Source organism: Haliotis rubra, unplaced genomic scaffold (genome assembly GCF_003918875.1).
Source record: "Haliotis rubra isolate DU_JTF1 unplaced genomic scaffold, ASM391887v1 Scf26, whole genome shotgun sequence".
NCBI classification, from domain to species: domain Eukaryota; kingdom Metazoa; phylum Mollusca; class Gastropoda; order Lepetellida; family Haliotidae; genus Haliotis; species Haliotis rubra.
In genome coordinates, this window is record NW_025766669.1 from 1,763,208 (window position 1) to 2,309,503 (window position 546,296).

The 546,296-nt window shown below is 41.4% G+C and overlaps 14 protein-coding genes and 3 long non-coding RNA genes across 25 annotated transcripts; 10 read left to right on the forward strand and 7 right to left on the reverse strand.

Annotated features, from left to right (window-relative positions):
- Positions 1-10,098: 10,098 nt before the first annotated feature.
- Positions 10,099-10,639, reverse strand: LOC124280070. The gene is made up of 2 exons (XR_006899569.1): positions 10,527-10,639; positions 10,099-10,365 (listed from the first exon to the last, which is right to left on the reverse strand). It is a non-coding gene; the product is annotated as an uncharacterized LOC124280070 (long non-coding RNA).
- Positions 10,173-11,919, forward strand: LOC124280068. Of its 6 annotated transcripts, XR_006899566.1 has the most exons (11): positions 10,173-10,261; positions 10,398-10,431; positions 10,542-10,592; positions 10,670-10,703; positions 10,953-11,037; positions 11,106-11,139; positions 11,174-11,190; positions 11,225-11,292; positions 11,327-11,360; positions 11,438-11,505; positions 11,861-11,919. It is a non-coding gene; the product is annotated as an uncharacterized LOC124280068 (long non-coding RNA). The 6 variants fall into 6 exon arrangements; XR_006899564.1 differs by having other exon boundaries at positions 10,953-11,054; positions 11,106-11,190; XR_006899562.1 differs by having other exon boundaries at positions 11,106-11,190.
- LOC124280052 (nuclear pore complex protein Nup133-like) lies at positions 11,350-66,774 on the reverse strand. Its single transcript, XM_046715931.1, is given in 35 exon segments — positions 11,350-11,391; positions 11,435-12,237; positions 15,984-16,069; positions 16,936-17,003; positions 17,346-17,426; positions 18,041-18,097; positions 18,730-18,791; positions 19,710-19,782; positions 21,081-21,140; positions 21,768-21,892; positions 26,590-26,629; positions 27,583-27,716; positions 28,878-29,091; positions 29,871-30,008; positions 30,355-30,474; positions 32,495-32,597; positions 44,920-45,026; positions 46,198-46,307; positions 47,445-47,601; positions 47,703-47,807; positions 48,247-48,292; positions 48,896-48,977; positions 49,806-49,865; positions 50,414-50,507; positions 50,958-51,037; positions 53,343-53,410; positions 53,667-53,728; positions 55,146-55,205; positions 55,696-55,812; positions 56,194-56,304; positions 56,577-56,642; positions 64,044-64,262; positions 65,488-65,591; positions 66,004-66,140; positions 66,538-66,774. Coding segments are annotated over 34 exon segments (3,408 nt in total). The 5' UTR covers positions 66,663-66,774; the 3' UTR covers positions 11,350-11,391; positions 11,435-12,100.
- Positions 66,775-68,423: 1,649 nt separating this feature from the next.
- LOC124280063 (protein ZNRD2-like) lies at positions 68,424-72,186 on the forward strand. The gene is made up of 4 exons (XM_046715943.1): positions 68,424-68,523; positions 68,746-68,906; positions 70,567-70,651; positions 71,481-72,186. The coding sequence occupies exons 1-4, from the start codon at positions 68,484-68,486 to the stop codon at positions 71,849-71,851; spliced, it is 657 nt and encodes a 218-aa protein (XP_046571899.1). The 5' UTR covers positions 68,424-68,483; the 3' UTR covers positions 71,852-72,186.
- A 5,790-nt stretch (positions 72,187-77,976) lies between these two features.
- On the reverse strand, positions 77,977-82,886 carry LOC124280051 (linear gramicidin synthase subunit D-like). Its single transcript, XM_046715930.1, has one exon. The coding sequence runs from the start codon at positions 82,868-82,870 to the stop codon at positions 78,065-78,067; it is 4,806 nt and encodes a 1,601-aa protein (XP_046571886.1). The 5' UTR covers positions 82,871-82,886; the 3' UTR covers positions 77,977-78,064.
- Positions 82,887-94,627: 11,741 nt separating this feature from the next.
- On the reverse strand, positions 94,628-99,014 carry LOC124280060 (cytochrome P450 3A11-like). Its single transcript, XM_046715940.1, has 5 exons — positions 98,698-99,014; positions 96,993-97,676; positions 96,643-96,744; positions 95,806-95,985; positions 94,628-95,205 (listed from the first exon to the last, which is right to left on the reverse strand). The coding sequence occupies exons 1-5, from the start codon at positions 98,782-98,784 to the stop codon at positions 94,873-94,875; spliced, it is 1,386 nt and encodes a 461-aa protein (XP_046571896.1). The 5' UTR covers positions 98,785-99,014; the 3' UTR covers positions 94,628-94,872.
- Positions 99,015-99,473: 459 nt separating this feature from the next.
- On the forward strand, positions 99,474-120,312 carry LOC124279996 (solute carrier organic anion transporter family member 4C1-like). Its single transcript, XM_046715876.1, is given in 16 exon segments — positions 99,474-99,800; positions 105,724-105,810; positions 106,800-107,026; positions 107,029-107,124; positions 108,283-108,420; positions 108,423-108,497; positions 110,494-110,596; positions 110,856-110,977; positions 111,901-112,022; positions 112,327-112,465; positions 113,396-113,493; positions 113,496-113,599; positions 114,332-114,485; positions 117,413-117,627; positions 118,324-118,388; positions 120,087-120,312. Coding segments are annotated over 14 exon segments (1,866 nt in total). The 5' UTR covers positions 99,474-99,800; positions 105,724-105,810; positions 106,800-106,812; the 3' UTR covers positions 120,308-120,312.
- A 6,865-nt stretch (positions 120,313-127,177) lies between these two features.
- On the forward strand, positions 127,178-136,048 carry LOC124280062 (complement C1q-like protein 4). Its single transcript, XM_046715942.1, has 3 exons — positions 127,178-127,930; positions 134,735-134,946; positions 135,728-136,048. Exons 1-3 carry the CDS (start codon positions 127,627-127,629, stop codon positions 135,935-135,937), a joined length of 726 nt encoding a protein of 241 aa, XP_046571898.1. The 5' UTR covers positions 127,178-127,626; the 3' UTR covers positions 135,938-136,048.
- Positions 136,049-147,900: 11,852 nt separating this feature from the next.
- LOC124280058 lies at positions 147,901-170,078 on the forward strand. Its single transcript, XM_046715936.1, has 3 exons — positions 147,901-148,814; positions 165,705-166,699; positions 167,260-170,078. Exons 2-3 carry the CDS (start codon positions 166,133-166,135, stop codon positions 168,955-168,957), a joined length of 2,265 nt encoding a protein of 754 aa, XP_046571892.1. The 5' UTR covers positions 147,901-148,814; positions 165,705-166,132; the 3' UTR covers positions 168,958-170,078.
- Positions 170,079-177,814: 7,736 nt separating this feature from the next.
- LOC124280073 (transcriptional adapter 2-beta-like) lies at positions 177,815-211,375 on the forward strand. Of its 2 annotated transcripts, XM_046715950.1 has the most exons (17): positions 177,815-178,047; positions 178,185-178,244; positions 188,164-188,264; positions 189,262-189,302; positions 195,496-195,546; positions 196,071-196,126; positions 197,189-197,293; positions 198,295-198,367; positions 198,961-199,123; positions 199,806-199,885; positions 200,044-200,115; positions 200,917-201,024; positions 204,481-204,530; positions 204,972-205,011; positions 205,301-205,386; positions 207,600-207,662; positions 208,189-211,375. In XM_046715950.1, exons 1-17 carry the CDS (start codon positions 177,955-177,957, stop codon positions 208,309-208,311), a joined length of 1,365 nt encoding a protein of 454 aa, XP_046571906.1. In that variant the 5' UTR covers positions 177,815-177,954; the 3' UTR covers positions 208,312-211,375. The 2 variants fall into 2 exon arrangements, with proteins under 2 accessions (XP_046571906.1, XP_046571907.1); XM_046715951.1 differs by lacking the exons at positions 177,815-178,047; positions 178,185-178,244 and adding an exon at positions 179,149-179,280 and having other exon boundaries at positions 189,262-189,300; positions 195,494-195,546.
- Positions 211,376-214,410: 3,035 nt separating this feature from the next.
- On the reverse strand, positions 214,411-250,858 carry LOC124279997 (papilin-like). The gene is made up of 20 exons (XM_046715877.1): positions 250,720-250,858; positions 246,258-246,314; positions 246,007-246,159; positions 237,830-237,982; positions 235,998-236,183; positions 235,443-235,555; positions 233,999-234,044; positions 232,027-232,188; positions 231,061-231,519; positions 229,486-229,773; positions 227,940-228,047; positions 225,577-225,744; positions 224,740-225,159; positions 223,886-224,083; positions 221,138-221,263; positions 220,435-220,564; positions 219,842-219,996; positions 218,894-219,166; positions 218,263-218,535; positions 214,411-217,235 (listed from the first exon to the last, which is right to left on the reverse strand). Exons 1-20 carry the CDS (start codon positions 250,856-250,858, stop codon positions 217,108-217,110), a joined length of 3,735 nt encoding a protein of 1,244 aa, XP_046571833.1. The 3' UTR covers positions 214,411-217,107.
- LOC124280072 (papilin-like) lies at positions 250,744-380,754 on the reverse strand. Of its 3 annotated transcripts, XM_046715948.1 has the most exons (24): positions 380,298-380,558; positions 356,921-357,083; positions 346,585-346,681; positions 344,127-344,187; positions 343,380-343,491; positions 342,642-342,778; positions 339,570-339,693; positions 338,430-338,510; positions 337,816-337,982; positions 337,290-337,428; positions 336,473-336,617; positions 335,410-335,623; positions 334,597-334,782; positions 303,532-303,652; positions 297,124-297,300; positions 266,553-266,681; positions 265,434-265,565; positions 259,746-259,886; positions 258,925-259,065; positions 258,569-258,709; positions 257,733-257,864; positions 256,996-257,127; positions 254,123-254,249; positions 250,744-250,839 (listed from the first exon to the last, which is right to left on the reverse strand). In XM_046715948.1, exons 4-23 carry the CDS (start codon positions 344,172-344,174, stop codon positions 254,146-254,148), a joined length of 2,703 nt encoding a protein of 900 aa, XP_046571904.1. In that variant the 5' UTR covers positions 344,175-344,187; positions 346,585-346,681; positions 356,921-357,083; positions 380,298-380,558; the 3' UTR covers positions 250,744-250,839; positions 254,123-254,145. The 3 variants fall into 3 exon arrangements, 2 of the variants coding, with proteins under 2 accessions (XP_046571904.1, XP_046571905.1); XM_046715949.1 differs by lacking the exons at positions 250,744-250,839; positions 254,123-254,249; positions 256,996-257,127; ... (2 more) ...; positions 258,925-259,065; positions 259,746-259,886 and adding exons at positions 262,704-263,039; positions 263,225-263,359; positions 263,547-263,678 and having other exon boundaries at positions 380,298-380,754; XR_006899571.1 differs by lacking the exons at positions 250,744-250,839; positions 254,123-254,249; positions 256,996-257,127; ... (2 more) ...; positions 258,925-259,065; positions 259,746-259,886 and adding exons at positions 262,926-263,039; positions 263,225-263,359; positions 263,528-263,678 and having other exon boundaries at positions 380,298-380,752.
- A 60,570-nt stretch (positions 380,755-441,324) lies between these two features.
- On the forward strand, positions 441,325-449,718 carry LOC124280074 (cytochrome P450 4F12-like). The gene is made up of 12 exons (XM_046715952.1): positions 441,325-441,496; positions 442,749-442,893; positions 443,231-443,275; positions 443,738-443,865; positions 444,543-444,658; positions 445,526-445,636; positions 445,994-446,129; positions 447,440-447,630; positions 448,224-448,357; positions 448,528-448,592; positions 449,010-449,086; positions 449,469-449,718. The coding sequence occupies exons 1-12, from the start codon at positions 441,332-441,334 to the stop codon at positions 449,638-449,640; spliced, it is 1,485 nt and encodes a 494-aa protein (XP_046571908.1). The 5' UTR covers positions 441,325-441,331; the 3' UTR covers positions 449,641-449,718.
- Positions 449,719-450,973: 1,255 nt separating this feature from the next.
- On the reverse strand, positions 450,974-454,988 carry LOC124280075 (prolow-density lipoprotein receptor-related protein 1-like). Its single transcript, XM_046715953.1, has 5 exons — positions 454,753-454,988; positions 454,291-454,453; positions 453,150-453,277; positions 452,136-452,298; positions 450,974-451,207 (listed from the first exon to the last, which is right to left on the reverse strand). The coding sequence occupies exons 1-5, from the start codon at positions 454,979-454,981 to the stop codon at positions 451,105-451,107; spliced, it is 786 nt and encodes a 261-aa protein (XP_046571909.1). The 5' UTR covers positions 454,982-454,988; the 3' UTR covers positions 450,974-451,104.
- A 50,141-nt stretch (positions 454,989-505,129) lies between these two features.
- LOC124279998 (kinesin-like protein KIF16B) lies at positions 505,130-517,370 on the forward strand. Its single transcript, XM_046715878.1, has 9 exons — positions 505,130-505,133; positions 507,069-507,184; positions 510,899-510,969; positions 511,813-511,931; positions 513,731-513,873; positions 514,413-514,480; positions 514,785-514,891; positions 515,919-516,123; positions 517,272-517,370. Exons 1-9 carry the CDS (start codon positions 505,130-505,132, stop codon positions 517,300-517,302), a joined length of 864 nt encoding a protein of 287 aa, XP_046571834.1. The 3' UTR covers positions 517,303-517,370.
- Positions 517,371-521,118: 3,748 nt separating this feature from the next.
- Positions 521,119-523,672, forward strand: LOC124280105. The gene is made up of 3 exons (XR_006899580.1): positions 521,119-521,179; positions 522,984-523,118; positions 523,619-523,672. It is a non-coding gene; the product is annotated as an uncharacterized LOC124280105 (long non-coding RNA).
- An 8,881-nt stretch (positions 523,673-532,553) lies between these two features.
- LOC124279979 (DNA ligase 1-like) lies at positions 532,554-541,908 on the forward strand. The gene is made up of 3 exons (XM_046715860.1): positions 532,554-532,634; positions 539,632-539,852; positions 541,289-541,908. Exons 2-3 carry the CDS (start codon positions 539,726-539,728, stop codon positions 541,873-541,875), a joined length of 714 nt encoding a protein of 237 aa, XP_046571816.1. The 5' UTR covers positions 532,554-532,634; positions 539,632-539,725; the 3' UTR covers positions 541,876-541,908.
- The last annotated feature ends 4,388 nt before the right edge of the window (positions 541,909-546,296 follow it).

Below are 546,296 nucleotides of genomic sequence, written 5' to 3' on the forward strand. Positions count from 1 at the left end.
CGAACGTTAATAAAGAAAAGAATTATGGGAAAGATTCCAGTTGAAAAAAAGAAAATTGACAGATAATTTACTGAAGGCCACAAGGGCCTGCAAATATTTGAAACTGTCGGCCCGATACAATAACAACCGATGCTGGGCCTCTTTCGAAGGCTGCCCCCAACCGCGAAGGGAAACGTACTTCGTGATGTTCAACACCTCACTTGCCTTGTCCTTTGAGCACAAATTGAGCCGATACGATTCATACTAATATATGAGGGGATACATTATCACCACATAAACAACATAGTAATACAAAAACAAAACATAAAAACAAATAAAACAAATACCAACCGAACCATCTCATAGTTCATCCCCCTGCAACTTCTGGCAAATTCAAAATTCAAACAAATTTTATTGTGCAACCCTAACGCCCCCTTCAGATCAAATCATCTCTCTTGTTCCAGGAAATACTACCTACTACTAGCAGGCCTTTGTTAGCAACTTCTAGCTAACTGCTGGCCCTTCTGCCCCTGGAGGCTAACAATTACTGCTACTACTAGCTAACACAGACTACACGAAATCTCTATGCCCAGCAAATAACTGCTGAGCAAGCGCCGTCTGTAACCATATTAAGATAAATCTCTTCGGTCTGTCAATAATAAATAACAAACATCAACTTACATCATACATGTATTAGTTTTCTAAAGTACGAATAAAATTCTAAATATTATTTCAAACGTTGTCATTTGAAAACTCGGACAGCGTGTGAATGGCCTTCACCTCTCTTTTTTCGACCGCAATACTCCGTTAATCAAGACGTAAGGCGTTGATATCTAATCAAGGCGTAAGGCGTTGATATCGTTTGTCTGTACACAATATTGTTCTTTTCATTGTAAATATTTTCAGGTTTTGTCCTATGTTGCAGAATAGCACAACCAGTCTCAATGTGAAGGTCACCTTACCATGTCTACAGGTTTATTTTGTTCCTCATGTGTCGCCGTCATCTCGGGTCCCAGACATCTGTAGCCGTACACACGCATGTTAACATATAGATCTCATATTTGACTTCTTAAAATTATTCAAGTATTGTATGGTAATGCGTTGAGGCTATATTATATTGATATGCAGAGATTTATCTGCATCTATTTAGTCGATATATCCATAGGCAGATCCAGGGATGGGGTGGGGTGCGCACCCCCCTTTTGTCCTGAAAGTTAATGACCATTGAAACTCGGTGGAAATGAAGTGTGCACCCCCACCCCCTCAAGACTTGCACCAACCCCACCCCCACCCCTTTCTCAAAAGCTGTCTCCGACCCTGATATCTCCACACATTCTGTAGCCCATGTTTCTAAAAATGGTGCGAACAGAAACTGAGACGAAACGTCTTCAGTTTAGTATTGTCTCATCGATCCTCAGGTTCAACTGTGTCAGGGTAGGGTATTGCCAATCCTTTGCCCATTGGATTTTAAAAAGGAGTTAGGGTACCATGAATCATTTTTATTGTTGTTTACATTAAGGTTACAAGACTGAAAATTAAATATGCTCATGTCATTACTTCTGACTGGTTTGTATTATGACAACTGTTTCAGTACACATACACTAAATGCCAAAAGAAACGTTACCCTTCTTCCTTAATGACGGAGGTACCTATCTTCAGCTGACGTTGTGATGCGTGGACGTCCACTTCTTGGTCTGTCTACGGTGACCCCAGTCTGTCTGAAGCCCTGAATAAGTCTTATAACCGTGATACGGTGGCATCCGAGGGCGTTGGCAACAGCATTGTATGTCGACCCCATCTGCACAATCCCAATGGCTCTTTCTCTCTCTTCAGCAGTCAATCGTGGCCTATTTCTCGTATCTGTGTATCATATCATGTACTAGGTACTCTAGGTTCTCTTCATACCCTATAGAATCATTCTATGTGTGAAATGGACGCAAATACTGCTTGAATATTGCTGCGTTTTGGCGATTGATATTACTATGTGTAAACAGAAAATGGAAAAATGTTACTTTGCAAGCAGAAATGTTAACAAAGATAATTTTAGATGTTCCTAAACATTTTTTCACAATATCAAAGACACGTTTTACTTGTTCTCACTGATGCAAATCAGCAGAAAATGTTTTAAAAGACTGAAATCATAGGAATGATTATTTTACAATTTACACACTCTACAACAGTTGTTTCTTGTTTTAGCAGTTGAAAAATGGTGACTTTAAATGGTTTATCATTGTCCCAAAGCAGAATTTATTTCAACCTTTCTTTTGGACATCAAAATCACTGTTATTGGTATATTTCGGCATGGACGAATATAGGACAATTTAACTCTTCTGAAAAAGATGCATTTCAACTCAAGATGAATGCATTTGAGAATTTTGTTTCGTGATTTACATAAGGCTGTGTTGTAAAGCTTTCTTGTAATCTAATACCTTCTAACATATCTTTGAAAGTTTTTCAGTAATTCATAAAGGAAGGAGGGTAACGTTTCTTTTGGCGTTTAGTGTACTTCCTGTTTCAGGCACTGCCACCTATCACCATGATCACCTATGATGCTGATATGTAGAGTGACGACGTTATTGTCAAAGTCTACACCCCAGCTCCATTTCTGGAATGGTTGAAAGATTTGGACATGTTTATTGGTTCTAAATCTCAGAATGGGGTGATGCACTTCGTTGGATGAGAAGTGATAATTTTCAAAAGAAACAAATTATTTAAATTCTTTAAAGTCTACACTCCAGCTCCACTTCTGGAATGGTTGAAAGGGTTAGGACATGTTTATTTGTTCTAAATTTTGAGAATGGGGTGGTGCACTTTGTTGGATGAGAAGTGATTATTTTCAAAAAAACAAATTCTTTAAATTCTTTGTAGTGCAAACACTTTGTACTGAAAACACAAGAATTGTGCCAGTTTTGCAGATATTTATCTTTACTTATTTCTTCTACCTGCCACATTAAAGCCAGCAATTGTGCAGAAAGTATATATAAAGTATAAATAAATGGAATCAAACAATTCAGTCCACAAGTATTTTCACAAAACACGTTCATGGGAATATAAGGTCCTTTAAGAGTTATAATATGGTATAAAATGTTTGGTAATTTGGTGATTTCCTTATTTGTTGCAGTTTCATGCCACACTATGATGATGTGTTTACCATATAGATAATATTATACAGACAGTGACATTTGGTGTTTAGTATTAACACCTGCTGCATAGTTCCGATGGTTTATATGTACCAGTACTATTTTAAACAGGTTTGTGTTTCAAAATTCCCAACATTTCAAACCATACATTAACATAGTGGCAGCCATTGTGTCAGGCGATAGTACAAACAAGAGGCAATTCAAGTTAATAGTATTTGCTTTCTTTAGTGATACAGATATAGCTTCTGATGCATTTTGTTCAGTAACACTTCTTATTGCCCTTGTGGATATACAAACATGTGTCTCAGTAATGTATATATGTGATTGTTGTGAAACTTCAGGTATAAGTAACAGCATCACTCTTTCGACATAGTTCATATTACCATATTATGTGGTCCATTCCTTTGTAAATAGTCAACATTTTGTCCAACGGGTTCAAATCTGATTTTCAGTGTTGCTGCCATGACTGGTATATTGTAAAACCCATTTATGACCAATAGACTCATTTTATGTCCAACATGTAATGACATTTAATGACATATGCTTAGTAGGCAGTGGTATTGAATATCGATAGTTTTCTTTTTTATTCCATGAACTGATCATACACAAATTTGTATTCATCTTATACCCTTGCAATTGTTTTAACAAACTGAATGGAGAATTCCACATTAGCATATGAACACAAGAGCTACTCAAGATGAGAATCTTAAGTTTTATTCAAAAGTAATATGTAAGCATTACAGTAGTGCCTACTTATTACTGTTGTATAATTGATGAACCTCTCTTATATGGAAAATAAAACTTAGTGATATGTATTTACTAGGGGTGACAATTGAGGCGGAAACAACTATTGCGATAGCGATATTGCAACATACTATTGCGATAGCGATAGCCTATTGCGACCAACTATTGCAATACTATTGTAATAGTTTTGTCTCTTTTGAGGTCATTTCCCAAAAGAATGTACTGAAGTAGTTTCAGTCCCTTTTAATAACTGACAAAAAACTTGAAACCCAGATCAAGTTTGTTTAAGAGATAACAGGGGCGGATAACTCTAAATCAAAGTGAACGAATCTGGTTCTTCCACTTCCTACCGGTACATGTATCAACGGAAGTCAATTACTAAACTATCGATAGTCACACATACTATCGATGCATCTACTATCGATAAATTGCTATCGGGTACTCAACAATGTGCAATCCATCGATAGTTCGATGCATCATTACAACCTTAGTATTTACTAATATATTCAACCTCTACTATATTTGTGTGCAAATTATTCCAATGTCAAACAATATTTTATAGTTCCATATGAATATAGATCCATACAGATTTAATCAGCATAAAATGTTCCAACTGTTCAATCAGTAGAATATAAAAGATATAACAATAGCTTATATTGATTGAGTTAGACTTCAGCTTACCATTTGTATAAGTATTTAATGATCCTCTTCATAGCTACAGTTTATTGTCAGATATGTGAGAGCAATGATTTTCATTTGCACCAGGTGTATATTATTTGTGGTACACCAAGCAACATTAATTATTTCTCTTGTCTTCTTAGCAAACAAACCAATAATGTCAAACATTTTATGACAAATCTTGGTCCATCATTTCTTAAATGATAAGGTATGTGGCATGTATTAGATAACAAACAGAGGAGTTTGCGCAATGGAAATTTCTCAATATTTTTAGATAGAGATTGCTCAGTAACCAGTGGCCCAATTCTGAACAAAGTTTGTTCAGTTCTAAAATCCCATGATTATAGTAGAATTGGTAAAGGCCAGAAAAAGCGAAAAGTTATTAATTTTTAAAGGGACACTGATCTGGAACAATATCCCAGGACTGGTTGTTGTTTTTGTTATTATTTTGAAATATAGTCATCTTTTGTACCCCTTAATATTTCCATCTTCATTATTATGATAACACACGAAACATTTTTAAGTTTAATTTCATCTGCTAGTGGTAAAAAATGAGTGGGTGAGTGAGTTTAGTTTTACGCCGCACTCAGCAATATTCCAGCTATATGGCGGCGGTCTGTAAATAATCGAGTCTGGACCAGACAATCCAGTGATCAACAGCATCAGCATCGATCTGCGCAATTGGGAACCGATGACATGTCAACCAAGTCAGCGAGCCTGACCTCCCGATCCCCCTCTTGCGACAAGAATGGGTTACTGAAGATCAATATTCTAACCCGGACCTTCACTGGTTAGTGGTAAAAATTGTTGGGATTGAAAGAAAACAAAGTCAATGTACATCTTTTGTATATTTTTGCCTTACAATCCTAGCATAATTAATATATTATTATATATTTATGTTCTCTGGAACTTCATAAAAAATGTACATGATCTATGTTTAGTGAATTTATAAATGACTGTAATATCTAGACATTTTATCTATTGCAATTCACATTGTACATGCGTCTCCATAAAAATCATCAACGCCCATCACCCCCCTGGCCATAAATTATGAACGGACCCTTGTAGTCCCGGGAGTAACGGAAAGATGGTACGAAGTGACTCAGTATGGAGGCATGTATGCATTTCCTGACTCATGTTTCCGGGTTAGTGGCAGCGGACAGTCCGCTGCTTCTCCATGGTTAGTGAAAATGGGTTTATCATCGTGTTCATGATTATTGCCGTGTGGTGTGTAGATACGTACATATGCGCGTCTGACTAATGTCGGTTTTATAGTGCCAGTCGGATTACATACCATTTATTGGAGTTGGTTATTAATTTCTGAAATGATTAATAAAGTCAGTGACAACAGGCAAGAAATCGGCTGCATATATTACCCTTGAGTCACCTTTTACGACCCCAATTTTACATCGTATGGGCGGGAAATAGACGCCCAGTCTATCCTAGACCGACATCTGTGAACCCAGAAGATTCTTTAAGTGTCTTTAGATTGGTTGGTTGGTTGTTTAATGCCGCATTCAGCAATATCCCAGCGGTCTGTAAATAATCGAGTCTGGAACAGACAATCCAGTGATCAGCAGCATGAGCATCGATCTACGCAATTGGGATACGATGACACGTGTCAATCAAGTCAGCGAGCCTGACCACCCGATCCCGTTAGTCGCCTCTTACAGCATGGGCAACTAAGGATCAATTCTAACTCGGATCTTCACGGGTCTAAGTGGCTTTAGACGCTAGTAGGATGAAGAGGAAAAAAAATGTATGGATTGACAACTTCTTTACTGCAACGTGTCTGTGTAGATGCTAACACCGTTTTCAAGCAAGGGATACACACCATTATGGTGAGGTGAGGTGAAATTGGGTTTTACGTCGTGCTTGAGAATATTTCGCTCATATGACGACGTGCATGCGTGTGTATGTGTATGTGCGGCTGCTTGTACTAGCCCATACTTAAGCTGGTTTTATAGTGCTAGCCCACTGAGATACCATGCCGCAGTGAAGCATGAATACCCCACTCAGACACATTATACTGACTCCGAGCCGACCAGTCCTTGTACCCATTAATGCCGAGCGCCAGGCAGGGACCAACAAGTACCATATTTTAACGTCTTTGGTATGACGCGGTCGGGGATCGAACCCGCGACCTTCCGCTCTCCGGGCGGACGCTCTAACCACTACCCAACGGAGGCGGTCACACCATTATGGACATGGAGATTTGAGTTCACACAACTGACGAGGTGGATGTACAGCCTGATGACCTTACTAATAGCTGTTGTGAGATTATAGATAAGGGCTATGAAACCAGGTGGACAAAGCATAGGGTTAAACTATTGATTCGCCTTGATTAGATGATGTAAGCTGTAGGAATGTGCCGTAATGTTGGTGGAATATTGCTAAAAGCGGCGTAGAACCATACTCACTCACTGTAGGAGCTTGATCTCTGTTGATTGCAGGGTTGAGGCACTTGTTGTTGATTGCCTCTAAGAGTTTTCTTGATAGTCTGACCTGTTGGTTTGAAGGATGTTGATGTTGTTCCAAAGGATCGTATGATTCGGGTGGACTTGGTGTGGTCGGAAATGTATGTAGGAATCAAATGTTACCACAGAATGGCTAGATGAATAAAAAAGTGATAACCAAAGAAATTCAGTAATTGGCAGTCGTTGTTTTGTCATTTTTGTCGTTGTCTTATATGTTTGCTTTTTTTGTTGTTGTTTATTTGTTCTTGCTTCCTTTTTTTTTGGGGGGGGGGGGCTTTTGGGTCAGGAGGGTGTATGTGAATGAGAGAGCAAGAGCGTGTGTGTGTGTGTGGTAGTCGTCTTTTGTGATTTTCGTGTGTTTTGTTTGTGTGTGCCCATACACTACTCTGACCCCAGGTACTTCTGGTTTTGTCCCTTTAAGGCTGACTAAGTTTCCAGTACAGAGTTAATGGCCCTAAAAATCTGGGTGATTTAGCTGACTGCATACCACAGCATTCTACACAGCAGCCGTCAAATAGTTGAAATGTTGCTGAGTGTGGCTCCAAGTAACCCAGCGAAAAGGAAACAAACGTGCGACTTGAGGGTCCTAATATGAGGAACCTTTAAATCAGCTCCTAACATAAGCGTTAACCATTCCATCAAATATCCATGAGCTGAAATACAGGTACGTCATGATATTCAGATGTTACGAGTAGAATCTTAAATTTTACGATAGATGTCAATGGAAAAGGAATCTCGGCGTAAGACCCAACCCAACTCACTATCTCGAAGACCGCCTCCGTGGTGTAGTGGTTAGAACGTCCGCCCGGAGAGCGGAAGGTCGCGGGTTCGATCCCCGACCGCGTCATATCAAAAGACGTTAAAATATGGTACTTGTTGGTCCCTGTCTGACGCTCGGCATTAATGGGTACAACAAGGACTTGTCGGCTCGGAGTCAGTATAATGTGTCTGAGTTGGGTATTCATGCTTCACTGCGGCATGGTATCTCAGTGGGCTAGCACTATAAAACCAGCTTCAGTCTGGGTTAGTACAAGCAGCCGCACATACACATACACATGCATGCACGTCGTCATATGAGCGAAATATTCTCAAGCACGACGTAAAACCCAATTCCACCACCACCACTCACTCGAAGTTTTACTGGCTGATTCTACCGTATCTACAAACCATTCATGCAATGGGCAGGGTGCACAATGTGTTAATATATTGTTAATTAATGTAAATAAATATCATTAATTACATGTATTCTTTATGCCCCACAATGTGGCGCATATGTACGTGCTGCTATGTGTTAGTGCTTCACGTATAATACATGTTTCTTTATTTATAATTCTTGTTAATTTATTTGAATGACGGAACATGATATTCTGTGTTTGACAAAACTCAATGTCGATACTGACGAACGAGCGTTTAAATGTGTTAATACACGACTGAGCTATGTATGGATGTGTCATTGTCATGGTGGGTTGTTTCGGAATAGACACATGATACAACAGCCTTGAGTGATTCCAAAACTAACGGGACTTTCTGCTATTAAATCATTTCAATAAAACCAGCCATGGTAAGTTTATACCTCCTCTGACTCAACTGGTGCCTGGTCGTGTTTCACTGGACTGATGTATGGTGTGTTATAGTGACATTTCATGTCCGCAAATAACATCCATCATCACCTGGCAATCAGGGTCTTCACACCTCTCATGACAAAGCCACCCGTGAAGATCCAGGTTAATCATGATATAGCAACCCGTGAAGATCCAGGTTAAAATTGATCTTCAGTAGCCCATGCTTGTCGTAAGAGGCGACTAACAGGATCGGGTGGTCAGGCTCGCTCATTTGGTTGATACATGTCATCGTATCCCAATTGCGTAGATCGATGCTCATGCTGTTGATCACTGGATTGTCCGGTCCAGACCCGATTATTTACAGACCGCCGCCATATAGCTGGAATCATGCTGAGTGCGGCGTTAAACAACAAACCAACCAACCACATCTCTCCTGACGAAGCATTGTGTCACTATGACGAGATGACTATACCAGGTGTCGATGCCAGTCAGGGACGTTTCATCTACCGAGTCAGTGCACACAGTAGATAGCACAATGGATTATACTTCATACCCCAAGAGGCAGATTGACTGGCATATTGCTCCACTGCAACACTACAAAAGTCTATTGGATCACATTCAGGTGCACGGCAATGACCGTGTTTCCAAGCACAATATCAACAGCTTCACCCAAATGGACCATTAAGCCTTATTTGGTAAACAAAATCAGACCATATTCTTTGCGCAGTTACTATTTTCCGTAAGTATACAACCACACCATAAACATTCAGAGTGAATGTATCAGTATCCACCATGTTTATGGCATGGAACACACACCTTCATATTCAGATATATATCAGTTGATTTATCATCAGATATGTATATTAACATATCTACATGTTACTTGTAATGTTAAGACCCTCTTGAGTTACAGTATGGCGCACAGGCATTGATCTATTAAATTCAACGGAAAATTTTCAACCGCCTGCAAGGGCTTTGTCAACAGCCTGCTATGGTTGCCATCAATAGGTCCACAAATGAATTGACCTGAATGTTTGAAGATGGTGCATGTTGGCAGCTTCTCTTTCAACTTGTAATATCTTAGAAAAAGTCAGTGCATCTAAACATAAACGTTTTCTTGTTCCATCCAATTTCCACAATCATCATTGGGGGCTCTTCCTAGATTCTCACAAACTCCTGCTTGTATTTATTTCGGAAAGTCAATAATAGGTTTCTTTCCTTTAAATATCTCTTCTCGATATCCTTTGGCTGAGACTTTTGAAAACACGCACGCATGCACGCATGCACGCACACACCTGTTATATGATTTGTGGCAGGGTATACAATGTCAGCATTCACTTAAATTGTTTTGTGCAAGGAGACCTCGGTGACCATCAAACATTAATGCCAACTGACTGAGACTTTGTTTTTCACTAGTTCTATCTTGAGGTAAGACATCTTCCAGGTCCACGATTCCATCTATCCGCTTAGGGTGTCCTATGGATAGACAATACACCAGCACACAGACAAGGAACACCATTTACTTGAGTGAACATTTCATTGATTTCTGAGACATCATACACTATATACAAAACAGAAGCAGATTGTTTATATTAGTGAGATGTACAATGACCATGCTGCTGATCCGCTTGTCTTACACAGGACCAGTTCTTACACAGGACCAGTTCTTACACAGGACCAGGTCTTACACAGGACCAGGTCTTACACAGGATCAAGTCTTACACAGGACCAGGTCTTTCACAGTACCAGGTCTTACACAGGGCCTGGTCTTACACAGGGCCTGGTCTTACACAGTACCAACTCTTTCACAGTACCAGGTCTTACACAGGACCAGTTCTTACACAGGACCAGGTCTTACACAGTCTTACACAGGACCAGTTCTTACACAGGACCAGGTCTTACACAGGACCACCAGGTCTTTCACAGGACCAGTTCTTACACAGGACCTTACACAGGACCAGGTCTTACACAGGACCAGTTCTTACACAGGACCAGGTCTTACACAGGACCAGGTCTTTTCACAGGACCAGGTCTTACACAGGACCAGGTCTTACACAGGATCAAGTCTTTCACACTTTACACAGACCAGGTCTTACACAGGACCAGGTCTTACACAGGACCAGGTCTTACATTGGACCAGTTCTTACACAGGACCGGACCTCAGTTCTACACAGGACCAGGTCTTACACAGGACCAGTTCTTACATTGTACCAGGTCTTACAGGACCAGTTCTTACACAGGACCAGTTCTTACACAGGACCTGGTCTTACACAGTACCAGTTCTTACACAGGACCAGTTCTTACATAGGACCAGGGTCTTACACAGGACCAGTTCTTACACAGGACCAGGACCAGTTCTTACACAGGACCAGTTCTTACACAGGACCAGGTCTTACACAGGACCAGGTCTTACACAGGACCAGGTCTTACACAGGACCAGGTCTTACACAGGACCAGGTCTTACACAGGACCAGGTCTTACACAGGATCAAGTCTTACACAGGACCAGTTCTGGCACAGGACCAGTTCTTACACAGGGCCTGGTCTTACACAGGACCAGGTCTTACACAGGACCAGTTCTTACACAGGACCAGTTCTTACACAGGGCCTGGTCTTACACAGTACCAACTCTTTCACAGTACCAGGTCTTACACAGGACCAGGTCTTACACAGGACCAGGTCTTACACAGGACCAGTTCTTACACAGGACCTGGTCTTACACAGTACCAACTCTTTCACAGTACCAGGTCTTACACAGGACCAGGTCTTACACAGGATCAAGTCTTACACGGGACCAGTTCTTACACAGGACCTGGTCTTTACACAGTACCAACTCTTTCACAGGGACCAGGTACCAGGTCTTACACAGGACCAGGTCTTACACAGGACCAGGTCTTACACAGGATCAAGTCTTTCACGGGACCAGGTCTTACACAGGATCAAGTCTTTCACAGGACCAGGACTTAAACAGGGTCAGGTCTTTCACAGGTCAAGTCTTACACAGGACTAGGTCTTACACAGGATCAAGTCTTTCACAGGACCAGGACTTAAACAGGGTCAGGTCTTTCACAGGTCAAGTCTTACACAGGACTAGGACTTACACAGGATCAAATCTTACACAGGACCAGGTCTTACACAGGACCAGGTCTTACACAGGATCAATTCTTACACAGGACCAATTCTTACACAGGACCAAGTCTTACAAAGGACCTGGTGTTGCACAGGACCTGGTCTTACACAGTACCAGGTCTTACACAGGACCAAGTCTTACACAGGACCAGGTCTTACACAGGATCAGGTCTGATATTGTTGGTTGACCATGACACGCTGCCTGGAATTGTTGGTTGACCACGACACATGTTGCCTGGAATTGTTGGTTGACCAGGACACATGTTGCCTGGAATTGTCGGTTGACCACGACACATGTTGCCTGGAATTGTTGGTTGACCAGGACACATGTTGCCTGGAATTGTTGGTTGACCACGACACACTGCCTGACATTGAAGGTAGATCGGTGGGCTTTAAGCCATGATGTTTTTCATGTGTTCATAGCCTGCTCTGATGAGGTACTGGAACTGGGAGTTGTGTCTGCAGGCTCCGAGCTCCTCGCTGGACAGGATCACTTCCTGGGAGGGCAGTACATCTTCCAGCTCTCCTCCTGCAACACACACATCTCACGTACAATATCATATCTCACACACCCCTTGGGGGTGAACCTCTGCACAGCTCTGTGCCTTAACAAGCAGACTGACACATTCAGCCAAGTCACATTGTCTTGATTACTGAAATTCTCTCAGGAAGCATGTTAGGTGTATCTAAAAGGTTATTATTATTGTTATTGGATATTTATATAGCGCACATATCCACGCACTAGTGCATGCTCAAGGCATTGGTACTTTTACCCTCAATCAATGGATGTCAATCTCAACAACACATCTTATTATCAATCTCAACTCCCTAGGGAGAATTCAACTCTTGCTGCCACAAGGCGCACCGAGTTATTGTGGTTTTCCCATCCTTACGAGGTACCGATTCACAGCTGGGTGGACTGGGACACATAATCATAGTACTTTGTCCAAGCTTACTGCACGTTGCTGTACCCTCAACTAGGTGTTTTATTCATATACCAACGGTTAGAGGGAAGATAATTTGGAAGATAAAGTATAACAATTCGTGGAGATGTCAGTTAATATCCACATCTGTGTATAGACAAATGAACCCAGAATTGCTATTCTCCTCTTCTTCCACCAGCAAGAAAAGGGCCATAAGTGCAATAGCACAGGGAGACAAGATCACCAGCACTAGCACAGGAAGACAACAAAACTAGCACTAGCACAGGGAGACAAGATCACCAGCACTAGCACAGGGAGACAAGATCACCAGCACTAGCACAGGGAGACAAGATCACCAGCACTAGCACAGGGAGACAAGATCACCAGCACTAGGGAGACACACTAGGGAGACAAGATCACCAGCACTAGCACAGGGAGACAAGATCACCAGCACTAGCACAGGAAGACACCAGCACTAGCACAGGGAGACAAGATCACCAGCACTAGCACAGGGAGACAAGATCACCAGCACTAGCACAGGGAGACAAGATCACCAGCACTAGCACAGGAAGACAAGATCACCAGCTAGCACAGGGAGACAAGATCACCAGCACTAGCACAGGGAGACAAGATCACCAGCACTAGCACAGGAGACAAGATCACTAGCACTAGCACAGGGAGACAAGATCACCAGCACTAGCACAGGGAGACAAGATCACTAGCACAGGAAGACAAGATCACTATCACAAGATCACCAGCACTAGCACAGGGAGACAAGATCACTAGCACAGGGAGACAAGATCACCAGCACTAGCACAGGGAGACAAGATCACTAGCACAGGGAGACAAGATCACTAGCACTAGCACAGGAGAGACAAGATCACCAGCACTAGCACAGGAAGACAAGATCACCAGCACAGCACAGGGGAGACAAGATCACCAGCACTAGCACAGGGAGACAAGATCACCAGCACTAGCACAGGCTCTAGCACAGAGACAAGATCACCAGCACTAGCACAGGGAGACAAGATCACCAGCACTAAGCACAGGGAGACAAGATCACTAGAGACACTAGCACAGGAAGACAAGATCACCAGCACTAGCACAGGGAGACAAGATCACCAGCACAGGGGAGACAAGATCTAGCACAGGGAGACAAGATCACCAGCACTAGCACAGGAGACAAGATCACCAGCAGAGACAAGATCACAGGGAGACAAGATCACCAGCTCTAGCACAGGGAGACAAGATCACCAGCACTAGATCACCAGCACTAGCACAGGGGAGACAAGATCACCAGCACTAGCACGGGAGACAAGATCACCAGCACTAGCACAGGGAGGAAGACAAGATCACCAGCACTAGCACAGGGAGACAAGATCACCAGCACTAGCACAGGGAGACAAGATCACCAGCTCTAGCACAGGGAGACAAGATCACCAGCACTAGCACAGGGAGACAAGATCACCAGCACTAGCACAGGGAGACAAGATCACCAGCACTAGCACAGGGAGACAAGATCACCAGCACTAGCACAGGGAGACAAGATCACCAGCACTAAGATCACCAGCAGCACAGGGAGACAAGATCACCAGCACTAGCACAGGGAGACAAGATCACCAGCACTAGCACAGGGAGACAAGATCACCAGCACTAGCACAGGGAGACAAGATCACCAGCACTAGCACAGGGAGACAAGATCACCAGCACTAGCACAGGGAGACAAGATCACCAGCCAGCACCAGCACTAGCACAGGGAGACAAGATCACCAGCCTCAGCACTAGCACAGGGAGACAAGATCACCAGCTCTAGCACAGGGGAGACAAGATCACCACCAGCACTAGCACAGGGAGAGACAAGATCACCAGCACTAGCACAGGGAGACAAGATCACCAGCACTAGCACAGGGAGACAAGATCACCAGCACTAGCACAGGGAGACAAGATCACCAGCACTAGCACAGGGAGACAAGATCACCAGCACTAGCACAGGGAGACAAGATCACCAGCACTAGCACAGGCAGACAAGATCACCAGCACTAGCACAGGCACAGACAAGATCACCAGCACTAGCACCAGCACCAGCTCTAGCACAGGGAGACAAGATCACCAGCACTAGCACAGGAGACAAGATCACCAGCACTAGCACAGGGGAGACAAGATCACCAGCACTAGCACAGGAGACAAGATCACCAGCAGCACAGGGGAGATCACCAGCACACCAGCTCTAGCACAGGGAGACAAGATCACCAGCACTAGCACAGGGAGACAAGATCACCAGCACTAGCACAGGGAGACAAGATCACCAGCTCTAGCACAGGGAGACAAGATCACCAGCACTAGCACAGGCAGACAAGATCACCAGCAGCACAGGGAGACAAGATCACCAGCACTCAGCACTAGCACAGGGAGACAAGATCACCAGCACTAGCACAGGGAGACAAGATCACCAGCACTAGCACAGGGAGACAAGATCACCAGCACTAGCACAGGGAGACAAGATCACCAGCACTAGCACAGGCAGACAAGATCACCAGCACTAGCACAGGGAGACAAGATCACCAGCACTAGCACAGGGAGACAAGATCACCAGCACTAGCACAGGGAGACAAGATCACCAGCTCTAGCACAGGCAGACACCAGCACTAGCACAGGCAGACAAGATCACCAGCACTAGCACAGGGAGACAAGATCACCAGCACTAGCACAGGGAGACAAGATCACCAGCACTAGCACAGGGAGACAAGATCACCAGCACTAGCACAGGGAGACAAGATCACCAGCACTAGCACAGGGAGACAAGATCACCAGCACTAGCACAGGGGAGACAAGAGCACCAAGATCACCAGCACTAGCACAGGGAGACAAGATCACCAGCACTAGCACAGGGCAGAGGAGAGATCACCAGCACTAGCACAGGGAGACAAGATCACCAGCACTAGCACAGGGAGACAAGATCACCAGCACTAGCACAGGGCTCTAGCACAGGCAGACAAGATCACCAGCACTAGCACAGGCAGACAAGATCACCAGCTCTAGCACAGGGAGACAAGATCACCAGCACTAGCACAGGGAGACAAGATCACCAGCTCTAGCACAGGGAGACAAGATCACCAGCTCTAGCACAGGGAGACAAGATCACCAGCACTAGCACAGGGAGACAAGATCACCATCACTATCAGAGAGAGAGACAAACACAATAGCATTAGCACAGGGAACCAGAGTCAACAGCAATAGCAAAGGAAGCCATGTCACCAGCACTGGGATAGGTCTAGAAGGTCAGCACACCAGACAGTGTGTATAGACCACTTGTACAGATCAATTCTGGGGATTCAGTGTTACATGGACTTACCTTCTGTGTATGCAAGATCGATGGTCTTGAAGAACACTGTCTCCCGGATGATGTCCAGCGGGTCACCATCTGCCGGGTTGGTCCAGCTGCCAAACACAAACACCAGTTTGTTGAGTCACTGCTATAGGAGGTCTGGCTATGGACCCTCATCACACAGCCGCCAACTGGCCCAATTTACACGTAGTATTTTGCTACAAATGATCTGGTCAGGACACCAACATGTGATGACACTGTTGACATAAGTTGATAATTTTACACCTTAGTTTTAGTCTAGTACAACATGTGGTTGGTTTGTTACTAATGCCGCACTCAGCAATGTCAACAGCAGTCTGTAAATAATTGAGTCTGGACCTGACAATCCAGTGATCAACAGCATGAGCATTGATCTATGCAAATGGGATGCGATGTCAACCAAGTCAGTGAGCCTGACCAGCCCATCCTGTTAGTCGCCTCTTATGACAAGCAGGGATTGCTGAAGACCAATTCTAACCCGGTATCTACTACAGGAACTTCCAACAAGTGGAGTTATTCGACTGGATAGATGCAGCACTATATATACCCGTTGTTAAACAACACAAGCTTATATTCTACAGGAAGATTAATGATTACCCTCTCTGTTTTGGAGGCTCTCAACATTTAGTCATTGCAATATATTTTCCATAGATTGGCATATCATATTTGCTTTTTTAAGTTGTAAATTCGTAAGAAATATGAACAATTCAGGCTAGTCTGCTGATATCAACAACCACAGTATATTTGACCATCCGGTCCAGTTGAGGACTTTTTCTTTGGTCATAACTAAAAAACTTCAAACTCAGTCAAAAGATAAATAACAAACTCAAATTTAGGTAAAGTTGCCCTTGAAAAAAATCAAAATAATTACTTTGATTTCTACTACTTTATTCCTGGCTACTTGTGCCTCAAAAGCAAAAGATGTACCATTCATACTTACTTGTCTCTTAAAATGGCGCGACACCAGATGTGTAGTTTGAGGTCCTCTAAGTCTGCACCTCCATCTGCCTGAAACGGACAAAAGTATTCCACATACTCATGTGGGGTAGCTATTTTGGGACAGACAATGACAGATCCAACAAGATCATGGAGGTGACACAAGGGCCTGGAACTTTCGGGATAGACAATGGAACATTCCCCACTCACACAGACTGAGGATACCTACAGGGTGCTACTTGGGGCAAAGACAGGGGCAAAGACAATGGCAATGTCATGGAGATAGAGTCCTACTTGGGGCAAGGAAACAGCACATCACAAGGACACACTGATGGAGGTGATTCGGGAATGCTACTTTCAATAAGAACATTACTATCAACATGACATTGTTGCCACTGACCACGTGCTACTCACTTTATCAATATACTGCAGGAGGTCCAGGGCCTTCTTGAAGTCATACTCTGAAGCCATCTTGTTCTTGTTCCCGACATACAGCTGAAACATTCGGCCATGTGTGAAGAATGAAGATAAACTAAATACTGTGGTTAGATTTGAGGGAAAAGTTACAGGTACGCCAGCAATAAATATGGCGACAGTCTGTAACTAGTCGAGTCTAGACTAGACAATCCAGTGATCAACAGCATGAACATCAATCTCAGCAATTGGGAAATGATGACATGCATCAACCAGGTAAGTGAGCCTGACCACCGGATATTGTTAGTTGCCTCACACGACAAGCATGCCTGTTACTTGAAACACAGATGGTTTATGTCTTAACTGATTAAGTCAACAAAATATGGATGGACAGACAGATGGATTGCTTGCTTGATTGATTGGTGTTTAGAACTGCACTCAGCAATATTCCAGCTATAAGGCGGCGGTCTGTAAATAATCAAGTCTGAACCAGACAATCCGGAGATCAACAGCATGAGCATCAATTTAGGCAATTGGGAATGACATGTATCAACCAGGTCAGCAAATCTGACCACCCGATCCTGTTAGTCACCTCTTACGACCAGCATGGGTTACTGAAGTCCAATTCTAACCCATATCTTCATGGGTCCAACACAAAATTTTATTCCTTCCTTCAAGACAGCAGTAACCCTCACCTCAATCAGTTCTGTGGGAGTCATCACGCCCATGTTGGTGGGGTCCATGCCAAGTGTCTGCAACAAGTTAGGGAGACAAATTCTCATACACTCCCTCAAGAAATATTGGATCGAAATAACCAGCTGACCTTCCATCATGTGCTCGGTGCCTCTATTATCAATGCTTTTCACAGGGTTTGACAAATCAGACATTTCAGGTGGTTAGTTGGGCCACACTGTCAGACAACCATGACAATGTGATAAAGTTTACTGGCCTTAGTGTATCAGGATATTTGTAAAGCTCCTGTTCTTCAATTCCTCTTGTGGATAGTGTTTGAACATTTTATTTCATACAAACAATTGAAAAAACTGCTGAAAGTTCAAAGCTGAACATACTTCACTATTACACAGGCACAGGTAGTCACGTGATCATCTGAGCGATCTGCACGCTTACGGAGATGATTGACAGGTGCTGATGTCGGAGTGGGGTCAGAGATCGGGGTGTGTGTGTGTGTGTGTGTGTGTGTGGTCAGAGGCCAGTAAGATTTGATTCAACTTAGCCTACAGCACGTTTCCACACATGGTCGTAGAAGAAGAGGAGATGTGCATACCGTGAGATAGGATAAGTTTAAAAATTTCTTAACATATTGATGACGCAGTCTGAATGTGAATGAGTGAGGTAAAGTCCACCAAAGGGTGGACTGTCTCACCTCCAGCACCTCCTCTGGCAGCTGCTCCTGGTGGAGGATCAGGGTCAGCTCATCGTTGATATCTGCAACACACAGAGTCACTTTACAGCGACATCAGGTTGGTACACACGCACACCCCATCCCACATACATCCCACACCTGTACAACACAGTGGATGGCACTCACACATTTGGGAAACATTCTGTGTTAAAGTTTTACCACATTCACTCTAATGTCATTCCTAAAGACACACATATATATATAGATATATATATATCAGTTTTAGAGGAAAATGTGGACTATTTTTGTAATGGTTGCTTGCACACGGGTGACTGTCAGACAGCTGATGATACCAGAGCAAGGCAGGTGTTGGGCACTTGGAGGGGCGGTGGGGTAGCCTGGTCGTTAAAGTGTTTGCTCGTCGTGCCAGAGACCCGGGTTCGATTCTCAACATGGGTACAATGTGTGAAGCCCATTTCTGGTGTCCCCTGCCGTGATATTGCTGGAATATTGCTAATAGTGGCATAAAACAAAATTCACTCACTCACGCACTTGGAAGGAGCTTGTATGCACAGTGGACAGTCCAGGGAGACAACTTCTCCATTACTTCTGACACAGAGAGGCAATGTAAGCTGGGAAGATTTCTTTTGTTGTGTTGTGGTCAGTGTTCATATGACAGTTTAAGGTGTTTTAGTGTAATAGAATTGTTAGGAAGTAAACATATCACATTAAAGTGAGTGGTGTCAAATAGATCTTTTATACATTGTGTGACTTAGTGGTCAGAGTGAGTGAGTGAGTGTGTGAATGGAATGCCGTTTTTAGCAATATTCCAGCAATATCACAGCAGGGGACACCAGAAATGAGCTTCACACATTGTACCCATGTGGGGAATCGAACCCGGGCCTTCAGAGTGACAAGAAAATGCTTTAACCATTAGGCTACCCAACCACCCAACTTGATGGTCAGAAGTTCTATTGGTACATCATGAGACACAATCTCACCTTCTACGCTGTCCTCCATGGACTCAGGGTCATCTGCTGCCAGAGCCGCCAGCTTGCTCAGGCTCAGCAGTGTCTGTAACATACCATAGCAACCTGACTTAGATACTGAATCAGCAGGCAGTAACAGGAACAAGTGTTTGCCACTGATATGGCAATGTCCTCCCACCGCTAAAGAATGGAATATTTATAACATATTTACTACTTTTTATTTTTTGGTCACATAAAAGATGCCTGATATGACTGGGGTCTGCATAATCACCCAATGTAGGCTGTCGACATAATTGAAGACATCTGGTGCAATGTTTTATGAGATATCGCATTTACAAATGTTTGAAAAGTGGTCAAAGTGTCGTGGTGACCTTGAAGATAAAGTCAAGGTCACCCAAATCGACTGTTGTCTGGGTAATCCCCCAATGTAGGCTGTCACTAAATTTGAAGATATTGGGTACAACAGCGCATGAGATATCGCGTTAACAACAATCTGAAAAATGTCCAAAGTGTCGTGGTGACCTTGAAGATAAGGTCAAGGTCACCCAAATCGAATGGTGTCTGGGTAATCCCCCAATGTAGGCTGTCACCAAATTTGAAGATATTGGATACAACAGTGCCTGAGATATCACGTTAACAACAATCTGAAAAATGTTCAAAGTGTCGTGGTGACCTTGAAGATAAGGTCAAGGTCACCCAAATCGAATGATGTCTGGGTAATCCCCCAATGTAGGTTGTCACCAAATTTGAAGACATTGGGTACAACAGTTCATGAGATATTGCGTTAACAAGAGTTTGAAAAGTGGTCAAAGTGTCCAGGTGACCTTGAAAATAAGGTCAAGGTTACCTAAATCGAATGGTGTCTGGGTAATCCCCCAATGTAGGCTGTATCCATATTTGAAGACATTCGGTACAACAGTTCATGAGATATCGCATTAACAAGAATCGGACGTACGGACGGACACCGCTGAATACATAGTTCCCCGTTCCCGTTCAACATCATGAGCATTGATCTAAGTAATTGGGATATGATGACATGTGTCAACCATGTCAGCAAGCCTGACCACACGATCCCGCTAGTCGCCTTTTACAACAAGCATGGATTGCTGAACACAAATTCTCACCTGGATCTTCACAGGTTCATATGGAAATATCAGGTATAGTACGGTCAACTGAGCACAATTTGAAACATATAGACCTATTAAAATTACTATCAAAATAGCTTACTTCAAACGAATGCTCTAGTCACTTAAGACATTCTGAAACAGTCCTTGTGTGTACTGGACTCACATTTGCGTGTCATGTAAAACCCTGGGACTCTATACAGCAGTGACAACTTAAGACTGATACATCCACTGCGACATGCGGATCAAGATACACTACCTTTTTCTTTGCTAAGAAGGCTGTTTCTCCTTGAGCCAAACTAAACAATGTTTCATGAGCCTGTAATGACAAAAAATGATAGTAAAAAATGACAGAATTTCACTTATTTTCATTCATTCATTATTTCCTTTCTCAATCACTCATTTACTTACTCATAGCATCTTGACTCCTTTCTTGACTATACCTGTGCTCTTGATGCTTGTTTTCAGAGTTTAAGTAGAATGTTTGTAATCCAGCAGTTTTATAAGAAATACAGTGCTCTCAGTTTAAAATCGTGTTTACAATCTTCTGTGAGCTTGAAATGGCCAGTCCAGTTGGCATATACGGTATAGGAATGAGACATCACTGATAAGAGAGGGGCATAGGAGTAGCCAAGTGGTTAAATCGTTTGCTCATCATGCCCGAAGACCCGTGTTCGATCCCCCACATGGGTGCAATGTGTGAAGCCTATTAGGATAGGAATGCTTTGTCACCAGACGGAAAGCAAACGGGGTTTTTTTAAATTTCTAGAACCTGATAGCCATGGATAAAAACATCAACAGTACCAGGATGTGTTTTCTTTGTTTATCAGTAAACACATCACATTACCCAAATCTTAACCCCTCAGTCACATAGACTTTGACAGTTACCTAATCCAGGGAGGCGTAGATATTTTTAAGATGTTCACATCCCTGATCTGTTACTGACCTTATCGAAGTTGTTGGTACCGATGTCGTGAAGCCAGCTGAGGTACCTTGTGTTGTCAGAGTTCAGGAACTGACTCAGGTCAGCATCGGTGCCAATTGGCTGGGACAAGAGACGGCCTCGCTTGCCTGCAACACACAGGTATATACCACTATCAAACTGCTTCCTAGCCACCACAGACATGACAAACATCAAGGAACACACAGCACTGGGTTAGGAAAGCACATGACAATATTCTAGGAGTTCTTAAAGTGAGCCAAATTAGAACAAGCAGATGCAGCCAATATTTACTAGGAAAATTGAAACGGTACGCTCTTACCATGGTATGTGTTGCGGCACAAGGCCTTCGGTTCGGTCCATTTCGGTTCGGTATATTAGATATGATCATCATGCAGAAAACTGACAAGAGCCTTACATTATTTTTTCATTTTGAATGAACAAAATAGCTTTTAATGTAATATTTTCCAATTTCACAAAGCTGATAGAATGAGAAAGCAAATATTCTATTGACACCATTTTTTATTATTCAACTTAAAAGGTTTGAAAAGATTCCAAACATTAACATGACTTGAGCAACTACACTGACAGTGAATGCTGAGACCATGTTTGACAAAACCCACAAAGATGACCTTGACCCATGGCAGACATGACAGCAACATTTTATGTGATAGAATATATGATGATACATGAAAATATCCATCCCTGTAGAGGACACCATGCTTCTAAACTGACAATGACAATCACATAGCCATGTTGTACCGAATCCTATACCTTTATTATTATTGTAGGATAGGATATTTATGTAGCATACATATCCACACAATTAGAACATGCTCAAGGCGCTGGTTTTTCCCTTGATCATTGGATGTCAATTTCAACGGCACATCGTATTATCAGTCTAAACTCCCTGGGGAGCATATAACTCTTGCAGCCACTAGGTGCACCGAGTTGATGTGACTTTCCCATCTTTACGAGGTAGCCATTGACTGCTGGGACACAGTCACAGAGCTTTGTCAAAGTACACTGCACCTTGCTGTACCCGCAACACGGTGTTTGCACGTATTCATGAATTTTTTATTTTGTCACCTTGATCTTTGACCTTCTCATAGTAGTACACAAAATCGTCTCCAGATACATCTGAATAAATTTATTGAAGGCCATCCTGTTTTATCAATGATCTTTTAACCATTTCCACATAATACATCATCTCACAATTAACTCATTGGTGAACTTGACCTTTGCAATAAATGCAGTTGACATTTAATGTGGTAGGGCGAAAACGTAAATCTCAGAAACTGAATGCTGACTTTGACCTTTGTGTGATGTTAACCAAAAACTTCCAAAGCAGGGCCTAGATTTTCGAAGCTCTCAGAGCACTAAGATAGTCATAAATTAATGTTAATGTATGGCACTTATGACTATCTTAGTGCAAAGAGAGCTTCGAAAATCTAGGCCCAGGACGTTACCCAGGACTACCAGACAACACAAAGACAGGGAAGTCACAGGATGTTTAAATGTCAAACATAACTCATGTGAAATGAGATTGATTTACTAAACCTTTCACGCTTAACATGTTATTTTATCAAATTTGATTGTTATAATTTGTTTTTACAAATATTATCATCAGCCAAGATAAACAGACAGAAGTCAGCCATGAACTTGACCTTGCAGTCTGATGTTTTAGGATGAAGGAGGGCTGTAGAAGGAATGATATCACCACAACCCACCATGAACAAGAACAGTAGAACTACATAAACATAGCTAGGTTTTTGGAAAAGCCCATTGTACCAGTCATAACTTTATTTGCTTCATTAACACGTGACACATGTCATTAGATATGTGGATGTCAATCTGGCAACAGATGTATTCCTGAACACTGCAATGTACATGATATTGACAGGTGTACATGTCAAGTAATCTCCACCATGTTCTCATATGTCACTTCATACTGAACACTGATCTGCTCCATAACTCATCAAGTGATACTGTAACATGCCATGCTTTACATCCATTATTAAATATCCATCACCTATCTTGTTCTTTCAGGACCATAATACACAGAATCACAAATCATGAATGACAGCTATTGTTGTTGATACATAAGGCCACATACAAAACCCACCAGTTACATGTACAGTTCATTGACATGTCATGTTACTGTCTGTTGTACCTATTAGGGATGGATGTATTTGACATGTCATGTTACTGTCTGTATGTACCTATTAGGGGTGGATGTATTTGACATGTCACATTACAGTCTGTATGTACCTATTAGGGGTGGATGTATTTGACATGTCACATTACAGTCTGTATGTACCTATTAGGGGTGGATGTATTTGACATGTCACGTTACAGTCTGTATGTACCTATTAGGGGTGGATGTATTTGACATGTCACATTACAGTCTGTATGTACCTATTAGGGGTGGATGTATTTGACATGTCACGTTACAGTCTGTATGTACCTATTAGGGGTGGATGTATTTGACATGTCACGTTACAGTCTGTATGTACCTATTAGGGGTGGATGTATTTGACATGTCACATTACAGTCTGTATGTACCTATTAGGGGTGGATGTATTTGATATGTCACATTACAGTCTGTATGTACCTATTAGGGGTGGATGTATTTGACATGTCACATTACAGTCTGTATGTACCTATTAGGGGTGGATGTATTTGACATGTCACGTTACAGTCTGTATGTACCTATTAGGGGTGGATGTATTTGACATGTCACATTACAGTCTGTATGTACCTATTAGGGGTGGATGTATTTGACATGTCACGTTACAGTCTGTATGTACCTATTAGGGGTGGATGTATTTGACATGTCACGTTACAGTCTGTATGTACCTATTAGGGATGGATGTATTTGATATGTCACGTTACAGTCTGTATGTACCTATTAGGGGTGGATGTATTTGACATGTCACGTTACTGTCTGTATGTACCTATGAGGGGTGGATGTATTTGACATGTCATGTTACTGTCTGTATGTACCTATTAGGGGTGGATGTATTTGACATGTCACATTACAGTCTGTATGTACCTATGAGGGGTGGATGTATTTGACATGTCACGTTACAGTCTGTATGTACCTATTAGGGGTGGATGTATTTGACGTGTCACGTTACTGTCTGTATGTACCTATTAGGGGTGGATGTATTTGACATGTCATGTTACTGTCTTTATGTACCTATTAGAGATGGATGTATTTGACATGTCACGTTACTGTCTGTATGTACCTCTTAGGGGTGGATGTATTTGACATGTCACGTTACTGTATGTATGTACCTATTAGGGGTGGATGTATTTGACATGTCACGTTACAGTCTGTATGTACCTATTAGGGATGGATGTATTTGACATGTCATGTTACAGTCTGTATGTACCTATTAGGGATGGATGTATCTGACATGTCACGTTACTGTCTGTATGTACCTATTAGGGGTGGATGTATTTGACATGTCATGTTACAGTCTGTATGTACCTATTAGGGGTGGATGTATTTGACATGTCACGTTACTGTCTGTATGTACCTATTAGGGATGTATGTATTTGACATGTCACGTTACTGTATGTATGTACCTATTAGGGGTGGATGTATTTGACATGTCACGTTACAGTCTGTATGTACCTATTAGGGATGGATGTATTTGACATGTCATGTTACTGTCTGTATGTACCTATTAGGGGTGGATGTATTTGACATGTCACATTACAGTCTGTATGTACCTATTAGGGGTGGATGTATTTGACATGTCACGCTACTGTCTGTATGTACCTATTAGGGGTGGATGTATCATGACATCTGTATGTACCTATCGTTACTGTCTGTATGTACCTATTAGGGGTGGATGTATTTGACATGTCACATTAAAGTCTGTATGTACCTATAAGGGGTTGATGTATTTGACATGTCACGTTACGTCTGTATGTACTTATTAGGGGTGGATGTATTTGACATGTCACGTTACATCTGTATGTACTTATTAGGGGTGGATGTATTTGACATGTCACGTTACTGTCTGTATGTACCCATTAGGGATGGATGTATTTGACATGTCACGTTACAGTATGTATGTACCTATTAGGGATGGATGTATTTGACATGTCACGTTACAGTCTGTATGTACCTATAAGGGGTGGATGTATTTGACATGTCACGTTACGTCTGTATGTACTTATTAGGGGTGGATGTATCTGACATGTCATGTTTCTGTCTGTATGTGAGTGAGTGAGTTTAGTTTTATGCTGCACTCAGCAATATTCCAGCTATATGGAGGCAGTCTGTAAATAACTGAGTCTGGAACAGACAATCCAATGATCAACAGCATGAGCATGGATCTACACAATTGGGAACCGATGGCATGAACCAACCAAGTCAGCGAGCCTGACCACCTGCTCCAGTTAGTCGCCTCTTACGACAAGCATGGGTCACTGAAGATCAATACTAACCCGGATCTTCACGTTACTGTCTGTATGTACCAATTAAGGGTGGATGTATTTGACATGTCATTTGGGGTGGATGTATTTGACATTTCATTAGGGGTGGATGTATGTGACATGTCATTAGGGGTGGATGTATTTGACATGTCATCAGGTGTGGATGTATTGGACATGTCATTAGGGGTGGTAGATTTATTGACATGTCATTAGGGGTGGATGTATTTGACATGTCATGTTACTGTGTATGTATTTAACAGGGGTGGATGTATCAGACATATCACATGCAATACAAGCAGCTGATCCCAGTCTATTCCTACTGGGGTTGAGCCCCGTTAAAGTGAAATCACATTGGTTGTCAGTTGGGAGAACTTACCTTCCTTCATGTACCAGTGGAAAAGGAAGTTGGAGAAACCCTGCAAACAACACAGAGAACCATGTACTCATTGCCTTCATAAGATAACATTTCATTTCAGTTGCTCTTCAGGTTTGGTGAACATGTTGACATCCTGCGGACAATTGGTACTGATGGATAATCAGTCATACAGTTAAAGACATCTTTTTATATATATACTGACCAGTAAAAGAAACGCAATTCAAGAAATCAAAACAATTTATTCCACTGATCCAATCCAAACTCAAGCTGAAAAAGTATAATTTCATGAATTCTGAGTTGCGTTTTTATTGCTGGTCAGTATATGTATTAACTTAAAAAAGTAAAATCAAACTTGAACATTGTTAGATCATTCTGGACATGAGTTGGAGTTTAAGTTCTCAGCTATAAACCCAAACCTGTCTGCCATTTTGAAATGAATATAAAAAGCGTCTACAAGTTGTAATATATATTCAATAAGGACTGGGAGACAGACCACACCTGGTAGTTAGGTTGTTGTAAAATCAGATCAATCCAAATCATTATCCAGTTTTATGGAACTGTTATTCAGCTCTATTCTATAACAGTAGAGGGCGGTGCGGTAGCCTAGTGGTTAAAGCGTCCGCTCGTCATGCCAAAGACCCGGGTTCGATTCCCCAAAGACCCGGGTTTGATTCCCCACATGGGCACAATGTGTGAAGTCCTTTTCTCGTGTCCATTGCTGGAATATTGCTAAAATCAGCGTAAAACCGTACTCACTCACTCACTCACTATAACAGTAGAAGAAAGACTGACAGCCAAAATTGGAACTGTTCCCTTTATCTAAATAACTCACACAATGATATCCCTATTCAACCAATCTTTATATAATAACAACATTCTTCTCAGAGTACATATCTACAAATGGATCCTAATAGCTTCATGCCCAGTCAGCATTATCCCCATGAATTGTTGTTGTTGTGATAGTTAGCACTATGTTATAGAGAGTATACCTACCTTGTCTGCAAACTGCTGAGTGTAGCGTTGAAGTCTCTCCTCATTCTTTGTAAGTTCACAGATTTTTACCAAATTTTCAAAATCGAAGTATTTTTCAGCCAGTGTGGCTGCCCTCTCGTACTGTTCATGGTCCACTGAAACAAGTACAACATGGCCATCTTATCCTTACTCCTCCAGAGTAACTCTATATCGGAATGGATCTGATTCAAGATAACCACTATAGAAGACATCAGAACATGCAATAATGTGCCTTCAAGCAAACACATTAAGACATGGAATCCGTCAAATGAACCTACAAGGTCGTCAGTACACCTGACATAATTCTGCAACATGACATAAACCTACACAGTCCTTGGTACACACGACATAAACCTACAAAGTCCCCAGTACACCTGACATGAACCCACAAAGTACCCAGTACACCCGACATGAACCCACAAAGTACCCAGTACACCCGACATGAACCCACACAGTACCCAGTACACCCGGCATGAACCCACAAAGTACCCAGTACACCTGACATGAACCCACATAGACTAAGGCTTAGTCTCTGAATATATATAATTTGGATAGTAACAAACAAGCCCATTTATATTGAAAAGGAGCCCTAGGGAGACCAGAGATTCAAAACCTGAGGAAATCTAGACTTGCTTTATTTAGGGCTTTAGCACTGCAGAGAGGGCTAGGCAGTAGGGAAAATAATGTTGTTCAGGGACTGTGAGACAGACTAGAACCCACACAGTACCCAGTACACCTGACATGAACCCACAAAGTACCCAGTACACCCGACATGAACCCACACAGTACCCAGTACACCTGACATGAAGCCACAAAGTACACCTGACATGAACCCACACAGTATCTAGTACACCTGACATGAACCCACAAGTCTCCAGTACACCTGACATGAAGCCACAAAGTACACCTGACATGAACCCACACAGTATCTAGTACACCCGACATGAACCCACAAGTCTCCAGTACACCTGACATGAACCCACAAATGCCCCAGTACACCCGACACAAACCCACACAGTACCCAGTTCACCCTCCATGAACCCACAAATCCCAACAACAACCTTTGGTACCTAGTCCCTAGTGCACGTTGTATACTGAGAGAAACAAATAAAGGAACACAGGATAATTCAAGTCGTCTTTTAATATTTTCCAGGTTTCATCATCAGCCTTGAACAGCGCTGTGGGAGGATATCTGAGAATGAATAAAGGAACATTGCCATGAAGTGGTGTTCCCTTATTTGTTTCCTTCAGTATATGTATATAGAAGTATAGCATACTTAGAGGGGAGATGAGTTTGTCTCGCTCCTGTTCATATTTGCGATGCAGCTGGTTGTACTGGTCCTGGCGGCGTGGACACTGCTGCAGTGACACCAGCTGACTCTTGTACCCGTCCAGGAGGACGTCGGCAAGCCCTAGTAGCTGCTGGAACAACACACCCTGTGTCTCGATGTCCCGCGCCTCGGGCACCGCGCTCTCTATTGTCAACATGTACTGGAATAGAAAGGAATGTCAGTGGACAACACATCACTGAGTAGCCTGGTACACGTCAATATTCTCAGTACACGTCAATATTCTCAGTACACATCAATATTCTTCAATATTCTCAGTACACATCAATATTCTCAGTACACATCAATATTCTCAGTACACGTCAATATTCTCAGTACACGTCAATATTCTTCAATATTCTCAGTACACGTCAATATTCTCAGTACACGTCAATATTCTCAGTACACTATTCTCAGTACACGTCAATATTCTCAGTACACGTCAATATTCTCAGTACACATCAATATTCTCAGTACACATCAATATTCTCAGTACACGTCAATATTCTCAGTACACGTCAACACTCTGACTCAGGTTTGAAATTAGAAACAAAAAATATCTGGATCTATATAAGCTTGGCCAGAGGACGATATTCAGCCCCAGATGTCTGCAGCAAACATCACTTGGAAAATGCCCAATTCAGCTAATGACCAATGTGATGGCTCAGTCGAAGCGACTTGTATTTCACTGGTAACAGGACCAAGAAGTAGCTTTAATAATTAATTTTACACTACTGAAATGATTACCATCTTAAAACACGAAAAAGAAGCCTTTGAAATTAGGAAATATGAAGAAAAACATTTTCCTCACAATTTTCCTGCAAATGATTTTAGTTTAAGATCACTGATGTCAATACTGACACATCTTTATTAATCTCTGACATGAATCAAACAGCATTGATATTCACGGAACTTGCAGGTTTGATCTGTGAGGACACTGACCTGTCTGGTGAGCATGGTGCGGATGCCGCGACTGCCGCCTGCTGAAGTCCAGGGTATGTACTCCAGCTGTCTGTCTGACCCCCCCTGGAACACTCCAGCCCGGGACTGACGGTACTGTAGACCACTGTGCAGCAAACCCTGTCACACAAAAAAGTCAAATCTTAGCTTGCATACTGGTGGACAGATGAAATAACTGACGCATACTGAGAGGTTCTATTTCAATACATGAACTTGGCACCTTGCAGTCTTTCTCATCGTTTCTCATATTGCAGATCGAAATATAAATAACAAACATGTAAACTAACATTTAAACTTTATTACATTTTTACAATTAATGGAAAATGGCAAAATACCGAATTGAGTTTTAAGTGAGATGGGTACAATTTATTTGGTTACTCAAAGGAAAATTGAAATGAACACAAGCGAGTACATAACTCAATGACCCAAAAAGTTATCTGTAGCTCTGTAAAGGACAGGTACATACCTCCAATATTCCATTGACTGAGGACACTATCATCACACACTGTTTCGGAGACTGATCTGACGACAGGCTCTCATCTTCATATTCAAGCAATGCTGAGACTACTTCTGGGATCCTGGATACCTAGATTAGGAAAATGTATACCTGAGACAGCACAATTATTTTAAACACAACATTAGAAACAAACGCAACCAGTAGTCCAAAGCATTCTCTGTGGTGCGGGACAGTGGATTGTGGATTTGGTTGGTTGCTTGTTTCACGCCGCACTCAGCAATGTTCCAGCTACATGGCGGCGGTCTGGAAATAATCCAGTCTGGACCAGACAATCCAGTGATCAACAACATCAGCATCGACCTAGGCAATTGGGATACGATGACATGTTTCAACCAAGTCAGTGAGGTTGACCAACCAATCCCCTTAGTCGACTCTTACGACAAGCATGGGTTGCTGGAGACCAATTCTAACCCGGATCTTCACAGGTCCTGGACTAGTGGAAGAAACTTAAGGAAATGTCGAATGACATATTATCTTATCATAAAGATAGGTCAGGGGTTTGCATCTACAATTAAAACAGATATCAAATTCATTTAATTGTCAACTTTGATTCAGTGTAATAAATCTCCATACTAGTTTGATAAATAGTCCAGAGCATTTGTTACCAAAGGTTGTTGTTGGGACTTTGTGCATTCATGTTGGGTGTACTGGGGACTTTGTGGGTTCATGTTGGGTGTACTGGGGACTTTGTGGGTTCATGTTGGGTGTACTGGGGACTTTGTGGCTTCATGTCAGGTGTACTGGGGAATTTGTGGGTTCATGTTGGGTGTACTGGGGACTTTGTGGGTTCATGTCAGGTGTACTGGGGAATTTGTGGGTTCATGTTCATGTACTGGGGACTTTGTGGGTTCATGTCAGGTGTACTGGGGACTTTGTGGGATTCATGCTGGGACTTTGTGGCTTCATGTCAGGTGTACTGGGGACTGTGTGGGTTCATGTTAAGGTGTACTGGGGACTTTGTGGGTTCATGTCTGTACTGGGGACTTTGTGGGTTCATGTGGGTTCATGGGTGTACTGGGGACTTTGTGGGTTCATGTTGGGTGTACTGGGGACTTTGTGGGTTCATGTTGGGTGTACTGGGGACTTTGGGGTTCATGTTGGGTGTACTGGGGACTTTGTTCATGGCTTCACTGTTGGGTGTACTGGGGACTTTGTGGGTTCATGTTGGGTGTACTGGGGACTTTGTGGGTTCATGTCAGGGTGTACTGGGGACTTTGTGGGTTCATGTCAGGTGTACTTTTGGGACTTTGTGGGTTCATGTGGGTGTACTGTGTGGGTTCACTTTGTGGGTTCATGTTAGGTGTACTGGGGACTTTGTGGGTTCATGTCCTAGGTGTACTGGGGACTTTGTGGGTTCATGTTGGGTGTACTGGGGACTTTGTGGGTTCATGTCAGGTGTACTGGGGACTTTGTGGGTTCATGTCAGGTGTACTGGGGACTTTGTGGGTTCATGTCAGGTGTACTGGGGACTTTGTGGGTTCATGTCAGGTGTACTGGGGACTTTGTGGGTTCATGTTGGGTGTACTGGGGACTTTGTGGGTTCATGTTGGGTGTACTGGGGACTTTGTGGCTTCATGTTGGGTGTACTGTTGGGTGTACTGGGGACTTTGTGGCTTCATGTCGGGTGTACTGGGGACTTTGTGGCTTCATGTCAGGTGTACTGGGGACTTTGTGGCTTCATGTCGGGTGTACTGGGGACTTTGTGGGTTCATGTCAGGTGTACTGGGGACTTTGTAGGTTCATGTTGGGTGTCGTGCAGTAAAGGACTGGTGCTATTGTGGCATGTTTTCAAGAAAGCCCAATGTGTCCATGCATGGTCTATTTTTGCATCATTCCAACTAGACTAAAAATGAAGGAATGGTGCTGAATATGGGATGAAGATAAACTTCTTCTAATAATTATCCGGTATGACTGAGATACTACTTGGTGAACAACTCCCTATACTTCATGTTTTGCATGTTCTATTTTTGCATCATTTCAACCAAACTAAAAATGAAGAAATGGTGGTGAATATGAAGATAAACTTCTTCTCATAATAATCCAGTATGACTGAGATGCTACTTGGTGAACAACTCCCTATACTACCAACCTCTCTGTAGAAGACGTCAGCCGGGGAAAGGCCAGCAGGAATGTTTGCATCTCGCATAGACTCCAACACTCGTCGGATACAGTTGTCTACGATCACACTTTGGCTGGACATCAACAAAAAGATCACATAAACATCCGCCATTTCATTAGACAGCAACCACCATGAGTACTGCAGTTTACAGATTATGAAGTCAACAGTTTAAAATGTCAACAAAGATAAAAAAAACAAACCGCTCAGCATTAATCACACGATAACATTCAAATATATTCGAACTAACCTGTAGAGGTTTCAGATTCTTTGAATATATTCCTCCTTGGGGTACTTATAAGCATTTAAATGTCCATTTAAATTCCCTACGACAGTTGTAACAATATTTGAATAAAAATATTTACAAAACAAAAACTACGTTTTGTCTTGTGAGACCACCCTTACAGGGCCCTCCGGCCCCCTACAGCCAAGAGCAGGTAACTCTAGACCGTAACCTCGTACCTCACTTTCCATGCTGAACGACGTCAGACAGAATGTGGGGAGGTGGGCGGGCGTACCCCAAGGAGGAATATATTCAAAGAATCTGAAACCTCTACAGGTTAGTTCGATTCTTTTTTATATATTCCTCCTTGGGGTACTTATAAGCATAAGACAGACTCCTAAAGTAGAGCTAAGGAGCGGCATTCTGTCCGCAGAAACCACCCCCGACAAGAAGTGTAATTTCCCAAGCTAAATATAGCAGAAAAAGCACACTTACCCGGTCACGTGTCCACCATAGCCAATCAGGCGGGGGCATAGGGTCGAACCCTATGTAAATTGCCCAGCGAAACCTCACTAATGCAAACTAACGAGACACACCCTCCCTCCCTCCCGTAATCTACTCGGAAGCGAAGATAAGGGTCCCGCAATAAGCCGCCAGAAACGAAATGCCTTAATATATATATATTTAGCAAAGTTTCCAAGGCCAGTTAAGTCTAGAGCAGAATGCAAAAGACATGGGAATAAAAACCATCACCACATAAAACCCGTCACCAAGGGAATATGTGAACAAGATTTTTAAAACCCAACACCAGTGTTAAAAAATTTGGCATAGAATGGTTCACATAATAAAATCCTCGAAAGCTCAATCGGCTAGAGAGGTGGAACCATGCCCACTGGAGAGAACTGACTGACCGAACCGAGCACGCTCACTGGAGAGTCTGTCAAGTTGGTAATGACGGATGAACGTACTCGGACGGCTCCAAATAGCCGCGGAGCAGATCTCCTCAATGGGCAGGGCTGCAGCGTAAGCTTTCGATGTAGCAACTGCCCTAACCGAATGAGCTTTCAACCCTACAGGCGGGATACGCCCTGTTTGAGTATAGCTCATATGTATGGCAGAGACAAGCCACCGAGAAATGGTTGGCTTGGTCGCCGGAAGACCAGCCTGAACCCCGCCATAACAACAAAACAATTGGTTACCCTTACGGGTACCCCTTGTTCATTTGATATAAGCCTTAAGTGTCTTACGGACATCTAAGACGTGAGCACGTCGTAGAGAGGTACCGGACAGGGAAGGCTGAGTGAAAGCTGGGAGCTCAATAGGCGCCGTCACATGGAAGGGACTATCCTTCTTAGGACGGTAAGTATCAGGCAGCCGTATGCTAACTCTGTCTTTGTGAAAAACAGTAAGCGGGATCGGCCGACATTGCGTGAATATCGCCAACCCGCCTGCCTGAAGTCACCGCCACAAGAAACGCCGTCTTCCACGTCAACAGCTGGAGTGAAAGAGCCGACAGATTGTGAAACAGTGGACCGGACAGCCAATCAAGAACGATTGACAAGTCCCACGGGGGACTAATCCGCCGGACAACCGGACGGATTCTGTCCACGCCTGCTAAAAAGCGCTGCACAAGAGGGTGCTGCCCCAAGAGAGCACCGTCAACAGGAATATGAAACGCAGAAATAGCCATAGAATATCCTCGAACAGTTGAAGCCGCTAGACCGGCATCCAACCGAGACTGGAGGAATTCTAAAACAGAGACTAAATCTGTAGAAAAGGGATCAAGAATCCCCCTGTTGACACACCAGCGCGAATAACAGGCCCATCTATCCTCATATTGAGCGTTTGTCCGAATCCCTCCATGAAGCCAGAATTGTGTCTGCAACTGGTGCAGGAATTCCCCTCGCCTGCGACGGAGGCGATCCCTGACAGCGGCCAAGCCACCCACTGAATCCTGGGATTGGTGGGGCGCTCCGTTCTGGGATAGGAGGTCCGGTCGAAAAGGTAATAGAACAGGAGGCTGAGCCAGAAACCTGAGAGATACGGAAACCAGCGTTATTGCCGACCAAAGGGGTGCCAGAAGCACAAGTAGCCGAGCTGGTTGTGCGGTCAGCTGTGACAGGACCCTGGAAATCAGTGGTATCGGGGAGCGCCCACAGTACCCTGTCCGTCCAATCGAGCTGAAAGCGTGCGTTGGCTAAGCTCGGATCGAATCGAGAGCAAAACACAGGAATCTGGTTCGTCACCCCAGGCGCAAACAGATCCACCTGGAATGACCGAACAACTGGGAGATAATCCGAATATCTCCCGGTCGAGCATCCACTCTTGTGGGGCTAGTATCGCCCGTGAGAGTGCATCTGCACGGACGTTGTCTACCCGGGGAGATAAACAGGCAAAACCCGAATGCTGAACTGATCGCACCACAGTAGAAACTGCCACGCCTCCTGAAGGAGCGGCGGAGACACTGTGCCGCCTTGCTTGAGAATGTAAGACATGGCGTTTGATTGTCCATTTCTAGGCGAACCACACGGCCCTGCACCAACACCGGAAGCACTTTCGAACACCCTGCGGACTGCTCTCAGTTCTAACACATTGATGTGTAGGCTGACTTCCTGCTCCGACCAGAGGCGGAGGCTGAGTGCTCGCCATGGACCCCCCCCAACCTGTGAGGGAGGCGTCCGTCTGAACTGAGAGGGAAGGTGTCGAGGTGTCTAGGGGATCCCCTGGACAAATTCCGGCGTCCGTCCACCATCGCAAGTGAGGAATTAACCACTTTCGGCGTCGTGAGAATAATCTACGTAGCTCTGCGAGTGGGACCACAGCTGAGCTAACAGCTTGCTGAACTGGTCGCATCCTCAGGCAGCGCCGCCAAACCATGTCCTCTGTCGCCGCCATGTTGCCTAGCAACCGAAGCCATGTTCGGGCCGACGCATTGGGCGACTGGAGAAACTGTAACACAGTCCTCTGGACTTTGACGATGCGGTCCGGAGCAAGGGAAACAATCCCTAGCTCCGTGTTGAATCTGGCCCCCAAGAAAATCAGATCCTGCGTCGGAACGAGGTCTGATTTCTTGAGGTTGATAATCCAGCCCAGTGACACCAGAGTATCCATCACGCACAGTGTGGAGGCTCTGCTTAACTGAGGACCTAAGGCCCTGAGAAGCCAATCGTCCAGTTACGGGTGACAACACCTGCCCTGAGACCTGGCTAACTGAGCTGGGATTAGCATAAGTTTGGTGAACACCCTTGGCGTCGTGGAGATGCCGAAGGGGAGCACACGAAACTGGTAGCACGTCCCGTCGAAGGAGAACGGAGGTACTTCTTGAACTTCGGGGTGCATTGGAACATGGAGGTATCGTCTTTGAGATCGATTGGCGTAAGCCAATCCCCTGTCTCGGCGGAGGAGATCACTGACCTGAGTGTCTCCATCCTGAAAGACGGCACCTCCAGTAACTGGTTCAACCCTCTGAGATTCAGAATGGGTCTGAACCCTCCGTCCTTTTTGGTCACTAGGAAGTAGGTGGAATAAAACCCCTCTCCTTGCTGACCCACAGGAACCACCTGCCTTGGCTGCCCGATGGCTGCCTTGTTCAGTAAGGACTGAACTTTGGCACGGAGCGCGTCCGCCTTGTCGCGGGAGGTCGGCACAGGTGTGTGCCGAACCCGAGAAGGACGGAGGATCTCGCCTCCACTGTGGCAAATGGCCATCCCTGAGCGTGGACAGGACCCAGGGATTTGAGGTGGCTGCCTCCCACTCCCGGAGGAATAGGGACAACCGGCCGCCGACAGGGACGTGTGGCATGAGGCAGTGCACCCCCACAGTCGGCAAGTCTCCGCTTGCGTGAGTGGGGACAATAAGGGCTCTGGGGAAGGAATCAGCGGGAAGCGGGGCTGGCTTCCCCTGCCCGAAAAGGCTGCTGCGCTTGAGCAGGCCTGCCCTTGCCTCTTCTAGCGGCGCCTGCTCGCTTGGACTGCAAAGGGGCAGTCCACTTTGCAGCGTCCTTCGCCCGGGGCAGAAGGATAAGCGGAGCGGCGGGGGGGAAGGCGGTGGCGAGGCGGAGGGAGGGCTGCTCCAACAAAGGCTTAGAGTCTTTGAAGGTAGAAACTGCCTCCAGCGGCCTCCCGTAGACAACCTGCAATGCCCCAGGGAACAGGGAGGACCCCATGGTATAAGGCAATGACAGGAGCCTGTTGCGTGGCGGTGAATACCGCAGCGCCACGGACAACCACAGGCGGCGCAAGCCCATCCGGGCACCCATCATCTGGCTGGCACAGCACGAATGCTATCCCGAGCCAGATGAGAGTGTACCCCGTGAGCTGCAGCTGAGCACCCGGCGCCCGACAAGTCGGCGTCACAAGCGCTCTGATCCACCAGCTGTCCCTGCAGAGCAGACAGGTAGGCTGAGTGGACTGCCACTTTTAATTGCTGGGCTGCGCGCGGTAGCACTCCTCGAAGGACGATGCGCAGACTTCAGCGTAAGTGAATTAGTAGGAAAAGGGGGCGCCTGCCCTGCCTGGCGAGGCCAGGGAAGGCGAGGGCGACCCCCTAGGTGAAGGACGCAAAGGCGCGCTCGTCCACCACTGGCGGCTCGAACAGCGCCTCCTCTCCCAACTGGTACCGCTTGCGGCGTCGGGGCAAATCAAACCGCGTCGCGGGCACCAGTCAAGAGAGGATTGACCACCTCACTCACCAGTGATGGCAGAATGCGGGGCGTGCCTCGGCGACCCGGCTAAGGCGCGAAAGCCTCCCGGGGAGCGAAACTCCGCGAGGGTCGGGCCCTGTGCGGTAACGGCCACCTGGGGCAGGGCCCGGCGATCTTATCCCGAACCTGCCGCAGAGACGCGAGCGAAAGGAGTATCGAACTCCGCCTCCGACTCCTCCCTCCCTCCATCATCCTCCATATCCACCTCGGCACAATCCTCGGCGCCCGTGCTCTCATACTCCTGAGAGACCGCCGAGGATCACCAGGCTGAACCAGAAAGACTATAAAGGTCAAGAGCCAGAGGAAGCGAGTAAGCCCTGCCGGGTGGAACCACGCCAGGTCGCCGAGGCGCCCGAGAGGAACCTGCCGCAACAGGCTTCCCGGGCAACCCAGACTGGCTGCCAGGCGCCGAGGTATCCCCGAGCTGGTCGGCGCCTAGGCGACCGCCAGTCAGGGCACCAGGCGAAGACAGGGGTAACCCTGCATCGCCGGCGCCAGGCACCTGTGACAGACCTGAGCATGAAGCTAGGCCGCCACCAGGTGCCGGTAGCTATCCCCACAGCGAAGCGGGATCAAGCTGCCGGGGGGCGTTCTCGAGCGAAGCTTCGGGGCGCAGCCAACCCCAGATGTGTCAGATCCACCCCGGCGACCGGCGCGCTGAGCTCCTTACGGAACCCAGCCAACGCCGTATCGATCAGAGATTTCACTGACGACATCTGTTCCTGAAACAAAGCGGTTAAAGAGTCAACAGGTACAACAGGTGCCGACACAACAGGGGGGGTGGCAGATACAGGAGCAGGTTGAGATATAGATGTATTAGTTTTCTCCAACGAAGCCTCCTTGGAACCCTTAGCTCTTTTGGGAGCCGGCTCCGTATGGGAAGCGGCTCCCGTAGACCCCTTTTTTTGTGTGAACGCTTGGACGGGGGATCCTGAGCCCAGATATCACCCCCCGCCCGAAGCAGGTTGCTGTAAAACAGCCGGTCCACCCGTCGTGCCTTAATAGTTTGAGGTGTAAAAATGGCACACGCCGGACACCCCTCTTCCTCATGATCAGTTTGGATGAGGCAACGTAAACACACCTCGTGCGTGTCCCTGACGGGAATGGCAGCGAGGCACGAAGTACAGGATTTAAACTGCAACAAGTAAAAAACCTGTGCAGCAATCAACCCCATACACACATACATATATGAAAAAACACGCATGGGCGACACAACTAATGCGACAACGTAGCATACAGTTGACAATAACCATAATACGCACTGCAACATAACTAACAATTACGACTTTTAGCGTAAGATAGAAAATGCTAGCAGCGGAAACGCCCTACATGTAACAACATATAAATAAAAAGTACTATAACCACCTGTAACATTGAAAAACCACACGGGAAACCAATGAACAGGGAGGCTAGCGAAGGGACCTGTCCGCCATCTTGACACGCACCCGGCGAGCCGACCGCGACAGGTACCAAGTTACAACTAGAAATTATGAATGAAAAAGTTCAGAACAAGCCTCCAAATCGCCCATGCAGGGAAAAAAGAGAACCATACATACAGTTGCTGTTTCTGACACTCATAATTTTGCGCAGGGAAAAGAAACCTTCTTGAATGGACCCACGTCTTGCCGGTAAACGACAGCATGGAAAGTGAGGTACGAGGTTACGGTCTAGAGTTACCTGCTCTTGGCTGTAGGGGGCGGGAGGGCCCTGTAAGGGTGGTCTCACAAGACAAAAGCGTAGTTTTGTTTTGTAAATATTTTTATTCAAATATTGTTACAACTGTAAGTAGGGAATTTAAATGGACATTTAAATGCTTATAAGTACCCCAAGGAGGAATATATAAAAAGAATCCCTCCCTTAAGCGCATGCTTTCCAACTGGGTAGGCTCCTAGACCCGTTATCATCATTCCTTCTGCTGAATATATCAGTGAACAGAATTGCGGGGAGGCGGAGGCCCTACCCCAAGGGCGACTCTCTTCAAAGAATTGAAAACCTCTGCAGGTTTGGTTAATTCTTTTCAGAGAGAGATCGTCCTTGGGGTACATATTATGCATAAACACAGACTCCCAAAGACCGAGGCCAGGGAGGAGGAATTCTGTCCAAGCACACACAAATATAGCGATCGTTATCATGGAAAAAAATTGAACAGGCGCCATAACACTCACCTGTCACTTGTCCCAGTTTAAGCTTCCGCCAGAGGCATTATGGGAGGAACTGACAGGGAGGAATTGTACTCAAAGAGCGACCTCACTAGCATAATGAGACATTGCACGTAGATGCGAATGTCAATGAATCCCCACCCACTAAGTGGCTTTTACATAAGAGCACCGTGGGGGGAATGCAAAATACCACTCACTAACGATATAGTAACTCCGTGAGAGATCGAAGGGGTACAGGTTCTCTGAGTGAGCACACAGTAGCAGACATGTCAATAATGGAATTATTGTACAGTAGCGTCAAAACAAACAAATAAACCAAGACTCACTCGGTCAGGGTGGCAGGACACTGTCCACTGGAGAGAACAGTACGGCCAAAGCTCGCACGATTACGGGAATGCGTATCGAGCTGATAATGGCGTATAAACGTGCTTGGCCGGCTCCAAATAGCGGCGGAGCAGATCTCTTCAATGGGGAGTGCCGATGCAAAAGCTTTTGAGGCGGCTACTGCCCTGACCGAGTGAGCCTTCAACCCCTCAGGGGGAGGCTTGCCCTTAGCCTGATAAGCGGCACAAATGGATTTGGGTGGGGCGCTCCGTTCTGAGTGAGAATGTCCGGTCGCAAAGGTAATAGAACAGGAGGCTGAGCCAGAAACCTGAGAATTACCGGAAACCAGCTCTGTGACGGCCAAAGCGGTGCCAGTAGCACAAGTAGCCGAGCTGGCTGGGTGGACAGCTGTGAAAGGACACGGGGAATGAGTGGTAACGGCGGGAACGCCCAGAGCACTTTGCCCGTCCAATCCAGCAGGAAGGCGTCGGCAGCCAACGCCCCTGGGTCCGGTATCCGAGAGCAGAACACGGGTGTCTGATCGTCCGCCAGGCGCAAACAGATCCACCTCGAGCGACCCGGTACAACTGGGAGATTACTGTGAATATCTGCCTGTCGAGCATCCACTTTCGTCGCGGGGCCAGGATCCGGCGAGAGAGGCGCTCTGCTCGCCGTTCTCCAGCCCCGGAGATAAACAGGGAGTACCTGACAATCGTACTGGTGGCACCAGAGGAGAAAGTCCACGCTTCCCGGAGGCGCTGGGGACACCGTGCCTCCCTGCTTCAGGATATGCGACATGGCCGTCTGGTTGTCTAACTGAAGGCGGACTACCTGGCCACGGACATGCTCTCTGAAGCGCTCGAATACCAACCGCACAGCTCTCAGTTCCAACGTTGATGTGAAGGTGGGCTTCGACGACGGACCAGAGTCCGGAAGCCGACAGACTGCCAGAACCCCAGCCCGTGAGGGGCGCGCCGGTCTGAACTGTGAGAGCTGGCGTCGGGATTTCCAAGGGAACCCCCTGGTGAGATTCCGACATTTGTCCACCACTGAAGGTGAGGTGTCAACCACTTTCGGGGACTGTGAGACTGCGCTCCAGATCCTCCGTATGAGTCCACAGCCGAGCCAAAGCTTGCTGTATGGGACTCATCCTCAACCGCGCCCGCCACACTACAGAGATCATTAAGCGCCATATGGCCCAGTAGACGGAGCCAAGTCCGTGCTGGTGCCTGGGGCTGGGAGAGGAATGAAGATACCATCTCCCGAACTCTGGTGACCCGGTCGGGCGACAAGGAAGCGAGATCCTTGTTCGTTTGGAATCGCTCCAAGAAAAACCAAGTCCTGGGTGGGTACCAGGTCGGTTTCTTGAGGTTGATGATCCACCCCAGTCGAGTTAGAATGTCTATCACTGTGTGAGTAGCATCTTGACTTTCGCTGGCTGTGTTAGTGCTCGAGCAACCAGTCGTCTAGGTAAGGGTAACAGCGCCTTCCTTGCGGCGAGCTAGGGTAGCTGGGACTAACATGAGCTTGGTGAACACCCTTGGGGCAGTCGATATGCGAAGGGGAGCACCCTGAATTGGTAATACATCCCGTCGTAAGAGAACCGAAGGTACTGCTTGAGCGATGGATGTATGGAGTACATGCAGAATCACGCATCCTTTAGGTCGATTGGCGTGAGCCAATCGCCCGGGCTGAACAGATGAGATCACCGGCGCCCAGTGTCTCCATCTTGAAGGATGGTACCGAGTATGCGATTCAACCCCTTGAGGTTGAGAATCGGACGGAACCCGCCGTCTTTCTTCGGGGCGAGGAAGTGCGTGGAATAAAATCGCCTGTTCCTCTCCCGGTGGAATGCGCTCGATTAGCGGACTTGTCCAGCAGAGCCTGAACTTTGTCGCGCAATATGTCCGCCCTGGCTTGACATGGCGGCACCGGAGTCACGGCGTATGCCGGTGAAGTCGAAGCGGACCTACCAGCTTCCACAGTGGGAGATGGCCTATGCTGACCGTGGCCAGCACCCAAAGCGTTGTTGGTAGCCTTCTCCCATTCCGGCAGGAATAGAGAGAGCGACCTCCCACTGGGATATGGGGTAGGAGCGCGTGTGTAGACCCGAGTAGCGGAGCTGACTGGGCGTGACACACGGCTTGAGCGGCAGCCTGATGGGTTAACGGGAGGTCGGGGCAGACCTCCCGCGCCCGAGTACCTAGACGTCGACAGCCACAGCCTGCGCATCCCCATGACTGCGCACATCACCGTCGACGCAGCAGACCGCAAAGAGTCGCTCGCGAGGTGAGCCTGCACTTCCGAAAGCTGACGGAGCAGCACGACATGCGGCGACACGTCGCCAGCATGCCCCTCTGCCTCCAGGGCCGACCTCTGAACCGAGGAGAGGTAGGCCTCATGGACCACCACCGCACCTGCTGCAGCGTTCGGTAGACCTCCTCGTAGGTCGATGCAGCGTGCGCGAAGCGCCAGCGAGGCAAAAGGTGGAGTAAGAAGCCCTTGCCGAGCAGCGGAGCTGCTCGGAGGAAGCCGAGCCTCCCCAGAGGCGGCGGAAGTGAACACATTAGATCTACAATTGGCACAACGAACAGGGAATCCTCCCCAAGCTGGTAGCGCCGCCGCGAGATCCGGTAAGTCAAACCGCGTGCTTTCGGGCACCAGACAGAAGAGGGATCGACCACGTCCGAGACCAGCGAAGGCAGAATCGCGGGCTGCGTCTGCGAGGGTTGCCTAGGGGCAAGCGCCTGCCTGGCAAGCGGAACTCAGTCGAGAGTCCGCGCCAACCAGCAGGCACCGCTGACCTGGGGTAGGCCCTCGGCAATTCTCTGCGGACCTCCCGCCAAGGCCGAAGCAAAGCGGAAGCCTCCGTCATGCTCCTCAACCTCCCCAAGCTCCATTGCCTCGGCGCCGAGCGAGGAGTCAGAGGCTGGGTCTCCTCCGTAAGAGGGACCCGAACCCGACCCGGTGGACTGCCTAAGCTAGGAACCACAGGAAGGGAAGAACAGACAGGCGGCTCCCGTCAGCCAGCCCGGCGTCGTGGACCCGGTCCCGAGGCGCTGGAGGCAGGCCAGGCAGAACTGGTGCCTCCGCTCTCAAAGGGGCGGGTGTGCGCAGGACGGAATACCAGGAATACTCAGCGGTCCCTGCGCTAACTCCGAGAGGGGACTGGGAGCACCTCCCTCTCCGAGCAGCCGAGGCGTCCGGATCCGAAGCCAGAGGCAGCGGATCTACAGAGCGCCTCAAGGCTGAGGGATCGAGCGAGCCCGCGATCCCACCCGGACTCTCCGCCCCGTCCGGAGTGGGCGAGGAACTCCCTGCGGGAGACCTCCAACCGACTCGAGCGAAGGACTTCCGCGGAGTCCATATGCTGCTGAAACATAGAGTCCATTACCGACATGTCAAAACCACTTTCGAAGTGGTAGGAGAGGGGAAGGGCCTCCGGGATTTTTTTTCCTTTTTTTTGTCACGCTTTTGTTTTAGGCGGGGGACCTGCGTCCAGGTCCCCCCGCCTCACGCATCTCACGATAAAACAACGTATCGGCCGCCCGCCTCTTCTGGGCCCGGGGGGAAAAGGCCAGACAAATAGGGCAGGACTCAGCGTCGTGGCCCGTCTTCTCAAGACAGGCAACAAATAGCTCATGCCTGTCGGCCCGTGGAATTTCTCTCTGTCCACAGACCGAACAGGATGAAAAGGCCTGAAAGCAAACACGCAAGCATGTAGCTAACAGCGGCCAGCAGCATATAAACACGTAGAAAACATTGAAAAATACGTGAAGGTTACCACGGAAAGTAATAGTTGGTTTTAATACGCAATATTACGACCACATGGCACGCTAAACTTCCCGCCATGGCAGAGCAACACGTGCGTAAACCACGGGGAAAGTTCGGCGTATTTTGTATTAATACAAAGTCACAATTATGAAACAACCAACTGTAAAGCTTTACTGTTCCTTGTTTTAGGCAAATAAAGACCATACATACAGGTGGTGTCTCAGACATAGCTTTCTTATTAGCTTTCAGCTGTCCGGCTCATGAAGTCGCGTTCTATTATAAACACGTCTGTTCACGGCAGTGACAGCAGAAGGAATGATGATACGGGTCTAGGAGCCTACCCAGTTGGTGCGCATGCGCTAAGGGAGGTAACTCCGCGAGGTAGGGGCCGTATAATAAATAAAAGAGTTTATTTATTGTTCAATCTTTTTATTCAAAAAACATTGATACAACTGTCACAGGACATTTTTCAGCCGGAAAATGCATAATATGTACCCCAAGGACGATCTCTCTGAAAAAGAATAACATTGTTTAAACCGGCATGGGTATGAGCAGTCTAATCAAGGACCCATAATCCAATACACTAATTAATCCTCTTGGCACGCTATATAATCAGGAAGTAGTGATTGCATGGTGAATCAAACGCTCTAAGCCGGCATGGGTATGAGCAGTCCAATCAAGGTACCTTAATCCAATACACTCCTCTCGGACACTAGATTGAGAGACTGACGAGTGTAAATGGCAGCAATGTTGGAAAATGATCGTCACTGTCTAATCCGGCACCCTTTCTAAACCGGCTTTTTATTTCGGTCCCGTGGAGTGCCGGTTTAGACAGGTTTCACTGTAATGTCATAATCGCAATCAGTACAAAGTTAAGTGGAACATTGCTAAAAATTGCATAAAACCCAACTCACAAACTTTATATATATAATCTCTCCATTCCAAAATGCATATAAATAGGGGTTTGGGGCAGCATTAAAGATTATTGAACTTATAACATAATGTGGTATGAGTGAGTGAGTTTAGCAATACATTGCCTTTAGCAATATTCCAGCAATATCTTGACGAGGGACACAGTGAACCCATGCAGGGAATCGAACACGGGCCTTTGTCAAGATGAGCGAATGCTTTAATCACGAGGCAACCCCACGATGTTGTATGACTTCAGACTAGGCCTCTGTATCAAGTACTAATACAATGCATGAGCTGTACATACTCGCTGTGCAGCTCCCTCAGCCCGACAGCAGCTGCAACCTTCTCAGCATGTTCACACAGCAACAGTTGGGTGGACATCAGCGTGTCTCGAACAGACACCGCCTTCAACTGATACAGCAGACAAAACGATTCATTAAATCGGAAATAAAACTTCGAGGAACACATTTCAAAAGACTATGAAGTAAAGACAGTGGGGATGTGAAGAATCAGCTCTTGTTACACCACATGGAACACTATTGCAGTATATCAAGGCTGAAGGGGGGCACTGTCAGCACAGGTACGACTGGTATGTACCCCAGGTACATTTCAGTACACAGAAACCTACCCTAGCCCAAATCAGAATACAGAAAAGTATCCTAGGAGATTAATCCACATTGCACGGAGAGCTGTTGTTTGAGATGCATATGACTGTGTTATACAAGAGGTGGTGAGGTGAAATTGGGTTTAACGTCGTGCTTGAGAATATTTCGCTCATATGACCACGTGCATGCATGCGTGTGTATGTGCGGCTGCTTGTACTAGCCCAGACTTAAGCTGGTTTTATAGTGCTAGCCCACTGAGATACCATGCTGCAGTGAAGCATGAATACCCCACTCAGACACATTATACTGACTCCGAGCCGACCAGTCCTTGTTGTACCCATTAATGCCGAGCGCCAGGCAGGGACCAACAAGTACCATATTTTAACGTGTTTTGGTATGACGCGGCCGGGGATCGAACCCGCGACCTTCCGCTCTCCAGGCAGACGCTCTAACTACTACACCACGGAGGCGGTCGTGTTATACAAGAGAGAAGCATACACACTGCCATAAGTACATTAATTAAATATTTAGCAATGCACAGCATAACCAAGTATGCACTCATGGTCAGGCCAACGGGAACCTCAGCATGAACTGGTTATGGTTTAAGGTTGAAGAATAGAGACTTGTCTGCAATTTAGGGTACGTTTCAGTATTCTGACTTTGTTTAGGCTACATGTCTACTTACAGGCTACATATCCGTAGTTACTGTGCTGGTGACCCCATCAGATTCATGTGGGAATAAATCCATATAGTTCTTCATGTCTAAGACATATACCACAAGTGAAAGTATGGTGCTGTCAAATGATTAGGAGAATCTGTGAGTTGACAACTCAGAACAACCAACTGCCATGCTTTTGATGATTTTGTCCCCATCAACCCGCTGGTCACCCTGCACTCAGTGACATAATTATGATTATTCTCATACGAAATTGGTCAGAAATGATTCCAGACTTGACTGAACGTGTCCCCCGACTCACCCTGTCCCATAGTTCCAGGCGTTTCAGGAAGCTGATGAGGTATTCGTGAGCCTTCTCCTTGTCCTTCAGCTGCTGCAAGATGATCAGGGACGTTGTGCTGCCAGCAGAGTCTGTGAAAACCAGCGTACAGGAACATGGAAACCAAGCGTGAAAAATTACTTCACATACAGAAAATGAAAATCAGTTCAATGTTGTTTATGTTTGTTGTTAAAGTCCACACTCAGCAGTATCCAAGCTATATGAGGCAGCGTGTAGATACTCAGGTCAGGACCTGACAATATCGAGACTGGTATCCAAGCTAGATGAGGCAGCGTGTAGATACTCAGGTCAGGACCTGACAATATCGAGACTGGTATCCAAGCTATATGAGGCAGCGTGTAGATACTCAGGTCAGGACCTGACAATATCGAGACTGGTATCCAAGCTATATGAGGCAGCGTGTAGATACTCAGGTCAGGACCTGACAATATAGAGACTGGTATCCAAGCTAAATGAGGCAGCGTGTAGATACTCAGGTCAGGACCTGACAATATCGAGACTGGTATCCAAGCTATATGAGGCAGCGTGTAGATACTCAGGTCAGGACCTGACAATATCAAGACTGGTATCCAAGCTATATGAGGCAGCGTGTAGATACTCAGGTCAGGACCTGACAATATCGAGACTGGTATCCAAGCTATATGAGGCAGCGTGTAGATACTGAGGTCACGACCTGACAATATCGAGACTGGTATCCAAGCTATATGAGGCAGAGTGTACATAGTCAGGTCACGACCTGACAATATCGAGACTGGTATTGAGAACAGAGATATGCAACATTGTGTTCACCCATTATTAACAAAGTCACCGAGTCTGACCATCAGATGCCTTAAATCAGTTTGTACAACCAACACATTCACCAGTGAAGATCCGGGCTAGAATTGGTGTTCAGCAACCCATGCTTGTCGTAAGAGGCGACTAACAGCATCGGGTGGTCAGGCTCGCTGACTTGGTTGACACATGTCATCATATCGCAATTGCGTAGATCGATGCTCATGCTGTTGATCACTGGATTTGTCTGGCCCAGATTCGATTATTTACAGGCCACTGGTATATAGCTGGAATATTGCTGAGTGCGGTGTTAAACAACAAACAAACATAAACCAACACTCACTGGAACTTAAACTCTGGTCTATCTTACACTGAGGAGTTTTTGAGCTTCTTGGACATGAGCGGAGAAAGTGTGACATGATGCAACTTCAGCTCACCATTTCTCAAGCTCTCCGCCCACCGGGGATCTGATGTTGGGTAGTCGTCGATGAGGTCGCGACTCAGCATCGTCACCAACTTGTCCATCTCGGTCGTCACCTCATCCTCCATGTCTGTCAATGGGAACAGGTCACTGACGATCTTCTGAGCTTCAGGCTGACACAGGGAGAGGAATGTCAGAAAGGCACAGTGAGAGTAGGTAGAGAGAAATAATCAACCATTACTGTATGAAGGATTCAACGGTTGAAAAGGCTTACCAAATTGCCATTGAGAGAGTTGATAAATGCTGCCTTGAGTCGGGCGGACTTGTCATCACTGGCTCCCATCTCAGCAACCTGTGGTCGGCTGGTGGCTAACGTGGACTGAAAACACCATCAGTGGAAAATAAAAACAATGATTCAAATCAACTTTAACCTGTTTTGAAAGAGCCTAATTTCTTGCCAAAAAGTGGAATAATAAAGATCTAGCAAGCTCATGCTCCAGTGAAACAAAGCATCTATAGATGACTAAAATATCCAGGAGAGTATCAATCTAATTTGTTTCCGTCATTTATATCTCAATGTCTTCTCACAGTACTTGAAGATCTGGGTGAGAATTGGTCTTCAGCAACCGTTCATAGGAAGGAATTACCAAGATCAGGTGGTCAGGTTGACTGACTTGGTTGCCACATGTCATCAGTTCCCACTGAGTTGCATGATGTCAATCACTCAATTGACTGGTCCAGACTTGATTCTTTACAAGCCACAATCATACAACTGGAATATTTCTGAGTGAGGTATTAAGCAACAAAACAAAACTTACCACTTCCGATCTGGAGAGTGCTTCTTGGGCTGACTCTTCCAGAATGCTGAAACAAAGAACAATGAATACATCACAAACGAGAAAAGGGAGGCAGATGCGCCATCTGTGACTCAAAAGCCCTTCTGGAAATTCTCCATCAACTAATACATACTGTTGTTCTCACATTATAGGTTACTACTATTGAGCATTGTGGGTAATATCCTCATGGAAACAAATAAGGGAGCATATGAAAGTACAAGTGTTCCTTTATTTATTTCCAGAATTTTACCCACAGTGCAATACATACCTTGTGAAGAAACCTGGAAAAGAGTAAAGGAACACTTGTACTTTCATGTGTTCCCTTATTTGTTTCTATGAGTATATTTCTTCACCTTCTTAAGATCAAGATGTAATTGGTAATGTTAAAAAAAGTCAAAACTGTCGATAAGGTAATTGTGGACATTATTAAGTGTAAAATATACTTCCATCATATTCAGAGATGTCAGTGACTGTATATGTGAACATCGATCAACTTTGTTCTGAACAACACACAACGGCAGCACAAGATGTCAGTGGCTATATACACGAACATTGAGCCACTTTGTTGCGTTCATCCATCCTATTGATAAAACGGAGACATTAGACCAGCTCACTCACTCACTCTCATTACCTTTGTTCCAGCTTGGCAGCCGAAGATAGACAGAAGAGGCCATGGGTGCTTGAGAAGAACACTGCCGTCTCACCACAGCGACCTGGACCAAGGGAGATAAGCAAGCAAACATTTAATCACAACTCTCAAACAGACCTGTTATCATTACATTTACAAGGGATGCTGGAATGTGTCCAATGTAAGGTACAACTACAATAACCACAGCACAAGATAAGTTATGTAAAATATACTAAATCGCCATAACCCTATCAATTTTAATCTTGCATACAAATACTCATGGGAAAACTAATAAGCTAATACTTTGACATCACAGTGTGTTTTTACCCAGTGTGTACCTGAATACCTTTGTTTCACTGTTTGAAGGGATGCAGAAAGCACTACTGCATGGAAGACATGTCAGTGTTGTGAGCTTAAGGGAGCAAAATCATTTAAATAATTTTAAATAAATGTCTACTCATAAGCAATATTCCAGCTATATGATGGTGACTGACACCATGAGCATCGACCTGAGTGAGTGAGTGAGTTTAGTTTTACGCCACACTCAGCAATATTCCAGCTATATGGCAGCGGTCTGTAAATAATTGAGTCTGTACCAGACAATCCAGTGATCAACAGCATGAGCATCGATCTGTGCAATTGGGAACCAATGACATGTGTCAAGCAAGTCCGCAAGCCTGACCACCCAATCCCGTTTGTCGTCTCTTACGACAAGCATGGGTTACTGAAGGCCAAAATTCTAACCCGGACCTTCACGGGTCGCATCGACCTGAACAATTAGGATACGATAACATGGCAACCCAGTCAGAGGGTCTGACCACCATTACTGAAATCTCACAGCAAGCATTGTTTGCTGAGTACCAGTTCCAAACCAGATGTTCACATGTCAAAGCAGTGAAAGAGATCCCCTTACCTGCTCCCAGAATCTGATCTCCAGAAGACTGCAGTTCCAGCTTGTCACTCACAGACTCCCCTGAAAACACAAGCTCAGGTAACACAGAGTAAACACGGCAAATCTGGGCAGGTATTTGAGGTAACATCTCAGAGGATATCATTTTTAATTTTGAAAACATTTATTGAATTTTTCTCCCATGAAATTGGAAAATACATGACCCTTACTTGTCAATCAGAGGTTTCAAATCAGGATAACAACCTCTGATTGAAAATGCTGATTTGACACCTGTATAACCTTGTAAGCTTATAGTTTATAGGAAAGAACTTTTGTTTGGTTTCTAGATCAACTTAGCTTGGTTAAATCTAGTTAACTTTGCTCTACATTGAAAACACAGTTTGTTTAACTCCAGTGAAAGAACAGTATAATTATCCAGATTGCTGACACAGCATGTTAATCTCCTAATTCCCCAGAACATGAGTACCGCAGCGTTGCCGTGTTGGCCCACATAAGAATAATGTCTTACTGCTCTAGTAGTGTAGTGGGACTAGGCAATATCACATGATGAATTATCATGATACTCTTGGTAGTGACAAGACATTGACCTCCAGATATTAATACAAGCATACCTTGTTTGGCAAAGATGACCCTCTTGTCATACACATAGGCTGTAGAGTCCGGAACAAGTAGGTGGAGGTCGAGCAGATCCATTTCTGTGTCCTCCTATAAAAGACACAGGGCAAGTTCACTTAATCCACATCTGCTACTCTGAAATATCAGCTAAATCCTCTGTTGGGAGTTCACATAGGCCCATCTTAGTATCCTATTACAATAGATACCAGGCATGCTCTTTAAACTCACGTCTGCTATTCTGAGACATCTGACAATCCTCTGTTGGAGGTCGTGCAGACCCATCTTAGCATACTCTTACAAAATATACAGATCAAGCTCTTTAAACTCACGTCTGCTACTCTGAGACCTCTCCAAACATTTCTACATAAGGGTTGTTTCAGGTGAAAGCTGAGAGAACTTTCAGTGTATACGTTAAATGAGTGAATCATATCTCAATTCTCCTTAATAATTTAGCTTCATTTGGCTTTCAGTCAGGTGAGCTAAAAGCAGAATATCCACTCAATTCTGGCATAATTTAAACCAAGGCATTGAAGACCCTACCTCATATTTCTCAGTGTGTTCAAGTGATGTGAAGTCATCTAGTGCTGTCGGGGGAAGCTCGTCTTCTGTTGACAGCGTTGCTGAAACATACAGGAAGGTTGGTTATAACATTAATATTCCACTGATGCTGCACAAGGATGATAAGAGACAGATTGCTACTAAGTTTAACTTTAGGCACAAGAAGTAGATGCAGTGATGCCACAGAGTACCTCACATTCACAATCCGTGAAGATCCGGGTTAGAATTGATCTTCAGTAACCCATGCTTGTCGTAAGAGGCGACTAACGGGATCGGGTGATCAGGCTCATTGACCTGCTTGACACATATCATCGGTTCCCAATTGTGTAGATTGATGCTCATGCTGTTGATCACTGGATTGTCTGGTCCAGACTCGATTATTTACAGACCACCGCCATATAGCTGGAATATTGCTGAGTGTGGCGTAAAATTAAACTCACTCACTCACTCATGTTCACATATACTACTCCAATTGGGTTAAAGAACACTGACAATTATGTTACAATACTACCAGATATGACAGACTAACTACAGTCATGTTAAAGAACACTGACAATTATGTTACTATACTACCAGAGATGATAGACTAACTACAGTCATGTTAAAGAACACAGACAATTATGTTACAATACTACCAGATATGACAGACCAACTGCAGTCATGTTAAAGAACACTGACAATTACGTTACAATACTACCAGAGATGATAGACTAACTACAGTCATGTTAAAGAACACTGACAATTTTGTTACACTACTACCAGAGATGATAGACTAACTACAGTCATGTTAAAGAACACTGACGATTATGTTACAATACTACCAGAGATGATAGACTAACTACAGTCATGTTAAAGAACACTGACGATTATGTTACAATACTACCAGAGATGATAGACTAACTACAGTCATGTTAAAGAACACTGACGATTATGTTACAATACTACCAGAGATGATAGACTAACTACAGTCATGTTAAAGAACACTGACGATTATGTTACAATACTACCAGAGATGATAGACTAACTACAGTCATGTTAAAGAACACTGACAATTATGTTACAATACTACCAGATATGACAGACTAACTACAGTCATGTTAAAGAACACTGACAATTATGTTACAATACTACCAGAGATGATAGACTAACTACAGTCATGTGAAAGAACACTGACGATTATGTTACAATACTACCAGAGATGATAGACTAACTACAGTCATGTTAAAGAACACTGACGATTATGTTACAATACTACCAGAGATGATAGACTAACTACAGTCATGTTAAAGAACACTGACGATTATGTTACAATACTACCAGAGATGATAGACTAACTACAGTCATGTTAAAGAACACTGACGATTATGTTACAATACTACCAGAGATGATAGACTAACTACAGTCATGTTAAAGAACACTGACGATTATGTTACAATACTACCAGAGATGATAGACTAACTACAGTCATGTTAAAGAACACTGACAATTATGTTACAATACTACCAGAGGTGATAGACTAACTACAGTCATGTTAAAGAACACTGACGATTATGTTACAATACTACCAGAGGTGATAGACTAACTACAGTCATGTTAAAGAACACTGACGATTATGTTACAATACTACCAGAGATGATAGACTAACTACAGTCATGTTAAATGAACACTGGCGATTATGTTACAATACTACCAGAGATGATAGACTAACTACAGTCATGTTAAAGAACACTGACAATTATGTTACAATACTACCAGAGATGATAGACTAACTACAGTCATGTTAAAGAACACTGACGATTATGTTACAATACTACCAGAGATGATAGACTAACTACAGTCATGTTAAAGAACACTGACGATTATGTTACAATACTACCAGAGATGATAGACTAACTACAGTCATGTTAAAGAACACTGACGATTATGTTACAATACTACCAGAGGTGATAGACTAACTACAGTCATGTTAAAGAACACTGACAATTATGTTACAATACTACCAGAGATGATAGACTAACTACAGTCATGTTAAAGAACACTGACGATTATGTTACAATACTACCAGATATGACAGACTAACTACAGTCATGTTAAAGAACACTGACGATTATGTTACAATACTACCAGAGATGATAGACTAACTACAGTCATGTTAAAGAACACTGACGATTATGTTACAATACTACCAGAGATGATAGACTAACTACAGTCATGTTAAAGAATCAGGTGTTCTTTCTAATCTTTCGAGTAGCATACATCTCAGAGAGAGGCTTACCAGCATCAACCAGAGAAATTGTTGGACACATTAATGATAGCATCACTGGGACATCCTTAAATTCATTAGTACAGGTGATACAGTAGACTCACCAAGGGCATAATGGACAACACTGTCTGTCTCAAGGTTGACCCCTGCACCCAGCATCATCACGCCATCACTGAAACAGACAACAGGTCAGCAAAACATGGAGATGTAGATGGACAATATGACCAGTCACAGACTGTCTAATACCTACTATCCTACAAAAAATCTGTTGAAATGCAAAGTGTTCAGAAGATAGATCTTTCCATAGATATTTTCCTGAATTACCATCTTGGATAACAGGTTTAAGGTGTACTGCAGTAGGGTGCTGTTTACAAGTGTACTGGACAGCATGTACTGGATGTACATTGTAAACTCTGCGACTACTCAATGCTGTGGTTTTCATGTCTATGAGCCAGGATCGGAGTTGGGGCATCTGTCACGAGTCCAGGTCCTGGAACAAATATGAAGGGCGTCACTACATCTACAACACAGGCAGCTCACAGGAAATGGGTTATGCAGCCTTAGAAATTCATTTGTTTAAACTAATCTGTGCCTCATCTGTGCCTCAAGAATCTCTCTGAATAATGCCTACTCATCCAGGTTTTGTGTGCCAGAGCTCCTCTGAACAGTACCTACTTCACTTAGGTTTGTACCAGTGCTTCTCTGAACAATGCTTACTTCACTTAGGTTTGTACCAGTGCTTCTCTGAACAATGCCTACTTCACTTAGGTTTGTACCAGTGCTCCTCTGAACAATGCTTACTTCACTTAGGTTTGTACCAGTGTTCCTCTGAACAATGCCTACTTCACTTAGGTTTGTACCAGTGCTCCTCTGAACAATGCTTACTTCACTTTCTCTGAGGTTTGTACCAGTGCTCCTCTGAACAATGCCTACTTCCACTTAGGTTTGTACCAGTGCTCCTCTGAACAATGCCTACTTCACTAAGGTTTGTACCAGTGCTTCTCTGAACAATGCTTACTTCACTTAGGTTTGTACCAGTGCTCCTCTGAACAATGCCTACTTCACTAAGGTTTGTACCAGTGTTCCTCTGAACAATGCTTACTTCACTTAGGTTTGTACCAGTGCTCCTGTGAACAATGCCTACTTCACTTAGGTTTGTACCAGTGCTCCTCTGAACAATGCCTACTTCACTTAGGTTTGTACCAGTGCTCCTCTGAACAATGCTTACTTCACTTAGGTTTGTCCCAGTGCTTCTCTGAACAATGCCTACTTCACTTAGGTTTGTCCCAGTGCTCCTGTGAACAATGCCTACTTCACTTAGGTTTGTACCAGTTCTCCTGTGAACAATGCCTACTTCACTTAGGTTTGTACCAGTGCTCCTGTGAACAATGCCTACTTCACTTAGGTTTGTACCAGTGCTCCTGTGAACAATGCCTACTTCACTTAGGTTTGTACCAGTGCTCCACTTAGGTGAACAATGCCTACTTCACTTAGGTTTGTACCAGTGCTCCTCTGAACAATGCCTACTTCACTTAGGTTTGTACCAGTGCTTCTCTGAACAATGCCTACTTCACTTAGGTTTGTACCAGTGCTCCTCTGAACAATGCCTACTTCACTTAGGGTTGTACCCGTGCTCCTTTGAACAATGCCTACTTCACTTAGGTTTGTACCAGTGCTCCTCTGAACAATGCCTACTTCACTTAGGTTTGTCCCAGTGCTTCTCTGAACAATGCCTACTTCACTTAGGTTTGTACCAGTGCTCCTCTGAACAATGCCTACTTCACTTAGGTTTGTCCCAGTGCTTCTCTGAACAATGCCTACTTCATTTAGGTTTGTCCCAGTGCTTCTCTGAAGTGTCTGCTCACCCAGGTTTTGCGTGCCAGTGCTTATCTGAAGTGTCTACTCACCCAGGTTTTGCGTGCCAGTGCTTCTCTGAACAGTCTGTCCACATCCACTTGATACAGAAGCTGCACAAGGAAAAGAAATACAATGAAACTACACCATGTCATCTTTATATGCATCTTGCCTTTACAGTGAGTGAGTTACTGCGTGAGTTTTCCAGAAGCGCTTTTGAGTCAGTGATAGCGCATCTGCCTCCCTTTGTTCTTTTGTGATGTTTTCATTGTTCTTTGTTTCAGCATTCTGGAAGAGTCAGCCCAAGAAGCACTCTCCAGATCAGAAGTGGTAAGTTTTGTTTTGTTGTTTAACGTCGCACTCAGTAATATACGGAGCGGTCTGTAAATAATCGAGTCTGAACCAGACAATCCAGTGATCAGAAGTATGAGCATCAATCTACACAATTGGGATGTGATGACTTGTGTCAACCAACCAACTAGTGGCCTTTTACGACAAGAATGGGTTGCTGAAGACCGATTCTAACCCGGATCTCCAGGGGTGGTGTTACTGTGATGAAGCAATCTATGACATAACAAGAGCCGAGAGATGCCCTATACCAACCTTCTCGGGGCCTGAGTTGGAGATCTCCCACTTCTGTACATGTGTTCCTGACAAGACAAAGAATGGTCGACTCATCTCCTCCTCATCCTCCTCTCCTGGCACAATAGCTTGGAAAGGCTGTGAAGAAGTAAACACTTGTATAGACTCTAACACCAGCTGGAGACATCATCTTATTATCTGTACCATGGCTGCAACGGTTCCATTCATTAAAAATTGAATCTGACATCCTAGTTTTGATTTTCGATAACCATTATCACTATTTCGATTCAATATTTGAATATCTTTTGCAATTGTTTCCACACATCGAGAACGTAATTTTTAATCCAACTTGAGCAGTTTCGAGCACTGAAATAAGGCGACACATGATTAGTTGACGCCGGGCTAATTCAACAATCATGCTTAATTCTGAACGCTGAGTTGTTTCCAACGACAAACACGCCAAGTCAGCTAGTTCCTCTTGTCAGTAGAAGGAATGACCTATGCTATTTGAATACTTACAGCACCCATTGTCTGCATGGGTGAAGCTCCAAATATGAAAGACGACATCCTGCGACCAATGCCAGCAAACATGCCCTGGGCGGCCTTCAGGGGCTGGCACATGATGGTGTTCTGCAAGGGAAACATCTTCCATGCAAATGAAATTCAAACAAAAGCACTAGAAATCCTTTTAGATTTTTTTCAAAATTTCTTAAAAATTATTGTAGGAGGCGTATGTTTTCTAAAAGTGTCCAAGACATCAGTGTATTTGATCCTATTGACTGCCAGCTGGTGTGATGCTTCTGAAGCTGGTGTGTGGTATGATCATTTCCTTCATATGTCTTGTTTGGGAACACTGTGTCGTGCATCTGCCTGCGTGCCTGGTCGTCTGTGGCTATACATACCTGTCCCGGGTTGGTAGTCAGCAGTATGAGGGAACTGGTAGTGGTGGCCAGGAGACATCCGAATGGCTGTTAGGAACAAAAGACATTGTGAATACATGCTGAACAATGGGGGATTTATCTCAGTCTTCTTCGAGGTGGACAGAGATTGCAGTTTAAAAAATTCAATGAAAAAAATCAAGTAGGAGAAGAGAGACACACACATTCAAGAAAGAGAATTGGCTTAAATCTGAAGACACAATTATTCCAGTTGTAAACTTTCAATAGACACATGGAAAACTGATGTTATTTTCCATGGATATTTAGATATCAATTTAAAGTGAGTGAGTGAGTGAGTTTAGTTTTACGCGGCACTCAGCAATATTCCAGCTATATGGCGGCGGTCTGTAAATAATCGAGTCTGGACCAGACAATCCAGTGATCAACAGCATGAGCATCGATCTGCATTGTACATGTGGCAACCAAGTCAGCGAAAACTGACCACCCGATCCCGTTAATTAAGCCTCTTCACGAAAGATAAGCACATGGGTTGCTGAAGACCTATTCTACCCCGGATCTTCACGGGTCTATCAATTTAAAGATGATATAGGCATTGTACATTGGCTAAAAGAAACTGAAAGAAAAGAAAATGTAATTGGTGTAATTGATAAGTTCTACAGATGAATAGTGAGTGAGTGACTTAATATTTAACGTCCCATCGGCAATATTTCAGCCATATCGTGACGAGATACAGATGAATAAGTAAAAAAGGTAAGATATGTAATTTTTAGAGTAAAATTGATATTTTACACTTATCCTGACTCATGCTCTTTTGCTTGTCTTCTTCTTGCGAACATAGTGGAACACTTGTATCTCCTTAATTGAAGCTCCCTTCAATGTAAAATCACTAATTGGTACTCACCAAGAGTTGCCTCCCTTGCCCTTTGCGCGGGAACAGGTGTCGCCACCCTCTGGCCTCATACTTCACTCTCTCCTGATTTTGCGAGCCCAACACTTGAATTTACAGGGAAATCCAAAGTGTTATGTGGGGAGGATGGGAGGGCTTACCTCATGAGTCAGGATAAGTATAAAATATCAATTTTACTCTAAAAATTACATATTTTTCCTTATCCTGACTCATGCTCTTTTGCTTGTAGAATCCTACGGAAACGGAGGTGGGAAAAAACAGAATACTTTGGATTTATAAAATTAGTGATTTATATAGATATAACTGTAATAACCCACTAACGGGAACTTCATAAAGGCATAGACTTAGGATATTTCCTCTATTATAAGCCATAGGTTTATATATTGCCATACTGGGGTATTACAATAATAATATACTATGATATTATCAATAAGATATAAAAGCGACTCTGATAGAGAAGCTATACAACTGAACATAATCATCAGTAAAAGCTTAAGGGTGAGTAGACCTAAGCTAAGTATATACATAGCCCTAGAACTCCGTAGAGTTATAAGCTAGATAATGCATGTATCAATGCATATTAATCTCGTAAGACTATCTGTTAACGCTACGAGGGACTGTCAACTGCTGTCGCGAGGACCAAGGGACCGAAATGGTGAATACCTGAGACGCCCTCGGTGGTGATATCTCTCAGATAGTGATTAGCAAACACCATGTTAGATTTCCAAAAGCATCCTTCCATAATTGTATTCAGTGAACAGTTACCGTATAGGGCGAGAGGGGAAGCCAATGCCCTGATCTCATGGGATTTGATGCTGTTGGAGGGTCCAGGCCTGCTGCCTTGTAGTAGCCGGCATGACAGTTCTTATCCATATAGATATGGTGGTACGAGAGACTTCTGTCTGAGTTGTTGCAGATAAGGGGATGAATAATCGTTTGAGAAATCTTCGCCTTGTTTTGGAACGTCGTAAATAGATTTTGAGAGCTCTGACTGGGCATAGAGATAAGTCCAGTGTATCTTGAGATCCGAGAATCGAGGATAGTGCAGGGATATGGAATAACCTGTCTGGTTGACTTGGTAGTTGATTTTTGGCGATGAAATCCCATCTTAATCCCAGGTGTGCTGTGTTTTGATTGTCATCAAACTGTATCCTCTCATAATCTAGTGCGTGAATTTCTGACATCCTGGCTGCCGCGTGGCTAGAGATAACAGGAAAAGCGTTTTCTGTGAGAGAAATTCAAAAGTTGTCGATTCCAACGGTTCATAAGCCTCACTTGTGAGGTGTTGTAGCACTATATTCAGATCCCAAGCTGGGGTGGAACTTCCGCTTTTGGTCCTCCAATCGGAAAGCACGTAGTAAGGCCAGTAACTCTGGAGTTTTAGTCAATTTGACACCCGTTCTCATAGTAATCACAGAACTAAGCGCGGCAAGATATGTTGACAATGTCGAGCCTTTTAAATGTTTGTTTTGCCGTAAGTAACACAAATAATCTGCCACTTGTGGATGAGTAGCATCTCTCGCTGTAAATCCCTTGTTTGCTGCGTAATTTTCGAAACTGTGCCACTTGTCGTCGTACAAGTTACGTGTAGAATTGCGTAAGGCAAGCGTGACCGCTTTTGCCGCCCTGGTAGAATATCCTCTCTTGTTTAAACACATTTTAATACAGTCCATACGTGAAGTTGGAATACTTCTGGGCTTCTGTGCACCTGTTTGGTGTGTGGATGTACTAATAGATTTGAGCGCTTGGGTAGCTCTAGTGTCGGTTGACCGATTTCTTGAATTAGAATGGGAAACCACGTTCTGGCTGGCCAGTAGGGCGCGACCAAAGTGAGTTGGAGGCTCTGTGTAACACTGTGTTCTGTAACACTTGATGTATTATTGCCGGCGACCGAAACGCGTACGCATTGAGGCCTTCTCAGGATATGCTTAGAGCGTCCGTTGCCCATGCTTGTGGGTCTGGGACTGGTGACACGAATGTCGGTAGCTGATTGTTGAAGCGTGTTGCGAATAGATCTACTAGCGGCGCTCCTATTTGCTTGATTATCTGTGCAAATATTTCTGTATTGAGCATCCATTCTGTCGGTGACGGTTGATGTGGCCGAAAGAGTGCGTCTGCTAGTACATTCTTGGCTCCGGGAATGTGACATGCTCTGACATGTAGGTTGAGATCGTGGATTAGATCGAACAGTTGAAAGCTTAAAGTCAATAGGTTCAGTGATCTCGTTGAGCCTTGTTTGTTCACATAGAACGCCACTGTCGAGTTGTCGGTATGAATCATTAGGTGCGCATTCTGTAGAATGGTGCTCCAATGAAGTATGGCGTTGATTACAGCTTTCATCTCTAACATGTTTATATGGAGCTTGCTTTCTTGCTGATTCCACCTGATGCCGTCCGGTTGGCGAGATGAGCTCCCCAACCTTGGAGCGACGCGTCTACATATAGATGGGTTTTGAATTCCTGCTCTGCTAAACAAATACCTTCGCAGACATTCGACCTCCTGGTCCACCATAGTAGATGAGGTCTGAGATGTTTCGGTAGACTGAATGGTTGTAGGTCGTCGAGATGTGCATTGATGAAGACCTGTAACGGACGTAACTGTAATCTGCCTCTGACTGTCATGTCTTGGGCTGATGTGAGGAGACCCAACAGGCTCTGCCAATGTCGTAGTGGTAACGGAGAGAGTAGAGCTGGCGGAATGGTCTGTTGGATCTTGAGCCAACGGTCTTCTGGTACGACGATACGGTTGAGAGTCGTGATAAATCAAATGCCTAGGAACTGCAGATCTTGCAATGGTACTAGGTCCGACTTGAGTAAGTTTACTAACCATCCTAGCTGTGTTAGTAGCTTTATGATGTAGTTTAACTGTAGTTTGAGACGCTGTGGATCTTGATCTACTTGTATCCCGTCGTCGAGGTAGAACGCACTGCGTAGCCCTAGACGATGTAGATAGGTGACAATAGGTTTCGTTATCCTCGTGAATAGCCAGGGGGCTGATGATATTCCGAATGGGAGTACTTTCCATTGGTAATGTAGCCCGTCTAGTGTAAATCGTAGGTATTTCCTGGATTCGGGATGTATCGGGATGTGTAGATATGCGCCTTGCAGATCTATACTGGCCATGTAATCCATGGGGCTTAATCAACTGCCGTAACTGAGGAAGATGTATCATCGCGAAACTTTGGTGGTTTGCGAGATAATTCCTGTTGAAAAGCTCATGTTGTAAATGAGTCTGTATTTCTCCTTGGAGTTTTTCTTGGGTACTAGGAAAACTGGGGAGTAGAAGCCTGGTTCGATGTTTACTTGATCTAGTACTTCTATGGCCTGCTTGGTTAGGAGTGATGTAACAGCCTCTCTTAACTTTGGTAGTTGTTGTGCCTGTAAGTCGAACTTGTGAGGGTTGACTGTCAGCGGAGGCGTGGCCTGTAGTGGGATACGAAATCCGTGTTGAAGAATGTTGGAGACATAAGGGTCTTGTAACATTCCCCAGTTCTCCCAGTGTAGTTGGAGGCATCCACCCACTTGTGACGGTTGTACTGGAACGGCTGGGGGTGGAAGACTCCAGTCGTTCCGAACCTGTCTTTCAGCGTTTATAGTTGCAGGAACCTCTGGGTGTCCTGCCTCTTCCTGACCCTCCTCTATAGTTGCCATATGGGCTTACCTTAAAAGAATCTTTTCCCTGGCTGGCTATCTTCCTATCCGTGCTCTCTGTAGTCCAGTGAATTTAGATCTCCCTGAGTATCTTTGTGAAGTCTGCCTGATGACCCTGGCTAGCGTGTCCATCGACTTAATCATAAGGACTTCTCTGGAATCCTTAGTGACTTCCTTGGAGACTTTGTCTATTCCTCCGTCAAAGATGGATGGGGAAGACCACGGGGCTGTATAGAGTGGAGCTGTAAAGTTCTCACCCCAGCTGCAGGAAGCAAGGAGGCCTTGACGACGAGCTAAGGTCAGCGCTGCTGAGACAGATGTGAGATATCTGTTAGGAACTGCTGGTCCTTCTTTTGCATCAGTAGGGCCGAGTAGATCATCCTATCATCTTCAGAGGTCGTATTACGAAATCTGGTGATAAGTGTCTCATTGATCGCTCTAGATCTATTTAGGCCAAAAACATGTGTCTCGGCCATGGTTTCTATCTGCACCAGCTTACGATCGTCAATCTTGTAGTTCTTGTTCTTGACATCGCTGATCAGCTTGTAGTTGTCATCGATGTCTTGTGCCTTGAGGAAGGGGTCCATGTTGTGCGTTGAGAACTTCTTGGCGTGAAAGTTCGGCAGATGTGGTGTCTGAACTTTCGCGGGCTTTATGGAAGGCTGTATCTAGATTCTGTGGCACCGCAGCAATCGGGTCGATCGGAGGTAGGGTGACGGCGCCTGCATCGCCTTCCTTCATCAGGTATGTCTGCGCCGAGTTGCCACTCTTGGACGGTGAAGAGAGATCTAGGTTGTTTACCATCCAATATCGTATCTCAGCGTCTGAGAAAATGATGCCTCCATCATCTTCTGTCCCAGCATCAGTGATGAGAGGTTGATGCTCTTCTGATGGTGGACTGTGTGCTGCTATCTCTATGTCGGGTGACGCTTGGGGAGACCTGACTGTAGACCTGTGTGCAGACTTGTGTGGTGACCTGCGAGGTGATCGACGTGGTGTTGTACGAGGAGATCGGCGTGGTGAACGGCGAGGAGATCGTCTTGGTGAAGCTCTTGAGTAGTCCCTCGATGTCCTTCTGGACGATGACGATCTGGGGTCAGGTGTCCTTCGTGAAGCTTCCTCTGCGTCCGGACCTGGGGAACGGCGACTTGACCTTCGTGACGGCTTCCGTGAGGTCTGGTAGTCTGAGTCCGCATCTAAGGATGAGGCCGAGGACGGTGATGATCTCTCCCGCCATCGCGAAGGCTGTACATCTGGGTCCTTAGTCGAGGTGGTCTGCGACTTCCTTCTCGAAGGTGGCTTCGTCGTGGCTGCTACGCTGACGGGGGGGTGCCTCTGGGGTGTTGTCTGCGTTGCTCAGGCCCTGGGCTGGCCGCTTCTCCCGTCTGTAGTGGCCCTCCATCATGGTCATGATCTGCCGCAACAGCTCATCTGGGATGGTCTGCGGCGAAGGCAGTCGGTGCCCTCTCTGCGCGATGTTAGCGGCTGGGCCCTCAGGGAGGTGGTCTGACATCAATGTAGAAACATCAGGCTGCATGGCGATCTCTGCTGATGTCACTGTAGCTGTCACCGGCTGCTTCTTGTGGCGACGTCAGGGATGATGATCGGCTGATCATCGTAGAGGCCCAGTTCGGGCGGCTGGAACGATCTCGGCTGAGAAAGTTCTTGACGACTTCGTGATTCTTTCCTTGGAGGTAGAGCGCTGCCCTGGGGTACAAAGTCTGCGCTGAGAAGACGCCGAGGCCCTCTTGGACTTTGGCTGCGATGACGGGGGCGTCCTGGGGAGGCAGGGCGCTTCTTGGAGGCGGTGGACTGCATCCCACGCCCTCCTCGGCGGGGTCTCCAGCGGAACACCAGACGGTAGGGGGTCGATCGACAGCAGCTGACTGGATGGGGAATCCGATGTATCGGCCATGTCTAACCCTTGTTTGCGTGACCTATCTGCGTATCGCCTCAAGACGCAAAGATGATATTTATTAAAAGCGAATTAGATAGATTAATGCAGTAACTGCAACGTGAATCAAACGCACAAGGCGTTAGAACAACTAGGGCATATTACATGCGGGTCACCAACAGAAAACGTAATCTACAAATAGTACAGATTTTCATCATCAACGTAATACTAGCTGAACAATCACTTAACTCACGTGAATAAACAGTAGAAATACGATTAATTATCAATACAAATTAATAAAGGATACTAGCTATACCTCTATAGTAACCTATAAGAGGTAATTAACTAAGAAAAACCAAAGGATATAGTGTGTAAGGAGACACAGGCGCTCTCACATCCTGCTCACTGGGCGAAGAAGGAGAGAGTGAAGCATGAGGCCAGAGGGTGGCGACACCTGTTCCCGCGCAAAGGGCAAGGGAGGCAACTCTTGGTGAGTACCAATTAGTGATTTTACATTGAAGGGAGCTTCAATTAAGAAGATACAAGTGTTCCACTATGTTCGCAAGAAGAAGAAGACAAGCAAAAGAGCATGAGTCAGGATAAGGAAAAATATACAGAATTCACTTCACTTCATGAAGCTTTTAGTCAACCTACACAACCTGGCAACAGAGAATGTAAGTTCAGCAGCCATGATTACAACACTTGTATATCTTTTACCCTTCACACCAGATCACAGACAAAATATCACAATACAGGTCTTAACAGTGTATTGCAGTATACATATGATACAATAGTGTCCTAACTCCTTGTAAGTATGCACCACAAGAGCAAGTGAGTCAGGTTTCACGCCGCTGTTAGTAAAATTCCAGATATATCACAGCAGGGAACACCAGAAATAGGCTTGACACATTCTACCTATATTAGGAATCGAACCCAGGCCTTTGACATGACAAGCAAACGGTTTAACCACTAGGCTACCCCACTGCCCCTTTATCTCAAGATGAACACATAAGTGTTACCTGGAAGTTGATGACACATGCACATTCTTCTCCCTTGAGTTCAGCGCTGACCTCGCCTGTTGATGACTCGTACGCGATGTTGGGCCAGTACCGGACCACACCCTCTGGTGATACAGCCACACATGCTGCAGGCTGGTTGTCGCTGGGGATCACACACACCCGCTCGGCACTGTGGGCAAGGTCACTTGGTGGCAAGGTCAGTTCTTTACAAAGTACACCCTGAAAACACATCAACTGAACACTGACCATTCTGAACACAACAATCAGTCAAAGACGTAACGTGTACGCGAGACGGCCTACCGTCTCTTGTTCGCGAGACGGCCAACCGTCTCTTGTTCGCGAGACGTATGTGCTCTGCGGTATGAAGTGAAGTACTTGGGCCTAATTAATTCAATCACCATGGAACCAACTCGATCGGTTGCGAACATGGTGAGGGGTGATTAAACATTAAAGCATCCTGTTAAGTTCCCCAATATGGATATGAAAGACTTCTTAACACTTTACAGTGTTCAAGGTGCCAATATCCTCCAGTTGAATTTTCCCCCTTTCACAATGACTTAAACATACTTTCAGTGTCTAATGATACATCATGTTTACGAGTGAAGACAACAACTCATGTCATTAATGCGGTGCACATGGTTCACCTGATGCTTTACTTTAATAATCTCTGTATGGTATGGTCATATATTTTACCACCGCTTCTTCCTCTTCATAGATCAATGGAATTAAGCAGCATATAGTTGCCCCCCTTGAAAGCATGAAAATGCATTTCTCCACTAATTCCAACACATTTCTCCAGCATTTGATGTTTTTCACCACCACAGGATACATATACATTGGGGAAAATAGTCGGAAAAAGTTGCATTATAGCGCTCCTTGATCATGCTGATTATTAGAATGAAATGTTTCTTACATAATGCAACATACAGGGATTAGGATAGAGACCTTTGATAATGGGCCATTTTCAGGATTATTAGCCATTTTCTGAATTTAGAATGAGACAAAACCTTTGTATCAATACTAAACTTCAAAATTTTAATGGGTCATTTTATATTTTAATGAGCAAAATGGCCCTTTGCCCCTGCCTTTCCCAATCCTTGCAACATATGAGGATGTCAGTTTCCAGACGAAATCACCATACTTTTATGCATGACTTTCAAATCCACTTTTGTCACTCTATTTCAAGATTTCCCTCATTTGTTTTTGAAAAGTTAATACAAACATTAACACAATGAATGTACCATGCTATTTATGTCTTTATGTGTTATCACAACACTTCGATAACAAACAAGGATAAAATGCGCAGAGGCTGTCCATTCTAATTTCCTACAGAGGAATGGAAATTGAAAGGCCAGATAAATAAGAGGTCACCCTAACTACTGAAATAAATGCAAACTAAAATCACCCTAATGTACAAATGTCTGTGAAATTTGCTGTCACTCACTCTAGTTCCAGGCTGAGGCTTGTATCTCCACACAAACAGTTTGCGACCTCCAACCAGCCACGCCCACCCAGATGGGTCTATGTTAACAGTGATCTCGGTGTTTCCTGCATGAAACAAAAGAGTGCATGAGTTGGGCAGGACTGTTTCCATCAGAATGTCAGTTATATCACAGCATATCATTTGGACATAAAAGGAGATCATGAAGTAAGTCAGTGAGAATGGTTTTACACCACTTTTCGCAATATTCTAGCAGTATCACAAGGGGTACATCACAAATGGGCTCCCACATTGTACCTGTGTGGAGAAATGATCACAATGTATTTTAGAAAAAAATTCTTCAAATTCTTGTGACATATCAAGTATGCCCAAACAGCATCAGCATAATACATAGACTTTGTCACTAGCATTCTTAAAGAATCCTTAGAGGCTGCATGATCTGTATGTTGAGGGAAACAATCATGTTATCATTGTCAACATTCAGCATTGTACAGCACTTGTCATTTTATCAGGACTTACTGTCAGCTAGGGTGAGAGCTTCTGTGATCAGAACAGGGAGAGGGACCCCAAAACTCTCAACACGGTGTTGTGAGCTGACATCATCAACTATCTGAGATGTCTGCAGGGATCGGTTGGATTTTGATGGAGTGTGGCTTCTGAAACATAACAACACATTACCATGATTACATTACATGTCATTAGACAGATAAGTTTATTTACTCAAATTACTGTGTATTATGACATATCATGTTTTTGGCCATGGCACTGATAGATATTACCAGACTGTAATTACACGATAAACAACCGCACATGAAGACTGACTGCAACATCAGCGTTACTAAGCATGCTAAGTGTTGGCAATTCTTACATGCGCGAAAACCGATAAACATGATGGACCTGCATGATATAATGATGAATATATGAATTTGAAAAAAACAAGTTCCAAACATTATTTTCACAGATTTGCTATGCTTCTCGTCTCAAACATTATACAAGGATACCACAACAGAGTCAATCGAGTATCATTAAAAATAATGTAAATATGTCGGATACCTTAGCGATGATAGTCGACGGCTCTGTGGTGTAAACACACCGGATGATCGTTTGGTTTGAGAGGCACGTTGGGATCCTGGAGTGAACGGAGATGCTCTAGCACGGGTTGAACGTGGTGTGAACATGTTGCCCCCAAATCCGATAAACGGATAGAAAAACACCAACAGATCTTGTATGGGAAACAAGTAAAAATTTTCAATTCGTTGCAACTCCCGCGTGATTGCATGAGAATTTCGCTTCCGGTACCGGGGAAAGTCCCCTACAGCAATGACAATTAAAAATAGGCATGAAGGTCTGTTAAGGCACTCATATTATACACCCTGGTTCCTTTGTTTGAAAAAGTATAATTCGTATCTTTTACAGTAGAAAAGACATTAAAATTCTTTAACATTAATGGTCAATATTTCATTACCGTATGCGGTTTATATATGCAGTCACAACTTTGGAAACCCGCACTAGACTAACCGGAATATTTTGCATTTTGACAAAACGGACGGATTTGCGAAAAATGTGAACGCCGCTATTTATATCGTACCCCAAAACGAAAACATGCATTGAAGTTAATTCTTTTCAAGAAATAAGTAAACGAAAATAATTTCTCAGATTCTGTTTTACATCATATCATAAATAATGGCCCTCGACACCCTCTCCTCCCCACTCCACATGCATGTTTGTCATATTTTGGGATGACCCTCCCATTGTCCACTTTTTTCATGACTTATTTATTCAAAATTGGACTAAATTATTTCAAGTAGTTCAAAGAAAGAAAACTAGGTTACAAATGTTGAAATTAAAGACAGACCGATTCTGATGCAGTGTGGCATTTTCCTAATGTCATATGGGTACAACATGTGAAGCCCATTTCTGGTGTGCCTGACATCAAGTTGTATTTACAGTTATTGTTTAATAGAACTCGATATATGCATACTTTATATAAGGTTCATTTACTGTTTACAATTTAAACTGTTTTTCTTACACACATCAGACCCGAGAAAATCCGGGTTAGAACTGACTGACTGAGTTTAGTTTTACGCCGCTTTTAGCAATATTCCAGCAATATCACGGCGGGGGACACCAGAAATGGGCTTAACACATTGTGCCCATGTGGGGAATCGAACCCGGGCCTTCGGCGTGACGAGCCAACGCTTTAACCACTAGGCTACCCCACCGCCCCGGGTTAGAAAGGACCTTCAGTAGTCCATGCTTGTCGTACAAGAGGCGACTAACGGGATCGGGTGGTCAAGCTCGCTGACTTGGTTGACACATGTCATCGGTTCCCAATTGCGCAGATCGATGCTCATGCTGTTGATCACTGGATTGTCTGGTCCAGACTCGATTATTTACAGACCGCCGCCATATAGCTGGAATATTGCAGAGTGCGGCGTAAAACTAAACTCACTCACTCACTTGATAACATATGATGTCAATCATGGCACGAACATTGTGGAACTTTCCGTCAAAAATGGACTCTGTTTCTGGTCCTTTTAAACTGATATGTATCAAAATAGGAAATGAGGAACGATAACCATTAAGTGTGTGAAAAAAACACAGAAAAAGCTACAAACATCTAAAATTGTTTAAATTCGAATGGACAAATCATTTTTACAAGGCTTGGAGTCTCAATCTTCCGTGATTATTGTACAAGAAAATACAAGATATATGTGTATATTCATCTAAATAATTACAAATTGATGGAAATAATATGATTGCGGGGGTTTCAGTTCCACAGTCTTTGTTTCCGACAGTCTCCCAGGAACGTAAACCAGAGACCATATAATATATTCTAATCTATTATATGGTCGCTGGTAAAACTAAACTAACTCACTCACTTACATTCATCGCCGTTTTGATGATTTTCAATGAGATCCATTTTCCCACCATGCTGGTTTTGATTGTACTGTATATACAATACAAGCATGTGCATCAACAAGCAGTAGTTACAATCAATGTACAGTCAACATATCGGGAACAAAATGGCAGATTATGGTAAACCTTACTTGTATTTCTGAAAATGTCAAATACTTTGTTTCCTGTACAAATATGAACCTGTTCACGTATGGTAATTAAAGTTAGGTTTGAGCTGTTAGAAAGAGTTTGAAACTTTATCAATCAATATTCACTGATTGTCAATTCCGACACTTCTTATAATATTAAATCGACCCTTGGTTATGTGCAGCTGATATAGTTATTGAGATTTTTGCCTTCTAGGTGACATTCATGAAGACAGTGACTATGAATGGAAGCCACCCTCTGAAGCTGAGATGAAGATCATTCGAGCTCGCCGTGAGCGAGACAACAAGATCAGTCAGCGTATGGGGGACTATCTCCTGAAGGGCTACAAGATGCTCGGAACTGTGTGTTCCTGTGGAGTAAGTGTGGAGCTGGGGGAGGTGTAAGTGTGGACCTGTGGGGATGTAACATAACATGTTCATTTGTAACATGACCCTCCCCAAATATCTGTATTTGTTGATGACGGTCCCACATTGACTCACATTATTTGATGACCCTTCTAGAGACTGTCACATTATTTGATGACACTTTCATAATATTTGATGACCCACCCTAGAGACTGTCATATTATTTGTTGACACTCTCATATTATTTGATGACCCACCCTAGAGACTGTCATATTATTTGATGACACTCTCATATTATTTGATGACCCACCCTAGAGACTGTCATATTATTTGATGGCCCTCCCCAACACACTGTCATATTATTTGATGACACTCTCATATTATTTGATGACCCACCCTAGAGACTGTCATATTATTTGATGGCCCTCCCCAACACACTGTCATATTATTTGATGCCACTCTCATATTATTTGATGACCCACCCTAGAGACTGTCATATTATTTGATGGCCCTCCCCAACACACTGTCATATTATTTGATGACACTCTCATATTATTTGATGACCCACCCTAGAGACTGTCATATTATTTGTTGACCCTCCCGATTCGGGCCCTCCCAATTCTCAGGGAACATAAACAAACATCGAGGATACATCAACCCATGTCCCCCTTGTGACCAGTAAACAACTTATAATATGAAAGTGTCATCAAATAATATGACAGTCTCTAGGGTGGGTCATCAAATAATATGAAAGTGTCATCAAATAATATGGAACATAAACAAACATCGAGGGTACATGAACCCAAGGGCCCCGAGGGACCAGTGAACAACGTATTTATCTTACCGAACACCGTAATGTTCGTTTTGAATTGTTTGAAGCACAGGTACAAATCTTTTTGAAGCCATCGCTCGATTTTGCTGACAAGAAAAACAGATTTAGAGTTATCTCCTTTCCATTGATTTGCATCGGTAATTCGTGCATCATATGTGAGTCAATGTAATTCGAGATAAAGAATTACTACCACGAAAGTACCAAATGAGTTGCCATTGACAGCGGGGTACATTGTAATGTTACTCGCTTGTAAGCAGGGTACATTGAAAATAATAGAAGAACGCTCTGCCAATCAGTAAGCGACATTTATGTGTGAGGTAAGATAATATTTGATGACCCACCCTAGAGACTCATATTATTTGATGATATTTTCATATTATTTGATGACCCATCCTAGAGACTGTCATATTATTTGATGACCCTTCTAGAGACTGTCATATTATTTGATGACCCTTTTAGAGACTGTCATATTATTTGATGACACTTTCATATTATTTGATAACCCACCCTAGAGACTGTCATATTATTTGATGACGCTTTCATATTATTTGATGACACTTTCATATTATTTGATGACCCACCCTAGAGACTGTCATATTATTTGATGACCCTTTCATATTATTTGATGACCCATCCTAGAGACTGTCATATTATTTGATGACACTCCCGATTCCCTCTGATGCTCTCTGTCAGCCATAATAAATGACAAGCCCATCCAAAGTTCATTGTTGTTATTCAGTCTTTTCCCGTAATGTATCTGCCTCAGTTGCAGTTAAGGATATGTTCTATATGTGTACATCAGTCTGTGTGATACCTCATCATGCTTGTTTCACCTTCCAGACGATCCTCCTGCAGGACAAGCAGGGCAACTACTACTGCATCGCCTGCAGCGAGCTTGACTCAGACGCTGATAAAGACAACCCAGGTATGTACCAGTGGAGGTGAATGTGACTCTAATAATATACTGGTTCAACAAACCCACATGTATATCACTGGAGGATATGGATGTGTGCAGATCCAGGGTGGGTGATGTGTTCACATGCAGGGTAACGGAATGGTGACAGATATGGATCACGGTTGAGGGATGTGTGCAGGTTCCAGGGTCGGGGGGAATGTTTGCAGATCCAGGGTTGGTGGGGATGTTTGCAGATCCAGGGTGGGTGGGGATGTTTGCAGATCCAGGGTGGGTGGGATCGTGTTTGTCCAGGGTGGGTGGGAATGTTTGTAGATCAGGATGGTTGGGCATGGTTGCAGATCCAGGGTGGTTGGGCATGGTTGCAGATCCAGGGTGGGTGGGAATGTTTGCAGATCCAGGGTGGTTGGGCATGTTTGCAGATCCAGGGTGGGTGGGAATGTTTGCAGATCCAGGGTGGTTGGGCATGGTTGCAGATCCAGGGTGGGTGGGAATGTTTGCAGATCCAGGGTGGTTGGGGATGTTTGCAGATCCAGGGTGGGTGGGAATGTTTGCAGATTCAGGGCGGTTGGGCATGGTTGCAGATCCAGGGTGGTTGGGCATGGTCGCAGATCCAGGTTGGGTGGGATTGGTTGCAGATCCAGGGTGGGTGGGGATGTTTGCAGATCCAGGGTGGGTGGGGATGGTTGCAGATCCAGGGTGGTTGGGCATGGTTGCAGATCCATGGTGGATGGGCATGTTTTCCAAATCCTGGACATGACTTTTCTACCTTAATATCAGTCCATCTTTGTATATGGAAGCCAAAGCAATTGCGTGATGATTGTCTTCCTGTCTGTTCCAGTGAGGAACGAGACTGCAGCTCTAGCACAAGTTCGAGAACAACAACATTCATCTGTGAGAATTGTGGGGGAGGAGTCTGCAGAACAACCAGCTGCTCCATCTGATGCCACACCGAATCCTCAACCCACGGGTACCACCCGCTCTCAAGGCACTGTCACATCCACAGTTCCCAGTGCTCTCAGATTAACAGGGGGTATGCAAGCAGTTGTCTCCCCTGTCATATCAGATTCTGTCGACAGTGTGCACAGAAAGCTGACTTGGGCATCTGAGGAGCTACTTAAGACTCACAGTGTTGAGTATAGCATACAGTTATGCCAACTCATCAAACACTGTGCTGATGCAATCCAGAGCTTGAAGAGTGTGGGGACTTGAGAACAACATGTCAGTAATCATATCTTTTCCATTCATGTTGTATTCATCCACCTGGAGGAACGGTAGGGTAGCCTAGTGGTTAAAGCGTTTCCTCGTCACGCCGAAGACCCGGGTTTGAGTCCTCACATGGGTACAATGTGTGAAACCCATTTCTCATGACCCCCGCCTTACATTGCTGGAATATTGCTAAAAGCAGCCTAAAACTGAACTAACTCACTCACTCATCCAGCTGGAAAATAGAACTTTGGTGTTTGTATTTGTACGTATATTATCATAACACATACAATGCCTGGTTTCTAGTGTAAACTGATCATTAAAAACATGACTGAGAAAAATGTTCGGATTTGTTGCATGGGACTGCCTGGGAATCTGGAACGGAAGGAACATTCTTCAGCATCTCTTGCTGAACTCAGCAGGTGGCGAATCCAGAAGACCTGGAAATTTCACACCCCATATTCCAGTCTTGGAGAAATCTTGGAATTTGAAACAATGGATGAAAACATGGAATAGCCTTGGGTTATATACAGGACTGTATATCTCAGCAGTACTACAAGGGCTATGGCAGCCATCAACATATTGGTTATTTGTCAATAAACATAGTTAAAGTGTTAAAGAAAAATTGTTAAACTGATGTTCATTTTTATTATGTCGGGAGATCCGAAGCCGTATGCAAGATATTGTTTTATTTCAGACAGTAATATATGTTTAACGGTATAATAATAATAATAATAATGCATTTGTTTAAGCACCTAATGTCCAACCAATGCTGGTCAGTGGCGCTGTGCAGAGAAAGTGGAGAAACTAGTAGGTAGCTAGAAAAAGATGAGTTTTTAGTTCGCTCCTAAATGCTTCCAAGGAAGATACTGATCTCAGTTCAACTGGCAGAGAGTTCCACAAAGCTGGTGCAGCAGCACTGAAAGCTCTGTCTCCCATGGATGTTTTTGTAGCTGGCATTTTCAGGCTGCCTCTTTTCTCAGACCTCAAGACACGAGTTGGATGATAGATTTCGATGATGTCTTTGAGGTAAGCTGGTGAATTGATGTCATAGAGGGTTGAGTAGGTGATGCAAATTATTTTGTACTGTATTCTCCTCTTTACTGGAAGCCAGTGCAACGACCTCAGCACAGGGGTGGTGTGTTCCTGACATTTTGTCCTGGTTATGATCATGGCAGCTCTGTTTTGTACAAGCTGGAGATGTTTGATTGCTCCTGCTCCTGACACGAGAGAGTTACAGTAGTCTAGGCGTGAGATGACGTATGACTGAACTAAAAGTTTGGTTGTGTCAATGTCCAAATAGCGGCGGATTTTTCCTATTCGGCGGAGATGAAAGGTTGCTGATCTTGCTGCTGTTAGGGCTTGTGATTCTGGGGACATTGAAGAACGGAAAACAACACCAAGATTCTTCACCTGGGGCACAGGGCAGATAGACTGATCTCCAACTGTGAGACTACACTCGCCTATTTTGCGAAGCTGCTGCCTAGTTCCAATGATCATGAATTCAGATTTGTCGTTGTTGAGTTTCAGAAAGTTGTTTGTCATCCATATCTTGATGTAAGCGATACAGCTCTCCATAACTTCTTTTGCGTGTTCAGCATTAGCTGAAGTAATTCCTATGTAGAGTTGGTTATCATCTGCATAACCATGGAATTTTATGTTGTTACTTCGGATGATATTGCCGATTGGAAGAATGTACAGTGAAAACAAAATCGGACCAAGCACAGAGCCTTGTGGTACACCAAAGTGGGTTTCTCTGATGGATGAAGTCGCATTATGGACCTTGACTCTCATTGTTCTATTTGACAAGTAGGACTGGAACCATTGTAATGCCGTTCCTGTGATGCCAATAGTGTGCTCTAACCTCTGCAGTAGAATGGTGTGGTCCACGGTGTCGGAGCCGCAGAAAGGTCGAGTAGTTCTAACAGCACAACCTCTTGATTGTCCATTTGAGTCAATATGTCATTCTGAACTCTGAGAAGAACTGCCCAGATAGCTGTTTCAGTGCTGTGCTTTTGGGCCTTGTAAGCTGACTGAAATCAGGGTTTCATTCAGTGCTTTTCCTTGTAAGATGACTGAAGCAAGTTCATATGACTCTTCAATCGTCTGAGAACAACCTTCTCCAACACTAGAAAAGACAAGTTTGATAGAAAGTTTGGTTTTTACCCGCTTTAGACAAGTTGGAAACAGGTCTGTAATTTTGGGTACACATGGATCAAGATTGTTATTCTTCAGTAGTGGTCTAATGATGGCTTCTTTTAAAGATGTCGGTACTGAGCCCTCTTGGAGAGAGGAATTGGTGACTGATGAAGTAAGATATTGGCATGATTCTAGACAGTTTCTGAGTAGCCAAGATGGTACTGGATCCAATTCACAGGATTTACAAGGCGCAGATGTGATTGTATCTGTAATCTCTTGGATCTCTGCTGGTTCAAATACGACAAGTTGAGTGCCGCAAAATGGTCTTGTTCCAGGGGATTGTTGCTGCAGCACTGCCGTTTAGCTATGTCTTCACGAATGTTCTTCACTTTCGTAATAAAGAATTCTGCAAACGTCTCTGCGCTAGACTGGACTCCTCTCGAGAAGGTTTGACAGTCGATGTTTGTGGTTCTGTTAGTCTCAAAATACCCTAGGATATATATTGTTGTGTCTGGAAAAAGCAACATTTGTCTGGAAAAATCATCAATTGTATTTTCTCAAAAATGTGGAAACGCTGTATATGGGAATCGTTGAGTACCTACATTTACTTTATTAGATGTGGACTTTTTCAGAACAGTTTCACAATAGCTCCTCATTCAAGTAAGGATCACACGGATGTATTGGTGATACTAAAAGCAGTTCCCCTTATAAGTTATTGGTTTTTCTGCTTCACTGACACAATCCATTAAATTATGAAAAGCATGCATAATGTATTGCTGTGAACATGCCTGTTTTCATAAAATAAGAAATGCAATCGCTGTTTCAGACAAAGTGTGAAGCCCATGTTTTGGTGTCCCTCGCAATGATATTGCAGGAATATTGCTAAAAGCTGGCATAAAACTAAACTCACTCACTCATTTTCAGACAAGTAGGTATCACACTGATGTACTGGTGATCTCAACAGTAGTTCCTGTAATAGGTTTGTTGGGTCAGTGACACTATCCAGTTAATGGTAAGAGCATGTATAATGTATGGCTGTCAACATGGAATGAAACTATAGAAGCTCTTTTGTCCCCGATTCCCCACATAGGTACCATGTTTGAAGCCCATTTCTGGTGTCTCCAGCCGTGATATTGCTGGGATATTGTTAAAAGCGGTGTAAAACTAAACTCACTCACTGTCCTGGTGTGTGGCTTTACCCCAGAGTAACCAAATTACTTTTTCTCTGTGTGTTTGTGTGTCTGCCCATCAGTTTATCTAAAATGAGCAAATAGATTAAGTAAGAGTTATGTTCCCCAACAGCAATGCCTAGGCTATCTCTTTACGGGTATGTGGGTGGGTTTGGGGGGTAGCTCAGTGGTTAAAGCGTTTGTTTGTCACACCGGATGCCCGGGTTGCATTCCCCACATGGGTACAATGTGTGAAGCCCACTTCTGGTGTCCCCGGCCGTGATGTTGCTGGAATATTGCTAAAAGCGGCGTAAAACCATACTTACTAACTCTTAAAGTCTGGAAGTTGTCAGCACAGACAGGTCATATGAGGTTTGTACTATATGTAATCAAGTTCCGATTATATTTTTTCTAAAAACAAGTCCGAAAATGCTGAGTTGTCATTATGGAAATGGGGCGGTGGGGTAGCCTAGTTGGTGACGCCGAAGACCCGGGTTCGATTCCCCATATGGGTATTATTATATGATATTTATATAGCGCACATATCCAGGCAACTAGTGCTTGCTCAAGGCGCTGGTATCTTTTCCCTCGATCATTGGATGTCAGTCTCAACTGCACATCGTGTTATCAATCTCAGCTCCCTGGGGATCATACAACTCTTGCAGCCACTAGGCGCACCGAGTTATTGTGGCCTTCTCATCCTAACGAGGTACCCATTCACAGCTGGGTGGACTGGGACACATAGTCACAGTACTTTGTCCAAGTTCACTGCACGTTCCTGTACCCGCAACTTGGTGTTTGCACGTATTCATGTGGCCACCATCTGGTCATATACCAACGGATTCGTGGGTTCTTTTAAGTGCACAGGGTTGTGTACTGTACACTAGGGGTTGTGACAACACTGAAAGAGTCTGCACACAAAGTTGACTCCGAGGTTTTTACACCCGGTCACAGGTGGGCTCGATCCCGACACCTCAAGCTCGCTGGTACAATGCGTGAAGCCCATTTCTGGTGTCCCCCGCCGTGATATTGCTGGAATATTGCTAAAAGCAATAATACTCACTCACTCGTTATGGAAATGGATGTCATTGTTATATTAAGTTTATATCCCGGACAGAAAATCAACTCAGTTTGTTAAATGTAATGTTTATTCATGTCATGGCATCAAAGACACGGGAAGTAAAGATCAGTTGAGCATGATACAGTGGAACATCAACATTGACACTGGATTAACAGGTATCTGTAACAACACAGAGATTGTACCATTCATTCATTGTCTCTCCGACTAACACATATATATGCTTAAATGAATCAACCTAATTGTCGCTAAATAACACTAATACTGCCGGACTGAATCACCCCATCCACCACTAATAATCAAATAATCACTGAATCACCCCTTCCTCGTATAACAAACAATGTCTCCCAGAATCATTACCCTTCTTTCTTGACCGCCTCCGTGGTGTAGTGGTTAGAGCGTCCGCCCGGAGAGCGGAAGGTCGCGGGGTTCGATCCCCGGCCGCGATAAAAGACGTTAAAATATGGTACTTGTTGGTCCTGGCGCTCGGCAAAATGAGTACATCAAGGACTGGTCGGCTCGGAGTCAGTATAATGTGTCTGAGTGGGGTATTCATGCTTCACTGCGGCATGGTATCTCAGTGGGCTAGCACTATAAAACCAGCTTAAGTCTGGGCTAGTACAAGCAGCCGCACTGTGTATACACACGCATGCACGTCGTCATATGAGCGAAATATTCTCAAGCACGACGTAAGACCCAATTTCAGCTCATCTCACCTCACCATTTTCTCTTAACACCCATACACTTTCACTCAATCATCCTGTCCTTTCCAAGTAACACAATATCTATAAAATCACAACCATTTTCTCTTTAATATAATGCCTTGTGATTCACCATGCCCTCTACCGATAACACTAATAGTGTCTCAGTAAACCACTCCGTTCTACAACACACAGATGTTGTTTCTCCAGATAACCGCCATTCTCTCCTCAAAATAGATAATGCCTTGCTAACTAACTCCATTCTGTTCTCATATATCACAATAACGCCTCACTAAATCACCATGTGCTCTCCTAATAACACTATGACGTTCGCTCGTCACGCAGCAGACACGGGTTCGATTCCCCACATGGGTACAATGTGTGGAGCCCATTTCTGGTGTCCCCCGCCGTGATATTGCTGGAATATTGCTGAAAGCGCTGTAAAACTAAACTAACTCACTCACTCACACAATGACGTCTCAATGATTCATCTTGTTCTTCCTAAATAACACAATATCTCACGAAATCACTATTCGAAATATAAATATTGTGTTGGGAGAATGGAATCATTCAGATAGCACTATATTTGTGTAATGGGGAGAGAATGGAATCATTCAGATAGCCCTTTATTTGTGTTATGGGGAGAGAATGGAGTGATTTAGTGAGGCTTTATTTGTGTTATGTGTAGATAATGTAATTCAGTGATCGAACCGATGGAATATCGCCCGATTTGGACTAAACAATTGATTTTAATGAATAAAGGCTTCAAGCAATAGTTGCAATTATTCAAAGAGCCATTCAGAAAGTGGTGAAATGAAATACACTTGTGATTACAATTATACACAATATTCAGTCAAAGTAAACTTAGGCTCAGTATTATTCGTTACACTGCTATACTGAGTCTCAGTAGCAGTGTAACGAACAATACTGAGCCTAAGTTTACTTAGACTGACACAATATTTATATTAATGTACAACAAGCTGATAATTATGGAACACTCCTTTTTCAAAAGAAGTATTCTTTCCAATTTGGAAAAAATCTTAGTTAAACAGTCACACCTGAAACAGATGAAAATAATATGTCCAACAATGTGACCCTTAGGTATGGCGTAGCTGTGTTTCGATCACCCGGTTCATACACTCTTTTCAATGTTAAAGAATTGCAGATATTTCTTGAGAAGGTCTCTGGTTGGCCTCAGCAGCTGTCTGGTGGACTCACTGATCAGCAGCTCTGTGTTAGTTGTGTCAAACACTGGCCAGTGTCGGGCGCGATCCCAGAAGGCCGACATGAAGAACGGCGTCAGAGGGAGCAGTTCGGTGTTGTCTTCAGGAGCACCGCGAAGATCTTCTCGCCATCTGTCAAGGGGCAATGAGGCAAGCCCCATTCCTTGGAACAGTTCCCTGAACGGAATAGTGTCTTTATTGAACAGATGGAACACCCGGAGACCTTTCCCTTTTCCGATTCTGATCATACAGGCAATTTCCACAATGGCTCTTGCACAGAAATCCACAGGAGTCAGGTCATAGGGGAAGTCCATATCAGGATGACTGCCCAGTTTCCGCATCCCTAGCAAGGTGGAGGCAAAGAGATCATTCCGTGAGCCAACACCATCAGTGGAAGTACCTGATATCCGAGCCGGTCGGAAAATGGCGCCACCTGGTAGCAATTCTAGTGCTTGCAACACCAGTCTTTCACTTGCCCATTTACTCTGACCATAGCCACCTTCTACGTTGATTGGTTCATCGAAAAAGTCACACTCAAATATCACAGACTGATCTCGCTCACTTTTACCGGGCGTTGGGAACAGAAACACGCTGAGAGAGGATGTCATGAAGAGATATTTCCTTTTGTTAGTGACAGCAAACTTTATAAACTCCTTTGTACTGACAACATTTGCGATTCGGTGATCTTCATAGCTTCCGTTGAAGTTCATCATAGCAGCATTGATGAAGATAGCATCAACATCATTTGTCAGACTGCTGTAGATGTCTGGAGCGATTCCAAGTTTCTCCTGCCTTAGGTCAGACAGAACGATGGCGATTCTGTTTCCATAATCAAACTTCCATAGGTTGTATTTTCGCATGTTTTCAACCACTCTGCCGAGTCCCTTGACTTCTGTGGTTTCTCTGACCATGCAGCATACATTGCCCACAGTGTGTTCTAGGAGCTCACTCAGAAGAAATGCTCCCAGGAATCCTGTGACTCCGGATATCAGGATTGTCATGGGACTCTTCTTCCCATGAAATGGGGGCGAACAATTCAGGCCTAATTTCACCCCGAAGACTGTATTTGCACTGGCATCTACTTCTAGATCTGAATCCGACAGGATGTAGGTGTTTAACTGGATTGACTGTCTCCTGGGCATGTTATGATTAGTTTTAGCAATGTCTCTTTTCCTGGTGATGATTTCGGCAAGTACCTCAACAGTATCAGCCGCACCAATGTCAGTAAATGAGAGGGAAATGTTGAACCCTTCTTCAATTGCTCTCTGTAGCAGGACTAGATGAAGGGAGTTTCCACCCATCTCACTGAACGAGCTCATCCTATGCATGGAATAGGTAAAGGAAGCATCCAAATTTAGAACCTTGCACCACAATCTGGCAATTTGAAGCTGTACCTCATTCAAATGGCTATATCCAATGTGTCTGCACTGATCGTGTACACTCTCATCCATTGACAGAGTTTTTCTGTCAATTTTCCCATTCAGTGTGGTTGGAAATTCTTGGTTTTTGAGTTTCTTGATATAGGCAGGGATCATGTACTTTGGCAGCACCCTTGCAAGATATTCCCTCAATTCAGAGATGAACACGAAATCAGGTGCAATAAATGCAGACAATACTGTTTCCTTCGTTATGGAGCATCTATGAAGAACAACTACAGCAACTTGGACCATGATGTGTTGTATCAATACCTGCTCAATCTCACTCAGTGAAATCCTCTGTCCCCTGATCTTGACTTCACCATCCAGCCTACCGACAAATGTGATGTTGCCATCGCTGTCCTGGAACGCATGGTCTCCAGTCTTGTACAGTACATCTGGCGTATTGGTGAGAGGATTCTGTATAAAAGATTCTGGGTTTCTGTCTGCTGCGTGACCCATATATCCCCGAGATACACCTTGGCCGCCAATATACATCTGACCTACAGTTCCTGGAGGAACCGGTTTGACAAAGTCGTCAAACAGATATACGTGGCATCCAGATATCGAAAGACCGATCGGCAAGTCCTGGTTGACCTCTTCGAAGTGGTTCTTTGAATGAAATTCATAGATGGTAGCACAAACCGTTGTCTCTGTTGGGCCATAGGCATTGAAGAACCGAGTTCCAGTTTGCTTTGTCCACTTCATGGCTATACTGAGTGTGCAAACCTCTCCAGCTGCAATGATATTTCGGAGAGTTGGCAGATCTGATGGTGAGTATATGTTCAGAACAGAAGGTGGGAGGGTGATGGTTGTTATTCCAAGCATAGTCACAGTGTTCACCAATTCATGTCCAAGTCGCTGGTCCTTGTTGAGCACAGCAAGTGTCCCACCTGACAAAAGAGATGTGAATATTTCAGATATTGATGCGTCAAAGCCAATAGAGGCAAACTGAGCTGTCACATCATAGGGTCCTAGGTTCCATTTGTCGATCTGAGCGAAGACCATGTTGATGACACTCGACTCCTTCACTAGAACACCTTTCGGTTGTCCCGTGGACCCAGAGGTGTAAATGACATAGCAAAGGTCCCCTATCGGCGTGGCACGTTTCGGTAGGTTCCCATTGCCATTCCCATCATAGAAGGAATCATTGTTATTCTCTGTAAGAATGTCTCTGTTTTCATTTATTTTCAAACTGATCAACAGAATCGGAATTCCAGCAATTGTTGTCCTGAAGATCACTGTTGAAACATTTTTCAGAGGCTCAAAATCTTTGCTGTCATATAGTTCCTTGGATGTTAACATTACCCCAGCATTGCAGTCCGACAATGTAAACATGATGCGGTCTGATGGAAAATCCACTGGTAGGGGCAAGAAGGAGAGGCCACTCATCAGTGTTGCTAACACAGACAGGACATAGCTGATGGAATTTGGTAGATGAATGGGTATGAGCTGCAGTTGGTTCAACATATGTTCCAAATTGTTGTTAAAAAGCTTTGAAAGATTCGTTGCCTCATCTAAACACTTTTGATATGAGAGGGACTTCTTGGAGGATTTCAAAGCAATTGCTGATGGTCTTTTTCTGCATTGCTTTTCAAATTCTTCAATGACAGATGTTGTTTGGCCGGGCCCGACTTTAGCTGGAGTATACAACGTTTGTACCTCTTCTTCTGACACAAGCGAAACATCAGACACAATACTTTCAGGTGAAGCAGATACAGATGACAGAAAGCTTGGGAAATGCTTCAATGTTTCAATGATTTGGTTGTAGTCCTGTCCAGGCCTTTTGTTGTACACAGCAGTCAAATAACGTTCCTCGTCGCCATGCTCAGGAAACAACACCGCGATGTTGCAGTCGTGAAATACATCCGGAGGGAGGTATGATGAATGCTGTCCAATGACTAAGTTGTGGAAAGGGGATCTGTTAATCTGCACATCCGGATATCTGTACATAACATCTTTCATGAAAGGCTTATCGAGATTGTGCGTCTTCAAATCTCTTAGAATCGTTTCAATAGCAGCTTCACACTCTGATGACAGCCTCACATGGAAGAGACAAGGGCATATATCAGAGTACAGCGCCCTGCAGTTGTCAGGAATACCACTTTTGTCAGCAATAAACCCAACATTCACATCAGCCACACAACATACCCTTGCAAGAAATCCCAAGAAGGCTGCCTGAAGATGCATCAAGTCTGTGTCAATATCAATTTCACATATCCTTGTCCTTTGAAGGTTTATTCTGGAAGAGATGTCAATGATATTTGCGAGGACATTCATCTTTTGGCGGAAGAAAGTCAGAGGTTCATAAGCTTTCAGTATTTTCTTCCAAAATCTTTCCTTCTTTCTTATGTCCACAAGGTGGTCATTTGGAGCAATGGTAAGGTCGTTCTGAAGGACAAGCCCCGTGGCCAGCCCAATGTGTTTGAACTGTGTTTCAGGGATAGGACTACCATTCAAGTTGGCAAGGCAAAGATGAATTTGGGAAGTAGCAGTAACAACCACTATTGTGTCATCTAAAACGTCCAGTATTGTACCAGGCAATGCTGAATGGGGTCCTTTGTAAGATCGTTCTGCAGATTTGACCAAAAGGAACACCCCATTTGCAGTTCTAACTTTTGCTGATCCTAACTGGTTTTCATGATGTCCAAACCCCACAGACCTTACAAAATTGTAAAGGGTATCACAGGGTGAGTTGAAGGAGAGCACACCTAAGTTTGGTAGCAGTTTGTTCAATCCATAGTAGGATCTTTTGGACAAGTCCTGAGGAACACTTGTAATGTCACTCTTAAGGACATCCTGTAGGAGACACCTGAATGCTATCTTTGAAGCTTCCTGACATTTTAGATTGAGAGTAAAGGCTGTGTCTTCATCATCAATTTCTACTGTTTCGGATCGTATGATGTGCCCTGTGTCAATCTCGGTCTCAATGACATGCCAACTTATGCCATGGGTCTTCTCCCCTTGCATAATTGCCCAACAGGTGGCGTTGACACCAGAGTAGGCAGGCAGAGGAGAGTCATGGTAGTTGATGGCAAGGCGCCGCGGAAGACGGATCTCTTTTTCCTTCAGGATTCGTGGATTGCTGATGCTGAAGAGATAGTCCAGGTGACACACGCCGACCAGTTCAGTGATTGAGGCTCGTCTCGGATATACTGGAATGTGTTTACCCTCACAGTATGCAGCCACATGCTTGGAGTCTGTGAACACAGCGGCTACGTTGAAATCAGGTGTTTGCAGATCCTTAACGCAGGAGAGTAGCAGATTTCCTTCCCCAATAGCAGCGACTTGTATCGCCATCTTAACGACGGTAGTACTTCAACTGTAACATCAAGAGTTTGTGCGACATCATCATCAAATCGAATACTGAGTGTAATCTTTTTCATTCATTCACAGGGGTGGGGTAGCCTCGTCACGCCGAAGACCAGGGTTCGATTCCCCACATGGGTACAATGTGTGAAGCCCCTTTCTGATGTCCCTGCCGTGATGTTGCTGGAATATTGTTAAAAGTGGCGTGAAAACATACTCACTTACTCACCCACCCACTCACTCACTCACTCACTCACTCAATCACCCACTCACCCACTCACATCTATTCATTCACAGAATTGCCGCTAATGTCTTTTCTACATATCTACTCAACCACCAACGAAACGCTAAAAGAATACTTGGCGAGAATACTTGGTTTTGCGTCGTTTTAACAGTGTTCCAGCAATATAGCGACATCGGAAACTAGAGTTGGGTTTCAAACATTGCAGTTAGGTAACGGGCGAACGCTTTAACCGCAAGGCTTCCGCACTACCATTTCAGAGTTTATTGCGTTGTCATACACTAAGACTAAGAAAGTACCTGGGTGTTGTACCGAAGGTGAACTGTATGACGCCGGGCGCATGTTAAACGGTTGGTGAGTGAGTGAGTGAGTTTACGTTTACGCCCCACTCAGCAATATTCCAGCTATATGGAGGCGGTCTGTAAATAATCGAGTCTGGACCAGACAATCCAGTGGTCAACAGCATCAGCATCGGTCTACGCAATTGGGATACGATGACACGTGTCAAGCAAGTCAACGAGCCGACCACCCGATCCCGTTAGTCGCCTCTTACAAGCATGGGTTACTGAAGATCAATTCTAACCCGGATCTTCACTGGCTGTTACAGTTAGGGATTGTATGGTTTAGGATGATTAAACTGGAGCTTGCCAAATTAACAATGGTCGAGTCACATGCGGGTTTCAATAAGGATACGGCACTACTGATTACAATGCTATATATCAAGAAAGAAAGGTAAACTAATAAATCACATTCGCTTATGGACACTGTTCTTGTTGATAGATCCAAACTATGGCTTGTACAAATACTATAATAACTCAATGCTGTCACATCCATCTTCGAGGGTCGATCAAAAAGTACGTAGCCTAACTATATTCTCGATGTCCAATGTTTGAAAAGCTTCCATTTTATTTTGAAGGAATCGTTAGCAAAGCCATATCCAAAATTTCACATGTGTGGGTAATGTGGTTAACCAGATATTTGTCATCACAACACATTGGGGTATAATATTTCTAACAAAATTGCAGAAAATGAAAAACGATTTGTCTTTTGGTACATCTTGGATAATGGTATGCCCTAAGATAATGTCATATAAAATATGTTCAGTATAGTATCGGATGACTTCCCGTCATGATCAACAGTCAAAGATTTGGATTGCCTGAGTTATATTTAGTCGGGGGCTATTTATTAAGGACACCCCCATTCTAATCTTTCAAAAACATTTTGTCCAGATATTTAAGCTGGCACTGTTTACAATATATTGTTAGCTGACACTTGTGTGACCGTTCAGTATTTGGTTTGAACCCTTGGCATCATGTATGCATAAGTGAAAACATTAGAAATAAGCTATGCCCTTATGATTACTTCATCTGAAAAGGGGATGGGTAGTGTCTCCAAAACAAGCTCTTTCAGTCAACATGAAGGGGGGAGTCACTTTAACAAGCGATTGTAATTTCAAATTGCTTTTTTTATGAACTTTAATATCTAAGTGTGATTCTAGGGGACTTCTATCAATCTCAAACATACACAATATTTCTTGCATATTTTGTTTCCTGACGTTTTTGATGCATTTTTTTGTAGATTTTGCGGGTTTTTAGGGTACCAAGATAGAAGGTCAAACAAAATGGGGATCGTGAGACTGGAACATAGCAAAACCAAATTGCTTGAGCTTGACAGATAATATGTAGAAAAATATAACATAAAAATAACTGCATTTGTATCGTTTTCTTGGTGATTCTACATACATTTTGATCGCCCCTCGTATAGTGTGTAAAAGTGAGATTACTCAAATACAATACTTTCTTACAATACTGAGAGGGTCCAGTGGGAATAAGATAAGGATGTGTGCTAGGTCCACGATTATTTTCCACGTTTGTCAGTAAGAAAGTTTTGTGAATCACCATTTTTTTCTTGTGGTTTTTATAATTTACCATGATTTATTACGCAATTGAAACTTGTTTTTAGTCACGATATGGCTGAAATATTGCCGATGTGTCTTAAAATCTTAACTCACTCACCCACTTTAGAAATTGAGTGAAACTGAACGTGGGATGCAAACGTAAAAAGACATTATACAACTACATTTAGTATTTTTGTATATGGGGTAGTGTATTTTACACTTTTCTGTCATCAGGTTACATATATTGTGTTTTTTATTTTACATTTATTTTTTATAGATATATACATCTAAAATCTTTGTAAAATTATAATGTTTGCATAAAGGTTTTTGAAAAAATGTCCAGCTAAATTATATTATATATGCTATATGTTATTGGGCCATAAGGATCCACTCCTTAAGATAAGTGCCAAGTGAGATTCGGGTGACTATGTATGACCTGATTGTGTTCGTTGTTGCTTTTGTGATTATTTAGTTAATTACATTCCGCAGTAACATAACAGTACTATTGATGACCGTGCTATAATATAACACTTCAATGTCAGTTTAAGCAAATAGATATAATTTTGCTTTCCTACATCGGCAACTTTGATGGACTGTTAGCGTTATTACTCTAGTAAATTGAACTTTGTTTTCTGTTGATATCATCTATCTTTAAAAGGTTGATTTTCGTACCTTGCATATAAAATCTTGTCAGTGTTATCAAAGCCCTTTTTTGCATTTGTTATCTTGAAAATTTCAACTAAATGTTAATTTAAGTAAACAAGACAAATAACCTACATTTCTTATTTAAAAGAAAAAGATACTTACGGCAGTTACACGGCAGTTGTTTATGTGTGACACAGGAGCGACTGCTATATGCCTGTATTTATACAATGTATGTGGCATATTTCTCAAGTTAGTTGACCTTATCTTATCTTCACCTCGCCTGTTCTGGTCGAGGTTCATTTTGGTGATTAGCAACAGATAACCAAAAGATATTATCCGTTCATGTAGTATTAAGGATAACAGGGACGATAGATTGGGTTATTACTACTTGTCCGGCAGGCTGTGGGGATTAAGAGTTATGAATGAATGGTTGTGCAAAGTTTGTTGATCCCTATGACCCCGATGGATTAAGTTGTTATATGGTAATTGGCAGTTGTTCTTTGTTGATATTGTGATATATTCCATGCCTGTTGCGTGAGCGCGATGGGGAGGTGGGATGGGTATGAGAGACTGTTTTTCTGTCACAGAATCAGAACATGAACTGCCGGTCAAAAGACTCATACAGTCATGTTTTATGGTAGCTAAAGTGGAACAAAAAAGAAATGATTATTCAATAGTGATGTTTTTGCTAGTGATAAAAATATAGCACTAAAATAAGCAACTTTAAATAACATAACATACAATATATAATCTAACATCATTTATAAAAAAAATTGGTCTTCAGCGGTCTTCAGTAACATCTGCTTGTCATTAAAGGCTACTAACGAGAGCAGGTTGACATACTGGTATCTATAAATTATGGTGTAATAGGTATGTATGAGTGTAACATTGTCAGTTTTAATTCAATTATTTGTGTCTACATACATACATACATACATACATACATACATACATACATACATACATACATACATACATACATACATACATACATACATACATACATACATACATACATACATACATACATACATACATACATACATATATATAAGATGTATGTTTCACTTTTATCTTCAACATGTTTTTACTTTTATCACTTCTCCCTGAAGATAAAAGTGAAACATGTTGGAGAAGATCCGTGTCGTGTGATTATTTCAGAAACTTCTTCTTATATATGTACTACTGTACGCTATATATATATATTCTATATATATATATATATATATATATATATATATATATATATATATATATATATATATATATATATATATATATATATATATATATATATATATATATATATATATATATGGTATCTATAAATTATGGTGTAATAGGTATGTATGAGTGTAACATTGTCAGTATTATTTCAATTATTTGTATATATATATTATTTGTGTCCTCGTTTGTGTTTGTGTGTCTGTAATATATGACATTTGTGAATTACTATCTATCTAGGCAAAGGTGCACACACTACACAGTCACACCTAAAACATAAAATAGACCTGACTCAAGAAGACTCGCCATTGTTTCATGGGTTTTTTATCGAGATAATTTTAGTTGGTAGTGAGTGAACAATAGTATAGCATAACACCGAGCCTGAAATAAGTTTCTTTCTACCGAAATCGAAAATGAAAGTTATGCGCAGCAAATTAGAAAAGTGTGTTCCCTAGTCTTTCCGTAGTGACAACTGACCGATCGTCTTCAGCCAATAGATCTACGTCGATCTACGTCCCTATCCTTGCTGCCGCCAATACTATTTCAGTTGAATACGGGCTCATATTGATATGTGCGAATATGTGTAAGGTCATTATGCTAAAAGTCAACATTCTTATCGGTGTTATTGTCAGGTGATACCATGGCAAACGCAGCCACTAAACACTACATTCAAGCAGCGAAGTCAGGAAGTCAGCTCTCAACTAAAACTTTCATAGCAGCTCTGCTCAACAACTCGTAGTTTCAGCAACACAAATAGTCTATTCGTTTTGTTAACGTTTTTAGCTACAAATGTTGACTTTAGAAAAATATATATGCTTTGTAAAACGATTTGATGTCGGATTCTTACTGTATATCTGCTCCAGTTAGCAGCATTTCGGTGTGCATTCCTGTAATAGTTTAATAACAATAACAATATATGTGTCAAATTCAATGTTCACTTATTGAGAATGAATGAACCAAGCAGTGTTTGGACTCTAAGCATATTGTCAGTGCATCCGCTGAATGTTTTGTTTCCCGCAAAATGCCTGTTGTTTTCGGATTGTCTGTTGCTTCACTGATTGAATGGTTTCAATTAGGATGTTTTCCAGTTGAAGCACTCGGACGTGTTGTCCTAACAAATATTGTTATGGTCAAATCCAATGTGGTTTCTTTTGCTCTATGGTCTCCGTGTCTATCAGTATACCGAGTTTGTTGAATGAATGAAGCATAGACACGGCGTGCTTATCATGAAGGTCAATCTTTACCTGGAACTTCTGACAACCTTGCTTGTTTTCTTACAATGAAAACAACATGCTGCTTGTTTCCTTACATTGACAACCACATGTAGATTGTTTCCTTACATTGACAACCACATGGTGTTTGTTTCCTTACATTGACAACCACATGGTGTTTGTTTCCTCACCTTGACAACCACATGTTGTTTGTTTCCTTACATTGACAACCACATGTTCTTTGTTTCTCACATTGACAACCACATGATGTTTGTTTTCTTCCATTGACAACCACATACTGCTTGTTTCTTATATTGACAACCACATACTGTTTGTTTCCTAACAGTTTACAACCACATGTTGTTTGTTCCCATACATTGACAACCACATGTTGTTTGTTTCCTTACATTGACAACCACGTGTTGTTTGTTTCCTTACAGTGACAACCACATGTTGTTTGTTTCTTACATTGACAACCACATGTTGTTTGTTTCCTTACATTCACAACCACATGTAGATTGTTTCCTTACATTGACAACCACATGGTGTTTGTTTCCTTACATTGACAACCTCATACTGTGTGTTTCCTTACATTGACAACCACATGTTGTTTGTTTCCTTACATTGACAACCACATGATGTTTGTTTCCTTACATTGACAACCACATGTAGATTGTTTCCTTACATTGACAACCACATGTTGTTTGTTTCCTTACATTGACAACCACATGTAGATTGTTTCCATACATTGACAACCACATGTAAATTGTTTCCTTACATTGACAACCATGTGTTCTTTGTTTCCTTACAGTGACAACCACATGTTGTTTGTTTCTTACATTGACAACCACATGTTGTTTGTTTCCTTACATTGACAACCACATGTTGTTTGTTTCCATACATTGACAACCACATGCTGACAACAACCACATGTAGATTGTTTCCTTACATTGACAACCACATGTTGTTTGTTTCCTTACATTGACAACCACATGTTGTTTGTTTCCTTACATTGACAACCACATGCTGTTTGTTTCTTACATTGACAACCACATACTGTTTGTTTCCTTACATTGACAACCACATGTTGTTTGTTTCCTTACATTGACAACCACATGTTTTTGTTTCTTTACATTGACAACCACATACTGTTTCCTTCCTATTGACAACCACATGTTTTTGTTTGACAATTGACAACCACAATTGTTTCCTTACATTGACAACCACATACTGTTTGTTTCCTTACATTGACAACCACATGTATGTTTGTTTCCTTACATTGACAACCACATACTGTTTGTTTCCTTACATTGACAACCACATGTTGTTTGTTTCCTTACATTGACAACCACATGTTGTTTGTTTCCTTACATTGACAACCACATGTTGTTTGTTTCCTTACATTGACAACCACATGTTGTTTGTTTCTTTACATTGACAACCACATGTAGATTGTTTCCTTACATTGACAACCACATGCTGTTTGTTTCCTTACATTGACAACCACATTGTTTGTTTCAACCATTGACAACCACATGTTGTTTGTTTCTTTCATTGACAACCACATGTAGATTGTTTCCTTACATTGACAACCACATGTTGTTTGTTTCCTTACATTGACAACCACATGTTGTTTGTTTCCTTACATTGACAACCACATGTAGATTGTTTCCTTACATTCACAACCACATACTGTTTGTTTCCTTACCACAACCACATGTAAATTGTTTCCTTTACATTGACAACCACATATGTTTACGTTTCCTTACATTGACAAACCACATTTGTTTCCTTACATTTCACAACCTACATGTTGTTTCCTTACATTGATTGTTTGTTTCCTTACATTGACAACCACATGTTAGATTGTTTCCTTACATTGACAACCACATGTTGTTTGTTTCCTTACATTGACAACCACATGTAGATTCTTTCCTTACATTGACAACCACATACTGTTTGTTTCCTTACATTGACAACCACATGCTGTTTGTTTCTTTACATTGACAACCTCACTTGATGGGGGAAGTGGGATGGGTATGAGAGACTGTTTTTCTGTCACAGAATCAGAACATGAACTGCCGGTCAAAGACTCCATACAGTCATGTTTTATGAGAGGTAGCTAAAGTGGAACAAAAAGATATGATTATTCAATAGTGATGTTTTAAGTAGTGATAAAAGATAGCACTAAGAATAAGCAACTTTAAATAACATAACATAGCTACAATATATAATCTAACATCATTTATAAAAAAATTGGTCTTCAGCGGTCTTCGTGTAACATCTGCTTGTCATTAAAGGCTACTAACGAGAGCAGGTTGACATACCTCGGTATCTATAAATTACTTATGGTGGCAATAGGTATGTATGAGTGTAACATTGTCAGTTTTAATTCAATTATTTTGTGTCTAAATACATACATGCATTACACATACATACATACATACGCTCTATACATAGCCACATACATACATACATACATACATACATACATACATACATACATACATGACATCGCACACACACACACACACACACACACACATATATATATATATATATATATATATATATATGGTAACTCCATAAATTATGTGGTGTAATAGGTATGTATGGAGTGTAACTGATATCAGTATTATTTCAATTATTTGTATATATATATTATTTTTGGCTTCCTCGTTGTTTGTTTCTTGCCATTGACAACCACATACTTTTGTTTTACATTGGACAACCACGTGTTAAGAGCCTCTACATTCCGCACCTACCACATGTAGATAGACCTGACTCAAGAGACTCTCCATCCGTTTCATGGGTTTTATCGAGATAATTTGGTTGGTAGTGAGTGAACAATGGTATAGCATAACACCGAGTACAAATAAAGTTTCTTTCTGAAATCGAGATAAGAGAGTTATGCGCAGCAAATTAGAAAGTGTGTTCCCCTAGTCTTTTTCCGTAGTGACAACTGACCGATCGTCTTCAATAATGGAATCTACGTCGATCTACGTCCCTATCCTTGCTGCCGCCAATGCTATTTCCAGTTAAATACGGGCTCATATTGATGTGTGTGCGAATATGTGTAGATCATTATGCTAAAGTCAACATTCGTATCGGTGTTATTGTCAGGTGATACCGCTTGACAAACGCAGCCACTAAGCGCATTCAAACAGCGGAAGTCAGGGAGTCAGCTCTCAACTAAGACTTTCATAGCAGCTCATCAACAGCGTAGTTTCCAGCAGCACAAATGAATCTATTCGTGTTGGTAACGTTTTCCAGCTGAAATGTTGACTTTAGAAAAATATATATGCTTTGTAAATGATTTGATGTGTCCAGTTCTTACTGTTTCCCTTCACGAAGTGACAACCATGTTGATGTGCATTCCTGTAATGGATTTGACAACACTAACAATAAGTGTGTCAGGAATTCAAGTAATTCCACTTACTGCAGATAGACAGACCAAGCATGTTGTTTGGACTCTTAGCATATTATCCACAGATTACAACCACTTTGTTTCCTTACATTGACAACCACATACTGTTTGTTTCCTTTTACATTGACAACCACATGTGTTTGTTTCCTTGCTTACATTGACAACCACATGTTGTTTGTTTCCTTACATTGACAACCACATGTTGTTTGTTTCCTTACATTGACAACCACATGTTGTTTGTTTCCTTACATTGACAACCACATGTTGATTGTTTCCTTACATTGACAACCACATGTTGTTTGTTTCCTTACATTGACAACCACATGCTGTTTGTTTCCTTACATTGACAACCACATGTAGTTTGTTTCCTTACATTGACAACCACATGTTGTTTGTTTCCTTACATTGACAACCACATGTTGTTTGTTTCCTTACATTGACAACCACATGTTGTTTGTTTCCTTACATTGACAACCACATGTTGTTTGTTTCCTTACATTGACAACCACATGTTGTTTGTTTCCTTACATTGACAACCACATGTTGTTTGTTTCCTTACATTGACAACCACATGTTGTTTCCTTTACATTGACAACCACATTTGTTTGTTTCTTACATTGACAACCACATGTTGTTTGTTTCCTTACATTGACAACCACATGTTGTTTGTTTCCTTACATTGACAACCACATGTTGTTTGTTTCCTTACATTGACAACCACATGTTGTTTGTTTCCTTACATTGACAACCACATGCTGTTTGTTTCCTTACATTGACAACCACATGTTGTTTGTTTCCTTACATTGACAACCACATACTTTTTGTTTCTTTACATTGACAACCACATGTAAATTGTTTCCTTACATTGACAACCACATGCTGTTTGTTTCCTTACATTGACAACCACATGTAGATTGTTTCCTTACATTCACAACCACATACTGTTTGTTTCCTTACATTGACAACCACATGTAGTTTGTTTCCTTACATTGACAACCACATGCTGTTTGTTTCCTTACATTGACAACCACATGTTGATTGTTTCCTTACATTGACAACCACATGCTGTTTGTTTCCTTACATTGACAACCACATACTGTTTGTTTCCTTACATTGACAACCACATGTTGTTTGTTTCCTTACATTGACAACCACATGTTGTTTGTTTCCTTACATTGACAACCACATGTTGTTTGTTTCCTTACATTGACAACCACATGTTGTTTGTTTCCTTACATTGACAACCACATGTTGTTTGTTTCCTTACATTGACAACCACATGCTGTTTGTTTCCTTACATTGACAACCACATGTTGTTTGTTTCCTTACATTGACAACCACATGTTGTTTGTTTCCTTACATTGACAACCACATGCTGTTTGTTTCCTTACATTGACAACCACATGTTGTTTGTTTCCTTACATTGACAACCACATGTTGTTTGTTTCCTTACATTGACAACCACATGTTGTTTGTTTCCATTACATTGTTTCAACCACATGTTGTTTGTTTCCTTACATTGACAACCACATGTTGTTTGTTTCCTTACATTGACAACCACATGTTGTTTGTTTCCTTACATTGACAACCACATGTTGTTTGTTTCCTTACATTGACAACCACATGTTGTTTGTTTCCTTACATTGACAACCACATGTTGTTTGTTTCCTTACATTGACAACCACATGTTGTTTGTTTCCTTACATTGACAACCACATGTAGATTGTTTCCTTACATTGACAACCACATGTTGTTTGTTTCCTTACATTGACAACCACATGCTGTTTGTTTCCTTACATTGACAACCACATGTTGTTTGTTTCCTTACATTGACAACCACATGTTGTTTGTTTCCTTACATTGACAACCACATGTTGTTTGTTTCCTTACATTGACAACCACATGTTGACAACCACATGTTTTTCCTTACATTGACAACCACATACTGTTTGTTTCCTTACATTGACAACCACATGTTGATTGTTTCCTTACATTCACAACCACATACTGTTTGTTTCCTTACATTGACAACCACATGTAAATTGTTTCCTTACATTCACAACCACATACTGTTTGTTTCCTTACATTGACAACCACATGTTGTTTGTTTCCTTACATTGACAACTACCACATGTTGTTTGTTTCCTTACATTGACAACCACATACTGTTTGTTTCCTTACATTGACAACCACATGTTGTTTGTTTCATTACATTGACAACCACATGTTGTTTGTTTCCTTACATTGACAACCACATGTTGTTTGTTTCCTTACATTGACAACCACATGTTGTTTGTTTCCTTACATTGACAACCACATGACAACCCACATACATTGACAACCACATGTTGTTTGTTTCCTTACATTGACAACCACATGCTGTTTGTTTCCTTACATTGACAACCACATACTGTTTGTTTCCTTACATTGACAACCACATGTTGTTTGTTTCCTTACATTGACAACCACATACTGTTTGTTTCCTTACATTGACAACCACATGTTGTTTGTTTCCTTACATTGACAACTGCATGTAGATTGTGCCACTGCATTGCCAACGCCATCCTGTATGTCTGACTTCTATAACCACCGCATCCTATTTTCACCTTTAATAACGCTGGCAGATGACATCGTACAGGGTAGCCTACAGACGGACCTACAGACGAAACACAACCAGAGTGGAGTGAGTGAGTTGGGTTATACGCCGCTTTTAGCAATATTCCAGCAATATCACGGCGGGGGACACCAGAAATTGGCTTCACACAGTGTACCCATGTGGGGAATCGAACCCGGGTCTGCTGCGTGACGAGCGAACCCTTTAACCACTAGACTACCCCACCGCCCCACCAGAGTGGAGATATAAGATAATGGTCATGGCACGGGATCGCCGTTAAGGGATACCAGTGATGCCAGTTATCTCACATAGTTTTTCTTGATAACTTATGATGTCAGTTATGGCACCAATATTATGGCTTCACAGACTGACAAATCCTTAACTTTTCGTCAAAAATGGAATCTGTTCCTGGTTCTTTTAAACATATGTGTATCAAAATACGAGGGACGATAACCATTAAGTGTGTAATAAAACCCAGAAAAAGCTACAAATATCTAAAATTGTTTTAATTCCAATGGACAAATCATTTTTACAAGGCTTGGAGTCTCAATCTTCCGTGATTATTGTACAAGAAAATACAAGATATCTGTGTATATTCATCTAAATAATTACAAATTAATGGAAAGAATATGATTGCGGGGTTTTCAGTTCCACAGTCCTGGTTTCCGACTGTCTCCCAGGTACATGTGTCTGTGTTCCCCGGTGACACGACCAGGGATGGTGGACGCTGGTCGTCATGGTGATCTTGTCTTGACTCCAAGAATGACGTCTTTGTCAGGATGGACAACCGCATGCTCCCAGTCAACGCAAAACTGTAGTTCGGCAGTTTCCGGTATGGTGAAGAATGTGAAGTGATGAAGCAGGAATGTGAGAGCGAGGCGTAGCTCCACCCACGCCATATGCTGACCAATACAAATGCGTGATCCGGTACCAAATGGAATCCAGGAATATGATTGGTTGTTGGTGGACGACTGGAGATTCAGGAATCTGTCTGGTTTGAAGTCTTTGGAATCTTCCCACATGAAGGAAGATCGATGGATTCCCCAAGTGAAGATTCTCAAATCAGACTGAAAAATGAAAAACGATTCCACGTTGATAAAATGAGTGCTGTTTGCACCACATACTGCTCAAGGCTGTGTTAGATTTCAACACTCGAGTGATAAGTGCAAATTTTACACCTTGCTACATACTCTTTAACACAAATGTAAAACATGAATAATACTGTCGGCAAAACTTTCATGTTATTTTAAGTTTCTGACTGATAGAGAAAGTAATATTTATAAAATGGTACCTCTATCGAAACATGTTCTGCTGCCACTCGAACGAAGTAAATACGAAGTAATAAATACAAAGTAAATATTTTCGAAAACATATGTTCATCATAACTACCTGTTGTTGAGACATTCCGTTGAATGACAGACGAAATAAATATTTGTATAAATACCATCTTTATCGAAACTATGTTTTGATTCTATTGCTAAAATACATTCGTAGGATTCACATTACACCATTAGTTTTGTGTATTAAAAGTTTCAACTTTGAGGTATTACGTTTTGATAGCCCAAAATATGGCGTTCAATTTTGTTAAAAATCGACACTAAGAAGGCTTTCGATACAATAATAGTAACGGGCAGCGTTTTCACTTGGTATTGTCGAACATAATCTACCCCTGCTGGGACGTGGACAGCTCCTAGCTGGAGGTCCGAGTCGGTGCGGCGACTTATGAACGGGGCAATAGGATAGACGCGGAGAACTTCCTTCATGGCACTGTCCAGTTTGGGTGGGATGGAGCCGGGTGCTCTTCGTAGGATCTCCACAAACTCATCAGCTTCCGTCTGCAGCTCCATCTGAATAAGGATATGAATAACATAGACAGTGGTTGTCATGCTATACATCGCCGTAGGTGTTGTGACTTACCTGGACGTTTGGTCGGCGTCCAGGACATGTGACACAACTGGCATGAGTATGAATGACGTGGATGTCTGGTCTGATTTCTTTTCTTATCTGCATGTCTGGTTTGGTGACTGTCATACGTGTCTGGCTAGGTGAATAATCTGTATGTCTGGTTTTGTGACTCGCATAGATGTTTAGCTTGGTGAATCACCTGTATGTCGGGTCTAGTGACTCACCTTGATGTCGGGTCTAGTGTCTCACCTTGATGTCGGGTCTGGTATCTCACCTGGATGTCGGGTCTAGTGACTCACCTGGATGTCGGGCCTAGTGACTCACCTGGATGTCAGATCTAGTGTCTCACCTGGATGTCGGGTGTGGTAGCTCACCTGGATGTCGGATCTGGTGACTCATCTGGATGTCGGGTCTAGTGACGTACCTGGATGTCGGGTGTGGTATCTCACCTGGATGTCGGATCTGGTGACTCATCTGGATGTCGGGTCTAGTGACTCACCTGGATGTCGAGTCTAGTGACTTACCTGGATGTCGGATCTAGTGTCTCACCTGGATGTCAGGTCTGGTATCTCACCTGGTTGTCGGGTCTGGTGACTCACCTGTATATCGGGTCTGGAGGCCAGGACATGCAACACTACAGGGATTGTGGCGGCCGTCGTCTCAGACCCTGCCATTAGGAACAGCTTCAAGTTATCCTTGGCCTGGAGAGACAAGGCACATAGAATGAAAGAAGTGGTGCCTTACAAAAGACCATTCAGACACGAATGCATTGTTTGTATTGGTATTTGAAAAATATTACACATTGTGCTGATAATGCAAATAAAAAAATCGTGTCTGGTATTAGTTTAGAAATATACACAATTGAGACTGTAGGTTACGTTTAACCTCGCTTTGGACTAAATCAGTTTGTTTATGGACGTAGAGGAAGGTAGGTGTAATAATGAAATACCTCATCAAACCCGCATGACGTGTGAAGGAGATGTGGAAGGTTAACACTCGGCCTCGCCTCTTCCGAAGAAAGGGCGTCTTCTAAAATATTTGTTGTCAGTTTGTCAAAAACCTCATTAGCCCTCACGAAGTCTTCCGAGTCGTACGCTATTTCCCCCAGTGCGTAGGCTTTGTGTAAGATCGTCGTCATGCATTCCAATATTTCGTCCTGTTTCCCGTCCAGAGCTTCAAGGTCAAGGTCGATTAGAACGTGACCCACGATGTCAAGGGCTAATTTCAAGGTAATTTCGTTCACATTTATTTTCCTACTTTTAGAAATTATTTTAATCATTTTCTGTATGTCTTTTATCATAAGCAAGCCCTTTTCTTCCATGTTGGATTTTCTAAATATGGCGGCGATTGATCGTCTGGTTTCTGGGCTTTTGTTTTGCGATCCGAGGAAGCTGCCTCCAAGGGGTGAATTGGAAAGATACTTTTCTCCCCCTTTGTCCGATTTATGTATGACTGTTTGGCAACATTTGGTGTCAATTACGTAAACTTTGTTTTCGTATCTGAAAAGTCCGTATGAAAAGAAATGTTCAAAAAGGAACTCCAATATCTTCAGTTTGTTGTTTCCAAATACAATCTTGAGTACAAGGTCAAGGACATAGCAAGGTTCGGGTATAGTTGACCCTGGAGCCCATATCTGAAACAGAGTAAGATAAAGGTGTTATCAAGGGACTTTGACGTATTTCTATCGCAAATATCTTTAAGTGTACAAGTCAGATCTTCAGTAATGATATCATATCATCAAATGAAAAACTCTATCCGAGTCAAACTAATTAATACCGTGAATTGTGCCATCTATATATGTCAAAGGAAAGTTATAAATATTTATCTTAAACATGTGACTTTGAGGTATATTTTGGGATCCAGTACACCTGGTGTATCAGTACACCTGATGGGATCCAGTACACCTGGTGTATCAGTACACCTGATGGGATCCAGTGCACCTGATGGGATCCAGTACACCTGGTGTATCAGTACACCTGATGGGATCCAGTACACCTGATGGGATCCAGTACACCAGTGATGGGATCCAGTACACCTGGTGTATCAGTACACCTGATGGGATCCAGTACACCTGATGGGATACAGTACACCTGAAAGCAGTGTGTACGTAGGACACGAACATTAGATCAATCAGGGTTTTAGAATACGCGCCCTACACGTGTTTATTTTCTCCAAGGATTTGCTTGTGACTGCTGATGCGTGGGCTTTCCGACACAATGCGTATTCGGACACAGTCAGTGAGTGAGTGAGTGAGTGAGTAAGTTTAGTTTTACGCGGCACTCAGCAATATTCCAGCTAAATGGCGGCGGTCTGGAAATAATCGAGTCTGGACCAGACAATCCAGTGATCAACAACATGAACATCGATCTACGCAAATGTGATACGATGACATGTGTCAAGCAAGTCAGCGAGCTTGACCACCCGTTCACGTTAGTCACATCTTACGACAAGCATGGCTTATTGAAGATCAATTCTAACCCGGATCTATTTGTCATTTCGGACACAGAAATAGACTGATAAATACCATTATTTATGTACTTTATATATAATGAATACCTACGTTTTACACACCAAAAAAACCCGACAGCGTGAACGGTAAAACAATGGCGTGGATTAATTAAACAGGTTGTGTATTGGATACAGTTAACGCTTACCTTGTCTCGGAGTGACCTCCATGTCATCAACACAACTGATACGGCATCTGTGACGGCGTTCCAAAACCACATGGTCGTCAAGCGCATGGAACAGGAAAAAACTGAAAATATCTTGGACACTCCAGCAAACGCTTAGTCAAGGGTAATTCAGTTTGCGTTTTCGCGATAACGATCAGCTGTGTCACACGGTATGCGGTGTGAACATCTGTAGCTGTATGCGAAAAACACCGAGGCAAATAGTACCAAAAAGTTAAATCTCCTCTCCAAACAGTCCAGCTGTGAGTTAATTTATATTCGTGACGATTGTTTGCAACGTATCAGTATGGAAATTTAAATAAAGAGCTGTTCCGGTGTTATCTTAGTGATAAGCCTGGTGTATGTCATAATTCCCACGTCTATGTAATGTTAAAGTAAACATTCTGAAAGGACCTTGATGAAAGACCTTTGACCGCGTTATCAATGCACATCGTTTTCACGCAACCAAGAGACTGCCTTTGCGTCTCTTTAAACGCTGTCTTTGTTTGTTGTTTTACGTTATTGTGTTATCGTTGCTGACGTTACAATACATAAGACTTATTGCCCGGGTGGAACTGCATATTTGATGCCTAATCAAAGTGCTAATGACCATGACACGTTTTCTGAGTACCGCTGAATAACGTGTGTATTCGTCAGTTTTGTTAAATGGAAAGAACAGCTTTGCTTTAAGATAATGAATGAAAGACGCCTGGCGTAGCACCATGGTAACATTACTGAACACTATCAAACTATCATGGGTCATCACAGATAGCCAGGTCACGGTATTAAGGCTCTTCTGACCACCACACGTGCTCTCGTTTGGGGCTGGCGCCAGGAGAGACCACTAACTGGGGGCATGTGTTACAAAGGTGGGTTGCGAGCGGCGAGCTTCTATCATTACCTTGAAACACACACCCAAACGCAACCGTACTTGATCGGGAGCGTGTAATGGTATTGCTGAAGACACCAGAGAGACCCTTAGAGACACAAGCTACAGGGCAAATCGAGACAGGGGTGACACACGGGAACGTTTATTCGAGACCTGCATACGCCAGAGAGTATCCCCCAAAATGAGCAAAGACACGGAGGTAAAACAATTTCAATTTGTTAAAAAGTTTATCAGCTGTGACACTTTTAAGCCACTAGAAGAGCAAATGTTTCAACAGTGGTGTCAATATTTCCATACTAAACATTCACAAAATCCAGGATTTACTGATTTATTCTGCATCTTTATTAAATTTAATTTAAACATTTAGTTTTTATAATCGCTAAGGTGATTTCCACAATGGATCAATGCTTAAATTACCTCACTGTGCCTGCACCTATTGTTCGAGGTAGAGGTTCAGTCGGCCGTGGTAGATAGGTTAACAATTTGGGGATTAACTATAGTCTGTTAAGTAAAGTAGACCTCAACTCCTGAAATACTCTGTTCACATAATTTATTCATGTACATGCATATAATAAGATCCACAACATAACATATTTTTTCACTTGACATTCTATCCATTTAGAGAATGTATTCTCTGTTCACATAATTTACTCATATAGAGACCCGTGAAGATCCGGGGTAGAATAGGTCTTCAGCAACCCATTCTTGTCATAAAAAGCGACTATGCTTGTCGTAAAATGCGACTAAGGGGATCGGGTGGTCAGGCTCGCTGACTTGGTTGACACATGTCATCGGTTCCCAATTGCGCAGATCGATGCTCTTGCTGTTGATCACTGGATTGTCTGGTCCAGACTCGATTATTTACAGACCGCCGCCATATAGCTTGAATATTGCTGAGTGAGGCGTAAAACTAAACTCACTCACTCACTACTCATATACATGCCTATAATAACATACGCATGTACATTTAAACCCCAATTAAATGCGACTCAGCATATTCTATGGCACTTTTCCTCCTGGTCAACAAGTCCTTTTTCTCAGCTTACCCATCAATTCTTCTTGGTAGATTGTTGGAACAGGCTTGCTCTTATTTCGAACTTTAGATTTCAGGCTGGATAAGAATTCCTGAATGACAATATCTTTGTCGTTTCCAGTATGGATGTGAATATCATGATACTTTGTGACGAAGTGGTTGGATGTGTTTATCGTTGCCGAACAGTTCTTTCTACAGCAACGCTTGTGTACAGTTGTGTTTCTCCTGCCCTTGATGCTAAATCTGTGGCCATTATGAACAAGGTTCTGTCCACCTTGGGAGGTAGGAACAAACCGAACATTTACTTGCACATTTGCCATTTCGCAATGACCAGTGTGACCAGTCCAAGCAATTTATATACATGGCAACACTGGCACTTACCACTCAAAACTACTCTCATAAAAACATATTTAATCAATGACATTCTTTAAAGGTGTGCGTCCATCGGGTAGCCATCATAATTTGACATTGACTTAACGTCTAGTGACGGAGTGACGTCCCTTGATTGGGTCGGACGTGCAGAGATTTGGTCCACTGAAAAAACTCTAAAATTGTACCTTTTCAACCTTTCCAACCTCAACCTACGCCCTGAAGCCAATAGGTAATGCAATTTAGTGTACAGGACCCTGCTAATTACCGTTTTTAACCATGGGAGTGTCTACAGAGGCATGGAGGATGAGAATTGGCATTTTCACCCAACCATGCGGTCTCCGACAAGTCGGCCATGTTGAAAAACCCGCTACACACCATGGACGAAATGGTCACGCTCTAACCATGTGGGCTATCGGCTCTTGGCGACAACTTTGGTTCTCCATACTATATATCAGCTGTCATTCGCTCAGAACATTCTGCAACTTTCTGGAGATATTGAACTTAACCCGGGTCCGCCTAAACAGGACGCCAAGCTATACAAGTCATTGAAGGAAGATATACTGAGTGATATTCTACAAGAGTTTCGCTCTTTTCGTGCAGAATTGTCTCGGGAGATTTGTGATATCAGAGCTGACACGCACAAGTTGAACACGAGTGTAACTAATATACAACGTGATATAGACACTATCATAGGTAATCATGATTTAAATATAGAATAACTAAACATACACTAGAATGTCACTTATGGGACAACTGTACGAAAGAACAGTCTATGATTCTAGAAAATTTACAATTAGACGCTCTAAGAACGATTTGTGGAGCCGTGAGAGGAACTACAAAATGAATAATAACCTTACTCCACACTACTTATCTGATTTAATTCCAGAACATGTTTCAGTTTTAGTTGTTATAATTTGAGAAATACTGATAGTATTCGCACAATTCGGTGCCATATAGAGTCGTATGCACGCTCCTTTTAACCAGACACCATACGTTTATGGAACAATTTACCAACCGAAATAATTAACTCACAATCAGTAAATTCGTTCAAAACACGATTACAGGCCAAACAAAGAAATATTCTCTTTGATAAACACTTTGGATCTAATTATTGTCAAAAAATCCATGCTCTCCTCAGGTTGGGTTGTAGTGACTTGAACGCTCATTGTTTTGATAGACATATCTCAAATAATCCGAATTGTGCATGTGGGTATCCGTGGGAAGATTCTCTCCATTACTTCTTTCCTTGCCCTTGTTATGACTTAATAAGATCAGATAAATATTTTTACACTAATGGTTTTGACTTCAGTTCTCTATGGTAATCAAACTTCAAGCAACATCATAAATCTGCTTATTTTAGACTCTGTTCACCAATACATACTACTTTCAAATAGATTCAAATTATTCTAAACTGTAACTAGAGAATCATTTAATGTAATTTTGTAAACCTTTTCCTGTTATTATGCATTTCATGCCTTTGTGGAAATAATATATCTGGAGTTTAACATGTACGCCATTATTGTTCATAAGAACATTTCAGACGGAAAACAAACTCTGAAAGATAAACTTCAGCACAATCTACTTTTTGTCTTTCCCAAATATATCCAAAACCATATTAATACAAAAGGGATCTTATTCCTGAAGTCCAGTTACATTTTCCATTAACTGACAATTGCAACAACATATAGCTTTTGGGGGGAAATCGGTAATCAGGCATATTAAAGTACTTTTACTTTATACAAGTTTTATAGACGGTTATATAACGTGGGTATCTACCACATTCTCCTCGCACAACGTGATTGGAAGTTGCGGACTTAACACCCAAACACCGTTTACACGTAAGAACATGTACTGATTCAATTTGCTTACAATATGACAGACCCCAGATCTCCAACCCATACATTAAAATTGGGGTAGAGAAGAAAATATTAAAAAACAGTTTCAAAGGCAGTGGCTTGAGTTGTGGCAATGAGCTCAAAATAGTAAATAGGGAACGTTTGGCTTGTATTAATACATTATCAACATGCTTTGACCAAGACAGAGTTTTGCAAAGACAACACCTAAATATTAATAATGTGTAAGACATTGCAAATTACAACCTTTATAGTACCACTTTTCATGTTTACAGAGTTATCAGCCACTCTTGAAGACAATGACTTTGTTCTTTTCCATATTAACAGATATATTATAATTATCACAATAATTTTCAAGATAATTAATGCCTTTCTGAAGTCCAAATATTGTGTCTGAAATAAGTATGACATCATCCGCAAATAAAAGAAGGAAAACCTTAATTATATCTGGGTGAAGTTGGATACCTGGTTCACAACTTGACTCAATTTCGAGAGCTAAATCGTTGATGAAAAGGCTAAATAAGAGCGGGTTCAAGATACATCCCTGTTTTAAGCCCAAACCACATGTAAATGTCTACCTCGTATATGTTGTACAAACAACCTTTAATTACAACCAGTAATTACAGTCCATAAGTTTCGACTGGCACTTGCTAAATTTCGCTGTAGCTCACATTCTTTTGGCCATTGAGGAAGGCAGATATCCCAGTGTACCAAGGAATGAAAGAATTTGTAAAGTCTGTAACTGTGGTTATATTGAAACAGAATATCATTTTTATTGATCTGTACAGTTTTTGATAATCTACGTCAATGGTACATTGCCAAGAAATACTATTAATATCCTACTGTGACAAAATTTAATATACTCATGTCTTTTTACCAAACATCTGTTGTTAGAAATTTAACCAGGTTTATTTATCATGCCTCGCAGCCTAGCCAGGCTTGTGGTCCTTGTAACAACATACAGGGTGCAGGCACAGTGAGGTTAAACCGTCTCTGATACCAATCACTTAACTTAGTTGTCTTTAAAAAATATTTAACAACCTGCTCAAGCTGGGTTTAGAGTAGACTAATGCTTAGTCTCTGAATAGATATAATTTTTGATAGTAACAAACAAACCTATTATAAATTGAAAAGGAGCCCCAGGGAGACAAGAGATAGACTTGCTTTATTTAGGGCTTTAGCACTGCAGGGAAGGCTAGGCTGTGGGGGAAATAATGTGGTTCAGGGACTGTGAGACAGACTAGGTTTAGAGAGTAATTCTCCACTGTTGACAATGTATTTATAATTTATAATCTGATGAAAATATTGAACGATAGGAAACAAAAACTCTATTGTGCCTTCATAGTAGGGCTGGGACGGGTCCAAATTTCCTACTCGGGTATCCCACCCCTATTACCCTACCCTACCAGGATATCCGTTATGATAATTCCTGACATCAAATTTGTAAGAAATGGCAATATATTCTTCAGCTCGAGGGCTAAATTTTTCTAAGTTTTTCAATATCTTAACCATGTAAGGTGAGGTGAGATTGGGTTTAACGTCGTGCTTGAGAATATTTCGCTCATATGACGATGTTCATGCGTGTGTATGTATATGTGCAGCTGCTTGTACTAGACCAGACTGAAGCTGGTTTTATAGTGCTAGCCCACTGAGATACCATGCCGCAGTGAAGCATGGATACCCAAATCAGACACATTATACTGACTCGAGAGCCGACCAGTCCTTGTTGTACCCATTAATGCCGAGCGCCAGGCAGGGACCAACAAGTACCATATTTTAACGTCTTTTGATATGACGCAGTCGGGGATCGAACCAAGCGACCTTCCGCTCTCCGAGCGGACGCTCTAACCACTACACAACGGAGGCGGTCTTAACCATGTAATATATTCAAGAGAAGTGACTGTAATTATGTCTAAATCTTCAAAGTCAATACAACCTTTTAATCATGAAAGAATAATATATTATATTGTTTAATCTTTTAGTCACATGATCATAACGGGTCCGGGTATTGAGACGGGTACCCGGTGTCCAACTCATTACCAACCCGTCCTGTTCATAGACAAAAAGCTTTCGATATTGTTTGGCGACTGGAATTGTGGAAAAATGCAAACGATCGGGAAAGAGGTTACCATAAAATGGGGAACCATAAAAAGCACAAAAGTTAAATTTCATTTGGATGGTAATTTACTTGACATAGTCGATAGTTATACCTACCACGGCATAACGCTCAATAGAAATAGGAAACGTATCAAGCTTTAAAACTGTAAGTAATAGTGCTTCAAAAGCTATGAATATATATTAGACAAAACTGGACTCTCGTATGTTTTGAAAATCCCTCAATTTGTACAACCCAGTGGCTGGTCTCTCAAAAGTTGAACATATTTATCCCAAACTGGCAAAAGAGATGAAAGAGCGTGTCAATGGTGCACCTCCAAAAGCATCGGAGATGAATATCATTATATTTTTAATTGCAAAGGACTAGATACTTTTAGGAAACACCCACTCATTTAACCTTTTATCCCGATATAACAAAGTTTACAAAATATTATCTCCAAAAGAATCTCGAGACTTAGTAAATTTATCAAAATATGTTACACATCTATCACTGATTCTCAGAAAAAAAATGTTAATATGTTGCTATCTTGAATGTGAATTTGTATTTGTATACGTTTATGTATATATGCTCTTTGTACCACCAAGGTGGTTTATGTGAATAAAGAATTGAAGTGATTTAAGTAGTAAGGAGACCTGACTCTGGGGACAGACATCACATCTCGTTATTGTGTATTGCTTTTGTTTTACACCTAGAATTCTCGTCAACATGTACAATCAATTGTTATTATTTTGTGTTTATTTAAATGAAGTCGTCCTTCCCCTCCGATGTAACGATGAGACAGAAGACAAGGGAGAGAACCGCGAGGACCCTATGGCTGTGGGCAGTGCAAACCCAAGTAGGTGTCATCCATACACTAACGCTTTGTCTCTGAATATATATAGTTTTGATAGGAACAATTAATTAAATAGAATAGGAGCCCCAGTTAGATTCAGAACCTAAGGAAATTTAGACTTGCTTCACTGAGTGATTTAGGATTGCAGAAAGGGCGGAAGAAGGGAAAATAATGTGGTTCAGGGACTGTAAGACAGACCAGTGGAGAACCAACAACATGACGCCTTATTCTAAACACACTTCCTTCTATATGGTGTATGTTATAAACATACCCGCTTGCCGAATGTAAATACGACGAATCACTTCAGTACACATTCTGTGGCGGTGACACTGCCTAGTGGTTCGTTCGTTACGTTTCGATTCCTACATGGGTACAATGTGTGAAGCCCATTTCTGGTGTCCCCGCCGTGATGTTGCTGAAATATTGCAAATGACTGCGTAAAACTAAACTCACTCACTACACATTCGGTTCGTCCTTAAACCTTCAGCTAAATAAAGTGCCAACTTTCTGTTTCTTGCTAAGGATATTATTGTATTGACATGCACCGCTGTATACCTATAGAAACTTATTAGCGAATAGTGAGTGAGTGAGTGAGTGAGTTGGGTTTTACGCCGCAATATTCCAGCAATATCACTGCGGGGACACCAGAAATGGGCTTCACACATTGTACCCATGTGGGAAATCGAAACCAGGTCTTCAGCATGGCTTTAACGTTTGTTCCTCAGTAAACCAAAAATATATTGAAGTCAGGACATGAAAGAACTATTTTGGGTGGGCACAACGGGTTCTTATGGGATACCTACATCTTGCATAAATGTCACATCCTTATGTAGGGGACACCAAAAATGGGCTTCACGCATTGCATCCATGTGGGGAATCGAACCTGGTCTTTAGCTTGACGAGCGAATGCTTTAACCACTAGGCTACCACACCGCCCCTTATCAGAGAGTGACGACGGCATGTAGTAAGATCCGTTTTCATTTCATCGCCAGAGCCTTGCAGTGCATGAACACCATCCAGGCACATGTCGTCTGGCAGTGTGTCTTCAACTTCTTCGAGGGTTTTATCGTTAACGGCATCATCAACGTTGTCATCGTTGCCTTGGAGACGCGATATGCCCTACCCAGCAGCCTGTCGGGTCTCATCTCCAGCAGCAACGACTTCTGCACATTCCTCGTCATCCTTCCTATCAGCTACTTCGGGGATCATCGGCACAAACCGGACTGATGGCCGCTGGGATCGTCCTTATGGCTCTTGGGAGTCTTGTCTTCGCTCTTCCCCATTTCATAGGAGGACGATACGAGTACACTCTTTCCAGTAATGCATTAATCTTTCAGTATATACGTTACATATACAGAGTTGTGTCCCTTGGCCGTGCATGGATCCGCTGATCAGAAGCACAGATTCTTCCCGATTATGGTCCTTGGTCTGTCAGCATTATACATCAGTGCATGTTAGGAGGAACAATTTATTTATGGATAGACAACTGAATTATTACAATTGTTCCTCTTCATCATACCAGCTTCTAAAAGCCACTTAAAGAATTTATGAGAACATGCAGTGTGCGAAATAGTTTCCAAATTTTGCTACCCAGTCGGACTAGCTACGCCTGAAAGTTACTAGCCCACAAAACAATTCATTAGCCCGAACTTTGAATGTAGACACGGGTTTCATTGATGAACATTTTTATCGATTTTTAACTGGATCGGGTGGCGAGACTCAATGACTTGGCTGAATGATATTCCTTAGACATCACAGTAATGTCTGGTCCAGACTCGATTAATTACAGACCAGCGTCACAATGCTTGAAAGATGAAAGAAATATATTTGTCTTATCGACTCTACACGTTCTACTTAACCCATGCTTGTCGTAAGAGGCGACTAGTGGGATCGGGTGGTCAGGCTCGCTGACTTGCTTGACCATTGTCATCGTATCCCAATTGCGGAGATCGATGCTCATGCTGTTGATCACTGCATACATTGTCTGATCCAGATACACCGCCGCCATATAGCTGGAATATTGCTGTGTGTGACGTCAAACAATAAACAAAGGAAACAAACACAACACCATGGTATTGCCGTTATAAAACGAATGACCCGTGAAGATCCGAGGTAGAATAGGTCTTCAGCAACCCATGCTTGCCACAAAGGCGACTATGCTTGTCGACAGGCTCGCTGACTTGTTTGACACATGTCATCGTATCCCAAATGCGCAGATCGATGCTCATGCCGTTGATCACTGGATTGACTTGTCCAGATTCGATTATTTACAGACCGCCGCCATATAGCTGGAATATTGCTGAGTGCGGAGTAAAACTAAACTCACTCTTTCAATCACTATAAAACAAATACTCGAAATTAAGGTTGTGCACAAAATATTGGGGGTAACCCAGAGTCGCTTGCTGATCACGCACCTTACGGTCCATAAGGGTGCTCTATTTGATTGTAACTGACCAGATGCTATTTGGTTTACAGACAACGGAATGACAAACACATCCTCTAATCTTTGTCTGCCGAATTCGTCTCTTTCTGAATCCTGCCTCGAAACAAGCCAATCAAATTGGTCACCTCTCTATGCCCTGTTTCTGATTGGCCAAATGTTGCTGGGAGTAGGAGCGTGCCCCTGTTTACTATTGGTTTGACGTATATTGATGAAAATACGACGACGAAGATGACCTCCTTCTACACCGGTAAACACTTGCATGTAATTTGTAATATTCATGTATGTATACAGTGGAGTCGTCTAAACAGACAACCACACTGAACAATGTTAATTTTGTCGAGCATGATCAGTGAGACTGATAGCTGCTATCCATCATGTCTCCGAGCCCGAGGGATACTTGGCAGAGTAGTTTCCTGCAGGAAGAGACGATTAATGAATATTCATTGGCCATAGTGTGTTGCTGGTGTGTTGCCTGGTGTTTTTTCTGTTTCAAAACTGACCTGGTAGAAAGTGTTACATTTGTGTGACTTGGTTGAATGTGTTACTATGTGTGACCTTGTAAAGTGTGTTACATTGTGTGACTTGGTAGAAAGTGTTACTTTGTGTTACCTAGTAGAAAGTGTTACATTGTGTGACTTGGTAGAGAGTGTTACTATGTGTGATCTTGTAGAAAGTGTTACATTGTGTGACCTGGTAGAAAGTGTTACATTGTGTGACTTTGTATAAAGTGTTAGTTTGTGTGACCTGGTAGAAAGTGTAACATTGTGTGACTTGGTAGAAAGTGTTACTTTGTGTGACCTGGTAGAACGTGATACATTGTGTGACTTGGTAGAAAGTGTTACATTGTGTGACCTGGTAGAAAGTGTTACATTGTGTGACCTGGTAGAAAGTGTTACATTGTGTGACTTGGTAGAAAGTGTTACTTTGTGTGACCTGGTAGAAAGTGTTACATTGTGTAACCACGTAGAAAGTGTTACATTGTGTGACCTGGTAGAAAGTGTTACATTGTGTGACTTGGTAGAAAGTGTTACTTTGTGTTTACCTAGAAGAAAATGTTACATTGTGTGACTTGGTAGAAAGTGTTACTTTGTGTTACCTAGTAGAAAGTGTTACATTGTGTGACTTGGTAGAAAGTGTTACTCTGTGTTACCTAGAGTAGAAAGTGTCACATTGTGTGACTTGGTAGAAAGTGTTACTTTGTGTTACCTAGTAGAAAGTGTTACATTGTGTGACTTGGTAGAGAGTGTTACTATGTGTGACCTTGTAAAGTGTGTTACATTGTGTGACTTGGTAGAAAGTGTTACTTTGTGTTACCTAGTAGAAAGTGTTACTTTGTGTTACTTAGTAGAAAGTGTTACTTTGTATGACTTGGTAGAAAGTGTTACTTTGTGTTACCTAGTAGAAAGTGTTACTTTGTGTGACCCGGTAGAGAGTGTTACTATGTGTGACCTTGTAAAGTGTGTTACATTGTGTGACTTGGTAGAAAGTGTTACTTTGTGTTACCTAGTAGAAAGTGTTACTTTGTGTTACCTAGTAGAAAGTGTTACTTTGTGTTACCTAGTAGAAAGTGTTACTTTGTGTTACCTAGTAGAAAGTGTTAGTTTGTGTGCCCTAGTAGAAAGTGTTACTCTGTGTTACCCTAGTAGAAAGTGTTACTTTGTGTGACCTGGTAGAAAGTGTTACTTTGTGTAACCTAGTAGAAAGTGTTACTTTGTGTGACCTGGTAGAAAGTGTTACTTTGTGTGACCTGGTAGAAAGTGTTTCTTTGTGTTACCTAGTAGAAAGTGTTACTTTGTGTGACCTAGTAGAAAGTGTTACTTTGTGTTACCTAGTAGAAAGTGTTACTTTGTGTGACCTGGTAGAAAGTGTTACTTTGTGTGCCCTGGTAGAAAGTGTTACATTTTGTGACCTGGTAGAAAGTGTTACTTTGTGTGACCTGGTAGAAAGTGTTACAGTGTGTGACCTGGTAGAAAGTGTTACTTTGTGTGCCCTGGTAGTAAGTGTTACTTTTGTGACCTGGTAGAAAGTGGTACTTTGTGTGACCCCGTAGAAAGTGTTACATTGTGTGACCTGGTAGAAAGTAACGCTTCTGCTCAAATGTACTGAGGAATTCAACAGTTTAACCTTACAAACTCGTGAAAGAATTCAATGAGAGATATGTCAACAATATTGATATATTCATCTATTCATTATCTCCCAAATAAAAAGCAACTGTCTTGCTAATCTCAGTGTCCACTTTCAAGGGTGGACCTTCTTCGCCGCTGCAGTTGGTGTCGCTGTTGGTTACGTGGTAGGTGGACAGACTCTTAGCATCTTCGTCGACATCAACACCGTGGATCCGAGCAGGTCAGTAGGCGACACATGTCTCTACAATCCAGCTATTCACATTCCCTACAATCCAGCTATTCACATGTCCCTACAATCCAGCTATTCACATTCCCTACAATCCAGCTATTTAACAACACAACATGATATGGCTGAATGAAACACTCGAGTATCGTTAAGTATCTCTTAGGATAGGTGCGTGTACAACTAGAGTTTCTATACTTAGAAGTGGTGTAGAATGTTTAACAATTTAACCATGACCCTACCCCTGTACCTCCAGCATCCCCCTCACGCCAGCTGACCCCCAGTGGGTGGGGGCGTGGTGGATCGGCATCCTGGTCACATTCGTCGCCTTCCTCCTCGTCTCCATTCCATTTCTTGGATACCCGAAAAAGCTTCCAGGTGAGAACGGCTTCAGAGACGGCCCTGTGTGTTTGACAGTTTCGGAGATGCATACAGACGCCGCCTATATTTACAGGCGGAACTGCTGTCTAAATGCAAACCTGATCATAGTGACACATACCACAGATTAAACCTTGATAACACTTATATACTACATGTATTTAACAGAAGTTACGAACTACTGTTACTTTCATTTTGCTATAAATAAACCCATGAAGGTATGGGTTAGAATTCATTTCAGCAACCCATGCTTGTCGTAAGAGGTGACTAACGGGATCGGTTGGTCAGGCTCGCTGACTTGGTTGACACATGTCATCGGTTCCAAATTTCATAAGTCAATGCTCATGCTGTTGATCACTGGATTGTCTGGTCCAGACTCGATTATTTACAGACCGCCGCCATATAGCTGGAATATTACTGAGTGCTGCGTAAAACTAAACTCACTCACTCACTACTATAATTAATCTTGTTTATTTTATGTCGCTTTTGTTTTTAGCTGTTTGTATATATTTGTATTGACTTGTGTGGACTTTGAGGGTTTATTTGGGTTGTTTGTTTTGGCTTGAATGGTTTTCAATTTCACTTGGACATTATTACGCTAATTTACAGTTTTCGAGTTGTCTGCCAAAACCATTTCATGTATGATTTTTACCCCGGAAATTCAAATTGTCCCTATTAGTTAACATGTAAGAGTGTCCATACGGTCATTATATTTGCAAGACAGACTGGACATATTCTCTCTTCTTTATCGTCACTATATGGCTGAAATAACGCCCACGCGACGTTAAATATTAACCCCTCACCTTCTTCTTTAAGTATTCGGTTACAGATCAGTTATTAGAACTGTTTAGGGTCTCTGTACTTTGTCAAAGTATCACCACTATATTATCAGAGAATATCTCAAGCATATTCTCTTTCTTCAGGCTATGCTGAATTGAACCGGAAACGGAAGTCAGAGGCGCACAGTGACGGGGCGGAAGATGTAACAGCTACACCAGGCTTTGGGAAGAACATAAGGGACTTTCCCACTGCAATGCTGCTTCTTGTATGTGGATGGTTTGTTTGTTGGTTCATTTTTGTTTACCGCCGCACACAGCAATATCCCAGCTATATGGCAGCGATCTGTAAAATAATCGAATCTGGACCAGACAATCCAGTGATCAACAGCATGAGCATCGATTTATACAATTGGGATACGGTGGTATGTGGTTGGTTCTGCTGTTGAACACTGACATAATGATTACAAACGACATTTTGTAACTTCATTATCCTACGAGTCTGCAAGACTGGAAACCTATAAACTTGTATCATGAAAGTAGATTTTGAATACTCACAATTTACAATTTCAGTTTAAGAACCCGACCTATGTTTTGACGTGCCTTGGAGCAACTGTAGAAGCCATGATCATCACAGGATTAGCAACATTTGGGGCAAAACTGCTACAGCAGAAGTTCCATGCCGACATCGCAACAGCAGGCCTTATTATGGGTACGTAGAACACAGAGACAAAGTGAGATTGGTTTACGCCGCCACAATATTCCATTAATATCAGGGTACCCCAGAAAAAAAAGCCCCACACTTTGTAACCATACGGGAATCGAACCCGGGTCTTCCGAGTGACGAGCTAATAATTTAACCGCTACGTTACTCCAACGCCCAAGGAAAACCTGCTTAGTACTGTTAGCAGGTGTCCGAGGCTGGTAGGGGAGTGCTGGTTCAATATTGTATGTAAATGTAGTTATAGTGTTGGATGCTGGCTGGAAGCTGTTGCACTGGAACTCGTTATTGGTCAGTGAATATAGATAGGGGCCCTCTACACGTTTGTAGAGATGGCTACTCGCCATCTTGCGGGTCTTGTACACATCGACATCAGGTCTATTTGATTATGGTAAGCTTATTGTCATGCACATTTCTGGGTATAGATTCTGACTCTGATTAATGTCACTTACAGAAATATAGTTTATTTCCAGATCTGGAAAAATGTTATTAAAGGTGAACGGAAGTAGACTTCAGCCGAGAATACAACGAGTCTCCTGGTTGGCTTAAACAGCGCAGTCGCTGGAATCAAAGAAATATGCGCGAACGCTGATGTGTTTTATTTTTATTAATGGCGAATAACGTTCTTTTTCTCAACTAAGGAGAAGCGTATTTTCATGTAACTGGCCAGTAACGAGTTCCCGAATGTCGTTGTTGCTGCAGGTATTGTGACGGTGTCAGATTTCTGCGGATGTTAATAGTGCTATGTTGTTGCAGGTATCGTGACGGTGTCGGGTTTCTGCGGATGTTAATAGTGCTATGTTGTTGCAGGAATCGTGACGGTGTCGGGTTTCTGCGGAAGTTAATAGTGCTATGTTGTTGCAGGTATCGTGACGGTGTCGGGTGTTTGCGGATGTTGATATTGTGATGTTGTTGCTGCAGGTATCGTGACTGTTCCGGGTGCTGGTGGGGGTATGATCCTGGGTGGGTACCTCGTCAAACGGTTGGATCTGAAATGCCGGGGTATTCTGCGTCTATGTGCCGCTTCTGCTGCTGTGTGTATTGTCTACTGTTGTCGCCCTCCTTCCTGGCCTGGTGTGAAGACACTCCCCTATCCGGCATCACAACGTCGTACCAAGCCGGCATGTCAGTATCGCACCTAATCCATATACACATACAGCTCCCGTAAATTATGCGATCATGATAAAAGTGAATTGAAATCGGACATATTCTTATAGACCTTGACGTTGACTGTTTTGCGTGCCCCCTAATGCCTCCTGTTTTGCGCCTTCCTGACGTCGATTGTCTTGCGTCTCAAAGACGTGGATTGTTTTGCGCCTTCCTCACATCCATTGATTTACGTCTCAACGACGTGGATTGTTTTACGCCTTCCTGACGTCGATTGTCTGGAGTCTCAATGACGTGGATTGTTCTGCGCCTTCCTGACGTCGATTGTCTTGCGTCTCAAAGACGTGGATTGTTCTGCGCCTTCCTGACGTCGATTGTCTTGCGTCTCGAAGACGTGGATTGTTCTGCGCCTTCCTGACGTCGACTGTCTTACGTCTCGATGACGTCGATTTTTTTATGTCCTGGTGTTGAATGTCTGTCTCCTATAAGTTGATTTAATTTTGTTTTCCTTAGCTGTTGACCCCATACTCTCTGGCGTTGACTGTTTGTGTCCCCTGAGGTTGACTCATTCACTTTCTGCAGATGAGTATTGTTTGCTTAGCGTGGATGAGGGTTGCGTGTCTCAATGGGGATGACTGTAACGTGTCGCCATAGCGATGATTGTTTTGTCGCCATAGCGATGATTGTTGCATGTCTCCATGGGATGATTGTTGTGTCTGTACGTTGATGCTTATGCTATACAATATTCAGAGACAACCCAGTTGGAGGTCTAACATCAGACTGCAACTCTGGGTGTGGATGTACTACCGCCGGGTACGAACCGATATGTGTCAACTCCACCGTCGTCTACTTCTCTCCATGTCACGCGGGGTGTACCTCATTTACAACGCTGAATGGAACAAAGGTAAGGTATTGGATTAGACTAGAAAACCGTCTCAGAAACGAATCCGTATGTAACTTCAACACGCAAATTAGTCACAAGACGTTTTGGATACATGGCCGTATATCCAAGATGGTGTTGTGTGGCATGTGGAGTGTGAGTGGGTTTTAGAATGACGCCCCTTTGAACAGTATTCTAGTTATAAGTACTCCGAGTGTCAGTATAAGGGACCGTTCCTAATTTTTGGTTGTCAATGTAAGGAAACAACGTGTGGTTGTCAATGTAAGGAAACAACGTGTGGTTGTCATTGTAAGGAAACAAGCAACATGTGGTCAATGTAAGGAAACAAACAGCAAGTGGTCAATGTAAGGAAACAACGTGTGGTTGTCAATGTAAGAAAACAAACAGCAAGTGGTCAATGTAAGGAAACAACGTGTGTTGTCAATGTAAGGAAACAAGCAACATGTGGTCAATGTAAGGAAACAAACAGCAAGTGGTCAATGTAAGGAAACAACGTGTGGTTGTCAATGTAAGAAAACAAACAGCAAGTGGTCAATGTAAGGAAACAACGTGTGGTTGTCAATGTAAGGAAACAAACAGCAAGTGGTCAATGTAAGGAAACAAACAGCAAGTGGTCAATGTAAGGAAACAAACAGCATGTGGTCAATCTAAGAAACAACGTGTGGTTGTCAATGTAAGAAAACAAACAGCAAGTGGTCAATGTAAGGAAACAACGTGTGGTTGTCAATGTAAGGAAACAAACAGCAAGTGGTCAATGTAAGGAAACAAACAGGAAGTGGTCAATGTAAGGAAACAACGTGTGGTTGTCAATGTAAGAAAACAAACAGCAAGTGGTCAATGTAAGGAAACAAACAGCAAGTGGTCAATGTAAGAAACAACATGTGGTTGTCATTGTAAGGAAACAAGCAACATGTGGTCAATGTAAGGAAACAAGCAACATGTGGTCAATGTAAGGAAACAAACAGCAAGTGGTCAATGTAAGGAAACAAACAGCAAGTGGTCAATGTAAGGAAACAAACAGCAATTGGTCAATGTAAGGAAACAACGTGTGGTTGTCAATGTAAGGAAACAAACAGCAAGTGGTCAATGTAAGGAAACAAACAGCAAGTGGTCAATCTAAGGAAACAACGTGTGGTTGTCAATGTAAGAAAACAAACAGGAAGTGGTCAATGTAAGGAAACAAGCAACATGTGGTCAATGTAAGGAAACAAACAGCAAGTGGTCAATGTAAGGAAACAAACAGCAAGTGGTCAATGTAAGGAAACAACGTGTGGTTGTCAATGTAAGAAAACAAACAGCAAGTGGTCAATGTAAGGAAACAAGCAACATGTGGTCAATGTAAGGAAACAAACAGCAAGTGGTCAATGTAAGGAAACAAACAGCAAGTGGTCAATGTAAGAAACAACGTGTGGTTGTCATTGTAAGGAAAGAAGCAACGTGTGGTCAATGTAAGGAAACACGCCATTTCAGGTTGTGACGCCACATCTCGTCTATTTGGGCTGGGAAAATGTCTAGTATTAAAGAAGGTGACACATGATGTCATTTTCACTGATCAACCCAAGTTCTTCAATCACGATAAATACGTGGCCAGAAACGATATAATTGCAGAAGGAGAGAAAGCTATAGTGTGGTTGTATGGCGGCATCAAGGAGGAAACGCTTGATTCGCTTGTGTGACAAAGTATCCAAAAGTACTTCTCCTATGGATCCACAGACTCTTCCACCGACATCAGCAGCTGCAGGTTACCACAGTTTCCATGTGTAGGTGGTGGCATGGAAGGGAAAACGTCTCAGCCTGAAACCCGAGAACGGGGGTTGGCACATTCTGATGGAAGGTGTATGCCAATACAAACCAATCAGCCAGCAGCACCACCAGAACTGCGGGATGTGATTTGCTGCAGTTGCAAGAAAGATTGCAACACAAGGAGATGTATGTGTAGAAAGCAGATCTGCATTGCGCCACCATATGCAGAGAACGCCGTTGTACAATTTGCAGAAATACCCAGTTGCCCGATGTATCAGAAATGATGAAAATGACGTTTGAATTGTGACATTGGCGTTTCAATCAGAACTATTCATTTCAATATCTGACTGACTGACTGAGTTTGGTTTTACGCCGCTTTTAGCAATATTCCAGCAACATCACGGCGGGGGACACCAGAAATGGGCTTCACACATTGTACCCTTGTGGGGATTCGAACCCGGGTCTTCGATGTGACGGGTGGCTTTAACCACTAGGCTACCCCACCCTTTGTGTAACCTCAACAAGCAACTTGGGCGCTACGCCTGTCGCAAGTCAGTGTTAACGTCAATTCATTTGGAATATACCCTAGAACGATGGTAGTGTCTAAATACGCTGTTTGCGAACTTTATATGACGTCGTGTTTTAATGCCATAAATGTGAGAATCTTTTTATTTTTGGCGGCCATTTTGGATTTTTTAGAATGAATTATTAAGCAAATCATGTTACAACATATATTACGTGAATCCTTGCTGCCAAATACCCCAGTTTCAAAACTTAAATCATCCAAATGTGTCTTCTGAGAGCATATATATCATACATTATTGATATTTGGCGGCCATATTTGATTTATGCAATTTAACAAATTTCCCACGCTGGGATTCCTTAGGACTTTTGGTATGGTGTCCTAGGGACCTCATAGAAATGCACTGTGGTGAAAACATTTCTGTTACAATTTGTTCCAAGTCAAATGTTACTTTGCCTTGACTATTCAAATGTTCCAGAAGTCGAAGGTGGTTATAAGTAACTTGGCCAGCCAGTGCGCCATACCCAGACCTCTAATAATAATTTTTTAACTGGTATACACCAACGTAGTCTTCAGATGGTGAGAGCCAAAAGTTAGTTAAAGTAATGCATGAGGAATGGTCTGTAGCATTTGGCTGATACGTGGTATGTATGCAATGTTTCAGATTTACGACAACTGTTCTTGTTTCAACAAGAAGCTACCCAGTTACAGTACCCCGAACAGTTCCATGATCACCCGGGAGACTGGGGCCATGCGGTTGGTTCAATCAGGGACATGCGCAGAGGGCTGTTTCTGGCTCTACGTGTTCTCTGTGATGTTCTTCTTCATCATGCTGTTTACCTTTAGCACGATGGCGCCCACGGTCTCTGTGCTATTCAGGTGAGCACAACAATCTTGGGTGCCTGCCTTCAGACCACTCTTTCTTGTTGTTCTATGCAGTTTGTTATGTTAATGCAAATGCATACCACTGAGACCCGTGAAGATCCGGGCTAGACGTGGTCTTCAGCGACCTATGCTTGTCGTAAGAGGCGACTAACGGGATCGGGTGGTCAGGCTCGCTGGCTTGGTTGACACATATCATCGCATCTCAGTTGCGTAGATCAATGTTCATGAGATTAATCAATGGATTGTCTGGTCTAGACTCGATTATTTACAGTCAGATTTGATTGACTCCATTTTGGTCAGTGCCTCCGTTTTGAACAATTGTCTCCATTCTGGACGTCCCTGTTCGATGTCATCTGTGTTTTGAAAAAGGAATGTAACAGTTAACCAACACTTAACTGTGAAATAATGTGTACATTGATGCAGATGATTTCTTCTACAGAACAGAACAGAACTTTATTACACTCAAGGCTATATGCATACCATATTGAGGGTTAACAGGAAAACATCTTGAGTAATGGCGGATAAAGGTATAACTGGACAGGTTAATTAGTATTTGATTGTAAATGGTGCATGATAATATTACAAATTTGCGCAATACACTTATTTTATGGCAGTTAAATAATTGAGTGGCTTTATATAGAGATCGAATTTGATAATAATTTGAGATGTACATTTTTCTATACCAAACAGGTGTGTACCTCACAAGCAGCGTTCTCTAGCCCTGGGGCTCCAGCTGCTGATTGCGCGGCTCTTGGGTGAGGGTTTATCCACTGTCGGTTATATCCCCATCCAGTAGTGGGGTCCAGGAGTTGGTGGGTCGGATGGTTGTGGTCTTACGTTCACCTCTTTACTCCCGCCTTCAGCTGAAGGTTAGCACCTGAAAGGAAACACGCCAACCACTCTAAAAACCCGATCCCTTTTCTTAGTTAGTGAGTGAGTGAGTTGGGTTTTACGCCGCACTCAGCAATATTCAAGCTGTATGGTGACGGTCTGTAAATAATCGAGTCTGGACCAGACAACCCAGTGATTAACAGCATGAACATCGATCTATGAAATTGGGAACCGATGACATGTGTCATCCAAGTCAGCGAGCCCGACCACCCGATCCTGTTAGTCGCCTCTTACGACAAGCGTGGGTTACTGAAGATCAATTCTAACCCGGATCTTCACGGGTCTCCCTTTTGTTAAGCTTTCACACCTCTGAAAACAAGCCCGTGAAATCCGAGTTAGAATTCGTTTTCAGCAACCCATACTTGTCTTAAGAGGCGACTAACGGGATCGGGTTGGTTTACATATGTCATTGTATCCCAATTGTGTAGATCGATGCTCATGATATCAATCACTGCATTGTTTTGTCCAGACTCGATTATTTGCAGACCGTCGTTACATAGTTGGAAAATTGCTGAGTGCGGCGTTAAACAACAAACAACAAACACGTCTGAAAACCTGTAACTCCACCACCACAAATCATATTTTAAACATCGTAAATTCGCCTTTTAGTTAACACAAGGTGCCATCGCTTCCAAGTGATTTACCCAAAAACTGTTCATAATCTCGCAGAGCCGGCATTGTTCAATAGACTAACGGCAGAATTTTACGACATGAAAATGGCTGACGTGTAATGCATTCTTACCACTTGGAAATATATAATGTAAATAAATAAACTCTATTCTTGTGTAATGATGCAAATTACTGAATGAAAAAAACTATATGTATATTAGTTCTCATTTATAATTCATTTAGTCCTTAAAAATACGTTGAGAGCGAAATATAAAATATATTTAAAATAAAAGTGCTTCAAAAACTGGTGCTTGCCAAATATTGCGCATCCGCCGGCAAACAACTACTGAAAAACTCTCAACATCTTTGGACTTGACATACTGACATACTGACTGACTGACTGAGTTTGGTTTTACGCCGCTTTTAGCAATATTCCAGCAACATCACGGCGGGGGACACCAGAAATAGGCTTCACACATTGTACCCATGTGGGGATTCGAACCCGGGTCTTCGGCGTGACGAGCCAACGCTTTAACCACTAGGCTACCCCACCGCCCCAGCAATGATATAGCTAGTAGGGATGACACATCAGTGAGCGGCGTCAAAGTCATTGTTTCGAGAACATAAAATTACATAAAAGGGTACTATTACGTATTTTAAAGTATGTGGTGCTGTTTTGTAGGCCCAGAATTTTCTGATGATTATTGAAATGTTTTCGTGACTGTTATTCTAAATGCAGAAGCATGTTCTGGTCTTTAAGAAGACACACCACTTCTGAATAAATAAGATTTAACAAAACCGTTCCATGTTTCATCGAGTAAATGTTGTGTTGACTCTACAGTAATAGAACATATTCAGTTACCTATACGTGTAATGAAACTTAAAATGATGTCATAAAAAGTGTTTCCTGGCCCTAGGCGCGTTGCAACTCTGTGAACTATTTGTTTCGCCAGGCACCACTCCCGGACCGGTGTTACTGGGAGCTATCCTGGACAGCACCTGTGAGGTGTGGCAGTCGTCGTGTGGGGAGAGTGGGTCGTGCTGGGTGTACAACAACTACAGCATGGCGTACCGGGTGTTGGCCTGGTGGGCGGGACTCAAGGTCCTCAGCATTATCTTCTATGGGCTCGCGTCTAAAGTGTACAAAGCACCGCCTGATGAAATAAAACATTAAAAGTACTTCGTGTGTTTTTGTTTGTTTGAGTAAAGCTGCATTCAGTATGACGATATTTATTATGATTTTGTTAGTTTGTTTGTTGTTTAACGCTGCACTCAGCAATATTCCAGCTATATAGCAGCGGTCTGTAATAAGCGAGTCTCGACCAGACAAGCCACTGATCGACAGCATGAGCATCAATCTACGCAACTGGAATACGGTGACATGTGTCAACCGAGTCAGCGAGCCTGACCACCCGATCCCGTTAGTCGCCTCTTTAATTCAAATCTCTTTATTCCATTACTGAAGAGGCCACAGGCCTATAGTACAAAATATAAAAACAATAATGGCATACAATCACAATGTTTGCAAACGTTATTTTCTTTGTTCAAAAGCATGGTGGATATACATACCAAGTTTACGAATATAAGTTGTATTATTAGAGTTCATTATCAAATTAAATTTAAACATGGTAGGACGTGAATAGTAATATTAAGCTAGAGACTTTCTCTCAAATAAACTGAACATGCTTAATGCACCATCTGTTCCCATTGACCGCGCCCATCGCTTGCATAGCAAGTCCGGTACCAGACCAGTCATTGTCCGTTTCACATTTTATAAAGATAAGGAATCTGTTATGGAACGGGGAGACGTCAGTTGAAGGGATGGCATCAATAAAGTTTCAGAGGATTTTACCGAAAACATTCGCTGGATTAGACAACAGTTATTTCCCTTTATGAAACAGGCAAGGGACGGGGAGCAAGGTAGCTTTTTAAGCTATGACAAGCTTGTCATTGACGGTGACGTTTTGTTTTTTCGATGAGTATAACAAAGATATCCGTCAGATCGGCCGACGCCGTAATTGGTCGAGCAGAAGTCAACCTGCTCATCACCGTTCTGATTCCCCGCCCGCTGCTTCCCCACACAACACGTCGTCTGCTCATCACCAGGCTGACTCCCCTCACGATGTGTCGTCTGCTCAAGGGTCCAGATAGGAATTTGGCGGTGGCCCCGTTGATGAATCTTCTCTTTATATTAAAGATCATGAGATAAGTATTTCACATTATCTAAGTTTTGTACTTGGAATATCTGTGGTATAAACACCAAAAATATCAGATCCTGACTTTATATCATTTTGTGAATCTCATGATGTATTCAGTTGTATTGAGACAATGAGTCCTGATGCACAGCACGTCCTGGACGCTACATTCAGTAATTTTGATAATTTTGTATGCAATGCCGCCAGGCGACATAATGTTGGCAGATATTCAGGTGGTATATCAGTTTCTATTCGGAAGAATATTTCTTCTTTTCAGAGAGTGTATATGGACTGGGAGAACTGTTTATTTTTCAAATTAACAGATGACTCTGCACGCTTCCACATATTTATTGGATTTGTATACATCCACCCAGAAAGATCGCCTGAGTATACAGCGTCAGAAGACAACGGCATAGACATATTAGAAAATAAACTTTTACAAGTACTGTTTGATTATGGGGAAGCCAGTAAGTTTATTTTGTTTGGTGATTTTAATGCCAGAACAGCGAGTGAGCCAGATTTTATAGTAAATGACGGTTCCGACTATATACCCCGTTGGTGACGATTACGCACAGGATAACTTTGATAAACCCCGCAATTCATATGACACTGTCACAAATATGTATGGAAAGTGTTTACTCGAGCTGTGTAAATCGATGAGTATACACATTGTGAACGGTAGAAGTTTGCCTGATATCCCCGGAAGTTTAAGTTTACATTTCAAAGACCGGTTGTAGTACTTACTGTTGATTATGCGCTTATTTCATCTGAGATGTTCAACAATATTGATAGTTTTGAGGTTAAACCTCGCACAGAGTCGGATCACCTCCCGATTGTTTGTGTAATCCATGACATAATCGCCTCCGCGCCTTGCTTAAGTAACGATTCAGTAATACCCATGTTCAAGTCCGTAGGGTATAAACTACGGGAGGACCAGAGAGAGAGTTTTCATATGTACTTGGTAGATGGCATAAAGAATGGTATCCTGAATGATTTCAGAGACCTACTGTATACTGATGTTAACTCTGCCATTTCTGAAATTACATCCCTACTTCAATTATCAGGCGTTAGAGCTGGAGCCAGCAGACTCATTTCACCCTATCACCGTCAATCGCGCCAACCTCCTTGGTTTGATCAAGAATGCGGCAAACTTAAGTCCGAAAAATATACAGACTTTTAAACTATTTCAGAAAGCATAAGTGCGATTCTAACCTCGATTCTTATTTGAATGCAAAACACAATTTTAAAAAATGTTGCCAATTAAAAAAAAGATAATTATTTAGCCAAAGCTGCAGATGATATTAAAATAGCAGCAAAAGAAATCCTGACTGTAAGATATTTTGGAGCACGTTAAAACGCCATCTTCAGAAAACGGTTCTCACAGATAATATTTCTCCGTACCAATGGTATCATTACTTCAAAGGTCTCCTTTCCTGTAGAGATACGAAACTGCTTTCAGATTTTGATAAATCAGTGTATGATTTTGTCTCAACGCATAACTGTGATGAGTGTGAAGAGCTTTCATTCTCGCATGATGATTTGTCAACTCCAATTACCGAAGATGAGGTAATAAAATCTATAAATGAATTGAAATGGAATAAGGCAGCGGGGCATGACGGTATCCCTCCCTCATTTTACAAATCTACTTTTACTTCTTTAAGTGTCATATTTGAAAGATTTATTTAATGTAGTTCTTGATAGTGGTAAATTCCCATCGCTATGGAATATAGGTATGATTGTCCCTTTATTCAAGTCTGGGAGTGTATCAGAACCATGCAACTATCGTGGAATATCTCTTCTAAACATTTCTGGAAAATTATTTGCTAATATATTAGAAAAGCGTTTACGCGCCTGGGTTGATCTAAACGAGCTACTTGACGAGGCTCAAGCTGGTTTTAGATCCGATTATAGTACAACTGATAATTTATTTATATTACAGTCATTATGTACAAAGTACCTCTGCAGACCAAAAGGAGATTCTATTGCGCTTTCATCGACTTTAAGAAAGCCTTTGATTTTGTTGACCGTAAGAAATTGCTATTTATGTTACATACCAAAGGATGCCATGGCAAAATGTATAATATTTTAAGAAGCATGTATGACTCTGTTGCAGCCTGTGTTAGAACTAATTCTGGCAACACTGAATCGTTTAACACTTCCGTTGGCGTGCGACAAGGTTGTGTAATAAGCCCCGTACTCTTCATCTTCTTTATTAATGAACTTGTACATGATATGTATAAATCGTGTAATAATGGAATATTTGTTACTCCCAAATCAAAGATTTACTTTTGCTTCTCTTTGCAGATGATATTGTTACGTTTTCATTCATGGTAAACGGACTGCAGAGACAGATAAATATTCTTCAAACATTTTTGTGACACATAGGGACTAGAGTTGAATATGGAAAAATCTAACATAGTTGTCTTTAGAAATGGGGGTATAGTGGCACATTCTGAAAAAATGGTTATTCCGTGGCAAAAGTATTAATGTTGTTTCATATTATAAATATTTGGGTCTTCTATTTTCCAGCCGATTAAATTGGTCCATGGCATCTAAAACCCTTGCAGCACAAGCTAAGAAGGCATTATTTCCTATTTTTAAACTGTTTAAGGCTAATAAGTTTATTTCATTTGACTCAGCTTGCTTTACTTTTGACACTAAAATAGCACCAATATTGTTAAATGGATCTGAAATTTGGGGAGTAAACTATTTCGAAGCTATAGAAAATGTGCATGCATCATATTTTAAAAGATTTCTTACTGTAGGTAAATTTGCTTCCAACAAAGCCGTACTTGGCGATACAGGCCGCTATAGCATGCATATTGAGAGTCAAATGAGAGCTATCAGATACTGGATTAAACTTATAAGAATGCCTGATTATCGCTACCCCTATCAAAGCTATCAATTATTATTATCCCTAGACAAACGTGGAAAGTATTCTTGGGCTTCTGGTGTCCGAAATGTGTTATTTTCAAAGCGGTTTTCTTGTTTGGTTTAAGCAAGATGTTGGTGATATAAAATGTTTTTGTTAACTTTTAAGCAACGAATAAAAGATATATATATTCAGAATTGGCACGCATCAGTAAATTCATCGAGTTTTCTAAGTCATTATTCACAATGTAAATCGATGTTCGGACCTGAAAAATATATTAGGGTCCTTAATGATAAGTCCCTTTTAAGAAATTTTGTAAATTTAGAATCTCTTTACATGCCTTAAAATACAGCGTTATAGAAAAGATAAAAATACATTGGAAGATTTATCATGTTCTCATTGTTCTTCTGGTAAAACTGAAGACGAACGTCACTTATTATTAGACTGTGAGGCATTCTCTGCTCGCCGAAAGAAGTATCTAAAATGCTTTAATGATGCCCCACAAACGATATATAAAATGCTTAATTCTAATAACGATGACACTATTAAATCAGCTGCCATTTTCATAAAACATTTGATGTCCATCCTTAAAGCACATGTATGAATAGTAATATTGTGGTAGATATTTTGTCCTTAAATCAGCATAGTAAGGACAAACCAGCAAAAAGTGGAATTCATCTTCAATTACATTTAGTGCACAATTTTTTCACAATCTGTTATCTCTTGGAATATTATAATATCTGCCCTTCTCGATCACAAGATCATGTGAAGAGCATCTAAATCTGGTTAATGAAACGTGGAATTTTCTAAGATTAATATCGTGTAGGTATTGCTCTGTATGTAAAAAAGATTTAAAAGTACTGTACGACGAGCATGGGTTACTGAAGATCAATTCTAACCCGGGTCTTCATGGGTCTATTTATTATGATACTGTTGCTAGAGGGGGAGACTTGTTATTGTCTATGCCCAACGTTTCTTTGCTGTTTAATATACCAGCTATATGGCAGCGGTCTGTAAATAATCGAGTCTAGGCCATACAATCCAGTGGTCAGTAGCATGAGCATCAATCTACGCTGTTAGGATACGATGACATGTGTCAACCAAGTCAGCGAGCCTGACCACCCGATCCGACAATGGATTTCTGAAGACCATTTCTAACCCGGTCGCTGTGCTCAAGGATGGGATATAGTCAAGACAATGAGATATATTATAAGTTGTTCACTGGTCTCGAGGGGGACATGTACCCTCGATATTTGTTTATGTTCCCTGAGCCCGAAGGGTGAGGGGAACATAAAGCAACATTGAGTGAACATCAACCCATGGACCCCGAGGGACCAGTGAACAACGTATTTATCTTACCGAACACCTCAATGGTAATTTTGAACTGTTTGAAGCACGGGTATCGATCATAGCATGTACATCATGCATGATTCAATGTTATTCGAGATGAAGAATCACTACTACGAGGTACCAAGTGAGTACATAGGGGGTACATAGAAAATGTTACTCGCTTGTAAGCAGGGTACATTGAAAATAATAGAAGAGCGCTCAGCCAATCAGAAAACGACATTTATGTGTGAGGCAAGATAAGAATGTATAGCTAAATCTATTACACGAATATATAAATGAGAGAGCGGGGAGGTTATGGCCGTCTTGGACAGAATCCTAATTATGTCATGACGTACCAGATTAACGTGGGAGGGAAACCCGAAGTAATGCAGGTTTTGGACCTTTACCACTTTGGAAGCATACACGCGTGCGTTATGGTACGTGCTGATACATCTACCGACAAGCACAGGTATTGAAATGACAAACCTAGAAACATCATGGGGACGCACCGAGATTCGAACCAACCATCATAGGTTCCTGGTGTGCCCAAGGTGCGCAAATCTGCAGAGCAAAATTCAGCGCCTTTGGCGACTGGGCTGGTCGCACAAACTGAAATGAGTCAGAGGGTGAGTATAGGTTTACGCAGCTTTCAGCAATATTTTATACAATATCACTGCGGGCGACACCAGAAATGGGCTTCACACATTTCGAACCCTGGTCTTCGGCTTAACTACTAGACTATCCCGCCGCCATTACAATCTGAAACAGGGCGAATACATGAGCAGAATATACTGTAGCCTGTTCACTAAATATCTTTCCATCACCCTTTGTTCATGTAAGTATATAATGTGCAGTTATTCACTGGCCAGTAGACATATGCTAAGGTAATGTTAAACATGGAAAGGATAGGGATGTAAATCACTATAAGCTGTGTTATGCCACTTACATCTGATAAACAATGTAAAAGTTTTAAGGAGATTCTACCTGTGAAGATCCGGGTTAGAATTGATCTTCAGTTACCCATGCTTGTCATAAGAGGCGACTAACGGGATCGGGTGGTCAGGCTCGCTGACTTGGTTGACACGTGTCATCGTGTCCCATTTGCGTAGATCGATCATGCTGTTGATCCCTGGATTGTCTGGTCTAGCTCCGATTATTTACAGGCCGCCGCCATATAGCTTGAATATTGCTGAGTGCGGCGTAAAGCTAAACTCACTCACTCACTTTAAGAAGATTCTCTCACCTTCACTCCAACTTGATAAGGGTGTAAGCATCAGTATGGAAACGTCTGTAAACGCAGTAAACGAGAACTCCTCAATGTTGCATGTTTTCCCCATTTCCTCACCATTTTCTAGAACGCCAATAAAACATTCAGTAAGGGCCCTTACTCTCAAAACCTGACTCTCCAATCCACATTAGCTGTTGATTGTTTTGAAAAACGTCATGATGGGTTTACAAACAGATATTGATCTCGGCATGAAAACTTCAAAGAAAATGAAAGGTCTGCTTCGTGTGCAGAAAATTAATTACCCAGTTGTCGAGACAACAGGCAGCATCCGGCCGATTGTGAGGACCGTTTAACCCTTGCTCATTCATACAAAAGAGTATGTGAAACTATTGACATTTGTACAAGCAACGTTACGCTATATATGGTGTAGAGCGTGGCTTCAGCAGCTATAGGACGAGGCAAGACACACGACGAAGACACAAGACATTGATACGCCGGGGATAGTTAATCTATATTTGATTTGCCAAGTGATCGTTGTGGCTTAGAAATCACTCCAACTTAATTAGAACGAATCTGCCTGTAATTTCAAGCAAGCTCTTTGAAGGTAATTGGCCTTACGATACGAGCTGGATTATGTGAGATGTGCAATGAATACGAAAACAAAAAGTTTAAAAGAGGCCGCTATCGATCTTCGGATCTAGACAGACAATGTGAAAATCGATCTCGACCTTCGCTGACACAACTGGTGTGTGTACTAGGAACAGTTTGGGGCTTGCCCACATTTTATACGATATTCTATCTCTTTGTGATACGCCTTTCTCCGAGTTAAAAACTGAATCTGCGGGCGTGTCTTGTTTTGAAGGAAAGGCATGAGTTGTGTTTCTTTTATATTGCTGACGCTGACGTCGACATGGTCAATGACGATAGTCTTGTCCGAAGACGCTGGACGTTCTGTCTTGTCAGAGAGGAAGAAACTGAAGGACGACTTTTACAAACCTGATATCGAGAAGTTCTGTAGCCTGGAGGTGGCTTGTGATGGCGTGAGTGGTACTCGTATCCCCATTCAACTCCCCCGGGGTCGCGACGGCAGTAACGGTGCTCGCGGACCCACCGGTCCCTCCGGACCACGAGGAAGGAATGGAGCACGGGGACCGGCAGGACCGCCCGGAAAAGGTAAGAAAAGTACACGTTTTTGTATCATTATCTGCTAGCTACGAGGAAAATAAGCAGTTATATCATTTGTTTGGATAGGGAATAAACAGAGGTAGGTTCATAGAAGTCAGAGTGCATCATGGAAGATTTTGTAAACAAGCACACCGACAGTGTATACTGGTGACGAGAGTAGGTCAGCGCCCTGACAGTATACTGGTGACGAGAGTAGGTCAGCACCCTAACAGTATACTGGTGACGAGAGTAGGTCAGCACCCTGACAGTATACTGGTGACGAGAGTAGGTCAGCGCCCTGACAGTATACTGGTGACGAGAGTAGGTCAGCACCCTAACAGTATACTGGTGACAAGAGTAGGTCAGCACCCTGACAGTATACTGGTGACGAGAGTAGGTCAGCGCCCTAACAGTATACTGGTGACGAGAGTAGGTCAACACACTGACAGTATACTGGTGACAAGAGTAGGTCAGCACCCTAACAGTATACTGGTGACGAGAGTAGGTCAGCACCCTAACAGTATACTGGTGACGAGAGTAGGTCAACGCACTAACAGTATACTGGTGACGAGAGTAGGTCAGCACCCTGACAGTATACTGGTGACGAGAGTAGGTCAGCACCCTGACAGTATACTGGTGACGAGAGTAGGTCAGCGCCCCTGACAGTATACTGGTGACAAGAGTAGGTCAGCACCCTGACAGTATACTGGTGACGAGAGTAGGTCAGCACCCTAACAGTATACTGGTGACGAGAGTAGGTCAGCACCCTGACAGTAGTACTGGTGACGAGAGTAGGTCAGCACCCTGACAGTATACTGGTGACGAGAGTAGGTCAGCACCCTGACAGTATACTGGTGACGAGAGTAGGTCAGCACCCTGACAGTATACTGGTGACGAGAGTAGGTCAGCACCCTGACAGTATACTGGTGACGAGAGTAGGTCAGCACCCTGACAGTATACTGGTGACGAGAGGTAGGTCAGCACCCTGAGTAGTATCGCCTGGTGACGAGATGAGAGTAGTCAGCACCCTGAGAGTATACTGGTGACGAGACGAGTAGGTCAGCACCCTGACGGTATACTGGTGACGAGAGTAGGTCAGCACCCTGACAGTATACTGGTGACGAGAGTCAGGCCCCTGACACCCTGACGAGTACACTCAGCACCCTGAGTGTACTACGGTGACGAGAGTAGGTCAGCGCCCTGACAGTATACTGGTGACGAGAGTAGGTCAGCACCCTGAGAGTGTACTGGTGACGAGAGTAGGTCAACACCCTGAGAGTGTACTGGTGACGAGAGTAGGTCAGCACCCTGAGAGTATACTGGTGACGAGAGTAGGTAAACACCCTAACGGTATACTGGTGACGAGAGTAGGAAGATTTTGTAAACAAGCACACTGACAGTGTACGGGTGACGAGAGTAGGTCATCGCCCTCAGAGAGTACTGGTGACAAGAGTAGGTCAGCACCCTGAGAGCGTACTGGTGACGAGAGTAGGTCAGCACCCTGACAGTATACTGGTGACGAGAGTAGGTCAGCACCCTGACAGTATACTGGTGACGAGAGTAGGTCAGCACCCTGACAGTATACTGGTGACGAGAGTAGGTCAGCACCCTGAGAGTGTACTGGTGACGAGAGTAGGTCAGCACCCTGAGAGTATACTGGTGACGAGAGTAGGTCAGCACCCTGACAGTATACTGGTGACGAGAGTAGGTCAGCACCCTGACAGTATACTGGTGACGAGAGTAGGTCAGCGCCCTGACAGTATACTGGTGACGAGAGTAGGTCAGCACCCTGACAGTATACTGGTGACGAGAGTAGGTCAACACCCTAACGGTATACTGGTGACGAGAGTAGGAAGATTTTGTAAACAAGCACACTGACAGTGTACGGGTGACGAGAGTAGGTCAGGCCCTGACAGTATACTGGTGACGAGAGTAGGTCAGCACCCTGAGAGTGTACTGGTGACGAGAGTAGGTCAGCGCCCTGACAGTATACTGGTGACGAGAGTAGGTCAGCACCCTGACAGTATACTGGTGACGAGAGTAGGTCAGCACCCTGACAGTATACTGGTGACGAGAGTAGGTAAACACCCTAACGGTATACTGGTGACGAGAGTAGGAAGATTTTGTAAACAAGCACACTGACAGTGTACTGGTGACGAGAGTAGGTCAGCGCCCTGACAGTATACTGGTGACGAGAGTAGGTCAGCACCCTGACAGTATACTGGTGACGAGAGTAGGTCAGCACCCTGACAGTATACTGGTGACGAGAGTAGGTCAGCGCCCTGACAGTATACTGGTGACGAGAGTAGGTCAGCACCCTGACAGTATACTGGTGACGAGAGTAGGTCAGCACCCTGACAGTATACTGGTGACGAGAGTAGGTCAGCACCCTGACAGTACACTGGTGACGAGAGTAGGTCAGCACCCTGACAGTGTACTGGTGACGAGAGAGTAGGTCAGCGCCCTGACAGTATACTGGTGACGAGAGTAGGTCAGCGCCCTGACAGTATACTGGTGACGAGAGTAGGTCAGCACCCTGACAGTATACTGGTGACGAGAGTAGGTCAGCACCCTGACAGTATACTGGTGACGAGAGTAGGTCAGCGCCCTAACAGTATACTGGTGACGAGAGTAGGTCAGCGCCCTAACAGTATACTGGTGACGAGAGTAGGTCAGCGCCCTAACAGTATACTGGTGACGAGAGTAGGTCAGCACCCTGACAGTATACTGGTGACGAGAGGTCAGCGCCCTAGGTCAGGTGAGGTAGGTCAGCGCCCTGACAGCATACTGGTGACGAGAGTAGGTCAGCGCCCTAACAGTGTACTGGTGACGAGAGTAGGTCAGCACCCTGACAGTATACTGGTGACGAGAGTAGGTCAGTAGGTCAGCGCCCTGACAGTATACTGGTGACGAGAGTAGGTCAGCGCCCTGACAGTATACTGGTGACGAGAGTAGGTCAGCACCCTGACAGTATACTGGTGACGAGAGTAGGTCAGCGCCCTGACAGTATACTGGTGACGAGAGTAGGTCAGCACCCTGACAGTATACTGGTGACGAGAGTAGGTCAGCGCCCTAACAGTATACTGGTGACGAGAGTAGGTCAGCACCCTAACAGTATACTGGTGACGAGAGTAGGTCAGCGCCCTAACAGTATACTGGTGACGAGAGTAGGTCAGCGCCCTGACAGTATACTGGTGACGAGAGTAGGTCAGCACCCTGACAGTATACTGGTGACGAGAGTAGGTCAGCACCCTAACAGTATACTGGTGACGAGAGTAGGTCAGCGCCCTAACAGTATACTGGTGACGAGAGTAGGTCAGCGCCCTAACAGCATACTGGTGACGAGAGTAGGTCAGCACCCTGACAGTATACTGGTGACGAGAGTAGGTCAGTAGGTCAGCGCCCTAACAGTATACTGGTGACGAGAGTAGGTCAGCACCCTGACAGTGTACTGGTGACGAGAGTAGGTCAGCACCCTGAGAGTGTACTGGTGACGAGAGTAGGTCAGCACCCTGACCCCAGAGAGTAGGTCAAGGCGGTACTGGTGACGAGAGTAGGTCAGCGCCCTAACAGTATACTGGTGACGAGAATAGGTCAGCACCCTGAGAGTGTACTGGTGATGAGAGTAGGTCAGCACCCTGAGAGTGTACTGTTGACGAGAGTAGGTCAACACCCTGATTCAGGGTTCGAATCCTCTTTTGTCCGAGAAGTGTGCACCTCCAACGGTATTTCAAATATTAAAATGTAACATCTTCAACAGAAATTATTCCAACAAACTTTGATGTCATATATAACACGTGTCTGTATTTCTATACATCCAAGAGAAACTTTGATTTCATATATAACACGTGTCTGTATTTCTATACATCTAAGAGAAACTTTGATGTCATATATAACACGTCTGTATTTCTACACATTTATAAGAGAATCTTTGGTGTCATATATAACACGTGTCTGTATTTCTATACATCTAAGAGAAACTTTGATGTCATATATAACACGTGTCTGTATTTCAATACATCTAAGAGAAACTTTGATGTCATATATAACACGTGTCTGTATTTCTATACATCTAAGAGAAACTTTGATGTCATATATAACACGTGTCTATTTCTATACATCTAAGAGAAACTTTGATGTCATATATAACACGTGTCTATTTCTATACATCTAAGAGAAACTTAATCGATTACTTCACTGGTATGTGTGATTCATGCAACGAACATTGTAGGTATTATGGGCCTATGGTTTTTAACGACTATGCTGTCTGTTTTTCCGTGTGGATGTTTGTGTGTATGCAGAGACACCACCAGCTATGATTGTGATCGTGCAGGCTATAATTAGTCAGTATTACCAGACATGTTATAGGAATACAAACAATAGTCTATAGGAACATAGCATCATACCTAAGCTACCAGAATAGTAATATTGCTCAAACCAGAAAACCCTAATGTCTCTGCTAAAACACAGGAACATTATATAGAATACGTTAAGCTGCTGTAAGGTTGTAATTACATGCCAATTCACGTGTGTTCACAATACAGCATTAGTTCCAAACACAGCCTTTCAGTCGTTGGCTGTTTTCTTTATAGTCATGGTGAAATATTTTCAGCAAATTGATGTACGCTGCCATCTTTCTTATCCTAACTCAATTCTTACGGCTCCATACAGCCTCTGTAGCCATATGTCATTATTGAATTTCTCTGTTTCGCATCTAACATCTTTTCTTTCTCAAAATGTGACTAGAAATGGCACAGTGAAGCGCAGTTCCGGTCTGTGAGATATATGGTATTGCAGGAATGAAGTTCCTTCCATTTCTGTGACTGTCGTATTCCAGAGGTGTAATGGTCCAATAAGTCACAAATCCGTGTAGATCCGGGTTATAATTGATCTTCAGCAACCCATGCTTGTCGTAAGTGGTGACTAGCGTGATCGGGTGGTCAGGCTCGCTGTCTTGGTTGACACATGTCATCGTGTCCCAATTGCTCAGATCGATGTTCATGCTGTTGATCACTGGTCCAGACTGGTCCATTATTTACATACCTCTGCCATATATACTCCCCACAAAAACTAACAAGTATTTTCAGTGTAATATCTTTATCAATCTCGATTGCAATTTTTGCCGACATGTTACTGAAAGGTAAATATTCAAAGAATACACAACCTTTAGTGACTGTCAAATTGATTTATCTGATAACATTGACAACATCAGCCGAACACAACCATCCTCAGAAACAACATGCAAAATGTGTGGCATGAATGTGCTCCACTCTTCACACATGCACCCTGACCGATGTAAACCTACCTGTAATCATTCCTCTGGTACAACCAAGAGGGTCCTAACTTCATTTTTATGGATGGCAATGCCTGTCCATGGATGATAATGCCTGAGAAAGAGTTGCTAACGATATTGTTTAGATCAACAACATCACACATATGGACTGGCCTGCAAGGTCACTTGATCTTAACCCCATTGAACATGCTTGGGACATCATTGGAAGTCGTGTTTACAGTTTCCATGTTCACCCCCAGACTCTGGGTGACCTTGAGAAGGCGTTACAGAAAGAATGTCAGAACATTCCACAACAACAACTTTAAAGGCTCATTTGGTCAATGCAAAGACGTGTAGAGGCTTGCATTTGTGCTCATGGTGGTCATACGCGTTACTGAACACTGCTTCACTGTCCAAAACTGACTTGAACCTTAATGTTAACATTTTGCTCCATCAATGCAGCACATTTGCACGACTGTTTCACGGGTACATGCTTTTGATGATTTGTAAGTCTATTATTGCTCAATACCATTTCATTTCATTTTGTTAATCGCGTGTACATATGTTCACCTTTCTATTGCATCATTCCATGATTTGCAATTTCAATAAATGAGAATGTAACGAGACTACAAGTTTGTGTTGCTTAACCTTTTGTGGTGAGTATAGCTGGAATATTGCTGAGTGTGGCGTTAAACATCAACCAAACAATCATGCCTGACAAATACGTGGGCTTCAATGGGGTCACGACACCGAACTGCATTGTGTTGAACACCGACCTGTATGAAGTGTCGTAAAATAACTCACCATTTGCAGATGGACAAACGAGGGGGCTCGAATCTGTATGTGTTCAGAACGATTTGCCAAAACTGAAAACAAATATCATATGAGGTTTTCTGAGAACATGTGGCATGTTGCATTTCCTCATAGATGACATCTCTGTAAAATTTTAGGATGTGATATTTATGCAAGATGTAGGTATCCATAGGAACCCGTTGTGCCCACCCGAAATGGTTCTTTTATGTCCTGACTTCAATATATTTTGGTAACAAAAGTTAAAGCCAGTGTGCAAGATACATTAATCCTCGAAGTTTATTTCCAGAGTTTTTAGTTATTTTTTTTGCATCCATATTCGCGAAGATAGTAATTACTTTCATTAAATGAAGAGGAACACTTTTTGACAACAACATCGATAGACAACAATAGAGATCAAGGTTATGACATCCCTACGGCTTACGATCAACCTAATCTCAGATACCCGCCATGTATATATTTCTCCTAATCATTTGCTTGAATAACCTACCGAAACTTTGTCTACTGGCTTTAATCAGTTTCTTGTCACAACAAGCCTCTATTTATGTCAACACACTGTACATAAACCTCTTCTGAGCGAAAATGTATAAACCTTATTCAATACCCGCCATGTATATATTTCTCCTTGTGCATATGTTGTGTATCATTTGCTAGATAAAACTCGTTGTATTAACTCAGTTCTCAAATCAAAACTCCTTGTATTAACTCAGTTCTCTCAAAACTTCCCGCAGCTAGTACTGGAGTAAGACCATCGGCATTTATGGTTGGAACTATCGCCCATCGCTACCCACACAGTCACAAGAAACAGCGGGAAGTCTTGATCTACGACTACGTCTTGACCAACGCTGGCAAAGACTACGACAACGTCACTGGCATCTACTCGGCGCCGCTGAATGGAACGTATAGCTTCACAGTAACCTTCGCCGCCCACGCTGGTAAAGAGGTAGGTGACATGGGATACAGTCGACGAACCTAAACCTGATCAGAGAAATAGTGCTGCTCACAACAGAACAGTCGGTCACTGGCTATTTAATAGACAGCTGGGGCGGTGGGGAAGCCTAGTGGTTAAAGCGTTCGCTCGTCACACCGAAGACCTGGGTTCGAATCCCCACATGGGTACATTGTGTGAAGCTCATTTCTGGTGTCCCCCGCCGTGATATTGCTGGAATATTGCTAAAAGCGGCGTAAAACCAAACTCACTCACTCACTAATAGACAGCTGGTAGATAGTGGGTGAACGAAGAGTAAAGGTGTCCACAATATACAAGGGAGTCGTTGCGTGCAACACAGATCTGATAGCTAAAGGAGATGGGGTCGGGGTTGGGGGTGGAGGAAACACTTTAGAACACAGCCGGTCAATGTCTATTCATCAGGGAGATGGTGAGTTATGGGTGGACGGAGAGAAATAGTGGGCCGGTATCTCTACAAGACATATGTGGTAGTTACAGGCGATGGGGATATGGAGGGGAGATAGTATGGCAAGTCGTTTTCACATTTAATAAGAAATTAAAGATATCTTCAATTGTTTTCAACATATCTGTATTCTATTTAAAGATATCAATAAAGTTTTAAAGATATCGGTAAATAATTGATGATATCTTAAATTGATTTCTGAGATCCAAACAAATAAAATAGCCGTGTTGTTCCTGCAGAACACTCTCTGACTGTATATTCGACAGTGTAATGAACATTTTCACAATATATTAGCTTCTGTTTATTTTACAGGCAGCGGGTGAGTTGAGGGTAAGCGGGAGCGACACCTTCATTGGTCGGGTGTGGGCCATCAGCCGCCCCTCCTGGACCATGTCTTCCAACACATTCGTCATCCAACTTAAAGAGGGACAGAGGGTTTGGATCAAGCCCATCGAATCAGCATTGCAGCTCTATGGAAACTTCTACTGTACCTTTTCAGGGCATGCCTTGTTCTACGACTAGATAGAATGTGTGTGATAGCGTGTACTAGACCCAACACACATGTAACACGTTGTAGACACATGTAACACGTTGTACTTGACTCAACACACATGTAACACGTTGTACTAGACCCAACACATGTAACACGTTGTACTAGACCCAACACACATGTAACACGTTGTACTAGACCCAACACACATGTAACACGTTCTACTATACTCAACTCACATGTAACACGTTGTAGACACATGTAACACGTTGTACTTGACTCAACTCACATGTAACACGTTGTAGTAGACCCAACACACATGTAACACGTTGTAGTAGACCCAACACACATGTAACACGTTGTACTAGACCCAACACACATGTAACACGTTGTACTAGACCCAACACACATGTAACACGTTGTACTAGACCCAACACATGTAACACGTTGCACTAGGCCAAACACATGTAACATGTTGTACTAGACCCGACACACATGTAACACGTTGTACTAGACCCAACACACATGTAACACGTTGTACTAGACCCAACACACATGTAACACGTTGTACTAGACCCAACACACATGTAACACGTTGTACTAGACCCAACACACATGTAACACGTTGTACTAGACCCAACACACATGTAACACGTTGTACTAGACCCAACACATGTAACACGTTGTACTAGACCCAACACACATGTAACACGTTGTACTAGACCCACACACATGTAACACGTTGTACTAGACCCAACACACATGTAACACGTTGTACTAGACCCAACACACATGTAACACGTTGTACTAGACCCAACACACATGTAACACGTTGTACTAGACCCAACACACATGTAACACGTTGTACTAGATCCAACACACATGTAACACGTTGTACTAGACCCAACACACATGTAACATGTTGTACTAGACCCAACACACATGTAACACGTTGTACTAGACCCAACACACATGTAACACGTTGTACTAGACCCAACACACATGTAACACGTTGTACTAGACCCAACACACATGTAACACGTTGTACTAGACCCAACACATGTAACACGTTGTACTAGACCCAACACATGTAACACGTTGTACTAGACCCAACACACATGTAACACGTTGTACTAGACCCAACACACATGTAACACGTTGTACTAGACCCAACACATGTAACACGTTGTACTAGACCCAACACATGTAACACGTTGTACTAGACCCAACACACATGTAACACGTTGTACTAGACCCAACACACATGTAACACGTTGTACTAGACCCAACACATGTAACACGTTGTACTAGACCCAACACACATGTAACACGTTGTACTAGACCCAACACACATGTAACACGTTGTACTAGACCCAACACATGTAACACGTTGTACTAGACCGAATTCACATGTAACACGTTCTACTATACTCAACTCACATGTAACACGTTGTAGACACATGTAACACGTTGTACTTGACTCAACTCACATGTAACACGTTGTACTAGACCCAACACACATGTAACACGTTGTACTAGACCCAACACACATGTAACACGTTGTACTAGACCCAACACACAAACACGTTGTACTAGACTAGACCCAACACATGTAACACGTTGTACTAGACCCAACACACATGTAACACGTTGTACTAGACCCAACACATGTAACACGTTGTACTAGACCAACACACATGTAACACGTTGTACTAGACCCAACACACATGTAACACGTTGTACTAGACCCAACACACATGTAACACGTTGTACTAGACCCAACACACATGTAACACGTTGTACTAGACCCAACACACATGTAACACGTTGTACTAGACCCAACACACATGTAACACGTTGTACTAGACCCAACACACATGTAACACGTTGTACTAGACCCAACACACATGTAACACGTTGTACTAGACCCGACACATGTAACACGTTGTACTAGACCCAACACACATGTAACACGTTGTACTAGACCCAACACACATGTAACACGTTGTACTAGACCCAACACACATGTAACACGTTGTAGTAGACCCAACACACATGTAACACGTTGTACTAGACCCAACACACATGTAACACGTTGTACTAGACCCAACACATGTAACACGTTGTACTAGACCCAACACGTGTAACACGTTGTACTAGACCCAACACACATGTAACACGTTGTACTAGACCCAACACACATGTAACACGTTGTACTAGACCCAACACTCATGTAACACGTTGTACTAGACCCAACACGTGTAACACGTTGTACTAGACCCAACACACATGTAACACGTTGTACTAGACCCAACACGTGTAACACGTTGTACTAGACCCAACACATGTAACACGTTGAATTAGACCCAACACATGTAACACGTTGTACTAGACCCAACACACATGTTACACGATGTACTAGACCCAACACACATGTAATACGTTGTACTAGACCCAACACACATGTAACACGTTGTACTAGACCCAACACACATGTAACACGTTGTACTAGACCCAACACACATGTAACACGTTGTACTAGACCCAACACACATGTAACACGTTGTACTAGACCCAACACACATGTAACACGTTGTACTAGACCCAACACTCATGTAACACGTTGTACTAGACCCAACACACATGTAACACGTTGTACTAGACCCAACACACATGTAACACGTTGTACTAGACCCAACACATGTAACACGTTGTACTAGACCCAACACACATGTAACACGTTGTACTAGACCCAACACACATGTAACACGTTGTACTAGACCCAACACACATGTAACACGTTGTACTAGACCCAACACATGTAACACGTTGTACTAGACCCAACACACATGTAACACGTTGTACTAGACCCAACACATGTAACACGTTGTACTAGACCCAACACATGTAACACGTTGTACTAGACCCAACACACATGTAACACGTTGTACTAGACCCAACACACATGTAACACGTTGTACTAGACCCAACACATGTAACCTAGACCCAACACACATGTAACACGTTGTACTAGACCCAACACACATGTAACACGTTGTACCAGATCCAACACACATGTAACACGTTGTACTAGACCCAACACATGTAACACGTTGTACTAGACCCAACACACATGTAACACGTTGTACTAGATCCAACACACATGTAACACGTTGTACTAGACCCAACACACATGTAACACGTTGTACTAGACCCAACACACATGTAACACGTTGTACTAGACACACGTGTAACACGTTGTACCAGACCCAACACACATGTTATTCGTTGTACGACTAATAGACTTTCTCAACCATGTAAACATCTGTTTTTAAATAATTATCTGAAACTTCTTGTTGTCTTCTATTTGTTTTTTTCGTGCATTTTCTAGCGAGATAAATATGTCGTTAATTCCGTACGGGATTTAATCGAAAACAAGTAGACGCACAGAGTTTTGTTAGAAATAGAGAGAAATTATCAGGCCAAGAAATACGTTGTTGCATGATCCCCTTTCTGGAAATAATATAAAGTTTTTATACCAAATGCCAGTGAACATGGACAAGATTTTGTCGTTTTATTTAAAATATGTCCACATATACTCCATGCAAAGGGACTCTTGCTGTATGTTATGTGATTTAGGGGTGATAGAAGATGAGTATCATTTTATATTAGTCTGTCCGTATTTTCGCAGTTTAAGAATGTTATATATCCCCCCATTTTACCGCATCAATCAACGTGAATATAAATTAAGGTTATTGTTGAAAGCAACAAATCTACAAATTGTTAAACATCTATCAATGTACATCTATCATGGGTTCAACAATAGAAAATGTTTTCTAAATACCATGTGACTGTACACACTTGTATTGTACTATAGGCCTGTGGCCTCTTCAGTACCCTGAATAAAAGAAATTGATAGACTCGTGTTGTAGGAATAGGGGGTAATTATCATATGGCTGTGGTTGACTGAGCTATCATTTGACCAGAATGTCAAACACGCCTGTAACACCGCTGTGAGTAGGAACACATCTCCACATTTGTGTTGAGTAAACATTTTCAGTTATTAGCACGCCAGACATCCGGGATACTGCTTGTTTAACAACAGATCATAACACGCTAGGCGTGATGAAGCCGTGTGACGTCGGGGATGGTGGCGGCGCTGTCGCACAGAACACGTCCGTCACTGTCCCAGCTGGATCGGTGGATGAGTGAGGTCGATGCGGGGACACAGGAGAGGGGACAATGACAGGAAGTCACAGCTTACCAACGCCAGAAAATTACCGTAGTTGTCGCACGCAGTGTTAAATAATGATAGCAATTGCGGGATTTGCTCCCTTGAATAATATCAACTTTCACGTTGTGCAAATCAGTGTCAAACTGCCTGGGATAATTCCTGTAAGTTATGAGGGCTAGACGTTCCCCCCATTATACCAGTTTTTGCTAGCACTAGTCACAACTCTTTACGGGGATGTTGGTTGGCCTAGTGGTTAAAGCGTTCGCTCGCCACGCCGAACACCCGGGTTCGATTCGCCACCTGGATACAATGCATGAAGCCCGTTTCTTGTGTCCCTCGCCATGGTATTACTGCTATGTTGCTAAAAGCGGCGTAAAACAACACTCACTCAAAATTCTTCATCAGTGGTTTAAGTTAACCACTATATTTAGCCTGGGGACATTTTAATAACAGTTGTATCTTTTAAAATTAATTTTGCATACCTTATTTGCCCAGCAGTTTACATAACAGCATCTAAAAAGCTTTAAAGGAAAACAAATACTAAACTGTAATTATATTGTGAGCTTACATACATGGTAAATCTGACTGCCTCCGTGGTGTAGTGGTTAGAGCGTCCGCGGTCGCGGGTTCGATCCCCGGCCACGTCATACCAAAATACGTTAAAATTTGGTACTTGTTGTTCCCTGCCTGGCGCTCGGCATTAATGGTAGTCTGTCTTACAGACCCTGAAGCAAATATATCCAAGAAAGCCCACACAAGTCTAGAAAAGTGGCAAGTCTAGATTTCCTCAGCTTCTGAAAATGAAGAAAGTCTCAGGGCTCCTTTTCATTATATATATATTTTTTTACTATGAACTTTTTTCAGTAAAATATGTTCATTTCAGAGACTAGTTGTTAGTCTACATTAATGGGTGCAACAAGGACTCATCGGCTCGGAGTCAATATAATGTGTCTGAGTGGGGTATTCATGCTTAACTGAGGCATGGTATCTCAGTGAGCTAGCACTAGAAAACCAGCTTAATTCTGGTCTAGTACAAGCAGCCACACATACACACGCATGCACGTAATAGTGCACATTTATAATGCGCTCATTTCCACACTAGCAGCATGCTCAAGGCGCAACAATCAAAAGTACATAGGAAGGGATGATGACAATGTTAGTATGATTCATAGAACTGGCGGAAAAAATAGGTTTTGAGACTCACTTGGAATGAATCAAACGTTGGAGAAAGTTTAAGATCTTGGGGAATGTTCAAAAGATCTCTGACCAAAGGACCTGAGTTTGTATTGTGGCACTGTCAGTAGGTTCTGGTGTTGAGATCTTAGTTCCCGTGCAGGGACATAGGCTGATATCAGCTCTGATACGTATGGAGGAGATTGCTCGTGCAGAGATTTATATGTCAGACAGAGAATTTTGAACTGGATCCTTGCTCTTATTGGAAGCCAGTGGAGATTTCTAAGAACAGGAGTGATGTGGGATTTCTTGGAGGTGAGGGTCACGTTTCGTGCAGCCGTATTTTGCACCTTTGAAGTTTGTCGAGGAGGACATCAGGGAGTCCTACATAGAGGCTGTTACAGTAGTCAAGTCTACTCAATATCAGGCATCTAGCTAGACAATTAGCAGCTTCCACGGTGATCAAGGGATGAATATTCCCAATCACTCGGAGATTCCAGTAGCAAGTCTTACAGACGTTATTAATCTGAGCTTCCATGGAAAGCGTTGGGTCCAGCAGGACACCAAGATCTTTGACAGTCTTTGCTAACTGGACTTCCGTGTCTGAGACATTAATGGTGTATATGTCCACCTTTTGGAGCTGCTGCTTGGTTCCGAAAAGGATCGCTTCAGTTTTATCGCTGTTCAATTTGAGTTTGTTTGTGGTCATCCAAGATTTCAATGACTTGGTGCAATCGGCTATATCACGGAGAGCTTCAGGTGAGTTCTGGGACGAAATTGGTTGTACAACTGACAGTCATCAGCATAGGAGTGATGAAGGAGACGGTGTTGTGAGATGATGTTTGAAGTACTGCCACAGTAGAGGACGAATAGCACTGGACCTAGAACAGATCCTTGTAGGACACCAAACTGCAAGTTAACAGTGGATGGCTTGTCATTTCCAATCATTACAAATTGTGATCTTCCATGAATGTATGAAGATATCCACCGCAGCGCTGTCCCATCGATACCATACTGAAGTCTATCTAGAAGAAGGTTGTGATCGATCGTATCGAAAGCTGAAGACAAGTCCAGTAGGACAAGGGCTGCAATGTTGCCATGATCAACTGCACGGCGAATGTCATTGATGACTCTTAGCAAGGCTGTTTCAGTACTATGGAACTTGCGGTAAGCTAACCGGAACTTTTCTAGAAGAGAATTATTTGCAAGGTGACATTTGAGACGAATATGAAAAGCCTTTTCAATGATTTTAGACAGGAATGCCAGGTTTGAGACGGGTCTGAAGTTTTTCAAGTTTGATGAATCCAGCTTGTCCTTCTTGAGGAGAGGCTTGACAAGAGCACGTCGTCATATGAGCGAAATATTCTTATGTGCGACGTTAAACCCCATTTCACCTCACCTCACCTCTCTCACCTCACCTCACATGGTAAATCTGTACTTGTGCATCTGTCTCCTGATGGCTTCCATCAATGTTAGACAACAATATGTTTCACACGTGTACATCAGATGTAGTCAGTATCACAGTCCCTCAACCATTCTATTTTCCGTTCCGACCGGTCCTACTGTAATGCTAGAGCCCTAAATGAAGCAAGTCTACATTTTCCTCAGGCACTGAATGTCACTTTGTCGGGACTCCTTCTCAGATTAAAAGGAGTTCTTTCTTTCTGTCAGAGAGTTCAGAGACTAAGCGTTACACCCGATGAGACCACAACTTCTACCACATCACTCACGCCCTGCACCAGGTCTGTGGAATGTACGCATATATTTTCATCACAACCAAATTATGTAATACAAAAGAAAATCTAGCTGTATTACGCATTAGAAAACACGATTGTTTTAGAACAGAGAAATAAATTGTGAACGACATATGTCATAGATTGTAGGTTAGTCTAACCACCCCTCGTGCAGATAAAACGTGATTAGCTTCATCAGAAATGACAAGCACTCGAAACATTCGGATTTCCTCGGCCGGCCCATTTCCCCGAGGTAAACATGTCGTGTTTATACCGACAACTGAAGACGCATTAGTATCACAGCTCAAATCTCCGACAGGGGTCTCATTCCGGATAAGCTGAAACGAACCAGCCCCTTGAGATCAACATTGATTGTCATCTGCTGTTGTCAATGGCTATAGACTGTTACAAGTGCAATACCACACGGCCTTGTTGGGTGCGCTGATGGATGCATGCCCTCGACATCACCGCGTCAGCTGATGCGGCGTTTGTAACACCACCGGTGCTTGAAATTAACACCTTCTTGTGAGCTCCTCCTGTCAATCACAGACTGGTGTTGATGACTTTTGGGTGGGACCGATCCACATGGTAAAGAGTGAGTGAGTAAGATTTTACGCCGCTTTTAGAAATATTGCAGCAGGGCGTTGGGCACCAGACACAGGTTTCACACACTGTACCCAATTGGGGATTCGAACCCAATTCTTTGGCGAGAGGGCTGAACGCTTTAACCGCTAGACTACCCAACCGTCCCAATGGTGAAGGCAGTATTGTTTTGTGCACTGAGCTGGTCAGTACGCAAACGTGATATTTGCTGGACACAGCTTCTTTTAGAAGTGTTTTTGTTTCATAATTACAGACATGTAATTAATACAACAGGAATACAACATTTCTATGTTTGAAAGGATCGTCAAGCATCCAAAGCATACGTGCGTACGCAGTAGACTAGTCTGTCTCACAGTCCCTGAACCACATTATTTTCCCTATTGCCTAGACCTCTCTGCAATGCTAAAGCCCTAAATAAAGCAAGTCTAGATTTCCTCAGGTTCAAACCACATTATTTTCCCCTCTCTGCAATGCTAAAGCCCTAAATAAAGCAAGTTTAGATTTCCCCAGGTTCAGGGGGAATCTGAATCTCTGGTCTCCCTGGGGCTCCTTTTCAATTTAAATGGGCTTGTTTGTTACTATTGAACTTATATATACTCATGCCAATAATGGTTGCCTCAAGTCAAAACATTGATTACACAACAATCTCGTTTTCTGTTGACTGGGTTCCGTCCTATTGCGCAACTTAGTACAATAACCAGTCCAGAATTTTGAGACCAATTCATTTAATTGGATACATAATATTAATCAGTATTATTTGATACATCTAAGCACTTGTATATTGCAACACTACGCTCCTTATAATCCTTGCAAATATGTCGTGCAGCGTGCTCTGTCGTACAGCGAGCACTGACAAATAGAAACCTGAAATCGTGGAAATCTCAAAACGAGGCTCTGCCGCTAGAACAGTTTAGCTGTCTGGTACGGACTTGATAATATATGAATCACATTGTGCGTTACGGAACTTCACTGAATAAGCGCAAGAAACACATAACAGGTGTAACCAGTGAGCCAGATGAATTGTGAACCATTTTACAACCTCATCAAACTGGGGCAGTCTGTGACGTCTTAGTTAAGGTCATGCTGCCTACACCTCGCCATAAATATAGAAATACGATGTTATTAAAGTTTAACATTAAAATTCATTTGTAAATACCATTTTCATATGAAATAAGGAATTGGAATTCAGTGTAGCCATAGTTGTTTGTGATGTCTATTTTCACTATCACACGAGAAAATTCGGATCGGCTGAAAAGTAGGTCATTGTCTGAATAGGTTAATGAGACTTATGTTTCGGTTTGTGGCGTGACGAGCGAACGTTTTAACCACTAGGCTACTCCACCGCCCCTTAGTACTAAGAAATAAGTCACCAACTTTAAAAATATAATCATCAAATATGAGTGGAGCCAAGAACATTGTTCAGTAGACTTAGCTTCATTATTGACTTAAGTGACATTCGTTGTATTCTATTTTTATATCGGGTCTTAGATGTGGACTACTACATATACTTAAGTAAGAACGCACGATTATCTCTATATCAAGTTTATCATGTTAATGTAATTAGTTCTAGACAGTGTCCCAGAATTGTTTTCAAACAGAATATATGTTATTCTCAGTCTAATATGTAGCCATTAACTAAAAAATGGAAGCCGCAAAATAATTCAATCAAACGAGCATAGTTGCAAGGTAACCCTATCGACACCTGTTGTTCCACATCGAGGAAACACACCCTACAGGCATCACCTGTAGTCCAAGTCCAAATCACGAATATTAATTGTGCAGAACACCCTCCATAAACTAGCTACAATTGGGAGTAAACATAATTCTAAACAGCGACAGGTAAAACAACCTATAATAAACATTCTGCATAAAGATATATTATTATACAAGATACGTAAATGTTTATTTGCAATATATCATAAGCTGACAGATAAGCGCATATTATGAAAATACCGTAGAGATGAGTCACAATAGTGAAATTAAAGTTTAACATGGTGACTAAGCTTGTCTGGTAGATGCTAGACTAAGGCTTAGTCTCTGAATATATATCATTTTGATAGTAACAAACAAGCCCATTTATATTGAAACGGAGCCCTAGGGAGACCAGAGATTCAGAACCTGAACCTGAGGAAATCTAGACTTGCTTCATTTAGGGCTTCAGCACTGCAGGGCAGGCTAAGCATTGGGGACAATAATGTGGTTCAGGGACTGTGAGGCAGACTAGATGGGTTCTTTTCGTAAACATATCAGATATAATGTTTACTACAAGGTTCAACAAAACTTTGGTATAATTTTGACAGTTTAGAAGCTATAGAATCTAAGGGTGTTTCTGTGTTTCAGTTTGGAGTGTACAGAAGAAAGCGTATTCATCTTCTACTGTCAGGAGGCATAGTTTAATTAATCTCTACTCGACAGGCGCATTTGTGTATCTTCCTCTTTCCATCTCAAGATCTTGGCAACTGAGTCTTCATGTAGGTGGACGTTATCTGTCATCCTAGCAATCTACTGCTGAAACATACTTCTTAAGTTAGTGTTCTCCGCTGAGTGTTCCAATGCGATACATGCTGGCGAGATTCTTTTCATATCACTGCATCGGCTGTATCTTAGTCTGCCATACAGACCCTCAAGCAAATATATTCAAGAAAGCCCACGCAAGTGGCAAATGTGGCAAGTCTAGATTTCCACAGCTTCAGGAATGAAGAGTGAGTGAGTTTAGTTTTACGCCGCACTCAGCAATATTCCAGCTATATGGCGGCGGTCTGTAAATAATCGAGTCTGGACCAGACAATCCAGTGATCAACAGAATGAGCATCAATCTGAGCAATTGGGAACCGATGACATGTGTGAACTAAGTCAGCGAGCCTGACCACCCGATCCCGTTAGTCGCCTCTTACGACAAGTTACTGAAGACCAATACTAGCCCAGATCTTCACGGGTCACTTCCACGTTGAGCCTCAATGTCACATGTATGTGGGATTCTTGAGGAAGTGAGCTAGTGGGTTGGGTTAGTGAGGGAGGGAGGAAACCATCCAACTTGTGATCAACAGCATGAGCATCGATCCACGCAATTGGGAACCGATGACATGTGTCAACCAAGTCAGCGAGCCTGGCCACCCGATCCTGTTAGTCGCCTCTTACGACAAGCATGGGTTGCTGAAGATCAATATTCTAACTCGGACCTTCCGGAATGAAGAAAGTCTCAGGGCTTCTTTTCATTATATTTTATTTGGTTTTACTATGAACGTTTTTTTCTGTAAATATGTTCATTTTAGAGACTAGTCGTTAGTCTAGCTGTATCTCTGAAGAACACGATCCTGTTGGTTCGTGTAAACGTGACGAGAGACATATACATACAGTAGAAGATTATTTTTCACAGAAACCGACTATCCTGAATTTACAGTATCAGGAAGCTTTCCTCTTAAGACTGAGTGTCCCCCAATCTACACTGGTGAGTGTGGGACGGATGTGCGTTGGGATGCTTCCCACATGTCGAGAGGAGGGGGGGAGTTCACCAGCTGATGAAGAAACATTGTGAATGACATACTAGCCAGAATGCGTTAGATTCTACTAGACAGGCTCTTCCACGGATTACCAGCGCCATACGTTCAGTATATTTCATGGATGTCTCGCTGAAGAGGTTGTAGCAATCCGGACCTTATTACACCGCTGATGACAGGTGTACACTGTTTCACGCCACTACCCTTCACGGGGACAGACCTAATTGAATTCCGATGAACTTTAACTCGTGCGGTAATGTGATACATAGATTTACAATGAACAGCATTTGGTTGTAATTCTCTGCACTTCCTACCATGACGGATGGTGTTTCACACAGCTTTGTCCACTTCTCACCGTCAGTCTAGACTAACGCTTTGTCTCTGATAATATATAAATGACAGAAAAGGATAGTTCCTTTAAACTTGAAAAGGAGACCCAGTGAGGTGGGGGATTCAGAAGAGGAGATCAGGAAATCTAGACTTGCTTCATTTAGAGCGTTTGTATAAAGGCTGTGTTTGGCTGAAGGGCGAATACGGTTCAAGGACAGACTAACGCATAGTCTCTGAATGTATATAAGTTTTATAGAAACAAACAATAGCTTATAAATTGAAAAGGAGACACAGTGAGGTGGGGATCGGACCTGATGAAATCTAGACTTGCTTCATTTTGGGCTTTAGCATTGCAGAGAGGGCTGGGCAGTAAGGAAGTAATGTGGTTCAGGGACCGTGAGACAGACCAGGTTGAAGGACTGTGAGAGAGAGACAGGCTATTGTATATGGTGAGTCTGGACTGCCGAGTCCCACACAGACCCGACCACTGGGGTTGTCATCAACAATGTGTTAATACCCCAGGTCCTTGTTCTGCTGCTGGTAGTGGAAGCGCCGCATCAGGGCTGGTTCATCTGCACACGAGATGCGGGTTTATTGTGAGCAATTACACCTCATGTTGGTGGCTGGAGGCTGCCGTCACACAAGAGCTTGTTTCTCACGTGGTTCCGCCTCCACGGATCAAAGCGCAAACCGTGTTGTACTTGAGGTAATTCGTTGTGAAATTTATTAACGAGAACTCTGATTGGTGGAAAGTGTTTCATGTATTCGTGCCTTTCTGGAACAAGTGTCACTGCCAGGATGTTTCAACCTTAATAAGTAAATATGTTTTATGTTGGTTTGTATGGAAATATGTGGCGCTTCCTGTGGATCTGAGAAGGAATCACATCTAAACCGTTATATCAAGGGGTGATACAGCTGCTGAAAGACATGAGAAGAAATATCAGGAGGGCTGGAAGATTTAGACCAGTTTGAAATCTCTGTGGATGGTGTTACAACCGAGACCATATCAGTACATGGTCTAACTATCGGACTTAGTGTTTGGTTGTGGGGGCCCATGTAGGTTCCTGTGCCCTAGTGACCGACTGTGTCCAAACAGGTTCCAGTGACCGACTGTGTCCAGACAGGTTCCAGGGACCGACTGTGTCCAGACAAGGTTCCAGACAAGTGACGATGCTGTGAAGCGTGACCTCCCTGTCCGGATGATAGATAGCCTCAACTTTGACCGGCAACTTATGTCTGAGACTTCTGACATTTACAACAGTGGTCAGCTGGACGGAGGCAGCTGGTGTACAAACTACACATCGGCCTGACCCCGTGACCACAGACAGCACGCTTACAGGTAGGGCTACAACTTGTCACAGTATATATGTTCATGTCGGTGTCAGGGATGCCTTTGCTGGAAAATCAGAAGTTTTCAAAATTATGTAATATAATATATATCTACCTTCTTAGATACTTCATGTCATGCAATACTACATTGCGTGGTGGATATTTCGGTTATTGAATAGGAACATGTGCGTTAATCCGCAGCATCTCCATAGGAACGTTATCCTGTGAATGCCTCTCAATATTAGCAGATGTTATGTTGTGTTATCATCTTGGTATATCATATTTTCGAAGTGCAATCACTTTTCATCTGAAACAGACTATTCAATGGCTCATCTACACTTACGCTTAGCCTCTGAATATATATAATTTTGACAGAAACAAATTGATAAAGAACCTCAGTGAGGTGGGTGATTTAGAAACCGAGTTAATCTAGACTTGCTTCAGCATCACAAGTAAGGGCTGAGTTAAAGGGAAAATAATATGGTTAATCGACATTGAGATTAGTTGATAGTTTTTTACAAGATTAATCGTTCACAACTCGAGAAACCTTATTAGATCAGATTTAGACCTGGGAAAACACTCTGTACCATATTATCGTGCGAACAGGGGGTAGAACAAACTAATATAGTGTATTAATAGTTCAGTCGTTCACAATACGAGAAACTTGATCTTTATTAGATCAGGTTTATACCAGAAATTAAATCACTATGGAAAGTAATGTCCATTGTTCTTGGAAGTGTTTTATTAGCATAACTGAATAACTACCCTAGGGCAATTATTTCTATTAAAAAACAATAAAATTGTATTCATTTTGATAATCTTCATCATTCCTAATACATTACACGCGTATTAAATAAGTATGCCCTCGTGGTGTAAGCCGTTTAATCACCCTCACTACGGTAGTTATTTTAATAACTAGCCCTCACAGAGTTTATCTAAATAACTACCTTGTAAGGGTGATTAACCTAGACATAACCATTCTTCACCATATTACCGTGCGAACATTGTTTGACTGTTGACTCTCCCAATGCTGAATCCCGCATTAGAATCGAGTATTAGCTCGGGTTTATGCCAGAAAACAACATTCTTCACCATATTACCGTCCGAACATTGTTTGAGTATTGACTCTCCCCAGGCAGACCCAGCATCATGCTGGAGTTATCCATGGGTAGTTCTTGAACCAATATATCACGGCCGGAGATGACAATAACACATTCCATGCAATAGCAATATCCTGTACAGCAGGATGTCATTGACAATGATACATTGACAAGTCCTCACACAGGGATTACTCATCCCAACAGAACGGTTATAGACAATTGTAGGAATTAATTATCTTCTCGGTAATGACGTGTGTATGGTAAACTATCTTAAAAGCTATCCATAGACAGTACAGTTCTGGGTGCAAGTGAAGATCGTTCTTCTACCTTTACCGTCTCTAAGGTACAGGTATGTATAGGTTAATCACCTTTACAACAACCCCTCGCTAAAGCCCTCGCAGAGTTTATTTTAGTCTGTCTCACAGTCCCTGAACCACATTATTTTCCCTACTGCCAAGCCCTCCCTGCACTGCTAAAGCCCTAAATAAAGCAAGTCTAGATTTCCTCAGGTTCAGGGCCTAGGGCTCCCTTCAATATAAATGGGCTTGTTTGTTACTATCAAAATTATATATATTCAGAGACTAAGCCTTAGTCTAAGTTTATTTAAATAACTACCTTAGTGAGGGTGATTAAACGGCTTACACCACTAGGGAAAGTTATGTCCATTTTTCTTGGAAGTATTTTATTAGCATAACTGAATATCTGCCCTAGGGCAAATATTTCTATTTAAAAACAATACAATTGTACTCATTTTGATAATCTTCATCATGCCTAATATACTCAGCAGCAAAAAAACCCCGTCAGTACGAATTCAAAATTAGATAGGCACTGTAATCAAATCATTACAGAAATGGACATAATAAGCAGATCAAAAACATTTTTTGTGTACAATATCCTGACACATCAATGAATAACTCAGCACAATTTCAAGACATTACGTGAATGTTTGCAGTCCATTCAGACTCTTGACTTCAGTATCTAGTGTGACTACCACGAGCGGCAATAACTGCAGCACAGCGTCTATGCATGGAGTGCACCAATCGATTGATGAAGGCCATTGGCACCTGGAACCACACTCTCAGAAAGGCCTGGCGCAATAAATCGGCTGTGTTCGGCCTTGGTATGACATTATTCAGTCTCCTCTGGATTTCATCCCAAAGATGTTCAATTGGTTTTAAATCAGGACTAAGGGCTGTCCACTGCAGGACACCGTCTGTAGGAAGTCCCGTGGCCTGGCAGTGTGGGCCCGGGCGTATCATGCTGGAAAATGTTGTTCCGGTGACCGTTGTATGACGTGGGGTCTGAGAGGAAGTCGCACCGCTGTAGCCGCCTCTGGACCAGGTTCTGGACCCACTCTCTGGTTCAGGCCTATTCCACCCCATCCATGATGCTTGCACCTCCCCATGAGTCTCTTTCCAACATTGGTCTGAAACGCTGGCCACGTCGTCGCCATATTCCTGTTCTGCCAGTTGATACGCAGTACCGACTCTCATCTGTGAACAGAACAGTTCTCCATTGCCGGTATCGCCAGTTTTGGTGTTGTAGGGCAACTGTAGACGTTCCCGCCGATGACGAGGGGTGAGGATAGGTCTATCCGACAATGGCGGTTCCCGCTGTTAAGACTTCGGCGTATTGTATCAGTACTGATTGGTCTTCCGTGTGTTCCAACTGTCTGGCGTGCTGTTTCGGATGCCTGCATGAAGGGATTCTGCACATGCTGTCGCACAACATGGCGGTCTTGTCGTCTTGTGGTCACCCTTGGTCTGCCAGTACGGGGGCGATCATTTGTGGTGTTGGTGGCCCGGAACGTTGTTGCAGCCTGTAGATAGTCCGAACGTTGACCTGGAAGTGATTGGCAACGGCTTGTGCAGTGTGGCCAGCTTCAAGTCTTCCTAGCGCCTGGTTCCACTGAGCTGTCGTGAGTCGCGACATCCTGCTGACGTTGTAAGGTGAATGTTTCAACCAGGTTTGGGGGTGCATTTTAAAGGGATGGTCCTTGTGAACAGCACGTGCAGCATGAGTTGCATGAAAAACATGGAGAATACCGTACCATCTCCGAGAACAGGTTGCGTTTTTGAGACCATTTCCTGGGTTCCATTCTGAGTTTGGGAAGGAATGTCTTTCCTCAGGTAAAGTTGGAGATGTTGTCAAAGATATACAATCAAAACATTAAATGAGTTTACAGTTATCCGTTTCTGCGAAGGAAAATTCCAAACTGACGTTTCTTTTGCTGCTTAGTATACATTACACGCGTATTGTATGCCCTCGTGGTGTAAGCCGTTTAATCACCCTCACTACGGTAGTTATTCAAATGACAATAACACATTCCATGCAATAGCAAAGCCCTCGCAGAGTTTATTTACATAACTACCTTGTAAGGGTGATTAACCTTCACATATATATAGGTGGGGTGGGAGAGATATAGGTTTATCTATTGCATCGCCAATAATCTAACATACAGCCCCTGAAACAAATATAACCAATACATCCCATGCAAGTCGAGAACATATGGGAAGTTTGAACATGAAAGAGACTCTTGGCTCCCTTTAATTATATTATATTATATGAATATAATTTAGGAAACGGTTTTTTCAGTACAAAAATATATTTTTCAGAAACAAAGATGCTAGTCTGGCTGGAAACGAGCGCAGCTGATATTCCATAGCATCTATAACTGTACTCATCCCCATAAATACCCCCGCCCCCCAAGTCGGAATGAACACATTGTAGTTCGGTGGAATGAGATATTTGATGATACTCCCAAATTTCCCATATGCATTCCATAAGGCTGTTAATGTCACGGACCCCCGTTATGTAGGGGGTTCCCAAAATAGGTGTTGTATATAAACAAGAAGCGGTGAGCAGGTCCATCCTTCCACCACTGAGTACATGTATGTGGAAATTACGGAAATCGTCAAAAAACGAGATAAAACCGACAAGTCCGTGCTAGATAATTATACTACCACCCATCTTGCATCGGCCACTCACAGGCATAGACGGCATTGCCTGCATTGCAATGTCGGAGATTTCATGATTACTTTTGTCTCACCTGCTTAGAAGGGTCAGAATAGCTGGCTATAGTGTGTGAACTCAAATAGTCACTAATCCCCACTCGGGTACCGTTACAGCCCATGCTGGCGTAAATGAAGCCTTGGTGTCGTGGTATTCCGACGGCGTCGACGTTGTTAATGTTGTACCGACATTTACAGCTGTTGTAATATATACTGACGTACAAAAGAAACCACACACCTGGTGGTTTGGGGTTATTTTCCGGAAAAAAACGTAAATATTTTGAAAAGTGTTTTGATTGCGACATACAATCAAAACATATCGTGCCCATTTGCGGCATTACCTCACCCAACGTAGACATTTCGACGTTAACGGGTTAATGACTTGCCCCAAAATGGTGGCTAGGCCCGAATGCCGACAGCAGGCAGTCTTCTCATCACTGTTTTCCTGCGATGACCCAACGCTGTTGATGCTGATGCGTCAGTGTGCGCATCTTTTGGGGCAGTACAGATGGAGAAGGTGGTGGTCATCTTATGGTGTGGTCACCCTCGGTCTTCCAGTTCTGGAACTGTTAGTCTGATGATAATCTGCCTTATACAGTCTAACGTTCTGGCAATATGACTGTTCGAAGCCTTGCCTCATTCCAATGGCTGGCCCTTCTTCGTTGCTGATAGTCTTGGTGTTTTTGTGTGTGCCTTTAACAGGTATACCACTAACTATCTATAATTAAATTAAATTTCAGACGGACGGTCTAGATTTTCAGCTAGCCAGCCCGATGGTCTGGTAAATAATTTAGATGTTATATACATCTGAGTCATATCTTGGTGTCTGGTCTGGTTACATCCATTTTGGACTGGTAACATTTTGAAGTTACCAGCCCTGATGTCTGGCTGGGGTTTTGGCTTATTTCATACACTGGTTCTATACTCTTGGCGCATACCATGCACGTGCGATTCAACACAATCATGATTTTCCGTATATCCCAATGCTGTCAATGGTATATGTGGTGTTTTGACAACACAATATTTGTGAATTGTAAGTTACAATCAAAACCCTTTTCAAAATATTTACGTTGTTGTTTGGAAAATAATCCCCCAAACCATTTGTTCACGTTCTTTTCTTCGTCAGTTTATATACAGTAGTACAGTTGACCACGGTATGCAGCAACGGACATCTAAGTTTGCTCCAAGGCTGATTGCTGAGCCCATGGATGTATAGTAATTCTATCCCTCGAAGAGGCAAGTCTAGATAGGCGGACAGTGTAAGACCCCAGTCTGTTATTTATTATTTTTCAGAAATTATTATTTAAACTATTAATGTTTCCCTTAGAGACATGTGCAAGTCTAACTGGCTTCTAACAACACCGTATCGAAAAAGAAATAGACAGCCTTCTACCACGGACTTGTTATACACACTATTGTTGCGGGTTACGTCTCAGTCGAGCCTCTCATGTATCGTTTCAACTTAAACTCATTGTAACATGTAGAAAGTACAGGTTTCTCAACTCATACCTTAAGAACTAGTGGTGTTCCGATTAATTGAAATAATCGAAGATTGGTCGCAGTGACCAAACGGCCAAGCAATCGATCACATTTTCTCATAATCGAACATAAACGATTTGGGATAAAAGACTCCGGTAAATTTATGTTCATGATATATTAGTCATCACTTTAAAGTAGCAAGTTGCATCATGTTATACATATCTGCAATAACAACCTGGATAGGAAAATCTGAAAAATGACGCTAACCAATTGTTTTCGATGATTGTTCGTTGGTAATGAAGCAATCATCAATTGTGAGATTTCAACCAATTCCCAACACTACTAAGAACATTTTTTATTGTATTTCATTCGAGCTAGTACCTCATCACATATGAAGGCACAGGCATGAAAGCCCCAATTCCAAGAATGTCCAAATGGCAGCTGCAAGAATATCTCGACTACGAGCAACTCAACGAGCTTCAGGTTCATTTGGTGAAATTCTTCACGATATAAAAGAACATGAATCGACTATGTAGCTTGTCGGTCGGTACCGTACTATCACTTAGACATACCAGACGTCATATGCAGTCTTAAAGGGGACTTGCCTCAGTAAAATGTCAGTCCAAGCAATTTATTCAGCATTATTGCAGCATAACAAAGGACTCAAAATTTGCCCAAAATGTTCACTGTTAAGATCATAATCTTTAGTCTGGACGGGAACAGAGAACACAAATGTGACCATGCACGTGCAACACATGGTCCTAATGAAGCATTTGCGTGGATGGGTATAAGAAGTTGGGCTCTCTGCAACAGTGTCATTGATGATTTTGTCAGTGCACAATGCCACAACCGGTGAGTGAATTTGATCGAGCAAGGGCGATTGAGTGGCTTCGGGATGGCGTTTCGATTCGTAAGGTTGCTCGACGTCTTCAGAAATCCCCCTCTGTGATTCATCGACTTTTTGAAAGGTTTCAGACGACAGGGAGGGTGCAGGACCGGCCACGTTCAGGAAGGCCACGTTCAACGGCACATGCTGATGACCGTTATGTCATTACGTCAGCTCTGCGGCAGAGATTCGTCACAGCAAATGCTCTTCGCCTGCAGTTGAGGAATGCCACGAACGTCAACGTCAGTTCCCAGACCATTCGTAACCGTTTACGTGCCGCTGGCACCCATAACAGACGTCCAGCTGTCAGACAACCGTTACGTCCTCGTCACAGAACAGCACGGGAAGCATGGTGTCGGGCTCATTTGCGATGGAATCGTCATCAGTGGTCAAGGGTGTTGTTTTCCGATGAGTCACGATACAATTTACAGTTTCATGATGGTCGTGCACGGGTGTTCAGAAGGCGAGGAGAACGCTTTCACGATGTGAACGTTAGTGAACGTGACCGGTTTGGTGGAGGATCCGTCATGGTGTGGGGTGCCTTCAGTCTTCATCACAGGACTCCTATGTTCCGTATTCGTGGCAACCTGACTTGTTTACGGTACAGAGATGAGATTCTTGGTCCACTTGTCATTCCGTCACTTAACGCCACTGGACCGCAATCGGTGTTCCAGGACGACAACGCCAGGCCACATCGGGCACGTGTGGTTACAGACTTCCTTAATCAAAGAGGTGTTGTGAGGATGCAGTGGCCAGCATATTCTGCAGACCTTGCTCCCAGAGAGCATGTCTGGGACATCCTTGGTAGGCGTATCCGTCAGAATCATCCTCCGCCAGTGAACGCTGACCAACTGTTCAGATTTCTGGACCAGGAGTGGCAAGCAATACCACAGCCGGAATCACACCACTGAGGACATTAGTGAGGTCGATGAGGGCTAGATGTGCAGTGTGTGTCAGAAACAGAGGTGGACACACGCACAACTGATCTGTAATTGAGTCTGTGACTTTGCAAACTGACCTTTCGTCGTTTGCTTCAATTTTGTTGTGCTATACATCTCATGATGTTCTCAAAGAACTGTCATATTCATGGAATAAAAGCTAAAGTATCGTATAACATTAGTTGTGCTTTGATTTCAATAGGCGTTCTTAACTTATCAAAAAGTAAATAAGTGTTCCCATATTTCTTTGAATGAGTATATAACATATGGTACATTGGTAATATCATTACCGCATATCCCTAAGGTTATATAAACACTGCATCATGTATGTACACCGTTCTATTTATTCCATACCGTACACCATACAGTGTGTGCTCGTGTGGTACCTCAAGTACTGCTGTGTATTGGGTCATACCCGTCTGGTTTTAATTAGAGGATGTTAATAGAGCACCTCGTCACTGACCTTTCAACACACGCAGACACCTCCACGTGTGAGGGATGCTGTGTTTGAAGTGGTACTACCCAGTGAGATAACGATGCTACCGATTCCAGTCTACCCACAGGTGTTTGTGGTTGGGTACAGGGTTACGCTAGGCCCTTACCTCACGGTGAGCTTAAAAGACGCGGGTCTAAATCCCTAACACACTGTTTTTGTTCGGAAAATGTCAGCAAGCGAGGATTAGCAGTGAAACTGTCTACCCTTGTTACTCCCACTAGGGATAATACATGTACTCACATCCACGTTCAGTGAGTGAGTGAGTGTAGTTTTACGCCGCACTCAGCAATATTCCAGCTATATGGCGGCGGTCTGTAAATGATCGAGTCTGGACAAGACAATCCAGTGATCAACGGCATGAGCATCGATCTGCGCAATTGGGAACCGATGACATGTGTCAACCAAGTCAACGAGCCTGACCACCCGATCCCGTTAGTCGCCTCTTACGACGAGCATGGGTGTGCTGAAGGTAAACTCTAACCCGGATCTTCTCGGGTCACTTCCACGTTGAGCCTCAATGGGCTGGGTTAGTGAGTGAGTGAGGAAAACATCCAACCTTACAAAGCCAACGTATCCTCCTTAACCAGTTTCGAGTAGCCAATGGACAGGGCAAGATGATAAGGTACCAAGGATCAAGATCGGGGAGAATCTAGGATTTCCAACTCAGGATTAGTGGATCCTTGCACGTCCAGGTGACGACAATGTACCACACCCTAGACGTGTGACCCCGGGGTACTCGACCTCCGACGTGCGATCCCCCACTCCCAATTGCCGGTCCCAGACAACCGGATCCCAAACCCAGATTCCCGCCGACACTAGAATAACGCTTAGTATCTGGAAATATATAATTTTGATTTAAAGAAATAACTCGATTTAGCTTTATAAGCGCCCCAAAGAGATACAGCCTGAACCTGAGGACATCTAGACTTGCTTCTTCTAGAGCTTTCGCATTGCATTATGGGTTAGCCGGAAAGATAAACGGGACTGTGAGACAGACTATCGCGAGACTTGACGTCCATCCTATGACACCCTACTTCCGATTCACGACCCCACAATCCCTTTTACCCTATCCCATCCCTGCTCCCCAATCCCAAACAATCATTGTGGAATCTGTTATCCCAATATATACCATATTCAAGTGTATGATTAGCGACAGGCCAGTGCAGTTTTCCGTAGATATTTTGCTGTGACCTTTAGGGTGACTAAATCTCAAACATCTTGACCCTGTGCCCGCTGGTGTCACATGAGTTGTATATTCAGACCATAATTACACTCCGCACAGATAAGGACAGCTATGTGAAAATAGGACTCTGTGACAATGTTATACCTGGGGTAGACTAACATCTAATAGCTAAAATGAACATTTTTTTCAGAAAAAAACCTGTTCAACGACTAAACCACACAGCCTGTGGTCCGGACCGTGAATACAAAAGTTCGCTATATGTGTCAGTTCGTTTTAAACATGTTGGTTATAAACGTAATTTACAGCAGTTGCCAAGGTTTAAACTTTGTGCTGGCGCAACATTCCCGACAGCTCTATGTTCGCGCTCATAGGGGGTTTCCTATCTTTCCTTTGTGTCCCTATGTAGGCGGGGCTGAAAAATATAGATCTTAATGTTATTTGTTAAAAAATAGTATTAATACACCGAAATAGCTACAAGCAAACAATCCGTACGCAGTGAAGACGTACCACTCAAAGGTCAATACAATGGAATCGGGATTATTTTCAGTCATGTCTGGGATAGATACTTTGAGGATGGGCGAACATGATGACAAGAAACCTTGTTCTTTGTTATATGTAACGACGCCTTGTCTTGTTGCTGTAACGTGAGTGAGTGAGTTTAGTTTTACGCCGCACTCAGCAATATTCCAGCTATATGGCGGCGGTCTGTAAATAATCGAGTCTGGACCAGACAACCCAGTGATCAACAGCATCAGCATCGATCTACGCAATTAGGAACCGATGACATGTGTCAACCAAGTCAGCGAGCCTGACCACCCGATCCCGTTAGTCGACTCTAACGACAAGCATGAGTTACTGAAGATCAGCATTCTCACCCGGACCTTCACGGGTATGTTGTTGTAACGAATGTCTGTTCTTGTCCCTTCATCGGGAGAGGTGAATCATTCAAGGACCAAAATCCCTGAAACATGGCTACAAACAGCAAGGAAGTAGTTACCCATGAAACGTTCCATGTCTCTATTTTTAATTAGTCACTGGTTGTAAGGGTATAGCAAAGAGCAATAGAGTTTTGTTTATATCCCTGATGTTACTGTAGGGTCTTGGCTCATTCTGAATAGTAATGAAAATTACATACAACTTTCGAGAATATTAATAATAATATCGTAGTGCATTTTCTAAAGAATTTATACTTAAGTGGGCACAGTGCCACCATGAAGCCGTTGAGAACGCTATATCTGCTGCAGCATAATTCAGAGTCTCTGGTACAGACCCTGAAGCAAATATATCCAAGAAAGCCCACACAAGTCTAGAAAATGTGGCAAGTCTAGATTTCCTCAGCTTCAAGCTTCTGAAAATGAAGAAAGTCTCAGGGCTCCTTTTCATTATATATATATTTTTTTTACTATGAACGTTTTTCAGTAAAATATGTTCATTTCAGAGACTAGTTGTTAGTCTACATAATTCACTAAACGACACAATTTTCCTGTCATCATTTTGTTGACTCGTTGTTGACCAACGTTGACTCGTCTTGTACCCAAGTCTGATCATTTAGTTAACTTTGCTTTTGGAATCAATTATCATAGCACAATTTTAAACTTGACATTATAAGCATATTGTTTTACACTTTGAATTCAAATGTCATTGCATAATTTTTGTGTACTTTAGTATTTTTGAACTACAGATTTCAGTCGTTCATGTCGTCGAAACATGGTAATGGTGCAATTATCATCCCATTACGGATCTAAATGTATCCATGGTTATAAGAGCATGGTGGTTAAAGTAATGACTGGTTCATTGCGTTAGTTGTCTCTGTTGTTCCCTTGGGAGTGAAGAATGGTAAATGCCTATAAATTTGGATCTCCTGCCAGAGATGGCACCATTTATGCAGGCTCGTCAGTGCCTCCCGCGACCATGACTGTAGCCTCTACAGTCCGTTTGATTTCATTTGAGACCGATGAATTGCAAGTGGTCCCCCCTCGTAAAATGTAGGGAAAAGTGTTAACAAAATATAGATAGTTTGTTAAACAAATTTTTATTCGGTGTCTAAAATTATGAGACAAAAATCATCAGAGTTGATCTTTCGATTTCATGTGAATGTGCAAAATTTGGTTATGTTGCAATTAGTAGATTTTGTGTTGGGCCCTACTACGCTTCCATATGTTAGTGAGCAATTCATCGGTCTCAAATGAAACCAAACGGGCTGTAGTTGTATGTGATGCGCGCATCTAATAGATGAGTATTCACCCAACAATATTCGCACATCACATTCATACGAACGTATTTAGGTTAATGCCATTAAAGTACTATCAACTGTAAAATATATCTAGATTATAAACCCATAGTAGACATGTTTCGATCAAAACATGTTTAGGAATGTGTTTAAATCTTCAACGAAATACAAGTTAGAGAGTTCTATCTATCACGATCTATTTGTTCGGTGTATTGAATTATGAAAGCAAAAGTATTTTCTTATTGAGCTAATCACATGCCAAAGAAAACATTATTTATTTGAACGCAGTTTCCACGTTTAGACAGGTTTCCAAGGTAACTTGTATCATGCCACCCTTGATTAATGGTGTACAGGTTTTCCATGCTCTAAAGCTCTCATATCCCCTACTTTTATATGAACGGTATATATGGCACGTGTTGACGGTGACCGCCAGAACAGTGCCGTGTGTTTGCCATTGCTGTTGTAGGTGTCTTTGTGAATCAAGAGGCTACCGATGGTGTATTTGTAGCGCCCACGTCTCCCATTTGTCACACAGGCAAGTTCAGTGCCCTTTAATTAACCCAGACTCTAATGTATTAACGTCAGGACTGCTTGACTGGGGATGGTTTACAGACAGAACGAACTTGTTTACTGGGCCCAGATACCTTACAAAGAGACGGCATCTGCTGTTTAGCTCACCAGGCTATTACGCCTTCAGGCGTTGTCCTAGTCTGTTTCAGAGTCCCTGACCTATATTGTTGTATAATTTCCCTTCCGCCTAGTCCTCTCAGCAATACGTAAGACTAAATGTAGACTAACGCATAGTCTCTTAATATATATATAATTTTGATAGTAAGAAATAAACGGGATTTAAGTTGAAAAGGAGACCCAGTGAGTTGGGAGATTCAGAACCCGAGGAAATCTAGACTGGCTTCATTTTGGGCTTTAGCAATGCAGGGAGGGCTGGGCATTCGGGAAAATAATGTGATACAGGGATTGTGAGACAGACTAGACTAAAAGAAGAAAGTCTAGATTTTCCTCAGGTTTTGAATCTGCCATAACACTGGGGCTCCATTTCAATTTAAATGGAATCAAAATTTTAAACAGTTATAGAAAACCTTTTTCAGAAATATAAGATAATATATAATATGCCACGCATCGTGAATAAATCAGTATCTGTCTGATTTCTAAAATGCCTTTCGAAAGATTATGGCGAACGTAAGAGGCGAGCAAAGGTCAACTTTGTCATGGTCAATTCACTGGGAGACAAATATGGCAGCCATCTTCACGTCATGTGACCGAACGTTCCGTTAAAAGTTTTGTTAGAGCTAAGATCTAGTGTGTAGTCGATTTAGACCCCTCCATATTAGACCCACTTCTCACATGAAAACTGGGAAACACTTGGAAGTACAATTTCCTATGTTAAATGGATTTTCGTTGATATTTGTTGGTCTTCCGCGCCTTGATATTACAAACCGCAACGTTTAAATGACTGACTCCACTCATGCACCCAACAACTCTCTCAACCAATCACTCAACCACTCACTCACCAATCACTCGATCAATCACTCAACCAATCACTCAACCAATCACTCAACCAATCACTCAACCAATCGCTCAACCAATCGCTCAACCAATCATTCGACCACTCACTCAACCAAGCACCCAACCACTCACTCAACCGCTCTCTCAACCCATCACTCTACCCATCATTCAACCAATCACTCAACCAATTACTCAACCAAGCACCCAACCACTCACCCAACCACTCTCTCGACCAATCACTCGACCACTCACCCGACCACTCACTCAACCAATCACTCAACCACTCACTCAACCACTCACTCAACCAATCACTCGACCACTCACTCGACCACTGACTCAACCAATCACTCAACCACTCACTCAACCACTCACTCAACAACTCACTCAACCAATCACTCGACCACTCACTCGACCACTCACTCAAACACTCACTCAACCACTCACTCAACCACTCACTCGACCAATCACTCGACCAATCACTCAACCACTCACTCAACCACTCACTCAACCACTCACCACTCACTCAACCAACCAACCAATCACTCAACCAATCACTCAACCACTCACTCAACCAATCACTCAACCACTCACTCAACCAATCACTCAACCACTCACTCAACCACTCACTCAACCAAGCACCCAACCACTCTCTCGACCAATCACTCGACCAATCACTCGACCACTCACTCAACCAATCACTCAACCAATCACTCAACCAATCACTCGACCACTCACTCGACCACTCACTCAACCACTCACTCAACCACTCACTCAACCACTCACTCGACCAATCACTCGACCACTCACTCGACCACTCACTCGACCACTCACTCAACCAACTCAACCAATCACTCACTCACACAATAGGATTCCTGTAGATATAGTGCTAGTATTCTCATGGGATCAGAAACTGTTCAGCACGCTGAACCCTCATTTCGTTATCCAGGTCGACTCCACAGCCGGTTATTTATAATACGTATTTACATTTATCAAGGGCTTTCTAGCAGGAAACATCAGGATTGTGCAAAACAGGAAATCACCGTGTTGGTATATGTCTTATCATTTAACTTCAAACAAACATCTAGTGCGTATTTGTATCTTGAGAAACGTCTGATGTCTTGCCTTCATCAGTTAGTGTAACTGCCAAAGTGTCTCATTAACTGTGGACAACAGAACACACATATCTGGCAGCCAAACGCAGAAGTTGTGTTCTCTAAGAAAAATAAGTAAGCACTTTAAAAAAGGCATAGTTTGTATGAGTTTTGTGTCTAGGGACAAAACTTCTTCTCTGCAAGACAAGTCTTGATACCCGATAATCAGTTTATGAAATAAGCCCAAAACCCAGCTAGACATCAGTGCTCGTAACTTCAAAATGTTATCAGCCCAAATTGAATTTCAACCAGACCTGACAATCTAAAGAAATTAACTCAATTTTTAGTTACAATGAATAATCTAATGAACCTGAGACATGTATTTACTGTCTAACAGTCAATTTACCACAGTCATTTTCACAAAAATCCGACTCCGCGCATCGATATTTGTCGCTGTTTTGGTGATAATATATGTCAACGCAGTGCTTTGAGCTTCCGATACTCAGTTGTATGGAACATGTTATCTAAAAATTTTACCAGACCATTGGGCTGGCTAGCTGTAACTTTAGACCGTCCGTCAGAAATCTAGCGACCCGTGAAGATCCGGGTTAGAATTGATCTTCAGTAACCCATGCTTGTCGTAAGAGGCGACTAACGGGATCGGGTCGTCAGGCTCGCTGACTTGGTTCACACCAAGCTGGAATATTGCTGAGTGCGGCGTAAAACTAAACTCGCTCACTCACTCAGAAATCTAGCCAGTCTCTAAAGGTCGGATGGGCCTTATTTCATACACTGCTATAATATATTCGTAGTTTAATCCACGTGTGTGTTTGTTTTTTAATTGTTCTTTGTTTTGTCCGTTTGCGTTTTGAATACAAACTCAGCAATATTCCTACATCGTTTACAACGAAACTGACGGATATAAGAAACTCATTTTGTTTTTGTTTTCGTCCCAGACACTTGTTGTATATTTCAGGTATCAACCAATCACTCAACCAATCACTCAACCACTCACTCACTCAACCAGTCACTCAACCAGTAACTCAAACAATTACTCAACCAATCACTCAAGCAATCACTCAACCAGTCACTCAACCAATCACTCAACCACTCACTCAATCAGACACGCAAGCACTCAACCACTCACTCAACCAGTCACTCAACCAATCACTCAACCAATCACACAAGCACTCACTCAACCAGTCACTCAACCAATCACTCGACCAATCACTCGACCAATCACTCAACCAATCACTCAACCACTCACTCAACCAGTAACTCAACCAGTCACTCAACCAATTACTCAACCAATCACTCAACCAATCACTCGACCAATCACTCAACCACACACGCAAGCACTCAACCACTCACTCAACCAATCACTCAACCACTCACTCACTCAACCACTCACTAAACCAGTCACTCAACCAATCACTCAACCAATCACTCAACCAATCACACAAGCACTCACTCAATCAATCACTCGACCAATCACCCAACCAAGTATAGTTACGCTATGTGTAGAGCGAACTACGGCTATAGCCGCAGAATAGTTTCAGATGACGGTGTGTGAATAATCGAGTCTGGACCAGACAGCCAGTTTACTGTTGACATGGAATTTCGGTAAAACGTTTCTCCCCAAACTGAATGTAGCAATGAGGTCTGCCCTCAAAGCGATGTCAGCACTAAGACAACCATTACTGCTATCCGTTAACACTGACTTGCGACAGGCGTAGCGTCCAACTTGCTTGTTGAGGTTACACAAAGAGTGGGTTAGCCTAGTGGTTAAAGCCACTCGTCACATCGAAGACCCGGGTTCGATTCCCCACATAGGTGCATCGTGTGAAGCTCCATTTCTGGTGTCCTCCGCCGTGATATTGCTGGAATATTGCTAAAAGCGGCGTAAAACCTAACTCACTCACTTTGACATGTCTGAACTGTCCTCATATGCCACTCACTCTGTCACTCACTCACTCAAGTAACTAAGCCATCAACAGCCATTACATTTACATGTGGCTTTAAACCAGCAGTACAAATATAACAAATGACCACTTCATACAGCTTCTTTTTCGAGTACCGGAAGCTAAACAGACCAACCTCAGTTCCGCACAAAATGTCAACCGCTGTAAAATAATACCTGTGTTCAGATTCGGCATAAGTCATCATGTAAAAAAAAAAAGACAGCATTAAATTTTATAATTTGGGTCAGTTTTAAATTACTGAATGGATGTACATTTAAAAACACACAAAAATCTTACACAAAATCATCCAATCACAGCTGTCAGATAATTCAGTCTGCACTGAAGGCACGACAAGTACTTGTTAAACTACAGATTTTGATTTAGTGTAGTATAACCTTGAACTGGGTCCCTGGATTGTTTCACGTCGTGTACACAACAATATCACTGTAGCAACGCACTTATAGCGGAGTATATATACAGCACTGGCTTCTGTCAAATCGCGGACCACCAAACGCTAACAGGAATACCCTAAAAACCTGAACCCAGGTATGCAGCTTTGAAGTGCATATCTATCGACTCGTTAAACTGTGGAGGTGTTCTTGCAATGACAGTTGAAGATAACAGTGCATGCCTGTTTTCAAAGATTTTGCGCTGCCTTGGTGGATACTATGAAGTAAACATGGGAATTCTAGAAATGTGGTCATTATGGTTTCCATCTGCTGTAGAAACTTCCCCCGAAGAGAATTTTTACCACGATCTGGATAATTATCTGTACATGAAGAAACGACTAGCAACATACATTTTAACCCAGCTTGAAACTGAATGTCTATGTGTTGTTTAACGCCACACTCAGCAGTATCCCAGATGGCAGACTGTAAATAATCGAGTCTGGACCAGACACATGAGCATTCTGTGTAAAACTATTTTAGTATTAAATTTGTGTAATTTATTTTTACAAAATTGAAAATGATGTGCTGATAGTTTCGATATTGTCTCCACAGGTTACGTGCAGTCATGATTCGGTGGCTCGGATACCTGCTTGTCTGTCTGGTTCTCGCGGAGGAGTTGATGTCGTCCAGTACGTTGCCGCCAATGGAGACAACGCCTGACAACGCCACCTATCGAGACGTGTTTAAATCCCAGATCCTGGCTCAGCATGTCCGGTACTGTGGAAGTAACCGTCTCTGTGAGGGCTATCGTCCAATTCGATGCTGGCGCTGTGCACCGTGTCAGTGTGATGCCATGTGCTCTGTCTACGACGATTGTTGCCCAGATAAGACGCTGTCGGGAGTTGCAAAGCCCCCCGTCGCCCTCCCCCCAATGCAGTGTATGAGCAACCTTCACGGCAGATACACAATGGAAGAAAAGATGGCGCGCATCAACATGAGTAGCAGTTTCTTCATGGTGACTTCCTGTCCTGCAGACGCTGATGCTGTGCTGGCAGCTTCATGTGCAGACTCCCCCTCCCTCGCTCCGGTCACCGTCGTTGACAGCAACGTCACCTACCTCAACAAACACTGCGCGGCGTGTCAGGGGGTACACGATGCTCGGGCGTGGAAGTCGTTGGTTGATTGTACTGAGTTCCATAACTTCCAAAAGTTCAACTCGACTACCGCGGTTCTGGATTACGCCCTCGCCCAGGAGGGGTGTTGGGTTGTGTTTGCTGCTCCCGAAGACACCTCCCCGGCAATGTTACCTGGGTGGGGGTATGATCTCGGCCTGTAACGTAACAGGCAAGTGGCCTCATTATGACGAGATGCTGGAGCAAGCTTGCCACAGCTACACAACAGTCAAGGAAGTGGGCACCCAGACATACAGAAATGTCTTCTGCTACATCTGCAACTCGGACGATCCAGTTCTGTTCTCCAGATGCAAGAAAACACCAAGCAGACCAGTATCGTTCTCTGCTCTGTTGGACTTCAGCTCGGCGCTGTACGGAAGCGGACACGACCCAAGCTCGAAATGCACAGAAGGACAGCTATATGATGGCCAGAGGGTAAGACGGACGTTTGTGACGTAGAGTTGTGTTTGTTTGTTTGTTAAACGCCGTTTGTTTGTTTGTTAAACGCCGTTTGTTTGTTTGTTAAACGCCGCACTCGGCAATATTCCAGCTATATAGTGTCGGTCTGTAAATAATCGAGTCTGGACCAGACAGTCTAGTCATCAACATCATGTGCATCGTTCTACGCAGTTGGGATACGATGACACTTGTCAACCAAGTCAGGTAGCACGATCACCCGATCCCGTTAGTCGCACTTTACGACAAGCATGGGTTGCTGAAGGCCAAATCTAACCCAGATCTTCATCGGTAATATGGCGTAGAGAAACATGGATTTAATGCAATGACCATCTAATCAAATCTAGTCATCAAATTCTAGAACAAAGTCATGTCCTCACCTACATTCACAAGAACAAGAATTTTGACATTATGGGCAATTAAAACAGAGAAAACAGGTGTTTATTTGATAATTTAGTTGATATTAATTTTGACTTATTTCAAATATACCTTTGTTACTGAGATAATATGTTAACGGCGTATTTCATATTCATTTCCAGGACTCTTGTCGAGATATCCTGTGTTCTCAAGGAAAGCAGTTGCTGAATCAGACCTGTGTTCCAATATTTGGCTCGGCGAAGGGTCTCGGGTATGAGTTGTACTTTGACATGGAGTCTGCCGACGAGCTGGCCCTCTCTGGTCCAAAGGATCTGCTGCACTCCCTGCCTGCCCGCCTCAAGGATTACTTCCCCTACACCCTTGGCATGCTCATCGCTTTCCATGATTTCGTCGTGGCCTTCAATACAACTGCCGTTCAAGGCCTTTGTTCTCAATCATCCTCTAGACTTTCCATATATGCCACATTCCTAACAACCAAACACATTGACCCCAAAGTCTTTGAGTCAATGCTTCTGGATTTGAGAAGTACCAATTTCACTCTTCCGACGGAAACCAGGAACATATCTTTTCACACGATGCCAAACGAGAATGCACGGCTGATAAGCCGGACTCACAAGGGTCGAGTGCATAAACACACATCGTGTGTGATCAGTGTGTCAATGAGCAACCCGTATCAATCAGATGACCCTGAGGTGGAGACAGAACCGGACTCATCTGACCCTTTCTCCACAGATCTTGTGCTGATCCGGGTATCCAACCTGCTGCCGTGTCCTCAGATCCAGCTCGAGAAGGACGAGTATGTTGAAGGTGACTCCGCAATACAGCTGGACTGGCGGGAGGAGGTCCTGTATCAGGGAGACTTTGAGGAGGACGACAGTGGCTTGGTGAAGATTTGTCTGGAGCACTTCAAACCCGATGCACTACTCGTAGCCCAGACTGACTCTCAAGCATCTGAGGCTGAGGTTATTGTTTCTATTGTGTGCACCGTATTGTCGCTTGTTTGCCTTCTTCTGACATTCATAACATACTGTCTCTTCAAAACTCTGCGAAGCACGCCAGGTAAAAATAATATGAACTTGACTGTTACCTTATTTGCAGCTCAGCTGTTGTACCTTGTAGGCTCTGGTAAATCTGATACAAAGGGTCTGTGTGAAGCTATGGGTATATTCATCCACTACCTCTGGCTGTCAGTGTTCAGTGCAATGGGCGTCTGCTCATTCCATATGTTCAGAGTCTTCACAACGCTCAGGAACAGAGAAGATTCCAGTGAACGAAGACGAAAATTTCTGCAGTATTGTGTGTTCATATACGGCGTGCCAGCCATACTGGTCGTAGCCACACTGGTGGTGCATATCATCATATCAGAGGGAGCCTCCATCGGCTACGGCGGTTCACGATGCTACCTGTCGTCTGGAGCAGCTACCGGAATAGCGTTTGGAATCCCCGTGGCTGTGACCGTTCTCGTCAATCTGGTCTTCTTCATCCTCACAATCAAACCAATCCGAAACAGGCCCAAAGTTGACAAAAGCAAGCAGGACGAGCATCATGTCCTCGTGTATATCAAGCTGTCCTCCCTTACTGGCATCACCTGGATCCTAGGGTTTGTGGCCTTCGGCGTCCAGGTTCAGGCCCTCCGTTACCTGTTCATCGTAGTGAATGCCAGCCAGGGTGTGTTCATTTTCATATCGTTTGTGTGCAACTGCCGTGTTGTCAGGCTGTATTCGGAATGTTGTTGTCACAGTAAGAAGGGGACGACGAAGGCGACCAACGCTGCATCCTCCTCCACTTCCACCTCCAAAGCATTCACCATCTCCAAAACAGAGACAAAGCTCACCGACATTAAGGATTCCAAGTCTTGAATGCAGGTCAGGTTTAATGCTGGTGACCACAGTCTCGGATTATCTTCCCAATGGTATAATAAGCTGGTGAACCAGTGCCTACTCTGACGCTGCCCCGGGACATTGTAAAGCTGTTGAACTCTGTGTCTGATTCTTTACCCCGGGATATGAAAAGCTGCTTGAAATGCTACCCTCGGGAGACGTAAAAGTGGCTACCTCGTCCTCTGATTCTACCCCACGTGACATGTAAACTGGTGAACACTGTCTCGGGTGCTACCATAAGAACAGTTGATGACCTCTGTCTCAGATACTACCCCCAGGGCCTGTTAAGTTGATGACCTCTGTCTCAGATACTTCCCCCAGGGCATGTAAAGTTGATGACCTCTGTCTCAGATACTACCCCCAGGGCCTGTAAAGTTGAAGATCTCTGTCTCAGATACTACCCCCAGGGCCTGTTAAATTGATGACCTCTGTCTCAGATACTAACCCCAGGGCATGTAAAGTGGAAGACCTCAATCTCAGATACTGCCACTAGGGCCTGTAAAGTGGAAGACCTCTATCTCAGATACTGCCACTAGGGCCTGTAAAGCGGAAGACCTCTATCTCAGATACTGCCCCCAGGGCCTGTAAAGCGGAAGACCTCTATCTCAGATACTGCCCCCAGGGCCTGTAAAGCGGAAGACCTCTATCTCAGATACTGCCACTAGGGCCTGTAAAGCGGAAGACCTCTATCTCAGATACTGCCACTAGGGCCTGTAAAGCGGAAGACCTCTGTCTCAGATACTGCCACTAGGGCCTGTAAAGTGGAAGACCTCTATCTCTGATACCACGCCAGTGCCCGTAAAATGCCCCTGCCCCAGTGTTCTTGCTAGTGGTTGACATTTGATTGTGTGTGATATATCAAGCATGCGCGTACGTTAACTTCCTCTTGAGTTAACAACAGTAAATAAAATACATGCATGGTCAATAGAAAGAAAAGGAGTGTGGTGAGATGAGACACGACGACGTCACAACTGAGTGACCAAGCGAACATATGACACTTGCAACTGGCCATTGAACTGCAGGAGAGTTGGAAGACACATTCAGCTGGAAAAAAAACAGTAACAAGGCTGCTGTCAATTAAAAGTGTTTTCAGTGACCTATTTGTGGCATTACTTGTTTTATTGAGTGAGTGAGTTTAGTTTTACGCCTGTTTTTGAATACTAGATACTCCCTCTTAGCAATTGGAATACATTCTTACAGCTGATCGAGCAACAACGGTTGAGTGAGTGAGTTTAGTTTTACGCCGCACTCAGCAATATTCCAGCTATATGGCGGCAGCCTGTAAATAATCGAGTCTGGACCAGACAATCCATTGATCAACAGCATGAGCATCGATCTTCGCAATTGGGAACCGATGTCAACCAAGTCAGTGAGCCTGACCACGATCCCGACCCGCCTCTTACGACAAGCATGGGTTACTGAAGATCAATATTCTAACCCGGACCTTCACGGGTACGAGCAACCATGATGAGATATGACTGAGTTAAGGGCACAAACGATAACCAAAAATAAAATATTCATTAGCTGTTAAGCAGGCAGCACTTCAACTTTTCAAATTAGAAATATTCAAATTATTGTAACCGAAAATGGACATACAGCGGGTGGTCACAATATTACGTACATTGATTACATACAAAAACAAGCAAATAGTGCGACGTTGCCACAAAAGCCAGAATGTTGCGTTGTCGCATAGTCGCACTTTGGTTAATTTTGACACTTGTTGCTTGTTTTTGTGAGGGTGACAACGCGACAATGTCCCTTCTAGGATTCCACAGTGAAAGGAACAAATGTCGTCATTTTGTTCAGTGGAAGCTGAATGTTCCTTCTAGGATTCCATAGTTTACAGAATGAAGTTGAACAAAATCCATCGAGGCTTTCATTGACGGCCTCATGGTAACTACGTTGATCACTTAGGATAGTGCACTATCATATCATTACTACATGTACTGAAGTTTTATTAGTGATCAGAATGAGCTAGGCCTTGTAGTAATGTAAGGGGTATAAACAAAAATGTACTTTATGCCAGTGACGGTGGCTACCCTCTTTCAATCGGATACAGATTAAGTATACTTTCATGGAACCTTCAAAGCAATGCCAAGTGAGTGAGTGAGTTTAGTTTAACGCCGCACTCCGCAATATTCCAGCCATATGGCGGCGGTCTCTAAATAATCGAGTCTGGACCAGACAATCCAGTGATCAACAGCATGAGCATCGATCTTCGCAAATGGGATACGATGACATGTGTCAGCCAAGTCAGATAAAGCCACAAAGAGGAGGTCGACCTCCGTGCCGTCTGGATGGCATGTCCTTCAGCTGCTGCAGTGCAGGGTGGAACCAGGAACCATGTATATTAGCCAAACACCTCAGTGTCGAACATTGATATGTCGAACCTTTGGCTGCTGTAGTGCAGGATGGAACCTCCATGTATATACTGCCTACTTGAATGTATAGCCAAACACCTCAGTGTCGAACATTGATCTGTCGAACCTTCTGCTGCTGTAGTGCAGGATGGAACCTCCATGTATATACTGCCTACTTGTATGTATAGTCAAACACCTCAGTGTCGAACATTGATCTGTCGAACCTTCTGCTGCTGTAGTGCAGGATGGAACCTCCATGTTTATACTGCCTACTTGTATGTATAGTCGAACACCTCTGTGTCGAACATTGATCTGTCGAACCTTCTGCTGCTGTAGTGCAGGATGGAACCTCCATGTTTATCTTGCCTCACACATAAATGTCTTCTATTGATCTGTCGAACCTTTTCTGCCTACTTATGTATAGTCAATGTAACCCCCTTCTGCTTACAAGCGAGTAACATTTTCTATGTACCCCGCTAGGAATGCCGAACTCATCTTGCCTCACATATAAATGTCGTTTTCTGATTGGCTGAGCGCTCTTCTATTAATTTCAAGTGTTTCGTTTCGAAGATGAATAAAAGTTTTATCAACCGTGCACATGTATTAGTCGATAGGTTGAGTTTCCATTCTCGTTTTTGCCTAAATCCGTTGTGCCTCTCTGCCTAGCGAGGTGCGACAAAGAACTTGGATTCGCCGGCTAGACGTCGAGCACACCTTGGTATAGTGCGAAGTCGTCTCGTTATATGCTGGACTACCTACTTGTATGTATCGCCAAACAGTCCCGGGTTCGATTCTCCTCAGGGTGACATGTGTTGAGCCCATAATCCCCCGTCGTAATAGTGCATGACTAATGCTGTAAGCGACTTACACCCCAACCCACCTACACATTACTAACAGCTAAATTACTACTTGAGATGTGTGTGTGATTGCACTTGTAATTTGAAACACGACTACACACTACACAACCCCGTAAACGATTATCATATGAAACAGCATCAAAGCATCAATAATCTTGAAAGCAATATACACCCAGATTGTGTACACACATGCACGCGCATGCACTCAATCTTGAAAGCGATGTTCCAGCCCATTTCACGTCACGGCAACCGATGGAAATGAACGACGTGAACTGCAGCAAGGACGTGAACTGCTACAACGACGTGATCGAACTGTTCCTACGAGTGTGAATACACATTCTGGATGTATATAACCCAGCTGGAATCTAATACCTGACACTGTTTTGCGAGCTGTTTGTGGGAGACACTAACTATAAGCTATCCAGCATTGTGGATATTCCCCGTTTAATGGTTGTCACTACAACGCTGATGACAGCTTCCAGCACGGACTACTGTCATGAACTGCATCAAACGCTGAAAATCATTATATTGAACACAGCTCCATAAAAATCACCATATGAGTATTTTTCACATAACCAGCACTGATATTTACTCTCCAGGATTCTGTGACGGCTTTACGAAGTCTATATTACAGACGTGTGTCTTATTTCTCACCAATAAACTTGTTATTTTTCTCACTTTCCCTGACGAATAGCATGAAATCGAAGATTCAGTCGGCTGATAATCGGACCAATTCGACTTAAGATTGACGTGGCGGCCTGGGTTTTATCTGTAAACTAACAATTATGTTTTGAAGGGGCTATCTTCGTATATTTTACTCTCTCTCTCTCTCTCTCTCTCTCTCTCTCTCTCTCTCTCTCTCTCTCTCTCTCTCTCTCTCTCTCTCTCTCTCTCTCTCTCTCTCTCTCTCTCTCTCTCTCTCTCTCTCTCTCTCTCTCTCTCTCTCTCTCTGTGTACATGTATTAATCATGTTATTTTAAGGGGATTATGAGGTCGGGGCTGTCTCCACGCGTACCATGATATGCTAAGGGGATTTTCTGCATATTAGGGGCAATGGGGAAGTCTAGTGGTTAAAGCGGTCGCTCGTCACGCCTAAGGCCCTGGATAATAGGCCGTGGCTTGTCGCCTTTTGGGGTCTATATACACATCTAGACTAATGCTTAGTCTCTGAATAGATATAATTTTGATAGTAACAAACAAACTTATTATAATTGAAAAGGAGCCCTAGGGAGACCAGAGATTCAGAACCTGGGGAAATCTAGACTTGCTTCATTTAGGGCTTTAGCACTGCAGGGAAGGCTAGGCTGGGGCCAAATAATGTGGTTCAGGGACTGTGAGACAGAATAATACACATCCAACATCTGCTGTTAAGGGAATATAGAGGTCAGGGTCTATATTGTGTCGGGGTCAATCCTAACGCTGTTAAGAGGATAGAGAGGTCGGGGTCTATGTCGTGTATTATTTTATGAGATTACGGGCGTCGGGATCAGTCCTGACGCTATTGAAAAAGGATATAGAAGTCGTGGTTTATATTGTGTTTTATTTTATGAGATTACGAGTCAAGTCAAAACATTGATTACACAGCAGTCTCGTTTCCTGTTGAATGGGTTCCGTCCTATTGCGCAACTTAGTACAATAACCAGTCCAAAAGTTTGAGACCAATTAATTTAACTGGATACATGATTATTAATCAGTATTATTTGATACATCTGAGCACTTGTATATTGCAACACTAAGCACCTTCTATTCCTTGCAAACACGTCGTGCAGCGTGCTCTGTAGTACAGCGAGCACTGACAAACAGAAACCTGAAAATCGTGGAATCTCAAAACGAGGCGCTGCCGCTAGAAACGTTTGGCGGTCTGGTACGGACTTGATATTATATCAATCACATTGTGCGGTACAGAACTACACTGAATAAGCGCAAAAAGCACATAACAGGTGTAACCAGTGAGCCAGATGTATTGTGAATCATTTTACGACCTCATCAAACATGGACAGTCTGTGACGTCTTAGTTAAGGTCATGCTGCCTACACCTCGCCATAAAATATAGAAATACGATGTTATTAAAGTTTAAAATTGAAATCATGACGCCCAGCATGTAATGTTAAAGGGACACAGTTGGCCGTACAGTTGACAGATGGGAAACCAAATCATTACAGTCCCCCTAACATAGTGACGGAAGTGGATAGGGAGGTCGTGAGATACAAACATCACACATAACGGAAATTACGTGCACGTAAATATAAACATGCAGACATGACTCGCCTCAAACGTAATGGAATATTTCCACAGTAAACGTGTACCTAAAAATATTAGCTGTAAACTTGATTCACTAGATATCTCGTCAGTTATCACACACCGAACGTCTTCTCCTTTAACCTCTTATTTCGTCTTTGCTTGGGTTGTTTGTTATGTTTGTTTGTTGTTTTATTGGGAGGTTTGTTTGGGTTTCTTCGCTATTTCAACGGTCATATATATCAGTTATTTACAAGATGCTTCATAATATCAATGCGTTGGTAACACGAAGCGCACATAAAATACACCGACGGTAGTGAGTGAGTATGGTTTTACGTCGCTTTTAGCAATATTCCAGCAATATCACGGCGGGGGACTCCAGAAATGGGCTTCACACATTGTACTCATTGTGGGGATTCGAACCCGGGTCTTTAGCGTGACGAGCGAGCGATTTAACCATTAGGCTACCCCCCCTACGACAGTAAATATGATATAATTATCAATAATGTCAAATTCCAGTTTATCATGTTATTGTATTTCTATGCCGAAATCTGAGAGTAAATAATTGGCGTTTCTGCGATCTCTCAATATTAGTCAGCGGATAATTCGTTACGACTTCAAGTATGTCAAATACACCTAGAACTGGATATTGTTTTAGATGCTGGATATGTACTCATTAAGGCACAATAACACGTCTACTTTCAAATTGTGTTTATTGGTAGAATGAAAGTTAATAACAAGTTCCAACAAAATCCTTTTACTACTTTATGTTCCAAATATAGAAACTTAAACTCTCAGATACCGATGTATGAGTGAGTTTAATATCGCTTTTGAACAGTATTCAAGTTATATGTTAGCTAAATGGGGGAGAAAGGACAAACGACGTGTTTTGACCATGCGGACAGTACGCTAATGACCAGTGACCACACTATTGTCAATAACATGACCAATGAGTGCTGACTGTTATCCAGCCTAGTTTGGATATGTTCCTTTTTGCATATCTCATTTTCACACCCAATTTCAAGTAAAATAGTTCCTAGAGATGACAAAACTTTATGGATGATCATCTTCTTTATTTTGACAATGGCGATGTTTCTGTATAGATTCTTATACCGTTTTCAAGCATATGCGGTATAAGAATCTATACCGAAACGTCGCCGTTGTCAAAATAAAGAAGTTGATCATCCATACAGTTTTGTCATCTCTACACCACCAACTTCTAGAATGCCACTCAAACAAATAAAAAAAGTTCCTGTCTGAAGCAAGATATTTATGGATATTCGATCATAGCAATCACGATGAATTCATTAAGGGATATATGGTTCGATTCAACCAATACGCGAGTGAATCGTAACAATTGAGTTCCAGTTGTGCCAAGGGACATAACTCTCCACAAAGAGAAAATGCAGACCTTTCTTTCGATATCACTGTGTATGTTGTGTTGTCCCACCTGAACAGGTATATTTTGGTATAAAAACATAAACACATTATTGGGATACATTGGCGCAACATGGTGACAAGCGTCAGCACGGATTTGACAAACCAAAGCTCATAATCTGGGATTCGAACCAAACTCTGACCGGTTAAATGCGGATCCAGAATGTTTGAAACCGCTGGCCACCAGGCTTTGTTAATATGGGAATGGTATGTTAAACACAGTTTCACGGATATTGAAAAACAAAGCTGAAAATACTCAATGTTTTATTTTGCACTATTCACAGATCGTCAACCCCTGAAGATATGATTGGAATTGGTCTTACCATGCTGGTAAAGGCGGCATGTCGGGTGGTCCAGCTCGCTGAGTTGGTTAATGCATCTTATAATGTACCTGCGTGTGTCAGTGATAATGATTTTAATCACTGGATTTTCTGGCCCAGACGAGAATGCATTCTGGACGCCGTCATATCCCTAGATTATTACTGTGTGCGGCTTTAAACGTGCAACAATCAAACAGCATCGATCTCCGTGACAGCCTGAATACAACACTGACCCACACCTGTAAAGATACGGGTTAGAACATGTCATCGTATCCCTATTGCGTAGATTGTTGCTCATGCTGTTGATCACTGGATTGTCTGGTCCAGAATCGATTATTTACAGACCGCCACCATATAGATGGAATATTGCTGTGTGCGGCGTAAAACTAACCTCACTCACAGTTGTGAAATATTCATTTGGAGCAAAATGGCGCTGAGGTACAAGAAGTATAACGTCGAGTTTCCATGTGAAGAAGAATAACGTTTGGTGATTGTTCATTATATAAATGGTTGGAACTATCTATTCCTAGGATTGCATGTATCATATCACACCCCACCGCCCCACAAAACATAGGCTACAGAAATTTAATTACGCACGGTTGTTTTGTTTCAATGTTGTTTTTCTCTAAACCTTTATATTTGTGTCAGCAAAAATAGATGCCGATGTACTGTACATAGCGAGTAAATGAGATAGCAATATTGTTCATCATGGTCACTTATGATACATTTCGCTATGTTTTCAATTTAACTCTAGTGATATTGCTGGTGAAATTAAATACAAGCTCTTGCTCTCTCACGCGAATCGAAATGTCGATGGCAAGCTTCCATTGTTCTTGGAATGTCAAACCAAACCTTTCAATTAAACATTTCAATGATTGGAAAAGTGAGAAATTAACTATACGGAACAACCGCTCGTTTCTTTGGGTTTATTTGGCAAGGGATTTATTTTCCCTGGCTAATTAACGCATGTTTATAAGTCATATATAAATAATTATTTGAAGTGCGACATATCTGATCCTGCATTCATTGTAGCCATGCTGTCTAGATGAAACGCAAAGATGGAGATTCCAGACGTAACATACAATATTGCCATTTTAAACTTCAGGATCCACATTTAACACAGTATGTTATTATCTTAGTATGTTTACAAAATAGGTGAGGATTTCTCCCACGCCTTACCTTATCAGACATAACTTTATATTTTACGTTCTCTTCTTTCAATAATGACCCAACGAGTACTAAAAATATCGACAATGTCCGTGATTCTGGAATGGCAGTCAGCGATCGGAATATGAAATTTATTGTTAGGAACTATGATGTTTTCTGATAAACATGGATAATGTTTACGCCTTTGATTAACATTCTTGCTGAGAGATTTTGAAATTATTATCCCTGGCAAATATGTTTTTTCAAAACAATAAACCACGGGCGAATGTCATGTTTATTGATAGAGAACTCTTTATAAAACAGCTCTGTCAATATTATCAATGTAGTGTCATAGTTTATGTATCCATGGCCTGCAAGACAAACTCAGACATGCAACAACGACCCAGCCGAACAGGTGTGTGCAAGTACCGTACAGTTATTTTCGGACACCGGATATTCAAATGGGTTATGGGAGAATGTGACGTCACGGTTTCACGATCGCAGATGAACAAAAGATGGCGAGTGGGGAAGATTTGGTGGATTGAATGGCCAAACCGCCTCCAAACCACCAAATTGGCCTTTTATTACATCCACCGGATGTGTCCTTGTGTGTAGGGGATGGAAAAACACAGCTGTAGCAATTGCCAGTGTGATATTTCTGGCTTCAGAATTCGATGTGCTGAATGCCCAGACTTTGACCTTTGTTTACAGGCAAGTGTGACGTCACGAGAAAGCTTTCGCTCGAAATAGGTCATCTCGTTTTCCCCTGAAATCAAACTGTATAATGCATAGTCTTTCCTTTGATTTGAACAAAAGTTTAAGATTGCACATTTTTCTTTATTTTGCAGTGTTTTTCTTACGGGGCGGAAGTAGGATCTCACCGAAAGGACCACCGTTATCGAGTGGGGGTGAGTAAATGCAGAGCTACAGGCACGGACTTCCCCAGCTGAGATTAACCCGCCCATGCATGCATAAGCCAATCAGAGTGTCCGTTACATCGAAGTTCGGTCGTTGTAATACCCGGAAGTGAGGGAACAAATAAGTTTTACTAAGTAAAAGTCTTACTCTAGTGACTGATCTAATTTTAAAGGTTGAAATAAACAAAATGAACATGTTTATGTCTGCGTCCAACTATTCATAAGATACAGAACGGCGTTGATATGTAATTTATTGTCCACACAAAAAGGGTAACAAGTGAAGCCGTGCTCTCTATTTTGGCATCTTTTGGCATTTCTTTAAAACAGAACAAAGCGTTCGAGACCTTTTGATGTAAACTTATTTCCATATATGTGGAATCACTGATAATCACTAATAATACACTGTGCTTTTGGATAACATGTATCATTCTCATCTATATTGATGGATCTTTACCTTCAACAAGCTCTTTTGTCTTCCAACTGAAGTTGAAGAAATTTGATTGAAAATATCATTAGATTTGAGAAACATTTAAGTATTTTATCCTTCAAAATGAAATTTCTTATCTTAAATGAAGGGTGAGTTGTAGTTTTCACAGGAGCTGTTGCCTCAACAATAATTAAGAGGGGAGAGGAAAAGCTATGTCTGCCTACGTTAACTTGTGTTTAATGATCCAGGAATGAGATTGTTATAGTATACTCTTATGTTCACATGTGTGGACATTTATAAGGTGACATACAGAATATCCTGTTATATTGTCATGACACCTGTTTCATGCTTTATGGAAAGACTGTTAAAGTGTGAGATTTACGATCATCCTGGCACAGGGATCTTTGTGAAATAGATCCTTGGTCACCAGTATTTACATGATTTACAGGCTGCCTCGATTTAGCTGGAATATTGCAAACTCTCATCTGGAAACTGTACCCCTTTGGCAGTCTGGGCAGAGTAACTCCATGAAGTCAGCTGTGCACTAGGTCTGCAATAAATCAACTATGAGGCGACTATGATACATATCACTGAGATTAGGTAACAAGTACAAATATTGGGTAGTGAACTGATACCATGTCAGCTGTTGATAAGATATTCATTATATTCAGTGAGACAAAAGCAAAATAAATTCTCTAACATGTTTTAACCTAATTGACAGTGTTAATTAAATACAATTTGACAGTTGTCTTGGCATGACTTTATTCAGTTTTGCATATCTTGCTTTAATAAATAGCATTTAAACAATTTAAAATAATAATTTTTAAAACATTCATGAATAATCAATTCTAGTGATCGCGAATAAGGATTTGATTTCATGAAGAGATATGGTTCGGCTTACTGAATATGCAAGCAAATGGTAACAGACGCAGGGGTGGAAATAACTTTAAAATTGCTAGTGTACTCTGGTACAGTGGCACGTGTAATGTCACTTGCCCTGATAATTTTTCCACTATACCGGCCGATTTTCTTGTTCATTTTTTAAATAAACAACATAATTAACATTGGAAAGTCAACTGGATACCTGTACAGCGTGATATACAAATTTGCTTGCCCGACAGATAAAAACACTGGACTGGGACGTCGGGCAATGGGTTATTTCCACCCCTGAGACGTACCTGTACACAGACATCAGAGCAAATAGTTCCTAGGCAACCATTGGTTTCAGTCACCTGAAATTGATTATTTCCAGCCTTTTGATATACCATAATACATTGTATAACTGAAATATATTTTATGACAAACTTTGAACAACTACATTTGCACAATCATTCAGAGGTAAGCCGTTGATGAAAATAAATATTAAAAAATAGCAGTTAAACAGATGTGCAGGTCTTGATGAATTAGTTACAGTATTTACGCAACGCACAAATGTAGAAAATGGACGCGTAAAACCCCAAATTACTGCATCCGAAGAGACACAAACTACAGAGAGCATGCCTATAGTGCATCAAGAGCAGTTGTCTGTTTCTATTATTTCACCCATCAGTCATGAAAACTGTCCTTATGATCCCTGATTCATTCCAATTTCTATGCACTGAAGAAATTATCTGCAGGTACGGGACATGAAACTGTTGCAGTACTTTACAGGACCCTCATATTTCCAGCAAGCACCATTAAAAAATTTGGATGGGTGTCCCTTGGCCCCCCACTTTTGTAAGTCAAGGTAAAGCCCTGATTATTGGATGTTAATCATGTTAACTGTCCCTTCTTAGCTTGTTCTGGCTGTTGTACTACATGTACAAATACCCAGTGTATGAAATAAGGCCCGTCCGACAGCCCGAGACAGTCTAGATATCTGACAGATGTAAACAAGTCCTGATAATGCATGATAGCATTCAAAATTAAGCATGGAAGTCCAAGGTTTTATTGTCATTACACTGATGCTGAAAGCTGAAGAATTGAGGGTCCCCGGAGTCAAATGCTGTTTGAGAAAACCTCAGGACCCAAGGGCCCTCTTAATTACAAACTCTGCAGAGAAAATCACTGAAATTAACAATGAAACTCATATGGTCAGGCCCGTTTAATCGTATCTCAATTGTGGTGATAGATGCTCATGCATCATCACTGGATTGTCTGATCCCCACTCTACCATCATATAGCTTTAATATTGCTTAGTGCAGCCTTAAACAACAAGGACCGCCTCTGTGGTGTAGTGGCTAGAGCGTCCGCCAGGAGAGCGGAAGGTCGCAGGTACGATCCCCGACCGCGTCATTCCAAAAGTCGTTAAAATATGGTACTTGTTGGTCCCTGCCTGGCGATCGGCATTAATGGGTACAACAAGGACTGGTCGGCTCGGAGTCAGTATAATGTGTCTGAGTGGGGTATTCATGCTTCACTGCGGCATGGTATCTCAGTGGGCTAGCACTATAAAACCAGCCTCAGTCTGGGCTAGTACAAGCAGCCGCACATACACATGCATGCACGTCGTCATATGAGCGAAATATTCTCAAGCACGACGTTAAACCCAATTTCACCTCACCTCACCTTAAACAACAAACAATCAGTCATAAAGTATTAGGTCTAAACTATCTACAACAGCACAGCCACTGTTTCAGACCAATCAACATGTTTTGTTTCATCCCCAGTGTGTGTTCTAATTTGGAATAAGCTGATTAGAAAGTTAACCAGTCTTGACAACTTATGGAGCATTTGTTCGATCCTAACAGAGCACAAATCAGAGAAAATTGCTGATTTTTCCTTATCCTGACTCATGCTCTTTTGCTTGTCTTCTTCTTCTTGCGAACATAGTGGAACACTTGTATCTCCTTATTTGAAGCTCCCTTCAAAATAAAATCACTAATTGGTACTCACCACGAGTTGCTCCCCTTTGCTTCCCCTGGCGGGAAAGGTGTCGCCACCCTCTGGCCATGTGCTTCACTCTCTCCTTCTTCGCCCAGTGAGCAGGATGTGAGAGCGCCTTGTGTCTCCTTACACACCATATCCTTTGATAATCTCTTAGTTTTTACCTCTCATAGGTTACTATAGAGGTATAGCTAGTATCCTTTACTATTTGTATTGATTAATTATCGTTATTTCTACTGTTTATTCACGTGTATTACGTGATTGTTCAGCTAGCTTTACGTTGATGAAAATCTGCAATGATTTGTAGATTACGTTTTTCTGCCTCCGATCCACATGTAATATGCCCTAGTTGTTCTACGCCGTGTCGCGTTTAATTCCGCGTTGCAGTTACTGCATTAATTTATCTCATTCTGCATTTAATAAATATCATCTTTGCATCTTAAGGCGTGCTGCAGATAGATCCGCAAAACAAGGGCAAAACATGGCAGAGAGTCCAGATATTCCATCCAGTCAGCTGCTAGCGATCGACCCTCTCCGTCTGGTGTTCTGCTAGAGACCCTGCGGCAGAGAGGAACGTGGGACGAGTCCGTTACCTCCCGAAAAGCGACCGGCCTCCCCAGACATCCCGTCATTGCAGACCAAGTCTAAGAGGGCCTCATCGATTAGCCTCAACGCCAGATTGAGGACACCCAGGGCAGCGCCAGACTTCCAAAGGGAAATCTCACGAAGACAGCAAGAACTTTCTCAGCGAGAGATCGTTCCAGCAGCAGAATTGGGCCTCTCGATGATCAGCCGATAATCATCCCGACTTCACGGCAGAAGAAGCTGACCGGTGTCAGCGACTGTGACTTCTGCAGAGATCACCATGCAGCCTGATGCCTACACCGACGTCAGACGTCATTGATGTGAACCCCATCGCAGAAAAGACCCGGCGACTTTCGTCTGAGATCATCCCAGAAGACATGATGCGGCAGATTATGAACATCATGGAGGACCACTACAAACTGCGCCAAGCGAAGTCCGAGCCTTCCACGAAGGCTCCAGCGTGAACAGCACCCAGAGGCACCCCCGTCAGCGTAGCAGCCAAGGCGATGTCACCTTCGGCGAAGGAAGTCCCACACCACCTTGGCCGAAGGACCTAGATGTACAGCCTTCGGCCTTCTAGCGGGAGAGATCATCACCATCTTCGATTTCATCTCTAGATATGGACTCAGACCATCAGACATCACGGAAGCCTTCGCGAAGGTCATATCATCGATCCCGGACGGACGCTAAATGAAGCCGCTGAAGGCATTCGCGAAGGACATATGATTCCAGATCTTCATCATCTAGAAGAACATCGAGGGACTGCCGAAGAGCTTCGCGAAGCTATCAACATTCACCTCACAAGTCTCCGAGAAGATCATCCCATAGAGCGATCTCCACTTCGTTCATCACCAGGTCGATCACCCGTCAGATCTCCACATAGGCGCACAAGTCAACTAGATCGCCACAAACCGCATCAGATATACAGACAGCTACACGCAGTCGAAGAGCATCTACAATTTGTTAATGATGATGGTTTTGAGGATGATGGAGGAATCATATTTTCTGATGCAGAGATCACGGTATTGGATGGTCAATAACCTAGATCTCACATCACCATCTAAAAGTGGCAATACAGCGCAGGCGTATTTGATGAAGGAAGATGATCCAGATGCAATCACTCTACCCCGATCGACCCGATTGCGGCAGTGCCACAGAATCTAGATGCAGCTTTCCAGAAAGCTACGAAAGTTCAGATACCACATCTGCCCAACTTTCAAGCCAAGAAGTTCTCCACGATAACATGGACTCCTTCTACAAGGCCCAGGACATCGATGAGAACTATAAGATCATCAGCGATGTAAAGAACAAGATTTACAAGATGGATGATCTCAAGTTGGCTCATATAGAAACCATGGCGAGGCATATGTTCTTTGGGTTAAATAGATCTAGGGCGATCAATGAGACTCTTATTACTAGATTCGGGATTCCACGGCGGAAGATGATAGAATGATTTATTCTGCCTTACTTATGCAAAGAAAGATCAGCAGTTTTTAACGGATCATCTTACATCTGTTTCAGCAGCACTGACCTTAGCTCGCAAATTCGTCAAGGCCTCCTCGCCTCCTGTAATTGGGGAGAACTTTACAGCCCCACTTTTTATACAGCCCGTGGTCGACAACATCCATCTTTGACGGATGCGACAAAGTAAGCCATGGAAGTCTCTAAGGATTCCAGGGAAGTCCTTATGATTAGATCGATGGACACACTAGCCAGCGTCGTCGTCGTCAGACTTCACAAAGATACTCAGGCAGATCTAAGTTCACGGGCCTACAAAGAGCAAGAGACAGGAAGATAGCCAGCTCTAGAGGTAAAGATTCTTTTAAGTAAGCCCATATGGCAACTATAGAGGAGGATCAGGAAGAGGCAGGACACCCAGAGGTTCCGCAATTATAGACGCTGAAACACAGGTTCGGAGCGACTGGAGTCTTCCACCCCCAGCCGTTCCAGTACAGCCAGCTCAAGTGGGTGGGCGCCTCAACTACACTGGGAAAACTGGGGAATATTGCAAGACCCTTACGTCTCCAACATTCTTCAACACGGTTTCGTATCCCTCTACAGGCCAAGCCTCCGCTGACAATCAAACCCCCAAGTTCGATTTACAAAGCGCAACAACTACCAAAGATAAGAGAGGCTGTTTCATCACTCCTATCCAAACAGGCCATAGAAGTAATAGATCAAGCAAGCGTCGAACCAGGTTTCTACTCCCAGTTTTCCTAGTTCCCAAGAAAAACTCCATCGGAGAAATACAGACTCATCTACAACATGAGCTTTTTCAACAAGAACTATCTCGCGAAACCACCGAAGTTTAAGCATGATACATTTACCTCAGTTACGCCAGATGATTCGTCCTATGGACTACATGGGCAGCATAGATCTACAGGATGCCTACCTGCACATCCCCATTCATCCCGATTCCAGGAAATACCTACGATTTACTCTAGAAGGGCTACATTACCAGTGGAAAGTACTCCCATTCGGAATATCATCAGCCCCCTGGCTATTCACGAGGATAACGAAACCGATTATCAAATTTCTACATCGTCAAGGGCTACGCAGTGCGTTTTACCTCGACGACGGGATACAAGTAGATCAAGATCCACTGCGTCTCAAACTACAGTTAAATTACATCATAAAGCTACTAACACAACTAGGTTGGTTAGTAAACTTCACGCAAAGTCGGACCTAGTACCATCGCAAATCGCAACCGTATTTTGGTACCAGAAGACCGTTGGCTCAAGATACAGCAGACCATTCCACCAGCTCTACTCTCTCCGTTACCACTGCGACAATGGCAGAGCCTACTAGGTCTTCTCACATCAGCCCAAGACATGACTGTCACAGGCAGATTACAGTTACGTCCCCTACAGGTCCTCATCAACGCACATCTCAACGATGTACAACCATTCAGTCTACCGAAACATCTCAGACCACATCTACTATGGTGGACCAAGAAATCGAATGTCTCTTGAAGGGATTTGTTTAGCAGAGCAGGAATACAAAACCCATCTGTATGTAGACAGCGTCACTCCAAGGTTGGGGGCTCATCTCACCAACCACGATATCAGGGTTATGGAATCAGCAAGAATGCAAACTCCATATAAACAGTCTAGAAATGAAAGCTGTAATCAGCGCCATTCTACATTGGAGCACATTTCTACAAAATGCGGCCTAATGATCCATACAGACAATTCGACAGTGGCGTTCTACATAAACAAGCAAGGCTCAACGAGATCGATGAACCTTTTGAACCTAAGCTTTCAACTGTTCGATTTAATACAAGATCTAAATCTACATGTCAGAGCAGTGCACATTCCCGAGCCAGAAATATACTAGCAGGCGGCTCTCTCTCCGGCCTCATCTACCATCACCGACAGAGTGGATGATCAACAGGGAAATTTTGCACAGATAATCAAGCAATTAGGGCCAGCTAATAGACCTATTAAGCCCGCGGCGATTCAACAATCAGCTACCGACATTAAGTGTCACCAGTCCCAGACCCCCAAGCTTGGGCAGCGGACGCTCTAAGTCTATCATGGGAAGGCCTCAATGCGTCGCGTTTCCGCCAGCCAGCAATAATACCTCAAGTATTACAGAAAATCAGACAAACACAGAGCCTACAACTCACTTTGGTCGGCCCTACTGGCCGGCCAGAACGTGATTTCCCATACTAATTCAAGAAATCGGTCAACCAACACTGGAGCTACCCAAGTCGCCAAACCTGTTAATTCATCCTCACACCAAACAAGTGCACGAAAACCCAGCAATGTTCCAACTACTGCGCGTATGGACTGTATACAAATGTGTTTAAACAAGAGAGGATATTCTGCCAGGGCGGCAAAAGCAGTCACGCGCTTGCCTTTACGTTACTCAACTTCGTAACTTGTGCGATGACAAGTGGCACAGTTTCGAAAATTATGCAACAAAGAAAGGGTTTACAGCAAGAGAGGCTTCACAACCTCAAGTGGCAGACTATTTGTGTTACCTACGTGAAAACAAACATTTAAAAGGTTCAACGATATCAACATATCTTGCGGCTTAGTTCTGTAATCACCATGAGAGCGGGTGTCAAATTGACAAGATCTCCAGAGTTACTGGCCTTACTCACGAGCTTTCGATTGGAGGACCAAAGCGGAAGTTCCAGCTTCCAGCTTGGGATCTGAATGTAGTGTTACAACACCTCACGAGTGAGGTCTATGAACCTTGGAATCGACAAACTTTGAATTTCTCTCACAGAAAACACTGTTTCTGCTATCGCTAGCCACAGCAGCAAGAATGTCTGAAATTCACGCTCTGGATTACGAGAGGATACAGTTTGATGACAATCATAACACAGCACCTCGGTTAAGATGGGATTTCATCATAAAAATCAACTGCCAGGTCAACCAGACAGATTATTCCACATCCGAGGCTATCCTCTATTCTCGGATCAGAAGATACACAAGACCTATCACTGTGTCCGGTAAGAAGCGGCTCAAAGTTTATTCTGACGATCCAAAACAAGGAGAAGATTTCTCAAGCGTTTATTCATCCCTTATCGCCTCTGAATCAAACAGAGTGTCACGGACCACAATATCTATTTGGATAAGGACTGTCATTCTCCGTGCCTACAAGGCAGCAGGCTTGGACCCACCAACAGCATCAAATCCACATGAGATCAGGGCACTGGCCTCTACCCGCCCTACACGGTAACTGTTCCTTGAACACGATTATGGAAGGATGCTATTGGAAATCTAACATGGTATTTGCTAATCACTACCTGAGAGACATCACTACAGAAGATGTCTCTGGCATTCACCATTTCGGACCACTGGTCCTCAAACTCAGCAACTGACAGTCCCTGCGTAGGCGTTAAAATATTATCCTCACAAGATTAATATGTATTTTATACATACTCATCTAGCTTATAACTCTACGGGAGTTTTAGGGCTATGTATATATGTTCAGCTTAAGTATTCAACCTTAAGCATATACTTTCAGTATAGTCAATTTCAGTGCCTCTATCAGAGTCACCTATATATATATATATAATTTATATGTATTGTTCAATATATTCATAATGTAATTCCCCTTTAATGGCTTTTTATATAACCTATGGTTTTCTTTATACAGGAAACATCCTAAATCTAAGCCTTCATGAAAGTTCCCGTGAGGGAGATATTACAGTATATCTATACAAAATCACTAATTATAAATCCAAAGTATTCTGTTACCCACCTCCGTTCCGTAGGATGCTACAAGCAAAAGAGCATGAGTCAGGATAAGGAAAAATATGTAATTTTAGAGTAAAATTGATATTTTATACTTATCCTGACTCATGAGAATAGCTCCTCCATCCTCCCCACATAACACTTTGGATTTCCCTGTAAATTCAAGTGTTGGGCTCAACTAAATCAGGAGAGAGTGGAGCACATGGCCAGAGGGTGGCGACACCTTTCCCGCCAGGGGAAGCAAAGGGGAGCAACTCGTGGTGAGTACCAATTAGTGATTTTATTTTGAAGGGAGCTTCAAATAAGGAGATACAAGTGTTCCACTATGTTCGCAAGAAGAAGAAGACAAGCAAAAGAGCATGAGTCAGGATAAGTATAAAATATCAATTTTACTCTAAAAATTACATTTTTCATTAGAATGACTGACATGAATATGTAGTTGTGCTGGTTCTGAATGGATTACTTATCTTTTTATTCCAAGAGGAATTTGCAGGAAAGTAAAACAACATCTATTCCAAAATTAATTGTATGCAGCACTGAATATTCCATCATTACTAGACAGTTGTTTCCAGAAATAAAACTTGACACTTGTGTATGTGTCAGCTTGTTATGATGAGAAATATACTTAGTCACTTTGCTAATGTTTTTTAATATATTTATGCCTAAAATATGATGATTAAATTTTACTGTGTAAAGATAACTCCCTGTTTGTTGAACAGTTTTGGTAATTCTCTTTCACTGACCTATCCCATTCAAAATTCCCAGGATCTCTGTTTTCAACACTGATTTTCAATTGAGTGACATTTTCTGGTTTATCTTTCAGAGTGACAGCCCTCCCTCTGTGTTTGACAATCCAGACCCCTGGTCTCTGGCAGAAGAAAATATGTTGCTGGATGCTGTAGAACAATATGGATTTGGCAACTGGTAATTTAGACTTTAAAAAAAAAATTCATCTAAGACAAGTTCAGAGGACTTATGGGGCAGCCTAGTGGTTAAAGTGTTCGCTTGTCATGGCGAAGGCCCGGGTTCGATTCCCCACATGGGTACAATGTGTGGAGCCCATTTGTGGTGTCCCCTGCTGTGGTGTTGCTGGAATATTGCTAAAAGCGGCGTAAAACCATATTCACTCACACAGAGGCCTTATGTAGACCTTATTGAATATTCGTAAATCCCCAGTTTGTTGCTAGTCCTGCTTGAAAAAGACAAAAATGTTTCCTATGTCACATTTTTCTAGCAGTTTTATTCAGTTACATTTTGTAGCAAAACTGAGCTGAGAACTGGTTCAGAATTATGACCTTCAAATGCAAACCATCAATGGATTTTTCATCTTGTCTGTAATGCATCCGTGAGTCTCAGGAGCTAACTGAGTAGTGTGAATTTTGATGACTGGTATTTACAGTTGCTTGCTGTTAGCTGTATTTTTGACTATCACCACTATATACCTCATGACTGGTAGCTGATGGGGCGGTGGGGTAGCCTAGTGGTTAAAGAGTTTGCTCGTCATGCCGAACACCCTGGTTCGATTTCCACACTGAGTACAATGTGTGAAGCCCATTTCTGGTGTTCCCAGCCATGGTAATGCTGGAATATTGGTCAAAGCGGCATAAAACTGAACTCAATCACTCATTCACTCTGGTAGCTAATTAAGATGTGCCAAAAGTTGTTTCTTCATGCACCATTCCATTATTTGGGTATGACCATGTTTTTGAAACCTTGAAGTACTTTTCTATCTTGCCTCATAGACAATCTTCATGGAAAATGTGTAAGCAGCATTAATGAATCTTACTCAGCTGTTTTCTGTAACCAGGGTAATAAAGTGAGTTTGTTGGTGGTGAACCAAACACATCATTAGTTTACTGACACAGACTAATTTTGTACATTTTCAACCATGCTAACCCAGATCCTGCTTTGTGTTCTTCAGGGAAGATATTGCTAACCATGTTGAAAGCCAGAAAGCACAAGCAGGTATGTTATAGATTAGATAGTTGAAATTTTCATTTGTTTTATGTTTTTAGATGTTGCTTTTTACTGTCTGTTCAAGGGAAGGCCCGAGGTTCGATTCCCCACATGGGTACAATGTGTGTGGAGCCCATTTGTGCTTGTCCCCCTGCTGTGGTGTTGCTGGAATATTGCTAAAAGCTGGCGTGAAACCATATTCACTCACTTTACAGGGGCCTTATGTAGACCTTATTGAATGTTAAGTAAAATCCCAGTTTGTTGCTAGTCCTGCTTAGAAAAGACAAAAATGTTTCCTATGTCACATTTTCTAGCAGTTTTATTCAGTTACATTTTGTAGCAAAACTGAAGCGCTGAGAACTGGTTCAGAATTATGACCTTCAAATGCAAACCATCAATGGATTTTTTCATCTTGTCTGCCAATGCGCATCCGTAGTCTCAGGCTAACTGAGTAGTAATGAATTTTGATGACTGGTATTTACAGTTGCTTGCTGTTAGCTGTATTTTGACTATCACCACTATATACCTCATGACTGGTAGCTGATGGGGTGGGGTAGCCTAGTGGTTAAAGAGTTTGCTTTCGTCATGCCGGAACACCCTGGTTCGATTTCCACACTGAAGTACAATGTGTGAAGCCCATTTCTGGTGTTCCCAGCCATGGTAATGCTGGAATATTGGTCAAAGCGGCGTAAAACTGAACTCAATCACTCATTCACTCTGGTAGCTAATTAAGATGTGCCAAAAGTTGTTTCTTCATGCACCATTCCATTATTTGGGTATGACCATGTTTTTGAAACCTTGAAGTACTTTTCTATCTTGCCTCATAGACAATCTTCATGGAAAATGTGTAAGCAGCATTAATGAATCTTACTCAGCTGTTTTCTGTAACCAGGGTAATAAAGTGAGTTTGTTGGTGGTGAACCAAACACATCATTGGTTTACTGACTGAGACTAATTTTGTACATTTTCAACCATGCTAACTCAGATCCTGCTTTGTGTTCTTCGGGAAGATATTGCTAACCATGTTGAAAGCCAGGAAAGCACAAGGTATGTTATAGATTAGATGGTTGAAATTTTCATTGTTTTATGTTTTTAGATGTTGCTTTGTTTTACTGTCTGTTCAAGGAGACACTATAATGGACTCTTCAATGTCAAGTCTGCCTTAGTATAAGTTGGTGGGGGGATTGAGGGGTAGCCTAGTGGTTAAAGCGTTGGCTGGCTCCGTCGCTGAGACCGGAGGTTCGATTCCCACATGGGCACAATGTGGCGAAGCCCATTTCTGTAAAGATCCCCTGCCGGTGATATTGCTGGAATATTGCTAAAAGCGTAAAAAAAGCTAAACTCAGTCAGTAGTATAAGTTGGTTATCCACATTGAAAACTAAGCATAAAAGGGATACTCTTCATAACCCTAATGCTGAAAGTAAAAGATTCAGATATTATAAAGGACATCACGAATCTGAAGCGGCCACATTATTTACACACAGTAATATGATTTATTTTATCCATATCTGCACTAAAAGTCAGTTAAATTTTGTAAATTAGAATTACAAATTTCACTGTTCTTGTTACTCAACACATGAAGATCCGGGTTAAAATTGATCTTCAACAACCCATGCTTGTCATAATAATAGCCACGCCGAAGACCCGGGTTCGAATCCCCACATGGGTACAATGTGTGAAGCCCATTTCTGGTGTCCCCCGCCGTGATGTTGCTAGAATATTGCTAAAAGCGGCGTAAAACCAAACTCAGTCAGTCAGTCTGTCATAATAATAGGTGACTAACTGGATTGGGTGGACAGGTGTTGACACGTGTCATCATATCTCAACTGCATAGATCGATGCTCATTGTCTGGTCCATACTCGTTTATATTAGCTATGCTTGATTTGACGACACAGCAGGGATTGAAATAACTTTAATATTGCTTGTGTACTCTGGTACAGTGGCACATGTAAAATCACTTGCCCTGATAATGTTTCCACTGCACCGACCAATTTTCTTGTTGATTTTTTAAATAAACAACATAATTACATTGGAAAGTCAACTGGACACCAGTACAGTGTCATATACAAATTTGCTTGCCCGACAGAAAAAATACTGGACTGGGATGTCGGGCAATGGGTTATTTCCACCCATGCACAGTTGCATGTGCTTCCCACCCTTGAGGCTATTCTTGCAACTAGGGGTGAAACGGTATTTTGCCTTCATTTGGTATACCGTAATGCAATCCAAAAATTCGGTCTTTTCGGTTTTCGTACCGTCATTTTATTAATTATTTTAAACCTTTTCTAAAATGTCTAGAAATCTAATCATTTGGTCAAAGTCTATGCATCTCTTTGCTTGACGGTCACTATTTTTCTGGAAGTAAGTTCGAGATCGCCTCAAGTCGTCTACTTACAATGTCAGCGAGACAGCAACTGCAAATACCAGGCTTGCTATTCTCGAAATGTTCATAGCCCTACGAACTTCTTAAGCCCATTCTTAACACATTGGCTACGATCAAAGTAGCACAACTTTTTCATAAAGACACGCCATCATCCGAGTACCGATGTTTGCTGTGATGCAACACAACGCATTATATAGCGCGAGTAAACACTGCCATCCAAAAACTCATAAAGAAACGATCTTCATCGATTTCATTTTATTTTATTAAATTTAATCCCATTTTCATTCATTAAAACTGTTTACAGTAACATCGGAGAAAACATGTGTGAAATGGCATCCCCTCATTCTATACGCGTACCACTTTCGCTTACCTTGTTCATTAGGGTCCGCTTTTAGCACCCACCGCGATAGCACCAATTTCACATTATTCTCAGCAATCACGAACAGATTACCGCCTCGTTATCCATTGACCCCAAGATCCGAGTTATTGACTCATTGAAGTTATATTTCACAATTAATTGCCAACATTTTGTTTTTACAATCAAAGTGGCAGGTACCGCGGGAAGTCAACAGTGAAGTCAACAGTCTCGTACATAAAATGTATCCAGCCACTAACCCAAAGTGCTGAGCCTTTGTTAATTATTATGTTAAATATGTTCGTAGAAAACATGCATAATACTAAAACCACAGCGATATATTATAGAATAACTGCTTGAGATATAAATTATTAGGTAATGGAATAGAAATTCTTTGATGTTATATTTTCAGATCGTTTTTAACTGAATCATCGGTAGATTGGAACGAAACATTATTACACAGCTGATTGCTATTTAGGGCTTAGTTGAATAAAAGGTAGCATGACAGGAAGGACAACTGAATTATCATGTCTAGTGATGTCTAATTTGATTGCAGGTTTCCTATACACATATTTATTTTCATTTACAAAGTTTGCTTTTTCACCTCCGACTATACAATGTAGTTTTGACGGGGCACAATACACGAAATAGCAGTTCTGTTATGTATTTGGAAAATACAATTTTACTTGGCCTTTATTCCAGGATATGTATAACGTTATTATGTCTCAACACTCGGGGGTCATCCATAGTGGTGGTCCGATTAATTGAAATAATCGAATATAGGTCGCAATGACTAAACGACCAAGCAGTCGATCATGTTTTCTCATAATCGAACACAAACAATTTTAAAGATGTATTTTGCTTTAACAATATTTTTCACAAGGTTGGTTTTGTCTGTCCCATTTCATTAGCACAACCAGCTCAGCTCGTTCCAAGCATACTAGTCATCCAAAAATGTAGAATAATTAGGTGTTTTTCTTCATTTCTTGTGCATTAACAAACATAATCAGAAAAATTTGATAAATGGCGATAACCAATTATTTTCGATGATTGATCGGTTGTGATGAACCAATCATCAATTATGGGATTTTAACCAATTCCCAACACTAGTCATCCATGGACCCCAAGACCAGGGTTATGGCGAGGGATGACTGCAATTATGGGTATTGACCTGGTGGCTTTCCTGTCACAGTTCTTAAGACTTATGTTTGCTGTTGCTACCATCTCATCAGAGGCCCAGATAAGCTGCATATCCGGGTAAAATACGCATATTAAATTTCCAATTATGCATTGAAAAATAATTTTGGCGTACCAATTACGCATTTAAAATATTAGATACGCAAAAAGTTTAAAACAAATGCGTGCGGAATATATTTATAAAAATCACTTGCGTAATGAAAAATGCTATCAAGTTATACTGTTAGTATAGGATGAGTGATTTGTTATGAAATCATTTCCATTATATTTAAGTTGGTTTTGATTAGGTATGACATAAGGCAGAACACACCTGCTTAGTAAACTTACTCAGTCACATAATACTTAGGTGAGTAAAATGACTGAAATACGCACATATTTGAAAGCAGTGGGTAGCAGAAAATGAAATACCCACTCAACATTCATAATACCCACTCCAAAAAAATAGTCGGTACAGTACCCATGGACATGAGCTAAATCTTATCTGGAGCTCTGATCTCATTACAAGCTATATCAGAACAATGAACAATTAACGACAAGTAAAAAGAGAAATCAGCATTCTCAAGCAAAAACATATTTGTTTCAGAAAGGAGAAATACATTTCTGAGTCAACTTTAAAAGATATTTTGAATGAATCTGAAAACTGAATAAAACAAATTTCTGGAATGTGCCAAGATTGTTTAGCAGTACTTCTTAAGGACTGTGGAAAGTCGCTAAATGTTTAACCGACTGAAACGAGAGATAGACAATGATTTAGAGCAAGGACAATGATCAGTCACACAGACTGTAACTGTCTTATGACAACTGTGTTGTGTTAATTTGTTTAATTTATTTGTCTATGATGTGTCATCAACAGAGTCACATTAGACAAGATCTGATTTGTGTGTTGTTGTTTTGGGTTTTTTTTTTAAGCATGAACATTTTCTGGGACGTCATTTCACAGCAGTAAATGCTGATGTGATGTTAGTGACTTTTAATCATACTTGGCTACTTACTATTTTGCCACACAGCAGCTGTGAGCTCCAAGGTTCCAGTGATACTTTAATTCTTCTATCTTGTCATGAAATGACAGTTTTGTTCATTCAAAATAACAAAGATTATAGTTATTTTTTTCTATGTTATTAAACAATGTAAGGTTTGACTCTTGTTGTCAATTTTCTGCATTATGATCATATCTCGTATACCGGACCGAACCGAAGGCCTTGTACCGCAATACGTACCGTACCGTGGTAAGAGCGTACCGTTTCACCCCTACTTACAACTGTAATTTACCCTCGTTAAAAAAACACCTAAGGAAAATCCAAACAAACTGATGATAGTTTCTTAAGTAACTTTTTTATTTTGGAGACAAACATTATGAATCCTTTGATGTTTTCCTTACATTCTGCATTGAAATGAATGTTTGATCATGAACCGATTTGGAATTAGTTTGGGATTCATCGGTATCATTTTGACCCAAACAGTCTATAGTGATGCTTTTGAGGTGGTGAGGAAAGTGTTCATTCATCGCATCAAGGCATATGTTTGACATTACAATGTGTGAAGCCTGTTTATGGGTATCTTGCTGTGAAAATGTGATAGCAATTAAAACCTGGCTCACATTAGTGGCTGTTAAAGAGCACATATAAAAAGTCCTGAATATGGTTATAAAACATACCGTGTAATTATAATTATTCATTGAGCGTTTTCTCCCATCTATGTCCATATTATTCTGGAAAAGTCTTGGGTTCCTTATCTATAATGTTAAGAATTTAAGCGGCATTATGAATCTGTTATTAAACTGTTTCATGTAATACACATTTACCACTCATACTAGAGTACGTATATCTTTATGGTATTGGCCACATTTGAACACCAACCACATGTACATTCGTTCAGATTTTAGGATTAAATTGGGATTCTGGGTTAAAATTGGTCCCCAGAGATCTGTGCTGGTCATACAAGGTTACAGACTGTGACTTGGTTCACTGTGTGTCATCAGATCCCATTATGTGGGTCATTGTTCATAATATCAATCTCTGGATTTTCTGGTCCGCAGTCAATTACATACAGGCTACATTCTAATAGCTTCAATGTTGCTGAGAGCCACATTGAACAACGATCAACTACATGTTCTAGGAATTTCATTCTAATCACATGCACTGTTCAGCATGTTCAGATCAGGAGGTTTTGAGTGGATTTATTGTCAGAGTGTTAGTTTTGTGTTTGACAGAAAGAGACACTCATTTGTAACAGCTCATAACATTTTGCCTCTGTTTTTTTCAGAATGCCAGGAACATTATATCAACTTCTTTGTTCAGGGAAACATAGGAAAAGGTAGATATAGTCTTTTTAACTTAATCTATTACTGAGAAGTTAACATCCATCGTTGTGGAAGATCAGCACTACAGAAGTATTTGCTATCAAGAAAATTTATTATTGATAAATTTACTGCTGCCCACCAGAGCATTTAAAAGTAATGGGGGCGGTTGGGTAGCCTAGTGGTTAAAGCGTTCACTCATCACGTCGAAGATCTGGGTTCGATTTCCCACATAGGTACAATGCGTGAAGCCCATTTCTGGTGTCCCCGCCGTGATATTGCTGGAATATTGCTAAAAAGTGGTGTAAAACCATACTCACTAAAAGTAATTGTCCGAGAAATAATTGACGCTATAAATTGTTTAGTTTGACTGATTATGGAAGGCTGTATATATCAACATGTCAAGAGATTGCAGACTTACGTTATCACTACTGATAGCAACCAAACCATGTGTATATTGTAACTCAACAGTCTTGTGGTTAGACTGCCAAGTTTATTACACTCTGTTGATGGAATTGTTATGTCTGATGTTGTGTTCCAGCCACATTCCCGACAGAATATGGGTTTCGAGTGTTGGACCACACCTGTCCTGATGGTGTCAAGTCAAGAATCATTTGTCCAGAATCATTTGTCCATACCCCTGATGTAGAGATTAAGAGATAAAAAGTATATGCAGCGTTCAAAATACCTGAACAAAGAGGACAGTTCTGTGGATATACAACTTCTTAAATATAATATGAGCGACGTTTCGGTGTAGCTACTAACACCATTATCAAGCAAAATATCTGCCTACCCGACCGCCAGGGGTGGGTTATTATCAACACAGACTGCCAGATTCTCAAATTCAGCTGCCCGATGGTCAGGTTAAAATTTAGACGTATATGAAGATATTTTTGGGCAGGTAAGTTTTGGTCAGGGCTGGCAAGTTTTACATCTAACCTGCCCTGTGGTCTGGCTGAAATTTTGGGGAGTTTCATACCCTGATATATGACAACTACAAGTATAGTAACCTGTTTCTTACATATCCTAAAATTGCACTATTTAAGCATTTAGCATAATGTAATTTCCCTATTCTCATGACTGTAGCATTGAACGTTTGTGTCTTGTTTGTTCCTGGCATATTAAAACATAACAGAATGGTCATCATTTAGCTTAGTGCTTACTAAGTACTTGCACCTAGAGTGGCCCTCCACACAAATGTTTCCACCATACCTGTGGATTATCAGGGCCTCCTTTCACAAAGCATTAAGGTGATCGTGAGTCACTAAGGTAACCTTAGTGCAATGTTAAAGAATGAGCGTTAAGGTTAACCGTAGTAAAGCTTGCTTTGTGAAAGGAGCCCCAGGTCAATGATGGTAGTTCAAACTAATCAAAAGATGTTTATAAATACTCAAAAGCCATACAGTTTCATCACAGATGTAGGTGAATTTCAACTGAAGTATGAGTAACACTCACGACTGACCTTGGGCCATCGTCATGAGTACCCAATCACAGACCTGGAATTTGATTTCAGATATTTGATGCTAGTTATTCCTAATGGGTTCTTGCACTTGGGCAGGAAATAGATAATGTACTTATATTTTTTAAATGTTGGGCATTTTGTGTAAGTTTTCAACAGAAACCTGTCCTGTTAGTCAGTAGCTATGATTATGTGTTTCAGGTCCGTTGTCTCCCAGTATCACGGTGCCAGTGCCGCCTCTTGACTTGTCCATACAAGAGCAACAGGAGCTGGGGTATATGCCTTTCAGAGACGACTTTGAGAGGGTGAGTGTTGTGCAGGTCAAACCTTTACAATATTCCCTGTTAACATGGTTAATAGTTAAGGTGATGATTTCACATGTCGGTCCTAATCATTTAGCAATCAAAATAATGCAGGGTTTTACCCTGACCTACAAAACTCGAGGCCGAGGGTACAACAAATTGATTTAGGATCCTTAGTGGAAAGAAAATGATTCTGGAAAGTAATGAAATGGTGTAGTGTACAATACTGTAACATTTGATAATTACTTAAAGTACAGGACCTATTTTCCTATTAAGAATTTTGTGCAAGACTATGGTTGTACATCCCTTGGGATGCAATGTTATTATCCCCCACCATTAAGTGGGATGGGGACATAGGTTTGAGCTCCATCCGTCCGTCGGAGATGATGGGGACAGATTTTTTCAAAAAACGTTATAGATAGGGAAACCAAATTTGGTATGTGTTCAGGACATGAATGAATGATGGCGTTTAAGAATGGAAACTGGGTTACAATTTGTTACAGAGTTATGGCCCTTGTCATGCGTTTCTTGACTTAGTGCACGGTATCCCCAACAGGGACAGATTTGTTCACAAAGCCTTATAGATAGGGAAACCAAATGTGGTATGTATTTTCAGGACACAAAAAGGAGGTCGAAAACAGAAACTGTGTTACAGTTCTTTACAGAGTTATGGCCCTTGTCATGCGTTTCTTGACATAGTGCACGTTATACCCAATGGGGACAGATTTTCTCATTTAACAGCTTATGTATCACTATTTATAAGAAGAATAAATTAGTTGTCAAAATAGGAACGGAACACTGTGGCGGGTGATATTGATGACCGTGTCTTCTTGTTATTTACTGCATTAGTTTCTACTGGATGCACATTTCCGTGTTGTGAAACCCTGAGAATATACTTGCAAAGTGACTTCCGAAACATATGTAAATTGAAGGGTTGAAAATGTTTTCAACTCACAAACAGGATCTGCAGAAATGTTGACTTATTATTTTATGTTTTGTTCCAGGAGTTTGACAATGATGCTGAAACTCTAGTCAGTGGTCTAAGCATCAATCATGATGATGATGACCTAGATATAGGTAAGCTTCCTTTCAGTTGTCTTGGACAGTTGAAGTCACAATTGAAACCATATCAAGCAACATTAACAAATGATAACACACTTGAGTAGAGAAAGATTTGGTGTACATTTTTGTAAAGTTGTGTTTTCTGTTAACATAGAGAAAGTTTAGCAAATGACTGAGTAAATCTGTTCTAACTGAATGTGTTAGTTTTATGTGAATGAAAGTTCATAAAAACTGCCTCAGCTACAGTTCTCTGTAAACCCAAATCAAAACTCATCGTTAGGGACCGTTCATAATTTATGATGATTTATATGGAGAAGCATGTACAATGTGAATGACCCACACACAAAATTTATGTACAAAATAAGTGACCCCCTCCACTTCATGTTTCATGTATAAAAACATAATTTTATGTACAAAATTGCTGACCCCCGTGCGTGTGTACAAAATTGCTGACCCCCTAGCTGCCCAGAACAAAATGGGTGACCCTGTCTCCTCTTAAACCATCATCACCACCCCCCACACCCACCCCTAGCCATAAATTATGAATGGTCCCTTACTGATAATGAAGATAATTTTTATGTGAAAGCAATTTTCTTTTCTTTTGACAGAAATTAAGTTATGCCAGGTTGACAAGTATAGGTTAAGAATACGTGAAAGGGAGCGAAGAAAAAAATTGGCAAGAGATTATGGTTTAATAACATCGGCAGCATCCACCAGTTCCAAACAGTCCAAATCACAGCAACAGAAGAAAAAGATGTCAAAAGATGTCAGGTAATAAGATCTTCCATGCTGTGTCTCATTAATCATACATTGCAGTTGTTGTGTGTTATAATTGGTGTCAAACGACTCATGAAGATCCGGGTTAGAATTGGTCTTCAGTAACTCATGCTTGTTGTAAGATGCGACTAATGGGATCGGGTCGATATGCTAACTGGCTTGGTTGACACGTGTCATCATATCACAATTTCTTAGATTGATGTTCATGCTGTTGATCACTGGATTGTCTGGTCCAGACTCGATTATTTTCAGACCGCTACCATTTAGCTGGAATATTGATGCGTGTGACATCAAATCAATCAATCAATGATGTAAAACTTGAATCAATGAATGTGTCATTCTTTGACCATCATGCTGCTCCACGCACCCAATCCGAGTGACTTGTGCTGGGGCGACTGGCTAGCCTATCGATTAAAGCTCGTCAATCTGAAGACCTGGCTTCAAATACCATGTGGGAATGATGTGTGTAACCAATTTCTGGTGTGCCCTGCTGTGATATTGCTGGAATATTGCTAAAAGTGGAGTAATACCATGCTAACTCACTCTTTGAATGTGTTAATAGAATTTATTGTTGAGTGTGAGCTTTTGTGGTATTTAAAAGGGTTTTCAAAACAGTGGAATAATAGGGAAACAGTGATAATGAAAGAAGGATGTATGTTTTTCTCTCTGATTCCAGGGAATTCCAGGAAAAAATGAAATCATTTTCCCAGTTTCATGCGGCAGCAGAACATGAGCATTTCTTTGAAGATTTACAAAGTAAGTAGATTTTGAACAGACTAGTTCAAATGAATAATTGCACAGCCCGTTATATTGGTTATGTCGTTGACAGTATCTGGTACAAATGGGGATGTATTTGTTTCAGAAAAATATGTTTAATGAACATCAAATAACACATTCTCTGGATTTCTTTGCAGAAGAAAAAGAATTGAAATCTCGAATAAAAGAACTGTCAAGGTACAGACGGCATGGTCTAACTGTTATCAGTGGTGAGTTTATGCATGGTTGGCGCATACTTGGGATAACATATTTATTGTTATTCCTTGTTGCTTGGTTTCATAAGGAAATTTTGTCACTATTGCTTTTTTCTTTTTGCTTGCACTTTGTTATGTTCGTGATTAAGGGAATTGTTCCTTATATTTTCTGGTGAAAAAAACACATGGGTGGTGGGGTAGCTTAGTGGTTAAAGTGTTCACTTGTCATGCCATAGACCCGACCCTCATTGGTAAAATATGGGAAAACTTTGTGTGACATTACTACTTGTAACGTTTAGCTATTTTAACGTCAAGATCTTAATCATGGTATGGAAATGCTTTGCTTGGTGTGTGTAGTAGATGAAAGTCAAGCAATCAGAATATCATGTTCGTATGTATTTGATGAATGGAAAGCTGTCAAGTTAGTAGGTTGTGTGTGCAAGATGTGGAATACATTTGGTGCAGCTGTGCATTGAGGGTATTAGTGCTTCATTCATTTTCAGTGTTATCTTATTAGCAATGGTATATTTACGTAGCTCTCAAATAACATAACTTTATCTTGATGTTACATAACAGTTGGTACTCTTCTTTTCTAAGTTGTCTTGCCATGTCTTTAAAATGTTTACTCATCATGTATATTGGATTACCCACTCCTATACAATGGCTGAAGAACATCTGAATAGTGCACGAAACCATGTTAAACCACACTCACTCACTCACTCACTCTAAGCCTGCGGGGATTGTTTCCTTCATCATATGGACTCGAGCATTTTGAATCTGTCGAGCCTGACATCCTAACCTGTTCATCATTTTCAGAAATAGAGGATTTTGAAGATGAAAAGTACAGAAGGGAAAAGAAGAAAGAAAATCGTAAAAAGATGGTGAGTTTCCTGTTGAGTGCCCGCTTGCTAAGACCAAAGAAGCGTAAGTTTTTGTTAAATTTGATCATCCATCTAGCCTCAATCCAGTCTTTTGTTTGATGCAAGCTTAGCCGCCTTAAACCATCTTTGCTCTTTCTCGATGTTAAGTCTTCATAAGCACAGGACTGGCTTAACACATTGCTTACCATGTTAACTAAATGTCAATTTAGGCTAAGTATTACATTTGGACTTTGTTGCATTAGGTGATTTGCAATGTTTTGAACAAGTGTGGAGATACTAATTCCGTATGACTAACACCATATATGTGTCATACAAGGTTAACTTTTGTATAATTGGACTGGGTTGTCGTGCCAACATAACACATGAAAAGCCACCCTGGAACATATTCTTTCTTCATTAAAAACAAAACGCTTTCTTCGCTGTCTACAGTAGTTATACATAGATCTCCTACAGGCAATAGTTATTGGGACTACTGCTATTTGCTATATACGGCTACACTTTGCTCAGAATGTGTGTACCCCCACTTCTGCGACTTGCCTGCTTCATGTAGCATAAAATTGCAGCATGGCGAAATGAAGTCAGTTTAAAATATTTTTATCTATATTGTATATTGGAAAATCCCAACTGCTGATCTGAGATTGAAAGAGGGGTGCTGTTTACTCTTCAAGTTTTCTTAATGTTGTTCTGCGTACAAACAACTCTGCGCTCGAATTATCTTTAGTTGAAGAATTCTTAAATCTACATCTGGAACATCGCTTGGTTAGCCAGATACCACTGAGTCCATTCGTTTCATTTTAATGGTACATGACAAGAATGGGTGCCTAAGTCTACATTTGATACAACATGTCAACTAGATTAGTAAATATATCCAGGATGATGTCAGTGTTTGAAATAAGCCAAAAACCCAGCCAGACATCTGGGCTGGTAACTTCAAAAACTCACCAGCCCAGAAGAGATTTAACCAGTCCTTCTTAAATACTAGGGGCGTTGGGGTAGCCTAATGGTTAAAGCATGGGCTCGTCACGCTGTCGACCCGGGTTCGAATCCCCACATGGGCACAATGTGTGAAGCTCATTTATGGTGTCCCCCGACGTGATATTGCTGGAATATTGCTAAAAGCGGCGTAAAACCAAACTCACTCACTCACTCACTCTTAAATACTAAATAGACAGTGCCAGTTTACATGTTATCTGAATATTTGTTTTCACCTGTCCATCGGGCTGGCTAGCTGTAAAATTAGACCGTCCGGCAGAAATCTAACCCGTCTCGGGCGGTCGGACGGGTCTTATTTCATACACTGATCATGTATAATGATAGTGACATTTTGAACCTGGTAGTCATGGTGTCAGTCCTGTGTAGGGAGCCTCTAGGAAATCTGCATTAGCTTCAACTTTCAGTCATATTAATGATTGCAGATCAGTGACAGAATTAAGATCTAAATACATGCATATTGTATTGAGCTATGGCATCTTGGTTTATGACACAAAGTGTTTTACAGAGTAACTGAATCAGTGGTATTTCTTTGGGGATGGATCAAAATGTCAAATTGCTCACTTTACATTGCAATTACTATATTATAATATATTACTTTACAATTACTATTTTTGTAGTCTTTGTACTTCTCTTTAATCACTGGATTCTCCTTCCTTAGGCTTTGCATCATAATCTTCTGTCTTCAGTCATTTATGTATGTCACTGAAGGTTATCCTAAATCCCTCATTGATTAAACATTGAATTGAATAAAAAACAAAGTACTTTATTTTTGAAAATTTCACATTCTATTAAAGAATTTATAAAATCTTTGGTCTTGTGATTGTAGGACTCAATATCCTTTCTAAAAAATGAAAAACATGTTATCATCTTCAAAAACCAAATGTTATCTATTGTGTGAAAGTATTCATTTCTCTTGCTTAATTTCTCATGCTTAAGCATATCATTTGTTACTGGATGAGAACTTTCATCAAACATTTGAAAGTGTTCTGGAGGAAAAGAAGGATTGAGGCTCATGATGGACAATGATCATATTTTCCTTTGATGTTTCAGTCTTTAGAGGTACTTTTCCAAGTTTTCTTTTTATTCCATAGTTTCTTTTTTTTTTCTTCCCAGAAACCCTCAGACTGTCATCTAGAACTGTCACATTTTGTTTCATGTCCCACAAGACGTGTTACTATTATATGTCATTAGCGACATGAACTGCCTTGCTTCAACAAAGAAACTGTAATCAGAGAAAAGTTAAAATGGAATGTGAATGAAGGATATAATGAAGGCATGACTTTGCACAACATTGTGAAAATTTGTAATTGCTTACGTTCATCTATTTGTTTACGTACTAATTAGGAGATAAACGTCATGTGTTGGCCAATTTCCGGAAGGGTGTTATTGAGTATTTGAAGCACGGGAATTCATATGAAATATTCCCATGCTTCAAATACTCCATAACACCCGGAAATTGGACAACACATGATGTTTATCGACATTGTAAACACAAAAGTAAACCAAAAGGTCAACACACGTTTTTGTGTCTGGACTCATTGACATCATGTACGGGTACAGCAGTGAATTGTCATCAGCCGGCCGTTACGGCTGTCTCCCATGGTAGCATCTGGAACTGCTCATTTGTGACGTCATTCAGACTTTACGTCACAATATGATTTTAATGACGTCATCACAGCTGACGACGTAACAATACAATGGTGTGAGCGATGTTTGTATGTATTAATACGCAGCGAATTTCCGGGAATCGAATACCATTTGATCATGTTTTTCAACCAATCAGATTAAAGAGCACAGTGACTTTTGGTTTACAATGGTGTTCCGATTAATTAAAATAATCAAAGATTAATCGCATTGACCAAACGACCAAGCAATCGATCAAACAATTTTGGAACTACTGTTTTAGTCTTTGAAACACTTGACGATGGACATATGTTTAAAGTTGTCAGGGCCTGAAAATGTGTTTAATTCTTAGAAAACCCACTTCACTAACCGAAAAGTCATGACTGAATATTTCTTTAAGACTCCATAATGTTTATGTTCATGATATATTACAGTCCGTTTGGCTCAAAAGCGGACCGATGAATTGCAATCTAACTCAAAACTAATAAACATAACATACTCAATGAAACGCTGATCATAATCAAAACATCATACCCACTCTGTGAGGTTTTTGCAGAAATTTTGTCCTAAAAATAAAAAAGTTGTTTAACAATCTATCATTAAAATATTGACACAGTTCACTGTTTGTTACGAGGGAGGAGTGCAGAGAAAGGGACAGCCAGGTGTTCGAGAAGCACGTTCACAGACAAAGTTATTTATTCATTAACCTGTGCTGTGCCGTCTCCATCTGTTCTCGAACACCTGGCTGTCCCTTTCTCAAACCAAGATGGTGATGTCAACCTCAGTCTCCTTTGTTGTATGAAATGTCACTTGGCTTGTCTTCTATTTTATAGCAGTCTTGCTAGGTCTTAAACTCCTGTTAACCCTTCATTTATGTATACAGGGCTGCTCAACTCCGACCAAACGAAACTCAACAGTCTCAAAAAAAGCAGAGTAAGTCATTGTTCTAGTACATCGATATTTATCTATATGACTGATATTTTGTGTAAAGCTATTTTTATTACTTACACTTGCTTCAGATACCAATGGCCAAACTCATCAGATGCTGTCAAGTATGGCTGGCTATTGAGATAAATCATAATTGCTAGCTAAATATCGATTGATTGTCAATAAATATTGGAGAAGCAATTTTGAGCAAAATGCTACAGAGTATGGCCATTATTTGAGTCAAGATGTTTAGGTGGAGTCTTCATAGTAAAGGGAATACCAACTAATTCCTAATGTGTTGTATCTGAAAGTCATTTTTCCTCCCAGCTACGATTGATTCAATCCATATATTATCCAAAGTACATTCGAAGGACTAATGTTTTATCATTAAATTGTCATATATTTGTTGCATAAGGTTTCATTGTGATTTTTGTTTCTTTTTTGCAGAGGAAAAGTAGAAAATTAGATATACTCATCGACGACGACGGTGAGTAAAACTTATATTAATTGAATATGAATGGAACTCTTGATTTAGTCATTCCTGATCTCTGAAAATAAACATGTAGTCATGATGTGTTGTTAATTGTTCACTTTCTTAACATGTTGAGTCATTGTGGAGTGCAGTGTGTAACAACAAACTTGTTTACTTCTTTGTAAACATGGTAAATGAAAATATTGTCAGTATATAATAATGCATCATTGATCATAATCTGATATAATAAAAAGAGCCCATGCAGTCAAAATATGGTTACCTTGAGGTTGTTGTGTTGTTACAGAAGTAAAAGATGACGACACAGAAGAGGAGTGTAAGGAGATGGCCTCACAGCCGGGCTACGAGATGCTGTCCGAGAGAGAGAGAAAAGTACGACCGATGAGTTTTTGAAGAGCATTGTAGCATTCACTTAGGGACAGAGCTGGTGCTATAGAAAAGTTTGTTTAGAGCCATGAGATGCTAGGGTGTTTCAGGAATATAACAATACAGGGATACAACACATCTTTGTCTGGTGTAAGAACAGACCAATCCTGTTATATTGACACACTCATGCTAGTTGGCCTGACAAACACACTCATGCTTCTGTAGTTGGGCCAGTAGACACTCTGATGCTTTTGTAGTTGGGCCAATAGACACTCTGATGCTTTTGTAGTTGGGCCAGCAGACACTCTGATGCTTTTGTAGTTGGGCCAGTAGACACTCTGATGCTTTTGTAGTTGGGCCAGTAGACACTCTGATGCTTTTGTAGTTGGGCCAATAGACTCTCTGATGCTTTTGTAGTTGGGCCAGTAGACACTCTGATGCTTTTGTAGTTGGGCCAATAGACTCTCTGATGCTTCTGTAGTTGGGTCAGTAGACACTCTGATGCTTTGTAGTTGGGCCAATAGACACTCTGATGCTTTTGTAGTTGGGCCAATAGACACTCTGATGCTTTTTTGTGTTGGGCCGACTCCGATGCTGTAGTGGTTAGGGCCAGCGACACCTGATGCCAGGAGAGTGAAAGGTCTGGTTCGATCCCGACACCTGGCCATACCAAAAAGCGTTAAAATATGGTACTTGTTTGTTCCTGCCTGGCGCTCGGCATTATTGGGTACAACAAGGACTGGTCGGCTCGGAGTCAGTATAATGTGTCTGAGTTGGGTATTCATGCTTCACTGCGGCATGGTATCTCAGTGAGCTAGCACTATAAAACCAGCTTCAGTCTGGGCTAGTACAAGCAGCCACATATACACATACACACGCATGCACGTCGTCATATGAGCGAAATATTCTCAAGCGCGACGTTAAACCCAATTTCACCTCACCTCACTTGATGCTTTTGTAGTTGGGCCAATAGACGCTCTGATGCTTTTGTAGTTGGGCCAATGCTTTTGTAGTTGGGCCAATAGACACTCTGATGCTTTTGTAGTTGGGCCAATAGACCCTCTGATGCTTTTGTAGTTGGGCCAGTAGACATGCTCATGCTACTATCGTTGGGCCCACAGACACACTCATGCTACCGTAGTTGGGCCCATAGACACACTCATGCACCGTAGTTGGGCCCATAGACACCCTCATGCTACCGTAGTTGGGCCGATAGACACCCTCATGCACCGTAGTTGGGCCCATAGACACCCTCATGCACCGTAGTTGGGCCCATAGACACCCTCATGCTACCGTAGTTGGGCCCATAGACACACTCTTGCTACCATAGTTGGGCCCATAGACACACTCATGCACCGTAGTTGGGCCGATAGACACACTCATGCTACTGTAGTTGGGCCCATAGACACACTCTTGCTACTGTAGTTGGGCCCATAGACACACTCTTGCTACCATAGTTGGGCCCATAGACACACTCATGCTACCGTAGTTGGGCCCATAGACACACTCATGCTACCGTAGTTGGGCCCATAGACACACTCATGCTACCATAGTTGGGCCCATAGACACACTCATGCTACCGTAGTTGGGCCCATAGACACACTCATGCTACCGTAGTTGGGCCCATAGACACATTCATGCATGCTACCGTAGTTGGGGCCCATAGACACACTCATGCTACTTGTAGTTGGGCCCATAGTGAGGGGGCAGATAGACACACTCATGCTACCGTAGTAGGGCAGATAGACGCTAGNCAAGCTACCAAGACACCATCATGCTACCGTAGCATGGCTGGAAGACACTACTGGGCCAGTGGGACAAACTCATGTACCAGAGTACCATGGCTGATACATGTACACCTATAGATAACAATATTAATAATGTCCAGTGTATATATAGTTAGGATGAGAAAGCCACAATAACTCGGTGCGCCTAGTGGCTGCAAGAGTTGTATACTCCCCAGGGAGTTGAGATTGATAATGCGATGTGCCGTTGAGATTGACATCCAATGATCGAGGGGAAAAAAACATACCAGCGCCTTGAGCATGCACTAGTGTGTGGATATGTGCTCTATATGAATATCCTATAATAAAAAAAAAAAAATATAATAAGTTACAACAAACTTGATGACTTCATGATTGCAGAGGCATATTTCAGTAGATATCTGGATACTTCAATATATGAAAGAACATTATTATACATGTGGTGTTCACTTTCAGCTATGCAACTCCATAGGGATGACACCTGCCAACTATTCAACTATAAAAACCTGCATCATCAAAGTAAGATCATGTGTTCAGAATTCCCAACTTGTTTGTCAAAGTTCATTTGTAGCCAAAAGATTCAAGTCTAATAGTCAAAACTTTGCTGTTAGCATTGTGTTCAGTAGAATTTAGTTGACTTTATTAGCTGAGTTTACTGGACGGAACAGAATTTTGCTTGACTCAGGCTTCAGACTTATGGCTAATGTTACAGAATGTAAATCAGTTATGTCTGATGATACAGTGATAGATGAATTTATATCCTGTCAAAACATATGCATGTTATATGTTAATTCTTTGTAATGGATTTAACTAACATAAGAGGCGGTGGGCTAACCTAGTGGTAAAAGCGTTGGCTTGTCACTCCAAAGACCCGGGTACGATTCCCCACATGGGCACAGTGTGTGAAGCCCATTTCTGGTGTCCCTCTCAGTGATATTGCTAGAATATTGCTAAAAAGCAGTGTAAAACTAAACTAAATCACTTACTACCATAAAGTTATATATAGTTGCTGTGAAGTTTTCATGTGATTGTTTTTGTGTGTCAGGACTACCTCCAGAGGCGACAAGGATTTCCAGTAAAAATCCGATATCCAAGTGGCATGGATAAAACTCATCGCCGTAAAATCATGAGTTTTCTCTCAGACAATGGCTGGATAGGTGTCACGTGAAGTTGCCCATAGCCTGCGTGTGGCAACAGATTCAGTGAGGGAAGAGATTCAGAGACGCATCATGGGGACAACAAGCAACAAAGGAGTCAAGAAAGCTTGGAGCTGGGGTCTCCACACATGTGGGATGGTTCTGGGGGCCAAAAAGACGGGGAGAGGCACTTTGAGTGTCATATTTATTTCCCAACGGTGTGCAATGCCAAATTGATGCTTCCTATGTAGCCACAATGGTGTGTCTTCTCCAACAATGTTTGTTAAGTTAAAGTTCTTGTACAATCTGTATCTACTAGTGCAAAACCTGTTCCATGTATAAAAGGTCTGACTGTAATTTATTCCTAGTGCAAATCTCGTGTTTGGTTTGGCAAGTTGCAGCCATTTGTGTGTTAGCTTCTCTGATTATCATGTGTAGCTGTACATAACTGAAAGAGAGAGAAGGGGGATTGTCATACATGTTCCATATTCAGCATTTGCAAGCAAGGCGATCTCCCACGACAAGGATACATTAGCAGTGCAGGATTGTGTACCACATATCTTTGGAACCATCGTGGAACTTTTATGGTAGTTCTATCACAGCATCTCAGGAACATCACCTCGTGAGAGGTCAAGCTGCCCTCATGCAGAGGTAACATGTAGGTTATATCATAAGCAATACGCTCTGCTCATTATGTGATCATTGAAATCATTTTAATAATCAGCTCACTTGTTTCATGGATGTTGAACTGTTTTTCATTCATACAACTTTCACAACTTTTGGTTTAGTTGCTGGTCTTAGCGGTTATTGTATACAGCATATAGGATTGGTCATTCAGATCTTGGCCATCCATAATTGGTGTGAGACTATATTTAGCTAAATATCCTTATGACAATGGTAGTGCTTGAAAGAAACGGCAAAAACACCTTTACTCTGAGACTTTGACTGTTGAATATAAATTTCATATCATTGATCTGGAAAGATGGATGACTTCGCCAACAAGAATTGTCAAGTTGGCATGCTATTGGTGATTTTACATACAGTCTATCGAGTTAGATTGACCATGTCTGATTTTGGTGGCCCATGATGTACCTATATCATGGATGACCATGTTTTACCAGTATTTATTGTGTAAGTGAGCCCATTTTAATTGCTAAAATTGTCCTTGACCTTGTTTCCTGCCCCTAGTCCCCAAATAGGTTGGTATTGAGGGTCCCTCACTTTACTGAGGTTTTAAACTTCTAAGATATCACTAACAACTTCGAGAAATAATCAGGTGTTTAAGTAATGTTTTACACACGACATACAAGAGTAATGATCAGCCGGTTTAGTTTATATTTTGACTTGAACTGGCTTCTGAATAATACCTTCAAGGCCATGCATTGGTTCCTGAGCGACAACTTTAACCAATGTTGACTTGATGTGAACCAAATGCAAATCCAGATAGAACAATTTATGTTGCCATCTAAACTGTTCAGTATATATGAGGGAAGAGGTCCGACTTCCATAGTTATGGGGCTGGTGGGATGGCATAGTGGTTTAAGGGTTTGCTCATCATGCTGAGGACCGGGGTTCGATTCCCCATATTGGTACAGTGTCTGAAACCCCTTTCTAGTGTCCCCTGCCTGATGTTGCTGGAATATTGCTAAAAGAGGCGTAAAACCATACTCACTCACTTCCATTGTTATAAGGCTTTAGGTGTTGATTATGGATTGCAATCCGAAGACAGGGCAGTTGAAATGGAAAAGATTTCTTGTTTTCTGTTCTTGTATTATTTCATACTGAGTAGGACCTCACATTGATTAACAGTTTTGTTAGAACTAACTTAGTTTTTAGCTCACTGCACTCGTCACAGCAAGATGACTATATAAAGTGTTGCACTTACTGACTGAAAGCAAAACATTGTCTGCATAGTAATAGTCTAAAGAAAGTCTTCAGTAAAACAGTAATGAAAACTTAGAAGTTAATGTGTTGTGGTATTTGTTTACTTTGTCCTACTCTCTTCTATTTATGAGATGCATAATGTTATTGAGAGACGGTGGAGAGAGCCAGCAGTTGTACATTCAGCTGGATGTATGGCTAGGAGTTGTGTGTGGAGCTAAATGCTGTCTATTTGTTCCTGGTTATTGTGTATCTGTGCGTGACGTACAATGTGTTGCTGTAGCCACTGCTTCTCTCTAGTCCGTGTTAGTGTAGAGGATAACGAATCTCTCCGTTGCCAGGATTCAGGAGCCGCTACGCCCCCAGTTTTTCACTACAGCGCCACCTGGATTACCTGTCTTGTTGCTACTGGACAGTATTCACATGCCGTTTTCACAGATAACACTGCGAGAACTGTGACGTAGCAGAACTGCTGTAAATTCATTCTTCCCCTGCCTTCATTGTTAAATGCTCTCGTTACCTCAGTAATTTATATGACAATAGTTCAAACACCAGCTGCATAAACAGCAGCTAGGAAATCAAATCATATTTGAGTAGGTTTCTATTTCTTAAGTAAAAACTACTACCATTTGAATTATTCGTCACTGAAGATTTAGTAGTGTATACTAATCTTAAAGGCGTTCTTTGATTAAGAGGTGTATATGGGCGATATATTCCTCTTTATTTGTTCATGAATCTGAAACAGTTTTAAAGAAACAATTCGAAGAAAATTTTAGATTAAATGTTATGGCTCATGCCTATTATTTAGATTAGATTTTATTCAGATTCAAGATTTTTTAATCAAAATATCATTGTGCATTAAAAGTGTCTCCCTGCTTCCATCTGATGTCATGTGACATGTTTCCGTGCTTGTATGACACACCAGTGTGGGTGACCTTGGCATTGGTGTGATGCCTCTTAGCAGAAGACGCAGAAATTGATGTGTGTGACGAACCCAGCTGTACGTGTAGCAGGTGTGTCAGCTGAATGAATGTCGTATGAGATGTATCAGAGTGTGATAGCACCACCCCACTATCCACTGTCTGTCGGTCTGTGTGTACGTACATACCATATATACATTCAGTATGATGTACAATGTATGTCATCTGGTATTACCCTCCTGCTCTACACCCACTGTATACAAGTGCGATGAGGGGAATAAATTCTTTAATCTTACACCTTGTGTTTGTCATTTTTTAAGTCAACCTCAATTGTAATGATTGTTTCAGTGTTTGCAACTATGGCCGACAAACAAACCTATGAAAAGTACCATTGAGATCCTGGATCATGTTGCTGTGGTTCTTTGTTACAGGCACACAGTGAGTGATTGATTTGGATTTTATGCCCCTTTTAGCAATATTGCAGCAGTATGACGGTGGGGGGCAGCAGAAATTAGCTTCATCTACTGTACTGTTGTGGAATTAAACTCACACCTTGGCATGTTTAGCAAACGCTTTAACCCCAAAGCTACCCCAACACACCTCAGCATTTTGGGAACTCATCTGAAACAAGCTGTTGTTGAATTTCTACAGCATGTGATGATTATTCCAATTCCTTGTACTATACATGTATTGTCCTGATTAGTCCAGTGAAACCCATTCTTTGTGTCCTGTGCCGGGATATTACTGGAGTGTTGTTAAAAGCAGGGTAATACTATACTCACTCACTCTTCAATGTGTCGGAGGCATTCAGGGGTCACAAAGACAAGTCCTGATGTACCAACTGTTAAGTTCTGTTTACAGAATACATCATCACTTATCCAGTGAATTAGAATTCCATTCTATAATGCTACATGTAAATGTCTTGAACACATTCACACACCCACTGTTTTAAGTGCAGTGTAAATGGCAACACTAAAAGTAGAAGAGGAGTCCGATTATAATGTTCTTTCAGGTTCGGAACGTAAAGTGATATTATCAGTACTTTCCTCACATGAGGTGTGGTTTGTTGCTATACAAGCAGTATTCCAGCTATATATGGTGGTGGTCTGTTAATAATAGAGTCTGGACCAGACAATCCAGCTTGCCTGACAGCCCGATCCCCTCTTATGACAAGCATGGGTTACTGAAGACCAATTCTGACCTGGATCTTCATGGGTGATTTCAAATGTAAGAGTGGGGGAAATTATATCACTGTCAAGGGGCAAAAGAAATTATACCTTTCGGCTAATTTTATCATTTGATTTTCAGTTGAAAGTATAATTTAATTAAAACATTTGAGGCGTAATACACAACTGTTGATAATATAGAACAAACTTTATGGATAACAACTTCTTTTTATTCGTGAGTGCGACGTTTCGATACAGATTCTTGTACCGCTGTCAAGCGTAATGGAACATGAAGGGGGAAGTGTATATATACTGGATGTAACAATGTAACAAAGAAAACAACATAATTAACATAATTGGCTAGGCAGAAAATGGCCGGAAATGGCTGATTTGCTGTCGGAATTGGTAACAGAGGTCTGATGTTCTTTCACTCGGGTGTTGATGGGTCGGGAAGTTTCGCCTATGTAGCTCTGCCCACAATCACAGTTTATTTTGTAGATGACACATTTTGGGTTGTTGTTCTTTACGGTGGCGGGTTTTCTTCCATTGGCATGGAGAATGTTGTTAAGGTTGGAGGTTGCCAATGGAAGAAAACCCACCACCGTAAAGAACAACAACCCAAAATGTGTCATCTACAAAATAAACTGTGATTGTGGGCAGAGCTACATAGGCGAAACTTCCCGACCCATCAACACCCGAGTGAAAGAACATCAGACCTCTGTTACCAATTCGACAGCAAATCAGCCATTTCCGACCACATCAAAGCAAGCCCCAATCGTCAAATAGAGTGGTCTGACATCACCATTCTCTCTCACAAACAAACAGACTTCACTAAACGCAAGCTCACCGAAGCCATCCACATCAAACGCCAAAAGCCCACCATCAACCGAGACCAAGGATACTTCATTCCATCCGCTTATGATGCACTCATCCACCAAGCCCAATCTACTGTATAAACTCTGCTGTATAAACATCTCATTATTATTTGTACATCATTGGCTTCCACGCCTGTCCTTTGTCTACTCTCTGGCTTCATCAACTTTCTGCCTAGCCAATTATGTTAATTATGTTGATTTCTTTGTTACATTGTTACATCCAGTATATATACACTTCCCCCTTCTTCATGTTCCATTACGCTTGACAACGGTACAAGAATCTGTATCGAAACGTCGCACTCACGAATAAAAAGAAGTTGTTATCCATAAAGTTTGTTCTATATTGTACTTCCCAACTTCTAAAATGCCACTCAAAGAAGTTAACTGTTGATAAGTTTACATTATTCTGCCCAAATTTACATTTCAAACAAAGGATGATGTGGTTGCACTTCATTTCTTACCCAAGTCTTCATTGAACCAAGTTATATTTACACATAATATAAAGCGAATGCTTTAACCACTAGACTACCCCCATGGCTCCATCTGCTAGTAAGAGAAGGCACACGCAGCCCAGTCAACTGAATTGCTGAAATTCACTGTGCAGAGTTACGTCCCTGGACGCAGAAGAAACCTTGCATTTGTGTTTGAATCCTGGTTTCACCATGACAATATGACTTTGCCAGCACTGTACCAGTGCTCATGGGTTGCACCAAAGGGGTAGACAAGGATCTGTATAACTTCAGACCTTTCTCCCACATTAAACAGACACCATGTATAATACTGCGATATGGTTCAAAGCAGCATTTAACCCAACTCCCTCCAAGAACAGGGTATCAATATATTGAATGCCACTTGAAATCGGGCAAGTTGGTTACTATAGATTATGTTGTCCTCTGTGTCCATTTGGTGGGTAATGTGAGCAGTTGATGCTGATCACTGGATTGTCTGGTCCAGACTCGATTACTTACAGACAGCTGCCATATATGATTGCACAATGCAAATGTAGCATATGTTATATTTGGGATTACACTTTCTTAGTAAAGTACAGATTCTAGTACTTTCGTTGGAAGTCGCGTCGGCTGACTTTGTGTGCTGGCGATTAGGTGCCTGGCTCTGAGGGTGTGGGTTCGAATCCCGGATGGGACTCAACCCAACAAAAGTACTAGAATCTGTACTTTACTAAGAAAGTGTAATCCCAAGTATAACATGCTACGCTGCCATATAGCTGGAATATGGCTAAATGCAATGTTAAACAACAAACTGTGAGCAGTATAACACAAGACAACAGATAAGAAATGGAAGATATTTAATTGCAGCGACAACATATCTAAGAGACCAACATCTATATATAAAGTGAGTAAAAACAGTATAAATACAGCTTGTTTCAAAATAAACAGAACTACTTCCGCACTCAGTACACTGTAGCTGTAAGTGTACAACTGTCACTGACACATGCATGCAAAATGTCCACCCTGCTCTCTGAAGTACTGGACTGACTTTGTGGTAATGGAATAGATATTTCATTTAGTATTGATTGGAGCCAAACTTTCAAACAAAATCATTTGTCCAGTGTAGTGGATCAGTCTTGTAACTAATTTGGAAATTTTCAAAATATGTAAGAATTCTGTTCCATTTCCCCTTGAATTAAACACAAATGGGTTAAGTTTTAAATGTAACTCTCAAATTTTAACTTGTTAGAAAACATATTGACAGCTAATTGTGAACATGATTTGATGGTGCTGACGTTCACACTATATAAGAATATGGTTTTTTTATATACCTTGACTTGTATGTCTTGGATAAACAATAACGATCTTCGGAGCAATGATGCAACAGTCATATATTATAACTTATGGCTGTCGAACTACATGTACAATTTGTGAACATCTTTGGTGTTGTAAATATGTAAATTATTTAGGGGTTAGCATGCTTATTCAGGATTGTTACAAATATTAATAATGTATTCACCAGATAGAAGTGTGATATAATAATGTATTCACCAGATGGAAGTGTGAATGTTCAGACACCATCCAGTCCACTGCCTGCTTGTTCATCAAGAGCTAACACACAAACACACTTATACTGTACACATGCATTTCACTTCTTTAATGCGGTGTCTCATCCTTCAGGTATATCATTCAGGTACTGGCTATCCTAATTGCCAACTGAAGTAAGGGAGCAACCATTTTATTTTTGAATAAAATTGATTTGCCCTCTTCTTCTAAACTCTAATACCCGCCTTTTCTTCTAAACTCTAAGATCTGCCCTCTTCTTCTAAACTCTTAAGATCTGCTGAACAGAAGACAATATTAATGTGTCCGAATAATATGTTTGTCCTTTTTATTTATGTTGCAGAAAAAAGAATAACTGAATTGAACATTCAAATGCTTACCTCAAAACCTAAACCTGTCTCCTCCCCCAACCACCTGAACATGAAATGGTTGCTCCCTCAATGTCTAATGCATAAGGCTAATAGGTAGCCTTTGTTGAATTCCCATATAAGCAACTAACTTTGGTGCTCTAAAAAAGCAAGAGATATTTAAATGAGCAATTTTAAAAGATTATAATGTTAGATTCTCTGTCAAAATATTTGCAGCATATGTAGTATCTACTTGTCAGCGCTGTAGTACCTAGACTTTGTGATGATAGCGGTAAAATGCTATACAATGACAGCTCCCTGTATAACAATCTCCCTGGACAAGGATCCACTTTGTTTGGGTCGGCTACATTATACAATATGATCCATATTCCCTGACACATGAAAAGGTTGTATATCCTACTAAAACAAAGTTATGACCACCAAATCTTTCCTATTACTAAAGTTAAATCAGGCATGGCACACATATTCATGATGATAGATTAACCACAGAAATATGAGTGAGTGTGGTTTTATACCAATTTAGCAAAATCACGACGGGACACCAGGTCTTCACACTTTTTACCCTTGCTGGGAATCAAACCCACATCTTCAGCATAACAGTCAAATGCTCTAACCACAAGGCTACCCAGTTAATTGAAGGAATCAAATGGTCCTTAACTTTTAGGAAGTAGTATGGATGCATGTTGTCCTGGATGGTTGCTAGACAGGTGTCTGTATGAGGTTAAATGCAGTCATGTAAGTAACCATGGCAGTTATCTATATCTGATGTACACGTTACAAAATGGGTTCTAGCACCAGCATATGCCTGGGTTTGTCAGTGAGGGGCTGCATACACTTCTCTAGCGACACGTCCCATTGTGTGGGAAAACAATGGACTACTCAGAAAACAGAAGGGGAAAAAGTCATCACATACATATTATGTTTCAAACAATCGCAGAGCATAGAAAGCTAAGCTGATGAGGTGTTTTGAAGAGAGAATTCCTGAGGAGGCCAGTCCGAAAGAAACGACTACAATATTGCAATCTGTTATCTTGTCAAATCTAAAAACATCAATTCATTTACTGGGAGGATGCATATCTTCAGGCTTTCGTTTTCTTGCCACACATTCATGCTGTCATCGCTGAATTGTACACTGAGAAAAACACAAATTCAGCAAACAGTTACAAAGATGAAGTAACAGAACCCCTGATTTTTCATGTTACTATAGTTATGTGTCATGATACGACTAAATAACTACAGTCAAGAAAAACGTGCATGTTCTTTAACTTCTTTGATGTAGTATATTACAAATCAGTCTTCACTGCTAGTAATAAGAGTTGAAAGATTTACATTCTGTATTCAGTTCATTATAAACACTCAGATTCTGTACAAGCCAATAGTCTCAATTTATTATGTTGTTTCTTAAGAAGACTTGACACATTACACTTAAGGTGTAAAGATATTAGCTACGCGTATGAACAAACCACCACTTATAATCATCAGGGCAAATTGTGGCTGCACATCTCAGCACCAGTTAGTGTTGTCGGCCATCTTGTGGTGGTAACAGCTTCATGTCGTGCATGTTCCATTGAAGAGTGTCATCTAACTCTAGTGTCATCTACAAAACTCAGCGGAAACGCTGATGTTTGCAGGATGCACAACACATTTTAGAGAATTTTCTATGTCCACACAATCTAGCTGTCCGGATCATCTTGCACTTCATCATTGGAAGTTTATCTTCACAAACTCCAGATTCTGAAACATGGACAACTCATCTTTACTGTGTATTAAAGCAGCAGCACAGGTGATGTTCTGTGTGTAAGGCATATCTGAGGTGATGTCCTGTGTGTAAAGGTTATCTCAGGCAATGTCCTGTGTGTAAAGGTATCTCAGGTGATGTCCTGTGTGTAAAGGGTATCTGAGGCAATGGCCTGTGTGTATGGGATATCTGAGGTGATGTCCTGTGTGTAAAGGGTATCTCAGGTGATGTCCTGTGTGTAAAGGGTATCTCAGGTGATGTCCTGTGTATAAAAGGGTCCTCAGGTGATGTCATGTGTGTAAAGGGTATCTCAGGTGATGTCATGTGTGTAAAAAGGTCCTCAGGTGATGTTATGTTGGTTGAGGGCTATGTATCTGTTGTGACAGCTGGTGAATGTGAGTGTTAAAGGGTAATAAATCTGTGCTTTGGGAGATGAAGAATTTACACAGGTGTACTTTGATCACTTTGAGTGTTGAGTACTTTTGAGTGTTGATCAGTGTGACATGATTGAATGTGAGGGTTTATGGGTGATCATCACTAGGGTTTGGAGGGGCAGTAAGCCATCCTTTAACTCCCATTGATAATACACCACCTGAACACTGTCCTTGTACACACTAGCATTGAAGTGTTGACCATTAGTCATAATGCAGTATCAAACATCATCATGCAGAAGGCACTTGGTAAAAGGTATCGAACTGTTATCAGTGGTAATAGGGTCATATTTTGCATGCCTATTAAACAGGTGGATCAAACTATAAAACTATATTGTAGTGTGTAAAGCTTAGGCTGGGGATGAACAGGGACAGTCATTGTTTCAATAAAAGCATCGTAACATGCATGTGTTCTCTGAAAAGCATTGTAGAGGCACTGATATCTGGCTAATTGAGGAAAGAATTGGCATGTTAAGATTCATTCTAAGATTTCATTCTCAAATTATTCCCGCATGCAGTGAAATAAATGATAGTCCTTGTACTCCTGATGAGCTTCCTGCAAGAGAAACACATATATGCTGTGGGTACTTACGCTGCATTACAACTTGTACTATGGTGACAGCTTTTGCCTCCTCTCGAGAGTTTTTCACCACACATGTATATATTCCAGAATCGTCAATAGTAGCTTTACGTATTATCAACTGTCGACCACTTATTGAAATTCTATCGTCGTTAGTAAGTTCCTTTCCATCCCTCTCCCAGTGAATAGTGGGTCTGGGATGGCCACTTCCTGTACATCGTGATCGGACAGTTCCTCCCTCCATCACCTTTCCTTTGTACGGATCCAGTTTGGCTCTAACACGTTCTAGGTAATGAAAACACAGTGAAATATCCAAAACAAAAATGAAATTATAACAAAGCTGCCTTCATGCAAGCTCTTGAAATGCCTGTTAATATCATGCTGCAACTCAACTACACTCTCGGTTAATGTTAAATGTAAGTTCAGAGGAAATAGCAAAACATTTCTTAAAATGTTAGCGAGATGAGTTCTTAAACATTCTCAAAAACATCCAGGTGTGAAAATGTTTCGAATACTAAAGTTTGGAAACATCATAACTGCCACAGAGATTTTCAAAACTGAAGTTAAACAAAACATAAATCATGAACTTTGTTAGACATAATCAAATGTCCAAGATCAAATTGGACTGTGTACAAATGCATACCTCTTATTATGAGTTGTACTTCTTTCTTTACCATGGAGGAAACCCCATTCTCTGCCTGGCACTCATACTGGCCTCCATCGTAGTCCTGAGTCTGCATGATGATCAGTGTGCCATTGTCAAAGGCCCTGAAGTGGCCAGTGCTCATCACAGGGCGACCGTTCTTCAACCACGTGATGGTAGGTGTTGGTTGACCAAACACCTGGCAGTGGAGGAAGGCATTGTCCCCGGGACGTATCTTAATGACCTTTGGAGATGGCAGGATCCGCAGAGGTACTGAAATGAAGAATCAGTAACACTGCAGCTGTATGACAATGGTCTGTAAATAATCAAGTCTGGAAGTGGGTGAGTGAGTGAGTTTAGTTTTACGCCACACTCAGCAATATTCAAGCTATACAGTCTGTAAATAATCAAGTCTGGAAGTGGGTGTGTGAGTGAGTTTAGTTTTACGCCACACTCAGCATATTCCAGCTTGTACAGTCTGTAAATAATCAAATCTGGACCAGACAATCCAGTGATCAACAGTATGAGCATAGATCTACGCAAATGGGATACAATGACATGTATCAACCGAGTCAGCGAGCCTGACCACCCGTTCCCCTTAGTCGCCACTTACTACAAGCGTGGGTTACTGAAGATCAATATTCTAACATGGATCTTCACGGGTGGAAGTGGTTGAGTATCAATCTATGCAACTGAGGTATGATGACCAAACTACCAAAACAGCTAGTCGCCTTTTATGAGAAGCGTTGATTGCTGAAGACCAAATCCAACTCAGATCTTCAGGAGGCCACTGCAGCATTGAGAAGTGGACACGAAGAGCAGACGGTCATACTTGTTGATTAGAAGAAGATGCAGTGAGATAGAAGTGAGTGAAAATGCTCCACATGAGGAAGGATAAGTATTCTCCTTCCACCATTGCTCAGCTGACCAATGACTTAAGGGCCTCACCTCGGACTTGCACATTGTATCTTTCAATCTGTGGTACATCATTTCCTCGGGCAACCTGGCAGCTGTATAATCCAGTGTCCTCTTGTTTGATGTTCTTGATCCACAGGGAACCATTGTTGAACAGGGTGAACCTGTAGCCCGTCTGAACCACAAACCTACCACACACAAAGCATAATCATTTGCGTTTCAAAAAAATATTTCAGCAAAATCTGTACCGTGACTTAACCTGCCTATTTTTAATACATTATATTTGAGATTACACTTTCTCAGTAAAGTACAGATTCTAGTCCTTTTGTTGGGTTGAGTCCTATCCGGGATTCAAACCCACACCCCAAGAGTCTGGAAAATAAACGCCAGCACACCAAATCAGCCGCCTTACCAACTCAGCCATCATGGCTTCCACAAAAATAGAATCTGTACATTACTGAGGGAGTGTAATCCCAATTATAACATGTTACATTTGACCACTTTCTAAATGGCATTGTGTATTCACTTCCCATTTCTATGTTCGTAGGGCACCTGCTGTTGGCTTTTATGTAGCAATAAGGGCAATGATCTGTTGTGACTACACTACAATACATTGGGCATCATACCTGTCTCTGAGCCACGTGACAATGTCTTGATCTGTGCGATGTATCCGGCAATTGATCACAACATCCTTATCAGGGCGCACTAGAATTTCATAGTCCTCTCCCTTACGTCGCTCAATAACATTTGGTCCATCTGAAACAAGAGTCAGAATTACTAAACTGAAATGCACTAGAATTTCATAGTCCTCTCCCTTATGTCGCTCAATAACATTTGGTCCACCCGAAACAAGAGTCAGAATTACTAAACTGAAATACAATTAAGTGATGCTATGTTTAAGCTCTTAAAGTGTACGGTTTTTATGTTAAAAATTTATTGATTTTAATATTGATATAAATTAAATTGTTCTCGTCTCGATATGGCTGAAATATTGCCGATGTGACGTTAAATATTAACTGATTCACTCACTCTTTAAGTATACTACTGAAAAAAGTTAAGGATCACCAATTCTTTCATATTCTTATAGTTAACCTGTCCAGATATCTTGTATCTTGTAAAATACATTTGAGTGATGCTAAGGTCCAGTTCTGAAAGTATACTACACAAAAAGTTAAGGATAACTGATGTTTTCGTATAACTAAAATTAATCTGTCCTGGACTCTCCTTATTTTGAGTAGTATAGATGATCTAGCTGTTCTGTGCTGCATGTACATGGAAGTTGTCCATCAAATGATCCCATGGTTAATGCTGGACATTAGAAAGACTGACCATCACAGTTGCTGTGGTACTCGTCATCTGCTGTGGTGTAGCCATCTTGACAGCAACCATGCTGTGAATGTCTGCAGTGGAGAGGGGCAGCGGTTGTCAACACCACAGGATATGCTGTGGTCTTCACTGCAAGTAAGCCAACATAATACCGGTGAGACGTCACATGAACCTATAACTTTCATACTTGCAGCTAATGTACAGGTATTGATGTATGGTTTTACACAGATTTCATACATTATGAATAGTGAATGAATATTGTCTTAACACCACCATAAGTATTATTTCATCTATATCATAATGGGCTACAACTGATATAAGGCTACATGACAGTGAGGTACGATGACATGGGATCAGTGAAGTCACAGATTCAGATCCCCATTAAAGTCATGTTACTACAACTCCAGTTGCTTGTTTCCCACAGTAAGAGTAGTTTATTGATCTAATTATGGATCCTGAACACTGAAATAAGACAAGTATTAACCTCCCTCCTCAATCAACACTCACACTCAATATATACATATTCAACTGACCTGCATTTAGAATTGATACAAATAGTTTGCTATGAAAATATTTTAACGTATACATATATATGTTCAAGTGACCAGTGTCTGAAAATACTGACAAATATTTTTGCTCTGAAAATATTTTTTAATATTTGTTAAGTGACAAGTGTTTGAAATTGACACAAACATATTTCTATGAAAATATGTCAACAGATATATGTATAAGTGACCAGTGTTTGAAACTGACACAAGTATTTTTCTGTGAGAATATATCAACAGTAATAGCTAAGCTGACTTACAGTGAATGCAACAGTGTTAAAACAAACACATAAAAGGTACAGATGATCCTGTTGCCATTCCAGCATTAGTTTTCAGAATAATTTTCAGCAAGTTTCTGTCTGTTTTGTCACAGAGGATATATACTGCTCAAAAGAAGTTAAAGAACTGTGACCTGATTCATTCTGACTACTATATTTTCAAACTGCCACCATATAGCCGGAATAATGATGAGTGCGGCTTAAACAACAAACAAATGTCATATTACTGAAGTTCATCCGTCATGGATATAGTAATATGAGAGAATCTGGTCTTCTTTCAGTTCTTTTAGGGGCGGTGGGGTAACCTAGTGGTTAAAGCGTTTGATCGTCATGCCAAAGACCCAGGTTCAATTCCCCACATGGGTACAATGTGTAAAGCCCATTTCTGATGTCCCTGCCGTGATATTGCTGGATTATTGCAGTGTATGAAATAAGCCAAAACGCCAGCCAGACATCAGGGCTGGTAACTTCAAAATGTTACCAGTCCAAAATGGATTTAACCAGACCAGACACCAAGATATGACTCAGATATATATAACATCTAAATTTTTACCAGACCATAGGGCTGGCTAGCTATAAATCTAGAGCGTCCGTCTGAAATCTAATCCGTCTCGGGCGGTCGGACAGGCCCTATTTCACACACTGATTATTGCTAAAAGCGGCATAATACTACACCCACTCAATTCAGTTCTTTTGAGTAGAATATATCTGCCAATCGAAAACACTTTGTTAGTCACAAAGGACATAAAGATTAGAAATACAGCTTCTTATTTGACAATTCTGAAAAAAGTTAAGAGAGTGTTAAATGCTGATTCTGTATGAAAATAAGACCTCTACTTGTCATGCTGTTAGCAGTACAACCCATCATGCTGACAGTGGGTGCATGTACTGGTTACACAGAATATGGACGCCCCAGGTTCACCAACCTGGCCTTGGCTGGTTACGTCCTGCATAGATCTTACCCTGGTATTATTTCCAATATTACATGTGTAATAACATGCATTGTATATAATCCTTTATATAACAGACTGAAGTGGAGACTTAGAAAGACAGTGTACACTATTCCAGAATAGAACACACTGGGGCTGTATATGAAAGTGTTTACATAAAGACATGTCATAAAGATAAAGGTATGTGATATGAAAGAACTCTGATGAGGGTCCTGACTAGGTGTACCATAAATGTTATTGTTGTTCTAAAAGATAAATGTAAATTGTCCTTAAAAATTGGCTCAGCAGAAATCAACCTTCACTGTACGGTGAAATCATGCTAAAAGCTGTAAAAGCTGTATATTAGTAGGTATAGAATCACAACAAAACCAGTCTATGTTTGGTATTTACAAAATACAAACTGCAGCAATGAAACTAAACAAGCACCTGTTTCTCTATAGACTAATTTTCCACATTTGCATGGAGATGATTTCACAGTTTAGATTCCACTGAACAGCTTGTCTGCTATTCACATGTGCTTTTTACATGCTAAAAAAACATAATGACAACAAAGCCGAATAATAACTACTGACATTAGTACCCAAATTTTACTATGACATGTGACCTCCCCCATCAGGACCCTCTGCTGAAGTTTTGAAACTTCATCCAACATGTTAACAGTAACATTTGCTGATATTACCATCATTACCAAGAATCAACTCTAAACTACTGTACTGCAAGCTATCATCAAGAAACAACCATGCAACAAAATGAAACTTCTGAAAACTTATCAACAAATCAGTGACAAGATACAGGACAAATCTAGGCTACAGTACTTTGCAAACAAATGTTCCCCGACAGATGTTTTCATGTGATAAGTGAAGGAAGACACTGTAAGAGGAGCTAGTCTAACACGGCACAGGGTTGAGGTCCAATACGTGAGGGTACAGAGTAAGTCAGGATATAGATGACTACCATCTCAAACCATGCAGGATATACCTTGTCTTCCATAGACACACCGAGATTGGCAGTCCTGACGATTGTCAAAGCGGTTTTCATTTCCGCCACACCCACCATAATAAAAGCGAGTGCAAACACCTCTCTCTGAATCATGGTACCACTTGATTTCATAATCTGAGGGATCGTTACTATTGTCACAGCGAGCACTATCTGGTCGTAGGTCACACAGAGCTGACGCTAAAGAAACAATGACACACGGATATAAATACATCATTTCATGTCTAGGATAATGTTAAACTGGTGAATAAATGGCCTAAATATCACAAGTACAGTGAGACCATTTAATGAAACCTCAAGTACTCCAAGTTTGCTATGGACGATCCATACTTATTCCCTCCTTATTCATTAATTGGTTCCATTCAACTTATATTGGTTCTATTAAGGTAATTTATATGAAGCAGGGCACTGAAAGATGAGATTATGCATGCATTGCTGTGACCTTACAAGGTCAGGAACACTATCTGAAGATGTCTAATGATACATCGCAAGTCCTCTGTTCATTGCATGGTGATTTTAGTACTTGGTAATTGGTACTAAACAACTGATTTGGACAAGTAAATAATTTGCAAGACAATCCTTAAGTTTGCAAATCATATGCTACTATTCCAAGATGAGAAAACTAAAAGGGGCACCTGCTATTTGTTCCCTGTGAACAAGGCACTGTATACCGTTCCTGTATTTAACCCATAAAGTGACTTACACTGGGTTTCCCTTCCTACTCTATCGCTACCATGGCTGACATATTGCCAAATATTGAAATTATGTCAAATTTAAAAATTTAACCAAATTGCCCGCCACCATGTGAAGGAAAGATATGTGAATGGTTCCTTTACCTTTGACTCTGGGTGAAGGAGTTGTCGTGGTCGTGTGTACAGCTGGAGCTGCAGTTCTAGTCCTCTCCACACAGGTGGCCTTGCACTCCACCTCGGTCCTGAACCTATTGCCATTGCCAGCACAGCCTGTGTAGATGAACCTATGACATTTTGATCTGTCGGAGTCATAGTACCACAGGATTTCATAGCCGTCACAGGTGCCCCCTGCACGAGGGAGGATGCAGACGTCATTGCCCATGTTGGTGTCAGGTCTGTTGGACCTACATCTGCGCTCACAGCTCTCCTTGGATTCAAAGTTATTGGGGTTACCTGAACAGCCTCCATAAGTGAACTCTCGACACTCATTAGTGGAACTGTCGTAGGCCCATCGTGCAATCAGTGCTCTACATGGTCCTGTTTCGTAGGGGAGTATACAGATGTCTGAAAAGAAGATTTTGTTTTAGTCTTTGTCACTTAAGAGTTGAGTAAGTATGTATAATTTTATGACGCTTTTAGCAATTTTCCAGCAATATCACGACAGGGTTCACCAGGAATGGGCTTCACACATTGCACCCATGTGGGGAATCGAACCCATGTCTTCGGCATGACGAGCGAATGCTTTAACCACTAGGCTACCCCACCGCCCCTTAAGAGTTGAAGAACACATTATGTTGATACTATCCAATCAGGGTCCTTTATCCAAAATGGCCTCTATAATATTCAAGCAACTTCAATGCTTTGAAATTTAGTTACATTGTCCTTGAAACATTTAGAAATGTCTTTAGCAAATGTTCCTGAGACTATTTTAGGGGGTTGCTGAGAATGGGCAATGCTCTCAAAAAAGGGTTAATAAATTACCCTGCGATCTGCAAAATGTGTCACATTGCTGCTTGGTGTTGAAGTTATTCTCATTGCCGCGACAGCCGCCATACGAGAACTCCCGACACACCCCAGTTTTGTAGTCGTAGTACCACTTGGGTATGCTGCCATAACACTGGCCTGGCTTCACCTCCTGGAAACACACATCTGGAACAGAGGAGGCAGCATCAGGGTACAGCAGAGATACAATGATACAGTAGGGCATGATGGATAAAACAGGGATACAATGATACAGCAGGGCATGATGGATAAAATAGGGATACAATGATACAGCAGGGCATGATGGATACAACAAAGATACAATGATACAGCAGGGCATGATGGATACAACAGGGATACAATGATACAGCAGGGCATGATGGATACAACAGGGATACAATGATACAGCAGGGCATGATGGATACAACAGGGATACAATGATACAGCAGGGCATGATGGATACAACAGGGATACAATGATACAGCAGGGAATGATGGATAAAATAGGGATACAATTATACAGCAGGGCATGATGGATACAACAGAGATACAATGATACAAGAGGGCATGATACAGCAGGGCATGATGGATACAACAGGGATACAATGATACAGCAGGGCATGATGGATACAACAGGGATACAATGATACAGCAGGGCATGATGGATACAACAGGGATACAATGATACAGCAGGGAATGATGGATACAACAGGGATACAATGATACAGCAGGGCATGATGGATACAACAGAGATACGATGATACAGCAGGGCATGATGGATACAACATGGATACAGATACAATGATACAGCAGGGCATGATGGATACAACAGGGATACAATGATACACAATGATACAACAGGGGATACAATGATACAGCAGGGCATGATGGATACAGCAGGGATACAATGATACAGCAGGGCATGATGGATACAGCAGAGATACAATGATACAGCGGGGCATGATGGATACAACAGGGAGACAATGATATACAGCAGGGCATGATGGATACAACAGGGATACAATGATACAGCAGGGCATGATGGATACAACAGGGATACAATGATACAATGATACAGGGGCATGATGGATACAACAGCGTGGCATGATGGATACAACAGGGATACAATGATACAGCGGGGCATGATGGATACAACAGGGATACAATGATACAGCAGGGCATGATGGATACAACAGGGATACAATGATACAGCAGGGCATGATGGATACAACAGGGATACAATGATACAGCAGGGCATGGATGGATACATGATGGATACAACAGGGATACAATGATACAGCAGGGCGTGGCATGATGGATACAACAGGGATACAATGATACAGTGGGCCTTGTAGATACAACAGGGATACAATGATACAGTGGGCCTTGATAGATACAACAACAATGATACAGTGGGGATACAATGATGACTCAGTGGGGCATGATGGAGACAACAGGGATACAATGATACAGCGGGCAATGGGTACTACAAGGGTACAACATGGATATGAGTCGATAGGGCACAACAATTGCCCACACTGTACATAGGCACAGTGGGTACATGAAGGTCACTGTGATGTTCACAGGAAAAAATGGGTCAGTAGGGCACAAGAAGGAAGAACAGTGTCAACAGGATGCAACAAAGGTGCTAAAGAGAGACAACTGGGTAAAATGGTACAACACATGCACTTGGAAGCCTTAGAGGTTTATACTTTATAGGTAGGTGAGGTGAGGTGAAATGGGGTTTAACATCATGCTTGAGAATATTTCGCTCATATGACGACGTGCATGCGTGTGTATGTGTATGTGCGGCTGCTTGTACTAGCCTAGACTTAAGCTGGTTTTATAGTGCTAGCCCACTGAGATACCATGCCGCAGTGAAGCATGAATACCCCACTCAGACACATTATACTGACTCCGAGCCGACCAGTCCTTGTACCCATTAATGCCGAGAGCCAGGCAGGGACCAACAAGTACCATATTTTAACGTCTTTTGGTATGATGCGGTCGGGGATCGAACCCGCGACCTTCCGCTCTCCGGGCGGATGCTCTAACCACTACACCACGGAGGCGGTCTAAACTTTTATAGACACAGAAGACTCTTTTGTGGGATTCTCCACAACCTTCCATTTTTCAGTTTTTTAACAGACACATCTGTCTTCTGAATATAACATGTATTTCTAACCAGCCTCAGCGAAAGTACTGATGTCATAATGACCTGATGGTTACTAATGATGTCACAAAGGTCTGCAAAGCATTGTGATGCAATTTCACCATAGTGATATCTCTGTGGATATATTGCTTAAACGCACTCAATGATTATCCCCTGTTGAAGACAGTTCTACAACAAAAGTATTGTCCTACCTCTGGGTTGTGATGGCCTGGGGGATGGAGTGGTGAAGTATTCGTCAGGGTAGTCGGTTGTAGTTGTAGTTGTAGTTGTCCTTGGAGACGCTGTCACACCAAATGAGGCTGGAAATAGATCACTCATGGTTAACATGTTATAGCAACCTCCACATGTAAAGACTGAGAATGATCAACAATTCTGCCAGTTAAGTAAGTGAACAGTTTATCATGATCGTTGAGTGAGTGAGTGAGTGAGTGAGTGAGTGAGTGAGTGAGTGAGTGAGTGAGTGAGTGAGTGAGTGAGTGAGTGAGTGAGTGAGTGAGTGAGTGAGTGAGTGAGTGAGTGAGTGAGTGAGTGAGTGAGTGAGTATGGCTTTACACTGCTTTTAGCAATATTCCAGCAATATCATGGCAGGAGACACCAGAAACGGGCTTTGTACCCATGTGGGGAATCGAACCCGGGTCTTCGGTGTGACAAGTCAATGCTTTAGCCACTAGGCTACCCCACCACCCTCATGTCTGTTCAACTATAGTGAGGAATGTCATAGCTATTTGCCATGTTTGTAACACATATGAGAAACAATATGGTGCTGACAGACAATGGGAGGAATTCTGGAATTCAAATCCTGGCACAGTTGAAGGTCACAACTATGTACATTTCAGCTTCATGAACTCATGGCTTAAGAGGTGAAGGTGAAAGTTAAAAACTGTAGCAATACAATACAGTTTGGGCAATAACTCTATGCATACATTACACCCTTTGATATCAAGTGTCACAGTGAAACAGTAATAGATGTCTGAGAAATAGATGAATTCAAATGCTATACAGGATTCTTGTGGAGGCAGATCCAGGAGTACTACAAAGTGTGAGTGTTGAGAGGGGTTAGGTGGTGGTGGAGGGAGATGATTAAACATCACAGTGTTAAAGTGACATGGCCAAGGAAACAGTTGGCATGTAAGAAGTATGAAAAGGAGTGAAGTGCACCCCATGCTCCATAACCTGGATCTGCCAATTTGAATTAGAATTTGTTGGCAATTTTTGTATGACTATACAATGACTCAGGAACCTAACTACACACAAGTAAAATTAAAAGGAAATTCTCACCACACTTAGCAATATTCCTGCTATATGGTTGCAAATATATGGTAAATAACTAAATCTGGAATAGACAATCCAGTCACCAACATCATCACCATCGATCTAATTCAAGATCTATAATTAATATGTGTGAAATGGTATACAGCGGTATAACTAGAACTGCAGTATTTTGCCTTCGGTTCGGTATACCGTAATGCAATCCAAAAATTCAGTATTTTCGGTTTACGTACCATCATTTTTATCTAGTCATAAAATGACAGTTTTGTTCATTCAAAATAACAAAGATTATGGTTATTGTTTTTGATGTTATTAAACAATGTAAGGTTTGACTCTTGTTGTCAATTTTCTGCATTATGATCATATCTCGTATACCGGACCAAACCGAAGGCCTTGTACCGCAATACGTACCGTACCGTTGTACTAGCGTACCGTTTCACCCCTAACAATTAAGCAAGTTATACCAACCATCTACAACTTTGACAGCCATGCTTTTGACAATCCCATCTGGCCGACTGCGACAGTAGAACATCCCGGAGTCAGACTTTTTAGCATTCTTTATGGTCATCTCACTGACCATCATGTAGCCTTTCAAGGACAGAGTGATGCCCGTTCGTGGACTGGCGCTGGCATTCATACGGTGTCCATTTTTGAACCACTCAATGAAACGTGAAGAGCCTGAGCTCATTGTTGTAGCATCACACTTGATACGGATGTGGCGGCCAACTTTCACATAGTCCTGACCGGTCATCAGCACTGTCACAAAACAGCAGCAAGAGATATATGACGTTCATCTTGTTTGCAGTAGCAAGTGTATCTACTTAGTTCATCTTCAGTCATGCCTGGTTTGCCTGTGTACCCTGTAATACTTACAGCCAAAACATAACAGTACACAACTTATTACAAGAAACTATTTCAATTACAAGAAATGTAGATCAGAACTTTTTAACATTTGGTTTATGAATTTTAATTTGGAGAAAAAACAATTCAAAACTAAATTAGAAATATGTTTTTCATTTCGTCACCATGTAAAAGATTTTTGACAGTCTAAATACATTGCTGAGCGTGTTAGGCGGCTGACTTTGTGTGCTGGCGATTAGGTGCCTGACTCTGAGGGTGTGAGTTCGAATCCCGGATGGGGCTCAACTCAAAAAGTACTAGAATTTGTACTTTACTAAGAAAGTGTAATCCCAAATATAACACATGTTATATTTGACCACTTTCTAAATGGCATTGTGTAATCATAAATACATTGTACATTACTATAATTATGACCTGTTACATTTTCATAAATATAAAATACAACTGAAACTGAATACAGTAGAACACGGATATAGCGAACACGGATATAGCATACAAACGGATATAGCGAACAAATTTAAAAGTCCCGTCAACAATCCTTTATGATATCATTAGAATTATACGCGAATAACGAACTCGTGAGTAGCGAATTAACGGCTATAGCAAACTGATTTACTACCCCCAAGCCCAATTAACGACGTGATTAGCGAACACACTCAGTGTCAGCTCAGTGTCAGCTCAGCCACTAAGCGGTACACATCAACCTTGTTGGCGGCGAATCAACATATTGTTGAGATTGTTGTGATTGTTAAACATGTTCTAGCTAATGTCTGTGAATGATAAATTCAGAATTTTAATGTTATGTCAATATACATGTACAAGAATAAAGATTTGTAGCCTCAGCATATACGTGTCTCTACATCTCTACAATCCAAGATGGCGGTCAAATGTGAATAACGAACACCGGATATAGCGAACTAAATTTCTTGGTCCCTTGGAGTTCGTTATATCCGTGTTCTACTGTATTTGCTTTTTACGCACAAACCAGAATTCAAGTGCCTAAATCTGGAACCCTGCAATTAAAGTGTACGTTGCATGATATTCAAATAAGTGAAAGAGCTAGCCATGTTTCATACATTAGATTTTTATTCTCCCTGTTAGGTCTGTCAATTAAATGATTGGTTGACATCCTAATTTTATACACAATCCAAGTGTTCAAAAAAATTGTCAACCATCACTTACTTGAGCTCTTCTCTGGCTTCACTCCTGGACTCTCTGTAGTCGTTGTTGGTGGAGGTGCAGCAGTTGGTGAAGGTGTTGCAACTCTCCCCCCACAGTGTCTCTGACAGTCTCGTTCCGACATGAAGTTGTTATCATTGCCCCCGCAGCCCCCGTAGAGGAAGGCCATGCAGCGCTGACTGTACGTGTCGAAGTACCAGCGTGTCAGCTCAGCAAAACACGAACCCTTGACCCTGGGTTGTTGACACTTGTTAACTTCAACGGATGTGGTTTTGTCTGCATCTCTGCAGCGTCCCAAACACTCATCCTCACTGTCAAATCTGTTCATGCTGCCCTCACAGCCACCGAACCAGAATCTATCACAGCGCTTATTCTCCCTGTCCCAGTACCACTTGACCACAAAGTCTTTGCATCGATTTGAGTCTTTGTCTTGTGAGCAAGGGTTAGGTTGGTTAGGTTTACCTGAAATATCAGATCAGTGTCAATGCACACTGCACAAGCAGTAAACAAATTATAAATATTAAATGGATATTTGTACTGTGCTCAAGGCCCTCTGTTGACACAGTCTGCAAATGATTTTCTTTCCTTTAGATGCAAAGGGAGTTAAAAACCCATACTGCCTATGAAGCGCTAGAAGATTACAATCACATAACCATCTCATCCTACTGGGTACCCTTTCACTGAGGCATAATTCAAACTAAGTTACTTGCTTAATGAAACATTATATGTCATGTGCTTTGGTATAGTGCAGGACCAAGCACTAGAACCAGTCTGGAATCAAGCTGTCAAACAAGGTCGCCAACTCTACTACTCTTCATAGCCAATGTTGTTTAACATGACCTGCTTTTCACCTAGCCCATAGTGCTCCCGACTACAAACCATAATATTCATATAATTTACAAGTATTCACTTTCAGAGGACTATCTGTCCATAAAGAAATAAAGGAAATGGAGGACACAAAATACTGACCTGCAAAGACCTTGGTATTTTCCTCCCCTATGACGACGTCCTCATCACAACCCTCCTGGTTGTATCCTGTTGCCATGGTAACACCATCAGAACAGCAGCCATATTGTGTGTTCTCACAAGGTTCTTTGCCAGACCCTACTTCACATCCATACATGCTGGGGCCTGTGCAGACAGAAAGTCATCCCTGTCATACACGGTTCAAGTCATCCCTGTCATACACAGTTCAAGTCATCCCTGTCATACACAGTTCAAGTCATCCCTGTCATACACAGTTCAAGTCATCCCTGTCATACACAGTTCAAGTCATCCCTGTCATACACAGTTCAAGTCATCCCTGTCATACACAGTTCAAGTCATCCCTGTCATACACAGTTCAAGTCATCCCTGTCATACACAGTTCAAGTCATCCCTGTCATACACGGTTCAAGTCATCCCTGTCATACAGTTCAAGTCATCCCTGTCATACACAGTTCAAGTCATCCCTGTCATACACGGTTCAAGTCATCCCTGTCATACACAGTTCAAGTCATCCCTGTCATACACAGTTCAAGTCATCCCTGTCATACACAGTTCAAGTCATCCCTGTCATACACAGTTCAAGTCATCCCTGTCATACACAGTTCAAGTCATCCCTGTCATACACAGTTCAAGTCATCCCTGTCATACACAGTTCAAGTCATCCCTGTCTTACACAGTTCAAGTCATCCCTGTCATACACAGTTCAAGTCATCCCTGTCATACACAGTTCAAGTCATCCCTGTCTTACACAGTTCAAGTCATCCCTGTCATACACGGTTCAAGTCATCCCTGTCATCAGTACACGGTTCAAGTCATCCCTGTCATACACAGTACACGGTTCAAGTCATCCCTGTCATACACAGTTCAAGTCATCCCTGTCAAACACAGTTCAAGTCATCTTTGTCATACACAGTTCAAGTCATCACTGTCATACATGGTTCAAGTCATCCCTGTCAAACACAGTTCAAGTCATCCCTGTCATACACAGACCAAGTCATCCCTGTCATACACGGTTCAAGTCATCCCTGTCATACACAGTTCAAGTCATCCCTGTCATACACAGTTCAAGTCATCCCTGTCATACACGGTTCAAGTCATCCCTGTCATACACAGTTCAAGTCATCTTTGTCATACACAGACCAAGTCATCACTGTCATACATGGTTCAAGTCATCCCTGTCAAACACAGTTCAAGTCATCCCTGTCATACACAGACCAAGTCATCCCTGTCATACACGGTTCAAGTCACCCCTGTCATACACAGTTCAAGTCATCCCTGTCTTACACAGTTCAAGTCATCCCTGTCATACACAGACCAAGTCATCCCTGTCATACACAGTTCAAGTCATCCCTGTCATACACGGTTCAAGTCATCCCTGTCTTACACAGTTCAAGTCATCTTTGTCATACACAGTTCAAGTCATCACTGTCATACATGGTTCAAGTCACCCCTGTCAAACACAGTTCAAGTCATCCCTGTCATACACAGACCAAGTCATCCCTGTCATACACGGTTCAAGTCATCCCTGTCATACACGGTTCAAGTCACAAGGCATTGTATCTACACTCATGAACCATGCTTCATGTAATGACTGAGTGAGTTAAGTTTTACACAGCAATATTCCAGATATATGGCAGCAGTCTGTAAATAATCGAGTCTGCACCAGACAATCCAGTGATCAACAGCATGAGCATTGATCTACTGAACTGGAATACGACGACATGTGTCAAATGGTTTTGTCACTGAATTTGTTATGACAAAACATTAATCAAATGAAAGGCAAAATGTTGTGTTGTTTTGGTCAATAACATTACTTTTATAGCACTTTATATGAAGCACAGCTACCTTTTTCTGTTTACATAGATTAAATTTGTATGTCTTATTTTTTCACAGGAGCACTTTAATTCTGCATATTTGAAATTAGAAGACTCTTCCAAAGATTGATAATGCATACCTTGAGCTTCAGTGACTCCATCGTCACAACATCCATACTGTGATGACTGCAATACAACAAATCAAGATAGCGTTCAGAATTGGGTGAGGTGAGAGTGAAATGGGATATAATGTTGCATTCAAGATTATTGTACTTAGACAGAAACATGCAAGCAGATTTGTTTGATTTGTTTGCTGTTTAACAGCGCACGCAGCAACATTCCAGCTATAGGACAGGTGTATGTAAATAATCAAGCGTGGACCAGACAATTCAGTGATTGACATCAGAGCATCAATCTGTGTAACTGGGATACAAAGACATGTCAACCAAGTCAGCATCATCTGATCCCTTTTAATAGCATGGGTTGCTGGAGACCAATCCAGACCTTCATGTAACACGGTTGGAAATAACCCATTGCCCGACACCCGAGTCCAGTGTTTTTTTCTGTTGGGCAAGCAAATTTGTATATCACACTGTACCGGTCTCCAGTTGACTTTCCAACGTTAATTATGTTGTTTATTTAAAAAATCAACACGAAAACGTCCGGTATAGTGGAAATATTATCAGGGCAAGTGATTTTACATGTGCCACTGTACCGGAGTACACTAGCAATATTAAAGTTATTTCCACCCCTGATGTAAGTGTGTGCCTGCTTGTATTAGCAAGAGTGTGACTGAGAGTCAGTGTAATGACAATGAGTACACAATTCTTCATTCCTAAGCACAAGCACACAAACAATATCTGTTAACATCGGTTGATATGACACACCCAAGATCAAACCTGACTATCCATTGTGTAGGCAGACACTCTATCCACCAGACCACACAGACAGCTTTAAAGGCACAATGTCACACATTTCTGACAATATTTGGCCTAGACTATTTATATTGGGGCATATGCACTCACCTCAGCTTCCTTTTGATACAATAAAAGACTTATTATCCCTTAAATTATGACTTGCCTGAAATCGATAATTGAAACATAGAGGCAAAAAGCTGCTAAACAGTGAACACTTACCATATATTTAATGTAAACAATTGCTCCATACATCAAAAACTGTCACACGCAGTGTTGTCAGTGTTTGCCGATCTGGTTTCAATCACAAGTTGTGTGTAGGATATTCATAAAGAGTGCTCCAAGGGACATAACTCTATCGGGTTAATTTGGAATAATATTCGGATGGTAGAGGGCGAGAGAGTTGATTTAATGCAACGTTGCATTAATTCATTCAAACTTTTTAATTTAATATTGTAATCTAAATACGTACTTTTATTTGGAATGAATTATATGGTACCTTCCCTGAATGCTGATAGTATATTGAGAGAAATGCATTATTTATTTTGAGGGAAGTGAGGTGTGATATAGTGCCTTTAACACAGATAAAGGGGCATCACATGCAAGTCATCCACAGATATTATCCCTGATTAACTTGACGATGATGCAGTTATGAGTTTGTGGCCATTACCTGGCATGAAGCTGGACAGCCAGCTTTGTTGGCTCCACTAGCGGGAGTTCGGCCGTCTGGACAGCATCCATAGCGAGATGACTGGCACAGGGACTTTGTTGGTCCATCATCATCTGACAAACAGAAACATACCGGTATGTTTCAAGCTTTTCATCCTTCTTAACACATTGATGCAGTGTTCTTTTCGTACTTGTCCACTGTAGATAAAGCTGCTGGGTTTTTAATTAGAAAGGTTGTCAGCAAAGATGCAAATTAAAAATCAAATAAGATTTCATTGCTGAAAAATTACAAATGCAGAAAGTCTATATATTACGCCATGATGCAGTAGTACTCAAAACAATTAAAACCACTTGCATACAAAAGATTACTGTGTAGCATCAATAAGCACTATGCACAATGAAGGGGCTCATTTGAGAAAAGAAAAGTTGTCAGAAGTTTTGATAAATCTTGACATTTCTATAAATTTCATCAAACATAAAGCCTTTCCTGGATAAAATCCAGTGAATTACCACATAATTTTAACACTGATTCTAATATCACTGAACAAATATTCACCTTCTGAATCAATGTAGGTGGAGTCCGAACATTTCCTTTCACATTCAGCCTTTGTGTGAAATCGGTTAGAATTTCCACGGCAACCACCATAAGTAAACTTCTTGCACTCCCCACTCTGGTGGTGGAAGTAGTAACTTGGCTTTCTGGCTTTACAGGGCCCCTTGGCCTTGGGCAGTCGACAGGAGTCTGCAAAAATGGACATTTATCTTACATGGTCATGTACTGGTCCAAATGAGAATTCAACTCTCTTCCTATGATATATCCACATTACCACTAGAATTGCACAGAACTGCATAACAAATAGGGTTTGTTTGAATTTAATTTGCAGGCAGAGTATCAGCATTTAAATTCCTGCCTGCCCGACCGTCCGGAATGGTCTATTTTCATCTCGGACGGTCAAATTTCAAAAGTAGCCAGTCCGGTGGTCTGGTAGGTGTTTTTACCCGTAACAGTAAATATATCATAATATGAGACAGGTTCGCTTGTCGTCAGTTTGAGGTGTTTAAGGTATTATGATAATTGTGTTAAACTATTTACAATTGGACAGTTCATTTTACAATAGCCAATCACAACACATGTACTTTCAGTTTACCTAAACTCAGTGCATTGCCTGTTAGTGCTATGTAGTTCATTGCGATGCCTACACACAGTAAAGTATTCAGAAACCTGGTTTTAAAAAAAAATTCATTGTTGAAAACCGGACAGGCAAGTTTGTATCCGGACTGGTAATTTTTTTAAGTTACCAGTCCGGCTGTCATGCTTGGGATTTTGGGAGTTTGAAACACTGAGAGTATCCTTTGTTCCTGGACCAGTAAGTGAGTACAGTTTAAGTCGCTCTTACAAACATTTTAACAATATCACGGCAGGGGACACAAGATAAGGGCTTCACACGTTTAACCAATATGGGGGATCGAACAGAGTTCTTCAGTGTGATGAGCTAATGCTTTAATGACCATGCCACCATCCCTGTTAGTGAACCAAACCTGCAGGGGTGGAAATAACCCATTGCCCGACGTCCGAGTCCAGTGTTTTTTTCTGTTGGGCAAGCAAATTTGTATATCACACTGTACCGGTGTCCAGTTGACTTTCCAATATTAATTATGTTGTTTATTTAAAAAATCAACAAGAAAATGGCCGGTATAGTGGAAAAATTATGAGGGCAAGTGATTTTACATGTGCCACTGTACCAGAGTACACTAGCAATTTTAAAGTTATTTCCACCCCTGAACCCTGCAGGAAATCTCTGTATGGAATTAATGCAATCAAGTTAGTTAATGCTGAACAATATTCCAGCCATATTATGAAGGCCTGTTAATCATCCAGTTCGGACCAGTCAATGTCAATCCAGTGATTGACATCATGAGAACAATCAATGCAATTCAGTTATGATGACATGGATCATAACCAGCAAGCCTGACCACCCAATAATATGAGTTGCCTCTTACGACAACCATTGATTGGCTGTCATGACAAGCCTGACCACCCAATAATATGAGTTGCCTCTTACGACAACCATTGATTGGCTGTCATGACCTGCCTGACCACCCATTGATTGGCTGTGAGCCTGACCACCCAATAATATGAGTTGCCTCTTACGATAACCATTGATTGGCTGTCATGACAAGCCATGACAACCATTGATTGGCTGTTGAAGATAATTTTTGAGTTGCCTCTTCGACAACCATTGATTGGCTGTCATTCTATTAAAATGTCTCACCTGGGGTTTTAACATGAACACATTGATTTGTTTGACCACCCAATAATATGAGTCACTAACCATTGGTTGTTGAAGCATGGGCTTGAAGCAGAGGTTATTCTATTAAACATCTCACCTGGGGTTTTAACATGAACACAGAACACTCTGGTTGAGCATGTTGCCCATCCACCATACCAGAACTGTGAGCATGTGCCCATCTCCATACTGAAGTACCACTGTGCGGAGTAGATGGAACACTCCCCCTTTTCTTCTGGCAGGCCACATGATGCTGAAGGTAAAGTCTATGAATCAACCAAAGTCTATGTCAACGATGATCAGATCCACATGGAATAAATGCCATTCTACCATGACATCAGTAAATACTGGATTGTGATTGGTTAATTAAAGTCATTCAGAGGTATATAATCACATTATATACCTCTGATTTTCCAACACAGTATGTATTTATTTTTTTTAATTTTAATAACACGGTTATGGTAGAATGGAGATAAACATACGGTGTTGGATAATCAGAGGTGTATAACAAAATTATAACAGCCCTAATTTTTTTATTTAAAACCTCACGCTACGCAACCGATGTGGGGAATCAAACCCAAGTCTTTAGCATGATGAGCAGACACTTTAACAACTAGGCTACCCCACCGCCCCAGATGTATAATGGACAAATTCGTATAGTAAAAACTGTTCCACGCAGATAATTCCTTTTGAGAAGTATAGTATAAAGGAACAATTTCACAACAGGAACAAACATCCTGTTACACACTGCCAGATGTATGTTCCTAAACAATGGGGGTGGTGGGGTAGCCTAGTGGTTAAAGCGGTCACGCCGAAAGGGCCAGGTTCGATTCCCCACATGGGTACAATGTGTGAAGCTCATTTCTGGGGTCACCCGCCGTGATATTGCTGGAATATTGCTAAAAGCGGCATAACACTAAACTCACTCACTCACTCCTAAACACTGGCCAGGTTTGGGACACAATCCACTAAACTACAGTCATAACAAACTCCTCGGGATCACAAATGTTAGTTCATTATAACCGTAGTTTGTTATACATATATTTATTTTGAATGAAAATAAACAGTAAAAACAGTGTGGTACATCCGTAAGTTTATAATCATGTTTGTTATTGTTCAACAACCTATCCAAAGCATATTTGGACTACATTTTATGTTAGCCTGAATGTTCTGTAGCAATATATCTATGGTGTTTTCGAAAAATATACAATAATGATACTATTATTGTTGCAGTTTTTCCACCACCCCAACTCCAGTGAGATTATGAAGATAAAGCATGGAAGATACCAACAGCTGCTGGGATTAATCCTGGCTAGCTATTCTCGCAACGTTCGTAGCCCTACGAACTTCTTAAGCCCATTCTTAACACATTGGCTACGATCAAAGTTAAGAATTCTTAAGACTATGAACGTTTCGAGAATAAGGGCCCCAGTGATCCTCAGTTACCTCTAACAAGTAATTCATTCATCTCATTCTTGTTCTAGCTGATATCTAAACCCACTCTGGACCAAATTGATAAAAAATTAAGGAATGTAACTCCTCGACAATGTAAAAAAAGTGAAAGAAGCTTCATTAAAATCCTCACTTTTTATCCAATATACTGCAATTTTGCCATCATTCATAAGTGAGGCAAGGGGAGATCCTAAGGCAAGAGTGAAATTCAAGTAGAGGTATAAGGGTGAAACTCTAGGTCCTGGGCCTAGATTTTCGAAGCTCTCTTAGCGGTAAGATAGTCGTAAGTGATATACATTAACATTAACTTACGACTATTTTAACGCTAAGAGAGCTTCGAAAATCTAGGCCCTGCTCCCAAAGGCACTCTGCTCAAGGGTTTAAAATTGCAAGCAAGTGTTTATTTACCTTAGATACCCAAAAAGAGAGATTTGATGATAATATACTACATGTAGTACAAATAATGTGATAATTCCAAAATTCTTTTGTAAAAGACTAATTTTTATCATTAGGTCACATGATTATGAGAACGTTCTTAAAACAACGGAAAAGAAGTCAGAATATTTTATAATAATATATCAGATAATTTGTAAATTAAACAAATTCCCAAGTAAAAGACTGTAATGTTGATCATTTGGTCACATGAATATCACATAGCTCTTAAAACAATGGAAACAAGTCAGAATATTTTATAATAACACATCATATAATTTGTTAATTCCAAAAGTCCCTAGTAAAAGACTGTAATACTGATCATCAACTCATATGAATATCAGAAAGATTAAAAAAAACCAGACTATTAAAAACAGATTATTCAATAATAATGTTTCACATATTCCCAAATACCATATTTGAAGGTAACAATATAGATCATTAGAGGTCATCTGAACATCCGAAACATCTGAAACCACACGATGTAACAAATCTCTGAAGGATGTCAGATGTGTACTGTATGTCAGTACCCCTGCAATAGAAATAAGGTGAATCACCTCTCAAACAGTAAAACTCATATTTTGTTTGTGTCTAACCTTTCTCTCAGTGTGTGTGTGACCCCAAGATATTTGTGGTATCAGCCTCCTGTCTATCTCTCTTACCCCCTGTGTACGTAATCAATGCTGGCCACCCTCATTGCCCTTCTACAGGAAGGCGAATTATACAACTAGGCTGCATCTCTCAAAATATACATTTACATATCAGACACACATTGCAAAATGTGTTTGTTATTTCGAGCAGTTTATTTTCGATAAGGTCTCTGATGTTTTCTGAAGTTTTCAAACCGCTAATTTTGTTTATCATATCCGGAAAATTTGACTTGAGGCATCACTTGCTGGTATTAGTTATAAATTTGTTTTTCTTCCTCTTTATAGGTCTAATCTACCGGCAAAGTAATGTAGAGATATCAACAAATATATGTTCCTGCTTCACATGCATCTTATCTCCACAACATGAGTGAATTTCATCAACAGTTTGTATTTATCACTAAAAATGAGAAAAACGTGCCTGATCAGGTCGTAAGACTAAAATTGTTGTTGGGTGAACAAACCTGCCAGGCAAAAGAAAGCATATATGTTTGATGGTTGATAACATTGAAACAAACAAGAAACAGTTATTTGATCGGGATGTATTCATACGTCTATCAAAGTTGTGTTTTAGACTACTCAGTTTTGCAATGTTTTGTTAACATTTGCTTAAATCCAATTATCAAGTGTATAGTTTCTTTTACCCAGCAGTTACGCTATCATCTGTGGTAGATTCAATATGCACCTGTTTTCATGCACTTGTGAACATTTGTCTCATATGGCCTGAGAACCAAGCTCTGATACTGATTCATCTCCCCTGGAAGAATTGGTGTCTACAAAACAGTATATTTTCTTCACAAATTTCTGAAATATGGATATCCCCTTGAAACATAAATGTCAGATGAAAGTAATAGATATGAAATTCCATATATATACCGGGTAATGACACTGGATGATAAGGGCTGTGTGGGCAAGGTGCTTGGTGTTTAACAGCCATATCCCCAGGGTACAGAGCATTACAACGCCACCTGTTGAGACCCGAGTGCTGATGTTGCCACCAACCCTGTAGATAGCTCGGCAGACCCAACCTACGTTAACAATCTCTGGAGAGTTTCTGTTATTCACATCTACTGTAAAACAACTATTTTTTTAGGGTTATCAAGTCACTTTTTGCTATCTTTCAAGCATCGTGACTAAAAGCCAAGATCTGGATTTGTATTTTAACATACTTGTTTGTCACATGAGGAAAGCGTATCTGGTTTTGAACGGGTTTATCTGTTATTTTCAAAAGAACAGATTATTATTCTTTCATCATAACAGAGGAATATAAACACACATTTCATGTCAACATTGATAAATATGCATGTAAATTATTTAGACTGAGCTAAACTATTAGATTTTTCTCACACATTACTATAAAATATCACATGTAAAACCTTTCAAGGAGAACCACGAAAAACCAAGCCACTTCTATTGGCTGCCAATGATTCACAAACTAGATGTGTAATTTTAAGCAACCTGCATTGTACTTTCTTTTTCACATTGTAGAAAACAAGTTTCATTTTCTGAAATAATTACAAAGGTAATTCCAACCTGAATCACAGACAATATTTGAAAAATATTTATTGTATGGTCTCTGCCTGAACTAACTATCATGAACCATTTTGACAGATCTTGACCAATCAGATGACAGCTGATCTCAGACATGTTAACCTAAGATTATTTCAAATGCTACTTACTCCCTTGCCCAAGGCAACTCCAGTAACAAGGCATAAACACTTCCAATACAGTTACGCAACTTCTAAAATACTTCCCCACTGCAGCACAACATTTAAACACATAATCTATGCCATGAGCTTCCTTACTAACATGAGTTGCCACCAGCTATCCTAAAGTTATAAGCATATCCACTTCAGAGACCTTGGCCTCAAATCTCTGTTGAGAGCTGCCTACAAAAATTAATTTCCAAGTCTTTCAATGTGTGGTATCTTAAATGACCTAGAGGGACAGTATGGTGGCTTTGTGGTTAAGTGTTCGCATGTCACGCCGAAGACACAGGTACGTAGTTAGTTTAATTTTACACCACTTTTAGCAATCATGTCATATTTTTGTTAGTGAGTGAGTATGGTTTTAGCAATATCACCAGAAATGGGCTTCAAACATATATTTGTCTTGTGATAATGATCCACCTGAAGAAGGGGCAAGAACTAGCCCCGAAACGTCGTGAGAAACAAATAAAGAAGTTGTTATCCATATATTTGTCTTGCATTACCAGACCAACTTCTAAATGCCTTTGAATAATTTGAACACTTGCTATCTTCACAAACTAACTTCAACTGCTTCACATGAAATCACAAGTAGTGACTCCAATACAGCATATTCAAATTACTTAGGTTAAGTTCGCAATGAAAATTGTACAAATTTCAAATGCTATTACAAGAGTTAGTCCAATCCCTTGGACATACTTGAGAGCATGAAAAATTCACCATGTTCACTACATATTAGGCTAACATCTTGTCTCTGAAAAACACGACATCCTTAATACATAAAGAAACAGTTATTTAATTATACTAATAAAATATTATAAAAGGAGCCCCGAGACATTCTTCTTTTGCAGAAACTGTTATAATCTAGACTTGCCACATATTCTAGACTTTCACTGGCTGTATTGGGTATATTTGGTTAAGGGTCTGTATGAGAGCATAGAAACTCCAGTAAACAACTGATAGATATAATGGACTGATTTTGGTCTTGGTTATATGCTGTAAATTTCAGTTGAAAAGAACTGTAGGGCTGAGTATATTTGTTTCAGGGTCTGTATGACAGACTAGCTACACATGTGAGCAGTATTTTGCTGTAATTATAAGTCATTAGATTGTCTGACAGGTTACCAGAACAAAGACCCTGCTGTACACGGTTGGTGACCGTCAAAACAAGTAAATCAACCTGGGCAAACAATCTGGCCACACTTGATGAGGAACTTGATGAGGGGCACTGTCTATATCCAGCACTCAGTCTTCATTGTTTATTGTGAGCTTTGTTGTGGATGTTAGTGTTTTCGGCCATGTGCAGTGAACCTGACATGCAGATACGCCAACATTTCACATTAATTCATGTGTTCCAGACCCTAGAGAATACATTGAAACAAGAAGTCGAACTCAAGTCCAGAATGACTGGTCTAGATCACATCAACTCTGAAATCAACTAGTTCTGGGCTCCATTTAGATTTTATATATTTAGATTATTTAGATAGATTTTTTTAATAAGGCACCTTTACTCCTGAGAGTCAGTGATTATGGTCATATGGCGCTTTTATACATATTCCAGCAATATCACTGCATGTGACACTAGAAATGGGCTTCACACAGAGTACCCATGTTGGGTATCAAACACTGGTCACAGGCATGACAAGCGAATACTTTAACCACTCGCCTTTACTTCTGAAACTAAATGTCAGTCGCATTAATCTCAAGATATGCAGTAGTTACTGGGAGTATATCAAAACTCATAGGAAAAGGACATCAGAAACTGCAAACAAGCCTCCTGAGTTCGCCGTCTGCTGGCTGATATCAGCCAAGACAAGCCTCTTGAGTTTGCCGTCTGCTGGCTGATATCAGCCAAAACAAGCTTCCTGAGTTCACCGTCTGCTGGCTGATATCAGCCAAAACAAGCTTCCCGAGTTCACCGTCTGCTGGCTGATATCAGCCAAAACAAGCTTCCTGAGTTCACCGTCTGCTGGCTGATATCAGCCAAAACAAGCTTCCTGAGTTCGCCGTCTGCTGGCTGATATCAGCCAAAACAAGCTTCCTGAGTTCACCGTCTGCTGGCTGATATCAGCCAAAACAAGCTTCCTGAGTTCACCGTCTGCTGGCTGATATCAGCCAAAACAAGCTTCCTGAGTTCACCGTCTGCTGGCTGATATCAGCCAAAACAAGCTTCCTGAGTTCACCGTCTGCTGGCTGATATCAGCCAACACAAGCCTCCCGAGTTCACCGTCTGCTGGCTGATATCAGCCAAAACAAGCTTCCTGAGTTCACCGTCTGCTGGTTGATATCAGCCAAAACAAGCTTCCTGAGTTCACCGTCTGCTGGCTGATATCAGCCAAAACAAGCTTCCTGAGTTCACCGTCTGCTGGCTGATATCAGCCAAAACAAGCTTCCTGAGTTCACTGTCTGCTGGCTGATATCAGCCAAAACAAGCTTCCTGAGTTCACAGTCTGCTGGCTGATAGCAGCCAAATATCATAACAAGACAAAATCATGAAGCATATGCATCAATTTGGCATTCCTTCAAAACATGCAGTTTCTTCATGTCCTCAACTAATGATTTTGGCCTTGACGAGAATATAAGACACTGCAATTATTATCCTGCACAACATATGCAGCATTTTATGTGTTTTCATCAAAGCAATGTTCAGGAGGAAATAATTAGTGACTAAGATATTAAGAAGCATCAGTGCAGACTACAACCACCTCCACATCTGCTTCAGCACCATTACCACAAGAACTACTCTTCAACAGTCCATATCATCTTACTAATGACATGGAAAGGATGTTGTTTCCATGATTCATGTTTCAATGGTTCAGGTCAAGACTACATTCAACTTAAATACCATAGCACTTGCATATTTATGTTATTTTGGCCATCAAGAAAATTCAGGTCTTCAACATCTGGGATCTGGTCAAGGAAAACATTGGGGGTTACCTCCCCCTGTGAGAATGTCAACTCAGTGTTGGAAGTATGGAGGCCAGTCATTTGTAGGTAAATTGTGGGAATACCTCCCGACCTGACCACAGATAGTGTTTCCAGTAACTCGGGATGGACACTACATTCACAGTAATGCCACGCATGTATGATAACAATATTCTCTGTACGCCATGTTTCATAGAATAGTTGCCAGGCAGGAGTACTGCAGTGTGGTATCCAGGCAACAAACATATACATATTATGGAAATTGTGAGTGGTGGGTGTTGCTGGTGGGGCAAGACATGCATACCTTTTCTGGCCAACATCTGGTGTCATCACCAATAATCCATTCATATACTTTTCATCTTTCTATTGCTTTTCACACCCACTGTAAGCTGTTACTTGGTTGAAAGAAACATGCCCAAAGTACATTAACCAGGTGTTCTGAACGCATCAATATTAAAGACACCATGAAAAATGGATGATGTTTGACGTTACATGACACGAACACAGTCTGACTGCTGGATAAGAGTACTGGAATTTGTCTGTTGAATACTTTCACCCAGCAGAAAATGGGTACCCGATGGGATAAGTCATGTGACTATTAACCTTCTAGTGCCTCACAAGCAGCTTTGGTTATCCAGGGTAATGGTAATCAGATTGTGATTTTAGTGCCGTTGAGCACCGTATGATGGAAACTAGGCACTATACAAATCCATTATTATTATTATTATTGTTATTATTACTTCGCTAGGGACATGTTTCAGCTGCTGTGATACGGAGTGGGTACAGGACTGATATTCCAGTCTAATAGAAAGTAATAGATATTTTTCAGGGAAATGTTTTATAAACAGTATAGGTTAAGTATTATATATATGATGTGCCAATCATATAAAGATACTTCCAAGCAGTTAGGAAGCATGAAATATGGTAGAAAAATTAACTGAATATTTGTAAAAATGTATCTAGAAATACTGATACATGCAATGATTAAGCATTCAACATGGTCAGTAAATGTGTGGAAAATATCATCACAAAATTCCTGCAGTCAAGAAGATTAAAACAAAATTTGTCTTTTAATTCTCAGAATATCAACAACAAAATTTTATTATTCAGCTTACCTGGATCAAAAGACCCATGAGAGGATGAACAGCCCTGATTATTGGGGCCTGTTGCCTTGGTCTTGCGATCTGGACAGCAGCCGTAGGCCGACCTCTCACACCCATTACCCTCACAACCATAGTTGTGTGGGCCAGCGGCAGGTGTGACCCTATCTGGACAACAGCCGTAGCGGGAGCGCTGACATTCCCTGTCTCTGAGTTGGCCACGTTGGGACAGCCTTCTTGGTTGGGTCCATCAGCAGATGTCTGACCATCTGGACAGCAGCCATAGGTGCTGGTACCACAATCGATGAACCATGTCTGGTCATCTGTAGACATCAGAAAACATTTACACAGCTGTCATTCAACCAGTATTTACATGGAAAGATACTGGATAGGTTTTGGCATTACATGCATAAACTTCAATATCATTCAAGTCATAACCTTGACCGGCACCTTGATGTCACCATTATCATTCATGTCATAGTGAGTGCGGTTAGTTTTAGCCGCTCTCAGCAATATTCCAGCTATATGGCAACAGTCAGGAAATAATCAAGTCTGGACCAGACAATCCAGTGATCAACAGCATGAACATTGATTTACGCAACTGGGAACCGATGACATGTGTCAACCTCTTGTAACAAGCATCGGTTACTGAAGATCAAATCTAACCCAGGTCTTCACGGGTACATTCATGTCATAGGATTTAATGTGTATCTTTATCTTTCCCCACCAAAAACAAGTAACAATAGAAAAGAAATACCAGTCACTCAAAATATAGCATGCATGGGTTCTTTGACCAATCAGGGTCAAACTTTCTGAAACAATCTGACTTCATTTCTTTACCATTTGATTCAGAAACTACGTCACAATTCACGTTAGTTGTCAGGTAGCCTTGAATGAGGATAGTTAACTTACGTCACAAACAACATCTGTTTCTTATTTATTTCAGAGACCATATACTGATATATGGTCTCTGTTTATTTTGTGCCTTTAGATTAATCTTCGACAAGTATTAACTTTGGCATACTAGAAACAGCACAGCTGTATATATTTGCATTCAGATCTCTACAATCATGTTCATATTAGAGAATCAGAAATAAGATCCGCTTGTCTGATAGCTAAGAATGTAGCCTGATGCTGGCCGGCTGCCTTGGTTCACTTGACGTGACCTCTATAGAGACATCCAGAGATCTCCATGCAGTGAGGTATCAACGAAGCGAAAGATATGATTATAATGAACTAGTCATGGACAATGAAGAGGCCCCTTCCCCAAGTTTTTCATTCTCTACATGACATCAATGGAAAATTAACAGTAAATCTGAGAATAGTAATTCAGTCCCTGCATAGTAATAGTTGTCATCAATTTATGTACTTATTTTATGTAAAATTTTAACTCACTCACTCACTCTATGGTGTTTAAACTGTTTCATCATATAAAAGGTAGGCTTCCCATGTAGATGAAACCAAAGTAGAACCACTGGATTGAGACATTTGTAGTTTTTCAATAAACATTCATTAAAGCAGATTATTATGTTATATAATATGTTTGTTATTACTCTTAAAATAAATACAAAGTTTCTTCCTAGGACAGTATATTTCACATCCCAAACACACTTTATCACAAACATAATTAATATTTTACAATAGCCCACTCTGATTGAAACAGATGATTTGACAACTGAATCACTGTGGATGCTGATCGGTTTTAGTCTTTGTCAGAAGGCAGTTTTAAGTGATTATATGTACAATTAATATGTTACGAAATGCAAAGTTGTGGTTACAACAATATTCAAATGGGATTTGGAAATATATTTGCCAAAGAAAGGATTTCTAGTTTTGGGGTTAAGAGAGAGATTGAAATTTGGTCATTCTCTTTGTATGACATCATAACATCCTGTCTTCTGAATGACACCGAACAATATAATGATCCTAATAGTGACATGAGGTATAGAATGAAACGTTTGGTGAAACTGCTTGAGGAATTGCAGTCCCAAATGGTTTTTAAGGCTATGGTCGCTGATTCTGTAATTCAGATTCAGACTGAAAACCCACAGAAAACATTGTCCTCAACCCTTGGCATTTCAATACACATTTGTACATACCAAAGGTTGGCATTTGTATTTAGTGGACAATGGAGACTGGTATGCTATTATTTCAATGTAAGCTGGGTGACTGTGCTGGGTGGTAGTCTAGTGGTTAAAACATAGGCTCATTATGTTGAAGACCTGGGTTTGATTCCCCAAATGGGTGCAATGTGTGTAGCCTATTTCAGGTGTCCCCCACAGTGATATTACAATTATCAGAGGGGTACACAAAGTCCATTTTTGTTGAAGCCGCAGTTGCTGAGCAGGTTAGGCAGCTGACTTTGTATGCTGGCGATTAGGTGCCTGATTCTGAGGGTGTGGGTTTGAATCCCGGATGGGACTCAACCCAACAAAAGTACTAGACTCTGTACTTTACTAAGAAAGTGCAATCCCAAATATAACATGTTACATTTGACCACTTTCTAAATTGCAGTGTCTATTCACACAGTGATATTGCTATAATATTGCTACTCACTCACTCAGTCAATCAAGTGAGATAAATCTACAAGTAACCCAGGTCTGGACTGAAAGCAAGAAAATGTTCATCTCTTAATTGTTTGCTTCCTTTGTACCGCAAGTAAATGTGACATGATGTTAGCCATACAAGTCCACACATCTGACGGTGAGGATAATCTCCTGTCTCCCATACCCCGGTACCTATACTGCTTAGCCTGTGTTGAGACCAGCGACTGGCACACCCAGATAATCTTAATATCCCATGTTTACTTTAATACCTGCAGATCCAGAGTTCAAGCCCTCATTACAGCATACAATAGGATTAGCCAGACACCATCCCTCCCACCATGTCCACATCATCCCCCACTGTTTCAACAGCTCTAGTGAAGCTCCTTCAGTCTTTATACACTCTTAACCTCAGTGTAAGTTTAGGGGCTAATATCCATCTAAACAGATTATACTTATCACTAGAATTAGCTCTGATCTTCATGATTATGTAATCCTTTGTACAAACACGAGGCAAAGAGGCCCTCAGGTGAGATCAGAGGAAGGTATGTGAATGGCTTGTCTTCTCACATCACCGCCAGTGTGGGTGTACATTTCACTGAGACAATACAGGCAGGAGTACTTGATGGAGTTTGGGAGCACTTGAAGGATTCAGTCGTCTTTCATTACATGAATTAAATGTTTACAAACATGAGCTCAACGATCCATGTTCTCAGAAATGTACATAGTTTCGGGTTTGAATCCAACTTTTTCAGTTGAAGGCAAGATACCTTACTTCTTTATTACAGCGTGATATTTCGGTATGAATACTTATAGTGTTGTCATGCAAGAGTGCATCACTTTGACAAAGCTGATGATTTGATGGCTAGCATATGAAAAGACCCCATACCATACTGTGTTAGCCACCAGGCTGTAGTCTCCATGAACTAGGAGCCAGAGTGTACACCAACATAGAGTATGGCTGGTGGTTTGAACTCCAGGCCATGCCATACCAAAAGGTGTTACAAGATGGTACTTTTTGTTACCTTGCCTTGCATTTGTCATCAAGGGGAAAGGGGTGGTGGGGTAGCCTAGTGGTTAAAGTGTTCACTCATCGCAATGAAGTCCCAGGTTCGATTCCCCTCAAGGGTACAATGTGTGATGCCCATTTCTGATGTCCATCTCCGTGATGTTGCTGGAATTTTGCTAAAAGCGGTGCAACACTCAACTCACTCACTCAACCATAAAGGGGAAAAAACAAGGAAAGGTGAGCCCACAGTTTGGGGTATCCATGCTAAACTGTGGCATGATGTCTCATTGAGCTAGTTCTATAAAACTAGCTTTAGAACAGCTAGTCCTGCCACGAACATGCATACAGTGAAACACAGTCATGTCAAGATACGACATGTCTAACTTTGAAGTTAGATCCTACATATTCTTTACTAAGTCACTCTTTTACAGTTGTGTCAAACCTCAGGTAACTCAAGGTGTCTCTGATGGTTCATTGAGCTTCAACACAAGAGTGTGTCAGTGAGTTTAGTTTTACACCACACACAGCAATATTCCAGCTATATGGTGGTGGTCTGTAAATAATGCAGTCTGGACCAAACAATCCAGTGATCAACAGCATGTGCATTGATTTATGCAATTGGTATACGATGACATGTGACAACCAAGTCATCTAGTCTGACCATCCGATACCGTTAGTCGCCTCTTACGACAAGCATTGGCTACTGAAGATCAATTCTAACCTGGATCTTCACAGGTACAACACAAGAGTATCTGACTGTACACGTCTGATGCTGTATAAGTACAATAAACCGCAATGTTAAACCCCATTTCACCTCACCTCAAATCAGGGGAAGTGGGGTAGCCTAGTGGTTGAAGCAGTCATTCATCATGCTGAAGACCTGGGTTCAATTCCCTACATGGGCACAATGTGTGAAGCCCATTTCTGGTACCCCTTGTCATGATATTGCTGGAATATCGCTAAAAGTGGCATAAAACTATACTCACTCACTCACTCATCTCTCCTCACCAAATTGTAAAAATTAATGACCTGCATGAGTTTGGGCTAATCAAATACGACCTGATGTATCTAAAGTAATGTTAAAAGTGACACTGTACTAATTGTTTTAGCTTATCTACATACATTGGTTTATTTGTAATTTCATTAGAAAAACATATGACAAGATTTGGTACTCACCATCACAGTTCTCTTCATCAGAGTTGTCGCCACAGTCGTCGTATCCGTCACAGCGCCTCGCATCGGCCACACATTTCTTGATACTGCGACACATGGAACTGCCCTCCTGGCATGTGTTAACTGAAACATGGAACCACATCCATACATAAGCCAAGACAAAGAGTAAGTGAGTGAGTGAGAGTGAGTTTAGTTTTATCATCCAAAACTGTGTTCCACAGTAGATATCTCTTGTGTGAGATTAGACGATATCTCCTAGTAGATTTTGTACAATGCCCTAACAATGCTATGACGTCATGAACTTGTTGACGTCACAATGTTATGACATTGCTGCACTGCAAATCTAATGGCAGTACTGTGTTCAGAGATGTACATTTTTCATTGAAAACTAATGAAGAGTGATTTTTGATGATAAATAGAATCTCACCCTCGTGTCTTCTGATATCAAATATATCAACACTCGTTGATAAAAGTAAAAATATCCTTGGCAAGCCTCAGATATTTGTTACTTTATCAACTCGTGGTGATATATTTGATATCAAAAGACACTCGGGTGAGATTCTCTATTTATGCCGCAATCAGCAATATTCAAGCTATATGGTGGCGGTCTACAAATAAACGAGTCTGGACAAGACAATCCAGTGATCAATAGCATGAGCATCAATTTACGCACTTGGGAACCGATGACATGTGGCAACCAAGTCAGCGAGCCTGACCACTTAATCTCGTAAGTCGCCTCTTACGTCAAGCATGGGTTACTGAAGATCAATTCTAATCTGGATCTTCACGGGTGTCCAAGACAAAGAAACAGATGAGGGGGTCTTGCACGACTTAGTTAGGAACAGCCGAACAGTCAACTCTGTCATTTATCAGTCAATAACAAGTGACATATACTACACGAAATACACGATTCTTTCACATTACTAGTAAATATGCCATGACGTATGGTAATACATAAGACTTGGGTGTTGCTAAATTCTTCCAAATGATATATATGTATGCTTTTGCACAGTTTCTCATTTTTTTATTTGCACCATATGTCTATTTCCAGTGATCAATTTACTTTCCCTTGTATGCGTTTCTGATCTGCGGCACTATAGTCTGTTTGCAGTGAAAACGTACCGATGAATTTCACTTTATACAAGAAAGTAAATCGAATAAAGTGAAATTAAGATTGAGAATCCTCATAATTTTACCTTGCCAACTGAACATTTAAATATAAGAATTTTATTAAACTTAGGATAAAAGTTGTTTTACAAACGATCATAAATTCAAATCGCTATTATTGGTTTGTATTACAAGGGGGTATGCACATTAAATGAAACACCGAGAACAAGTAGAGTTGGTCTAAGTTAACGCTCATCACGTAGCGCACGATCGTTTGTTTCAGTGTTCCAACTACTGCGCTTACCCCCTTGTAATACAAACCAATAATAGTGATTTGAATCTATGATAGTTTGTTAAACAACTGGGGGCCGTGGGGTACCCTAGCGGTTAAAGCGTTGGCTCGTCACGCCGAAGACCCAGGTTCGAATCCCCACATGGGTACAATGTGTGAAGCCCATTTCTGGTGTCCCCCGCCGTGATGTTGCTGGAATATTTCTAAAAGCGGCGTAAAACCAAACTCAGTCAGTGTTAAACAACTTTTATCCTAAGATGAATAAATTCTGAGATTCAAATGTTCAATTGGCAAGGTAAAATTATGAGGATTCGCAATCTTAATTTCACTTTATTTGATTTACTTTTTTGTTTAACTCTTTCAACACCAGTCAACCAGAGGCATTTACTGCCATGACACTGAGTTCCCAGAGACTCTGAGGTCATAGATGAAGCCTATGTTTATGAAGGAAATTATAAGCTTGTAAAACGTTATTGCTACTACATCCCTTACACCATTTAAAAGATCTAATCCTACTGTTGATAAATATGAAGGTTTTTTTTATAATATTATTCAAATAATACAACTACAACTTAAATGAAATTATTTTTGAATGAAACTGCAAGCTTACATTTATAACGTCCACATAAACCACGACAGAAGCAACAACTATGGCGATTTTTTTCCATTTGTGACATGTCATAACATGCCCGTGCGTTTTTCTTTTATATTTTTATTTTTACGTCATCAGAAAATTATTATAAAGAGATTTCTTATATAATATGTATGGTCGCCTATTTCCCGATATCTGTGGCTTTCTGCTCGGTAGCATGACATAACAACGGAAAATACCTCCATTTTCGAAGCTTCGTATGAATAACATGGGAGGCGAATCGTTTGATGTCGCGTATCGTTCGAAAGCTCTGAGCATCAACAACATCACTGAACCCTTGCCAAGAGTATTTTCACAGTTGTAAGAAGCGATTTTATTGGATAAAATTGGTTTCTAATGGCGCTTTTTCGCTACAGTCTGCTATAAGGGTCGTGATTGGTCAAAATCAGACACGTGACCTAAGGCAGTCAATCATATTACGGCAATGGATACCGTCCTCGTAAACGAAAACTTTTAGATTTAGACGAAAGTTTGGGGTAAAATAATGCTATTTTGAACATATTAAGCAAGAAATCGCTACCTATACGTAAATTATGGAACCTATTGGACGTATCGTGCTAGGTTATGACCTGTGACAAAAATGCTTCATGTCTATATTTTCGCATTAAACATCGTGTCCGAGAGTGAAGATTGAGGCGGCGAGACCCGAGATGTCATTTGTCAGTGACTTGACTTGCATTACACGATCGCACAAAAAGATGGAAATAGTAATTTTATTTGTACGTTTGACAACTTTTATGAATGCTGTTGTTGATTTTATTCATTAGTTTATTCAATTTATTTAATGAATTCCTCGAAACATCGTTACTTTGCTCTTTGACAATGTTATTGTGGACCCGCTGCCAAAGCATGTGTCTGAGAATCGTTGTTTTCAATAATATTGCGAAAAATACTTTATAATTTTAATTCTGCTGATAATATATGATAAATTGAAATTTAATAAGTGTTTTCAGACATTGTTAAATGTGATAGATTTAATATATGAATCATAAGTCAGGTAGGTTCCTAAAATTATGTCTCATTTTGACGTGACTAGTGCCTGGCCGATTAATCGGCCTCCGGTGTCTGGGGACTCATAACGTTGTGGCCGATTATTCGGCCTGCAGTGTTGAATGGGTTAAAGTGAAATTCATCGGTACGTTTTCACTGCAAATAGACTATAGTTGGACAGAGTACACTCCTTGTTTGTGAACACCTTTTATCATTACTCAGTTATAATGTTTCATAACAACATGCCTATAATTCAGTTGGAATTGGACAACAGACTCAGATTAAAACAGAGACTTCTTTTAATGATTGTGTAAATTGTTTTATGACTATTATTTAAGTGCATTCAAGTAAACACAGGTCATTACTTGAATCGAAACAGTTCTCTTCATCAGAGTTGTCGCCACAGTCGTCGTATCCGTCCACAGCGCCTGGCATCGGACACACATTTCTTGATACTGCGACACATGGAACCGCCTTTCTGGCATGTGTTAACTGAAATGGACCACGTCCATCCATAAGCTATTACAAACTAACAGATGAGGCATCTTAAAGGGCATACTCAAGAACTGCTGAGCTGTCAACATATTTTATTTTGACTTGTACCATATTTCAACATATTTTTTCAAGTGTACAATTGACTTGTCCTTGCATGTGTTTGTGACGAGTGCAACCAGTGGGACAGTATATGTCATGAATGCCTGGCACTATTATTCAATATTGATTCACATGAGAGAGTGAGTTTAGTTTTACGCCACACTCAGCAATATTCCAGCTATATGGCGACAGTCAGGCAATAATCGAAGTCTGGACCAGACAATCCAGTGATCAACAGCATGGACATCAATTTATGCAATTGGGAACCGATGACATGTGTCAACCAAGTCAGTGAGCCTGACCACCCGATCCTGTTAGTCGCCTTTTACGACAAGCATGGGTTACTGAAGACCAATTCTAACCCGGATCTTCACGGGTCAGTGAGTCACATACACATAATTAAGAAATAGTTGGAATCAAAATGAAAAGCCCTAAAGTAAAAGTAGGTACTTACTTGAAACACAATTCTCCTCATCTGAGTTGTCCCCACAGTCATCGTTTCCGTCACAACGCTTGGCGTCGGACACACATTTCTTCACACCACGACACATGGAAGACCCACTCCCACACTGATTGGTGGGAATTTCTAGATGAGAAAGAAACATGTTACAATGAAAACATCTCATATATCTATCTCAAACTTATATCTCAGTAGCAACATACTGACAGATTCTACTGGGGCGGTGCAGTAGTCTAGAGGTTAAAGCGTTCTCTCTTCATAATAATAATGTAATTTTTCAAGTAAAATTGATATTTTTATACTTACCCTGACTCATGATCTTTTGCTCGTCATGAGTCAGGATAAGAAAAATATAATAATAATGCTAATTGTTGCGCCTAAAATCCAACACGATGCTGCCCTCTGGCGTTACATTATTACCCTGACAGAATTGTACTTTCAAAGCTGCTACTAAGAGCTTCGTGCGGGCCTTTGGCGTGAGAGGCCAGCACGCTAACCACTACACCACCGTGCTCCATGCCGAAGACATGGGTTCGATTCCCCACATGGGTACAATGTGTAAAGCCCATTTGGTGTCCCCCGTGATATTGCTGGAATATTGCTAAAAGCAGCATAAAACTCAACTCACTCACTCACTCATGATATACAGTCATTGTAGTTTGTCTACTGTAACAAATGAATTGTATTTGATTACAACATGGCTTGGTAATTATTGTGTTTATCCCCACCTGTTTCACAACTCTCTTCGTCCGAGTTGTCACCACAGTCGTCATATCCGTCACAACGTCTAGCGTCGGCCACACATTTCTTCACACTGCGACACATGGATCTGCCACGGCCACATGGATTGTTGTTGTTGCCTGAGGAAGTGATACACATTAACTGATGATTCAGGTGGTTTAAAATTCAGGGATTTTACTTACAATAAATGAAATGGTTTTATACAGGGCTATTTCCTGACAATCATCAAAAATACTTGCTTCCACGCTAACAACATTCCACACACTTCAGATCCTCTTTGGTGCAAGATTTGTTTGTTTGTTTGTTCTATAACGCTGCACTCAGCAATATTCCAGCTATATGGCAGGGGTCTACAAATAATCGAGTCTGGACAATCCAGTGATCAACAGCATGAGCATTGATTTACGCAATTGGGAACCAATAACATGTGGCAACCAATAACATGTTCAAGCTATATGGCAGGGGTCTACAAATAATCGAAGTCTGGACAAGACAATCCAGTGATCAACAGCATGAGCATCAATCTACACAATTGGGATACGATGATATGCATCAACCAAGTCAGCGAGCCTGACCACCCGATCCCCTTAGTCGCCTCTTACGACAAGCATTGGTTGTAGAAGGCCAGTTCTAACCCGGATCTTCATGGGCTTGGTACAAAGAATACAAGGGTTTAGGTGATTATATCACCTATTGGAAGGATATATCTGCTGAAAAGCAAAGGCCCCTGACCTGAATCCTGCAGAACACCAACATTAACTGTTGTCCGAAGTGAGGTAAAATCAGGATTCGATTTCCATGACAACGTTATCTGTTATCTCAGCAGAGATTTTATAATATTCATTTACATTTTCCCACTGAAATCTACCAATTAGTGATGCTTTAATACTAACCATCTATTTCTGTCTGACAATTCTCTTCATCAGAGTTGTCACCACAGTCATTTCTTCCATCACATCGCTGTGAGTCGGCCACACACTTCCTGACACTACGACACATGGATCGTCCACGACCACATGGATTGTTATTGTCTGTTCAACATTTGCGAAATGATACATTTAAATGGTAAAATTTCAACATCAAATTGTTTTAATTCTTTAGTCCAAAACCTAGTGAGAGGAATATGCTAATTGTCATGATAATATAGAGGCAAAAGATCTTGCTAAAAACTAAATTCATGTTTATCTGTTATAGCCAATCCTACACATTAGCAGCGTTTCTGTATTCTACCTCTATAGATGATTCCATATTAACCTTTTTGACATGTGTCAACCAAGTCAGTGAGCCTGACCACCCGATCCTGTTAGTCGCCTTTTACGACAAGCATGGGTTACTGAAGACCAATTCTAACCCGGATCTTCACGGGTCAGTGAGTCACATACACATAATTAAGAAATAGTTGGAATCAAAATGAAAAGCCCTAAAGTAAAAGTAGGTACTTACTTGAAACACAATTCTCCTCATCTGAGTTGTCCCCACAGTCATCGTTTCCGTCACAACGCTTGGCGTCGGACACACATTTCTTCACACCACGACACATGGAAGACCCACTCCCACACTGATTGGTGGGAATTTCTAGATGAGAAAGAAACATGTTACAATGAAAACATCTCATATATCTATCTCAAACTTATATCTCAGTAGCAACATACTGACAGATTCTACTGGGGCGGTGCAGTAGTCTAGAGGTTAAAGCGATCTCTCTTCATAATAATAATGTAATTTTCAAGTAAAATTGATATTTTTATACTTACCCTGACTCATGATCTTTTGCTCGTCATGAGTCAGGATAAGGAAAAATATAATAATAATGCTAATTGTTGAGCCTAAAATCCAACACGATGCTGCCCTCTGGCGTTACATTATTACCCTGACAGAATTGTACTTTCAAAGCTGCTACTAAAGCTTCGCGGGCCTTTGGCGCGGTGAGAGGCCAAGCACGCTAACCACTACACCACCGTGCTCCATGCGAAGACATGGGTTCGATTCCCCACATGGGTACAATGTGTAAAGCCCATTTGGTGTCCCCCCCGTGATATTGCTGGAATATTGCTAAAAGCAGCATAAAACTCAACTCACTCACTCACTCATGATATACAGTCATTGTAGTTTGTCTACTGTAACAAATGAATTGTATTTGATTACAACATGGCTTGGTAATTATTGTGTTTTTATCCCACCTGTTTCACAACTCTCTTCGTCCGAGTTGTCACCACAGTCGTCATATCCGTCACAACGTCTAGCGTCGGCCACACATTTCTTCACACTGCGACACATGGATCTGCCACGGCCACATGGATTGTTGTTGTTGCCTGAGGAAGTGATACACATTAACTGATGATTCAGGTGGTTTAAAATTCAGGGATTTTACTTACAATAAATGAAATGGTTTTATACAGGGCTATTTCCTGACAATCATCAAAAATACTTGCTTCCACGCTAACAACATTCCACACACTTAAGATCCTCTTTGGTGCAAGATTTGTTTGTTTGTTTGTTCTATAACGCTGCACTCAGCAATATTCCAGCTATATGGCAGGGGTCTACAAATAATCGAGTCTGGACAGGACAATCCAGTGATCAACAGCATGAGCATTGATTTACGCAATTGGGAACCAATAACATGTGGCAACCAATAACATGTTCAAGCTATATGGCAGGGGTCTACAAATAATCGAGTCTGGACAAGACAATCCAGTGATCAACAGCATGAGCATCAATCTACACAATTGGGATACGATGATATGCATCAACCAAGTCAGCGAGCCTGACCACCCGATCCCCTTAGTCGCCTCTTACGACAAGCATTGGTTGTAGAAGGCCAGTTCTAACCCGGATCTTCATGGGCTTGGAACAAAGAATACATGGGTTTAGTTAGAGGGTATATGGAAGTCAACACCGAGACATCTGGCACAGATTCAACATTCAAACAAAATGTGGTGAACATATATATTTCTATATTTCAGCACCAAAAAAATTAAAAGTAATAAACAAAATCTAACTTATTGACATTTACCTTCATTGTTGGTTTTACAGTTCTCTTCATCCGAGTTGTCACCACAGTCGTCATATCCGTCACAACGTCTAGCGTCGGCCACACACTTCCTGACACTACGACACATGGATCGTCCACTGCCACATTGATTGAAGTTGTTGTCTGTGAAAAATTTGCAATATGACACTTCAATATCAAACTGTTCTAATCCTTTTGTCCAAACATAGTTAGTTACTGGAATATCTTAATTGTCATCATAAGAAAGAAGCAAAAGATCTGACCCCCAAACAGGTTTACTTGCTCGATACACTATATATACGGCTAGACAGTTGCATGTTTTTATTGTATTCTACTTCTTCAGATGCTTCTATATTAACCTTTTATTTCTGTCTGACAATTCTCTTCATCTGAGTTGTCACCACAATCATTTCTTCCATCACATCGCTGTGAGTCGGCCACACACTTCCTGACACTACGACACATGGATCGGCCACTGCCACATTGATTTTTGTTGTTGTCTGTTAAAAATATGCGAAATGATACATTTAATGGGAAGCTTCAACATTAAATTGCTTTAATCCTTTTGTCCAAAACATAGTTTGTGACTGGAATATGTTAACTGAAATGATGAGAGAGAAGAAAATGATCTCACTAGAACAAATTTCATGTTCACCTGCTCGATACAATAAATTATATCAACACTTGTTGATAAAGGTAAAAATATCCTCGGCAAGCCTCGGATATTTGTAACTTTATCAACTTGTGTTGATATAATTGATATCAGTAGACACTTGGGTGAGATTCTCTATATAGCGAACATATGCACACAACTAGTACATGCTCAAGGCGCTGGTATTTTTCCCTCAATCATTGGATGCCAATCTCAACGGCACATCGCATTATCAATCTCAACCCCCCGGGGATCTCTTGCAACCACTAGGCGCACCAAAATATTGCGACTTTCTCATCCTTACGAGGTACCCCTTCACAGCTGGGTGGAATGGGGCACATAGTCACAGTACTTTGTATAGCAGATGAAAGATGAAACCGTGGTTCCTGATTATATCACCTATTGGAAGGATATATCTGCTGAAAAGCAAAGGCCCCTGACCTGAATCCTGCAGAACACCAGGGACCATATACCGATTCGGTATATTTCCCACTGAAATCTACCAATTAGTGATGCTTTAATACTAACCATCTATTTCTGTCTGACAATTCTCTTCATCTGAGTTGTCACCACAGTCATTTCTTCCATCACATCGCTGTGAATCGGCCACACACTTCCTGACACTACGACACATGGATCGTCCACGACCACATGGATTGTTGTTGTTGTCTGAAAAATGATTTGGACATTTCATACATTTTGTATTTCAAAGACAATCAGAGCTAGCTCAGCTCATTATTTAAATCTTTGTGCACAAGATCAATATGCATGAGGTTTGATCAAGGGATGTTATTGTCCCACATGATATTCACGCATTGCATCATGTGGGGATTCAAACCCAAGACTTAGGTGTGACAAGCTAATGCTTTAACCACAAGGCTACCCAACCACCTTTTCCTTAAGATAGACTCTGGACAGTTGTAGTGGTAAGGTTGACTATAGAACTACTGTACTGCTTTCTTAAGGTTAGGAAAGACATTTGTTTTCATTATAATGGTTCCAAATTATACCGGGACTCTCTATCATCACAGGTTCTCTTTTTATCGTGGCACATAAAAACATCGAGAAAGCTGGAAATACCATGACCCACTTCAGCTGTTTACATATGCAAATTACGTCCCCCCCAAAAATCCATTGCTCTTGAAAAGGTCAATTATTTCATTGGAATGCCATGTCCAAGCATTGAAATATTAAAGTATTCATATTTGCAGTAACTTCAGGGACATTTTGAAACTAGTATGACCCCTACCGCCATTGCATCTTGCACGAATCAAAATTTACTTCATCAAGAGTAATCCTGCGTTGACTATAAGGTCATTTGCATATTTTCCAACCTAAAACTATAACAAGAAGTGACATATTGTGCAACTTCACCCTGCACACAGCAGCAAAAATTATTTTGTTGCGCTATTGTTACCTTGTATCAAAATGAATAGAGGTTTCCTATGTTTTGGTTGAAAACATGATGATATTACCAATCTTACTAATCTTAATGAAATTCCGAAATAATTTTTAATATCAAAACTATTTAGACCCGTTACTTGTCTTAAGTAAACGTTTGACAGTATCATTTGCTTGTACCACGTGCCATAGTAAGAAAATAGCAGAATCATGATAGAGAGTTGCTTCAATTTCCGGCTCAAACTAGGCAATAAGGATTGCCGCGATCATATTGAACGAGTTGTCATTGTGTGCCACATTATTTGCAACAGCAATGAAGATTAAACATCAGTCAACTGAAAATATATACATAAAATGCCAAATGTCAGTAGGAGTTCATAATCCCAATAACAACAACATTATCTACTGCCATGATAGAGGGGCCCATGATACATACTGTAAACCTCGGATAGGGAAGAATGAGTTTCAATTTACAGAACCTTTAGTCTCTGTCTGACAATTCTCTTCATCTGAGTTGTCACCACAGTCATTTCTTCCATCACATCGCTGTGAGTCGGCCACACACTTCCTGACACTACGACACATAGATCGTCCATCCTTTTGTCCAAAATTAGTTAGCCACAAGGATTTTGTTGTTGTCTAATTTAAAATTTGCTTGATAAATACACACACCTTCAATATCAAACTACCTTATAGATCCTTCTATATTCTTTTGTTTTGTCTGAAAATTAGTTAGTTACCAGAATCGCTGTAATTGTCATCACAAGAAAGACACATAGATCGTCCATCACAAACTTTTGTTGTTGTCTGTTAAAATTTGATGACATTTCAATATCAAACTATTCTTATCTTTTGTGCAAAATTAGTTAGTTACCAGAATATCTTAATTGTCATCACAGAAAGAAACAAATATCTTTGGTTTACTTGCTTGATACATTATATTCTACAGTTGCATGTTTTATCAGATTCTTCTATATTAACCTATTTAATTTTCTGTCTGACAATTCTCTTCATCTGAGTTGTCACCACAGTCATTTCTTCCATCACATCGCTGTGAGTCGGCCACACACTTCCTGACACTACGACACATGGATCGTCCACGGCCACATGGATTTTTGTTGTTGTCTGTTAAAAGTTGTGGAATGATACTTTGAAACAACATAATAACTAGATTATAGTACAATATATTTTAATATTTAAAAAATACAAATAAATCATTTACTATATATAAATGATATCTTTTCTGAAATGTCAGTATGTTTGCATGGCTGAGTCTAATAAAAATCAAATTTTAGATTTGTTATCTTAACAAAGAAAATATAATACTTCCAGTCCTATTCATGTGCATCTTCCTATTAAAACCTACCAACTAGAGATGTTTTCAAATTAACCTTTTATTTTTGTCTGACAGTTCTCTTCATCTGAGTTGTCACCACAGTCATTTCTTCCATCACATCGCTGTGAGTCGGCCACACACTTCCTGACACTACGACACATGGATCGTCCACGGCCACAAGGATTTTTGTTGTTGTCTGTTAAAATTTGCAAAATGACACTTCAATATCAAACTATTCTAATCCTTTTGTCCAAAATTAGTTAGTTACCAGAATATGTTAATTGTCATCACAAGAAAGAAGGAAAAGATGTGGCTAAAAACTAATTGCATGTTTACTTGATAAATACATTATAGCCACACCTACACATTTGTATCATTGAATTCTACCTCTATAGATCCTTCTATATTAACCTTTAATTTTTGTCTGACAATTCTCTTCATCTGAGTTGTCACCACAGTCATTTCTTCCATCACATCGCTGTAAGTCGGCCACACACTTCCTGACACTACGACACATGGATCTTCCCCGACCACATGGATTGCTGTTGGTGTCTGAGAATATTATTGGCTTTCTTCATTTGTGTATAGTTTATTTTATAATATTGATCCATGTATACATCAATGGGGCATAATCTACTCAACAGTTACCAGATATTTGCCACTTATGTTTCTTGTTTTGAGAAAGTGTGCCATGTGGAGGTCTTACTGGTCTAACAATTCAAATTTTTCATAGTTGTCTACACATTAGTTTCCATTGCAGATATATACACAATTTACAAGATATTATTGCCCTTAAATTTGTTTTGTGTATCAACAGACAAGTTTCTAAGATCCAAGGTCTCAGTACTCTAAAGGTTTACTTAGTACACATTTAAGAGAATATATCTTAGAGTCAGGTCAGTGGAAATATCTTAGAGTCAGGTTGGTAGATAAAACAAAACAACCTTTGGTTTTGGTTTCGCAGTTCTCCTCATCAGAGTTATCCCCGCAATTGTCAAATCCGTCACAACGCTGTGAGTCGGCCACACATTTTCTGACACTACGACACATAGATCTTCCACGACCACATGGATTTCTGACGGTTTCTGGTGAATAAGTAATGGTAATTTTGTGATGAACATATTTTTAATTAATTTTTTTAAGTAACCTCTACAAGATTGAAATATTTTTAGAAAACTTTTGGTGTACCTCACCCATGTTAGATTTTCAATTAATATGATTCTAGTTTATACATCTTACTGCTTGGAGAATTAAAAGAATTTAGAATAACCTTCCATATAAGTCTGACAGTTTTCTTCATCAGAGTTATCGACACAGTCATCGTATCCGTCACACCGACGTAAATCTGCCACACATTTCCTGACTCGGCGACATGTGGAGGATCCAGTCCCACACTGATTGACACCTGTCAATCATGTATGCTATATTGCTATACATGCATTGTCATTCAGACCATTATTACTAATTAAATATATTAACTCTTTTACAAAAGCAATTAGACCACTTAGATCTATTATTAAAAGCTGTTATTACTGGACAAACACTACAACTACGACTACTAGAAAACATTCACCAAACTTGAGCACCAGTACCATTGGTTACACAGTCTTCCTCATCTGAATTATCCCCACAGTCGTCATGACCATTACACCTCTGTGAGTCAGACACACACTTCCTGATGCGTCGACACATGGAGGAGCCAGGACTACACTCATCCCTTCCATCTGCAGGTACATGTACAGTTACCACATCGCCAACACAACAGTTAGTGTTCTTCAAGGGGCCGTTGTCGGGTCCTTAGGATATGCACACGTGGTACTTTTCCGTATGCAGATATATACCCAAACCAAAATTGGAATACAGAATGGTACTCTAGCATGAGTTCATTCAGAGCGTTCAACAAGCTTCCTGTACACAAACTGGATATATTCAGAATAGTAGCACATATTCGTCTAAATGTTTGTTTGTTTGTGGTGTAATGCTGCACTCAGCAATATCTCAACTGTATGGTGGCAGTCTGTCAATAATTGAGTCTGGATCAGACAATCCAGTGATTAACAACATGGGCATCAATCTATGCAATTGTGTTACGATGACATGTGTCAAATCAAGTCAGCAAGCCTGACCACCCGATCCCATTAGTTGCCTTCTACGACAAGTATGGGCTGCTGAAGACCAGTTCTAATCCTTCACAGTTCTCTTAATGTTTCTGAAAATGGGAGATTTTAATCTTTTGCAGGACATGCAAAAGGATGCAAAGACAAGCATATACTGGAATACACAGGGCTGTATATACTGAAATCTGCCAATACACAACATGCATCTCTCTCTCTTGGCACAATTTAACCAAAATGAACTGTTTCCAATTTGAGGAACAGTAATATCCACCATTTGAGGTACCGGGTACCATTCTGTATTCTGACTTTGGTTAAAGCACATTTCTGTATGTCAGAAAGTACCTGGGGATAACAGCCATATCACCCGAGCCAACAACGACCCCTCCATATTAGTTCAGATGTTTCATCAGATTACTTCACACTTCATGTGTGTTAGTATAATGGTGGACAAGAACAGGAAGAGATGTCAGCATGTAGAATCTGTTTGATTGGCAGGTTATTACCAGACATCTTATTAGCTCAGTGTGACAAACAATTATTGATTAATGAATTCATGCTCAATAACTATCATGCTGTTACCATTAGATTATATTGTTAGATGGAGCATTCACTCATCACTTGGAACCCAAGTTGAAAAGATCCAGGCTCTTGGGATGGACCAAAATATTGGCATTATATACAATATATTCCTTATTTAGCAGATATTTATGGGTACATGAGAGACTGATGACAAAGCTGACAATCTACCATGTAGGAAAGAACAGCACATAATCAGCAAATCCAGAATATATTAAACTTTCCATACCTGGTTTAACCTTTTGTACAAGAAAGACATCTGTTAGTTTTTGGCCAATGTAATTAAAAACCAAAGAGAATCGAGGGAGGATCATATCATCATATGACAGCTTCCAAAAGGAAGGTCTTGAAAAAGTATAAGACACATATTTGCAAAGGTTCCTGGAGAAACAGACATTATATAATAAAGTTTGCTCGCAGTTCATGTTTTCAGGGAGGTCATACAAGAGGTAAAGAATTTGACCGCGGTAATTGTAACCCAGTGCATTCTCCCTTCTTAACTCAACTTAAGATTTTACCCTAAAAGTTTATAAAAATATTTAAGCTTTTAATTCCTAATAGCCTGGTTACTGGTATATAATTATATTCAGTGCTTAACCATCAAAACTGCTGACACCCTATCTATCCCTCCACCTTTATGAACGACTGGTTCCTTGCCCCCTGAATACACCAAAATACCGCAGCCCCCGAAGTGATGCTATAAGATGTGTGGCTTTATCAAGTGATGAGTGCATGAAGATGATGGGTCTGAGTGATGTTATCTGAGCATGCTGGTTGTGACTCTACCTGTGCTCTGACAGCCGTCTTCATCGGAGTTGTCCCCACAGTCATCGTGTCCATCACACCGTTGAGAGTCAGCCACACATTTCCGAATACTGCTACACATAGATTGACCTGTTCCGCACTGCTTGTTGGCTTCTACCATGGAAAATAAGACATCATGTGTCTGAATGAATAAACATGAATGTGACATTAAGACTTCTTCAGAAACTTCTGCAAGCTTCAAAACGATCTACATCAAGACATATACATGTGTAAACAGATGAAAGAGACAAGAGCTAAGGTGTCTTATGAAAACATGTCTCATGATAATCCAGCTCTGTTGTAAGCTGATCCAGAAAGGTTCTTGCAGCTTTATGTTGGTGTGTATGTGTGTGTGTGTGTGTTGTTTATGGCATAATGACTCACTCAGCGGTATTCGAGATATACGACAGAACTTCGGTAAGGAAGCAAGTCTGCATCCGAACATCCAGTGACAGATATAGTGACCGCCAATCCATGGCCACTGGGTACCAACTACCCAATCCATTTAACCCAGAAAACCAAACGGTTCATGTGACTCAATATTTATCATGAACAGTGATAAACTTGACAACGAGAACAGTTCAGAAGTTTCTGCAAATTTCAATATGATCTACAGCAAGACTTATGTGCAGCTAGATGACAGAAACACCTTGAGCTGGGGTTGCCAACAGGCAGCATGTCTCATGATAATCTAGCTCTGTTTCATGCTGATCCAGAAAGGTTATTGAATCTCCAAACACTTGACTACTGAACATTACTCAAGTTTGACCATTTTCTGAGGTCACAGACCCTTACATGTTTTACAGCCTTTGTTCAATTACTCTATTGAGGCGGAGTAGCCTAGTGGTTAAAGCGTTGGCTTATCACACCGAAGACTAGGGGTGGGTATTGCAGAGAATTTTCACATTGCAATAAAGTGCGGTGCGAAAGCATATATTGCGATATATAGTGCAATATATTGCAAGAAGTTGTTATTTTAACCAAAAAATACTTATAATCAAAGTGAATGCTTGCCCACTTTAATAAAACCTTTAATCAAAACACAACAAAATCACTATGCTTGATTAAGCTTTAATAAAAACCTTTAATCATGACACCTACCTATTGTCTGGCAGTCTTCTTCATCAGAATTGTCCCCACAATCATTGAAGCCATCACAGAGCCGTGTATCAGGGATGCACTTCTCAATGTTCCGACATCTTGAACTGCCTGGGCTGCACGGAGCACCACCTGAAGCAGAGAGTTATGGTTAAGAAGCAGTCTGTGACTTTTGCCACTAGTCCAATTCCTGTAGTATAAGCTAATAGTCTAATTAGGGACTGGTCTTTATTTATAGAGGAAGGAAGGATGGTTATCAATTCAATTTACATTAACATCACAGGATACAGACAATTATCATTCAAAGAGCTTCTTGTTCATTAACCTTGTTTGTTGATTATTCAATACTGGAAAAGGAACATTCTATAGTTCACCTCCACATAATGTCCAATACAGATTTCTGTTTTGACTTATACTGCATGTTCCACCATGTGTTTTTTTCATTTGAAAAATTGAGCTGACTTTGCATGTGTTTGTGATAGGAGCCAAATGTTGGGCATGACAACACCTTTTTGTCACCTGACATCATCCCTATTTGATCCACCTGACATCATCCCTATTTGATCCACCTGACATCATCCCTATTTGATCCACCCGACATCATCCCTATTTGATCCACCTGACATCATCCCTATTTGATCCACCCCACATCATCCCTATTTGATCCACCTGACATCATCTGATCCACCCGACATCATCCCTATTTGATCCACCTGACATCATCCCTATTTGATCCACCTGACATCATCCCTATTTGATCCACCTGACATCATCCCTATTTGATCCACCTGACATCCCTATCTGATCCACCTGACATCATCCCTATTTGATCCACCCGACATCATCCCTATTTGATCCACCCGACATCATCCCTATTTGATCCACCTGACATCATCCCTATTTGATCCACCCCACATCATCCCTATTTGATCCACCTGACATCATCTGATCCACCCGACATCATCCCTATTTGATCCACCCGACATCATCCCTATTTGATCCACCCGACATCATCCCTATTTGATCCACCCGACATCATCCCTATTTGATAGCATTTCACAAACACTTGTTATGGTAGTGATCATACAGTTCAATAAGCAGATTTTTACTTTGAACATGGAAATGATTTTGTCGCTTGTATCTAATTATGCAAGAAAACTGAGTAGTTGCTAGATCACAGTATCCAGCAATGTGAGAAATACATCCTAAACCCTCAATAATGAGGTCTTTAGTGTGGTGTGAATAATGCCTTCTTAATTTCAATGAAAACAAAAACAAAATTAAACTTGTGGTGGATAATGGAAAACTAAGACCTATTACCCTGTTGGATATAAAGTAGTAGTTGTAAAATCTTGTACACTAGAGGGGCGGTGGGGTAGCCTAATGGTTAAAGCGTTGGCTCGTCACGCCGAAGACCCGGGTTCGATTCCCCACATGGGTACAATGTGTGAAGCCCATTTCTGGTGTCCCCCGCCGTGATGTTGCTGGAATATTGCTAAAAGCGGCGTAAAACCAAACTCAGTCAGTCAGTTGTACACTAGAGATCATACTGCAGTTCTGCTGTCTCTCTCTCTTGTCAGACAGGTACATAATCAGCTGGCTGTTTATTACAAAACCATCACAGCCAGTTAATTAGTCAGTCATGGAATCCTGTCGGCATTATTACTTACTGGTATCGATTTAAGACATGGTATGCTGCTTGTATGTTCGTGTTACAAATTGAACACTATATGCAAAAGGCACACAGGACAAATATTTCCCTTCATGAAATGAAAATACATGTCTGACAACCTCTGAGCGTGTCAGTAAACAAGCAGGAGATATTTGATAGGTGCATGTCAGAAATATATACCGTCCTTGTTTATTTTGAGAAGGCTCGCTGAAGATACAATCAGAAAATATGAAATGGGCAATATAAGAGAAGAATATTCTCTTTTACAAGTTTTTCATATGCATTGTTACCATTGAATACTCAGTATTAAGACTAGCCTGAATATTAAACTGAAAAATGTTGTTAATCAATGAGAAATACAGCTCAATTTGAAAAAATTCATTTTGGGGACTTTGAAAATATCATCAAAGGCAGTTAATGTAATGTGATTACAGGTAACTTAATGTCACAGAAAATTAACTTTCAATGCAACAATAGCGCACATAAAATCATAAACTACTGCAGAACATGAAAGGCCAGTACATAGTCATTATTGTAAGGAAGGAGCATCTACCTCTTAACGGAGATCGGAAGGGAAGGAATAGATGAGCAAAAGTCCAATCACATGCCAGTTGCATTTGCTACCTACACACTGATATTCACAATCCCTAAAACAATTTATTATCTCATCATTGACAGTATCATTTCTACGGAGTTGTTATCTTGTAAAATTTAGGGTTTGTTGTTGTTTATTCAAGCTATACGGCGGTGGTCTGTAAATATGAGTCTGGACCAAACAGTTAAGTGAGCATCGATCTGTGCAATTGGTGTACAATGACATGTGTCAATCAAGTCAGCGAGCCTGACCACCCGATCCCATTTGTCGCCTTTAATGACAAACATGGGTCACTGAACACCAATTCTAACCCGGATCATTAGGGATCGTTATGACATGGAAATATACTGGTAAGTAACTGGCCCAGAAGTTTCTTGCACAAAATATTCACCTCCCAGTAACTAGCCATTGTTATTTACACACATAAAAATCACAAAGCCTTGTGGGGGAAATTAATGATTGACTCTCTATTGTCAAACTTATTACAAGTCAAAGTATGGCATATATGATACTTGTACATGTTCTCAGACTAGTTAGGTTCATCTCCAGAAGTGGTAACCTGATCATGATTGCTACTGCTGTAAATTACAGTAAGTTGGTGCTACCAGCTGCTAACATTGCACATAATTTTGCCCAAACTATTGTAAGCAATAGAGAATAAAATGAATGAAAAGTTTTAAACACTTGAAGCAGGAAAATGAAAACACTGAACAGGTTTTATAACCAGACGGTGTAATACCAGGACTTTAAGAAGAGACTTGCCAACAGGCTATTTCTGGTTTTAAGTTCCTGCATTAAAGATTTTTTGGGTTTTTTTGCATTGTGAAATCAAATAAACAGTCAGTGCCATGGAAATAAGGCTTATATTATATTTTATACTACAGTTCTAGTTTTATTTTTTAATATACATACAACACACTGTTTAAGGTCGCAGTACAGAGAACCAATTTATATAATGTAAGCAAAAATATTTTAAATTTTGATATGAAATACAATATTCACTTTAAATGCCTTTTAACTGATGAAAGTAGGCTAATAAGAAAATCTACCAGACATCTGAATCACATCTATTTTGCTTTCATTCACCACACAACCGGGTTGGCTTCAATACAATCTTCTTTGACTTACATAGAAAACATAGAGTCAATGATTTATGGGCACATTTAGTTCACCCGTGGTCCATTCATTCAAATAGCTACTCCCATCCCCCTGTCCTCCCCCCCCCCCCCCGTCCCGATGTACACTGACCTTGTCTCGAATTGTGTACGTTCTCTCCTGTTAGGCAGGCTAATTTTATCTCAAGCAATGTCAGATATGTATACCATGACATGCTTGTACAAAACAATTTGTACATGACACGGCACTTGCATAGTCTTCATTTTATTAAATCAACAATGGACATTTTTCACACAAATGGGAGAGATGTTTTTTTAAGATTTTATGGATACACTGAAATACCAGATGTATGATAGCCGACTGCATAAGCTACTGAAATCTATGGAAGCCTACTTGTGACTTGTCTAAAAACCAAATTATCATACACGAAAACGCAAGTTTTTATCCAAATAGGAAACAAACTCGGAACCCTAAATTCATGTGGGTATTAGACATATAGTGAAGCATGATGGTCTTATCAACAATTTGTCTTTGCATTTTGGAAGGCCCTAGTAGAAAACACGTCAAAAGAAGGAATCATTAAAATGCACCATACCAATGAACATGTGGATATCATGCACACATTTCTCGTGAAATCGAACATGCACAAATTGTCACCACCATTAGTGGGTATAAGGCTGTGCAAAAAATCGGACCTATCACACCTTGTTCAACATTGCCCCACATAACTCATATTGAGAGAAACCAGGGTCACACTAGCTATTGACTGACATATTGGCTATTGACCAGGGTGCCGTTGTAGAAAACAACCTTAGCGCTAAGGCTACCTTAAGCCTATGTTAAGGTATGGGAGTTACGGTCACCTTAGCGCTAAGACCGCTTTGTACAACGGCACCCAGAACCTGTGGAACTGCTTTACCCTTCAAAAACTCAATAATATCATCTGAGTCTTTACAGCCAATGAAATATTTTCAATTTTTTGTCTATCTGACCCTGTTGGTATTTCTTGTATTCAATGTTGAAAATTACGTACATGTATACTTCATACTCGACTTGTGTTGCTTTTGCATGTGAGTATAGATGATATTTTCATTTACGTACATGATCTTATGATCTACTTAGAAGGTATTTACTATCTAATTATCAACTTTTATTGTAACAATAAATTTTCAAGTACTCTGTTTGTCTGTTATATGTATCATCACGATATGGCTTTTATAAATATTGCTGATGTGACATTAAATTTTAACTCCCTCACTCACTCACAGTTTTATGTAACTTTCGGGTTAATCAATAAGAACAATTTGTTTGACTTTGAAACATGATATGTGTTTATTGAGGTACTATCTGAACATTATATGAAGTGACTTTTCATGTAAATGTTTCAAAGGTTGGTTAAATGGGTTTTATTTCAGTTCTTTTATTTTTGCAACACTAATGGTTTGAGAATTAAAAATGATTTCAGTAAGTAGTGAAAATAAAGAAAACTCTTAATGAAAATAACTGAAAAAGTAGCAAACATTCTTCTATGTAGATGAAAGTATCATCTACGAAGACAATAAACACTTTAAGACTGTAGCACCAATGCACTTCCATAGGAACCATCTATTTGAGTGCATGAAGTATTATATCTGAAACAAGAACAAGGTCAAGAAACTCTGAGAAGCATCTCAAAATAATACAGCATATCACTTTAAATGCTGAAATAAGCTCTTTAGCATACACATTTCATGCACATATGGCGAAAAAATGTGAAACATTGTTGATAGTGCCAGTTAACTGTGTGAACCAGGAGTACAGAGATAAAATTACATCAGCTGCAACATAATGGCAACATGGAGTGCAGCATCCACATGATTCGCACACATGCATGTTCACACAAGCCACTGTCTGAAGACAATTACTGTCATGTTTCACTACTTGCCTTCTGTCTTAACGAGATTAATCAGTAAGTTTCCATTATGACTCTCATCACTCCTCGTGAGTCATTGTTCAAAAGATAAAGTTGGCGTTAAAGTTTGTCAATTATGTAAAAAGTATGAGCTAAGTAAAAAACCACTGATCCAGAACTAGCCAACTGAGAGGCTATTTCATGGTGTCATGTGACTCATGTCTGTAGCAGACTGTAGCAGGCTGTAGCAGACTGTAGCAGGCTGTAGCTGCCCCTTTACGTGCTGTAGGGGTATAGAAACTGTCGTGATACTGTTGAAATATACGACTGTGTCTGTATCACAGACAATTGGGCAGGTGAGCCAGCCACACCTGGCTGAGGTGAGCGCTGGAGGTCAGCCTTGACTGGACATCCACTGACCTCTGTCTGTCCACTCACATTGATCACTGCTTCTGCTCCGTAATGACCAATTTTCTCCCTCATTGAATTAGAAGTATTTCTAGTCTTAAAGCTTAGGGTGTTTTTTTCAAGCACCTCTATTCCTGAATCTCTCTTTTGTTTGTCCCATCAAGCAAATAATGGCATTCTGTGAAGGAATCTGAGCCTGTGGATAGATACTTGTGTCTGTAGTTCTGATTTTATCAACACGTTTGCACTTTCAGCGAATACTACTGTCTACTTGGAACAAGATACTGATCCCCACAACACTATGTAGTGCTAAATGAATCTTGAGACTTTAACAATGAATTAGTTTCCAAGCCAATTACAAGGGGAGGGTGCTGAATGAAATCTTTACGACTTTCCCTCAGCTAACTGCCTGTTTGACACCGGTGACCCCCACCAGGGTCATGGGGTTTAACAAATTTCTGATCCTCCTTTGAAAGTTTATACATCAAACTGCACCAGTTTTAATGCAACAAAATTCAAAATCAAATTGAATAATAATTCTTTTATCAAACATGTCTGGTGATTGTACTTTTTTTTAAATTAAGTCAAAAACCCAAGAAGGCAAGCTTCAAGTAAACTTTATTGTAAAATATGTCTTTAGCCATTTACTGCAACAATCAGTTAACCCTAACTCCAACCTAACCCTAAACCTAACCGTACCATAACCATATTTGTTAAACTAACCCTATAGAAGATAATAACGGATATCCAAGGGCTAAGAAGGTACTAGAAGAAGTACACTGGCAAAGTACGAAAACTCAAGTCAAGTTGCACACAGTTTTTGCGCAGTTTTTAAGTTTTCAAAGGTGGCGGAAGGTATCCGGTATTCTGTAGTCTTTTCCAACAATCAATAACTACAAAAGTAAAACGCAAAAGATAAAGGGAAAACACATGAAAGGCTACATCACACCAAGGATGCATGATTCGTGTGTATTTGACACAATAATGTCCTGAGATATTCAAACAATTTGATACCAGACAGAACTAATGAATATATTTGATATATAGAACTAAATTCAGATTATTTACTAATTGTTAGTAATTTCTAAAATGAAACTTATTGCATGGATAATGTAATGGTGTAAATTTACAAAATACAGTAATAACTCAATTGACTTCACAATTTTGAAAATGAAGCCTCACAAATATGGGAGGAATCTCCCCCCAAAATACTTGGCTATTTGTCTCCCTCTAGTTCCTTTTTCAAATACCTATGAAGATCTCGGTTAGAATCGGTCTTCAGCAACCCATGCTTGTCGTAAGAGGCGACTAACGGGATCGGGTGGTCAGGTTCGCTGACTTGGTTGACACATGTCATCGTAACCCAATTGTGTAGATCGAAGCTCATGCTGTTGATCACTGGATTGTCTGGTCCAGACTCAATTATTTAAAGAAAGATGCCATATAGCTGGAATATTGCTGAGTGCGGCATTAAACAACAAACCAACCAAATCCCTTTTCAAATATACAACTGGTTAGTTCACATAGAGTAAACTTCATTCCATCCCTCCTCAGGCTAGTGATGGTTTTATATGTGCAATACACTGAACTAACAGAAAATCTACTTGAGCATGTAGTCACACTGGGAAACACAAAACCAAATATGTTTTAATCCATCTTAAATGTGTCTTATACATGAGACTGAAATGGGAGTTGTTTTACACAAACTGACAAGTAGCACCACAGGAATGTCTGCTTGGTTTTGAACATTATCCTTGACTGTAGCCATACTGACGGGAGAACCCATTACTGATGGTTTTACCAGAAGTTGACGCTGCAAAGTGAACACTGGATGTGGCGCCATATTTGTAACCCTGTAAACACCATTAGCAACTGACCCTGCTAACGACACATGAAATGAACTAACTAGTATTCAATTCCGATACACCTAATGCGCTGTGACAATCGTGAAGCTTGACCGCAGCCGACGGCACGCTAAGTGTCGTGCCATCACAGGAAAAGCTGTCCAACATGGATTTAGCAAAGCCGTTTTGCTGACAAGGAAACTGACAAGTAGCAAGTCCTCAAGTTGTTGATTTCTACATCTTTTTCACTCCATTATTTTCGTGTTGAATTCATGTTTCCATGTTATGAGATCCCCCTTCAAAGGCTGATTTACCTGGGCAAGGCAGTCCAGATGCCATCTTGTGTACTTAGCAACCTTGCATCATTCTTTAGCATCTTGTCCATTTAAAAGCTGCCAATTGCTGGAACTTGGCAGCCACTCCTGGCAAAACATATATTGCTCTTGAAAGTAATTACTTGCACATTCACTCAACCCATGTATCATTGATGACAATGTAGCTGTCCGTGGTTCTGGTGGCATGCACTGCTATTTCCTACCAAATGGTTTGAATTACTCATATTTCTTTCCTCTTGTATTGAATCGCTGCATGTGTCTCAGCTTCAACAAGCATTATCTCCATTGTAGGACATTTGCTTGCACAAGGTCACTAGAGCTGATTCATGTTGAAATGACAGTTTATCTATAATTTATAATTAGCCCATTTATATTGCGCTAAATCCAGGTAGCCTAGTGGTTAAAGTGTTCACTCGTAACACCAAGGACCCGAGTTTTATTCCCCACATGGGTACAATGTGTAAAGCCCATTTCTGGTGTCCCCCGCCGTGATAATGCTGGAATATTGCTAAAAGCTGCGTAAAACTAAACTCACTAACTCACTCACTCACTCACAAGAGCCCAAGTGTTTGTGTCGAATGTTTTAAGTGTGTTTTCATATCTTACAATAAGATGCCCAAGCCTGCATGATGACATGAAAACTAATCACAGGTGGTATAACTATGATTAAAATTTGATTTCATTAATTACAAATTCTATTTTGGTAACTGGTTCATCTTGAATGGGCTAGTAAAAGGGATTAATCCCTTCTGTCTAAGTCCATGTCAGAAAAACATCACTTATTTATATCAGTGTGAAAGGTTGAATCAATGATGGCTCGCATGTTGAGCATGCAATGCCTGATTTCACGTGACTGTGGCACGTCATTGTATGCTCCACAAGACTGCTTCAGTTTCAACACTACACCAAACACAAACATCTTACTATTGCAGAACATCCATGTTGTGTAGCAATAGGCCCTAGTCTTAGTTGATAGATGATTTTCACCTGAGCAGGAGCAAGCCTGAGTTGAAAAACATTCAAGTAACTTAAAGGAGCACTATTCCCATCTAAACAATCATTAAACAAACTTTCCTGCATCACCCAATAAAGTCATTGAGAGGGCTAAGGTAAACTTGAAAGTTATACAACATTCAACACTTTCATTTATATGGTATTTATTTCTTGAAGTATATGTTATTTTGGGGGATTCAGGCATACTAGTATAGGGTCCTCTTTGATACACATAAATATATAGACAAAAATGTAGAAGTTGTGCAATGAATGAGGTTTTTATACAAAATATGCTTATTTCAAACTTCTTTACTGATTCATTTTCATTTGAGGTAAAGAAAAGAAAAGTTATAGATTTTAAACCATGTAATACACAGGTATACATGGTGAATTGTCCTGGCTTCTCAAGTTATACTCATGCCAATAATGGTTGTCATCTCCCTACCCTACCCTCCCCACCCCAACCCCACACACACCTCACACCCACACCCCACACCCCCTCTCCAATTAAAACAATTCAAGGGGGTGACAACCATTATTGGCATGAGTATATATGGCTACTGATCTAGAATCATCCCTCTTATGCCATAGGTTCTCCATGCTGTATGCAAAACAGATATTCTTGTGGACTGAATGTTCTGTTTTCGAAGAACTTGTACTCTTGCTCTGTTCCCTAGATAATGATAAATAAAAGCTCTTTATGTATTTTTCATCTAAAATGAGTAATTTTCATAACATAAAACCTATTTGATCATCAAATAATAAGAAAACAATGTTTACGCCTCAACATTTGTGCATAATATGTTAAAGGTCCTATGAAATAAAGAACAAAAATGTTAACAGGTGAATATAAGTACATTATATCATATATGTAACTGTTTTATAATAGCTTTCATGACAGTTCTTGTTATTGCAATGGAAAAGATAGTTTGACATTCACACTTTATATCTTTAAAACATTAGTATATTTCACCCAAAGGTGGGACATTGCACTCATCAATTCCAGCCTTTGCAAGCAGTGCAAAATGGAAGGGGATATACTTGTTGTGCGTGAAGACATCCCATTTATGTCTTCTTTCTTCTCTTTCAGTAAATAAATGTTGGCAATTAGTTAGCTGCTGTTGCATGTTCACTCCACAAACATGTCCACAATGTAAGTAACATAAACGTGTTGGCTATATTTCCATGTTGACAGAAGTGCTTTGTGTTGCATCCTGTCTGAGATGGAGACATAAAAGGAGAAATGACAAACTACAATGTTTGACTCAAACTATGATTTTTCCAAAACACACTTTTTTACTGTAAGACATTTAATTCAAGAAAATTGAAAAAGAAAATATCCTAATAAGAAACCCTATACATTCACTAAATATTTTTTAGATGACTATAATAATTTTGAGATGAGTGAGTGAGTGAGTGTATAGTGAGTGAGTGAGTGAGTGAGTGAGTGAGTGAGTGAGTGAGTGAGTGAGTGAGTGAGTGAGTGAGTGAGTGAGTGAGTGAGTGAGTGAGTGAGTGAGTATGTATGGTTTTACACCACTTTCAGCAATATTCCAGCAATATCTTGGTGGGGTAAACCAGAAATGGGGTTCACACATTGTACCCATGTGGGGAATCAAACACGGGTCTTCGGCATGACGAGCGAACGCTTTAACCACTAGGCTACCCCATTGCCCCTAAATTGGCATGACATGACAGATATCTTAGTTATAAGAAAAAATAAGAATGCTGTTATTTCTTTTGAGTAGTATAAAATCATCTTGTCTAAAAAAAGCTGCATTTTGGAAAGTTCCATTTCAATATCCTTCTTAACTTTCCGCCAAGTTCCATTAGCATAGAAAACATGATACAACAATAATGTCAGAACACAGATACATGACGTGCATCTCATCCGAACTTATTCAAGTTATCTTTGATGTATTTATTGCATTCTTTATGGATTTACTTTACATGACAGGCCTACCATGACATATAACGATGAGGTCATCGTATCATTTATGAATACAACGTTCATGATCTGCCACAATGAGAATAAATAAATGATTGTCATCTTATGACTGGTAGGAGAGCGTATCTTCAAAGAGATGACTGTAATATCATTCCGATTTCTATTATGATATGCCACACGGATTGGACAGCCACTCTTTTCACGGAGAAATGTCTCCACATTGTAGTGTTGTATCCCGATCCGAGTGAAACCCCTGCCACTTGCAGGCCAATCATCTGACGCCTCGGGCCCACCTATAACCACCAGCAAGGAGGCCTGCTGGGACCCATTATAACACTCAATTGAAAGCCCTCGCTGATGCACGCAGGTAAACCAACCATCAGCCTACAAAACTTGTCCCCAAAATGGAGTCCGCATGGTGCCGGTATTGTTAGGAACATATGAGGGGTATAGGATCACAGGGGTATGGTAGAACACTGCTTTCTTTGTGTCAACAAGACGGAGAAGTGGCCCTTAACTCAGTTTTGTGAATGAAGGAAATATATTAAACAGACAATCCCTGGCAAGGTTAATGTAGTCAATCTCATGGGCAAGTAACCATCTCATGGCATGGATTTCCCCTCACAAGTAATATTATCCACTCTGGAGGTACACGTTTGTTCAATCGTAACAGTCACATTGAAATATACAAGTGCCCATTTCACCTCTATTGAAACCTACCAGACAGTGACAGTTTGTTGGCAGCTTCACAACAAGGCAAGCATATAAACGAATCCATGCACACTCGAGTTTATTGCAAAATGACACATCATACATGCATCGCTTGCTAATGGAACTACAGGGAGGATACCTTGAAGGATATTTATTACCTTAAATTGAGTCAGGAAGGTGTGATATATTGAACTGTATTCATGTCCTGTCATAAAAACACTGGCTTTTATAGACGCCCTTTGTCATTTCTTTATTGAACATAGGGATGATCGGTTAAGCTTTTCATCCAAACAGGGTGTCTACATCAAGCATCCAACAATAAGCTGTCCATACGTCATCTTAAGTAACATTCATCTCATCTAGATCTTCATAACGCTGTAATGGAAGTTATATGGGCCAGAAGAAGTTATATGGTTAAAGACTTTCATCAGACTCCTACAATGTGTTCTTGTCCATGCATGAGCAGTCGTATATTCAGTCTTTTGACCCAAGAAAACATGGTTGAAATAGATGCTGGCTAAAGGGCAAAATATTTCACAGTAACTGTGAACATAAAACATGAAATAACAAAACAGCAGAACATAACCAGTCCTTATGCTCTGCTGGAACAGATTCTATTGAACATGAGCTTGAACACGTGTCATATTAATTATCCTTATAGAAAAGGTGAAAAGTAATAACTTTTTCCACACGTTCTTATGGCTAAAGTAAATTCTCTGAAACATTCTGACCTATATTTGTGGTCTTGTACACTGTTAACGCTCTATGAAAAAGCAAAAAAGTTTCAACACCCATTTTCATTTTAAAAGAAGTAATCCATATAAAATTGATTTTTAAATACAAAAAAGCAAATATGATAATAGTAGCCATTGTTATCCTATGAACAATAAGGTAATTGTCTCCAAGATTTCTCAGTTTCATAGTTTGACTAACATTCAGTCATATAGGGTGAATGGACATTATTGAATGTCATGAAAAAGATTTGTTAATCAACAGTTCATGATTGTATTTGCCTTCAATGGTCTGCTTGAATTTGCTTGAAATTTATCATATGAATATAGTCGAACCTGGTTGTGATGAAAATAAATACAATGAGCAAACTTAATACGAGTTATGGAGTGAGTGAGTTTGGTTTTACGGCGCTTGTAGCAATATTCCAGCAATATCACGGCGGGGGACACCAGAAATGGGCTTCACACACTGTACCCATGTGGGTAATCGAACCCGGGACTTCAGCGTGACGAGCGAACGCTTTAACCACTAGGCTACCCCACCGGCCCACGAGTTATGGAATTTATAGTATGTGTATCAATTTTGTGACAGCTGAGACTTCTTTCAAGGTGTCAGTAGTGGTAATATAATTACGGTTGCTGTAAAAACAGTAAGATCAGGGACGGATACAGCTTTTTGAGAAAGGGGGGTGCACAATCTTTAGAAAGGGGCGGTGGGGGTTGCACACTTCATTTTCACCTGAGTTTCAATGGTTATTTAATAAACTTTCAGGACAAAAAGAGGGGTGCACAATGCGCACCCCACCTCTGGATCCACCTATGAAGATTGCGTTATCAAACACATGAATTTACCTAAATCAACGTTAACACTACTGAATTAAATATGAATGACACATATGAAACAAGACTGAAAACATGGTATTGCGGTTCATCTTTTCCGTCCTGATTTCAATGCAATACAACAGACATATTCTCCTGTTTAGCGCGTAACGAACTACAGCTGCAAGTGATGTAACATTGATTAGAGTTCACCATCTCAGGTTTTACAGTAAAGATAGTATGCCGCCTACTTTTGTTAATGACTAAAAGTCTTCGAATCAACATATCGTTGCTACTTGTGACAAGTATATGTTGTATATTCTGGTAGTAAGTGACAGTCCCCTGGTCTGTTACTTGACCTCTGTGAGTGCCCGGCATAGCCCAACATCTACATGTCCTGTCTGCCTGCAGTAATCACTCTTCCCAACTACTGTCATACCATACTCGCCTTTGATCTTTCACTTGACAATCTTCAATGATTTAGTTTTCTTATTTGTTGCCAGATTTGACACTTGCCTGGAGGTTTAATTGCCAAATATTTGTGTTGTGGTGTGAGCGGCAGAGCTTGGCCGGTCAGACTTGTCACAGGATGGGGCATGCTCCCATCTCACAGTAATGTTTATAGCAAGGCGAGCAGGTTCAAGGAAACATGCTGCATGTTGGCGAAGAAATGCTACATTTTGGGGAAAACATTTAGTTTATTTCAACACTAACAATCCAATTTTTCATGGTATATATTATTTCCATACTATAGACTAATTTGGGGTTAAAACACCGATTCTTGTTTCTCTGATCCCTAGGTAAACAAACATATAGTCCCTGAAGTATTGTACATTGAAATGAAAATGACAAACATTATTCACAGAAACAAGAAATTTCTGCTGAAAACAGAATTGATAGCACGATTGCAACTGTATCATGATCATGTGTTTATAATCATTATGAAACAGTGATGAGTGAGTGTTTGTGAAAGGTTGAGCAGATACTGAGCCACCGTAGCAAGTATCACAAACACATGCAAAGACAAATCAATTATCAATCTGTCAAACTCAAAAGTGGGTATTGCATCTGACATCATTTTTGTCACTGAGGAATCAAATTTAAAAATGTCCTCTGACAAAATACTCTTCTAAGGAATCCTTGGTATTAAGGAAACCTCATGTTACTGAACTTCATCTATAGCTGAGGGGGGCTGTGGGTAGCCCAGTGGTTAAAGCGTTCGCTCGTCACATTTAAAACCTGGGTTCGATTTCCCACATGGGTACAATGTGAGAAGCCCATTTCTGGTGTCCCCCGCCGTGATATTGCTGGAATACTCCCACTCACTCGATCCATAGCTGAAAATGAAATGAGATGGGAATTGCACCCCCATGTTCTGTTATGTTTTGATAGGCTCAGTGGGGTATGAGAGACTAGCAAGTCCCTGTACACCACGAGGACACCTACACAAACAATCATTACATAAACTTCTCTAAAATGTTTATCTACTAAACATCCCTGCACGGATTCCAGGATTAAACCCTTGGATGCAAAGTTATATCTTTTTTAAACAAATATCAAATCCATCATGTAATTTATACGAACATATGGCATTTAAGCACTGTACTTGACAAATTGACATTTATCTCACACAACTCATTCTGAGTTCATAAGCTTCTTTATTGGATTTAATTAAATATAATAAAAATGTTTCTCATATGTGCTGACTACAAATCCAAACACAAGTTAGATAATTTCATCACATATCCATCATGTATTGTAACATTATATGTTTTCGGATGGCAATATTTACTTGTGCTTCTACAACTGCTTTTTGGGGTCCTCAAAATTTGGCTTATCTGCTGTAATATACGGTACTCGGATGATGACTTGTGCTTAAGATGCAGTTATTTTTTATAAGTAAATGGCTTATTTCACAGTTGTTTATACAATTAGTGACTTAAGACTAATGCTTAGTCTCTGAATATATATAATTTAGATAGTAACAAATGAACCTATTTAAATTGAAAAGGAGCCCCAGTGAGTTGGGAAATTCAGAACATGAGGAAATCTAGACTTATTTCATTTAGGGCTTTATCATTGCAAGGACGGCAATGCTGTAGGGAAAGTAGTGTGGTTCAGGGACTGTGAGACAGGCTAGGAGGGGTAGGCAGTAGGGAATGTAGTGTGATTCAGGGACTGTGAGACAGACTATTAGTGACTAAAGTGTGGGTGTTCTTCAAAAAGGTGTCCGAAAGCCCATGACATGAGATACTTGTCACTTCTTGTATTTCAGCCCAACATCTGACGTTTGGAAACCTTCACAAACTGAAGTACTAATGTTTCTATAGTTAATCTGACGTGGCGTGACAGATTAACTATAGTTATAAGAAAGAATTGGGTGATCCTTAACTTCTTCTGAGTAGCATATGAACCGGGACAGTTCTTAAAGAAGCTGCGTATTTCATACAGAATCTACTGTCTACCTTGAGCCTCTTATCCTCCCTGTCACGGAGACAAACAGGATGTATTAATGATGTACGACATCAGTACTGGCATTTATACATGATACTTTGTGAAACCTGTTTCTCTTCACAGCAGCCTAGGATTCACCTCCTCCTACAATATCGGGGAGGATTTGCCCCTGGTTAGGCTTACCGCTCCACTATGTAGTGGCTTGTGGTGACAGCCTCCCCAAAATAAAAAAGCCTAACCTGGGATCATGGCCACATAATAAACATGAAATCTAAGCCGGAATTTAATCCTGAGCATGAAAGAAGCCATTCATTCTTCTCCAATCTCTACTCCCTGTACAAGCATATATGACTTCTCCGATGAGAGCAAAAATACAAGTCTACCCATACCCTGCATGTTGACTGTTGCCTTCTCCCTGTACCGTGCAACACTGGGAATTCCACACCTATTCCACTCAAACCATGTCAAAAGACTATTCCCCTGACACCATGTCTATTAAGACTATTCCCCTGACACCATGTCTATTAAGACTATTCCCCTGACACTATGTCTAAAGACTATTCCCCTGACACTATGTCTAAAGACTATTCCCCTGACACTATGTCTAAAGACTATTCCCCTCACACCATGTCTATTAAGACTATTCCCCTCACACTATGTCAAAAGACTATTTCCCTGACACCATGTCTAAAGACTATTCCCCTCACACTATGTCAAAAGACTATCCCCTTCAAACCATGTGTCCCCACACACCATGTCAAACAACTATTTCTTCACACCATGTCTAAAGACCATTCCCCTCAAACCATGTCTAAAGAATATTCCCCTCAAACCATGTCTAAAGACTATTCCCCTCAAACCATGTCTAAAGGCTATTCCTCAAACACCATGTCTAAAGACTATTCCCCTCACATCATGTCAAAAACCATTCCCCTAACACCATCTGAGTAGACTATTCCCCTCACATCATGTCAAAAGTTTATTCCCCTCACATCATGTCAAAAGTCTATTCCCCTCACATCATGTCAAAGGACTATTCCCCCCACACCATGTCAAAAGACTATTCCCCTTACACCATATAAAGAGCTATTATCTCCCAAAAGTGAAATATATCCCATGACAAGCTATGGAGTCATCTACACGATCAAGAATCGGTGGAAGGACCGTTTGTAGGGGGAGTGGTTGCTACCAGCTCTTCTGCTGCTCAGAAGTTTGCCTGGAGCATCTGTGGCTATGGTATATAGTATGCACTGTAAATATTCACAGAAATAGCCTTCATCAAAATCTTTCCTGTCTTTGAACTTAAACATTGTGGGAAAGTAATTGTCCCACATTAACCCACAGACATACCAGATGAAGTGAGTGAGTTGGGTTGCAGAGTGACTTGGCAAGTCTTGATTGCTTTATTCCCAAACTAAGGATTGTTCGGGCTCCATTTGAATTTTAGAAACATAATTTGGATGAACCAGAAATTTCCAGTAATAAAGCCACAGAATCATTAACATATTACAGAAACAAACTCATTTTCAGTGAGTCATCCTACAAAACAAGTGTTGAGTCAACATAACATGGAGTCTGAGTTTGTTTTGTTTCCTGACCGTGGTCTTGTATATGAACACAAGTTGAGGGCAACATGACAACAAGACAGTGTTTGTACAGAGGGGTTGATGGACAGTTAGAAACATGAGGACCAGCTGATACACACACCGGACATATCACCCGTCTGCTCTGGGAGTACATCTCACCCGTCTGCTCTGGGAATAGGCCGTCTGCTCTGAAAATACCCCAACAAGCATATCCACTGCCTCTGTGGTCAGTGAAAACAACAACACTTTCACAGACAAAACTATGACTTCTTAATGAATTGTATTCCCACCAGATGTTTGTGCTGATGTCATTCACACCTCATTGTCTCTGATGTGTTTGTTTGTGGGGGTTACATAAACTGAGACTCGTGCATGGGCTCCAGTGAGGTGAAATATCACATTATATATTAACTGGAATTCTCAGAGTATCGATTGACCTTATGCGATATCATGTCGATAGTTTTGTTGCATACAGAGACATATCTACAGTGTTTCCAATTTAGAGATTTAAAACAAAGACTCCATAAGCGGAACACTGTTTATGGATAGACAAATTCTTTATTACAATAGATGCAACATTTTGGTGTTGATCCTAACAGCGTTATCAAGCAAATGATAACGGTGTTAGGATCTACACTGAAACATCACATCTATTTGAATAAAGAAGTTGTCTGTCCATAAAAGTGGTCCTCTTCATCATACCAGGGCCCCCGTTTCACAAAGCTCTCAGAAGCCTAAGATCTCGTAACTTTTCTCGTAGCAGTCGTACCTCCTATGTTCCAGGGTCCTGTTCCACAAAGCTCTCGTAGCGCTACGACTATCGTAAGTCAATGTTACAGTATAGGAAGTACGAATCCTACGAGAAAAGTTACGAGATCTTAGGCTTACGAGAGCTTTGTGAAACGGGGCCCAGCTTCTGAATGTCACTTAAAGAAAAAAAGACTCCATACCTGTAAATGTTATTCAAAACTGATTGTGATTTTGAAAAGTTGCAAGTTTAAAATGGTATTAGAACCCCTTCTCTTAAAAAGAAAATGCTGTTATAGCTTAAAAAAACATGACTAACAATGGACTCTTTGGTACAAGTGCAATTGGTATGTGGTAGACATTTTCAACAGTTTCTACAAGATGAAGTTGGAATACTATATGCACACACGCTACATATTATCAGTGTGCTTATGTTGTAATAGTGTAAAGAGGCAATAGGACAGCCTTGCAGGTAAAAATTTCAGCTCAGGTTTGATTTCACACAGCGGTGGAATAATTTACAGCTGGAATATTGTTAAAATTGGTATATATTGTTCAAAGTGGTATAACCCACTCTAATGCTCTCCATGGGGCATGCATATTCATTCTGCTGAAACTGTGGAAGATAGGAAGTTGCATCTCTTGGGGGCACCAGAAAGTTGTAGGTTTGACTCATGGTTTTTCAGCAAACCACACAGGTTTGTGGGTTTCACCAAAGTGGTTAACATCTGACATCTTCTTTGAGAGTCATTTTAGAAATTGTGAAGATGAAGGAAAACCGTTCTATGGATAGTCAACTTCTTTATTGCAATGAGTGCGACATCTCGGTGTAGGTACTAACACCGTTATCAAGCAAGTGGTTAGTACCTACACTGAAACGATGCACTCATTGCAATAAAGAAGTTGACCATCCATAGAACTTGATTTTCATTCATCTGACGTCTTGCATCACTTCGGGCTCTCCTGCCACATCAAGCCACCATGCCATGGTATACCGAGTAACCGGAATACTGTTCAAACCCAACTTACTCACTAACTTCATCTGGTATATCTGCACACTATTCATGCGTGCATCTAGCTGAGCTCCGAGAAAACATCTTTTTTGACTGTTTACGTATTCACACCATCAGACAACATGGTAAATGTATACAAACTTTGCCCTCAAACAGTCATCTAAATGTATATTCGGTTTACATTAACTCTATAAATAACACTTGTGAAATGAATATTCTAAATAACCAAATAAAAAATATATTCAATAGTCATCAACAAATCTGTTCTCAAATTCATCTGTTTATGTTTTGTAACCCAGTCCTTAAACATTCTTTCTGAAATTAATGCAGACTCAGGTAACTCCCGCTGAGATTTTGTTCCCAACGCCATGGTTGAAGATAAAAGACAAGCTTAGCCTTGTGTCATACACGGCTGTGTAGGTGTACGGTCTGCCGACACGTTGGAGACGTACCCCGGACGTAGTGGGGCATAGTACTGGGCGGAGCAGCGTCACCTCCATCTTGGGGACACTGCCCCCTGGGAATACCATCCACACAGTCACCTATCCAATATCATTGGTGTAGGAGCTGTAGGCACATCTCCAGGACATTAATCCAAGGCACATCTACACATCGGGTAACAGACACTAAAATGACCTGTATCTGTGAAAATGCCATGTTTATGGTATTCTGAAGGTGTTTCCATGGATTAGCTTGCATTACTGATCCTGTATAGGTGCTGGGATAATACCCTCCTGTATATATTACTGGTATACATTCCAGAGATTATAGCCACCTTGTGTCTGTCCTCTACATATATCTCTATATCTAAAATCCAGAGATCATCACCATTTACAAACGTATGAACAAACACATATAGTCAAATGCTGTTGTGTCGATGTTAAAGGACAGTAAGTTGTAGAAAGGGTTAGCTGCAAGCGGACTGTGTAAACGGACACACAGAGTTAGCTACTAGCAGACCAATTAAATCCAAAACAAAGTTATTGACAGTTAGGTGTAGTTCAGAGGCTTAAAGAGAAACCAGATGCATTGTAGACAGACAGGGTGAGTAATAGGCAGAGACGGTGAGCTACAGACAGGTCAGTTGAGCTATACGCAGAGAGGGTGAGCTAAGGACAGACCAGGTGTTCTATACTCAAAGAGGGTGTACTAGAGACAAACCAGCTAAGTTAGCCAGAGAGGGTGAGCTAGGAACAAACTCGGTGAGCTATACTCAAAGGGGCTGAACTAGAGACAAACCAGCTCAAACTCGGTGAGCTATACTCAAAGGGGCTGAACTAGAGACAAACCAGCTAAGTTAGACAGAGAGGGTGAGCTAGGAACAAACTCGGTGAGCTATACTCAAAGGGGCTGAACTAGAGACAAACCAGCTAAGTTAGACAGAGAGGGTGAGCTAGGAACAAACTCGGTGAGCTATACTCAAAGGGGCTGAACTAGAGACAAACCAGCTAAGTTAGACAGAGAGGGTGAGCTAGGAACAAACTCGGTGAGCTATACTCAAAGGGGCTGAACTAGAGACAAACCAGCTAAGTTAGACAGAGAGGGTGAGCTAGGAACAGACCAGGTGAGCTATACACAAAGAGGCTAAACTAGAGACAAACCAGCTAAGTTAGACAGAGAGGGTGAGCTAGGAACAGACCAGGTGAGCTATACTCAAAGAGGCTAAACTAGAGACAAACCAGCTAAGTTAGACAGAGAGGGTGAGCTAGGAACAGACCAGGTGAGCTATACTCAAAGAGGCTAAACTAGAGACAAACCAGCTAAGTTAGCCAGAGAGGGTGAGCTAGGAACAGACCAGGTGAGCTTCAAACTACTAAGTTATAGACTGATGAAGCTACAGCCAAGTAAGCCAAGAGACTGAGTAAGCAGCTCGAGACCACTGAGGTACAGAGATGACACGTGTGTTATTTACTGGTGACTTCAGGGCAAGTCCGAGGTAAGCTAGTTTGATTAACACCACAATATAGGGAATATTTAGTGTTTGTAGTGACTATGATGGATTGTTCATCACACCAGATCAGAAAGAGGATATTTTTATGAGTGGTACAACCGTGCGTGCAAATATTTTGTCCATTTTATGCATGATATCCAGCACAGAGATAAAGAAAATATATCATATCAACAAAATCATGATTTTAACTTTAGTGTGTTTCAGAGTGATTGAGTGATTGAGTGAGCGAGTATGGTTTTACATTCCTTCTAACAATATTCCAGCAATTTCACGGCGGTGGGACACCAGAAATGGGCTTCATACATTGTACCCATGTGGGGAATCAATCCCGGATCCTCGACATGACGAGCGAACGCTCTAACCACTGGGCTACCCCATCACCCCATATATATATTGTAAGCAATCCTGTCATCAACTTGGCAAAAATACATAATATTAGCTGCAGGCATACTGTATACAGGGCCACTTTTGTTGGAAATGACATAAACTTAACCCGCTTCACTTTACATACAGCAGTTATGACTTTCTACACAGGTAAATAGTTCCCCCAGCAGCCTACAGGTGGCACTGGGAATCTGGTGATAACCAGAAGCTGCTGTGAAAGATGCAACAGGCACCAGACAACTTCAACTACATGAAGAAACAAGAATGATTTATTAAGTAACTGAGAGCAATTTGATAACAAACATGATAAGAGAAAAAGACAGGAAAAGTACTTATACAGTTGGTTTGAACCCAGATGAGATAACACCTGGATAGACAAAACGTATGAGTCTGACAAACGTGGGAATTCATGGACTCCAGCTTAAAGCCCATTGTATGATCACTGTACTCATTGACAGCGTCTGAACACTTCCAGGTAACCTAATTACAGGTAGCCCACAGCCTAATCACAGGTTTGAACATTTGCATTCCACACAGCTGGGTGTCTAGCCCACATTGGCTTTGACATGCAATTTACACCCATGTTTATTGAGGTGCTCCATGCTACTAATGCTATGAGGTCTCGCTCTCACAATCTGTGCTAAAGGGTAGGTCTCCCAACAATGAACCTGTGTTGGTTCATGCATGTTTCAAGGCATGTTTCTCAGGCAGTAGGTATTCAGTTTACCTATGCTGTTGTCTCAGGGTCAAGTGCCACTCCAAACCTGTCTTATCACCTACACTATAAATCACTGGTGAGCTTAGGGTTAATGAATGTTGTATTGAGACTTCGGACATCAGAGGGATGTAGTCAGTGTGGTTGGAAGGTGGGGTGGAGCACAGGCAAACTGTAGCTCAAATAGGGTTGCGCAACAAAGAGAAAGTGACCAGTCTTCGTTTATGCGAGCGAAGGGAGCAAAGGTTGGCAACGTACTTCCCTCGCTTTGGTTCGAAAAATATATTTAATATCAAAATTAAACATCGCCACCCTCAAAGGTAGACACCCATTTCCTCACAAGTTTGTGCTCACAGATTCCCAACCTCAAATTTAATAATTACTCACGAAAAATACATTTAATTCAACATTTTAAGGTCCACTCATGGCATATCAAATCGTTCTTCGCCTCCATTACCCCTGCCAGCTTCCGGTTCAACGGAGTGAAGGAACAGGGGACTTAAATCTAAATAAACTCGTTGAATCACATATCCGCCATATGGAATACTGGCGGAGTTACCTCCCTTGCTTCATTCGCCCACTACGCCAGAAGCGTTTTGTTTGTAGAATAAATGTTACGAAAATTCTAGCAATAACGACGGCAGTTAAGAAAAGTAATCTCCTAAAGTTTAATGGTGAAATTAGGCAATATGATATTTCTTTTTAATTTCTGCGTATTCTTGTTCCTTCACTCCATTGAACCGGAAGCTGGCAGGGGTAATGGAGGCAAAGAACGATATGACATGCCACGAGTGGCGCTTAAAATGTTGAATTAAATATACTGTACGTGAGAAATTATTAAATATGAGGCTGGAAATCTGAGAGCCCAACCCTGTGAGGAAATGGGTGTCTACCATTGATGGTGGCGATATTGTATTTTGATATTAAAATTATTTTTCGAACCAAAGCGAGGGAAGTACATTGCCAACCTTTGCTCGCTTCGCTTGCATAAACGAAGACTGGTCATTTTTGTCTTTGTTGCGCAGCCTTATTTGCGCTACAGTTTGCCTGTGGGTGGAGGAGGGAGAGGGAGGTAGGGTGGGAGGTGGGTGGAGAAGGGAGGTGGAGGAGGGAGAGGAGGTGGGGTGGAAGGGAAGGTGGGTGGAGGAGGGAGAGGGAGGTGGTGAGGTGGAGGAGGAGGTGGGTGGGGTGGGAGGTGGGGTGGGGGAGGTGTGGGGTAGTGAGAAGGAACACATCCTACATCCACCCAGGAAGACACACATCAACGTTTATGAATGTTAAAATTTTGTTTTTTAAAAAGTCTCTCAGAAAGTAGAATCTTGAAAAGGGTAAAAGACTGGTCCCAATTCCACAAGGCTGGTCCCAATTCCACAAGGCTGTCTAAGCATTACAGTGACAGTAATCCTATGTTAAAGTATGGGAGTTACAATCACCTCAGCGATAAGAAGCTAGCTTTGTGGGTGGGTTTAAAACAATAATCAAAACTCTCTGTCAAAGCTACCTTTCCCTTTAAAAACAGTGACACCAGTGTGTAACCATTTGATTTCAAGTCAAAGGGTTTGGATGATGTGTTTTTCAAAATACATGTCACTGTTACACTGATAAATCTACATATGCTTCACATTACAGGAAATGTAAGAAACTGTCCAATTTTCTTGTGGACTATGTTAGGTGCCCAAAGAATACAGTGTAGGTTATTTTATTTATTTAAATTAAAAGAAACACACAAAAAAAACACAACCACAACACACACACAAATAAACTAAATGACTGTTCCCTCTTGTGCTGATTGCTTGACCCTATTGATTACACACTTGTCACGGGCAACTAACATCCTGTCAGAATGTGTTCAAGTACATAATACACAAAGAGAGTCACAGATATCATGAACAATGAATACAAATGGGGTGAGTTGTGTCTGGACACAGCATAGACATGTACAGATAACAGATAAGTCAGTTCCTGGAGGGAACACGTAGACTTTTGTTTTCATCACGTCATTATTGCAGGGTCTTGGCTCATTGTGTCACTTCAACAGTTATCATATACTACCCATCAAAAGTTTAGACTCACTTAAAGCACTCACTATATGGTATGCATATATGTGTGGTTACATCAAAGATGAATTTCTCCACTAACTTTCGGGAACCAACTGCAAACCTTATGCAGATGAATTGCACAAGGACCATGCATTAAATTTCTAAAAAGCATGTGCAAATATTGTGCATTTGAACAGCTGTGTTGTGGTGTAACATTTTGTTAAAAATTCGCCAATTTTCACTCAGTTTCATCATTTTTTTAACCCATGACAATAATCTTTACAGTACATCAGTTCATGTGTAAACAGTACCTTTTAACAGTATGGAAAATTTTGCAAAATCTAGTTTAGAAGAGTTGACTTAAGTAAGTGGCTACATTTACAATAGTGAGTCTAAACTTTTGATGGGGAATATAGTTTTGAAAATTAGCTTTCAAGAATATTTAGCAATCATGTCAGAGAGTGTTATGTATAATATATATTCGAGTGAGCACAATGATAATAGACACAGTCTGCCAGGCCCTGAACACATACACATAGTGAATCTAATAGAACAGGGGCCAAATGGAGATACAGGTCTGCCTCTCAGATGCTAGAGAATAAAACCATAAAATGACTCCAGCTCAAATCTAATTACTCAAGATTACCACAGCTCTGAAACTAAGCATTGCTTGGGGCTCTGTTTGATTTTATTTTGTAGACATATATTTCTAAGTAATATAAGTTTATTTCTCGAACTAAATGTCTGTCTAAAGAGATATGTACCGCCCTCTTCAGTCGTGATTATTCCACAATCTTACACAGCTGACAGTTGATGCTGATTGCAAGCTTGTTCATAGCACCCATTTAACAACACAAACAGTTGGCAGGTCTTCAAGAAACAAAGAAGTGATCACATTCTCATACAGACTGCACAAGGTTACACCGAATTTAGAAGATTCAGGATACAGGATGCTTGGTAAATAATGGCTGACAGAGCAAAATATTATCTTTTTATTCACCGTCATACGAAGAACCATGAATGTCAGGTGACATAATATTGTTATCTAGACCCATCTGCTTCATTTGTGGGAACATCGTGCAATACGTTGCAGTTCTGCTCTTCACATGCATCCATGATGAACAAGAATGCCGGCAGGTGAATATGAAACACCATAGGAGGTACAACGTAAACAGGGACTTTTTATGAAATTCCTGCAGTGCACTCACTCTGAGAGCTGTATGAAGTATAAAGTGCCACCATTACAAAGTGGTAGTGGAGCCATCAGTTTCACAGTCCACAAACCTTACCCGCTTCCTTCAACCCAGCCCGTTCTATAGCACAAGAGTCTTAACGATTGCTTAGTCTTTGAATATATATATAATTTCCATGAAACAAAACCTTTTCTTTTAAACTGAAAAGGAGCTCCAATGGGATGTGAGATTATGAATCCTGAACCTGAGAAATCTAGACTTGCTTCATTTAGGGCTATAGCACTGCAGAAAGTGTGAGCGAAAAAGGGAAAATAGTGCAGTTCAGGGACTGTGAGACTTCTTAAGAACCCTGAATGATCAAGTACAGATTTCCCATGCAGGTTCTGAACCTTCCATTGCTTCTTTTCAATTTAAAGAAGTTGTCTGTTTCTATCAATATTAAATATTTTCAGAGATAAAGCATCAGTCTAGTTGTGGGGCAACAGCACTGGCATCAGTTTGCATGGATTATAGTTAGTGTATGTGCATGACATGGAACCTGGTTCATTAGAAATGCCTCATATATCCCCTGAACACATCACTGAGTTCTTCCTTCACAGATCATGTTATCTGGGAATTAGGTTTTTTACTGTATCAGTTCAGATACTGACATGTGGTATTTCAAAGTTCTAGGTAATCAGACTATAGCCCTGTGGATTCCCACACTGACTTGAAAAACTATTTTGCATGGACGGCCTAAATATGCAATGAAAGTCTTGCTGTGTCGACCATCTCTGTGTTTTCTGTCTGTTTTATATGTATGCTATATGGCCATGTATCACTCATTTTATGTAAGTGTATGCACCCATGTATCACACATTTTATGTATGCTGTATGGCCATGTATCACTCATTTTATGTAAGTCTTGCACCCATGTATCACACATTTTATGTATGCTGTATGGCAATGTATCACACATTTTATGTAAGTCTTGCACCCATGTATCACACATTTTATGTATGCTGTATGGCCATGTATCACACATTTTATGTAAGTCTTGCACCCATGTATCACACATTTTATGTATGCTGTATGGCAATGTATCACACATTTTATGTAGGCTGTATGGCAATGTATCACACATTTTATGTATGCTGTATTGCCATGTATCACTCATTTTATGTAAGTCTTGCACCCATGTATCACACATTTTATGTATGCTGTATGGCAATGTATCACACATTTTATGTTGTTATGTATACATTTTATGTATGCTGTATGGCAATGTATCACTCATTTTATGTAAGTCTTGCACCCATGTATCACACATTTTATGTATGCTGTATGGCAATGTATCACACATTTTATGTAGGCTGTATGGCAATGTATCACACATTTTATGTATGCTGTATGGCCATGTATCACATTTTATGTAAGTCTTGCACCCATGTATCACACATTTTATGTATGCTGTATGGCAATGTATCACACATTTTATGTAGGCTGTATGGCAATGTATCACACATTTTATGTATACTATATGGCAATGTATCACACATTTTATGTAAGTCTTGCACCCATGTATCACACATTTTATGTATGCTGTATGGCAATGTATCACACATTTTATGTATGCTGTATGGCCATGTATCACACATTTTATGTAAGTCTTGGCCATGTATCACACATTTTATGTATGCTATATGGCAATGTATCACACATTTTATGTAAGTCTTGCACCCATGTATCACACATTTTATGCATGCTGTATGGCAATGTATCACACATTTTATGTATGCTGTATTGCCATGTATCACACATTTTATGTAAGTCTTGCACCCATGTATCACACATTTTATGTATGCTATATGGCAAAGTATCACACATTTTATGTATGCTGTATTGCCATGTATCACACATTTTATGTAAGTCTTGACCCATGTATCACACATTTTATGTATGCTGTATGGCAATGTATCACACATTTTATGTAAGTCTTGTACCAATATATCACACATTTTATGTATGCTACATGGCAATGTATCACACATTTTTATGTATGCTATATGGCCATGTATCACACATTTTATGTATGCTGTATGGCCATTTATCACACATATATATGTATGCTGTACAGCCATGTATCACATATTTTATGTAAGTCTTGCACCCATGTATCACACATTTTATGTATGCTAATTGCAATGTATCACAGAAATATATGTATGCTGTATGGCCATGTATTACACATTTATATGCAAGTTGTGTATCACACATTTATGTCAGTGCCTTGACCAACAAATAATGATGATACCAAGTGTCCGCAAAAGGGTGGGTATATCCTGCCCCAACAGTGGCACCAGTCAGAAAACACATGCAAAGGCTGGTCAATTATTAAACTCATAGTACATCCAAGATAGGAAATTGCTCCAGACATCCTTCTTGTCACTAATGGGTCATACTATAAGTTATCACATTGTGTTGAGGGAAATACAGGGTTTTATCAGTCCCGAGTAAGGTTGTATTACCTTACGAGGGACTGATAAAACCCTGTATTTCCCTCGACACGATGTGATAACGTATTACCTTACTCGGGATTGATAAAACCCCGTATTTCCCTCGACATGATGTGATAACGCATTTATCTAGCCGAATGTTTTGCTTCAATTTCATTCTCAGTTGTTGTGGCAAAACGTTTCCTTGCTGCCATGTTGAAAACAGCTGATCGATTGACCTCAATGCAGCCCACGTTACTAAAGGCTTGGCGATGCACGCTTTTCTCACTTCGCGTGGTCACCGAGGCGTGGCGGGAAAATATGACTTTTGTACTCCCTGCTCGAGGATCGTGACGGGTGTACATGGTATTTTATCAGAGTCACGTGGACCAATCAAAACTCGACATTCTTACATGAGGCTGGATAATTATAAATCCACATATCTACCATTAATCTTTTCTGTAAGCTTTAGTGAGTCCTTGAATGTTGTAAACCTGATCAAGCAGCTTGTGAACAAAAGTCACAACTCTTTTGAAATTTTCATAGAATGAATGTGCTCGACCATGCTGGTGGTGATCAGTAATCAGCTGTTGTGAGCATTAGAGGTCTTAACACAGATTATCAGACATTGATGAGCTTAGGGAAGTCGATTACATAGAAGTCAGGATTACAGTTGTTGGTTAATACGCTCAAGTCATGCAAATCTCATTCAGATATATAACTTTAGTCCCAAGTGCCTGTAGACAAATAACAAGTTGAGCAGAGGAGACAAATTAATGAAGACCAGACTAATGATTGGTCTTTTTTGAACATTTGGTTGTAATAGTTATATACAATTATATATACATATCGGTAGCCTGTCAGTGATATCATCATATATACACCGGGTACTTTTTTCAATGACGCAGTCATATATATAGTTTGGTCTATCACTCATTCACAGTTATAATCTGGGCAATGTCACAAGCTATGCATTTCCATGAAGAGGAACACTTTATAAAAGTTGCATCTATTGCAATAAAAAAGTTATCTATCCATAACAAGTGTTCCTCGTCATCATACCAGCTTCTTAAAGAAATTATGCATTTTCATGCCACTGAGACAATCAACCATATGACCATCCATCTGTCCAATGTCGCAAACACATGTATATTCTGGTCAACGTCACAAACGCATGTATTTTCTGGTCACCAACACTATCATCCATCCATCCATCTGAACAGTGACAGATACAAGGTTTTCTCCCGTTACAAACAACAGACATGCCCCCAAGTTACACTATGGTAGTGTGATCAACAGACAGTCTCTTGTAGAACACTGCTACACACTGCCTAGTGGATTCCCTTACATGGCCCAGTAACTGTTAATTCTTTATAGAGCAATAAGACAAGACGGGTGTCAATGACTTGTCTATCTGGTCCACGTGACTCACTGCCATCCGTCAAACATATGATTCATTGGCTTGTAGTGCCGCCACTGTTTGTTCACATCTACAAATAACAAAGTCAACACTAGCACACAGCGACAGACCAGTGTTGAGGTATGGGTAGGTTCCAAAGTGGGCAACTACTCCATGCAATGGCAAATACAAAAACCTGATCTCCTGTTTGGGTACTTGGTCTCGGCCCTTGTTCTCTACGTTTGTACATAGATCTTAAAAAAATACATAATTTCCCACTCTGACCCGTGGTGCATTTATCAAGGAAGATATGTATTGAAATGCACCCAGCTTAGTGTTTGACGTAGACATCAAAGTAATTTGAACTATCTTACAGTGACACTTGTAAAGAGCTGAGTCAGCAATTATTCATAACACAGTAGGAGTGGGGGGAAAGATCACTAGCTCAAGGTTTGTCACTTCCAGCTTTGTAAATAAACTGAATTAGCCATACACAGACATTTACTGCTGGAAAAACATAAATACACATACACATTTCTTTAAAGCCAAACAGTGGCATCAAAATTTTCTTTTGAAAAACACAAAGTGACAAAACCATAACCATATTCGAAAGAAGTCCATTCCGACTATATCACAAGCACATGTGTATATCCCACTATCAAGTACTGATGATTCTAGGTGGTCCTGAAAAGGTGAGTATATCCCGACTATAGAAAAGTGGCTACGTTTATCTTCAGGCAATCAAAAAATTGAAACACGCACAAAAAATATATACAAATTTAGGAAAAATCCTTGTTTGGTTACTGTTCAGTTGACTTAGCTGACTTCAGCAGTAATTGTTTTGGCATGGACAACCATTACTTAAATTTTCACATTTTCAAGTTCAAACAGTGTCCCAAGTTTCCCACAGAAACAGGAATGTCTTTGGTTTTGAGTTTAAAAGAAATAGTGATGGATAAAACATGCAAAGAATTTTTTTCTCCACAAGAGTATTGACAAAACACTGCTCCTGGCTGATCTGTGTGGTGTGACAGACCTGCTCGTAGCACTGTGTAGCACCTCAAATGTCACTAAGTGTATGCCCTAGGATCACAGGCTCAAAATCTCTTATTGAAAAAGTCAATTTCAAACATAGTTCTTACTACATAATTTGTTCACAGTAATATTTTACTATGGCACACTTTTTGATTATATAACAGAAACAAGCTGAACATTGTAAGGTTTCTTGCAATTCTGTTATCAATTTGAAATGTTTTTCACTGTAAATGTATGTCATACTTTGAATCCTGAAATCATTTTGTTGTTAGGAGGTGTTTCCATGCTAATCTAACCAGCTTGTCTAACAACTGAAATTCAACCTTCCCACGTGGGTCTTTCACAGACCTTTGATATGAATTAGACAAACATTTGACAGGCTAGCTCAAGCTGTGTATATAGACTCAAGGAAATTGATAGATAACAGGATAAAATGTATATTAATCTTGTAATACATCAGTAGATAACAACTTGAAACATTGTAAATAAGGGAATGAAAGCAATGAGAGTAAGTAACTTACCTGTGCCATCGTTGGCTACACAGGTAGATTCACATTCATCCTCCTTTTCAAATCGGTTGTCATTTCCACCACATCCTCCGTACCAAAACATATTACACATGCTAGCCTGGTCATCATAGTACCACTTTAATGTGTAATTTGCACACGGTCCTCGGGATCGTTCCAGTTTACACCGATCTGCAAATTCAGAATTATATTTTTTATCATCAAATTCGACTTTTTCCCGCACCATTTCACAAGTTTTCGCACACTGAAGCCTTGTTTCAAAGCGATTATCGTTTCCTTCGCATCCACCATACCAGAATCGACCACAACTGGCCAGTCTGATGTCATAGAACCATTTGACGGCAAACGAGTCACATGGTCCTGGGTCTGATGCCAGACGACATGCTGCAAGTGACACAACCACTGGCATCAAAGCTTCTGCCATTCTCAATTATTACACCTTACACCTAGAAGAAAAAAGGCTGTTTCTTTAAGAAGGTACTCCAGTCATCCTGATAACATTCACATGCAGCCTCTTCAAATATCCCAGTGAAACAATTAAGCTATGAGCAGACGGCAATGTATGCATGGACACAGGTAAAACATATGATGAAAAGGGATGCTTGGACGTTCCCTAGAGACAAGCGTATCCCAGCAAGAGTAAAGCCACTTGTTGAGAGTATGCTGGCTGCTAGTGTCTGTTGGTGGGTCGGTGGGCAGGCAAACAAGCAGGCAGACAGCCCTAGTCAACACAGCCTTCTGCTTGGGATAGGTAGGTAGGTTCTCCGTGATTATGAAGCCCCTCTCACATGCCTGGCTGAAGGGACCTAGCTAACGGGCCAATGCTAGCTGGAACGCTATTTGATATGACTGACTGACCAGAGGAAGTCACCACTACAACTACCACTCTAATTCAGCAGATTCCGTCCAGTTATTGTAACTAGCCCCTCTCTTGAAAATCACCTCTGGTACTTAGTCCATTGTCAGGCCAGACAGTCCTCCCTCGCCTTTTTATTACATTACAAAAGAAATGTCTCTCAACTTGCTTGCCTGCTCGTTTGACAATTGCGGATGTATTCCTGGTGATGTTTGACCACCCTGTTGACGCTGGTCATCTCATGACTGACCGCTGATCACGGGACTTCACTCATTATGAAACTTACTATCCTTGGTATTTATATGGTCAGATAAACTGCAGATCAGGTCAAGTCAAAGTCCCATACATCCTTAGTACGAATGAACTCAAAGTTCAGTTTGTTTCATGCCTCTCTGCCTACATTACACTCAAATAGACATTAATTACACAAAGTGAGTCATTATTCTAATAGTGAATTCCCCCTCACCGCTAACTGATATTAGTTAGTACCTAATGACTTGAATGAATATTCTCATTTTCATTAAACTCTTCAAATTGTTCAGATTCTTACAGCAATGTTAATGATGATTTTCTGTCAAGAGTCTAATATTTTTCTACTTTTTTTCTGTTTTCCATATTTATTCATTCACATGGTATGAATAACACTTCTATGACTACTGTCAAAATTTTAATCAAAGATCCTAAACTGCGCCACAAAAAGTGTACACCCATATCTATGGGGATAAAAATGAAACAAAACTGAAAATGGTTATTTTATGTTAATTGTTTAAATTTTTTAAATACGAGTATCATAGTTGTGTTTTGACCATTAAGTTTGCAGTGTTTTAGAAACTGTTAGCATCTTTGATAAAAGTGAATGTTAGTAATTCATTGGATAAATCCAATTTATATTTTCCTTTGCCTTGCACTTTAGTTTCGAGAACTTTTAAGTGAAATTGCTGATTCCCATCCCACTGGAGCCTGCCGTATAGAAGCAAGTGGTGAGTGTACGCTTGAATGTAGCTACCGGCTGAGCATGGGATTTATACTACCCCGTCATCTGGCTAAACCATCTACAAACGTTGCAGAAAACTCAGATGAAACTGACGCGTTCCGTCTCATTTCATAGACAATCATTGTGTTAGGTTACCCTACCTCGGTGCTTTGTAAGTTTGTCAAACACCATGTGAGAGAAACAGGGATATCACAACAACTTGATTAAAACTGGATCAATAACAACACATACTGCCCGAGATATACCTCATGATATATTTTTGATAGGAATACCTTTCTATTTTTTCTCCATAATTTGCAAACGATTCCACATTCCTGTTTCTTTAACTGGTTAACAGATTTATATTTCATAGTTTTTCTAACAGATAATGTAGCATGATGCATTTTTGCAAGACATGATTCATCACTACAGAACACGCATTTCATGTCAGGACAAGAGACATTGATGAGACATGCTTTAATCAACCTAATCCAATTTCTCTTAACGTCATTCAAAGACCTATCAGCTGCGAGGAAATCACTGAGATGCTGTGATATCTACTGATTAATGACAATCCAAAATAAGCACGGCCCTCCCTCGTATGTAAAGACAGTACCACATTCCTCCATTCACAGAATCTGATTATCTCTGCTCTCATATTTTTATCAAATCTATTTCAATATCCACTTTCAGGAACTACTACATTTTGACAAGTGTGTGTCAACTCTAAGGCTAATAACTAACCTATAAAATCATTTGGCTATTTTGTCCCCAACATTAGGAAAAAGAATGAGAGCACCTGAGGGTCTCAAACCACAAAGCGTTCGTAACGTTACGACCTGTCACAACTCTATATGTTATCATAGTTTTCCGAATGTCATGGCCATATGAACGTTTTGTGGATCTGGACCCAGCGGTGTAAAACATAGCAGGTAGGGCTGTATACTGTGATGGTAGACTAACTCTTAGTCGCTGAATATATATCATTTTGATAGTAACAAATAAACCCATATAAATTGAAAAAGAGCCCCATTGAGTTGGGAAATCTAGACTCATTCAGGGTTTAAGCAAAGCAAGGAGGGATAGGCATTGGGGGAAAAAATTTGGTTGAGGGACTGTGAGACAGACTTACTCTGATGGTGTCTCAACACCCGGCCCAACACCCGGCCTGACTGTGAGATGTGATGGGGAGTGGGTCATTGATTTAAAACTTGTCTCTCAGGTCATATAGTTTCTCACCTCCATAGTGTTAGAGGGCCTTGTTTCTTTTCCATTGTTACACAAACAATGGGTGATCAGCCTTTTCGCGAATAACATTTCCGACCTGACGTGTGATCCAGAATATGTTTGCTTACAGTTTATCACATAACACTGTTAAGATTCTTGTTTCATGAAATGAATTTCCATGCCATGTCATGTTACGCATGTTACCTCTCCAGAAAGAAAATTTTGTCCTATAAAGTAAAAAAAAATAATATTTTTTTATTAACTTTTGGGAATGATTAGGTTATAGGTTTAAAGAAATTGGTTTTGATATCTTGTCTGAATATGTGGCGTAGATGTTCATTATGAGTGAGTTTAGTTTTACACCGCTTTTAGCAATATTCCAGCTATATTAGTGTGGGGGACACCAGAAATTGGCTTCACACATTGCACCCATATGGGCAATCGAACCCGGGTCTTCGGCGTGAAGAACGAAGGCTTTAACCACTAGGCTACCCCACTGCTTCATTATGACAAAATTATCCCTTAATAATTCTAAATAGGAACCAAATACGAAATTCTCACAATGCATCAACTGTATCCAGAACAAAGACGGATCTGGGTTAACACTTTAACACTGAAGCATAATTCTTTGAACTTGCAGGTATGAAATCTTGTTCTATGTCATACACAACCAAAGGTTAAAGGAAAACGAAAAAATTCATCCATGTCTTTTGGCTAATAATCCTTACTTCATCGACACGTTCAAAGAATTGTCTGAAGAAAACTTGTAATTCCTATTTCTTCTCTTGACAATGAGATTTACCTGAATGAGACTCAGCAAGACCTGTATAAAAGTCCCATGGTTAAGAGACACGAAAGCATTGTTCATATTGTTCAGTGATGCACACTTCCAATACCTGACAGGTGGGGCAGCTGGGGTGGGTGGTTGTGTCTCTCTGTGGAGTCAACGGGCCAACAACTATTGTACATAATGTTCAGTTATAAACACTTCTTTGAATTTTCTTATCATGATAACAAAATCTCTTCTTTACAAATTTAATAGAAAAATTACTAAACCATGCTTTTTAACCATTTTAAAAAGAAAGAGTAACATATTACAAAACTTGTCTATATGCAGTGTATGAAATAAGTCAAAAACCCAGCCAGACATCAGGGCTGTTAACTTCAAATTGTTACCAGCCCAAAATGGATTTAACCAGACCAAACACCAAGATATGGTGAATTTACACAAATTTACTAAATGTTTTACCAGACCATCGGGCTGGCTAGCTGTAAATTTAGACCGTCCGTCAGAAATCTAGCCCGTCTCAGGTGGTCGGACGGGCCTTATTTCATACACTGGTATATGTATATGTTGCTAATACATTTACAACAATAACTATAAATTTTGATGCTCACTATACCTTTGAATGATCATTAAGGATGGAAAATTCAAAAGATGGAAATACAAAAAATAAATAAAATATAATAAACACTTCTAATGCTGAACTGAGGGGAATGCATAGACCAATATCTAGTCTCTGACATGAATATATATTACAGAAAAAAACGTTCATAAAATACAATAAAAAGGAGCCCAGAGATTTTGCTTATTATCCTGCATGTGGTGCATTGGGCATATTTGTTTCATTGTCTGTACAACAGACTAGGTTGTGCATTCTTGGTTTGAGACTTTTAAAAAAGAACCATAAATGGACCTGTGTCACTATTTCATTGCCTCTCATATAGCTGTGATTGATTTTGGCAATAAATGTTAAGGCCAGACCAATTTTATTTCTTGTTTCACAGATCCGACGGTCATATTTTTTCAAGAATAGGAAAAAAAATTAATTAATTTTCCCTGCTCAAAAAATAAAATCCTAATGTTAACATGATATAAGTTAAATACTCTTGAAATCAGTGTGAAACCTAAACTCACTCAACTTATTTTTAGTTGATATAAACAAACCAAAAGAGTTAACAAGGAAACTCATGTGGGGTTTTGCTTTGACTGGTGATTTTAAAAAAAAATTTGCCCCTCCTGCTTTTAGGTTTTCTGAGGTCAAAAATCTGTAAAACAAGAAATAAAATTGGTCTGGCCTAATGATAATAATACTGCACATTTCTGGTGCACACAAATCGACAATCAGAAGCTCGCTTAAACCCCTTATCTGCCATTGTTTCATGACACCTCCTAATCTCACCAGCACTGCCCCCTCCCTTTATATCTGACCATTCCTCACAAAATACAGTCAATACGACAACTTATCCCCTCACATGTTTATTAAATTTCATGAAATCTGACATGAATGAAGACTACTATCCATCTGCAGGAATCCATCACTTAAGATGAGGAAATGAAGTCCAGCCAACGACAACTGATCCCATATGGGGATGTATGTATATACATCATGTACAACCAGAACCACGCAGTGCCCGACCCCTGCAAAACCAGAATTAGATTGTACAGGCCAGGGCAAACACAACCATCTTAAAGAAATGAAGTCAATCATGGAAGATTGCAATTTACACTAGAAGCCCTTTAATTCTTTGTTTATTGGTAGGGTCGGGTTGACATGTAATTCCTCAGCCTGCATGCTTGACAGGGTAGTATTTCAGGCAGTGAGATTCCCCAGCTGAATGGAGACTGTAGCAGATTGCATGTGTCTCCCCTATTTCAAGCATGCTCGAATTCAAGTAATCAACTAAGTACATGCTGATTAAGAAGGACGTAAATATACGTTTCATTGCTTAAGCTGTAGCAATAAAACATCAAACAGTATTGCCATAACTAAACTTAGTACTATTTATATAGACTTTGTCACAAAACTATGATGACTATATGATGTTTGTATCTGCTTGCATGAAGACATTTTTTTTTTATCTCATCCTAATTTGTGTTAAGCTTGTGCACACTCGTAAAAGTGTCATCGTCATCAGGACAGCAAAGTGTCTGTCTCCATTACAACAAGATAGCATGTATCTACATACAACTTTTCCTGGCAACAGGACAGCAAGGATCTATGTATCAGTCTCCATGGCAACAGCTCTGCAAGGATCTATGTACCAGTCTCCATGGCAACAGCACAGCAAAGATATATGCATCGTTTTGCAGGCACTGGTACAGCAAGGATCTATTCATCGGTTTCCATGGCAACAGCACAGCAAAGATCTAGGTACTAGTCTCACTGGCAACAGCACAGCAAAGATCTATGTATGTTTTCCTGCATTGGGGCAGTGAGGATCTATGTATCAGTCTCCATGGCAACAGCACAGCAAAGATCTATGTATCTGTTTTCCTGGCATTGGGGCAGCAAGGATCTATGTATCAGTCTCCATGGCAACAGCACAACAAGGATCTACGTACCGATTTTCCTGGCAATGGGACAGTTGCGGTAGTTGGGCCCCTGTGCAGCAGTCACCCCATCAGGACAACACCCATACCGGGTGGCTGAACACTGCACTGGCAGTGGAGAGATTGGCCTCCCCTGCAAGAGAATAATTGGAAAATATTGTAGACACAGAAGGAGGTGATGGCAACTTCACCAACAAATAAAATAGTTTGAGAAACCACTTCTTTCAAACACAAGTTTTCAAAGACAACACACATCATACTTTCCAATACAAAATTATTTAAATTCATGTGTATCAAGAAATGAAAGAAACATCTGCATAAACCCATGCCAACCAATGCCCTGATGCTCTTGCACAGAAATTTCTAAATTAATGACTAAAAACTTTATCATTTTGAGACACAAGCTGCATTTCAACGTGATTCATTGTGTAAGTTAAAGTCTGACAGTGGAGCAGATAAAGTATGAGAAACAGAAGAATATCACAGATAAAACAAAATTACAGTTAGGCCAGACCAATTTGATTTCTTGTTTTATGGATCCGCCTGTCGTATTTTGTCAAGAATAAGAAAAAAAAAATTAATTAATTTTCCCTGCTCAAAAAGTAAATCCTAATGTTTTCATTGGCCAAAAATGTAAACTTACAAAAAAAGTGTTTTTAGATTTATTTTTTTTGCCCCATATATATACACTTCATAAATTGCCAAAAGTAAAATACTTTGAGTATTTAGAACAAATATTACTTTGACTGGTGATTATATTTTCATTTTTTCCCTCCTGCCTTTAGGTTTCTGGGGACCAAAATCCATAAAACAATAAATAAAATTGGTCTGACCTTATGCATTTTATGATGCGTGTCCTTATCAAAACCGTCTGTGTAGTCAAGCCAACATCATTAAAAGATTTGCCAACAGAGTTCAGCACATTTCACACAGAAATACAGAAACGTCTGTTTGCTCAATCACATAAAACATCATACATGGAAACAAATTGTTTTTGCGTTGTTTTAGCCTAATTAAAACTGACTCTAAGTAGGTGAATGTGATATACCAGGATTAAATCTGTCAAGGAATGTCATGCTTTAGTTCCATTTTAACTGGTTCCTTTTTCTGATGAAGTCTGGTATCTCCCATTTCTTGTAATCTATAATTACAGCCATTAACACTGTCCCACCTAACAGTGTCATGTTTCCCACAGTTACTATCTAAATGGTGTTTCATGACATGACACCTCTTTCCCAGACAACAAGTAAAAGTCATTGTGTCATCTATTTCTCCCCCCAAGAAGCCACAAAAACAGTGATTACCCTCCTGTAACCGGACCCCAGGAACGCTCATTTAGGATTGCAGGTCTATTGCAATGATTTCAATGTGTGACCTATGGCCTGGAACAGTTGAACTGCTGCCATGTGTGAATGTTCTTTATTGAAATACTACCAAGCTGTGCTTGTGGCTCAGCACAATGCAGGATCACAAGGATCACAACAGGATCACAACAGGATCACAACAGGATCACGACGGCACAACAGGTGTGGGAGGGACACGGCAGATTTCTTTAGGATGTTATTGTCACCGTGCACAGAAACACAAAGCATTGATGACACCACTTCATATCAGACGAGACCTCATCGCATATATCAGTCTCTGTGTAGAAAGAAGCTTTCTTCCCTGATGGCTTTAGACTAAATGAATGAAGTTCTAACTGTAGGGTGACTGAGTGAGTGAGTTTAGTTTTATGCTGCTTTTAGCAATATTCCAGCAATATCACGGCTGGGGACACCAGAAATGGGCTTCACACATTGTACCCATGTATGGAATTGAACCCAGGTTTTCAGCGTGATGAGCGGACGCTTTAACCACTAGGCTACCCCACCGCCCCTCTAACTGTAGGGAAACTGTAGGTGATGAGTGATGCATAAACCATACATGAATCATTGTGTTGCTCCCTTTGTTCTTGGAAGCTGAAACATGAAGTAGCTTTTTATGTCTTAAAAAAGTAAATTTCCCATTTTCACGTGTGTTTGTGTGAGAGCATGCTTGTGTGGGTGTTGTTTATAACATACTCAGCCATGTTGTTGTGTGTGTGTGCATATATGCATGAGAGCATACTTCTGGGTGTTTTGTTTATACACAACTCAGCAATATTGCATGCATGTGTGCATGCTTGAGTGCATGATTGAGTGTGTTTTGTATACAAACCTGGGCCTAGATTTTCGAGACTCTCTTAGCGCTAAGATAGCCGTAAGTTAATGTTAATGTATGGCACTTATGACTATCTTAGCACTAAGAGAGCTTAGAAAATATAGGCCTAGGTTACCTGTAAATTATTGTATCTGCACCACACAATCCAGTGATTGATATTGTGAGCACTGATCTACTGAAGGTGAAGGTGAGGTGAGGTGAGGTGAAATGGGGTTTAAAGTCACACTTAAGAATATTTTGCTCATATGATAACGTGCATGTATGTGTATGTGTGGCTGCTTGTACTAGCCCAGACTTAAGCTGGTTTTATAGTGCTATCTCACTGAGATACCATGCCACAGTTAAGCATGAATACCCCACTCAGACACATTATACTGACTCCGAGCCGACCAGTCCTTGATGTACCCACTTATGCCGAGTGCCAGGCAGGAACAAAGAAGTACCATATTTTAACGTCTTTTGGTATGACGTGGCCGGGAATTGAACCCATGGCCTTCCGCCGTCCAGGCAGACGCTCTAACCACTACACCATGGAGGCTGCCTGATCTACTCAGCTGGGTTGGGATAGCACATCATTAACCATGCCACCCAGTCTGAAAACCCACTGCATACACTTGCCACTAGACTAACGATTATTCTACCGAATATGTATGATGTTAATAGAAACAAATAATCCTTTTTAAATTGAAAAGGAACCCCAATGAGATAGGAGATTCACAAACCTGAGGAAATCTAGACTTGCTTCATTTAGGGCATTAGCATTGCAGAAGGGCTGGGCAGTAGGGAAATACAGTCAAATCCTGATGAGTCGAATGCCGGTGTCTCGAATATTATGCATAACTCGAAGTACCTGTCAATCCCGACCATTCCCTGTTATAGTTGTCATCATTTGAATACCGGTTACACGAATTCGTCTCATAAATACACACGATGACTCGAGAATGGAATTTGGTCCCATGAGATTCAAACAACAGCAATCTTGTATACATAAGCCAAAGTCAGTCAATGAGAAGATGATTGGTGTAGCAAACTGATCCAATTAACAAACCAGCGTGGCTCACACCTTTCGGCCATTGACGGGTGAGTTCAAAAGGCAGATTAGTGATTTTACGGAAATCACTGTCTGTGCTAATCAGACTGGAACTGATAAGGTGCCCCTATTAGTGATATGGAAATCATTAGATAAACAAATGCTTTGGCGGAGGAATTAGGACTGGATCATCTTTTTTTCTACCCTCATAGACATACCTATGTCTCGAATACACCGATAACTCGAATTTATTAGTTGGTCCCCAGCGATTCGACTCATCGGGATTTGACTGTAATGCGGTTCAGGGACCTTCAGACAGACTATCTTGCCACATACGACCAACATTGGACAACTGTGACCAAATCCAAACCCAGAATCCCACGACAATATACAATTAACTTTCCCTAGCTGTGTCATCATCACTTTAAAATGCAAATTGCAAAGGAAAAGGGTTCATTGTTTCACTTGCAAGTGTCTTAGTTAAAAGTGACATTATATATGATCAAGCTTGCATGGAATCATGAATGAAATAGCCCATTGTTGTTGCCTGTGTTGGGGCAGCTTCTGCTCTAGGGGAGGTCAGGGGAACACTTGAGAGGGAGGTGATTGATGGCCACGTAGCTCAACCACTTACACGACATCATGGCTTAGTGTAAGCCCAGCTCTTCGGTCACTGAATCACTGAGATTACCATATTGACAGTTACGTCAGGAACTTACACTGTCTATACATTACATGACATTATGATTTGTGAGTACGCCATAATGTTAAAAACAATGTCTACTTTAACAATACTACCTCTGTACTGGTTGTTCCATGATGATGCATACTAGCATCCACAAAACTAATTGTGTTGTCTGAAAACAAGGACTGTCTCCATCACGATGCAAAGTAAAGAGTCTAGACAGCATAATCAAGGTTCCAAGGCCAATGGAATGTTCAAATCACTATTAAACAAAGAAACTTAATAGTCCTTTTAATGTTGGAGCATTTTGGGTTTTTTAAGAAATCAACTAATGGAAGCTGAATAGGAGTTATTCTCATATCAGCTGTCACAATTTCTTAATTGTATGTCAGTTACAGTCAACTACGGTCATACCGAACTAAAAGGGACCATCTTTAGTTCCTATCTTTAGTTCCTTTTGTGGTCGTTACAAGACTGACTGACTGACTAAGTTTGGTTCTACGCCCGCTTTTAGCAATATTCCAGCAACATCACGGCGGGGGACACCAGAAATGGGCTTCACACATTGTGCCCATGTGGGGATTCGAACCCGGGTCTTCGGCGTGACAAGCCAACGCTTTAACCATTAGGCTACCCCACCGCCCCGGTCGGTACAAGAATACCTGTCACTTCATTACAAGCATTTGTGATATAAATATAGTTTACAGTAGATCACAGCATGCTGGCTAAATGTTTAACATTCACATTCAACTTGTGATGACCTGCATATGGTGCTGACACTCCAGTGATTTTAATCAACTTTACAAGGTTCAAACCTCCAGATCCTGGAAGCTAAGGGACACAACTCTGATTAGTGATTTTTGAAACCACAGGGGCACTCCTGCCCATAAAGATTATCTTTTGAGATTTTCTTGACAGAAGAACTGAAGGCAAGTAGAAATATGCACCATTTAAGTGTCATTTGGGAAATGTATCTTATATTAATAACAATGAACCGTCTGCATCTTTTGTCCAAAGCCTAGTCTAGTAAAAAATTATGTTCTGTCTTGAGAGATCAGTTAATATGATACTACTTTATAAGAGAATAATTTACTTGAAACGATTCTGAAAGTCTATTAGACTAAAAAAATGTTTGACACAGATTACATCAAAGAAACACTTTCTTTGTAAAATATCATATATCTGAAGCCTATTAAAGAGATTGGTTTGGGACTATCTGCATCTCCCAGACAAACACTGTATGTAGATGGTCAACACGATGTGAGTCAGATTCCACACAGGACTCCAGGAGAGCTGGCACCATCATTGTACATCCACTGATTGAGATATCCACTAAGTGCCTTATATGCCCACTGACATCCTGACATATCTCTTCATTGGCTGACATATCAACGGATTGCCTGACATGCCCACTGACTGCCTGACATGCCCACTGACTGCCTGACATACCCACTCACTGCCTGAGACACCCACTAACTGACATGCCCACTGAGTGCCTGACATGCCCACTGACTGCCTGAGACACCCACTAACTGACATGCCCACTGACTGCCTGACATGCCCACTGACTGCCTGACATACCCACTGACTGCCTGAGACACCCACTAACTGACATGCCCACTGACTGCCTGACATGCCCACTGACTGCCTGACATACCCACTCACTGCCTGAGACAGCCACTAACTGACATGCCCACTGACTGCCTGACATGCCCACTGACTGCCTGACATATCTCCTCATTGGCTGACATATCCACGGATAGCCTGACATGCCCACTGACTGCCTGACATGCCCACTAACTGCCTGACATGCCCACTGACTGCCTGACATGCCCACTGACTGCCTGAGACACTCACTAACTGACATGCCCATTGACTGCCTGACATGCCCACTAACTGCCTGACATGCCCACTGACTGCCTGACATGCCCACTAACTGCCTGACATATCCACGGATTGCCTGACATATCCACGGATAGCCTGACATGCCCACTCCACGGACTGCCTGAGACACCCACTAACTGACATGCCCACTGACTGCCTGACATGCCAACTGACTGCCTGACAGGTCCACCCACTGCCTGAAATAACCACTCACTGCTTGACATGACACTCCCTGCCAGAAACGTCCACTGACTGCCTGACATATCCACTCACTGTCTGACATATCAATGAACTGCCTGACATGCCCACTGACTGCCTGACATGCCCACTGACTGCCTGACATATATCCACTAACTGTCTGACATGCCCAATGACTGCCTGACATATCCTCTCACTGCCCGACATATCCACTCACTGCGAGAAACGCCCACTCACTGCCTGACACATCCACTCACTGCCTGACATATCCTCTCACTGCCAAACATATCCACTCACTGCCAGAAACGCCCACTCACTGCCTGACACATTCACTCACTGCCTGACATATCCACTCACTGCCTGACATATCCACTCACTACCTGACATATCCACTCACTGCCCGACATATCCACTCACTGCTAGAAACGGCCACTCACTGCCTGACACATCCACTCACTGCCCGACATATCCTCTCACTGCCCGACATATCCACTCACTGCTAGAAACGGCCACTCACTGCCTGACATATCCACTCACTGCCTGACATATCCACTCACTGCTAGAAACGCCCACTCACTGCCTGACACATCCACTCACTGCCTGACAGGTCCACTCACTTCCTGACACACCCACTCACTGCCTGACAAACCCACTCACTGCCTGACAGGTCCTCTCACTGCCTGACACACCCACTCACTGCCTGACACACCCACTCACTGCCTGACAAACCCACTCACTGCCTGACAGGTCCTCTCACTGCCTGACACACGCACTGCCTGACACCCCCACCCACTGCCACACACTGCCTGACACACCCCAGCACTGCCTGACAGGTCCACTAACTGCCTGACAGACACACCCACTGCCTGACAGGTCCACTCACTGCCTGACAAGCCCACTGACTGCCTGACAGGTTCTCTCGCTGCCTGACACCATGAGCCTGACACAAAGGCTCTACTGGATGTACATAATCCCAAAATATGCAACTGATTAATTTTTATGAGAAATTAATGACAGTACCTTAAGCTTTTATTTTCTGTGATGAATATTTTTAGCTGAGACATTGATGGCAGGTAATGATAAACGTCACACAGATCCTGCTACTTTGATTAAGCTGTTGCACACTCAGGAAAGGCAGCTTCTTCTCAATGATTACTACAACAATCTCTGCAAACTTCTATAACATAAAGGGCATTGGGGTAGCCTAGCAGTTGAAGGTTCCACTCAGGTTTTATTCCCCTCATTGGCACAACATGTGAAACCCATTCCTGGTGTTCTTGCCATGATATTGCTGGAATATTGCTAAAAGTGACATAAAACCAAACCTAATCAATCATGAAAATATAAAATGATGGAATGATGTTTATGTCAGCTGTCAGGTACCCCAAGGTAGTGCCCCTACGATACTACGCTCATGGTACTATACATGTTACTACCCCTATGTGGGAGGTGAAGTAGCCTAGTGGTTAAAGCATTTGCTTGTCACGCCCAAGACCCGGGTTTGATTCCCCACAATGTGTGAAGCCCATTTTCTGGTGTCCCCACCATGATATTACTGGAATATTGCTAAAGGCAGCGAAAACTAAAACTCACTCACTCACTACCCCCATGGTATATCCCCACGGTACTGCCCCCAAGGAACTGCCCCATGGTACGCCACATTTGCAAATGTGACAGAATAACCTTGGAGACAGTATGAGCTTTCATTCCTGCTATCAGAGTAATTAAGGCATTACATTAAAATCACATATCTATTCTATCCATGGTACTAACCCCATGACAATATACCATGGTACTATCTCAATGGTACTATCCCACAATACTACTCCAGTGGTACTATCCCTTGGTACTATCTCAATGGTACTATCCCACAATACTACTAGTAGTACTATCCCACAATACTACTACAGCAGTGGTACTATCACTACCACAATACTACTCCAGTGGTAGTGGTACTATCCCACAATACTACTCCAGTGGTAATATCCCACAATACTACTCCAGTGGTAATATCCCACAATACTACTCCAGTGGTAATATCCCACAATACACAGTGGTAATATCCCACAATAGTGGTAATATCCCACAATACTACTCCAGTGGTACTATCCCACAATACTACTCCAGTGGTACTATCCCACAATACTACTCTAGTGGTAATAGCCCACAATACTACCAGCATGGTAATATCCCACAATACTACCAGCATGGTAATATCCCACAATACTACCAGCAGTGGTAATATCCCACAATACTACTCCAGTGGTAATATCCCACAATACTACTCCAGTGGTACTATCCCACAATACTACTCCAGTGGTAATATCCCACAATACTACCAGCATGGTAATATCCCCATGGTATTACCCCCAAGGAACTATCCCATGGTACCCCATATTTGCAAATGCGACAGAATGACCTTTGAGACAGCATGAGCTTTGATTCCTGCTATCAGAGTAATTAAGACATTACATTAAGATCATATTTCAATGCCTCCTGCACAAACATAGGCTGAAAAATCAGTTTATTTGTTATATCTAGATAAAATAAACATCCTAAACATTATTAATACCAGAGCAAAAGATGTGGGATTTTAATAGCAACATTAAACCTACTGTATTGCCCCTAAAAACCCATAGCGCTTGCTGACTGAATAAAGCTGATATGACAATATTTTAGCTACAATGTTGCAAAATCAACAGTCTCAAATAAACTAAAAATTACGAGACTTTTATGTTCATACAGAATCTATTTACAAGATGATAGTAATTCAAATGTAATATTACCAGAGCTTAAAATAGACCTGACACATATTGTGTAGTGTTATGTTTTGTACTTAGTCTGTCATACAGACCCTGAAACAAATATATCCCCAAAAGCCCATGCAAGTCTAGATTATGTGGCAAATCTAGATTTCAACAGTTTCAGTGAAAATGAAGTCTCTCGGCTCCTGTTTATTATATTTTGTGATTATTATTTAGGAACTGTTTTTTTCCACAAAATATATTCATTTCAGAGACTTAGGATACTTTGTACCCCGCACTTATATTTGGCTATAGCCTATAAGTCTGGACACCTATTAGAGGAAATACTGTTCTTCTTAACTCTGATAGCCCATCCCTAAACGTACAACTGCAAGCCAATCCTTGGGGTAACAATTATAAAATGTACACACTCTGATGTTCATATCAGAATCATCAGCGGGAGACAGCAGTGTGCGTTTCAAGTTAAAACAACGCTCCCACAGACCATCCCAGAATTAGCCTGCTCACAAATACCAGTCTGTGTCCACAAACAAACCCTGTTATAGTCTCATACAGGCAGGTTTCTTCTCCTCCTATCAAACCCCATTTACTCTGCATCCTTCAAGGCAGCATTTCTTTGGAAACATCATGTCCGATAACATTGCATCTGTATCTAAGCCTGCAGAAGTATGCATCCACCATCAAGTCCATACAATTGTGCTTTATGTTACTTAAAGTAAACTTTTCGTTACAGATGTATTGTAGAAGAAGGAATATTGATTTATCATTCAATAAAAAAATCCCACAGATGTAGATAAAGATAAATATTTAATTGATGGGTTTTTCAACCATATGTTGGGCATGCCACATATGATCGTGTGTTTGAATCCCAGTTCATTTGCTTGTTTCTATTTCTAGGTTTGTTAGCATCAAACCCATACTGGGTTTCATTGTAGTGGTTCATGTCTGACATCAATGGGTGTTCCTCCCATATTAAGCTGATACAATAACTAGGGCACTGTTCAAAGCAGCATTAAAACCCAACTGAATCTCTCACCCACCCACCCAACCAGGGGTGGAAATAACTTTAAGATTGCTAGTGTACTCTGGTACAGTTGCACATGTAAAATCACTTGCCCTGATAATTTTTCCACTGTACCGGCCGTTTTCTTGTTGATTTTTTAAATAAACAACATAATTAACATTGGAAAGTCAACTGGACACCGGTACAGTGTGATACACAAAAGGTTGCTTGCCCAACAGAAAAAACACTGGACTCGGACGTTGGGCAATGGGTTATTTCCACCCCTGCCAACCATTCAATCACTCACACACTCTTTTTCTCACACACACACACACACACACTCACACACACTTACTATCACTCACACACATATGCACACCCACTAACTCATTAATTCTCATGCTCACACACTCACTCGAAAACTACTAAACATGTAGTACTCCATGAAACACTAATCATAATAATAACATCAGACCAACTCTGTAATTTCTTTTACAGAATTTATGTCCTAAAAATAAAAAAGTTGTTTAACAAACTATCATTAAAATATTGACACAGTTCACTATTTGTTACGAGGGAGGGGTGCAAAGAGAGGAACAGCCAGGTGTGCAAAAAGAGGATGGAGATGGCACAGCACAGGTAAATGAGTCAACGACTTTGTCGTCACTTGTGCACGTGCTTCGCGTACACCTGTTCCTCCCTTTGCAGCCCTCCCTCGTAACAAATAGTGAATTGTGTCAAAATTTTAATGATAGTTTGTTAAACAACTTTTTTTATATTTAGGTACAAAATTCTGCAAAAAAATCACAGAGTTGGTCTGATATTATGATTATGATTAGTGTTTCATTGAGTATTCTATGTTTAGTAGTTTTCGAGATTGCAAATCATCGGTCCGATTTTGAGCCAAACGGATGATATCACTCACCCCCACACACACATGCACAGCCACTAACTCATTCATTCTCATGCGCATGCACAAAAACTCACTCACTCACACACTTACTATCACTCACTCTCACACACACACTCATTCTCACGTGCGAGCGCACTCACTCACTCAGAAGCAAATGTCGTGCTCCAGTGGGCATCAGTGGAGATATTATGTGCTTACTTCTCACAAATCTATCTCACTGAGCCAGTGTCTGCAGTCAGAAATCAGTCAATTGAGAAACAAAACCTTCTTTAGGTCATACCAGCCACATATACTAGCGAAAAACATTAAAGAGCATTCCATGGCATAACAGCTAAACTATGGCCATAAAAATAGGTGTTTTTTCAGCTGCTAGTCTGTAATAAAGTTCAATGGACACAAATACCTGACCAGAAATTAATCATAGACAGTGAACTCCCAACCAACTGCTCAACCACTACATAAATCAAAGGACATACTGGCTTAATGTCTCTATATGTGTATTTCCGTGTCTGGAATGACCCTAACATTTGTGTGTGCCAGGGACCCGTATGATAAACACATCGGGACCTGCATCACTCCACACGGACATCTGCGGAAACTGGCATGGGTTATTTTGGCTGGTCGGACCACATGTACCCCACCTATACACCATTCAATCGGAGCATGGAAATATGCCTCTGTGACTGACAGAGGACTGCTTGTCAATCAACTTCAGAATTTAGAACAGACTTTATGGATAACAACTTCTTTATTTCATGAGTGCGACATTTTGATACAGATTCTTGCACTACTCCACAAGAATCTGTATCGAAAGGTTGCACTCACAAAATAAAGAAGTTGCTATCCATTAAGTCTGTTCTACATTGTAGATCTCAACTTCTAAAATGCCACTCAAACGAGTTATAACTTCAGAAACTAAGATTCACCACATCCACAATTCCGAGCAGATGTCTGATGTCTGAGCCTACTGGTTAAAGCATTAGCTCCTCATGCCAAAGACCCAGGTTCAATTCCAAACATGGGTACAATGTGTGAAGCCTATATCTGGTGTCCACTGTAGTGATATTGCTGGAATATTGCTATAAGAAGCGTAAAACTTAACTCACTCAAATGGATAAACATATTGTATTGTATTGTATTGTATTGTATTGTATTGTATTGTATTGTATTGTATTGTATTGTATTGTATTGTATTGTATTGTATTGTATTGTATTGTATTGTATTGTATTGTATTGTACATATCCACCAGTTCCAAATCCACAACTTCCAAAAATGCTGCTACACCATGTGAAGTAGACGATTACTGCTTTACCTATAACTTGCAGTTTCTGGATCCAATATCAGCAACATTATGAAGCAAATTGCTTCAGTTCCAAACCCTCCTTGTAAGCCAGCTATCATATATACACAGACCTCGCCTATGACAGTGTCATACAAACATACACAGCAACAAACACAGCAATCACTAACTTCAAGTATGAAGTCACATCTTTCATAATCATGCAAGCCACATTCCATCTTTCAGTCCAGCAAAATCATTTCAACTGGAATTTTAACAAAACTTTGATGAATATCAAACTTGATATGTAGACAGTGGACCCATACTGTCAATACTTCCTGTTTATATTACAATTCCGCATCAAGTATCACAGAGCTCTTTATTGTACATTAGCCAGAGACCAGATGGTTTCTGTATTGACAGAAGGAAACTTAGTAGACGTCAGCCAGTTCCAGAAAAATGTGGTTGATCAAATCATCTCATAGATATCAGAGATGTTTCATCAAGGTACTCATTCTGGCTGCAATAGTCAATATTCAGGTGCTCTCCCTGTGTCAAGTGCTGTAGACAAGTTGGGTGTCAATATTCAGGTGGTCAGAGAGGAACAGCCAGGTGTGCAAAAAGAGGATGGAGATGGCACAGCACAGGTAAATGAATCAACGACTTTGTCGTCACTTGTGCGCGCGTGGCTCGCGTACACCTGTTCCTCCCTTTGCAGCCCTCCCTCGTAACAAATAGTGAATTGTGTCAAAATTTTAATGATAGTTTGTTAAACAACTTTTTTATATTTAGGTACAAAATTCTGCAAAAAAATCACAGAGTTGGTCTGATATTATGATTATGATTAGTGTTTCATTGAGTATTCTATGTTTAGTAGTTTTCGAGTTAGATTGCAAATCATCGGTCCGATTTTGAGCCAAACGGATGATATCACTCACCCCCACACACACATGCACAGCCACTAACTCATTCATTCTCATGCGCATGCACAAAAACTCACTCACTCACACACTTACTATCACTCACTCTCACACACACACTCATTCTCACGTGCGAGCGCACTCACTCACTCACTCACTCACTCAGAAGCAAATGTCGTGCTCCAGTGGGCATCAGTGGAGATATTATGTGCTTACTTCTCACAAATCTATCTCACTGAGCCAGTGTCTGCAGTCAGAAATCAGTCAATTGAGAAACAAAACCTTCTTTAGGTCATACCAGCCACATATACTAGCGAAAAACATTAAAGAGCATCCCATGGCATAACAGCTAAACTATGGCCATAAAAATAGGTGTTTTTCAGCTGCTAGTCTGTAATAAAGTTCAATGGACACAAATACCTGACCAGAAATTAATCATAGACAGTGAACTCCCAACCAACTGCTCAACCACTACATAAATCAAAGGACATACTGGCTTAATGTCTCTATATGTGTATTTCCGTGTCTGGAATGACCCTAACATTTGTGTGTGCCAGGGACCCGTATGATAAACACATCGGGACCTGCATCACTCCACACGGACATCTGCGGAAACTGGCATGGGTTATTTTGGCTGGTCGGACCACATGTACCCCACCTATACACCATTCAATCGGAGCATGGAAATATGCCTCTGTGACTGACAGAGGACTGCTTGTCAATCAACTTCAGAATTTAGAACAGACTTTATGGATAACAACTTCTTTATTTCATGAGTGCGACATTTTGATACAGATTCTTGCACTACTCCACAAGAATCTGTATCGAAAGGTTGCACTCACAAAATAAAGAAGTTGCTATCCATTAAGTCTGTTCTACATTGTAGATCTCAACTTCTAAAATGCCACTCAAACGAGTTATAACTTCAGAAACTAAGATTCACCACATCCACAATTCCGAGCAGATGTCTGATGTCTGAGCCTACTGGTTAAAGCATTAGCTCCTCATGCCAAAGACCCAGGTTCAATTCCAAACATGGGTACAATGTGTGAAGCCTATATCTGGTGTCCACTGTAGTGATATTGCTGGAATATTGCTATAAGAAGCGTAAAACTTAACTCACTCAAATGGATAAACATATTGTATTGTATTGTATTGTATTGTATTGTATTGTATTGTATTGTATTGTATTGTATTGTATTGTATTGTATTGTATTGTATTGTATTGTATTGTATTGTATTGTATTGTACATATCCACCAGTTCCAAATCCACAACTTCCAAAATGCTGCTACACCATGTGAAGTAGACGATTACTGCTTTACCTATAACTTGCAGTTTCTGGATCCAATATCAGCAACATTATGAAGCAAATTGCTTCAGTTCCAAACCCTCCTTGTAAGCCAGCTATCATATATACACAGACCTCGCCTATGACAGTGTCATACAAACATACACAGCAACAAACACAGCAATCACTAACTTCAAGTATGAAGTCACATCTTTCATAATCATGCAAGCCACATTCCATCTTTCAGTCCAGCAAAATCATTTCAACTGGAATTTTAACAAAACTTTGATGAATATCAAACTCGATATGTAGACAGTGGACCCATACTGTCAATACTTCCTGTTTATATTACAATTCCGCATCAAGTATCACAGAGCTCTTTATTGTACATTAGCCAGAGACCAGATGGTTTCTGTATTGACAGAAGGAAACTTAGTAGACGTCAGCCAGTTCCAGAAAAATGTGGTTGATCAAATCATCTCATAGATATCAGAGATGTTTCATCAAGGTACTCATTCTGGCTGCAATAGTCAATATTCAGGTGCTCTCCCTGTGTCAAGTGCTGTAGACAAGTTGGGTGTCAATATTCAGGTGGTCTCCCTGTGTCAAGTCCTGCAGCCAAGCTGGGTGTCAATATTCTGGAGTTCTCCCTGTATCAAGTGCTGCAGTCAAGCTGGGTGTCAATATTCTGGTGTTCTCCCTGTATCAAGTCCTGCAGCCAAGTTGGGTGTCAATATTCAGGTGGTCTCCCTGTGTCAAGTCCTGCTGCAGCCAAGTTGGGTGTCAATATTCTGGTGTTCTCCCTGTATCAAGTCCTGCAGCCAAGCTGGGTGTCAATATTCAGGTGGTCTCCCTGTGTCAAGTCCTGCAGCCAAGTTGGGTGTCAATATTCTGGTGTTCTCCCTGTGTCAAGTGCTGCAGTCTAGCTGGGTGTCAATATTTTGGTGTTCTCCCTGTATCAAGTCCTGCAGCCAAGTTGGGTGTCAATATTCAGGTGTTCTCCCTGTGTCAACTGCTAGCTTGTAGCCAAGTTGGGTGTCAATATTCAGGTGGTGTCTCTGTGTCAAGTGCTGCAGGCTAGGATTTCAACTCAAAAGCATTAGAACTTTGGTGTTTGCCCAAGTAAGATAAATATTATTACCTCCCTATGAAATCAGCACAGCAGTGCACATCATATTACCAAAGTGCTACAAGTGTTCAGAGATTCTGCAGAGTCCGCAAGAAGAGAGGCTGATCTTTTATGTGCAGTCCCCAAACGGCCATTACCTGCAGGCTTTCTCACACCCAGACTGATGGCAATGTAGAAACAGCCTGCCAGCATAGAGTAAACTAGCAGTAAATGACGTCTTCCGAGGGGGTCTCGTGATGAAATATTAAACAGGGGAAACTACACTGTTGAGACAGAGGAAATTACATAGGATTGGGGCGATTTAAACATGATATGACTCAATATAGTATAATTGGAAAGGCATTTTGCTGATAACACAAACACTCGGCTTCATACATAAAGATAAAGGTGGCAATCAGAGGTAATTAATGAGAAATGTGGGTTGTTGTAACTGCCGGCTCCTTGTGTATACACAAGCTACCACCACACTTTGATGGTACCTGGATGGGAAGGCGGTACAGGGGGGCTATCAAGACAAATTAAAACAAGTTGGCCTGCTGTCAGGAAAGTTTCATTTTAAACTACAACATTACCTCCAACATGCTGGAATATTCTGAAGCACAAAACAACTTGTATAACTTTTCTCAGCCTTGCTCCAAGGCTGTACTGAATGCTGAGCCTATGGATGTATAGTAATTCTATCCTGTAAAGAGGCAAGTATAGACGTCTGTCTGATATTTATATTTTTTTAGAAATTTTCATTTAAACTATTAATTATTACCTTAGAGACTTGTCCAAGTCTAAACCGTTCTTAACATGACTCGAAATGTTTCAGATTGCTTTTCACAAAATGGATGCTTGCAGACACAATGTCTAGTTTGTGAGTCTGATTCATACAAAATGATACATCCATGTTAAGAGGAGACTTCATGCCAAGACTATGTATCATTAAGTACCTGGAGACAAATCCATTGCACATTAATTAGCTGGGTTCCTGAGTTTTAGTTCTGACACTGACATGTTAATGAATCCACTGCAATCTAAGATCACTTATTGCAGTAGTAAACTCAGTAGAGTTGTAAGTATGTAAGTACATGCATGAATGAGATAGAAATAGAGATTTTCTGCAGCAGTAAATAGCATGCACATAACATTGACATTCTCCTGGCAATATACTTTCCTACGTTAAAGTGTAACATGACAATTTAATTTAAATAACAATTTATCAACAAAAATAATTAATATCAGTAAAGTAACCTTCCATTTTGACTAGGTTCACAGGTATCTTTCATGCAAAAAAGGTGATCTGGCAATATTGTATTTAAACTGTACACACTGTTGATAACAAGTGTAGAAGTGAGCAAAGCTCACATACCCCCGCTTCCCACTTTGGGACATGGAAATGACTGATATTGATATATATAATGTGACAAGGATCAGCAGCTCAAGACTTTCTCTTTGACTCTACTAAACTTTATATACATGTGAGATAATAGTTTTGGCATGTACTGATTACGGTAATAATTTATGGAAACTAGATTTTTTTTTTTTTCCGTGGAAACCTGACATACAATTGAACTTGACTGTCTCATGTTGCACACAATGAAGTGGACGTAGATGAAGATTGCTATTTTTTAGCACATGGCATATCTGTGGGTCAGGATTAACTTGTGTATTAAGTTTGGTGAACCTACCATGTATAGTTTCGATGATATGCTGTGGTCAGGTAACCATCAAATACATTTTGCATGTACCTAGCATGAACCTAGCATGTAAACTTTAAGAGATATGCTCCGGACAAAATAATCGAACACATTTGGCACTAAGTCATGTTTCCATGGAAACAGCAAAAAATAAAATTCATCAAAAGGCACATCTAGGGATCATGCTTGATATGTGTACCAAGTTTGATGAAGCTAGCATGTATAGTTTGGAAGATCTGCTCCGGACAAGATGACATCCTCATAGTCACAGCCTAAGTCATGTTTCCATGGAAACAGCAAAAAATACAATTCATATCTGGATCTAAACCCCAAAAGGCACATGTAGGGATCATGCTTGATATGTGTACCAAGTTTGATGAAGCTAGCATGTATAGTTTGGAAGATCAGCCTAAGTCATGTTTCCATGGAAACAGCAAAAAAATTAAATTCTGAAAAAACTTTAAAATAGCAAAAGGCACATCAATGGGTAATAATTAACATGTGTGTGAAGTTTGGTGAAACTAGCATGTAATCTTTAAGAGATATGCTCTGGACAAAATAATCAAACACATTTGGCACTAAGTCGTTTTCATGGAAACAGCAAAAAAACTAAATTCTGAAAAAACTTTTAAATAGCAAAAGGCACATCAATGGGTAATGATTAACATGTATGTGAAGTTTGGTGAACCTAGCATGTAAACTTTAAGAGATATGCTCCAGACAAAGTTTCGGGACGGACGGACGGACGGACGGACGGACAGAATGAACGCTATATACCCCCGTTACTTCGTAGCGGGGGTATAATTAACAGTTGACCCTGATATATCATCATAGCACTTTACTGTTTCTTTGTTTGTTGTTTAATGCCGCACTCAGCAATATTCCAGCTATATGGCAGCGGTCTCTAGTTCGATTCTGGACCAGACAATCCAGTGATCAACAGCATGAGCATCAACCTGCACGATTGGGATACGATCACATGTCAACCAAGTCAGTGAGCCTGACCACCCGATTCTGTTAGTCGCCTCTTACAACAAACATGGGTTGCTGAAAAACAATTCCAACCCGACTACAGGTCACTGTTCCTGGTAACATGTCCAAGTGGGATAGAACCACATCTTTCGCACGATAGATTATTTATCACTGTTTGTAATGCTGCACTCAGTGATATTCCTGCTATATAATGGCATACTGTAAAAAATCCATCTGAACCTGACAATCCAGTGATTGGTATTGTGAACAAAGATTTATGCTATCAATCATGTCGCCAAATGTGACCAGCTGATTGGTTATCTTACAGTCAGCTAAGGTGGGACCTTCTCCGACCAGGAATAATCATGAGGGGAAGTTATGAGTTCTGTATTGTGACATCAGTTGCCAACAATAGTCCAGCAGTTAGCCTTGCTACATGGGGTTAGTGACTGAGTAAGAGCACATTGTTCCTCTTGATCAAGCTGCATACCATATGCTATATGAATGTTCACAAATGAGCCACTGAATATCATCTCACTGGGTCGTACCGTATTTTATGTATCTTTTACCTTTTATGATATTTTACAGTATTAGCCATTTAATATATTACTTTTATATACAACATTTCCCATATGTATTTAGTGTCTCATAGGTCAATGGTGGCCGGACACTTTTATGAAGTGTGTGACACTCTAATCAAATATTTTTCTTCTTCTTCTTCATCAATACAGCTGGGCTTCACCACACTGGCTACATGTAGTCCTAACATTATGGCCAAGCACCCCAGGCATGTAGTCTGTCTCACAGTCCCCGAACCGCATTATTTCCCTACTGCCCAGCCTTCCCTGCAATGCTAAAGCCCTAAATGAAGCAAGTCTAGATTTCCTCAGGTTTCTCACAGTCCCCGAACCGCATTATTTCCCTACTGCCCAGCCTTCCCTGCAATGCTAAAGCCCTAAATGAAGCAAGTCTAGATTTCCTCAGGTTCAAGATTCTGAATCACCCATCTTACCAGGGCTCCTTTTTAATTTAAAAGGAATTGTTTGTTTCTGTCAAACTTATGCATACTGGACAAAAATAGTTAGGGATATATGTACATTTTGTAATTATGAATAATGATCTATTTATTCATTAACACACTGATAAACTATAAATCATAAAAAAAACCAATATCCTTAACTTATTTTGTCCAGTATATATTCAGAGACTAAGCGTTAGACTACCCATGCAAGCCATAAGAGGCAACCAAAGGCACAGGTGGTCAGGCTCACTGCCTTGGTTGACTCATGTTATCGTATCCCAGTTGCATAGATCGATGCTCATGATGTCAATCACTGGATTGTCTGGTCCTGACTTGATTACTTACAGACTGCTATCATATAGCTAGAAAAGTGTTGAGTTAGTGTTAAACAACAAACAAATTGAGATGCCAAATTAGAGCTGACCACAGCCAGTGTAATAACCTCTGGTAACAACTGTTAAATCTTCTTCAGCTTGAGGTTCCTCTAAATCATGGCACCTGAGGTAATTTACTTTAGTATATTCATCACTTGGGATCATGAAGAGTGATCAGGAGATCTGCCTTGGAGAGCTTTGGGATATTTTTCTCAGATGGTCTGTCATGAACAATTTAAGAAAACAGCCCAGATAGCTTTTCATGAACAATTTCAAGAAGTAGGTAAGTGAGTGAGTGAGTGAGTGAGTGAGTGAGTGAGTGAGTGAGTGAGTGAGTGAGTGAGTGAGTGAGTGAGTGAGTGAGTGAGTGAGTGAGAGTGAGTGAGTGAGTGAGTGAGTGAGTGAGTGAGTGAGTGAGTGAGTGAGTGAGTGAGTGAGTCAGTCAGTGAGTCAGTCAGTGAGTGCGAGTCAGTGAGTGAGTGAGTGACATGGCTTTGAACTCTTACAACAACACAGCACAATATTTTCTCTCAGGAATTATTATGATGAGTTAATAACAAACTTGGAAATAACCACATACCCTTGATAAGAAAATCTCAGACTGTTTGAAATGCATGCGTTTCTAAAGTGGAGCTAAACCCAGAAAGCGGTCAAAGCAAGCCAACGCCCTGTAATGTAAGCCAGCAGTCAGCTGCCCTTCTATAATGATAATCCCTTATAAAAGTGTTGACCTGCTAATAGGTTGGACAAACAAACTGGCCAGTTATCCAGGGTCATGGATGGTAACAACTGGAGGACTATATTTGCCTACCTACTTATCGGCAACCCAGAGTATGTTCATGTCGGTATGAATTCCTAATCAAGCCTGTCGAGTGTAAGGGGAACAAGCAGCAGGATGGTGAACACAAAGACACTCAAGTTTGTATCAATGGATAGTTTTCTTACCATACTTGATGACTAGCCTAACTGACTACTTGAGTGATTCTCTTGTCTGTGGGCATTTACATGTTGAGCACATTATTGAACATTTGTCCACCCTATATTGATGTAATCCTTCATCAGTGTGTTTGTGTATCTTGTAATTTCACTTTTCAGGGTGGTGAGTTAGCCTAATGGTTAAAGTGTCCGCTCGTCACACAGAAGACCCGGGTTCTATTCCCCACATGGGTATTCCCCACGTGTGAAGCCCATTTCTGGTGTCCTCCGTTGTGATATTGATGGAATATTGCTAAAAGCGGCATAAAATCATACTCACTCACTCACTCACTCACTCACTATTGATGTTGTTCAGGTAGCTTAGGGGTAAAAGTGTTAGCTTGACATGCTGAAGACCTCAGAGTTTGATTAACCAACAAGTGTTAAACCCATTTCTGGTGTGTACTGCAGTGATATCACCTGAATAATGGTAAAAGAGCAGCTACAACACACACTCACATTCATTGTGTTAAACAAAGGACCACAATTGATTATTATGCATCAGAAAAACTTTCATTGATATTGAGATTCAGAGAAGATTTTCATTAATATGATTAAGACTCCACTTCAAACCATGGTTTTAGCTTCCTGTGTCTTAGGATTATCAGATATCTCTGAGTCTACTTTAGATAGGTATTGAACAAACAAATGCCATTACATGATTTCATCTAAGCTGAAACACACTACTCAAAATAAGTTAAAGAACATACATACATATATAATATAGTTAATCTGCCATGCCTTGACACTACATGTGAAATGAAATATCAGGAATATTTTCATTTCTTTTGAGTAATATTCATGTAAACAATAACCCATAAGAGTATGGGGAAATAAATATAATATAAGTTTCATTGCATTAGAAAAATTTATATGAATACACATCATGTGTGTCTAATTGAATAATGGAACAAGAATAACATGCAACGAAAGAGAACATCACATGAATTAGTTCATCCATCAGATATTGGCTACATCAGCTGAATGTTCCATTCACCATGTGTTCTGAAAGAGCACATGTCAAAGTAGGAGGTGGACCTCTCTGTATCCACTATTACAGCAAGCTGTCTTCCACTAATGATCCTTTACTTACTAGTATCTCATAAGATGGGGTAACAAATCTCTCACCACCATCCCTATAAAAGTCACAATCATTGATGTTCCTCCAAGATAAAGACACTAGCTTCCCTGGAAGAACGTCTGTAAGCATTCAAGGTTTCTGAGTCAGGTATCTGAGATCCTACCAATGTTGACACTAAACGCTGTGGATACACTTACACCTGAATGTCTGTGTACTAAAGGTAGGCGGACACCTGTGATCATAACTAAAGTCTGTGTACCAGAGGTAGGCAGACACCTGTGATCATAACCAAAGTCTGTGTACCAGAGGTAGGCAGACACCTGTGATCATAACTAAAGTCTGTGTACCAGAGGTAGGCAGACACCTGTGATCATAACTAAAGTCTGTGTACCAGAGGTAGGCAGACACCTGTGATCATAACTAAAGTCTGTGTACCAGAGGTAGGCAGACACCTGTGATCATAACTAAAGTCTGTGTACCAGAGGTAGGCAGACACCTGTGATCATAACTAAAGTCTGTGTACCAGAGGTAGGCAGAGGCACCTGTGATCATAACCAAAGTCTGTGTACCAGAGGTAGGCAGACACCTGTGATCATAAGTCTGTGTACCAAAGTCTGTGTACCAGAGGTAGGCAGACACCTGTGATCATAACTAAAGTCTGTGTACCAGAGGTAGGCAGACACCTGTGATCATAACTAAAGTCTGTGTACCAGAGGTAGGCAGACACCTGTGATCATAACTAAAGTCTGTGTACCAGAGGTAGGCAGACACCTGTGATCATAACTAAAGTCTGTGTACCAGAGGTAGGCAGACACCTGTGATCATAACTAAAGTCTGTGTACCAGAGGTAGGCAGACACCTGTGATCATAGTCTGTGTACCAGAGGTAGGCAGACACCTGTGATCATAACTAAAGTCTGTGTACCAGAGGTAGGCAGACACCTGTGATCATAACTAAAGTCTGTGTACCAGAGGTAGGCAGACACCTGTGATCATAACTAAAGTCTGTGTACCAGAGGTAGGCAGACACCTGTGATCATAACTAAAGTCTGTGTACCAGAGGTAGGCAGACACCTGTGATCATAACCAAAGTCTGTGTACCAGAGGTAGGCAGACACCTGTGATCATAACTAAAGTCTGTTACACCTGTGATCATAACTAAAGTCTGTGTACCAGAGGTGACACCTGTGATCATAACTAAAGTCTGTGTACCAGAGGTAGGCAGACACCTGAATAGTCTGTGTACCAGAGGTAGGCAGACACCTGTGATCATAACTAAAGTATGTGTACCAGAGGTAGGCAGACACCTGTGATCGTTACCAAAATATGTCGTACCAGAGGTAGGCAGACACCTGTGATCATAACCATGTTTCCACGTAATGCTAGGGCTACACCTGACTGTCTGTGTACCAGAGGTAGGCAGACACCTGTGATCATAACCAAAGTCTGTGTACCAGAGGTAGGCGAACACATGTGATCATACCCATGTTTACATGTAATCCTGTGGCTACACCTGACTGTCTGTGTACCAGAGGTAGGCGAGCATCTGTGATCATACTCCTGTTTATATGTAACGCTAGGGCACACCTACACCTGAATGCTTGTGCAAGCAGACTAAGGCAGGAAAGCTAATTTAAAGGTTTAGCAGAAGTTATTTTCAAGTTAAATGAGTGCACATGAGTTAAGTTCCTTGCTAAATGCCATATCAGTTTTCAAAAATAAAACTGACTATATCTCATCTCTCAACGCAGTGATGCTTGCAAAACACTTAGTTACCAGTGTCATGGGAAGAAAAAACTGTTTCTAGTTGTTTCCTTTCTGCTTCTCAAACATTTGCCATGCACCCTAATTTCCATATCCTTGGTGACAGAGAAACATTTGCAACGGTTAAAGCAGGGCAGTTGTTTGAGAATAAATAAGAATAAGAAATGCTTCTACTTGTTAGGCAATGCTTCTAGTTCTCAAGGAACGTTTCTAGCTGCCCAGGAATACTTCAAGCTGTCAAATAATTTTTCTTGTAGTCAAGTAATGCTTCTAGCTGTCAGGGAATGCATCTAGTTGTCAAGGAATGCGTCTAGTTGTCAAGTAATGCTTCTAGCTGCCAAGGAATGTGTCTAGTTGTCAAGGAATGCTTCTTGTTGTCAAGGAATACTTCTAGCTGTCAAGGAATGTGTCTAGTTGTAAAAAAATGCGTCTAGCTGTCAAGGAATGCTTCTAGTTATCCAGCATGCCTCTAGTTGTCAAGGAATGCTTCTAGCTGTCAAGGAATGTGTGTAGTTGTCAAGGAATGCTTCTTGTCAAGGAATGCTTCTAGCTGTCAAGGAATGCTTCTTGTTGTCAAGTAATGCTTCTAGCTGTCAAGGAATGCATCATCAGGCAATCCAGCATTCCAGACTTCAAGGAATGCTTCTAGTTGTCCAGTAATGTGTTTAGTTGTCATAGGAATGCTTCAGCTGTCAAGGAATGTGTGTAGTTGTCAAGGAATGCTTCTAGCTGTCAAGGAATGCTTCTTGTTGTCAAGTAATGCTTCTAGCTGTCAAGGAATGCATCTAGTTGTAGCTTCTCATCAGGTAGCTATCAAATCAGGCAAATAGCTTCCAGACTTAATGTATACATCAGTTGTCAAGTAATGTGTTTAGTTGCCATGTAATGCTTCAATTGTCAAGAAAATATTGTAGTTGTCAAGTAATGCTTCTAGTTGTCAGGTGTCAGTATATAGTCTCAGTTTTTAATGTATATTTCTCTAAATGTCTTTCTGCAGCACACCAGGAAGACAAATAGCAAGCCTCTGCATATACAGAAAAATGGCTATGGCGTAGTGAACAGATCACAGGTGAAACTGACGGAAGCTGCTACTATATTGCACCAAATGAATTCATTGTGCACAGTCTGATATTGAATTGATAGAGACTGGACACCTTATCACATTTAGAAAGAGCGATATATACTAGTCCACTTTTGATAGGGATATTTGTATCTTTCAATGACACACAAGGCTGAGGCTCATAATAGGTTAGATGTATACTTAAATGGAATGACACATCAAATTATTCCTAGCAAACTTTGAGTAGCATATATTAAAGAGAAAAGTAAGGTGTACATATGTGTGACAAAACAAGCACCTTCTGTTGTATACTATCGGTCAAAAGAGACTATACACCCATCTTTGATGGTGGCTCAAAATCAAACAAGCAAGAAATGATTATTCAATGGAGATATTTAACACAAATAAATAGCCTCTTGAACATGTTTAGAACCTTATTTTGAAGTATTTCATTAACAATGTTATCAGCTTAGTAATGTTTTGATAACATTCATAAGATTTTGGTCAAATCCTAATTTTCAGGTGTAGAAATGCCTTAAATTTGGAGTTTATCTTGTATCCTACCCAAAACAATTCACACTTGACTAACTTTGATTGAAAGGATAACAGTACACCTTTAATGTTGGAAGCAAAGCATGAAGCAGCTCCTCCCAAGACATGTGAATACCATCTCATTAGTTCACAACATGGCTCAACACACAGCAAATTACCAACTCTATATATGTGTTGCTGCATACAACGTTTTATGGGATAGAAAGAAAAAAGGTCAGTGGGTATAACGACAAAGCCAGGCAACTTGATCTGCAGTTCAAGGATGTAAACATCCCAAAGTAAAATGATTATTTCGGTAAATGCACAGCAAGACTAAGAAATGTTTCTGAACCAGGCTAGCTATTCTTGAAACGTTTGTAGCCCTAAGAATTCTTAAATTTGATCGTAGTCAATGTGTTAAGAATGGGTTTAAGAAAATCGTAGGGCTACGAACGTTTTGAGAATAGCTAGCCAGAGGCCTAGATATAGATGTTCACTGCCATCCCAGTGTTGTGCACATCCATGTACTTAGTTTCATACAGGCATGAACAGATTTTAAAGCAATACTGTGATGTCATGCTATTGTTCTTGTAGTTTATTTTAAGTCAGAGTGAGTGAGTGAGTTTAGTGTTACGCTGCTTTTAGCAATATTCCAGCAATATTACGGCAGGGGACACCAGAAATGGACTTCACACATTGTACCCATGTGGGGAATCAAACCAAGGTCTTCGGCATGGTGAGCGGAACGCTTTAACCACTAGGCCACCCTACCGCCCCTCTGAGTCAGAAATTCACATCCCAAACATGCATTTTAACAACTACAACTGGAACAACTATTCGTCATAATACAAAATTATTGAGAAATTATACATCAACATTAATGAAATTGCAGAAAACAGTCAGCTCACTGACTCTACTTCACATATTTTCATGATTTCTCCATTACCAAGTACTTAATGGAATTTAGAATTAATGTCACTTGCAGTTTTGTCAAAAATTATTTCAAAAGATGATTCATATCAAATGAAAATACTATGAGTTATGAGTCACTAGCAGGGTGTGCAGCATTCTACAGCTGTATGGGTTTGTCCCTCCAGAGACCACCAGGGGAGTATATGAATACTCAGCATGGAACATCCCATACACAAGTGAAATATTTATCATTATGCAATATCAAAACAGCCTCACGACCACCAGTGGATGTAATTATTATTATTATTATAGTATATTTATATAGCGCACATATCCACGCAACTGGTGCGTGCTCAAGGCGCTCAATGTAATATGGTAATACAAACTGTAAAATTATGATATAATAACATATAAAATATTATATCATCATATCTGTACAGGCCAATCGACTTGTATTGGTTAATATAAACCAGTGTCTGGCCAATCAGATAGCAGGACTATATTACAAGTAATCTTGAATGTTCAGATTTGAACTTTACAATGTTTCATAATTAAACCAATATTTATTTTGAAAATGATGCAGTGACAAATCTGACCTTTCCAACAATTTCTGAGAATTATTTACCAAACACGCCTTACTTTCATCACTAAAGGTCATGGTAAACTTCAAAACATCTGTCATGATACCTACTTATCGGAGCCGATAGCCCCTGAAATATAAACATCCAGAGGCAAGGCATCCACTGTGGATGGTCCTGTCTATATCATTATGACAGCCATCAACTTCAGGGAGCAGCTCTATACTGCTGAATCAGCACCTCCTAAACACTCATCAGACACCATGTATTGCAGAACCCTGGGAGTAAACTGAAGCTGTATGGGGACCTTTAGTTTGTTTGTTGTCTAATGCCGCAGTCAGCAGTATTCCAGCTATATGGAAATCTGTCTGTAAAAAATCGAGTCTGGATCAGACGAACCAGTGATCAACAGCATGAGCATCAATCTATGCACAATTGTAATATGATGACACGTGTCAACCAAGTCAGTGAGCTAGACCACCTGATCCTGTTAGTCGCCTCTTACGACAAGCATGGGCTGCTGAAGACCAATATTCTAACCCGGACCTTCATGGGTTGGATGGTGACCTGAAAATCTTGTATTGACTGAAGCTTAATCATCTCTTTATTGCTATTCAGGGCCTACATTATGGTAAAAATTCCTCTGTCTTACACAAAAAATTATAAATCCCTGGAACTATTAACAAATCATTTATGTCACGTTAGCATAAGGTTAGGTTACCCTATTCCTGGCCAAATTTGAAGCAGTGGTTACAGCAGAAATTATTCCTATATCATTCCCTCAGATAACAGCACTCATCCGCAATCTGGTGGGACAAACTAATGTCCCACACTCAGACAATGACAACATGCACTCTTCTCCCAGTACAATACTCACAACGTCTTACTACATACGAGAAAGGACTTGTAATCTACCAACACACATTTAGTTCTGCCCTCACTAAAGGCTGCATTACATGTTGGAGCAGACAGCTGCAATACAGGAGGAAGGCAAATATCACATGGCTAATAAAGTACCTGTAATGTCTGGAGAGAGACTACACAGTCCCACCAGTGTATTCTGGGCTACAACCAGACTCAGCTTGGTAGGTTTAGTACTGGGAACGAACCAGTAGTTTTCGTCAGCAGCTTGCTTTCATTAAGACACAAGGGGAACTAAACTGGTACAGGATTAAGACCTCAGTAGATGTGATGTCATATGAATAAAAACAATCTATGTAGTTCATGTAAAAATGTGTAAGTTGTGAGATAATTTGATGTTGAAATTACTTCTTCCTGTGAGGTAGATTCCTTACTTAATTAGTGCTTTTGAAGGATGCCTAAAGTATGCTTTAATCTGTTCTATATTGGTGTACCAAGTCAAAACCACATGTAAATCATCTCCATGTCGGAACAGTGTCATTCCCACAGCACAACAGTACATCTTCTCAATGTCATACCCACAGTACTGTAGTACATCTCCTCCATGTCATACCCACAGCACTATAGTACATCTCCTCCATGTCATACCCACAGCACTACAGTACATCTCCTCCATGTCATACCCACAGCACTATAGTACATCTCCTCCATGTCATACCCACAGCACTACAGTACATCTCCTCCATGTCATACCCACAGCACTACAGTACATCTCCTCCATGTCATACCCACAGCACTACAGTACATCTCCTCCATGTCATACAGCCACAGCACATGTCATACCCACAGTACATCTCCTCCATGTCATACCCACAGCACTACAGTACATCTCCTCCATGTCATACCCACAGCACTACAGTACATCTCCTCCATGTCATACCCACAGCACTACTACTAGTACATCTCCTCCATGTCATACCCACAGCACTATAGTACAGTCCATGTCTACCCACAGCCATGTCATACCCACAGCACTACAGTACAGTACATCTCTCCTCCATGTCATACCCACAGCACTACAGTACATCTCCTCCATGTCATACCCACAGCACTACAGTACATCTCCTCCATGTCATACCCACAGCACTATAGTACATCTCCTCCATGTCATACCCACAGCACTACAGTACATCTCCTCCATGTCATACCCACAGCACTATAGTACATCTCCTCCATGTCATACCCACAGCACTACAGTACATATAGTATACATTTCCTCCATGTCATACCCACAGCACCACAGTACATCTCCTCCATGTCATACCCACAGCACTACAGTACATCTCCTCCATGTCATACCCACAGCACTATAGTACATCTCCTCCATGTCATACCCACAGCACTATAGTACATCTCCTCCATGTCATACCCACAGCACTACAGTACATCTCCTCCATGTCATACCCACAGCACTATAGTACATCTCCTCCATGTCATACCCACAGCACTACAGTACATCTCCTCCATGTCATACCCACAGCACTATAGTACATCTCCTCCATGTCATACCCACAGCACTACAGTACATCTCCTCCATGTCATACCCACAGCACTACAGTACATCTCCTCCATGTACATACCCACAGCACTACAGTACATCTCCTCCATGTCATACCCACAGCACTATAGTACATCTCCTCCATGTCATACCCACAGCACTACAGTACATCTCCTCCATGTCATACCCACAGCACTACAGTACATCTCCTCCATGTCATCCCCACAGCACTACCATACCCACAGCACTATAGTACATGTCATACCCACAGCACTATAGTACATCTCCATGTCATACCCACAGCACTATAGTACATCTCCTCCATGTCATACCCACAGCACTATAGTACATCTCCTCCATGTCATACCCACAGCACTACAGTACATCTCCTCCATGTCATACCCACAGCACTATAGTACATCTCCTCCATGTCATACCCACAGCACTACAGTACATCTCCTCCATGTCATACCCACAGCACTACAGTACATCTCCTCCATGTCATACCCACAGCAGCACTAGTCATACCTCCTACAGTACATCCTCCATGTCATACCCACAGCACTACAGTACATCTCCTCCATGTCATACCCACAGCACTACAGTACATCTCCTCCATGTCATACCCACAGCACCACAGTACATCTCCTCCATGTCATACCCACAGCACCACAGTACATCTCCTCCATGTCATACCACACAGCATCTCCTCCATGTCAGTACCCATCAGTCCTCCATGTCATACCCACAGCACTACAGTACATCTCCATGTCATACCCACAGCAGTACATCTCCTCCATGTCATACCCCACAGCACTACAGTACATCCTCCATGTCATACCCACAGCACTACAGTACATCTCCTCCATGTCATACCTCCTCCATGCACCACAGTACATCTCCTCCATGTCATACCCACAGCACTCTCCAGTACATCTCCTCCATGTCATACCCACAGCACTATAGTACATCTCCTCCATGTCATACCCACAGCACTATAGTACATCTCCTCCATGTCATACCCACAGCACTACAGTACATCTCCTCCATGTCATACCCACAGCACTATAGTACATCTCCTCCATGTCATACCCACAGCACTACAGTACATCTCCTCCATGTCATACCCACAGCACTACAGTACATCTCCTCCATGTCATACCCACAGCACTAGAGAGTACATCTCCTCCATGTCATATTCACAGTACATCTCCTCCATGTCATACCCACAGCACTAGTAGTACATCTCCTCCATGTCATACCAGCACAGTACATCTCCTCTCCATGTCATACCCACAGCACTATGTACATCTCCATCCATCATACCCACAGCACTACAGTACATCTCCTCCATGTCATACCCACAGCACCACAGTACATCTCCTCCATGTCATACCCACAGCACCATAGTCATCTCCTCCATGTCATCTCCTCCATGTCATCCACCCACAGCACTACAGTACATCTCCTCCATGTCATACCCACAGCACTACAGTACATCTCCTCCATGTCACATACTCACATGTCTCCATGTCATACCCATCTCCTCCATGTCCATACCCACAGCTCCATAGTACATCTCTCCTCCATGTCATACCCACAGCACTACAGTACATCTCCTCCATGTCATACCACAGCACTGAGTATATCTCCCTCCATGTCATGTCTACAGTGTCCTCCATGTCATACCCACAGCACTACAGTACATCTCCTCCATGTCATACTCCACAGCACTATAGTCTCATCTCCTCCATGTCATACCCACAGCACTGTCAGTATATCTCCTCCATGTCATACCCACAGCACTACAGTACATCTCCTCCATGTCATACCCACAGCACTACAGTACATCTCCATGTCATACCCACAGCACTACAGTACATCTCCTCCATGTCATACCCAGCACATACACCATAGTCCGTCCTCCATGTCATACCCACAGCACTACAGTACATCTCCTCCATGTCATACCCACAGCACTATAGTACATCTCCTCCATGTCATACCCACAGCACTATAGTACATCTCCTCCATGTCATACCCACAGCACTATAGTACATCTCCTCCATGTCATACCACTACAGTACATCTCCTCCATGACATACCCACAGCACTATAGTACATCTCCTCCATGTCATACCCACAGCACTACAGTACATCTCCTCCATGTCATACCCACAGCACTACAGTACATCTCCTCCATGTCATTAGTTATAATGGAGAAAACAAAATTCAGACTACATACAGACTCATGGCACCCATTTTTTGTCATCTCAACCGAGATTTTAGATATTTTACAGCTGCTTCCATCAGTCTCCACATACAGCTGGGCTATATGACTGACTGACACTGTCAGTGTCCTCTGTAACTTTAATCCTGTTTGAGGACAGGCTGACTCGCACTGTGCTCTCACCTCAAGCTCCTTCAGTATGCCATCTCTTCCACCCGGACACGAACTCAGCAAACATCGTTTCCTGCCCTCTGGTTTGTCTGCATCTCGGCACTCCGAGTCTGGCACTGTAGTGGGTTGCTCCCCATCAGAGTCCCGCTGGCAATACACACGCCGGGTCTGGTATCCATAGCCACAGGTCACACCACACTGGAACAAAACAACATAAATACTGATAAATACATACAACTATAAAAAGACATTAAAGTTATGACCGGAATAGGTGCAGGGTTAATATAAGCTGAATAATCTTCACTAAATGTATCAAGGTCAGCAACTGGTTTGATTGTATATCATCATTTATTATTTTTCTTGGTTCTTTAATGCCTCTGTGAGCAACTTTCAAGCTACATGAAAAAACAATCGTGTCTAGTACAGACAATCCAGTGATCAACATGATGAGCATCAATCTATGCAATTGTTTTACGATGACATGTGTCAGTCAAGTCAGCAAGCCTGATCACCCAATCCTGTTAGTCACCTCTTGAGACAAGCATGGGTTACTGAAGATCAATTCTAACCCAGATCTTTATGGGAAAGGAATCTTACATACAATGACCTGTGTTAACCAAGTCATCCAATCCCCTATGTCACTGAAGACCAATTCCAACCCGGATCTTCACGTGTTTGTGATCATGTCCTGATGACGTGTGGAGGTGCTCACTGGTTTGTCAGGTCACGTTTATACATATCATTATTCAGGCTGACATGATACAATTGGAGTACTGCTGAATGGGGTATACAACAAACAAAACATACATGTCGAGATTTACCCACCTCATTCCATGCCCCCGTGGCCCATCTGGGACAACCGCTCTCTCCTTCACACACTCGCTTGTACTTGGGCTTCTCCCCTAGGTACCTCAGACAGATGTCATCAGACACGAAGATGGTTTGTCCCATGGTGCCCTTCTCCTGACAGTAGGCCAGCTGGGTCTGTTCCCCCACCCCACAGCTGATGGAACACTCGTCCCAGTGGCCCAACACCCAGCTGGAACACACAGTCACATATCTGTACAGTCACTTTGTGGTAACAAACACCAGATGAGGGCAATAAAGACAGATGAGTGACTTCATGGATCTACATACAGCAGTTTCCCTTGAGAGTGTTTGTGTGGAAAGGAAACCATGCATGTTGCCAGCTTATTATCTACGGTAATTTAATACTATTCCAGTTGCATCATGGCAGTTTGTGTCAGCTGTTTGAACCCATGAGCACTGGGGGGCTGTGGGGTAGCCTAGTGGTTAAAATGTTCGATCCTCACGCTGAAGACCTGGGTTCGATTCCCCACATGGGTACAATGTGTGAAGCCCATTTCTGGTATTCACCGCGTGATATTGTTGGAATATTGCTAAGCAAGTGGTGTAAAAACCATACTCCCTCACTCACTCATGAGCACTGGGCTATGTGCTGACAACCTAGAAATATAATCAGGGCAAAACAGGATTCAAACCACGTCATAGGCTTCTGGTGCACCAAGGGATGCAACTCTACACAGCAAACTGCTGACAACTGGGCCACCTATGACCCATTTAGACAATGAACCTTTCAGCAGAACAAATTAACATGTCTTGAACATTTCTTTCCCATTTATAACATCATACATCACAGGTTGGTGCGGTAGCCTAGTAGTTAAAGCATTCTCTTGTCACGCCGAAGACCCAGGTTCAATTCCCGACATGGGTACAATGTGTGTAGTCCATTTCTAGTGTCCCTGGCTGTGATGTTGCTGGAATATTGCTAAAAGCAGCGTGGAACTAAATTCACTCACTCAGTGTTACAAAAGTTAGCAACATGTTTTACATCTTGTTCATAGGATAATCGAGTTTCGCCAGTCACCTGTATCCATTTGTCCTGTCTTCAGCACACGACCCCATGTTGCAGGTTTGGTTAGCACGGGGTCGCTCGAGTAGATCACATGACCTAGTGTGGACCGTCTGCCCTGACTGTCGATCCATGCATGACACAGCTCTGAGTTGATACCCTGTAAACAGGCATTCGTGACTTCACCAAGTATTATGTCCTTCAGCGTGTTCACAAGGTACACTTAAAGATAATACATGTCTTTCCCTAACTCCTGTTTTTCCAAATTTTGATAGAAAAATCCCAAATTCCATTCAAATTGAAAATGAACCCCAATTAGGTTTTTGAGCTTCAGCAGTAAGGGCTAGGCAGAAAGGAAACTAATATTGTTGAGGGATTGTGGTTTGGTTTGGTTGTTGTTTAATGTCACAATATTCCAGCTATATGGCGGTAGTCTGTAAATAATCGAGTCTGGACCAGACAATCCAGTGATCAACAGCATGAGCATCGATGTACGTAATTGGGATACGATGACATGTGTCAACCAAGTCAGCGAGCCTGACCACCCGATGTTAGTCGCCTCTTACAACAAGCATGGGTTACGGAAGTTCAATTCTAACCTGGATCGACACAGATTAGGGTATCCTACAGCCTACTAGAAAAATGCTTAGTCTCTGAATATATATAATTTTGATAGTAACAAACAAGCCCATTTAAATTGAAAGGGAGACCAGAGATTCCTGAACTTGAGGAAATCTAGACTTGCTTTATTTAGGGCTTTAGCACTGCAGGGAGGCTTGGCATTAGGGAAAATAATGTGGTTCAGGGACTGTGAGACAGACTAACAGCCTACCTGAGCCACACTCTTCTGAGCACCTTGTCCAGTGTCCATACACCCATGTGAACCTGTCAGTGGGATTGGCCTTATCTACCAGAGACTGTGGACTTGAGTATTCATACTTTATACCCGGATTTCCATCTCTTGCAACAAGCTGGAGAAGAAGAAGACAACCAGTTAAGACAGGATGTCATACTATATCATCTGCTGAGGTGAGGTGAGGTGAGGTGAAAAGGAGCTTAACGTCACACTTAAGAATATTTCGCTCATATGACGACCTGCATGCATGTGTATGTATGGCTGCTTGTACTATCCCAGACTTAAGCTGGTTTGATAGTGCCAGCTCACTGAGATACCATGCTGCAGTTGAGCATAAATAGCCCACTCAAAAACATGATACTGACTCTGAACCGACCAGCCCTTTTTGTACCCAATAATGCCGAGCACAAGGCAGGAACCAACAAGTACCATATTTTAACGTCTTTTGGTTTAACGCTGAAATCTGCTGAAATGCGATGGAACAGACTAGCATATGACTCACCATGACAATAAGAGTCTCATTTGTAGGACCTCTTGAAAGGATTGACTCCACTTTGTCGTCCTTATTCTCAGCACTGTAGTACTGGAAGATGGTCCCTGCAAAAGCTTTCTGGGATGTCTGGTCTCGGCCACCATTGATGTAGTACATTCCTTTAGAATTCTTCAGGGCTGGTGCAAAGGGTTGTATTTTATAAATCATGAACTGAACATTATCACAAACTGAATATTTACATATTTCTATTAATATTTCTGACATTATTTTGGCAGTGATGCTGATGCTATTGAATTGGATGCAGAAGAGAAGAGAGACAGTTAGCATAGATTAGATTAATAGATTTGCCAAATATGTATAACATTTGATTCAGAAAATACATATTTATAAAACAGGTACATCCTGGAAGTCAAACTCACACAGCAAAAACGCATCAAGGGAGACAACTCTGCATAGACGATTTTAAATTGTCAGAAAATGATGACTAGCTATAGTTCACGTAAACTAAGATGTCTCCCATTTCAATAGCAATAACACTTTCTATTTTAAAGATATAATTAAAGACTTGATATACTGTACAGGATGGAGAGTTTCACCAAAACCATCATGGGACATGTAGCTACCTAGGTAAGAATAGCTTGGTTTCATCTCTTTGATTGCGATGCTTGTGGACCCCTCTGGAATGGTGAGGATCTCATGGTAGCCTGAAACATACATGCATTTAGTCTGCTGATTGAAAACATCATTTTGCAAACAAAATGTAAAGAAGAAGCCATATAAAAATGACTTGATACCAATCAGGGCCCTGTTTCACAAAGCTCTCGTAGCGCTAAGACTATCGTAAGTCAATGTTACAGTATAGGAGGTAAGAATGCTATGAGGAAAGGTACGAGATCTTAGGCTTACAAGGCCTTTGTGAAACGGGGCCCAGGACCAAAGTAATTACAGTGGTAAATTTCTACATCAGCCCTTTGGCGATCTGGCCTAAATTATACTGAGGTCAAACCTCTTTCAAAACTTGGTCAAAGCATATTTTAGGGATCGGCCTAAATTATACTGAGGTCAAACCTCTTTCAAACCTTGGTCAAAGCGTATTTTAGGGATCGACCTAAATTATACTGATGTCAAACTTCTTTCACAACTAAATATATTTAAAAGAGAATGATATGTGAAAATATGAAATATTTGAAATGCAGTGAGGTTTTCATTCAGATGAGAAACATGGCAACTAATTACCATCCCAACACCCTATCCCACCAATTACTGTTGCTATCAAAATGAAGAAATTGTATTTAATAATTTATATATAATACCATAAATAACACCTCTTGTAAATGTGTCTTTGAATCTCGGAACATAACTAATTATGATGAATAGTCAGGGGAAATAAATAACTTATTTGATATCAAATTAATTTTTCAAACTTAAACCTGAACATTAGAGCCAATAATCCACAAATAAAACCAAACACATCTGGCCTAAAACCCCTTAATATAACTGCAATCAACTTAACAAGACTCACACCCCCTGTTCCTGACAAGATGTATTGGCTTAAATGTGATGAAGGGGAGGTAATAAAAGATGGTTTCCCACTTCAACAGATTGACTGGTCCTGCATTGCTGCCAGTTTACTAAAAGACATGTTTCTACTGGCACCATTTAAATATATTTTTAAATGACATGAAATGAAGTCATGTCATATCATTTATATCATTAATAAGGCGGTAAGAGAAATGATGCAACATGTTGCTGGTTGATCTTACCTACATTTAGATTATCCTGTGTGAAGGCCCCCTTCTCCGTGAGGCACGCACTGCCATCCCCTCCGCACACACGGCACCGGTCCTCATCCATCACCGAGCCAATCACACGGTCACACCCAACAGTCTGCCGCAGACGTAGCACAGGTCAGTACAATTACAATCATACAGTCAGCAATATCTTCTATCAGCAACAGGAACAGGGTACAGAGCAAAAAGTGTTTGTTGGTGTTTTGGTTCAAAATCTGTCAGCAAAGATCGAACACTGAATACCAACAATTGATTCTGTAGCTCTTGTGTTTCAAAACAACTGTTTACTGAGTAAGACACACTCCGGTGCAGTGATGACTTAGCATAACATCACTGCCACAGGCTAATTTGCATATCACGTGACCAGACTTTTCTCTTGTTTGTAAACAAGCGCGCATATTCATTATACAAAGGGACTGGTCTTAGGAAAGCTTTTCGGCGCGCTCTTCACAATGTTTTACATTGTTCCATATATATTCTTCCACAACTGCGACAGTAACATTTATGACAGTACATATTTAGATATCAAACTGGTTGCATCGTTTGCTCTCCGTCGGCTTCGATGACAGCACGTGGAGCCGTACAACCTATGTAAACAAAGGATCGCTACGCAAATCGAAATAGTGTTACATGTTTTAGGATATTTTCTGAGTGAAACTAAACCATTCTATCAAAGATGTTTAATTAGATGTGTAGACTCGTCAAAAATAAAAGAGTTAAGAAATATGTAGATTATATTGAATGGACGGTGCAAGATGTGACGAATCGTCACATCTTTCTGGCCTGTGGCAGAGATACTATGCTGGCTTGCCGCATGGAACTCTGGGTAGGAGAGTGTGAATAAGAATGATGCATTTTCACATAAAGAGGGCCTTTTTTTCTCTTTTTCTTTTATTTACCATTTTGTCACTTGTTTATAGGTAGAGTACATGTGGTCAATGCATGACATTGATAGGTACAATTGTGCTGACATACAAGAATACAAACGCAATCAATGATATTTCTATAGAAAAAAGTGTTTGTGCATCCGGTGCAGCATATGTATATGTATGTGTATGTACGTATGTGTGTGTGTATGTGTATATATGAGCATGTATGTATGTATGAGTGCGTGTATGTATGTATGTGTGCATGTGTGCTGTCATATGTATGTGCGTGCATATGTATGTGCGTGCATATGTATGTATGTATGTATGTATGTATGTATGTATGGTATGTATGGTATGTATGTATGTATGTATGTATGTATGTATGTATGTATGTATGTATGTATGTATGTATGTATGTATGTATGTATGTATGTGTATGTATGTATGTATGTATGTATGTATGTATGTATGTATGTATGTATGTATGTATGTATGTATGTATGTATGCATGCATGCATGCATGCATGTATGGCTATGTGTGTCCGTATGTAGATACATATGTATGTACAGGGGGTATATGCATTCAATTTGTATCTATATGAAATAAGGATGACAGAAAAAATCATTCATCCCTCTCCTTATAGTGCTGGAAAAGTGTATGTAGAGATGACCAAAAGGAGAAATATTTGTCAACACCACAAGAGGAGGAATAAACATATTTTGTAATGTCATAATACTTAATTACCTCCCTTTTCACACGACTGATAAAGGGTACAATTGAATTTCTGCTGTGTCTGAAGATAACTTGCTTCACAACAAGTATTATGGAATTAATTGGATTATTATTTTTTCCTTTAATTCCAAGTAAAACATTCTGTTTTGTGAAATATAATGAAATATTCAAGTCAGTTAAGAGCCATGACTGGAGGTTTTTCCAGATATCTTGAACAATTTCACAGTCCCAAAATAGATGGGTAATTGATTCAATGTTATCTTTACAGAAACTACAAATGGGAGAGTCTATATACTTGATCTTAAACAAAAACTGTTTTGTAGGTGGAATATTATGGATAATTCTGTATTGTAACCATCTTAGATCAGTGCTATAGGTGCACTTCCATGGGATAATATTAAATATTTCCCAGTCCTTTGGTAGGAGACTTAGATTCAGGCTATCCCAGTTTTTATTATAGTGTTCTGTTTTAAATTTAGAGCATAGGCGTGTTTCATAGAAATATTTGCTACCTTTTTCACTGAATTTTAGCTTAGACAAATTAAAAGGGCCCTGTTCCTCAAAGCAATCGTAGCGCTACAACAGTCATAAGTCTATGTTAGAGAAAGGGAGTTACGATCAACTTAGCGCTACGATCGCTTTGAGGAATGGGGCCCAGGATATTACCTTTTGTTAAAATACCAGTAACATGCAATATGCAATAATAATAACATATATTGCGCTAGCCTCCTGATGCAAGTGTATGCTCAAAGAGCTAATTTTATTACCTTGGTCAATGGAATAGTCTACTAAAACCCAAATTGCCTGCCAGACACAAGAAAGTGAACAGTCATCTATCTCATAACAGTTACCCATAATCCCACCGGGTACCCATTCACTGCTGGGTGAACTGAGGCATAGTATGGACAAAGTCACTTGCCTGAGGTGAGATCACATGTTACATGTGTCTTGTTGTGGAGCAGGACTGAAGTCTGACAAACATTCAGGGGGCAAGCTGCCAGACAGGTCACCCATATTTTACTGCAGCATAATCTCCCAGTGGTCAATGACTGGCACACTGGGGTAGCCTTGTGGTATTTGCATTTGTTCGTCATGCAGAAGCCCCAGGTTCGATTCCTCACATGACTGAAGTCTGCATCCCCCACCATTCTATTGCTGGAATATTGCTAAAATTGGCGTAAAACTATATTCACTCACTCATTCCCTCCTTCCCCCACTTACTCACTCACAATCCACCCACCCAACCACTCACTCTGGTAAATGGTGTAATAATGATAATAATAATAAATGGATATTTCTTGTGTGCCATAGTCCATCCAGAGCATGCTCAAAGTGCTACATATAAAAGAGTCACTAGAGTTTATGAGGAAAGTAAGACAGTTCGTCGAAATGACCATGAGAAATGTAATGAATGGAGGCGGTTCCCCTCCCAGTTGAGCTCACCTGGCAGACTCCCCCGACACAGATGCCGAAGTGTTCTGGACTGTCACACTGCGTTCCGTCTGTCACCATCTCCTCCAGGTCACGCACCACCGATGTGCCCAACGCATGACACTTCAGAGAACAGCGGTTCTTCTCATCTGGAGAGAAGTAAAGTCTAATCAGGACCCATCACTTTAGATACCAATCCTGTCACATCATAAATTAGAGCATGAATGATGCGTGAAACTTGAGTTCTAAAAGCCAGACCTCCATACTAGATGCCGTGATGAATAATTAAAAAACAAAGAATGAATGGCAACATTCTACCAAAGAAATTATCAAAAGATTTCTTTTCAGAGTGAGTGAGTGAGTGAGTGAGTGAGGTGAGGTGGGTGGGTGAGTGAGTGAGTGGGTGGGTGAGTGAGTGAGTGAGTGAGTGAGTGAGTGAGTGAGTGAGTGAGTGAGTGAGTGGTGGGTGTGAGTGAGTGAGTGGGTGGGTTTGAGTGAGTGAGTGAGTACCCGTCTGTGTGCATGTGTGTGTCTGTGTGTGCGTGTCAGAAAAGTATGCTGCAAAACCAATCCCATCAGCCACTTGTGCCATGGAAAAAGGTACAAGATTTTGAAATTAAATATACACATTTCATTTAAAACAATTTACAACAATTTCTTCAAGATTTCTGTTTCATTTCAAACAGAGGTGGGATACAGTCTGTAGAGTGGGGTGCACATGGCATATATTGAAGCTGCTGTTCTCCTTACCAAAGTGAGGCACCCAGTCGTATTTCCTAGCGTAACCGTTCAGGATCATTGGGAGCTGGTTAAACTTGGCACACTGCATGCTACGAAAGTCTTCAGAATCCCGTGGGCATGGCTGAATATAGACACATACCATCATACTTGCAAACACTGACAATGCTGTATATAGACTGGTTAATTGTAGATATAAAACACTGACAATGCTGTATATAGACTGGTTAATGTAATTGTAGATATAAAACACTGGACAATCAAACAAAGGCCTGACTAGAACCACTTAAAAGTGAATGGATGAAACTAGAATTAGGTCAGAGTCATTGAAAGGTGAAGAAGAATGTTCTCAATATATACTACTGCTTTGTATATTCACTCGACCCGTGAAGGTTCGGGTTAGAATATTGGCCTTCAGTAACCCATGCTTGTCGTAAGAGGCGACTAACGGGATCGAGTGGTCAGGCTCGCTGACTTGGTTGACACGTCATCGGTTCCCAATTGCGCAGATCGATGCTCATGCTGTTGATCACTGGATTGTCTGGACCAGACTCGATTATTTACAGACCGCCGCCATATAGCTGGAATATTGCTGAATGAAACTAAACTCACTCACTCACTTGTATATTCACTGGACATGTACTGTCTTACATGGCAAAAGGCTAGATTTTACTACTGCTTCAATCACTCAAACCACACACTATTTCATCCATTCAGTCAGCCAGTCAGCAGTAGCAATGTTGTAAATCAGTCACTTACATCTGTGCTGCAGGAAGAATATTCATGGTCTGGACCAACACATCCCATGCCCTTACCAGAGCTGAAATACAAAGGTCATTGTCAGATTCACAGAACTCACCCAGTGAAAATGAGCACATGATTATGACATAACCAGCAGAAACATACACTGGTGTTTCTACCCACACAGTGAGACTTGTCACTTAACAGTTTAGAGATCAAAAGTCTTGCCAGATTTCAGTTGGATATTTGGAAAAGATAAGAATTTGTTTGTACCTAGGATTCTCTGCAGGGTGCAACAAAAAAGTTATAGCATCCTTACAGCAAATGGGCGAGTGAGTGAGTTTAGTTTTACGCCACACTCAGCAATATTCCAGCTTTATGGCGGCGGTTTGTAAACGATCGAGTCTGGACCAAACAATCCAGTGATCAACAGCATGAGCATTAATCTGCGCAATTGGGAACCGATGACATGTGTCAACGAAGTCCAGGAGCCTGACCACCCAATCCCGTTAGTCGCCTCTTAACGACAAGCATTAGGGTTGCTGAAGACCAATTCTAACTCGGACCTTTACGGGTATTACAGGAAATGAAATTATTGTATTCATGGACATTTAGAACTACATGGGCCACAACTGAATGTCTCACTGAGTGTAGTATAATAGGGCTGTAATGATGGATTGCAATTGTTGAGTGTCTGATAGCAATTAATCGATCGATGCATTGATAGTATGTACGACTATCGATAGTTTAGTAATTGATTTCCGCTGACAAATATTTATGTTGTTTTGTATATTTTTACTGTTTGGGTGCAGACTTGCAGCTTCATTGAGTTTATGCTTTAACTGTTTACTTAATCTGTATTCAAGTTTCAAGTTTCAAAGAGAAAAATAACTATTGCAATAGTTGGTCACAATAGACTATCGCTATCTCTATGGCAATAGCATGTTGCAATAGACTATCGCTATGGCAATAGTTGTTTTCCCACATTAGTCACCCCTAATAATAGTTGTCTGTTCTCTAACCTTGGACCCGTGAAGGTCCAGGTTAGAATATTAATCTTCAGTAACCCATCCTTGTCGTAAGAGGCGACTAACGGGATCGGGTGATCAGGCTTGCTGACTTGGTTGACACATGTCATCGGTTCCCAATTGTGCAGATCAATGCTCATGCTGTTAATCACTGGATTGTCTGGTCTAAATCCAATTATTTACAGACCGCTGCCATACTAGCTGGAATATTGCTGAGTGTGGCGTAAAACTAAACTCACTCACTCACTGTAACCTTGGCTACAGATGCAGGGTTAGCATGCTTCTTATCACATTGCTTCAGGTGGAAACTGTGGCACTGCCTGGTACATCTTTGAGTTTCAAACATTACAGTCCATGGTTTAAATTGAGTTAATTTTAAAATTCATCATCTGTCCTGAAAGGTTATTTGACCTGTGACCATACATGTATATGAGTACATTTAATAATTCAACTCTACCCATGTCACCACCAACATAACCTCAGTTTGTTTAAAACAGAATATACAAAACTAACAGCACCATTCTGCATAATGTGATAAAACAAGATTAATTAATGAAACTTTATCAAATATACAAACATGTATGTTTGGTAATCAAATTGAAGAACATACATTGAATTAACTACCCTGCTCAGTTGTTTAGCCAATGCAAGAATTGAAAAAACAAATTCCCAGTTGATGTTGCAACAGTTCTAATAACAAATGCAAGGGCTTTGCTGGGCTGACTTGTATTTCACTGATACCAAATAGGAGGATCAAAGTGTTCTTAAGGCTTAGTTGGACACTGTGTCACTGAAATCTTATGAATGAACCTTAAGAAGGAATAATCCTTGACACATGAGAAGAGTTCATGTAACTCTGGAGATTTTAATCCTAAATAAATATTGACATGAAAGGTGTGCCATTGCCTGTGTGCCTCTGCATCAAGACGTGATATAAAAACTGTTTGAAGTGGTAGTAAAATCTATATAAGCTAAAGCTAGATATATACATGGCCATGAACCAAATTCATACTGAAGCTTCACAGTTGTCTTGGAAAACAATCTAGTTTCATCACATACGTTATTATTTCACAATAATGTAGTGTATAATAAAGACTAGTTATTGATGGGACATTTAATTCAAAGTAAAGGGTTACGTTTGGTTGGTTCGTTGTTTGCTTGGTTGAGTGAATGATTTAAAAGTGAGAGTGAGTGTGGTTTTAGGTCGCTTTTAGCAATATCCATTTTCGGGACACCAGAAATGGGTTTCACGGAGGATGCCCATGTAGAGAATCGAACCCGGGTCTTCGGAGTGACGTGCGAACACTATAACTACTTGGCTCCCCAACGCCTACATTATGTTGAAACGAGATTTCAGTAAGTGAACATCAAGGAACTGCATTTAATGAAAGAAAGACGTTAAAAAAGACGACATAACGTCACATTACATGTGTAACATGTGCCCGTACCCCTTGTGTATGCAGCCCCGCGTGCGCGACTGGACGCCTCCACCGCAGGACCTGGAGCAGGGGAGAAGTCACTCCACTGGTCCCACATGCCGTCACCCTGCAAATATAACACACACGGGAAGACATTAATAAAATCGTAAATGTCATTGATATTTTCTGCATTTCCTGTTGCTTCTACGTCTCTGGTGTTGAGCCAGACGAACCGGAAATACATGTATGACAAAGGTTTATGGGATACCCCGAATGCGTCGCGGGTGGCCGTATCTGTTTCACGTAGATATAATAGAGGTGGGCCGTGTTTAACGCCGCTTTGAGTGAGTGAGTGAGTGAGTGAGTTTAGTTTTACGCCACACTCAGCAATATTCCAGCTATATGGCGGCGGTCTGTAAATAATAGAGGCTGGACCAGACAATCCAGTGATCAACAGAATGAGTGAGCATCGATGTGCGCAATTGTAGAGTGAGTGAGTATGGTTTTACATCGCTTTTAGTAATCCAGGAACGTATGTACAATCGAACCCGGGTCTTCGGCGTGACGAGACAAAGCTTTAACCACAGTGGTAACCCAATGCCCCATGAACAGCATTTCAGCTATATCGAGGTGCGATAAAACCCCGACGTGATGCAGGTCCCAGACGTTTAACGCTTTGGGGAAACCCGAGAACATTGGTATGGCACAGACAAACCCAGCAATATAACCGACATCAACCAGTCAAATGGTTCCGGTATGCCCAAGGGACGCAACTCTTGCACGGCGCCATGAGACACCTGAGACAACTGACCATCCGTGTCCCCGAAAGTAAGGGCGTAAAAATGCACACCCAAACACACACCCTCCCCACAAAGCAAAACCAAACAAATCAATTTAACAGTTCTTCCAAACACTCTAGTCCCGCTAATCAATGGGAAGGAAATCTTGCAGTTTACAATGTTTTTCTTCCTGGGATTCTCCACGTTTTGTCAATATCAGCTTCATCAATTGAGAAAAACTAATCATATTGGATAGCGGCGGTGGGGTAGCCTAGTGGTTAAAGCGTTCGCTCGTCACGCCGAAGGTCCGGGTTCGATTCCCCACATGAGCACAATGTGTGAAACCCATTTCTGTTATCTACCGCCGTGATATTGCTGAAATATTGCTAAAAGTGACGTAAAACTAAACTCACTCACTCACTATTCATTGGACAGTAAAGAGGAGCCAAGCGATGAGAAAATAAACCTAGTAAACCTACCAAATGGTTTAACTAATTGTTGCATGCATGATTGCAAGTCTTGTGAGTGTCTGGTCAACTGAACTGTACTGAGTGGCTTTACTTATTCTCTTTATCGGATACATAGGTTATAAATATAATGTAAACTTCTTCTGTGCTGTTATTTAAAAACTGTTCTCTTATAACACTGTTGTTCTAGAAATAAACGAAGCGGTGTACCGATTGGCATTTTCAGCTGTTCAAGTATTTCTTTCCTGACAAGGTCAACGTTGAAAGCAAATCTTTTAATGAAACAAATCATTAAAAACGAGAGGCATAAACGTCCAGAATAGAGCGCCCTGTGTTTTCATAAGTACTCAGTTTGGTCCTGAGTTTTAAAGAAAAAGACACGAAAACGTAAAATATCTACCTCTATGAAGTTTTAATAAATGTGAAAGTTTGTTTTAGGTTTTGAACAGGAAAAATAAGTAGGCTACATGAAAGATCAATGTTAAATTTCCTTTATTCCTATTTAACAGCACAGGTATCTGAGTGAGTGAGTATGGTTTTACCCCGCTTTTAGCAACATTCCAGCAATATCACGGCTGGGGACACCAGAACAGGTATCTGAAGTTTCTATGTTAGTAATGGAAGTACAATGTCTCTATTATTCTGTTGACCACCTCCGTGGTGTAGTGGTTAGAGCGTCCGCCCGGAGAGCGGAAGGTCGCGGGTTCGATCCCCGACCGCGTCATACCAAAACACGTTAAAATATGGTACTTGTTGGTCCCTGCCTGGCGCTCGGCATTAATTGGTACAACAAGGATTGGTCGGCTCGGAGTCAGTATAACGGTGTCTGAGTTGGGTATTCATGCTTCACTGCGGCATGGTATCTCAGTGGGCTAGCTCAATAAAACCAGCTTAAGTCTGGGCTAGTACAAGCAGCCGCACATACACATACACACGCATGCACGTCGTCATATGAGCGAAATATTCTCAAGCACGACGTTAAACCCAATTTCACCTCACCTCACCTATTATTCTGTCACACACCGTTCTATAGACACATTTACCATACGTGGTATGCTATAAGACAAGGTATCCACCAATCTCCCAGCTGTCTTTTCGTATGTAAGTGCAGTCGGCAAGTATTACGTCTAGCGTTGGACCTCCCATGAACACACACCCCACCCCCCAACACACTAAGCCTGCTGTACTACTTTTCGATGTTTCTCGTAATACTCGTAATGTTATTTGTAGTGACCAATAATCCAGGTGAGGTCGAGAACATATTGGCGAGATAATTGGGTGCCCACAACCAATGTATGTGTCAACGTGGTCAACATCTCTGGGGGTTGCATACTACCCATCTTTTATTCCTTAGAGCTAAACATATTTATGTGCAACAAAGTACAGTGTGAGATAATTTATTCCTGAAATTAATAGAAAGGTGAGTGTGGTGAAACGTCGTACTTAAGAATATTTCGCTCATATGACGACGTGCATGCGTGTGTATGTGTGGCTGCTTGTACTAGCCCAGACTAAGCTGGTTTTATAGTGCTAGCTCACTGAGATGCTATGCCGCAGTTAAGCATGAATACCCTACTCAGACACATTATACTGACTCCGAGCCGACCAGTCCTTCTTGTACTCATTAATGCCGAGCGCCAGGCAGGGAACAACAAGTACCATATTTTAACGTCTTTGGTATGACGCGGCCGGGGATCGAACCCGCGACCTTCCGCTTTCTGGGCGGACGTTCTAACCACTACACCACGGAGGCAATAGTACATAAATAGGGACTCGTTTGAATACAGACCTCTTGAGACTATCGCGTAATATTGAATCTTGTTTGGTTGGTTGGTTGTTGTTTAACGCCGTACTCAGCAATATTCCAGCTATATGGCGGCGGTCTGTAAATAATCGAGTCTGGACAATCCAGTGACCAACAGCAACAGCGTCGATCTACGCAAATAGGATACGATGACATGTGTCAACCAAGTCAGCGAGCCTGACTATCCGATCCCGTTATATAGTCGCCTCTTACGACAAGCATGGGTTACTGAAGACCAATTCTAACCCGGATCTTCACGGGTACAATACGTAATCTGAATTCAGACGCTTAACAAACTAACAATGCACAGCATGATCTTGAACTACCGTCCAGAGGACCTGCTCCTATTGGGTGTGCGGGTTGTAGTTTTGTCTTGCATTGTCCTAAACTGTTCTGTGTGTTTTAGGGGCGCTGGGGAAGCCTAGTTGTTAAGGCGTTAGCTAGTCACGCCGAAGACCCGGGTTCGATTCCCCACATGAGCACAATGTGTGAAGCCCATTTCCGGTGTCCCCCGCCGTGATATTGCTGGAATATGGCTAAAAGCGGTGTGAAACCAAACCCACTCACTCTGTGTTTCCTATTTTTTCAGGTGCATGCATTTTTCAATGAACTTTTTCCTTTTAAAGGCGTTTGACACATCTTGTCAGTACAGAGAATGTGTCAACTCAAGAGCTAACGCACCGCACACACTCAAGAGTAAGGCAAACGATATGCCTCCCCTCTTGTTTCAGTGATTCAAGACGTTGAATTTCAACTAATCCATGAAACGCTCAGAAAATATGTCTGAGGTTTTACAAGACGCAAAGCGTTTCTTAACACGTAAAGACCTAACCCATTCTACTTAACATTGCCCACGTAGCATGAAGACAATTCCTATGTGTACATGTACTATAGATAGTATGTAGACCTTTGGACACGGACTAGACGTCACATTTCGTTTCGGAGGACGCCTACATACAACTATTTCTTAAGAGTCATGAAAAAACGACTTTAGTGGTTCACCCAAATTATCTTCCTCCAAACTGTAAAAAATGACAATCGTATGGGAAGCATGTTCATGAAAGCAACTTGAAAGATTAGCGCGAAAGTGAATTAACACATTCGTGCAGAAGCAAGGATAAATCGAGCTTAGTGACAAGCACCTGCTTTATATACCAACAAAGTCGGTTCCATGCACTGTAGGGATGGTAGGGTGTGTACGTGTCTCATTAGGTTTTGATAAGACAACATTACTCATATCATGTTTCCTGCTGTGAGGTAACACTGTTAGAAATGACACTGTCCATTGTGAGACGTGATAGTTCTTGTCACCACCACGCTGGGCTCATATGAGACATACCCCGTGAAAATTGGGGTTAGAAGTGGTCTTCAACGACCCATGGTTGTCGTAATAGGCGACTAACGGGATAAGGTAGTCTCTCTCCAGGGGCGGATACAGCTTTTTGAGAAAGGGGGGGTGCACACTATTGAGAAAAGGAGGGGTGCACACTTCATGTTCACCCGAGTTTCAATGGTCATTTAACAAACTTTCAGCACAAGAGGGGTGGGGGGTTGCGCACCCCTGGAGCCCCCTCTGGATCCGCCTATGTCTCTCCGAGAACATATTTTAAAAGAAGCTCTACTCGAGAATGTTACGGCAATTTAAGATTGCCTCAGAAATTAAGAATTGCTCTGAGCTTCTTTTGGATCTTCGTTGTTATCAGCAGCAGCAGCAGCATCAACCGCAGCATCGGCTTCAGCATCAGATATATGTGTTCAAAGATAACTTTATTATCTGGGACTAATTGTCAGTCCGGGGATCGGGTGGTCAGGCTTGGTGACTAGGTTGATGCATGCCATCGTATCCCATCGTATATTGATGCTCGTGACGTCAGTCACTGGATTGTCCCGATCTCATTGGTTGTTTTTTACTGGTTGCCGTTATATAGCCGAAATGCTGCTGATTTTGGCGTTAAACAACAAAATACATGTAATCCCGGAAACAACAACACAATATGACATTTCAACCACATCATGGTAGCGGGCAACGGGGATGCGAGTCACACATTGTAATCTTGTGTTCGATAAGGACATTTTCGTCATTGTGGACCAAATGTTCTCCATAGCTAACTAGAACTATCTCAGGTTAATTGCAGTGATTTCCAAGACTTAATTCCTCTGTTTATGATGTTCTGGACTGAAGACCTGGGGCTCCTTTCACGAAGCAACCTTTACTAAGGTTAACTTTAACTACTACCATTAATTAACATTGCACTAAGGTTAGCTTAGTGACTTACGATCATCTTAGTGCTTTATGAAAGGAGGCCTCAATATGTTTTCGTCGTCATGGATATAGTGTGTAAAAGCTGGAATCGATTCACGCCGTAGTCCAGTCAATCTAAGACTAAAACTGACACAACCTGGAACAAATTGTAAAAGAAACGAAAGCAATAATTGTTTTCGAATCACTAATGTGTATCCCACAACATACACTAACAAAAAATATAACCTTGATATTTTCAAGTGACAGAAAAGGTCAAGGTTGAAGTCGTCAGTTTTTATTTCAGCAACAAAGAGACAAGAGTCCTTTTAGCCATGGAGTAGTTTTCTTTCTCCGGCCGGAATGCCTGTAGGTTCAAGAATTACCGTCGGTTGTGCTCTCATGTTTAAGTTATGTTGTGCTTGAGTGTTGTGTTACCCTGCTTTAGCAATGCTCCAACAAGAGAAACAAGAAGTGGTTGTACATTATCACATTCATCTACGAAGTCGAATCCGTGACGAAAGCTTTAAACACTTTCAAAGCTACAATGTCTGTAGTGCCAACGGCATACTTAGGTGACCAAAGAAAGCATACACTTGGTCCTCTGGGATCATTTTCCAAAAAAAAGAAAACAAACACCGTCAATATTTTAAAAAGTAGATGTGAGTGCTGTTGTGATGGACGCGTGGTGGAGGTGCTACATGGGCTCAGAGGCTACAGCAGCAGCGGCCTGTCTCACAGTCCCTGAACCACATTTTCAATTTCGCCTAGCCCTCTCTGTAACCATAAATCCCTAAATGAAGCAAGTCTAGATTTCTTCAGGTTTCCTTCCCACTGGGGCTCCTTTTCAAGTTAAAAGTAATCGTTTGTTTCTATCAAACTTACATAGATTCATAGACCAAGCGTTCGTCTCGTGGTGATGGCGCTACATGGGCTGAGAGGCTAAAGCAGCAGCACCCCAGTAACCAGATAGGTCTTCCCTTCTTGCTGACCGAGACCAGTCATGTACATAATCTCTCAAATTACCACCTACCAGTGCGCTGAATTAGCCTCGTTAACCCATTAATCAGAAGTGTTTTTTATTCAATGACCAACGGGTGTCAGGTGCCCCGTTGATGATGTGGGCACAAAAGCGGGAGGATGATGTTGAAGATGAGACGATGATGTTGCTGTTTACTGCGCTATAAGTTATATGTTCTTTCACCTATTAACGCGTGCTGCTGTAAGCAACATATACTACAGGGTACAGTATCTAATTGGTAACACTATCATGTTGCTTCTCGAGCCTCTTACATCTGTCACTTCAGGTAGCTCCGACATTCTTCCCGAGGGCACTAACATGCAAATTCTCCTTAATGTGATGTTTTTGCCCTCATTAAGAACTGTTGAATAAAAGGGATTTGGGACGAGGTCGCGCGAGACAAGACAGTTAGCCTACAACGTGACTGACATCAGAGTCACGATATATCATACTATATACCGTAGCATGGTCAGTAGACTTGCAAAGTCTCTACGGTAATAATTAATAGTTTAAATAATAATTTCTAAAAAATAGAAATATTCCTCTAACATACTATCTTCCCGTGCTGTCGGTTTATCTAGACTTGCCTTCAGTACAAGGCTACATGGTCAGGTGAGGGTATACATGTAGCACCATACTGGTGTATTAAACAACCCAGAGACTACTGTAACTAACACTTAGTCTATGACAATGGACACAGACAAGCAATACATTTCACCTGGGAATACGCCACTAGGATATGGGAGCGGCTTCTTGAACCTTGCAATCTAGACTTAAAATTACTTCATTCAGATTTATAACAATAACTAAAGGATGGGATTAACTAAAATATTTGTTCAGGGACGGATAGACTACACTTAACTGTATGGTTCGGTTGTTGTTTAACGCCGCACTCAGCAGTATTCCAGCTACATGGCAGCGGTCTGTAAATAATCGAGTCTGGACCAGGCAATCCAGTGATCAACATCATGAGCATCGATGTACGCAACTGGAATACGATGATATGTGTCAATCAAGTCAGCAAGCCTGACCACCCGATCCCGTAAGTCGCCTCTTACGACAAGCGTGGGTTACTGAAGACCAATTCTAACCTGGGTCTTCACGGATACTCTTTAACTGTAGCCTGTGTAACTGGGGAGGCTTGGAGTTTGTGGTCCAGGGTAAGACAAAACCCGACCGTGTTCAGCCGCGATTGGTTATCACAGTGTTATTTACATATTTTTCTGATACGTAGTAAATACTTTTAAAACGTTTGTAACACACTGATAGCTATAAAGATCTGTTTTGTGGTCACGACTGTATTTTACTCAAAATTCATATTACGAACTACGGTTATAACGAACCAATATCGGTGGTCCCTTTGAGTTCGTTATAACAGGAGATCACTGTAGTTTCACATGGGTATTCCTAATACAGACACGACCAGTAGTATACGCCCAGGGCCCGGTTCCACAAAGCATTCTTGGTGCTAAGGTGATCCTAAATCCCATTCTTTAACATAAAGGGGCTGTGGGGGTAGCCTAATGGTTAAAACGTCCGCTCATCACGCTGAAGATCCGGGTTCAATTCCCCATGTCACATGGGTACAATGTGTGAAGCCCATATCTGGTGTCCCACGCCGTGATATTGCTGGAATACTGCTAAATACGGCGTAAAACCATATGCACTTTAACATAGTCTTACGATCGTCCTAGCACCAAGATCGCTTTGTGGAACGGAGCCTGGGTTTGTGGATTATCAAGCTCATATTAACTACTTGTTAATAATGCCGTACAAGCCTCGGCGTGAATACACTGAGATACAACCTTCACAGTGTGGGCATATTCACCACTAAAAGACACCTATTACAAGTTAGGAAAGAGAGCTTTCAGTGTTATTGGTGCGTGAGACGATACAGTGATTTAACACGTTGCTTGAGTTCGCGAGACCGTAGCAATGTAATCATTGGTGATTCATGGCGCTTCTCTTAACTGATTTGTCACAGATCACCCACACTATAGCGACAGGTTCTTTTATCTCCGGGTCGGAGTTGGGGGGTACAATACAGATACCCCTCGGTCTTTGTGTCCCCGATATCTCACAGCGTAATGTGGAACGTACGTATGCATCAGTCGCCATTTTAGCCATCCCTCCCTGCTACTTTACAGCAGATATTATAACAAACCCGAGACCCGTGCATTCAGATGTCGTCGCAATAAACCGTAAATCATTCGGTCGTTTGTTTGATCGTCAAGCAAACTCTCGGTGCTGTAATTGTACGGTGCTGGGTTTTTGTGAACAGAGATTTCGGGTATGGAAGGGTTCTAATGGCTGCTGGTGTGGTCGGGTGGATTATCTTGGGGTTGGACTTTTGACATTGAGGGACAGAAATATGTTACAGGTGTACATTGAGGGACAGAAATATGTTACAGGTGTACTGGGGTATTCAGGTTCGCGTGGCGTAGAGACAGTTCGTGAAACAAATGAAGGGATGATGATGATGAGGATGATGAGCAGGAGGAGGAGGAAGATGATGATATTTACTAGTCAATGGACGTTTACTTAATTGTTTCATCTGGTCACCGGATCCGGAAACACTTTGATAATTATAAATATGGTTATCTTCATATCTCCGTCACGCTTTATAATGGTACCCGCTGCTTTGTGAATGCGACCCCACTTCATTTTCACATTTGATGTCACTGAGTTATTTCCTGTAGCTGGTCGTCAGACAAGGAGACCAATTTACTATCCCGCATTTACCGTTGTGTCACCGTGCTGAGACTTCGTCACATACCGCACCACGTGGCGGAAGTGGCGGCCCTGTGATTGAGACATCTGTACACGGGTGAGATACCCTGTCACGTGTGCGTTCCCTGTGTACTGCTGTTAAGATCGACGTAACTGTATACAGGTGAGATACCCAGTCACGTGTGCGTTCCCAGTGCACTGACACAATGGTCGACACATCTGTATACAGGTAGGACATCCTGTCACCTGTGCATTCCCTGTGCACTGGCACGAAGATCGACACATCTGTATACAGGTAAGACACCCTGTCACGTGTGCGTTCCCTGTGCACTGCCACAAAGATCGACACATCTGTATACAGGTACGACACCCAGTCACGTGTGCGTTCCCTGAGTACTGGCACAAAAATTGACACACCTGTATACAGGTGATTCTATACGGTTGTCGCGTAGCACTTCCGTCAATGATGCCGACGAAGGTCGTTACGTTCGTAATGTCGTACATGACTTGCAATATTTATTCCGATTTCAAACAACATAAGTAGGTGGATGACATAACGCGTTTAGGTATGCGACTCAGCCTGATTTTGCAAGTATGTCTGTGAAGTGATCGTGATGTAACATTCCCCGAGAACCGTGATGTGCAAAAACAACTCATCAACAGCATATCAGGCAATACTCTCCTCAATGGTGGTACAATGAGTGAGTGAAGTTTAGGTTACGCCGCTTTTAGCAATATTCCAGCAATATCACGGCGGGGGACACCAGAAATGGCATTGTACCCATGTGGGTAATCGAACCTGGGTCATCGGCGTGACGAGCGGACGCTGTAACCACTAGGCTACCCTACCCCACCGTCCCATTGGCGATACAGCAGAAGTTTGCAACTGCACTTGATTAAGTAGTATGTCCCACAGACCCCAATCCATAATTTTCCCTTCCGCTCAGCCCTTACACTACTGCCTTAAAGTCACGCCTGAGCAACCAATGATGCAACTCGTGTGGGTTGCTTTGGTCACTCGCGTGGAACTGACTTTAATGTTAAAGCACAAAATGAAGCAATTCCAGATGTTCCAAACTCCCATCTCACTGGTGGCCCTTCTCAATTTCAATGGAGCCGTTTGTCTCTATCAACATTATGTACAAATCGTCAGTCTAATGTACTAATCAGAGCTACCTGTTCTAAAAGAGAATGTACATTTTAACTGACGTGGAAAAGGATCGCAAATGCGGAGACATCTCTGACTCACCGGGGTGAGGTCAATATTACGGATCCATGCACATTTATATCAGTTCAGAATGATCCTAGTTTACTGTCAGTCCTTACCGTGACGTGCGACACCAAGCACAGCGCAACCAACACCACCAAGGTCATGGACCAAACACTTCCGGTTGACATCATTTTCGAGGTTAGGTCCTCACACTGCCAGGGTCATTGGCGTCGTCTGCTCTCACCTCGTCACTCCGCCAATGTTGCTGACAGGCTCTGACTGGAACAGACATAAGCACGTCACTGAAACGGGCCATCATGTGTATCATACATAGTTGATCTCCTAACGACTGCATGTTTCATTGTGTACTGTCGTTGATGTTGTCAAGGGCCCGATGCTCAGTTGGGGAATGTGACTATCATTAAGGATGCAAGAGTCCTTTACTTCTTTTGTTTTGAATACATTGACCTTCGTTATGTATCTGTGTTTGTAAGTGCAATACCCGTGATTGTGGGTTTCACCAAAGTCATTAGCGTCAGAAGCCTGTATCACCACGGTAATTTACCACCATGTTCATAGACGCGTTAAAACAAACCTACTCGCTCGCTCAATGTCCTTGTTAACGTATTTACAACCTGTGTGTTTTTCCTACAACACCCCATTCCTACCTTACTGCCATGGGATAACGTGCTAACAAATTACATTTATAGTCATGAATGTGCACGTACGTGCAGTGTCTGTCTCATGCTGTCACTCGCACCTGCACTCTAGACCTACAACTGCTGTTGTATAGCAGTGTCTGTCTCTTACTATCATTCGCACCTGCACTCTAGACCTACAACTGCTGTTGTATAGCAGTGTCTGTCTCTTACTATCATTCGCACCTGTATTATGTCCTCTAGTACTACAACTGCTGTTGTATAGCAGTGTCTGTCTCTTACTATCATTCGCACCTGTATTATGTCCTCTAGTACTACAACTGCTGTTGTAGAGCAGTGTCTGTCTCTTACTATCATTCGCACCTGTATTATGTCCTCTAGTACTACAACTGCTGTTGTATAGCAGTGTCTGTCTCTTACTATCATTCGCACCTGTATTATGTCCTCTAGTACTACAACTGCTGTTGTAGAGCAGTGTCTGTCTCTTACTATCATTCGCACCTGTATTATGTCCTCTAGTACTACAACTGCTGTTGTATAGCAGTGTCTGTCTCTTACTATCATTCACACCTGTATTATGTCCTCTAGTACTACAACTGCTGTTGTAGAGCAGTGTCTGTCTCTTACTATCATTCGCACCTGTATTATGTCCTCTTGTACTACAACTGCTGTTGTAGAGCAGTGTCTGTCTCTTACTATCATTCGCACCTGTATTATGTCCTCTAGACCTACAACTGCTGTTGTATAGCAGTGTCTGTCTCTTCTTACTATCATTCACACCTGTATTATGTCCTCCTCTAGTACTACAACTGCTGTTGTAGAGCAGTGTCTGTCTCTTACTATCATTCGCACCTGTATTATGTCCTCTTGTACTACAACTGCTGTTGTAGAGCAGTGTCTGTCTCTTACTATCATTCACACCTGTATTATGTCCTCTAGACCTACAACTGCTGTTGTATAGCAGTGTCTGTCTCTTACTATCATTCGCACCTGTATTATGTCCTCTAGACCTACAACTGCTGTTGTATAGCAGTGTCTGTCTCTTACTATCATTCACACCTGTATTATGTCCTCTAGTACTACAACTGCTGTTGTAGAGCAGTGTCTGTCTCTTACTATCATTCGCACCTGTATTATGTATTATACAACTGCTGTTGTATAGCTCTGTCTCTACTATCATTCGCACTGCTAGTTGTGTTGTAGCAGTGTCTGTCTCTTACTATCATTCGCACCTGTATTATGTCCTCTAAGTACTACAACTGCTGTTGTAGAGCAGTGTCTGTCTCTTACTATCACCTACGTCCTCACCTGCTGTTGTATAGTGTCTGTCTCTTACTATCATTCGCACCTGTATTATGTCCTCTACTACAACTGCTGTTGTATAGCAGTGTCTGTCTCTTACTATCATTCGCACCTGTATTATGTACAACTCTGTTGTATAGACCTACAACTGCTGTTGTATAGCAGTGTCTGTCTCTTACTATCATTCGCACCTGTATTATGTCCTCTAGACCTACAACTGCTGTTGTATAGCAGTGTCTGTCTCTTACTATCATTCGCACCTGTATTATGTCCTCTAGTACTACAACTGCTGTTGTAGAGCAGTGTCTGTCTCTTACTATCATTCGCACCTGTATTATGTCCTCTAGTACTACAACTGCTGTTGTAGAGCAGTGTCTCTTCTCTCTTACTATCACTGCGCACCTGTATTATGTCCTCTAGTACTACAACTGCTGTTGTAGAGCAGTGTCTGTCTCTTACTATCATTCGCACCTGTACTATGTCCTCTAGTACTACAACTGCTGTTGTATAGCAGTGTCTGTCTCTTACTATCATTCGCACCTGTACTATGTCCTCTAGTACTACAACTGCTGTTGTAGAGCAGTGTCTGTCTCTTACTATCATACGCACCTGCATTATGTCCTCTAGTACTACAACTGCTGTTGTAGAGCAGTGTCTGTCTCTTACTATCATTCGCACCTGTACTATGTCCCTAGTACTACAACTGCTACAACTGCTGTTGTATTGCAGTGCTTGTCTCGTGTTGTTACGCACCTGCAATATGCCCTCTAGACCTACAACTTCTGTTGTATTACAGTGTCTGTCTCATGCTGTCACTCGCACCTGCAACACGTCCTCTAGACCTACAACTATTTTTGCACAACAGTGTTTGTCTCGAGCTACCATTTGCGCATGTAACAAGAAATATCAGTTTTGAGTGTAAAGGAATGCCCTATTCTATTCTCAACCTTGGCCCTGCATATTTTGGTTTTACAGAAGATACGATGTTGTAACTCTGAAACCTGTTGAAGCAGTGTCATCCTATACAGACAGGCCATCAATACATTGCGTGCTTCCAGCACGTACCCCTATAGTATTGCCGAGGTATGAAGGCCTGCCCTGTGACTCACACCCAGCAATAGAATAGGGAAGCGAGGGCTTGTTAAACAAACAGATATTTATATGTGATCAAAGTAGACTGAGATTAAATCTACTGTACTTAAAGAGGGTTCATGTTGTCTGATGAGGTATGTGGCGCACACTCCTTCTGGACATATACACATAAGCGGAAAAATCTCCTTCGATTTTTCTGTCATGTATAGTATGACCAGAAATTATTGAGAATTTTAGGAATATGTTTAATTGGATTTCTAGTATAAACAACCTTTACCAGCTAACAATTGCTTGGTTTCATTCAAGAGAGACAACTCCGTTAATCTTTTTTCATTAGTTTGTGAAGAGTTATCCCCCTTTGTTTAATTGCTAGCAGACGACATTTTCAGTGATCCTCAGTATGGATGATTTAGAGAAGAGGAAGTTGATTTTAGAGTATTACAACAAGGACATCAGATCAGCTAAAGTGATTTCAAGTAGAACAGGCATCCCTTTGTCCACTGTTTATCGTGTTTTGAAACTTATTGCAAATAGAAATGGCATTGAGCACCAGGGAGGCGCAGGTTGGCCGAGAAAATTGACTGTCGGTGACAGGAGGCGGCTTGGTATTCTTGTTTCTAAAATCAAACGAAGGAGGTTAGAAAACTTTAGGCTGGATATGATTGATAGAGGAACTGTGGCTGTCTATAAGGAGACAATTAGAACTGAGCTGCATGCAATGGGTTGGCAGAAAAGTCGAGGAATTCCATCACCGATCATGAAACCTGAACAAAAGAAGCGAAGGTTGAACTGGTGCTTACAACATAGAAATTTTAACTGGGACAATGTGATTTTCTCAGATGAAAGTTCTGTGTGGCTGTTTCCTAATACTCTGAAATTCTGGACCAAACAAACTGAAAAACCTTTGTATCAGCGCCCAAAGTACAGTCCGAAATTTAACGTGTGGGGTGGCATATCTGTGTTAGGGGCAACGCTCCTCTGTGTATTTGAAGGGAATATGAACAGTTAGTGGTACACAGATATTCTCGAGGGACATTTACTTCCATCTGCCCACGTGTTCTATGGAAATTTTTGGATTTTCCAGCAGGACAACGACCCAAAACATCGTTCAAAGCATTCACAGGCCTGGTTTCGGACCGAAAATATGACATTATATCACCTGTCTTTGAATCTGGAGTAATGTTCTGCTAATATTCACATTTAATACGTGAGTAATGAGTGAAAAAAATATTAAAAAATTACAATCTTAAATTCTCAATAATTTCTGGTATGGTAAATCTCAGGACTATTGCTACCATGCCTTTGTTTTGAGTCAAAGTCGAATGGCACGATCCTAAAATAGCTCTTCTAATAATTATTGTTTTCAGGATTAAAACAAGCGGCAAATATAACCAATACCGTCTCAAATACAATGATTTTGTTGCAAAACGACTTCCCTCCCCTTGTTTCGGTGTTGAAGAAAATGTCCTATCAGGTTTATGGTGCATGAACAGCAGTCGACCAATTTCGAATAAACGAACCAAGGTTTTGGGTGGACGAGGCCGCGATTTGTACGCCTAATTCGCGTTCAAAAAATATATTTTGATTTCTAGGTCATGAGCGATAAAAAAAATCGACTCTATGAAAGTGATAAGTGAAGCTGGTGACGTCACTTCAGTTTGCAGCTGTGGTGACGAATCTTCGAATTGTTTGCTTGTTTGTTTAACTTCGCACTCAGTACATTCTAACTGTATGACGGTGGTCTGTAATTATTCCAGTCTGGACCAAGCAATCCAGTGACTCCAGAAATGGGCTTTACACATTGTACCGGGCAATTCACCCGGGGAATCGAACCCGCGTCTTCGGCGTGACGAGCGAACGCTTTAACCTCTAGGCTACCCCACCGCCATAAATCTAATGAGGATGAAGATATATTAAACTGGAGACTGAAGATATGAACGTATTGGAAATGCATCAGGTTTTATCGTAATGACGGTATCTGACCATAACGTTCAATCAAAGTGCTTGTCAACTAGAAATTAAAGGGTGGACCTCAACCATTGCAGGGTGACATTTTCAAAACGCCTCCTCACTCAATGTAAGCATGTCGTCGCGCGTCTGTCACTTGACAAAGCGTGGCGGTTGAGCCAGTCACCGACTCTGTCACGGGGTCAAAGTGTAAGGAGTTCAGTCACCAAGGCCGCTGACGTCCGGGGAACGGTCTGTAGAAGACTTCACAGAGAAGTTCTGCCTGATGTTCTTGATGCAGCTTTAAGTACGTGTCGGTGGCACTTGGCCCGTGCGTCGGGATACTTCAAGTAGCAGCACATGGAACATCTGAGTGTATCCACTTGCTACATGCTCGACTGGCCCACCTCCTCTGCATCTACTATGTAATCTGTACCCGATCCACACGTCTACCAACTAGGTTATCTTTACCCGATCCTTAGGGGTATCACAGACATTAAATGTTGGCACAGTGAACGAAGTGTCTCATATAAGGAACGGTTGTATATAAATCGAATGCGTATTACGAACTACCGTTATAACCAGCTTAATGGTCCAATAATCATGAACGCGACGTAAAACTTATCTCACCATGAACACGCTTAGTATATAATCCATACCAGGGTGTTCTGTGATAAAAACATGAAAATAACATACAGTTGCAGGGAAAGAAACCTTTCAAAATGTCCCACTAGACCACAGGACCAGTGAGTGGACAATAATATTAGTAGTCCTGTCTGTACGTCACTGGTCCAAAATTACTTTCGTAGATTTACTTAACTATCAATACAAAATTCACTGGCCACCAGGACCACTGCAAACGTATCATTTAGTGGTCCTGATGAATTTTTACTAGCCAGCGACCACAGGACCAACGTTAATTTCGCACATTGAAGTTGTAACCGCGTGCATGTGTTGCCATGAAAAGCATTGTCCACACATTCGGAGTGTATGGCTATACATCACTAGTAGACTGCCCTATACTCTTGTTTCGTGACTCCCTTCAATATCTACACTGCACCCTGTATCCAGTACAGACACAATTAACCACTGGGAACCCCTGCCCTGTAATTGTACCTGAAATAGCAGTGTATAAATGGTGGTTCACTGACAGGAGTCGACGAGCAGCCCAGTATGCGTGGTGTGGTGAGACATAGTGTTACCCACTGGGGTGAAGGGTAGCAGTATACGTGTCAGATACATGTAACCTTCAGTTAAACAGGTGCTCGCTGGCTTACACGGTAATGTTTTGTTTGTGTTACGATAACTGTATATCCAACAGATTGAATTACTGATTTGACAACAAACATGCTTGTACATGCTAAAACGACATCCATACACACGCAGAAACACATCTGCATACACACATATGCACAAAGTGCTAAACGCGCGCGCACTGACACACACACACACACACACATCTGCACAAACACATACAATTTACCTAAGTGCTAAACGCCAGAGACCTGATGGAATGGGCGTTGATCCCAACCCACACAGTCTCTCGTCTCACCGTACGCGTCAGTGTTCAGAACTTAAGCACGTCTATGGATCCACGGGACAAGGACACATCTTGAGATTAGTTCAACTTCAGATTCAGACAGGATGCAAGGAAGATGTGTGTTCAAACTGTTATCCTATTTGCAACCCTGCGATAGAGATGGGCTAGATTCAGTCTTGAGCCCTATAACCAGCACAGACCAGCAGGAGAATGTACCCAGTCTCACTGCCACCAGTCACCACCCTGATTGATTCAATTACATTTACTGAAACGACCTTTTAATTACATTTACTGAAACAATCTTCCAATTACATTTACTGAAACAATCTTTCAATTACATTTACTGAAACAATCTTTCAATTACATTTACTGACACAATCTTTCAATTACATTTACTGAAACAATCTTTCAATTACATTTACTGAAATAATCTTTCAAGTACATTACTGAAACAATCCCTTTGTCGTTCTTTTGAATTTAGGGAGGATGCTCATCACGCCACATAGGTACAATGTGTGAAGCTCATTTCTGGTGTCCCCCCGCCGTGATATTGCTGGAATATTGCTAAAAGCGGCGTAAAACTAAACTCACTCACTCATTTTCATTGTTGACGTCAATTTGGATGGACAAAGTCTCCTTCGAAATGTTTTATAACAATCTCACGACAAGCAGTTAGAAAGTCGAACATAGAGGTACTGCAGTGTCCTCCATTGGAATGTTTCACCGTGCACAATAGACTTATCTGTCTTAACTGTGGCACGTAACGACAGCTATAAATCATAGGCTCAAATCTACACTCACAAGGACTTCTGACAAAACTGCTGGTCCAAATACAAACACACGAAGGTCCGTCTGTAGATTGCACAAGCGTTAACTTTAACAACCGTCTACTTATCATCCAGGGATTGCGAAACGCGTTCATGACCGGAGGCCTGCAGAAGACATCCCGATTGTTCAATGTTTTAGGGGCTGTGCACTTTGTCCATAGAACAGACGGGGGTTGCAATGGTATCTATAAATTAGGGTCGTAACGCAAGTGCCCAGGTGATTCTATTCAAATAGGAATAGGTTAATATTCACACAGGTAATACTCCAAGAATTTCAAAAAGGTATTTGAAACTGGGGAAACGTTCTGCGCACACTTTGGGAAGCTCATACATACCGATTGTAGTCCAAGGTCTGCCCTCTTCCGTTCATACCATACTGTTAGGATCTTTTAGTACAATAGGTTACCACGAATATCACCCAATTGTTTTATTTTTTGCGTGACTTCAAATGGCTGTCTATAAGGTCAATACTTTGGTGGTTTTGTGATACACTCTATCGGATAAAATTTCAAAGAGATTTCCATAAAATCACATAGTATGGCTTCCGAAAGGGGTCACGTGACCAACCCCTTAAGCATCATCGTGGGGGATTACATTTTGAACCTACGTTGAACGTGCAGGGTTGAGTGAGTGAATATGGTTGTACGCGGCTTTAAGCAATACTCGATCAATATCACGGCGGGGGACACCAGAAATGGGCTTCACACAGTGTACCCATGTAGGGAATCGAACCCGGGCCAACCCTTTAACCACTAGGCTACCCCACCACTCCTGAACGTGCAGAATATGTCAACGAACTGTATGTATGCTTCTTCATAAATCACGGGGGTGGCGACAGCTAAACACGTCTGGGTCTGTACTGTACACCATGGTACACATAAATCAGGCAGTAAGATGACTCGACAAGCCCAACACTTACCCCGCATACCTTCATCAACAATAGCTACCCTCTCTTCGACCAAGGCCTTATTTATCATGCATGCGAGGGGTTTGATATGAAACATTATACCATTCAACTTGGACAGGGTTTTGCCGTGTTTTGAGACCTGTCTGTGAGTACACACTTCACATGTTGTGATGCCTGTCATCAGCTTGCTGTCATTGTAATACTGTACCGCGTCAACATTCACTCAACGACGTGGTCAGACAGTAAATATATACGTTCGCGTCAACACACTGTTTTGCTGACGTCGGCAAATGTATCATAGCGTTGTCCAAGTTACTTTCACCGATAGTTTATCTTTAACGCCTTATGGAATATGATTCGTGTGATAGAAGAGATTGTTTTAGGCTAGCGCGGACTTTGCATATTGACATATATCTTTATACCTCCAAAATAGCATACCCTGGTTGGATACAATGTTGGACGGACAAAGTCTCCTTCGAAATGTTTTATAACAATCTCACGACAAGCAGTTAGAAAGTCGAACATAGAGGTACTGCAGTGTCCTCCATTGGAATGTTTCACCGTGCACAATAGACTTATCTGTTTTAACTGTGGCACGTAACGGCAGCTATAAATCATAGGCTCAAATCTACACTCACAAGGGCTTCTGACAAACTGCTGGTCCAAATACAAACACACGAAGGTCCGTCTGTAGATTGCACAAGCGTTAACTTTAACAACCGTCTACTTATCATCTAGGGATTGCGAAACGCGTGCACGACCGGAGGACTGCAGAAGACATCCCGATTGTTGAATGTTTTAGGGCTGTGCACTTTGTCCATAGAACAGACGGGGGTTGCAATGGTATCCATAAATTAGGGCCGTGAAGCAAGTGCCCAGGTGATTCTATTCAAATAGGAATAGGTTAATATTCACACAGGTAATACTCCAAGAATTTCAAAAGGTATTTGAAACTGGGGAAACGTTCTGCGCACACTTTCGGAAGCTCATACACACAGATTGTAGTCCAAGGTCTGCCCTCTTCCGTTCATTCCATACTGTTAGGATCTTTTAGTACAAAAGGTTACCACGAATATCACCCAATTGTTTTATTTTTGCGTGACTTCAAATAAGGTCAATACTTTGGTGGTTTTGTGATACACTCTGTCGAATGAAATTTCAAAGAGATTTCCATAAAATCACATAGTATGGCTTCCGAAAGGGGTCACGTGACCGACCCCTCAAGCATCATCGTGGGGATTACATTTGAACCTACGTTGAACGTGCAGGGTTGAGTGAGTGAATATGGTTGCACGCGGCTTTAAGCAATACTCGATCAATATCACGGCGGGGGACACCAGAAATGGGCTTCACACAGTGTACCCATGTAGGGAATCGAACCCGGGCCAACCCTTTAACCACTAGGCTACCCCACCACTCCTGAACGTGCAGAATATGTCAACGAACTGTATGTATGCTTCTTCATAAATCACGGGCGACAGCTAAACACGTCTGGGTCTGTACTGTACACCATGGTACACATAAATCAGGCAGTAAGATGACTCGACAAGCCCAACACTTACCCCGCATACCTTCATCAACAATAGCTACCCTCTCTTCGACCAAGGCCTTATTTATCATGCATGCGAGGGGTTTGATATGAAACATTATACCATTCAACTTGGACAGGGTTTTGCCGTGTTTTGAGACCTGTCTGTGAGTACACACTTCACATGTTGTGATGCCTGTCATCAGCTTGCTGTCATTGTAATACTGTACCGCGTCAACATTCACTCAACGACGTGGTCAGACAGTAAATATATACGTTCGCGTCAACACACTGTTTTGCTGACGTCGGCAAATGTATCATAGCGTTGTCCAAGTTACTTTCACCGATAGTTTATCTTTAACGCCTTATGGAATATGATTCGTGTGATAGAAGAGATTGTTTTAGGCTAGCGCGGACTTTGCATATTGACATATATCTTTATACCTCCAAAATAGCATACCCTGGTTGGATACAATGTGTGAAGTTCATTTCTGGTTTTCCCCTGGTGGTATTGCTGGAATATTGTTGAAAGTGGCATAAAACCATACTCACTAACTCACTCACTCACCCTACCACCCTTCTACCCACCGAAACCAACTCACCCACCAACTCACTCCCTCACTTCAGTATAGCGTAAGGATGTTAGTTTATTCAATGTTGTTATGGCGGCGCTGTTGAGGCTTTAAGTGCCCCATTGCATAAAGATTCGCGATCGGTTTGTATATACTTATATTCTTTGATATGTAAAACCGGCTTTGGGCACCTCTGTGTGGGTAACGGTATAGCAGTCTAACGGGACATGTTGAATATTTATAAGGCGGCTAGAACATGTGCTAACGACAACCTACAGTGGTGTTTAAATCCGACGACCTAGGGTGATAGAGAGAGGTCACACCGTACGTCGTGACAGCATCTCTTTACCCTCCAGCTGGACCCCCAAAGACTTCACTCTTCCATGGGACCTCCATCGTCCTTCCTCTTCCTTAGGACCGCCTTCAATCTTTCGCGGACCTACCCCCTTCATCGATCAACGGGGACTCCATCGTTACTCAGTGGTCATCCTTTCACGGACCCCCATCACCTCCCCCTTCATTGCTCCTAGGACACTCTACCATAGACACTTCTGGAACCATCGTCTTCTTTCCCTTCATCCTTTCACTCCAAATGACCTTCATACAGTCATCTTGCGCCAGTTTGCGCCCCTTTTCCATCATTACCAGTGATGTGACAAAGCAATGTGCCAGTGGGTCGTCACTGCACAATGGCGGGACTGACACCGGACACAGTCAACGTCTTCATCAATAGAACGACTCCCTGCTTCATTCACTGGGGATTTACCTTGGGTCGACGAAGGTAGCGGTGCACCACAACCCGGGCCGTCGTGGACGTGACGTGGCGTATATGGAGCAGTCGTTGCTGCCATGGAGTGTTTAGATAAGGGTTAGAGGGTTAAACACTCTCTTTAGCCGATAGGATCGGGGCAAACTCGTGGGCTCCTGTTGTGAACCCGATACGCCGACTCTGAATGACGGGAATGTGGAAACAATGTCCGAGTCAACATCGTGGACTCACCGCCACAGACAGCAGAGTAGACTGAACAAAATGTGTAACATTGTATGGAATGTTGGCAGACATGTCACGAGGGCAGAGGTGGAGAAGGTGTAGGCATTAGCAAGGAAGCACATGTGTGTAATATCTTGGATATCTCTCCATTCATATCGGTCTGTTTAGTAAGAATACATCAGTCATCAACGTCTTACACTTGAAATAACGTTATAAAATAGTTGGTCTTCCATACCCCAAACCAAACCCCTCCCACACCAACCCATCTACAATAACTCCGCACAGGCGAATCCAGAAATTTTCAAATTTTCAACACACCCAACCCCCACCCCACCCCAACCACCACCACCACACACGCACATCCGATCCGCCAATGACTCCAAACGCAACAAATCCGACCAAGCACAAACCCCAACCCAACTGCTCAATCAACATTCAGACTACAGCCCAACCCCAAGCCCAATCTTCGCCCAAGCTCAGCCCCAACCTCACCACACTCGACACATTCTATCTTCACGTTGACTACACACCTAACCCCACCTAGCTAACCCACGCAATCTTCGACCACAAGCTCAGCCCCAACCTCACCACGCGGTCGACCTTCCAACCACGTTGCTAACCCCACGCGTAACCACACTTCCCACCACAACCCCGCCAACCACAACCCCAGCTCACCGTAATTAAGTAACGCAGTTTCTTCTGATATTAAGTTATTATACACAATGGAAATATTGGATTATACTTTCGCACCTCGTCTTTTATAAATGGACAAAAGGTTTCCCTAAAAGAGAGAAAAACAGTCCCATATGCATCCACGAGGACGGCAAGAACTTCGCCTTTATGCTCTCCTGTTGCTGTGTCGACATGTTGTCACGCAAGGCGTCCGCGTTCCGCTTCCGCCAACCAACAACTTTCAAACAATCGCTCTAATATTAAACAACTGCGTTAACACGGCAGCCATTTCCAACAGCTTGTCCAGTCTAGGAAACTGTTCATCTGGGTCCCGATCCACAGAGCGTTCTCAGTGTTATCGTAACTAAATTTAGGTCGTTTATTACAGACTTATCGTAGTAGTACGAACGCTTTGTGGATCGGGCCCTAGGCGGTTACATGTGACCTGTCTGTGAAGACGTTTCGCCTTCACGAAATTGGCAAACGAGTACGATCTGCGTCCATTTGACCTGTCCAGACACTAACACATTTAAACTGACCTGCCGTGAGATGACATAACAGACACGATAAAACCGGAGTTGGAATCATGTCACTTACTCTAACCTTTAATTTTCTCCCACAACGACTCAACGAAGTTATCGTGAACACCCGGTCAACTATTGTTTGTCTGGTCAAAACGCAATTATTTACCGGTCAGCTTTACTGTTCCCGAAAGAGTCATAAAACAACATTCGGTTACCCTAAATAAGACACATACATACCCTGTACCCACGAAAACTTTGCCGTGAACCGTAGTCGAAAGACGCTCCGAAAAACCGACCAATCAGACCACTACCACGAGCGAGAGAAATTCTGTGTTAAGTTAAAAGACATGAGACATGAAGATGGTGACGTCACTTCCGACACTTCGTTTGGTAGTAGGCAGATCAGGGGAGCGTATTTCGCATAATAGAAAAGTGATACAAGACGCTGGGTAATCGAGCGTGCCTTCCAGCCAAGATGCATGCACATCTGCACCGGGAGAACGTCAACTCGTCCCCATACCTCCAGCTGAGCGCTCCCAGACGTCCATTGACAGAACCTGAAGCGTGTCCATCTGTACGTCACATTAGTAATACTGTTCTTTGTCACAACAATGAAGGATTGGCTTTAACTGTATTTAATGTCTCCGTCTCTGCAAGTGATATCTCCAGGGAGATGACTGCACTGTACGACGCGCCTCACCTTTCCTGAATGCACTCTCGATAGTGTTTCTAGAGACTAGACACTGATACATCACTGAAATCCCATAAACGCTTACTAGTACTTTTTTTTCAAAGGTTTTTGACTGACCAAGCAGTTTTAAAGGTCACAGTGTCAAGAATGTATTGGACTACTCACTTGATGCCAGAAATATGTGCATAGAGCTCAGGTCACAATCAGTAGAAGTTAAGCAATGTTGAGTGCAACGTTGAGTGCGGAGTCCTTGGATGGGTGACCGTGTTTGACAGCTTGACTCCTGAGAGTTTCTGGGACTTCGGTCCTGCCCCACAACGAAGCACACGTGATACATGTGGTCACACCCAAGGCAAGTGAGTTTGTTCAATTTTGCCTCTGTTCACCCAACAGAACATGGGTACCCGGTGACATATGCCATGTTACTATTAACCTTCTAGCGCCTCACAGGCAGCATGGGTTATCCGGGGTAATGATAATCAGATTCTGATTACAGCGTCCGGTGAGCAACTAGTCAGATGGATACTAGGCGCTATATAAATGAATTATTTTTATTATCTCTTGAATTCTAGCATGTCTACATCTCAACCGTTACATACAGACACGTATATGTTTGATGCTATAGCACGTCCATCTACAGGCGACAGGTAGAGATGTTCGAGTTTGGACCAGATAAGCCAATAACTGATGTCATGGCTATACAGCACAGCTCATAGTTGAAACCCTTGGGTTATTGCGAATCATTGAACCAGTTAGGGACATCTGAAGAATGTTTATATGTATCGTTTAGAGATGATAACAAAAGTAAGTAGAAATTAATAAATTTCATCTACATGTGTATAAATTATTTTGAACTCAAAACCATTGAATAACTTTTGAAATGACATGTGGACAAATGAGTGAGTGAGTTTCATTTTACACCACTTTTAGCAATATTCCAGCAATATCACGGCGGAGGACACCAGAAGTGGGTTTCACACATTGTACCCATGTGGAAAATCGAACCCGGGTCTTCGGCCTGACAAGCAAACGCTTTAACGATTAGGTTACCCCACCGCCCCGATATGTGGACAGAAGTCACGTTAAATGACATTCATCATATACCGTACCGGGTGACATTTGACCCTAAAATAGGAAGGGCAGAGGTCACACAGGTGCAGCATAGCGTGCACGAGCTTTATCGTCCATATCGGCGTTATTTTCACGGTAAAGGCTCAAATCAGATAAGCATCTTGCACAACCAGAATAATAGCATACACATTGCTTAAGGCGACAAGATTGGTGTGAAGTTAAAAGTCAAGTGCCTCGTAATATGAGTTATCAGCTTTCCTAATACATATGAGACGATAAGGTTATTTATATAATAAACATGCACTGCCTAAATAGGGACATTATACCCTTGTGAAAGAACCTTGCTGCCGAACTCATTAGATGATTGTTATAATACTATTTCGAGGCAGTTGTATGAAGCGAGTCGACTGTTGACCTTTTTACTAATAAATATTAGGAAACTACTAACGATAAATGGAATAGAGAGCAGCCCTGTCGCAGTTCACGTGAGAAAATACAGGCGGAAGTGGAAATTGCATATTGGTCCGATTCCAATGACGCACCCAGTAAATAAAGACTTAATTGCATACTTAGAACACTCGTGTAATGTTGGTTCATATATATTAACTGTGTTCCTTAAATAAATATTAATTTTTTTGACTGGAAGTTCGGAACGTTTTGCAGAAGTTTATCCCGAAGCGTTCATGTTACAGGTTGATGACTTCACCTATGACAAATAGTACCTTGTTATCTGTCATACAATTATGTAGTGGGTGGAGCATTCCGTACATTCATACAGTTCACTTCAGTCCACTAAGATATGTCTCAATGTTACTCAGTGTACCCTCTACGTCACACAGTGCACACGACGCGACACAGTCACCTAGAAACAGCTGGGGTTAGTTGTGACAGCATCCGTTGGCTAAATCTGTTATCTGTATTGGCTGAGATTCACTGTCGATGTGCCTCAGTACAATGTTCTAGTAAACCGCCTCCGTGGTGTAGTGGTTAGAGCTTATGCCCGGAGAGCGGAAGGTCGTGGGTTCGATCCCCGGCCGCGTCATACCAAAAGACGTTAAAATGTGGTACTTGTTGGTCCCTGCCTGGCGTTCGGCAGTATTCTTAGGGCTACGAACGTTTCGAGAATAAGGGCCCTGGCTAGCTATTCTCGAAACGTTCGTAACCCTACAAACTTCTTAAACCCATTGCCCATTTCTGGTGTCCCCCGCCGTGATGTTGCTGGAATATTGCTGAAAGCGGCGTAAAACCAAACTCAGTCAGTCTTAAACGCATTCTTAACACACTGGCTACGATCAAAGTTACGAATTCTTAGGGCCACGAACATTTCGAGAATAAGGTCCCTGGACCAGACAACCCACTGATTGACATCTAATCTGTCATGATCACACAGACCCCGAAGCAAACATATCCAAAAAATTCCACGCAAGTCTAGAAAATGTGGCAAATCTATATTTTCACAGCTTCAAAATGAAGAAAGTCTCTTGGCTCCTTTTTATTGTAATTATTTTTAATTTTAATTAATTTAAAGCTAAATTTATTTTCTGTTAAATATGTTCATTTCAGAGACTAGCTGTTAGTCTAATTGACATCATTAGCTGCTTCTAATGAGAAGCATGGGTTGCTGAAGACAAATTCTAGCCCTGAGTCTGACGGGAAGTTCTTCGGCTAATAGAAGGGTTATTTTGTTTACCGTGTAGCGTGCATTAATTAGCATAGTTTACTTTTATATTTTACTCGAACACGGGACTTTGTATGTAATGAAGATATGAATAAACATTCACTGAAGCTGATGTGACGCTAATACAGGACCTTGCGTCGTTGCTATTTCTAGACCTTTAACTCTCACGATGAAACGAACTAATTTACTGTATTGCACATGCACAAACAACAGGTATTGTTGCCGCTGACGGAGACGCAATGCAGCGTAACGAAGGATGTGGGGGGGAAGAAGAGTGTGTGTGTGAGTTTATGTTTACGCCGCTTTTAGCAATATTCCAGCAATATCACGGCGGACACCAGAAATTGGGACTTGTACCCATGTGGGGAAGTGAACCCGGGTTTTCAGCGTGACGAATGAACGCTATAACTACTAGGCTACCCCACCGCCCCTGATGATGATGATGATGATGATGATGATGATGATGATGATGATGATGATGATGATGATGATGATGATGATGATGAAGAAGAAAAAGAAGAGTGCTCACGGCCTTACACTGTTATTAAACCGGTCAGTCGATCACTTTGCACTCATTTCATTCTCAGCTCCCCGGGGATACCACAGATACGTGAAAATGTTCATGCAAACCAGGGTCTGGACATACCGGCATGGTTATGTTCGGTGTTTGACAGTCTGACAGTTTTTATAATTGAAAAAGACACATTGTCATCGTAGCGTCAGTTCTCACTGCAATGAACATGCTGAACATAAAAGCCAGAATTATTTTGGTCTCCGCTTGACCCGTGGACGGTGACACCCTACTGGGTGAACGACGACACTACAACATCAGTGACCCAAGCAACAGCGGGGTGCCAGGGCCACGGTGCTTTATAACTCCACCTGTTGACAGTCCGGAATAATGCAGAACGACACTGTCTCTAATTACACATGCTGCTGTTGGCAGGAAAAGATGAAGTAGAGGTTTCAAAGAGAAATAAGACATCATCTGTCACATGTCAAGATATTGGATCTCATATTGTCCGGTAAACGTGAAGGATCGAAGCTTTCCCAGGGCTTCGTTCCTCACAGCGATCTTAGCGGGTCCTCTACCTTAACTTGCTATGTGTAAAAGACGTCAAGACGTCGTGGAATTGCAACGTATTTGTTCACATGCACTAAAGCATCTCCTTTCAACTGGAGACCATGTTCCACAATTATGTAGATTTTATGCATCTTGGTACAATCGTGACAGTAGATACACCACAGGTCCAACCTATACTTCATACATATGCATATCCTCTGTACATAACGCAGGTAGCAAGACGTATATAACTGCATAATGTCGACGTCAGGGGATAACTAGTCTCCATTATTGGCCCAAACAGATTTCTACCGGCGCACAGACAGAATAGGTGTGAAAATTACTTTATCACTAAAAAAACGGTGACACCAGGTGTTTGAAAAAAAGTAAGCATGCCCCACCGGTTGCACCACATTGTTTGCATAAAACAATACTTTGTATGACGTGTTCCACTGTATGGAGTGAGTGACTGTCAGACGAGGGTCATGTATGTAACATGTCCACGATGACAGCTTCATGAAGACAAATCGTGAAATATTTATGAAATGTGTATACATGTTTGCACACAATGAACAACCGACATAGAATGTAGCGTAAAGAGGTTTCGTGTAGTGTCCATTCTGGTGTTTAAAAAAGGTTTCACATTGTGTCCACACGAGCGTATAGAGGTTTCGCGTAGTGTCCATTCTGGTGTTTAAAAAAGGTTTCACATTGTGTCCACACTAGCGTAAAGAAGTTTCGTGTAGTGTCCATTCTGGTGTTTCAAGGTTTCACATTGTGTCCACACGAGTGTGTAGAGGTTTCGTGTAGTGTCCATCCTGGTGTTTCAAAGTTTCACATTGTGTCCACACTAGCGTAAAGAGGTTTCGTGTAGTGTCCATTCTGGTGTTTCAAGGTTTCACATTGTGTCCACACTAGCGTAAAGAGGTTTCGTGTAGTGTCCATTCTGGTGTTTCAAGGTTTCACATTGTGTCCACACGAGCGTATAGAGGTTTCGTGTAGTGTCCATCCTGGTGTTTCAAAGTTTCACATTGTGTCCACACTAGCGTATAGAGGTTTAGAGGTTTTGTGTAGTGTCCATTCTGGTGTTTCAAGGTTTCACATTGTGTCCACACTAGCGTATAGAGGTTTCGTGTAGTGTCCATTCTGGTGTTTCAAGGTTTCACATTGTGTCCACACGAGCGTATAGAGGTTTCTGTGTAGTGTCCATCCTGGTGTGTCCCTGGTGTTTCAAGGTTTCACATTGTGTCCACACTAGCGTATAGAGGTTTTGTGTAGTGTCCATCCTGGTGTTTCAAAGTTTCACATTGTGTCCACACTAGCGTATAGAGGTTTCGTGTAGTGTCCATTCTGGTGTTTCAAGGTTTCACATTGTGTCCACACTAGCGTATAGAGGTTTCGTGTAGTGTCCATCCTGGTGTTTCAAGGTTTCACATTGTGTCCACACTAGCGTATAGAGGTTTCGTGTAGTGTCCATCCTGGTGTTTCAAGGTTTCACATTTTGTCCACACTAGCGTATAGAGTAGTGTTCCTGGTGTTTCAAAGGTTTCACATTGTGTCCACACTAGCGTGTAGTGTCCATCCTGGTGTTTCAAGGTTTCACATTGTGTCCACACTAGCGTATAGAGGTTTTGTGTAGTGTCCATCCTGGTGTTTCAAGGTTTCACATTGTGTCCACACTAGCGTATAGAGGTTTTGTGTAGTGTCCATCCTGGTGTTTCAAAGTTTCACATTTTGTCCACACTAGCGTAAAGAGGTTTCGTGTAGTGTCCATCCTGGTGTTTCAAGGTTTCACATTGTGTCCACACTAGCGTATAGAGGTTTCGTGTAGTGTCCATTCTGGTGTTTCAAGGTTTCACATTGTGTCCACACTAGCGTATAGAGGTTTCGAGTAGTGTCCATCCTGGTGTTTCAAGGTTTCACATTGTGTCCACACTAGCGTATAGAGGTTTCGTGTAGTGTCCATCCTGGTGTTTCAAGGTTTCACATTTTGTCCACACTAGCGTAAAGAGGTTTCGTGTAGTGTCCATCTTGGTGTTTCAAGGTTTCACATTGTGTCCACACTAGCGTATAGAGGTTTCGTGTAGTGTCCATTCTGGTGTTTCAAGGTTTCACATTGTGTCCACACTAGCGTATAGAGGTTTTGTGTAGTGTCCATTCTGGTTTTTCAAGGTTTCACATTGTGTCCACACTAGCGTATAGAGGTTTCGTGTAGTGTCCATTCTGGTGTTTCAAGGTTTCACATTTTGTCCACACTAGCGTAAAGAGGTTTCGTGTAGTGTTCATTCTGGTGTATCGAGGTTTCATGTAGACTAACGCTTAGTCTTTGAATATATGTAATTTTGATAGTAACAAATATATCCATTAAATTGAAAAGGAGCCCCAGTGAGATGGGAGATTCATAACCTGAACCTGAGGAAATCTAGACTTGCTTAATTTAGGGCTTTAGCATTGCAGGGAGGGCTGGGCAGTAGGGAAAATAATGTGGTTCAGGGACTGTGAAACAGACTAGGTTTCATTTTCTGTTCATTCTGGTGTTTAAAAGTATCATGTTTTATCCACACTAACATACAGAGGTTTCATGTTATATCCCATGCATTTTGTGTAAAAAGGTGTTCATACAATCCATTAATGTTCAGATTTGTCTATAAATCTCTCGCATGAATACGAGGTAGATTTGAAACTGTTCCTGCGCCCCCAAAAGAATACAAAGGATTTATGACAGAGCCATGTAGGATCAGCCAACGTAGGCTGCTCTAATGTAGTTTTGATGTTCATGAATGAAGCATGTATTTACCCACTTCCATACAAAGACGTTTTTCACAACGCACATATTGTCGAGGTACTTTGTGCTGAACGGGTTCAGCGTCTGTGGGTACAGAGAAGCTCAAGTAGATTTACCTGTAACGAGCATTACGAATTTCCTTCAGTATATGACAATGGGGAACTCAGAGTTGTCCCAATTCACACACCTTGAGTCCGCTTGTGCGAACAGAACAGGAGCTCAAATGGAAAGCATTTTCATGATTAAGGTTTAGAAAAAGACATTTATCAACTGCATGTTTGACGTGTGTGACCTATATCTTTCCTAACATTGTGAAGGATGAATGTGAACAGGCAATGCTTATACTCCTACTACCCGTAAAGACCCGGGTTAGAGTTGGTCTTCAGCAACTCATGCTTGTCGTAAGAGGCAAGTAACGGGATCGGGTGGCCAGGCTCGCTGACTTGGTTGACACATCATCGTATCCAAGTTGTGTAAATCGATGCTCATACTGTTGATCACCGGATTGCTGGTCCAGACTGGATTATTTACAGACTGCCGCCATAGAGTTGCAATATTGCTGAATGCGGTGTTAAACATAAAAAATACCAAACCCCCAACAAAAAATATAATGTTAGAAGGCAAATTCAATGGTTGACATTGAACCAAGTGATAAATAGTAAAGGTAATACACTAGACACCGATTCTTGAAAAACTATCAGGCAGTGCAGTGTTAAACAACAAAGAAACTGTATCATATCGCTACAATGACCTTGATATTTTGCGTCATGACTGACTGACTGAGTTTAGTTTTACGCCGCTTTTAGCAATATTCCAGCAATATCACGGCGGGGGACACCAGAAATGGGCTTAACACATTGTGCCCATGTTGGGAAACGAACCCGGGTCTTCGGCGTGACGAGCCAACGCTTTAACCACTAGGCTACCCCACCGCCCCTTTGCGTCATGAAATACAGTGTCATGCAGTATATCGTCATAATACACCACGGTGCAGCAACATTAGCAGATATTCCGGGACAAATGTGCGAAACAACCGGCATTAACCCGTCAGTGTGTTCGGTGTAGGTGAACTATGTCGAGTCACTCGGTTCGGTGGATTCGTCCATCAGTAATACGTTCAAGGCCAAGGCCGTTTCACAAAGCGTTCGTAGCGTTACGATTGCCATAAGTCAGCGTTTAAGTACAGACGCTCTCTCAGTAATATGTGTTACTACATACTTATACTCATGTCCGTAAGTTACGCAACTAACTATGAACATTTCAGTGACCAAACACTGAAGACAATGTATTCATCCCAGCTACTTTTCCGAGGGTAGATTGATGCATATAAGGAAAGGGAATTGTGATATCCCGCTGTGGCAGCAAACAGAGGTCTGCGACCTAATGACAATTCACAAATTTTAAGAAAATTCTACCTAAGTAAGAAAGTAGGGTGTTTGAAAGTGGTATACAGCAGAGCTTCAGCGTGGCGGGGGAACCTCGAAGAAGACACCCGTCCCGTAAGGCCTGGTATGTCACACCAGACATGATCCAGAGGCAACTGGCGAATGACTATCCGTCATGGTGATAGTTTAGTTATATACATGTATATATATTACAAAATAAGTAATTTATAAAATTGTTTCTTGTGAAATGCATTGCATGTGCATGCCCAATACCTTTGACATTGGATATATATATGATCACTTATTCTCTACTACCTTTATAATGTGATCAAAACTGTTTTATACATATAAATATTCATTAACATAAAAGGCAGACATAACTATCATATACACATGCCATAAAGACCATATATACATGGCACCAAAGAGTTTTCATCTGCATACCCCAGATCCTTTCCATAACAAACAACAAGGGATACGTGGAAGCTTTACAGTACACAGCGAGAGACATATTGCTCACAACCGTATTCAACTGCAGCATAATATCTCCATGTTTCTGTAGACAGACATTGGTACAAAACGTCGTCTGCCCACTGACAAGGCCAGTCAAAGAAATCCCCACGAAGGCCGTAAGTGTCGGGGCTGACAGGTCAATGACATTCAACACCACCCCTCCGTGTGGATTCCACCATACACTGACGGGGCATTGACTGAAGGATTGAAACCTTACGTCAGGGCATGACACAGACACCATGGTTGAAGACATCGTCACAGATACGTGCCCTTAATCATCCTGTTGATACATACGGGTGGATTTCAATAACGCCAATAGAATTTTGAAGACTTCATTTACGCTTTAATGTCAAGGTCGGGGGCTAATGCTCTGCGCAGAAAATGGGATCTGTCGATGACGGGATCTGTTTGTGTTCAACCACAAGCACAAAACTGGTAATGGATTCAAACAATTTGAAAAAAATATGCAGTTTAATGCCTCTGTGGAAATAATGTCACAATGATTGTTCCATTTCACTTTGACCAGAGGCGCATGACGTCCTGTCATAATGTCCTATACCGTTTTTGCCTAAACTTGTGATCTTGAACTTTCGATAAATATTGTGGTAATTATTCAAACCCACTAGACCGGATCTCATTAACATTTCAAACTATCCATGCAGTGAGTTTTCCGACTCTAGAAAGCATTAGAAAGGAAGCACTCCTCGTCTCGTTGTATGAAAGCGTCCCCACTACGCTGTGGAACCAGATAACAGATGTGTCCTTTTGATTCAAAAGTCAGAAAGGAATACAATATTTATAGTTTAGATTAAAGATCATGGCCATCACTCCTGAATGTATACACGACGAGGACCCCGTGACTGGGGTGTGCTGCCTTCACACTGGGTATTGACACTGCCGGGAACATCATATCAAACAGGCAGTCAGTCAATACTGCGCATATTATGTCACTCACTTCAATGCAGTGAAAACCTCTCAAGACGTCCCAGTTAAGGTAGAAAAAAATTATCGGGAGTTATTTCAAGCTTCAGACCAGACACAAAAGGAGAAAGCTGAATTGATTAAACAAACGCAGCCCTCTGTCGTGAAGACGACATTTAACGTTGAGCAGAACAGCGGTTTTCCTCACATGTTATGATGCTGCTGTCTTTGATGAAGTTTTCCTTTTCCTCAAATGTTTGGGTTTGAATAAGCAATGCACAGACCATCAAATGTGGGTTGTATCAACGTGTGTCTCGAGTATGAGCTGGCATTCAATGTTAAGTGTGAGTCACATAAAGCACTTTATTTCGTTTTATGTACACACATTATGTCTTAGTAGGGTAAATGATGAAACAGAAGCTGCACCATTAGATACGTAGACGGTGTATTAAATCACCCATAGGCGAAAGCTTATCATCTCCTCTATTGAGGTTGTCGGAGATACTTTGCCAATGAACTACAATATGCCACGAACACTTTCTACCCGTTTCTGTGCCCATATTCAGTAATTGACTACCCAAAGACATGCACTGATGACAAAGGTGGTCATAACACCCGGTCTGACTAAGCCACGAACTGTAGGCTGTTATCCTGTTTCAATGAAAGCGTCTACCACGCTGACACAGCACGAACGCCCTTCGGCTGTTAACCGGTCATCATGTAACACTTAATAATGATCGGATTAAACTGTTTCTTTTCGCAATTAGGTAGTTTCTTAATCTGTATCATTTTAATATAATGTTGATAAAACAAAAGCTTTCCTACCTGTCTTGTGTTCTGCGGTGTGTGATAATATCCAGTGTATAAGTCCCTATAGGTAAAAGGTAAATCCAACTGGGAGTATGTAAACTTATTTGCACAGAATGAAAATAAAGCGGGACTAAGAAGTTTTCCCTGCTCCCCTCCACTCACTGCACCATCCAGACAGTCCGAGCCGGAAGAATGGTTTATGAGCTTGTATACCTGGAACAGTCCACTTACTGTCGCGAGGGGAGACAGCTAGCCCAAATCTACCAGCTGTGACAAATAAGTTAGAAATCGTTGCACAGATGATTCTTAAACCCAAACGTTCATCCCCTATTTAACTTGAAATTGGAGTCGTGTGGCTGTGTGACATTTGGGCTTGCTGGATGACGGTTTAATCCCGCGCATCACCCCTCGTCTGACAAGATTAGGCCGATCAAACAGGTATCTGTATCGAGACCGGTGCAAATATTAGGGCAGGCATCATCCCATAACGTAAGGCGGGATTTTATCTCCTATCCTACGTATAATCCCCTCGTCTAACGAGACTATGGGACATGTGGATTTATTACGTCTGAAGAACATTCGCCTTTAAGGCGGGGTTTTGCTGGCGCTATTAATAGCTGGAACAGGAGCTATTTGTGTGACACACATAGCCGCCATTTATCAAACGGAACGCTGGTATTGATTTTAAGTTAAACTGAATCAAATTTAGATTAATTGGGGTTTTATATTACATTGGTTTTCGTGTGTTGTTCACCTGTCTGCGTAGGGTTTAACTCGGGAGCCACGTCGGTCTATAGTCAGGGGGATACTGTAACATGTAAGGTTAACCTTTATAGGGACTTATACACTGGGTATTATCACACACCGTAGAACGAATATAACACAGTCATTGTTATGAGGCCAAAGAAAATGACATTGTCATGTGTCAATATTGTCCTTGCCTTTAGCGTGAGTGAGGGAACTGTGTCACATCCCGGGTATCAATATCCCGGGTTGTAATGAGCTACACAGCTACATTAATGTGAGGAATTTCAGCCTCTGTAACCCCAAGACAGCCTTGCCGATATTAACATTCATTTAAAGAGTATCGTCGTCGAAGGTATAGCAAATGTATCGAATTGTAAAATCGTTTAGTGTGAGCTAAGGAAATGAGGGGCGATTATCATATTTGCAGCATTTCTGCAGAAACTGCCGGCCTCGCGATGACACCCATACATGTGCATCGTATCTCAGGAGACAGAGAAGACACATCCTATCAGTTGGGTACAGCAACTGCCTGACATATATTTCAGTCGAAGAATATAATTGAACTGTGTGACAGATCTCCTTCAAGGACAAAATCGTTATTTTAAAAAAAAAAAAGTACACATTTCACTAGACTGAACAAACACAAGTCTAGATTTTACAGCTAGACAGGACACATCTTACAGGACGGGTCAGACACATGCAAACGCTAGCACACAGTAAATTCAAGATAGACTGACTGAGTTTGGTTTCACGCCACTTTTAGCAATATTCCAGCAACATCACGGCGGGGGACACCAGAAATGGGCTTCACACATTGTGCCCATGTGGGGATTCGAACCCGGGTCTTCGGCGTGACGAGCCAACGCTTTAACCATTAGGCTACCCCACCGCCCCATTTAAGATAGAACTACTTCAAGGACACCAACATGTATTTTACTCTGGACCAGAAGACACACCACATATCGGGGCAGATAGTCATACCAACCAGCTGGACACAATAACTGCTTGTCAGATATACTTCAAGGAAACAGTCACACACCTGAGTCAAGATCTGAACACATGAGGCACTGACACATCGCAACAGTTAGACACAGCACCTGCTTGACAGATCTACTTCAAATTACACATTCACTTAAGGCCAGAACACTACATGACGGCACAGACACATCGCAACAGTTAGACACAGCACCTGCTTGACAGATCTACTTCAAATTACACATTCACTTAAGGCCAGAACACTACATGACGGCACAGACACATCCCAACAGTTAGACACAGCACCTGCTTGACAGATCTACTTCAAACACACACATCCACTTAAGGCCAGAACACTTAGACGGCACAGACACAACAGCTTAGACACATCACCGGCTTGACAGATCTACTTCAAATTACACATCCACTTAAGGCCAGAACACTACATGACGGCACAGACACATCCCAACAGTTAGACACAGCACCTGCTTGACAGATCTACTTCAAATTACACATCCACTTAAGGCCAGAACACTACATGACGGCACAGACACATCCCAACAGTTAGACACAGCACCTGCTTGACAGATCTACTTCAAATTACACATCCACTTAAGGCCAGAACACTACATGACGGCACAGACACATCCCAACAGTTAGACACAGCACCTGCTTGACAGATCTACTTCAAATTACACATCCACTTAAGGCCAGAACACTACATGACGGCACAGACACATCGCAACAGTTAGACACAGCACCTGCTTGACAGATCTACTTCAAATTACACATTCACTTAAGGCCAGAACACTACATGACGGCACAGACACATCCCAACAGTTAGACACAGCACCTGCTTGACAGATCTACTTCAAAGTACACATCCACTTAAGGCCAGAACACTACATGACGGCACAGACACATCCCAACAGTTAGACACAGCACCTGCTTGACAGATCTACTTCAAATTACACATCCACTTAAGGCCAGAACACTACATGACGGCACAGACACATCCCAACAGTTAGACACAGCACCTGCTTGACAGATCTACTTCAAATTACACATTCACTTAAGGCCAGAACACTACATGACGGCACAGACACATCCCAACAGTTAGACACAGCACCTGCTTGACAGATCTACTTCAAATTACACATCCACTTAAGGCCAGAACACTACATGACGGCCAGAACACTACATGACGGCACAGACACATCCCAACAGTTAGACAAAGCACCTGCTTGACAGATCTACTTCAAATTACACATTCACTTAAGGTCAGAACACCCTATGAAGGCAAGAACACTACATGAAGGCCAGAACACTACATGAAGGCCAGAACAGCACATGAAAGCCAGAACACCATATGAAGGCCGGACACATCCAGGACAAGGACATTGTAGAACGCTGACACCGGCAGAACAGATGTACCAACATCTAGGCCAGCCACAGTCAACTCTTGACAGACGCACTTCAGCTGTGAGACAGACGTACCCGAAACAGCTTGAGACGTCCTCCAATTACAGGAAACGGTTGTGCACTCTACTCTTCACGACCTGCTTTGATAATCTCAGTAACTGCAAACGCAACCGGAAGTGACCTCACACGAAGCCCACGCAATACGAGCCTGTTGTCACTGCAGGCCAACATATTCGACTAGATGTAACTGACCTATGTGTGATACCTGTTGGGATAACACCAGCTCACCTTGTGGGTCAGACTGTTAAGGTAATCACCTGACTCAGCTTCATATCAGGCGGGGGATTAAATCAGGGGACTCATTTTCAGACAGTCCGGGAAATGTCAATCAAATGTACTTCTTTGTACCAAGGTATCAGCGTTATCAGCGTTACACAAACTCGTTGTGGGATTGTATGATGTGTGTTTCCTTTTGGATCAGTAACACGGTCAGATAAAGGTATCATAAAGGAGGGAGATGAGGGGGCATAACACTACTGTAACTTGCAGGTGTAACATATAGTCGTCACGGTTGTTTAAGAAGCTGGTTCCCCTGCTGCCATTGACAGTGGCACCTCGAGGAACACACTTGACCATGCCCAAGACCTTTTAGTGCATTACACCTAAATTTGAATCAGTTTTCTTATATGTTCATTTGACAAATTTTCATGTTCGTAATGGTTTTCTCAGTCGAAACCGTTCTGTGATGTCTTTAGGAATAACAAAAGTTCAGGGACATCGTGTTAGTTAAATTTTGAAGGAAAGCTAAAAGTTTACACCTTTGTTGGAACCCTATACAATTAAATACAGCAGCTTAAACCATTCTCTCGTCGCTCTATTGTTAACACGTTGTTATATGTACACGTTACATCCGCTCAAATATATGCTCAAGTTATGCCTCTCTTACTAATGCCTTTGGGGCGGTGGGGTAGCCTAGTGGTTCAGGCGTTCACTCGTCACGCCGAAGACCCGGGTTCGATTCCCCACATGGGCACAGTGTGTGAAGCCCATTTCTGGTGTCTCCCCGCCTTGATAAAAGCGGCGTAAAGTATTTTAGCTGAAGTCCAAAGTGACATACCTCAGACGTTTACCTCTTTGGTGAAAAACACGAGGACAATCTAATACCACAATTAAATGCTATGGGGAATATGTCAATTCCCTCGGATTTCAGGATGCTATTAAGGGTGGTTGTATTCGAGGACTTAACACAATCCCGGATTGTACATACACACTGTGTTATACGTCAAATGTTTATATATTACTTAAGTTACACAGCTTATGGCACATAGCATGAAATAGAAACAGATTAATGGAGAGTGGTTGTTGTGCCTCTACCTTCGACGGAGATAATAGTCATTTTGTCATGTTTTACATACTTTGAGACTTTGTCTCTCTATATAATAACAAGGTGATATGACAATTGATGAAACAAACTCTCAACTGAACTCAAAACACTCTCGCTTTTCAAGTCTCAGCTATAAACATATCTCTTCCGACAGTCATACCTGGACTAAAATCTACTGCCTTGTGTTTATGTCCCATTGACAGAGTTAATATTGTAGTATATTTGTAGCGCTATGAGCATACACATAGTGTATGGAGTTGGCGCCATATAAATGGACTCATTATTATTATTATTTATGAAATATACCTATTGCTGACTTGTCAAACCTGTTGTTATGGCAGATTACGCCGCGGCATCACTACCTGCATCAACCTCACCCACATCCATCACACACCTGGTTAAACCTGAATCAGGACCTCGTCAGTAGCAGCTTAATGTATTTACACTGCTAGACACCTATATATCTAACCAAGAAGAATTAATTATCGTCTGCGGGCTTTCGCCTTCCCGCTGGGCGACTCCGGAACACTTGTCCTGTTCCCTACTGACACAACTACCTAGAAGTAATTTTAAAACGTGGCAATTGGTATAGATACATATGACAGTACCATTGCTGAATAGGATAAAATATATTGGACAGTTGGTAGACGAGATTTTTTCTTTATTGAAATGCATCACAGCACTGAGCAGTGTATGAAATAAGCCCCAAACCCAGCCCGACATCAGTACTGGTAACTTCAAAATGTTATCAGCCCAAAATGAAAATAACCAGACCAGACAATCCAAATAAAATAACTCAATTTTAAGTAACAATGAATAACTGAATGAACTTGAGACATGTATTTACTGTCTAACAGTCTTCACAGGTCATTTTCAGAGAAATCCGACTCCGCGCATCGATAGGTGTCGCTGTGATAATATATAGTGACATAGTGTTAATATATGTCCACGCAGTGCTTTGAGCCTGCGATACGATGGTTCACTTGTTCAAAACAGTATTTGTCATCTAATGTCAAATCTAAATGTAACGCTCAATTTGAAAAATAGATTTTACGATAATGGTGAATTTAATCAGATGTATGGAACATGTTATGTAAACATTTTACCAGACCATCGGCCATCAGACCATCGGACCGTCCGTCAGAAATCCAGCCCTTCTTATCTCGGGTGGTCGGACGGGCCTTATTTCATCCACTGAGTCTGTGAACACTGTATGTTAATCGCAAGTTTATAGATTACGACCTTGCAAAAGGGAATACACAATGGACAATTGGAGTTGGACAATTATTGTTATGACACACCCATCCTCGGTAATACTAAAAAGAATGCCTATAGCTATCCGCCCTGGCAATAACCACTATTACTGTTCCTCGTCTTGAAGGCTTGCAGCCTCTGTCGGTCTCCTCACGGATAATTCCCAGCGTGTTTGTTTGAAGAGCAGAAAGCATGTTGACACTCGGATCTCAACCAACAGAGTTGGAGGAAGGACAAGGCGTGCGACACAAGGACCGTGTTTGTTGCCGGTTGAAGGCATAGTTTGCTCACAACATGTTTAAACTATGACAACATGCTTGAGCAGGCGAACCAGACTTGCGACATTGCTGTTCGTTGGACGAAGGATGATTAATATATGTAAGTATGGCAAGGCATTATGCCATTCACGTGTATATAATAGTAAAATGAAATGTCTGTGATGGTTCTCTGAGGTCAGATAATAATGACACTGATGATACGCTCCTAAACATACGGGGCGGTGGGGTAGCCTAGTAGTTAAAGCGTTGGCTCGTCACTCCGAAGACCCGGCTTCGAATCCCCACATGGGAACAATGTGTGAAACCCATTTCTGTTGTCCGCCGCCGTGATGTTGCTGGAATATTGCTAAAAGCGGCGTAAAACCAAACTCAGTCAGTCAGTCCTAAATATACACACACTGAAGGACAACGGGGTCTTCTGTTCAGTTATTATATTCCAAAAGCAATCCCTGTTTGTAACAGAAATAATATAATGGAGTTTTTTACTACGTTTAACTACATAGAATATTTTGTTCCTCATTCAATGGATGTTTGGCGTGGGAAAGATGGAATCTACGACTTTGTGTATATATATACTCATGCTTATAATGGTTGTCACCCCTTCAATTGTTTTAATTGGAGAGGGGTGTGGGGGGTGAGGGGGTGAGGTGTGTGGGGTTGGGGTGGGGAAGGGGTGACAACCATTATTGGCATGAGTATATTATCAATGCTGCAGTAAATTACTGTTTATTTTCCATTTTTTTCTATTTTAATGTGGGTATATACTTCATTTTAAAGCAATACATGGAAAACTGCCATCTTTAATTCAACTATCTGTTTGTGAAGCACGCACCTCCCTTACTTCGTAACAATGTTTTTACCGCTATAGGATATATTTCTCGAATATAATTATAATCAAAACCTGTAAAACAAAGGCACAATACATATTCAAAAACCTATCTTTTTAATGATAGATCTTATGTTGTCATATACATTGCAATACCAGTGTTGTTATAGCTATATGATCCTTTGTAATGGGACACGTGCGAAATAAAGTAAATTTCAGCTTGTCTTTCACAATAATAATATATTAACACAATGAATATCCACGAAGTAACAACGTTGAATATGCAACGTCATATAGTTGTGTCAACCAATCGTTAACCCTGTTCACAGTTGTCCCACTAGGCGCAATAGATTTCCCGACAAACACCTATGTATGTAGATGTGTAAGTATTTATCAAAGGTTAAACGTCCCTGCCATCTATGCAGCAAATGTCGCCCATGTCACCGTCGTGACACACGCTGATGACGAGCAGAAGTTGGTCAAGTGCATCATTAGAGGATGACAGTGGCACACATGGACAGGCACTCATGTGTCGGGGAAGTCAACACGCTGATACCTCAAGTCGGGTAATGTGGACCAAAACACACATGTCATTCTTCCATCAGATCATCATTATATATAATGCTTTAGTGCCAGGCAAAGGAACACACTGCTCTGTCGAGCGTTGATGTAGCTCAGTGATCAAAGCGTTCGCCCGTCACACCGAAGACCCGGTATTGCTAAAAGTGGCGTAAAACCATACTCACTCAATCTGCTCTGGCCACCCTAAAGACCCGGGTAAGACCCATATATGCTTGTCGAAAGAGGCGACTAAAGGGATCGGGTGGTCAGGCTCGCTGAGTTGGTTGACACATGTCATCGTATCCCACTTACGTAGATCGATGCTCATGCTGTTGATCACTGGAGTGTCTGGTCCAGACTCGATTATTTACAGACATTTTGCTGGAATGTTGTTCGGCGTTAAACAAAAAACGAACAAAAACGCTGCTGTGTCGCTGTTATACCGGACATATAAGGCATGGAAACAACTGATGACAATGTTAGATATAAGGATATCCAACACCTTTATTTTGGCAACATTAGACGGTATATATTAGACAAGATATATTCTACGAGGTTCGAAACGTTTACGCCAAAGCACAGTCTCTCGTGTATATGCCAACAGATTCCACTGCCCGTCAAATGCAACTGGGGTAAACATTAATATGAATAAATCACTGAAAATCAGCTATAACACCAGGTGTAGGAGTAAGAACCAGTAAGAGTAAGCAATAATAAGCACGTCCTGTTCAACCGGTCGCAAACGCCATTCACACATTTCTCTAAGTGCTTGCTTAAACAAATATTTACGTTTTCTTTTTTTAAGCTTGTAATGTTTAATATTTTTAAGTTCGTAATATTTAAGAATGCTTCCTTCTCTGCGCGCCCACACACTTCACTCCCATGTGCGTGATAGGCAGATAACAGACGCTTTGTCGGGACGTCACGCCAACGTGTACACGGTCGTTTATAGAGTGGAGTATGGCAAACCTGAATACAATGTGCCTATGTTTCTTGAAACAAGATGTCTGGCTGCTTTAACACGAGTGATAATCTAGTGAATTATCTAGGGGATCAGGTAATCTCCTTGTCTCACACCAAGAGACACCGGGCCACGTGCAGGGACACATGATACAGGTAACTGAACAGGTGTCCTGGGGTCTTAATCATTAATTCCATGGGAACTGGAGATTATTTGACTACACCGCCACTAAAATAACATACCCATTAATAATGGGATGCTACATTCATGCATACATCGATACATCTATCTACAATTTCACTTTTTAGTGGTTTCCTGTGCTACCGTATGGTCGCATATAATGTTAAAAAACTGATTTGGATCGAGAGAAATTATTTCACCAAATACTCATGAATCTTTTTTGTTTACTTACTTATTTTTTATTTATTTATTTATTTATTTATTTATTTTAAATTTTGTTCTTGGGGGGTTAATAATCCAAAACTGCCGGGTATAAGAACGTATCAATCCATGTTTGGTGGGGACTAAAATTAAACAAATAGAAACGATTATTCGATAACGATGTATTTATTGCGTGTATCATACTTGTGTTTTGAACCTAAAGGTTGCAATGTTTCGACGACTTTTTTAAGCCTACTAACGTCAGATAACATTTGTAGATGTTTTGGTCAAATGCAGTTTTTAAGTGTATACATTCTTTCGCTAGACAGTCTGTATCAAAGCGAAAATGAGGGATCGTTTGTCCTAAAAAAACACACCCAAAAACCCTGTGCCATTGAAACGCCATTAAAACATCAATATATGAACACAACCGAAATGTACACGGATTGTGATATCTCGAACGTTGACATTCAATCCGGCTGACTCAGCAAATTTGACAGTTGACATCACCCCAGCCTTGTTCATCGTGTGCCCTACAGAATCAATCTGTTTCAGTCCAGTTAACCAGAAAGGGTGATTCATTTACACAGGCACTTTTCTTCCACATAACTGAGGCAATGGTTACTAACAGACAGGCACAGTACACAATGTCATAGTCCACAGGGCTAATATGACAAAACTATTTAATATTTCGTTTGTGTATTTGGATCGAGACAAAATGGATGATGACACAAGCAAGTCACTAAAGTCACTAAAAGTAGCCCGTATAAATTCGGCGAAGACAGATCACCTTTAAGGTCCTGCTGTTTTTAAATGCTTTAACTCCCGAATAGTGAGAGATTTATATTAACTAAATGGTAGGGGGTCTGATCATACGTGAGTATTTTATAGATTTATTTAACAATCTCTTGTACAAAGTTTTCAAATAAGTCCACATTTTGCGACTGCGATAATAAATTATTGTATTATCGCACGTGCACACTGTATGATAAGATGTAGTTTATTTTAGTTTTGAAGATAATGGTAAAAATGATAAAATAATGGCAGAATTTGATCTTGTAGTCTGGCTGTAGATTATATATATACTGACGTACAGAAGAAAGTGCACACCTGGTGTTTGGGGACTGTTCCCATGGAAACCATATACATATTTTGCTAGCAATGTTGTAATTGGGTACAATATCTATGGTGTTTTGGAAACACTTGCACAATGTTTGTGACAAGGCAGAATCAAAACACTTTTTAAATATTAATGCTGTTTTAAAGAAAATATTTTACCAAAGAATCAGGTGTGTACTTTCTTTTGAACGTCAGTTTAGTTACATAGAGATAAATTTTAGCCCTATTTCATTTTTGTGTCCTTTATCTGCGCAAGATAGCATTTGAATATGCCTTAATCTGGACCATCCATTAAATGATTGTTGAAGAATTATTCACACCACAAGATGTGTTGAGCAGTACGTACCTTCTTCCCTCAGCACTAGTTCCAGTGACTAGGTTGAACTGGTCAAGGCATGTATGGGACGTTTTCCGCCCGGTAATAAAGAGTTATATTTCACCCCTGTCACTATGTTGAAAGGCAACCGACTGGTATTGTCCATGTGATAATGGTAAGATGAGGGTCACGGCACCTGCAGCTGCTGTTAACGGACATGTGCTTGACCAGTCAGCTTGCTCTACAAGCTGGACAACACTTAGCTATGGTGGACTTGGTAATCGTTTAAAACCATTAGGTGAACGATCCCATGGCGATGGACTCATTAGATATAATCTTTAAAAAAAGCAGGGGAACCTCATTTTAAATTTTTTTTTGTATATATATATATATATATATATATATATATATATATATATATATATATATACACACACACATACATATATATACATATATATATATATATATATATATATACACACACACACACACACTTACATATATATATCAATGTTGATATGATAATAATGAATGTTTTGAGAGCGCGTCACCACTTGCACTTCCTTATGACCATTATGTCCATAGTTGTTTGTGCAGTAATCGCTCTTGAAAGATGATTGGTGTTTGACGTGAAATTTGCATGTGTACGATTTTCATTTGCAAACAAAAAGACCCGCTAGAAACAAACACGAACCACTGTGTGGTGCAAGATGATTGTCAAAATAAATGGTCTACAGTAATTTATCGATCTTCTTGAAAACCAAAAACCAAGAATGACATGTACACCCATGCATGTGTCTGGGGCTACTGCATTGTGCACGTGCATCCCATGCGTTGTGTTTAAGGGTGGTAATAAAGAGAAATGGTGGTGCGTTCATAAGATGTCTGCCTTTGAAACGTTTGTTCACGCTTATACTTCCTATCCAAACTGAAAGTTCGGGTTCCCCTACTTTAATAAGATCATATATGCACAATGTGAGAGAGAATGATGAGACCACAGAATTAAATGCGGTTTCTCGTATGTCTTGTGAATGAATACAGAAGTTGGTACAAAGATATGTCGTGTACTCAGCTTACATCATCTGGCAGCTCTGATATATACATATTACTTACACCCTTCTGCCTGACATACTTGACACGAACACCCCTCGTGATGAAATGTATGAGATAATTCGAAATATGCCACGAATGTGCGTTGCTGCTCTGGAAACTAAATACCTGGAGCACGTGTGGATGTAGAAGTGTTTCCATCATAATGTGTTTGTCCAATGACTATGAGCACGTGTACATCTAGCCGTGTACCTACCTGAAGGTGTCAGCCCAACTGCTGTGAGCACGTGTACATCTAGGAGTGTACCCACCTGAAGGTGTCAGTCTAACTACTGTAAGCACGTGTACATCTAGTCGTGTACCCACCTGAAGGTGTCCGTCCAACTACTGTAAGCACGTGTACATCTGGCCGTGTACCCACCTGAAGGTGTCCGTCCAGCTACTGTAAGCACGTGTACATCTGGCCGTGTACCCACCTGAAGGTGTCAGTCCAACTACTGTGAGCACGTGTACATCTAGGAGTGTACCCACCTGAAGGTGTCCGTCCAACTACTGTGAGCACGTGTACATCTAGGAGTGTACCCATGTTAAGGTGTCAGTCCAACTGCTGTGAGCACGTGTACATCTGGCCGTGTACCCACGTGAAGGTGTCAGTCCAACTACTGTGAGCACGTGTACATCTAGGAGTGTACCCACGTTAAGGTGTCAGTCCAACTGCTGTGAGCACGTGTACATCTGGCCGTGTACCCACCTGAAGGTGTCCAGTCCAACTACTGTAAGCACGTCTGGCCATCTAGGTGTGTACCCACGTGTTTCTAGGAGTGTCAGGTGTCAGTCCAACTGAGCACGTGAGTACCCACCTGAAGGTGTCCGTCCAACTACTGTGAGCACGTGAATGTACCCATGAAGGTGTCCAGTCCAACTGCTGTGAGCCGTGTACATCTGGCCACCTGAAGGTGTGTCCAGCTACTGTAAGCCGTGTACATCTGGACGTGTACCCACCTGAAGGTGTCAGTCCAACTACTGTGAGCACGTCTACATCTAGGAATGTACCCACTTAAAGGTGTAAGTCCAACTGCTGTGAGCACGTGTACATCTAGCCGTGTACCCACGTGAAGGTGTTAGTCCAACTTCTTGAGCACAGACCCTACAGAAACTCACCACATCTTTTGATCTGAAGACTATCAAGGCCCATGCATGAGTGAAGTAACGTACTCTAGCGCTACAACAAGGAACCCATTATGATACATGTCACGAATATTGGGTAATGAACACAATAACGAGTCACCAGTTAATGTATCATTTAATATATTCAGTGAAACACTAACAAAAAGTCTTTGATGTGTTCTCTCTGTGCCGACAGTGTTATTTGCTACTACAACGACCAGTGACCACATTGCTGAGAGCTGACTGGGATCCTGCCTGGCTTGGGTATATCAAATTCCATATTTCGCTTTGATAAATATGGCCCTAAAACACTCTCTTTCAAAGAAATCATGAGTATTCGATTCTAGTGATCCTGAATAACGAATTGATTTCATGAAGAAATACGGGTGGATTCACCCAAAAGTGAGTGAGTTATAACAGAGACCATATAATAGACTATTATATGGTCTCTGGTTATAACAGCCCAAAAGTACAGTCACCAAATTCATTAATATTTTTCAAACAATACATTAACGCTTGTCGATGTTTTCCCTCTTTTCGTTAATGCTGTTTAACGCCGCACTATATATCCAGCTATAATATATGACGGCGGACTGTAAAAACTCCAGACAAGCGAGTGATTGACATCGTAAGCATCGATCAACGCAATTCTTATACGATTATGTGTCAACCAAGTCAGCGAGCCTGACCACCTGATCGTCAATGTACGCCATTAAACAACTGTTGTGTTCAGAACCTACGCAAACTTATTATAAAACTCGATGAAGACGTTATTTTAAATGCACACAATGCTGTTTAACTAGACCATTATGTACAGCACTATTTGCCTGTCCATCATAGTCCTTGGCTGACTGACTGACTGATAGAGTTTGGTTTTACGCCGCTTTTAGCAACATTCCAGCAACATCACGGCGGGGGACACCAGAAATGGGCTTCACACATTGTACCCATGTGGGGATTCGAACCCGGGTCTTCGGCGTGACGAGCCAACGCTTTAACCATTAGGCTACCCCACCGCCCCTAGTCCTTGGCGTTCAGCGTCATTTCAATGTGATAGGTTTCACACTTTAGAGCACTCTATGAATGGGTTCCGTTGGGAAACAAGATCCATTCTGAAAAACACTGCACCATCTCACGAAGCCCAATCTCTGCAATCACGTAAAAACAAGGAGGAATGTGACGATACAGCCCAACAAAGAACCAGTAAAGTTCAAGGAGTGATGACCCTTCTACCACTGATATCATTAACGTAATCTACATGTTTGGGAAGCCACTCTGGCAGATGTTACTAAGGTCATGGGACCAATTACACCATCCACGCCATCTGATGTAGTTCCTTTCTCCAGCATGATGCAATCCCTGCTCTGATCACATAACAACAGAATGTATAGAAAAAAGTCTTCCTTTATATCTTTTCCTCAACTTGCACGTTAATCGTTGACTGTGGCTTGTAGTACAAGTTCAGTGATCTGTTATGAATGAGTGAGTGAGTGAGTTTTACGCCTCTTTTAGCAATATTCCAGCAATATCACAGAGGGGGACACCAGAAATGGGCTTCACACACTGAACCCATGTGGGGAATCGAACCCGGGTCTTTGGCGTGACGAGCGATCGCTTTGACCACTAGGCTACCCCACCGCCCGTGATATATAATGTTTCACCTTTGAGTAAAATGGTTTTACTTAAAGTATGGAGTATGTTATATGTTACGAATACATGTTACGTTGTCACCATTATCCACACCAATAATACATTACGAATGTATGGGACCTTAAGAAGGATAAATAGAGAACTGTTACCTGGGTTACATTCGATCCACATTGTGCGGTGATGTAAACTGACGTACAAAAGAAAGTAGACACCTGGTGTTCTGGGATTATTTGAAAAGTTTTGTGATTTTGACTGGCAACTTCGCAATTGGGCACGATATCTGTGGTGTTTTGGCAACATATTAGGAAAGTCTGTGACTTATATATCATTGTAAAAACTCGTCGCTTTATGGAAAGTAATCGAAAAGCACCGGGTGTGTACTGGTCAGACTTGTACGTCAGTTTAGATAAATTTTCTTCTATTCTGCAAAAAAAAACCTGAACACATGATAACTCTTGTGAAATTTTCGGATGGTAAAAATGAAAAGAAACTCATGTTCCTACAGGGGAGGAAGGGAGGGAATTCGACAACAGCCAAAGGCGGGGATGTCAGTGTGTTAAACATCGCCTGTATATTCTGTATGGATAAGAATCTAACACCGGTTGTGTAAACGTTGTAAGAAGTTCATTCAGCTTACGTTTAAGAGGAACGTGGCTTGATGTTTATTTTTTCCTGGATCATAAACACAAACTGATGATGGTAAGCTATGTGCTGGGTCGCTTCTGCCAGCATGGTTTTCATTCACAACACACATGTACATGTCTATCGGAATACGCCACCAGGCTTACAGGGGACGGGGACACCGTTGATATGCCATGGGATGCACCTGGCACCTGGTGGCTGCATATGTGTGAAACATGACGGAGAATTATGAATGAGTGAGTGAGTTCAGTTTTACGCTGCACTCGGCAATATTCCAGCCATATTTCGGCGGTCTGTAAATAATCGAGACTGGACCAGACAATCCAGTGATCAACAGCATGAGCATCGATCTACGCAAATGGAATACGATGACATGTTTCAACCAAGTCAGCGAGCCCGACCATCCGATCCTGCTAGTCGCCTCTTATGACAAGCATATGTTGCTGAAGATCAGCCTGGATCTCCGGAGTATTATGAAAGACATCATGACCAATATATGTATATACGTTTATATCGAAATAACGGTCGGGGTATAACGAACTGCTCGATCATTTACTGTATATGCTAGAGTGAGTGAGTGAGTTATTATTTAACGTCACATCGGCAATATTTCAGCCATACCGTGACGACTGTATATGCTAGAAGAAACGCTTATATAATAACGAACTAGAATTAGTGGTCCCTTTGAATTTGCTTTGACCGTTATGGTAGTGTCGCACACATACACACCTGCAAAGTAGTAATAAATCATTCTGCAAAATCAGACGCATCAAAATTTGACACAAAACTACCAATGTATCGATTTTTACTTAATTCGAATGGGTGCACAGTAGGCTACTATAATGCCATACATTGCAAATTAACAACATTAGGTTTACTGTGTATCGATCTCAAATACAACCACTGGTCTTTATCTGGCTTAGACTATGTAAATATCGCACTCAGTCCGTGCCAGTACAATGCCTAATTAAAGAATTTGCGAGCAACTGATAAATGTGCTCGTCTGTACACCATGCAACCAGCCCCGCCCCAAAACCTGACCCCTGGAAGATTCTACATACAGGCAGCGTCCCTGCCCCACAGAACAAAGTGGACCTTGTTAGTCTCCAACATTACACTGTGTGGCAACTTCGGCGTTAGCAAATACGGAGACGTGAAAAATTCAAACTACTTTTATTGTCCTGTGTGAGAATATAAACTTAATTTTATGGGAAACGGGAAATGAATCCGATCTCAGCTTCTGTTACAAAACCAGTGGGTTCTGGCTGTTGGGGGTCTCTTAGCTTTGGTCATGCAGGAATTTGCCGGACAGGTTGACGTTGATTCAAATCAGACAGATTATTCAATTGGAATATTTCTCAAGTGTATGTTAAATAAATTTTATAAATCGTTAAAGACACAAAATCCGGCTAAATGGATACAGATGCTTTCATTGCACGATTATACTGCCGCAGAATTGTCAAAGTGTTACTCAAAACAGGTTATATTTCAACCAATCTTCGATTAAAGAACATCTGATTTGTACATACAGTCGAACACTGTTAAGTCGAAGGTGAAAGGAACCACGTAAATTTTTGATTTTCCGAGGCTTGACACAAACGTAAACTGGTGGCTAAAGGTGTTCGAGACAACTGTAACATCGATACATCAAAGCTCGACACAACTCAGCCTTCCAATTATAGGCGTTGTTACATGTTTTCTGTAGTTTGTGTTTTTGATACCAGGTTACTGTGGCGTGCAATGTCTGTAGCGTTCAACAAATCTAAATTAAATTAAATTTAAACTATCGAACAAAATTAAGTATACACTCATGTTTCATTTCGGTTAAAAAGAAATGGCTATTCGATGGTGATGTACTCCATACAGGCATCGTAAGCGATATTACATGCATCATATCAGATAGTATCTCCAAACAATAGTCTTGCACTTGGCGTCTCAAGAAACATATGAGCCGCAATCTCACAATAAAGAGTAACGACGAGTTTGAAGCAGTTGTCAAGGGTCATTACGTGTTGGTTTACAGATGCAAGTAATTTTTTTTTCAATAGCGAAAATGATAGGGATGGGACGGGTCCTAATTTTCTACCTGCATACCCTACCCCCTATTACCCTACCCTACCCTGATACCCGCTACGTTAATTCCTGACATCAAATTTGTAAGAAATGGCAATATATTCTTCAGCTCGGAGGCTAAATTTTCGAGTTTTTCAATACCTTATCCATGTATTATATTCAAAACAGGTGACTGTAAATTATCTTAAATCTTCAAAGACAATACAACCTTTTAATCATGAAAGAAGTATTTGATCTATTAGTCACATGATCATAACGGGTCCGGGTATTGAGACGGGTACCCGGGTCCAAAAGAACTACATCCCATAAGAACGGCATGTTCTCATTTCGCCTACATCCCAATTCGCCTACAGTCTTAAAACAACATTTCATGGTCTGTTGACTGTTGATTACGTAATGGTAAACTAGTGGCACCCCTATGATCTAAAAGTGGACTCTTCTAGTTGAAGTAGTTGAAGAACAAAAAGACAGTATTTGAAAGAATTTATTTCTGTTATTTGTCTGTTATTTATTTAGTCTGTTATTTGTCATTTTCCGATCACAATGAGATTCACATCATATCATATCATATCACATTACATTAGTGTTAAGGAAGTTTACTTGTGCGGATGTCCATTTAGGGGATAAACATACTGTGTTGGAAAATTAGAGGTATATAACGAAATTATAATAGCTAGCGTGAGGTTTTAAATACAAAATTTAGAGCTATTATAATTTCATCTCCATTCTACCATAACCATGTTATTAAGATTAAAAAAATACATACTGTATTGGGAAGTCAGAGGTATATAACATGATTATATACCTCTGAATGACTTCGATTAACCAATCACAATCCAGTATTTACTGAAAGTATGGTAGAATCTCACTTCAACTTGATAAGGTGACCAGCCACGTCGAGGACCTAAAGGGGTGATCTTCAGAACAAATGTATCATGTTACCTACGAATACATAAAAATACCAAAATAGTTCAAGCGTTTTGAACATTTGTGATGTGCTTTCTGTGTATACAAATGACAGTTAAAACATTTGGTAAATATAATTTAAGGTGTAATGGTTTTAGTTCAATTTCTATATCCATCAGTGAAAAAGAGATTGCTACTTTCCGACATACACTGAGACAAAACAAAGAGAAAGCCTTAAACTGGTTGTAAACAGTCTTTATTCACATGTCCTATGCATTTCGATAAACCATTTCCAAACTGTTCGATGTTTTAATAAACCAGCTATGATTTAGTTTGACATTTATAAACATGTATGAAACACAAGGAATTATGCGATATTTGTGACCTACAAGTACAATTTGTTTGCCTTCCACCCAAAATTTAGTTTTTGATGCATTTTCAAATTTGTTTGTACTTACCGCAAGTTCCACCCGTTGTCTCCAAGATGAATAAGATAGATATGCAACAATGATTTGTTTGTGAAAAGAACACTAAGTGAATTTGGATGTTAAGAGACTAAACCATAAGAACTACAGCTTAAAACAACACAGGTTATGGTCCGGTGCACAGATTAACTACATGCTGTCACCTGCGTCTGCTTAATGGATTTGCACAACAGAAAACAAATAAAACACGTATAAAATTTTTACTGCCTCAGTTCATGTTGGTTTTGACAGTTAATAGTTTGCCTCTGCAAAATGTCAATTTGCAGTCTTCAGTTATGATTGAACAAGTTCCACATCGAGGTGTTTGACATTTTGTTACACTTACTGATAAACCATTTTTCATGGTATCACTTTTATACAAAATTGGAAGATTTGCTTTTATAAAGGTCATAATTGTACAGTTATAGGATTGTAGGTGCAAACAAATGGAAGAGTGTCCATCTCTGTATTTGTTTCTTGTTTTCATAAGTGTCTCTCTTGGGACTTTTACTGCTTTATGAACAGTATTTTCAACTACCTAGGAAGATATGTCTTATATATCTATTACATATTACCTGTTGTCACTAACTGTAACGTCATACGCATGGTGTCACTTTCATCCTCAGTGTTCAATCTGATCCATGTAGAACTAGTTTAGCCCAACTTCAATAAGCAGCCAACTGCATCGGGGTCCTGGATTGCAGTCTATAGCAATACTATTTTAACTTAAAAATTCATTCGTTTGTATTTCACCTTTACTCCAATATACCTTTATCCCAATATACTAAGCTTGACTTGTTTTTTATTCTATTATATGAATACAAGAACTACAGCATACCCTTCTCTCTTGTCCTTTACTTTCTAGTTATTAGGTTACCTTTACAACAACATAATTACTGGTCAATAGGATTTTAAGCATGTAGTTCTTCTGGGAGAGCTGATTGGCTGTGCTCATTACATGTCATGGGGGTGCCTCTACTCAGAGTATTAATCCCTACTTAATCCCTGTAGTTAATTTGGGATATAGTTCAAAATGAGATGTAGTTCTTATGGGCGTAAACCCCCGTCCCAGCCCTAGATGACTATCACGTGCAATATTACACGCCCATACTGAATAAGATGCCATCGTGTCGTCACCGCCTGATGACGTCACTGGGAAGTCCCTTGCCACTCGTCCCTCAGTGCGGCTTCCGGGTGTAGCCGGCACTGTGGCGGGTGAGGACGCAAGGTGATCTGACTATCAAGATGATCCCACTGGCGTTCAGTGGGGTTTAAGGAAAGAAGTGTGCAGCCAAGAAGACCTAGTCCGGCTGAGCGTTGTGCTGTTAGATGTGTCACAGTTCCTGAGCCAGAGTATTTTCCCCTTCAATTGCTGTGTTATAAACGATTACGCCCTTAATGAAGCAGGACCTGATTTTCCTTAGGTTCTGAATCTATCATCTCACTAGGAATCCATTTCAATTTAAATGAAGTACTTTCTTTCTGTCACAAATATATCCTGTCAGAGACTAAGGGTTAGTTTATCGTACTGTAAGCGTGTTCCTGTCTGCTGATGTCCCAGCTGATGAAATACGGTTGAAGGACGTGGTCCTTGTTGATCTAGACGCTGATGTTGCCACAAATGATTACAAATTGGTTCACAAGAAGATAAAGGGATCACACGAGGCGATAGACAATATCGTTGCACGAGTAACTACTGCTTGGTGGTCTGGTGCTGTCATGTAATTGAAGTTGATGAAGTCGATGTCCCCTGTCGGGCATCATATTTATGTATGTAACCTTGAAAAAGTTTGAAACTATGGAATCCTAGATGGGACATTGTCGTGTTGTAGCCCTTTCAAAACAAGCAAAAGAGGCAAAATTGACCAAAGCGCAACAATACGACAACGCGACATATCGGCCATTTGTCGCATTTGTCGCGCTTTGGTTAATTTTGCCTCTTTTTGCTTGTTTTTATGAGGGCGACAGCGCGACAATGCGACAATGTCCCCTCGAGGATTCCATATGAAACAACTATTGGTCAAATCCAGTTCAAGTACACGGGGGTTGTTGCCCTACAGCTGTACTCAGGCACATTTCCTTATGGTTCTCTGACAATGCAATAGGTATGAATGATCAAGCGAACAACATCTTTTCACAGGTAAATCGGTATATGTGTTGGTTGGTTTGAATAGGTACGAATCATCATTGTAAGTTTTGACAATAGCCCCAAACCAATATAATCCGGGTTGGTAAGGCTATACATAAAACTCATCCCATGATTAATAAGTCACCGGCGTGGAAAACATGACACTTGTGGAGAATCCTCGGTGAAGTGGAGCTTAAAGATTAATCAGTGTTTAGACAGTTTTGACAGTGTCTTGTTTTGCACCTGTGCGTTCATATTGACAAAGCCATATTGTATTAGATAGGTTTGATGACGAGAGACGATAGGCTAGTTTAAAAATACATCTTACACGGTGTTCACATACAATGGGCGGGTGGACGACCACACAGGGTAGTATTAGTCTCACAAACTTAAAAAATGATACCTTGTAATAGTTATAGCCTTGTGAGTTTGTTAACAAAAGCACTCACCATACCGAGAGCAGACCTTTCGCTGGAATGTTTTCTTCAGAGTTACCTTGATCAATAGATTTTATCTTTTAGTTGTGGAAATTGACGCTAACGAGTCTGAACATAGTGGGATATCCCACAAGTGGCGTGAATGTTTTCAATCCCTACCGCGCCAATGAACATACCTCGTACCGTCCTTGAGTGGCTTGGGGAAAATGAGATCTTGGGTTTTTCACGGAGTCCAGCCATCTCGTGACTTACAGCTGTTCGGGGACTTAAAGAAGCATAGTTGAATCCTAAACATCCCCATGATTCATATTTCACAACGCGTGATATAATTTATATCCAACATTCAGCACTGACCTGAAATTACACAGGGTATTTGCTCCACTCTGCCCAAGCTTAATCCTGTACCTAGATACAACATTTAACTGCCAGATTGCTAACTGTAATAAATATTGGATTAGCAGACAGGCAAACTTAGTTTTGATTGACTTGAATCAGAATTGTAGTGAGCCAAGGTCAGATTCTATTCCCCTTAAAAAAACGCGGGCACAGCTAGGGTTGCGTCCCTTGTCGCGCAAGAATGTACTTACCGTGTTCATCATCACAGACATCCTCGACGTGCGTAGTAGGGCTGTGCAATATTACCGGTAAACCGGTATTTACCGGTACAGTATCTCGCGATACGATTATCGCGATATGGTTCAGATTCTGCAATATATTGGGTCATCCAGAGTTAGCTCCCTTTGAGTTATAAGCCCTTGCTTTCCATAGCAACAAAATGTGCTCTAAAAGTGCCAAATATACTTATATTTCTGTTGGTTGTATGTAACATTTTACAAGTGGAAGCATCTATATAAGTGGCTCCAAAAGTACCAAATGTTTTACCAAATGCTTTAAGTTTTGAGGGTTTGAATGGTTTCATATGTGACATTTTGGAGGAATTATGTGGCCTCAATTGGACCAATTTTTCATTTGGGCTTATTAGTAGAGTGAGTGAGTGAGTTGGGTTTTACGCCGCTTTTAGCAATATTCCAGCAATATCACTGCAGGGGGACACCAGAAATGGGCTTCACACATTGAGCCCATGTGGGGAATCGAACCCGGCCTTCGGCGTGACGAGGGAATGCTTTAACCACTAGGCTACCCCACCGCCCCCACTTATTAGTAAAGCCTTTTATTAATTCAAGTTATTTTATTATTTTTGATTGTTTCACAATGGGACATATGTTATCCATATATGATAAAGGACTAAGTCATAAATTTTGTAGGACTGTATTATGACATTCCAGTCAAGCGTCTTAGTTATTGGAGGTGACATGAGATGTTAAGCTCAAGTAGTCAACCCAAATTATTTGTTTCATTAAGCAATAGTTACATGATTATATTGGAGTTGAATCTGAATGAATCACTTACATACAGTAACAATAATGACATACTGCATTGAAGAGCATTCTGTTGAAGCAAACAACACTGATCATCAAAATCATTTTATACTATTACCTTTATCATTATGTTCTCAAACCCGTAAAGGTCCGGGTTAGAATGTACCTTCAGCAACCCATGCTTGTCGTAAGAGGCGACTAACGGGATCGGGTGGTTACGCTCGCTGGCTTGGTTGACACATGCCATCGGTTCCCAATTGCGCAGATCGATGCTCATGCTGTTGATCACTGGATTTTCTGGTCCAGACTCGATTATTTACAGACCGCCGCCATATAGCTGGAATATTGCTGAGTGTGGCGTAAAACTAAACTCACTCACACTCATTATGTTCTCAAAACTTTGTTGCAATACTTCAATTAAACATTGCACATTAAGGCTCTATATAATTTTATGTATCTGTAAACCACTGGCACACAGCCATACACAATGGGGATGGGGAACCTGAAAGTATGGTGTAACAGCAACTAAAAAGATGATGTCACTCAGAGAGCTACTATGATTATATTATCCAGTCAATATATCACAATATATATTGCAATATCTCTTAAATTATTGCAGCACTACAACACTATGGTAAAGATGGAACTATCAACCTCATTCTGATTTTAAACATATTCAATATTATTTATTGTTTTAGTACTGAAAAAAAACACTTAAATATCTACAAATCCAGCAATGTTGTGAAGCAAGCTACTTCTAACCAAATTAAATAATCATTAATCAAAATGAGATTCAGCAATGACACATGGCAAATCCCTCTTTCCTCCAGTACACTATCAGTAACCAGACACCGGTGTAGTCAGTACTATAACCGTTACACTGAATGTCACCATCTGATACACGCTAGTATCACACACACACAGGATGTAGATAGGGCGGTCTGACCGTTGGGTACTACCGTACAAAGCCGGGTTTACCTGGCAATATTCACCCACATGTAATGTAAGCCTGGGTGACTGGTCGGGAAGATTACCGTACCCCACATCAAAGCGAAGGAGGGACAGCCAGCTGATCTGTGGCCGTATACTGAGTGAGGCCTGGGTGCTCTATTGTTAGTTTGTGTATCAGTTTACACGTGTTCGAATAGGATGACTGGGACGTGATTACATACACGTGTACCCCAGACTGGAGAGTAGCCTGCTCGGTGTGTTTTCTTCTACTTGCATAACCACACTAAATACTCACTGTATGACCAATATTATAGCAGTATCACGGTGGGGCTTCATACATCGTACCCATAGGGAATCGAACCCGGGTTTCGACGTGACGAGTGAACGCTTTTACCACTAGGCTACCTCACCACCCCGACTGTATCATTACCATGGGATAGTAAAAAATCCGGTGTTTTGGTAATTTTAATTTTTCTAGCAGTATATTATACTTGTTGAATTAAATACATATGTATTTTGGTCATAAGAAGGTATGACCAAAATACACGTTTCGTAAATCCAATCTGTAACTTGGTACGTATATATAACGTGAAGGAAAACCAAGTTCTGGGGATAGTCAACTTTTTTATTGCAGTGAGTGCGACTTTTCGGTGTGGGTACTAACACCGTTATCAAGCAAGTGCTAGTACTTACACCGAAACGTCGCACTCATTGCAATAAAGAAATTGACGATCAATAGAACTTGGTTTTCCTTCATTTTTGAAACTTCTAAAATGCCTTTCAAAGAAGATATACACAACGCGTTGAAATACGTTTACAAACTACAACTTGTCACCTGGCTACCTGAAGTAGCGGTCATACACAGGACATGGGGAACATACATAGGAGTGAGGGTGTATGCAAAGACACGTACACATACTACCTGCAGGATGTAAAAGAGTGAGTGAGTGAGTGAGTTTACTTTTACGCTGCACTCAGCAATATTCCAGCTATATGGCGGGGGTCTGTTAATAAACGAGAACCGATGACATGTGTCAACCAAGTCAGCGAGCCTGACCACCCGATCCCGTTATTCGCCTCTTACGACAAGCATGGGATACCGAAGTTCTATATTCTAACCTTCACGGGTATTAAATGAAGCGACTTGGGTGTAATGTCAGGGTATTTTCAAAATGTTAACGATCGTAACTCCCACCGAAAAATACAACACCCCATTATAACATATGTCTACAGAAGGCTAACATATGCCAATATAATAACAACATCTGCTAGTATCAGAATAACATCTACCTGAGTAGACTCATCTGTCTTTACATATGATAACATCTGCCATTTATAAGGATAAGATCACCATACCAAGCACACATACTGCAACTTAGGGTTTTGTAGACTAACGCTTAGTCTCTGAATATATAAAAGTTTTATTGTAACAAACAAACCCATATAAATTGAAAAGGAGTCCCAGGGCGATGGGAGATTCAGAACCTGAGGAAATCTAGACTTGCTTCATTTAGGGCTTTAGCATTGCAGAGAGGGCTAGGCAGTAAGAAAAATAATGTGGTTCAGGGACTGTGAGACAGACAGGTGTTTGTAAAGGATCCACATAATATACTGGACACAATAAGTTAGGGATATTGGTATTTTTATGATTGATATTTTATCAATGTGTCAATGAATAAATACATCATTATTCATAATTTGAAAGTTTACATATATCCTTAACAATTTTTGTCTAGTATAATATGTCATCTGTAACTTTTCATCTTCTGATTTATCTCTTGCATCTTTGGGGCATAATTCTAATGTTTGGAACTGGTACCGTAAATTGTGTGTCTGGTGGATTCGTAAATAGTATTCATCGAATTCTGAACAACCCAGACAGCTATGCCTCCAGGCGGCCTGTGCAGTGCCGGCGGACATGGGTCTGTACATCCCTCACAGTGTGACCATCATGTCCTTGCCCAGTAGACGGTAATCATTCATCTCCGCTATGTTGTATACAGGAAATGTCTGTCCCAGTGACACTCATTACAGAAGGGAGGGCATTCCTCAGATGGAATCTAGCTGCAGATTCCTCCTGGTTACCTTCAAATAATTATTTCTCTTGATGGTATTGTGACCTGTGTTGTGACCCTGAATTGCTCTATTCTCGTTACATTTAGGTCTCAGTGAAATGTACGAGCCGACATCAAAATGTTTTGAGTCTGGCAAATCTGGAACTGAAATAGTACCTTGAGATTTACAATTTTCCAACATAGCTGACTTGCAGTTCGATACTGTTCCCCGGGTCAGTTATTGCTGTTCTGTTAAAGGACAATCCTGGTCCTTCTCAGCGGAAACCACTTCGCACTCACAAACATAACCCATTTACCACGAACTGCGAGGTTCGGTGGAAATCTGTGCATGGTGACACCATCACCCTTCCCCTGGGAGCAATTGACGAAAACGCAACGATTCGGCATGCCTTTTTTTGACGTAGAGAAATCAGAAAAATGACGAGCTTGTTACACATTTTATAAACAACTAACTGAAAATCCTTCCTCACATAACGTCACTTCCGGTTCGCTGCAGTGCTCTGGCGACAGATCTACGTAACCTCTCTGTGGTTTCGTTGGCGGGCGAGAGAGAAGCAGACGACATTTTAGCAACTTTTAATGGCTCGGTATTAATTAACCATAAGTTTTTTTAAGAATGGATTTGGTGTTCCGCTTAAACCTAACCGCACGTCCTTCATATGTAATGGTTAAAAGAGTACAAAAAACAAAAGTTTATTCGTTCTTTAATCTTTGACCACGCAAGAGTTGTTGTTTTCTAAATTTGAAAATAGTCTCTGGGGTAAATAAGAGGGATATACGAAAGTCAAAGTCATCAATATCCCCTGCAATGTCATAATACTCTACATGAATATGTCTACTAGTTATCATTATGTCAAATGTTTTGGAGTTAGCAAAGTGGAAGGAGAGAATTGAAAGGTTTTTAAGTCCTGCTCCAGAAAGGAGCACTACCATCAAATTCAGTCGAAGTCAAACTTGTTGCCATGGAAACGGAAAAAATAGTATATTCAGAATTCTAAAACTACCAAAAGGAACCAGTACACCACCAGACCTATCTATGTGCCAAGTTTGGTGAACGGTTTTAAGTTCTGCTCCAGAAAAGAGCTGTACCACCAAATTCACTCACTACCAAACTTGTTGCCATCGAAACGGATAAAATATTTTATTCGAAATTACAAAACTACCGAAAGGCACCAGTACACCACCAGACCCATCTGTGTTAGAGGTTTGGCGAAAAAATAGTGAACGGTTTTAAGCTGTCCATAACTTTCCCAATAAATCTGGTTTTGAGAAAGACAGAATTTGTGCATGTCATCGATGTTTCTTTCTGTGGTGGTGGATCGACCAGAGCGGGGATCATCTCCCCATCTGCCCCATGATCCAAGTTTGATAGAGGAATATGATGGATCGACCAGAGCGGGGATCATCTCCCCATCTGTCCCATGATCTAAGTTTGATAGAGGAATATGATGGGTCGACCAGAGCGGGGATCATCTCCCCATCTGTTCCATGATCCAAGTTTGATAGTGGAATATGATGGGTCGACCAGAGCGGGGATCATCTCCCCATCTGTCCCATGATCTAAGTTTGATAGTGGAATATGATGGGTCGAGCAGAGCGGGGATCATCTCCCCATCTGTCCCATGATCCAAGTTTGATAGAGGAATATGATGGGTCGACCAGAGCGGGGATCATCTCCCATCTGTCCCATGATCCAAGTTTGATAGAGGAATATGATGGGTCGACCAGAGCGGGGATCATCTCCCCATCTGTCCCATGATCCAAGTTGATAGTGGAATATGATGGGTCGACCAGAGCTTGGGGATCATCTCCCCATCTGTCCCATGGAATAAGTTTGATGGAATATGATGGGTCGACCAGCGGGGATCATCTCCCCATCTGTCCCATGATCCAAGTTTGATAGAGGAATATGATGGGTCGACCAGAGCGGGGATCATCTCCCCATCTGTCCCATGATCCAAGTTTGATAGTGGAATATGATGGGTCGAGCAGAGCGGGATCATCCCCAGGTCGATCCAAGTTTGATAGTGGAATATGATGGTCGACCAGGCAGGGATCATCTCCCATCTGTTCCATGATCCAAGTTTGTTAGTGGAATATGATGGGTCGACCAGAGCGGGGATCATCTCCCATCTGTTCCATGATCGACCAGAGGGGGATCATCCATCTGTTTGATCCAAGTTTGTTGGAATATGATGGGTCGACCAGAGCGGGGATCATCTCCCCATCTGTCCCATGATCCAAGTTTGTTAGTGGAATATGATGGGTCGACCAGAGCGGGGATCATCTCCCCATCTGTTCCATGATCCAAGTTTGATAGTGGAATATGATGGGTCGACCAGAGCGGGGATCATCTCCCCATCTGTTCCATGATCCAAGTTTGATAGTGGAATATGATGGGTCGACCAGAGCGGGATCATCTCCCCATCTGTCCCAAGATCCAAGTTTGTTAGTGGAATATGATGGGTCGACCAGGAGGGGATCATCTCCCCATCTGTTCCATGATCCAAGTTTGATAGTGGAATATGATGGGTCGACCAGAGCGGGGATCATCTTCCCATCTGTCCCATGATCCAAGTTTGTTAGTGGAATATGATGGGTCGACCAGAGCGGGGATCATCTCCCCCATCTGTTCCATGATCCAAGTTTGTTAGTGGAATATGATGGGTCGACCAGAGCGGGGATCATCTCCCCATCTGTCCCATGATCCAAGTTTGATAGTGGAATATGATGGGTCGACCAGAGGGGATCATCTCCCATCTGTTCCATGATCCAAGTTTGATAGTGGAATAAGATGGGTCGACCAGAGCGGGGATCATCTCCCCATCTGTCCCATGATCCAAGTTTGATAGTGGAATATGATGGGTCGACCAGAGCGGGGATCATCTCCCCATCTGTCCCATGATCCAAGTTTGATAGTGGAATATGATGGGTCGACCAGAGCGGGGATCATCTCCCCATCTGTCCCATGATCCAAGTTTGATAGTGGAATATGATGGGTCGACCAGAGTGGGATCATCTCCCCATCTGTCCCATGATCTAAGTTTGATAGTGGAATATGATGGGTCGACCAGAGGGGATCATCTCCCCATCTGTCCCATGATCCAAGTTTGATAGTGGAATATGATGGGTCGACCAGAGCGGGGGATCATCTCCCCATCTACCCCATGATCCAAGTTTGATAGTGGAATATGATGGGTCGACCAGAGAGCGGGGATCATCTCGATACATAGATCCCCATCTGTTCCATGATCCAAGTTTGATAGTGGAATATGATGGGTCGACCAGAGCGGGGATCATCTCCCCATCTGTCCCATGATCCAAGTTTGATAGTGGAATAAGATGGGTCGACCAGAGCTGGGATCATCTCCCATCTGTCCCATGATCTAAGTTTGATAGTGGAATATGATGGGTCGACCAGAGCGGGGATCATCTCCCCATCTGTCCCATGATCCAGTTTGAGTTTGATAGTGGAATATGATGAGTCGACCAGAGCAGGGGATCATCTCCCCATCTACCCCATGATCCAAGTTTGATAGTGGAATATGATGGGTCGACCAGAGCGGGGATCATCTCCCCATCTGTTCCATGATCCAAGTTTGATAGTGGAATATGATGGGTCGACCAGAGCGGGGATCATCTCCCCATCTATCCCATAATCCAAGTTTGATATGTGGAATAAGATGGGTCGACCAGAGCGGGGATCATCTCCCCATCTGTTCCCCATGATCTAAAGTTTGATAGTGGAATATGATGAGTGGACCAGGCGGGATCATCTCCCCATCTGCCCCATGATCCGGAATTGGTATATAATGACACTCTTAGTTGGCTCATCACAGAATCCCATTCTATGACTGGGAACTTAGCATCCGGCACCGTCTGGGCTTGGGGACGTATTGCAGTCCTCGTTCCCGCCCGGGGGTTGCCGAAATTCATGGTACCCTACAGATTTTGAGGCTCCTATAGGGGTCTGGGATGTGCATCGAATGGTGTCTCTGCTTGAAATCGTTAATTTATACTAGGGGCTGGAAGCGGAATAGATATATAATGACGCTCTTAATCGGCCTGTCACAGAACCCCCATTCCCTATACTACTGGTTGACACATGCCATCGGTTCCCAATTGCGCAGATCGATGCTCATGCTGTTGATCACTGGATTTTCTGGTCCAGACTCGATTATTTACAGACCGCCGCCATATAGCTGGAATATTGCTGAGTGTGGCGTAAAACTAAACTCACTCACACTCATTATGTTCTCAAAACTTTGTTGCAATACTTCAATTAAACATTGCACATTAAGGCTCTATATAATTTTATGTATCTGTAAACCACTGGCACACAGCCATACACAATGGGGATGGGGAACCTGAAAGTATATGTAACAGCAACTAAAAGATGATGTCACTCAGAGAGCTACTATGATTATATTATCCAGTCAATATATCACAATATATATTGCAATATCTCTTAAATTATTGCAGCACTACAACACTATGGTAAAGATGGAACTATCAACCTCATTCTGATTTTAAACATATTCAATATTATTTATTGTTTTAGTACTGAAAAAAAACACTTAAATATCTACAAATCCAGCAATGTTGTGAAGCAAGCTACTTCTAACCAAATTAAATAATCATTAATCAAAATGAGATTCAGCAATGACACATGGCAAATCCCTCTTTCCTCCAGTACACTATCAGTAACCAGACACCGGTGTAGTCAGTACTATAACCGTTACACTGAATGTCACCATCTGATACACGCTAGTATCACACACACACAGGATGTAGATAGGGCGGTCTGACCGTTGGGTACTACCGTACAAAGCCGGGTTTACCTGGCAATATTCACCACATGTAATGTAAGCCTGGGTGACTGGTCGGGAAGATTACCGTACCCCACATCAAAGCGAAGGAGGGACAGCCAGCTGATCTGTGGCCGTATACTGAGTGAGGCCTGGGTGCTCTCTATTGTTAGTTTGTGTATCAGTTTACACGTGTTCGAATAGGATGACTGGGACGTGATTACATACACGTGTACCCCAGACTGGAGAGTAGCCTGCTCGGTGTGTTTTCTTCTACTTGCATAACCACACTAAATACTCACTGTATGACCAATATTATAGCAGTATCACGGTGGGGCTTCATACATCGTACCCATAGGAATCGAACCCGGGTTTCGACGTGACGAGTGAACGCTTTTACCACTAGGCTACTCCTCACCACCCCGACTGTATCATTACCATGGGATAGTAAAAATCCGGTGTTTTGGTAATTTTAATTTTTTCTAGCAGTATATTATACTTGTTGAATTAATACATATGTATTTTGGTCATAAGAAGGTATGACCAAAATACACGTTTCGTAAATCCAATCTGTAACTTGGTACGTATATATAACGTGAAGGAAAACCAAGTTCTGGGGATAGTCAACTTTTTTATTGCAGTGAGTGCGACTTTTCGGTGTGGGTACTAACACCGTTATCAAGCAAGTGCTAGTACTTACACCGAAACGTCGCACTCATTGCAATAAAGAAATTGACGATCAATAGAACTTGGTTTTCCTTCATTTTTGAAACTTCTAAAATGCCTTTCAAAGAAGATATACACAACGCGTTGAAATACGTTTACAAACTACAACTTGTCACCTGGCTACCTGAAGTAGCGGTCATACACAGGACATGGGGAACATACATAGGGTGAGGGTGTATGCAAAGACACGTACACATACTACCTGCAGGATGTAAAAAGAGTGAGTGAGTGAGTGAGTTTACTTTACGCTGCACTCAGCAATATTCCAGCTATATGGCGGGGGTCTGTTAATAAACGAGAACCGATGACATGTGTCAACCAAGTCAGCGAGCCTGACCAATTCGATCCCGTTATTCGCCTCTTACGACAAGCATGGGATACCGAAGTTCTATATTCTAACCTTCACGGGTATTAAATGAAGCGACTTGGGTGTAATGTCAGGGTATTTTCAAAATGTTAACGATCGTAACTCCCACCGAAAAATACAACACCCCATTATAACATATGTCTACAGAAGGCTAACATATGCCAATATAATAACAACATCTGCTAGTATCAGAATAACATCTACCTGAGTAGACTCATCTGTCTTTACATATGATAACATCTGCCATTTATAAGGATAAGATCACCATACCAAGCACACATACTGCAACTTAGGGTTTTGTAGACTAACGCTTAGTCTCTGAATATATAAAAGTTTTATTGTAACAAACAAACCCATATAAATTGAAAAGGAGTCCCAGGGCGATGGGAGATTCAGAACCTGAGGAAATCTAGACTTGCTTCATTTAGGGCTTTAGCATTGCAGAGAGGGCTAGGCAGTAAGAAAAATAATGTGGTTCAGGGACTGTGAGACAGACAGGTGTTTGTAAAGGATCCACATAATATACTGGACACAATAAGTTAGGGATATTGGTATTTTTATGATTGATATTTTATCAATGTGTCAATGAATAAATACATCATTATTCATAATTTGAAAGTTTACATATATCCTTAACAATTTTTGTCTAGTATAATATGTCATCTGTAACTTTTCATCTTCTGATTTATCTCTTGCATCTTTGGGGCATAATTCTAATGTTTGGAACTGGTACCGTAAATTGTGTGTCTGGTGGATTCGTAAATAGTATTCATCGAATTCTGAACAACCCAGACAGCTATGCCTCCAGGCGGCCTGTGCAGTGCCGGTGGACATGGGTCTGTACATCCCTCACAGTGTGACCATCATGTCCTTGCCCAGTAGACGGTAATCATTCATCTCCGCTATGTTGTATACAGGAAATGTCTGTCCCAGTGACACTCATTACAGAAGGGAGGGCATTCCTCAGATGGAATCTAGCTGCAGATTCCTCCTGGTTACCTTCAAATAATTATTTCTCTTGATGGTATTGTGACCTGTGTTGTGACCCCGAATTGCTCTATTCTCGTTACATTTAGGTCTCAGTGAAATGTACGAGCCGACATCAAAATGTTTTGAGTCTGGCAAATCTGGAACTGAAATAGTACCTTGAGATTTACAATTTTCCAACATAGCTGACTTGCAGTTCGATACTGTTCCCCGGGTCAGTTATTGCTGTTCTGTTAAAGGACAATCCTGGTCCTTCTCAGCGGAAACCACTTCGCACTCACAAACATAACCCATTTACCACGAACTGCGAGGTTCGGTGGAAATCTGTGCATGGTGACACCATCACCCTTCCCCTGGGAGCAATTGACGAAAACGCAACGATTCGGCATGCCTTTTTTTTTGACGTAGAGAAATCAGAAAAATGACGAGCTTGTTACACATTTTATAAACAACTAACTGAAAATCCTTCCTCACATAACGTCACTTCCGGTTCGCTGCAGTGCTCTGGCGACAGATCTACGTAACCTCTCTGTGGTTTCGTTGGCGGGCGAGAGAGAAGCAGACGACATTTTAGCAACTTTTAATGGCTCGGTATTAATTAACCATAAGTTTTTTTAAGAATGGATTTGGTGTTCCGCTTAAACCTAACCGCACGTCCTTCATATGTAATGGTTAAAAGAGTACAAAAAACAAAAGTTTATTCGTTCTTTAATCTTTGACCACGCAAGAGTTGTTGTTTTCTAAATTTGAAAATAGTCTCTGGGGTAAATAAGAGGGATATACGAAAGTCAAAGTCATCAATATCCCCTGCAATGTCATAATACTCTACATGAATATGTCTACTAGTTATCATTATGTCAAATGTTTTGGAGTTAGCAAAGTGGAAGGAGAGAATTGAAAGGTTTTTAAGTCCTGCTCCAGAAAGGAGCACTACCATCAAATTCAGTCGAAGTCAAACTTGTTGCCATGGAAACGGAAAAAATAGTATATTCAGAATTCTAAAACTACCAAAAGGAACCAGTACACCACCAGACCTATCTATGTGCCAAGTTTGGTGAACGGTTTTTAAGTTCTGCTCCAGAAAGGAGCAGTACCACCAAATTCAGTCAAAGCCAAACTTGTTGCCATCGAAACGAATAAAATATTTTATTCGAAATTACAAAACTACCGAAAGGCACCAGTACACCACCAGACCTATCTGTGTTAGAGGTTTGGCGAAAAAATAGTGAACGGTTTTAAGCTGTCCATAACTTTCCCAATAAATCTGGTTTTGAGAAAGACAGAATTTGTGCATGTCATCGATGTTTCTTTCTGTGGTGGTGGATCGACCAGAGCGGGGATCATCTCCCCATCTGCCCCATGATCCAAGTTTGATAGAGGAATATGATGGATCGACCAGAGCGGGGATCATCTCCCCATCTGTCCCATGATCTAAGTTTGATAGAGGAATATGATGGGTCGACCAGAGCGGGGATCATCTCCCCATCTGTTCCATGATCCAAGTTTGATAGTGGAATATGATGGGTCGACCAGAGCGGGGATCATCTCCCCATCTGTCCCATGATCTAAGTTTGATAGTGGAATATGATGGGTCGAGCAGAGCGGGGATCATCTCCCCATCTGTCCCATGATCCAAGTTTGATAGTGGAATATGATGGGTCGACCAGAGCGGGGATCATCTCCCCATCTGTCCCATGATCCAAGTTTGATAGAGGAATATGATGGGTCGACCAGAGCGGGGATCATCTCCCCATCTGTTCCATGATCCAAGTTTGATAGGGGAATATGATGGGTCTCCCCATCTGTCCCATGATCTAAGTTTGATAGAGGAATCAGAGGGGATCATCTCCCCATCTGTTCCATGATCCAAGTTTGTTAGTGGAATATGATGGGTCGACCAGGAGGGGATCATCTCCCCATCTGTTCCATGATCCAAGTTTGTTAGTGGAATATGATCATCTTCCCAGAGGAAGTTTGAGGGGATCATGTCCCATCTGTCCCCATGATCTAAGTTTGTTAGTGGAATATGATAGGTCGACCAGAGCGGGGATCATCTCCCATCTGTTCCATGATCCAAGTTTGATAGAGGAATATGATGGGTCGACCAGAGCAAGTTTGATAGAGGAATATTTCGACCAGAGGGATCATCTCCCCATCTGTTCCATGATCTAAGTTTGATAGTGGAATATGATGGGTCGACCAGAGCGGGGATCATCTCCCCATCTGTTCCATGATCCAAGTTTGTTAGAGGAATATGATGGGTCGACCAGAGTGGGGATCATCTCCCTATCTGTTCCATGATCCAAGCTTGATAGAGGAATATGATGAGTCGACCAGAGCGGGGATCATCTTCCCATCTGTCCCATGATCTAAGTTTGTTAGTGGAATATGATAGGTCGACCAGAGCGGGGATCATCTCCCCATCTGTTCCATGATCTAAGTTTGATAGAGGAATATGATGGGTCGACCAGAGCGGGGATCATCTCCCCATCTGTCCCATGATCCAAGTTTGATAGTGGAATAAGATGGGTCGACCAGAGCGGGGATCATCTCCCCCATCTGTTCCATGATCCAAGTTTGATAGAGGAATAAGATGAGTTGACCAGAGCGGGGATCATCTCCCCATCTATCCCATAATCCAAGTTTGATAGTGGAATAAGATGGGTCGACCAGAGCGGGGATCATCTTCCCATCTGTCCCATGATCCAAGTTTGATAGAGGAATAAGATGGGTCGACCAGAGCGGGGATCATCTTCCCATCTGTCCCATGATCCAAGTTTGATAGTGGAATAAGATGGGTCGACCAGAGCGGGGATCATCTCCCCATCTGTCCCATGATCTAAGTTTGATAGAGGAATATGATGGGTCGACCAGAGCGGGGATCATCTCCCCATCTGTCCCTTGATCCAAGTTTGATAGAGGAATATGATGGGTCGACCAGAGCGGGGATCATCTCCCCATCTACCCCATGATCCAAGTTTGATAGTGGAATATGATGGGTCGACCAGAGCGGGGATCATCTCCCTATCTGTTCCATGATCCAAGTTTGATAGTGGAATATGATGAGTCGACCAGAGCGGGGATCATCTCCCCATCTGTCCCATGATCTAAGTTTGATAGTGGAATAAGATGGGTCGACCAGAGCGGGGATCATCTCCCCATCTATCCCATGATCTAAGTTTGATAGTGGAATAAGATGGGTCGACCAGAGCGGGGATCATCTCCCCCATCTATCCCATGATCCAAGTTTGATAGTGGAATATGATGAGTCGACCAGAGCGGGGATCATCTCCCCATCTACCCCATGATCCAAGTTTGATAGTGGAATAAGATGGGTCGACCAGAGCGGGGATCATCTCCCCCATCTGTTCCATGATCCAAGTTTGATAGAGGAATAAGATGAGTTGACCAGAGCGGGGATCATCTCCCCATCTATCCCATAATCCAAGTTTGATAGTGGAATAAGATGGGTCGACCAGAGCGGGGATCATCTCCCCATCTGTTCCATGATCTAAGTTTGATAGAGGAATATGATGAGTGGACCAGAGCGGGGATCATCTCCCCATCTGCCCCATGATCCAAGTTTGATAGTGGAATATGATGGGTCGACCAGAGCGGGGATCATCTCCCCATCTGTCCCATGATCCAAGTTTGATAGTGGAATATGATGAGTCGACCAGAGCGGGGATCATCTTCCCTTCTGTCCCATGATCCAAGTTTGATAGTGGAATATGATGAGTCGACCAGAGCGGGGATCATCTCCCTATCTGTCCCATGATCCAAGTTTGATAGTGGAATATTTTGGGTCCACCTACCAGGCAACATTTTGAAACCATTCATGAAAACTCAAGGTTTTAATATTGTCTTATGTTCCATGCTTGCAAGTATGGATTGTTGAAGACTAATTCTTACCCAGTGCTAATATGTGAAACATCGTAGAGCTGGCATTAGACTGAAGCTCTCGTGAGAGATCAGAAAACAAACACAATACTTACATGTCACATGTGACTATACCTGGCCCGAACCTCACCGATATTGCCTTGCTTTTTGGACCGTGGTCTAGTGAATATATCAAACAGCTCGGGGAGCGGAGGATGGTGTTTGGATCACCAGGTGTATCATATTAAAAGGCCTTAAATGATGGAACTTGTTGTTACCCTGGCGTTGACCATCAAGAGGATAAAACATAGACATAGACTAGTGGGCTCGGAGTCAGTATACGGTGTCTGAGTGGTATCCTTGCAAAACTGTCCATGGTGTCTCAGTGGGTTTTAACCGTCGTTAACATCGACATCAGGACAAGCACATACACGCACACGCACGCGCGCACACACAACGCAACAGAACACGACATTAAACCCCATTTTACCTCATACACTGGACCCGAGATTCGACATGAGTTCTTTGATGTTGTGTTTTCGTTGCTTAACGCTGCACAATATTCCATTTAAACGACAGCGGTCTGTAAATAATCGAGTCAGGAACAGGCAATCCAGCTGTTGCAGAGATCAACATTGTGGGCATCTACGTGTCACGGTGGTTTTGCTCTAAAAACCGTCCTTAGCCTCGACAGCAGTACACACACACACGCACGCACGCACGAACACACACACACACACACGAACACACGTCGCAATCCTGAACACGATCGTTTTACCTAACGCAGTGGACCCAGGAGTCGACTACATTTAGGTTATATAGACTCCTTGATTGGACGTATAACAAAATGAGTGTCATCGCTCATGACAAGCTGACATTTGACCCTTAAAAGTTAAATATTTAAACGTTTCCGTCTGGTATGTATGCTTTCTACTTGATTATCTATGTGTGGCATTTGAGCCATCTGTAACGACATTGAACTATGTATCTAACATACATATGGCTTGTATATTGCTGAGTGCAGCAGTAAACAAACAAACAAACAAACAAACAAAACAGGCTAGAATAGCCTACAGGTGACCTTTCAGATTCACGCGCATTAGACATAGTGTATAGATGTCCACCTTTACAATAGTTTCACAAACATAAGCAGATATTAGATGCAATCACTTTCCACCTTCTTTCGGTTGTCAACAATAAGAGTCACGACTTATATGGTCGACGTCGACATTCCACCCAGAAATGACAAACCATTTCTAAGTACAATTCTACTTTGTCGCTGTGTTCACGTTACCAGGAACGTTTTGTTCAAACAAAGCGAGACCCGTTTGTGTTATCAATAGCAAGGCGTATCTCTCACTGTGGTGCTGACATGAAGGTATGGCTGTCGACCAAGCTTGCCCCAGTCGCTGACCAACACACTGTCACCCTATACAAATATAGGCAACAAAACCCGAGAACCATTAGAAAATCTCCGCCAATAGTCCATTGTACGATTCCGGCTATGCCATCAGCATGGGTTTATGAATCACTATTAAATAGTGATAATAACAGAAGGCCACCCCCAACGGTTTGCCTTCTATCAGATTTGAATAGTTTAGCCTGCATTGTCTGCTGAGCTTCGTGTACATATAGGCCTTATCACAGTCAGTTAAAGTGCTGTTGGAGAACTACAAAGACGGGTATTAAGCATCGATTATTCTCTACATAATATATTTTTCTTTTCTCTTTCGTTTATGGATTAAAGGCGGGATGTGAGTGACATGTATCTATGGTAAGTATTCCACAGACTAGATACTGCTTTCCTTCAAGCTCAGTGATGCCATTGTCAATCTCTGTTAACTATTAAGGCCCCAGGGATTTATTTGTTGAGAAGGGTCCGTTGAAAACACTTAGTTGGAAAGAGGAGTCGAACAAGTCCTTTCTTAAAGAATAATAAGCATTCATCATGATCATTTTGTTTCTTTTGGGTTAACCTAAGGACAAAGGTATATTTTTCTGGGATATTTTTTTTTAAACAAAATAAAACACAGCTCTTCCATACTGGTGAATGTTATCCTTATATTGGCGGATACTAAGCTTATAGTCAGTTGTTATCCTTTCACCGGCAGATGTCATTATCCGTATAATGTCATATGTTTTAAGGATGTAACCACTGTAATCGACATTGCTACTATGACTATGATTGCCATATTATCTAGCAATGTGAAACTTTTATGTCTGACATATTTTTTTTCTCCTAATGAACTTGATGTTGATGTATATGTGAAAATAGATATGCATGATGACGATGGTATGTTGTGATTGTTTCTCGGCGCAGATATACATGACTTAACTGAAACAATTGACTATGATACATGGGAATACATAATACTGTCATTTTGTCACTTTGTATGGAATCTAAAGAAACATCTTATGCAATATACTTAAAAACAATCGCCCTACTACTCACAAATTGTACATTGTAAATCATATACTAGTATTAAAGAGCAATGCGGGATATCACATGCTTTCATACTGTTACACTGAAATAGTGCAAGTGATGTATTGTAAATAATGTAATTTTGCTTTGTGTGATCTTCGGATTCAACTCTGGAGGAAAGAAAGACATTCCTTCCTTCATTCATTCATTCATTCACCGGCCGAACTATACCAACGCATTTCTCCATTCCGCACATACAGTCTGTTATTGAGCTCTTGTAGAATGACATCTCGGTGTTTACTGTGTCTCCTCAATAATCGTTGACAAAAAGATATCTACCACATACATCTGCCCACGTCCTCCTCCACACCATGTTGTTTACACAGCATCCACCCGCGTGTTTATTTCTCTGATTATGAACCGATTTTCTGATATTTAATATTCTTAATAGCCATTGCCAAATACACATACGAGTACTTGACATAATTCAGAAAACACTTGACCTACATAAAGAAACATACTCGCCTTGTCAAGCTTTGAAGGAAGGGAGGGGTGTGAATACTTTCAACGGTCTACCACCTCCATCAACCTACTGAACTGTACACTCACTTGATGGACTGACTGACTGACTGAGTTTGGTTTTACGCCGCTTTTAGCAATATTCCAGCAACATCACGGCGGGGGACACCAGAAATGGGCTTCACACATTGTACCCATGTGGGGATTCGAACCCGGGTCTTCGGCGTGACGAGCCAACGCTTTAACCACTGGGCTACCCCACCGCCCCTCACTTGATGGAACTTGTCAAAGTAGACAAGGTGTAGACTGTACAATACGTAGAGGGTAATGTTCGAGTAACTCTCCATTCCTTAAAAATAATGGAACTGAGGAATGGAGAGTTTCGAGGATATTACCCTACTTAATTTACATTCAAAGTATAGGTAATATTTCTCAAAATTAAATGACAAAATGAAGTCTTAAATTTGAAACTGGTACACATCGCTCCATTCCTGAAAAGTAATGAAGCGAGCAGACAATGGAATGACGTCACAAATGTAATGTCATTGGAATGACCACAATGAAAACGCATTTATGTCACAGTAATTGAGATTCTATATGTTGGTTGTCAAGGGGGAAAATGTACATACTGATTAAAGGATGATTGTGTACCCATGCGATGCATCATCCTAAAATTATGTTGCAGAATAGTTTTATACCAGTACATTACATTTATACATTTATTCTTATGGTAGTGACATTTTTATATAAATATGTATTATTGATATTATTATTGTATACTCTGATTTCAGCATTATCAGTCAGTCCACTGTAGAATAGCTATTACAGTATACTATTTAGATGTACTAGTAGCAGTAGTCGTAGTAGTGGCAGTGGTGGTAATAGTCTTCGTCGCCGCCGCAGTAGTAGCAATAGTAGTAGCTTTAGTAGCAGTAGTAGTAGTAGTAGTAGTAGCAGTAGTAGCAGTAGCAGAAGTAGTCGTAGTCGTAGTCGTAGTCGTAGTAATCGTAGTCGTAGTAATAGTAGTTGTAGTAATAGTAGGAGTAGCAGTAGTGGTAGTGATAGTAGTAGTAGCAGAAGTAGTAGTAGCAGAAGCAGTAGTAGTACTGCTGCAGTACATAATATTAGTGTTGATAACACTATTCATTGAGTTTAAAACACGCCTCTCCAAATAAAGAATTGAATAATAAACGGTTTATCAACCTCGATTTGGCTACATTTTCTCAGAATATGAGAAATTACATAAACCGGTCGGGTTTGAAACACGACGTACCAAACTACATATATATCTATCGCTGCAATATCTTATGTATATTATTACTAACAGAAATGTCAGAGTGATATTAAGGGTGGGTTTTTTTCATTTAATATTTGAAAATGATAGGCATGAACTTTCACAACATACTGTTATTGCAACAAACTATGTGACATACATATCCTCAATTTGGTTTCCCTGAACTGAAGGTCATGGCTACTTTTCGATACTTACATGACTTACGTAACAATATAATGTGTTGAAATTACAGTTCATAATTCAGTTAAACGAGCAGCTTGGTGATGCAGGAGCTTTCACTGCTCATGACCACTGGAAAGACGTGTCACTGTCAATTTGATGAACGTTAAGTGGTTAGGGAGCGCGAGACTGCACGTAGGGGTATGGGGTCAACCATTACAGTATTGAAGTGAGTGAGTGAGTTTGGTTTTACGCCGCTTTTAGCAATATTCCAGCAATATAACGGCGGGGGACACCAGAAATGGGCTTCACACATTGTAAATGAAAACCAAGTTGTATGGATAGTCACCTTCTTTATTGACTAGCCATAGAACTTGGTTTTCCTTCACCTGCACAACTTCTAAAATGCCTCTCAAAGAAGTTCACACATTGTACCCATGTGGGGAATCGAACCCGGGTCTTCGGCGTGTCGAGCGAACGCTTTAACCACTAGGCTATCCCACCGCCCCGACACCAGAAATTGGCTTCGCACATTTTACCTCTTTGGAATCGAACAAAGGCAATTGTCGTGACAAGCGAACGCTTTAACCACTACCCTAACTCACCGCTCTCTACCGATAAAGTAAACGCCGCACGTTTTTGTTTTTTTTTTAAACTGATTCTATGGTGCTTGATCCAAACACCTGTTTATTAACAAACAAACGTTCAATTGTTAAATCAAAGATTGAAAGTCGATGTCAATGCTATGTACACCACTTGTCAGTAATTGGCAGCTGGAACAGGGCGCCTCGTGCACCCTTCTCTCACTTCCTCAATATCTCGTGTTTCAAGTGGCGTCTTCAGCTTTATAAACGTGCGCTGATTCATATTTCACACATGTACAGGGCCTAAACAAAAACTACAGTTAATTAGAGTTTATATTTCCGCATTGTGACTCAGAACTCGTGTTTTCTTTGTTTCATTACATTAGGCCAGACCAATTTTATTTCTTGTTTTATGGATCCGCCAGTCATATTTTTTTAAGAATAAGAACAAAAATAAAAATTAATTTTCCCCGCTCAAAAAATAAATCCTATTGTTTTTATTGGCCAAAAATGTAAACATACAAACAAATGTTTTTTATTGTTTTTTGCTCCATATACACTTCATAAATTGCCAAAAGTAAAATACTTGTAGTATTTAAAAGGAATATTATTCCCTCCTGCCCTTAGGTTTTCTGAGGCCAATAATCTGTAAAACAAGAAATAAAATTGGTCTGGCCTTATGAAAAAGATCTATTATTGCCATATAAGGAACTTCTACACGTTGCAGAAAATAAAAAAATATGCAGTTGGCTGTGTTGGGATTTAATGATGAATTACAACTACTCGTATGGTTTACTCAGCAAATTGTGATAATAATTTCACTTTTTCAGAAATTTTGTATTTGCGTTTAAATGATGCTGCTTACCAGCTGCCTCTCGGGGGTGAATTTGGACGCAATATTTTTCTAAATTAAAAATCATTTTAGTCAGGTTACACTGTGCAAACAACGCTGCTGATTTTAGTATTTCTGTCGAGGCTGTTAAACTGTTTTCATAATCTCTTTTACAAATGATATAAACTTTCTGACATTACAACACGTCGTCATATGAACAAGTCTCGTTTCTTCATGGAGGTGGGGTTATCTCGTCACACCTAAGATCTAGGTTCGACTCCCATATGGATACAATGTGAGAAACCCATTTCTGGTGTCCCCCGCCGTGATATTTCTGGAATTCTGCTAAAAGCGGCGTAAAACCTTACTCACTCACTCACTCAAAGTATATTCATGCACAAAACAAATTACAAATAGACATAGATTTACCACATCATGCAGGGTTGAACTGTAATACGGTAACGAGATATATGTTACTGTAATTTGATGATATATCGACATAACATCACGAACATCAATTTCTAATGGTATTTTCAAGCATTCGCACGTGAAACGATATTTGCTGAGAACGATGAATATGACCCAAAAGTGTAGTGTATGGTCAACAAGGTTCCCCACAGAGCAACAATACTCGCTGAATTCTCAGAATGCCGCTCATAGACCAGCACCAGCATCTGTTTCTTGGTTCCATGCATGTTGGGTTATCATAAAATATCTCCAGATTTCCTGCACCAGGGATGTGGCGGCGTTCATAGACTGACGCTTAGTCTCTATAAACTGACGCACAAAAGAAAGTACACACCCGGTGCTTTTGGATTACTTTCCAAAAACCGACGTAAATGTTTTGAAAAGAGTTTTTACAGTGATATATGAGTCACAGACTTTCCTAATATGTTGCCAAAACACCACAGATATCGTGCCCAATTGCGAAGTTGCCAGTCAAAATCACAACACTTTTCAAATAATCCCAAAACACCAGGTGTGTACTTTCTTTTGTACGTCAGTTTATAATTTTGATAGTAACAAATAATCCCATTTAAATTGAAAATGGGCCCCAGTGAGATCGGAGATTCAGAGTCTGAACCTGAAGAAATCTAGACTTGCTTCATTCAGAGGGCGTTAGCATTGCAGGGAGGAATATATATAATTTTATAGCTAGGGCAGGTAGGGAGAAATAATGTTGTTCAGAGCAGGGACAGGAGAGCTAGGCAGGAAAATAATGTTGTACAGGGACAGTGAGACAGACTATGAGGCAGACTACGGCGTTCCCATTACAAGAGGGGCGATGGGGTAGCCCGGTGGTTAAAGCGTCCGCTCGTCACACCGAAGACCCGGGTTCGATTCCCAACATGGGTACAATGTGTGAAGCCTATTTCTGGTGTCCCCCGCCGTGATATCGCTGGAATATTGCTAAAGCGGCGTAAAACTAAACTCACTCCCTCCCATTACAAGAAAGGTGCATAAGACCGCTGAACAGGAGATGATAGTGGGTCTCACGTCCCACGTCATACCCCAGTACAGTAAACTCCGTTTATAACGAACACGATTATAACGAGCTAACTGATCTAACGAACTATGTTTTGGTCCCAGACACATGCAGTATATTTTAGTGGAAGTAAGTAACACGAACTACGGTTATAATGAACTTAAATTAGTGGTCCCTTGAGTTCGTTATAACATTAATTTCCAGACGCTCGTCGTCGTCTATTATGTTTATTCATATGCTAAGGCCCTTTTTTATTACTTGGTTTACGGATTCGCCGACCCGAAATGTGAAGATAGTGGGTAAAATAAATTGTTTTTACATTTTATTTTGCCATTATATGCCGTCGACCTGATAAAAAAACAAAGAAAGTGGAAAAAAAATATTTAAAAATTAGCAAATTATACCTTTCAAATATTCCCTGAAACTATTTTATATTTTACAAAAGACAATCACACAAATCGTCAGAACCCATAACACCACGATATACTCAAGTGTGCAAATAACATCTCCATATTCCCCCATATTCTCTTTTTTTTTTCTCTCCCTACCGACCTAAAAAAAAATTTAAAATCTGTAAACCAAGTAATTAAAAACAGGTCTAATAGTAATTCAAACTGATGTAGAGGCGTGAAGATCCGGGTTAGAATTGGTCTTCAGTAACCCATGCTTGTCTAACAGGATCGGGTGGTCAGACTCGCTGACTTGGTTGACACATGTCATCGTATCCCAATTGCGTATATCAACAACAAACTAACAAACTGATATATGACTGCTACCCTGTATTGTAACTTACCAAAACGAATCTATAGAAAGGAATTCATAGAAAGGAGTGAATTGGGTATCGCTTGCTTCTATCCGAACAAGACTTTAAGAACACTGTGTATTGACGCTAATTTGTACTTACTAATAATTTACCATGTAACCATACTCTGTAAACATAGACATGTAACGCCAGCGCATGTCTACCTGATGTCTATGATTAACATGCTTATCATGTTTATCTGTGTTTGTACCGATAAGGCTGGTTGAGCGCCACGATCGTATCTGTGTTTACATCCCCCATCTCCCTTCCCCTTCCCTCAAGCAGGTGAGAGGGTCCCATTGCCAGTACATCGACACTGTAAACTAGTTTTTAGAGGTTGCAGTTTTCTTTGCATGTCAATCAGCCATATTACAACAAGCCCTAGACGTAACTGCGATAGGAATGTCCACACTTTGTCAATTACACATTACGAACTCACAAACTCTGGAAATATAAGTTAGGACATGTTCAAATCTCACGTAACAATTCATTTCTTTCTTAGCTATTATATGTGCTGACCTTAGAGCTTTTAGCATGCACAACGTATGTTGTTCCCTTAAACCTACAATGGTCTTAAGTGCACGGTAATCATGAATATGCATGAGTGGGCGGAGCTTATGCGACCACACAACAAACGTATAAGGGGACGATCGTTTTATGAATACAGTTATTGTCATGATGATGAATAGGATTATTATTTTTGCTGCATCAATGCTATATTGATGTTGCTGAGAGATGCATCACATGCTCATGACAGTGGAGGCCTTGTGATCGTGGTGCATGTTGTCATGGTGATCGGCGTTTGGGTACACTCGTACCCATGCAGCTGTTGTAGAAGTGCAGTCATGCCAATCACAAGTTTAAAGCGTTGAACATAGAGGCTTTTTCTATTTACGCTACATTATATATGAAATAGTTTTGATGAATGAGTTATACCGAATTTCCTTAAATGTCTGCCCCATTCTAGGTTTTGTTTTCTGTCGGTGTATAAGAATTTGTAGAACATCAAAACAAGACATGGATTTTCATTTAATTAGTTTTCAGATGGTGAACAAATACATTCTCGCTACCTTTCATCGTTACCTTAGATCACTCAATAAACTTGTACAAGCAATATCGCAAAAACTAATATTAATCACATCAACACCCACAACAGCAACGCCTACACCTATGACATACTCTACAACGTCAACAACGGCTAAACACCCCCAAGAATTATTACGACTGCTTCTACAACTGCACGTGGACCTTAAGCACATCACCAACATCAACAAATGTGACGAGGGACGTGAGCTCGGCCCTACTTGGCCTTGGGCGTCAGTAAGTGACACTGCGGCTCTATCTGAGACAGAGTTATGGTTCATTTGTCACAACGTCAATGAGTTCTCTATATAAAATACCTATATGATCGACCTATCTGGCAACCGAGGCCTGACGCGTGAGAAGACACGATAAATACGGGTTTAAGAAGAACGTACTCATACCAAATTACTGCACCTCAACCTGTAATAGGACAAAATATCCCCTACGCGTATTCTATCCAACTGACATAAAACAAACATCCAAGTTTGTTTTGATAAAAAACCAACCATGTTCTGTGTTCGAATAATATTTGTACAAAACACTCCATTATATGCAGCTGACTGACCACCTAAGCCTACATTCTTCGTGAATAAAGATCTATCTTACAAAACAAACTCGTACTTTCCTCGACATCCGATGTTATAAACATTGTTGTTTACACAAAAAAGAACATCCTTATTTTTCTAACATAGATTCAAACTCTTACCTTCGTCGATGTCGTCTGCCACCCTTGTGGTAGTATTTCCCAAGCGACTGTTTCTAGTGAGCTAGGAGACGGAACCTTGAGTCGAAAGCGGCGGTTCATCAGAGCCTGTCGGTGAGAAATGTCAAGGCAAAACACAACTCGCTGCCTCATTGACGCCTCCTCATCAAAGTAGCACTTCCTTCACCGAAAGGGTATGTGTTGTCGCGGGGAATACAGTATGTATAACATGTACATCCAATAACAGGCTGTATCGGGTTTTATTTAAATGCTACGCGTTCAGTTCGATGCGTAGGAGGATTTCATAATTGCCATCTTTAGATGAGATTTGCTGTGTGATGGCCCACTCATTCGGATTAGTTCTCTTGCAGCATCACGTCATGAAACGGCCTCAAGGACTTGTACAACAGAGGTTTTAGATTCTTTACAGTGTTAAGTGGAAAAGATATATTTTGAACTTTGATTTGTTGTATGGTGGCGGTCTGTAACTGATCGAATCTGGATCAGACAATCCAGTGACTGACATGGTGAACATCGATCTACTCAATGAACACAGCTGCTATATAACTAACCAACCGTTAATCCCCTATCTCACTATCACGGTGACCCACGCTCCGGGCGCGTCAGTGAGTGAATGTTTTATGACGCTTCAGCAATTCTAGGTGAGAGTGAGTGAGTGAGTTTAGTTTTACGCCACTTTTAGCAATATTCCAGTAATATCACAGGGGACACCAGAAATGGGCTTTGCACATTGTAACCATTTGGGGAATCGAACCCGTGTCTTCGGCGTGACGAGCGAACGCTATAACCACTAGGCTACCCCACCGCCCCTCTGGGTGAGAGGGGGAGAGGGAGAATGCGAGAGAGAATACCTTGACATGGCATGACATAACAACGCAACACAACGTGGCACAACTTAACATATAATGACACAAAGACTTGACACAACAAGCTGCAACTACTTGTGACATACCATGACACGTCTTGACACAACAACCTGACAGAGCATGACACAACTTACTACAACATGACAGATTTGAGCAATAAAAGGACATGTGGTTCATATTAGTGATACAAATTAAACTAGTGGACTTATACAAAGTGCATTTTTGTATTCACGGATATTTCAAAGCCTAGATCCATGTCAGTGAAACCACTCTCCATTCCACGTCCTCATCACGAGAAATTTAGCACACACTCCAAACAGGGAAATGATGACCCTGTAAAACTGAGGTCACTGAGATACAGTAAACAACGGTTATAACGAACTTAAAGGGATCTCTATTTTAGTTCGTTATACCCGTAGTTCGTTATACCCGTAGTTCGTTATACCCATAGTTCGTTATACCCGTAGTTCATTATACCCATAGTTCGTTGTACCCGTAGTTCGTTATACCCATAGTTCGTTATACCCGTAGTTCGTTATACCCATAGTTCGTTGTACCCATAGTTCGTTATACCCGTAGTTCGTTATACCACAGTTCGTTGTACCCGTAGTTCGTTATACCAATAGTTCGTTATACACGTAGTTCGTTATACCCATAGTTCGTTGTACCCATAGTTCGTTATACCCGTAGTTCGTTATACCATAGTCCGTTATACCCATAGTTCGTTGTACCATTAGTTCGTAGTACCCGTAGTTCGTTATACCATAGTCCGTTATACCCATAGTCCATTATACCCATAGTTTGTTATACCCGTAGTCCATTATACCCGTAGTTCGTTGTACCCGTAGTTCGTTATACCCGTAGTCCGTTATACCCGTAGTCCATTATACCCGTAGTTCGTTGTACCCGTAGTTCGTTATACCCGTAGTCCGTTATACCCGTAGTTCGTTGTACCCGTAGTTCGTTATACCCGTAGTCCGTTATACCCGTAGTCCATTATACCCGTAGTCCGTTATACCCGTAGTTCGTTATACCCATAGTCCGTTATACCCATAGTCCGTTATACCCATAGTTCGTTATACCCGTAGTCCGTTATACCCGTAGTTCGTTATACCCGTAGTCCGTTATACCGTCGTTCGTTATACCCGTAGTCCGTTATACCCGTAGTTCGTTATACCCATAGTCCGTTATACCCGTAGTTCGTTATACCATAGTTCGTTATTTCCATAGTCTGTTATACCGTTAGTTCGCTGTAACCGTAGTTATTTATACCCGTATTTATTAACTATTTATACCCGTAGTTCGTTGACTAAAATACTCAGTAAATGGCCGGGACAAAGCAAAACCACTTCGTTGTAACCAATAAGTTCGTTTTAAAAGTGTTCGTAGTAAACGGCGTATACTGTATCCGATGACTTTCTGATTATGTTTGCTACTTACGAGATTTGATGTTAGTATGTCCGCTTGTTTTAGTGTCAGTATCATGAGTAATGGCGATTGATCACTAACAACAGTGACGAACATTACCAAAACTGCCCTTGGTCTATTCACGATCCCTCAACCGTTATATTATCTCGTGACTGACAGTAACGTCTATTATACGAACTACGGAGTCGGAATGTCGATAAATGTTCCTGGTACATCAGAGTATTTGGAATATAAATAGCACGGACAGATAAGTAATGAGCTCCGTATCGTATAGGGCACCTCCCAACTATACAACATGATTATGTATATCAATACTCTCCGTTCTGCTGGGCAATTTGGTAATGAAACGAACAAAACTAGATTGAGATAATTTTTACATATAACAGCCTTGTACATACATTCTTTACTTATGAAGTAATTTCTCTATATAAAAGTTCAAAATAGTGACAATGAAAACACGGAGATGTACTTTACAAGGAATACAGTTTCTTGTTATTATCTGATAATGCTGTTATGAAATTTAGTCAAAGTATTCCTCGGAGTGCCTCGATCTATGAAGGGATATTTTCACATAGAGCAAAATTTGATGATTCATCGTTTAAGGTGGACAAAACGGTGATCGCCAATAAGAAAAACCACTGACCCATGCGAGAAAAACAAAATTATATCTCCATCGACAAACAAGCAGCGACTTGAGTGGCATTTATGATACATTTATATATTATCTGATAAATAAGGTTCGACAGGAGCTATAAGCTGATTGTGGTTGCTGAGAGTAGGCGCGAGCAACTGCTCACGATTTCACGGTTTTTACCGAAATCAATGCATGCAATATGAAATGAAATAAATAATATGGATTACACACTATAAGAAGGAAAATTACTGAACACTTTAAACAAACTGAACGTAATAGCAGCGTAACTGGCGTACTAGTAACTTGTTGAGATGTCCGGTGTTTTTCAGTTAGGAAGAAAACAGTCACAAATTTCCTTTTACAAAGCTGTATTTGTTTTGTGGAAGAAAGTCTCATTAAACACGTGGATTTAGATTTTAGTCTTGAGTATTATTCATTCATTCATTTTTATACATCTAGAAATGTTTTTTTATCGTTCATGCAAATGCCATTGTAAAAGTTTATTTGAAAGTTACTTTTCAGTAATTCGATTTTTGAATTTAAAGTCTTTCAGTAAGTGACATTTCAAGGAGTATTATTGAAGAGATTTCCAATAGATACTCATTTTGAGATTGGTTTTGATTGACAGTACACTCAATGTTGTCTGATTTAGAGTACTGTAAGTTCATAACACACGGACATTGAAAAACGAGTTTGACGTGTTTTCAAAATATTCAAGATATTGCAGCCTATATTTCAAATAGAGATCCCCAATTACTGGCCATTCCCGCGACCTCAGGACAGGGCACGAGCATTGTGGGAAAATGAATTAGCCCGTCGATAGGTCATTGCAGCAGTGATGAATTTACGAGGCAACCCTGGCTTTGATTTCGAGGAAATAGATCATTAGAACACTGTGGACAGTTCCTTCCCACCACTCCAGCTTAAATTTAAAATGATGCTTTGACTTGTAACTGCTGCAACATTTAGTGTAGTGGCGACTCCATGGGTCAGGCCAACTTTGAGGGGGCGTTCAATCATGCACATCCGTCCCCACACAACGGTAATGATAAGCTAATGGCGATATGTGGCACTGCACCAGTGACTCTCCACCCATTCACAAGTGTTGCTGGTGCATCAGAGGTTACTCGGTGCGTTTATTACTATTGCTGGTCATTTAGGGGTTAACTGCACGTCCTTTATCCATGTCTGTCTGAAGTATTAACTGAAACACCTGCACGTGTGAATGTGATCTGTGTCCTGCTTTACCCAGTTTCTGTACAGTATGACCGATACCGTATACGTCCGACACGTGTGTGAAGGTGGTCTGTGTCATGTGTCCTGCATTACCCATGTCTGTCCACAGTATAAACTGTACACCTGCACGTCCTTCAGTCATGTCTGTCCACAGTATAAACTGTACACCTGCACGTCCTTCAGCCATGTCTGTCCACAGTTATAAACTGTACACCTGCACGTCCTTCAGCCATGTCTGTCCACAGTTATAAACTGTACACCTGCACGTCCTTCAGCCATGTCTGTCCACAGTTATAAACTGTACACCTGCACGTCCTTCAGCCATGTCTGTCCACAGTTATAAACTGTACACCTGCACGTCCTTCAGCCATGTCTGTCCACAGTTATAAACTGTACACCTGCACGTCCTTCAGCCAAGTCTGTCCACAGTATAAACTGTACACCTGCACGTCCTTCAGCCATGTCTGTCCACAGTTATAAACTGTACACCTGCACGTCCTTCAGCCATGTCTCTCCACAGCATAAACTGATACACCTGTACGTCCTTCAGCCATGTCTGTCCACAGTTATAAACTGTACACCTGCACGTCCTTCAGCCGTGTCTGTCCACAGTTATAAACTGTACACCTGCACGTCCTTCAGCCAAGTCTGTCCACAGTATAAACTGTACACCTGCACGTCCTTCAGCCATGTCTGTCCACAGTATAAACTGATACACCTGCACGTCCTTCAGCCATGTCTGTCCTCAGTATAAACTGATACACCTGCACGTCCTTCAGCCATGTCTGTCCACAGTATAAACTGATACACCTGCACGTCCTTCAGCCATGTCTGTCCACAGTTATAAACTGTACACCTGCACGTTTGAATGTTTTCTGTGTCCTGCTTTACCTACGTTTCTCTATTGACCGATACATCTGCTTGTCCTATTCGTGTGTGAAGCTGTTCTGTGTCCTGTATTACGTAGGTCAGTCTAAAGTATTGACCGATACACTAGCTGGTGTGTGAAGGTGTTCTGTCTCTCTACTGTGTTGACTGATACACCTGCACGTCTTACACGTGTGTGAAGGTGTTTACCATGTCCGCCCTCATTGTTGACTGATACACCTGCACGTCTTACACGTGTGTGAAGGTGTTTACCATGTCCGCCCTCATTGTTGACTGATACACCTGCACGTCTTACACGTGTGTGAAGGTGTTTACCATGTCTGTCCTCAATGCTGACTGATACACCTGCACGTCATACACGTGTGTGAAGGTGTTTACCATGTCCGTCCTCATTGTTGACTGATACACCTGCACGTCTTATACGTGTGTGAAGGTGTTTACCATGTCTGTCCTCAATGTTGACTGATACACCTGCACGTCTTACACGTGTGTGAAGGTGTTTACCATGTCTGTCCTCAATGTTGACTGATACACCTGCACGTCTTACACGTGTGTGAAGGTGTTTACCATTTCTGTCCTCAATGTTGACTGATACACCTGCACGTCTTACACGTGTGTGAAGGTGTTTACCATTTCTGTCCTCAATGTTGACTGATACACCTGCACGTCTTACACGTGTGTGAAGGCGTTTACCATGTCCGTCCTCAATATTGACGCATAAACCTACCATTGTCCAGAAAACGTTCATGCAATACCAAGGATACCTTCAACAATGCACTAACGGCTGCAGCCGCAAGGTCATCTAGTCTGTATTCACGCACACACCGAGGGCCCTGTGCTGATGGTGTACTCAAGATGGTTCAGCGTGAAGGAATTCATAACAGTTGTGTTACTGTTTGTTAAATCTCTACCGAGGAAAAACCGTCGATAATTAACATATGGTTGGAGGTTAAATAGATAATACTGGAATATATAGACGTGTTGTTTTATGATTATGATAAGCCATGCGTTAATCCCACGTGCATTTCGCGATGGGTGTTCCTTCTGACTGTACAGACGTTCGCTGTCCATAGCATTGCTAATTCCCCATGGTCCCTAGTACGGGGATCTTCCTTCAGTTGTTGGCAAATCTATAGCCTGGTTTTATATTGTATTGTCATTTATAGTTAAAATATTTAAGATTTAATTACTAGTTTTAAATTTATATCTGTAATCATCTAGTTGTTTTACTGTCCTTTGCAGACAGGTAAGTATTTTAACTAAATTGGTTTTTATTCATGTATAAATTTACAACTTTCTTAGTCCCGATATGGCTGAAATACTGCCGATGTGACTTTAAGTGACTCACTCACTCACTCACTCATTTCTAATTCCTGAAATACAGTGTATTCAGTACGTGGGTCACCGTCACCTTGGAGTGAAACAAACTTCAATGATATCTCTTTGTTGCGCAACCCACGGATATAATTTCACCACACCAGTGACTGCTAGTGTGGAATTTAACTCACGCCTCCATCGACCCCGGCATTTGAAATACGATACATAGGTGGGTGGCAGGGAGAATGATAAATATTCTAAAGTATAAACTTCTGAAAGTTCATGGTGCATCTGGCTGAAATATCTCTCACATATCACTAAATCTAGTCTGCTCTCTGGTTTTAAAAAAGGAAAGCCCTATCTAGAATTTCCCAAACTATGTGAAGGTTCTAGCGCTGTGCACGTGGGTGTGGGTGACGGGGAAAGAGGGGGGAAGGAGCTGCACATGGTATAACACAATACTTTACACAAACACAGATATGGTTTGATATAATCTTCAAAGGGTGTATATTATGTGCGCTTTAGCCAGTAAAGTTATGTCAGCAAAACTGAAGTTTGCTGAGTCTGGAAGTTACGCAATTTTAATTTAACAGCAAACAAATAATAGTTCTGTCAGCATACCAGTAGGCAAACGTGTTCCTTGGCACGATGTTCAATAAAAATGTTTTTTCCAATGATTAGTCATGGGACGTTAAAGTTTTGTATTTAACTTCAACACTAATCGATTTTCGAAACCAGTCGGCATCTTAGCATTAGTGATGGACAAGGGCGCTCTCTGCAAGAGTGAGTGAGTATGGTTTTACACCGCTTTTATCAACATTCCACCTAATCACGGCGGGGGAAACCAGAAATGGGCTTCACACACTATACCCGTATGGGAAATCGAACCCGGGTCTTCGGCTTGTCGACCAAACGCTTTAACCAGCAGGCTCATTCTCTAAGAGCTACTGTGTGATGGAGTTTGGTTTTACGCCGCTTTTAGCAATATTCCAGCAATATCACGGCAGCGGACGCCAGAAATGGGCTTCACACATTGTACCTATGTGGGGAATCGAACCCGGGTCTTCGGCGTGACGAGCGAACGCTTTAACCACTAGACCACCCCATCGCTCGTAGGAGGCAGTGTCGGATACTAAACGATAACAGTTTCTATTCCAAGCTTGATGAAGTGATACAGTTGACAGATATAGTTGGGGTTTTCCGGAAGGTGACTGAGCTTACAGGAATATATCGATGGACCGTTTTGAAATAAAGGAATTACAGACTTCGACGTACTTCTTTCCCATTAAACCATTGTGAGGATGTAACACCAATGCTGTTATTAATTCTGAGCCAGGATGCGCCATTTTCTGAAGAAGCACGTATAGATTTCAATGCATGCAATTACTGTCAATTAAAACTTTAGAATTCGTACACACCTTTGTTGCTGCTGATCCAACATTACACTAGTCATTCTGAACATGCATTTTAAGTGAGTGAGTGAGTTTAGTTTTACGCCGCACTCAGCAATATGCCAGCTATATGGCGGCGGTCTATAAATAATCGAGTCTGGACCACATAATCCAGTGATCAACAGCACGATCATCGATCTGCGCAATTGGGAACCGATGACATGTGTCAACCAAGTCAGCGAGCCTGACCACCCGATCCCGTTAGTCGCCTCCTACGACAAGCATGGGTTACTGAAGTTCAATTCTAACCTGGATCACTGCATCGGAGACTCGTGAAGATCCGGGTTAGAACTTGGTCCAGAGTCGATTATTTACAGACCGCCGCCATATAGCTGGAATACTGCTGAGTGCGGCATAAAACCAAACTCACTCACTCACTCACTGCATCTGTCACTGGGCTGTCAGCGTGCCTTTAACGCACTATAGGTCGACCTTCTATGCGCGTGATCTTGACGGACGGCCTTGAACGTCAAATGTTCTGGATGTAAACTGTCAACAACAAACATTCACAAAAAAGCCAATTGTGGCGTTATTTGAAAACGACACGGGTTGTTAGACTACACTGACAACGGCAATGGTTGAAACTGTCTCCCTGTGTAGTTAGCAATGCATCACACAAGATAATGACACAGGCTGATCTGTGCCAAACATCAGCAAGAGGAAATGGATATGTCGACAACTAATGTGGCCATTTACATTTTCAAATCGCATACTTTGACATTTTACACGACCTAATGAAGTTACAAACTGCTGGAACTATTAGTTTAAGTGTTTAAAAGGTAAACGAAGGCCAGGACTTGGATCTGTCTATCTATTGTGAAATAAGGGTGAAGGGGTTTCTCTGTTGTTAATGAAATAGAGATCATCTGTGGGGTATCGTAAATTTAATAGAAATTCAAGAGTTATTTCACTGCGTATCATATTATCAGAGAACACCGTTTATACATCCATCCATCCACACACAGGGCGCTGGGGTAGCTCAGTGGATAAAGCGTTCGCTCGTCACACTGAAGACCCGGGTTCGATTCCACACATGGGTACAACGTGTGAAGCCCATTTCTGGTGTCCCCGTCCGTGATATTGCTGGAATATTGCTAAAAGCGGCGCAAAACCCATCTCACTCAATCCACAGAGAGAGAGACAGACAGACAGACAGGCAGGCAGAGAGAGAGATAGAGACAGACAGACAGACAGACAGGCAGACAGGCAGGCAGACAAAAGAGTAAACGGTCAAAACGAACTCAAAGAGACCACTAATTTCAGTTCGTTATTATCATAGTTCGTTATACGCGATTACGCGACTCTACTAACATACACAGCAAACCTAAAAGCAGTTCGTCATATCCCGACCGTTATTTCGTTATAAACGTATGCACATATATTGGTCCTAATACTCCAACGAATGGATCTCTACACATCATCTACCATATGTGTTGTTGGGTCTTTCCAAAGAACTTGGCTGTATGGAGGTGAGTCGTACAGTAGTGAGTGGATGAGGTTAGTTTTACGCCGCTTTTAGCAATATTCCAGCAATATCACGGTGGGGGACACCAGAAATGGGCGCCACCCATAGTACCAATGTGGGGAATCGAACCCGGGTCTTCGGAGTGACGAGCCAACGCTTTAACCACTAGGCTACCCCACCGCCCCAAGTCGAGCTATAATCACTTCATTGTGCGTAGGTCAAGGGCAGACATTCTGACGGAATTCTGTTTAACAATAAACTTATGGAAGTCATGTCCTCTGTACAAAACTCCGTGAAAGGTCGCACAGAAGGGCGCTCGTGTGTACAATAGTTGTCTACGATGCCACAACAAGCGCGAGTGGCCCAATCTACCAAGCTCAGAAATTCGCTATTCAGAGTTGCACCCCCTTATAATAGTCCGTCAACCTAACTTTTGGAACACGGTTTTTCGCAAGTTACGTTTAAACAACAAAAGGTATCCAACTTTTATTCTCTCACTTAATAATGATATCTGACGACCTAATTGGGTGTTGAATTGCTAAAATTTACATCAACTATTAAAGATCTTACTTAAGAAACTATCATATGAAGTTTCTGACAACAACATTTTCACAAGGGAGTACTAGCAAGTACTGGAATAACTATCAACAATGTCGCAATGTGTGTGGCACGTGCAGGTTGGGTAACATCGTGATTGTGTATGGACATGTTGAGAAGGGACCGTATCGCCAAACTATTTTTCATTTTAGACAGATTTCTTTTAATTATTCATTTGTATTGAAAGGTAAAGACAAGTAATTAATGTGATTATCAAACATCATAATATTACAAAGGCGAGAAGGTGAAGACTTGCCATATTATGATAACATATCAATGTTCAGATTCAGATGTGCCAGAAGCCGCACATGTAAGAGTCAGATTCTGAGTCCAAATCTATGATCAATTTTGTGACCGTTTCTGTTTGCAAACCATCATTTTGCCAGTATTGTTCTTCTACTTGCAAAACGTGATCTACACAGTTTCCACAAATCTGCTGGGACGTTCCAAATTACCTCAATCACCAATACGTTTTACGTCAGCTAGCTTAGACGATTTGTTCTTCAGTGCAACTTGCGTTTTAAGGTGGCCCCATATAAGTTCTATCGGATTTAAGTCACAGTGATAGGGTGGGAGACGTACAACTTCATTACCATGTTGTTTAAGCCGATTGCCAATTTGATAAATAGGTGGTTGCTTTTTGGTAAGAATAATCTTGTACAACTCTACTTTGTTGATTTTGATGGATGTTTGATGCCTTGTTTATCAAGCTTAGCAATCATATCTCCCTTTCTGGAAGCCGAGGTTGGACACCTATCCTGGGTTTCAATGCAGCTGTGATAAGGTGCATTGTCCATTCCGATCACAGAATGGTCAACCAGTGCTGGAATCAATTGTTCAGTCACATATTCAGTGAACACTGCAGAGTTCATTTCACTGTGGTAACCCCTTCCATCCTTGGATTTGGCCATGAAAACAACATCACATCCAGGAAGAAACCCAAAGCGAGATCCATCCTGAAGGATTAGGAGTCTCTCTCATTTTCCACGAGGTATTCTTCTGTTTCTCTCTGCATCTGTGTGCTGCCATTGGTAAGAAGATGTATGGTTAGCATTTACACACGTTTCGTCAAGCCACACGATTTCATGTCCATATTTAAACAATAACGTGCATATCGTGTACTTGGAGACATGCATATCATGGTCATCTTGAAGTATCTTCTTCAAATTTCTGGAAGATATAGCCTCATTCGACTTGTGTAAACGCCGTATTACATCCCTCACTATATACCCGTCTATCAAAATCATCCAGTTTCCCTTTCTTAGGATGTTTTGAGATGCTCCCCGACCCACTCGGGGTTTCAGTGTCAGACTGCAATATTGCCAAGGGGTACATTGGTGGGTGGGTGGGTGTGGAGTGGGGTGGCTCAGGGGGTTCCGAAACCCCAACCCCCAGCCCAAAACACACACACACACACACACACACACACACACACACACACACTTTGAAAATGACTTAAGACCACATTGAAGATTTTTTCTGCGTTGGCGAAGCCACCACCACCACCACCACCCTTTCAAAATGTCTGGATCCGCCCATGGGATATAATGCGATGAAGCGTTGTTCTTGAAACTTTCTTGGTAGCATGATGTGTACGTTTCGTGAAGCAATTCAGAAAAATACAGGGGTTTGTCTCTTGGCTTCTTTCTTGAAAAAACATGTACGCTTTTAACTTTCGAGAGCATCTTGCCGACACCCGAACACTAGCTGTGACGTCACAAACACTCCCCATGAAATGTTCGTGCATGCATGTACATAACATGTTGACACACATTGCGACATTGTTGATAGCTATTCCAGTATTTGCCAGTACTCTTTAAGAGTTGATGTAAATTTTAGCAATTTAACACCCAATTAGGTCGTCAGATATCATTATTGAGTGAGCGAATAAACGTTGGATACCTTTTGTTGTTTAAACGTAACTTGCAAAAAAAAACATGTTCCAAAAGTTAGGTTGACGGACTATAAATGGATTGCCAGGAACTTTTATCATAGTACGTCTCCACTATGTTTCTGTGCAAGTCGGCACCAAAGGGTTTCACACGAGGGTTTAACCAAAGTGATAAACGTCTATGAGTTGCCTCACCTCGGCTTCTCCTCCCTCAGTAGGCAGGTACACCGTGGTATAATGGGAATACTCATCCAAAAAGTATTAAACCCGCTCACTCACTCACTCATTCGTTCGACCCTTGAAGATCAGGGTTAGAACTACTGATCTTCAGCAACCCATGCTTGTCGTAAGAGGCGACTAACAGGATCGGATGGTCAGGCTCAATGACTTGGTTGCCACATCGTATCCCGATTGCGTAGATCGATGCTAATGATGCTGATCACTGGATTGGCTGATCCAGACTCGATTATTTACAGACCGCCGCCATATAGCTGGAATATTGCTGAGGGCAGCGTTAAGCAACAAACCAACCACTCACTCACTCAGATTACACTGCGCATGCCGGGTCCATTGGTCGTGAACATCATGATTCAAGTATAGGTCGTGGGTAGTGTAATATATTCGGTTAGTCAGTCCCCATGGGTTCACACAGTGATATTTGGGCATGCCTCTACAGTTAGCCACAGTTACACTGAAAGTCAATATTAAAGTCTAAGCACAAAAAAACTGAAGGTCTGATTAAAACACATGAATGGAGTGCCCCTTTAACTGTGTCACAACTCTCGTGTTTGTGTGTGGGTGTGGCACATTCAGTCCGACCTATGGCTTAATAAAAAAAATTAAATGTTAGGAATTTCCTTAATGTGGCCAAATATATTTTCCCTTTGAAATTTATTGCACGTGTGTCTTGTCATTTATCATGAGGGGAGTGGGGAGGGCGGTGAGGACTTTATCATATTTTTACCCCCTTCCCTCCCGCTCCCCTTTATGTAACATTTTTATTACCCCTATAAATACCTGCAACAACCTTTCATGATCCTGCCTGTTTGTTATAAACGGTTCCAAACAGATGCTAAATTTTATAAAAGAATATGTATTATTCTTTCAACCCCCACCCCTCCCTAGCCCCATGTAGTCGTGATACACTTGGGGACCTCTCTCTTTCCCTGTCATATTATCACAACCCCATTTCATAATACCTTTATTTTGGCTGAACTTTGCATACAGCAAGGTTTATTGGTAAATAACTATTTAGCAGTCAACTTGACAAATGAGAAAACGAGGGGGAAACCGTTCACGTTTTATTAAAGCAACATTTCTTACAAATGTTAGTGAGTGAGTGAGGTTTACGCCGCACTCAGCAATATTCCATGCCAGCTATATGGCGGCGATCTGTAAATAGTCGAGTCTGGACCAGACAACCCAGTGATCAACATCATGAGCATCGATCTACACATATGGGATATGATGACATGTGTCAACCAAGTCAGGGAGCCTGACCACCCGATCCCGTTAGTCGCCTCTTACGACAAGCATGGGTTGCTTAAGACCAATTCTAACTCGGATCTTCACGGGTCTCCGATGCAGTGACCATAAATGGGAATAAACAATCTAGAGTGCCGTAACAATCTGGATACTGTTTTCTCATGATATATGCTAATATTATAATACATTAATAAAATCGCCTGATTTCACGTGTGCTCAGGGCGCTGGGACACTATCATCCTGGTAAACCAGAATTTTCTCGTGTTTCTCACAAATGATAAAACCTGTAAGTCATGGAAAAACTATTGTATGGACGTCATACACAACACAGTTGTCAACTGTCCTTCAAACAGTGAACTGAGAGCTACAATATTCTGTGGTTCAGCAAAGGTAGAATATTAGTACCTCAGAGACCATATATCTTTATACCTTCTCCGAGTAGTTCCCCCACCACATGGAAATTAAAACAGACTGGATGCTGTAGATTTAACGAACGCTTCGCCGGGATTTAACGGACGCTTGCGCTAGCTTTGTTAAGAACGCTTTTTGCGAGCTTTTTTTAGCGTTTTGTTTTAGCTCTCTTTTTTCGTTTTAATCTTATTTTTCGTTGAAACGTTTTATTATGGTATCCGGGCTTGTGTTACAATCACAGGAGATGAACTCAACTTCCTGATCTTGTGTGATTAAGATGAATAACGAAGAAGTGTTGTTGTTGTGCAATACTAATGACTCAATCATACTACAAGATATCGTATTATGTTTGGAAAGAGGGCAAACAATTTTTTACGTCAATATTCAATTCAATATCGAAAGCGCAATTTTCTACTGAAACACAGAAAAGCTGTTTTCTTGAAAAGTACCAACTTTTTCACTTACACAATAACACGTAGTTTATATTTATAGAATAATATACAAATGCTGTATTCTCTGCACGAGAATGAAAATTACATGTACAAAAAAATGATTCTTATGGAAATACCCTCACCCGTCTACAAGATAAGGCTCTACACCGTCCGCAACGCACACACACACACACGCGCGCACGCACGCGCACGCACACACACACTCCATTGAACCTGCTGATTTGTATATTGTAAAATTAGGCAGATTTGATGCCCTTTTCTCAGCTTATACATGACAAACTATATAATTATTAGTTGTTCTTGTAATCGAGAGAGAGGTGTTCATATAAGCTTATAGCTTGTTCACCAATCCCTATTCAAATTTAGTTGAATAAAAACATGCTTAAACCGCGCACATTCCATTCACACACGTCCGTCGGGGCGGTGGGGTAGCCTAGTTGTTAATGCGTTTGCTCGTCACGCTGAAGGCCCGGGTTTGATTCCCAACATGGGTACAATGTGTGAAGCCCATTCGTGGTGTCCCCCGCCGTTATATTGCTGGAATATTGCTAAATGTGGCGTAAAACCAAACTCAACCCCACATGCAAAGAGAACAGCACGAATGATGATAATATTGAACACACAACTGTACGACACAAGCAAAGAACATATTTGTACAACTTTTAATTGAAACTTATATAAAACACGTATGTAACACATAACACAGCGAGAGAACATCACTACTTTACAAACAATATCATTCGTAATACAAAAGATAATTTTGGAAAAGAGGTCCATTGATTAACACTGACTGTACAAAGCGTCCATCCACGTTAACATACAGTGGGTTATGTAACACAACGCTTCAAACAGGTTATATAACCTGTCAATATTAGCAAGGAATGAGCAGGGTTCTGTAGTTGAATGTATAGGTTCATTGTCAAGATCACGGGCACACAAACACAGATAATCACTGAAAAAACGCTCGATTGAACATCTTTTCGGCACAGAAAGACCTATTGTTTTCGCCTAGTCCAACAAGCGATAACACTGTAACGACTAGCCGGTATATATGTCCTTATACCTGTCGGATACTGTCAGATAATTAGTGACCTCACAGATCCCGCAATGGCTGTACTTCTCACACTGCTTGCAACAGTCGGGCCTGTTCTCATCATCGTTGTTATTGCCGCAAAGCTCCTCACACTTTATAGACGACGTCGGTACTTACAGACAGCCTTCCAAGACTTTGCTGGTCCAAAACCTCACTGGTGGTATGGCAATCTGGACGAGGTTAGTTGATGTTTCAAGTTTCGGTGCAATACAGTCTGTTTTAACACATGGTCTTATCAGGTGTCTTTACTAAACTTACCACTAGAGGGCACTCACACAGTTTGAACAGTTAATGTTGTCCAGTTTAGATAGCTCGGTAATGTCCTAAATTTAGGATACAGATCGAGTCGCTTTGCTTCTGAAAACATTTATTAAATAAATACAGTTGAAAGCAGATCAAGTTGACCCATTTTCAGTGAGTGTGAAAGGAAGGCCTACTTTTGAAAGGTAAAAACGGACAGCCTTAAAATTCACCATTTAACTGGGTGCCGTTGTACAAAGCGATCTTAGCGCTAAGGGGATCGTAACTCCCAAAACTTAACATAGACTTAAAGTAGTCTTAGCGCTAAGGTTGGTTTGTACAACAGCACCGTGGTTGTAAACCATTTGTGTGGATATGTGCGCAGTGCTGACAACGTGGTGTCTGAAGTAAGGAATATACTGGCTTTGTACAGAGAACCTACCCGTGAAGATCCGGGTTAGAGCTGGTCTTCAGCCACCCATGTTTGTCGTAGTGTCTGAAGTAAGGAACATACTGGCTTTGTACAGAGAACCTACCCGTGAAGACCCGGGTTAGAGCTGGTCTTCAGCAACCCATGCTTGTCGTAGGAGCCGACTAACGTGACCGGGTGGTCCGGATCGTCGATGTAGTAGTATCGCAGTTGTGTGGATCAGTGTTCATGATGTCACTCCCTGGATTGTCTGCTTTTTTTCTCTCGATTTTTTAAAGGCCACTCTCTTTTAGCTGGAATGTTACTAAGTGCAGCGTTAAGCATCAAGCACTGAACCATGCCGTACTGATCATAACAGTTGAGCTCCAGATCAGCTGCTATAAACAGGTTCAGCATTTTTGTAAAAGGGCGGATCCAGGATGTAAAACATACCCGAGGTGTTCCACATTGGCCATTTGTAACTTCTGTGAGGAGTCCAAATACGATATGCTTAATGCCGCAGTGAATGAGTGAGGGAGTTTTACGCCGCACTCAGCAATATTCCAGCTATATGGCAGCGGTCTGTAAATAAAATAGTGTGGACCAGACAATCCAGTGATCAACAGCATGAGCATCGATCTGCGGAATTGGCATGTGTCAACCAAGTCAGCGAGCCTGACCACCCGATCCCGTTAGTCGCCTCTTACGACAAGCATGGGTTACTGAAGACCAATTCTAACCCGGACCTTCACGGGTAATATGGGTTACAATTTTCATTCTAGGCACGTGGGGACTACGAAGGGATGTTGCGTATTTCAAGGTACGCGAACCAGTACGACGGGGCCTTCCCCGTGTGGGTGGGGCCGGGGGAGGCGTTCCTCATGTCCGTGCACCCGTCCACAGCCAGAACGCTGCTCTCAGGGACAGGTGAGTATCAACAGGTGTGTCAAGGTGAATGATTCGAACTTACAACACGTCGGTTCGGTTTACTCCAGAAATGCCAAAGACTGCTGTAGAATACATTTGGTACACATAACGGTACATTCGGTGAAGTTTGTTTTACAGAATCATATAATCTAAGTATTGTTAATTTCAAGGATACAGTTTCAATGGAAATGGGGCGGTGGGTTACCCCGCTGTTTAAGTGTTCGTTTGTCACGCCGAATGTCAGGGTTCGATTCACCATATGGGAACATTTCTGGTGTCCAACCAACTGGTTGGTTTAGAAATGGCGACGCTAACAATAAATCATTAATATTTTCAGATCCTAAGGATGAATTTTCTTACGCACTGATGCGACCATGGATTGGTAAGTTGCTACGTCTAACGTCATAAAAAAATTATTATCGATGACGCTTGTTTATTCGTCAGATTTGATTTGTCAAGTCAGTCAAAGTGACATTAAGAGTGAGTGAGTTTAGTTTTACGACTCTTTTTAGCAATATTCAAGCAATATCACGACCCACTTGGCTACCTCGCCGCCTCGACTTCAAGAACAGGGGCGTAGCTAAAACAGGGGCGTAGCTACCATTATGATAAAGAGACCGGGATTACACATGATTGTTGCTAAAGAGGTTAGGCAAACCCTCAATACTATCTAAATATATAGCTTTGCAACTTATCGGGCTTACACACAAAAAATGGCTTGCTACGCGCCTGAAGAAGATACCATTCTTAGAACACTCGAAGAAAGTTTCAAATGTTATGTTATTATAAAGGCTGGTACTGAAGCGGCGGGAGTATTGACGATCGGACACTGCTTAACTTGCAGGCGATGGTTTGCTGCTGAGTAAAGGGGAGAAATGGTCTCGAACCCGCGCTCTTGTCACACCGGCCTTCCACTCGAACCTGCTGAAACACAGCACTGACGTATTCCGTGACTGCACTAACATCCTGGTGGTGAGAATAGGGGATGCTTGTTGACCACGATCTCGGGATGACGTCGCTGAGGGAGATGACAAGAATCAGTTTTGTCATCTCTATACCACCAACTTCTAGAATGCCACTCAAACAAATAGTCCCCTGAGGGAGTGGAGATTTCTGAGGCCATTTACGTTACAAAGAGACTTATAACTGAATAAACTGATGCACAAACGAAAGTACTCAGATAATGTTTTGGGATTCATTTTCAAAACAACAAAGTAAATATTCTGAAAAAATTTATTTGATTGATGGCTTACAAAAGTTGTACCCAAATGCGACACAGAGGTTGTAATCGATGTATTGCATCATGAGCCTCGTATCACGATTGATTACTGTACTTCCGTATTGTTACGCAGCTTGTATGCAGCGTATTCACAACTGACAAATGTGTAGTAATTTCTGGTACAAATTCAGGTCTCATGGCATACAGAGTATTATAAGAATTTCATTATTTTTTTTCAAATAACCATTCTTTCGTTTTGAATTGGAACAACATTTATACTTTCCCACATTTATATATGCACCCATATTTAGCTATTTAGTTTTAGCTAAAGGTGTTTTTAAAGGACTTTTTTCTTCGGAAATTCATACCGAAATAACACTACAACTGACGCATGTTCCTGTACATAAGCTTGTGTGTGTGTGTGTTGCAGAGTAAGCTCCGTGCCAGCGAGGGGCCTGAGGAGATGTTCCTCCACACCAGCCTTCTCACTATGGACTCCATGATGAGATGTCTGTTCGGGTACGAAACTAACTGTCAGCTTGACAGGTAAGAGGGCCTAAACACACGTAGGACGTTCAGGTGTCCGTTTTCAGCTGGCTCTCTCGATGTGAATGTTTTGTTTGTTTTTGTTATTTAATGCCGCGCTCAGCAATACTCGAGCTATATGACTGCAGTCTGTAAGGATTCAAGTCTGGACCGGTGACTGACGGCATGAGCATCGGTCTACACCAGTAGGGGTAGGATGACATTCATCAACTAGGTCAGATAGGCTTTAGTCGCCATCCACAAGCATGGGTTGCTGAAGATCAGTTCCAACATCTAGAAACGATGAGAACTGACTCACCTACCGATCACTGCCTCGATAGTTTCCAATAATCAGTTGCTCGTGCAGTACTTTGACTATCACCTTGTTCAGTGTTAACTAGGGCTGGGACAGGTCAAAATTTCTACCCGGGTACCCCACCCCATATTACCCTACCCGGATACCCGTTTTGTTAATTCCTGACATCAAATTTGTAAGAAATGGCAATATATTCTCCAGCTCGGAGGCTACAATTTCAAGTTTATTCAATATCTTAACCATGTATTACATTCAAAACAGATGACTGTAAATTATGTCTAAATCTTCAAAGACAATACATTCAATCTTTTAATCATGAAAGGATGACATATTACATTGTTTCATCTATAAGTCACATGAATGTTTTGAGACGGGTACCCGGGTCCAACTCATTACCCACCCGTCCCGGTATCCGGGTTACCCGTCTCAGCCCAAGTGCAAACCACTGGATTTTAAATCTTGCGTTATGAAACGTAATATAAATTTGCCAACAGTGATCGTAAGGTCGAAACCTTGACCAATTCATCTTGTGAAGAGGTACGTATGACTGTGCTTTATTGTCTTGCCACCAGGGAGCGCCACTCCTACATACAGGGCGTATACGACGTATCAGAGCTAATCGTCAAGCGGATCATGACGCCATTACATCATAACGACATCATCTACAGCCTGTCACAAGATGGGTGAGACAAATTGATAAGAAATAATCTGCTGTATAACTGACGGACTGGGTGATTTAACCAGTTGTTCACAATTACGAAGACAACGCAGATAGCTCCGGACTGTGTAGAGTAACCTCCCTTTACCAGTATGAATGATAATGCGGTTTCGTAGCGTGTGGTTCGTACTTTCTCATGCAGCAAGTGTATTCAAATAAAACGTAACTGTGCATATAGTGTATGGCAAAACGGATATCGCTATCATTACCATGTCCACCCTAATATAGTAACCTATATTTGTGTCAACTGCTTGATTTCTAAATATATCCCTGATATGTTAAGACATAATATCATATGGCATCCATGTCTGTTTACCGCCAGCAAAAGGTTCCAAGCCGCATGTGATTCAATTCATGAGCATTCCCGGAAGATCGTTAGACATCGCCGGAAGTTGCTGGAGACAGAAGACCCCGGATGCAGGCCGATGGATTTCCTCGATATTCTGATGACGTCAAAGGTTGCCACATTGTCTGTTATCAGTGATGAAAATAATAGTATACTGAACAACAAAAGAAATGCAAGTCTGGCCTTTGTTATGTTTTTGAATAGAACACAACCAAAATTATGTCTAATTATTTATTCTATAGAAAACACTGTCAATGTAACAGCTAAAAGTTGCTGTTGACATTGAATTGCAATAAGTTCAAATTGGTCATAGTCCGTCAAATGGAGATACCCCTTGAACGCGAAAAGTGACAGTCTCTTTAGTAGCGCATAGCCACCTTGAGCTTGCACACAGGCCGTGCAACGTGGGATCATTGAGTTCACTAGAGTCTGAAAGAATGCCTGAGGCAATTGGTTCCCCTCAAACACCAATCTCTATTCCAATTGTGCAAGTCTGAGTGGCTGTCTACCTGCAGTAATCCTCCGTCCAATTTCGTCCCAGAATGTTCAATGGGAGCCACAACCGTGTAAAGAGACGGCCATGGAAGAATGTTAATGTTGTTCTGTGCCAGATAATCCATCGACACCCTTGCTTTGTGAGGGCTGCAAACGTCGCTGGCGTTGTTGTCGTGCTAAAATTGGCCCCACATATGGCCATCGGCAGTGGATTCCATCAGCCCGAAGACGACGCCTAATCGTATCGCTTGGTACTGCTCCCCTTGACCCGAGAACTAAGGCTGCTGTTACTGTTGCTGTTTGAGTTCGATTCCTTAGATGAGTTGTCACTCGTTGCCGTCCGGTACGGGGACGATCAGCAGCAACCCCAATTTGCTGATGACGTTGAGCAAATCGTGTAATGGTGGAAAGATTGTCTAGCTACAGCGGTTGCAGAGCTACCTCCGTGCAACTTTCCAATGGGCATTCCCCTCTGCTCAGTCGTTAGTCTAGGCATCGTTTGTGTGGCGTTCACCTCTTAGAATCAATACTGGACTGTTTTTTGACACAAGCCTTTATAAAGGATAACTCAGAGTGAAATGCATGCTTCTCATCCAGAACCGTCGATACACGTGCTAAAATTATGGTTTTGCTGCGCTGTTAGTATGTTTGTGCGAATGGTTCGTATGGACGTCAAACTGCATGACATCATCTCATCGGGGATCATTACGTCACTTTACCATGAACGCTCCATAAACATGAACGCTTACCTTCATGAAATTTCATTTTTTCGAAACTTGCGTTTCTTTTTGCTGTTCAGTATACTTTGATAAATCTAGAATGTCCTTCTAAGTTCATATGGCAGGTTAGCCCAAAGAGTGGCAGCTAGTTATCTACTGAATGTCCGAACACTACAAGGCAACATTTGGCACATGTTCTATGTTTCAGGACAGTGACGGTCAGACTCTCAGCCAGCAGGAGATCCTTGACGAGGTGGACACCTTCATGTTCGCGGGTCATGATTCCACGTCCAGCTCCTTGACCTGGTGTCTCTGGCACCTCGCCAAACACACACAACACCAAGACACGTGCAGGGCGGAAGTTGATGACGTTATGGGGGACAGGGAGGATATCACGTGGTGAGTGTCGCTGCTTGGAGAGGTTACGTAGTGCTTGTTGTGGTTACGTCGTGCTTGTTGTTTAACGCGGAATCAGCAACACTGCAGCCATGCCGAACGGTCTGTAAATAATCTGGACCAGACAATCCACTGACTGACATCATTGGCATCGATATGAGATTTGGGGATAACCAACTCAGTGAGCACGACAGGCAAACCCTTCACGTGTCTCTTTCGACAAGCATAGGTTCCTGAAAGCAAAATTAATTCTAACCTTGATATTTACGGGCTCATTTCTACGAGTACTCGCGATCGTATTAATGAACGCTGTTGCAGGAGCTGGAGGGTCACTCGTTTACAGAGATCGTAATGTACTGAGGGTTCTTTTTATTAAAATGTAGAATATGAAAAGGAATAGCTGACGCTGATATACGGGTACATTGTGTCTGGGAGTTACGATCATGACGTTATTGCTAGACCAGCACCACGTTTGATACCTCTGCCGCAACGTGCGTAAATCACTGCTGGTTGGCCGCCTGTGTTTGTGACTGTTAATGTATAACCGGTAGGCTTTGATCCACATGAATCTTCATTCAAGTGTCATGTGTCCCCAGGGATGATGTCAGCAAGCTTGACTTTCTAACGATGTGTGTGAAAGAGAACATGCGTCTACTGCCACCTGTACCAAGTATCTCGCGCTTCACAGAAAGGGAGATAACTCTACCAGATGGTCGAGTTGTCCCGAAAGGTAATGTCCCCTTTCCTTCATAATAATACAGCAGTTGTCGTGAGATGGGTGTAACATTCTAATCTTCTTCAACAGTGACATTTTCTTCCCGATTCGAGTTACACACTGTACATAGATAGGAAACAGCATAGAAAGACAACCTTTGACCATGATCTTCATGTAATGTACAGGGATCAGGGTCACCGTGTCGCTGTTTGCGCTTCATAGAAACCCGGATGTGTGGCACGACCCCGAGGTATGGAAAACTTCTTTCTTAGTTGATTTCCACTTTGTTCTTGTTCGTGTATATATCTTTGAATATTATATTTCCGTACGCTTTTGCTCTGTACAGAACTGTACATACAAATCACTGACGATATCATTATCAATTTACACCATTTCAATTAGTCCCTCCGAATGGTACCGATCACCCCCATTTCAGGGGTCTGGCCCATGGACTACATCCTGTAAAGTGGAACCTCCTTAATGATTAGGAGACCCGTTAACCCGGAACCCAACATCCTTAGAATTACTGTCTTGGACGTCTGCATATGTCATTCTGTAAATGTCAGTAACTGGTACCATAGGGCATTACTTGGTACCATGGTTCTTTACTCAGTACCACCCTGACCATTGTGTGTCCACTATATATAGATAGATTAATTTTTTTCAGGTGTTTGATCCTTACCGCTTCTCAAACGAGGAGATGGGTGCATCAGACTTCTTCCTGACGTTTTCGATGGGACCCAGGTAATGTTTCTTATTGACAGTGTCTAAACAATCTTACTCTGAAGATGGTTTGGGGTTGTTGTTTTACGCCGCATTAAAACAAATGCAACGATTATCAAGTGCTCGTGATTGACGTCAGGAACAACGATTTGCCTGGTGAACTATGGCACACTTGGAAGCAAGTCTCCGTGCCTGACCACCGTATTTCCTTGTCGGTTCAGCATGGCTTGCTCGGGACATATTCTAACCGTCCATACGTGTCCTAGCACATGGAAACATAGCGAGGAAAAGCTCGAAAACGTTTAAAATCCACCGGTGGCGTGTATTTATTCCAGTTAATTTAATTACCCATTATTATTATTATCAAATTATACTTGTTTTAAAAAATCATAATATTTTCCAGGCGATGTGTGGGGAAGTCATTCGCCATGCTCCAAGTCAAGCTCGTGATAGCTATGCTATTACGTCACTTCCGGTTTAGCATCATCCCTGGGAAACCTGCGCAGCCAGAGAGTTCGCTGATTCTGCGCAGTAAAGATGGCGTGTACTTGAATGTGGAAAGCCTCCGTTCCTGAGCAAGAGGCCCGGATCGAACAACATTCGTTCCAGCTTTTGGTTGAATAAATATGATAAATAAATACCCCGAAACTGTGTCCTATCTTGTTCATGTTGCTTCTATAGATCATCATCACATTATTGTATGATATTTTTGGTTCGTGGACCCTTAACCGAGGATATAAGTCTGTCAGTTTACAAATGCCCTCGACGATGTTTGAAAGCCTTGCTGATACCTTAGAATGTTGTAGTAGTGGTGGAATTGGGTTTAACGTCGTGCTTGAGAATATTTCGCTCATATGACGACGTGCATGCGTGTGTATATGTATGTGCGGCTGCTTGTACTAGCCCAGACTGAAGCTTGGTTTATAGTGCTAGCCCACTGAGATACCATGCCGCAGTGAAGCATGAATACCCCACTCAGACACATTATACTGACTCCGAGCCGACCAGTCCTTGTTGTTCCCATTAATGCCGAGCGCCAGGCAGGGACCAACAAGTACCATATTTTAACGTCTTTTGGTATGACGTAGTCGGGGATCGAACCCGCGACCTTCCGCACTCCGGGCGGACGCTCTAACCACTCCACCACGGAGGCGGTCTTGAATGTTGTAACCATGATCAAACAACATATCGCGTTGCAGATATAAACTGTGCCATGTCCAACGCTGTTATCATCTGGGCATGAACGACCTTTGATACGCCTACATGCTTACAAAGTACAGGAAATTAGGCGGCCATAATATATATAATACGTGTGAACTTTGTGTCAGCCCATCAAGTACCAGGTATAATAGTCGGGTTGACACAACGAGAAGAGAGATTTGTGCGAGGGCGCAACACACTGAAAACACTTTTTAGCGACGATATCGATGACGTTCAGATAACACGGTTTATGTTCTAACGTTAACCTCCTCATTAGCAACATAAAAATGCAAACTAAGCACTTTACGTTGTACGTTCAATGTTGATATAATGACTACATACATACAGAAAGTATTATGGATGCTCAACAATAGTTGGTATGATTAGGTTTACTCACAGTAAACTTTGTAATAGCACTCTCTTTGTCTTTGAGGAATTTACATATTTTGACGTTTTAATTTGAACTGAAGACGGAACTTAGGGGGGGGGGAGGAGAGAAGTTCGACGATTGGGTAACTAAAGGTTTCGCTCACCACGCCGAAGGCAAGAGTTCGAATCCCGTAAAACCATACTTACTCAATCACTCGCTCATTCACGAACCTTAGAGGCTAAATCTAAATATTTTACGTCTGTGTCTAGGCTTTCTAGAGGTGCAAAATCATGACAAGTGACAGAAGGTTTATCGGAAAGAACACACAATAAGTACGGTTCACCTTGGAGGTATTTTATGAGGTTTGCAGCGCAAAGCCCGCGTTAATCTGTGTTCTTCACACTGGGCTTGTCAACCATGCAGCTCAGACTGCTGTCCTTGTTTTGCGTGTCTTCATATGCCCTTCCTCTCACAGAGGGTTAATGCGGATGACCTTTTTCTCGTCTTTAGTCAGTGGGATCCAGTCAAGGTAGCCAAGACGCGTTCCGTTAGAGGCGTAGACAACGACGGTTCTGCAACACAACATTAATCATGTACAGACCCGTAAAAATCCGGGTTAGAACTGGCCTTCAGTAACCCATGCTTGTCGTAAGAGGTGACTAACGGGATCGGATGGTCAGGCTCGCTGGCTTGGTTGACACATGTCATCGGTTCCCAATTGCGTAGATAGATGCGCATGATGTTGATCACTGGGTTGTCTGGCCAGACTCGATTTCTTACAGACTGTCGCCATATAGCTAGAATATTGCTGAGTGTGATGTTTATCAACAAACAAATGATCATGTACAGAACAAAGATAATAACCAATTTATAAGAACCCATGTACTTTGGATGGAACAAAGATTCATCAAAGACGTATTTACGTCTTTGGTTTTATTAACTGGAGTTCCTTTTATATGTATGCTTGAAAAAGTTGCATTAGCGTATGCTTATTGCTAGAGCCGTACTCAACAATGTAACACTTGTAAGACGGCGGCTTGTGAATACTCGAGTCTGGACCAGACAATCTTGTGACTGAACAAAGATTTCCGCTGTCGGGCCATGATGACACACTATCAAACAAGTTACAGAGAAAGACCACCTGATCCATTTAGTCGTCTCTTTTGAGTGAGTGAGTGGGTTGGCTTTTACGCAATATTCCAGCAATATCACGGTCGGGGACACCAGAAATGGGCTTCACACACTACCCATGTGGGAATCGAAACCGGGCGGCTAGACGAGCAAACGCTTTAACCACAAGGCTACCTTAATGCCCCGTCGTATCTAGTGGCCTGCTTAGGTCGGTTCGAATCCCAGAGTGAGTGAAGGGGATTAGTTTTACTCCGCTTTTAGCAATATTCCAGCAATATCACGGCGGGGCGGAATCCCAGAGTGTGTGCCTGTTGTAAGGCTGGAATATAATATACATTTTGTTTCATATTTGTGTATGATTCAGCTTACTCTAATCGTTTGTCGTTGGTCAAGAAGATCCTGCCAGTTCGGGGGTCGTAGACGGTGTGGGTCTGTGAGTGGCTGATTCTGCCTGGGAATATCAATTGTGACTCCCCGGTGTCCAGTGACATCTTGTACAAGCCCCTGTAGCCGTCACTGTAGAGGGTGCGGGCTGCAAACAGAATGTTACATCAGAAGAGTCGTGTGAGTGAGTTGGATTTTACGCCGCTTTTAGCAATATCACGGCGGGGCACCAGAAATGGGTACCCAAGTGGGGAATCGAACCAGGGCATTCGGCGTGATGAGCGAACGCTTTAACCACTAGGCTGCCCAACCGCTCCAAATAGTCGAGTATCGAGTGCAGTCCGTGTATCAACATAATTTCAACTACATAGAGTCAGGTACGCCTGATGGAGGCGGTGTCTTTATGGATTGAAATAGCTTTAAATATGAACGTACTTACCAATGGTAAAATTAGTGTTTAAAGGTGAGTGGAGCAAACTTTCGCAAAGGTTATTACATTTTAACCATATGAAGACAAGAACCCGCATACAGCGCGACAAAGCACACCTTAACCATTGGGCCACCTATTCACAAAACGCAAGAAGGGTGTAGTCATTGTTGTTCACTGAAGTGAGCGAGCGAATATTCCTTATGCTGCATAAGCAGTTTGGCAACAATGTGGTTTGTTTTGCAATAGTTTTCACAATGAAACTGAAGTTGAAAGATATACCACTTTCAAGTGTACAAAAATGACTGTTGCCATAAAAAGCTGTATGTTGACATAGAATTTGATGTCTTTTAGATATGTGAGGTTAGAAAAAGGTTCAAAAGTCTAGATAGGTTAGGAACATCATCATAAAGACGTCTGATAAGTGCAAGACCAACACATTCAACAAGCTATATATGCTTTGATACTGGTGGTATGCAACAAGGGCTGAACGAGGAGGCAAGGAAAACTCAGATGTGTACAGTAGCTTTTAATGACAGCAAGATATTTTTAGGATGGTTATGGAGACTTACTGGTGAAGTCAATGGAATGCGGGCTTTTGTTCTGGTTTATTTCATGCGGAAATCTTTCTATTCCAGTCCCATCATAGCGCATCCTGTACATCCAGCCACAGGCACACGACTCCATCCAGTACAGATACCTGGGGGTACAAACACCGTGTTAGCGTGTTATAACTATAGTCTGTTTGCAGTGAAAAAGTACCGATGAATTTAAACAAAAACGTAAATCGAATAAAGTGAAATTAAGATTGTGAATCCTGATAATTTTACCCTGACGATTGAACATCTAAATCTCAGAATTTTATTCAACTTAGGATAAAAGTTGTTTAACAAACGATCATAGATTCAAATCGCTATTATTAGTTTGTAAGGGGGTAAGCGCAGTAATTTGAACAGTGAAACAAGTGCACGTGTGGTACGTGATGAGCGTTAACTTCCACCAACGCTGCATGTTCTCGGTTTTTCATTTAATGCGCATACCCCCTTGTAATACAAACCAATAATAGCGATTATTGGCAAGGTAAAATTATGAGGATTCGCAATCTTTATTTGATTTACTTTTTTGTGTAAAGTGAAATTCATCGGTACGTTTTCACTGCAAATACTTCAAACAGACTATATGTCGAACATACGGTTGTCTGGAAGTAAATTCCTGTACATTCCTTATTAGGCAGTCGTATGCGGTTGTGTCAAACATCGCCGGATAACGCGAAGTCTTTACGTAGGTCCCTTCAACTTCAACACTACTGGTTATAATGTTTGGGCACTTTTCCTACTTTTAACTTTGTATGTTTGTAAGTATTTTCCCATAAAATGTGTATCAATCGTGTCCTGTCCAATATGGTAGTCCTGGCGAAACAAGCTTCCATTGCCACAGAAATCATTTCACCACAAAGCAAGTCTACAAGATCATGAACAACATACTAAAAGTAGTAAGCAGTCTCAATTTAGGAAATGTGTCTTATTTACTGTCTTGGTACCAAACGTGAATATAGTCTGCTATTTCCAGGAACCACAGGTCGCCATTTTGTAACCAACATTGTCACTGTTGAGGGATTATTTCCACAAGTATTCCATTCCCGATAAATCAGGGCGTTATGTACGTGGTTTGAAACGCAGAAGGATCCGGTGTTACCGTTGCCGGTCTACCCACCTGTTTTGGAAGTCGACAGCCATGCGAAAAGGATCCCATGTCCGCTCGGCCAAATCTGTCTTTCCACTGCCGTCAATTCCCATGGACAGGATCTTGTTATTGCTTCGGTCGGAGGTGCCCACAAAGATGATCTTTTCATTTGACTCCACGGCCATTGTTTGTGCTGTAGATGATCAGTTAATTATATATATATACACACACACACACACACACACACACACATATATATATATAGTCGGAGTGAATAAATACAGATCACAGTTTCCATAGCTACAACCTCTTAGAGAATTTGACAGTTTGATTTTGAAACATATTCCACATAATTCACTTTAAAGTTTTCAATGCAGTCCAGTCACAAATTGTCAGTCTACAATAAAATGCATCAACTCCTCGAAAACTCCATAACACTGATACTTCTAAACATTAGATTAATGTTAATGTTTCAATTATTGAAGTACTTACGGTATGCCCCTTCGTACGGAATTCTTCTTTCGTCGGTACCATTGACAAATATCGACATGAACTCTTTCAGGTAACTGAGAATATAAATCCGGTCGTCGACGAAGTCGTAGTCCATGTCGGAGACGCTGCCGAGGGAGGGGATGTTGAAGGTTTCAATATGGTGGTCGGATAGATCCGAGCCAACATCCACACGGAAGACATTCTTTGTACCTTTGTCTAACACAACCATACGGGTTCGTGGAGCTGTAGACAGATATAGTAGGTAGTTTGTAGGACACCCCCTACACATTACAGTTTACAATACATTTAATACTAGGAGCGAAGACCCGGGTTCGATTCCCCACATGGGTACAATGTGTGAAGCCCATTTTTGGTGTCCCCCGCCGTGATATTGCTAAGACCGTCGTAAAACTCAACTCTCACTTGTATGGAATCCTGGAAGGGACATTGTCGCGTTGTCGCATTGTCGCGTTGTCGCCCTCTCAAATAAAAGCAAAATGAGGCAAAATTAACCAAAACGCGACACGCGACATCGTCAGGGCACGATGACACGCTCCCAACCAATCCACCGAGATACACCATCCGACCCACCCGAAGAAGGCTTCGAAAAATGTATCAATGTGGGGAATCGAATCCGAGTCGTTAGCGAGACGGGCAAACGCGTTAACCACTAGGCCACCCCACCGTCCCCTAAACAGTGTTCGTAATAGTTTAGAAATTTTGCTAGCCAGTCGGGCTAGCTATGCCTGAAAGTAACTATCTCACAGAATAATTCACTAGTCCGAAATTTGAATGTAGACACGAGTTTCATCATTAAGCTACTAATATGATGATCATTCTTATCAAGCCATAATCTTGTATAATTTAAAATTGTGTTATAATTAACAAGTCGGAGAGAGTGATATATTTACAAAATAACCCCATGAAAATACACTAGCCAGTCGGGCCAGTGACTGGAGATTTACTGGCCCGACTGGATGTTTACTAGCCACGGGCTAGCGGGCCAGAGGCTATTTCGCACACTGCCCCCAAATAAGTAGAATGCAGTGTCCAGTGTATAATCAGATGCACATACGCAAGTTACGGGTCTTGACAGATGCTAAATATGTCTTTACCTTGGACTTAATTAACCGTGCGACATCGGCTATCACTGATAAGAATATGGTATGTACATCATCAGCGACAACAGGTGAGGCGAGGTGACGAGATCAGGATATATTCAAAAGAAAATGTTGCAATAGTGTATATTTTACTGAACTTAACACTATACCTAAACAGACTACACACGTATAACAACTGAACTGTGAATGCACAATGCATTTCAGAAAGTGGTCAAATGTAACATATGTAAATGTCAGTTATATTTGGGATAACACTTTCTCAGTAAAGTACAGATTCTAATACTTTTGTTGGTTTCGAATCCCGAATGGGACTCAACCCAACAAAAATACTAGAATCCGTAGAAAGCGTAATCCCGAAAATAACATGTGTTACACTCAACCCAACAAAATTTACACTCAACTGAAGTGCAAGGAATAGTCAGCAATATGTGTGAGGTTATAACGCCTTTGTACAATAATGTTCCTTTCAACAGATTGTTTTATTAAAAAACAACAATATTCTACAAATTCGACTTTAAAGTAAGGACTAAATGAAACAGTGAGCTATGACAGACCTTCCTCCTGTCCCCTGACTCCCCCGAGCGCCAGGACCGTCACGACCACAAGGACCCACGGTGACATGCTGTAAGCTGGACGTTGACTCCACTACTTCACCCTCATCCCTCCTTTATATGGGACCAGCATCCCCGTCCGTGGTGGGCTCAGAGGTAATTGAACGTCACCACCGAAATGTCATTGCATGTGGTGATAAAGGGCAAACTGCTTCAGGTTACAGCTGATGTGTCAAACAGATTTTTAGATGAGTTCCCATTTGATGGAGTATTTTTATACCAGTGTAAATAAGGCGATCGCGAGTTGTAATGAAAACTGTATTTGACGGGACGCGGGTTGTAGCATAGTTGTTACTTTTGAGTGAGTGAGTGAGTGAGTTTGATTTTACGTCACTTCTAGCAATATTACGAAATATATTTTACAGAAAAAAAATCTTCATAAAAATAATTATAACATATAATGAAAAGGAGCCCAGAGACTTTCTTCATTTTCAGACATCTAGACTTGCCACGTATTCTAGACTGGGTTTCATGGATATATTTGTTTCAGGCGGGGTTCACCAGAAATTGGCTTCACTCACTGTAACCATGAGGGGAATCGAACCCGGGTATTCGGCGAACCCTTTAACCAATAGGCTATCCCAACCCCCCTGTTAAGTTTGAACTTAATCTAACATAACAGAAACGTATTTCTCTAAGACCGGGAATCTCGCTACAGCTGTATAAAGTGCAGTCAGCCTAAACTTTTGCCATTGGACATGGGTTTGCAAGGTTACACATTCAAGTTCAGAGATGACAAAACTGTATGGATGATCAACTTCTTTATTTTGCACAATAGCAACGTTTCGGTATAGATCAGCATATATATGCTTGAAAAAGGTATAAGAATCTATACCGTGATGTCGATATGTGAAAATAAAGACGTTGGTCATCCATAAAGTTTTGTCATCTCTATACCACCAACTTCTAGAATGTCACTCAGACAAATACAACAGCTTCATTCCAGAGAACTGAGAGCTGGCGTTACAAATTAATTATCTCTGACATTTATATACTAGGCACATAAAGAAAAAGGGCATACAAAAATTTAAAATCTAAATTTATCAAACCTGTGTAGACACATAAGGATTTAAACTCAGAGATTAGTGACATGTATCCAACATGCATGCACGTGCCACGTTCCGTGACGTCAGTGGGTTCGTCCTTGAGACGTGCAATACGTTGTTGCACGTGCATTCCGGGAAAGAGAAACAGAGCAAATGAATGCCACACAATACTGTCACTTTGGAAAGCTCAACCCCTGCCTTTGCGATCGTTCAAAAAATTAAACGGCTATTGAAACGCATAGCATGCCAAGGCTCACGTCTGCACAACGTCATGAGGCCATTGGGATGGTCCGTGGGGGAATGTCTCAACGACAAGTGGCTGCACATTTCCACTGCCACCGTAACACCATTTCTGCACTGGTGAGACGCTACCAGAACACAAATGACGTCATCGATCGGCCACGTTCTGGACGTCCACGTGTAACAATTCCTTTTCTGCAACGTAATGGCCCTGGGTTAACATTCCAACAGGACAATGCCCGCCCTCATACGGCAAGGGTTGCTATGGATTTCTTGCAACACCACAACGTTGACTTATTGCCTTGGCCTGCAAATTCACCGGATCTCTCCCCGATAGAGCATGTTTGGGACGAGATGGATCGACGTCTACGCCGTCTTCCTCATCCGCCAGATAACGTCCTTGACCTTGCAACAGAACTTGAGAGAATCTGGCGTGACATCCCACAAGCCTTCCTTGCATGTTTGATAGGCTCTATGCGCCGTCGATGCGCTGCTGTTCTCAATGCCGATGGTGGACATACCCGTTATTGAGCTTGTGACATGGTCGTTTGACCCCTGTCCCGCTTGTGGACTCGTGACGTCATTGTGATTGACTTTTCAATTGAAATTCTCCCGACTTGTTGTGGTCTCATGATCCCTCCATTAAAGTTTATATGTACCTTTGACATTGTTATCGTACTTATCAACTGGGATAATATTTTGACAATGCACAGTTTCTTTATGTGCCTAGCATATAATCGAATCGAACCCAGGTCTGTAACCACCGCCCCGCCAATCGGATGACTTGGTGAGTCCGAATTAGGACAAGAAGGAAACATATACTTTCGGGTATCAATTTTGCTACATTATTTCCGTTCTATGTAACTGTAACATCGACGCTTTTAGCAATATTCCAGCAATATCACGGCGGGGGACACCAGAAATGGGCTTCACACATTGTACCCATGTGGGGATTCGAACCCGGGTCTTCGGCGTGACGAGCCAACGCTTTAACCACTAGGCTACCCCACCGCCCTGAAGATACCGTCTTTTTTTAGCATACTTGTTGCAATCACAAGAGTGAAACAATTCGTCTTTTGTGTATCTATTTCATATAAACGCGTAAATATGAGAGGTTTCTTATGGCCATCAGCAGTATCTGATATGATAGTCTATACTTAACACACATCACTGTTCTACCGTGTGTGTTGTTTTCATTCATGGTGTGATTGGGGACAAATGTGCCTTGGAAGCTGTTCGTTTCTGGGACGGTGGGGTAGCCTAGTGGTTAAAGCGTTCTCTCGTCACGCTGAAGGCGCGGGTTCGATTCCTTTCATGTGTGAGGCCCATGTCTGGTGTCCCCCGCCGTGATATTGCTGGAATATTGCTAAAAGCGGCGTAAACCATGCTCACTTGCTGTTAGTTTGTTGGGTTTTTTTCCGAATGAGAATATTTTACAACCTCTTCTCAAAAGTGTGCGTGTGTATATATGTGGCTATGGAAGTGGCTATAAAATGCCTATGTTCTGATGAAAAAACCTCTGTTGGCTTCTTCTTGAAAAGTGATTGCCAAAGTATAACTCGTACTTTACATAGTAATAATTGGTGATAATATAACCTCCCTTTGAAGACTTTCAGAACGAAATATGGACGTTGCCTGCATTATATTGTAAAGGAAATGGTTTTACGCTTTTCCTGCTGATATGACGGCGGTCTGTAAATAATTGAGTCTGGGCCAGACAATCCAGTGATTTACATCATGAGCATCAACATACGAATGACATGCAACCAATGCTGCGAACCTGACACCCGAAACAATTGGTTGCCTCCTAGAGCAATATTCAAGCTATATGAGGGTGAATAATCTAGTCTGGGCCAGGCGATCCAGTGACTGACTGCATCAGCATTCATCTACACAATTGGTATACGGTCACATGCATCAACTCAGTCAGCCAGCCTGATCAGGTTAGTCGCGTCTTACGACAAGCATGCGTTGCTGAAGACTTTCTAACCCGGGTCTCCACGGGTCTTGCATCAGTATAGTAAGCAAGTTCCCTGTGAAGATCAGGATTAGAACTGGTCTTCATCAACCCATACTTGTCGTAAGAGGCGACAAACGAGATCGGGTGGTTGGGCTCGCTGACTTGATTGAGACATGCCGTATCCCAATTGCGTAGATCGATGCTCATAATGTTGATCACAGGACTGTCTGGTCCAAACTCGATTATTTACAGATCACCAAAACTAAGCTAGTAAAGGGTTGTGCCCTTTTGAGCAAAACTGGGCCCTGTTCAACAGTGCGAGTGCATGGATACGATAACCGTAAGTCTATGTTAAATTATGGAGTTACTGTCACCTCATCTACGACAGCTTTGTTGGACTTGACCCATCTACAAACCGTCGGGGAACACCAAGAGAAGGACTTCACACTGTGAATACTTGTTGGGATTCGATTCCTGGTCTTCTCCGTGACGAGCAACATCTTTAGTCCAGTGGACCGTCCATCGCTGAGAATATTCTCAGAATACGGGGGCGGTGGGGTAGCCTAGTGGTTAAAGCGTTGGCTCGTCACGCCGAAGACCCGGGTTCGATTCCCCACATGGGCACAATATGTGAAGCCCATTTCTGGTGTCCCCCGCCGTGATATTGCTGGAATATTGCTAAAAGCGGCGTAAAACCATACTCACTCACTCAGAATACGAGTTCTACCCTACATGTATGGCTGTCCGTTGTACTCCATGCCCCAGCGTTAGGGAGCTTCATATGGACACAGAGGGGTATCAAAAGAATTCCTTCTCCTTGGAGCGTTCATATAAAGCGAAAGTAGTAACTGTTCCAGGTACGGCTTACGAATACTTGACCGATCGGATCAACACCTGACAGAGCTGTTGTATGTATATCTATGTATTGTCGTCTTGTACAATGTTGGCGATTAATCCCCCATAAAGTCAGGGCTGGCGTACCAAGCGGTACTTTGTTGTACACATGTATAACAGTTGAACGGAGTTGCATGTGAACGTTAACTACAAGTTCTCTGTTCCAGTTCCATTCTACAAGCAATAAACAGCTGAGATATATTTTAAACGTGTCTGACTCATATCACGTGTCTTGTGCAGGGTAACAGTGTTATGGCAGGGTGTGGACGACGGTTGGAGTACATTTATGCCCGCGTATATACATGAGAATTAATGCTGCACACAAAAGTAAGGACCTCTGACCTGTTTACTTCACTTGTGTATTAGCAATATAAATAAACGCACGTAAATTCTGGGCTGTTTTTGTAAGGAGGGAGACCCTGTTAATAGATAAACAGAATATGACTCATGGCTTGAATGATACTGGGGCTCTTGGGATCCTAATAGCTAAATTTTCGCACATTACACCAAGGTATTAGATAGTTAGTGGTGGTGTTAGTGAGTGAGTGGGTTTGGTTTTGCGCCGGTTTTAGCAATATTCCAGCACTATCACTGCGGGGGACACCAAAAATGGGTTTCACAGAATGTACCCATGTGGAGAATCAAACCCGGGTCTACGGCGTGACGAACGAACGCTTTAACCACGAGGCTATCCCACCGCACCCGTTCCTCGTGATAGTATAACCCCGCCGGACTCGGGTCTGAATTGTAACCAAGCAGACAATGCTCATAAAAGAGGCGACCAAGTCGATCGGGTGGTGTGTCCCGGTGGATTGGTTGGGAGCGTGTCATTGTGCCCCGACGGCGTGTCGTGCTCACAATATCAACCACTAGATTGTCTGGTAGAGACACATACCTGGAATATGGCTGAGTGAGGTAAAGGCGACACTTTTATTGCTTTATGGTTTACACAGTTTTGCAAATCAATCAGTGAGTGAGTGAGTTTAGTTTCTCACCGCTTTAAGCAATATTCCAGCAATATCACAGCAGGGGACACCAGAAATGGGCTTCACACATTGTACTCATGTGGGGAATCGAACTCGGTTCTTCGGCGTTAAGAGCCAAGGCTTTAACCACTAGGCTACCCCCACCGCGCTCTAAGTGTTATAATAACTGCATAGAATATTAATACCAGTTTTCTGAACAACAAACAACAGAGCCCACTTGAACGAACATCTATGCACTAATCAATAAGTTTGGGAATAACAGTCATTATGTAGTGCAATTCGTGTTTTATTGTAGTCGGCAAGTTTTATGTCGATTTAGTGGTATAGAATAAACGCTAAGAAATATGGAATACTGTAAGGGACATTGTTGCAGCCTTGCATCACCGCGATCTGGACCCTTGAACGCGACCTCGAATAAAGGAAGAGTATCTGGATCTGATCGGTCGAATTCCTAACCCGGAAAGTCAAAAAGCGTAGCCTAAGGTTGATTGAGAACTGAGAACTCCAGCATTGAACATGGATGTAATACAGTACGGTTTTACGCCTGCTTACAATGAATAATAGCTGTAAGACCGTGTCCATAATCCTTAGAGGTATCTGCTGGAGTAGCCCGTGAAGATCATATAGCTGGAATATTGCTGAGTGCGGCGTGAAAATAAACTCACTCGCTCACCCTGCTAAAGCATGTGTACTAAACTGCACTATGCCTATGAATCACATATCCCTATGAATGTTCTCGCATAGGGGTGAGGTGGTGGTCTCGCGAAGGTGAGGTGAGGTGAAATTGGGCTTAACGTCGTGCTTGAGATTATTTCGCTCATATGACGACGTGCATGCGTGTGTATGTGTATGTGCGGCTGCTTGTACTAGCCCAGACTGAAGCTGGTTTTATAGTGCTAGCCCACTGAGATACCTTGCCGCAGTGAAGCATGAATACCCCACTCAGACACATTATATACTGACTCCGAGCCGACCAATCCTTGTTGTACCCATTAATGCCGAGCGCCAGTACCATATTTTAACGTCTTTTGGTATGACACGGTCGGGGATCGAACCCGCGACCTTCCGCTCTCCGGGCGGACGCTCTAACCACTACACCACGGAGGCGGTCCCGCGAAAGTGAGGAGTAACCTGTTCCACGACGTTTCACGCGTCACAAACACATGCAAAGTCAAGTCAATTGTTCATGCGAAAATACATGGGACCGAATGTCACAAGCCAAGATTATATAAACTTCAAACTTTAAACAAGTAGAAGGGAACAATTCATAACGGTCTTCATCGACTAATCATTCCTATATTCCGATGATGACCCATCTTTGGAACCTGCTTTGTTTTACGTCATCCGCTCTGTGAAATGTCAAGTTCACAATGTAGCTGCTCTCAGAGAAATGTGTTTATTTGTTGTTTAACGTCGCACGCAGCAATATTCCACCTATATGACGGCGGTGCTTCACAGAAAACACTAAATCGGCCATGAAATAGTTTGCACCTTTGTACCTTGGTGTTGAACTCTTGTTTGAGTTATCCACGATGAGTTTGCAATGTAAATACCTTTGTATATCGTTTTACACCTTTACTGTCAGGTATCTTAACCAAGCTTAACAGCTCTGTCGTTCTACATTGTTGGGACTGTGTACGTTTATGACTTAATCCTTGTCATGAACCGATAGGCGCCTTGGTCTTGGACAGGTGAGGGGGTTTAGCCCTGGATCAGAAAAGTCACCGACACTCAAAGTTTGCTTGGCATGAATTTTGTCTTGGGTCTTACCCCCAAGGCCAGGGGTATGCTAGTTTCGTCGGGACATACGGGTCGTCTTCCATAAAAGAAGCCAGCTAGGGTAGCCCAGTGGTTAAAGCTTTCGGTAGTCAGGGTTAAAAGGACCGGGCTTGGTTCCCCACATACGTACAATGTGTGAAGCCCATTTCTGTTGTTCCTTGACGTGATGTTGCTGGAATGGAATATTGCTAAAAGCGACGTAAAACCCGATTCACCCACTCAATAAAGTGCCCGGGTTCATATCCGGTTTCCCCAGCCGTTATATAGTTTGGTCATTGCTGAAAACGGCGTAACATTCTAAACTAACTCACTTCTATGAAGTATAACATATATTGACAGTAGATAATGATAAATGGTCTACCGTATGCGTGTTTAGCACACTTGACCCAGTGGAAAGTAAATGAACTAGGACCCGTTGTTAACTAAAAAATAGCATCCAGTATGATTAAACTGGTTCAAGAAACGAATAATATCAAGTGTTATAATAACTGCATACAATATTAATGACGATTGTCTGAATAACAAACAACAGAATCCACTTGAACGAACATCTATGCATTATTGAGTTGGAATGAGGATCCGTTGAAAGATCTACCGGAGACCAGTGATGTCAGCTGGGACGGTTTCGCCATGATATGCCCGTGCAGGTGCGTGTCCTGCCGTATTATACCCAGTGTGTGAACGAACTGATCGCTGTTTCATTACGTATCGGAACACACAGGACTTTGATCAGTCGGGCAAGCTTGAGCATTTCCTTAATTAAGAAATCATGAGATTATAAACCCTCCATGCTAACGGTGTACGTTACACTTCGTCGTGACGAAACACAATGACTGTACGCAATAAAAACAATATGCTCTCGTGACATGGCTTAAAAGCCGCCACTTATCAGCGAGACATTCCACACGGGTAAACTCTGGAATCTTCATGTAGTCAGTCAGTGTTGAAGATATCAGGGGATATACACCTATACGGGCGTTCCCCTTAGAGTTCCAGCACGGAAAGAAGTACGGTGGTCCACCCGTGCCATGATAGCGGTAGTCGCAGTGGTCCGTGAATGCCAATCAACCCGACATGCAATATGGGACGGTTTCCGCCGATTAAGGACAGTAAATAAAACTGCTGATTACACTTTGACATTGATTACGTTATATGACTGTGTCGTGTAACATTTTACATTGGCGTGTATTGCGTGACTATTCCAGATGGTGTACATATTTGTTGGTTTTCATTTAAACAAAGGACACATGTTATTAACAACATACATAACTTTGACGTGAGTATCATTCGCGCGCGTGTGTGCGTACGTATGTTACAGTAACATTATTGAAATAGGGACTCCCCTGAATATTTCAGTAATTTCATGAAATGACGTTTTGTTTGTTTGTTGTTTAACGCGGCACTCAGCAATATTCCAGCTGTATGACGGCGGTCTTTAAATAATCGAGTCTGGACCAGACAATCCAGTGATCAACAACATGAGCGTCGATCTATGCAAATGGGATACGATGACATGTGTCAACCAAGTCAGCAAGCCTGACCACCCGATCCCGTTAGTCACCTCATACGACAAGCATGGGTTAATGAAGATCAATTCTAACCCGGATCTTCACGGGTCTCGCCTCTTACGACAAGCATGGGTTGCTGAAGATCAATTCTAACCCGGATCTTCACGGGTCTCGCCTCTTACGACAAGCATGGGTTGCTGAAGATCAATTCTAACCCGGATCTTCACGGGTCTCGCCTCTTACGACAAGCATGGGTTGCTGAAGATCAATTCTAACCCGGATCTTCACGGGTCTCGCCTCTTACGACAAGCATGGGTTGCTGAAGATCAATTCTAACCCGGATCTTCACGGGGCTTCAACGTGTGGAATCCAGGTCAGTGTAGGTCCTATCAACCTATACGGGTCTCAAGAGGCGATCAGATGAATCGGGTGGCTAGGCTCTGTGACTTGGGTGACTGCATGTCATCGTACCCGGCGGCCTGGGACGTTGTTCACAATATCAATCACTGGATTGTCTGGTCCAGACCCGTCATATGGCCAAAATAGTCTGACGTTAATGACTAACAAAAATAGCGTGTAGTTTAACATCGTACAAGTCAAAAGAAGCACTTGTTTGGGCTGTTATCAAGAAGCTCGGTGGCTTGACCTGTATGAGCATGCTGTTGACTTGACTACAATAAACTTACCCGTGGTATATATTTAAGGGATTAATACATTGGCAATGTAGATGTTTTCAGACCTGGGTGAGTCAACCACCCTGAAACGTCACCCGGCAATTACAAAAGAACCGTAACGCCGAGGTCCCGCCTACACAATAGTGAGAAGCCAAGGGTTGTTTGATCGACCAGACGAATAATAATGTGAAATTTGAGTCATTTATTTTGTGAGAGACCAGGTAATCAATTTCTCGTAGGTCACTGGTCACATTTTCACCTCGATTGGCAGTAACGGAACAAGACAACTGTTGATAAAGCACACGCCATGTTGGCTCCCGCGACTCCATGCACTGACAATAGGCGTCGTCTTTCCAAATACTTATCATGCTAAGACGCTTTGATGTGGTGAAGTCATGCGTGGAGTTGGGATTTATGACATACCCCCTCCACTCCCCACCCCATTCCCACCCCACGATAATCTCCAGTGTACATATATATGGTTAATATTGAGAACCTAAAGAAGCATAATTTTTACATGCTCAGATAGCTATTAAACATTTTCATTGTCTGTGAAGGCGAAGCCTCTACTATGATTTGGGGTACTTCAGATCCAATTGGTTTACAACATAGAGAATGTTATGGCCACACTACTGATCAGAATGTCCAGATATAGATTCCGGTATTTCACGGTTACATATTGATTTTAAGTAGACAACTGTATCTTTGTTCGATATGATTGTGTTAGGTCACTATGGGCCGTGGGCGTGTGTAGTTACATGGCCGCGCCCAATGTTAACGCAAATCTGACAACGTCTGGTTGACAGCCGGGTACATGGTATCGGAATGTGGCCTGGTATGCAGGGGTGGCGGGTGGTATGTGGCTGGTATTTCACGAGTGGAGAATTATTGCCTTGGCTGAGTAGTTGGTCATCGGGTCGACAGCCTCACCATACTTGACTGGTACACCTGACTTGCTTTCTACATTCACCCACAGGGGCTTGTATTGCTGAAAATAATACGTCCTGCCCTGGGTCCTACAAGCGTACACTGATATCCATATACATATAAAGAAGGATGTATATGGATATCAGTGTACACTTGTAGGACCCAGGACGTATTATTTTCAGCAATACAAGCCCCTGTGCACTCACCCGTTAGTCTGACATACACGTTCACTTCCTTTGTTCATAAAAAGTAGGATTTGCAAAACGAAAATAAATTGTCAATTAATTAAGTTTGTCTTAAGACCAACTGTAAAGCCAATATTGTTTCAACACGCCGTGATATTGCTAGAATATTGAATACTGCTAAAAGCGGCGTATAATTATACTCACTCACTTCGTTACAAACAATGTGTATGAATACATGGACTATTCAACCATCAGGCTTTACTGAGCGGCGGGGGGTAGCATAGTGGTTAAAGCGTTGGCTCGTCAAGCGGAAGACCTGGGTTCGATTCTCCACATGGGTACAATCTGTGAAGGCCATTTCCGGTGTTCCCGGCAGTGACATTGTTGGATTATTGAATACTGCTAAAAGCAGCATTAAAAATACTCACTGCGTTACAAACACAACGTATGGACCATCATGGCGTACTAAGGGACGGTGGGGTAGCCTAGTGGACAAAAGCGTTCGCTCGTCAAGCCGAAGACCCGGGTTTGATTAAACCACATGGGTACAATGTGTTAAGCCCATTTCCGGTGTCCCCCATCGTGATATTGCTGGAATATTGCTAAAAGCGGCGTAAAACCATTCTCACTCAGGCCGTATTGCTTTAACTGCTCTGCGCCTACACGGAGAAGGTGAACGAGCACAGACATGAGACCATCTATCTCGGGAACATCTATCCATTGCCACAAATACCCACAACACATGGCTACAAATGTTCTCATCAACGGAGCTCATTCACTTCCACAGATTAAGGAACTAATATTCCCACTTACATTCTTTTCATTTTCAATCACGAGTTTCTAATTACCGCACAGTTAATACTTCCTAAATGATAATCAGAAGAGCCTTATGGGCCGCGGGTCCAAATTATCAGGACGTTATACACACTTAATGCAAAACACATATGTGTTAACGATAAAAGTGTAACTGCAGGTGGAAATACATAAAACGCCTTCGCTGATAGTCAAGATACCACATAGGCCGGCCCGTGTCTGCGGGTATACAATGTAGGGTTAACAATCTACGCGCTCAGGAGTCAGATTGAAAAACCATTTATTTCGTTGGCAGCGGTCCGATCTCGAAATACATGAGGATGTATTCTGTTGTACACAACGGAAGGCATCTCGAAATTCAAGAATGGGGTTTTGGTTCAGGTGAAATTGTCATTGCCTATGATCATTGCCTGATTTCTCGTAGAACCATTTAACGGTGAATACATGACACTGCAGGATAACAACTTCTTTTTATTCTTTACACGACGTTTCAGAGCTAATTCCTGCTCCTTCATCAGGTGAATACTGAGTGAATATATATATACTGTATAGATAAAACACGTTTACACAATGCAAGGAGGGAGAATGTACAAAGATAACAATATAATATAATATAATATAATATAATATAATATAATATAATATAATAATATAATATAATATAATATAATATAATATAATATAATATAACATATAATATAATATAATATAATATGATATAATATAATATATAACATCACCCATAACCCCCAACATAATATAATATAATATAATATAATATAATATAATTTAATATAATATATTTAATATAATAATAAAATACATAATATAATATAATATAATATAATATAATATAATATAATATAATATAATATAATATAATATAATATAATATAATATAATATAATATAAAAAACACTTAAAGGGTTAACTAATGCTGATTACATCCAGTATGTAATACATCAAGTTATCTCTAGATCCAGCAAATCAGGTTGTTGCTATTAGTGTAGCTACATGAACAACGGAAGCAGGTAGTACTTAATGCCAGCCACCTGTTCTTGGGCAAACAACCCCGCAACTTCAAACACCATACTTACTTATCTACGGATTATATCTGAATTCCAGAGGAAATACGGACCCATGTATATCCTTTACCTGGGAGTAAAGTATACACGTCGGTGTAGGTGAACACGGATTGGGTTGTTTGTGGGAAACACGCCATGTCCATATGTGTAGTGAATGAGTATGGTTTTACGCCGCTTTTAGAAGTATTCCAGCAACATTACGGCAGGGGACATCAGAAATTGACTTCACACATTGTACCTAGCGTGACGGGCGAACGTCTTTACCACTAGGCTAACCCGCCGTCCCCCATATATGCGAAGAATGCAGTGCTCAGTGTATGCACCGACGCCAAATGCAAGTTGAGGCCTCTGGCAGATGCTAAGATGTCTTTACCTGGGGACCCGTGAAGATCCGGGGTAGAATAGGTCTTCAGCAACCCATGCTTGCGCCAAAAGGTGACTATGCTTGTCGTATAAGGCGACTAACGGGATCGGGTGGTCAGGCTCGCTGACTTGGTTGACACATGTCATCGGTTCCCAATTGCGCAGATCGATGCTCATGCTGTTGACCATTGGATTGTCTGGTCTAGACTCCATTATTTCCAGACCGCCGCCATATAGCTGGAATATTGCTGAGTGCGGCGTAAAACTAAACTCACTCACTCACTTTACCTGGGACTTAAGTGGGGATGTTGCGGCTGGGGATGTCCTTGATACCTTGTATGTAAATTAGCAGCGACAGCAGTTAGAATTATACAAGTGAGATGAGGTGGGGTTGAACGCGACACTGAACCCCATTTAACCTCATCTGCATGTTGGCCCTGCTAATTTGTGTACCATCCAATTAATTCTGTTTCCCTTGTATAACAGTTTTGGCTTTTGGAAACACCATTGACCATGTTCACTCTCGTCAGGATGCACAGAGACACTACACCGCACATAACGACAGTCATCCAAGGGGAGCAAATACATGTATTCACAAAGACTAAGTCATTAAGAACATTCCATGTCGGCGGTCTCAATGAAGTAAGTTGACCATGGAAATTCTATATACTATCTGAACGATCGCAGTAATGGTGCAAGTACACACTCACCCAGGTGCAGTAAATGAATAACTGGTCAATGTACCTGCTGTTTTAAGACCACACACTTGGCCATTCTGTTGAATATTGTGATTGAAACTATTCATTCACGGCGACCCCAAGGACGACATTGCAATAACACGTGGATAAAGACACTCAACCAAAACACAGTTAATTTGTAGTTGGAACTTATGTGTTATCCTGCCTCTGTGTGGCGCTTTACGACACTATGTGGCGCTATATGACCCTGTGTGGCGCTATATGACACTGTGTGGCGCTTTATGACACTGTGTGGCGCTTTATGACACTGTGTGGCCCAGTACGGCTCTGGGATGGTCTGAACTATTCACTCGCTCACACTACCTGATGCCGGTGGATTCTTAAATTGATGGATATCAAAGTATATGCCAAGAGCCCTTTTCGGTGCAACAGAATATGTAGACCTTTTAAGCAGCAAACACACGTAAAATATATTTGTTTGCTTGTTTGTTTAACGTCTATCTCAGCAGTGTTCCATCTCTGTCACAGCGTCTGTCAATAATCGAATCTGGGCTAGGCAATCCAGTCATTTACATCATAAGCATCGATCCACGCAATTGGACAGTAGTGTATATAGGACTGGCGACTAGCACCTATTGCTAAAAATTTGTAAGTTATTTTATCAGTGACTACAAAGATTCCAAACCTTCATCAAAACCTATGATTATGTTCGTGACCAAAGGTCAAGTGTCCGCTGTGCATTTCTTAAAACAGTCAGTTTTTGTGGGTCAAATGAAACTTTATCTAATCTGTCCCTTCATACGCGTTTTCAACAATGACACGTGTATGGTTCGAGTTAGTTAATGCAACCACGTCGATGATGTCGTAAAGAAAGTAGTAACCATCGACGAGTCCTGCACCGAGTGTTCAGTGCCTAGTCTATTGTAGGGGATCTACACCGGAACACACTGAAGATCCGGGTTAGAATTGGTCTTCAGTTGCTTGTCGTAATAGGCGACTAACGGGATCGGGTGGTTAGGCTCGCTGACTTGGTTGACACATATCATCGTATCCCAGTTGCGTAGATCGATACTCATGCTGTTGATCACTGGATTGTCTCGGCCAGACCCTATTATTTACAGCCCGCCGCGATATAACTGAAATATTGCTGAGTGCGGCGTTAAACAACAATCCAGCCATGCTTTAGTACCTGCGTACATTCCGAATGAATGTGCTCACGTACAGTCCCTAATACCTTCCTACCCTATATTTCAGCAATGGACTCGACCCATTAGTAAGACGTGGGTGACTTTATGTTTGTGTCGATCGCCCGAGGACAACCTGCATGATATGAGATGATAAAACATCGAACTGTTCATATGAACCTTACAAAGGGGCATAACAATTATCTTGGCAATTGACACTGACCTACATCTCATCACTTGGCCTAGGAGATATATGACAGTCCGCAGATATGTTGTCTCCTATTGAACGACTATTCGCCCAAATCGTTCTGTGTGTACGGAGCTGGCCCAAGTACAAACGTGCCCTTGTCCAACCATTTACCTATTGTCAATGCATGTACATAATGTAATGTTTTGTACAGTGTGCGATGTGACCCAGAGGTGCTGTACAGTGACACTGTCCTTCGTATCATACACCCCAACCTGGGAAAATAAAGAGCCTCAATTGATCTGGGTAAGATATCAATGAGACAAATATTTGTATCGTCATAATACGAGCGCAAGAGGCTTTATGCGAATGTTTAACTATTAGACGATAGGAAAATACTACCTTACACCATCTAGTTTATGGGATAGCCTAGTGGTTTAGCGTTCGCTCGTCACGCCTAAGAAACGGTTTCGATTTCCCATAGCTGTACTATGTGTGAAGCCCATTTCTGGTGTTCCCCGCCGTGATATTGCTGGAATATTGCTAAAAGCGACCTTAAAAAACTCAGTCACTCACAGTGTTTATTCATGATGACACGGGACGGTGGGGTAGCCTCGTGGTTAGAGCGTTCGCTCTTCACACCGAAAACCCAGGTTCGATTCTACACACGGATACAATATGTGAAGCCCATATCAGGTGAGCCCCGCCGTGGTATTGCTGGAATATTGCTAAAAAAGCGGCGTAAAACTAAAACTCGAGGTGTCTCTACACATTTCTTTGTCAACAAGACCAGAACGACAGTGGCACATGATTTCGCCGACAGCTCTGACCCGTCCCCGTGTGTTACCCAGACGCAACACTCTTTAAACCCCCATAAGAAAACTAGATACATATGAATACAAATATTATGTAAATAGACCTTTCACACCTTGAGACCAGTAAGAATGCTAGCCAATCCTATCCTCTAAACCTAGACTGTGGCACAGCTTCTGAACCGCATCATTTTCCCATTTGGCTAGAGCTTTTGCTAGCAATTGCTAATCCCTAAATGAAGCATGACTAGATTCCCTCAGGTTCTTCTCACTGGTGTTCCAAGACTAACAACTAGTCTTAGAAATGAACATATTTTACAGAAAAAAGCTCATAGTTAAAAAGTAAAGAAGCTGTGGAAACATAGACTGGCCACATTTTCTAGACTTGCGTGGGCTTTCTTGGATACATTTGCGTCAGGTCTGTATGACAGACTATGGTGTTCCTTTTCAATTCAAAAGGAATCGTATATTTCTATCAAAAGTTATGATTATGTATTCAGAGTTAAGAGTTAGTGTACCTTAAATATGAAACAAGCATACGAAAAACATAATATGTGAAACGGTGTAATTACCATAGGCTGCTAGGTCGATGGTTAAATGATATTCCAATATATATAATAATCTTTAAAGGCGTACATTGAATTCCAAGCTGACTGAAGTAAGCGGCATTGTCACTCTGAGGCTCTACTCAGCTACACGCATGCTACTCCGGCTGTGTAAAGACAATGCCGCAGCTTTGTTACCGGGATCGATACTCGAGGGCCTGTGATCAGTGATCGTGGTGATTGTATGATTAATAGACCAGTAATCGATATATAATGCAACACTCGATACCTGAGACTTGCCACTCTAGATCACTCCAGCCGTGTTGATCCGGGTGGTAGGGTCGTATTGATCACTGAAATCCAACTACCCTAACAAAACAGTTTATCACTTCAAACGATAAGGCCTGGCAAATGACGTACCTAGTAGGTATTATGTAGGGCTGATACTTCTAGACAGACCTCCGAGTTGTACATACCCTGCCACGGCGTTCCTAGCTACGTCTAAAACGTCGCGCGGAAAGTGTTCAGCGCCTTGCGGCAAACTTCTGTGCAAAGCTTTCAAAACGAGTTATGGTGGACAGGTAAAGGATATACCCAATGTCCATATTTGATGTTTCAGTGACACAAATCATTTCTTGTATAGTTCATTTTTAGACTGTGGGGCGGTTGGGTAGCCTATTGGTTAAAGCGTACGCTCGTCGCGCCGAAGACCCGGGTTCAATTCCCCACATGGGTACAATGAGTGAAGTCCATTTCCGGTGTCCCTCACAGTGATAGTGCTGGAATATTGCTGAGTGCGGCGTAAAATTAAACTCACTCACTCTTTGGACTGTCCCTGTGTGATTTTCAAGTGAAAGTGTAACTTGCCTTTGCGTGTGTTTGTGGCGGATGACACACTCGGGGCAGGGTAAGATCCCCTTTTGCGAACACTGGTTTCAGAATCCCGAATTATTTGTGATTCATATAGACATGCATGTGGGGTCAGTGTCAATGTCCGCAATATCCTACACCTTCCCCAAAGATGTGTTCAGCTGATTTGGGCAAGTGAGTGAATAAATGAGTGAGTATAATTTTACGCCGCACTCAGCAATATTCCAGCTATATGGCGACGGTCTGTAAATAATCGAGTGTGGACCAGACAATCCAGTGATCAATGGGAAAGGTGAGGTGAGGTGAGGTGAAATTGGGTTTAACGTCGTGCTTGAGAATATTTCGCTCATATGACGACGTGCATGCGTGTGTATGTGTAAGTGCGGCTGCTTGTACTAGCCCAGACTGAAGCTGGTTTTATAGTGCTAGCCCAATGAGACACCATGCCGCAGTGAAGCATGAATACCCCACTCAGACACATTATACTGACTCCGAGCCGACCAGTCCTTGTTGTACCCATTAATGCCGAGCGCCAGGCAGGGACCAACAAGTACCATATTTTAACGTCTTTTGGAATGACGCGGTCGGGGATCGAACCCGCGACCTTCAGCTCTCCGGGCGGACGCTCGAACCGCTACACCACGTAGGCGGTCTCAGTGGGAAATATATCAGTGAGATAAATATGTTTATAATCATTAAACACCTTTCCGCGAACACATGATATCATTTACTACGTATTTGTGATTCATATACACTTGCATATAGTATGACGAATGACACTACTCGCAATATCATACACCTCCACCCAAGGATGTGTGCTGTTGATCTGGGACACATATCAGTGAGATAAATATTTGTATCATTTACAAGACACCTTTCCGAGAACACCTGGTCATTAGTATGTGTCTGTGAATCATTAGTCTGTCATACAGACCTGAAACAAATACATCAAAGAAAGCCAATACAATTCTAGAATATGTGGTATATCTAGATTATCACAGTTTCGGGATCTGAAAAAGAAGAACGTCTCTGGGCTCCTTTTCCTTATATTTTATCATTATAATTCAGGAACCGATTTTTCTGTAAAATATGTTCATTTCTGAGACTAGTACTTCATGAACACTGAATCATGATTGTAAACCAAAAGTCACTGTGTTCTTTAATTTGATTGGTTGAAAAACGTGATCAAATGGTATTCGATTCCCGGAAATTCGCTGCGTATTATTACATACAAACATCGCTCTCACCATTGTATTGTTACGTCGTCAGCTGTGATCCGAATGACGTCACAAATGAGCAGTTCCAGATGCTACCATGGGAGACAGCCGAAACGTCCGGCTGATGACATTTCACTGCTGTACCCGTACTCGATGTCAATGAGTGCAGACACAAAAACGTGTGTGGACCTTTTGGTTTACTTTTGTGTTTACAATGTCGATAAACATTATGTGTTGGCCAATTTCCGGGTGTTACTGAGTATTTGAAGCACGGGAATATTTCATTTGAAACCTCCGGCTGACGCCGTCGGTTCCAAATGAATTCCCGTGCTTCAAATACTCAATAACACCCGGAAATTGGCCAACACATGATGTTTATCTCCTAAATGGTATGTGGATATTTCTTGTGATTGTTGAATTACCTTCAAATTATAAAACGACATGGTAGCATTCTACTGTGGCATGAGTCAATCGCCACATCCCCGAGCTCCATAATGACAGTCCATACAAATCTCTCCCAATGTCGATACGTAACCTCTCTATATAGGGATCGTGTACTCCACAAAACAGATAATTACTTAATACTGGTAACCTTCTTCATTGCTTCAGAGCGTGTGGCATTATCGTATACATTCCTTCAGCGGATAATGATTCAGCGCTTTGCATGGTGATTGTCATGCTTACCACAGCGGAAATTCAAAATTCGTCCAGATACTTGAATTCATGATAGTGGGCGAGTCCACTCTGAAGGCAGGGGTCGAGTCTCAGCAATTAGTTTCCATGGAAGCGATATTCAAACACCGGTGCATATCAAAAGTAAGTTAGTGCGAGAATAGTCTGTCGTACAGATCCTGAAGCAAATATATCCAAGAAAGCCCACGAAAGTCTAGAAAATGTGGCAAGTCTAGATTTCCTCAGCTTCAGTCTCAGGGCTCCTTTTCATTATACATATTTTTTTTTTACTATGAACTTTTTTCAGTAAAATATGTTCATTTCAGAAACTAGTTGTTAGTCTAGTGTGAGAACGGCGGTGTAGTATGGTGGCCCCTGTCGTGATATATAGATTGAATATTGCTAAGTGGGCATAAAACTCTCTTCCAAGAACCATAATGATTGTTGTTCCCGCTAGCCCCGAATAAACATCAGAGACCATATACTGATATGGTCTCTGGACACATCGACCCTGTTGAATGCATGTGGAACGAACTGCCGATTGCCCTCTCACGACGTCCTTTCCTTCTGACAAATCATTAGGAACTCGGCAATGTTCTTACTAAAGAGCGGAACAATTTTGGAAGCATTATTTGAGTGCCAGGCTCTGTGATGGCATAACGTCATTCAAATATTTGGGATAGTGGATAGTGTGTCTGATTTTGGACAACGGCTTTATTTCCGTTATTGTTTTACTTTTCAGTTTTGATCGGATACTCTCATTTTGGCGGGTGATTTTACTGATTATTTGTCACGTGTTATTTGTTGTGTATTGTGTGGCTAACTCCCAAATAACCATACATATCGTAAAGACGCGAGATATAATAACGTTTAAGGTCGCACTCATCAATATTCCAGCTTTTAGCGGCGGTCTGTAAATCATCGAGTATAGACCAAACAAACCAGTGACTGACATTATGAGCATCGATCTACGCAGTTGGAATGACATGTGTCAACCACGGGTCCGACTACAAAACTATAAAACGTCAACGCCAGAGAAAACCAGTCTGGATTATCCGACTGAGCAGATTCCACTGGACGTAAAGGCAACAAACCCCTGAAAAGTATATAAATGGAAGACTGACAGTCAGTGAGACCAGGGCCCTTAATTTCGAAACGTTCGTAGCCCTAGGAATTCTTAACTTTGACCATATCCAATGTGTTAAGAATGGGCTTAAGAAGTTCGTAGGGGAACGAACGTTTCGGGAACAGCTAGCCAAGTGTTCATATTTTTATGCCAAAAATATGTCTGACTTCGAATCCAAAAGATTATCGGTGGTAAAACTCATCAGTTTCCATGCTGTGTTTGGCATAGCATCCGATTCCCAGGAATCTTGTTTTGTGCTGGGTTGTTAATATACTTTTGGATTTTGAATATTGATGTTGAGGTGCATGTAAGTACGCAAGGGCGGAACTAATACACTGCAGATAAAATACCCCGGTGCTCGCTAATTATCATAAACAGCGTTAACAGCTACGACGTTGATATCAGTTATCTCACACATGCTACACACAGCCGGTACAGCTGCAGGCAAACACAGACGCCCTATGGCAATACCGCTACACTGACAGTTTACCAAACAATGGTTTACAGTGTAAGTACATGAGCTCAGAGGAATCATTGCAGTGAGTTTAATGTGTACAGCGGCTTTTCCAATTAAATGTGACATTTGATATGATCTGCAGAATTGGACAACGGGATAATGTCTGGATAATTATATTTGAAATCAAACCATGACATAATTAACTGTTATCAACCGGATGCCCCGGACTCAGCACAGCCTTTGTTTCCGAAATCTCGAGCAGCATAATCAAGTCTGTCCCACTGTCCCTGGACCATATCATCTTCACTTCCGCCCAGTTCTCTAATTATACGAGCAACACTCTACATGTCTATATTATCCCAAGTTTCTGAAACCCCCCGTCTCACTGCTGCTCCTTTTCAATATAAATGTAAATGTTCTTTCTAACAAAATAAAATGTTAGTCCTAGTCCTAGTGGTTAAAGCGTTGGCTCATCACGTCGAAGACCCGGGTTCGATTCCTTACGTGGGTGCAATGTTTGAAGCCCATTTCTGGTGTCCCCCGCCGTAATATTGCTGGAATATTCCTAAAAGCGGCGTAAAACCATACTCACTCACTCACTCACTCACTCACTCACAAGAGTAAGTTGGTTGGTCTGGTCCTAGTCTGTCATACAGACTCTGATGCAAATATATCCAAGAAATCCCACGCAAGTCTAGAAAATGTGGCAAGTCTAGATTTCCACAGCTTCAGAAAGAAAATGCAGAAAGTCTCAGGGCTCCTTTATATTATATATATATATATATATATTTTTTTTACTATGAGCCTTTTTAAAATATGTTCATTTCAGAGACTAGTTGTTAGTCTAGTCTGGTCCCCAAACCCAAGAGAATGAATACATAGTCCAGCTCAAGTCTAGAATGATTGGGTAAGTCCAGTCCAGCACAATTGTTATCGGCTCCACTGGGATTGTACATGATTTTTGTAGATATGTATGTTTGCTTAGACTATATTTATGTGACAAAACGTAAGGCTATAGCGGGCTGAGCGCTCATCTCTGTGTTCATGTTCCAGCTTCTTGACAAGACTAACGCTTAGTCCCTGAATATAGATAAATTTGATAGTAACAAATAAACCTATTTAAATTGAAAAGGAGCCCCAGTGAGTTGGGAGATTCAGCTGATGAAATCTAGACTTGCTTCATTTAGGGCTTTAGCATTGCAGGGAGTGCTAAGCATTGGGAAATAATGTGGTTCAGGGACTGGGAGACTGTCTACTTCTTGACCTGCCTTATGAAAGTCGAGCCCGCCGAGTGTATGTTATGTGACCTGCATCCTGTGTTGGTATGTGACCTGATGTGACGCCTGACATATATCATGTGACCAGTGAACATCTGGTGGTGCTATAACTACTTCACAGCCAGACGGCACTACACGCCGCGGTGTTTCCGCATTCCCGGGGAGAAGGTTACGGCACACAACGCAACCGAGCTCCGACTGTCAGGCATATGTACAGCTGGCAGGGGGGTCACGCCGCTCGGACAAAGACATTCCCCTACCCCATCCGTCACTGCCGCTCCGCTAGGGGGAACAACTGTTGCCAGGGCACGGCGGTTCCTGGGAAATTGTACCCCAACCCTCACTCTAATTTTGGCCCCAGCTCCATTTGTCTATGTCATGGCATTTAAAGACCGTTACTTATATTTAGTGCTGTCTGCGGCGAAGACCACTGCATTATTCTGAGGGGTGTCTGTTAGAGCCGAGTTTTGTGCCTAGTGTTTGGTAGGTTGCCGGGAAGTATTTATATACACTTCCATGGAAACCAGTTGCTGAGCCTCCACCCCTACCTACAGAGTAGACTCGCCCACAATCATAATTTCAAATATATGGACGAATTTTGAATTTCCGCTGTGGTAAGCATGACAAGCATGATGCAAGGCGCTGAATCATTATCCGATGAGGGAATGTATACGACAAGGTCACACGCTATGAAGCAATAAAGAAGGATACCAGTATTAAGTAATTATCTATATACAACTCGGGTTACATCAGTTATATGGTGTGGTAGGTACGTGTCGACATTAGAACTTTTTTAAACAATGTCGTTATGGCAATGGAAGTGCTGTTGATTGACTCGTGCTGAGTGCTTCAATGTCGTTTTGCCATTTGAAAGGCATTAGATAGATTACTATTATCTTGCACTGCAAAGTATCGGAACTTCTGGTACTGCCAATTCTACTTTCTAAAGCAAGGATATGTACTTCTTTAAGAATATTGGCATGTAATAGTTCTGCGAGATAAATATGACCATGTGGCTGTAGAGAATGTTACCAATTATAGGTAATTATCTGTTATGAGGTCTTACGTCGGTTTCAGCAGACTTGTATCAGTATACAGACTTGCTAATGACTCTAGATCCAGTATATGTATTTGGTTGCCATTACCTCCACGGTTTAACATGCCTCGCTATATCATACGTAGTAGTAGTAGTAGTAGTAGTAGTAGTAGTAGTAGTAGTGGTAGTGGTAGTGGTGGTAGTGAGTGAGTGAGTGAGTATGGTTTTACGCAGCTTTTAGCAATATTCCAGCAATATCACGACGGGGGACATCAGTAATGGGATTCACACATTGTACCCGTGTGGGGAATCGAACCCGGGTCCTTGGCGTGACGAGCCAACGATTTAACCACTGGGCTACCCCACCGCCCCAGTAGTAGTAGTAGTAGTAGTAGTAGAGCTGGGTATGCTGTTCAGAAGAAGATTTCTTTCAATATTCTTCGGAAAGATTCGACATTCTTTGCACATGAAACAGTTTGAATTTAACACAAAAAGGATGATTGACTGTGTAATTCTCTCCTTCGTTAATTTATAGAATGTTTGAAACGTCGTTGATATACACATTCTAAGTGTTGTCTATCCCGTCATTGTAAACTGCGGAAGGAAACAGAACATAGAAACCTTCGTGTTGAACATTTGAACAAACATATCATAAAAACATTTCTCTGGCTGTCTATGATCGTTCGTACTTCAGAGTGAGTGAGTGAGGGAACTAGGGAGGGAGGGGTTGCCGCTTTTTACTACAGTCATCCATATTCGAGGTACACCACGACGGTGATGTGTACATGCATCAAGTATGGATCAGACAAAACAATGACAGTTGTTAAGGCGGTGTGACTGCGGTAAGTAAACAGTCCAGGGGTCGATATTATGAGCATCGAATCACGCCATTAGGATACGATGGCATGCGATTAAGCAAACCAACAAGCCTCACACCCCGATCCATTTAGTCGCCCCTCGATTCCTATATTCTTACTCATTTAGAGGAGACAAGCACAGGTTGCTGGGGCTTATATTCACAGGAATCCACAGAGGAGACAAGCACTGGTTGCTGGGACCTATATTCTTACCGGAATCCACAAGAGGAGACAAGCACAGGTTGTTGGGGCCTATATTTCTATCCACGGAATCCACAAGAGGTTGGAGACAAGCACAGGTTGTTGGGGCCTATATTCTTACCCGGAATCCACAAGAGGAGACAAGCACAGGTTGTTGGGACCTATATTCTTACTCGGAATCCACAAGAGGAGACAAGCACAGGTTGTTGGGGCCTATATTTCTACCGGAATCCACAAGAGGAGACAAGCACAGGTTGCTGGGGCCTATATTTTGACCGGAATCCACAAGCGGCGACAAGCACAGGTTGCTCGGGCCTATATTTCACGGAGAGGAGACAAGCACAGGTTGTTGCTCCGGAAGACACAAGAGGAGACAAGCACATGTTGTTGGGGCCTATATTTCTACCCGGAATCCACAAGAGGAGACAAGCACAGGTTGTTGGGGCCTATATTACCCGGAATCCACAAGACAAGCCACGGTTGTTTGGGCCTATATTTACACGGAATCCACAAGAGGAGACAAGCACAGGTTGTTGGGGCCTATATTTCTACCCGGAATACACAAGAGGAGACAAGCACAGGTTGTTGGGACCTATATTTCTACCCGGAATCCACAAGAGGAGACAAGCACAGGTTGTTGGGACCTATATTTCTACCCGGAATCCACAAGAGGAGACAAGCACAGGTTGTTGGGGCCTATATTTCTACCCGGAATCCACAAGAGGAGACAAGCACAGGTTGTTGGGACCTATATTCTTACCGGAATCCACAAGAGAGAGACAAGCACAGGTTGTTGGGGCCTATATTTCTACCCGGAATCCACAAGAGGAGACAAGCACAGGTTGCTGGGGCCTATATTTCTACCCGGAATCCACAAGAGGAGACAAGCACAGGTTGTTGGGACCTATATTTCTACCCGGAATCCACAAGAGGAGACAAGCACAGGTTGTTGGGGCCTATATTTCTACCCGGAAGACACAAGAGGAGACAAGCACAGGTTGTTGGGACCTATATTTCTACCCGGAATACACAAGAGGAGACAAGCACAGGTTGTTGGGGCCTATATTTCTACCCGGAATCCACAAGAGGAGACAAGCACAGGTTCCTTGGGATTTTCCCGGAATCCAAAAAATAGGAGGATTCCTGAGGATTTCTAAATACCCGGAATCCACAAGAGGAGACAAACTCAGCTTTCTTCGGATCTATATTCTTAAACGCAATCCACAAGATTCCCCCTCTTCTGACTGACTGAGTTTAGTTTTACGCCGCTTTTAGCAATATTCCAGCAATATCACGGCGGGGGACACCAGAAATGGGCTTCACTCATTGTACCCATGTGGGGATTCGAACCCGGGTCTTCAGCGTGACGAGCCAACGCTTTAACCACTAGACTACCCCACCGCCCCTTCTTATGAAGAATAAAAGATCACGATATCTACATAAACAGTATCATTTACTACCAACTGTATGTAAATATATACACATTTTATGTTAACAGAAATCAAAGGTACGAAAAATTGTCTAAATTCATACAATTGATATTTAAGACTGTAAACACAGACTAGTTTTATTTGTGTAACGTGATACCTTCTTTTGAGTGTTTCATGGAAAATCGCAATGATAGCTAAAATATGCTCTTACTGGCAATAAAGGATAATTACAGGGAACATGGGGAGCCCCAAGGCTGTATATGTTTTGCATGGCAATAAGCATCAACACGGGCACTCGTACATCCAAATACAGCCATCGGTTTCTTATCTTCAGTAAGTGCCTACAACATGGAGTAATCATATCACCGTTATGATTTATATAAGATGAGTGAACCGTTTTGTCACTGTCAGCCTTGACCCTTCACACGCTATACACACGCCGAGACACATTGTAGTGAACTTTTTGTTGTGACAACAAGGCTCAAATTTACACGAGGTGGCTGTAGTGTTTCACAGGTGTAGCCTCTCGTGCTAACAGTTGACAGGTGGTGAAATGTACAACCATCAGCTCCGCTGCATGCGGAAGCCACGTCGGATATCTACATCATGCGGTGAACTTGCTGTCAATCACAACAGTAATTCATCACTGTATGTGTAATGAACCCGCACTTGCCGCGTTCGGGTCACGACCCAAGGCTCGTCGCCACCGGACATGAACGATCACGTGGTTTCCTCAAGTGACTCTTGTACACTGCGGTTCTTTTATAAGTGATGAAAGTCTCCTACGCCCTTGTGTTCCAAATAACTAGTCCATGATATCACGAATAGGCCCGATGTGACATTTCACGAATAGGCCCGATGTGCCATATCACGAACAGGCCCGATCGATGAGCCATATCACGAATAGGCCCGTGCCATATCACGAACAGGCCCGATCGATGTGCCATATCACGCAATAGGCCCGTGCCATATCACGAATAGGCCCGATCGATGAGCCATATCACGACTAGGCACGATGTGCCATATCACGAATAGGCCCGTTCGATGAGCCATATCACGAATAGGCCCGATGAGCCATATCACGAATAGGCCCGATCGATGAGCCTTATCTCGAACAGGCCCGATGTGCCATATCACAAATAGGTCCTATGTGCCGTATACCGAATAGGCCTGTTGTACCATATCATGAATAGGACGATGTACCATTACACCAATACTCCTGACATACCAAATCACCAACACCAACATGCCATGCTAATGTTTATTGCACGTAAGATCTTAGGCTCAATGTGTAGAATTCAAGCTAGCACACGGTGTTACATACATGATATCTTACATCACTGGTAACAGCTTCTGGTTTTCAAGCCATATACAAAAGACACCACAACTAGTTTACTTCAATAGTTGGCATAAGGTGAGAAACCGTACCTAATTGAGTATCAGCAACATATTTACTGTATTACCCCAGCTGTTTTCTGTTGACGAGCAAGGGGCGGTGGGGTAGCCTAGTGGTTAAAGCGTTGGCTCGTCACGCCGAAGACCCGGGTTCGAATCCCCACATGGGTACAATGTGTGAAGCCCATTTATGGTGTCCCCCGCCGTGGTGTTGCCGGAATATTGCTAAAAGCGGCGTAAAACCAAACTCAGTCAGTCAGTTGACGAGCAAATATACAGTGAGAACTCAGACAATATGACGTAGGATAGTGATGTGGTTTAGTGTCAGTAATCAAAGCGTCAGAATTTGAGCATGAACAAAAGATATTTCATCATTTACGCTGCAGGAATACGTATATTGTTCTTGCGCTTCTTGAAACTGGAAACTTTCACCACAACGAGAATTTGAAAAAAAAGTATGGCTGATCATTCCTAGGGGTATTTGTCTGTCAATCATTGTAGCGCCTCTTTATTGGAATGAGTGAGTGAGTGATTTTAGTTTTACGCCGCACTCAGCAATATTCCAGCTATATGGCGGCGGGCTGTAAATAATCGAGTCTGGACCAGACAATCCAGTGATCAACAGCATGAGCATCGATCTGCGCAAGTGGGAACCGATGACATGTGGCAACCAAGTCACCGAGCCTGACCACCCGATCCCGTTAGTCGCCTTTTACGACAAGCATAGTCGCCTTTTATGACAAGAATGGGTTGCTGAAGACCTATTCTACCCCGGATCTTCACGGGTCTTTATTGGAATGAAGATCGGAGATAGCCAATGACTGTGGCATATTTTGTTATGTCTTAATATATTAGGAATATAGAAGGAGGATAGTATCAGAAGACTTCAACATCCAGACCAGACCCGTGATTATTGTCCGAACGAAAATATAACCATGGGGACTATGTTTAACTTGTAACACAGTTATATAACATACCAATATAGGTAGTGATGGTGAAATGTTTTATTGCAGTTATATATCGATGACCCGCATGCATGGCTGTGTGGGTGTGCGTCCGTGTGTGTGTGGGTGCTTCTAGCCTAGCTACTAGTTCGGGATAATGCCGGTTTTATAGCTCAAGCCCACTCAGATACCATACCCCACGTGACCCATGAATATCAAACTTGGACACAAAACACTGACTGCGAGCCGACCACTCCTTTATCCCCGTAATACCGAACGCCAGGCAGGGTAACAAGTAGTACCATCCCTTAACGTCACATTTCCGGCAAGTCACATGTGCTTTACAATGTTATCTGCGCTCAATCAAGAATCCACCTGTGGTGTACCATCTCACTTTCCTGCAAGCATTTGGGGCGGTGGGGTAGCCTAGTGGTCAAAGCGTTGGCTCGTCACGCCGAAGACCCGGGTTCGAATCCCCACATGGGTACAATGTGTGAAGCCCATTTCTGGTGTCCCCCGCCGTGATGTTGCTGGAATATTGCTAAAAGCGGCGTAAAACCAAACTCAGTCAGTCCTGCAAGCATTTCCACTCTGGCCCGGTTAAGTCATGTGGAAATCAATCCAGTATTGACGTCGGTCCTGTTGGTAACACAACGGTGACCAGCAGGGTGTACAGTTCAGACAAACCTGAGCGTGTATGCTTGATAATTTTACTGGGTAATATAATAAAAGTGGATCGTAAATCTAGAAAATTTCTGCTATCAGACGGACTTGTTTATTGACGATTGACGATTATTGTGTTGACTCGACACAAACACAAGCAATTTATGTCTTTCATGGATCTCAACTATCACACACTTATACACAGCGCAACACATACATGACAGGGAAACTCTAGAATGCCCCACACTCCCAGGGATATGTTAGTTTCCCTTTCGCCCAGCCCTTTGTGCACAGCGAAAGCCCTTACTGAGGCAAGTCCTGGTTCTCCTCATTCTCTGAACCTACAAATTCCATGCGAAAGCCCTTAATGTGACAAGTCCAGATTCTCCTCATTCTCTAAACCTACAATCTCCACACGAAAGCCCTTAATGTGACAAGTACAGGTTTCCCTCAGGCTCTGAACCTACAATCTCCATGAAAAAGCCCTTAATGTGACAAGTCCAGATTTCCCTCAAGCTCTGAACCTACAATCTCTACACGAAAGCCCTTAATGTGGCAAGTCCAGATTTCCCTCAAGCTCTGAACCAACAATCTCATCACGAAAGTCCTTAATGTGGCAAGTCCAGATTTCCCTCAGGCTCTGAACCAACAATCTCTACACGAAAGCCCTTAATGTGGCAAGTCCAGGTTTCCCTCAGGCTCTGAACCTACAATCTCCATGGGAAAGCCCTTAATGTAGCAAGTCCAAGTTTCCCTCAAGCTCTGAACCTACAATCCCTACACGAAAGCCCTTAATGTAGCAAGTCCAGGTTTCCCTCAAGCTCTGAACCTACAATCTAATGTGACACGAAAGCCCTTAATGTCATGAAAAAGCCCAAGTGACAGGTTTCCCTCAGGCTCTGAACCTACAATCTCCATGAAAAAGCCCTTAATGTGACAAGTCCAGGTTTCCCTCAGGCTCTGAACCTACAATCTCTACACGAAAGCCCTTAATGTAGCAAGTCCACGTTTCCCTCAAGCTCTGAACCTACAATCTCTACACGAAAGCCCTTAATGTAGCAAGTCCACGTTTCCCTCAGGCTCTGAACCTACAATCTCTACACGAAAGCCCTTAATGTGACAAGTCCAGGTTTCCCTCAGGCTCTGAACCTACAATCTCTACACGAAAGCCCTTAATGTGACAAGTCCAGGTTTCCCTCAAGCTCTGAACCTACAATCTCTACACGAAAGCCCTTAATGTAGCAAGTCCACGTTTCCCTCAGGCTCTGAACCTACAATCTCTACACGAAAGCCCTTAATGTGACAAGTCCAGGTTTCCCTCAGGCTCTGAACCTACAACCTGAACCATACACGAAAGCCCTTAATGTGACAAGTCCACGTTTCCCTCAGGCTCTGAACCTACAATCTCTACACTTAATGTGAAAGCCCTTAATGTGACAAGTCCAGGTTTCCCTCAGGCTCTGAACCAAAATCTCTACACGAAAGCCCTTAATGTGACAAGTCCAGATTTCCCTCAGGCTCTGAACCAACAATCTCTACACGAAAGCCCTTAATGTGGCAAGTCCAGGACTCCCTCAGGCTCTGAACCTACAATCTCCATGAAAAAGCCCTTAATGTGACAAGTCCAGATTTCCCTCAGGCTCTGAACCAACAATCTCTACACGAAAGCCCTTAATGTGGCAAGTCCAGGTTTCCCTCAAGCTCTGAACCTACAATCTCCACCGGAAAGCCCTTAATGTAGCAAGTCCAGGTTTCCCTCAAGCTCTGAACCTACAATCCCTATGCGAAAGCCGTTAATGTGGCAAGTCCACGTTTCCCTCAAGCTCTGAACCTACAATCTCCATGGGAAAGCCCTTAATGTAGCAAGTCCAGGTTTCCCTCAAGCTCTGAACCTACAATCTCCACACGAAAGCCCTTAATGTGACAAGTCCAGGTTTCCCTCAGGCTCTGAACCTACAATCTCCATGAAAAAGCCCTTAATGTGACAAGTCCAGATTTCCCTCAAGCTCTGAACCTACAATCTCTACACGAAAGCCCTTAATGTAGCAAGTCCACGTTTCCCTCAGGCTCTGAACCAACAATCTCTACACGAAAGCCCTTAATGTGGCAAGTCCACGTTTCCCTCAGGCTCTGAACCTACAATCTCCATGAAAAAGCCCTTAATGTGACAAGTCCAGATTTCCCTCAAGCTCTGAACCTACAATCACCATGAAAAAGCCCTTAATGTGACAAGTCCAGGTTTCCCTCAGGCTCTGAACCAACAATCTCTACACGAAAGCCCTTAATGTGACAAGTCCAGCGTTTCCCTCAGGCTCTGAACCTACAATCTCCATGAAAAAGCCCTTAATGTGACAAGTCCAGGTTTCCATCAGGCTCTGAACCTACAATCTCTACACGAAAGCCCTTAATGTGGCAAGTCCACGTTTCCCTCAGGCTCTGAACCAAAATCTCTACACGAAAGCCCTTAATGTGACATGTCCAGATTTCCCTCAGGCTCTGAACCAACAATCTCTACACGAAAGACCTTAATGTGGCAAGTCCAGGACTCCCTCAGGCTCTGAACCTACAATCTCCATGAAAAAGCCCTTAATGTGACAAGTCCAGGTTTCCCTCAGGCTCTGAACCTACAATCTCTACACGAAAGCCCTTAATGTGGCAAGTCCAGATTTCCCTCAGGCTCTGAACCAACAATCTCTACACGAAAGCCCTTAATGTGGCAAGTCCAGGACTCCCTCAGGCTCTGAACCTACAATCTCTACACAAAAGCCCTTAATGTGGCAAGTCCAGATTCTCCTCAGGTTCGGAACCTACAGCCTCTCTAGGGCTCCTTTTAAATTTACATCCAGTGGTCCTGAAGTGGTTAATGCGTTGGGTTCGGCCACACTTACATATTGTCAGACACTGACCGGTCTCTTAAACCATGTGTGAAGTCCATTTCTGGTGTCCCCCGTCGTGATATTGCTGGATTATTGCGGAAAGCGGCGTAAAATTAAATTCACTCACTCACTTAACAATGGTATATGATACTTCATCAATATGAACTCATGTCAGACGAAACCTATTTCCTGTTACTTTCCGAGTCCGCCCGCTCGCTCTGTCGCGTTGTGGTCATGTGATCTGAAGCATGAATCACACGAAGGAACTTCCTTTGTTTTAGCTGACACGGGGAACAAGCTGCATTAAAAGAGTTCATTCACATCCACAGTTGTTCAATAAAGGTAGAAATGAAACTCCTAGTCTATTATAAATGCCTTTGGACCATCCAATTTCAAATATGTTTGTTTATTACCCAAGAGACAGGTTTATGGTTTCTGATTACTTAAATATCCGAATTAAGTATTTTAACAGTCTTAACAATGGCAGTGTCATAGTATTGTAAGTGTATATACGTGAGTCTACGGTCTAAGCTGGAATCAGACACTTGAAGTGTAGGGGTTGGGGATGGGGTGGGATGTAAGGGCCCGGGGGACTGTAATAAAGCATGGGGTGGAGACAGGGAATACAGGGGTGGAGTAACTTGTGCGTCGGGTGTGGGAGTGATTTAAGGGTGGGCAGTAATATTACTGGTGGGGTGCCGTACAGTGGGGAGTAACTTGTGTGTTGGGTGGGGGTGTGATTTAAGGGTGGGCAGTAACAATACGGGAGGGGGTGGATACAGGGTGGAGTAACTTTCACGTTGGGTGCGGGTGTGATTTAAGGATGGGCAGTAACAATACTGGAGATAGCGGGTACAGGGTGGAGTAACTTACACGTTTGGTGGGGTGTGATTTAAGGGTGGGCAGTAACAATACTTGAGATGGCGGGTACAGGGGTGGAGTAACTTGCACGTTGGGTGGGGTGTGATTTAAGGGTGGGCAGTAACAATACTGGAGATGGCAGGTACAGGGGTGGAGTAACTTCCACGTTGGGTGGGGTGTGATTTAAGGGTGGACAGTAACAATTCGGGGGGGGGGGTTACAGGGATGGAGTAACTTGCACGTGGGGTGCGGGTGTGTTTTAAGGGTGGGCAGTAACAATACTGGATGGATGGGTACAGGGGCGGAGTAACTTGCGCGTTGACAGTAAGAATATTGTACGGGGTGGTAAAAATGTTTATCATACATAATATGGTGAAACATAACCAGTGTCATATTATATCATATCACTTTTGCCTAGCAACCATAGTTTCTTTATTTCGTCGTTTCTGACGTCATTTAAACAATTGAACGTGACGTCAATGAACAGGGCAGTCACACTTGCTTACCGTGTTTTACTGCACAAATGTACATGAATAAAATGGATAATAAAGAAATTTGTATTACACTCGCAAGTGTGCCACAAGGCTTATACGAAACTCGTGCAAAATTTTCACACTCGTTTCGTATAAATCGTATGTATATCTACTATAGGTAACAAAAATAATGGATGGGGTGGGTACAGGTGCAACTCAGTAGAAAACTGAGCTCGGTGTGACACATTTCGAAAGTAGTAGCGCAGTAAGGAAAAGAAAGGCAGGATCTTGAAGGGACGTGGAATTAATTAACCGAGGAAACTGTTACATCGGATATGCACTCGAACATTATAAAATGAACAATCTGGTGTGAGGTTTCATCTTGCCCTCTGGCTTTCCTCCATTGACAAATAATCGGATAAAGAGATCGAGGCTAGATCGGTGACAGACTTGTGACTGTCGATAAGTCAAATAATATCACCCTAGCTGTTGGCACTATTACTCCTTACACCGTCCGAAAGTTTTCCTTCCTCTCTGTTGGAACCATGCAGGGAATACATTCACAGACCAAACAGACCGTGTCTCCATTGACGTATCTAGCTATATTCACTGACTCCCAAGCCAATAACTTTGTCGAACCTGTTTGGTTTCGCAGACATTACACGGTGCCTAAAACATGATCTAACCTGCCATTAACAAATCCCTTATCGACAATCAATCCTTTTACCGCTGTTCTGTTTTATCATTGACATAATGACCAGCTATTGAACCGAAATCCACTCAATGGATTAGCAGCGACAGCCCGCACCCCCGCTCCCCGCAGACCAAGTGGACTAGTCCACACAAGTTTGTGAGAGTGTAGGTACTTGTTTGTGGCTGGCATTTGGACATACAAAATGCAATTATTGCGTGGATTTCCGAGTGAAAATGGATGATATTTTATAACAATAATGTCAACTGTGAGGGTAGCGGTGAGGGTACGCCCTCTCAGCGGAAGGTAAGTCCAGAATCATAGTTTAAATCGGAATCATAGACACTAACTATCAACATACGATACGACCTAGTGGTTGGCGCTTGCGTCTTTGGGTCGCTGTGAGAGTTTGCCAGTAGAACTCGTGGCATCGTTACAACTTGTGTACTGTTTCCTCTATTGACGTGATGATCTATTTGCAGGGAGAAAGACAAGAAAGCGCACTCCATAGTGACCGCCAGTGGAGATAACATCAGCATTAACAATGTCAAGGTACGAAGTCTCAGCAAGCAGACGACACAAGTTTAGTAAACTTTGACAGATTGACAATGGATAGGAACAACCAGGAAGTTGTCCAAATCTACCAATGATATTTTCATTTATGAATGTATTATGAAACATTTACCGACTGTGTTGATAGTACTTCCGAAATAAAACTTCCCTGATATTGATGATTATTTCATTGGCCAATCAGTAAATGTATCTAATATGACAATGGAATTAACTGTTAAACGTAAAAATGTTGTACACATTGTTTTAGTGTTTCAGGGAAGTATAAAGACTTAAACTGTAGTATTATGTAACAATATAGTTGAAATTCTTTGACTCTGACTTTCAACATTGTACATGTTTTACATAGGTGTTGATAGGTTGGTATCATTTATGAATTAATAGCTACCGACATGAGATTGAATTTTAAACATTCTTGAACTTTGTGTAACAAATATTACACCTCTTTCTTTTTTGTTGTGTATGTTTGAATGGGGTGTTTTTATCTATCCATCCATACATACATACATACATACATACATACATCCATGCATGCATGCATAATAATATACACATGCATACATACATAACATGCATGCATACATACATACATACATACACACACTCATACATACATATGCACACACTCATACATACATGCATACATAACATGCATACATACATAACATGCATACATTCATACATGCATAACATGCACGCATACATACATACATAACATGCATGCATACATAACATGCATGCATACATACATACACACACTCATGCATGCATAATACACGTACGTACATACATACATACATACACATACACGCACACGCACACACATACGGATCAGAAGGTCCGTGGTTCAAATCCCAGCACGGAACTCAGAAATTGTATGGCCACTACATTGGCGCCTAACGAGGGGCTGAGCAAATTCATATTAAATTTGAAGAAAATAAGCCTCAGTACCCAACTATGCGGCTCGGATGCGCCTTCTGTTGACGTGAGAGTATGTAGCAGGGCGTGGAGGCATCCCACAGATGACATCATTACCTTGTCAGCTTGCTGACAGGGTTAACCTCTTTGGTCATGTGGACAAGGCGTCCGACTTGGGCTCAGAAGGTCCGTGGTTCGAATCCCAGCATGGGACTCGGAAATTTTATGGCCGCTATACACATACATACATACATACATACAGACGTAAATTACAGCTATAAATTTTGACAAGAGCTGAATTCCTTTTGTAATTGATTTCAATGAACTTTGGCTAAATTTGCCCTCATAAGTGTAGCCTAGAAACTCTAAGAAAACTTGGGATTAAGTACTGGTATATGTTAAGCAACATTATTATTGTATGTAACATGACATACACTGTCAGCAAAATGTTGATTTGTTACTGTCGTACACTGCAGAAGAATATCCAGCTTAAATATGTATTGAATAAGTAAATAGTGCAGATTATGAATTATGAAACTTTTATCACCATTTTAAGCAATATGATTGTAATAGTTGTTAGAAACTATTTAATGCACAATATTCAAGACAAGTCACATTTTCTCAATATTTTCATCATTTGATGGCTTGGTTTCCCAGCAAGATAAAGAAAAAAGATACAAACAGTATTTTGGGGGGTCATATACAAATAATTGTGCAAATATGAAAGATAATGTAGGTCCTACCTTTAGTGTTTACAGACAAACATGATGTTGTCTATATCTGTCGGTAATAAAGTCAGAAGTAACCGAAAGGGATTTGATCAGACTTACTGAAATAATGGTTATCAATATCAAAATACCATTTGATTATACCTAAAATAAGTTTCTAAAAAGGATGTCGCTGAGGCAATTTACATGTTTGGGGAACTGTAGCAAAGAAACTAGTAGGGTCGGTTTCCTTGTCTGTGCTTGTAAGTCTGTATGTCTTGTTTTTGTTTTCAAATTTAAGACAACTAGCTTTAGCTGAAACATGTCCGAAATGTTATCTTTTTTTTGTTTTGTCGTTGTGTGTAACATCTGACTAGTTTAAAATGTTGTGAAAGGACAGGCAGATTCTGAACTAATGTGATGTCACACTCACAGGCTGGAGTTGCTTCCCTTTAATAAAGGGCATTTACTCTTGTAGGTAGTCTCATGAATTGCCATGAAAAGCAAATAAAAAAAAAATGTCTAAGCAATTGTCATTTTCCCCATTCAGTTTTACAACTATCTTTAAAAGACAGGTTTAATTTTGAAAAATATTGACTTTTACCACTGTCAATCTAACAAATCAGTGAGCTGATGACAAAATATATTAATACACTCATAACACAAAAACAGGAATGCTTAGGCACCTTACGAAAAAGGCAGACAAAAGATAAGGTTTATTCCTACTACAGAATATTGGCCACCCCCTAACACACCTGCATGGAATCCCTATATGTATCGAGTGGGTGCAGCTAAGCTTTTGAATTATCGATGACAGTCACTCATAGAGCAAGGAAAACAAATTTGTCAGTATTCTCTTCAATGAGATTGCCTAGGGTCAAAGCTTTCGCTTGTAACGCCATAGTTTAGGGCTCCATTCTCCATATGGGTGGTGGGTGAAACTGATTTCAAGTATCCTCTATCATATTACTGATGTGTTCCTAAAACCAGCATAGAACCCAACTCCCTATCAAACAGATTACATACAGTCCTGAGTATTGTTACTTCCTCAAAAGCTCTTTTAACTTTATCAAAATACTTACAAATTGTTATTACCCAGGGAAATTTGTTTAAGAGACGGTATACAATGCAAAATGCCAGTACATGGTGTGACACACAACGGCCTGTTTACAGGTGTAAATGCCTACTTGCACACACAATGGCTAACTGACTTATAGAGGGGATTATGAACATAATACTTAACCATTCACTGAGTTGTGTAATCAGATAAAGCCAGAGAGTATGTCGAACAATGGCCTGCGTGGCCAGTTGCCATATTTCTATGCATGTCCTCTGATAGTGATTCAATGGTATTTAAGACTGACATGTATGAATGCCCTTCAGCAGTTGTATTGCATATGTGTAATCATGAATCATGGGTGCTTAAAAAGATTTATCACCTCGTGTTATATCAATGGCAGAACATGTCATGTGAGTCTTAGACATTGTCATGTACACACAGGCTCGAATGTAGGATGGACAAATTATGATTAAAAGTTACTGAAGTACTATTAACGGATAATGCAAATATAGATCAACTATTAACATTAGTCATTACCATATTTTGGTAGCATATTCAGTTATTGTACAGCAGTTCTGCCTTCCTAATAACTCTGTTCAGGTCTGAACTCAACCACCAAGCACCTCTCAGCTATATCCCTATCATTGCCTCCAAACCTACACACATCCATATCCCTATCATTGCCTCCAAACCTACACACATCCATATCCCTATCATTGCTTCCAAACCTACACACATCCATATCCCTATTATTGCTTCTCCAAACCTACTCACATCCATATCCCTACCATTGCCTCCAAACCTACTCACATCCATATCCCTACCATTGCCTCCAAACCTACTCACATCCCTATCCCTACCATTGCCTCCAAACCTACTCACATCCATATCCCTACCATTGCCTCCAAACCTATGCACATCCATATCCCTACCATTGCCTCCAAACCTACTCACATCCATATCCCTGCCATTGCTTCCAAACCTACTCAAGTCCCTATCCCTACCATTGCCTCCAAACCTACTCACATCCATATCCCTACCATTGCCTCCAAGCTACTCACATCCATATCCCCATCATTGCCTCCAAACCTACTCACATCCCTATCCCTATCATTGCCTCCAAACCTACTCACATCCCTATCCCTACCATTGCCTCCAAACTACTCACATCCATATCCCTACCATTGCCTCCAAACCTACTCACGCCCCTATCTCTATCATTGCCTCCAAGCCTACTCACATCCATATCCCTACCATTGCCTCCAAACCTATGCACATCCATATCCCTACCATTGCCTCCAAACCTATGCACATCCATATCCCTACCATTGCCTCCAAACTACTCACATCCCTATCCCTATCATTGCCTCCAAACTACTAACATCCATATCCCTACCATTGCCTCCAAACCTACTCACGCCCCTATCCCTATCATTGCCTCCAAACCTACTCACATCCATATCCCTACCATTGCCTCAAGCCTACTCACATCCATATCCCTACCATTGCCTGCCTCCCAAACCACATCCATATCCCTATCCCACCATTGCCTCCAAACCTATCACATCCTATCCCCATTGCCTCCAAACTACTCACATCCATATCCCTACCATTGCCTCCAAACCTATCTCACATCCATATCCCTATCATTGCCTCCAAACCTACTCACATCCATATCCCTATCATTGCCTCCAAACCTACTCACATCCATATCCCTACCATTGCCTCCAAACCTACTCACATCCCTATCCCTACCATTGCCTCCTAAACCTACTCACACATCCATATCCCTACCATTGCCTCCAAACCTACTCACTATCATTGCCTATCTCTATCATTGCCTCCTACTACACAAGCCTACTCATTGCCTCCAAGCCTACTCACATCCATATCCCTACCATTGCCTCCAAACCTATGCACATCCATATCCCTACCATTGCCTCCAAACCTACTCACATCCATCCATATCCCTACCATTGCCTCCAAAAATATCCCTATCCAAACCACTCAAGTCCCCATCCCTACCCTACTCTCTATCCCTACCATTGCCTCCAAACCTATCCTCCCCACATCCATATCCCTATCCCTATCATTGCCTCCAATCCCTATCCCTACCATTGCCTCACTATCCATATCCCTACCATTGCCTCCAAACCTTGCCTCACATCCATATCCCTACCATTGCCTCCAAACCCTCACATCCATATCCCTACTATCATTGCCTCCCCAAACCTATCACATCCATATCCCTCATTTCCATCCATATCCCTACCATTGCCTCCAAACCTACTCTCCACATTGCCTCCAAATATCCCTCCATTACCATTGCCTCCCAAGCCTACTCACATCCATATCCCTACCATTGCCTCCAAACCTATCTACATCCATATCCCTATCATTGCCTCCAAACCTACTCTACATCCATATCCCTACCATTGCCTCCAAACCTACTCACATCCATATCCCTACCATTGCCTCCAAACCTACTCACACATCCCTATCCCTACCATTGCCTCCAAGCCTACTCACATCCATATCCCTACCATTGCCTCCAAACCTACTCACATCCATATCCCTATCCCTACCATTGCCTCCAAACTACTCTCTATCATTCCCTATCCCTATCATTGCCTCCACGTCCCTACTATTGCCTCCCAAACTACTCACATCCATATCCCTACCATTGCCTCCAAAACCTACTCATGCCCCTATCCCCTATCATTGCCTCCAAACCTACTCACATCCATATCCCTACCATTGCCTCCAAACCTATGCACATCCACATCCATATCCCTACCATTATCCCTATCCTACATGCACATCCATATCCCTACCATTGCCTCCAAAACCTACTCACATCCCTATCCCTATCATTGCCTCCAAACTACTAACATCCATATCCACATTGCCTCCATCCCTACTCACTGCCCTATCCCTATCATTGCCTCCAAACCTACTCACATCCATATCCCTACTCATTGCCTCCAAACCTACTCACATCCATATCCCTACCATTGCCTCCAACCTACTCACATCCATATCCCTACCATTGCCTCCAACCTACTCACATCCATATCCCTACCATTGCCTCCAACCTACTCACATCCATATCCCTACCATTGCCTCCAACCTACTCACATCCATATCCCTGCCATTGCCTCCAACCTACTCACATCCATATCCCTGCCATTGCCTCCAACCTGCTCACATCCATATCCCTGCCATTGCCTTCAAGCACCTCACATCCATATCCCCATCATTGCCTCCAGCCACATCTCAGCTATCATTGCTTCTAAGCACCTCTCTGCTCTGCGTTCACCTCTTCCAGTCCTGCAGCTTCCAGCTATTACCCAGCACAACCCTTGATGAACTTGAGAATTTCCTAGAAGGATATATCCGTATATTATCGCATGTTAATCCATCTTGTGTAGATATATTATCACATGTTGATCCATCTTGTGTAGATATATTATCACATGTTGATCCATCTTGTGTAGATATATTATCACATGTTGATCCATCTTGTGAAGATCTATTTGTTATCACATGTTGATCCATCTTGTGTAGATATATTTGTTATCACGTGTGGATCCATCTTGTGTAGATATATTTATTATCACATGTTGATCCATCTTGTGTAGATATATTATCACATGTTGATCCATCTTGTGCACATGTTATGGTGGTGTTTCAGCTGGAAGGAGTACCAGAGTATGGGGATAGTCGAGAGCGTGTCAAGCACTTCACATTTGATTACTGCTATGATTCCATGGGAGACCCTCAACAACAAGGATATGCCTCACAGGAAGTGGTAAGATTGTCTGTTGTACATTGATGTCATGCAAAGCAAGTAAAGAATGGGTTTACAATGCTTGTTGGATGCACATTTATTTCTTTAAATTTTATATCAGGTGGCACATGGTGCAAATCATGTGAACGTAAGCATGTTTGTCATAGAAACTCCTTGGATAGGTGACAGTATTTTGCAGCTTGACTCGTGAAACTTTCAATCACTTCAGTCCAGCGCCACACTGAAGCACACACAAGACATATGATACCCGGAGCCAAGATTCCTTGGATGGGTGACTGTTTTGCAAGACCCATTTCTGGTGTGGGGTAGCCCAGTGGTTATGGCTGGAATATTGCAGAGAAAGCCCACATCATACAATGTGTGAAGCCCATTTCTGGTCACTCACTCCTTGAGAGTTCCAAGGGCTTTGGTCCTGCACCACACAACACACGTGGTAACCCTTTAGCCAAGACTCTTTGTTCGAAATATACCTCTGTTCACCCAGCAATAAATGGGTACCCAGTAGGATGAGATGGTAACAGTTAACCTTCTAGCAGCTCACAGACAGCTTGGTTTGCTCACTGCTCCACTGATCAGGTATGGATAGTAAATCGCACCATTATGATTTACTTGATGAATGGAATTAGGCACACAATAAATACAATTTGTTGTTGTTATCTGGGACACTGAAGTGCTGAACCCTATAGTTATGGATTGTCATGATTTCTATGAGCCGTGACTGTTGGAAACAATTCAACATTATTCCTGTTGTGTCAGTGCATATGTCAGCCTGATTAGAACTTCCCTGTTCTGGAGTGACCACTGTTGGTTTAACTTGGCAGCACATCGATGTATGTAGTGAGGCAAAACTCTTGACAATGTCGAGAGGAATATATTATAGCGTTCATAACATACTGACGATAATTGACTTGGTGGTGGTCAAGGCAACCTACTTTAAGATGCACTTGTCAAAAAATGTTAATTATTTCCTATGTGTGAAGCCCATTTCTGGTATCCCCCACCATGATATTGCTGGAATATTGCTGAAAGATAAAAACTAAACTCACTCACTAGTTGTTACATAAGGAGTTCTTTCACAACAGTTAATCTGTCATGGCATAGTCTCCTCTTGAACTAGTCAGTATCTAGTGTGGTTAAGTGTAGTGAGTCAGTTCAATAGGAGAATGGTTGTGTCGTCAATATTTAAATGGTGCACTCAGTGTGCACCTTGATGATACTACCCCATGATTTATTATCCCAGACATGCTTGTGCTGTCTTGCAGGGAGGCTTTGATGTGAATGTCTGTGCAGAGTGTGGCTGTCCAGAACAATGACATTCAGAGGGGGCAGTGGCCGAGTTTTACCATGGTTGCAAGACCTCTCAGCATATCTAGTTTTTTCTCCATATTTGAAAACATCGGATTTACAAAGCTGGAATTTTGGGTATATTATCAAAGCAACAACATGATAAAGGTGTCAGTAGACGTATAGAATAGAAATCCAATTTGCAACATGGCTGTCTAGCAGCAATATTGAAGTCTGAATATGATTAAGGTGTCCATTATAAGATATGGTTTTAGTGTTTGGATATATAAGAATTGACTTCAATACATTGTTGTATTTATGTACCGGTACATGTAGATGCGTAAACATAGTAAAGTCATTCCAGAAAACGTATGTCAACAATGATATACTAGTATACAGTTTATTGAATCCTTTACCCTAAAAAACATTGGATAACATTACAGTTAACATTACAAAATCAGGGATGTCATTCAACACAATACTGCAACACAGGCCCAACCATTCTATTATCAGCCAATCAGGAAGCTACCTATCTTTTTGGTTTATGGAAACAGAAATGGAAAATATGGCTCAATCAACCAATCAAATCATTCTATTTATTTGTTTTACACTTGTCTGACATTTCGCTTTGAATCTAGTGATTCCCTTTTTCACACCCCTTTGGAAAGACAGTGTTAATGTAGCTGAAATTTTGTGTGTCATTGAAACAAGTCACAGTATTTTGAACCCGAGTTTAATTCATCGCTGGGTACAGTGTGTGAAGTGGAACCCTGGTGTCCGCTGATGCGGTATGACTGAAATATTCCAAAAAGTGGCATAAAGCCCAATCACTCACTCACTCACTCACTCAGATGAGGACTGATGTTTTTTTTAGTATTACAGTATTGAACCTTGACAAAACAGTTTTGTATTGTTTTGAGTGTTGTTAATCAGTATTGATTACTAAAATATTGGTCACTAGAAGTTCATGACGCTGTGTGTCACATGGCTATTCAGTACATTCCTTGAAGGTTTAACATTTGATAATTACCAAGAAGGTGCTGTAAATATCTCCCATGGGTAGAGTCTGACCATTAATTAGTTTTGGTTGTCCATGTATTTATATCTCTGTGAACTGTATCAGTGTGTAAGTAAGCTTATCTCCACCCTAAAACCCCTTGAGTGTTTAACCAAGTGAGAGGGAACAGAGGCTCTGTGGGGCCCAACACAGCTGATATGCGACTCACTCGTCCTGTTTGCATGTAGTGTTCGCCTTCCCCAGCTCACCACAACACTCCAGGAAGGTTGTCACATGCTTATAGAGGTACAGGTGCCCTTCTGACACCCTCAAGCAATTACACACAGCCACTGATCCCCTACTGAGAGATTCATAAAGACATTTCATTTTCATAGTGCTTTCAACTGGAGGACTTGTATCAATACTATTTTGGTAGTCGTCGGACTGCTAAAAACACCAGTAGTAGTTTAGACCACCTTGTAGATGTGTTTGAACATGGTATTTCAGTGTTTTACCATAACCTACAAAACTACTGGTTCAGGGGGCCCCCAGTTACTAATATCACTGACTGACTGAGTTTGGTTTTACGCCGCTTTTAGCAATATTCCAGCAACCTCACGGCGGGGGACACCAGAAATGGGCTTCACACATTGTGCCCATGTGGGGATTCGAACCCGGGTCTTCGGCGTGACGAGCCAACGCTTTAACCATTAGGCTACCCCACCGCCCAAGGAGCTTTTGGGGGAATATGGGGGTCCTGTTCAGTAATGTTTTGTTTGTTTGTTTTTCTCTAACGCCACACTGAGCAATATTCCAGAATATGACGGTGGTCTGTAAATAACTATGGACCAGATAATTGCATGATTGACATCATGCGAGATCAGTCTATGCAATTGGGATACGATGACATGCATCTGTATAGTAATGCAATGGCGTAGAAAACTGTATTGTAACAGTCAATGATTATTTTAATTATAGACCTTTATATTTCTTGTTGAGAACTTGACACAGTGAACATTATTGCACATGCTTGGGATGCAATACTATACTGGACAAAAATAGTTAAGGATATATGTAAATTTTGAAATTATGAATAATGATCTATTTATTCATTGACACACTGATAAAATAATATATATATCTCTCCAACTTCTAAACAATGCCACTCAAAGAAGTTACGACAATCTTGCTTTGCTGAAGACATGGATCTTCGTGGGTCTGGTATGCTTGTATGTGCCATGTAATAGTATTGACCTTTGTTTGCTGAGTCATCTGTCACACTTTGGCTAGATCAGTCCAATGACCTGATGATACCTGACTTTGACTCTCAGGTACCCCACCTCTTTGCATTAAACACCTGAGTACAGCTCTCATAGAGTCATCAAATCTCTTGCTCCAGTGGGTCAATATCCAAACAATAATGATGAAAGGTTTATGCTTTTGTGAGATGGCTGTGCCATGAAGACCCACAAAAGACAACGCTGAAGCCGTTGACAACCTGGATGTGCATTATACTCCTTGAGTTGAAGGACACCACTGGCTTCTTTTATGTATCGGAATAGACAGTCCTTAATGAACATACATAATCTGTCTTACAGTACCTGAACCACATTATTTCCCCTTCCGCCGAGCACTTTCAGCAATGGACCACCTCCGTGGTGTAGTCGTTAGAGCGTCTGTTTGGAGAGCGGAAGGTCGCGGGTTTGATCCCCGACCGCGTCATACCAAAAGACGTTAAAATATGGTACTTGTTGGTCCCTGCCTGGCGCTCGGCATTAATGGGTACAACAAGGACTGGTGGGCTTGGAGTCAGTATAATGTGTCTGAATGGGGTATTCATGCTTCACTGCGGCATGGTATCTCAGTGGGCTAGCACTATAAAACCAGCTTCAGCTAGTACAAGCAGCCGCACATACACATACACACGCATGCACGTTGTCATATGAGCGAAATCTTCTCAAGTACGACGTTAAACCCAATTTCACCTCACCTCACCTCACTTTCAGCAATGCTTAAGCCCTAAATGAAGCAAGTCTAGATTTCATCATGTTCTGAATCTCTCAACTCACTTTGGCTCCTTTTCAATTCAAAGTGTAATTATTTCTTTCTATTGAAATTATATATATTCAGAGACTACGCAATAGTCTAAGACATCCTCTATGTCAGGTGTGTACCTGGAATGTCATTGGATGATATTGGTACCAATAATGACCTGTTATCTAGATATAATCACAACCTAGAATATTTTCACTTTAGGCAGTGACAGATGATGGACCTTGATCCATCACTGATCCTGAAAACAAACAGGAATCCAAGGAGAGGAAACACTATAGGTCTAAACCAAAACATTTACAGCAATCAGGTCCACTCAAGTTATAGCGACCAACTTTTGTGACAGCAAAGGTTGACGTTGGGTTTTCCATCTCCGTTATATCCTGACATGACATGGTATAACTTGAGCACTGTTAAAGACGTTAAACTACACTCCCTCACTCACTTGTAACCATTTGATATGAATACTATATTGCAATCATTTAACTACTTTTATTTCAATAACTTTTGTAAATACTTTATCATGCATATAGCATAGTTATGTTACTTAAATTGTCACCTGATTGGCAAAATTCTAACGGCTGCAATATATGTTGGTATTTAATAGAACATATTATTTGATGAAAAGATTGCTATACAATAAATTATGTTATAACAAACACTCTTACAATGAACAGTTGTTTTCATCTTGACTACTTGCTGTAAATGCATATAAAACCAGACCAATTTTATTTCTTATTTTACAGATTTTTGTCCTCAGAAAACCTAAAGGCAGGAGGAAAAAAAAAAAAAATAAAATCACCAGTCAAAGTAATATTCCTTCTAAATACTCAAAGTATATTACTTTTGGCAATTTATGAAGTATATATGGGGCAAAAAACAATCTAAAAAAACTTTTTCTGTAAGTTTACATTTTTGGCCAATAAAAACTTTAGGATTTTATTTTTTGAGCGGGGAAAATTAATTATTTATTTTTTTCTTATACTTGAAAATATATGACAGGCGGATCCGTAAAACAAGAAATAAAATTGGTCTGGCCTAAAGAACTAAAATCAGTCTTCCCTTTCAGTTTGTTGTAACTGTAGTTTACTATATTTGAATGATATGAACTTATCCATGTTGTTTCTTTTCTAGCATTAGGCCAGACCAATTATATTTTTTCAAAAATCAAATTTTTTTCTTCAGAAAACCTAAAGGCAGGAGGGAAAGAAAATAAAAATAAAAATCACCATTCTGAGTAATATTCCTTCTAAATACTAAAAATATTTTACTTTTGGCAGTTAATGAAGTGTATATGGGGCCAAAAACAACCTGAAAAAGATTTTCGTTTCAGTTTACGTTTTTGCCCAATAAAAACATTAGGATTTTATTTTTAAGCATGAAAATTTAATTTATTTTTTTTTCTTATTCTTAAAAAAATATGATGGCGGATCCGTAAAACAAGAAATAAAATTGGCCTGGCCTTATGAAACTTTTGCTATGTTTAAGGATTGGAATTTAATGTACTGTAGGCGACTCCCTTATTGAAGTGATAAATGATGATGATTATGACAAATCAATGGCTAAGTACTCCTGTCATTCGGGTTGTTGGTCCGACTGTGTTTATAATCGGTAGGCCAGGGTAAGTGTGACTTGGACCAGTGACTCAGCCTGTGAGTGTAGATGGCACAGTGCCATTGGCCAGCCCGGTCAGTCACAGGTCTTATCACAAGCTGCCCCTATTTCATGCGTACTTCTTTATTCTTTCAATGAAGGAATTCGTAAAGTGGGCTGTATATTTGAACTTGTGATAAGACCATGTACATAAGTCTGATTTTGAGATTGAGGAGAGTGTTTGTACATGGACCCTTTTATTAATGATTACACTCCAGTAAGATGCTGAAAGTTGTACGGTTTGTTGAATGGTCCCGGTAATGACTTTACTCTCTGGAATGTTGTGCTGCAGAGAAGTAATGCCTACCCAATTTGCTTTGAAGAAAATGTAGCCATTGTAAGAACTGAATCCAGTATGGATCAGGGTTGTATGCGATGCTCAAATGTGCATCCAGTACACACAAAACAATTCACTGCGCCCAGCCATTGCACAATAGATTCACTGACATCCATGACTTTCCTAAGTGTTTGGATCAGAAGTGGTTGTCCACCGAGAGCGGAAGGTCGCTGGTTCGATCCCCGACCGCGCCATCAAATGTGCGTTAAAATATGGTACTTGTTGGTCCCTGCCTGGCGCTTGGCATTAATGGGTACAACAAGGACTGGTCGGCTCGGAGTCAGTATAATGTGTCTGAGGGGGGTATTCATGCTTCACTGCGGCATGGTATCTCAGTGAGCTACACCAAAACCATCGCCTGGGCTAGTTCATTACACATACACATCGTATGCATGCACGCCGATCATATGAGCGAAATATTCTCAAGCACGACGTTAAACCAAATTTCACCTCACCTCCTAAGTGTTTGATTGTTTCTGTCCAGGCAGGTAGTTGCATCATTTCATCCATCAGTCCACGTGATCAATGATTCATTCCAGGCTCTGTAGAAATTATCAAAACATACAGTTCTCTAAACCGTTACTTCACAAGACCCACGTATTTCCTACAAGGACCCTTAAAACTAATAATTAGGGGTCCCCAGGACCCCCATGTTTGTAAGTCGAGGGTAAACCCTGATGGATCATGCAGATTATGTTCTCACAATATTAGATGATACCTCCAAAGTCAGGAAATTTCTTCTACAAAATATGCACTGGTCATATTGCCTGCATTTTAAAGGTGTTATTTCAAAGAAGGAATCCACTAGAAGATCCTCATGTATTGTCCACTATAGAGATCATACAGTGAAGGAGCGTCCCCGACAGTTCACTAAGAACTTACACTGGGAGGGAGTGTTCCCCATACATTTCCCTGTGTGGGTTACACAACACTAAGGCATTTGGTGTAGCCAGGTAATCAGATTGGAAGGGATCTAAGCATGGTATCCTAAGCTGGATTCAAGTTTGCTTATACAAGAATTGCAAAACATTCAACAGAGGCCCAGATAAAGCCAAGTGTAAGACAAATTGAAAGAAGCCTAATTCAAGAGTCTCCACGAGGATATCAATAAGTTCCCTTGTCAGTTTGACACAACTAGTGTGGGCACTGTGTAGTACATGTAATGTGCTGTGCAGCTTATCATATATTTGTTTTTATTCTTATCTGCATGCTTGTTTATTTGAATATTGATGCATAGTCATGGGGTCAGCTATTAAATGATTGGTCAAACATGCAAACATATATGAATAAACGATAATGATAGAATTGAATGACATTTTGCAGCATTTATATATACAGTCCAACCCGGTTGTGTCGAACTCGTCCATACCAAGGAACAGTTCGACTTATCTGAGTGTTCGACACATCCGTCAGCATAGAAATAATGATAAATATAAGGAAATCGACAGGGACCGAGATGAGTTTGACACAACCAAGAATTTGTGTCAACCGAGTTTGAGACATTGAGGTTCGACTGTAGTTCAATGTCAGAGAATACCAGTCTGGAAACAGATCTTTGGCATAACATGACAAAAGACTGTACAGCAGTGAATAGTCTTTGATTGGATCACTGAAAGTCAATGATGACACTAGATCTTCGCCTAACTGCGATTGACACAATTTGCATAAAAAGGTCTTTTTATGCTATGGATTTGCTGTTTTAGGAATTTTGCATTGCATAGTCACATGAATGTAAGTATACATGAATCAGGGCAGCATTCTGCAGGACGAGTGAAATAGGTGAGCTCCAGAACTACATCATGTGCATTGTTTCCAGACAGTTTCTTTCGACAAATGCTGAAATGAACGTTTCCATTCTGACTGTACTTACTAAGAGTGAGTGAGTGAGTTTAGTTTTTAATTAATGGAGAAACAAATAAGTACTGACAACGTCAAAAGTTATGAAACACATAACTAAAAGTTGTAAACATAAATTTCCACACGAAGGCTTCAGTAAATTTGATAATCTCAGACAAGGCATCTTGTGTGCATCTAATTAAAGTTTGATTTAAAAATCTTTAAAACTAGTATGTACATGTATTATCAATTCCTATGAAATCATAGTTTATGAGAATGAGTGAGTGAGTATGGTTTTATGCCACTTTTAGGAATATTCCAGCAATATCACGGCGGGGGAAACCAGAAATGGGCTTTACACATTGTACCCATGTGGGGAATCAAACCGGGTCTTCGGTGTGACGAGCCAACGCTTTAACCACTAGGCTACCCCACCGCTCCAGTTTATTAAAGACTGTTAGTTGTTGATTAGCAATATGTAACACGATATGGGTACGTGAAGATCACATGATTAACGTGTGTGTAGTCTGATTATCTTTGCTTACATGGCAATGTGGTCAGTGAGGCATGACATTCTGGTGGTCAGATAACTGAAGTTGTGTGCAGACCTGTCTCTGTCCAAGTATAGATATATATATAGAGGTTGTAATGATACACATTTCTACGATGTTGACGATATGATGGTAACTCAGTATGAACATTGGGATTTGATACGTGATAATCCATTGTTAAATGTGGGTTAAATACATTTAGAAATAGTCTATTCATATCAACATGGGACACCAAGAATGGGATTCAAACCTATCCATTACTTACATGGAGTAGCAAGGAAAGAAACCTTTCAAAATTTCCCACTTCACCACAGGACCAGTGAGTGGACAATAATTAGTGGTCCTGTCTGTACTTCACTGATTAAAAATAACATTTGTAAATTTACTTAACAGTCAATACAAAATTCACTGGCCACCAAGACCACTGCAAACGTATCATTTAGTGATCCTGATGAATTTTTACTAGCCAGGGACCACAGAACCAGCGTAGAGTTTGCTGAACATGGGTCTTTGGTAGCACAGTGAACACTGGCTCCACTTGGCTACCACTCACCCTAAGTGAAGAGAGGCTCAAACATTATATGTATAAGTAAAATTAACAAAGTCTTGTATCCTGTGCATTTACTGTATTTCCTAAATTAAGTTTTTCCTAGAGTAAAAACCTGGTCACAATTAAATGCTAACCCTCATTTTCTTTGCAATAATATGTTTAGGAAAAGAGTATTTAAAAGTAATCTTCGCACTTTCATCTAATCAAATGTTTTGAGGGGGTTTAATGGGGGTATTTATTTTTGCTGAGCTATCACGGTAATCATGGGTAGTTACATTTGTCTGCGTGAAACAGCTTAGTAGCTTAATTGTTTTATGTATAATTTGTGAAACCTTGTAATATGTATCATTTGTGCTGGAATGACATGTGACCAGCTCTCTCACAGATACTCACAAAAGTCCATATTTTACAGAATGAAGAACTGGAAAACTCTCAGTGAGATTTTTAAAGAAAGTCTAAATAGGTTAATTTCAACAGAATTACACATACACTTGCAAAAATGTACATCTTGACATATATACAGTTGTAATGTAGGACTGGGCCATGACGTGTGTGTGTACAGGGGTGACTTGGTGAAACTGATTAATCACCTGTGCATATGCCCTACATGTGTTGTTAACACCTGTATCATGTATATGCTGATGTATATACTCAACTACTGTGGAATAAACATTCAGTAGTGACCTCTGTGAAGAAGGTGGAATGAACCTTGCAATGTTGAGTTCTAAACCTCTCACAGCTACACTACTCCACTTTCGATAAGGATATTTTTTATCTCTCCAGCATACATAAACTGATTCTCGTAAAGTGTCACATGTGTATTTATCAACAGAATGATGTTTTCGATTATGTCTGTCAAAGGTTGTGTTGTATGTTATTTTTGTATAGTATTCTGCAATCACGGAACAGTAAATGACAAAACTGTTTGAGAAGGAAGAAGACAGCTTTCTTTGACTTTGTTGCTGCATAGATTTTGATTTTCTTTTGAAATTTTGAATTTCATAACCTCGGCAACAGGTATATTCTGAAACTGCCAGGTAACTATGAGGAAAAAGTGGTTGTTATAAATCTTATTCCATGGTGATCTAGTAACCAATCAGCTGTTTATATGATTGGCACGTCATTATGACCTGAAACTGTATCAACTAGACAACTTACTCAAAACTAGTTAAGGAACACCCACAAATGGAAGGCTGCATGTTGCAATACCAACCAGCCTTGATAGATTTACTATAGTCAGAAAAAAATGAAGTTTCCTTTGAGTGTTATACATTTGTATACTTATAAACATTGGACATGAAGCTAACAAGGAGTTATCTGCTTCAGGTGTACCAGGATCTGGGGACAGAGGTGCTGCAGGCTGCCTGGAAGGATACAATGCCTGTCTGTTTGCATATGGCCAGACAGGAACAGGCAAGACTTACACCATGATGGGAAACATGGTAAGGTCATGTCTTATAATAATTACATGCAATCAGTGATTTTGTTCGTCATCATGATGATCTGATTGAGATCGAGTTTGTCCTTTGATATGTCAGCTTCATTTGCTTAGTTTACATGCATGGTAGCACTTCAGATGGTTGTCTTGAAAAAAACCTCTAGAAAATTGTGTCAAAGTTGAAGGGATTTGCATAAATATCTGTGGTACACTTGAATAATGAATCACTATGATGAATGGGTGTTAGATGTGCGATATTCTGGCAAAAAGATTTTCAAACTTGGTTTACAAGTCAACTCAAAAAAATTGAAAAAAATGGAAATGGAAGAGCTGTGGGGTTCATGTATTCCAAAATTTGTAAAATGTTAAAAATGAACCCTAATTGACTGACCCTATCAGTATCAACAGATTGCTGCTGCAGTGTGCTGAATGTTGTGAAGAGACAGGACATTTCAGAAAGTGTACATCATATTGTTGTAATAAACATGTTAAGCATCCAATCTCGGCTACCATATCTTGTTTCATCCCTTTTCCTACCACCCCTACCACTTCAACATTTTAAGAAAATCATCCCCCCAAAATTGAAAGAAATTTATTTCCTCTCTCCTCCCCCTTCCCCCCCTACTGACCTGAATTTGGGGGCCAGAGATCTGTAATCCAAGACAATGAAAGGAAAGGTCTGGCTTAATGTGGTTTGCTGGCAGATAATCATGTGATTGTTTTCTGGTGTATTCATGTAAGTGAGTGAATTTAGTTTTACGCCACACTCAACAATATTCTAGCTATATGGCGGCGGTCTGTAAATAATCGAGTCTGGACCAGATAATCCAGTGATCAACAGCATGAGCATCGATCTGCGCAATCGGGAACCAATGACATGTTTCAACCAAGTAAGCAAGCCAGACCACCCGATCCCGTTAGTCACCTCTTACGACAAGCATGGGTTACTGAAGGTTCATTCTAAGCCCGGACCTTCACGGGTTGTATTCATGTAAATATTTGGTAGCAACTCATTTGAATTCAATAATTATGACAAGAACTGTACAAATGAACATATTTTATATTACAGAGTGAAGAAGGAGTGATACCAAGGATAGGAGATGTAAGTTGTTCTTTGTTCTTACCTAGATCATATATGTTTAGTAGTATCCGATGCCAAGTGAGTGTGATGTGTGACCAGCCCAGTCTAGGAATCTAAACTCACTGCCCCCTTGAAGGCAAAGATACTGCCTTTTTGGTTGAAATTGAGATTTTTCAAAAGTTTTTATTTTCTTATTTCAAGAGGTATTTTTGCATTGTATAAATGCAATAGCCCCCAAGTAAGCCTCTTATTGGTTCTTTTATCTGTGAATTACAAGTCATCTCAGTTAAGCATCACGTATGTCATGCCTAGACATACAGGAATAAGGATCCCTTTTATCCCCATTTGGGAATTTTACAGCCACTTGCTGCAGTGTTCCACCTGATTTCAGTGTCGGAACAGGTCACGATAATCCTTGTATGTGTATATAACTCATCACTATTGCATCTTGAATGAATTAACTTACTGCCTAATCAGTGTAAACCTGGATCATGTACTGGCAAATGAATTCATAGGCTTTGTTGTCAGTAGCCACTGCAGGTATTAGGTATGGCTTCAGTTGCCACTGCAGGTATTAGGTATGGCTTCAGTAGCCATTACCATCATCAGTCACGGGCAGTAGTGTGAGATCCAACTGCTTAAGTCAGCTATAGCAGCAACAGCCAATGCAGGTGCTAGCTATGACAGGCTGAAGGAATACTTGAATATACCCAGAGTGCATGTGACATGACTGAACAAGTTGTGGGGGTGAACATGGACCTTATGACTTCTACCTTATAGCAGATGCAAGTCATTTGTTGGTACACACTTTCCCGGAAATACTCACGTCACACATGAGGATTTTTCAGTACACAAACTATATAGTTAAGACCCAGACAAAGACAGCTGGGGTCTGTAGATCTGTACCGTTCCATTGCTTGAGTGACTCACTATAGCTGCCTCACGTCAGTCCGTTATAAATGGCTTCAAAATGACAAGCAAATAAAGCTTATCCAATGTGTGAAAATAGTGAATAGAGTCAGATAGGGGGCCTGGGTTGCACCTTAGGTCCAGTTGATTGCATGGGTTTATCACAGTGTCAACACTGTCGCAGCTAAATAGCCAGGGCAGGCTTTGAGCTATTGCTTTTACAAAGCATTAAGCTATTGCTTGTACAAAGCATTACTTATTACGCTGATTATAATGACACAAACTGTATACCAAAGATAACTATCAGAACTCTGTTATGCGAGTGTTTGGATGCTTGAGGAAATGCTGTCAGTCACTCCTGAACCCTCATATTGAGAGTGTGTTGTGTCAAATGATGGTGTTGGGGTACTTGGCCCATGTTCACAAAGTGGTTGTAACACTACGTCTGTCGTAAGTGATGAACTATAACATAGGCTTACGACAGGTGAAGTGTTACGATTGCTTTGTGGAATGAATGCCTGGTCACCTTGGTCTATACTGTGTGGCCATTCCCAGCTCAGACCACTGATATTAGATACTGTGACAAAATGTTTGAATTATTCAAATTTGTAGTTTAAATATGGTAATGTTACCTAAGTAAATTTGGAACAAATAATTTTCACTGGTAAATGAAACTACAAAACAAAACATTAAAACATATTTGTTATTTCATATTATACTCGGATACACATACATGTGTGTGGTATTTTGTCACATGTGGGGGCGGTGGGGTAGCCTAGTGGTTAAAGCATTTGCTCGTCATGTGCAAAGATCTGGGTTTGATTCCCCACATGGGTAAATGTGTGGAGCCCATTTCTAGTGTCCCCTGTCGTGATGTTGCTGGAATATTGCTGAATATACTCACTCACTCAGTCACATGTGTGTAATGTATAACAATGTGTTGTGTATTGTGTTTACTCACATGCAGGTGTGTTGTGTATTGTGTTCAGTCACATGCAGGTGTGTTGTGTATTGTGTTTAGTCACATGCAGGTGTGTTGTGTATTGTGTTCAGTCACATGCAGGTGTGTTGTGTATTGTGTTCAGTCACTTGCAGGTGTGTTGTGTATTGTGTTTACTCACATGCAGGTGTGTTGTGTATTGTGTTTACTCACATGCAGGTGTGTTGTGTATTGTGTTCAGTCACATGCAGGTGTGTTGTGTATTGTGTTCAGTCACATGCAGGTGTGTTGTGTATTGTGTTTACTCACATGCAGGTGTGTTGTGTATTGTGTTCAGTACTCACATGCAGGTGTGTTGTGTAGTCACATACAGGTGTGTGTACAGTCACATGCAGGTGTGTTGTGTATTGTGTTTACTCACATGCAGGTTGTGTTGTGTATGTATTGTGTTCAGTCACATGCAGGTGTGTTGTGCATTGTGTGTCACAGCGTGTTTACTCACATGCAGGTGTGTTGTGTATTGTGTTCAGTCACATGCAGGTGTGTTGTGTATTGTGTTTGTGCAGTCACATGCAGGTGTGTTGTGTATTGTGTTCAGTCACATGCAGGTGTGTTGTGTATTGTGTTTACTCACATGCAGGTGTGTTGTGTATTGTGTTCAGTCACATGCAGGTGTGTTGTGTATTGTGTTCAGTCACATGCAGGTGTGTATTGTGTTCAGTCACATGCAGGTGTGTTGTGTATTTCAGGGCCTGTTCAGTCACATACCTGTGCATTATGTATTTCAGGGCCTATTCAGTCACATACATGTCCAAGGGGAGACCAATGAGCAGAGAAGTAGTCACAGAGTTGATGTCAGGTAGGTCTAATAAAATTCCTCCTTAAATTACATGCCATAACATTTTTAGACCCCTGCACAACAATTGCACAAGAGTCTCATAGGAATATCTGTTCTATTTCTCAATGGATATTCTTCAAATTTTAAATCAAATCACATAGACATTACTGGCTTAATGCAAAGGTTTTGTCCACAATACTTAGAAAATGACTGTCAGGTTCTGTGGACTAGTTATTGTCATCTCAACATGGAAGGAGTTGGTATGGCACATTCCCCTTTGTCTGCACCTATCCAAATAATTTTGACCACTTCTGCCACTAAAGGGAAACTTAAGAGATTAAAACATTAGGAAGATATCTACTCGCATAAGCCTCAGTAATTTCTGTATGCTTCGGGAACACTGGAACCTCTTCTCCTGGGCGATGCACAAACGTTTCTTCAAAACAAAACTCAGTCATTTAGTGGCAGATCAATTGCGTCGCCAGCGCCCTCGTTGAGGACAAAATATCCATTAAATGTCTTGTGTGTCACATCCACACATTTTGTGACCCCACATTTGCTTGTATTAGTCAAGTTATGCAAGTGTTGGGAAGGCATATCCCCAAGAAACAGGGATCGGGATCACCATATTGGATCTAAGTCGATGTCACACGTGTTCTGATTGGATAGAGAGAAGAGAGATAATTCATGTTGCGATCTTTTGCCGCTAGGGGATTTTCCGTATTAGAAGATGTGACTTGAGTAACCTCTGTGGGAAGAGAATGAATATTTTGATACTTTACAAGAATATTTGATGTCGTGACAATTTCTTGTGAATATTTTATTGAGATCATACTGAAATACCTCTATTTCGGATTTGCTAAGCTACCTTGAGATCTACAATGAGCGGGTGAGAGACCTACTGTTGACACCAGCGGTGGGACAGATCGAGCGCCACACCCTCAAGGTCAGGGAGCACCCCAAGGAAGGACCTTATGTCGAGGGTAAGTGCAGTCAAGAAAATTTCACATCTGATAGTAACAGAACATGAGACTTTTTAGGTGCACTTTGGATAAGTGAAAGTCTAATGTGTGATGCATTATAACTGAAATGTTTTGAACATGAGGAATCTAAATTTGTACTAAAATGCTGATTATGCTGACATCAAAGTAAACCACCTTGAAAAGTATCAAGTATTTTCAGACATTTTGTCATTGCCATAAACGTGAGAAATCTATTCTAAAAGCAGATTCCATTGTATCAGCCCACTATATCAAAACTAGGACTGTAACGATGCATCAAACTATCAGATTCAGATTCTTTATTCTCCATAGGACCACCAAAGGTGGTATAAGAGTGAATTACAAGGTATAATAATACAGTATGATCTGCAAGATGGCAGTACATATAATGGGTACAAGAAACATGATAGTGAGAGGTTATGACACTCGTGTTGCAATAATATTTATAAATGTTGCAAGGGATTTCAGTTCCTTTCTTTTACTGGATGAATAATTTGAAAGAATGGAGGCTGGCATTTTTGGTATATTTAATTGGTATAAGATTTTTTCTATGACTTTCAAGTGATGTACATCGAAAATGTAATGGATTGCAATTGTTGAATCTCCAATAGCAATTAATCGATGATAGAAACGAAAAACTATTGATGCATCAATAGTATGTGTGACTATCGATAGTTTAGTAATTGACTTTCATTGATAAATGTGCTGTGCAAAATATTTATTAAATATATATGTTTTGTATTTTCTTATTGTTTGGGTGCAGACTTGCAGTTTCATTGAGTTTATGTTTAAACTGTTTACTTGATCTGAGTTTCAAGTTTCTTGTCAGTTATTAAAAGAGACTGAAACTATTTTAACTTGTTTCTATTTTAAATAAACTATACATTCATTTGGGAAATGACTTCAAATGAGACAATGCAAGGAGAAATAACTATTGCAATACAGAGCTCCAGATAAGATTTAGCTCATGTGGGTACTGTACCCACTGTATTTTTTTGGAGTGGGTATTATGAATGTTGAGTGGGTATTTCATTTTCCGTTACCCACTGCTTCAAATACTAGTATTTCAAATCACCTGTGCGTATATGTCATTGAGTAAGTTTACTAAGCAGGTATGTTCTGCCTTATGTCATACCTAATCAAAACCAACTTAAATGTAAATGAAATGATTTCATGAAAAATCACTCATCCTGTACTGACAGTACAACACTAGTCCTATACTAACAGTACAACTTGATAGCAATCAATGTCTTTTTAATTACGCAAGCGAATTTTATAAATATATTCCGTACGCATTTGTTTTAAACTTTTTGAGTATCTACCTTTTTAAATGCGTAATTGGTATGCAACAATTATTTTTCAATGCGTAATTCTATGCGTATTTTACCCGGATACACAGCTTATCTGGGCCTCTGGCAATAGTATTGCAATAGTTGGTCGTAATAGACAATCACTATCGCAATAGTTGTTTCCCCCTCAATAATCACCCCTAATCAAAACCCCTTGTTTATCAGTCGCTGTCAAATAGTGATGATACCAAGTGAAAGTAAACGTATAATGCCCCACAACTTTGCCATTTTACAGATAATACTGTTTTTTCATATCATTTTTAAACCTTCCTAGTATCATCAGTTGACATACATTATCTTGAAAGTACGCCAAAATATTGGTTCGGTATCAAGAAAGGTGTCCTCTGATGTAATCTCATTATTGTTCACACAACTGAGATGATTTTAGAAGAATATGAATTTAAAAGTGAAACATTTAATATTATTTTGTAGATCTATCACAGCATTCTGTGATGGACGGGGAGTCCTTTCAAAGTTTACTCCTGAGGGGCAACGAGAACCGGACAACAGCAGCCACCCACATGCATGAACACAGCAGCCGGAGCCATGCCATCCTCACGATCGTTTATACTCAGGTATATACTCTAAGGAATTCTGGGATAGAATTGGTCATGCTTTCGACTGCGACTGGATAGAATTTGTCAACAGCACCCATGCTTCCAACGAACAGGATTGGATGGTCAGGCTTGCGGACTTGGGTGATGCATGTCATTGTGTCACAATTGCCTAACTTCGATGCTTATGATCTCAATCACTGCATTGTCTGGTCCAGATTTGATTATTTATAGGTCACTGTCGTATGACTGGAATATTACTGATTGCGACATTGAACAACTTACAAAACCAAATAGTACCTCCTACAGAGTCTGATAATCATGTTTTTATGTTTCATATGAACAAACAAGTCATGTGAAAATTCTGTATGTATCCGTACTGTAGTGTTGGGGTAGCCTAGTGGTTAAAGCACTCACTCGTCAAGACCTGGGTTCAATTCTTCATGTGTATACAATGTATGAAGCCCATTGCCAGTGTCCACCACCATGATGTTGCTGGAATAAAGCTAAAACCATCTTTAAGTCCAACTCACTGACTCATTGCTTGTGATCCATTGTAGGACAAGCTGGAGGAAGGCCTGCCTCATGAGATCATCAGCAAGATCCACCTTGTTGACCTCGCAGGAAGGTAGGTTTTCAGGTGATAGTGTACAGGTGATAGTAACCTTGTTTACATCTGTCTAATAATACATTGTAGCAGGCTTACCCAGTTATGCTAGAACTGAATACAACATTAGGCTACATTAGGTATATTTTTTATGCAAATCGGGGTATATTGTCTTAGTGACATGCTCTGTTGGTGCTTTCAGTCAAAGATTTGTGCTGACTTTCAGTCGATGCTTTCAGCCAAATGCTGTGTTTACAGTTGATGCTTTGTGTTTACTTTCAGTTGATGTTTTATGTTTACATACAGTTGATGCTTGTGTTTATAGTGAGAGAGCTAACCCATCCTACAGTTCTGAGCACAAGATGCAGCTGAAAGAAGGTTCAAACATCAACAAATCACTAGTCACACTGGGCAATGTCATCAAGACCCTTGGTATGATATGTTTGATAGACACTGTTCATGACTAAGTAGCTGAAACGATCAGACTAGCAGGAATTGTCTCCCCTTAATTGATTCTCTGTTCAAATGGTATTGTTTTATTATTATGAAGGATGTTATAACTAACATGAGTTGTCTCCCTTGAATGTATTTACTGCTGTTTCAGTGGTTATTGTTTTATCATTAGGGATGTTAAACTAAAATGAGTTGTCTCCTTGAATGTATTTACTTCTGTACAGGTTACACAACACCAAATGTTTTCCCATAGACTTCTATAGTAACCTTATATTTTTTTAAAAATTATCCAGGCTATCAACAGCCATTCCATGTACACATGGGTACAGTCAGGCCTTTAAACTACAATAAAACACAATTTCTGGCCAAATTGTCTGGCTCATTTTCCGAGCACAGGAAGCGGAATACATCAACCCCAGTTCCGCACCAAATGTCACCTACTGGAAAATATCTGTACACAGAATAAACATAAGACATGGTGATAAAAATGACAGCACTAAATACTTAAAATTGTGGTCAGTTTTAATTACTGGATGGATGTGCTTTTAAAAAGCATAAACATCTTACACTATTTCATCCAATCACAGCTGTCACAAGTCTCTGTCTCTTCAGTTGTTTTCATACGGTGCTCGCTCAGGGAGCATGTGATTCTGATTTAGTGTAGTAGAACCTCAAATGGCATTGTTTTATCATTATATTAGAAATAATGACAAGCATGAGTTGTCTCCCTGGATTTGATTATTCTTTGATAATTGGTTCTCGTTATTATACATGATTTAAATATCACATATGTTATTCTGTAGGTTCTTCATTAGGTTACTCTGCTCACATGCTGCCAAATTTGAGAATGCTTAGCTCTTTAGTCAAAAGTGTAATGTTTAAAGATCTGACTTAATGCGTGTGACTATTCACAGCAGAGAAAGTCCTGTAATCATAGAGTCAAGATTTTTTATGTTTAGTCAAAAGTTAGCTTAAAAATTAACTTAATATTTGTGACTGTTTTCAGCTGAGAAATCCCTGTTGTCATGGAGCCTTGACAACATGGGTTCCTCCCAGAGTTTCCAAAGCATGAGTGGGGGAGAGAGCATGTCCAGCCTGCCGTCCAGTCCGCGGAGACAGCGCTCACTGTACATCCCAGTACAGAGACTCGATCCTCACATGGCTCCTGAAGGACAGTCTGGGGGGCAACTCCAAGACCATCATGATTGCCAGTAGGTCATGCTTTTACGGATTTCTCTCCTGCCTCACTGGATATGATAATAGAGCAGAACTGGTTATAACAAAATCAAGTGTAGGTACAGGTACCAGATGCCTACCAGCCATATTCTTTAGTGTCACATGCACTTCTATTGTAGGGAAGCACGTGGTATAAAATTCGAAAAAATAGGGGAGCATCAAAATATAAAATAACCATAAAAATCAGAATATTTGGGACGACTTATTATTTGGGTTAGTAAAACCAACCAACGATTTTGAAAATGAAAGGTATCACAAATAAAATCACAAATAAAAACATATGCATCTTCGAAGAAACAGAGCTTTGGAATTCTTGGAGTTGGAGTAAATGAGCATGGGAAAGTTGCCTAACCCTAACCCTAACCATATTCGGTAAACTAGCCCTAAAGAAGATAGTAATGGGTATCCAAGGGCTAAAAAAGTGAGTACACTAAGATAGCAAAGTACTAAAAACTCTAGTCGAGCTCTCACACATTTTTGCACAGTTATAAAGTTTTCAAAGATGGCAAAAGGTATCCGGTACTCTGTAATCTTTCCCAAGTGTATGCATTGAAGTCATTATTAAGGATGATTGCCAGTAGGTCATACTGTTACAGCTTTGCTCTAGCCTCATTGGATATCATATATAACACATACCTGGTTATAACAATATATACTATATTATTTGAAGTAATATTTCAGGACAGTCTGAAGCTCTTAAACCATATTGATAGCCAGTATGTCACACAGTATGGATACAGCCATTTTGAATATCATATATAGCAAATGATTGGCTATGACAAAATGGATCCATGCAATATTTTAGGACCATCTCGATAGCCAGTATACTGTTTTGGCAGTCAGACACTCTGGATAGGATATCTGGAAATATTTGCCTATTATAGAATGAACTTTATTCAATAATGTCATTAGTGATGTGAAAAGCAACTGTGTGTGTGTGAGTGAATAAGGCAACATTCCAGCAATATCACAAAAATAGGCTTCTCAGATTGTACCCATGTGGGGAATTGAACCCAGGTTTTCAGCATGACGAATGACGACTTTAACCACTGGGCTACCCCACTGCCCCTACATGTACATAAAGATGTATTATGTTCTTCATTTGATCTTTGTCTGCTTTCAGCTATATCGCCAGCCAGTGTTTACTACAATGAAACAATCAGCACATTGCGCTATGCACAGAGGGCCAAGAGCATTGTCAATAAGCCGAAAGTGAATGAGGTACACAATTAAACTTGTCAATCATTTTTTCTCAAACAACAGTTCATACCTATACATTGTTAACTTTTAAATATACTTCAATATGCAGTAAATTCAAGTACTATATAGTATAGTTTGGGTGTGGTTCTGGTTTTCTTCTCAAACACATTGTCTGTTATTTTAAACCATTTTACAGGACCCCAATGTTGCCACCATTCGTGAGCTACGGAATGAGATCACGATGTTGAAGGAGATGATCGAAGCATCACAACTGGTGAGTTAACATAAAGCATGTTCAAGCATGTAGAATTAAAAGCTCTTTCATATGTGAGTGTTTCATATATTTATCTTCTTGATCTTTACAAGAACATTTACGCACATACTTATACAGAATTTAGAACTGTGGCCAAGTGGCATGCTGATCTAGTCCATACAGTAATTAATTATCCTTGTTTATGTAAACTCTTAGTGCTTTCTTGTAGTCATGCACAATTTCAGTGCATGTACAGGGATCTTTCTTGACCTGCACTGAGGCCCATATTCAGTGCTAATGTGCATTCCTACGTTGGAATTAGAATCCTTACCTGTTGATGTTAATCTTGATATGACTAAGGTATTGGCCTTATTGAGACTTGCACTTCACTGATATCATCGCCAATAAACTCCATATTGGAACAGGCTTTTATGTTGATTTGAAAAGTATTGCATGGAATGTACTGCTGAAAATGCATTGGTAAATGTTTCCAAAATGACATCCGACGATACCAATATTTGGAAACATGATGATTTTCCCCCAAAACTACCTGCCAGGACACCTTGTTATGAATCCCAGATATATCCCTGATATAGCTGGCTCTATACTAGCCCAGATGTGATGTAGATGCATGAATCATGTTGTTTTGCTAGTACTTGAGCATGTGCACTTATAGTCTGTTTGCAATGAAAACGTACCGATGAATTTCAATTCAAACAAAAATGTAAATCAAATAAAGTGAACTTAAGATTGCGAATCCTCATAATTTTACCTTGCCATTTGAACGTTTAAATCTGAGAATTTCATTCAACTTACGATAAAAGTTGTTTAACAAACGATCATAGTTTCAAATCGTTATTATTGATTTGTATTACACTGGGGTATGCAGATTAAATGAAACACCGAGAACAAGAGAGTTGGTCTAAGTTAACGCTCATCACGTATCGCACGTGCATTTGTTTCACTGTTCCAACTACTGTGCTTACCCCTTTGTAACAAAACCCAGTAATAGCGATTTGAAACTATGATCGTTTGTTAAACAACTTTTATCTTAAGTTGAAAAATTCTGAATTTTAAATGTTCAAATGGCAAGGTAAAATTATGAGGATTCGCAATCTTAATTTCACTTCTTTTGATTTACATATTTTTTTTTAAAGTGAAATTCATCGGTATGTTTTGACTGCAAACAGACTATAGTAGTTACTATAGATATTGTTTTATTTCACCACACAGATGCTTAAGTTTTGCACACAAAAATAACCTATTCTGTAAAATGTCTGGAAATCCCCATACTTTTTACAAATGATGAGGTTCCAGAATATTGGTCACATGAATTGATTAGTGAGGCACAGCATCACTAATTATACCGTGATTCTGGGATTACTCAGTTTTGAGGTATCACAAGATCATACCTCACTCACTCACTCACTCACTCACTCACTCTGAGCCTCTGTGTAACTCTGATGAGCTTGCACTCACTGTAAATTGAGGACATAGCTTCTGATTACCAGGTAGGTTTTAGTTTGAGTTTGCACTAGTTAGATGCAGACGTTAGATAGGATGCTTGCGTGGCAAAGTTGCATGGTAGTGTGTGTTGTTTCAGCAGAGCAGACGCGGCAGTGACACATTTTACCTCGTGCCTACAGACGGGCAGGAAGTGAGTCCTAGTTCTGATGAACAGGTACCAACACAAAGTCATCTGGTTTGGGCACTGTTCTATCCTAACACTTCCTTCACACCAGCTCATGACTTGCACAAACCTTTCTTCCTGATTTATTTTTTTTAATTTGAGCTTTGTAGGTGGTAATGCCTTATTTTAATAATTAATCTTTTGGTAGGAATGACAAGTCTTTTATGACAGCTTCTTTATTGTATGATAGTGATGTTTCGGGTTAGATACTTATACCGTTTTCAAGCATGATCATCCACAAAGACTTGTCATTCCCCTGACTTGCAACTTCTAGAATGCCTCTCAAACAGTTAATTAATCTTTGGCACTGATGTGATATGCATGGATTCAGGAATACACAGGGGTGTCTTGTTGAATAATGTGCCTTACCTTATTAAACTGACATAACCATCCATGTGCAGTGGTGATGGTGACCATGTCATACTTTTAATGCCGAATTTAAATACTGTAAAACAGTTTGATACTTTCTCCTTGAAGGTGAAAGTGGATTCCTTGAGTGGACTCTCTTCATCATTATGTCCCAACGGCCCTTCTTTCTTGAATATTGTTGCTTAAAAGAAGAAACTTGGGTGTTGAAAGTTGTGTATCTTTCTGCCAGTCATACCTTCTGCATCACAAAATACTTTGCATAATCTATTAAAACTCTTATCATGGCCATCACAGCAGTCATATTGCCATTTAACAAGCAGTATATTATTTGTTGGTCTCTCCATGTAACAATGGAATATTCAAAATACACAAGCATGTTCCTATATATTTCTTTACAAGCTGAACTAGAGCATATCTTTTTCTTAAAGGCCAGATTATATCCATGAAAAGATAGTTTGAGTGTTATGTTATAGTTGATTGCTTACTGATGACGTAAAATGAATATATGTGTCATAGCATCTCACTGGCATGAAACTTGACTTATGATGAAGGGTGTCTGTGTGAACAAGGAAAACATGAATGATGGACTTAACGTTTTTCAGATTGAGGTTGTTACATCACTGAATAGTTGTGATTGGTTGCAGGTGGACTCAACTCTGTCTGACAAACTCCAGCAGGACCAGTCTCTGGTAAGAAGCAGACATACTGACTTAGTACCAGGTGTCCGATTCAGAAAAATAGTTGTTTAAAACAATATGATAATGTTTTGGAGTTTGTTAATTACCTTTAAATGGTTTGTCAGTATATCAAATGAACCTTGTCTAAGACTGAATTTACTGATTTAATGATCGAACATAAATATCCATTAAAGCATTTCCAATACATTTTCAGGATCTACGATACGTGCAGATTAGGGATTACAAAATGCTTGTAGATTACCTATCTAACATAAGCATCTGCCAGATTCCATTTTCATTACGACTGAGCAGGGTGTAATATTGTCCAGATTCAGAATACATTTTAAAATCCTGAATTTGTCAAGATTATATCTTTATCTAGGGTTATGTGTATTTGTATAATAACATGCAAAGTTTTACTCAAGATGTAATTGTGAACTGTGTTGTAATTGCAAGACACATGTTTATTACCACCAGGGCTTCACAGGCCGAAGTGGCATGATATGTTTTCCCTGCCTTTCAATCAGTCTATCAAATTACCTATTTATTTCTTCCGTGAATTGTCAAAAAGGGTAGAAATGACTCTTGGGAAGATTGCCTTTCATTGTGAACTAGTTGTTCTGGGTTTTAACAAAATACTGTGAAATGAAACATTTACAATGTTTTAGGTACTCACAGGTGACTAACCATTGATGTTACCAGGTAAATGATGCATATTGATTCTCTCCATTAGTCAGCCACACTTACTGCTTGAGTATGTATATATACTGGTGTATGTTCAGGTGAACAAGCTGACGGAAGAAGTGCAGAACAAGTGGAAGACAGCCCATGCCATCATGCAGGTGGGTAGTGGAGCATGATTCTGTAGAGGATACAGTATGAGAACAGACCACCATTCATGTTAAAACACCAGACCACACCATAAATAGAGAATCTCACCCTCGTGTCTACTGATATCAATTACATCAACGTGAGTTGATAAAGTTACAAATATCCTGTGTGAGATTCTATTTATCATCAAAAATCACTCTTCATTATTTTTCAATGAAAAATGTGCATCTCTGAACACGGTACTGTCATTAGAATTGCAGTGCAGCGATGTCAAAGCATTGTTCATGACGTCATAGCATTGTATCCTAGGAGATATCATATGATCTCACACAAGCAATATCTCCAGTTTGGGATGATAAACACACACCTCCACATTTACTCACAATAACCCATCACAGGAAACAAACTGCTTACACACACAACAACCCCAACCCTAGTCAGTCTCACAGTCCCTGAACCACATTATTTTCCCTACTGCCTAGCCCTAATGCCAAAGCCCTAATTGAAGCAAGTCTATATTTCCTCAGGTTCTGAATCTCCCATCTAACTGGGGTCTCCCTTTCAATTTAAAGGAATTAATTGTTTCTATTAAAATCATATATGTTCAGAGACTAAACGTTAGTCTACTCCAACCCCCATACACTTCACTATAACCCTTCCCCACCCCCCTTCCCATGTATACCTGTCTACCCACTGCATCCCACACCATTTAACAATCTACCCTCATCCCATACATTTACAAGAATCCCCCTCCCTTTCTCATACATGTACCCCTGCATCCACCCACTGCATCCCACACCATTTAACAACAATCTACCCCATCCCATACATTTACAAATCCCCTTCCACTTCTCTCATACATGTACCCCCTGTCCACCCACTGCATCCCATACCATGCATGTAACAATCTTACTCCCATCCCATACATTTACAACAATAACACCCCCCCCTCCCTTCTCCCTTCTCTCATACATGTACCCCTGTCCACCCACTGCATCCCATACCATGCATTCAACAGCTTACCCCATCAACAATCTCACTGTCCTCATCCCATACATTTACAATCTACCCCCCCACACCCCCCACCCCTCCCTTTTCTCATACATGTACCCCTGTCCACCCACTGCATCCCCACACCATTTAACAATCTACCCCCATCCCATACATTTACAAGAATCCCCCCACCCCTCCCTTTTTCTCATACATGTACCCCTGTCCACTGCATCCCATACCATGTAACAATTACTATCCTCCCCCCAATACATTTACAAGCATCCCACACCATTTCATACATGTACCCCTGTACCCACCTCACCATAACACATTCCCCATCCAACAACAATCCCTCCCTTTCTCTCATACATGTACCCCTGTCCACCCACTGCATCCCATACCATGCATTTAACAATCTACCCCCATCCCATACATTTACAACAATCCCCCACCCTCCCCTTCTCTCATACATGTACCCCTGTCCACCCACTGCATCCCATACCATGCACCCTTTTAACAAGCTACCCCATCCAATACATTTTACAGCATCCCTTACCCCACCCCCCCACCCCACCCCTTCTCTCATACATGTACCCCTGTCCACCCACTGCATCCCATACCATGCATTTAACAACCTACCCCCATCCCATACATTTACAACAATCCCCCCACCCCTCCCTTCTCCATACATGTACTACCCACAGCAGTATACCCACATCATGCATTTAAATGACCCCATCCCCTACAACCACAGCCGTCCCCAGAAAACAAGCACCTGCTATCACCTGGTTACAATGGTTCTCTCCATTGTGTATGTTCCAGGACACTGACATCAACATCAGCAGTCTGGGGCGCCGGGCCAGCTCCTCTGGGGTGGAGATAGATTCCCAGGTCCCCTACTTCATTGGCTTAGACTACGACATCCGCAGAACAGGCATCAAGATCTACAACATTAAGGTTAGACCAGACAGAGTTTCCCGACAAGTAAAAAGGATATACTGAACCTTATTTGACTGTTCATGTCATGCTTGTTTGAATCAAATTTGTTTACTATGTCACATAATGTGTCAGTTTTATTTAGTTCCAAAATTGAAGCATTAAAGAGAAAAGTTAAAGAGGACTAGACTCCTTCTTTGACTAGATCTGGCAGACTTGGTGATAGGCTATACTTATCTTTTCAGCTCATAATGAGGGATTGGGTTAGGGAACATGCCATTGTACAAAGAATTTTGATCTTGATCCACTAAAATTGTAACTCCCAGACCTTGATTAGTAACTGTGATTCATGATTGACACAGACTTATGATTCATAATTAAAGTTTCAGCACTATTTTTTACTTTTAAGACTTTATTTTCTTTGACCTTTGTACAGGTGAAGCTATCTGCTTTTCAACCAGATTAGCAATCATAAACAATCTCATTCTCACCTTGCAGGAAGGAACTAGCACACATTGCAGGAAGGAACTACACACATTGGGAGTAAATGTTCCTTGACAGATCATGAGACAATTGGTAAGTAGAAATATATGTTACATCAGCTCTTTGTAAGTATTCCTATAATGATATGGATTGTTTCTATATACTCTCTGTGTTGCTGTGTTATACTGTAGAACCTTTGAACATTCAGCTACCAATCTAAATCTTGGATACTGCCTTTAACAATGATGCAGTTAGTGTATATGTTCCAGAAAAGAGTTCCAAGGACTGGGTACTATTGGTTGTACTATAAGAGCAGAAATGAGTTTCCTGTGCTGGTCACTCTGTGCTGGCCATAAGAGCTGAAATGAGTTTCCAGTGCTGGTCACTCTGTGCTGGCCATAAGAGCTGAAATGAGTTTCCAGTGCTGGTCACTCTGTGCTGGCCATAAGAGCTGAAATGAGTTTCCAGTGCTGGTCACTCTGTGCTGGCCATAAGAGCTGAAATGAGTTTCCAGTGCTGGTCACTCTGTGCTGGCCATAAGAGCTGAAATGAGTTTCCAGTACTGGTCACTCTGTGCTGGCCATAAGAGCTGAAATGAGTTTCCAGTGCTGGTCACTCTGTGCTGGCCATAAACAGCTGAAATGAGTTTCCAGTACTGCTCACCCTACGCTGGCCATAAGAGCTGAAATGAGTTTCCAGTACTGCTCACCCTACGCTGGCCATAAGAGCTGAAATGAGTTTCCAGTACTGCTCACCCTACGCTGGCCATAAACGCTGAAATGAGTTTCCAGTACTGCTCACCCTCACGCTGGCCATAAGAGCTGAAAAGAGTTTGAAATGAGTTTCCAGTACTGGTCACCTCACGCTGGCCATAAGAGCTGAAATGAGTTTCCAGTACTGGTCACCCTACGCTGGCCATAAGAGCTGAAATGAGTTTCCAGTACTGGTCACCCTACGCTGGCCATAAGAGCTGAAATGAGTTTCCAGTACTGCTCACCCTACGCTGGCCATAAGAGCTGAAATGAGTTTCCAGTACTGGTCACCCTATGCTGGCCATAAGAGCTGAAATGAGTTTCCAGTACTGGTCACCCTATGCTGGCCATAAGAGCTGAAATGAGTTTCCAGTACTGGTCACTCTACGCTGGCCATAAGAGCTGAAATGAGTTTCCAGTACTGGTCACTCTACGCTGGCCATAAGAGCTGAAATGAGTTTCCAGTACTGGTCACCCTATGCTGGCCATAAGAGCTGAAATGAGTTTCCAGTACTGGCTCACCCTACGCTGGCCATAAGAGCTGAAATGAGTTTCCAGTACTGGTCACCCTATGCTGGCCATAAGAGCTGAAATGAGTTTCCAGTACTGGTCACTCTATGCTGGCCATAAGAGCTGAAATGAGTTTCCAGTATTGGACTTAAGAGCAGGAAAGAGTATCAGTACCAGTTACAGTCTGTTTTGGTCAAAATGATACCAATGAATCACAATCTAACACCAAATCGGTTCATGATCAAACATTCATGTGAACGCAGAATGTAATGAATATCCAAACAGACTATACTTTGAGTTGGCCATAAGAGCCAACATGAGCTGTTGTGTCAAGTTTGATGCCAACTACTCTTCTCCTGCAAAGTTGTTTAATATTTTGTAAGTATTTGTTAGTTTAACCTGTTTTAAGGTTCTTTGCACATAATACATGTTAAAGCTGGCTCGCTCGTCCGCGCCAAGACCCGGTTCGAATCCCCACATGGGCACAATGTGTGAAGCCCATTTCTGGTGTTCCTCGCCGATGATGTTGCTGGAATATTGCTAAAAGCAGCGTAAAACCAAACTCAGTCAGTCAGTCTTTGCACATAATACATGAAGTATCTACATATTTGTGATTCTGTTTGCAGTTCTTAATGGACCTGATATCAAGGCTGAGCACTGTGTTCTGAAGAACTGGAAAGGGACAGTGACTATTATAATTCCGTCCATTTAACTGTGAATGGAATTATTTAACTGTTAATGGAAATTTCAGAATGCAGATGGCATAATCCGACTTACTGACACATTGTATTTGTGCCTGAGCACAGCTGCATTAGCAATAAAAGACTTTTATGTTTGTTGGTTGTTTCATCAGCAATATTTTCCAACTATGTGGCAGCGGTTTGTAAATAAAGTCTGGACCAGAGTGGCATGAGCATTGATCACGCTTTGGGAACTGACATATGTCAGCCTGACCACCGATTGTATTTACAACAAGCGTGGGATGCCTGAGACCATTCTCTTAATGCAAAGTATGAGCTGCATCAGATGCAATAAACACCTGGTGTCAGCAGTAATATTAAAAACACTTCATTTATGTTTGTTGGTTGACAGATCAGAAGTATTCTTTTATGACCAATGAATCTGTTTCCCAGATAACCATGTGGCAGGCATTTGTAACATGCAATGTAACCACCCGTGAAGATCTGGGTTAGAATTGATCTTCAGCAACCCATGCTTGCTGTAAGAGGCAACTAATGGGATCAGGTGGTCTGGCCCATTGACTTGGTTGACACATGTCATCATCTCCCAATTGCATAGATCGATGCTCATCTTGTTGATCACTGGATTGTCTGGTCCAGACAATATATGCCATATAGCCGGAATATTGCTGAGTGCGGCGTAAAATTAAACTCACTCACTCACACACTTCTGTAACCAGATACTGTGTAGTATATTTGAAGTTTTGGTATCACGGTTGGTTAGCATTATGAAACTGGCATAATCCAAACTATAATATGCAGGTGCCTATATAAATGCAGTAATTGTAAATGCAATGTTTCTTCTTGCCACCCAGATAGTCCCTGGCAAAATGTATTTAGTATGCGATACTACAGGTCTTAACTTATTTGTATATTTGTGTATTCTGTATTTTAATAACTTTGCTTTTTGTAATGCTTGTTTGCTTGTTAAAATATGGTGATATCACATTTCACTGATCCAATGTTTGTAAAATGTTTCTTCCTTGTTGAATGGTATTTTGTGTTTCCAGGTGACATTGTGTTCTTGGGCAGGACTCAGATGTTCCGTTACATCAACCCTATACAAGCGGCCAGTATGAGTGTAGGTACCATGTTAATGTGTGTGCTGAGGAATTCATTTGTTGTTCGTTGGTTTCCAAACTGCTTAGTGTAGATGGTTGAAATTTCAAAGTCATTTTCAGGGGTGGAAATAACTTTAAAATTGCTAGTGTACTCTGGTACAGTGGCACATGTAAAATCACTTGCCCTGATAATTATTCCACTATACCGGTCATTTCTTGTTGATTTTTTAAATAAACAACATAATTAACATTGGAATATCAACTGGACACCGGTACAGTATGATATACAAATTTGCTTGCCCGACAGAAAAAAAACACTGGACTCGGGCGTCAGGCAATGGGTTATTTCCACCCCTGATTTTCAAGATTATTACTGCTACTAGTGAAAAAAAAGGATTTTCAGGCCATACCATCACAGAAGTAATATTGCAAAACAATAGCGAAAGATAATCTATTGGTTTATTTTTCTTAGAATACTGTATATCGCTGCATATAAGGCGAGTTTTTTGTAAAACAAAACTTACTCACTCCACCTATAATCAGATGTGTTTGTGTTTCTTGTCACGCAGGAAGGAAACATGGACGGTATTCCTGATCATCAGTCTGCGATGCAACATCTGTGGTACCGACCAAGGTGAGCGCTGACTTGTCTCGTGGCTGGTGTGTCACATCTACTGTACTGCAGTGAGTGGTGGCGTGGAGTGCTGCCAAAGAGGGTGTTGCTTCGCCAGCTGTGACTGGCTGTATTCTGTTGTAGAAGCCAGTGTCGGTGTTGTAGATGTGTGTGTGTACTACTGCTGTGTCGTTGTTGCCACAGATTAGTCTCTAGTGGCAGAGCGTGTTCCTATCTTGAAGCTTGTGGTAGTGTCGGTTCTACAGGGTGTCTGTGCTGCCCTGAGACAGGGGAATGCTAATTCTGTATGTATATGTAACACTGGTTATACTTAAAATCATACTTTCTTAGTAAAGTGCAAATTATGGTACTTTTTGGGAACTCAAGCCAACACTCTCAGATTAAAGCACCTTATCAGCAGCCCACCGAGACAGCAACCTAATCCACTGAACCACCACAAATTCCACACAGTTTAAGTCAAATGGTAATTTAGATTACTTACTTTGGAATCCCCAGCGGCTGACTGGGTTAAGTCACTAATGATAAGGTGCCTTACTTTGATTGTGTAGGTTGAAGTATCAGAATCCACCCAAAGTTTGTTCTTTTCTAAGAATGTAGAATAGTATATATACCTTATGTTATATATGACTACTTTCTAACAGGCATTGTTTGTTTATGCATGTATACTGCCAGAGACCAGCAGCAGTCTGACCTACAGACTTCACGATATTTCCTGTCAGTTCATTCATGAGAGGTAGTTGGATTGTTACCCTATCAGTTACAGTAGACAGCTCTTTCCTGTAAATATGGTATACAGATATATATAAAGACTTTTCTTTCATAGTGGAATGTTCTGGTTAATTATTCATTTTATGAGTGTTTGGTTAGGTTATATACTTTGAGAGATTTTATTTATTTATTTTTTTGACACATGAATTATGAACACATTGCTGACATAGATATAGCTGAATAGTTGTGGGGCACATAGTGGCAGATATCAGGGAAACCATCATGGCAGTTTGTGATACTGAAGACATGAGACTGCAGATATTCTGTTGTTACAACTCTAGCTAAAAATACATTGTTATGATTCTCTCTCGAATTATCTGCATTTCCTTTTCTGGGGAAGATGTTCTGTGTTTTATAATCATTTGTTCACTTTTCATCAAATTAGACAAAAACATATTCCCAGAGCCATTGGAGTAAAGCACAAATTCTCCCTTGCATGCTCATTTCTATGAACTGAAAATGATGTGACGATTTGTTATGTCCCTGGAACTGTCTGCCCTCTGGAAGCCTCGTGTACATTACTTGTGTCCAGTAATTAGCACCTTGCTCCTGAAGCCCCCTTGATCACAGACATTACAAGTAACTGTGTCTGGCAAGTCATTAGGACATTCACAAGTCAGAAAGAGGCTAATGAGTAGAGTATGGAGTCATGTGACATGTCAGTGTCTTGGGAACATGCAACAGTCCACGTTGTTGGTTGTAGCTCACCAAGCCTAATGGCCAATACAGTGAAACCTTGTTAACTCAACAACTTTGAGCCACAAAAATATGTAGTTTTCCAAATTCATCTTTTCCAGGCAAGGGAGCTAAGTGACTATAAAAGTCCAGTTTCAAAGCCTGGAAATTCTTACTATGCATAGTCCAATAAAAATTGCGTAACAAAATTTCATTTGATAATGTGCAGCGCTGGTGTCAATACTTAAACTATCAATTTTGAGATAATTTATAAGTTGTTCATATCTCATTCAATTTCAAAATGTAGACTTTGATATTTCAAACAACATGAGTCAGACTATGTCCAGTATATAATGATTCCATTTGGATACTGAAGTAAGTATTTCCAGATGTCGGAGTTTGAGTTAACGATGTTTCACTGTACTGTTTTCTGTTGTGTTCATTTCTCAGATGTCAGCAAATGAAGGTTGACAGTTATCTCACTCAAAACATCTCTAATGACTTCTTTGATGGGCATTTTAGAAGTTGAGTTGATGAAGAATGATGACAATTTTTATGGATATACAACTTCTTTTATTCTGTGAAAGGCGACATTTTCGACATAAATTCTAATGTCGTTCTCAAGCATGTTGACAATGGCATTAGAATCTGTGTTGAAACGTCGCCTTTCACAGAATAAAGGAAGTTGTATATCCATAAAAATTTCATCATTCTTCATTCCTAATGACATTCAATAGAAGGGTATTCAACAATATGTTCCTATCAAGTTTTGAAATGTTACTTTTGCACTAACCCACAATGAATGTTTTCATGCTGCTTGTATTTTGGAGACCATGAAACTCTCGTGGCGGCATGATTTATGTTTTTAAAATCATCATGATGATGTATGAGCTAGGCTTGTTCAGTGCATGAACTGATGCATGAACCCTTTAACTAATGAATGCACTTTGTATTTGCCTGCTCAGTCTTCCCTCTGCTGAGAAATGGTAAGTTTCACTGTGGGAGATGGTACAGTTTGCTCCACCTAGTGCCTTAACTGTGACGGCATTCGCTCCACAGCAACACTTCCCCACCTCCATCGTCGGTCGGCCATGTGGTATGGGAGGTTCGGAAGTGTTGCTGTGTGTCTCCGCAGTCGTTGCTGTTTGATAGCTCTAACTGTCACCCTTAGTGTTGCATGCTGACAACAGTGTAAACGATTGTCTTCCCTAGGTCTGTGTTGAGCTGCTTGTAACCTGTGAGCGTGCATGGCCTGGTGCATGATACCAGGGTTTGTAGTGGTGTGTGACACCTTTAACAAGTGGCTGTGTAAGATGCTTGCCTCCTGTGTAGATGGACTGGTCTGCGTCAACGTAGATTAGACAGCATGCACCTGTAGATGTAACTGCACCTTTGTTGTGGACTTAGGATTAGATATAGCTGGGTTGGATTTGCTTTTACAATGCATTTTTTTGGTTTTGAGCTTCACATGATTATTAACTCTGATTTCAAGATGTGCTTGAAGTGATGTGTGTCCAATATGCTTGAATTTGTGCATCCATATATTTTTCCCGGTAAAACTACTTTTCATAGTCCCTATTACCTGTGAAGTATCCCATCTGTATGAGTGAGTTCATATCATGACGAGAGAAAGCCAGCCATCATCTGGATCCCATCTGAATGTAAAACATAAACATAAACTGCCATTACTGTGTCGTAAGAGGCGACTAACGGGCTCGGGTGGTCCGGTTTGCTGACTTTGTTGACACACGTCATTATATCATATTGAGCAGATCAATGCTCATGCTGTTGATCACTGGATTGTCTGGTCAAGACTTGGTTATTTACAGACCACTGCCATACAGCTGGAATATTGCTGAGTCCGGTGATAAACAGCAAACAAACAAAACTGCCATTACTTAGATGATGAGTCTTCTTTAGTCGTTGTCATGGTCACCACTACAGAGTATATAGTGATAATGTGCCCAGTAGATATCATCCAATACTGACTCCCATCAAGTGATATCACTTATTATATACCCAAGCAATACTGTCAGTTATATATTCCACTTAACCCTAGCTATTTTATGTTAGACTTTAAAAATTACTTTAAAAAAGTTTCCTTGAACTTTATTTCAAGGTGAAATATTCTATTTCAGTGATAGCTGATATCAAATTTATACTGATTTAAAGCTTATGTTGGTTTTGCTCTAGAGAAGACTATTAAGATAGATGTAAATACAGTCAATCTAAAACACAAAGGGATTTCACATAGCTTTTGAGTACAAAAGAATAAAAATTGATATTAAATAATAATAAAGTCAGAGGCCAGATTTATTTAAAGCATGGTTTGATCAACTTCATGCTAAAAATTCTTATATAAAAAAAATATCTTGATATAATTTTGATACTTCCTTTACATTTTGAGGAAATGAAAAAAGAACAAGTTGTAAATTTAAAAAAAATATGTGACTTACAATTTTTCGACACAAATCTGTAAACAAATGCAAATTCAGATCTTTATATATTTTTAAATAAGAATCATTATTCAATAATTGTAAAAGGAGCCCAGTTCCATGCCCGCTGTAGAAGTTGACTTTAGTAGAGAGACAAAACAGACATGAGTCTGAGGTTCTTTATGTTCCCAGGCATCAGGAGTAACACTGGATGCAAGATCTTTTATAAGGATGCTTATTTGATTTTAGAGTAGTTTAATCTTTTAAATCATAGATAATAGTTTCACTAGCTAAAAATGTTCCTTCAGAGAACTACTAACACAGCACATTTACCACATCTGATTTTTCTATTATATTTCATCACTTAAAAGTTATTAGATGATTGTGTTTAAATCTGCAGTTTGACATGTGCTTGCAGCTTCTGGGGCGGGGATGGGTGGAATGCTCCTGGTGTTTACTGCAACAAGCTGCAGTGGCCCTTGTGGGATGGGGGACTATAAACACAGTTCCATGTTAACAGTTCATAAAACAAATGCATAGTAGACGACATGGAATTCATCAGAAAACACTGAAGTGTCTCGCCGTTATTTTCATTTTACAAAGAATATTATGCATATCAATGGTGAGATTCTGGTTGATTCATACGTTGTTATGTGGACAACTAGCTGTGGTATCAGTCATATCATTTTGAAGAAATGTCTGAAAATTTTGGTTTACAAGCATTGCAGATAAAGCAATATGTGACATTCATTTTTCAGCGTTTTTAATTTTCTTATCACATACTTCGATAAATAAATATTTAGATGTTGTTGTCACATTGTTTCTTTTTAACTATTTTCTAGGAAATAAATATTTAGATATTTGTGTCACTTAACTTCTCTGTTAAACATGATATCTTAAGAGTTTTCTAGGGAATAATGTTTTAGATGGTGATGTCACATGACTTTTTTTTAACTATTAACAGTTTCATTGTTTCCTGGGGAATACATAGTTAGATGTTTATGTCACTTCTTTTTAAATGTTAATATTTTAATTGTTTTCTGGAGAATAAATATTTAGGGGTATCAAACTGAAGCATTGGAACCTGTGATAGAAAACTGTGAACCTAATACATGATGTTCTCCTGATGATTTGGTAAAAACAACCCATGAAAAGATAACGGAATCATCAATATATCATATGGCAGTAGCCTATTACAATGTACAGTAAGTGTGCTGGTAAGTGATTGTGGTAGAATATTGACACATGGTAGCCAGTGAGACCTACACTGCTTATGCATGAAGCAAAGATCAATATGTTGACTTAATCCATTATTTTAAGTGTTAAGGGTTCCCCTCACACCAGTGGATCCCCCAACACATGATCCATGTGAACTGCATAGGTGTGGGTAATTGTATAATACCATTGACCGTTTGTATGTTGAAGCGTGGAGGTGGAGCGGACGTGTCGCACGGAGCAGGAACAAGTGGCCCAGGCTCAGTAAGTATACAAAACTCTTGGATTCTCAGAATGTGAAATGACAGTGAAACCAACCAGCTCAGCTGTGTTTGAGACAAGCGGCCATTGTAAGCAGGTGCCCTGTATTATCATCAAAACCATTTATTCGTAAGCACCGAACATACTGCGATGGCTACCACTGCAGGTTTTGTAATACATCGCATTAAACTCTGGATCTTTAGCATTATCTCCGCTTCCTGGTTACTTCGCTAAGCAACCATTGTGGCGCCACCTAGCTTAGGAAAGCTCTGTGCCAACTCAAGCTGCTCAAGACGATTGACTCAGATAAAATATAAAAAAAATATAAAATATGCAAGTTGGATTAAAACCCTTATGAATGCAGTCTGAAGTAAGTATTTGATTATGGATGTATTTAACAGCATTTGATGGCTGATTTGTTATACCACAACAAGCTATGGAATAACTGTTTGAAGTGCCCTGAAAATGAATACAATGAGTGAGCAAGGTTAATTATACACTGCACATTAATAATAGAAACAAATGATTGTGAACAGAGAAAGTTTTAAGCTAGTCAAAGAACCTATTTGTACCATTTGAAAACATTTGATAAAACTGTTTCCTTGATGGTACAAAAGACCAAGCTTGTCTTGGCTCAGATCTATAAATACTTCGTAGCTGTCAATAATTATGCTTCTGGTAGCATGGCTGTTGTGGACACAATGAAACATTGTCATTTGTCACTACCTGTTCAGATCCGAGCCACAACCACAGTGGCTGCACTGTGCCATGTTATTGACGTTGGTGAGTGAAATGTACAGTTAGTGTGAAGTGTGTCTGTGTCGTGTCTTGGAGACAGTACACACTGGCATGGTATGTGATCAGCGTTACTGCCACCCTGAGGCACTCGTTGGTGGCATTACCTCATCCTGTGTGAGGGTTGTGACTCACTGGCATTCATGTAAGTGATTGTCGTTGCAATACCATTATAACCCTGAAATGACAGCTCATATTTGCACCACATGCTAATGAGGTTTACTCCATGTATTATCGTAGATCCAACTGTCAGCCTTATAGTGCTCTCTCATGGCTTGTTTGGTATAAGTGAAGCCCATTTCTGGTATCCCCCGCCGTGATATTGTTGAAATCTTGCTAAAAGCGGCGTAAAACCATACTTACTCACTCACTCATTTGCTTGGTATAGGCACAGGATGTTACACAAAATGGTTAGTATGTATATCCTTCTGTTATAATCACCTACCCGTGATTTACCGGAATCATATTCCAGTGTGACCAATATTCCAGCCATTACCGTAACTCAGGTCTGATTCCGCAAAATATTATCCAGATACACTTAACACCTACATGATTTCATAAAAAATGGTAGGTTACCTTATGGATGACAATTGCTTTATTATGTTACAATGCAACGTTTTGGTATAGATTTTTATACTGTTGTCAAGCAAGAGTGAAGTGCTACAACACAAAACAGACTTGTCTGCATGTAACAGGGATTAACAAAGACAATGTGATGGTATGCATGAAAGGGCTTGCTTGACAACGGTATAAGAATCTATACTGAATCATCACATCGTAATATATTGAGAAATTGTCCTACTGTTCTTACTGCTCATCAGCTTCTAAACTGCCAATCAAGCAGATTACATGATTACAGCATGTGACTGTAGATAAGCCAAATTTTGACTATCAGAAAGAGCAGTCTGTAGAAAGATCTCAACCTTACCTAAAGGTTACACTTTTGTCAGACATTTTTTTCTGGTAGTAAAAACACCCGAGTCCATATTGCTTCATGTGAACAAACAAGAGAAAATGACTTTATCAGTGAAGATGTTATGAATATGTAAGAATAAATAACTCAAATAATCACCTGCATTTATCAGCTATTCCCTCCACTCTTATCACACACACCCCCTACCCCCAAACTAAAGTGTTTAATGATATAAAAAAGGTTATCTACCTTCACCCTTTGTCAGCCATTCAAATTATGCTGTTATTGAATTTCCTTTTGAAACTGAAAAACTTACACTAGGAAAAATCATAGTGCCACAAATGATACAGAACTTAATGTTTGATTTCCATAAATAAATATGACCTTATAATGTCATTCACTTTCACAATCATTTTAACTGTCAAGCAAAGAGGTTAGATCTCGTCCATATTTCAAAGAATATGTAAGTTTGTGATGTTTGTATATTGGCGTGACCTCAGGTGTGTTATCTGTGAATAGGTCCACAATGAAGGCAGTTCAAGTAGTCCTTGATCTGCAAACAACTGACATATGGCCTTACACAAGGAAAACCTAAGTAGCCTGATAAACTGTTTCTATATTTCTCCGAGAAATGAGAACAAAGATTTTGGCAGGTGTCCAGCCTTTTTAGACTTCGTGGAACAGCTGAAAGCTACCGTTATTTGCCGGCCAGGAAAGGGAACAAACCTCGTCAGCTGGTAGAGGGGTAGCACTAACAGTCTTTTATACACGGCTTTGGTGTTTACACGGCCAGTAATAATGGTATGAATGACAGAGTTGACAGTAATGACAGCATTGTGCTGTGTAGTTTGCCATGAAGGCATTCATGCACTTTGACTACTGTATATCACTGAGTCTAAAAGCACTAAATGTAGAACCTGAGAGCCAGTCTAGTATCAGATAGCTTGTATAGTATTTATCACAGGACTATTACTGACTCCCTGCAATATCTAGCGGAGATTTGGGTCCTCATTTACTGTATGGTAAGACATAGTTCAAAATATATGTGAGTATGTTCTTGGTTTATTTTTCACAACGTTTCTGGGCTGGTTCTTGCCCCTTCTTCAGGAGTATGACTGATATCTGTAGGAACATAGTATCATATATTTAATGAAGCGATACATACAATAATATCATTGTCTTTTATTACAGAGGCATATGAGTATAATGGTTCTGTTCCAAACTGGTTCTATTTAACATCGGAATAATCTACCAGTGGTCTGAGTGACATGAATAATTGATGCAAATGTCGCGTTTACATCTCCGCTGAATGTCCTATTGTTTTGTCTACCATCCGGCTGTAGGAAAACAGCATGCTGACCGACTCATTAAGAATGTGATTGGGAATTTGCAATAATAATGTGATTTTCATGATATTATCTTCTCATACCATTGCAAATTCAGTAAGAATGTTTCATCTTAGCTTGTCTAATCTGAAAGTGGTAAGGGGATATTTTCCATTGCCTTTTGGTGTGTTTGTTAGCCCGTGGTATAAACTTTTTATATGCCTCATCTCCTCTGAAACCATTACATGGTAGACCTGTGGTATGTACTTATTAATGTATAGAGATTGTGATTGCCTTAGCGCTAAGATCACTTTGTACAGAGTCAGATTTATTAAGCTGATCATCCACAGAAATCATTACACAGCACAAGTTTTGGTACACTACAGAATACAGGATACCTATCAGCCATTTTGTTTGGTGTCACAATCAGCCTAACCCTAACCCGGATACCTATCAACCATTACCCTTTTGCCCTAACGTGTAAACCTTACCCAGCCTAACCCTTAACCTTTACCTAAACCCCTAAACCTAACCCTAACCCTAAACCTTACCCTAAACCTTACCTAACCCTAACCCTAAACCCCTAACTCCTAAACCTTACCCTAACCCTAATTAAACCCTAACCCTAAACTCGCGTGCTTTCAAAGATGGCGGAAGGTATCCGGTATTCTGTAATCTTACCCAAGTTTTAATGTTACGGTAACTGTCACCTCTGCTACTCTACTCAAAATGTCCCATTACCCATCCGCTCTGCACATATCCATATGCAGTTTGATATGATGTATTTGACATGGATACAGCTGCAGTGGTTTCCAGATTAACAAATCGTGGGCATAATGAGTGAGTGAGTGAGTTTAACATCACTGTGAACAGGGTCCATGTTATGTCACTCATGTCAATAAGGGAGGAAATCATAAGGGGATGCAAGTCACAGATGCTTACTGCTTTGGTGAAACCCACAAGCCTGGTTTAAGTGTGCTGACAATCCTGAAAACATAATTGGGGCAGCATCGGTATAAAGTCCCGATGTTCTGCATAGACATTCCGTACAGGAATTCCCTTGAAGGCAGGGTTTGTGTATGTCACATGTCCAGACTAAGTTTCCCTGTAATACATTTTGGGATTCATTTTCAAACTTATTTTTCCCATGCTATGGAGCATTTATTAAATAAAAGACATCTTTTTTTAACAACTGTGTTTTTTCGTAAGTGTTTGTTTTTACAAAAATGTGTGATGCATTTCTTGTTGCTTTTCAATGATACCCTTGTATACAATTAGTAATGATGAACTTGGATAAAATCTTTGCATGGAAGATCACATTGGCTGAACCCTTGAAAGTGGGTCACAAAATCCCAAACCAAATTAAGCCAGTATCAAAATTATATTTCATCCAACTACTCTGATGCAAGTATCAAAGTGTACTTTAACATATATTAAATATGTTGTGTAGTTCAATAATTAGAGACCCGTGATTATCTGGGTTAAAATTGATCTTCAGTAACCCATGCTTGTCATGGTACCCTTGTCATGAGAGGCGACTAACGGGTGGTCAGGCTCCCTGACTTGGTTGACACATGTCATCGGTTCCCAATTGTGTAAATCGATGCCCATGATGTTGATCACTGGATTGTCTGGTCCAGACTCAAGTATTTACAGACCTCCACCATATAGCTGGAATATTGCTGAGTGCAGCGTGAAACAAAACTCACTCGCTCAATAATTAGATCTATAATATTGCAAACAGTTGAAGTTAAATAGAAACCTTGACAGTCTATTTGTTATTAGAAATCAGCGAGTCATATTTGGTAAATAGCAACACATTGGTATGAGAGAGCTGGGTATCTTTGATGATTTGTTGTAATGTTGCCATGTGGCAGGATCAATGGAGACAAACAGGGAAGACATGCATGGAAGACTGACTGCACATGGTATTGATCCAGATGTGTGTGTACGCACAGGGCACCTGCAGGGTACCATGATAATGCCTGTTTGCTGCTATGGCGATAAGGTTGTCAAATTGACAATTATTGTATCTTGGTTTCAGATACAATTGCTCTTGTTTGGTTAGAGTAATGGTTGCTAGAGAAAATAGAGGTGTTATGGATTGTTGCTAAAACATATAATCCTGTACGTTTGAAACCTGGCAGATTAATTTTTTATACTTTGTAATGTGTAGATAGTGCAAAACTGAAGTAAGAGTAACTCATCTCCATCAAGATTATATTTTGATTCCTCATTTTGGCACACTGTATGTGAACCCTGTACATGGTTTGCCATTGATAATTAATGGTTAAAACATAGTCTCAGTTGAAGAGAGCCCCAAATAAAGATCTTGTTCAGAACTGGTCTTCAGTAAAGCTTGCTTGTTGTAAGAGGTGACTAGAAGGATAACATGGTCATGCTCTCTGAATTTGTTAATACATGTTATTACTCGCCCGTGGAAGATACTGCAGTGTAATATGGCAATATTACACTAGTGTAATACCGCTAGACATATGACGTCATAATGGTTTACAGTTATGACCTCACAATGCTAATACCTCTGTCACAATGGTATTAGACCTTGCTTCACTCGTTTAATACCAAATCATCAACTCGTTTAATAAAAATGGTATTAGAAGGTTGTTTAGTATCCTCTATTTGATACCATGATCAATCACAAACTCGCTTAACACTGCAAACATTTTTTGTTACACAGCAAGATTTGTTCCTTTCATGTCTATTTTTAGACCTTCGCTGTTCCGTTTGATACCAAATCATTAACTTTTCAATCCAAAACCAAAACACATTAAAACATGGTACTTGTTGGTCCCTGCCGCGCCAGCATTAATCCTCAACAAAGGACTGGTTCGACAGTATATAATGTGTCTGAGTGGGGTATTCAAGTGCCTAGATCAGGCTAGCACTATAAAACCAGCTTCAGTCAAGGTTAAAGCAGTCCACACTGCAATACATTTTGTATGAGGGGAGCCACAATTGTAAATATTTCGATGTTCAATTCCACCACCACCATGTCTATTTTGAAAGTCTGAAAAATATTTAAGATTGTTGTGCAATAAATATCAAAGAGCGATGAAGAACAAAATATTGTTTAATCATGATGTCATTTCTAAAAATTCAAATATAAACTTGGAACTCGTTTGTGTTGTAAATTTGACAATGATATTTTTGAGAGGTTAGTGAGTTCCCAGATGTACCTGGTTTGATAATATGATAAAACATGAGACTGATTTTAAACTTTAATCACAGTATGTGTAGGAGGAATACAAAACTAAGTTAATACAGAAGGCGGCACCCACATAAGCAGTTATTACTGGCACAATGTTACAGAAGTGTTTGGGAATGGTAGCCGTCAGTCTGTGGAGCCATCACATTTCATTTCTAGAGCAAAACATGGAGACCTGTTCAATTTTTTTTTTTTGAATTTTGCTTATGTATCAAACACATGCTGAACTGTTTTCTTTTGAAGTTTTGATATTTCTGAATAGAATTTTGTCTGTTTTCTTATTTTCACATATCTGATGTGTTGTCAATATAGTGTGTTACTTCAAGTAACTGTAGCGCCCATAAAATTACTGAGCTCCATGATGAGATTTGAACCACAGACCTTCTGATCTGAAGTCGGACACCTTGTCCACATGACCAAAGAGGTTAGCAAGCTGACAAGGTAAGTATATCAGCTATGGGATGACTCCATGTCCTGCTACATACTCCCCTGTCAACAGAAGGGACATCCAGGGGTACATATCAGGGTAGTGAGACTAATTTTGCTCAAGTTTTATAAGAACATGCTCAGCCCCACCTTGGGCACAGATGTGGATGAGGTGTCTGACTTTGGATCAGAAGGTCTGTGGTTCAAATCCCAGCATGAGACACAGAAATTTTATGGCCGCTACATAATTACCCACCAACTGTATGTCAACCAATGGAGCCACAGTGTGTGTACATTTGTGTTCCTGTCTTACAGGAAAGAACTGGAGAAGCTGACGACAGCACTTGAGAGACAGAAGGCAGCCAATGAGGAGTCTGAGGAACAGTTTCTGACAGCCCGTTATGAGAAAATGGCAGAGATGAAGCGGGAGAAGGAGGAGCTAGAGGAACAGATGAGGCAGAAGCAGAAGGACTGGGACCAGGAGAAGGCCAGAGTCCAGGAAGAACTGGGCCACATACGTCATCAGAAGAAAGATCGTGAGTTGAGCCTCTGTATACCTAACTGACCATTTCTGGGATGTGCTGGAATTTTGTATGAAGACTGTATTACAGCATATTTTTGTGGCAAACATTTTTGTTTTCAACTTATATTTTCAAGAAAAAAATATGTATTGGGACAATATATTATTATTTTCAATTGGGTCACAACTCAACCCTATCCCCAAGTAAATCATGCTTATATAAGACAGAAATGAGGTCATCAGTCTATGTGACCTCTTCACATCAAGATAGGTCAAGACACAATTATTTACAGGCCACTTTGACTCAGAAATAGCTTGAATATTGCTGATTGTGGTGCTATACATCATTCACTGACTCATGATTAGATTCCACTGGTATCATGAGCTCTAAGTGTTTCGACTGATACAGCTATGATGGTAGCGTGGTAGTATGATAGTGAAGAATCTGTCTGGTTGAATACGCAATGCCATTTAGAAAGTTGTCAGATGTAGCATGTTATATTTGGGATTGATGCACCAGTTACCAAAAATATTTGTGTTTTAACTCTTTTCACATGCTTTTTTTTAAGTAATTGATTTGCCTTTGCTAGTGTTTGTGATGTGCCAACAGTCTGAGGGTTACACTCACCTTAAACAAACTGAACTACCATCATCACTATTCGATAATGAATCATAAACGCATGCTTATGATATATTCAGAACCATACAAGAAATATATTTTGATCACAGAAAGGGTTTTCCTGCCAAAATAGTCCAGTCAGCTGATAATTGCCATGGTTACAAAATATAATAAAAAATAAATCTCACAATACTGAGGGGCAGAAGCAAAATCAATGTTACCTTAAACTTAAGTATCCTCAACATAAGAGAACCAAAACAATCAAAGGCAGGACCTTGGACCCTGCTTTGCCATTTTAGGTTGACACATTTAACAATTCTGGGTCCCATCCTATCAATCAGATAACGTAAGTCAGCATGACTAATGAGCTGCAAAACGTTAATCTTTTAATGTTGTGGACTGCTAATGATGAGGTTGGCTTGACTTTAATTTGCTTTAAAACTTAAAATTATTCCTGATTTTGGTGTCATGTACCATTTTGTTGGTATGCTTTGGTCACAAAACATGTGTAATTGGCTTGCTATATACAGAAAACAGGAAAATATTCATGTGATTGTGATACATATTTGTTAGTATTTCATATTGTGGTGTGACAGTAATACTTTGGACATCTATCGTTTAGTCAATATCATAGGTCATTAGATTTTGGGGGCGACAGGGTAGCCTAGTGGTTAAAGCGTTCGCTTGTCATGACAAAGGTTGGGCTCGATTCCCCACATGGGTACAATGTGTGAAGCCCATTTCTGGTGTCCCCACCATGATATTGCTGGAATATTCCTAAAAGCGGGGTAAAACCATACTCACCCACTCACTCATTAAATTTTGTTTTCCAGTTGAGGAAAAGCTCCAGGATGAACTGAAGAGTGTTTTGGAAGGTACAGACAAACATGCTACTGACTCAGCTGCATCAGACAGCAGTGAAGACTTGCCAGTTAAAGGAGAAGATGGTAAAGAGATCAAACACCACCGGAAGTCAGTAGAAGGGCAAGTAAAATTTTTGGTTGAAAAAGAGCTCTTGACAGAAATAGATCAACGCCAAAAGATGAAAGAGCTTGAGGCCCAAACAAAGGAGTTGAAGGACAGGCATGACAAGTTATTGTCTGAGCTTAATCATAAGCAGCAGGAAGTTGAACAGCAAGAAGAACACATTATTAAAGATGTTGATCATTACAAAGACATTGTCAACAAGGACATGGAGGTCAAGAAACTTGAGACTGAGAAAGAGCAGTTGCAATTTTTCATTCAGGAAAAGAAGGACCTTATGCATGTCAAGTCAGCTACTCCAAAACTCTCAAGGTTGGAATTAGTCTTGAGAAATTACCCATCTCTCATCAGTCAGCCTCTGCCAAGCCATCTCCGAGAAGCACAAGTCTGCTGTCATTGTCAGAGAAGCCCCAAACTATGGCACAGCACTTATTGATGAAGGCATCTGATTCAAACAGTGCAACACCAACAGGTAGTCAGGAATCACTGAATTCTGAAACATCTGCTTCTGATCTTGTGCCTGGTCAAACAATATCTAACAGTAAAAAGAAGACCTTGTCTCAAAATGTCCGTTCCATTGTGGACAGATTATATAAACCCCAGCCCCATAAAAAGTTTGACTTTCTGAAGAAGAAGGACCGATTGTTGGCATCTCCGTTATCTTCACCTTCCCAGTCGACAGAGCGACTGGACCGCTCAAGTCCAGAAACTGTGCCAAAACGTCTGTTTTTGAAGAAAGGTCAAGGAGCACATTTGTCTCGTTCTCCTACTTCCAGCCACAGAAGAACAAAGAGATCAAAGACTGAACCACATGAGAAACATCAGTTCTTGAAAAGAGGTGATGGCCATCGAGCCAGTTCATCACCACCTCAGCCACATAAACTTTCTTATGCAGATTCAAAACCTCTTAAGCTGAAGCATGCCAAACGACCAAAAACAAACTGAAGAGACACCAAAACAGGAACAAACTCAGACTATCAGCTCCTTTTTGCATCCTGATGATGCCACATTGCAAACTTCCATAAGGCCAAGCATGGACCCATTACCATTAAGAAATAGACCTTTATCTCGATGTGTTTCGCGTGCATCAAGTTTGCCGAAAGTGCCAGAAGCAGTTGGTGAGGAAACCGAACCAGCAGACAGTCAAAACCGCTCTGCACCTAATGTTACCTTTGATACAAGTAAGGTTGTTTTGCGAAAAAAGAAATCACGGAGATGGGAAAGACCAACCTCAATGCCAGTTGGAGTTGAGATTGCTAAGATGTTGGCTGAGCTTGGTGATGGAAATATTTATGACACAGGCAGTACTGCTGAATGTGCATCTGGACAGGCTTTTAGTGAGGATGGGAACCTCACTGATGATATGAGGAACTCATCCCCTTTACCTGACCCTGCATCAGACGCCGAACATAGTGATAGTACAGGCACGGATGTTACAGTGCTTGATAGAGTAGGACCAATGATCTCCTCACTTGATTCATGCCCGGAGGATATAGAAAATATGTCCACTGTGGCAGGTGATACTAGTCCCAATAGTGCAGAAGCAGACTCTGTTGGAATTGAAGAATCATGTGATAATACAGTAACTGAGGGTCATTCTAGAGATACGGATAATGTGCATGAACCCTGTGTTCCAAGTCAGTGTGTTGATGATAGTGACAAAAGTGATGGTAATAAAGAAGATAGTTTCTCTGATTCACTTGATGATGATGATAATTACTCCAAGGATGTTTATTCAATGCCAGAAAGTGATGCTGTTGCAAGGCCGCAGTCAGTGATGTTAGGCCATGTTCCAGAGGCACTTGATGCAGATGATGATGACAGTGGGGCACCCCTGGATACTGGGTGTGGTTTAGATGCTGAGGATACTCTGAAGATGGTGCAGGAGGAGGGGGCACCCCTGGATACTGGGTGTGGTTTAGATGCTGAGGATACTCTGAAGGTGGTGCAGGAGGAGGGGGCACCCCTGGATACTGGGTGTGGTGTAGATGCTGAGGATACTCTGAAGGTGATGCAGGAAGAGGAGTACAGTCAGTTGTCTGAAGAGTCCATCACTGATGCTGAGAGGCTGGAGAAGCTCCAGAAAGCCTTAGAGCACCTAGAACGGTTGGTACACTTTGTTGCATAGTCTGTCTCTCAGTCCCTGAACCACACAGTTTTCCCTACTGCCAAGCCGTCCCTACAATGCTAAAACTCTAAATGAAGCAAGTCCCCAGGTCCTGATTTTCCCAATTCACTGGGGCTCCTTTTCAATTTAAATGGGTCCATTTGTTACTATCAAAATTATATATATTCAGGGACTTAGCGTTAGTCTATTTGTTGTATTGCTTAGCTGTAAATCCAAAGAGACTATAGATCACCATCAAATAATAATACTTTCAGCTTTAATAATCTTATTATTTGTCAGAGTGATATTTATTAACATTCCAATGGAAAGTGCAAGACAGACAATCTCATAGCCTGAAATCCAATTTGTGAATGCCAACATTTATCATAGTAAGTAGGGGTAGTTTATTATACAATCAGTAGTTCTATTGTGCTGAAATGAATGATATGATTTTTATTTTGATAATTTACCATGTTATGACTTTTGACCCACAAGAAGGTTAATCTTACTGATCACGTGCTTGTGCCAGCAATGGTGTCGTGAAACTTGTACATAAAAGCGAACCGGTGTATTATCAGCATGCATGGCTACCAGGGAGACCATGTTGAAAATGTAATTTGTTAAATTTTTGAGACAGTTATGTAGGAATGGAAGCTAAACATGCCTGATAATATTCATGAATACTTTGAGAATATCATGTTAATATAAATCTAGTACTTCAGGTATTTTGACTTAATGAGCTTTAAGATGGCTTTGCACAACTCATTTTAGATCTGCCATTAAGAACTTAATGAACACATTAGCTAATGGGGCCTTTATGCAACCAGGTCATGTCCATGAAACCCTTTCAGTTGGATTTCATTTCACATGTATCGGTCCAGTGTACTAGTACACTGAATCAATCACTGTCACTGTCACAGTTTAATCACTGTGATGATCATTTTTCAAGTATATTTTAAATTACATATTTTTTTTTTGTGGGGTGGGTGGGTGGGGGTGTTACCCAAAAGGATCTGATTGGTTTAGAATTTAGAATGTATTGATTAGAATTTTAGCCATTGCAAAAGACATTGTAATACTAAGAATTTTTAACCACTTAAAAACTATATTGAAATTTACAGACATTTCATTTATGCTCTATTGAGAAGGAGCAAGTATTAATTCCATCATTAATCTGGACCATTTTTGCATATTCTATAATTTTCTAAGGTTGTCATGCCAAGAAAAAAACAGGAAATGTCAAACTGATGAACAGAATTTCAGGATAATTTGAATGTAACTTCTGACTAATTGGTATGTCTGTGCTCACACATGAATCTAGGTGAATGACTTTTATATGCTTGAAGCATAGGTCTCATTAATATACAGGATTCCCCTGGTATGTTTGGTATTTGGTTAGATGCCTGGAGACATTGATTGCTTCGTTTCATTTGAATTTGACTGTTAATATTTTTATCAACTACACAAAGATTATTGACATTTAATATTATGCTTTAGACATTTCTGAAATGAGATCGGGTAATTGGCAGAGCTTGTGGTTTCACTTTGTGAAAAAGAAATGCAGTATTTAAACTTGGGCTATTGCATTTCTTTATAGGACCATGCTTGGAAACATTTTGGTCAAAATTAGTTGAAGGATAAAGTCACTGTTCAGGCTTTTGCAAAAAAAATTCATGTCACAAATGGCATAATTACCTTGGCATGAATTGATCAGTATTTTTGCATGTTTATCAACAAAACCTATCATATCAAATGGGAATTTCATTTATCCAAAGGCTAAAGTAATCTTTGAGGTAATGGATTAAAGTAATAGAACCATACATGTTATTCAATATGGGACAAGGACAGTCTACATTAGAGGGTTTCCTACCGTGGATTGATATTTATAAGCTAAGAAATTATTTTGGCATGCATGTAGCATAAAAATTAGCACTGGGTATATTGCTTCTTTTGTGTGGGTCCCTTCTTTGCAAAGGTCAAAAGGTCAAGCTTTTGATGACAATGTTATGTCATTTTCCGCCTCTGAGATTTCATTACTTCAACCTTCATGAAACTCGGCATGTGTTTCAATCCTCCCAGTTGAAATGTTGATGGCATATGTTTATAAAAGGTCAAGGTCATTCTTTAGGTTAATCTGGAACATGGTTCCATTCATGCCCTGTTACAGTAACTGTTAGATCCTGAGATGTCGTCTTGAATGAGATCAGTCTGGAGGTAATGTTGTGGGATTAGAAATGCATGGTGAATAGTTTATGTCATGTGTTTATGCTTGCTGGTCAATAAGTGTATTCAAAGGTTACCATGACCACCAGTTTTGCAGAACAATGACCATAATCTTGAAGTCCAACAACTGCCAGTTTTACTGAACACGTAACAGTTTCCCATTGTTTCCATACAATATTCTGATGCCACTGAACCAGAATGATGCTTGTAGGTGCCGTGAGCACGGTCAGTGGATTTAGTGAAATTTATTTGGACTCATATTATTACTTCTTGTTATTATTTATTATAATGTTCAGCATGGAGATGTGGTACATGATGTAGCAAAATGAATACTTCGAATCATTATGAGGTACCACAATGTTCAACTGTAATTATGCAAGTAGTCCTCACCTCAAGGAATTAAATTACATTTGTGAAAGTCTTCAAAATGGAAAATTAAATTTTGTGCTGTATATTGGAAAGTTGTAGAACTTTAAGAATGGCTAAAACTATTTTCGCAGAAGCGAAAAGTTCAATTATCATAAAGT

Coding starts and splice junctions, on each gene's coding strand:
- LOC124280063 (XM_046715943.1), top strand. CDS start 68,484: ATGTACAGTCAACATATCGGGAACAAAATGGCAGATTATG. Junction 68,907..70,566: donor GAACTGTGTGTTCCTGTGGA/GTAAGTGTGGAG, acceptor TTCACCTTCCAG/ACGATCCTCCTGCAGGACAA. Junction 70,652..71,480: donor CGCTGATAAAGACAACCCAG/GTATGTACCAGT, acceptor TGTCTGTTCCAG/TGAGGAACGAGACTGCAGCT.
- LOC124280051 (XM_046715930.1), bottom strand. CDS start 82,870: ATGGCGATACAAGTCGCTGCTATTGGGGAAGGAAATCTGCTACTCTCC.
- LOC124280060 (XM_046715940.1), bottom strand. CDS start 98,784: ATGCGCTTGACGACCATGTGGTTTTGGAACGCCGTCACAGATGCCGTA. Junction 97,677..98,697: donor GGAGGTCACTCCGAGACAAG/GTAAGCGTTAAC, acceptor ACTCTGTTTCAG/ATATGGGCTCCAGGGTCAAC. Junction 96,745..96,992: donor CGTCATGCGGGTTTGATGAG/GTATTTCATTAT, acceptor TTGTCTCTCCAG/GCCAAGGATAACTTGAAGCT.
- LOC124280062 (XM_046715942.1), top strand. CDS start 127,627: ATGAGTTGTGTTTCTTTTATATTGCTGACGCTGACGTCGACATGGTCA. Junction 127,931..134,734: donor GGCAGGACCGCCCGGAAAAG/GTAAGAAAAGTA, acceptor AACTTCCCGCAG/CTAGTACTGGAGTAAGACCA. Junction 134,947..135,727: donor CCGCCCACGCTGGTAAAGAG/GTAGGTGACATG, acceptor TTTATTTTACAG/GCAGCGGGTGAGTTGAGGGT.
- LOC124280058 (XM_046715936.1), top strand. CDS start 166,133: ATGCTGTGCTGGCAGCTTCATGTGCAGACTCCCCCTCCCTCGCTCCGG. Junction 166,700..167,259: donor AGCTATATGATGGCCAGAGG/GTAAGACGGACG, acceptor ATTCATTTCCAG/GACTCTTGTCGAGATATCCT.
- LOC124280073 (XM_046715950.1), top strand. CDS start 177,955: ATGGAAAAACACAGCTGTAGCAATTGCCAGTGTGATATTTCTGGCTTC. Junction 199,886..200,043: donor TTTCTTTGAAGATTTACAAA/GTAAGTAGATTT, acceptor ATTTCTTTGCAG/AAGAAAAAGAATTGAAATCT. Junction 207,663..208,188: donor TAAAAACCTGCATCATCAAA/GTAAGATCATGT, acceptor TTTGTGTGTCAG/GACTACCTCCAGAGGCGACA.
- LOC124279997 (XM_046715877.1), bottom strand. CDS start 250,858: ATGTGGTTCCATGTTTCAGTTAACACATGCCAGGAGGGCAGTTCCATG. Junction 219,167..219,841: donor ATACAATGTGCAAGTCCGAG/GTGAGGCCCTTA, acceptor TCTTCATTTCAG/TACCTCTGCGGATCCTGCCA. Junction 217,236..218,262: donor AGTACAAGTTGTAATGCAGC/GTAAGTACCCAC, acceptor TCCATGTTTCAG/AATCTGGAGTTTGTGAAGAT.
- LOC124280072 (XM_046715948.1), bottom strand. CDS start 344,174: ATGGGATGTGTTGGTCCAGACCATGAATATTCTTCCTGCAGCACAGAT. Junction 335,624..336,472: donor GACAGGACAAATGGATACAG/GTGACTGGCGAA, acceptor TGTGTGTTCCAG/CTGGGTGTTGGGCCACTGGG. Junction 258,710..258,924: donor TTGTCAGACAGAAATAAAAG/GTTAATATAGAA, acceptor AATTTTTCACAG/ACAACAACTTCAATCAATGT.
- LOC124280074 (XM_046715952.1), top strand. CDS start 441,332: ATGGCTGTACTTCTCACACTGCTTGCAACAGTCGGGCCTGTTCTCATC. Junction 443,276..443,737: donor ACTGATGCGACCATGGATTG/GTAAGTTGCTAC, acceptor CTTAACTTGCAG/GCGATGGTTTGCTGCTGAGT. Junction 449,087..449,468: donor ACGTTTTCGATGGGACCCAG/GTAATGTTTCTT, acceptor AATATTTTCCAG/GCGATGTGTGGGGAAGTCAT.
- LOC124280075 (XM_046715953.1), bottom strand. CDS start 454,981: ATGGTTGTGTTAGACAAAGGTACAAAGAATGTCTTCCGTGTGGATGTT. Junction 452,299..453,149: donor GCATTCCATTGACTTCACCA/GTAAGTCTCCAT, acceptor TTCTGTTTGCAG/CCCGCACCCTCTACAGTGAC. Junction 451,208..452,135: donor ACCAACGACAAACGATTAGA/GTAAGCTGAATC, acceptor GTTGTGTTGCAG/AACCGTCGTTGTCTACGCCT.
- LOC124279998 (XM_046715878.1), top strand. Junction 511,932..513,730: donor GGAAGGACCTTATGTCGAGG/GTAAGTGCAGTC, acceptor ATTATTTTGTAG/ATCTATCACAGCATTCTGTG. Junction 514,892..515,918: donor CAATGTCATCAAGACCCTTG/GTATGATATGTT, acceptor GACTGTTTTCAG/CTGAGAAATCCCTGTTGTCA.
- LOC124279979 (XM_046715860.1), top strand. CDS start 539,726: ATGGCAGAGATGAAGCGGGAGAAGGAGGAGCTAGAGGAACAGATGAGG. Junction 539,853..541,288: donor ACGTCATCAGAAGAAAGATC/GTGAGTTGAGCC, acceptor TTTGTTTTCCAG/TTGAGGAAAAGCTCCAGGAT.